Below are 576,716 nucleotides of genomic sequence, written 5' to 3'. Positions count from 1 at the left end.
GCTCAAGCAATTCTTCCACCTCAGCCTCTTGAATAAATGGGATTACAGGCATCTGCCACTTCACCCAGCTCTGACAAATTTTGGTCTAGTAATTTTATTTCAGGAAATATATCCTAAGAATGAAGGGGCCAACACACATCAAAAAAAAAAAAAAAATTCAAGGATGCTCACATTACATAATGTTAGAAAATTATAGTATCTTCATACACTGGAATATATTAGGTAATGTGTTAGATGGTATTGATCAGAGATATCAATACTGGAGGATAAATTGTTATTAAGTATTGTTAGAAACAAAAGAAGTCATCAGTCAGTAAATTCACAGTAGAATATAGTAATAAGTGTAACCCTATGCAAAATCAGATGAAACAGGAAAAACTCAACAGAAAATTTACAGTGTTATAATTATAGAAGTGAGGTTTGCCAATACCTCTGTGGGAGTTTAACCTAGTAGGGCTAAGATGTAAGCAAAAATGGAATTGAAAATGTACCTTTTTCTGTTGTCCTAAGATCGGTTCCTTCTCTTTATGCCATCTATATTTTGATAAAATTCCATATATAAATGTGGTAATTGTTAACTAGAAGTAAAGCAAAATGTCCTAGTTAGTTTCATCTTAGGGAAAGTTCTGAGACAGGCCCACTGAATTAGTCAAGTAAAAGGTTCTAAATGACAAAGAGAATAAATTTGGGTTTCATATTTCAGGAATTTCACTGCAGCTGGATGCTTGGGAATGTCTTAGGTATGGTAGACCCATTGTTCCTATTGCTGAATTTGGTGATAACCTGTATAAACAAAAGGAGTTTTGTGCATTCATAAAAATGTATTATACTCTTCTGCATCATTACCAGAAAGAGACTTTTAGCTGGAAAAACACAAAGCTCATTTTCCTGATGGCCTGGGTAAATTGGCTTGAGATTGGATCAATTGCAGCAGCCTGCCATTTAGATTGCTCACTCTATTGCTTGCTAATACCCAGAAGGGTCAACTCTGCTCAAAGTAGGTTGTGGGCATTAAATCAGGAATCAACAGATTATGTCAGCGTTAAACATGTTCATGAAGAATTTGCAATAAACCTGCAAAATGTTTATATTAAAAGCAGGAAAATTTTATATATTCAGTAGTATCTCAATAATGTAAAAAATTATGAATGAGAAAAAATGTTAAGAGTAGTTCTATCTAGAGTAGCAATGTAAGGATTTTTGTTTTCTTACTTTATATTTTAAAAATATATAGTAAGAGTGCATAGTACTTGTACAAATAGGGAGTATGGACAGTTTCTGGGACTCAGAGTGAATAATAGCCAGTAAGCAGTTTCCCTTAACAAGGTTCACTTCTTTCTGACTATGCTTTATCACTGTTAAACACTAAACTAATTGAGGTCCACAACAAAGAAAATAATTAACAAATTAGTGAATTGTGCTTCTGCTTATACTTCATTCCCCAAATGCCTAATCAACCTTACTAAACATAGTTTTTTTATTAAAAGTAAGCAAAAAGCTAATTTGTAAATTTTATTATTGTCCTTCCTTGATACAAATGTTTCCTGGCCCATGGGAAACTATGACTTGACTTTTTCTTCTTCCTTTCTTAATCTTTGCTCACTGTGAACCTCTCATTTCAAGTAGAATGCATGATACAGAACTCTCTAAAATTTCATTCAGAACATAGAAAGATGCTGCCACCTGCCTTTCCCTATGTTCATAGATACCCAGCCAACAAAGAAGCAGAGGATGACCACCACTGAGACTATCAACCACAACATATATGTGTGCTGCAGAATCCACCCTTTCTCTAATGACTTGGAGCTGCATACTTTTTAAATGTATATGATTCTCAAAGATACATTGTTGTATCTCTGCTGTTTCTTTCATAAACCAAGAGATGTTTAATTATAAACAAGAGTTAACAGACCCAATTCACTTTACCTTTGAGCAACCAAGTCCTCAGATGTAGAAGCCACAGGGCATGTTGTGCCAACCTCTTTCTGCTCATGTTGCTACACTTTAAAATTAAGCTATGTATCCATTATCAATTGCCCTGTGGGCATTCACTGACTGATATTTTGAAATGTTTTCTAAATCACCTGATTAAAATTGGTTTCTGAGCCCATCGGCATATATCATTAGGTTCCTGAACTTATTCCAAGAACAGTTGTGGCACAGACATCCTGAACAGTCTTCCCGTGTGGGGTCTAAAAAGAGAACACCTTCTGAGTCAAGCATTACTTCTAGTGCTCAAAGGTAAGGTTAATTAGGAGTCACAGAACTGGTAAAGTCAAAGGTACTTTAAACAAGTGATTAATTACTAAAAACTCTTGAACCCTTTATCTCTTGAACCCTTTATCACATCCTCAAAGTAGTAGAATGTGAAAATTTTTTATAGGAACAAAGATATTATGCTGACCTGGAGACCTGGAAGAAGGCAACTTCTGAGATAGAATAAAATCCTGAGAAGCAGAAACTGAAGGATCATCATGTATAATCAAAAATCTATAGCAAATTAAAACTTACATTTGGGCTTTTACTCTTTCTTAAAACTACTAAGCAAGAGAGCACTCTCAGATGACTAGTTTTGTGTAATGGTGTCTTCATTGTTTGTTTATTTGAATGTTCTCTGACAACATTTATCTACAGTTTCACATATTTTTTCCATATTCAAATCTTCCTTGCTACTTTATGCTACTCCCAAAAGATGAAATGGAGAACTTAGAAACTTTTACTCCAATCTTCTACTGTAGATTCCAGCATTGAGTAAGGATGAGGAAGAGGAAATAAATGGTATTATTGTCAGCCCAGAAGACACTGCAGGAGTAACACATTTTATCAAGACTACCCTATCTTTATACTCCTGGAACCTGAAAATACTGAAAATCCACCTAGGCAATTAACCTTAAAACGTTCTTCTGCATCTCCTTAGCATATTTCTAATTCTTTAAGAATTTCTTTTTATCCATTGCTAAGGAATCTCCCTTAAAGCTTTCCTTATTTGAACATGATCATGGATTTAGGAAAAATAAAAGCATCAACTCATTTATGGGAAAGATTTTAGACTTTACTTTTCCCTGAAGAAACTTTATTAGCCATAAAACATGATCAAAAGCTTTTAAAACATCTAAATCCACCTAATAATAAAGAATTTTTTATTGGCACACTCTGAGAGCCTTGTTTATCCCACAAATAAAGCTATTCATTTTGTGCTTTTGTTTTCCAGTATCTCATTAACTTATCTTGCACAAGCACATCTAAAATAATCTCTTCTGTTCTTTCTTTACAATTCAAAATTATCCCTGATAATGGCTTTTAAATGCCAATATCAGGGATCTACCATACTTTGTGATCAAAGGGAAATATTGAAAATACAAATATGGTATCAGGAAGTACCAGGAAAATAATCTCTCCCCTGTGTTTACCACTATATTATGCTACACAATATAAAATACACAGCATGCCTCCTATCCTCAAGGAACTTGTTTTACCACCTACCTGAGGAGAAAAGATACATATAAAACAACAGTGAGCAATACAAATAGCATAGACTAAAGTTCTGTTGACACACTATTGATATTATACTGGATAATGTCATGATTCACAGAAGAAAGCCAGTGTGTATCAGAGTCCACAATAAATTTCAAGAAACTAAATGTGCCTTAAGAGAGCTAATATGTTGATAGAGTGACTCAAGACATAGGGATCCATCTCAGAGAGGACCAACAGTGCATTTGTAGAACACATTGTTGCATCTCCGCTGTTTCTTTCATAAGCCAAGAGATGCTTAATTATAAACAAGAGTCTTTGAATTAGATGAAATAGGATGATCATAAAACGTATCATTCAACAGGACACTTTTGAGAGTGAAAGGGAAAGCTATTAATAATTACACTGGGATAAAATGTATAATGTATAAACTGGGATTATTCCTGAGAGAACTAAGACATGTGGTCATCTCAACATTGAACACTTATTTTCTACTCTTTTTTCTTTCATGGGTATTATGGGTATTTGTGAGATTGTGAAGTATTTTAAATGTTGTGGAAGAAAATAATCATCAAGAAAAAATCTGAGATTTTTCTGCTTAGAGCCAAGGGTACTAGGGAAAGTCCAGGAGTACCTTGAAACAGATAAATGCAAAAATAGAAAGCTCAGTATTCCCATTACTATTACTGTATAACAAATTTCCCTAAAACTTAATGGCTTAAAAAAAAAATTTTATTATGCTCACGTATTTGGTGAGTCAGAAAATTTAGAAAGGGTAACTCAAGGATGGCTCATCTCTGCTCCACAGTGACACTGGTCTCAACTGGGAAGATTTAAAGGCTACATGTTGGGGTCATCTAAAGGCCTGTTCACTCACATACATCTACTCTGGGATGACGTGAAGACTAGGACTGCTGACCAGAGCACCAGCATGTGGCTTTGCTTCCTCATGGCATGATGGTCCCAGGGTAATTAGATTTCCTGTGTGGCAGCTCAGGGCTCCAAACAGGAGTGCCCCAGAGAACAAGGCAAAAGCTACATCATCTATTGACTCAGTCTTGTAAATTACACAGCTTCACCTCCATCATACTCTATTGTTCAAAGAAGCCGTAGGCCCACTCAGATACAAGGGGTGATGTCATAGAGAAAATAATACCCCACTTCTCAATGGGTTAAGTGACAAAGAATTTTGAGGCTGTATTTTAATATCAACGAACATAGGTTTGATGATTATTTTCTCCCACAACATTTAAAATATTTCACAATCTCACAAATACCCATAATACCCATGAAAGAAAAAAGAGTAGAAAATAAGTGTTCAATGTTGAGATGACCACATATCTCAGTTCTGTCAGGAATAATCCCAGTTTATACATTATACATTTTATCCCAATGTAATTATTAATAGCTTTCCCTTTCACTCTCAAAAGTGTTCTGTTGAATGATACGTTTTATGATCATCCTATTTGATCTAATTCAAAGACCTATCTCTACATAAAAAAGGAAAGTAACACCCTCACCTCTCTCCAAAATAATTCATCTTAATCTAAAATATCCAAATTAATCAACTATATCACATATTCCAAATGCATTTGCTTTTTGAGTAACATGCCAGTTACCTTATCAGTATGTGAAGACACCAACCAGTAGTCGATAGTAAGAACAAGGCAGAACCCGGAAAACATGACTTCAAGATTCCCCCTTAATTTAGGTCCTATCTCTGGTAACAGCGCAGTGTATAAATCCAGTTTTGTTTGTTCATGTAAGAAGTCATTACCTTCAATGTTAGTTTTGTAGAGTTCTAAATGTAGTAGAGAAGCAGCTCTCCATGCTTTCATAAACCTTTTAGTGTCAAAACACCAAAAAGGGCTATATAAATAAACTGCATATTAAAAAAAAAACAGCTTCAAAGGCATATTTTCCTACTTCAGTTTGAGAATGAATAGATAAAAGAAAAGTCAAACATTCTTTTAAATAGTCTTTGAAAAGACTGGAATTTTTTTGTTACAACTTTTTTAAGCAAAGGGATTTATTTCCCCAAATGGAGCCTTTGTCCCACTTGGACACGTTGTACAAGTCAGACTATGTCCTAACACTAAATTGCACGCATTTACAATTCAGTTAGCACTTTCTCTTAGATGTAAGGGCATTTTCCTTGGATTTCTAATGGAGTTTGCTGTCAAACTCTAACATTTAAAAACATTCAGCAAAGAAGAAAGGTGAAAGGAACTTGGTTTGCATTTAACTAAGAAAAATTTATCACATTAACTATGGATGCTTAACATCAGGTCATAAAATTCTTGTCATGCTGTCAGTGGGGCTTTCTCCCCTTATTTGTGCCTGCATTGCTAGAACTAGGAGTTTTCTACCAAAAGATCCATTTAGGGATTTTCCATTAGGAGATTATTAGCTACTCTTCTAATAGATTAAATTCACAAGATTCCATTTATATTGAGAGCAGGGGAACATTATATGGGCTCTACTTCCCTTAATCTGATTTTATTGTTCTTATGTTAGAAGGGCCTCAGTCCACACATGTTAATTTCTGGATACAGTTGTCAAGAGTTTAAATACTAGTAAAGAGTTATTTCAAACATCCTTAGTTAAAGTTCCAGAACATATCATATCCCACATGACAACTTTTATTTCACCTATAAGTCTATTCCAGTTATGGTTCTGTGCCTGGAGTCCCCAAGTCCATCCCCAGATTTGGTGATGTGCTAGGCAGACTCACAGAACTCACAGTTATGATGTACTACAGCCAAAGGGTACAAGCAAAATCAGTAAAAGGAAAAAGTACATGGGACAGAGTCTAAGGAAAACCAAGTACACATTTCTAAGAATTTTGTCCCTGTAGAGTTACATAAGGCAACTTAAATTTCTTCAGCATTGAACTGTGACACTTGTAAAATGTTGCCTCCTAGGACATCTCTTTAGAGACTTAGTGCCCAAGGTTTTACTGGGAGCTGGCCATATAAGAATCTCTGCCTAGGACATACCTAAATTCCAGATTCTCAGAATGAAAGCAGGTGCTTAACATAAGCCACATTGTTTGCACAAATAGTTTAAGCACAATAAACTACTCTTATAAGTCAGAGAATGGTGGGAAACATGCCCAAAATCTAAGTACCCAGATGCCAGCCAAGGGCCAACCCTGCAACCAGGCCTTTCTAAAAATGGTCTCAGCCCAGCTATGTTAGCTCTTTCCTATGCAGGTTCCCTGCCACCTGAGATCTAGATGAGTTTGACTTGAACCCCTTTCCCAATCTCATACATTCTGGAAGATTAAGCCCTCTTAAATTTTTTTAAACTTCCTGGGGCCATGTCTTAAGGTCTTTAGCTGGATTTTTCAGGTTTTTTTTTTTTTTTTTTTTTTTTTTTTTTTGGCCTCAGCTGCCTGACCTCACCTACTTGGTAAACAAAGAAAGGCAGTCTTGTGCACCTTCTTTTATCAGTATTCAAAGCACAATGATGGCAGTGACAAGTACACAAGAGCCTCCTCATATTTGTGACAGTACTGTTCATTTCCACTAGCGCTTTTCTAGAGCTGCTGTCCCTCTCATCACTTTCTACTCTTGCTTCTAGCAGTGCTTTTCCCATTGAAATAGAGGTACCAAGCCAGACAGGATGATTTTAAGATTCAAACCACGCTCAAGTGATTCCCATCAGTGAACCAATAACCATACTATATATACTGGTTTGTTTATGTAATTCCCTAAAATTATGTATCTAAAACAAGGAAACTTCACCTATTTAATGTTACTTATGAGCCCTTATGTATTGTCCTTTCCTTGTAAGTTCTGATCAGCCTCCCAGAATGTGAAAAAATATTGGAATATTTTAATACATTCTACATAAAATTATCCTTCAAGGAATTTCATAGATCCTCCTAAATTTGAAAGCAAGAAATGAACCTTTCATAGAGCTCTGTGCCACTGGAAAGAAAAATTCAGCATTAAGTTTTCTGCTCTGTGAAGCACTATTTGACATTGTAATTTTGTACAAATATAACATTTAGGAATATCTACATCAGTGTGGCTCAAAATTCCATCCTTGCCATGTTAGGTCTTTGTAACACATCTCTGATTCCTCTCATTTTCATGAAACTCTGGTTGTGCTTTAGAAACTGTTTCCCCCATAGATCATTTTTCATTCAATTTAAATTAAGCAAATGCTCACTTGAGCAGCTAAAGCTCTCTTAAGGACACTTAAATTAACGATAATTATTTAAACATTCATATTCTCATATGCAGTTCTCCTGATTTACCCTCTAATCAACATAATTCAAAATTATATCCATGGAGAGAGAGTTAATTCACATATTTTATAGGAGAAAAATATATTTATTTTGAGGGTTATTATTTTAAAGGAAAATGAAGGAATTTTAATTGACTTGTGAATTCATCACTTCTATATCATTCAGTTGCAAGATAGTCTATGCAACCTTAGGTAAAATGTTAGAACCTAAGATCCTTGCTGAAACAAAACATATTAATGTAAAGCCTTCTGGTAAAGTCTCATAAATGCCACATTCAAAGTCTTGGGTTTTTCTTTGAACTCTGTCTCCACATGTGCAAGCTTCACTGTCTTAATCTATAAAGAAGAATCATAAATATTAAATAAGAATATCTATGTAAGCTGTGAATGCATTCTGCAAACTGTAGCAGGTAACAGTCATCAGACTAATATTACAAGACGAAAATTTAAGGTCAACAAATCTTCATGATCCTTTCTGGTTTCCATTAGCCTTATCAGCATCTTGTATTAGATAAATCTCGCATTAGATAAGATAACCCTGTCTTATCTTTGCTGTTAGAACATGTTCCTTGAAGGTCAACTCATCTCCACGGTCATCACATTTGTCATGGTGACTTACATAATATAAGTGCTCAATAAATATGAATTGAATTAATATAGAAATTGAAGTGCTATTCACCCTTCTCTTCATAAAAACTCAGGCTCATAGTTTAAAAGAAAAGGTGCATATTCCTCAGTCAAATACATCATAGCACTACACAGATTTTAGTTTTAAACCCTCACTGGCCAGTGAATTTAAATGGGCAGTGGATATGCAATAATGAAAAGAATTGTGTTAAAATGTGGGTAAGTCTCAAGGTAAGTATAGGCAGGACAGGAGGAAACCAGTGAGGCAACTTGGATACCTACAATCAAACATAGTAAGAGGATCAGTAATTGAAACCTGTAAAGCAAATTGAGGCCAAGCAACACATAAAGAATATATGCTTTTTTGTTTTAATAAAACCAACCACTTGCATCAAGAAAAAAAGAACCTTATAAGCTTCCTGGGTCAACAGTAGGCAATTCACAAATTTGCCCTACCTGAGGTTTACAGCAGATGATAAGTGGTGACACTTGGTTAGAGTTGAGAATAAGCAGCCAAAAGAAAAACTATTTGAGATTCATCCATAAGATATAAAAGATAAACATGACATTTCTCATTACTGTCTGTCTTTCTTTCTTTTGTAAAACTGAACCATGCTTGCTTACATAGAAACCCTTCTTAAAATTCAAGACAATGTACATGAGATGAAAGCATTTTTTCTCCTGCAAAGCACTGTATCTCATCCAGTTACAGGAAATACCATGGCAGCATCATCTGAAACACCGTCAGTGAGATTAAGCATAAAATGGAAATGTACGTTTCCTACTATCATATACTTGCATGGTGTAACCAAGAAGAAGCTTAAGATCATACCTTTCCCTAAAATCCTCTAGTCTTTATCAACTGATGTTCTCAACATTAAATTCTCTATCTTTGAATTAGGACATTGACTGCTGGTAGTCATTATTAAAATGCACATATTTCCTAAGAGGCGTAAAATATCAACCCATTCAATGGTTAATCAAACTGTAGTACACCCATAACATGGAATGGTACTCAGCAATAAAAAGGACTGGAGTATTGATAGATGCATCTTGAATGAATCTCTACAGAATTATGATGAATGGGGAGGGGGAAGACAATCCCAAAGATATATACTATATGATCCCACTTATATAATATTTTTGAAATGACAAAACTATAGAAATGGAGAACAGATTAGTGATTGCCAGGTGTTAAGAATGCAAGGCATTTGGAGGCAGGGAGAAATGAGTGTAGTTGTAAAAAGGCAACGTGAAGGATTTTTGTGTGATGGGACTGTTCTGTATCTTGACTGTGGTGATATATACACAAACCTGTACATGTGATAAAATTGCACAAAACTAAACACATATACACATGTGCATGCACACACACACAAAAGTAGGGGTAAAACAAAGCAAATAGGAACAAGATCAATGAATTGTGTCAATGTTAAATCCTTGTAGTATGTTATAGTCGTGTGCAATCGTTAGGACTTGCCTCAATTCTTCTCTTCCTAATTGTACCACAGTTTTTCAAGATGTTATCATTATGAAAAGTAGGATAAAGGATACACAAGATCTCCTCTGTATTTTTCCTTACAACCACATGTGAATCTACAATTATCTCAAAATAAAACATTTAAATTTTTTAAAATATCCATTAAATGATTTTGGCTATTAGATACACATGCTCTTACTTGAAAGCAAGGTTGTAGCACACAGATAAGCCAAATTAATATTTAGAAACCATGTAAAATGGAAAAAAATGAGCTTCATAATTGAAAGCCTCCATTCAATGCCAAGATCTGCCACTGCTACCAAATTATGTGAACTCTTGGGTGCTCAGTTTTCTCATCTTCAAAATGGAGCTAGCAAAGCCTGTTTTGCATAGTTGTTGCAAGAATTAAATTAAATAACCCATGTCTGGGGACTTGGTTGGAACTGAGGAAATGAGAGATATTATTCTTAACGGTGAGCAATAAAGAGGAACATCACTGGAGTTTCTCCAAGAAGACAGAAAAGTGGGATATATTGAAAAAGTCCTAGAAGCTCAAGGCAGCTTGCTGGCAAAACAGATACTGAGGTACTATGGGGACCAAATCATTTGCAGCAGCCACCTCTTCATTTCCCTCTGGAATGCTCTCAACAGATATCTACTTGGCTGTGTTCCTCACTTCATCCAGTTCTCTGTTCAAATATAAGCCTATTTCAAGGTTTAATCTGACTATCATAGGTAGCCATTTTTCCTAGTATGTAGCAATGTAGAAAGGGAGGTAATCTAAAAAAGAGACAAAATGATTATGGCCACTGCCCTCTAAAACAAAATAATTCTGTATTCATCTTCTTCTCCTCCTTCTTCTAGCTCATCTGCTAAACAAAGGCACTTCATTTTCCTTGGAGAGCTTTGGCAGTTAACATTTGGGAGATTTAGAAGGTTGAGTTTGAATGGGCAGTTTTTTTTTTTACATAGTCCTAAGTGAATTAAGTGCTGGATGTAATGCTTTCAATGCTGTCTTTCTTTCGGTTTACTTAAAAATGACATAATAATACAGCATGTACTCACTACTCATGAATATTCTATCTACAGGGGACCAACAGCAGCCCACTACGTTACTGTTTTCATCTAAAAGAGTCCTAAAGAATATTCTAGCACCCATTAATAGTATTTATTTGAGAAGGTGGAATGAATTTTTGCAATTCATTCATTCCACCTTCTCAAATAAATACTATTAATGGGTGCTAGAATGGGTTCCAATCTTAGCTCTGCTACTTACTAGCTGCATATCCATGATTCAAGTTACATAACTTCTCTGGGCTTCAAGTTTCATATTTGTATGGTAGGGATAGTAATGTTACCTACTTCATAAGATTGCTTTAAGAATTAAGTAAGTTAATATACCTGATATACTTACAACAATGAGTGGCACATAGTAGTAACTAGTAAGCTTTTCTTGTTGTTTGCCAGGCCCAGTACTAAGTGCTAAGAATATTATGGCAACCAAAAGCAGAAAAAAGTCTTGCTCACTTTGTATTTTCAACTATTAATTTAATACATATACAATTTGCAACTGAAATAATGGTTCATAAGGGTAAAAATTAAAATTCTATAAGAGTATATAACATAGGAATTTTACCCAGCTATAATGCAAGTCACAGAAGTCTTCCTTGAAAAAATGAGCCTGCGGTGAGACCTGATGGATGAGTATGAGTTAACCAGAACAATGCTGGAGGCATCATGCTTCCTGATTTCAAACTATACTACAAGGCTACAGTAACCAAAACAGCATGGTACTGGTGTCAAAACAGTTCATAGACCAATGGAACAGAACAGAGGCCTCAGAAATAACGCCAAACATCTACAACCATCTGATCTTTGACAAACCTGACCAAAACAAGCAATGGGGAAAGGATTCTCAATTTAATAAATGGTGTTGGGAAAACTGACTGGCCATATGCAGAAAACTGAAACTGTACCCCTTCCTAACACCCTATACAAAAATTAACTCAAGATGGATTAAAGACTTAAACGTAAGACCTAAAACCATAAAAACCCTAGAAGAAAACCTAGGCAATACCATTCAGAACACAGGCATGGGCAAAGACTTCAGGACTAAAACACCAAAAGCAATGGCAACAAAAGCCAAAATTGACAAATGGGATCTAATTAAACTAAAGAGCTTCTGCACAGCAAAAGAAACTATCATCAGAGTGAACAGGCAACCTACAGAATGGGAGAAAAGTTTTGCAATCTATCCATCTGACAAAGGTCTAATATCCAGAATCTACAAAGAACTTAAAACAAATTTATAAGAAAAAAACAAACAACCCCATCAAAAAGTGGGCAAAGGATATGAACAGACACTTCTCAAAAGACGACAATTATGCAGCCAACAAACATATAAAAAAAAGCTCATCATCACTGGTCATTGGAGAAATGCAAATCAAAACCACAATGAGATACCATCTCATGCCAGTTAGAATGGCAATCATTAAAAAGTCAGGAAACAACAGATGCTAGAGAGGGAATGTGGTGAGATAGTAATGCTTATACACGTTGGTGGGAGTGTAAATTAGTTCAACCATTGTGGAAGACAGTGTGGTGATTCCACTAGGATCTAGAATTAGAAATACCATTTGACCCAGCCATCCCATTACTGGGTATATACCCAAAGGATTATAGATCATTCTACTATAAAGACACATGCACACATATGTTTACTGCAGCACTATTCACAATAGCAAAGACTTGGAACCAACCCAAATGCCCATCGATGATACACTGGATAAAGAAAATGTGGCACATATATACCATGGAATACTACGAAGCCATCAAAACGAATGCAAGGACACAGATGAAGCTGGAAGCCATCATTCGCAGGAAACTACCAAAGGAACAGAAAAACCAAACATCACATGTTCTCACTCATAAGTGGGAGTTGAACAATGAGAACACATGGGCACAGGGAGGGGAACATAATACACTGGAGCCTGTTGGGGGGTGGGAAACTAGGGGAGGAATAGTATTAGGAGAAATACCTAATGTAGATGACAGGTTGATGGCTGCAGCAAACTACCATGGCACGTGTATACCTATGTAACAAACCTGCACATTCTGCACATGTATCCTAGAACTTAAAGTATAACAAAAAATAAAATTTAATTTAATTTTTTAAAAAAGAGGCCAGGTGCAGTGGCTCAGGCCTGTAATCCCAGCACTTTGGGAGGCAGAGGCGGGTGGATCACAAGATCAGGAGTTCGAGACCAGCCTGACCAACATGGTGAAACCCCGTTTCTACTAAAAATACAAAAAAATTAGCCAGGTGTGGTGGTGGGCACCTGTAGTCCCAGCTGCTGGGGAGGCTGAGGCAGGAGAATGGCGTGAACCTGGGAGGCAGAACTTGCAGTGAGCTGAGATCGCACCACTGCATGCCAGCCTGGGCAACAGAGTGAGCCTCCATCTAAAAAAAAAAAAAAAAAAAGAAAAGAAAGGAAGGAAGGAAGGAAGGAAGGAAGCTTCCAAATTGAAGACAATCACGTACAGAGACTTTGTAGTAAAAAGCTTCAGAATAAGTAATAAAACACATCACATCACAAAAAAGGATAATCAACTTGGCTAGCTGTGGTGGCTCACCCCTGTAATCCCAGCACTTTGGGAAGCCAAGGCAGGCAGATCGCTTGAGGTCCAGAGTACGAGACCAGCCAGGCCAACATGACAAAACTCTGTCTCTATTTAAAAATTTAAAAATTAGCCAGGTATGTTGGTGCATACCTGTAGTCCCAGCAACTAGGGAGCCTGAAGCATGAGAATGCTTGAACCCAGGAGCCAGAGGTTGCAGGGAGCCAAGATTGCACCACTGCACTCCAGCCCGGGTGACAGACAGAGACTGTCTCAAAAAAAAAAGATAATTAATTCCAGGGAGAATGAAGTTATTTAAGAAAAAAATGTAATCATAGTATACTACTTGGCTCAGTTGTTAATAATATTTACAAAGTTATAATAATATAAACACGGAATAAATGACCAAAGCTTATGTATATATAGTAAGAAAATCAAGGAGGAAAACTTGTAGAAGAGGGGTGGTTGGGGAATATGTAAATGAGTTAAAACTTTATCTTCCATAATAGGATAACAGAGGCTAAATGTACAGTGAACAAAATCGAGAAATAGCAGCATATGAATGTCATTTAAAACTATGTAAATCCCAGAAGAATTAGCTAAAAGACTTAAAAGTGCTTGACTATGGGGAAATGAATTAGATAACGGTAGGAATAGGCACAGGACACCTTTTTCATTGTAAGATCATAGTATCATTTTATTTTTAAACTGTGTGCATGCATAAGCAGGGCAGCCATGGAGGTGTACCACTGAGATATCTTTCAAGATAACCTGCTGTAAAAAGTGTAGTTGACTGACAGCACTAGCTGCTGCTCCCATGAGCCTAGTGGGGTTCTAGTGCCAGCCAATCCTGCCTGAAACACAACTCCTCTAATGGGCAGTTTTGACTCAGGGATTCCCACTGGCCTGGCTGAAACCACATAAGAACTGTGCTTAGCTCTGAGGCTCTTCCTACCCAATCTTTCCTTCCTTCTTTCCTTTTGCAGGTGTCCAATCTACATCACATTCTGAATGTTTTCCTTGTCTACTCCTGTTCCTTCCCCTTTATGCTTCACGGGAATCTCCCTGAAGAAATCTCTTGCTTATTGAATCCCATCTTGGTTCCTGCTTCTCAGAGAAATAAAACTGGCACAATAATTTTGATAAAATTGTTTAAACTTGAAAATGGAAAAAAGACCTATGAAAAAATCTTTAATGTTCAAATGGAGCTTTGCCACTTAAAAAAAAAGAAAAAGAAAAAGAAAGAAAGAAAAAACTTGGCAATATACCTGAGTTCAAAATCATTCCCAGTAGAGGAAACAGCATGAACTTTGGAGTCAGAGAGGCCAAGCTCAGGTCAAATGTGTAAAACCCTGGTTTTTTAATTTATGTCGTCTATGATCTTGGGCACAATCAAGACTCTCATTATTTGTAAAAAGTACCTCCTTTTTAAGTTGTTGTTGCATATTAAGTGAAACATTAACTCAGGACAAATGTTGCAAAATAACAATAATAATAGCATGAACCACTTAAGGAACTGAAAATAGGCCAGTATAGGTGAGAGTTAAATTGGTAGTGTAGTTTTGTTTTATATATATATGTATATATATAAAGAGCCTCATTATGTTTAGAACTTTTGTCCCTGAAATTCCATTTATAGGTATTTAAACCAAGTATGTAAACAGAAATACAACAAAGTTTATAAACAAGTATGTTTAATATCAAATTATTACAACCTAAAAAATGTTAGAAACAACTAAAATATACAAAAATAAGAGTTAGGTTATATTCAAATATATGAGTGAAATATATTTCTCAACTATTAGAAAATAATTTATAATTTGGGAATGACAGGAAAGTGGCCACAACATAATACTAAATGAAAAAAGTTAGGTTTATAACTATACAGTACATAATTACACAAATATTATGTTTATTTTATATATTATATAGCATGTCAAACAATATCAAATTATTTCTTGTTGGGATATATGTATAGGAGGGAGAAGGAGACAGAGATAGAGAAAAAGAATTTTTTAAATGGCAAATGTTAACAGTACATAACTGAGCAGTAAGATTATGGGTCATTTTTCTTTTCTTAAATGAGGAAATCTGAAAACCATCAGAATAGTATGACAATGCAATAATGCCATCATCTGAAAGCTTAGCACTGAGTAGACATTGAGCATACAAAGGGTGAATCTCACTGACAGTGATGAATACTTATTCTTGAATAAATCATTCAAAATTTAAAAAACAGAAAAACAAAAAACCTAGTTCTCCACCAGTGAATCTATCCTACAGAAGAAGCTTACAAGTAGTTGTCAAGAGCATCAAATGTCATAATTGAAAATTGGAATTTACTATGATTGAGAACAAGAAAAGAGAAATTAAAGTAGAAAATGAGAGTTTTATAATCTGTCATAGGGTTAGAGAAAATTTAAAAAGAGTTTTAAGACAGTAGATTAAAGTGATGTACATGCATTCCCCCATAAACTCTACTTCTGCACTTAGGTAAGTAATTTACACTCCACTCAATATAGCATCAGAGTTAATTAAATTTCTGCCTCTCTGACAGTTAAATAGACATACTTAGTTTTCATCAAAGCTAACAAGTTAGAGCACTATAATTTTATTGAAATAATTAGCAACTGTCATAGATAATGTGCCCCAACCTTCTTTTTCTACCAGACATGAATTGAAAGTGGCAAGAATAAGAAGAGGTTAAAAAAAATCCTGAATGGAGTCCTTTAAAACCCAGCTCACGGGCTGGGCGCGGTAGCTCACGCCTGTAATCCCAGCACTTTGGGAGGCCAAGGCGCTCAGATCACGAGGTCAGGAGATCAAGACCATCCTGGCTAACACAGTGAAACCCCGTCTCTACTAAAAATACAAAAAATTAGCCGGGTGTGGTGGCCGGCGCCTGTAGTCCCAGCTACTCAGGAGGCTGAGGCAGGAGAACGGCGTGAACCCAGGAGGCGGAGCTTGCAGTGAGCCGAGATGGCGCCACTGCACTCCAGCCTGGGGGACAGAGGGAGACGCCGTCTCAAAACAAACAAACAAACAAAAAACAAAACAAAACAAAAACAAAATAAAAACAAAAAAAACCGCTCATGGAGGCTATTATTCTTAGCAAACTGACACAGGAACAGAAAACTAAATACCATATGCCTCACTTTTAAGCAGGAGCTAAATGATAAGAAGTTATGAACACAAAGAAGGAAACAACAGACACTGGAGTCTACTGGAGGGGTTGTCGGGGAGCAGAGAGACAAGCAGAAAAGAAAACTACTGGGTATTGGGCTTCATACCTGGGCAATAAAATAGTATGTACAATAAACCCCCATGACACGCATTTACATATGTAGAAACCTTTACATGTACCCCAAACCTAAAATAAAAGTTTTTAAAAAGTTCAAAATAGCTCATTCCTTTCAGCTATATGTACAGAGATTCTCCCGATTTGTTCTCTATCTCCCATTTTCAAATTTACAATCTATAGCTAGATTAAAGCATTCAAGCAACAATCCAGGATTCCAGTCTACAAAGAGCGCTAAAATGACACAGGTGTCCTTCCTATAAGTTGAAAAGCAAATTTTCTGTCTTCACTACTTTCTTGTGTAAAGTTTCTTTATGTGGAAGTCCCAAAGAAGCAGATGAAAGGAAAGTAGGCATATGCATTAAAAGTAAACAGCTATACAATATTTACTAAGTATATAAAATATGATTTTTAATTATGCATAATTTATAAAGACAACATGGAATCCAATTGCTTTGGTCTAAATCCTTCTCTCTCTTCTCCCACTTGCTAATTGACCTTAGGCAAGTCATTCAACCATTGCATGCCCTCAATTTTTTCATCAATAAAATGAGAATGATAATGCTACCTGTCTCGTTGACTTGATATGAGAATTAAATGAGTAAATACCATAAAGAGCCTATAACAATAATGCCTGGCATTATTGTTACTGCTTTTAGTAATAAAAAATATTTCTACTCTGCTTCCAAAAAATAAATGTTAAACAAATATTTAAAGAACATTGGTTTAAAAGGCATTGAATATTTTCTTCTGTTCAAAATGTGCAGTCTCTCAGTTGTCCCAAAACTTTTATCTCCTCCCCCATTGCTGCCCCTCCCCACTTTTCAGTTTCAGCTAATTCAGCTTCGATTGTTAAAAAGCGCACTCAGACTGGTTTTCTTCAATGATGTTTTCCCTTAACCTGTCACCTCTCCTTGCATGTGCCTCTCCCAGTTAGGAATTCTGGATCCCATTTTTGAAAAGGCTTTCCTTGATGTAATATCAGTATATTTTTGAAAAACTTTTCCTTTCCATGACCCAAGACCTCCACAACTGCACTTGAACCAAAGCACACAGAGGCAGTCAAATATACAACTCGAACCTACCTTTCCTCCATGTTATAGAAATTGTAATAACTACATCTTAATGCCTCAAATTTTTGCCTGCTCTGTTCCCAGTGTTGCAATTTTTATCTTTAGCGCTTTTGGTTTTAGTAGTCCATCCACAGGTTGCAACAACTACATTCATTGGCACCATGGTAAATACTAAGTCAAAATGCATCACAAAACAAGGAGATAATATACGCCTTAATCTAAAATAATGAGCAAATAAAAACAATCTGAATTATTTACTGGCAATTGTGTCATATGTATTGTATACTTTGTTTTTTAGTGATTTAAACCTATAGTATTAAAAAGGTATTTATACTGACATTTTCTATTCAGTGTCCTCTTTAAAATTAACAGTAAACATTTGTTCATCAGCAAATGAATGGATAAACAAAATGTGACATATACATACAAAGGAATAATATATTTAAAAAGGAAGTAAATTCTGATACATACTACAACACAGATAAAACTTGAAGAGATTATTCTAAGTAAAATAAGCCAGACTCAAACAAAAAACAAAAACTGTATGATTCTACTTACATGAGGCACCCAGAGAAGTCATATTCAGAGAGACAGAACATGGAATGGTGGTTGCCAGGGTCCGAAAGGAGTGGGGAATGGAGAGTTGTTTGATGGGGATAGAGTTTCAGCTTTGTCAGATGAAAGGAGATTGATTGCACAACAATGTGAATGTAATTTGGTGTACAACTGAACTGTACACTAAAAAAAAAGTTTAAGATGGAAAATTGTATGTTATGTGTATGCTACCACAATTAAATATTTTTATATAAAACAAAATAAATTTTTTAAAATGCTTATGCTCCCAAATGGACAATCAAAACCTTGAAGTTTATCCCAAAGAAATAGTAAGAAATTCTAACTAAGGTTTATGGGAAAGAATGTTCACAACAGTATTATTTATAATATGAAAAATTGGAGGGAACTTCAGTACCCAAGAGTAAGAACATAATAACATAAGTGATAATATGGCAATATGATATACTTTAATTGACATAGAAGCTTAGTCATTAAAGAACATTTAATGCCAGAAAATACTAATAACATAATTCTAAATGAGAAAAAAAGCAATCTAACATTATTTACACTATATTTCCATTTTTGAAAAATAAAATATATCTTTTAAAGTAAGTATGTCATCTTGTAGTGGGAAATACTTTCTAATTATGCTAGTAAAAGTATAACCCAAAAGGAGAGACCAATCCATCTGAGAACATAAACATGTAATAGTTTAGTACCTCAAAATACATCATAAGCAAAATTTAATGGAAAATTGCAAACTGGGAAAATGTTTGCAACATATTATATGTGATAAAGGATTAATATAATTTACATATAAAGAGCTTTTACAATAAATAAAAATAAAGATGACTACTGTTACCTCCACGAAAATGCCACAGCACCTCAACAGGCAATTTGAAGAATCATGATGAAAAACAAGCTTTAAAATATATTCTATTTAGAGTAGCTTTCAAGATGGCTGATTAGAAGCATTTCATGCTGGCCTCCTCCACTTAGAAGAACTAGGTAGTCATACTTCAAGTACATTTCCAAGAGAGAACACTGGAACTGAACAGATAAATGACAGAGGACACCAAAAGCAGAGAAAAGGAAGGAGAGGAAGCCTCCATGGTCAGGATTGACACAGAGCCAGTAGTGACTTCCCAGCACAGAGGAAGGGTGAGTGAGAGACTTGCAAGAGCCCACATCCCCCTGTCCTGGCCATGGGAGAATCCTTCATCCCTCCCCACCCGCGAAACTAACCTAGGGAGCTGCCAGGAGACTGTGAGACGTACCTGCTCCAGAGAGGAGCTCATGCTGGGTCCCACATCCTTTCTGAGACCTAAGCCACTACAGAAAGGTGCCTTTTTCAAACCTAGCCTTCAGCAAACTGCACACTGTCCTGGGATCCAGCAGCACCAGGACTGGGTATCTCAGAAACTCAGGCTGTCACTGCTGGGACAGGGGAGTGAGACAGAAGCAGTCTGACAGTCAGAGCTAGGAAGTGAGTAAGACCTAGGCAGCAACAGCTGATCTCAAAAAGTGAGCACTGCATTGCCAAGACCTGAGACGGGGACATGAGCAAGGCATGAGTTGCTGATGAGACTTGGTCATGAGCTGGGCATCTGTTCTTACAGCTAGAGAAGGGGGTGAGCACCACCAAGACTGGGTCATGAAGGGTACATGCATTTCCCACTCACCAGCCCAGACTGTAACCACTGAGGAAGGACCCATCCTCTCCAGTGGCAGATCCTTAGCACAGCTGCTACTTCCCCTCCAAACACTCTGTCTATGTCCTGAGGATTGCCCCACACCTGCTCGTCACAGTTGATGCCCACTCTCAGCATTGCAGGGCCTAAGACAATCCCACCTAGCCCAGGTTTGCCCCCAAACTCTGAGACAGGGCACATATCTCAGAGTCCTGGGGACTTCCCAACCCAATCTGCCACCTTGGGCACCTAATTACTCCTCTCAGAGGCCTAAGTTTGTGCCTAAACTCTCACCTGTTACCACCGTAGCTAGCACCTAACTGCAAGCACCACCTGTGGGCCTTGAGACTGGCCTTCCCAGCCATCACAGACACTGCCAACACCAATGCACACTGCTCGGGACCCAAGAATCATCCAACATTCCTGCTCTCTTTAGCTACACCACGCCAGCTGCCCATGGGTCCAAGAATCTACCTACCCTCCAGTCCACAGCTGCCACTACTGGCATCTAAGCAAGCCACCTGGAGGTCCAATAGTCAACCTGCTAATAACCACCAACACAGGTGCCAGGGTATACCACCATAAGTCACAAATACAGGCATACTCAGCCCACTGCTGCCACTACTGTGGCCTAAAGAGTGGTGCACCTGGGATCCCAGTCCTGAGCACAAACTCAACAAAGCCTCCACTAAAAATTGCACCCTAACCCACTAAGGAAAGCACAGATACCACTAATGCTATACACAGCCAACAAAACCATACAGAGGCTACAGTATTGCATGCACCCAGAATCAAAGCCAAGTACCCTATCCAGCCAAAACCAAAGATACATCTTCAGGAAAATATCCTTCCCTACAAAAGTAAATTCCAAAAGAGGAAGAAGCAAATATTACACCAGATGTAAACGTATCAACATAAGGACACAGGAAACATGAAAAAGCAAGGAAATGGGATACCTTCAAAGGAACACAATAAATCTCCAGCAATAAATCTTAAAGAGAAATTTTCAAAATCCCAGATAAAGAATTCAAAATACTGATTTTAAAGAAATTCAGTGCAATACAATAAAATTCTTAAAAAGATACAAAGATATTAGAAAATTCAGAATATGAATGAGAAATTTACTAAAAAGACAGATTTTTTTTAAAGAACCAAATAGAAATTGGGGAACTGCACAATTCATTGAAGAAAATACAAAAGACATTTGAAAGCTGCAACAGACTAGATTAGGCAGAAGAATAAATCTCAGAACTTGAAGATAGATATTTTGAAATAATCCAGACAAAAACAAAGAAAAGATAATTTTTAAAAAATAAGCAAAGCCTTCTAGATATTTGGAAAAACATAAAGTGACTGAATTAACAAATTATTGGTATCCCTGAGGGCAAAGAAATAAATAAATAATTTAAAACCTATTTAACAAAATAATAGATGAAAACTTTCCAAGTCCAGCAAGAGATGTAGACATTCACATACAGGAGGCTCAAGGATTCCCAGGCAGATGCAATGCATAAAGGTCTCTTCTACAACACATTATAATCAGATTGTCTAAAGACAAAGTTAAAGAGAAAATCCTAAAAACCGCAAGAGAAAAGCATCCAGTCACCTATAAAAAACACCTCATCAAACTAACAGCAGATTTCTCACAGAAATTGTACAGGCCAGGAAAGAATGGGATAATTATTTTCAAAGTGCTCTAAAAGAAAAAAACTGTCACCCAAGAATATTATATCTAGCAAAATTGTCCATCATTTAAAAAAAAAAAAAAAAAAGGAGAAGTAAAGTCATTCCTAGACAAACAAGGGCTGAGGGAATTTGTTACCACTAGGCCAGTACTACAATAAATGCTCAAAGGAGTCTAAATCTGGAAGTAAAAGGATAGCATGACATTTACCATCATGAAAAGTATGAAAGTATAAAAAACTCACTGGTAAAGCAATCATGCACAGAAGAAAGAAAAAGGACCTAAATAGTACCACTACAGAAATTCATCAATTCACAATGACAAACTATGAGAGAAAAAGAAAGGAACAAGAAATAGATAAAACAACCAGAAAATAATTACATTGAATGTAAACAGATTAAATTCCCTTCTTAAAAGACACAGAATGGCTGAATGAATTTAAAAACATAATCCAAGTATATACTACTTAAAAGAAACTGACCTTACTAAGAAAGTCACAAATAGACTGAAAGTAAAGGTATAGAAGAAGATATTCCATGCAAATGAAAACCAAAAGTAAGCAGGAATAGCTATAATTATATCAGATAAAACAGACTGTAAGTCATAAATAGTAAAAACAGACAAAAAAAGGTCACTATATAATGATAAAGGGATCATTCCAGCAAGAGAATGTAACAATTCTAAAAGCATGTGCACCCAACACTGAAGCACCTAGATTCACAAAGCAAACACTACTAGATATAAAGAAAGAGATGACAATAAAACAATAGTGGAGGACTTCAACACCCCACTCAGCATTAGACAGATTATTCAGACAGAAAATCAACAAAGAAACACTAGACTTAAATTCTACACTAGATGAAACGGATCTAGCAGACATTACAGAACATTCTATCCAACAACTACAGAATATACATTCTTTTCATCAGCATATGCAGCATTCTCCAGGATAGACCATATGTTAGACCACAAAATAAATTTCAAGAAATTTTGAAAAATCAAAATTATATCAAGTATCTTCTCATATCATAATGGAATAAAACTAGAAATCAATACCAAGACAAACTCTGGAAAGCATACAAATACATGAAAATTAAACAATATGTTCCTGAATTGCTAGTGTGTCAACAAGGAAATTAACATGAATATCAAAAAATTCTTTGAAATAAATGAAAATGGAAACACAGCATACCAAAACCTGTGGAACACAGTAAAAGCAGTGCTAAGAGGAAAGTTTATAGCAATAAATACCTATGTCAAAAAAGTAAAAAGATTACAAACTACAACCTAACAATGAATCTCAAGAAACTAGAAAAGATCAAACCAAACCCCAAATTAGTAGAAAAACAAGAAATAATAAAGATCACAGCAGAATTAGATGAAATAGAAACTAAAACACACAAAAGATCAACAAAATGAAAAATTGGTTCTTCAAAGACATAAGGAAAATTGACAAACTTCTAGCTAAAATAACCGAGAAGAGAGAAGACCCAAATAAAAAAATTCAGAAATGAAAAAGTAGACATTATAACTTACACCATAGAAATACAAAAGATCATTAGAGACTATTACAAACAACTATATGCTGACAAACTGGAAAACCTTGAGGAAGTGTGAATATATAATGAATGAATGAATATACAAACTTCTTAAGATTAACCAAAAAACTAATCACACAGAAATAGAAAACCTGCAGATCAATAACGAGTAGTGAGATTTAAGCAGTAATAAAAAGTCTCCCAACAAAGAAAAATTCAGGACTGGATAGACTCACAGCCAAATTCTACCAAACATACATACAAAGAAGAACTAATACCAATCTTCCCAAAACTATTCCAAAAAAAAAAAAAAATGGAAGAGAAAGATTTTTTCCTATTTTATTCTTTGAGGTCAGCATTACTCTGATACCAAAACCATATAAAGACACACACACACACATACCCACATGCAAGAAAACTAAAGACCAACATACCTGATGAACATAGACATAAATATCCTCAACAAAATACTAGCAACCCAAATCCAACAGCACATCAAAAAGCTAACATACCACAGTGAGGTGAGATTTATCCCAAGGATATAAGAATGTTTCAACACATGCAAATCAATAAATGTGATACATCACATCATCAGAATGAAAAGCAGAAACCATATGATTATCTCAATTGAGGCAGAAAAAACATTTTATAAAATTCAACATCTCTTCATCATAATAACTCTCAACAAACCAGACACAGAAGGAATATATCTGGAAATATTAAAGGCCACATATAACAAACCCACAGTTAACATCATACTAGCTGGCAAAAAGTTAAGCTTTTTCTCTAAGAACTGGAAAAAGGCAAGGATACTCACTTTCACCACACTCATTTAACATAGTACTAGAAGTCCTACCCAGAGCAATCAGGTAAGATAAATAAATAAAAGGCATCCAAACTGGAAAAAAAAGAAGTTAAATTGTCCCTCTTTGCTAATGATATGATCTTATACCTAGAAAAATGTGAAGACTACCAAAAAACTCTTAGATTTGATCAATGAATTCAATGATGTTTCAGAATACAAAATAAATGTACAAAATCAGTAGCATTTCTATATACCAATAATGATACAGCCAAGACAAAAATCAAGAAGGCAATTTGATTTTCAATTGCTACCAAAAATACCTAGAAATAAATTTAACCAAGGAGGTGAAGTATCTCTACAAGGAAAACTTCAGAATACTAATGAGAGAAATGATCAATGACACAAAGTGGAAAAACATCCCATACTAATACATCTGAAGAATTAATATTGTTAAAATGATCATACTGGGCCGGGTGTGGTGGCTCAAGCCTGTAATCCCAACACTTTGGGAGGCCGAGGCGAGCAGATCACCTGAGGTCAAGAATTCGAGACTAGCCTGGCCAACATGGTGAAACCTTGTCTCTACTAATAATACAAAAGTTAGCTGGGTGTGGTGGCACACGCCTATAATCCCAGCTACTTGGGAGTCTGATGCAGGAGAATAGCTTGAGCCCTGAAGGCAGAAGTCACAGTGACCCAAAACCATGCCATTCCACTCTAGCCTGGGCAGTAAGAGTGAAACTCCATCTTAAAAAAAAAAAAAAAAAAAAAAAATACTGCTGCCCAAAGCAGTCTACAGATTCAATGTAATTCCACCAAAACAGCAACATCATCCTTCACAGAATTAGAAAAAACAATCCTAAAATTCATATAGAACCAAAAAGAGCCCAAATAGCCGAAGCAATTGTGAGCAAAAAGAACAAAGCTTTAGGTATCACATTATCTGACTTAAAAATATATTAAAAGGCTATAGTAAACAAAGCAGCATGGTATTGATATGAAAATAGACATGTGAACCAATGAAACAAAATAGAGAACCCAGAAATACAGGCACATATTTACAGCCAACTGATCTTCCACAAAGTTGACAAGAAGTTACATTAGGGAAAAGATGCCTTCTTTAATAAATGGTGCTGAGAAAATTGGACAGCTACATGTAGAAGAATGAAACTAGACTGCTGTCTCACATCACATACAAAAATCAATCCAAAATAAATTAAAGACTTAATTATAAGAACCTAAACCATAAAAATACTGGCAGAAAATCTAGGAAAAACTCTTAGATATTAGTCTAGGCAAAAAATTTATCACTGAGACCTCAAAAGCATACACAACAAAAGCAAAAATAAACAAATGAGACAATTAGACCTAAAAGCTTGTGCAGAGCAAACAAAATAATCAATAGAGTAAACAGACAACCTGTTGAATGGGAGAAAATATTTGCAAACTATTCATCTGATAGGTGACTAATATCCAAAACATACAAGGAACTCAACTCAGCAGGAACAAAATAAGTAGTCCCATTTAAAAGTGGGCAAAGTACATGAGTAGGCATTTCTTAAAATAAGACATATAAATGACCACAGGTATATGAAAAAAATGCTCAACAATACTAATCATCAGAGATGTGCAAGATAAAACCACAATGAAAAATTATCTACCTCCGTTAGAATGGCTATTATTTGAAGATAAAAAATTAACAGATGTTGTTAAGGATGCAGAAAAATTCCTAACTGTTGTTAGGAATGTAAACTAGTATAGCCACTACTGAAAAAAGTATGGAGATTTCTCAAAAAACTAAAAATAGAATTACCATTTGATTCAGCAATCCCACTACTGGCTATCTACCCAAAAGAAAAAAAAATAATATTTCACAGGGACACCTGCACTCACATGTTTATTGTATTAGGTCGGTGCAAATGTAATTGTAAATGTTTAAAAAAACAAAAAACAAAAAAACATTACTTTCACACCAACCTAACAGCACTATTCACAAGAGCAAAGATATGGAATCAACCTAAGTGTCCAGCAACAGAAGAATGAATAAAGAAAATGTGCATATATGCAATGGAATACTATTTGACCACAAAAAAAGAATGAAAACGTGTCATTTGCAGCAACATGGATGGAACAGGAGGTCATTATCTTAAGTGAAATAAGACAGGCACAAAAAGATAAGTATTGCATGTTCTCATCTATATGTAAGGGCTAAAAAAATTGAATCCATGGAGGTAGAGAGTGGATAAATAGATAATAGAGACTGGAGAAGGTTCATGGGGGAAAGGAAGGAGGATGCAGAGAAATGGGTTAAAGGGTACAAACATACCCAGTGTTTGATAGCAGAGTAGGATGACTATACTTAAATGTATTATACTCAGATGATGGACACCCACTGCTATCAAAGATGGAAAATAAAAGGTAAATACATATAGCTTAGGACAGTGTGGCATTACGGATCAAGAGCGCCATAAAAATATGCATTCCTTTTACCCACTAATTATACCATTAGAAATTAAAGCTAAAGAAATATTAAGCATATACAAAATAACATAAATGAAAAGGATGCTCATCCCAAAGTTCAACAAATGGATACAGTTTAAACGATTTAAAAATATGTTTTTGTTAAATTTTGAATGACATAGTAGAACCTTCTGTGCTCTTAGAGGAGGGTAGGCTTTCACCCAGGGAGTAAAGGAAAGCTTATTCTTCTACTCATTTGCCATCTTGATTATCTCTGCCCACTCATGCCCTTAGGACTTGTTAATTAGTTTGCTCAGATTCCTGGATGCTTCTTGGATATACGAAAGGCCATCATACTTGAATTGTTTTTTATATCTCTTACTTTTATTCCAAGTTGCTAGATTTATAAATGGAGCCAGGCCCATTTGGTATCTGAACAGCATACTCCCTCTACTTTGCCTAGTCAAGTACCTGACTGAGTTATTGTTTCAGGCTTGGCAGCTAACTGGGGTTAAGATGGAACTTAAGGCTGGGAAGAGAAGCTCAGGTTAAATCCGAAGAATAAATCCTGTGCACAACTCACCAGGCATTTGCTCAGATAAAAATATAAATTTTTTTCCCACTTAACCCTGTCCTCTTTGTGTATACTTTAAGACACTGTCCAAGGAGAGGTGATTATGCCTGTCTGGAATTCATGTCTTTTTGTACTAACTTTCATGATATATATGTTAAGTAAGAAAAAGTTTCTATAAAACAGCGAGAACTGTGACCACCTATATTAAGATGATCTTAGGACTAAGAAGTAAGACTACATGATCAACATGACTCAGTTATTTGCCCAGAAAAATTAAGACTATAAACCAACAAATAATTTTCCTGCCATGGAAATCCCTGAAAATTGATTTCTGAGGCAACGCTCTCCTCACCTGAGCAGACCACTCACTTATCAAATATAGTTCACTTATCAAATCTCCATTCAAGACTTATGCCATGCTCTGTTAATCAATCCAAGGCTATTATGTTATAAAATTTGCCTAATTAATGTTTCCACTTTGCAAGGCCCATCTTTGAAATCATCCAGCCTACCTTTATAAAACTAACTTTTAAAAATTAAAACTCACTTATCCTAAGCACTGAGGTAGTGTGTCTACAAACTATAATTCAATTAACACTTACTTTTCCTTTGGTTTGCTTGACATCCTTAAATATGCATTTCTGTTAGCCCATTTCACACTGCTATAAAGAACTACCTGAGACTGGGTAATTTATAAAGAAAAGAAGTTTAATTGACTCAAAGTTCCACACAGCTGGGGAGGCCTCAGGAAACTGACAATCACAGCAGAAGGCAAAGGAGAAGCAAGCATCTTCTTCACAAGGCAACAGGCAAGAGAGAGAAAGCATGCAAGGAAATGCCACACTTCTAAAATATCAGATCTCATGAGAAGTAATTCACTATCATGAGAACAGCATGGGGGAAACTGCCCCCATGATCCAATCACCTCCCATGAGGTCCCTCCCTTGACATGTGGGGATTACAATTTGAGATGAGATCTGGGTGGGAACACAGCACCAAACCATATCATATCACCTTTGGCCCCTCCAAAATCTCATGTCCTTCTCACATTTCAAAACAGTCATGCTTTCCCAACAGTCCCCCAAAGTCTTAACTCATTCCAGCATTAACCCAAAAGTCCAAGTCCAAAGTCTCATCTGAGACAAGGTAAGTTCCCCCTACCTGTGAGCCTGTAAAATCCAAAACAAGTTAGTTATTTCCAAGATGCAATGAGGGTACAGGCATTGGGTAAATGTTCCCATTTCAAAAGAAGAAATTCATCAAAACCAAGGGGCTACAGGCCCCATGCAAGTCTCAAACCCAGTGGGGCAGTCATTAAATCTTAAAGCTCCAAAATGATGTCCTTTGACACCATGTCTCACATTAGGGCATGTTGATGCATGGGGTGGGCTTCCATGGTCTTGGGCAGCTCTGCTTCTGTGGCTCTTCAGGGTACACCCCCCATAGCTGCTTTCACAGGCTGGCGTTGAGTGCCTGTGGCTTTTCCAGGTGCATGGTGCACGATGTCAGTGGATCTACCAATTCTGGAGTCTGAATGACAGTGGCCCTCTTCTCACAGATCCACTAGGCAGTGCCCCAGTGTGGGAACTCTTTGTGTGGGTTCCAACCTTCCAACCCGATATTTTCCCTTGAATTGCCCAAGTCAAGGGTCTCCATGAGGGCTCCATCTCTGCTGCAGACTTCTGCCTGGACATCTGGGTATTTCCATATCTCCTCTGAAATCTAGATGGAGGTTCCCAATCCTCAACTCTTCTCTTCTGCATACCCACAGACCCAACACCACATGGAAACCACCAACACTTGGGACTGGCACCCTCTGGAGCAACAGCCTGAGCTGTACCTTGGCTCCTTTTAGCCATGGCTAGAGCTGGAGTGGCTGAGATGCAAGAAGCCATGTCCCAAGGCTGCACAAGGCAGCAAGGCTCTAGGCCCCACCAACAAAACCATTCTTTCCTGCTAGGCCTCCAAGCCCGTGATGGGAGGAGCTGCCAAGAAGATCTCAGAAATGCTCTGGAGGTATATTCTACATTTTCTTGGCTATTAACATTCAGCTCCTCGTTACTTGTGCAAATTTCTGCAGCTGGCTTGAATTTCTCTCCAGAAAATGGGTTTTTCTTTTCAACCACATGGTCAGGCAATAAGTTTTTCAAATTTTTATGTTCTTCTTCCCTTTTAAATGTAAGTTTCCATTTCAAATCATCTCCTTGTGAACATGACAGATCATCTCTTTGTGAACAAGTGCATACGACTATACACTTTCAGGAAAAAGCTTTGCTGCTTAGAAATTTCTTCTGCCAAATACCCTAAATCATCTCTCTCAAGTTCAAAGTTCCACAGATCTCTAGGGCAGAAGCAAAATGCCACCAGTCTCTTTGCTAAAGCATAGCAAGAGTGACCTTTGCTCCAGTTCCCAATAAGTTCCTCATGTCCATCTGAAACCACCTCAGCCTGGACTTCATTGTCCATATCACTATTAGCATTTTGGTCAAAACCATTCAACAAGTCTCTAGGAAGTTTCAAACTTTCCCATATCTTTCTGTCTTCTTCCAAGCCCTACAAACTGTTCCATCCTCTGCCTGTTACCCAGTTCCAAAGTCATGTCCACATTTTTAGGTATCTTTATAGCAATAACCCACTCTTGGTACCAATTTTCTGTATTAGTCCATTTTCAGACTGCTGTAAAGAACTACGTGACACTGGGTAGTTTATAAAGAAAAGAGGTTTAATTGACTCACAGTTCTGCATGGCTGGGGAGGCCTCAGGAAACTTACAGTCATGGCTGGCAGAAGGCGCAAAAGAAGTAAGCACCTTCTTCACAAGGCAGTAGGAGAGAGAAAGAGAGTGCGTGCAAGGGAGTGCCACACTTAAATAATCAGGTCTCATGAGAACTCATTCATTATCATGAGAACAGCATGGGGGAAAACCACCACCATGATCCAATCACCTCTCACCAGGTCCCTCCTTCAACATGTGGGGATTACAATTCAAGATGAGTTTCTGGTGGGGACAGAAAGCCAAACCATATCAACAATCAGTTAGAATAAGAATGCTTTAATCAAAAGTATTGAGTAAACTAGTCAAAGTTATGAGAACTATTAAAATGTTCTGTCTTTTTAATTGTAAAAACAGAGAGCCCAAGTATTGCCAAGTGTGCCTACATTCTGTTGACAGTGAAATAAAATAAAACAAAGCTCTTTCCTACAAACACTTATAACCCTGCAATGTATTTCCACATTATTTTGCATCTCACCAGAATTGTCATTTTGAAATGAACTTGTTTCTTAAAACCTGTAAATGTTGAACATTTTTTATCACTACTGTTTATGAGATGTAGTTTGCTTAGTTAATACATAGTCTTTATATACATATAAACAAAAAAAAATAGTCTTTTAACACAACTGAAAAATATATCTGATTTCCTGGTGCACTGTATTCAGCCTACAAACAGGGAGAATTATTACCATGATGTAGCAAAAGAAAGAAGAAGTGTTTAGGGGTGGGGTTTATGAACGTCATTTCTGAGGTTGCCTTTTATTCATATAAGCATAATATAATAGATACCAGGATTAAATTTCTTTGACCTTCTCTTTTGAGAGGTAAGTGTTCACAATTCATTTACTTGTTAATCAAGCTGCCATACTGAGATTGCCCCTAAGAATGTAATAAGTATAGTGAGGTTTATTCACAATCCAGTGACAATCAGATTGAAAAAAAATTATTTAAACATCCGACAGACCTATCATTAGAAAAATCTGGTTTAAATAGAGGTAAATATAAAATTTTCACTAAAAAATACTTTCTAATTTGTCTGTGTAAGTTACCAAAAATAGATAAAAGCAATAATAATATATGTGTCCATAAACATAATAAAACTCAATACAAAAATGTCCAATTCTAATAGTTATAAATGCTAAATGACAAAAAATATATCTCATCTCAGGCCTAAAAACTCTTTAAATACCCTTCTCTAATTTTTCCATTTTGAGCCACTTCAAAGTCTCTTTCAAGGTGGTGACTTTCTTACCACAAGTTCTAGATAAGCTTTACTATATTAACAGGTTTTCTGCTGATACATTGAGAGTTCAACAACAGTTACATATGTTATGACTCCACATATGAATAGTATTTGAGTATCTAGAAGTATAAATAAGGATTATATCAGGTAATTGTGCGATTATTTTCTTTTCCTTTTTTTTTTTTTTTCTTTTGAGACACAGTCTCACTCTTTCTCCCAGGCTGGAGTGCAGTGGCACGATCTCGGCTCACTGCAACCTCCACCTCCCAGGTTCAAGCAATTTTCTGCCTCAGCCTCCCAAGTAGCTGGGATTACAGGCACCCACCACCATGCCTGGCTAATTTTTGTATTTTTAGTAGAGACAGGGTTTCACCATCTTGGCCAGGCTAGTCTTGAACTCCTGACCTCGTGATCCACCCACCTCTGCCTCCCAAAGTGCTGGGATTACGGGTGTTAGCCACCGCACCCGGCCTTATTTTCTTTTCTCTATGATCTGTTATTCTCAAATGTCCAATAATAACTATTCTTACTTTTAATAGAAAATATTTATTTTAAAATTTTAAGTGTATCTACATAGTATTTTTTAAAATTAATCTTGATTTTAATCTTTAAGCTAGCCAATGTCATTGACATTGAACTGAAATTACTGAAACAACACTTCTGGTTAATGTTAGTTGCATAAAATTAGCTCTCAGTTTTGGGAGTGAGTTCTCTTGTTATAATCTGAAGCTTTCTCTAGCATTCTGAAAAGTAAATGGCATGAGGATCTTTCGGTCTCCCTCTCCCTTTCAAATTTAAATAAAAATTACTAATATAAACTAATGGTGGCAATATATATATTTACCCAAATTGTGTGTAGAGACATGCAAAAACTGAAAATAATTTCAAAACCGAGTTACTGCTATACCAATGATTCATAGTAATACACACTTAAATAATTACCCAAAGTAATGTATCAGACAAAGAAAGCATCTGTCACACACTGACAAGTTATCCCTTAAGTTCAGAGGGAGTCCCCTTGGATTTACTAAGGTTTTGTTTTGTTTTGTTTATTTTTCTTACAGGAGTTTTTTTAGTTGTTTTTTTAAAAAGTATTTTGCACACACATTATTTGTATTGAAATTCACTAGGTTTTTACTACTTTTAAGCACATTAATGAAATAAAATTTTTTTAAAAGACTCATTTAAGCCAATCCAGCAAAAATTAAAAAGCTCACTAGGTCATTTTCCCAAATTGACCTAATGAGGAAATAGGTTCTTCTGAGTTTCATATTGGAGGAAGAATAAAATAAATAAGAGCAAATTTGAAGCCTGATATTTTAGCAACAATTCAATTCTATGTAAAACACATCAGTGTTACTTTAAGGTACCCAAACCCCTTCAAAGAGTTTCAAGATTGACTCCAGAATGAAGATTCTCAAAATGTCCAAGCATGTGAGACAGCATGGCATCAAACCTTCAAGGAAATCTGTCAACATGCCTTTTAGAGTCTCACAATGTACCAACTGACAAAAGTAAGTAAGTTGTATATTTGAGCAAAAAGATACTGGGTTTCTGGAGGTAACTTTTTAATTATTTAAATGTAATCATGATGCTAAATATGATATAAATGTCATTAAAAGATTTACCAAAGAGCAAAATTGATCCTTATCCAATAAAACTAAAGTTCTAAGAACAACACAAATATTTATTACAAATCCTCACTATATTCATTATTTATGATGCAGAAAATCATATTTCTAAGGGTGTTACATGAAAAAAAAACGATTTTAAATACTTAAAGATATATTTACAAATTATGTTTTTAAAACTTTCAACTTTTAAACTGAAAAGAAACTTCAAACTCTTGACTGACGCTGGTTATCTCTGAAAAGAGGCTGTTTCTTTCGTTTTAGTTTCCTATAGTTTCCAAGTTCTCCTTATTAAGTATTTAACAATTGTATAATTGGAAGACATAAGTTGAGGGTGGAAGGATTGTTAGAAAGAAAATAAAACCATACATTCAGGATCTGCAGTCAAATTCTCCCAATTCTCTGTCTTGCCTATTAATCATTAGACACACTGGCACTTTGATATTATTGAATTTAAATTCAAAAGCATAAACATATCTCCAGACTTGTGAGTCAAATAATTATAAATCATAGAAAGAGCAGGCACATTCTGTCTCACAGGAAAAAGATGCAGAAAAAAACAAATTATATACAAGATCATATCACGCCAAAATGCAGAACACTTTCTCATTATTCACATTAAGCCATGCTGAATATGTTCAGCCTTATGCACTTCAGACTTATGTATTTTAGTTACATAGCCATCTTTTATTTTTTAAGAGAAGTACAAAAATGCAATAAAGCCAGTTTTAACAAGGCAATGCTAAAATTCAATGAAAGCTTTATTATCCCCACTTAGTACATTATTCTTGAGATCAAAGTTAATTATCTTTTCTAAGATGACACCTATATGCCCCATAGTTCTCTTGTTCAGTAACTTCCGTTTAAAATTTTCTCTGCTTCCAAAGCAAAGTAAATATTAAGGTACATGATGTGTCTCTGAAGATCTAAGACTCCAAATGCTTTTGGTCTTTAGAAGTGCAACTACAAAGAAACCACAAAGGACTACAAAGCAGGATGAAATATTAGCCATGGCCCTTGTGTAGATTATAGCCAAAGGAGTATATTTAGCTTCAGGGATTCAATGATTTATTACTGTTCAACTAACCTCCAATGAAAGTATTGTAACGTCTCTGGAACAGACTTTAGAAACATCTCTAGGTGTCAAGCACAAGAGAGAGGGAGAGACTGACTTAGCATATAGACTGAGTCTATCACTGTCAATAATACTATAAAAGCATACTATAAAATATTTCCAAGTCTCCTCTGACTAGTAAGAAAGACCAAGCTCTGAACTCATAAGCTCATAAGGTCTTGATTTACTGCCACTGTTTTCAATACATTGGCTCACTTGCTCATAATAAAGTTGAAATCATGATACTCCTTTTATATTTAGAAATAGTCATTCTACTTTCATGCTTCCTGGTTCAGGAATCAAAAAATAGCTAAGGAAACATGGTGTTGGGTGTATGGCTGTGTGACAGGAATACAAATGTAGAGAATGTAGCAATGATGAATTGCTCATACAACAAACCCCGGAACCAATAGAACAGTAACTGCTTTTATACTAGTTATTTTCTTACTCATGAAAATTCCTACTGCTGATAAGAATTACATCATAACCACTTCTTTAGGAATATATGTTACCATAAAACTTAAAAATTGATTTCAATTTCTTTATTGGCATTTTATGTTGCTTAATTTTTGAACATTATACTAACAATTATTGTCTTCCAAACTCACTGGGGAAAGACTAATCAAAAGGACTTAAGGGACTGACTTTGATTTCTCTATAATTCTATTAAAGTGCATACTGTTAAGACAACCATACTTCAATGTCATTAAACAGAACTTTTAAAATTCATTCAGCCACATCCATTCATCACATATTTACAAAACATCTATTATATGCCAGTTCTGTTGTAGGCCTCAGAGATGAAAGAATAAACAACAGAGGAAGAAAGTTCTGAATTTAGATTAGCCAGTTGTAAGACAGTATCCTGGGCTATACCTTAAAATTTTAAGATTCTTATTATAATTTTAAACTACTCAGAATTTGTAATAATTCCATTAATCTAATTAACATTTTAAAATATTCTGAAGATAAAAATATTCACCATTAGTCCTTGAAAAAGAAAATGCTTTATTTCATATGAGTGCATATTAAATTCTAGTAAAGTAGAATTTATTTAAAAGAAGAAAATATTGCTCTGAATTTAAGGAATTAAGTTTTCTCTTGATAGGTAACATAAAATAGCGTAAGCAATAGATGCCCCCCAAAAGTCATTTTTTTCACTTCACAGAAAATGCCTACATCACAATGCCTTAAACTACAGACCACAGAGGTAATTTATTCCCAAGTCAACACCTCCACTTCTATCCCCCAGAATAGAAAACAACTGCTAAAACCATAAGAATGAAAACAAACATTAATTTGCAAAAAGCTGTTTATTACATTCATAGCTGGAAAGCTAATAAACTTTGGAAAGATATTTTCCACTCTAGTCCAACTCAAATGATAGTGTCTACATCTTCATTCAACAGAAAATAAGTCTCAAATAAAGAGATTAATCTCTAAATCCCTGCCATTCATCATCAAAGGCAAATTAGGTAACTGCTTGCTGCTGCTTCTACCATTTCAATAATTCATAAGATTCTCCTGCAAAGGTTGCATCAGTTAAATCTTTGGTAGTAAAGTGCCTTTACAGTCGAATTCATGTGGGGTGGTTTAAATAACTGACTTTGACATTTCATGAACTAAGTTACAGCCAACCTGAATGGAGTTGAAACATCATTCGACTACGAAGTTCAGACCTGAGAAAAAAGGAACTTGCCTTTGGAATTGTCTTATGTCCTTGTCTGTGCCCTTCACTCACTTCTATACTCCCCTTCACTTCAGCTGCCTGGCGCCTGGGCCATCCTCTGAATGACCAGCGACTGCACTCCAGGGTCCAGATTATTAGAAAAGGAGCTGATTGGACTGTTTTCCACTAAAATGTGACTGTCATTTTGTTTACTCTCCCAGGAGTATCTGTCTTTTAAGAGCAAATGGAAAAAAGAGAAACAGTTGTTAATGTTTGGTAAACAGTCTTATGCTGTGGTAATTCAGGATGTGTTAACACATCAAAATGAAGAACTTCAAACAGTTTGTGTAGGGAAGAAAACATTGGACTGGAAGACTTCCTAGGCCACTCATTCCAACAGCATCGGTCCTGTTTCAGGTTAATAAATGAGTAGAGCTAATCATTCCCTCTATTTCTTTGGCACCCTATAAATATCTGTTTCTTTACTCACCACTTGTAAAGTACTTCATTTATTCATTCAACACTCAAATGTTTGCCAAATGCATAGCCTGTTCTAGATATTATTTTGGGCCCTAACAGTGCAGCGGTGAAAGAACACTGAGCTTCCCCTTGTGGAACCCACAGTCTGGTGGTAAAAAACCCTGTGGTATAAAATGAAGAAATAAGTAAACAAGATAATTTCATATTATAAAAATATTTATAAGGAAATAAACAAGGTGCTAAGATAGGTTTTGCCTGGGAGAGCTCCTTGAGAATAAGTGGTCAAGGAAGTTCCCTCTGAAAAGGTGACTTTGACCTGAGACCTAAAAGGTGAGAATGAGCCAGTCAGGCAAACTGCTGGGGAAAGAGCATTTCAGGCAGAGGCAACAGCAATGTGCATATCCCTTACCCCAGGAAGGGGCTTGCCATATTCTAGGAACAGAAGCAGGGCCATTGTTTTGAAGCATGGCAAGAGGATGAGTGGTAGGAGGTGAAGCTGGAAAGACAAGCAGGAGCCAAACCTTGCAAGTCTAAATTTTCTTCTCTGTGCCAGTGGAAAGTCAGGGAGAAATTTAATGAGCTGGGGAATGAAGGGAAGATCTGATTTATATTTTATCACTCATTAAAGATCACTTGAGGTCACCTTTCCACAACCAAAGTATCTTTCTTTATCTTAATGGATGAGAGAGCAGCCTCTAAAATTGGACTGCCTAGGGTTAAATCCTGCCTCCACCATTTATAGACCTGTGACTTTTGACAAGTTTTATAACCTCTTTCAAACACAGCATCCTCATTTTTTAAATGTGGAAATAAGCGTACTTATGAAATAGTACAAAACGGAGTTCCTGATTCCTCCTCTTGTCAGCTAAAACTGTACCTCTCTCAGTCTTCAATGAATGACACCATAATCCATCCAGTTGTTCTGACCAAACTCCACTTTATAATGTTCCCTCACAAGCTACATTTAATTATGTCATTTCTACCTTCAAAAAAGTGTATTCTAAATCTGATCTCCATTGTTAAAACAGTACAGGTTCCCATTACCTCTCTCCTAGCTACTGCAACCACTATCTTTTTTCAACACAGAGTCTTTCTCTGCCACCCAAGCTGGAGTGAGGTGGTATGATCTTTGCTTAGCCTCCAAGTAGCTGGGACTACAGATGTGGGTCACCATAGTCACTTTTAATCATGTTTCAGGCAGTCTCCTTGGACTGGCTAGTCTTTGTATTTTTTGTAGAGATGAAGTTTTTCCATGTTGCCCAGTCATGTCTAGAACTAGTGGACTCAAGCAATACACCTGCTTCACCCACCCAAAGTACTGGGATTACAAGTGTGAGCCACAGCACCCAGCCTGCAACTGCTTTCTAACACTTAAATACGTCTTCTACTCTCCAAACCTACAGTCTAGTTTTTATATGGTTTTAAAAAAGTGATCTTTTAAAGATGAAAGTCAGATCTTATAGCTACCCTACCTATACCTCTCAAATAGAATCCCATTACATATTCAGTCTTATTGCAATTCATAAGACCCTGATGACCTGATCCTGGCCCAACACTCTCACCAGATGTCCTACTGGCTTCTTTATTCCTGGGAACACTCAAAACTCTTTCACTCAGAGTTTTTTCACTGCCTGCTCCCCACCTCCACTCATTGCCTGGAATGCTCTTCTCCTAAATCTTTACCTTGCTTCTTTCTCATCATTCAATTCTCAACTCAAATGTCACCTCCACAGACAAGCCTTTCCAGATAACCCAGTTAAGTTTCATCTTTCTCCATCTCAGTTGTCCCAAACTGTGTGGTTTCAGGACCCTTTTGTACTCTTAATAATTATTGAGAACTTTAAAGATCTTTTATTTATGTAGATTATAGGTATTAATATGTAATTTAGAAATGAACACAATGATGTTTTGAAATCACATGTTCATTGAGTCATTTTAAATAATAATTTACTTACAGCAAAGTAATAACATATTTTTATGAGAAATAACTTTATTTTCCAAAACAAATATATTGAGTGAAAGCAGTGGCATTTTGTTTCACATTTTCGAAAATGTCTTTAGCATGTGGCTTCATAAAAAACAGCTGGATTCTCATACTTGCTTCTGCATTCAATCAGTTATAAAATGTTGTTTAATGTTAAAGCATATGAATAAAATCTAGCCTATAAATCCAGCCTACATGAATAAAATCCATATAGTTGGAAAAGGGCAGAGTATTCTAAAAGCCTTTCCAGATAATTGTACACCAAGATTCAACAAATATTAATTACAATACAGAATCTGAAACCATAACAATAAACTGCTCTGTTATACTAAAATCTATTGGTCTATCTTGCATTTTGAATTTGATGTTGTAACATTGTTAGAGAAGGCACACAGCCAGAAACAAACAGACAAGAGAGCCCCTGAGGAAGAGTCTTGAAGACACCTCCCACTGATAGTCAGTGCTGCTCAACTGACAGTCAACGAGAAAGACAATGGCTACACTAACTACTTGTGACCTTGTGTTTGGGCTCCTCTGGATCTGAAGGAAATTATCAGGCCCTAGTCAGAGATAACCATGGTAGAGACTTTCCCTGCTGATGAGTATACTCACTCCCCCAGTAACTCACCCTAGAGTAAATAGCCTTTTACTCATAATCATAGTAAAAAACACACCCTGGGTGGAGATTTTAAATACAAATGAGACATACAACATGTGTACTAGCATGTACAACCACAAAACATGCAGGTCCAAGGAAACCACCTAAAACATGATTACAAGTGACACCCCTCATGCCCCTTCATAAATAATCATGTAAGATTCTCATAGAGTCCCCCAGCACTAACTGCTGCTGGTTCACTCTCTCATGCAGCCCAATCTGCCTCATCTTTCAGAGTGTACTGCCTCTTTAAACCTTGCTGCTGCTGCTGCTACTGCTGCTTTTCAGTCAGGCCAGCCCACTCCTCTCTTGAAATCCACATAAAACACTAACTTTAAATGTAAATCAGCTAAATGCCACAGTTAAAAGACATAGAATGGTAATCTAGAGAAAGAACCAAGAACCATTGGTATGCCGTCTTCAAGAGACCCATCTCACATGCAAAGACACACATAGGCTCAAAATAAAGGGATGAGGGGACACCTACCAAGCAAATGGAAAACAGAAAAAAAGCAGGGGTTTCAATCCTGGTTTCTGACAAAATAGACTTTAAACCAACAAAGATCAAAAAAGAAAAAGAACAGCATTACATAATGGTAAAGGGTTCAATTCAACAAGAAGAGCTAACTCTCCAAAATATATATGCACCCAGTAGAGGAGCACCCAGATTCATAAAGCAAGTTCTTTGAGACTGTCTAAGAGACTTCAACTCCCACACAATAATAGTGGGAGACTTTAACACCCCACTGACAATATTAGACAGATCATCAAGAGAAAAAATTAACAAAGATATTCAGGACCTGAACTCAGCTCTGAATCAAGTGGACCTAATCAACATCTACAGAACTCTCCACCCAAAAATAACAGAATATACATTCCTTGCACTGCCACATAGCACTTACTCTAAAATCAATCACATAATCATAAGTAAAACACTCCTCAACAAATGCAAAAGAACTGAAATCATAACACTCTCAGACCACAGCACAATCAAATTAGAACTCAAGATTAAGAAATTTACTCAAAACCATACAACTACACGGAAATTGAACAACCTGCTCCTGAGTCACTTTGGGGTTAAATAATGAAATCAAAGCAGAAATCAAGAAGTTTTTTTGAAACTGATGAGAACAAAGATACAACATACCAGAATCTCTGGGATGCAGCTAAAGCAGTGTTAAGAGGGAAATGCATAGCACTAAAATGCCAACATCAAGAAGCTAGAAAGATCTCAAGTTAACAACCTAACATAAAAATGAAAAGTACTAGAAAACTAAGAGCAAACAAAGCCCAAAGCTAGCGAAGACAAGAAATAATCAACATCAGAGCTGAACTGAAAGAGATAGAGACATGAAAAACCCTTTAAAAAATCAACAAATCCACGAGCTGTTTTTTAAAAATAATAATAATAAAATAGATAGACTGCTAGTTAGACTAATAAAGAAGAGAGAAGATTCAAATAAATGCAATCAAAATGATAAGGATGATTGTTCGGGTGAGGGAGAAAGGACAAGATGGAAGAAGGTAAAGAAGATAAACAAGATGGCGCAGTTCCGGGTTCTTCATCAGCAACTTTCCCGCGTCTGGGAAAAACTCCCACGCCTGGGAAAAACACCGATTGTCTGCGCCTGCACATTGTGACATCAAAACAAAGAAACCGAAACTTACCCAGCCACGCCTATGAAGATGCCCTTACCCCCCACCCCTGTCCTGCCCACCTCAAGCCCCATCCATAAAAGGCCCCTCCTGGAAGACATGGGCGTGAACTTCCTTGGCCCCTCCTCATATGCGGACCTAGGAACCTCGCCGGAGAACGCTGGAGCGACTTCCTCGGCCTCCACTGCAGGAGACCGGTGAACCTCGCCCTTTCCTCCTTCACATTGGCTAGCTAATAAAGTTTTTTTTCACCTTGCCTACTTGCCTCATCCCTGGTGCCTGCTCCGGTGGTCGCATAAAACAAATCAATGGTATCAGCTCTGATCCCACAGAAATAAGAACAACCATCAGAGAATATTACAAACACATCTATGTATATAAATTAGAAAATTCTGATACACCCTCCCAAAATTGAACTAGGAATAAATTAAATCCCTGAATAGACCAATAATTAATTCTGAAATTGAGGCTGCAATCAATAGCCTACCAACCAAAAAAAAAGCCCAGAATCACACAAAGGTACAGCTGAATTCTACCAGAGGTACAAAGAAGAGCTAATACTATTTCTACTGAAACTGTTCCAAAAAAATTGAAAAACAGGAACTCTTCCATAACTCATTATATGAGACCAACATCAGCCTGCTACCAAAACCTAGCAGAGACACAAAAAAGAAAGAAAACTTCAGGCCAATAACCCTGACGAACATCGATGCAAAAAATATCAATAAAATACTGGCAAATTGAATCCAGTAGCACATCTGAAAGATTATCCACATGACCAAGTTGGTTTCATCCCCAGGATGCAAGGTTAGTTCAACATACACAAACTAATAAATGTGATTCATTACATAAACAGAACTAAAGACAAAAACCATATGATTACCTCAATAGATACAAAGGCCTTCGATAAAATTCAACATCCCTTCATTTTAAAAACTCCAAGTAAACTAGATATTGAAGTAATACGCCTAAAAATAATAAGAGCCATATATGCCAAACCCACAGCCAATGTTATACTGAATGGGCAAAAGTTGGAAGCATTCCCCTTGAAAACAGGCACAAGACAAGAATGCCCTCTCTTACCACTCCTATTTAACATAGTATTGGAAGTTCTGGCCAGGACAAACAGGCAAGAGAAACAAATAAAGGGTATTCAAATAGGAAGAGAGGAAGTCAAATTATCTTTGTTTGCAGATAACATGATCCTATATCTAGAAAACCCCATAGTCTCAGACCCAAAGCTTCTTAAGCTGATAAGCAACTTAAGCAAAGTCTCAGGGTACAAAAGTCAATAGGCAAAAATCACTAGCATTCCTATACACCAACAACAGGCAAGAAGAAAGCCAAATCATGAATGAACTCCCATTCACAATTGCTACAAAAAGAATAAAATATTTAGGAATACAGCTAACAAGGAAAGTGAAGGACATCTTCAAGGATAACTACAAACCACTGCTCAAACAAATCAGAGAGGACACAAACAAATGGAAAAACATTCCATGCTCATGAATAGGAAGAATCAATATCATTAAAATGGCAATATTGCCCAAAGTAATTTATAGATTCAATGCTATGCCCATTAAACTACCATTGACATTCTTCAGAGAATTAGAAAAAACTACTTTAGGATTCATATGGAAACAAGAAAGAGCCCAAATAGACAAGATAATTCTAAGCAATCAGGCTACCCAACTTCAAACTATACCACAATGCTACAGTGGTTACAGTGGTTTTGGTTAAAACATCATGGTACCAGTACAACAACAGACATATAGACCAATGGAACAAGATAGAGAACTCAGAAATAAGACCACACACCAACAACAATTTAATCTTCAACAAACCAGACAAAAGCAATGGGAAAAGGATTCCCTATTTAGTAAATGGTGCTGGGAAAACTGGCTAGCTATATGCAGAAAACTGAAGTTGGACCCTTTCTTACACCTTATATAAAAATTAACTCAATATGGATTAAAGACTTAAATGTAAAACCTCAAACTATAAAAACCCTAGAAGAAAACCGAGGCAATACCATTCAGGATATAGGCATGGACAAAGATTTTATGACCAAGACACCAAAGCAATTGCAACAAAAGCAAAAATTGATGAATGGGATCTAATTAAACTAAAGAGCATCTGCACAGCAAAAGAAACTATCAACAGAGTAAACAGCCTACAGAGTGGGAGAAAATTTCTGCAAAAGAATGCATCTGGCAAAGGTCTAATGTCCAGCATCTATAAAGAACTTAAACTAATTTATATAAAAAAATATAAACCCAATTAAAAGTAGGCAAAGGACATGAACAGGCATGTTTTAAAAGAAGACATACATGTGGCCAAGAATCATATGAAAAAAAGCTCACCATCACTGATCATTAGATAAAGGCAAATCAAAATCCACAATGAGATACCATTTCACACCAGTTAGAATGGCTACTATTAGAAAATCGAAAAACAGATGCTGGTGAGGTTGTGGAGAAAAAGAAATTGTTATACACTGTCATTGTGAGTGTAAATTAGTTCAACCATTGTGGAAGACACTGTGGCAATTCCTCAAAGATCTAGAGGCAAAAATACTATTCAACCCAGCAGTCTCATTACTGGACATATATGTAAAACAATATAAACCATTCTGGCAGGGCACAGTGGTTCATGCCTGTAATCCCAGCACTTTGGGAGGCCAAGGCAGGCAGATCACCTGAGGTCAGGAGTTCGAGACCAGCCTGGCCAACATGGTGAAACCCTCTCTATTAAAAATACAAAAACGGCCGGGCGTGGTGGCTCATGCCTGTAATCCCAGCACTTTGGGAGGCCGAGGCAGGCAGATCACAAGGTTAGGAGATCGAGACCATGGTGAAACCCCGTCTCTACTAAAAATACAAAAAATTAGCCAGGCACAGTAGCGGGCACCTGTAGTCCCACCTACTCAGGAGGCTGAGGCAGGAGAATGCGTGAACCCGGGAGATGGAGCTTGCAGTGAGCCGAGATGGCGCCACTGCACTCCAGCCTGGGGGACACAGCCAGACTCCATCTCAAAAAAAAAAAACAAACAAAAAAAAAAACAAAAAAAAAAACTTAGCCAGATATAGTGGTTGGTATATGTAATCCCAGCTACTTGGGAGGCTGAGACAGTAGAATCGCTTGAACCCAGAAGACAGAGGTTGCAGTGAGCTGAGATCGTGCCATTGCACCCTAGCCTGGGCGACAAGAGTGAAACTCCATCTCAAAAAAAAAAAAAAGAATATAAACCATTCTATTATGAAGATTCATGTACATGTATGTTCATTGCAGCACTGTTCACAATAGCAAAGACATGGAATCAACTTAAATGGCCATCAATGATAAACTGGATTTAAAAAAATGCGGTACATAAATGAGAACATGTCATTTGCAGGGACATGGATGGAGCTGCAGACCATTATCCTCAACAAACTAATGTAAGAACAGAAAACCAAATACATGTGTTATTACTTATTAGTGGGAGCCAAATGATGAGAACACATGGACATGTGGGAGAAAACAACACACACTGGGCCTGTCAGAGGGTGGGGAGTAGAAGGGGGGACAGCACCAGGAAAAATAGCCAATGGACACTGGGCTTAATACCTAGGTGATGAGATGATCGGTGCAGCAAATCACCATGGTACACATTTACCTATGTAACAAACCTACATATGTAACCTTGAACTTAAAATAAAAGTTGGAAATTTAAAATAAAAAGAAATGTACTTTACCTTCCTTCAATAAACTCTGCTACTAAACCTGATTAGGTTTGTAGCATTCATTAGATACTGAAAGGGGCTCTGATCTTTTCCCAAAAAAAGGCTGCAAATTTTGTATCCTCTACCCAGAAAAATCTGTTTTATTGTTATTATCCAGCCTTGCTCTTTTGGCTTAGGATCGACTTGGCAATGTAGGGTCTTTTTTGGTTCCATATGAACTTTAAAGGAGTTTTTTCCAATCCTGTGAAGAAAGTCATTGGTAGCTTAATGGGGATGGCATTGAATCTATAAATTATCTTGGGCAGTATGGCCATTTTCACAATATTGATTCTTCCTATCCATGAGCATAGTATGTTCTTCCATTTGTTTGTGTCCTCTTTGATTTCACTGAGCAGTGGTTTGTAGTTGTCCTTGAAGAGGTCCTTTACATCCCTTGTAAGTTGGATTCCTAGGTATTTTATTCTCTTTGAAGCGATTGTGAATGGGAGTTCATTCATGATTTGGCTCTGTGTTTGTCTGTTACTGGTGTATAAGAATGCTTGTGATTTTTGCACATTGATTTTGTATCCTGAGACGTTGCTGAAGTTGCTTATCAGCTTAAGGAGATTTTGGGTTGAGACAATGGGGTTTTCTAAATATATAATCATGTCATCTGCAAACAGGGACAATTTGACTTCCTCTTTTCCTAATTGAATACCCTTTATTTCTTTCTCTTGCCTGATTGCCCTAGCCAGAACTTCCAACACTATGTTGAATAGGAGTGGTGAGAGAGGGCATCCCTGTCTTGTGCCCGTTTTCAAAGGGAATGCTTCCAGTTTTTGCCCATTCACTATGATATTGGTTGTGGGTTTGTCATAAATAGCTCTTATTATTTTGAGATATGATCCATCAATACCTAATTTATTGAGAGTTTTCAGCATGAAGGGCTGTTGAATTTTGTCAAAGGCCTTTTCTGCATCTATTGAGATAATCATGTGGTTTTTGTCTTTGGTTCTGTTTATATGCTGGATTACATTTATTGATTTGCATATGTTGAAGCAGCCTTGCATCCCAGGGATGAAGCCCACTTGATCATGGTGGATAAGCTTTTTGATGTGCTGCTGGATTCAGTTTGCCAGCATTTTATGGAGATTTTTTGCATCGATGTTCATCAGGGATATTGGTGTAAAATTCTCTTTTTTTGTTGTGTCTCTGCCAGGCTTTGGTATCAGGATGATGCTGGCCTCATGAAATGAGTTAGGGAGGATTCCCTCTTTTTCTATTGATCAGAATAGTTTCAGAAGGAATGGTACCAGCTTCTCTGTGTATCTCTGGTAGAATTCGACTGTGAATCTGTCTGGTCCTGGACATTTTTTGGTTGGTAGGCTCTTAATTATTGCCTCAATTTCAGAGCCTGTTACTGGTCTATTCAGAAATTCCACTTCTTCCTGGTTTAGTCTTGGGAGGGTGTATGTGTCCAGGAATTTATCCATTTCTTCTAGATTTTCTAGTTTATTTGCATAGAGGTGTTTATAGTTATTCTCTCATGGTAGTTTGTATCTCCGTGGGATCAGTGGTGACATCCTCTTTATCATTTTCTATTGCGTCTACTTGATTCTTCTCTCTTTTCTTCTTTATTAGTCCTGCTAGCAGTCTATCAATTTTGTTGATCTTTTCAAAAAACCAGCTCCTGGATTCACTGATTTTTTTGGAGGGTTTTTTGTGTCTCTGTCTCCTTCAGTTCTGCTCTGATCTTAGTTATTTCTTGCCTTCTGCTAGCTTTTGAATGTGTTTGCTCTTGCTTCTCTAGTTCTTTTCATTGTGATGTTAGGGTGTCCATTTTAGATCTTTCCTGCTTTCTCTTGTGGGCATTTACTGCTATGAATTTCCCGCTACACACTGCTTTAAATGTGTCCCAGAGATTCTGGTATGTTGTATCTTTGTTCTCATTGGTTTCAAAGAACATCTTTATTTCTGCCTTCATTTCATTATGACCCAGTAGTCATTCAGGAGCAGGTTGTTCAGTTTCCATGTAGTTGAGCGGTTTTGATTGAGTTTCTTAGTCCTGAGTTCTATTTTGATTGCACTGTGGTCTGAGAGACAGTTTGTTATAATTTCTGTCCTTTTACATTTGCTGAGGAGTGCTTTACTTCCAACTATGTGGGCAATTTTGTAATAAGTGTGATGCGGTGCTGAGAAGAATGTATATTCTGTTGATTTGGGGTGGGAGAGTTCTGTAGATGTCTATTAGGTCCACTTGGTGCAGAGTTGAGTTCAATTCTTGGATATCCTTGTTAACTTTCTGTCTCGTTGATCTGTCTAATGTTGACAGTGGGGTGTTAAAGTCTCCCATGATTATTTTATGGGAGTCTAAGTCTCTTTGTAAGTCTCTAAGGACTTACTTTATGAATCTGGGTTCTCCTGTATTAGGTGCATATATATTTAGGATAGTTAGCTCTTCCTGATGAATTGATCACTTTACCATTACGTAATGGCCTTGTCTCTTTTGATATTTGATGGTTTAAAGTCTGTTTTATCAGAGACTAGGATTGCAACCCCTGCTTTTTCTTTGTTTTCCATTTGCTTGGTAGATCTTCCTCCATCCCTTTATTTTGAGCCTATGTGTGTCCCTGCATATGAGATGGGTCTCCTGAATACAGCAAACTGATGGGTCTTGACTCTTTATCGATTTGCCAGTCTGTGTCTTTTAATTGGACCATTTAGTCCATTTACATTTAAGGTTAATATTATGCTTGAACTTGGTCCTGTCATTATGATATTAGCTGGTTATTTTGCTCACTAGTTGATGCAGTTTCTTCCTAGCATCGATGGACTTTACATTTTGACATGCTTTTGCAATGGCTGGTATCTGTTGTTCCTTTCCATGTTTAGTGCTTCCTTCAGGATCTCTTGTAGGGCAGGCCTGGTGGTGACAAAATCTCTCAGCATTTGCTTGTCTGTAAAGGATTTTATTTCTCCTTCACTTATGAAACTCAGTTTGACTGGATATGAAATTCTGGGTTAAAAATTCTTTTCTTTAAGAATGTTGAATATTGGCTCCCACTCTCTTCTGGCTTGGAGACTTTTTGCTGAGACATCTGCTGTTAGTCTAATGGGCTTCCCTTTGTGGCTAACCCAACCTTTCTCTCTGGCTGCCCTTAACATTTTTTCCTTCATTTCAACTTCAGTGAATCTGACAATTATGTGTCTTGGAGTTGCTCTTCTCGAGGAGTATCTTTGTGGCGTTCTCTGTATTTCCTGAATTTGAATGTTGGCCTGCCTTACTAGGTTGGGAAAGTTCTCCTGGATGATATCCTGCAGAGTGTTTTCCAACTTGGTTCCATTTTCACCATCACTTTCAGGCACTCCAATCTGACGTAGATTTGGTCTTTTCACATAATTCCATATTTCTTGGAGGCTTTGTTCATTTCTTTTTACCCTTTTTTCTCTACACTTCTCTTCTCGCTTCATTTCATTCATTTGATCTTCAATCGCTGATACTCTTTCTTCCTGTTGATCGAGTCAGTTCCTGAAGCTTGTGCATTTGTCACGTAGTTCTCGTGTTATGGTTTTCATCTCTATCAGTTCTTTTAAGGACTTCTCTACATTGGGTATTCTAGTTAGCCATTCATCAAATCTTTTTTCAAGGTTTTTAGTTTCTTTGCACTGGTTACGTAGTTCCTCCTTTAGTTCTGAGAAGTCTGACTGACTGAAGTCTTCTTCTCTCGACTTGTCAAAGTCATTCTCTGTCCAGCTTTGTTCTGTTGCTGGTGATGAGCTGCGTTCCTTTGGAGGGGGAGATGCACTCTGATTTTTTGAATTTCCAGCTTTTCTGCACTGCTTTTTCCCCATCTTTGTGGTTTTATCTGCCTTTGGTCTTTGATGATGGTGACATACTGATGGGGTTTTGGTGTGGGTATCCTTTCTGTTTGTTAGTTCTCCTTCTAACAGTCAGGACCCTCAGCTGTAGGTCTGTTAGAGTTTGCTTGAGGTCCACTCCAGACCCTGTTTGCCTGGGTATCAGCAGCGGAGGCTGCAGAAGATAGAATATTTCTGAACAGTGAGTGCTGCTGTCTGATTCTCGCTCTGGAAGCTTCGTCTCAGGGGTGTACCCTGCCGTGTGAGGTGTGAGGTGTCAGTCTGCACCTAGTGGGGGATGTCTCCCAGTTAGGCTACTCAGGGGTCAGGGACCCACTTGAGCAGGCAGTCTGTCCGTTCTCAGATCTCAACCTCCGTGCTGGGAGATCCACTGCTCTCTTCAAAGTTGTCAGACAGAGGCATTTACCTCTGCTGAGGTTTCTGCTGCTTTCTGTTTAGCTATGTCCTGTCCCTAGAGGAGGAGTCTACAGAGGCAGGCTGGCCTCCTTGAGCTGTGGTGGGCTCCACCCAATTCGAGCTTCCCAGTGGCTTTGTTTACCAACTTAAGCCTCAGCAATGGCGGGCGCCCCTCCCCCAGCCTCACTGCTGCCTTGCAGTTAGATCTCAGACTGCTGTGCTAGCAATGAGGGAGGCTCCATGGGCGTGGGACCCTCTGGGCCAGGTGTGGGATATAATCTCTTGGTGTGCCGTTTGCTAAGACCCTTGGTAAAGTGCAGTATTAGGGTGGGAGTTGCCCGATTTTCCAGGTGTTGTGTGTCTCAATTTCCTTTGGCTAGGAAAAGGAATTCCCTTCCCCCTTGTGTTTCCCAGGTGAGGTGATGCCTCGCCCTGCTTCAGCTCTCACTAGTCGGGCTGCACCCACGGACCAGTGCCAACTGTCCAACATGACACGCCCCAGTGAGATGAACCTGGTACCTCAGTTGAAAATGCAGAAATCACCTGTCTTCTGTGTCGCTCACGCTGGGAGCTAGAGGCTGGAGTTGTTCCTATTTGGTCATCTTGGGCACGCCCTCCCCCCATAAATGTTAATAGTAATCGCCTTCTTTTGAAATGATATCAGGTGATTTTTACATTTCTTGCCATACTTTTCTATATTACAATTTTTTTCAACAATCCTTCATCATTTTATAAAATTGATCAACATATTTTTTAAAGAAAAGAAAATTATGTCTTTCAGATATTATATAGATTCTATGCAACCTTAATTTCTCAGTGATAACAGAGTATGATGTCATGGTAAATATTCCTGACCTTAATTGCAGTGGCATTTATATTTGTAGTTAGAACATCAAAGAGAAGAAAGAAAAAGAAAATCTCCCAGAACCTAACAATCCATTGAAGAATTTTTAAATGCATGAGATTTTAGCCCAATGTAGCTCCATGTGAATCCTCTGCTTCACTTCAAACTACTATTAATATGACTATACTACTGTACTTACTCCCTGACATTAGCAAATATCAATTCATTACATATTATATTAAATGCCATGGAAATTTCAACCATGCATATACTATGATCCTTGCTGTGATGCCATGTTCTTGAGTAACCACAATTCAAGTTAGGATGGAGAAGTATCCAATAAGGCAATTTTCGTGTTTCAAAAGATCCAAAGAAAAGATCATTTTCAACCCCACTGAGCAAAAGCATTCAAAGGAGATGGTGGTGTCTCAGCCATGCTGGGAAAAATCAGAATTCCAGGATACTAAACTAAACAGAAAAAAGACCTCTCAGCAGAGGAAGAATAAAACCCAGTCCACCTATTCAGATGCACAAGAAAAATACATTTCTTTTCTACAACAACTTTTATCCCAAGCCCCCAGGACATGGAGTAATAGAAAATACTTGATGTTAGTCTTACCATTTCCCAAATTTATATGAAGTGCCAAGGCACTGGAGTTTGTGGGGGTAGTGATTAATAAGGAATGGCCCAGTCCACACAGGTGGGTTGTTACTGTGACATCCATTATCTCTGATGGCCAAGCCTCTTCAGTTTTTATGGCTCTCTGCCATTTCCATAAACAACTTTGGGAGAGAAACGTTATAGAATGCCAGAGGATTCCCATTTCCTCTGGAGGATTTTGCAGCCACCCTAATGGCACTGGAAGCAAGCCCTAGGTCCTTCTTGCCCCAGGTCCCTCTTTTCCCTGGTCCCATAGGCCTCTATCCCTTTTTACTTCCCACCCTGAAGGAAGTTCTTTCTAGTATGGGACATGGTATATAACCTTGATGTCTTCCCAGCTTCTGATCAGCACTTGTTCTAGTCCCATAAATCCTCTTCACATTAAGATTTAGAATTTTGAAACACAATACTCAGAGACATTCACAACATGTATCTATTTCCTGTCCTGCTATATCCCTCCTCTGAAGCAATGAGCCCAAAATTGACTGCTTGCTTGAGTAGGCAGTGAGATAAAATATAGGAAAATTGTTTCAAAGACAATACCAGCCATAATACCTTAAAAGGTGTTCAGTCAAGTCCTTGTACCATAGTATAATTAAAAATCAACTAAATGCCAAGAAATCTGCCCCTGAGGGATTAACCTAAGAGATTCTCTTCTTCTCCTGTGGAGATACTGCAGGCAAAAACAAAACAAAACAAAACAAAACAAAACCATCTACAATACTCATCCATCTGAAAGCACATACAAAAAAAAGTAAGTTTCTCACAGACCAATCTTGACTTAAAGTTATGTTATTATTTTACAAATATAGGGGAAGTGTACTCAATAAATTTTTAAGTCACATTCTCTAGGAACACTCAAAATAAAAGTCATTTCCTCTAAGAACACACGGGTTATATTAGTATTAAATCATTTACTCATGGTATAGCCAGGAGGTATTAGAACTAGGATCCCCTACTGTGACCCCAGAGTAAATTCAGCAACAGGAAAGAGATCCTTCGAGTTGATAGCAGCTTTATGTGGAGAATGTACCATTAGTGCCACCTAGTGGTTATATTGAAATAATCCTGAGGTTTGGGTTTGTCAGTGAAATCTCAGCAGTAAGGAGTTTCCTGGGTATATTTCCATGTGTTTCAATCAGGGAAATGCACCTTGGTACATTTCCACATGTTTCAATCAGAGAAACATAGCTGCTTCTGGAAAATACTACAGCTTGGCAGCCAGGCACCAAGTCTGATTTTCATCCTGTTCAAGTCTTAAAATCTATCTCCCCATAAGTTTCCTCTGACTTCTTTTAACATTGTACCATTTATATTCCTCAATTTTATTTTATTCCTAACATTCTTTCACCTTCAGTACCTAAATTATCAGTAAGAATCTTCTCCTCCTCCTATTATAAGCTCACAAACTAGAAAATCTACATGAAATGGATAAACTCCTGGAAACACACAACCTACCAAGATTGAAACAGGAAGAAATAGAACTCCTGAACAGACCAATAATGAATAGTGAGATTGAATCAGAAATATAAAAACCTCTCAACCAAAAAAAAAAAAAAAAAAAAAAAAGCCCAGGACCAGATGATTTCACAGCCAAATTCTATCAAACATGCAAAGAATTAATACCAATCCTCTTGAAACTATTCCAAAAAATCAGGGAGGAGGGAATTCTCCTTAACTCATTCTACAGTGTCAGTACCTCCCTGATGCCAAAATCAGATAAGTACACAATAAAAAAAGAAAACCACAGACCAATATCCCTGATGAACATATATGTAAAATTCCTAAACAGAATACTAGCAAACCAAATCCAACAGCACATCAAAAAGATAATATACCATGAATAGGTGGGATTCATCACAGGAATGCAAGGATGGTTCAACATACGCAAATCAATAAATATGATATATTAACAGAATTAAAAACAAAAACCATATGATTATCTCAATACAGAAAAAGGATTTGATTAAATTAAGCACATCTTCATGATAAAAATTCTCAACAAGCTAGGCATAGAAGGAATGTACCTCAACACAATACAGGTCATGTATGACAAACCCACAGCCAACATCATACTTAATGGGGAAAAAATGAAAGCATTCCCTTGTTAAAAGAAAAACTTCAACTGAATTAAATTTAAAGGAGTTTAACTGAGGAAAGAACGATTTGTGAATCAGGTAGCCCCCAGAATCACAGCAGATTCGGAGAGACTACAGAGATGCCTCATGGTAAAAATAAATTTATAGACAGAAAAGAGGAAAGTGACATACAGAAATCAGAAGTGAGATTCAGAAACAACTGGACTGGTTACAGCTCGGCATTTGCCTTATTTTAACACAGTTTAAACACTCAGCAGTGTATGAGTGGTTGAAGTACGGCTGCTGGGATTGGCCAAGACTCAGCTATTGTTACAGTTGCATACTCCAGAGTTAGGTTTTCAATCTCGTCTACCTATCAAGTTAGTCTGCAGTTCATCCAGAAGGACTCAAACGTAGAAGTATATTCTCAGGCCACATTTAGTTTGCTTTAACAGTTCTCCCCTTTTGGTCATTTTCTTAATTTTGAGAGATTGATGAAAACTTCAATTATTGATGTCATATTACCATCATAACTGTACTTTTTGGTTTTGAAACCCACTTGGAAATAGTAGAACAGTGAATTTTGCAAAGGTAGGAACAAGGACTGAGTAGAGGGTACCTCGTTATGCTGAAGCATCCTGTTTACAGGAGAAAAACAAAAACTGGTCTGTTCTAGGATCTACAAGTTTACTTAAAGTGTCAGTTTGATTATGTCATATTTAGCAAAAGCACCTCCATTTTTGTTTGGTTTGGTCTCTTGGGGCCTAGTGCATGAGCTCAATCCAAAACAATGGACTTCCATAATTTTGTTTAAAAAAAATTTGGCTGGGCATGATGGCTCACCCCTGTAATCCCAGCACTTTGGGAGGCCAAAGCAGGAGGATCACCTGAGGTCAGGGGTTCAAGAGCAGCCTGGTCAACATGGTGAAACCCCATCTCTGCTAAAAATACAAAAATTAGCTGGGTGTGGTGGCACATCCCTGGAGTCCCAACTACTCAGGAGGCTGAGGCAGGAGAATTGCTTGAACCCAGGAGGCAGAGGTTACAGTGAGCAGAGATCATGCCACTGCACTACAGCCTGGGCGACAAAGTGAGACTCCAACTCAAAAAAAAAAAAAAAAAAAAAAAAAACTTTTTCATCAGGTTCTCACTTAGGTGAGAGTGTGACCAAAATTTAGTCACTCAGTGCCATTCTCAGTTACCATCATTTTGGGTTTCTGGTCTCAGGTTGTCATTCACAGGCTACAGTGTCCTCATAGTCACTCATTTCTTTCAGCTCTTGTCATTCCAGTTGAAGAGAGACCATTTGGCATTCTAGAGATGGCTGAATGCAAACACTTAAAACATTTAAGAGAATACAGTGCACCAGGGAGACTACTATTATGACTATTGGGAGGATAATACCAAGAGTTTGGAGTATGCTCCTTACCATGGGTTCCCATAAACCAAACCACCTAAAATCAAATAGATCAAAGAATGAGCTAGATAAAGAGTCTAGTTGCTTAATTAAGTAGTCTTTTCATTAATCCCCTACAACTGAATCTCTGTAATACCCAGTGTCTTCTCCATAGGCCATAAGTGCCAGCAGCTGCACAGATACTTCTCCATTTAGCCAATTCTATTATTTAGTATAATTTTCACAAGAGAATTTAAAGTCTGTTGTGTAACTACAGCCTTTACAGTAGAATCTACTATAGTTCCTATCATAAGGGAGACATTTTTAATCATTGCCTCTTTCACTCCAACCATGGGGGGAAAAAAACTATGCCCTTCTAGAAGAGTGAAGGCCTCCTGGCAATATTCTCTTTAACCATAATATGGGATAAGAGAAGTGAACCACTGTTCTGTTTCTGACTGATTATGAGGCAATGTATGTACCATTAAAGTTTCTCACCTACACTGAGCCTTCATCTTTATCAAAGGATAAAGTTATCCATATATTAAGGCTGGCTGCAAAATCATTCATAAATAAAAGTAAATAAGCGCACATAACAGATCCCCTTTTCACTTCTGTTGTTCATAAAGGCATAAGCAAGGAAAAAATATCCAAAGATAAGAGTTTCATAATAATAAAATCTTGACCCGTGAACTTGGAAAAAGCTGTTCACATCAAGGATGCCATCTTCTTCTGGGCAGAAATTTCCCTGGTTAGCTTTGCCTTAAGAGTTCCAATGGGTGTACAGTTCCAAGAGTATGAAGGGACCCCCTTCTCAGTTGTGAGATTATGAACTGTAGCATAATAATTTACTGTATTATATCAGCCCTCTTACATGGGAAAGCTTTTATATAAACAGAAAAAAAATGCATTGAAAATGACAATTGAATGAAATCCCTTTATAAATATTTAAAGGGTCCATTAGGTAGCCAAATGTACATGAAGCTTTGATTGTCTTCCCAGGAGTATGAGTTTGACAAACCAACATTGGTCATAAACTATTTTAGCACTTTAGATGTCACCACACTAATATATATTTAATTTGGACCTTTAATTTTATCTTTTCCATGATGAGTCAAGGAATGCAGAACCTTTAATAACAAAAGCTTTAAGGACTTAAGAAGAACAACGTGGCCATCCTGGTTCTCCATAAGTCCATGCTTAATTAACATTAGACTTACGTCCTCTTGAATACTGGTTGCTTCTCCAAATTAGGTGAATAGCACTGATAACTGATGGGTTATCATAAATAAATTGACTTAGACCATGAGTTCATTCAAATTGTATATCTAAATAATTTTAGTATCAGCTAATTTAGCATGAAAATCTGGCAAGGCATTTTCTTGGTATTTAATTAATTTTTGTTCTACTTAGTTTAGCAGTTTTATAACCCAGTCAGTCTTTTCATTACCCAGTTCAAATAATATGATTCTAAAGTTATTAGAAACTTGTTTTCAAGAGTGCTTTTCACAATCCTTTCCAGCCTTTCATGAATCTCCTAAAAGATACCATATTCGAGGATTTTGTGTGCTTGTGAAGTTTACAGAAACTGCATCAGCATTAAGCAATTAACTGTGGAAATGACTTTAAATTGTAATAGTCAAAAACACAATTGATAAGGAAATTTGGTTATTTCTATGGTTTATGGTAACTTAACATATAACCATAATTATGACTGATAGCATATACTCAGATATCTTAGAATTTTACAAATCTCATACAGTTTTGGAACATATTGATGACATACACGAAAATACAACCTGAAGAAAGTTAATCATTATCTTTTATTTTGACAATGCTTCAGCCATGGAACTTAACATGTCAAATAGCCCTATTCATCTCTCTTTTGGATGCTTCAGGGGCCCTCTGTAGGATCTCAAAGTTAGAGGTCAGAAAAGACAATTTTGAAACTGAAATTTGATTTTGGAAAGCCTATCAAATATGTTAAAGGTTTAAAACACTTGATTCTATGAAATAGAATTCCAGGTTACCATAAGTCATTCATTTAGCCAAAATGATGACTTGAACATTTTTAAAAAGGCAAAAACCTTTACTCATTGATAGAGGGAGGACTTAGCTTTCCAAACAATCTGTGTCTTTTCTTTCCCTTCTTTTTTCAGTAGTTTATTCAAAAGGCAAACAATAATCTTTCATTATCCTTTAGTATTACATGAAAATCGTGTTCAAGAGAAAGCTAAATTTCACCCTTGCATCAGTGTATCACTAATGTCAACCCCAATTCTTAATAAAACCTTATAAACAAATTGATTCAATCTTATAAATCTTTTATAACCCTTTATAAATGTTTGTTAAAGAGAAGATTAGTGCTTTGAAAAAACCCTATTGCGCTTTTATTTTAATGTTTAATTTACAGAAAAACCAAATAATATTCCTTTAAATTTAGTCAATATGTTTACACAGTTTCTTTACACAAATGATCTTTACAAACTTTCTACAACTTGTTTAAACCTTTAGCTTTACCTTATCTAATTTAAAATAATCCTTTAACCCTCTAAACTAGGCAAAAATTTATATTCCCATGCCTTCTTATAATCTTTACCAAAAAAACACATTTCAGTCTCCTCACACACCTTGCATACAGAACTATTTTTTCAGTGGTCTCATTTGTTATAATGGTAACTCTTAGTAATTTTTAATTTTGGTGAAAAATCTTGGTAAGTAAAGGATTTTAATTAGGTAATAGGTGTGGAGCCTAGGACACCAGATAAGGTCTGACTTTTTCCAGCATAGCTAGGACCATGGCTCTCCACATGTCTCAAAGCCTTATCTAGAATCTCCAAAGTAGGTAAATTGAAAATTTTTCAAAAGTCAAAGAAGCAGTTTATGATCTTAAAACACTTAGTAAACGTAATATCTGACCTGCCTAATTTAGACCAAATGTCTTTATTTTTGCCAATAATCTTTAAAATTTTTATTTCCAAAAGATTACTAAAGTTATATAACTAAAAGGCATTACAGTTTTTATTTTTCTTTCTTTTTTTTTTTTTTTTTTTTTTTTTTGAGACATAGTCTTGCTCTGTTGCCCAGGCTGGAGTGCAATGACACAATATCAGCTCACTGCAACCTCCGCCTCCCAGGTTCAAGTGAGTCTCCTGTCTCAGCCTCCTGAGTAGCTGGGATTACAGGTGCACGCCACCCCGCCTGGTTAGTTTTTTGTATTTTAGTAGAGATGGGGTTTCACTGTGTTGCCCAGGCTGGTCTCAAACTCCTGAGCTCAGGCAATCCACCCACCTTGGCCTCCAAAAGTGCTAGGATTACAGGTGTGAGCCACCACTCCCAGCCTAGTTTTTATTTTTCTTACAAAATATTTGATCCAAGCACTTATTTTTCTTTAATTCAATTAATTAGAGCTCTTTTATATAAGTATTACACACGACACATATATAACTACTCAGATAGACAGAAGAAGATCCAGTAGTTGTAAGATTTTTTCATTTGCCAGTTTCTAAATTTCTCTTTAAAGCATGCAGTTTTTATGGCCTAATAAACAGGCACAGCTGGAAGACAAAAACAAATCTCAGAAATTAAGGGTTCCATTTTTACATCACATCCTGGATCCCAAAAAGGAAAATGCTATGTGACAAGATAGTGCAATGCTTTTACTGTGCATTTTATTGCATGGCAACCCAAAGCCATTGCCCATTCTGCAATTTGGCTATCCTTAAAAGTATATCTCCTACTTAGTTGTTACACACCAAAGCTCTCTTATAATACAAAGTAATTTGTGATATTCCCAAAAGTCAAAAACATCAGATAATGCAATGCAAAACAGAGCAGAGTCTTAGATTTTGAGGAAGATATATCCACTTTTAATTCCTAAGTTTTCATGACAAAAACAGAGGGTTTTTCTCAAAATAGGATCTATGGTGCCTCCTCTGCTTTTCTCAACGAGTCCCAAATTGTTAGAGATTGAATATCCACTATTAATTAAGCTGACTTTTAACAATAACACTCTTTATAAAGGTCTTTTTAAATCTCTTATTACCTGACTTTAGCCACACCAAGTGGACAATATTTCTGGCTTTTAAACTTTACCAAAAGTAACCTCACAAGTGAAACCAAAAAGCCTCAATTAAGGTTATGACTTAACCACGAGTGTACGAGGTATTTTCAAAGAAGTGGTAAGCAGTTTTTACAAAATCTAGAATCTTTAAACATAGCTCAGAGAAAGGAAGATATAAGAAGGGAAACTAGAAGTTGTTCATGGAGGGGAATCCGCAAAAGGTAAAGGTCACACAGACATCAACCAGAGCACTCATTCCCTAAGCCAGAACTGAACCTGGGCCACCACTGTAAAATGGCAGAGACCAAAAGTACCGCTACGTGGTAACAGAGTCAAGCTCCCAAGGACGTAAAACAAAACGGAGACCTATCCAGTTTTGGGGTGTGTGGGGTGGGGGTGTGTGTTTTCAGAGACGTGTAGCAAAGTTTGCAACTGATCAGTTTGCCAGGCTGGCTTGAACAGCAGGCTTATGGGGTCCTAAGCCCATGCTCTAGCTTAAGGTATTCCTCCTTATGACAGAACCATACAGAAAGACACAAAGCACGCCAGATTGGCTACAGCTTGAGACTAGCCTCACAAACGCTTTTTTTCAATTAATCAAAATTTTACAGAGGATATAAACAGGAATCTTTATTATTCTTTCAACAGGTTTGCAGAGACAGAGAGACCAGAAGTCTAACTGGTAAGCAATTCTTACCCTTTTGCCAGCATGTCAGGTTTTTGGGTTCCTCTTACCTGAGTGGCCCTAGCAACCACTGAGAGCCAGGCTGCATCACAAAGGAAAATCACAGAACCACAGGTAAAATCCTCTTAATTTTGCAAGGTGCTGCCCAAGGGGTGGCATGTGGTAACCAAATTAACACTTTCCATTCTGGCCAGAGCAAAATATGTGTGCTTTAAATAAAAATATTGAAATCTTTTTAGAAGCTTATGCATATCAATTGGCATCCCTAGATGAGACTAATTTGGGAGCCATCTTTTTTCTTTTCTTTTCTTTTCTTTTTTTTTTTTTAAATGCACTTCAATGCATTGTTGTTCATTCGGAACGTTCCATTGTAAGTTAACTTTAGTAACATTTTGCCATTTCTGTAAGACTTTGCTGCCTTGGGCCTAATGTATAAGCCAGAAGGAACTCAGTTTTCCAAAAATTAAGGATTCCATTTTTAACTCAAATATTGGCTTTGATTTCAGGTTCCCTTAGTGAACTTAGCCAATGATTTTTTTCTACCTAACCACGCAAGAAAAATGGAAACAAAGGGGTAGAACACAAAAATCCCTGTGAATTTTCAAAAGTCAAATTTTACAGCCCCTGCAATAGTACCATTTACTACCAGTTTATCTCTGACCCAGTCAGATGTAAGCAGCCTGTAACTGGATCCAAAGCAGTTAATTACTGGATCAAATCCCATCCTGAACCCTGTCTAATATCTATCACAACTTCCAAATCCAGTTTGGAACAGAAATTTGCTCAAAGAAACTTGGAGAGCTCAAAACACAAATCCACGGAGCTCTGAAATCTGAGAGAGAACTTACCATGATCTCCAGCTGCTGAGAGATCAAAGGACACAAGTAGCTGCAGCAGATACCTTGCTTGTTCACTCAGCACTCCTGGGGTTAATTATAGAGGCTCTACTTCACACCCCACTTCTAACACCATCTGTTTAAAAAAAAAAAAAACTTCAGCTGACTTAAATTTAAAGGAGTTTAATTGAGCAAAGAATAATTCGTGAATCAAGCAGCCCCCAGCATCACAGCAGATTCAGAGAGACTGCAGGAATGCCTCGTGGTAAAAACAAATTTATAGACAAAAAAAGGGAAGTGACATACAGAAATCAGAAGAGAGGTACAGAAACAACTGAATTGGTTACAGCTCGGCATTTGCCTTATTGGAACACAGTTTAAACACTCAGCAGTTATGAGTGGTTGAAGTATGGCAGCTAGGATTGGCCAAGACTCAGCTGTTGTTACAGGTGCACACTTCTAATTAGGTTTTATTATTATTATTATTATTATTATACTTTAACTTCTAGGGTACATGTGCGCAATGTGCAGCTTTGATGCATAGGTATACATGTGCGATGTTGGTTTGCTGCACCCATCAACTCGTCATTTACATTAGGTATTTCTCCTAATGCTATCCCTGCCCCAGCACCCCAACCCCCTGACAGGCCCCAGTGTGTGATGTTCTCCATCCTGTGTCCAAGTGTTCTCTTTGTTAACTTCCCACCTATGAGTGAGAATATGCTGTGTTCAGTTTCCTGTCTTTGTGATAGTTTGATGGTTTCCAGCTTCATCCATGTCCCTGCAAAGGACATGAACTCATCCTTTTTTTTGGGGGGGGGGGCTGCATAGTATTCTGTGTTGTACATGTGCCACATTTTCTTAATCCAGTCTATCATTGATGGACATTTGGGTTGGTTCCAAGTCTTTGCTATTGTGAATAGCACTGCAATAAACATATGTGCGTATGTGTCTTTATAGTAGCCTGATTTATAATCCTTTGGGTATATATCCAGTAATGGGATTGCTGGGTCAAATGGTATTTCTAGTTCTAGATCCTTGAGGAATTGCCACACTGTCTTCCACAATGGTAGAACTAATTTACACTCCCAACAATGTAAAAGTGTTCCTATTTCTCTACACCCTCTCCAGCATCTGTTGTTCTCTTTTTTTTTTTTTTTTTAGATGGAGTCTTGCTCTGTTGTCCAGGCTGGAGTGCAGTGGTGCCATCTCAGCTCACTGCAAGCTCCGCCTCCTGGGTTCATGCCATTCTCCAGCCTCAGCCCCCCGAGTAGTTGGGACTACAGGGGCCCACCACCATGCCCGGCTAATTTTTTGTATTTTTAGTAGAGACGGGGTTTCACCATGTTAGTCAGGATGGTCTTGATCTCCTGACCTCATGATCCACCCTAAAGTGCTGGGATTACAGGCATGAGCTACTGCACCTGGCTGTTTCCTGACTTTTTAATGATCACCATTCTAACTGGTGTGAGACAGTATCTCACTGCGGTTTTGATTTGCATTTCTCTGATGACCAGTGATGATGAACATTTTTTCATGTATCTGTTGGCTGCATAAATGTCTTCTTTTGAGAAATGTCTGTTCATATCCTTTGCCCACTTTTTGATGGGGTTGGTTTTTTTTCTTGTAAATCTGTTTGAGTTCTTTGCACAATCTGGATATTAGCCCTTTGTCAGATGAGTAGATTGCAAAAATTTTCTCCCATTCTGTAGGCTGCCTGTTCACTCTGATGGTAGTTTCTTTTGCTGCGCAGAAGCTCTTTAGTTTAATTAGATCCCATTTGTCTATTTTGGCTTTTGTTGCCATTGCTTTTGGTGTTTTAGTCCTGAAGTCCTTGCCCATGCCTATGTCCTGAATGGTATTGCCTAGGTTTTCTTCTAGGGTTTTTATGGTTTTAGGTCTAACATTTAACTCTTTAATCCATCTTGAACTAATTTTTATACAAGGTGTAAGGACGGGATCCAGTTTCAGCTTTCTACATAGGGCTAGCCAATTTTCCCAGCACCATTTATTAAATAGGGAATCCTTTCCTCAATCTGCTTGTTTTTGTCACATTTGTCAAAGATCACATGGTTGTACATGTGTGGTATTATTTCTGAGGCCTCTGTTCTGTTCCATTGGTCTATATATCTGTTTCGGTGCCAGTACCATGCTGTTTTGGTTACTGTAGCCTTGTAGCATAGTTTAAATTCAGGCAGTGTGATGCCTCCAGGTTCGTTCTGTTTGCTTAGGATTGTCTTGGCAATGCAGGCTGTTTTACTTTTTTTAAACAACTTTAAAGTTGTTTTTTCCAATTCTGTGGAATGGAAGAAAGTCATTGGTAGTTTGATGGGGATGGCATTGAATCTATAAATTACTTTGGGCAGTATGGCCATTTTCACAATATCGATTTTTTCTGTCCATGAGCATGGAATGTTCTTCCATTTGTTTGCACCCTGTTCTATTTTGTTGAGCAGTGGTTTGTAGTTCTCCTTGAAGAGGTCCTTCACATCCCTTGTTAGTTGAATTCCTAGGTATTTTACTCTTTTGTAGCAATTGTGAATGGGAGTTCACTCATGATTTGGCTCTTGGTTTGTCTGTTATTGGTGTATAGGAATACTTGTGATTTTTGCACATTGACTTTGTATCCTGAGACTTTGCTGAAGTTGCTTATCAGCTTAAGGAGATTTGGGGCTGAAATGATGGGGTTTTCTAAATATACAATCATGTCATCTGCAAACAGGGACAATTTGACTTCCTCTTTTCCTAACTGAATACCCTTTATTTCTTTCTCCATCTGATCGCCTTGGCCAGAACTTCCAACACTATGTTGAATAGGAGTGGTGAGAGAGGGCATACTTGTGCTGGTTTTCCAAGGGAATGCTTCCAGTTTTTGCCCATTCAGTATGATACTGGCTGTGGGATTGTCATAAATAGCTCTTATTATTTTGAGATACGTTCCATCAGTATCTAGTTTATTGAGAGTTTTTAGCATGAAGGGCTGTTGAATTTTGTCAAAGGCCTTTTCTGCATCTATTGAGATAATCATGTGGTTTTTGTCATTGGTTCTGTTTATGTGATCGATTATGCTTATTGATTTGTGTATTGTTGAACCAGCCTTGCATCCCAGGGATGAAGCCAAGTTGATCGTGGTGGAAAAGCTTTTTGATGTGCTGCTGGATTCAGTTTGCCAGCATTTTATTGAAGATTTTCACATTGATGTTCATCAGGGATATTGGTGTAAAATTCTCTTTTTTTTTGTTGTGTCTCTGCCAGGCTTTGGTATCAGGATGATGCTGGCCTCATGAAATGAGTTAGGGAGGATTCCCTCTTTTTCTATTGATTGGAATAGTTTCAGAAGGAATGGTACCAGCTTCTCTTTCTACCCCTAGTAGAATTTGGCTGTGAATCCATCTAGTCCTGGACTTTTTTTGACTGGTAGGCTATTAATTATTGCCTCAATTTCAGAGCTTGTTATTGGTTTATTCAGAAATTTCGCTTCTTCCTGGTTTAGTCTTGGGAGAGTGTAAGTGTCCAAGAATTTATCCATTTCTTCTAGATTTTCTAGTTTATTTGCATAGAGGTGTTTATAGTATTCTCCGATGTTAGTTTTTATTTCTGTGGGATCAGTGGTGATATCCCCTTTATCATTTTTTATTGCATCTATTTGATTCTTCTCTCTTTTCTTATTTATTAGTCTTGCTAGTGGTCTATCAACTTTGTTGATCTTTTCAAAACACCAGCTCCTGGATTCGTTGGTTTTTTGAAAGGATTTTGTGTCTCTTTCTCTCAGTTCTGCTATGACATTAGTTATTTCTTGCCTTCTGCTAGCTTTTGAATGTGTTTGCTCTTGCTTCTCTAGTTCTTTTAATTGTGATGTTAGGGTGTCGATTTTAGATCTTTCCTGCTTTCTCTTGTGGGCATTTAGTGCTATAAATTTCCCTCTACACACTGCTTTAAATGTGTCCCAGAGATTCTGGTACATTGTGTCTTTGTTGTCATTGGTTTCAAAGAACATCTTTATTTCTGCCTTCATTTCGTTATGTACCCAGTAGTCATTCAGGAGCAGGTTGTCAGTTTCCATGTAGTTGTGCAGTTTTGAGTGACTTTCTTAATCCTGAGTTCTAGTTTGATTGCACTGTGGTCTGAGAGACAATTTGTTATGATTTCTGTTCTTTTACATTTGCTGAGGATTACTTTACTTCCAATTATGTGGTCAATTTTGGAATAAGTGTGATGTGGTGCTGAGAAGAATGTATATTCTGTTGATTTGGGGTGGAGAGTTTTGTAGATATCTATTAGGTCTGCTTGGTGCAGAGCTGAGTTCAAGTCCTGGATATCCTTATTAAACTTCTGTCTCATTAATCTGTCTAATATTGACAGTGGGGTGTTAAAGTCTTCCATTATTGTTGTATGAGAGTCTAAATCTCTTTGTAGGTCTCTAAGCACTTGCTTTATGAGTCTGGGTGGTCCTATATTGGGTGCATATATATTTAGGATAGTTAGCTCTTCTTGTTGAATTGATCCCTTTACATTATGTAATGACCTTCTTTGTCTCTTTTGATCTTTGTTGGTTTAAAGTATGTTTTATCAGAGTCTAGGATTGCAACCCCTGCTTTTTTTTTTTTTTTCCATTTTCTTGGTTGATCTTCCTGCATCCCTTTATTTTGAGGCTATGTGTGTCTCTGCACATGAGATGGTCTCCTGAATACAGCATTCTGATGGGTCTTGACTCTTTATCCAATTTGTCAATCTGTGTCTTAATTGAGGGATTTTGCCCATTTATATTTACAGCTAATTTTGTTATGTGTGAATTTGATCCTTTCATTATGACGCTAGCTGGTTATTTGGCTCATTAGTTTATGCAGTTTCTTCATAGCATCGATGGTCTTTACAATTTGGCATGTTTTTGCAATGGCTGGTACTGGCTGTTTCTTTCCATGTTAAGTGCTTCCTTCAAGAGTTCTTATAGGGCAGGGCTGGTGGTGAGAAAATCTCTCAGCATTTGCTTGTCTGTAAAGGATTTTATTTCTCCTTCACTTATGAAGCTTAGTTTGGCTGGATATGAAATTCTGGGTTGAAAATTATTTTCTTTAAGAATGTTGAATACTGGCCCCCACTCTCTTCTGGCTTGTAGGGTTTCTGCCAAGAGATCAGCTGTTAGTCTAATGGGCTTCCCTTTGTGGGCAACCTGTCCTTTCTCTCTGGCTGCCCTTAACATTTTTTCCTTCATTTCAACGTTGGTGAATCTGAAAATTATCTGTTTTGGGGTTGCTCTTCTCGAGGAGTATCTTTGTGGTGTTCTCTGTATCTCCTGAATTTGAATGTTGGCCTGCCTTGATAGGTTGGGGAAGTTCTCCTGGATAATATCCTGAAGAATGTTTTCCCATTTGGTTCCATTCTCCCCATCACTTTCAGGTACACCTATCACATGTGGATTTGGTCTTTTCACATAGTCCCACATTTCTTGGAGGCTTTGTTCATTTATTTTTACTCTTTTTTCTCTAACCTTGTCTTCTCACTTTATTTCATTCATTTGATCTTCAATCACTGATAGCCTTTCTTCTGCTTGATCGAATCAGCTACTGAAGCTTATGCATGCATCATGAAGTTCTTGTGCCATGGTTTTCAACTCCATCAGGTCATTTAAGGTCTTCTCTACACTGTTTATTCTAGTTAGCCATTCTTCTAATCTTTTTTCAAGGTTTTTAGGTTCCTTGCGATGGGTTCGAACAAATTCCTTTAGCTCGGAGAAGTTTGTTATTACCTACCTTCTGAAGCCTACTTCTGTCAACTCGTCAAGTCATTCTCCATTCAGCTTTGTTCCATTGCTGGCAAGGAGCTGCGATTCTTTGGAGGAGAAGAGGTGCTCTGGTTTTTAGAATTTTCAGCTTTTCTGCTCTGGTTTCTCCCCATCTTTGTGGTTTTATCTACCTTTGGTCTTTGATGCTGGTGACCTACAGAGGGGGTTTTGGTGTGAATGTCCTTTTTGTTGATGTTACTGCTATTCCTTTCTGTTTTTTAGTTTTCCTTCTAACAGTCAGGTCCCTCAGCTGCATGTCTGTTGGAGTTTGCTGGAGGTCCACTCCAGACCCTGTTTGCCTGGGTATCACCAGCAGAGGCTGCAGAACAGCAAATGTTGCAGAACAGAAAATATTGCTGCCTGATCCTTCATCTGGAAGCTTCATCCCAGAGGGTCACCCATCTGTATGAGGTGTCTGTCGGCCCCTACTAGGAAGCACCTCCCAGTGAGGCTACATGGGGGTCAGGGACCCACTTGAGGAGGCAGTATGTCCATTCTCAGAGCTCAAACGCCACACTGGAAGAACCACTGCTCTCTTCAAAGCTATCAGACAGGGATGTTTAAGTCTGTAGAAGTTGTCTGCTGCCTTTTGTCCTGCTATGCCCTGTCCACAGAGGTGGAGTCTATAGAGGCAGTAGGCCTTGCTGAGCTGCAGTGGGTCCACCCAGATCAAGTGTCCCAGCCACTTTGTTTTCCTACTCAAGCCTGAGTAGGATGCCCCTCCCCCAGCCAGGCTGCTGCCTCGCAGTTCAATCTCAGACTGCTGCACTAGCAGTGGGCAAGGCTCCATGGGCATAAGAGCCAGCAAGCCAGGCACAGGAGAGAATCTCCTTGTCTGCCAGTTGCTAAGACCTTGGGAAATGTGTAGTATTTGGGTGGAGGTGTCCCATTTTTCCAGGTACAGTCTGTCACGGCTTCCCTTGGCTAGGAAAGGGAAATTCCCTGACCCCTTGTGCTTCCCAGGTGAGGCAATGCCCCACTCTGATTCAATTCACCCTCCATGGGCTGCACCCACTGTCCAACCAGTCCAAGTGAGATGATCCAGGCACCTCAGTTGGAAATGCAGAAATCACCCGTCTTCTGCATTGATCATGCTAGGAGCTGCAGACTGGAGTTGTTCCTATTCAGCCATCTTGGAACGGCTAAGTTAGGTTTTTAATCTTGTCTACCTATTAAGTTAGGTTGCAGTTTGTCCACAAGGACTTAAATATAGTATGGAATCCTTCTCAGGCCATATTTATTTTGCTTTAACACCCTCTAAGAACTGCAAGAAGATAAGGATGTTCACTTTCATCACTCTTATTCAACAAGTACAATAAGTTCTTGCCAGAACAGTTAGGCAAGAGAAAAAATAAGTCATCCAAATTGGAAAAGCAGAAGTTAAATTATCTCTGTTCCCTGATAATATAGTCATATATCTAGAAAAACCTAAAGACTATACCAAAAACCTCAGAGTTGATAGGTGAATTCAGTAAAGTTTTAGGATACAATATTATATAAAGAGAAATCAATAGGATTTCTATACACCAATAACAATCTAGCCAACAACCAAATCAAGAAAGCAAACCCGTTTATAATAGGTACCAAAAAAAAATTAAAATGCCTAGGAATAAATTTAACCAAAGAGGTGAAAGATCTATACAAAAAGAACTACAAAACACTGATGAAACAAATTGAAGGTGATACAAACAAATGAATAAACATTCCATACTCATGGATTTGAAGAATCAATATTTTTAAAATAAACATACTGCCCAAAGCAATTAACAGGCTCAATACAATTCCTATCAAATTACCAACATCAGTTTTCATAGAATTAGAAAAAAATCCTAAAATTCATACAGAACCAAAAAAGAGCCCAAAAAGCTAAATCAATCCTAAGCAAAAAGAACAAAGCTGTAGACATCACATTACTGGACTTCAAATAATGTTACAGGGCTACAATGACCAAAACAACATCATACTGGTATAAAAATAGATACACAGATCAATGTAACAGATCAGAGTGTTCAAAGATAAAGTCACATACCTACAACCAACAAATCTTCCACAAAGTCAACAAAAATATACACTGGGGAAATGTCACTGCATTCAATAAATAGTGCTAGGGAAATTGGATACATGCATTAATCTGTTTTCACACTGTTAATGAAGACATACCTGAGACTCAGAAGAAAGAGAGGTTTAATGGACTTACAGTCCCACATGGCTGGAGAGGCCTCACAATCATGGCAGAAGGCAAGAAGGAGCAAGTCACATTTTACATGGATGGCGGCAGGCAAAGAGAGAGAGAGCTTGAGCAGGGGAACTCCTCTTTTCAAAACCATCAGATCTCATGAGAATTATTCATTATTAGAAGAAAGAACCACCCCATGGTTTAATTATCTCCCACTGTGTCCCTCCCACAACACGTGGGAATTGTGGGAGTTACAATTCAAAATGAGATTTGGGTAGGGACACAGTCAAATTCTATCAATACCCATATACAGAAGAATGAAACTGGATCCATACCTTTCATCATATACAAAAATTAACTCAAGATAGATTAAAGACCTAAGTGTGAGACCTACAAGAATAAAAAACCTAGAAAAAAACCTAGGACAAACTCTTCTGGACATCAGCCTAAGCAAAGAATTTATGACCAAATTCTCAAAAGCAAACACGACAAAAACAAATATAGACAAATGGGACTTAATTAAACTAAAAAGCCTCTGCACAGCAAAAGAAACAATCAACAGAGTAAACAATCTACAGAATAGGAGTAAATATTTGCAAACTATGCATCTGACAAAGGACTAATATTCAGAATCTACAAGGAACTCAAACAACTCAAAACGGAAAAAACAAGTAATCCCATTAAAAAGTGAGCAAAGAACATGGGCATTTTTTAAAAGAAGACATACAAGGAGCCAACAAGCATATGAAAAAATGCTCAAAATTACTAATCAGAAAAATGCAAATTAAAACCACAATAAGGTACCATCTTATACTAGTCAGAATCATCATTATTATAAAGTCTAAAAACAATAAATATTGCCAAGAATACACCACGGGTGGGAATTTATATTAGTATAACCTTTATGGAAAACAGTGTGGAGATTTCCCAAAGAATTAAAAATTCATCCAGCAATTCCACTATTGGTATCTACCCAAAGGTAAAGAAATCATATCAAGAAGATTCCTGCTCTCATATGTTTATCATAGCACTATTCGCAATAGCAAAGATATGGAACCAACCTAAGTGTCCATCATCATATATATATACACACTATGGAATACTACTGAGCCATAAAAAAAAATAAAATCATGTATTTTGCAGCAACATAGATGGAACTGGAGACCATTATCCTAAGTGAATTAATGCAGAAACAGAAAGTCAGAAAACACATGTTCTCACTTATAAGTGGGAGCTAAACAATTGGTATACATGGACATAAAGAAGGTAATAATAGACATTGAAGACTACAAAGGGTGGGCAGATGAGACAGTGTGAGCTCAGGGCATGAGGGCTGAAAAGTTATCCATTGGGTGCAATGTTCACTATTCAGTGATGGGTACACTAAAAGCCTAGGCTTCACCAGTACACAATGTAAGAATCGGGCGCTTATATCCACCAAATATGTTAAAATAAAATAACCTCTTTCCCCTTCCTCACCAATGCCAATAATATCACAGATAAAGAAGGTAGTTCATAGGGTAGCTCTGAGCTATGAGAAGATAGCTCATAGTACCAGACCCTGAGGCAAAGTTTTCATGTTAGCAGGGCTCAGATGCATCTCCTCCCCTTGCACCAAGATTCGAGAGACTATAGGCAATCATCTCAGAATTTTATTGCTGGAAGGATACTGACCACTTTACCATTTAGTAAACAAACAGGAAGGAGTGTTTATATGTCCAACTTTACATACCTAGTTAGTAACACATTGAAAACTAGAAGACAAGCTTTTCAAATTTTTGGTCCAGTATCCTTTCCATGTAATGCTGCTGTTCCTACCTTCCCTCTGGAACATTTTCAGCAGAAAAAGCAGATTGGCCTAGTGGAGTGAGACCAAGTTTCAAAGAAAATTATTGTGACTCTTGGCCAAGGTCCTAAACTTAAGTTTGCAGAATGGGAAAACACTTAATTTGTAATCAACAAAGCTTGACTTCTAATGAAGTTTTCATCATTAGGCAATGTTTCACACTGTTTTTGAGCCCTGCAGTTACTGGACCATGTACTGCCAAATCACATTTACTATTGTTTTATTCATTTTATGAAGTGCTGAGCACCCAGGCAAGCTTCCACATGTATTCCCATTCCCATCCTGTTCTGAACACATCCTAGCTTTGTGTAAGCTTTCTTACAAGCTTATGACTGCAATCCTAGGTGTATTTTTTTTTAATAAGTCATACTTCTTGCTTCAGAGAAAAAAAATTCTTCAAACACAACTACTGATTTGCATCTTGCAAATGGTATAATTATAAACTCTTTCCTAGAGAAAGCATCAAAAGAACAAAATTTTGCTAATATCTATATATTGTACACACAAAGCTCAGGCAAAATCTCAGAAATAGCTCACTGATATTTATTTTCTGATATTTGTTGGTCATCCTCTTCTGAAATGAGAGTCCTCATGCAAGAGGAAAATAATATTATTATATATTTCTAAATCAGCCTCCCATAAATATGGATGGCTTTCTAATATATGAGACTGGTTGCTTCTCAGTCTTTGGCTAAGAGCAAATATGGTATCTAATGTATGAGAATAAGGTTGATTTCTTTATGCTTTAATTAAAAATAATAAAATTAATGTCTGAAATCCAATTGTCCTTATGCTCTTGATCTTAGCTTTTCAGCTTCTAATCACTCTTTTTCTAAGCTAACTACTGCTTTACTTTACCATTTTTGCCTCAGGTAAAGCTCATTCTCCTCTTCTTTATTTTTGTATCTAGTTACACAGTCAGAAGAACAGACATAGTTCAAAAGAAAAATATTGAGTCCAATATTCCAATTGCTTAAACCTTCTGGAAAATAAATGATTTCCTGTGCTCTTTGTAACCATGAGTACGTGGCCTTTTACATGAAGGTGAAGGGTGAAAATTTACAAGTCACAGTCTTGACAGCCATGAAACTAATGAAGGCAAACATCCATGCTGATGTAAGCTGGTCAGCATGGTATTTCACTATAGAAAAGTGCCAAGTCATTATTAAATCTCAAATGTTATAGCTGGAGACTTAATAGCCTCACCCCAAGCCATTATTATTTCTTTGCCTAAACACAGTTTGCTAGAATTCCCTCTGCTGTGAAAATAAATTGCTGATTAGCCAGATGGGACTTAAGCCTCCCTTCACTGGTCTAGTAAATAGGGTTCCCAAGCTATGTGCCACTCACTCCCTCAAGTACTTTTGAGCACAATTTCTTTCACAGGAAGCATCACCTCTCTACAGCCCTATACCAAGAAACCAAGATGATGAAAGGCTGAGCCGTTAATTTGCAACTCTTTCTTAATTGAGATCACATTCAAGAATGAGAAAATACTTGACAAAGAAAAATAAAACAGCTTTCAATGTACCCTGTTCTTTGCAGCACCTGCTGTCTATTCCCAGATTAAGCTGAATAAATACTGTTTTCATGAAGATCATACGGAGCCTAGGCAGATTTAACAGCATTTCTTGCCCTTCTTTGCCTCCTATCCCCTGCCACCACCATAACCATGTAAAATTCTGAAAAACTGCAATTTGGGCCCTTATGAAAAAACATTTCATATGATGAAATTTACTAAATTTCTAGCTCCTGTTCAGTTTTCACATGGACAAAAATAACTGCCATGAAGGCCCACAAATTTGGAAGTCAACATTTAGAAATTTCTTAGAAAGAGAGGTGGATGATGGAAGAAAGTGAAAATACTGCTGGCATTTCATCTCTGTCTTCGTGGCAAAAAGAGAAGTGTTTCTGAATCAGCAGTAGAGGGGGAAGAAGCTCAGCATGAAATTTCTTATGCATCTGATTCACCAATGGAGTCAAAACATTGAGTACAGCTGATAACAAGAAGCACAAGAAAAGAAGGGACACACGGTTCCAAACTAAGAATGTTACCTCTGGTTTCTGGTAAGAAGGGAATTGCACGACATTTTTTGGCACAAAATCAGAACACAGTTTGAATGCAAAGTAAAAATGTTCAAAAGAAAGATGCTTTAGGCCATACCTAGGAAACTCTTCACAGGTAAGCATATGTTTGTAGTTAACATAATCTGTCCAAACAAGAGAGCCTTGTTTCATCAGACAAGTGTCTGTTCTGATGACCCAGGTACTAAGCTAGCAGGGAACATCTTTGCTGAAAATAGGGGGAGAAAGCCTTATACCTGCTCAGAAAATATATTCTCCTGTGGATGGAAAGGAAAATAATATGAGAAGAAGAAAAGTGTAATTACTGAGCCTCTGACTATCTCTGCAAATACTTTCTTCCCCTCTTTGCTTCTCTTGGTTTCTCACTGCCCCTCTGTGTTTTTACACTTTGTCATCTCTTTGAACTTTTGATGAATATTCATGTCTCTATAGTGATGTGGCTGTACTATGATTAAGAACAGACTGAAGTACTTAATATAGCCTCTTCTGATAAAGGAAACTGTTGGGTAGCAAGCCATCCATGTTAATGAGGGACATTTTACTATGACTAGCTAATGAGTAAAACTGTGGGGTCTAGACCTACAGAGAAAATTCGATTGCCTTATCACAACATCACCATTCCCTAAATGTATTTGGGAGATACCACCAGTAACAATTCTTCTAACGCATTTGTCAACTAATCAGTCACATTTACAGATCAAATATTTATTGAGCTGGGTTTTATCCTAGGCACAAGGTAAAAGAGGAAAAAGCAGACATAAAAACCTTATACTTGGGCTGGGCTCGGTGGCTCACACCTGTAATTCCAGCACTTTGGGAGGCCAAGGCGGGCAGATCATGAGGTCAGGAAATTGAGGCCATCCTGGCTAACACGCGAAACCCCGTCTCTACTAAAAATACAAAAAACATTAGCCGGGCGTGGTAGCAGGCGCCTGTAGTCCCAGCTACTTAGGAGGCTGAGGCAGGAGAATGGCATGAACCTGGGAGGCGGAGCTTGCAGTGAGCCGAGATAGAGCCACTGCATTCCAACCTGGGCAACAGAGTGAGACTCCATCTCAAAAAAAAAAAACAAAAAAAAAAAAACTTATACTTAAACCTTAAGATTCTAGGGCAAGTGCTTTCTGCAGATCATCTGCAGCTACCATGGAAGCTTCTCTTCACAGCCTCTTAAAACACCAGCCACTCAAGCAGCATTACCAACCAGGTAAGGTTGACGGGACGAGTAAGGGCTGAAATTCAACTTGTACTCTGCTCTCCAAAATCTGCCCTACCCAGAGGAGACATCTTTTAAAAAGTCACACAAAGGCAGCACCAGAAGCTGTAGCCCTGTTTTAAAGCAGAGGTTCCCCTTCCACATGAGTTATTGCATCTTTCCTTCCCTGGGTGTTTCCCAGTGATGCAAAGGCCATACCCACTTGTCAGACCTCAGCCATGGACCTACATGCTAGAGCTGAAGTGAATAATGTAACTTACAGCAGAAAACAAAAATCTATATACCAGTGGAACCATAACAGCACAGCCGATCTCAGATTACTTAGAGGTTTTGCCTTAAACCACATACTTAGTTGTCATTTTATTTGAAAGTTCCAGAACAGCTTTTCTGAGTTAGTATGCATTCTGAAGGCGAGAGTCCTTTGTCCAGAGTACATCCACTTTTATCATACACATTTCTCACATAATAAGGAAGGCAAGAGCCTTTCTCCAACTGACTTACTACATTCCTATACTTATTATTAGTAAATATGCAAAAAAAAACTAATACAAAAAGGGCTTTGAAGAAAGCCAGGTTTGAGTGAATTATTTGCTGATGGAGATATACAATTTCATTCATATAGTTGATTTCCTGCTAGCTAGTTCCTCAGATTATAGGAAATGGATATGGCATGTTTTTGTTGTGTGTCTGCTGCCTCTGTTGCAAAGATAAACCTTAATTGGCAAGCCTTTAACATCTAATGGTATTTTATGTTATGGTCTTACAGAAATAATCTATCTGGGCTTTGTGACAAAGTTGTTGTATAATAATGGAGGAAAAGCTGTGATAATGCATGTGTTCTTGTTTTGGTACTAAAAATTTACACTAGCTTTAGTCAAAACAAATTTGGATTCTATTGCTTGAAAACGTACTTTTTATTCCTTTGATTATAAAAAAAATTTGGGGTAAAAGCTTATAAAGCTAATTTTATATGAAGTTCTCTAGCAAGTTATTTATAATGTGATTTTTCCATGAATTATTTGAAATTTGTTTAGCCTGTAAAGATAGCCCATCCAAAAAAAGTCAGAGTATTTTGTATTTTAACTCAAGTCCTAGATTGCCTCTCACTGCCCATGATTCAAGAGCAACTAGAAACTATAGCCAAATTCAGTTTCTATCTATGATTAAAGACCGGTTTCAAATGGACAAGCAAGCAGCAGTCAACATATGCATTAAATAGTGCCTAATAATTGTTAATCTTTCTGACTGCTTCATCAAATAAATTAGCTGTGTCATTCTTTCAACACAAGTTTTCCTCACTGCCATGATATGCTTCAAGTTATGTCATATGAGATTGTTCTTTTGGAAATAAATCAAAACCCATGCAAACACAAACCAAAACCAAAAAAAAAAAAAAAAAAAAAACCCTTAGTCTTTAATACAAGGAAGAGAATCCTGAGGATATAAACTAATGGCATAGGTCAAAGCCAAATATATTCATATTAGATAGCCTCCAGAGAAGCTCCCTCAAAGACCTGCTATAGTTTGAACATTTGTCCCCTCCAAAATTCATGTTGAAATTTAATCACCAATGTACCAGTATTGAGAGGTGAAGCCTTTAAGAGGTGATTGGATCATGAGGGTTCTGCCTTCATGAATGGATTAATCCAATAATGAATCAATGGGCTAATGGTTTAATGGTTTATCATGGGAATGGGACTGGTGACTTTAAAAGAAAAGTAAGAGGCCTGATCTAGCATGCTCAGCCCCCTCACCATGTGATGTCCCACACTACCTCAGGACTCTGCAGAGAATCCCCACCAGCAAGAATGGTCTTACCAGTTGCATCCTCTTGACCTTGGACTTTCAAGCCTCCAGAACTATAAGGAAACAAATTTTATGTCATAAAAATTACCCAGTTTTAGGCATTCTATTATAAGTAACATAAAACAGACTAAGACAAGACCCCTTCCTCATAAACCAATAGAAATACATCTCATAACTCTTCTTCAACCCCAACCTAAGTTCCAAGGAGCCACAAAGTGGAGAAAAGCCTAGACCCAAATTCCTGAAATGCCTGATTCCTCTTCCTCAGCAGACTATATGTCTCTGGTCCTTTAAGATGTGTCTGATATATTTTCTTCTCTCAAACCCTTTATCTGACTCCACACATCTCCTTCAGCCTGACTTAGGTATGGCTCCATCTTAGCACTTAACATAGTAACACAAATATCTGTTAATATGTCTTTCATTCCACTACAATATTAGTTTCTTGAAGTCAGTAACTGTGTATTTGAGTCTCTGTATTCCTAGTACCAGCCATGATACTTGGAACATAATAAATGCTTAATAAAAATTTGCTGAATGTAAGAACCAGGAACATAAAGATGAAGTAGTACATTTCCTCCAGCAAATGACTGCTTGGGAATACCTGTTTTACCTATTAACTCCCTGAAGAACTAGATGGATCACTACAAAAGGTGGGTTCTTTTCAAAGTTTCAATCATTTTGAACAACTCCCATTGTTTAGTCATCTCCATTTCAAGGATGATCATATGTAAATGTGGTGAGCTTTTTTATTAATAGTTCATTCAACACCTCGCACATGTCTGATCAGTCCAGAAGAGCCAATATGGTATAGAATGCTACCTGTAGGTTTTCTTATGGAAGAAGCTAGCAGCAGGAATAGTTACCAATTAACTGCTTAACTGTGAATTTCTCCAATTTTCCAAATCAATTTCTTTTTATCTCAGCTTCTAACCTCTTTATGTCCTAAGAAGCTTGCTTATTTGACTCACAGGCAGAATTGTCATTTCTACTCCTTAGCTACTCATGTTAGCTGAAAGAATAACATGTTTGAAAAATATTGTTCTCCACTATTTGCTTTCATTTAACCAAATGTAGCCTTACTTTGTTAAGCTCTTGAATAAGTTTGCAATTCCATTTCTGAACACAAATCTACATTCATGAAAATGGATAGTCTTTATGCTCCTGAAAATTACATTCTGCTACTTCTTTAATGGAAAAGGATGCATATATTGCCTTTGACTAAGCTGCCTTTGTGTAGATTTATGAAAAATTGGCAATTCCAAAAGATTGGATCTTGATATGTCTGTCTTATAAACCCATGAAGTTCTTTGATCTCCAGTTTGAATCACTAAGGTAAGCTTTTCATGAGCTGAAACAGCAGGCTTCGTTTCTCCATCTGCTGCACAGCACTACAGAGATGCCACAGGCCTAAGGAAAGTAAAAAACAAATAGAAAGAAAATTTTTCTGTTTTTTTTTTAAGTGCCTGGAGCAAATCAAACCCTCAAGTCTAGCTGCTAAGGAAAGAGGCAAAATCTATCCGCATTTCCAAGGGAAAAGATGGGTCAGTTACCCAAACACAGGAAAATGCCCTTATGCAAGACAGAAGATAAAATAAAATAAAGTACAAAGAAATTCTAAATTGCTATGATGTTAAAAACCTAAAATAATAAGTTAACCATTAGGAAGACTTCTTTTTAAGGGCTCTCTCTCCCTTGCTTTGCTATAAAAATCACACTTTATGAAAGTGGAACAAGAAACTACGCCCCCAAACAGTGATAAAACATTATTTTCAATTTCATGAATGCAAACACACTACTTGATATTTGGTTCCTCGACCAGGTCATTAGCCATGCAAAGAAATGAAATCCTGGGTGTCATATGCCCAAATTAAAAAGAAATCAGCCTACTGACTCCTTAACCAAGGTTGACAAGCTATCCAGAAGGAAGGCTGTGTCCATTAAAATAATGTGTCTATTATTATCCTTTCTCTGTGTTATTATTCTATTCTTAGCTGGCAGAGTTACTCTATCCACATGAAAGCATCAGTCCAACTTCTGACTGACCACAAGAGCACTGATTAATATCGACACAAGAGGAGTCCTGTTAAAACTCCAGGATCTTTCTCCAAACACACAAAGCCAAACTTGCTACTGTTGTAACCAGAATACATAGCTTGTTATTTTTAATTATATCCCATCCATAGTTAGGTCTTTCCTTTGGAACACTGGATTATTATTCAGCAACATTTGAATGACATGGGTGTGCACAGGATGCCTCCTATGTTAGATTTGCTCATCAATTCACGATAGCTAAAATGAAAGTCAAAGCACACAATGGGTATTAAGATCTTAATTTCAGTCAAACAGCATTACCCCTGCAACACAATACATCACAAATTTAAATACATGGATGCTAAGACCTACATTTCAAAGCCTACGGACTCGTAAGAAATTTTACAATTCAAAGTGAATTCTAAATGTTTTTGACATGTTGATGGACACTTGGAGAGCTTTTGTGCCTCTGGTTTTTGTTTGCTTTTAGAGTCAGTATTGTGTAGATTCAAAGCCGTGGTTCCCAAACCAGGGTTCAATTTTATCCCCCAGGGGATTTGACAGTGTCTCAAGAGATTTTTAATTGTTATTAATGTAAATGGATGGAGAAGACAGGTGCCACTGAATATAGCCCTTAGTGACCAGGAACGCTGCTAAACATCCTCCACCACACAGGACAGCCCTCACAACAAAGAAACATCTGGTTCAACATGTCAATAGTGCCATGCATGGGTGAGAAAAACAGGGTAAGAGGAAAATAGCAATAAGAAATTTTTATTTGTTTAAAGTTATTATTTTATCCAATTAATGCATTACCTAATATTAAAAGTTAAATAGCACTAATAGAACCTCTCATGAAAAAAATAGACATCCTCTGCCTGCTTTTTCCTGTCTTGAGTTTTCCTTCTCAAACATGACATTATTTCCTCTGGCTACCTTATTTCTAAAGTATATACTTATACCAAAAATTCTTGAGTTAAGCAAGTTTAGATATTATTGTTATTGACACTTTATTTTGCAACGAGATGATTTAGCACTCTTTTAACATCTCACTTTTTCACTTTCTTCTCTAACTTTACCTTCTTTTTTCCCTGTTTTCCATTACTCTCTGGAAGATTTTTCTAACTTTATTTCCAATCCTTTTATTGAACTTTAATTTCAGCTGCTTTACTTTAATTTTATTACCAAAGGCTCTTCCTTGATCTCTTTTCACTTATTATTCCTTTTTTTATTATTATTAGCAACTTGTTTTTGCTTCAGGAATAAAACATCTCCTCATATTTCTTTAATGTTATAAGCTACATCCTTTTGGATATTTTCCTTTGCTCACTGCTTTGTTTCTATATCCTTTGAGATCTGTTTTTGTTTGCTTTTGATAGTCAATCTGTCTAATATGGGAACATTTACTTACAGTGATATTTTGCTGTCCATTTATGTTTAAAAGTTAGAAATTGAAAGGCTGTGCATGCATGGGTAGGGTTTGCCTACTAGGGACGTCACAGAGCTCAATCTGGTGGTAACTGGCGATACTGATGGTCATCCCAACTGCCAGTCCCATCCTGCCTATTCATCAGGATAGGCTATGCCCAAACAAACAAATTCATGGTTCAACACACTGGGGCAGTGTGTTCACTACAAATCAAAGTGGCTCTTTAGGGCAGGTATACTTATGGTAGCTCAGCCATCTAGGCTGCTTCCAGGTTGTAGTTCCTTCACAACAAAACACAGCTTCTATGGTCACCACAGAACAGTGACCGTATCACTTTCCTTCACACCCCATTGGCCACAAACAGCTTCATGACCTCATCTAACTGCAAGAGGGTAGGGGACATTTGAATATTTAGCAGGGAGCCATTCAGCCGCTCCATTGGCTTGACTCACATCTTTACAAGGGATATATCTTTTTTTGTGTTTAGTTTTTTTGTGTGTGGGTGGGTACATAGTAAGTATATATATGGGCTACATGAGGTATTTTGATACTGGCATGCAATGGTAATAATCACACCAGGATAAACGGGGTATCTATCACTTCAAGCATTTATCCTTTATGTGACAAACAATCAAATTATAATCGTTTATTTTTAAACGTATAATTAAATTGTCTGACTATACTCACCCTGTTCTGCTAGCAAATACTAGGTGTTACTCATTCTTTCTAATTTTTTTTGTACCATTAACCATCCTCACTTACCCCAATGCTTCTACTACCCTTCCCAGCAGCCGGTAACCATCTTGCTACTTTCTATCTCCATGGATACAATTATTTTAATTTTTAGCTCCCACAAATATGTGAGCATATGCAGTTTGTCTTTCTGTGCTTGGCTTATTTTACTTAACATAATGACCTCCAGTTCCATTCATGTTGTAATAAATGACAGAATCTCATCTTTTTATGGCAGAATAATGTCCCATTGTGTATATGTACCACATTTTCTTTATCCATTCATCTGTTGCTGGACACTTAGGTTGATTCCAAGTCTTGGCTATTGTGCATAGTACTGCAATAAACATGGGAGTGCAGATATCTCTTTGATATACAGATTTTCTTTCTTTTAGGTATATCCCTAGCAGTGGGATTGCTAGATCCTATGGTAACTCTATTTTTAGTTTTCTGAGGAACATCCAAACTATTCTTCATAGTGGTTGCACTAATTTACATTCCCACCAACATTTCCCTTTTCACCGCATCCTTGCCAGCATTTGTCATTATCTAACTTTTGGATATAAGCCATTTTAACTAGGGTGAGGGAACATTTTATTAGTTTCGATTTGCATTTCTCTGGTGATCAATGATGTTGGGCACTTTTTCATATACCTGTTTGTCATTGGTTTGTCTTCTTTTAAAAATTGTCTACACAAATTTTTTACGCATTTAAAAATCAGATTATCAGATTTTTTTCCCCATAGAGTTGAGCTCTTGATATATTCTGGCTATTAATCCCTTGTCAGGTGGTTAGTTTGCAAACATTTCCTCCCACTCTATGAGCTCTCTCTTCACTTTGTTGATTGTTTCCTTTGCTATGCAGAAACTTTTTGACTTGATGTGATCCCATTTCTCTATTTCTGCTTTGGTCACTTGTGCTTTTGGGGTATTACTCAAGAAATCTTTGCCCAGTCTAGTGTTCTGGAGAGCTTCTCCAATGTTTTGTTGTTTGTTTGTTTGTTTGTTTGTTTTGAGATGGAGTCTCACTCTGTCACCCAGACTGGAGTGCAGTGGTACCATCTCAGCTCACTGCAACCTCTGCCTCTCGGGTTCAAGCTATTCTTCTGCCTCACCCTCCTGAGTAGCTGGGATTACAAGCGCACACCACTACGCCTGGCTAATTTTCTGTATTTTTAGTAGAGATGGGGTTTCACCATATTGGACAGGCTGGTCTCAAACTCCTGACCTCAGGTGATCCACCTGCCTCGGCCTCCCAAAGTGCTGGGGTTACAGTTGTAAGACAACTGTGCCTAGCAAGTGATTGCTTTTAGTAGTTTCATAGCTTAAGGTCTTAGATTTAAGTCTTTAATTCATTTTAATTTGATTTTTGTATATGGTGAGAGATAGGAGTCTAGTTTCATTCTTTTGGATATGGATATCCAGTTTTCCCAGCACCATTTATTGAAGACTGTTCTTTTCCCCCCATTAATGCTATTGGCACCTTTGTCAAAAATAAGTTCACTATAGATGTATGGATTTATCTCTGGGTTTTCTATTCTGTTTCACTAATCTATATGTCTTTTTATGCTAGTACCATGCTGCTTTGGTTATTATAGCTCTGTAGTCTTTTTTTTTTTTTTTTTTTTTTTTTTTTTTTAGACAAAGTCTCCCTTTGTTGCCCAGGCTGGAGTACAATGGTGCTAATCTTGGTTCACTGCAACCTCCCGCTCCCAGGTAAAAGTGATTTTCCTACCTCAGCTTCCTGAGTAGCTGGGACTACAGGCCCACACCACCACCCCCAGCTAATTTTTGTATTTTTAATAGAGACAGGGTTGCACCACATTGACAAGGCTGGTCTTGAATTCCTGACCTCAAGTGATCCACCCACCTCAGCCTCCCAAAGTGCTAGGATTACAGGGGTGAGCCACTACACCCTGCCAGCTCTGTAGTATAATTTAAAGTCAGGTAATGCAACTCCTCCAGTTTTGTTCCTTTTACTTAGGATGGTTTTGGCTGTTCTAGGTCTTTTGTTTGTTCCTACAACTTTTTTTTTTATGGATTTTTCTTCTATTTCTGTGAAGAATGTCACTGGTATTTTGATAGTGATTGCATTAAATCTGTAGATTGCTTAGGGTAGTATGGACATGTTGACACTATTGATTCTTCCAACCTATGAACATGAAATATTTTTGCATTTTTTGTATCTTCTTCAATCTCTTGCATCAATGTTTTATAGTTTCATTGTAGAGATCTTTTACTTCTTTAAGTTAATTTCTAGGTATTTTATTTTGTTTGTAGCTATTGTAAATGGGATTACTTTCTTGATTTCTTTTTCAGATTGTTCACTGTTGGCATATAAAAAATGTTACTGATTTCTGTATGTTGATTTTGCATCATGCAACTTTACTGAATTGGTTTACCAATTAATTAAACGTTTTTTTTGTGGAATCTTTAGGCTTTTCCAAATATAAGATTATATTACCTGTAAGCCAGGATAATTTGACTTCTTCCTTTTCAATTTCGATGCCCTTTATGTCTTTCTTTTATCCGATTGCTCTAGCTAGGACTTCTAGTACTGTGTTGAATAGCAGTGGTGAGAGTGGGCATTTTTGTTGTGTTCCCAATCTTAGAGGAAGACTTTCAGTTTTCCCTCATTCAGTATACTAGTTGTGGGTGTGTCATATATCACTTTGATTTGTTGAAGTATATTCCTCCTACATCCAGGTTTTTTTCTTTTCTTTATGGTTTTTATCATGAAAAGATGTTAAATTTTATCACCGTATAAGGTAATATATATTATATTATAGGTAATATAATCTTATAGTTTTCACTGTATCACATATATTTTGGTATGTTGTGTGTTCATTATTATTTGTTTCAAGAAATGTTTCAATTTCCTTTTTAATTTCTTCATTGACCCACCGGTCATTTAGGAGTATATTGTTTAATTTCCATGTGTTGGTGTTGTTTTCTAAATTTCTCTTGTTATTGATTTCTAGTTATATTCTACGTGGTCAGAGAAAATGCTTGATATTTCCATTTTTGAATGTTTTAAGATTTGTTTGTGACCTACCTTATGGTCTTTCCCTTATTATCCATGTGCTGAAGATAAGAATGTGTATTTCGCAGCCATTGGGTGAAATGTTCTGTAAATACCTATTAGGTCCATTTGATCTATAACACAGATTAAGTTCAATGTTTCCTTGTTGATTTTCTGTCTGGAAGATTTGTCCAGTTCTGAAAGTGGGGTCTTGAAGTCTCCAGCCATTATTTTATTGGGGTCTTTCTCTCTCTTTAGCTTTAATAGTATTTGCTTTCAATATCTGGGTGCCAGTGTTAGGTGCATTTATTTTTACAATTGTTATATTCTCTTGCTGAATTGACTCCTTTATCATAATATAGTGACTTTCTTTGTCTCTTCCTATAGTTTTTGTCTTGAAACCTATTCTGTCTCATGTAAGTGTAGCTACTCCTACTCTTTTTCAGTTTCTATTTATATAGGATCTTTTCAATCTCTTTAGTTTCCATCTGTGTGTATTTTTATAGGTGAAGCATGTTTCTTATAGGCAACAGATCATTGGATCTTGTTATTTAATTCATTCAGCCACTCTATGTCTTTTAATTGGAGAGTTTAGTTCATGTACATTCAATGTTTTTTTTTTTTTTTTTTTTTTGAGACGGAGTCTCGCTGTGTCGCCCAGGCTGGAGTGCAGTGGCGCGATCTTGGCTCACTGCAAGCTCCGCCTCCCAGGTTCACGCCATTCTCCCGCCTCAGCCTCCGAGTAGCTGGGACTATAGGCGCCCGCCACCACGCCCGGCTAGTTTTTTGTATTTTTAGTAGAGACGGGGTTTCACCATGTTAGCCAGGATGGTCTCGATCTCCTGACCTCGTGATCCACCTGCCTCGGCCTCCCAAAGTGCTGGGATTACAGGCTTGAGCCACCGCGCCCGGCCTCATTCAATGTTATTATTACTCATTAAGGTTGATGAATAAGGACTACTCCTACCATTTTATTATTTGTTTTCTGGTTGTTTTGTGGTTTTTTGTTTTTTCTTCCTTCTGGTCTTGCTTTTATTGAAGGTAATTTTCTCTGGTGGTGTGAATTAATTTCTTGCTTTTTATTTATTGTATATCTGGTGTATGGTTTTTTCATATGAGGTTACTATGAGGCTTGCAACTGCTGTCTTATAACCCATGCTTTTAAGCTAATAATAACACTGTTTGCATAAACAAACAAGCAAAGAGAAACCCAATAAACACTTTAAACTTTACTTGACAAAAACCTTAACTTTCTTCCCCAGCTTTTTAGCATTTTGCTTTTTCTATTTATGTCTTATTGTACTATGTCTTGAAAAGTTGTAGTCTTATTTTTTTATTGCTTCATTGTTTAGTCTTTCTACTTAAGAGTAGTTTACACACCACAGTTACAGTCTTATAATATTGTTTTTCTGTGCACTGTTAGCACAGTTTTCTACTTTCAGATGATACCTTACTGCTTTTTAATGTCCTCCTTTTCTTTCTGATGGAAGTACTTTCTTTAGCATTTCTAATAGGACAGGTCTGGTGTTGAAGAAACCCCTCAGCTTTTGTCTGGGAAAGTCTTTATTTCTTCTTCTGTTTAAAGGATATTTCAATGAGATAAACTTACTCTAGGGTAAAAGGGTTTTTTTTTAATCCTTCAGCACTTTAAATATGTCATACCAGTCTCTCCTGGCTAATAAGGTTTCTATTGAAAAATCTGCTTTTGCTACTTTTAGAATCCTTTCTTTATCCTTGGCCTTTGGGAGACTGGTTATTAAATGGCTTGAGGTAGTCTTTTGGTTAAAACTGCTTAGTGTTTCATCACTTTCTTGTAGTTACATATTGATAACTTTCTCTAGATTTGGAAAGTTCTCTGCTCTTATCCCTTTGAATAAACTGAAGGGGGCCTGCCCCTCCACACCTGTGGGTATTTCTCATTAGGTGGAGACAGAGACTGAGAAAAGAAATAAGACACCGAGACAAAGTACAGAGAAAGAACAGTGGGCCCAGAGGACCAGCACACTCAGCATGCGAGGACCTGCACCGGCACTGGTCTCTGAGTTCCCTCAGTATTTATTGACTATTATTTTCACTATTTCGGCACGGGGAGTGCAGCAGGAGAACAGAGTGATGGTGGGAAGAAGGTCAGCAGGAAAACATATGAGCAAAGGAATCTGCATCATAAATAAGTTCAGGGGAAGCTACTGTGCTCAGATGTGCATGTAGGCTAAATTTATGTTTCTCTTTACCCAAACGTCTCAGTGTAGCAAAGAGTAAGACAGCAGTATCACCACCAGCATATCTCGCCTCCAGCCACAGGGTGGTTTTCTCCTATCTCAGAATAGAATGAATGGTCCCTTTATACCAGACATTCCATTCCCAGGAATATGCGGGAAACAGAGGCCCTCCTCTTTTCTCAACCGCAAAGAGGCCTTCCTCTTTTACTAATCCTCCCCAGCACAGATCCTTTACAGGTGTCGAGCTAGGGGATGGTAAGGTCTTTCCCTTTCCACGAGGCCATATCTCAGGCTGTCTCAGTTGGGGGAAACCTTGGACAATACCCAGGCTTTCTCGGGCAGAGGTCCCTGCGGCTTTCTGCAGTGCATCGTGTCCCTGGTTAATAGAGAATGGAGAATGGCAATGACTTTTACCAAGCATACTGCCTGCAAATATATTGTTAACAAGGCACAGCCTGCACAGCCCTAAATCCCTTAAACCTTGATTCAATACAGCACATGTTTCTGTGAGCACAGCATTGGGACTAAAGTTACAAGTTAACAGCATCTTAAATCAGAACAATTTTTCTTAGTACAGATCAAAATGGAGTTTCTTATGTCTTCCTTTTTCTACATAGACACAGTAACAGTCTGATCTCTCTTCCTTTCCCCCACAAAACTTTCTGCCTCTATCTCTTTCTCTATGTCCTTTTTAAGGCCAATAATTCTTAGATTTTCCCTGTTGAGACTATTTTCTAGATCCTGTAGGCATGCTTCGTTGTTTGGGGTTTTTTTTTGTTTGTTTGTTTCCACTGACGGTGTATTTTCAAATAGCTTGTCTTCAAGCTCCCTAATTCTTTCTTCGGCTTGATCAATTTTGCTATTCAAAGACTCTGATGCACTCTTTTGTATGTGAGTTGCATTTTTCAACTCCAGAATTTCTGCTTGATTCTTATTTTAATATATTTATTAAGTTTATCTAATAGAATTTTGAACTCCTTCTCTGTATTATCTTGAATTTCTTTGAGTTTCCTCAATACAGCTATTTTGAATTCTCTTTCTGAAAGATGATATATATCTCTGTTTCTCCAGGATTGGTCTCTGGTGCCTTATTTAGTTCATTTGTTGGGGTCATATTTTCCTGGATGGTCTTGTTGCTTGTAAATGTTTGTCTGTGTCTGGGTATTGAAGAGTTGGGTATTTTTTGTAGTCTTCTCAGTCTGGGATTGTTTGTACCTGTCATTCCTGGGAAGGCTTTCCAGACACTTGTAAGGACTTGGGCATTGTTATCTAAATCATATCTGCATTAGGGGACACCCCAAGTACTGTAACACTGTGGTTCTTATAGACTTATAGAGGTGCCATTTTGATAGTCTTGGATAATATCTGGAAGAATTCTCTGGACTACTAGGCAGAGACACTTTTCTTCTTCCTTTACTTTCTCCCAAAAAAACAGAGTCTCTCTGTAATGAGCTACCTGAAGCTGGGAGTGAGGTGATAAAAGCACTCCTGTGACCATCAGCACTGAGACAGTGCTGGGTCAAACTTGAATCCAGCACAGCACTGGGTATCATCCAAGGCCTGCTGTAACCACTATGTGGCTATTGCCTATGTGTGCTCAGGGCTCTGGTCTTCTATAATCAGCAAGTGGTGAAGTCAACCAGGCTTGTGTTCTTCCCTTCAGGACGGGGAGTTCCCCCAGGCCCCGGGGAGGTCCAGAGGTGCTGTCCAGGAGCCAGGGACTGGAGTCAAATACCTTAGAAGTCTACCTGGTGTTCTATTGTAATGCGGCTGAGCTGGCATTCAAACCATGAGACATAGTTTTTCCCGCTTGTCCCTCCCCTTTCCACAGGCAGAGGCTCTTCATTTTTGGCCACCACTACCACAGGCCCGCAGGGAATACTGTTGGGCTACCAGTGATGTTCCCTTAAGGTCCAAGGGCTTTTCAACCAGTTTTGGTAAATGCTGCCAGGCTTGGGATTCACTCTTCAGGGCAATGGATTTCCCTCTGGCCCAGAGCAGGTCCAAAAATGTCATCCAATAGCCAAGTCCTGGAATCAGAGGTTCTAAGAACCCACTCAGTGCTCTACCCACCATGGCTGAGCTGGTATCTAATGTGCAATTAAAGGTGCCCTTTACTTTTCCATCCACTTTTCTCAAGCAGAAGATTCTTTTTTTTTTTTTTTTTTTTTGTTGAGACAGAGTCTCGCTCTGCCGCCCAGGCTGGAGTGCAGTGGCCGGATCTCAGCTCACTGCAAGCTCCGCCTCCCGGGTTCACGCCATTCTCCTGCCTCAGCCTCCCGAGTAGCTGGGACTATAGGCGCCCGCCACCTCGCCCGGCTAGTTTTTTTTTTGTATTTTTAAAGTAGAGACGGGGTTTCACCATGTCAGCCAGGATGGTCTCGATCTCCTGACCTTGTGATCCGCCCGTCTCGGCCTCCCAAAGTGCTGGGATTACAGGCTTGAGCCACCGCGCCCGGCCTAGAAGGTTCTTTCTCATAACCACCACACCTGGGAATGTGCTGATTCTCACCTGAAGCCTGCTAGTCTCAGAGTCTTACCCAAGGCCCATGGCATGATACCTGGGTATCACTGCTGGTTATTCAGGACCCGAGAGCTCTTTAATCGGCAGGTGATTAATGCTGCCAGGACTGGGTCCTTCTCTTCAAGGCAGTGGGTTCCTTTCTTACACAGGGTGTATCTATAAATGTCATCTGGGAGTTAGGGCCTATAAAGGGGGTCTCATGGCTCTGACCTGTGCCTTATCCTCCTGTTGCTGAGCTGGTACTCAAGATGCAATACAAAGTCCTCTTTAGTCTTCCCTCTCCTATTCCTCAAGTAGAAGGAAGGGGTATCTTTTGAATCCACAAGCTATACAGTCTGGGTTTGGGGAAGGCATGGTGCGAGTCTATTAGCCACCCAGGCTGGTCTCTCAGTAGGTGCTACATCCCCCAAATCTACTGGGTCTCAGCCCAGTTCAGCACGAGAACTTGCCTGGGAGTTGCAGTCTTTGTGGCCTAGACCACCTTTCAAGTTTATGTAGGACCCCAGAGCCCTTTAGCCCATGGTAGTGAGGCTTGCCAGAACTCAACTTCCAGCCACTGGGATGGGCAATTTTCCCTCTGTCTAGGGCTAGTTTAAATTCTCCCACACTGTATGGGCATCGGCTGAGTTCAGCTTGGTTTTGCTTTTTGTTGTAACCAGGCAACACTAAGTTTAATGAAAATCGCATTATCATTGTGCTCTCCCTCTCCCAAGCACACAGATTGTCTCTTTATGCCACATGTCCACTGCCAAGGAATGAGGAAGGGGTGGTGCTGGCGATTCAAGACTGTCTTTCCTACCCTATTCCAGTGCCTCTTTCAGCTGTATGAAGTTAAAACCAGGTACTGTGAATGCTCACCTGATTTTTGGTTCTCATGAAGTTGCTTTTTCTGTGTGTAGATAGTTGTTAAATAGGTGTTCTTGCAGAGGGGATAATTAGTGGAGACTTTTATTTGGCCCTCTTGCTCAATCCCCAAAAGGGCTGTATCTTTAAAAAGGAGAAAACATGCAAAAATGGGGTTTTGAATATTTGGAGAGTTTAGAATATTCAACAGGAACATATCCATCTTTCCTCCCATTCAAATATGTCCCATCTTGACATATTCTTCCTTTTGGCTTCTTTAGGGTTAGAATTGCTCAGAGAGAGAAGAAAAGGGAAAAAAAATGCATTTCTGTTTCTTTTTATCTTTATTTGAATCTCCATGCATGGAATTCTCCTTGGAAATTTAAATCAACACAGAAATGTGGTTAATGTAACTGTAGCCATCAGATGGATTGTTAAGGAAAGGGACATACTGTTTTTAAGTTTTCACATATACTTTTTAAAACTTCAATCACTACAATTACAGAATTCACTACCTTTAAGATGAAGGCATAGGTGTGTAGTCCAGTTATGTATTTCTTCTTAACAAACCACCCCACACCAAACTTAGTGTCCTAAACAATAATCTTTATACAGTGCTTAGAAACCTAAGCAGGGCCAGGAATTTATAAAGAATAAAGCTAGTCTCTGTTCCATGATGCCTGGGACTTCATCTGGGAAGCCTTCAACCCTAAAGATGTGACTAAACAGTTGGGGTCTAAAGTCATATGAAGGCCCATTCACTCTCATATCTGGAAGTTAATGCTGACTATTGCCTGCAACTGGACATCCTATATGTGGCATCTCCACATATCTGTATGCACTTCCTTGCAGTCTGATTCCAAGAGCAAACATTCCAAGAGAATACAACAGAAGAGTGTTATATTTTTATGACCTACTTTCAGAGTCATCAAGCCTCACTTCTGTCATGTTCTACTAGTTGAGGCAGTCATAAAGGCCAATCCACCTTCAAAGGCAGGGGACATAAAATCCATCTCTTGATAGGGAAATGCCAAGGTTCTAGAAAACTATGTAAGATGAGAGATATTGCCTAAGATAGAGAAACAAAAGTTTACCATTATAGTCCTAACAACGTACACAGGAACTTTACTGATAAACAGACTTCATTATCATTTTGCAGCCTCATCATGTCCTGCAAAATCGAATATCTGAAATTTTAGCTAAGAATCAAAATTTGGCAATTCATGAAAAATGCAAAGCCAAAAATCACAAAAAGTGACTATATTATGAATTATTCAAAAGGAAGTAATGTTATCCATCATCTTCTCACTCTAGGAGTGCCTTGTGGGTAGCATTAAAGGAGAGACAAATCTTTATGTACCTAAAGTATAGATAATGTTCAAAGGATGATCTACTTTTCCATTTTCTCCACTATCTAAAATTCAATATAGCATGATGAAGAACAGGATTTCACAAACAGATCCCTGAGTTGAAATTTAGTTGCTAAATTCATTCATTAAATTAGCTTAAAAAAAAAATTGAGTTTCTATAACATAGTCAGAAATACAACAGAAACAAGACACTTCCTCTATGTACAAGAAGCTTTTACTCTAATAAGCAAGCTAGCAATACATTGTAATAAATGCTAGGTGGGTATACATGGTGACTCTTCAGGGTGGGTATTTAGACAGATGTTCATAGCCAATATCCATTCTGAATGGACTGTTCTTTGTTTTGATTGCTTAGTGCCAATGCCACTGTAAGTGATAAATATTTTCAGTAGCACTTCTGCTGCTATTATAACATGAGTGTAACTGAGTGTCCAGCCTGCATGGGAAACTGCAGGTAATACACTAGAGGTGTAGCATAGAATGAAAAGTGGGGAGTGGCAATGGAGGAGGCTTGAGAAACAAACTCTGGGTCTTCTATGTTATTCTGGGGTAAATGAAGAACTATTGAAGGGGTTTTAATCAAGAGACCAAGCCTTTTGGATTGGTCTTTTGAAAATATTATTTTATCTGGTCAGTGAAAGATTGAAGGGAGCAAGGTGTTAAGTAGATAGTAGGAGGTAATTTCCAGAATCCAGGGAAAAGAAAAGCAAAGTTAAAGGCAATAAGAATGGAGGAAAGTAAACAAATATTAAGAAGGTAGAATTTGAAGGATTTTGTGATTATTAGATGTGAGTGACACAGAGGGTTGGAGGCAGAGTTTTCAAGGATGACCTTTAGATTTCTGGTGTGGCAACTGGGAGGATGGCTACTACCAAAGACACAACCCTGTCTAATCTTTGACCACTGGTCACTGCAAGGCAGAAAAACAGCAATGGCAGCTGAGTTCCAGCTAAGGATGGTGCTCACGTCTAGCTTGACAGGGAAGAGAAACCAAGAGGCAGATGGACAGGAGGTTATTTTCTCTCTCCCTTCATCTCCTCCACTAAAGATATCTGTAAAGACCTGGAGATTATAATTGCCATAAGAGCAGTTGGATGAAGGACATGGAGATTTCTTTAGGGGGCTAGTATAAGTGGGAGCAAAATATGGCGAAATTGAGTCCAGGTGGAAATCTGAAACTCACTAGTAAGAGCAGAAGTTGGTCCTGTGCCTTATATCCTCCTTCAAGAAATACTTTACTACTAGCCCTTCTATACCAAGAAAAGGGGCCCAATGGAGCAAGATTTCAAGGGAACCAATAGGCTAGCATGGCCAAGAAATGAAGACTTTTTTGTACTCCAATTCCTTTCAGCAATTGAAATTCCCTTGAAATTAAAAATCTTCAGATGGGGTTGTGAAAATTCAACCATAATAGAATCTTCAAAGAAGGGCAAGCAGAAAAGTATTGTCTCAAGTCTTGGAGAAATATCAATATTGAGGTTTCTATGTGGTGGTTTCTTGCCCAGGAATTGCGTCCTCTGGGTCATCTTTCATTTCTGGAGGTCTCCAAGGTGCACTAATTTATCATGAAATAGCATCTGATGTTCTTTCTAATTCTGCAAATTTCCCTTAAAATTATATAATGTGTAGGTCCTGCATCTTAAGTAGTTATTATTTATATTTCACTTCCAAATCTCTTTGTTGAATATCTAAATAATCTTCCTAGAGATTTTGTCATGTTTAGAAGAGGTCATTCTGAGGCATTATTTCAGTCTCTCCAAAAGTCATTTGTTGGGTCACTTTAAATAACCTATAGAGATTTTGTTTAACTTTTTCCTTTTAATAGTTTTTAGGCTACTACTATTAGAATTTATTAAAACATCCCTCTTCAGAGACAAGAGGGGTTTTGCATACTGCAAATTTACTAAATTGTGTCTCAGCTTTGAATAGAAAGTTAACATTCCAAAAGCAAGCCACTCTATCTATGGTATTAAAATATAAAGCTTATCTAAGAATGTATCATTGTTTCACAAATTTTGAAATTAGCAGTACCCAGACTCACTCCCTCTCAGCCTGTACTCCAATTTCAGCTATGGGTGAATGGATATCTCCAGAATGGTGTGGACTTCACACTGACAGTATCTCACCTTGAAGATGCGCTATGCCTCCTGGCTTTCTGCCCCTAGGTAGCTCAGATCAGCAGCTAATGTGTATAGCTCAGAAACTCAGAAGAAGCATCCCCAAGGACAATTCTGGGCTTATGGGGGATGGAGATGATTGATAAATATTCCCATCTCCCTTCTTTTGGAAAGCAATTCTTGGAGGTGCTTGGTATACTTCTCAGGAGGTCCCAGCAGGATGGAATCCCATTGCGCCCATCAGTAGCCTCAGTAATGTTCCCTTATAGTAGTTCTTCCTCCTTCCTAGTCCCACTTTCCCAGGACCTTCCTCCTTCTTCCGGGGATGACTGCTCAAAATAAGTCACCTGTGCACAAACTCTTTCTCTGGCTCTGCTTTTAGGTAATACCTGAACTAAGAAAGCTATTCTCTATTCAAATCCCTTCATTTTAAAAATAAGAAGCCTCTTGTGGCCGGGCGCGGTGGCTCAAGCCTGTAATCCCAGCACTTTGGGAGGCCGAGACGGGTGGATCACGAGGTCAGGAGATCGAGACCATCCTGGCTAACACAGTGAAACCCCGTCTCTACTAAAAAATACAAAAAACTAGCCGGGCGAGGCGGCGGGCGCCTATAGTCCCAGCTACTCGGGAGGCTGAGGCAGGAGAATGGCGTGAACCCGGGAGGCGGAGCTTGCAGTGAGCTGAGATCCGGCCACTGCACTCCAGCCTGGGCGACAGAGCGAGACTCCGTCTCAAAAAAAAAAAAAAAAAAAAAAGAAGCCTCTTGTACAAGAACACAATATTAGTTACAACAGAAACTAGATCTCAAAGCTCCTAGCTTCCAGAATATGGAATTTTATTTTACTGCCTAGGTTGACATCAAACATTGAACAGTATGAGCGAGTTAAGTGCTGAACTGTGGTGGAACAGACCTTCAGAGCTACTGACATTCAGAAGGGATAGCCAGGAGTGAACACTGGTGTAGGCAGGTAAGATTTTATAGTAAAGGGGAACTTACATTGGGCCTTAAGTAAATGTATAGACATGTGGAGGATATTCCAAGAAAAGGAAACAATGAATGAAAGTGTTACAGGTAGTTAAACAGACATGACTGGGGCAGGAGAGGGCTCTTCCCCTACCCAAAAGGAATATCAGGTGATAGTTGGATAATTATCACATTGAAACAGGAGAGTTCTCTGGCCTCCTTGCACTTGTGACAGGGGTGTGACTCATTTGCTGCCACTGCTGATCAAACCCTTTATGGGAGGGGGAGCATGCAGAAAAGCAGGTGCAGGAGCCAGGGCGAGCCCTTTTGGGCTCCAGACCCATGGTGGCATCTAGGGGTGTGTTACAATTAATGTTCTTTTAGCAGCTGCCATCCGCGGATGGCTAAGTGTTAAACCAGCTCAGTGGAGTGTCAGGGTGACAGCCTTTTACACCCTGCCCTCTTGGTACCCAGGTGCATGTCTGGCATCCAGGAAGAATCAGGTCACACACTGACATGGTGTATGCAGGGATTTTTTTGAGTGGTGGAGGTGGCTCTCAGCAGGATTTTCTTCCTCTGGAGTTTGGCTGTCCTGCAGCCAATCTCCCTGGCTGTCCCCAGCAAAACCCCTCTCGACATTCAGACGCTCTTTCTCTTCTCTCCTTCTCTACCACACCGCTCTGCTGCTCTTCTGCTCCTCTGCTCGACCACTCACAGAACCTGGGGTTTGGGGGTTATATGGGTATAGGATAGGGGGGCATTGTGGGCCAAAAGGCAAGATTTGGTTGCAAAAACAGGAATGTCTGTTCCCATTTAGGGCCACAGTTTCCAGGCTTGAAGGTGGGGCCTTGGCCAGTGAACCACCCTCTTCTACCCAGTATTTCCCTGCCTCCTGTCCATATCAACATTGCCTCTCTAAATATGATAATTTGGCAGCCAAGCCAGGTACAGACAATCACCTGATGTTCTACAGATGTCACATTAAAGTGTTAATTGAGAGCAGGTACCAGGGAGAGGCAACTTCCCAAACAGATAAAACACTTGAGATTGATAATAAAATCTCAGGTATTGGGTGAGTGAGCCGGGCATGCGCAGTAAGAGACAAAATGGTATTCCCCCAGAAAAGGGAAGAAAGTCTCAGAAGGGCATGCGTTCAACTTCCTAAACACATTGCACATGCTCACTTCCCAAGTGTAATGAGGGCACTGCGCATGCGGGCAGTCCACCCCAAGGGAGGAACCACAGGAAAGGGGCACAAGACCCCGAGAGTGGACCAATATATAAAGTTCTAGAATCAAGTATAAATGTCGCCCTTGTGCTTCAACTTGGCCACTTGGGTCTCTTCCACTTGTACCTTCTTTTCTGTCCTCGTCTAATGCCTTTTTTAAATGAACTTTCACTCCTGCTCTAAAATGTGCCTTGGCCTCTTTTTCTGCCTTATGCCCACCAGTCAATTTTTTTCTTCTGAGTAGACAAGATTGAAGTTGTTGCAGATCCGTACAGATTCACCACTGGTAACTCAAATACCTTCTACCCCTAACAAAAGTATTAAAATAAAAATGAACTGTCTATATTCTTAAGATATCTTGTATATTAACCTGGCACGTCACATTGATGTATACAGGGAATGCTGAATAGGTAGAATAGTGTCAGGTTACAAAACTTTGCAAGCCAAGCAAAATAACTTAAAAACTAGGTAATCAAATGCCTTCATTTCACACATAAAATGTTAAGAAATCTGACCACCAACATTCAACTAGAAACTGGCAATGGTAGAGGCAAATCTGGAGTCCCTGTCTCCACAGCTTTAAATCCTGTGTTTTTTGGGGGGGGTTTTGTTTGTTTGCTTGCTTGACTATCCTACTCTTCCAAAGTTACCTTGACACACTTTAAAATCTAAGGATATTTTTGTATCTTTTGTATTGTAATATTCATGGAACAAAAAACAAGATCCTTGGCTGGGTTTATTAGATTCATTACCATCTGATCACTGCTTTAGCCCTCCTGCCTTACACAACTCATTCAACCCATACCCCATACTCCTGAAGTAGTCCCCATGGTCACTTACACCTTCATGAAAACTTTCTTTCTCTGTTAAGGTTGTGCCATTCTGTTTTTCCACAATATTTTCTCCCTTGCTCTAATTTACTGAACTTTAGCTTATTCACCCCCATTGGTTGAGACCTATGTCCTGGGCTCCCAAGTTCCTTTTATTTCTAGTCTTCCTAAGATTCTGTACAGCCTTAATACCTAGGCAGATGATCCACATAATACCATGGCCTCACATCTTCATGACCTCCTAGATTTCAACTATGCTATATCCACTTCAACCATAGTCTGGACCTTGTCATCAACCAGAACTGCATCAACTTTGAAATCTTAATTCAAAAATATTAATCTGAATATAAACTCATATTCCTCCTTCTCTTTCACTATCTCATGTTTGTTTAGTTGTTCCACCACCTACATGTGCTAGGCATTAAAGTGGGACACTGGAGAAACAGGGATGAAAGAGACAGACAAGGTCCTTGTTGACACAGAGCTGGTAGCGTAGTGACAACAACTACCCAATAAATTAATGGAAATAACTATGATAGGGGAAGTACAGGATGCTATGGGGGGTTACTGAGGGGCACACAACCTGGACTTGAGGGTCAGGGGCTTCTCAGAAAGTAGTGTCTATGGTAGCCCTCACCAAGGCTCTTCAGACACTTGATCCCTCCATTTTATCCTCATTCATCATCACTCCCACATGGCTTTGCTTCCCTCCCTCACTTGCCTAAACTCCATAATGCAACCTTCTAACTGATCTCTTCCTCATGTGCTCATTACTGATACTAGTCCCCTTATCTTTCTCCCACAGCCATTCTGAATACTTTCGATCTTGGATAAACCTAACAATCAGCCTTCTCTGATCTTGTACCTTGGCTGCTGAGAGCTTCTTGAGAAAACCACACAAATGTGCCAACTGATTGCATTGAATTCTGGATCTCTGATCCACACTGAGCCCCATATACATAATCCTTATTCTAGCCAGATCATTTCTAGTTCCAACAACAACTATTTCAGCGTTTTCTCCTCTGTTCACAACTTTACTATTTCACTAATGTTGCCGTCACACACATGCCACATTCTAAAAACTCTTCACAAATTTCATCTTCCATGACCTCTTTGGAGCATCTAGAAACTTGGGATTGCTTCCATTATCTTTAAACTGTATTTTAATTTTATTTTAACGATATCACTGTCTCCTGGTTCTCTGACTGTATACCTAACCATTGCATCTTAATATCTCATTAAGCTCTTATTCTTCTAGCTATTACTAAAGATTTGTGTATTTCACAGTTTTATGCTTGATCTTCTTCTTCTTTGACATGCCATCACAGAGACTTCATCTACTTTTGCAACTTCAAATCATCCTTCTACATGCTCATAACTATAAATCTAGATCTGCAACCAAGACATTGTCCTGAAGTCTAGGTCAAGAGCCTATAACTATCTCTGCCTAACTTAACATATATAAAACTAAACTAACTATTCTTATTATCTCTCCCCAATCTAATTTCAACTCAATTTTTTATCATATTCACTCTTTTGAAATTTGTAATCATCAGCCACCCAACCAACAAAGACAAGTCTACGAGTTATTGTGTATTCCTCTCTTTTCCTCACTCCCACATCCAAAGATAATCAAATACTGTTTATTCTACTTAAAATAACATTTTTTCTTATCATTGCCTCAAAATTTGATCATGTCATTCTCTACACTCTAATTACACAGAATTACTGGATATTGCTTCCAAATCCAGGCTATTTTATATTTCTATGGCTTTTCTCAGTTTGTTTTGTTATCTGGAATGCCCTCCTTTTTCCTACCCATGTTTCAGGACTCAGATTATGTCACTTTCTAATTAATATTTTCTTCACCCTCTACTGACTCCCCATATCCATCAAAACTTTACCCTCCTATTGAATTTCATATATACCCTAACAAAGCAACTATAATATTAAGATGCTATAATCATTAAGACACTATTTACTCAAGGGACTGTTTGCCTGTCCTATCTATAAGCCATATCTATCCTATTAAGCCAAAAATTCCTCCTGAAAGAGACCATTTCTGAATTTACTTTGTATCCCTAGGATCTAGCATAGTGTCTGCATCAGCAAATATTTCTTGAATAAATGAACAAATGAATTCAGAACAACATACAGTTCCTGTAACACATCATTTTTGTGCAGCTGATACTTGAGAACATTGAGAGCATGAGTTTTGGAGTCATATAAACATAGGTTTAAGTTCTCAGCTTAACACAGCATAAGTTGTTTGCCCTTAACAAGTTAGCATCTTAAAATTTCAGTTTCTTCATCTGTAAAATAAAAATAATACTACTACCTCATTCAGTTCTTGTGAGGATTAAATAAATGAAGGAAATGTGTAAAAAGAAACTAGGGAACAATTGGCATCAAGCAAAGACTTAAAATGTCATTAACACTATTATTATCCTTTTGCTCAAATCTTCCCTCTGTCTGGTGAGTCCCCTCCCCAGGATGGCCTTCCTTAATTTTTTGAACTAACTAATACCTTGACTTCTTTTAAAACTGAAGCAGGCTGTTTTCTCTTCTGGGACTCTGCCCTGACTTCCTCCACCCCTTGTGGTCAAGTAGTAGTCTTCTTTTTCAGTGTTCTCAAAGTTCATTATGCTATTTCTCCCATAGTAAATATTATACAGAGTATGTGTCTGTTTGCTTGCCTAGCTCTTGCATTAGACTATAGGTTCAATAAGAATAGGAGCTATGTATTTTACCCCTATAACCTAGCAACCTGCATAGCAGGTATGTTGTGCTCAATAAATGATCACTGAGAAGAGAAATACTAATAGAGTACCATGAATGTGGTAAATGTAAATATTTTTTGATGATTCAGTGGACTTAAATGGTTGATCTACTGTGCCCTATAAGGTTATTTGGGTAAGAGTAATCAATTCCAGTTTAATTAAGTGCTGTCAATTATGTTCACTTGGTCTATATGGAGATATTGTATATAGCACATAGTAACTATACCCCCTTATTAATAAGCTCTTGGATATATTTGCAGCTCTATCTTGTAGCAAGTTCAAAAACTTGGCAAAGAAGGCTACCTTAACAGGAAGTGGAATAAAGCCTGACAGTACACCCTTTTAATCCCAATAGCTATTTCTTCCCAGGCTTTCTTTTTTCAATTATTTTAAATGTTTATTGCTTTATTCTCCATCCTGCTTAACACAAGATAATTAAGACTATGAACCCTTGTCTTAATTGCCCCCATATCACTATACTGAAACCTGCAAAAGATAGCACATTTTTCTTCAAGTAATTTGTTTGATTGGCATTTGATGAAGAAAAAATTTTCCCTGAAAACAGCATGGAATCCTGAGATAATGGCTTAAAATATTTATTTATAATTGGAAAGGCAGACAGACTCTTAATCATGGCATGGCTTAATTATAGCAGCATAAGTATAATTAGCACTGTTGTAATAAATTGCTAATTTATAAGATGAATTATCTTGCTTCATATTCAAAGTAGAAAGAGTTCTATATAATATTGTATGTATTCTTGGTTTAAATTATTATCCTTCTGGATCCTGTTTGTTGATAACTAAATATCAAACTTTTCATTTGTCTATATACATTAATTTTAATATCTAAAAGTTGAAAGTAGAAAAGCCAATAAAACCAACCTATTAACCATTTTAATTTATGTTATTAATTAAGCATCAATGTTCATTGTCTATTCACCAATTTTTAAATTTATTTCAACTAGTTTTCCAATATGTGTTATCCTTGTCATTGATAAATAAGTAAAAATCAGCATGGATTTATGCCTAAGAAATGGTGGGGTTTAGTGACAAACACAGAAAAACAAGTTAATGGCTGAAAAAGTACATGGTAAGTAGTTCAAATTCTTCAGAAGTATAATTTTGTATTGCTATGACAATGTCTGGCTTTTATGCTTTTATTTTTCAGCTTAATGTTTCAAGTTCATTTTAAGTGATAAAATTTTCTTTTAACCATCATTCATTAGCAAAGAAGACAGTGAAAACAAAATATTACTTTTTTTTTTTTTTTTTTTTTTTTTTTGAGATGGGAGTCTCACTTTGTTGCCCTGGCTGGAGTTCAGCGGCTATTCACAGATGCAATCATATCTCACTGCAGCCTCGATCACCTGGCCTCAAGCAATTCTCCAGCCTTCTGAGTAGCTGGGACTACAGAAAATATTACTATTTATAACGTCATCTACTTTCAATAGCTTTTTTTCTTTTATTACTCAGCCATTCACTATAAAGTATATTCCAGTAATAAGCTCTAGGCCAGACATATATTGCTAGAGAAAGATGGTTATTTGTTTAAATTCCTCTTTCAATATGATTTGTTACCACAAATCCTAGGCATTCTTTCTTCATTTTAAAAGAAAAAGCACAATTTAGGAAAGAAGAATTTGCCACTATTACATCAGAGGCCAGAAAGTCTCTACAAAAGTAAATAAAGGGTTTAAACAAATTTCAAGGTTATCTAAATTCCAGTATATGTGAGGCAAAGTGGATTTAAGGAGCTTGAATTATCCTGAAAGTTGACTCAATCCTTTAATGACATTCAAATTGTAGGGGGGTGATATATTGGAAGTATGTACACTTAAGCCTTGAGAAATTCAACATGTCAGTCTGGGGGTTATGAGGTCATTTTCTGAAAACAGAGATGTAATCACCTCATTCTGGTGGAGTCTTCATTCCCAGCCTGACTCACTTCAGAATCACTCATCAGCCTCTGATCAGCTCTGCAGATTGGCCTGATGTTCAGGCTCGTCACAAATGTCTCTCAGATCAGCATTAATGAGACATTTGCCTCTGCCAGGCTTCAAGAATCCAGCCTTCATGATTTAGTCCTGAAATAATGTGCTACCATAGAGAGCCTGGGAATCAAAGGGGAAAAACGGATTAAGAAATTCTATTTAAAATTAATTACAGAAATTATATAATTTGTAAAAAATTAACCCAGTTAAACATTTTCTTTGATATTTTTCTCAGGGTGATATACCATGGCCTAGCTCAATTCTTCTGCATATTCTCATAATAGAGAAATACTGACCATTTATTGTTAAAAAAAAAAAAAAAAAAAAAAAGTTAATTGCATCTTAAGGTACAAATAGTCAATAAAATATATTTATTTTAAGTCAAATTGAAATCTGCAATATTATTGGTTTTTCTCTTTACCTAACTTCTTGCCAGGCAATCTGATGATTTCTTGATAGTACCACTCTCAGCATCAGTCGTAACTATTGAAGTTGGATAACATGAGTAAGGGGAAACATCGCTTAAAGATGAAATGGTCATATCATTAACCTTGAGCTTCTCCTGAAGAAAATGAATTGGCTTACTAAAGCAGTCAAGTAGAAAGCAGAAACCATCATTTTCTAAATGTTTTCAAGGTAAAAATCCTCAGGGACAATCTTTTATCAGTGTCTCAGGCTTGATTAACTGTCTTAATTCACAATGATTAATGGCTTTTAAAACTCTGGGGCACCAAGCTTCTTTATATCTTGTATTATATGAACCTTGTAAGTGGGATGTTCTTCAAGTGAACATCATAACCTATACACAAACCACAACAACAACTGTAACAGATAATTATGCATTATGTCACTCAGTCAGTATGAAAGACAGTTCCAGGTAAGGCCCTCCTTTCATTTGAATAAGATGTCAATTTCTCACCCAAAAATACATATCTCTTCACACAAGCAGTTTATCCTTCATCAACACGTGACACTCCATTCTTCCTGTTTCCGCAAGTGATTATGTCACTTAGAAAACCCACTAATGATTCATTTTTGTCAAATGAAGATTTCAGTCATAGTATTTAAAAATTACTTTGCTTTGACGGGCGCAGTGGCTCACGCCTGTAATCCCAGCACTTTGAGAGGCTGAGGCGGGCGGATCACGAGGTCAGGAGGTGGAGACCATCCTGGCTAACATGGTGAAACCCCGTCTCTACTAAAAATACAAAAAAAATTAGCCGGGCTTGGTGGTGCATGCCTGTAGTCCCAGCTACTCTGGAAGCTGAGGCAGGAGAATGGCGGGAGCCTGGGAGGCGGAGCTTGCGGTGAGCTGAGATCGCGCCACTGCACTCCAGCCTGGGTGACAGAGCGAGACTCCGTCTCAAAAAAAAAAAAAAAAAAAAAAAGAAAGAAAAGAAAAAAAAAAAACTTTGCTTTTTAATAGCTAGTGAATAGAAAACATTAAATAGAAAAGACAAATGTGAATGCATATAGAATATCAAACTCTACATATTCTTAAAGATAATAAAGTTCCAGTTCCAACATCCAATGCAAATTATATAAAATTCAGTGGACTGCTATTATCTAAAGTGAATAGCACAAAGGTTTCTATCTTCAGTAAAAAGTAGGATCAATTACAAATTTTGGCCACAAAAATCGTGAGACTGGCACAAAAGTTATATTGAAAATGCCAGCTGGGTGCGGTAGCTCAGGCCTGTGATCCCAACACTTTGGGAGACCGAGGTGGGCAGATCCCCTGTGGTCTTGAACAAGAGTTCAAGACCAGCCTGGACAACATGGTGAAACCCCATCTCCAATAAAAATAGAACAACAACAAAAATTATCCGGGTATGGTGGTGCATGCCTGCGGTGCCAGCTGCTTGAGAGACTGAGGAAGGAGAATCGCTTGAACCTGGGAGGCGGAGGTTGCAGCAAGCCGAGATCGCATGGCTGCACTCTAGCCTGGGCAACAGAGAAAGGCTCATTTCAAAAAAACAAAAACAAAAACCCACAGTCTTTCTCCGTGGGATGGAAGGAATGAGATCCTAAAGTTTTCTTCAAACCCAAGTATGGTCTTAAGAACAGATGCCAAAGATAACTGCACTGTTATGGACTACTTGGGCTTCCACATTAGTCTCATTTACCCTAGAAGCCAATTTATTTTAAGTCCACAGGCACTCAGAAAAGCAGATATACCTCATGCTTCCAGGTTCTCCTTAGGTGTGTCAGCAAATACACTACTCAAACTCTAGGACTTCCTTATTTCTCCCAGGCTTTAGGGTAAAGTCATAACATCCTGAAAAGCAATCAGTAATAGTCAGATTGTCAAACATCACCCAACTGACACTACTGCCTTAAAGGATTTGTACCAAAAGCATACACCAACTTTAAAGAGAAAGGGGCACAGCTCACCTAGGCTGAAATTGATGTGATATATGTATCAGATGATTACATGAAGCTTTTAGAAGTTAGTTAGTAACACTGAAAAACAAAGACAGGGAAATTGTACAAGGAAATAAGACCCTCATCCCACCAACCTCCTTCCTTTGCCAAACTTGTATAACTCTAGCTACTGAAACAATAATAAATTATAATATAATTCTTATGAATCAAATAATTTAAATAGAAATTGCCTCTTCTCTAAAGTTTGTATATTTCATTTTAGATGTAGAATTCATCATTTGAGTTATATTTTTTCTTTTTCCAGAGGGAAATAATGAGTTCCATTTTACATGGTTGGTATGTGTTTATGATAGCTTTAAAAGGAATACCACGGGAGGCCTTTATCATGGAAAATAAAATTGTTTCAGAGGATACACTGGATGGCTATTAAATTTTTTTCTACATTTTTTCTATATTAAGCTTATTTGATGTAGCTCACTATCTCTTAGTAACATAAAACTTCTTTAATGTTAATTTTTAAAAGATACAAATTAATTTACAGGGGAAATAAATTAATACATAGACACATGATTTTTAGGGTATTGATAGGTGTCATTAATCACTCTAAGGTTAGAACAGTACAGCCCCCAGTAAAACTCTGCAACATTTTCTCTAGCATAAGATCTGTGAAAGATAAAAAAAATCCATCCTATTTCTTTTCTTGTTAGTAAAATGCACAACTTATACCTCCGAAAAGTTTTATAGCTAAATCTCTAGTGACTGAATTTCTATACTGTACATAAAAGGAAAGTGTACAGAGGCAGAGTTGGGAGCAGATGACCTTAAGATGTTTATTTATTGGATTATCTCACTCTTAAAGTATAATTTTGAAAAAAAGTGAAAACCCAAGCTAAATAAATTTATCACGCTCTTTGTGCAAAAAGCTATATAATGCAATAGTTTATGTTAATACAAAAATATAATTCCCATAAAATACAAGACATAAGAGACAAACATCATCAAGATGGCTGATCTGAGGTGCCCAACATTCATCTCCACAAGGAAGGACCAAAACAACAAATAGATAACTGCACTTTGGGTAGAGTCTCTAAGGGAGAACACTGCAATTCAGCAAGGAAATGACCAATATCCTCTGAGACAAGGAAACTCGGGATAGCACCACAGAAAGGGAAGCAAAGCACGCAGCTGGGATTGTCCCAGAGACAAAGGGGAACTTCTCATTATGGGGAAAAGCTAAGTGGGAGATCCCCAGCAATACCTATAACTGCCATGAACACCTGCAATCCTAGCTACAAAAGGCCCTACGTCTGGTTTAGGGAGCTGCCTAGAATCCATGCAGCTGAATGGACTCAAACTTCTGTAGCACAGGGCCATTTTGAGAAAGGAGCCACTGCGGAAATGCAACCTGCTCTGGGGCTCAATTTTACCACTTGTATTCAACACAACACTGGAAGTCCTGGCCAGAGCAATTAGGTGAGAGAAAGAAAGGGCAACCAAATTGGAAAGAAAGAAGTCAAATTGCCTTTCTTACAAATGACATGATCTGTTTTCCAATTTTTTAATTATAATTTTTATGAATACATAGTAGGCGTATGTATTTATTTCACAAGCATTTGCCGAATACTACGTGCCAGGCACTGCTCAAGAAACTAGAGATACAGTAATTAACTAGACACATTATGTAGGCCTTCCAGTTCCTGCATTTCATTTCTTTCAAAGTGTCTTGCCATGCCCAGAAACCCATTCCATTCTAATTCTAAAACCTCATATTTTTTTCTAACTTGCTCCCATTCTCCCTTGTATCCAACTCACACCTTATCTATCATCTAGTACTTGATTTTAATAAATTTTAATGCACACATATACAATCCATTCATACATATGTATAAATACTTAATTTATATATCATATAATATAAATAATATGTATAAACTCATATGGGAATTTTTCCAACTACTTTGTAATTTCCTTAAGGGGTGACATATTTCTATCTTATGTCCCTAGCACACAGTAGGAACATACAAATATTTAAGATGTAAATCAATGACAATACCACTAGACAGGGACTATCTATGTGTACATAAATGGAACAAAGGAAAGAGATCAACTTAATTCCTCACTGCAATAATAATAACTCCTATTGAACATTTGCATCATTGCAAGTGCTTTACACACATTTAATCCCCAAAAAAATTCTATGAAGAAGGTACTATTATTATCTCAATTTTTTACATGATAAAATTCAGGCAGAGAGAAGTTAAATGCCTCTTGAAGGCCAGTGAATGGTGGTGTCAGATACAGGCAAATTTTATTTAAAATCAACCATTCTTATCTACTTTGTCATACTGTTTTTCATGATTCTGAGTCTAGAGATTTAGACTTCTGTCACTATCAAATGCCTCTCTCATGACAACTTTCGTAAGTGTCTCCATACTAATGCCATGGTGAAAGCTCTGTCAATAGAAAAGAAAAACCCCTAATAAATTCATGATTTAGACTTCTGTTAACATAGGGTGACTTTATAGTTTTTCATCCAAATCAAGACACTTTTAGGAGTAAATGGGGTGCTATATTTTTATATATATTGCTTTATAACAAATTACCTCCAAATTTAGCAGCTTAAAACAACACACACATGTCATCTCACATGCTTTCTCAGAGACATGAACTTAAGAGGGGTTTAGCTCCTGGTTCTGTTTCGGGGTCTCTCATGAACCTGCAGTCAAGATACAGGCCCATACCCTAGCCATCTGAAGGCTTAACTAGGCTGGAGAATATGCTTCCAAGCTCACTCAAATGTCTGCTAGCAGAAGGTGTCAGTTCCTTACCATAAGGCTGCTCTTGGCAAGGCATCAGGCTTCCCCTAGAGTGAATGATGAAAGAAAGACAGAGAGGAAAGATAGAGAGTGCAAGAGCAAGATGGAACCACAGTGTTTTTACCATCTAATCTCGGAAGTGATGTACTCTCACTTTTGTCTTATTTGGTTAAATAGACCAATTGTGATACAGTGTGGTAGGGGATTACATATAGTGTGATAAGGAATTACATATAGTGTGAATGCTGGAAGGTGGGATCATGAGGCACCATCTTTGCAGGCTGGCTACCGCAGGTGTTATTAATAATTATGTCAGGACAGCAGGCATAAATGAAGACAGTCCCTATGCCTTAATTTATATTTAGCACATCAGGAAGTAATTTTCTACCTCCAAAACTATTTAATTCTATAACTAAGTCCCTAGAAATCCATGATATGAGTAACTGCCAGGACTCTGTCTTACTTGCTCCCACCAAATCACTCTCATGACATTGCTGTGGAAGACAACAGTAGCCAATAAGTAGTAGCTTCTCAACTGGGTCTCTTTTCTTCCACAGCAAATACTAGACTGTTGCTTCTCTCTGTCCCTCACAATTATACCTAGGCCCCCAAACATCCATAGTAATCTAGGAGGTTCATGAATGATAAAGCTTTAAAGGCCCTGAAAAACACTGATGATATTAAAACTTCAGTCCTTTATGATTTAAATAAAACTTCCTAAGATGATCCCTGGAATGACAATCATGACATTTTCTATGACAGATCAGTGTACTGGCAGAGAAAAGCACTAAAACTTAAAAAGGATTTGCTCATAATTATTGGTACTCTCAACCCTGGGCATTTTGCCTTCAACAGCTAACTTGACCATGTGCTATCTTAATCACTTCCAAGTGAACTTGGTCATGGTGCTAAAGCCAACTCCAACCCATCTTCTGAGTCTGTAAGAACAAGAACTAAAGCAAAGGTAACATATCTAGATTAAATGATTTGGTTATTAGGGGTAATTAATTCTCTTTTGTTTTGAAAATACTAGATATTAAGCAGAGCTACCTATACCCTGATATAGGACAAGAAAGAATAATAATAGTGCATGGTAATATAGTATTATTTATAAGAATCAAGTTAAGTAGACCAATTAAGTCAGAAAAACAATCCTTCACTTCTAATAACCATTAAAGTAAAGGCAATGAAAAGAAAGAATCGTGGACATTGGGATTGTAAGTAGAAATGCTGAAATTATTATTTTTTACCCTGTGCATATTATATAAGACCATCTGCTCAGAGGAAAGTTCATTAAAACTGGAGAATGTGGTGGCTGTCTCAAATATAGCAGTAGCCATCATCATATTAAACAGACAGGGTGGTAATTTGAATGTCAAGCTTAAAACCTGAGAGTCCATGCATGATTCAGTGCTATTGATATGTTGATATACTGGAGAGAGAGGCTGGAGGAGAGGTAAAATAAGAAAGAGAGAGAGAGAACAAACAGAGACTATATCTCCTTTTTCCTAGTTGTTTGTTCAACCCCTGTTTCCAGAGAAGTCGGGAACTGACTTCTGAAGAATGAAAACGACTGTAAACTTCCCAAGAAAGTCAAACCAGAAACAATGAACCCAGAGAAACAGAAATAAAGCATTTCACTGATGTCTATCATGATTCATTACTTACATTTATTCAATTTCCAGAACCATCTTGACAAGCACTGTTAGTTAGGATAAAGGAAAGTAACTGCATGACCAGGGTACATTAAATTGCTTTCCTTCTTCATCCTTTCAGTTGTGCTGGGGAAACAAGTTAGTTGCTATTTTCTGCGGGGCAGCGAGGGGGCGGGGGGTTCCCCTGTTGATAATATATCTTCCCATCATTTGTAAGCCCAGATCCTTTTTCTCATTCCAGTTTTAAAACAACCCTCCTGCCAGCTGAGGCTGACTTCGCCTTGCTAAAGGCTGGGTAATTCCTCTAGGCAGTAAAATACCTCATCTGTTACTTGAATGTTGTTTTCCTTAGTGGAGTCCTGTCAAATAATTTTTTTCTTGCTCATCTATTTCCCTCCAATTCAGGGACCACAATTGATTTACCATAAGTTAAGTCAATTTACTCCTAAATTTTTCTAGCTGTGATTTGGGAATATTCACTCAAGTGCACAGAACACCCACTGTGACTCACATTTACATGTGTCTTTAATCTTAAACCTTTAAGCATCTGCTAGAGTTATTCTTGTTTCTCTCTTATTTTTGCAACATGCACACAAACATTATTTATTGGAGAAGAAAATTTCAAATCTTCTCTTCATTTAGAAGAGGTCGTAGAACAGATATTTGCATGCAGGGAAAATGTGTTACATGTTTATAAACTACATCCAAGAGTCACCAATTCTACTTGAAAGAAACTGCAAACTGAATTTATTCCTTAGATTGGGTTTTCCAGACAAACTGAAAGAGTTACTCTTCCAGTCTGTTCTAAATTGCCCATTTTTTCTGTCTAGATTTCCTGGAATTTATAGTAATATAGCTTGTCCTTAGACTAAATTTCAGATTATGTACACAAATCCAATAAAATTAGTTGTTGTCCATTAAATATAGTCCATGTTGTTCTTTACTACTGGCTATCACAAGCTACATAGAAATGACACCCAGGAATAGCAACATAAATATGGTGCCTTCTGCTTTTGCATTTCCTTCCCAGTTGATCATTACAACCATTGCATTCATATGATAAATATGTATCAAGTACCTGATATGTGCTAGGTGCTAAAAAGACAAAGAGACACAGTCCTATCTTTCCAGGCTAATATAATTTCTAAAATTTTTGGTTTATTTTATTTTGAATCTCAACCCAGTATTCTCAAACTTTCTTAGCTGGATTATCTTTTTTTCTTTTAATATTACTTTGTGTATACAAGAAATACAAACTGAAAAGCTCTGTTAAAAGCAGGCTCAGTGAGGGCAGCCATCTGGACCCCTGACAGACTCCAAAACAGCCAATGAGACACTGCTGAGAACTCTGGGACATCATAGAGCACCTTTCAAACCACAGACATAGTCAACCCACTTATTTTTCAGGTAAATAAACCATGAGTTGGAGGTATTGCATAAGTTGCCCAGAGTCGTCAACCAGCCAGGGGCACATTCAGAACTATCCACGTTTCCTGACCCGTAAGTTCTGGGTTCTTTCCAGGGAGCCCAAACTACTACTTACTTTGAGTAATCTTGTTTCTTTGTCAGAAAGATTTCTGCTTGTAAATATTTACTTTTTAGGGCTTTATGAATTCTTAAGATATAGTTCATTATATCTCAGAAACAGAAAAAGCATCCTGGCCAGGTGCGGTGGCTCACGCCTGTAATCACAACACTTCAGGAGACAGAGGCAGGCAGATTGCTTGAGCCCAGGAGTCCGAGACCAACCAGGGCGACATGGCAAAACTCCATCTCTACTAAAAATACAAAACTTAGCCGGGCATAGTGGCACACGTTTGGAGTCCCAGCTACTTGGGATGTTGAGGTGGGAGGATCGCTTGAGCCTGGGAGGTCGAGGCTGCAGTGAGCCGTGATCGCACCACTGCACTTCAGCCTTGGCAACAAAGTAAGACCCTGTCTGAAAAAAAAGAAAAGAAAAAGCATCATGAATTACTCATCTCTGATGTTAGACCACAAGCTGATTTTTAAAAGCCTTATTTCTTCCAAAAAGTAGATGGAGGAGAAGAGGGTAGTTGGTCAGTCCCTCAAAATTCAGAGTAGTAACCACTGTAGCTCAGAGAAAAGAAAAGATTTGTTCACCTCCAAATCACTCAAAGAAATTCATATTACTAATACCTCTCCTAGCAAATAGAAATCCTGCATAACTCCAGGATAAAAAAATAATAAAATGGAAAACATTGTTGCATGCCCAAGGCTGCTGTGCTTCCCAGATTATTTCTCTTCTGTTGCTTTGTCCTTTTGTACTATTGCCCCCGGATGCTTTTCACATCCTCTTTCAATACCTAGAGTGAAGTTGTTACATCACAGCCTTTGCTCCCACTTGCCCATGTCACATGTCCTGCTGGTAATAATACGTTCCTATTGTTGAAAATACAGTGGCATCTAGAACATAGTGGCCTGCCACTACGTCATTGCTCATTATACATCACTGCTAGGCATGTATCTAAACTGCTCTAAAAACTAATTTAAACTGCCTTCATCTCTAGCTCTTAATCACAATAAAACATTCGTTTTCCCCTCATCAATTAGAATACATTCATAGCCAGGAGTCTAGCATTTTTTTAAAAAGTTAATTCCAATTTTTTATTTGAAATAAAAACATTAACTGTTACCCCATGCTATACTGGTAAAACATTAAACTCAAGCTCTTGAGTGCACTGTTTTTATATTGCAGGTATTGAAATGTTACCCTTGACATTATAGACTGATTAAGAGGGAAATTTTATGGCATCCCAGCATGTCATCTGCTTTTAAATATTTTTTTAAAAATGAGGAGTGAAGAATAATGAATTACAAAGGTAGTTCAAGTTATCAAAAGGTGCTTAATTTAAAAAGAATTTCTTGTAGTTGTGGTTTAAGATGTTGATGCTCATAGCTAAATTAGTTTACAACTCACCTGCATTAAATTCCTTAATTACTCAATTATTACTATGTATACTGTTTAAAGAGGCCAAATTACTCCAGGATAATTGCTTCCTTATCTGTTTTTAATAAACACTCAATTCCTTGGAACTGTAGATCATGTACGTCAACAGATTTCTTCAATAAGGAGCTGAGCTTTAAGTTAGAGAGTATAGGGGCAAAAAGGTGTAATACATTTTCCTCACTCATCTCAGGGTCCAAGGCTGACACCCTAATAACAAAAGACAGATTAACAAGAGAAGAGGGCTTGGTGTTGTGGCTCACCCCTGTAATCCCAGAGCTTTGGGAAATTGAGGATTGCTTAAACCCAGGAATTCCACACCAACTTGGGCAACATAGTGAGACCCTGCCTCTATAAGAAATTTTAAAAATTAGCCAGGCACAGTGTGTGCCTATAGTCCCAGCTACTCAGGAGGCTGAAGCAGGAAGATTGCTTGAACCTGGGAGGCTAAGGTTGCTGTATACTGTGACTGTGCCATTGCACTCCAGTCTGGATGACAGAGCAAGACCCTGTCTCAAAAATAATAATAATAATAATAAAAATTTTTTAAAGAGAAAACCATAAATTTATCTAATCAAAGTTTTACGTGACACAGGAACCTTCAGAAATGAAGACCCAAAGACCCAGGGAAAATGGTATTTTTGTGCTTGTATTCAATGAAGAATGGACAGCCATGTAGAAATGTTACTGGACAAAAAAACAGTATGATCTAACAGTAATAAACTAGGGGAACTTAGCAAGGCGCATTTATTCAGATCCTTCTTGGCCTTTTCGTGTAAACATTACTTCCCCTAGATTATGGGGCGGGACCCCGCTGGAATGAAGGTCTTCAAGGGAGAAGGGAGAAGGTCAGAGAGTGACCATTTTAGGTTTTATGGCTTGCTTTGGAGAATAGAAGTTCTAGTGTCTATAACACACCTTGGAAAAGAGGAATTCTGGTTCCTGTGCCTCGCTTTGGAGGAGTAAAAAGGGCAGGAGACAAGAGGGCAAGAGAAGGTCAGAGTCTCTGCTTCTGAGGCTCTTCCAATCTCCTTCAGTTCAAAACACTCAGTATACCAAGATGCCATGCTTTGGGGTAATATGTTCTTTTTTTTTTTTTTTTTTTTTTTTTTTTGAGACGGAGTCTCACGCTGTTGCCCAGGCTGGAGTGCAGTGGCGCGATCTCGGCTCACTGCAAGCTCCGCCTCCTGGGTTCACGCCATTCTCCTGCCTCAGCCTCCTGAGTAGCTAGGACTACAGGCGCCCGCCACCGTGCCCGGCTAATTTTTTGTATTTTTAGTAGAGACGGGGTTTCACTGTGGTCTCGATCTCCTGACCTTGTGATCCGCCCGCCTCGGCCTCCCAAAGTGCTGGGATTACAGGCTTGAGCCACCGCGCCCGGCCTTGAGCCACCGCGCCCGGCCTTTGGGGTAATATGTTCTGAGTCCAGACAATAGCCAATGTATTTTGGAAATTTACCCAAAAATATTGTAATACCCATATATTTATTATAAATATGCCCATTATATTAATGATTAACAACAGCACATTTAATTTTCATGGTTTTATAGAAAACAAAGCAGAAATTTGCTACCCCTACTGGTTTAACCTCATCTCTATATAAGTTAGGTTTCTTTAGGTGTTTTGAATGTGAAAAAAAAGATACGTAATGTTTTAGGTAAAATGATATTAAAATAGACCCAATCTGGCTGGGTGTGGTGGCTCACACCTGCAATCCCAGCACTTTGGGAGGTCAAGGCAGGAGGATCGCTTGAGCCCAGGAGTTCGAGACCAGCCCTGGCAACATAGGAAGGCCCCATTTGTTCAAAAAATAAAAGTTAAAAAATTAGCCAGGCATAGTGGTACATACCTGTAGTCCCAACTACTTGGGAGCCTGAGGTGGGAGGATCACTCAAGCGTTCCTAGAAGGTTAAGGTGGCAGTGAGCTGTAATCATGCCACTGCACTCCAGCCTGGGTAACAGAGCAAGACTTCATCTAAAAAAATTGAAAATGAAAAAATAAAATAGACCCAATCTTACATTATATACAGTAGCCTTACAATAAAGAAAAGGAATATGGGGTCATTCAAATGCTTTGAAAATACCATAGAACTCTGTTATGTGCAAAGATATGTTCTAAGACCTTGATGAATCCCAAAACTGTGAATATACAAAACCATGTATTCCCTTCATAAAATTCAATGAGGTACAACTGAAAAATTGAGGTGATTACTTGAGACCCTTACTAATCCCATAAATAGAAGACTAGAGTCATTTGTAAAACTATTAAAATGAATTCTTCCTTTGAAATAAACTCACTACTACATTACATCATGTCATTACTATAAAAACGTAACACAGAATTAACTGAATCTCTACATTCTTACAGCTTAAATAAGGCCTTGGCCAAGGATGCATGGCCAAGTGATTGTGTGGGGGCTGAAATCCATTTGACAGGCTGAGCACTGGGCATGGAACTCATCAAGCCAGCATCAGCCTGGTGGAAAGGCAGACTTTTTAAAATTCTTACAAATGCTCTGTAGGTCCAGCTGATGACCCTACTTCTCCCACTAACCCTGGACAAATCAAAATTAAGTGATAAATTATATAGTTAAAACCCAAATTGTCTTTCCTGGTCTACTTGTTAGCATCACTGCTTAGAAGGAAACAACAAGTACCTGGAATCCCCCCCTGGGGGGAAGGGGGTTATTAACCAGTTGACTCCTATGTAAGGATTCCAAATAACCTAGGCAGATAGATGTTTGGTTTGCCCAGCCTGTCCTTCCAATCTCCAAGAGAGGATGGGGAGATGAATCACTCTGTGGGGCCAAGTAACAGAGCTCACTGGCCTGCACTGAGGAGGGTGCAGAACTGGAACTGGGTCTGGTACATTCTCTGGGATGGATTTTCCCAAAAAGATAGATGCTACTTACAGGCTAGTTTATATCTGATCCATTTGAAAAATTGGCCGGAGGAGGGATGGAGAAGGAAGCCTTCTCAGGTCCCTGAGGAAACCTGCAGAGAGATTTTCAAATGATGAAACTGCAAGAATTTTCCCCAGGGCAAGGAAGGAAGAAAGGCTCAACTTCTACATGTCCAAAACACAAAGTTGCTTTTGCAAGGGCTTTTTGCAAGGTCCATGTGCTGGCCAAAAATATAAAAGCTTGGAAGACAGACAGCAAGGAGTACTCCTGCAAGGTTTCGTCACGGTTAGAGCCAGGATAGCTAAAGAATTAGAACATGTGTGGAAAAACTGAATGTAATGAAGCTGGGACATATAATCCCTGTGCACTCTCAGCCCAAACTATTTTTGACAGCAGGAGTGAAAACGCAACAGCTAACCGTGTTGGAAAAGGAATTGTGCCAGATCTCAAGGACACCAAGGGAGGACAAAATGAGATGGGGTTTCCCTCCTCTTTCTGCCCAGAGGAGAAGGTGACTATGAGCAATAGGGATATAGGCATGACAGGGGCAGATCTCTAGGTGAGGACCCCGGGGGCTTCCAATTATACCTGGCCACTGGCACAAAGTTGTTAAATCACTCTGCCGGGACTGGTAATGTTCCTTATATTTTTTCACTGGCCTTTTCTGAAAGGGAGGCTAGGCATAAACGAAGTTCCAACTTAATGTTCTTATCTATGAGTAACTCTGTATTAAATTGCAGGTGTCAAATTTTCTCCCTGCATCTCTGTGATTGTACTGAAAACTAGTTTTTTAACATGAGACCAGGGGTTTCAAAATTAGCTCCATGGGAATTACACATTTCCTCTGATAAAATTAGTATAATGTTTTTGAAATTTCTTCTTGAAGCAGGACTGTGTGGTGTATGCAGAGCCTGACTAGATGGACTGATTAGATGTTTCACCTAGGTATAAGGGATTGTGAAAACCTCAACATTTAATCCTTTCCAGGATGGTTTACATTCCCATGTACACTGAATCACAATGGTCTTGAGAACTGTTGGTATAAATATTGTTTCAAATCATTAATGTCTCTATTTCAGGGATAAATTGTTTTTACTTGGGACTGACTGACAACCCACAGACAGAGATAAGGAATGGTATAATTTAACATATGCCCACAACGAGGGTTATCAAAATGTTTTTCCCAGAGGCTAGGACTTGTGAAGTATATTTTCTTATTCTCTTTGTTATGTCGTTTTAGAATGTTAGCATGAGGTCCTGGCTTTTGAGCACATCAACACCACCACTCTTGTCACTTCCACAGCCCTTCTTTAATAAAGAGTGACTTGTTAAAAATAAAAAATAAACAGTGATTTGTTGAAGAGAATTATAGTTGCACATTGGAAATGTTTTCTTCTTGGAATGCTAATGTTAAAATCTTTTACTATAAACTAAAGAACAAAAGATGCAATAGAAGTAAGAAGGCAAAACTTTTTACTGATGAGATTCTTTTACCCTATGCTCTAAACTCAAGTTGATTAGAAATGTTGTTATACTATTTTATGGACTTTCATCCTATGAATATTTTCTGCTTTTCTTCCACTGGGTAAACATGAAATTGTCATAGAATATACAACTGGGAATATAAAAGTTAAAATTATATAATATATAATTTACATATACATTTTGTTTTAAAAATAGATGTAAATAAGGGAGTACAAATGTAAAACTGGGAAAATATTTTAAATAAACCTTGAAAGCCAGTGCTTGTCTTATTTTGCTTTTTATTATTATTTTTTTATTAAGTTTGCAAGGACTCTGTGAAACTGGGTGGTGAGAGAGAATTCTCCATGGTCTTTTGAGTTTCTTGCAGGCCAGGGCACTGACCTACCTTTTCAAGGATGCTTATATAATAAACATGTTGTTCAGTATAGTAAAGAGAGCTCCCCAAGGGTAAAGTCTGAGAAGATTTTCGTATAGTCCCTTATAAAAAACTGGGGTTTCTAAACTCAGATTCCTCAAAATCCTGCAAAAGCACTGTGCAGCAACCACCTGGGCCCACCTCCATGTAACTGCTGTAGGACTTGGGAAATGAAGGGGAACATGAAGCTCAAGCTGACACTTGTGCTCTGAGTAACAGCTGATCTGTGAGCAACAGATCTTTTGTATCTGACTAGGGAATCTTGGGTCTTCTGACAACCTTCATGAAACTGTACAGGCTAACTTGTGAATTTGCAAACAGGCGAAACCTTAGACCCTTCATGGTTCTTAATACTGAGTACACTGTACTTTGAAGGTTCTCTTGTGTTCCCCTGAAGAAAAGATGGAATTTGTTTATTATTGCTTCAGATAGTTTAGGCTTAAATGCTGCTGACAAGGTGCCTTTGGAACCATTTCCACGATGCTGGAGCCAAGATTCAAAAATGAAGAAATAAAAGGAAATTTAGACTTTAAAGCTTAAAGAGTAACATTGAGTTGGAGAGCCAAGAAGTCACATAACATATACTAAAATTAGCTGACAAAGGAAAAATATGTTGCCATTGGGACAAGAAGGATCAGCTTTTAAAACAATCCTAGAGAATTATTTGAATTGGTCCCACATTTGCTGCCCCAGTCCAACCTCCCTGGACCTTGACAACTTTAACTTATTTTCAGCTCCCTTCAGGTCTGTAGTTTTCAGTAAACCTCAGCATCTACTAACACTGTTCAATATCAGCTTATTTTCCCATTCACTATCCTGCCTTCAAAATCACAAAATACACCTGTTATTTGTGTAGTAATTTCCAGGGCTGATACTGTACACTCATGATTGTCATCACTGCCAGATCAAATGTCTTACCTAGTCTCTATCCCTTTTATTCATTTTTGTCTTTTGCTTGGTGCTGATAATTAAATCTACCATCCTCCCAACCTTAGCTCAAAACACAGCCCACTTGATTATTTATACTGCAGTGGTAATTCCACTTTAACTTGTTGAGTCAGTGTTCCTGGCTGCAGGGCAACCAGCACTACTGAATTAAGACACCAAGACACTGAGAGCAGTTCAGTTCTAAGTCCTCTCAGAAGTCATTATGAAGGCTGAATTCACTTGGAGACAGTAGGTATCCTCTTACAATCTCTTCACTTTCTTAGGCCTTAGAGGCCCTCTAAGAAAGTGAAGAGCCCAGGCCAGGCATGGTGGCTCACTCCTATAATCCCAGCACTTTGGGAGGCCGAGGCGGGTGGATCATGAGGTCAGGAGATCGAGACCATCCTGGCTTACATGGTGAAACCCCGACTCTACTAAAAATACAAAAAATATTAGCCAGGTGTAGCAGTGGGCACCTGTAGTCCCAGCTACTTGGGAGGCTGAGGCAGGAGAATGGTGTGAACCTGGGAGGTGGAGCTTGCAGTGAGCCGAGATCATGCCACTGCACTTGAGCCTGGATGACAGAGCGAGACTCCGTCTCAAAAAAAAAAAAGAAAGTGAAAAGCCCTAAGAAAGTGAAGAGATTGTAATGTAAGAGGATGTCTACTGTCCTTTTGTAAATACTTGTTTTATCCTTACTAATTATAAGATCATTTTAAGATCATTTTCCTTACAGAGGACATAAAGGCAAAATTGGATTTGTGAATTCTCTCTTCTCTTTTTCACCCATCTGCTTTCCCATCAGTCCTGAGCAGGACATGTCACTTCTTTGACTGGCCTACACCCTAAATTTTTAAAAGGCCTTTTTAGCCTCATTGTATATCTACAAGACTCAACTCATTTGAAGATACAGTCCTTCTGATGCTATTCTTAAAAGTCTCTGGCAGTCTCTCATTGATCCTTAGTTATGTGCTCTTCTTTCTCTCTTTTTGTTCATGGATTTTAAAATCTGATCTCATTTGAGAATCTTCAGTGTTTCCATGTTGATTTCTTTGGGTTCTTCTGCCTCTTCTTCCTCATTTTAGTCGTATGGTAAAAGTTGACTCTGATAATATCTAAACCTTTAGCTCATATCTCTTTCAGGGACTCATGCCATGTAATTACGCCCACTTTTTTTGCCTCTCAACTTTGTAAAATCTGCCTTCCTAAAATCTACACTGTTTATCATCCCCAGTCTTCTCTCACTGGTTGTCATTAAGTCTGCAGTTATGCAGTCACAGACAATAGGCTGAGTCAGGAAGACATGGATTGTAATTCTGTATTTTACTCATAACTTGGCCATGAACAAGTTACATTACTTCCCTGAGCCCAGATTTCATCATTTGAAAAATGAAGCTAATATTCTACTAGCTGCCTCATAAAATTACTGGCAGAATTAAGAAATATAATGTATATAAAGTGGCTGCCATGTTGAAAGTACTTGATAAATATCTTCCCTTACTCATCACCAGAAAAAAACTCTCTCTGGTCAGAATTAAGTTCCAGCTAGTGGATCTCTTATTCAGTCAGCTGAAGTTATCACTAAAGCAAATCAAGAACACGTCAAATGTTCTTGGTTTATAAGAGTTTCAGAATGTCTCCAACAGCTAAAAATACCCATCACTACCGTAGCTCACCATTACGGAGTTTTGTGATCTGATAATACAAACTTACCATCTATTCTGTCATTTGGCAATGTGACCAATAGTAAAATTACACAATACAATTGTTTCTTTTCTTTTATCTCTTTAACAATAGATTTTCTCATAGGTATATTTGTAATTGCCCACAGTAACATTGCCCTGCACCTTCCTAATGTTGGGGCTCAGAAAACAATACCCCAAAGCATGGTGTTTGGCATGCTTACTACTTTAAACTTAAGGACATTGCAAGGGCCTTAAAAGCCCCTCTCTAACCTTCTCCTGTCCTCCTCTCTCCTGTTCTCCTCTCTTCCAAGACAGGCCATAAAAACTGAACTCCTCTTCCCCATAGTGGGTCATAGAAATGAGAAATATTGCTCTAAACTTTCCCCACCTTTCTGTGTAAGAGCTGGCAAAAAGAAATCCTCTGTCCTACCTTGCCTGATAGTATGTCAGAATACCCGTGTTCCAGAAGAGGTACTGCCCTATACCCAGGAGGAAGAAATGCTTCCTCACAAAGAGGTCAAGAAGAATCTAAACAAATAGGCCTTGCTGGGTTTCTTGCCTTAGTCTATTACCAGTAGATCATACCTTTTTACTTTTTTTTAATAGAGAAGATGTCTTACAATGTTGCCCAGGTTGGTCCTGAACTCCTGGGCTCAAATGATTCTTCCCGCCTCGGCCTCCCAAAGTGCTGGGATTACAGGAATGAGCCACTATGCTTGGCCAGACCATACCCTTTGTGTCTAATCACATTACATAGTTGTCTGTTCTTAATTGAACCTAAGCATAAAAACTGACAATTTTCCCAGAGTCTTTGGCTCTTCATTTCTGAAGGCTCTCATGTCACATACAACTTTGATTAAATAAATTTGTTAAGCTTGTCTCTTGTTAACCTGTCTTTCAATGTAAGAGTGCTCACTGTGGCCCTTATAACATATGTAGGGGAGTAAAGATATTACACCCTTCCTGCCCTGCATTAACATGTCTATTCTTTTGGATAACATATTCTGTTACCCAACTATATTCCAGTCCTCAGTTTGAAGTCACCAATGTTTCCTAAGTTTCCTTTGTTGATTACTCATTTTTAATACAATGTTAAGGAGAAATCTGAGGACACAAGTAGCAGTCTTGATCTCTTTGTAATTGTTGTATCATCTATAGAAAGCATCTTCTTCACTCTTTTCTCCAAGTCATACATGATATCATCATTAGCTACTATTTTAACTGGTTTATATCAGTATTTTTCTCTTTCTTTCATTATATTACATTTAGCATACTCTTCTCAAAATAATTTGGCTCTATCCAAGCACATCTTCTCCTATTTTTATGAAATGCATTAACTAAGAGTTCAATCAACTAGTATTTTAATCCATAGGACATAAATACAACTCGTATTCATGAGGAACATCTGCATACGCAGCTGTTCACCTACCAAGTCATCTTCCCTGTTCTATCAGTATTAGGTAGAAATAAACCAATAAATTAACATCTGAGCTCCTAATTCCTTCTGCTTCTATATTTGCTAGATATTTTACAATGAACATATTTTACTTTTATAATCACAAAAAAAAACCTTTAAAGGAATTTAAAATATAATTCTAAGGACTTTGGAGAAGGACTCACATTATACAAGAAAAAAGAAAGAAAGCAAAGACAAAATTCTGCCTAATTGAAAGGTCATGGTTTATCTTTGTGCAGTTACTTGAAATTCAGTAAAATGTCAATGTCTTCAGAAATAGTTGCTGATTCTCCTTTTACAGTAATACAAAAAGAATAATAATAATAATTATCTTTGGTAAAATATTTTCTATAGGTCTCATTAGCTCAAATCTTTACTTAACTTCACCTGACAGATATCATTTCTCCCATTTTCAGCTAAGGAAACTGAGGCTCAGGGATATGAAAGCACTTCCCCACTGTCACTCAGCCAGTTATAGGCAGAGCCAAGATTTGAACAAAGTGTGTCTAACTCATGTTCTCCCCAGGATGCCAACATGCCTATTTGTGTATTGAAATTCAATATAAGAATTTCTGTGACTACAGCAGGCCCATCTTTTATGAGGCTCCCAAGAGAAGTTTCATACAAAGGATCAAGAATCAGAATAAAGTCAGACTTCTCAAGTGCCACACTGGAAGCTGAAGGTCAGGGCACAATGACTTGAAAATCATTTCCTAGACTTTATTATTTCCCAGAATTATTTGCTAGAATACTATAACAGCCAAACTACCAGTTATATGTAAAAATAAAGGCATTTTCAACACTTTTTGTGCAGCTTCTTAAGAAGACGAAATTGATGGAATATCTGATGTGTTTGAACATATTGAGAAAAGATAAATTAATAAGTACATAGAAAACAAAACAAACCATAAAAAGTATTATTAACCTCAAGGAAAACAGAAAGCTGTGCATATATGCCTACTGCATCGTTCAGATTTCAAGAGCATATACAAAGTCATAGCAATGTAAACATTTAATTGTTATCTAACCAAAATTATAATATAACCCTATTGAGAGGATGAAGGAGAAGAAGTATATGAGAGCATATGTATACACTACTGAATGTGTGTGCTTGAAGTAGAGGGTAAGGAAAAACATTAAATGTTTCATTTAAACAAAAAGAAGCTATCATCCCTCATAGAAACGAGTCAATAGGTAATATCTAAAACCGAAAAATAAAGTAACAATACAAGTTTGTTGTTCAAATATTTGGCGATACATGATCAAAAGCAAATGGTTAAATTGTGGGAAATGGTTGCCTCTGAAAATGGGAAGCAAGAAGATAGGGGAGTCTGTTGTTTTTTGAAACAAGTTGTGGTTTATTATATGACCCTTTAAACTGTGTGATTAAAAAAAAAGGAAAAAGAAAACTAATCTCTTTAAAAAAAAAAAAAAGAGAGAGAGAGAGAAGGAAAAAGTTGTTGCTCTCAAGGTGTCCATGAATTAATGGAAGATGTGAACTGGTAATTGGTTAAGTGGTATGAAAGGCATGTACAAGATGTTCAGGGACAACATAAGAAGGTACAATTCATTCTTCCTTGGGCAGAAGGAGGTGGTGAGAAGCTGCATAGGTTAGGTCTTCTTTGGATAGACCTTAAATTAGGAATTTTTCAGTCTGAAAGAGGGAAAGCCATTCTAATCTAGTCAAGGAAAATAGCATTAGCAAAGGCATGGAAGCATGAAATTGCCTTTCAATTCTCAGGAACTCTGCATCATTACTATGCCTAGGCTGTGCTGTACGTGCAGACGAATAGTAGACCATGGTGCCAGAGACAGTATTTGGGTGTACATTGCAAAAAACTTACATATCAATCCACAGAAAGATATTCTTCAAGTCACAAATTCAACCATGTATATTGAATAACATCGCCATCTATCTAGTGGCTTAGTCCATAACTCAGGAGTCATCCTTCACATTCCTTATCTCTTAATTCACATTTCTCATCCATCATCAACTGACACTCCCTTTGAATAGATGTAGTCTTGTGAGTAAGTAGAGTTGGGAGCTTTTGTGCAGTGCCTTAGCTACACAACTGTATAAGGCAACCTTGTCCACGTAAGTCCAAATTCCCACTATCTCTTACCTGTAATCTCACAAGAGCTTCCTAACTAGTCTCTAGGGATGACTCTTTTCCTTCCATTCTTCACTTGCAGCCAGAATTATCTCATCAAAATGCAAATCTTACTATGTCAACACTCCTATTTAGAATACTTCAGTGACTTTACATTTCTCTTGATAAAGACCAATATCCTTCACATGGTCTTCAAAACTCTGCAAGGCCAGTTCTGAGCATAACTACATCATGTCCCAACAATGACATGGAGCTATGTCTGCCGTCCAATTACAATGGCTTTCTTTCATAATTTGAACCTTACACGCCCCTCCACCACTGGTCCTTTGCATATGATACTCCCTCAGCTCAAATACTCTCTTCCAGTACCTTCCACCACTTTCACATTTATCTGATTAATTTCTACTCATCCTTCAAATGACTGCCCTCAGGATACCACACATATGTCCTTTACGGTACTGATCATAATTATAAGTTCAAATTCATTTGTACGATTATTTGATTAAAGTCTATCTCCCTTCTTGACTGTAAGTTCAATGTGAACAAGAACTAAATCTATATCAACACATATTTGTTTCATTCATGAATGAATAAATAGCACACTTACTAAAACCTATCAAAATTTTTTTAAAAGCCTTAGAGAACAATAGAAAATTCTTTCTTATATAGCGGAAATTCCAGAAAAAGTAGCTCTCTGATGCCATGAATACCATCTAAATGGACAAGTTGTCCTGAAATAAAATAAGAAATATACAAAATATATAAATAAGCATAAGATATATTTGGAAGTGAGCTCGTAAATGGCATGCTTAAGACTCTCTGTCATCTAAAAAATGCAACAGATTTTCACCATGTTTTAGAGGACTCACCTTTAATCCTCTCTGATTCCTATCTGATCTTTTTAAAAGTCAGCAGTGTGCTGAGAACAGACTCTGAGGAGGTTGGTAAAAATAAAAAACTTTTTCAATAGGTAGTCTCCCCTTCTATTTCCTTCCAAGTAAAGAGAGATGTCATCTTTACAAAGCTTCTGGCCATCAGCAGGCCAGATAATCCATCTGTTTTTTGTAATTAAATAGACCGAACATTGCTTCATTTGAATTGGACACTCTCCAATCTTTCTAAAGTTTTTCTACCCACAGGGCAGCTTATCTATTAGAAAAAAATTTAAGGATGATACATCATTTTTCACTCGTTTACTAAAAGTAGAGATCCTAATTTGCTAACATATTTACTTCCTTAACCCATTATAAACCAGATGATATCTCCAGAAAAACAATGATTAATGTTTTAATTGAATTAACTATGGATGTTTAAGTGCTATTATGTCTTCTCTTTTTAGATGAGTTGCAAGAACAAAGAATAAAATTACTAATGAAGAGTTAACAGGAAAATTCCTTTATTTTATTAACAATAACTCAATAAGTCTCCAAATAGCAAACCATAATGTTCTCAAAGAAATTAGTTGCCCACCTTTGTCCATTCATTTATACAACAAAGGCTTGTATTAATTATTTGTCAGCCACTCTACTTGACTAGGGAAAAAAGAGATGAAAGTTATAGTTCCTGCCTTCAAGGAGCTTACAGTCTAATCAGGGAGAAAGAAAAAAATACAGCTTAATAGATGCCAAGACACATTTTGGTCATTCCAGTTGAAAGAATTATCTTCAAAAAAAGAGACAGCAGCAGCTTAGGCTGAGGAAACTGCATAAACCTTTGAAAAATAAAGGGCTGTAGAAACTGTAAAAGGTGAAAGTGACAGCTAGAAAGGTGAATAGAATCTTTGTTAAGAAAGACCTTGAATATCATACTGGAGAGTTTGGATTCTATTCTGAAATTGAAGAGAAGGATCATAGAAGGCTTGTAATATCAAATATCTCATTTAGAAAAATTATCTTCGCAGTGATATGGAAGATGAGTTTGAAGAAAGAAAAAATTTCCATTAAATCTAAAAGCAACTCCTAAAATAGAAGACAGTTTCATATTACTACAAATGTAAAAAGAATAATGTTACACTTAAGCAGACTGTCTAGAGAGATTTGAAATACTGTGCAATACCTTCGCAATTCAAATAACTGGTTACAAAAACTAAACAACCCCGGCTCCTTAAAGATTTAAAACTTAGTCTGAAAATTATCAACAGTTATTTTCTAACTTTATTTTTAACATGACCAAACAGCCTTAGCATTCCCTTCTGCTTAACTCAACTTTAGACAAGTTTCTCCTCAATATAAGCCCCCAGTCTCTCTTTACTTACAGCATTCACTTTCAGAAAACTTTCCATTGTAAATTCTTTTTTCTGCCCCTTTGAGATGTAAACACCATCTGGGAAAGTCTTTCTCAAGAACTTAAGAGCCATCCCTTTGAAATGTAATCATCAAGAAAGATAGCTTCTATCTCCCAGTCTCTGTGGGAAGGTAGAAGTCTAACTTCAATAAGCACCAATGAGTGACATACATGGCCTAACCACACTGACCAATGTACTCCCTAATGCCCTCCAAAACTCTTCCAATAGCTCACTCCAATGCTCATAAAACTCTCCCACCTTTTGCATCAACCGAGTTGAGTACAATCTATCCCACAGTGCTATGCTGAGAGCATTCATCCATATCTCCTTTGTCTTGCTAATCCCTATTCATCCTTCACATCTCAGCCGGAATATCTTTTTCTCTAGAAAGTCTTCTATGGTACTAGCCATCTAAGTCTAGGTCAAGTACCTTCCTCTACTTTATCTAAGACAGCGTTTATTACACTTTATTAGTTGCCCATTTACTTGTCCCTAGACTCTATTAAGTCTCCATCAGGATAAGAAGCATATTTGTCGTGTTCACCATAGTGCATATAGTTTTAATGAATAAATATTTGTTAAATAAATTAATGAATGACTATAAAAATGGTCCAGTCTTCCATTCAAGCCAGCACACTGATTAGGCTCCTGACATTTCAGAATAGAATCCTAACTTTGTTACCTTCTTATCTGTTTTTATCCCATGTGGACCTGCCTTCAGTCATTCACAGAAAGGATTCTATGTCTTTGTCAAAAACTACAACCTCAAATTGTCTGTTTTCCTCTTTCTTTAGACTTAGCCAAGAAAATTTGAGGCAAATTGCCCTAAAAGAAAACAATCTGCCTTTTTTTCTCTACATGCTCTAAACTATAAAGTATGAGAAGATGACAGTTTCACATTAGTATAAAAATAAAGATAAGAATCAAGTGGGACCACCAAAAGTCTACATAGTTGGACCATATTAGTTTGGTCCCTCAAAGACTCACCTGGGCCACTACTACATTTGAAAACTCTGTGGGCACTATGCACTCAGAATTTTGTGTGAAAGGCACACACACATACTCTACAGTCTGTTTGAACAGCATCCCCTGGAGTTATACAAAGCACCATGGCCTTGAAATCACCTCTATCAAGTTGCTGTTTGTGTTAAGCCTCTAGCTTTAATTTTAAAAAGCCAGAAACAGACACAAAAAATTCACTCCCAGGTTTTCAGTAAACATATTGTTAATGAAATTTTCCTCTTCAATAATTAGCATGCAACAAAGAAATATATTTTTGAATTTGATGTTAGCACAATCCAATGCTGGTTTCTTGAAGAAAGGTAGTAAAACAAACCACTATCAATTCTAGAGGAAAATTCTGAAGGCTCCTCTTCCCTCCCTGTCCCCATTCACTGTGTCCCTAAGAAGGAAAAGTCTTCTTGTAAACCAGGCAAATTCCAAGGTAATCTTTGTGTTATAGTACTAGGTATCTTCTGAGAACGTCTAACTTCCATGATGCTGGAGACACAAGATAGAACTCAAGTATTTCACTTTTCCGGGAAGAGGCACTCTCTCCACCTATACCTCATTGCCTTCTTTCCCCTTAAATAGCTATGTGGGAACCAGAGAAAGCCTGAGGGAAAAGGAGTGCACTTTGATCCGCCTCTTCTAGGAAAAAAAAAGTCCTCCAGAACTAACCTAACTCACTAGCATTCAGGACTTCCCTTCGGTTTTGAGTCAAATCTCAAGTTAAAAAAAATTATATCCCTTTTTCTGGTATAGTCTCTACAACACATTTTCCCTGAGGGGCAGTAATGACAGGGTGGAATGAATCTCTGGTGCACTACTTTATTACCACAGAAGCACTCATTTTGAAAGATTTAGGAATAGCCAAAATTTTCAAAAGGAAAAATTAATGAGGCTTTAAACATTAAAATATAATTAAAAATTATAACAATTGTTAAATGTGGCATTGCCAGACAAGAGAAATTTAATAGAAGAATTTTAAGTAGGAGAATGACATATTCAGATTTGTATTTTGAAAGAGAATGTGGAGGATGGATTACAAGAGGGCAAGAGTAGACACTAAGACAACAGTTCAGAAGTTTTATGGTAATCCAGGGAGGAAGTAAAAAGGGCTTGAACAAATGGAAATGGAAAAGGGAATGGAGGTAAATGGACTAATCCAAAACATATTTTAAAAATTACAGTCATCACAACTTCCTGGTTGATATGATAGAGGTGAGAGAGAAAGAACAGGTGTGAATGGTGCTGAGTTTCTTGAATTTACTACCTGGTGGATGTAAAAAGAAAACAAAATTTAAGGACTTTTCAAATGTATTATGCCAAGGGGAAAAGTTAAGCCTTAATGCTTTCCAAACAGCTGCCCTCACACTTTGCACTTGAATAAACTCTTTTAACTGGATCCTGAGCCTTTTGATTATTTTAGGCTGACATGGATAAAGGTGTCTTTCACAGAGACTGGAAACATAACAGGGGGAGAAAGTTTGGAAGGAAGATATTAAATGGGGTTTGGGATATTATTAATGTAAGGTACCTTCATGATAAACAAATAGAGATAACAAGAAAGTTGTTGGGTTTAATTTAAAAGATAATTGTCAGACTGGGCATGGTGGCTCACGCCTGTAATCCCAGCATTTTGGAAGGCCGAGGCAAGCAGATCGCTTGAGGTCAGGAGTTCGAGGCCAGTCTGACCAACATGGTGAAACTCTGTCTCTACCCAAAAGTACAAAAATTAGCCTCCCTGGTTCAAGCATGGTGGCAGGCACCTGTAATTCTAGCTACTCAGGAGGCTGAGGCAGGAGAATCGCTTGAACCCTGGAGGCGAAGGTTGCAGTGAGCTGAGATTGCACTACTGCACTCCACCCTGGGTGACAGAGTGAGACCCTGTCCTGCCAACCCCCCAAAAAACAAAAAGATAATTGTGACCTAGAGATGTAGATTTGGGAGTCAGCACCATAGAGGTAATTCTTAAAGCCATAATGGTGCTGAATAGGACCCAAGAGAGTATATAGAGTGAGAAAAAAAGCATGGCAAAACTTTGAGTATTACCTAAAGAATGGTAAAGAATGGACAGCAAGAAAGGATTCTGCAAAGGGGACTGAAAAGGAGCAAGACAGAGAAATTGGATGAAAAATGGGAGAGTAACATACCAGAGCAACTACTGGAAGAGGGATTTTTCAGGAAAAAGAGAATGTGACTGGGTCAGCAGCATCAAATGCTACTGATAAGTCAAGTCATAGTAAAAGGAACTGAAAAATGCCCATGGGACTCAGCTAGAAGGAAGTGAGGACCTTGACAGAAGTACTTCAGTGAAATGAAAGGATGCTGTCTGCAAACAGATTGAAAAATAAATGCAAGTGATGAAACAGCAACAGAGCACATGAACAACATTTCCAAGAGGCTTGAATGTAAAGAAGAAAAAGAAAATGGAGAAAAATAAGGCAGGATTAGGAGTTGTTGCTACAGAGAGATTTTACTGATTTGATTGTTTATTTCGTTTTTGAGTAGTAACTTTTTGCTGTTGTTTTGTTAGTTTTAAAATAGGAGAAAATTGAATATGTTTAAATGCTCCATGATTCCTCCCTCCTGGTATTCATGGCTTTGTGTAGTTCTCTTTCCACCTCACAATGCCTGAACTTTCACATTCAATAGGACAGATCTATGTAAACAATAGGATAATATGGAAATGGTGGTGTGTGATTGTGATTCCTGAAGCTAAGTCATAATGGGCATTGTAATTTCTTTCTTTCTTTCTTTCTTTTTTTTTTTTGAGATGGAGTTTCACTCTTGTCACCCAGGTTGGAGTGCAATGGCACGATCTCGGCTCACTGCAGCCTCCGCCTCCTGGGTTCAAGCAATTCTCCCGCCTCGGCCTCCCAAAGTGCTGGGATTACAGGTGTGAGCCACGGTGCCCAGCCAAGACATTGTAATTTCTTCCTTGTTCTCTTGGATTGCTAGCTCTGGAGACAGCCAGTGTCATGTTGTGAAGACGTTCAAGTAGTCCTTTGAAGAGGTCCATGTGGCAAGAAACAGGCTTCCTGCCAATAGCCCTCTAAGTGAGGCATCCTAGAAGTGGATTTTCTATCCCTAATCAAGCTTTCAGATAATTGTCAGCCTTAGCAGACATCTTGACTGCAACCTCATGAGAAACTCTGAGCCAAAATCACCCAGCTTAGTCACTATCGGATTTCTGATGCACAGAGACTGTAAGGTAATAAATGTGTGTTGTTTTAAGCTGGCAAGTTGTTATGCCGCAAAACATAACTAATACAGGTTATGGTATTAAAGGAAAGAAGACTGGGCGCGGTGGTTCACACCTGTAATCCCAGCACTTTGGCAGGCCGAGGCGGGCGAATTACCTGAGGTCGGGAGTTCAAGACCAGGATGCCCAACATGGTGAAACTCCGTTTCTACTAAATATACAAAAATTAGCCAGGTGCAGTGGCGCACACCTGTAATCCCAGCTACTCTGGAGGCTGAGAATCGCTTGAACCCGGGAGGCGGAGGTTGAGGTGAGCCGAGATAGCGCCACTGCACTCCACCCTGGGCGACAGAGTGAGACTTTGTCTCAAAAAAAAAAAGAAAAAGAAAAAGAAAAAAAAAAAAAAAGGAAAGAAGTTAAAAATATTTTTAAAAAGGAGGAAATCCTTGATATGCAATATATCTGGGGACATAGAAGAAGGAAGTGTTCTCTAAGTGAAATGAACAGCCTCAAATGGAAGAAAGAGTGCCTCTTTCACTTCATAGGAGGAAAATAAAAGGATGGCCGTATTAGGTCAAGTTGTTTGTCAGTAGCAGGGAATGAGGAAGTATGCATCCAATGTTCTGTTTTCTCTGAAAAGAAGAAAGTGGGGTTATCTGTTAATAATGACGGAGGAAGTGGAGGGGTTTAACTTGAAGAGGATAAAGAAATTTTAAGTAGCTGCTGTGGAAAATAGGAAAGACATGACTAAGGAACCATAAAAGGATTTCTCAATAGCATTCAGATCCCAGTTGATGTCAGAGATCATGAATTTTTTATATAACCAATCTGTGAATTTTCTCCAAAATAGAGGTGAACTACAGGAGTTCCTGTTGGCAAATACTCATAAAGCAGCTTTGAATCACAGTTGAAATTAAGACAAAGTTGCCTGCACTGTGGTCTAATCACAGCTTGACAATTAAAAATGGCAGGTGTGATTGAAGAGAAGCATGGTGCTTTACATCCAAAAGAGATGGAAAACTATACGGCTAAGGAAATTCAAACTAATCCCCCAACCACTGTTGTTTAGAGCTATGGCTATGTAGCTAGTTTCTTTTAAAATGTCAAGAAATACAATAGTGTAGAAAATTATTAGAAATATTTTCTGGGTATTAATGATTCATTATTTCTTGCTCTTTCATCTAAATACCTTTCCTTTCTCTTCTAGTCTCTCCTGTTACTTTAATAGGCAACCATTACAGAGCCTAATGAAACACTCCCCAAAAAATAAGCCAAAAATACCTCCCTTCATGCTTAAATTTAATGAATTGCATTCTTTAGAAATGGCCCATCAAATATGTTTACCCATTGAATGCAACATATACATAAATTTAATCTAACAAATAACTCAAGAAATAATTTCTATGATCCAGCATATAAACTTTTCTTTATATAATAGATATCCATGATTCAAATGCAAATGTCAGAGCAGCAGTATATAAACCACCTTCAATCAGGCTTGTTGTAGTCTGTCTCTTTAAATACTACTTTTTAAATTCCAATATAAACCAGGCTTAGAAAGACTTACAGGGGCGGAGCAAGATGGCCGAATAGGAACAGCTCCAGCCTCCAACTCCCAGCGCGAGCGACACAGAAGACGGGTGATTTCTGCATTTTCAACTGAGGTACTGGGTTCATCTCACTGGGGAGTGCCGGACGATCGGTGCTGGTCAGCTGCTGCAGCCCGACCAGCGAGAGCTGAAGCAGGGCGAGGCATTGCCTCACCTGGGAAGCGCAAGGGGGAAGGGAATCCCTTTTCCTAGCCAGGGGAACTGAGACACACAACACCTGGAAAATCGGGTAACTCCCACCCCAATACTGCGCTTTAAGCAAAGAGGCACATCAGGAGATCATATCCCACACCTGGCCGGGAGGGTCCCACACCCACGGAGCCTCCCTCATTGCTAGCACAGCAGTCTGTGATCTACCGGCAAGGCAGCAGCGAGGCTGGGGGCGGGGCGCCCACCATTGCTGAGGCTTAAGTAGGTAAACAAAGCTGCTGGGAAGCTCGAACTGGGTGGAGCTCACAGCAGCTCAAGGAAACCTGCCTGTCTCTGTAGACTCCACCTCTGGGGACAGGGCAATAACAAACACAGCCGAAACCTCTGCAGACGCAAACGACTCTGTCTGACAGCTTTGAAGAGAGCAGTGGATCTCCCAACATGGAGGGTGAGATCTGAGAAGGGACAGACTCCCTGCTCAAGTGGGTCCCTGACCCCTGAGTAGCCTAACGGGGAGACATCCCCCATTAGGGGCAGTCTGACACCCCACACCTCACAGGGTAGAGTACACCCCTGAGAGGAAGCTTCCAAAGCAAGAATCAGACAGGTACACTCGCTGTTCAGAAATATTCTATCTTCTGCAGCCTCTGCTGCTGATACCCAGGCAAACAGGGTCTGGAGTGGATCTCAAGCAATCTCCAACAGACCTACAGGTGAGGGTCCTGACTGTTAGAAGGAAAACTATCAAACAGGAAGGACACCTACACCAAAACCCCATCAGTACATCACCATCATCAAAGACCAGAGGCAGATAAAACCACAAAGATGGGGAAAAAGCAGGGCAGAAAAGCTGGAAATTCAAAAAATAAGAGCGCATCTCCCCCGGCAAAGGAGCGCAGCTCATCGCCAGCAACGGATCAAAGCTGGACGGAGAATGACTTTGACGAGATGAGAGAAGAAGGCTTCAGTCCATCAAATTTCTCAGAGCTAAAGGAGGAATTACGTACCCAGCGCAAAGAAACTAAAAATCTTGAAAAAAAAGTGGAAGAATTGATGGCTAGAGTAATTAATGCAGAGAAGGTCATAAACAAAATGAAAGAGATGAAAACCATGACACGAGAAATACGTGACAAATGCACAAGCTTCAGTAACCGACTTGATCAACTGGAAGAAAGAGTATCTGCGATTGAGGATCAAATGAATGAAATGAAGCGAGAAGAGAAACCAAAAGAAAAAAGAAGAAAAAGAAATGAACAAAGCCTGCAAGAAGTATGGGATTATGTAAAAAGACCAAATCTACGTCTGATCGGGGTGCCTGAAAGTGAGGGGGAAAATGGAACCAAGTTGGAAAACACTCTTCAGGATATCATCCAGGAGAACTTCCCCAACCTAGTAGGGCAGGCCAACATTCAAATCCAGGAAATACAGAGAACGCCACAAAGATACTCCTCGAGAAGAGCAACCCCAAGACACATAATTGCCAGATTCACCAAAGTTGAAATGAAGGAAAAAATCTTAAGGGCAGCCAGAGAGAAAGGTCGGGTTACCCACAAAGGGAAGCCCATCAGACTAACAGCAGATCTCTCGGCAGAAACTCTCCAAGCCAGAAGAGAGTGGGGGCCAATATTCAACATTCTTAAAGAAAAGAATTTTAAACCCAGAATTTCATATCCAGCCAAACTAAGTTTCATAAGTGAAGGAGAAATAAAATCCTTTACAGATAAGCAAATGCTTAGAGATTTTGTCACCACTAGGCCTGCCTTACAAGAGACCCTGAAGGAAGCACTAAACATGGAAAGGAACAACCGGTACCAGCCATTGCAAAAACATGCCAAAATGTAAAGACCATCGAGGCTAGGAAGAAACTGCATCAACTAACGAGCAAAATAACCAGTTAATATCATAATGGCAGGATCAAGTTCACACATAACAATCTTAACCTTAAATGTAAATGGACTAAATGCTCCAATTAAAAGACACAGACTGGCAAACTGGATAAAGAGTCAAGACCCATCAGTCTGCTGTATTCAGGAGACCCATCTCACACGCAGAGACATACATAGGCTCAAAATAAAGGGATGGAGGAAGATTTACCAAGCAAATGGAGAACAAAAAAAAGCGGGGGTTGCAATACTAGTCTCTGATAAAACAGACTTTAAACCATCAAAGATCAAAAGAGACAAAGAAGGCCATTACATAATGGTAAAGGGATCAATTCAACAGGAAGAACTAACTATCCTAAATATATATGCACCCAATACAGGAGCACCCAGATTCATAAAGCAAGTCCTTAGAGACTTACAAAGAGACTTAGACTCCCATACAATAATAATGGGAGACTTCAACACTCCGCTGTCAACATTAGACAGATCAACGAGACAGAAAGTTAACAAGGATATCCAGGAATTGAACTCATCTCTGCACCAAGCAGACCTAATAGACATCTATAGAACTCTCCACCCCAAATCAACAGAATATACATTCTTCTCAGCACCACATCGTACTTACTCCAAAATCGACCACGTAATTGGAAGTAAAGCACTCCTCAGCAAATGTACAAGAACAGAAATTATAACAAACTGTCTCTCAGACCACAGTGCAATCAAACTACAACTCAGGACTAAGAAACTCAATCAAAACCACTCAACTACATGGAAACTGAACAACCTGCTCCTGAATGACTACTGGGTACATAACGAAATGAAGGCAGAAATAAAGATGTTCTTTGAAACCAATGAGAACAAAGATACAACATACCAGAATCTCTGGGACACATTTAAAGCAGTGTGTAGAGGGAAATTTATAGCACTAAATGCCCACAAGAGAAAGCAGGAAAGATCTAAAATTGACACTCTAACATCGCAATTAAAAGAACTAGAGAAGCAAGAGCAAACACATTCGAAAGCTAGCAGAAGGCTAGAAATAACTAAGATCAGAGCAGAACTGAAGGAGATAGAGACACAAAAAACTCTCCAAAAAATCAATGAATCCAGAAGTTGGTTTTTTGAAAAGATCAACAAAATTGACAGACCACTAGCAAGACTAATAAAGAAGAAAAGAGAGAAGAATCAAATCGACGCAATTAAAAATGATAAAGGGGATATCACCACCGACCCCACAGAAATACAAACTACCATCAGAGAATACTATAAACACCTCTACGCAAATAAACTGGAAAATCTAGAAGAAATGGATAATTTCCTGGACACTTACACTCTTCCAAGACTAAACCGGGAAGAAGTTGAATCCCTGAATAGACCAATAGCAGGCTCTGAAATTGAGGCGATAATTAATAGCCTACCAACCAAAAAAAGTCCAGGACCAGATGGATTCACAGCTGAATTCTACCAGAGGTACAAGGAGGAGTTGGTACCATTCCTTCTGAAACTATTCCAATCAATAGAAAAAGAGGGAATCCTCCCTAACTCATTTTATGAGGCCAACATCATCCTGATACCAAAGCCTGGCAGAGACACAACAAAAAAAGAGAATTTTAGACCAATATCCCTGATGAACATCGATGCAAAAATCCTCAATAAAATACTGGCAAACCGGATTCAGCAACACATCAAAAAGCTTATCCACCATGATCAAGTGGGCTTCATCCCTGGGATGCAAGGCTGGTTCAACATTCGCAAATCAATAAACATAATCCAGCATATAAACAGAACCAAAGACAAGAACCACATGATTATCTCAATAGATGCAGAAAAGGCTTTTGACAAAATTCAACAGCCCTTCATGCTAAAAACGCTCAATAAATTAGGTATTGATGGAACGTACCTCAAAATAATAACAGCTATTTATGACAAACCCACAGCCAATATCATACTGAATGGGCAAAAACTGGAAAAATTCCCTTTGAAAACTGGCACAAGACAGGGATGCCCTCTCTCACCACTCCTATTCAACATAGTGTTGGAAGTTCTGGCTAGGGCACTCAGGCAAGAGAAAGAAATCAAGGGTATTCAGTTAGGAAAAGAAGAAGTCAAACTGTCCCTGTTTGCAGATGACATGATTGTATATTTAGAAAACCCCATTGTCTCAGCCCAAAATCTCCTTAAGCTGATAAGCAACTTCAGCAAAGTCTCAGGATATAAAATCAATGTGCAAAAATCACAAGCATTCTTATACACCAGTAACAGACAAACAGAGAGCCAAATCAGGAATGAACTTCCATTCACAATTGCTTCAAAGAGAATAAAATACCTAGGAATCCAACTTACAAGGGATGTAAAGGACCTCTTCAAGGAGAACTACAAACCACTGCTCAGTGAAATCAAAGAGGACACAAACAAATGGAAGAACATACCATGCTCATGGATAGGAAGAATCAATATCGTGAAAATGGCCATACTGCCCAAGGTAATTTATAGATTCAATGCCATCCCCATCAAGCTACCAATGAGTTTCTTCACAGAATTGGAAAAAACTGCTTTAAAGTTCATATGGAACCAAAAAAGAGCCCGCATATCCAAGACAATCCTAAGTCAAAAGAACAAAGATGGAGGCATCACGCTACCTGACTTCAAACTCTACTACAAGGCTACAGTAACCAAAACAGCATGGTACTGGTACCAAAACAGAGATATAGACCAATGGAACAGAACAGAGTCCTCAGAAATAATACCACACATCTACAGCCATCTGATCTTTGACAAACCTGAGAGAAACAAGAAATGGGGAAAGTATTCCCTATTTAATAAATGGTGCTGGGAAAATTGGCTAGCCATAAGTAGAAAGCTGAAACTGGATCCTTTCCTTACTCCTTATACGAAAATTAATTCAAGATGGATTAGAGACTTAAATGTTAGACCTAATACCATAAAAATCCTAGAGGAAAACCTAGGTAGTACCATTCAGGACATAGGCATGGCCAAAGACTTCATGTCTAAAACACCAAAAGCAACGGCAGCAAAAGCCAAAATAGACAAATGGGATCTCATTAAACTAAAGAGCTTCTGCACAGCAAAAGAAACTACCATCAGAGTGAACAGGCAACCTACAGAATGGGAGAAAATTTTTGCAATCTACTCATCTGACAAAGGGCTAATATCCAGAACCTACAAAGAACTCAAACAAATTTACAAGAAAAAAACAAACAACCCCATCAAAAAGTGGGCAAAGGATATGAACAGACATTTCTCAAAAGAAGACATTCATACAGCCAACAGACACATGAAAAAATGCTCATCATCACTGGCCATCAGAGAAATGCAAATCAAAACCACAATGAGATACCATCTCACACCAGTTAGAATGGCGATCATTAAAAAGTCTGGAAACAACAGGTGCTGGAGAGGATGTGGAGAAATAGGAACACTTTTACACTGTTGGTGGGATTGTAAACTAGTTCAACCATTATGGAAAACAGTATGGCGATTCCTCAAGGATCTAGAACTAGATGTACCATATGACCCAGCCATCCCATTACTGGGTATATACCCAAAGGATTATAAATTATGCTGCTATAAAGACACATGCACTCATATGTTTATTGCAGCACTATTCACAATAGCAAAGACTTGGAATCAACCCAAATGTCCATCAGTGACAGATTGGATTAAGAAAATGTGGCACATATACACCATGGAATACTATGCAGCCATCAAAAAGGATGAGTTTGTGTCCTTTGTAGGGACATGGATGCAGCTGGAAACCATCATTCTTAGCAATCTATCACAAGAACAGAAAACCAAACACCGCATGTTCTCACTCATAGGTGGGAACTGAACAATGAGATCACTTGGACTCAGGAAGGGGAACATCACACACAGGGGCCTGTCATGGGGAGGGGGGAGGGGGGAGGGATTGCATTGGGAGTTATACCTGATGTAAATGACAAGTTGATGGGTGCAGCACACCAACATGGCACAAGTATACATATGTAACAAACCTGCACGTTATGCACATGTACCCTACAACTTAAAGTATAATAATAATAAATAAATTTAAAAAAAAAAAAAAAAAAAAAAAAAAGACTTACACATTCCCACCATGCATTAGCAGAACAAGAAAAAATACCTTAAATGTGAATGCTGCCCCCTTGTTAATCATATTCATTAAAGAATAAAATATTTTATACAAATAAAAATTTTTAGGCTCCAAAGTATGGAATGTAGTATTTTTCAGCCATGACTTTTTAAAGAGGTATATTTCTAAAAATACCTTGGGCTTTATTTCAGTAAACAATAACACACAATAATACAAACAGATACACTGCCAAGTCATTATTCCCATCCTTATTAAGGCAAATAGCACCACTAACCTGAAGCACTATAAATAATGAGAGTGTTAAACTGATTTCAATGAATAATTCATGAAACCCAATTCTTCCAGTTTCCTTGGCAGTACTCTTACAGCCAGATGAAGCAATGCAGAATGATTACAAAGATGTATCATCTGTATTATTGGGGTATATGCCTTATCTATTAAACTAGCTCATTTATTTAAAAAATAATAATCATCTCACAGCTACTTTGTATTCTAAATGTTTGCTTTTATAAGATAATGTGATGCAAATGTACCTTACTGGAGTCTGAAAATGAGGTAATGTCCAAACGATGTCTGCTTCACACTCAGGACCTGATTTAGGAGTGAACTGAACCTCCCAGGGTAAGATGGAACACCCTGTGACTCTCAGAGACACTGTGTTGCATTCCTGACCCAGCACTTCACCAAGATGAAGGAGTTTAGGGTCATCAAAAAGGATCCTGGGAGTTCAGTGAGCAGAGAAACTGGTTCTAATTCTAGATCTGCCATTGACTTGATTTGACCTCAGCCAAGTAACGTAACTTGTCTAGATTTTCATCCCTAACTCTTTCACACGAGACTATGGACTGGAATAACTATGAGACTCCTTCTGGTCTTCATTTTCAGCAGTCTACATTACCACCAAACCAATTTTCTAGCTTCCAGCCATATTCTACTAAATTGCAAGAATCATGAATGCAGAGAGATGTTTTGTTCACCAATGTATCCTCAGCATCTAGCACAGCATTGGAGTATTTCAACATAAATTTATTGAGTAAATGAATTAACCTAGTATAATTGAAAAACACACTATCAATCCCAAATGTGTTTCTTCTTTAAAACAATGTTTGACACAGCAAAAGTCTGGAATTGCTAAAGCCCTAAACTGCTGACAAAAACTAAAGATAAGAGAATCATTACATTCAACAACAAATACCTTAGTGTTTGGTTTTCTCACCAAACTATCAGAGCAATATATTTTTCAAAGTTTATGATGGAGCAAGTATTAAAATTTTGTTTTTCTATTGCTCCGAGTAGCTAGGTTTAGGTCTAGCATTCTGAATAATCAGCTGGCTATTCGTTTTGATAGTAATCCTATTGCAAAGCAATAAATCCTCTCCCTCTTCCAATACACAGATATGAGCATATGTGCACACTTAAGCCTATATCTCTTCTCAAAACACAGACTTAAAAACTATACACTCTAAGAAAATGTTTAAATCATGGAATATTCAAGACGAGACTATTCTATAGCTTCTGCCAACTTTATACCTGCCACCAGTCTATCTTGTGATTTATTCCCATTCTCTGATTGAACCTCTGCCCTATGGAATTTTAGCATTTTCTCCAATAATTGAAGATTAACACTCTGTTACTACCCTCAGAAATTCTTCCTGATCTAGGCCAGCAGTGATAGTGAGGGAGAAGCATTTTAAGTTTTGCTTTCCCAGATATCTGAAATTTATTCAAGTAGATTCTTATAACCACTCAAAAATAAGAAAAAAAGGTATTTTATATCTAAGAAATGCCTCTGTGATAGATGATTTCTACCATATTGTGCTTCGTATAATAATAGTACAATATGAAAGATTATAATGTAAATGATAAAGTATAGCAGACAAGCCCAGAGCCATTTAATAAAGTAACAGTGGTGACCCTTATAAAAGACATCCAATATTTATTCTACCATTGTTCCATTGAATAATAAAAACATGGTTTCAGAATTTTATCTAAGCTTAAGTTTTCTAATAATTGGTTCAAGAATGAGTAGAAACATACCTCGTTTAATTGTGCTTCACTTTAGTGTGCTTCTCAGATGGTGCATTTTTTATAAATTGAAGGTTTGTGGCAACCCTTATATGAACAAGTCTATTGGCACCATTTTTCCAACAGCATATGTTTACTTCTTGTTTCGGTGTCACATTTGGTAATTCCCACAATATTTCAAACTTTGTCATTACTATTATATCGTTACAGTGATCTGTGATCAGTGATCTTTGATGTTACTATTATAATGTTTTGGGGGCACCAAGAACCACTCCAATATAAGATAGCAATTTTAATATATAAATATAATGTGTGTTTTGAGGGCTCTGTCTCTCTCCCTCTCCATGGGCCTCCCTATTCCCTAAGACACAACACTATTAAAATTAGAACAGTTAACAACACTATAATAGCCTGTAAGTGTTAAAGTGAAAGACAGAGTTGCATGTCTCTCACTTTAAATCAAAAGCTAGAAAACATTTAGCTTAGTGGGGAAGTTGAAAGCAAAACAGACAGAAGGCCAGACCTCTGGCACCAGTTAGCCAAGATGTGAATGCAAAGAAAAATTCTTGAAGGAAGTTAGAAGTATTATTCCAGTGAACACATAAATAATAGGAAAGCGAAACAGCCTCATTATTGATAATAAAGTTTGAGTGGTCTGCATAGAAGATCAAACCAGCCACAAGATTTCCTTACACCAAAGCCTAATCCAGAGCAAGGCCCTAATAATTCTCTTTAATTCTATCAAGGCTGAGAGATGTGAGGAAGTTGCAGAAGAAAAGTTAGGAACTAGCAGAGGTAAGTTCATGGGGTTTAAGGAAACAAGCCATCTCCATAACATAAAAGTCAAAGGTGAAGCAGCAAGTGCTAATGTAGAAGCTACAACAAGTTATCTAAAAAAAAATCTAGCTAAGATCATTGATGAAAGTGGCCACACGAATCAACAGATTTTCAATGTAGACAAAACAGTCTTCTATTGGAAGAAGATGCCATCTAGACTGTAATAGCTAAAGAGGAAAAGTCAATGCCTAGCTTCAAAGCACAGGTTAACTTTCTTGTTAGGGAATAATGTAGCTGGTGACTTTCAACTTTTCAGTTGAAGTTAATGCTTTTTTTACCAATCCAACAATGCCAGGGCCCTTAAGAATTGTGCTAAATCTACTCTGCTTATGCTCTAGAGATGGGAGAACAAAGCCTGGATGATGCACAACTGTTGATAACATGGTTTACTGAATATCTTTTTTTTTTTTTTTTGAGACAGAATCTCACTCTGTCTGTCACCCAGGCTGGAGTGCAGTGGCACAATCTTGGCTCACTGCAAGCTCTGCTTCCCAGGTTCATGCCATTCTCCTGCCTCAGCCTCCTATGTAGCTGGGACTACAGGCACCCACCACCACTCCTGGCTAATTTTTTGTATTTTTAGTAGAGACGGGGTTTCAACGTGTTAGCCAGGATGGTCTCAATCTCCTGACCTCGTGATCCGCCCACCTTGGCCTCCCAAAGTGCTGGGATCACAGGAGTGAGCCACCGTGCCCTGCCGGTTTACTGAATATCTTAAGCCCACTGTGGAAACCCACTTCTCAGAAAAAAATTTTTTTCAAAATATTACTGCTCATTGACTATTCACCTGGTCATCCAAGAGCTCTGATGGAGATGTACAAGGGGATTAATGTTATTTTCATGCCTGCTATTACAACATCCATTCTGCAGCACATGAATCAAGAAGTCATTTCAACTTTCAAGTATTATCATTTAAGAAATATATTTTGTAAGGCTATTACTGCCATAAATAGTGACTGTTGTCATGGAGCTGGGCAAAGTGCATTGAAAATATTCTGGGAAAAAAAAAATCACCATTCTAAATGACATTAATAACACTTGTGATTCATGGGAGGAGACTGAAATATCAGCATTGAAATAGTTTAGATATTTGTCCACTTCTAATCTCATGTTGAAATGTGATCCCCAATGTTGGAGGTGGGGGCTGGTGGGAGGTGTTTGGGCCAGGAAGGTGGATCCTTCATGAATGGCTTAGTGACCTCCCCATGATAATAAGTGTAGTCTTTCTCTATTAGTTCACATGAAAGCTGGTTGTTTAAAGAGCCTGGCATCCCCCTCTTGCTTCCTCTCTTGCTATGTAACACACCAGTTCCCCCTTCACCTTTTGCCATGATTGTAATATTTCTGAGGCCTCACAGAAGCCAATCCTGGCGCCATGCTTCTTTTACAGCCTGCAGACCTATAAGCCAAATACATCTCTTTATAAATTACCCAGCATCCAGCATTTCTTTGTAGCAATGCAAAATGGACTAATATAAACGTTAACAAGAATTTGGAAGGAGTTGATTCCAGCCCTCTTGGATGACTTCGAAACCTTCAAACCTTCAGTGGAAGAAGTAAGTGCAGATGTGATGGAAATAGCAAGAGAACTAGAATTAGAAATGGAGCCTGAAGGCTGGGGGCAGTGGCTCATGCCTGTAATCCCAACATTTTGGGAGGCCGAGGCGGGCGGATCACCTGAGGTCAGGAGTTCGAGACCAGCCTCAACATGAAGAAATCCCATCTCTACTAAAATTACAAAAATTAGAAGGGTGTGGTGGTGCATGCCTGTAATCCCAGCTACTCGGGAGGCTGAGGCAGGAGAATTGCTTGAACCTGGGAGGCGGAGGTTGCGGTGAGCCGAGATAATGCCATTGCACTCCAGCCTGGGCAACAAGAGTGAAACTCTGTCTCAAAAACAAAAAAGAAATGGAGCCCGAAAATGGGACTGAATTGCTGCAATCTCATGGTAAGATCTGAACAGATGAGGAGTTGCTTCTTATGGATGAGCAATGAAAGTGGTTTCTTGAGATGAAATCTACTGCTAGTGAAGATGCTGTGAACACTGTTGAAATGACAGAAAAGGATTTGGAATATTACATATAGATAGTTGACAAAGCAGCAGCAGGGTTTGAGAGGGTTTTAAAAGAAGTTCTACTGTGGGTAAAATGCTAGCAAATAGCTTTGCACAGTGCAGAGAAATCTTTCATGAAAGGAAGAGTCAATCAATGAGGCAAACTTATTATTGTCATATTGCTGCAGTCACCCCAACCTTTAGCAACCACCACTCTGATGATTCAGCAATCATCAACATCAACGCAAGAGCCTCCACCAGCAAAAGGATTGTGACTCACTGAAGTTCAGATGATCATTGGCATTTTTTATCAATAAAATATTTTTAAATTATGGTATGGACGTTGTTTTTTAGACATAATGCTATTGTATACTTAGTAGACTGCAGTATAGGGTAAACATAACTTTTTATGCACTGGGAAGCCAAAAAACTCATGTAACTCACTTTATTTCAATATTCACTTTATTGTGGTGGTTTGGAACTAAACCTGCAAATCTCTGAGATATGCTTGTAGTGGCATAATTATTATCAATTAGACATGAAAAGAGAAATGCTAGAAGCCTCTAGAAATATTATTCTTTGTTTATAAAACAGAGTGAGAATAAAACCTGGTGTCTCTTACAGCTGGACAGCTGCACATGAACAAGAAAACATGTAACTCAGTTGCAGCCACTTAAAAATCACAAAGGGAATCAGCCTTAGTTTGAAGCCTGACATTGCAGATGGCATAATAGAAAACCGAAAGAAGCTAGGTCCATGATGCCATTAATGAGCTCCTAAAGCATTTAAACTTGTAGCCAACTTTACTTCTAGATGCTCTGTTATTTGAGAAAACAAATGTTTTTGCTTAAATTAGTTTAAGTTAAGGCTTCTGTTACTTGCAGGCTGAAGAATTCTATCTGATATACATAGTGATCTATTTGTGGGAATTTAAAATAAGCATATAATTAATGTGATTTAAGATTTTTTAAAAACAGGCCAGGCATGGTGGCTCACGCCTGTAATCCCAGCACTTTGGGAGGCCAAGGTGGGTGGATCACCTATGGTCAGGAGTTTGAGACCAGCCTACTAAAAATACAAAAAAATTAGCTGGGCATGGAGGCAGGTGCCTATAATCTCAGTTACTTGGAAGGCTGACGTGGGAAAATCGCTTGGACCCAGGAGGCAGAGGTTGCAGTGAGCAGAGATCGTGCCACTGCACTCCAGCCTGGGCAACAAGAGTAAAAGCCTGTCTCAAAAAATAATAATAATAATAATAATTTAAAAATTAATAGCAAACCTGTGAAGATTTCTGCCATACACAATGTATAATTATAAACAATAGCCTTCTCTGAGCACATAGTCTACTAAGCAAATATTTCCTATTTGATTTATCAAGGTTTCTTATCTGTTCACAAGCAACTTTTTTAAAAAGTTAAACGTAAAAGACATACTAGGAATAAAACTTTATGTGTCAGTCTGTCACTGTGGAAAGACCTTCATGGAAGTAAAAGATGGAAAAGGCCTGTTTGATTTGTACCTTTTGCAAGACATGATAGTTCGTTACCACATACTTTCTTGTTAAAATTATACAATGGGTCTCAATCCTGAGGCATTAGTGGATAAGGTGACTTCTAGCTGGGATTGAAATGAGATTTCCCCCCACCCTGAGGAATAGTACTACAAATAGGATCAAGTGAACTACTGAGGGATTTCACCCTACTCTACAAGACTCCTAGTCTGTTCTAGCGTGATAATTTCTAAATATACAAGAAAAATTAAATTCAATGTAAAAGTTACTTCATGCCCTCAGCTTCCATACAACCAGGAACTGACATAGTTCCATGTGGAAGTAAACTTTCTAAAAGATCATTCTGCTAGGTTATAAATTTTAACTGACCTGCCAACTTTCTAAGGGCCACAAAAACTATCTCAATAATCTAACTTGTCCTCACACCCTAACCATACATCTGTCACATTAATGTAGTTGGGCTTTACAGTGTCTTATGTTTACTCTTCGATGTTTTTATTTTTGATGGCTCTTTTGTTTCAGATGAACTTCCCCTCCTCTCATCTCTCCCACATTCCTCTCCTCTTCTTCCTCTTCTCTGCTCTTCTCCCACCTTTTCTCTCTCCTTCCTCTTTCCTTTCCAATTCCTACTCATCATTTAAGGTCTAATTCATATCTTATGACGTGCTGAAAACCTTTCCTGAGCACTTCTCTCCTCTAAATTCCTATGAAGGAAAGTCTGTACTACACAATCCCAACATGTCTTGATTTAATAAGGCAAAATGATATAACAAAGAGCTTAGTCTTTAAGATGAAACAAGTGTTCAAAGCCCAGCTCTGACACTCTTTTTAACATTGTGACTTGTATCAGACCCTCAACAAAGAGTACAATTATTACCAATAACAATAGGAATAAATGATTATTAAATCCTGATTCTACTATGTAATACCTTTATGATCTTGAGAAAGACATTTAGCGTACCAGAACCTGAGTTTCCCTATGTTTAAATGAATAACATCTGTCCTACTGACCTCATAAAATTGTGAGAATTGAAGTAAGATTATGAGAGTAATAGCGTTTGTAATGATTATACAAATATCTACATGATAGATTCTGTGAAATAAAAATAAATCCTAAGCACCCCCAACCAATGGAATGAACTCTTCTTGACCAAGGAGACTCCAGAGAAACTTGAAAAACTAAATTTTTGAGCCACAACAAAATGGGAGGTTGGGCACACCTCAGTATACTCTCTTCCTTGCTAATCATTCTCAGACTTTTTTTTCTTTTACTAAGAGTTAAACAGAAACCAGCCCCATAAAACAAAGAACAAAAGACACACTCCTCCACTGACTTCAGTAAACTGCCTGACACTGCAATCAGACTCTCCTTCATTTCTGTGGTTTCAACATGGCAGCTAACGAGTTTCACAAAGCATCCTTCCTGATAAATGACCACCAATCACAAATGCTTCTGATTAGTTTACTAAGGCTGCATACTGAGCACCGTTGTGGGCTGTTTCAGTTTTTGAGGTACACAGCCTAATTTTACTGCATTTTTTCTTGTTCTTTGTCTTTTTTTTTTCTTTTCCAGAGACAAGTTCTCGCTCTGTCACCCAGGCTGAAGTACAGTGGCACAATCGTGAACTCCTAGGCTCAAGCAATCCTCTTGCCTCAGCCTCCTACAAGCACAAGTCACCATGCTTGGCTAATTTTTTCTTCATTTATTTGTAGAGAAACTCAGTGAGATACGAGAGAATATAGACAGATAATGTAACAAAATCAGAAAGGCAATTTATGATTTGAATGAGATAATCAGCAAAGAGATAGATATAAAGAAGAGCCAAACAGAAATCTGAGAGCTGAAGAATTCAAGAAATTGAATAAAAAATGTAACTGAAAGCTCCAACAATGGATTAGACCAAGCAGAAGAAAGAATTTCTGAACTTGAAGACATATATTTTAAAATAACGTAGAGAGACAAAAAAAAAAGAAGAAATAATTTTTTAAAATTAAGAAAGCCCACAAGATTTATAGGGCACCATTAAGCAAACAAATATTCAATCATTCATGTTTCAGAAGAAAAGAGGAGAAAGGTATAGAAAACATATTCAATAAAATAATATCTAAAGCCTTCCCAAATCTTGGAAAAGAAATTGATATCCAGGTTCAGGAAGCTCAAAAAACCTGAAGTCAATTCAAACCAAACAGGTCCTCTCCAAGACACACTATATCAAATTGTCAAAAGTCAAAAGTCAAAAAGTCAAAAGTCAATTCTAAAAACAGAAAGAGAAAAGCATTAAATCAAATATACGGCAATCTCCAATAGATTAACAGTGAATTTCTCAGCAGAAACTTTTCAGACCAGGACAGAGTGGGATGATATATTAAAAGTACTGAAAGAAAAAAAGGTCAGCCCAGAATATTATAGCCATCAAAACTATTCTTCAGAAATGAAGGAGAAAAAAATCATTCACAGACAAGCAAAAACCAAGGTAATTCATCACCAATAAACCATCCTCAAAATAAACAATAAGAGAGAAAGTAAGGAACAAATGATACACAAAACAACTAGAAAACAATCAATAAAGTGACAGGAGTAAGTGTTCCCCTATCAATAATAAACTTGAATGTAACCAGATTAAATTCCCCATTTAAAAAATATAGACTGGCTGGATATATTTTTTCAAAAACAAGACCCAACTGTATGCTGCACAAAGAAACTCACCTCGCCTGTAAAGACATACAGACTGAAAGCGAAGGGATGAAAAAAGATATTCCATGCAAATAAAAACCAAAAGTGAGCCAGAGTAGCTCTACTAATATAAAACAAAACCACAAAAGATACTGAATAGCCAAGGCAATCCTGAGCAAAAGGAACAAAGCTGGAGGAATCACACTACCAGCTTCAAAATATGCTCTAAAGCTGTAGTAACCAAAAAATCATGGTACTGGCATAAAAGCGGACACAGATATGAATGGAACAGAACAGTGAATCTAGAAATTAATCCACATATCTACAGCCAACTGTTTTTTGACAAAGGTGCCAATAACACTCACTGGGAAAATGACAGTCTCTTTAATAAATGGTGCTGGGGAAACTGGATATCCATATGCAGAAGAATGAAATTACACCCTGCCTCTCACCCTATACAAAAATCAACTCAAAATGAATTAAAAAACTAAATATAAGACCTAAAACTGTAAAACTATTAGAGTAAAACATATGGGAAACATTTTAGGATATTGGTCTGAGAAAGATTTTGTAAATAAGACCTCAAAGCACAGGTTTAGAAAAAAGCAAAAATAAACAAATGGGATTATATCAAACTAAAAAGCTACTGCATAGCAAAAGAAATAATCAACAGGGTGGAAAGACAACCCAGAAAATGGAAGAAAATATTTACCAACTACTCATCTGACAGGGGATATTTTAATATCCAGAATATACAGGGTACTTGATGCAATTTGGATATTTGTCCCTGCCCAAATCTTATGTTGAAATGTAATCCACAATGTTGGAGGTGGGGCCTGGTGGGAGGTGATTGGATCGTTGGGGCAAGTGTCTCATGAATGGTTTAACACCATCTTCCTGATGCTGTCCTCACAATAGTGAATGAATTCACATGATATCTCATTGTTTAAAAGTGTGTGTTAGCCAGGCATGGTGGCTCACGCCTGTAATCCTAGCACTTTGGGAAGTCAAGGTGGGAACATCACTTGAGGTCAGGAGTTCAAGACCAGCCTGGCCAACATGACAAAACCCCGTCTCTACTAAAAATACAAAAATTAGCTGGGCCTGGTGGCACACTCCTGCAGTCTCAGCTACTCGTTAGGCTGAGGCAGGAGAATTGCTTGAATCCAGGAGACAGAAGTTGCAGTGAGCCAAGATCATGCCACTGCACTCCAGCCTAGGTGACAGAGCGAGACTCCATCTCAACAAAAAATTTTTAAAAGTATGTGTCATGTCCCCACCAATTCTCTCTCTCTTGCTCCCGCTTTTACCATGTGATGTGCCTGCTCCCACTTCACCTTCTGCCATGAGTAAAAGCTTCCTGAGGCCTCCCCAGAAGCAAGCAATGTCAGTACCATGCCTATACAGCCTGCAGAATTTTGAGCCAATTAAACCTCTTTTCTTTATAAATTACCCAGTCTCAAGTATTTATAGCAATGCAGCAGCCTAATACAGATCTCAAACATCTCAATAGCAAAACACCAAACAATCCATTTTTTTAAATAGGCAAATGATCTGAATGGACATCTCTCAAAAGAAGATATACAAATGGCCAATAAATATATGACAAAATACCCAACATCAGTAATCATCAGGGAAATGCAAATCAAATCCACAATGAGAAATCACCTTACCTCAGTTAAAATGGCTTTTATTTTATTTCAGTTTAGTTTAGTTTAGTTTTTTTTTTTGAGACAGAGTCTCACTCTTGTCCAGGCTGGAGTGCAATGGTGCAATCTCAGCTCACTGCAACCTCCGCCTCCCGAGTTCAAGTGATTCTCCTGTCTCAGCCTCCCAAGTAGCTGGGATTACAGACTGCGCCACCATGCCCAGCTAATTTTGTATTTTTAGTAGAAATGGGGCTTCACCATGTTGGTCAGGCTGGTCTCGAACTCCTGACCTCATGTGATCCACCTGCCTCAGCCTCCCAAAGTGCTGGGATTACAGGCATGAGCCACTGAACCCAGCCAAAATGGTTATCATCAAAAAGACAAAAAATACGAAATGCCAGTGAGGATGTGGAGAAAAGGGAATTCTTATATACTGTTCATAGGAACAGAAACTATTAGAACCACTACAGAAAACAGTATGGGAGTTCCTCATATAACTACCAATAGAATTACCATATAATCCAGTAATCTCACTACTGGACATTTATCCAAAGGAAAGGAAATCAGCACATTGAAAGAACATCTGCACCTTCATGTTTATCCCAGCACTACTCACAATAGCCAATATATGGAGTCAATCTAGGTGTCCAATAAGAGATGAACGGATAACGGAAATTTGGTACACAATGGAATACTATTCAGCCATAAAAAAGAATAAAATCCTGTTATTTGTGGCAACATGGATGGAACTGGAGGACACTGTGTTAAGTGCAATAAGCCAGGAACAGAAAGTTAAACATCGCATGTTCTCATTCATATATGGAAGCTAAAAATAAGTTGAATTCATAGAAGTAAAAAGTAGAACAGAGGATACTAGAGGCTGGAAACAATAGGGGTAAGGAAGGGATAAAGAAAGATATCTTAAAGAACACAAAATTACAGCCAGAAAGGAGGAATAGGTTCTAGTGTTCTATATCACTGTAGGATGACTCTAGTTAATAATAATATATTATATAATTTCCAATAGCTAGAAGAAGGATATTAAACATTCCCAACTTAAAGAAATGATAAATGTTTGAGATGATGGATATGCTAATTACTTGATCTGATCACTACACATTACATGTAGTGCAATATCAATGTGTACCCCATAAATATACAATTATTATGTATTAATTTAAAAAATCAAAATAGGCTGAGGACAGTACTCATGCCTATAATCCCAACACTTTAGGAGACCAAGTCAGGTGGATCACTTGAGCCCAGGAGTTTAAGACCAGCCTGGGCAACATAGAAAGATCCATCTTAAAAAAAAAAAAAAAAAAAAAAAAATTAGCCAGTATGGTGGTGCATGCCTATGGTCCCATATACTCAGGAGGCTGAAGTGGGAGGGTAACTTAAGCCTGAGAGGTCAAGGTTGCACTGAACTATGATCATGCAACTGCACTCCAGCTTGGATGACGAAGTGAGACTCTTGTCTCAAAATAAATTTAAACAAATAAAATCTTTTTAAGTATGCAATTGTTCAAAAATATGAATAAAACCACATAAAAAGTGTGTTTTACAAAAGACTATAATGAAACATACCAAATTGTTAATAGTAGTTTTTATGACAGGGACTAGAGGGTGATGCAAGTGAGGCACTTAGGACATAAAATTTAAGGAGATAATTGCTCATCTCCTGCAAATGCAAGGTCAGCCTCCTTAAATTTTGTTCCCAAAATAATATCCTGGATACCCAGATAAAGTTGCATTGCTGGGATGACATTGATGGTAATAGCAAACAATCAGAAATGAGCAGTCGCTTCTCTCACCTCCTGCCTTCCGATCTCCCTCTACTGCTCCCGGCAGATCCTAATAGGAAACTAGCCAAGAACAAATAGTTGGCAGAGTCTCAGACCCAGCATTACCAATTATAGAAGGTCAACTTGGAGCTGGAAAACAATGGCTTAATAATTGGCACACCAATCAACTAAAGCTTCCCTAGGAATAATATAACCATTTTTCTTTTAATCAAATTGTATGTAAAAATAAATTCTGACAAAGAGCAGGGTCTCAACTCCCATCTAGAAGAAGGCATAGAGCAAAGACAGGAGTACTATTGTGGGTTTCAATGCAGTGAAAGGACTTGCCTTGAGTTGGAAATAGAGCCTACCTGAAATTGTTTTTACTCAATATATGATTTCATGGACCTGGAATAATCAATCTTCTAAAGAAATAACTCAGTGGTAATATAGGTAACATAAGGTTGTGTTTGACAGCATGAATAGTGAAGCCAAAATTTATTTAGCCAAACTAAATAAAAGACATTCTCAAGAAACTCATTAGAAGAGACACAATTCACATTCAAATTACCTAGTTTCAAATCCTTGTTTCACCATAGAAGGGCCTAGTGGCTTTAGGCAAGCTACTTCAATTATTTGTGCTTTCGTTTTCTCATCTATAAGGCTAACATAATAATAGTGGCTACATGATTGTGCTACTGTGAAAATTAGTTAATCCACATGCAGTGATTAAAGAAGTGCATGGAACGTGGTAACTGCGTAATAAAACTTGGCCACTATTTCTGGCTATTGATTAAATTTCTTCCTTTAGTTTAAAGAAATCTCGTTAGTTCAAAAAAGTATAAATGTGTCTTGAGATAATACTTTAATTTATTATTGGTTATTTATACTACAGTGTAAAGAAAAGAATGAGGGTAGATTTAGAAGAGAATATAAGGAATCAATAGTGAAGATTTAGGAAAACATGAGAATACTAGGTTTGTAAAAAAAATAAATGTAGGAATATACTGTAATGTCCAAGTGTGGTGGTTCACGCCTGTAATCCTAACACTTTGAGAGGCTGAGGCAGACAGATCACTTGAGGACAGGAGTTTGAGATCAGCCTGGCCAACATGGTGAAACCCTGTCTCTACTAACAATGTAAAAATTAGCTGGGGGTGGTGGCACATGCCTGTAATCCCAGCTACTTGGGAGGCTGAAGCAGAAGAATCACTTGAACTTGGGAGGTGGAGGCTACAGTGAGCCAAGATTGTGCCACTGAACTCCAGCCTGGGTGACAGAGCGAAAAAGAAGAAGGAAGGAAGGAAGGGAGGGAGGGAAGGGAAAGAAGGGAGGGAAGGAAGGAAGGAAGGAAGGAAGGAAGGAAGGAAGGAAGGAAGGAAGGAAGGAAGGAAGGAAAGAAGGGAGAGAGAGGAAGGAAGGGAGGGAGGAAGGAAGGAAGGAAGGGAGAGAGAGGAAGGGAGGGAGGGAGGAAGGGAAAGAAGGAAGGAAGGAAGGAAGGAAGGAGAAAAAGAAAAAGAGAAAGAGAGGGAGAGAGAAACGAAAAAGAAAATAAAGAGGAAGGAAGGAAGAGAGAAAAAGAGGGAGAGATAAAAAGAAAAGAAAGAGGGGAAGGAAGGAAGGAGAAGGGAAGGGAATGAAAAGGAAGGGAAGGGAGTGAAGGGAAGGGAAGGGAGTGAAGGGAAGGGAAGGGAGTGAAGGGAAGGAAGGAAGGAGGAAAGAAAGAAAAAAAGAATGAATGAACGAACGAAAGAAAGAAAAGGAGGAGGAGGAAGAAGGAGGGAGGGAAGGAAGGAAGGAAGGTTGGCAGGGAGCGAGGAAGGGAGAGAGAGAGAGAAAGGAAGGAAGGAAGGAAGGAAGGAAGGAAGGAAGGAAGGAAGGAAGGAAGGAAGGAAGAGAAAGAAAGAAAGAAGGAAAGAAAGAGATAGATGGGAGGGATGGAGGGAAGGAGGGAAGGAAGGAAGGAAGGAAGGAAGGAAGGAAGGAAGGAAGGAAGGAAGGAAGGAAGGAAGGAAGGAAGGAAGGAAAAGAAAGAAAGAAAGAAGGAAAGAAAGAGATAGATGGGAGGGATGGAGGGAAGGAGGGAAGGAAGGAAGGAAGGAAGGAAGGAAGGAAGGAAGGAAGGAAGGAAGATCCACAATATTTTGCTCATAATTATGTTCCTTGCGTAGTGTCTAACACGTAAGAAATCTCACTAATTATATGTGGAATGAATTACTTGAATAAATTTAATAATTAAGGAGTGTTGAAAGTAAACTTAATGTAATTGACATTTCTGCCTCTGTTCAATCTAGAAGGAGGCTATACAATACTTGAAGTGAGTTGATTGGTCTAAATATGGAACAGAAGGATGTAATATTCTTCCTTCTCTTCCACTAAATAAAATAATAGGTGTTTGGGAGGAGCTGAATAGTTAACTAGAGCTATGCAAAGGATACAAAAACTAAATAAAAGATGTTCTCAAGAAATTCACTAGAAGAGACACAATTCACATGCAAGAAATAATTGACTTTATCATCAGAAAGCAGCATATAGCAAAGAACTATATTGTCTGTAATAAACAGTAAATGCCATAGCAGTTTAGGGATAGAACAGGCAAATCACTGACCTTATAGAGGCTACAAGAATTCAGCTCTCCTGCTCCACACAACACTCCCCAGTAGCAACAGCTCCTAAGGTCCTGGAGTAACATAAATTAAGTCAGAGATAATTTGACTGGCAGATTCTAAGATTTTATTGGTGACATATCCTACTTCATTTACATTACAGAGATCAAAGAGGATCTCACCCTGACATAGAAAGAAGCTTTTATGAAGATCTTCTAAGTCTCCATATTACAATAACTTTATAAGTTTTCATCCATTCCTCCCCTGTCTTAATATACATCTATATCCATTTAACAAGGAAAGAGGAGGAGAGGAAGGAGGAAAAGGCGTTTTGTCAGGAAAGCTTGCTATCTTTGTCCTAAAAAGTTTCTAAGCGTATCAATGTTTTATCTTATTCTTTGATATTTCAAATAGGCCACAGTGACACTCCTTCATCCCAGAAGACAAGCTTCAGAAATCTTAAAAGTATATATAGTGAAAGAAATCAAGGTGGGCACTGTGGCTCATGCCTGTAATCCTAGCACTTTGGGGGACCAAGGTGGGAATATCACTTGAGGTCAGGAGTTCGAGACCAGCCTGGGCAACACAGTGAAACCTCATCTCTAGTAAAATACAAAAAATGAGCCGGGCGTGGTGGCGTGCACCTGTAGTCCCAGCTACTTGGGAGGCTGAGGCAGGATTTTTGCTTGAACTTGGGAGGCAGAGGTTGCAGTGAGCCAAGATTGTGCCACTGCATTCCAGCCTGGGCAACAAAGTGAGACTCCATCTCCAGAAAAAAAAAAGAGAAATCAGTCTTCACCATTCCCACATTAGCCTTGTTTTCTGAAGTAGTTGTAATCGATCCTTAGAAAATGAATCTCCAGAACTCAGCTAACTGGGTTTCAAATAGCAAAATGTTTTCAAGCTATGCTTTGCAACTGTTTAGTGGATCGTGATATTAATTATTTTAATTATGTGATATATTTGTATATAGGTACACATATGTTGAGTCATGACACAAAATGCATCCTTACTATGGGTCACAAGTCAAAATGTTTGAAAAACACTAGTCTAAGCTGTTAACAGGGAAGAGATCAACAAAGGAAATTCACCATATTGACACTCAGCCATACAAAGCTCTATTAACATTATTTTCAGTAAAAGAGACGAGAAGATAAGTCATCTGATTTGTCTGACATCCGTATAATTAATGTCAGGACAGTGTTAATTATTAATAGGATAGCATGACTTGCTTCCTCTCGTGGAAGGATCTGAAGAAAACTTCACACTTACATTTTGGGTTCACTCTCCTTGACCATTTACAATGTAATGGCTGTTATTTCTCCACATCTGTAAATAAAGGCATATGCCTCTGAGTGCTGAATAATTCATGTGTCTAGATATATAAGGGTGTAAAAGTTATATGTCTTTATATAGAATACATAAGTGTGAATAGAATACATAGAATAGAATACAAGTTAATATGAGCATTACTGGACCTGTCCGTAATAATTAAGTTTGTTAAGGAGACTTTATCAGATAGAACACATGCAGCATAGCCCATTACCTTGTAGGGTGTGGGAAAGAATGCCCTAAAGAAACAAGCTGCAAGTTATGATAAGCCGCCTGTAAGCACTGGATAAAAGCCTACAACTGGGTGGCCATTAGGACAGCTGACTAAGGAAGACAGACCAGTGTATGTGTGAAATGGCTTCCTTGCTCATTCTTATCCTGCTGTTTCTTCCTTATGCACCATAGAAAGGTCAGCCCAACTGGTGCCAAACAGCCTTGAATATTAATCCAGGAGCAGGTGAAGCAAATTGCCTTCATCACCATAAATGCTCATTATTTTATCATTTCTTTTTCTTCCCTCCTTTAGATGATGTGCATTACATGTTATACGTTATATATGCTAAACTAACAAATTTATAACATCAGTTGTTTGCTACACTTTGTGTATAAAGTTATTTAAGTAACATCTTCCTAAGAAAATAATTTTTTTCTCATCTGCACAAACTCTCAATCTAAAAGAAATAGAAAGGCTAAGGAAAGCGTACACAAATTCCCACAGAGCAAAATAAATTCCTTTCACTTTAGTCTAGTTCTTTATCCCCAAATATGGTCATTATACTACTTAGAGCTGACATAAATAGGAGAAATAAATGCATGAAGGAGGGGAGGCTGCGTAGAAGTACTTATTTAGTGCCATTTTTATAGCTCTTAGCAATTTTACAAAAGCACTTAAATATACATTATAACATTTGATTCAGATTACATTGTGATGCAGTAAACAATATTACTTATCCTCATTTTTCAAGTAAAGAATTGAGGCTCAGAAAGCTAAAAACAAAGCCAAGACTCAGAGTCCATCTGTTTCTTCCATATACCACACTGCCCCTCTACTGACCCAAGATGATTGGGACTTCTTCAAACGGGATGAGTTGAAACTCTGAAAACAAATTTTAAAAACCTGGAGGGTGGCATATAATCCCAACCCCTTTTGACCTTACCTATAATTGTAATTCTATACAAGGCCGCATAGGTATCATAAATATCTGCTCTTGTCACAGCTCTCTGCTACCACTAATTACTATGGCTCACAGCCATCAAAAGCAGTGGCACTGACTGTCCAGAACTGAGCAAATACTCCAACTGTGCCCATCCTCTCATGGCAAAACTAATTTTTCTATCTGAACCTAACAATTAATTAGACATAAATTTCAAAATGCAGGGTCAAAATCAGGAAATACTGTCATGTTTATCCTATGTGTAAAATATAACTACAAGGTAACCAATGAACCCAAGTAAGAGTAGTCCTAGGACGTTTGCTCATTTACATGGGTGTGTTTAGTGGGAAAATCTGTGTCAATGTGAAAAAAAAAAAATAGCTTCCCCAGCAACTCAATCTTTCCGGATCTCCTATATCTAAGAAAATGATAGAAAAGATTTTAAACTATTAAAAAGGGAAGACTTTGATGAAGTTAGCATTTATTTAAATGTGTGTATTATATTATACATATATCACTGTATTTTATATATATATATATATAGAGAGAGAGAGAGAGAGAGCGCAAATGTGCAAGGTAGTGCCTGCCACAACCACCACAAAAAGAGTGACAGTGGTAGAGCTTCAGAGATCCTGTGGTCCAGTCCACTGGGAAATGGGAAATAACTGCTCTTTTTATCTTGTCTTGATGCTCTATTTTTTATCACTGTCTTGCTTTCTTCCCCATAACATCAGCCTATAAATCTGTCTCAGAATTAAAAGTTTCTAATTGGGACCTCTCATATCCACATAGTATCACAGAAAAAACAACTCTGAATCATCCCTGTCCCTGATTTAATAATAGCTAACATCCCATAAATTGAACATTGTAATAAAAGTATAACAGAGCCTTCTTAGAGCATTGTTCTGCTCTTTAACAAAAAAATTTAAGGGGTTATAAAAAGTTTATGAGAATTTTACCTTATGGTTAAGCTAATTAAGATTATATAAATTTGTTTACAAGGCTTTATTAAGAATTGGCTTTAACATTAATAGTACACTAATGCAAAGGTGAAATTTGGCTTTCTCTTTTGAACAAGATTTTCCTGTAATATTAAAAGATAATGAAAGGTTTTCGTTTGTCCTCCTGGGTAAATGGCAGGAAAAAAGGAAGAAGGCAGACAAAAGAGACAGATTCAGGTGACCTCATGCTGTCTTTATTGGGTCTTGTTGTTTAGAAAGCTGATTCTCTCCTCTATCAGTGAACGTGGGTTTTGCCATTAAAAAAAATTTTTTTGAGTCACCAGTTTGGCTAAATGAATAATCTGTGATCTTATTTTGTGATAGCTAGTGTTTTACACTTTGATATTTGACAGACTTTCCAAAATCAAATTATAAATTATGTCTCCTTCTGACCGAAATTGACCTTTTAGATATTAGGTCCCCTAAAGTCCAAAAATGGCATATTTGGTATAAAAATCATATGGGAAGCATTGTCAAATATGAAATGGTGTTTGGCTTTCTTTAGGCTGTATTTGTACAATATGTGTTATTGGTATATGTTCCAGAATTATGGGAAACTCCTATAATTGTGACATGACTTAGTATACATTATTAATAATTATAATTGTTATGTAAAATTGTTGCATGCCACAGAAGTAGCCAAAATTTCTAGTCAGTTGTGGCTTTAATAGTAGCTATCCTAAGACTTTTGCCATCCACAGACAATTGTTGTCTTGCTTTGATCCTTTTCAAAAGGCAATTTATAATCAGATATAGGACTCTGACAGTACCCATAAATGCAGGTCTCTGATAACTTTAGAAATTATGCTATTGGAAGAGAAGAAAAAAACAAACTTCTAGGACTCTCGTAAGGAGCTAATGTATTAAACATGGCTAATTCTTTTGTTTTTAAGAGTCAAGAAACTTTTGTCCTTTTGAGCTACTACAACTTTTAGCAGTTGAGTAAAATGCAACTCCTGTGAGCAAAATTTGAAGCACATTGCTTTCTCTCTACCTGATTTCTCCAGAACTGTGTGTGAGTACTCTCAACTTATGGCAGTATAGTTATTTGGATGAGTGCATTGAGAATCTGTTTTCTTTTATAACAGAACACAATTAGAGAAAGTGGTCATTTTACCAGGATTTGGATTGGAATGGCATGCTTTCAGATTTCAACAGACTGCTTTAAGGAATCAAATTTGACTTATAGAGCCAATAAAAGACCCTCAGGAAAGCTGGCCTCATACCTTGTCTCTGCATTCCCTGTAGAGGACTCCTGACCCATGGTAAGTAAAGCATGTAACTTTCTGACAAGCCAGGAGCCCCAAGTTATCTTAGGACCTTGAATGGAGGAAAATTCAGGCAAAGTGAAAGAGATAAATCCATGGCTGGACTTCAAGGCTTTAAAAAGTACAATCTGAGATTCCTTATAGAACAAAGTTTCAGCAAAGCCAAAATTAAAAGAGCCTATATGGCAAATAATTATTCCCACTGCACTTTATGTAAATAATCAGCCAGAGCACAATAAGACTAAAACTTATTTTGCAAGTAAATTTGACTTACTATGATTTATTTTTAATAAAAATGGGGCCGGGCGCGGTGGCTCAAGCCTGTAATCCCAGCACTTTGGGAGGCCGAGACGGGTGGATCACGAGGTCAGGAGATCGAGACCATCCTGGCGAACACGGTGAAACCCCGTCTCTACTAAAAAAAATACAAAAAACTAGCCGGGCGAGATGGCGGGCGCCTGTAGTCCCAGTTACTTGGGAGGCTGAGGCAGGAGAATGGCGTAAACCCGGGAGGCGGAGCTTGCAGTGAGCTGAGATCCGGCCACTGCACTCCAGCCCGGGCGACAGAGCGAGACTCCGTCTCAAAAAAAAAAAATAAATAAATAAATAAATAAATAAATAAAAATGGGTACTGGAGAGAGAAAAATTATGCTTCAAAAAAAAACTATAGTACAACTGTTAGTTGTTCCTGAGTTTTTTTCCTGCACTTTGGACTAAATCTTAAATTATTTGTGGGCTACAAGTCCCCAAACTAATGCTTTCAAATCTTTACTTTTAAAACTGGAAACTGCACTCCTTATTTTAGAACTCATTATTGACCTTATAGTATGCTGTTTGCTTAAAAGGTGTACTTAAACTATAAATGAGAATACTAACACCTTTGCCATGCAAGCCTTGGAACCCCAGCCCAGCCTGCTGGAGTATACGCAAGACAACTGCAAAGCGGTTCCACTCCTCTTACCTAGAGGTCAACACCTACCCCACTATGCCCTGGTAAGCAGGAAGAAGTTAGAGTGGCCTTCCTCCTTTTTCCATCTTAATTAGCCCACACCTTAAGATTAAGGCATTACAAAACCCAAAGGGAGGGATTGAAATTGCCCCTGCAAAATTATAACTGAGACAGTGAAAGAGACCTGACCTAACCAAATCCATCTTGCTTCTGACCTCCAAGCTGTCCTTGTTCATTCCTAGGCATAGACTGAACTAACTTAGGGAGGAACTTAGTTTGTAGTTTATAGTTTAAAACAAAGAGGACAACAGCCCCTTCCCCAAAAGAAGCCCCCTTCTTGCCTGGGGACTAGGCTGCCTTTGTAAGATTAATGAATTAAGCAGATGATTAGAAATTATGGTTTAGGAGTCATGAAGTTGGAGGCTACAAGATTCTGACTCTCCCCAAATTGCTCCTGGGGATAACATCACTATTATAAGACCTAAGATCAGTGCCTGAGATATTCTGCAGGTCCTGCACTTTATGGATCAGCTGGCACCAGCCAGATCAATAAACTGACTCATCAGATCTTGTGGCCCCCACCAAGGAACCGATTCACCACAAGAGGAAAGCTGAGAGTCCTTATGATTTCATCTCTGACCCAACCATTCAGCACACCCGACTCACTGTCCCCCGCCCCCCCACTCACCTTAAAAACTGATCCTCAAGTGCTCAGGGAGACTGATTTGAGTATTAATAAAACGCCCTCCCCCCAAAAAATAGGTAACATCTCCAAAGGATTTTAAAATTATGTTCAGTAACCCTATGGGTGTGATCTTTTGGAAGAATGGGTGTTTTTCTTCTTTTGCTTTGATTTGTGTTCGGCTGGGTTTGATACTATTGTTTGGGTTTTTTTTTTTTTTTTGTAATTATAACTCGTGATAGGATTTAGTAACAAAAACAAATTCGAAAGAATAACATAATGAGACTACATACAACACACATGCATGCATGCATGTGCACATATTATATAATCAAAACCCAGATTCAAAAGAGTCAGGATTGGTGGGGGACGGTGGCTCATGCCTGTAAATCCCAGCACTTTGGAAAGCTGAGGTGGGCAGATCACTTGAGACCAGGAATTTGAGACCAGCCTGACCAACATGGTGAAACCTCGTCTCTATTAAAAATACAAAATTAGCCAGGCGTGGTGGCAAAAGCCTATAATCCCAGCTACTTGGGAGCCTGAGGCAGGAGAATCGCTTGAACCTGGGAAGCGGAGGTTTCAGTAAGCCAAGATCGTGCCATTGCACTCCAGCCTAGGCAACAAGAGCGAAACGCCTTCTCAAAAGAAAAAAGAAAAAAAAAAAAGAATCAAGATCTAAAAGAAAAGATATCAGAGAAACATCAGAGTGGGATATTAATTGTCGCTGCAATTCATATAAACTTTATCTTTTTTTACCATATTGATTTTTTATCATATTAGTGATTATTTATCTTATAATACCATTTAATCTTCAAGAGATAGAAGTACTCATATTTGAAAACAGTTTTAATTATGCATTCCAAACAAACCTATTTTAATCATTCAAAATGTAAAGTGAATATTTATTCTAATGCATAAAGTTGAAATTGTATATATTGGGTTTCACATTGGCTTCATTCAAAACTAACATGAGTCATTTTTAAATTCTATAATTATGACCAAGTGATGTTTCGCAAATAAGGTTAACTGTGTATCCATCAATATTCATTGTTAAAAAGTTAGAAACACCACATAACTGTCTTAATCTACAATCTCATATTTCTCATCTCAGGTGGCCCAGTAATGCATTTCAGATGCAAGAAGGACTTCAACAACTGTAGTGTCTGGTTCATATTGATAGTATTCCTCATAAAAAAAATTTAAAATGACAACCTAAGTTGGTGTGAAAAGGCACAACCTAATGGTCTGAGATACTGTTCTTTCTTTCTGACCTCAATCCATCATCCAATAACATAATGTTACCATAAGTGAACCAAGACTGAGATTTATGCATATTGAAAATTGCCTAGCAGTTCTAGAAAAGCACATGCCATAATAACGTGCATTAAAACTTTTCTTATTTGGAAAGCTCAATTTACAGTTACTCTCACCAGGCTTAGGTAAAGCAAAATCTATCTATCTATACCTTATTAACTGAAAGTCTCAAAAACAACCACTCATTTCCCTTCCTGGATTTTTCCAGGATTTTTGCAGGAAGGGAAATGAGAGACAATAAACGCAAAATTAGTTATCAATCTCTCCTTTGGGGAGGGTCCTCAGTGGTCCAGAGGAGTCTGGTTTTTATGCTTTAACTTATGCTCACCCAGTGGCTTACAGGAAAGTGGAAAGGGAGGCAGTAAATCAAAATGCAAGGAAGACTCTCAAGAGAAGAATGGAACATTCCTAATTCCTCAAAAGTTTCCTACTTCTGGTCAATGTCAGATCATACAAAGTTATTTTACATTGGAAAGGGAGGAGAGCTAGTGCTGGAGAAAAAAAATAAAAAAAGAAAAGGAGGAAAATAACTCCAAACGAGAATATCCGTACTCCTCCAATTGCCCAATTGTCCAACTCCACTTAAGCTTGTGGCAAATGCAAAGTCCACTGGGCCAGCAATGAAGCAACAGCCCTACTGGAGTCCTGACTTGTGCCCGCTCTTGCCTCAGTGGCCACAACTATGTGCCTCCCATTCACCTGGACCTGGGCTGACATGTTTTATTAAGTAACAGCCTCGGTTATTCAAATGAGAAAAATCTGGCATTGATGCCTAAATCACAGACACCAGACAAATGACAGACATCTTTTCTCTCTGCCCTGCAGGTGTGGCATACACCACAATAATTTCATGAGAGCCTTTCAACCTTTTTTTTTTTCAGTAAGACATAATCATAAATGTAACAAACAGTTCTAATCAAATAGATTAGGCTCCTAAACTTTTAATTCAAATAAGAAATTCAACATGTGTTTTTCCTCTCTGCATGTTACAGGTAAGGAACTGCCAATAATTCCCTTCTCACTTAATGTCTGTTAAGCTTTTCAACTTCCAAGTATTTTTTATCTTCAGAAAAAAAGAATGTTGATTTAAATATTATTTTCAGAACAAAAAATTATTATGTAAGATGAGCAAAAGATTGCAGATTTTTTAGAGGTTACAGGTTACTTTCCCAGAACATGGCAACAATGCGTGAAATTCAGGCATCTTACAAGATTCCTTTGCTAAAAATAAACTTTCCAAGAGTGGTTTTATGACAAAAATAAAATCGTGCCCATGTTTCTACAGATATAGAGGAAGAGGGAATATTTTATCTTTCTTATCATGCTGAGATTTTCATCAGCTGTTAGAAGTCCCTACAGTTTTACTGCTAGTACCTGAATTTCATAAATTAGCATCAAGAGAAAAATAAAGGCTAGGCTGAAAAGCTCAAAACTTACAAAACAGAAAAGGGAAAAGGCCAAATAAGATTATTAATACATGAAAACTGGGAAAATCAGGGCATGAAATGTTTTCCAACCTCATCTGACAACTCAGTAACATCAGAGTTAGAAAAGTAATTATAATTGCTCATATAAAGGGTGCAGGATTACATGGGGGAATCATGATATCTGCATGGATATTTTATGTTCCAGAAGTCTAACTCAGCCAAAAAATGTAAAGTTAACACATTAATTCTAGATATTTCTCTCATTTAAAAAGTTGGTAAAACTATATATGTACTCATGTGAAATATAAATGAATTTTTAATTCCTTAAAGGAATTCAGCATTATATAAAAGGAATTTGAGAACTAGTATGCAATTCTGAGGATCAAGGCCCTTTCTAGAAGCATAAAATATTCAATTAACTATCCTGTAGAATTTTTAATTGTGACATTGAAATCCTAAGCAGAGCATTAAAGTCTATTATTCTTTTTTTTTTTTTTTTTTTTTTTTTTTTTTTTTTTTTTTTTTGAGACAGAGTCTTGCTCTGTCGCCCAGGCTGGGGTGCAGTGGCCGGATCTCAGCTCACTGAAGGCTCCGCCTCCCGGGTTTAGACCATTCTCCTGCCTCAGCCTCCCGAGTAGCTGGGACTACAGGCGCCCGCCACCTCGCCCGGCTAGTTTTTTGTATTTTTTAGTAGAGACGGGGTTTCACTGTGTTAGCCAGGATGGTCTCGATCTCCTGACCTCGTGATCCGCCCGTCTCGGCCTCCCAAAGTGCTGGGATTACAGGCTTGAGCCACCGCGCCCGGCCTAAAGTCTATTATTCTTTATGAAGTAGTATTTTCCAGGACTGTACACACTGTCAGTTCTATAACTGCACTTTAGGGTGCAATTTAAGGTTTTGGTTTCATTCTCAACTCATGTTAAAAGGTAATGTTTAATTCCAATTAAGCTACTTTTCATATAATAACCAATAAAGCATAATTTCAAACCAAGAAAATATTATATTTCCTTAATTTAAAAGGATGATTATTTTTAATATATCAGGACAACATCTTACATGATTTCAAAATCAATAGGATGTTCCAAATTCCCAATGCTATGCTATAACACATTTTTTTCAAGATGTGCTTTTTGGCTCATTTCTTTCCTTTACACACTCAAAAAAACAGGTCCTCCACCTACTTCCAGGGAAGAAGGCAGCTCTGCACAATTGTGCCATTGACACAGAATGGAGGAAGCCTGAAATAGAATGTTGACCACCACTAAGGAATTCAATGAAAAGAAGTAACCCAGGCTATAAGTCAAAAGGAGGTAATCTAAATCAAATCAAATCTAAGGTAAATCTAAATCAAAAGAAGGTAATATTAGCACCATTAATTTACAAACTCTATGATTTGGGGCAAGTTTACTTAACTCTTTTAAGCCTCAGTTTCCTTGTTTATAAAATAAAAATAATGATAATACCTATTTCATAGGGATGCTATGAGAATTATGAGTTAATACACGTATAACACTACACTCAGCACCTGGTACCTAGAGAGTGATCATTAGATGTTTACTTTTTCTTACATTAAAATTCTGATCAATCATTTGGGCATTTCTATGTTCAATGTAACTCCAGGATAATAAACAGCTTCGAACATATCTATAGCTCCAATCAATTGGCAGCAGCTGCCTAGAGTAATCAATTAAGAATAACCAATGAAGTATCATTTGAAACAAAAAAAATATTATATTTGCTCAATAAAAGTGGAGACGTATTTTTTAATATATCAGAACAACTTCTTACAAAATTTCAAAATCAGTAACATTTTCCAAATTTGAATCTGAGTTCAGGGGAAAAGAGTTATTAATTACTATTCCTCACTGTGGGCACGAAATAGTGTAATAACATGTTTTCCATCCCTGGTATAGGTATGTGTTTGTTGTCATGTTAAGTAATACTTTCTGTGTAAAGAAATTGTTTGTTTTCCACTTAGTTTCGCCTTTGTGTGAACAGGAAAATCCACTCATAGATGTGAAAGGGCAACTGTGTGAGCAAATCTACAGAAAGTTAATAAATCAGTTTTGGTCCAGGATACCCTAATTTAAACTGCCAATGCAATACTGCCAAGAAGGTTCAACTGACTGACGGATCATCACAATAAATGTTTACATTTTAAAATAAATACATTATGTAGAAACATCAGGTCTAATATTTTTGCATATTGAAAAACATGTAGATTCCTTTTCGCAGTGTATGAGGAATGCTGGAGATCACATGCATTAAGACAGTTTTTGAAAAGTAGTGATTTTTTTTAAGAAATGAAACATTCAAAACAGATCAGTCACAAGCTCTACATCCTACCACATTGCTGTCAACTTCCCTAGTTTAAAAATAGGTATGATTTTAGAAAAAGCAAGCAATGCAGAAGAGCATATAATTTTTAAAATAATTTTAAAACAGCTCATCTGCTAAATTCATATTACATAAATTTAGTAGATTTATAAAAGATGTTTTTCAACAATTCAAACTGAGTCTTATTCAATATTTATCCTGTGCTACAGAGAATGTATCGAAGTTTGGATTTGCTACCACTAAAGTAGCATAGTTAATTACAGCACCCACTAAGACATGAAAAATTGAGTCATGTTTCCCAAAATGTTAACATAGCCAACATGTTTAATTTACAAACTTAAAGTTATTCCTAATTCTGTTGCCACATGTAATGTAATTACAGGGCTTTTATTGCAACACAATGCTACTGCCCATAGTTTGGCTAATATGCATTTTCTATTTAATTCTCTTTATGCTATAACACATCTTCCTTGATAGATAAGCAGAATATTCCACTATTACCTATAAACTTATATTTCCTTCAGGAATGGCCCTATGAAGAATTTAGTGTAAAACAAGTGCTCTAGTGCAATTTGTATACAATGCATTTCACTAGATTAGTATTTTAAAGAAAAAAGAAACCTTTGTATTTTAGTATTAGAATAGGGTGTATCTAGGCTGGGCACGGTGGCTCACACCTGTAATCCCAGCACTTTGGGAGACTGAGGCCGGCTGATCACCTGAGGTCAGGAGTTCGAGACCAGACTGGCCAACATGGTGAAACCCCACCTCTACTGAAAAGTATAAAAATTAGGGGCCGGGCGTGGTGGCTCACGCCTGTAATCCCAGCACTTTGGGAGGCCGAGGCGGGCGGATCACAAGGTCAGGAGATCGAGACCATCCTGGCTAACACTGTGAAACCCCGTCTCTACTAAAAATGCAAAAAAATTAGCCGGGCGAGGCGGCGGGCGCCTGTAGTCCCAGCTACTCGGGAGGCTGAGGCAGGAGAATGGCGTGAACCCGGGAGGCGGAGCTTGCAGTGAGCCGAGATCGCGCCACTGCACTCCAGCCTGGGCGACTAAGCAAGACTCTGTCTCAAAAAAAAAAAAAAAAAAATTAGCCGGGCGTGGTGGTGGGGGCCTGTAATCACAGTTACTCGGGAGGCTGAGGCATAAGAATCGTTTGAACCCAGGAGGTGGAGGTGGCAGTGAGCTAAGGTCCTGCCACTACACTCCAGCCTGGGCAACAAAGTGAGACTCTGTCTCAAAAAAAAAAAAAAGAATAAGATGTCTCTAAAAATCATAGAATATTAAAGACTGAAGACTGCTTAAAACAGTAGCTACCAAGGTTTTAACCAGTAAGGACCTCTTTTTAATTTTTATCTAAAATGACTTATGCTTTCCTATATCAAGTGGAGGAAAAAAAAAAAAAAAAAAAAACTCATGCACTGTTAGTGGGAATGGGAATGTAAATTAGTACAGCCATTGTGAGAAACATTATGGAGATTTCTCAAAAATCTAAAAATAGAACTACCATACAACCCAGCAATCCCACTAGTGAGTATTTACCCAAAGAAAAGGAAATCAGTTTATTGAAGAGATACCTGCACCCCTATGTTTACTGCAGCTCTAATCACAATAGCCAAGATATGAATCAACCCAAATGTCCATCAACAGATGAATGGATAAAGAAAACGTGATATGTATACACAATGGCATACTATTCAGCCATTAACAAAAAAGAGGGAACTCTTGTCATTTGCAACAACACGGATGAGCCTAGAGAACATTATGTTACATGAAATAAGTCAGACACAGAAAGATAAATACAACAAGTTCTCACTCATATGTGGGAGCTAAAAATAAAAAAAAAAGGAGCTCACAGAAGTAGAGAGTAGAATAGAGACTTTTAGGGTTTAAGTAGGAGAGTGGGGAGAGGAGGATAGGGTGAGGCTGGTTAATGATAAAAATTACAGCTAGATAGGCCAGGTGTGGTGGCTCAGGCCTGTAATCCCAGCACTTTGGGAGGCCGAGGCGGGTGAACCACTTGAGGTCAGGAGTTCAACACCAGCCTGGCCAACATGGTAAAACCCCGACTGTACTAAAAAAAAAATACAAAAATTAGCCGGGCATGGTGGCATGCAACTGTAGTCCCAGCTACTCGGCAGGCTGAGGCAGGAAGATTGCTTGAACCCAGGGAAGCAGAGGCTGTGGTCAGCCAAGATGGTGCCACTGCACTCCAGCCTGGGCAACAGAGCAAGACTCCATCTCAAAAAAATAAAATAAAATTACAGCTAGATAGAATAAGTTCCAGTGTTATGTAGCACTGAAGGGAGAATATTGTTAACAACAGGTTAGTGTATATTTTCAAAAAGCTAAAAGAGAGGATTTTGAATGTTTACAACACAAATAAATGATAAATGTTTAAGGTAATGGATATGTTAACTGCCCTGATTTGATCCTTGTATATTGTATACATGTATCAAAATATCACTGTAGCCTATGAATATGTAGAATTTTTATGTATATTACTATATTTTAGTTTATGCATATAAATATTTTATATAAATATATATATTTATATATAATATTATAAATAAATGGTTAATCTTTCCTATATGAAAAAATACATTTAGAAAACTAATGATTAATTTTTCCATTCAATATATGCAGACATAAATGCCCGTTTTCCAGTGGGCTTTAGGAATACTGAATAGGAGCCGGGAACGGTGGCTCAAGCCTGTAATCCCAGCACTTTGGGAGGCCGAGACGGGCGGATCACGAGGTCAGGAGATCCAGACCATCCTGGCTAACACTGTGAAACCCCGTCTCTACTAAAACATACAAAAAACTAGCCGGGCGAAGTGGCGGGCGCCTGTAGTCCCGGCTACTCGGGAGGCTGAGGCAGGAGAATGGCGGGAACCCGGGAGGCGGAGCTTGCAGTGAGCTGAGATCCGGCCACTGCACTCCAGCCTGGGAGACAGAGCGAGACTCCGTCTCAAAAAAAAAAAAAAAAAAAAAAAGGAATACTGAATAGGTCAGGCACAGTGGCTCATGCCTATAATGCCAGCACTTTGGGAAGCCAAAGTAGGAGGATTGCTTGAGGCCAAGAGTTTGAGTCCAGCCTGATCAATATAGTAAGACCTTGTCTACAAAAAATAAAAAATTAGCTGGGTGTGGTGGTGCACACCTGTAGTCCTAACTACTTGAGAGGCTTAGAGAGGAGGATTGCTTGAGCACAGGAGGTCGAGGCTGCAGTGAGCTGTGATCACACCACTACACTCCAGTTTGTGCAAAAGAGTGAAATCCTGTTCCCCTTCTTCCAACAAAAAAAAGAAAAAAGAAAAGAAATACTGAACATAGCTCAAGGGCCAGTGTGAGCATGGTGCGCTGATAGAGTGCGATTTCTGGAGCCAGGTGCCTAGATTTAATCCTAGATCTACCACTTACTAGTTGTGTGATCTGTGCTTGTTTCCTTAACAATAAATATCATAAGAATAATGAGAATAACTACCTCCTTGGAGTAAATACTAATATTTATGTTTAAAGCCCTAAAAACAATGCCTGGCAGATAGTAACTGCTCATTAAGTGTGAATTATTATATGAATATTACCATGTTAGTCCCTGAAGCAGGAACCATCTTTGGAACTCATCTAGTCTATGTCCGCCTAATTCAAGTGTCCATTTCTAAAACAGTCTTAACTAATGGCTATCCATTTCTCTCTTGAATATGACCAAACAACAGGTAATGTATCAGTTATCTATCGGCACAGTAATATTGCATAAAAACACCTCAAAACACAGTAACTTCAAACCATAAGCATTTATTTAGCTTATAATAAATAAATGGGTCAGCAATTTAAACTGGGCTTGCCTTGGGCAATTCTGGGCTTAGTTGTACTCAACTCAAATGTCCAGAGGACAGCAGGCCCTCAGATGATTTAAGAAGGCTTCAACTGGGATGATGAGGGTGACATTCTGCCCTATGTACATCTCATCGTTCAATCATATTGACCAAGAATATTCACGTGGTGCTGGCAAAGGTGCAAGAGAAAACAAACACCAATGTGCAAGCGTACTTCAATCCTCTGCTTGTGTCACATCTGCTAATATCCCATTGGCCAAGCAATTCACATAGTTCAGCCCAGAGTTAAGGGGCAGGACAGACCACCCTGCCCTCAGCAGGAAGCACTACAAAGTTACATGGAAAAGGACATGGATGCAGGGAGTGGTAAAAGAGTTAGGTCATCAATGCCATCATACACAGAGCGTGGACTAGATCAAAAGGCAGTCCTTTACAATTATTAGACAGATATGCTTGGGGCTAAGCCAAACCATCCCTCTCTTAAACTTCTGTGGTTTCTTCTAGTTAATTCTCTGGAGCCATGACTGTGTAAGTCTAATCATTCTTCTATATGACATTAAGTGCCATTAACATATTTAGTTAGGTTCCTCATAAATCCTATCTTCTGCAAGATAAAAGGAAAATCAATCCCTTCTATTGTACTTAATATAACTTGAGAAATGATCTTGCTTTTACTGTCAATGTTTCCCTTAAATCATGGTACTTTATACATGTCAGATGAGGTCTAATGTTACCTACATTATTCTGGGTACTGTACATCTATTATAGCATTTAAAAAATAGTATAGGCTTTTTTGCTTTCCTATCACATTGTAAACTCACACTGAGCTTGCAGATAAAAGGCCCAAGTGTTTTGCATGAAGTATTAGTGAAGTAAACTCCTCTGATTATAATTTCTCATAGAACGACCCAATAACACACTTTCCCGAGTATAGGCTTTAGTTCACAATGAATCAGTATGACTTTGCCATGTTTTTTGTTGCTATTTTATAAATGAATTGATCAGTCTATCCCAAATGCTAGTCCCTAGTCAATTGCCTTAATGATACATTTTGGTCCTGTAATACAGCTTTATTAGGACTTCCTGCATTAAAGAATGGATTTGGACCTACTGTGCTTCCATCAGAGGTGGTTTATGTAATCTTATAAACTTAGAGTTGGAAGGGCAATTTGAGATCATCAGCTCCAACCTCCTACCCAATATGGATAATGTTGAGTAGTCCTAACAGGTGAATCAGGTCAATGTCTGAAGAACTCTAGTGTAATGCCCTGTTTGTGGTAATCCATTTCCTGGTTACAGGGACATTAGAACAAGTTTGCAGGGAAGGGTATCCTTATCTAGTTCCTTATATTTCTAAAGGCTTTTCAATTTCAAAGTGCTTCCTTATCGATTATCTAATTTTATCTCCTTTAATCCACATACTCACTGATTCCCAAAATTACTTTAATAGGGCAAAAATCTTTGATTTAGCAATTAGAAACATTTGAAAATTCTAATACCTCTATGAGAATAAAAATATTGATTTATCTTTACATTAAGATTTAAATTATTCATAGCAGATTCTTTCTCCAATGGATTTTTATAGAGTGGTGTGAAGCCACTGGGATACTTGAAAAGGAACAAATTAAGTTTCAAATAAACCTTACACACTTCAAAACTTTGGCTAGGTGGGAAAGTAGTGATAGGTTAGAAGAGTAGTAGAAAAATGTCAGAGAGATTTAACTGTCCATTGAATAAAACTGCATAACAGAGATGAGTTAAAAATTACCACAAGCGACTATTTTTGTTGCTATAGGACAACATGGTGAACAACCAATTATGTGACACTGAAATTGGAACTGTCAGCTCTTAGCACTTATTTCCTTTGGCCACGATAATGGAAGAAATGAGAGTACATGCTGGGGCAAAGAATCAAATCGCTGATAATGAAATAATAACATTTTTGAAGAAAAACAGATGCAACCACTAAATTAATGAAAATAGGAAGAAAACATTCAAACTTTGCTTTATCCCCAATTAAATCACTCATTTCCAGGTTGTGAGTGTTCTCCCTACAGAAAGGAACTATAATGGAAGTTCTCTCTCTTTTGGTTTAGGTTTGCTCTGCTCATTCTGTTGTGTGAAGGATGAGAATAAGAACTTTCAGAAGTATGTAACACTCTCAGCATGTGAAAAATCCCAGAGAAGGAAAAATTGTATGTTTTGGATTAAATTATTAAGCTGTATTCTCTCCTTCACATTCCAAGTTTAACACACACACACACACACACACACACACACACACACACACACATACTTCCCAGAAAGACATAGGAGAAAGTTTTATTTCCCCTACTAGATTTGCAATGCAGTTGAACTACTTTTAATTTTCAAATGATAATCCAACTTCTTGGACATATGTCAACAAAACCATTGCTTAAACCTAACGTGCACATTTCCTGTCTCAAAGAATCTTCTTGTGCTGCTTTTCCAGACAAACCATCTTTTCAGGTCACCAGTTGACACTGGGATCCATCCAATGTAGTCCTACCACCTACTGACAACCCACTTACCATGTCTCATTGTGAATTATTTGTCTACATGTCTGTCTCCTCTACCAGACTGTGAGCTCCAGAGGGCAAGAATTACTTTTTGCTTGATTTTTATCTCCAGTGACTAGCACAGGTTCTCATACGTGGCATTTTTTTTTGAATAAGTGAATAAATGGAAGCATTCTGCATCATCATCCTCCTTTCATTCCTCCTTTCACTTCACCTCCCACAGCCACTCAGGTTGACTCCTAGCAGCAATTGGATAGGTAAAAGTATGAATTAGAGGCTGGGTGCAGTGGCTCAGGCCTGTAATCCCAGGTCTTTGGGAGGCCGAGATGGGAGGATCACTTCAGGCTAGGCATTCAAGACCTACCTCATCAACATAGCGAGACCCCATCTCTTAAAAAAAGAAAAAGAAAAAAAGTATGACTTGGGAGAAAGGGACAAGATGGCTGACTAGACACAGCTGGAAGCACCTCTTCCATGGAGAGGAACCAAAATGTCAAGTAAACCTCCACACCTCAATCAGATTTTTTGAGGGAAAATATTAAAAGTCAATACAGAGGTGACACAGACACTGTGGTTGAAGAGGGAGGAAGCAAGGCAGCCTGTTTGTAGTCCGTGAGTGCCAAGACCAGCCCAAGGACCTGGACCAGACCTAAGGAAGGGGTGAGTGAAGGAACCCTGGGCCACTGCATTCCCATGACAGTCTTCTGAGATCCTAGCTACAGGAGTTGCCATGACCCTCACAGACCTCTGGACTGGCAGGGGAAGCTGCACAGAGAATAAATAGAGGCACAGCTTGAACCTATGCAGAGTCCAAAAGGCTTCACTGTGCTGTATAGTTGCAGCAAAATATAGGCATAGGATCCCATCTGCCGAGGTTATCCTTCTTGCAGTGAGAGGTTGCAGCACCTGCTGTCTGCTCAGCTGGGGGCTAGCAGGGTCTGGGTATATTCACATGCTCAAGACAGGCCCTATTCCCATTGCCGCAGGATTCAGGTGCATCTGATCCATGTGCCTTGTTGCCTGCTGGTCCCTATCAAGGCCACCTACCTGGCCATTTCTGCAGGAGGGTACCCACAACACAGCCTTCACTGCCCCACCTGAGAGTTGTATTGGCAGCCTGGGGGGCAGTTCTGCACCCCCATAACAGCGGGTGCTTGACCCTGAGGGACCAACAGAAAAATCTGTGGACCTGATCCCAACTCCTCAGGACTTGAGCACACTGTCCTGGGGTACTGAGCTGAGATTTGTGGCCTGATCTCAAGTAGGGGAGAAGCTCCCATGATCAGAACACAGAGAAGAGTGTGGCATAGGTTCATGTGCCAGCACAGAAGTTAGGTGAACCTCCTTTAGTAAAACTGGACCAGGAAGGGCATGCGTGGCCTGATAGCCATGGCTTCTTCCCCAGGGAGTCTCACAGCCTGGAATGCCTGGAACAGCTCAGCAATCTTGGCACAGATGGCTTCACACTTCAGTCAGATTATTTGAAGGAAAATACTAAAAGTCAAGAGAGAGGTGTCAACACAGACACCGTGGTTGAAGAGGTGTCTCTGACATTCACCCCGACAGAAGGCCCTAGCCATTTGGGCCTCCCGCCAGGGTGAATGCCAGCAACCAGCTGGGTCAGGGGCGCATGAGCTGGGCAAGACCCACAGCCACCTGATGGTCTGAAAACCCCAGGCCACAGGCACCATACCAGTGGTATATCAGCAGTGCCACTGCCCTGCCTGGGAATCCTCCACCCTTGATCTACTGCACCACCAGGCCATCCGAACCCCACAACCCACTCTGACTTTGGCAAGCACAGAGGACCAGCAGGTTCCCAGATAATTGCGGTCACCTGGTGATCTTACCCTCAGCATGAACCACCCCTGAGGAAGTGGGGATTACAGCCCACCAAAGCCCCTTTTGAGAAAAAGGAAACATGGACACAGCACACACAGCTGAAGAGGGCACCACCAAGGCCCAGGAACAGACTTGGAGAGGTAGTCCTCTCTTCCTCCTGACCCACATCCTCTCCCCAGTGCACTGTTGCAGACATACCGAAATACAAAAGGGATGACTGCAAGTAGGGGGCACACTTTTCAAGTTTATCTGGCACCTCTGCCCCCACTGAAGACAACTGGAGCTGAATAAGAGCTTATATGCCAACTCCATCATTTAAGCATCATCTACTAGACTGCAGCCTGAATTATACCACCAAACAAAAATATACTGCTGCAACAAGCAATGCCTGTAAAACCTACCACAGAAGTCTATCTGAAACCAAGGAACCCATACAGAGCCTTGGCTTTCTGAAGCACCCAGAAACAAAGTCAATCAATTATACCCAACATAGACCACAATCATACCCACAAGGGAAACATAACAAAAACTCAAGAAAGCCTCATCCAAATCACAGCAAATTCAAAAAGAAAAAGAAGCATCAGCCCCTCAAATGAGGAGGAATAAGTGCAAGAACTCCAAAAATACAAAAAGCAAGAGTGTTTATTCACCTCCAAATGTGAATCTATCGCTAGCTCCCTAGCAATAGATCTTAATCAGATTGAAATATCTGAAATGACAGACATAGAATTCAGAATCTGGATGGCAAGGAAGCTCAATGAGATCCAAGAGAAAGTTGAAGTCCAATCCAATGAAGCCAGAATAACAATACACGGTTTAACAAATGAGATGGCTATATAAAAAAAGAACCAAATGGAACTTTTGAAATTGAAAAATTCACTGCAAGAATTACAAAATACAATTGGAAGCCTTAACAACAGACTAGACAAAAGCAGAAGAAAGAACTTCAAAGCATGAAGACTTGTCCTTTGAATCAATCCAGTCAGAAAAAAAGTAAGAATTTTTTTTAAATGAACAAAGCCTCCAAAAACTATGGGATTATGTAAAGTAACCAAACCTATGACTCATTAGCATTCCTGACAGAGAAGAGGAGAAAGTAAGCCATTCGGAAAACATATTTGAGGATGTAATCCAGGAAAGTTTCCCCAGTCTCACCAGAGACATTAATATGCAGATACAAGAAATCCAGGGAACTCTTGCAAAATACTATAGAAGATGACCATCACCAAGGCACACAGTCATCAGACTTTCCAAGCTCAACAAAAAGGAAAACATCTCAAAGGAAGCTAGAGAAAAGGGCCATATTAGATATAAAGTGAATTCAGTCAGACTAACAGTGGGCTTCTAACAGTGGGCTTCTCAGCAGAAACCAGAAGACATTGAGGGCCTATTTTAGCATTCTTAAGGAAAAGAAATTCCAACAAAAAATTTCACATCCTTCCAAGCTAAGCTTTATTAACAAAGGAGAAATAAAGTCTTCCCCAGACAAGTAATCACTAAGGGAATTTGTCACCACCAGAATGGCCTTACGAGAGAGGCTTAAGGGAGTTCTAAACATGGAAATGAAAGAACAATACTTGCTACCACAAAAGCACATGTAACTACATAGCCTGGAGGGCCTATAAGCAACTACACAGTCAAGAATACAAAACAAGTAGCTAGAAACACCAGGACAGGAATAAAACTTCACATGTAAATATCAACCTTGAATGGTAATAGCCTAAGAACTCCACTTAAAATACATACAGTGGCAAATTGGATTAAAAAACAAGGCCCAGCTTTCTGCTGTCCTCAAGACCCATATCACATGTAATGACACCTATGGTATCAGATAAAGGAATAGAGAAAGATCTGTCACGAAAATGAAAAAAAAAAAAGGGCAGAGATTGCTATTATTGTATCAGATAAAACAGACTTTAAACCAACAACAGTAAAAAAGGACAAAGAAGGGCATTACATAATGATAAATGATTCAATTCAACAAGAAGATTTAACTATTTTAAATATATATATATGCACCCAACATAGAGCACCGAGATTTATAAAACAATTACTACTACAGCTACAAAACAGACTTAGACAACTACATAATATTAATGGGGGAACTTCAACACCCCACTGAGAACATTAGACACATCACTGAGGCAGAAACTAACAAATTTAATACTTAAATTCAACACTTGATTGATTGAACCTAATAGGTACCTACAGAATTCTCCACCCAACAACCACAGAATATGCATTCTTCTCATCTGCACACAGAACATACTCTAAGATTGACCACATACTCAGTCATAAAGCAAGTCTAATAAATTCAAAAATACTAAAAGCATAGTAAGCATTTTCTTGGACCATAGTGGAATACAAATATAAATCAGTACAAAGCGGAACTCTCAAAACCACACAAATACATAGAAACTGAACAACTTGCTCCTGAATGACTTTTGGGTAAACAATAAAGGCAGAAATCAAAAAATTATTTGAAACAAATGAAAATAGAGATACAATATACCAGAACCTCTGGGATGTGGCAACAGCCACTTTAAGAGGAAAGTATAATGCTAAACACCTATATCAAGAAGATAGAGAGATCTCAAGTTAACAGCCTAACGTCTCACCTAAAGGAACTAGAAAAACAAGAATGCACTAATGAAAAATGAAAACTATGGGCCAGTATCCTTGATACAAAATCAACAAAACCTAGCAAACCAAATCCAGCAGCACATCAAAAAGATAATCTACCATGATCAAATGGGCATTATTCCTGAGATGCAAGGATGGTTCAACATATACAGATCAACAAAAGTGTCATCACATAAACAGAATTAAAAACAAAAACCACATGATTATCTCAATAGATGTAGAAAAAGCACTCAATAAAATCCAACATCCTTAATGATAAAAATAAAATAAAATAAAATCTAGGCATCAACAACCTAGGCATCGAAGGAATACACTTCAAAATAAAAATTGCCATCTATGACACACTTATGACCAATATTATACTGAATGGTCAAAAGTTGAAAGCATTGGCCAGGCACGGTGGCTCACGCCTATAATCCCAGCACTTTGGGAGGCTGAGGTGGGTGGATCATCCAAGGTCAGGAGTTCGAGACCAGCCTTGCCAACATGGTGAAACCCCATCTCTACTAAAAATACAACAAATTGGCTAGGCATGGTGGCAGTGCCTGCAATCTCAGCTACTCAGGAGGCTGAGGCAGGGGAATCACTTGAACTCAGGAGGCAGAGGTTACAGTGAGCCAAGGTCACACCATTGCATTCTAGCCTGGGCAATAAGAGCAAAGACATGGAATCAATACAGGTGCCCATCAATAATGGATTATATAAAGAAAATGTGGTACATGTATACTTTGGAATACTACACAGCCATAAAAAGAGCAAAATTATGCACTTTGCAGCAACATAGAGGCAGCTACAGTCCAGTATCTTAAGCGAATTAACACAGAAACAGAAAACCAAATATCACATGTTCTCGCTTATAAGTGAGACCTAAACACTACATAGGCATGGACATAAAAATGAGAATAACAGGCCCTGGGGACTCTAAAAAGTGAGAAGGGGACATGGGGAACGGTTGAAAACTACCTATTGGATACTATGCTCACTATTTGCATGGTTCAATTGAAGCTCAAACCTCAGCATCATGCAATATATCCATGTAACAAACCTGCATGTGTAAATGTAAAAAAAAATTTAGTTTTTTTAAGCTAAATGTTTAAAAAAAAAAAAAGTCTGACTTGGTATTTTCTCATATTAAGATTACTTCTCCTTCTTGTACTATTTCTCCCTAACTCCCAGCACCTAATTTGTATCCCACTATTGACTGCACCTTGATGACATTTAAGATGCTCACTAAGAATAGCATAAAGTATTAAACATAAAATATCTTCCACAAGATCCCTGACAAATAGTTGACAAGTCTCTGCTCAAATACTTGAGCTTCTAGTTATGGCAGAATTCCTTTAAAGAAAAATATCCGTTTGCAGGTAACTTTTTAAACAAAATATACCTTTCTGTCTCTCTAACACGCTCATGCTTCTAAATCAGCCGCTGGGGTGTCCTGGAATAAATATAATTCTTCTACATGAGAATCTTTCAGCTATTTAAAGATAAAATGAAGTCCATCCAAGTTTCTCTCCTCCATTTTAAATATTTTCTATTCTCAACTACACCTCATGTGATACGGCTTCAATTCACTCTTCTCTGAATATACTCCAGTAGATCAGTCATTTTCGAAATGTGACAACTGGAATTAAACACAATCCAACAGATATGTTTTACAGGGAAGAGAGGATATCACTTCCTTTGTGATATGATCAATGTTTGCATTATGAGTTTAAGGGTTTTTTGTCAGGCGGTGTTTTGTTTGTTTGTTTTTGCAACTATATCACACTGTCACCTATTTTAAGTTTACAGTCAACAGTACCCCTAAGATGTTACCACATGTGCTACCTTATACATGATGCACAGGTTTGTTGATGGTTGTTGTTTAGTCACCTAAAAGAAAAGAAAAGAAAAGAAAAAAGCAGCACTTTAACTCTAGTGTCAAAAAATTTCATTCTCTTAAATGTAACCTTCTATCTCCTGTTCCAGCTAATCAGGATCACTTAGATTTTAATTCTGTCATCTGACATATTAGCTATGTCTCCCAGCTTCATCATTTGCCAATTTAATGAGTATGTCATTTTAACAAAATAATTTTAAAATGTTGAACCCAACTTTTCAAAGACACATTACTAGAGATGTACCTTAGGCACTATTTGAACACTGCCTTCAAACCAGTTACAAATCCAGTTCCTGCATTTTTAATGTACAATGCCATGTACAAAAGCCTGCAAGGCCAATAGAAATTAATTTCTAAAGATGAAATTTTTTGAGTTGTGAGAGAAAGTGTTCTGCCAGGAGAGTTCTTCTATTATAGGTGTCTGTTCATAAGCCTACACTGGTTAATCACATCCTTACCTAGGTTTTTAATTCCTTCTTTCCACAATGGTGATTGAATTGTGCTGAAAATTTATTAAAAGGATTGCCTTGAGTGAAACTGATTTGGAGAGATATGATCTGCTGATTTCTTTTAAACATAAACTCTAATATACATCATTTCTCATGCAAATATCCGTGAACAGCTCCATATAAAGAAGCTGAAGGGTTCCAGGTAATCATGAGCACTGTAACAATACAATATTAAAATGATTTCCTCATGTAAAATCTAGAAGTCAGAGCTTCCAGATATTTGGCTTGATTTTTAGCATGCACAAGTTACTATGATCATCTTCATTTCAGATTCATTGATTTTATTTCCATTTTTACAACTCTCCTATGTCATTGAATCTTCCCTGGAATCTATAGCTCTGACTCAGTGAAAACAAAGTGAATCACAAGCTATAGTTGTTTTATTTTTAGTACACAGCACAATCCTGAGAGAGTTGCAGATGTTCAGAGACAAAAACAACCACCACCACCTCATGTAAGGCCAAAATAACATTCCCTTGCACCTTAAAGTGAGGATCTCCTGTTGTCTGAATCTTAATAGATGTCAACAGAGACGGGGCAGCCATAACACTTTCAGGAGAAACTGTGCACTCTCTCTGTACTTTTCTGGCGCCTTTTTTGGTTTCAGAGAAAAAGCACAAATGGCAAAGGAGGAATACCACATTGATGAGCCAGATTAGGCGTCTACCGCACAATTTTATTACTTTTACACACAGGCTGTGTATGAAATGCATGAGGAAAATGGAAAACAGGGGTGGTGCCTTTCCAGCCAAAAGAAGCCCTTTTTATCAGAGAAGTCTGCTAAAATTATGCTGAATTACAAGCATGTAAAAAAATGGGTTCCAAACACCACTCTAAAGCTGTTTTTAAGCCAAGTGGTAGCTACTCATTTGGATAATAAAATGTTTGCCAATATAATTAATTCTAGTTTTTCTGCTTTCTATTTGCTTTAAAAAGTTTTATATTTAACCTAGACTGCTATAAGAATACAAACTAAATCTGAACTTAGAATATTATACCATTCAAGTGTTTCTTTTCCTCCACATGAATTTTAATTTAATGAAATCACATAACATTAGGCCTTATTATTTATTTATTTATTTATTTATTTATTTAAGAGGCAGGGTCTCACTCTGTCATCCAGGCTGCAGTAGGCTGGCATGATCATAGCTCACTGCAACTTTGAACTCCTGGATTCAAACAGTCCTCCCATATCAACCTTCAGAATAGATAGTCTTGTAGTAGGACAACAGGCACATGCTATGCTCAACTAATTTTTTTTTTTTTTTTAATTTTTGTGGAGACAGGGCCTCACTCTGTTGCCCAAGCTGACCTCAAACTCTTGACCTCAAGTGATTCTCCTGCCTCAGCCGCCCAAAGTGCTGGGATTACAGGCATGAGCCACTGCACCTGGCCAGGCCTTATTTTTATAATACACCGAGTGTTTTTCTGTAAGTATGCCAAGGTAACTATAGTTCAGTAAAAAAATACTGTTTTCTTCTTTACCTTTGGAAAGTAAGTGAGTACATAGCCTAATTTGTGATGGGGATTGACCACAGCAATGGCAACTGCCACCAGAGAGTGACACCACCTCAGGACATCATAGGATAAAAAATACCACTCTGTAGAAGCAACTTCAGTGTAAGTCATATAAAACAAACACAACATTTTGAAACTAATTGGGTTTGTTTGTTTAGAGACAGAGTTTAGCTGTCACCCAGGCTGGGATGCAGTGGCACAATCATAGCTCACAGCAACCTCAAACTCCTGGGCTCAAGGGATCTTCCTGCCTCAATCTCCCAAGTAGCTAGGACTATAGGTGTGTACCACCATGTTCAGCTAATTTTTTTTTCTTTTTTTTGTAGAAACAGGGTCTTGCTATGTTGCCGAGGCTAGTTTCAAACTCCTGGCCTGAAGCCAGGATCCTTCAGTCTCAACCTCCCAATACTTGGGATTACAGGCATGAGCCTCCATGCACAGCCCAATGAATGATCCATTTTTAATTTAAATGTCACACTATAGCAATGACATTTGCTGAGCTTCCTGATGGGTTCATGGCCCAAGTGTAAGATACAGTCAAACAGAATTTTAAAGTTGTATTTATTATATAATTGTAGAAATAGGATATTTTGGGGTATTTTTACTTGTGTCATTGTACCTTGCTATCAAAGTGTGGTTTGTAGATCAGTCCCATTGACTTCACTTAGAAGCTTATTAAAAATGCAGTACTCAGGCCCCATGCCAACTCCTGAGTCAGAATCTGCATTTTAAACACAACCCTGGTTCATTCATATGCACATTAAAGTATGAAAAACATTATCATAGTACATTTTAAAGTATCTTCTAGCTCTGATCCTCCACAGCCAGAATCCTGCACTCCCATTTAAATAACTAAAACACATTAATAATAGATGTTTTATTGAATCTTGCATTCCTTTTAAATTAACTGGAATAAAAAATTGCATGAACTTGTCAAATAATGAACAAATAACTGACTATGGTGGCAAGAATGAGGGTTACATAAAAATTGTCTTTGGCCAGGGAAAACAAGTAACATCATTCATTCTTTCAGTATGCTAACTGCTCATAAAATTGCAAATGATGCTACTAAATAAGACAAAATGACACAGCTATACAGAAATCAAAGAAGCACATCTAAGACAAAGGCACAAAGAAAACTGTAATGCCAAATGCAAAATTTCATTTGAAATAGGAAACACAATAGACTTGTTGTGCAGAAGAGTGTATGGACATGACAGTGTAATAGAGAATCATGAGGCAAGTCCTTGTCTTTTGTCTGTCACCCTTCTTGTATGTTGTGGGGAGAAGCCCTATGTCCACAACTGCTCCCAAACAACCTTAAGCAATTAACCACTTCAACATTTTGTTGCTTTTCTTTTTCTTCTGGCTTTATTTTTTTGTAACTTTTATTTTAAGTTCAGGGGTATATCTTCAGGTTTGTTACATAGGTAAACTTGTGTCATGGAGGTTTGTTGTACAAATTATTTCATCACCCAGATACTAAGCCTAGTACCCATTAGTTATTTTTCCTGATCCTCTCCCTCCTCCTAACCTCCACCCTCTGATAGGCCCCAGTGTGTGCTGTTCCCCTCTATATGTACATGTGGTCTCATCATTTAGCTCCCACTTATAAGTGAGAACATGAAGTATTTGATTTTTCTGTTCCTACATTAGTTTGCCAAGGATAATGGCCTCCAGCTCCATCCATGTCCCTGAAAAAGACACAACCTTGTCCCTTTTAATGGCTGCATAGTATTCCATCGTGTATATGTACCACATTATTTTAATCCAGTCTAACATTGATGGGAATTTAGATTGATTCCATGTCTTTGCCATTCTAAATAGTGCTGCAATGAACATACACGTACCTGTGTCTTTCTAACAGAATGATTTATGTTTTGGGGGTATATACGAAGTAATGGGATTGCTGGGTCAAATAGTATTTCTGTCTTTATGTCTTTGAGGAATTGCCACACAGTCTTCCATAATGATTGAACTAATTTATACTCACACCAACAGTATATAAGCATTCCTTTTTCTCCACAACCTCACCATCTGCTGTTATTTTCTGACTTTTTATAGTAGCCATTCTGACTGGTGTGAGATGGTATCTCACTGTGGTTTTGATTTGCATTTCTGCAATAATCAGTGATGTTGAGCTTTTTTTCATATGTTTTTTTGGCCACATGTATGTCTTTTGAAACATGCATGTTCAAGTTGTTGACAAAAAGTCAAACTCTGTAAAATATTTGGAGAGATTTACTCTGAGCCAAATATGAGTGACCCTGGCCCATGACACAGCCCTCAGGAGGGCCTGAGAACATGTGCCCAAAGTGGTCAGGGTACAGCTTGGTTTTATACATTTTAGGGAGGCATGAGACATCAGTCAAATACATTTACAACTCAAAGTAGAGAGGGCTTTCAAGCTATAGGTAAATTTAAACATTTTCTGGTTGACAATTGGTTGAGTTTATCTAAAGACCTGGGATCGTAGAAAGGAAATGTTCAGGTTAAGATAAAATATTGTGGAAACCAAGGTTCTTTAGAAGTCTTATAGTGGCTGCCTTTAGAGACAATAGATGACAAATGTTTCCTATTCAGATCTTTAAAAGGTGCTAGACTTTTAGTTAATCTCTTTAGGATTGGGAGGGCCTGGAGAAGAAGATCTAGCTATGTTAACAGAGATTCTTTACAGATGCAAATTTATCCCAACAAAGGACAGCTTTGCAGGCCCATTTAAAGATATGGCAAAGAAACACATTTTGGGGTAAAATATTTTGATTTTCTTCTTTGTCTCGTAAGGTTATGCCAAAGTCAGGTTGGAAAGTAAGTCACAAGATATAGGGTTAAATAAAACCCATCTGATGATAATTTATTATTTGTAGCACATGACTCCCCAGACTCCTTAGATAGGAATTTGGGCAAGATTAAAAAATCAGAGTTTAGTGCTCAAAGTCCGTTGCCCACTTTTAATGGGGTTTGTATCTTTCCTTGTAAATTTGTTTAAGTTTTTTTATGGATGCTGGATATTAGACCTTTGTCAGATGCATAGTTTGCAAACATTTTCTCCCCTTCCATAGGTTGTTTACTCTGTTCATAGTTTCGTTTGCTGTGCAGAATAAACTCTTTAGTTCAATTAGATCCCATTTTTCAATTTTTGCTTCTGTTGCACTTGCTTTTGGAGCCTTCATCATGAAATCTTTGCCTGTGTCTATGTCCTGAATGGTGTTGCCTAGGTTTTCTTCTAGAGTTTTTATAGTTTTGGGTTTTATATTTAAGTATTTATTCCATCTTGAGTTAATTTTTGTATATCATGTAAGGAAGGGGTCCAGTTTCAATCTTCTACATATGGCTAGCCAGTTATCCTAGCACCATTTATTGAATAGGGAATCTTTTCCCCATTGCTTGCTTATGTCAGGTTTGTCGAAGATCAGATAGTTGCAGGTGTATGGCCTTATTTCTGGGTTTTGTGTCTATTTTTCTGTGTCTATTTTTGTACCAGTGGTGTTTTGGTTACTGTAGCCTTGCAGTATAGTTTGAAGTTGGGTAGTGTGATGCCTCTAGCTTTGTTCTTTTCGCTTAGGATTGCCTTGGCTATTCAAGCTCTTTTTTGTTCCATATGAATTTTAAAACAGTTTTCTCTAGTTCTGTGAAGAATGTCAACGGTAGTTTAACAGGAATAGCATGAATCTGTAAATTGCTTTGGGCAGTATGGCGATTTTAACGATATTGATTCTTCCTACCCATAAGCATGGAATGTTTTTTCATTTCTTTGTGTCATATCTGATTTCTTTCAGCAGTGCTTTGTAGTTCTCCTTGTAGAGACCTTTTGCCTCCCTAGTTAGCTGTATTGCTAGGTATTTTATTCTTTTTCTGGCAATTGTGAATGGGAGTTCGTTCCTGATTTGGCTCTCAGTTTGACTGTTGTTGGTGTATAGGAATGCTAGTGATTACTACACATTGATTTTGTATCCTGAAACTTTACCAAAGTAATTTATGAGCTGAAGGAGCTTTGGGACTGAGACTTTGGGGTTTTCTAGATATAGAATCATGTCATTTGCAAACAAGGATAGTTTGACTTCCTCTCTTCCTATTTGGATGCCTTTTATTTCTTCCTCTTGTTTGATTGCCCTTGCCAGGATTTCTAATACTATATTGAATAGGAGTGGTGAGAGAGGGCATTCTTGTCTTGTGCCAGTTTTCAAAAGGAATGCTTCCAGTTCATCACAACCAGTGTGATGTTGGCTATGGGTTTGTCATGGATGGCTCTTATTATTTTGAGGTACATTCCTTCAATATCTAGTTTATTGAGTTTTTAAAGTGAATGGATGTCAAATTTTATCAAAAGCCTTTTCTGCACCTATTGAGATAATCTTGTGGTTTTCATCTTCAGTTCTGTTTATGTGATGACACATTTATTGATTTGTGTATGTTGAACCAACCTTGCATCCCAGGAATAAAGCCTACTTGATTGTGGTTTACAAGCTTTTTGATGTGCTGCTGGATTCGATTTGCCAGTATTTTGTAGACGATTTTGCATCAATTTTCATCAAGGATATTGGGCCAGGTCCAGTGGCTAATACCTGTGATCCCAGCACTTTGGGAGGCCAAGGCAGGTGGTTCACTTAAGCTCAGGAGTTCAAGACCAGCCTGGGCAACATGGCAAGACCTTGTCTCTACCAAAAATACAAAAAATTAGCTGAGTGTGGTGATGCATGCCTGTGGTCCCAGCTACTCGGGAGGCTGAGGTGGGAGGATCACTTGAGCTCAGGAGTTAGAGGTTGCAGTGAGCCAAGATCGCACTCCAGTGTGGGTGACAAGAGTGAGACCCCATCTCAAAAAAGAAAAAAAAAAAAAAAAGAAAAAAAGGATATTGGTCTGAAGTTCTTTGTTGTTGTTGTTATATCTTTGCCAGGTTTTGGTATCAGGATGATGCTGGCCTCATATAATGAGTTAGGGAGGAGCCCCTCCTCCTCAATTTTTTGGAATAGTTTCAGTAGGAATAGTACCAGCTTTTCTTCGTACATCTGGTAGAATTTAGCTATACATCTATCTGGTCCTGGGTTTTTTTCAGTTGGTAGGCTATTGCCAGAGTGATTTTTATAGCTTTATTGAGGTATCATTGATATACCAAAAAAAAAGCACATATGTATACAATTTGATGAGTTTAGACATATGCATATACCCATGATACCATCATCACAATCAAAGTAGTAAACATATCCATCACCTCCTAAAGTTTCCCTGTGTCTCTTTGCATGGTTTATTTTGTTTCATTTTATAGTAAGAACACTTGGCAAGAGATCACCCTCTTAACCCGTCTTTAAATACACAATACTGCATTGTTAACTAAAGAAACCATGTTGGGTCAGCCAAAGTGGCTCACTATAATCCCAACACTTTGGGAGGCCAAGACGGGAGGATTGCTTGAGCTCAGGAGTTTGGGACTAGTCTAGGCAACATATCTAGACCCTGTCTCTACAACAGCAACAAAAAATGTTTTTAATTAACCGGGCATGGCGGTGCACACTTTTAATTACAGCTACTTGAGAGGCTGATGCAAGTAGATCACTTGTGCCTGGGAGTTAGAGGCTGCAGTGAGCTATGATCGCTCCACTGTACTCCAGCTTGGGAGACAGAGTGAGATCTTGTCTCTAAAAAAGTAAAATAAAATAACAAAATAAAATTAAAATGAAGGAAGAAAAAAGAAAGCATGCTGTACAGCAGATCTCTAGAATTTATTCATCTAGCATAACTGAAACTTTAAGACAATAGAGTAACAACTCCCCATTTCCCCTCCACCACCCCAGCCCCTAGCAACCATTTTTTAAATGGAAAAATTAGTCCTTTCCTACATTAAAACCCTTCAGTGTCAACAGGATTAAGACCAAACCCCTTAGGAAGTACAGATGCTTTTCAACATACAATAGAGATAGGTCTCCATAAACACATCGTAAGCCGAAAATATTGTTGAAAATAAAAATGCATTTAATATACCTAACCTACTGAACATCATAGCTCAGCCTAGCCTGCTGTAAACATGTTCAGAACACTTACATTAGTCTACATTTAGGCAAAATCATCTAACACAAACCCTATTTTAAAATAAAGTGTTGAATATCTCATGTAATGTATTGAATATTGTACCAAAAGTGAAAAACTTGTATGGGTACTTTCAGTTTGGTTTCTACTGAATGCATACTGCTTTTGCACCATCATAAAGCCAAAAACAATTGTTCAGTCAAACTATTGTAAATTGGGAACCATTTGTACACAGATCCCTTCATAAGCTGCTTATGACTTTCCACATGACCTACCATATAGCCATTCCACACTGCCAACTCGTACTGCTAAGATTTTGGACTTCCTTCCCCCTTCCTAGAATGGTCCGCTCTGTCCCTTTTGGCTTCTGGATGCTTATCCTCCAAGTCTCAGGTTTCACTTACCCTACATAGACGAGATTGGGCATGTTCAAGTTCGTATGGCTGTAGACATCAGTTACTCTATATAGAATTACTCTTTCCTCTGTTCTATCAATGTAGTGGCACTTAATACATTGTACTGTAATTGATTAACATCCCTGAATCTTCAGTTCGATTACACCCTTAGTCGTCTTTTTAACCCCATTACTTGGTACACTGCTGCCAAGCACTTATCATCACTCTGTTTTTCTCTTGGAGACAGAGTCTTATTCTGTCACCCAGGCTGAAGTGTAGTGTCACGATCATGGCTCACTGCAGCCTCAATCTCCCAAGCCCAAGCGACTCTCCTACTTCAGCCTCCCAAGTAGCTGAGACAACAGGCATGTGCCACCATGCCCAGCTAGGTTTTGGTTTTGGTTTTGGTTTTGCTTTCACTTTTTAGTGACTGGGTCTCTCTATGTTTAGTGTTGGGTCTCTCTAGGCTGGTCTCAAACTCCTGAACTCAAGCAATCCTCCTGCCTCAGCCTCCCAAAGTTCTGGGATTACAGGCATAAGCCACTGTGCCCAGCCAATTTACTGCTACTCTCACTAGATGCGTGTTTCTATTCCTGGGTTCTCTATTTTTGTGTTAGTTTCTGGATTAGCCAAGGTTACCTCCACCTCCTGGATTAACTATGCCTCTTCTGCTTTTTATTCTTTTAATATATTTATTAGATTTAAAATTCTGCTTTACATCTGAGTTTCCTTGACCTTGCACTTACCTTTTAATTTCATTCTGTTGTTTTATATTCTTGTCTTTTAAACTTTCATTTCACTGAATTTCTATTTGTGAAAAATTCTTCTACAGCAAGAGACATTCACAAGGAAACAGTTTCTGTTACAGAAATTATCATTTGACTAGAGTTTAAAAAAAAAATTCTTAAATGTTTATCCCCTGAATACTTTATATTTGAATTATAACATAGATGAATATAATATTTTGTCTAAGAATGTGGTGGACACCTCTATTTCTTCCAGTGCTAAAGTTTTCTTTTTTCTTTTTTTTTTTTTTTTTGAGACAGAGTCTCGCTGTGTCGCCCAGGCTGGAGTGCAGTGGCACGATCTCGGCTCACTGCAAGCTCCACCTCCCGGGTTCACGCCATTCTCCCGCCTCAGCCTCCGAGTAGCTGGGACTACAGGCCCCTGCCACCACGCCCGGCTAGTTTTTTGTATTTTTTAGTAGAGACGGAGTTTTACCGTGTTAGCCAGGATGGTCTCGATCTCCTGACCTCGTGATCCGCCCGTCTCAGCCTCCCAAAGTGCTGGGATTACAGGCTTGAGCCACCGCGCCCGGCCCCAGCGCTAAATTTTTCTGTAAAAAGTCTGACACAAGCTTGAATTTCCTCTTGTTAAGTAACTTGCTTTTTCTACTTGATGTGTGAAGAATTCTTTTCTGTTGTTAAAATCTTGATGCTCAGTAACACACAGGGTACTTCTCAATGTTGTTAATTCAGTGTCAGTTTTTCCTATTAGATGTGTGTGCTTTATTATGAAAGAGATTTTCCATTATTATATCTCTGAATACTTTTTCTCACCATCTGTTGTCTACTTCAGAGATGCCTATTATTTTGTCAGTCGTCCATGTCTACAGCCTCTTCCTAATTGCCTTCACCTCCATCTTATGTCTCATTCACTCTAACTTATGCCTTTTTTCCATCACATTAATTGGAATTACATCACATTATGTAATTCCATCACATAAATTTTAACTATGTCTCTTCTGCTTTTTATTCTTTTAATATATTTATTAGATTTAAAATTCTGCTTTACATCTGAGTTTCCTTGACCTTGCACTTACCTTTTAAATTCATTCTGTTGTTTTATATTCTTATCTTTTAAACTTTCATTTCACTGAATTTCTATTTGTGAAAAATTCTTCTACAGCAAGAGACACTCACAAGGAAACAGTTTCTATTACAGAAATTATTATTTCTTTTTTTTTTTTTTTTTTTGCAACAGAGTTTCACTCTTGTTGCCAAGGTTGGAGTACAGTGGTGGGATCTCAGCTCACTGCAACCTCTGCCTCCTGGGTTCAAGGGATTCTCCCGCCTCAGCCTCCCAAGTAGCTGGGATTACAGGCACCCACCACTATGCCCGGCTAATTTTTTTTATTTTTAGTAGAGACAGGGTTTCATCACATTGGCCAGGCTGGTCTCAAATTCCTGACCTCAGGCAATCCACCCGCCTCAGCCTCCCAAAGTGCTGGAATTCTGGGATTACAGGCATGAGCCACCATACCTAGCATTTCTTTTCTTTTCTGTTTTTTTTTTTTGTTTAGGCAGTGTCCCACTATGTCACCCAGGCTACAGTGTAGTGGCATGATCACAGCTCACTGTAGCCTCCAACTCCTGGGCTCAAGTGATCCTCCTACCTCAGCCTCCCAAGTAGCTGGAACTACAGGCATGCACCACCACCTCCAGCTAATTTTTGTACTTTTTGGTACAGATGGGGTTTTGCAATGTTGTCCAGACTGATCTCGAACCCCTGAGCTCAAGGTATCCTCCCACCTCCACCTCCCAATGTGCTGAGATTACAGGCATAAGCCACTGCACCCAGCCAGAAATTATGATTTCTTATAGATAGTGTCATCATTTCTCTTTCACATCTATGTTTCTCTCAGTCTCTCTCTGACTTTGTCTCTTTATATTTGTCTTTTTCTGTAGCACTTTTGCAGAGTTTTATGCCATTTCCTTTCATCTTGCATATGTTTATACAGGCAACACTGTACAGACATTATTTGCTCTAATATAGTGTATTTTGCAATCATTTTCACTTGTTTATACACAGTCTTTCATAAAGGTCATGCCAGAAGATTTAACCCTGCTAATGTCTGTAAGAAGAAAATAAAAAACCCTTTTAAACATGACACAGTGCTACACATATTACATTGATTTAGTGTAATTTATTTATGGTGGGCACTAAGATGTAGTGGTCAGGAGAGCAGACTCTGGGACAAACTGTGTAGGTTTAAACCTGTATATCTTGGATTGCTAAATCATTTAATCTATCTAAGCCTCAGTTTCCCAGTCTCTAAATTGGGACTAATAAGAGCTCCCAATCTCATTGTTAGGGGGAGCAAATGAAACAAAGTATGAAAAACACATAGGAGGCACTTCATATTTGTTAAATGAATAAATGAATACATATTCTCCAAATAAAAATTTTAAACATTACAATATATTTTCAGTTTCAGTTTGAATAGCTTGATTCTAAATTTGGCTAAATTTGTGAATCAGTGCCTTTATCATTTTTTGATACAGGCGCAGCTGACTCATGCAAAGATGTACGTTTTAAACAGCAGCAATTTTTTTGCTTGATGCCACTGAGAAATTCAAAGAGGCGGCTTGCCATCTAGTGGAAACCTGTTAAATTCCAATGCCTCTTCTGAGTCTGGCAAATTCACAGATTAAGGTAAATTGTTCATTTTAATATGTTCTAGAGAAACTTCCTTTATATACCTTGTTTGTGCACATTTATAGGAGGGAAATGCTCTGTGGTAGAACAAAATAATAATAATAATACTAACAGTAATAATAATCAACTTGAACTGTCCTCTGATCGAATGGGATTGGCTTTACAAGATAACATATATTTTATAGCATTCTCAAGTCAGACTTGAAAGAAAATTCCAGAAATTAATTAGCATTAGAAAAGACATACTTGTTTAAGAGATGTCAGAATTTCTTCCACAATGCTCATGTAGAAAGGCCACGAATGGCCGGGTGCGGTGGCTCACGCTTGTAATCCCAGCACTTTGGGAGGCTGAGGCGGAAAGATCACAAGGTCAAGAGATTGAGACCATCCTGGCCAATATGGTAAGGAAACCCCTTCCCTACTGAAAATACAAAAATTAGCTGAGCGTGGTAGTGCGCGCCTGTAGTCTCAGCTACTCAGGAGGCTGAGGCAAGAGAATCACTTGAACCCAAGAGGCGGAGGTTGCAGTGAGCCAAGACCGCACCACTGCAGTCCAGCCTGGCAATAGATGAGACTCTGTCTCAAAAAAAAAAAAAAAAAAAAAAGAAAGGCCACGAATATAAATGGCCTCATGCTCCCAGGTCTCTTTCTGATTTTAAGGCCTGATTTCTTTGTTTCCATGAGTAACTTCCTTTTCTTCTCCCTGCATTTATCTTTTTTTAGGTAAAAGCCTGATCAGAAACTTCCAACCTATTTCGTCCTCCTAAAGAAGGATGAAAGTACCTGAAGTAGCCAAGTCTTATGAAACTACCCCATATATCAAGAAACAAATTACACTGGCAGGGTCGTGAGCTGTGGCAATGATGTACAATTCTTGGGTCAAAAAGGTAACCAATCTACATGTTGAATAAGGTCCTCTCTCTAAAAAGGTGGAAACTTGACAAAGTTATGGGTAATGATTCTTAAAAGAGGTAAGTAAGTGGATTCCATTAAATTATTTGAAAGGTTAACGGTTTTAAAATATAATGAGGCAAGAGCTATGGTTAGGAGGGAAAAAAATGTATCAGTGAGACCAGGGAGAGAAACATTTGGGCAAAGCATGTAGTAGACAATGGTTCCAAGAACCTTCTGTCTTTTCAAAGCAACCTTTGAGTGGGGCTATTTTTGACTTTCATCTACATACTGAGCTGATCCATCCATAAACCAAGCTTGAGTTTTTTTCTTTGTACTTCAGGTAGAATCCTCCATAGAACCATAGGCATGAGATGAGTGAAATGGCACTGTTAAAACAGTGATAGGTGCCTAGGGGTCTATAATACCTACCGTGAAGCTTGTTTGAGCCATCTGGTTATGATTATACTTGCTCCTAAATGTACCAACTCCATCTTGCAATGTACTGTTGCTTGGCCTAGCTGACCTTTCTATTTGGTAAGTCTGATAGGACCCAGCTCATGATGGGAATTTCCATAATATATACATGGTTACTTGATACTCCATGGTCAGGCATCCTATCTCCACCAGGGTTGGGGAGCACATCGAAAGGTATATAACTCTCTACCAAAAATGGCATTGCCTTGCTCCAGAAACCAAGGGACTAACATTATAATTTGCCCACTGGGACTTGCAACAAACTCCACACAGGATCTTGTCTTACCACTTATACCTTTATAATCATAAACTCTGCTAAATTGTATGACCCAAGTGACAGGGCTGCTTGCAACCCAGCCTGGACCTGTTGCTATTTCCTACTCTGGATCTGATTTAAAGTTGGCACCATTTTATGTCATCCAGTATATTGGCTGGAGAAGTATCCCTAGGTGTAGAACTGTGCTGCCTCCAGAACTCAGAGGTCCACCAGGTATTGTGCTTCTTTTTTAATGTAGGAGGTACAAGATGCAATAATTTGTCTTTTATGTTAGAGGATATATACAGGCACAGCCCTGATCAATAAACCCCTAAAGTATCTACAGATGCAGCAAGCACTTATATCTTCATAGGGTTTGTCTCTCACACACTAGAGCATATCTTGCCATTGCCTCCACTGTGCTAGCCCTCTCCTGCAAATCCAACTCAATCAAAATAATGTCATCAAAGTAATTGATCAGTGTAATGCCAAATGTCAAGTGGGTCCAGATCTCTTCAAACTGTATTATGACAGAAGACAAGAGGATTAAAAACAGCCCTGGGACAAACCTATAAACAAATATTATTGTCCATTCCATATGAATATAAACTATTTCTTATTCTCTTATCTAATTGGAAAAGAACACATTTTCTGACCTTATCCTTAGCCCAGTGAGACTGATTTTGGATTTCTATCCTCCAGAACTGCAAGAAAACAGATTTGTGAGGTTTTAAAATGTGACGCTTGTGGTAATTTGTTATAGGAGCCATAGGAAATTGTTACAGCTAGAAATCTAGTTGATGTATGTCCCTGCCTACCACACGATGTTAAGCCATGAAGTCACAGTCTTGGGTCTCAGGAGATATATAAACTCCACTACAACACCTGTATAAAGAAGCCATTTTATTGGAAGAAAGAAAAGGAAGCTGGCAGGAACCAGGATTTCGTGAGATTACACATTTAATACATTGTGTAAGTCATAAGGGATCACTTTTTCTTTCATTCATTAGTAGGGGGCACTAGTGAGCATCTGGAGATAGAGACAATATTGGTCTTGGGCAGTGGTAGCCAGACTTAAATGTAAGGAACTCCAAATGAAACCAGCTGAAACCTTAGATTCTAAGAGACTATAGGGAAATGAAAGATTGGTTGACATCCAGAAATATGGATCATCTAAAGATCCTTTACCTTATGCTTCATGGAATACCAAATCAAGAAAAACTGTTGTCAAAGACTTCTATAATCATGGGAATTGAGTATTCTACAAGACTACAATAGTACAAGTTCATCAATGGAGATCCTCAAGGTTCGTATTCTACTATGCCCTATATATTTAGGGTATGTTGGTCCAAAAGGTAAAACTCAACCAAGAATCACAGATATTGGATGTCAGTAACTAAGTTTAATGAAACCTTGGTTGGATGAGATGAACTAGCATCACAGTTAAAAGCTGGTAAATGCAGAATGAGAAGAGAACCCAAAAAATCCTGCTTCCAAAGTAACAAAAGCTCATGTTCCTGCCACATGCTCCTTTTGAATGGATGTGACATATGGAGGACCTTAGCTTATTCCACTGTTTCCCATCTTTCCCATCTTTAAGAGCCTCAGAAAAATAGTTCTGGCTCTGAGGAAGTCATCCTAACAAAATGGATATAAGGCTAACTATAGGAACCCCAAACTCCTAGAAGAGTTTTGGGCTTTTTATTGCTTATCAATAAACTCATTCCTGCAGCGGGAAAAAAATTCAAAATGGTTTCATCACAGGCAGAGAGTTTCTCTCTCATTGCCTCTCTCCTAAAAGAGAGGCAAAAATATGAGAAATTACTATTGGTTCAACTACCAGTTTAAAAAACTGACACATTCATCTCTAGATTATGTTGATAAGAATAAAATTAATCTGGCCAGGTGCAGTGGCTCAAGCCTGTAATCCCAGCACTTTGGGAGGCCGAGACGGGTGGATCACGAGGTCAGGAAATCGAGACCATCCTGGCTAACACAGTGAAACCCCATCTCTACTAAAAAATACAAAAAACTAGCCGGGCGAGGTGGCGGGCGCCTGTAGTCCCAGCTACTCGGGAGGCTGAGGCAGGAGAATGGCGTGAACCTGGGAGGCGGAGCTTGCAGTGAGCTGAGATCCGGCCACTGCACTCCAGCCTGGGCGACACAGCAAGACTCTGTCTCAAAAAAAAAAAAAAAAAAAAGACGGGAGGCCAAGGCAGGAGAATGGCGTAAACCCGGGAGGCGGAGCTTGCAGTGAGCTGAGATCCGGCCACTGCACTCCAGCCTGGGCGACAGAGCGAGACTCCATCTCAAAAAAAAAAAATAAATAAAATAAAATTAATCTTTATATTTATGCTTTCAACCAAAACACAACCACTATGGAACCCTGGACATTAGTATGGCCTTGGCTTCCATTTTCCAAAGGAAGAAAAACATCTGCAGGAAAAAAAAAATTCCAAAGTACAGCTGGAATAAAGTTTACATTTTTCTAATTCTATTATCAACTCTCAGGTTTAGATGATCATAAACAAAACCCAAGAAAGTACTTCTACAAAAACTCCTCTTTAAGATGACTCAGGTAAAAAAAATAATAAATGGGGGGAGGCAGAGGAATGTTTTAGTTTTTATTTAAAAAATAAAACACTATATTATGACAGAATATTTTGTATTTATTTATTTTTTATTTTTATTTTTTTTGAGATGGAGTTTTAGCTCTTGTCACCCAGGCTGGAGTGCAATGGCATGATCTCGGCTCACCACAACCTCCGCCTCCCAGGATCAAGCAATTCTCCTGCCTCAGTCTCCTGAGTAGCTGGGATTACAGGCATCTGCCACCACTCCCAGCCAATTTTTTTGTATTTTTAGTAGAGACAGGGTCTCTCCATGCTGGTCAGGCTGGTCCCAAACTCCCAACTTCAGGTAATCCACCCGCCCAGGCCTCCCAAAGTGCCGAGATTACAAGCGTGGGCCACCGTGTCTGGCTCTATTTTTTTTGTTTGTTTTTGTTTGTTTGTTTGTTTGAGACAGAGTCTCGCTCTGTCACCCAGGCTGGAGTGCAGTGGCGCGATCTCAGCTCACTGTAAGCTCCACCTCATGGGTTCATGCCAGAGCAGAAACACGTTAAATTTCTAACAGAGCACTCTGATATCCTTATATTATCTTAGTCAATTTTCAGAATTGTCCTCCTACTCTGCTTCATTAAAGCAACAAGTCACAACTTTTCTCTGAATGTCTACATTACTTTGAAAATTAAGTTTTGTGGTTTTTTTGTTTGTTTTGTTTTTGTTTTTGTTTTGAGATGGAGTCTCGCTCTGTCGCCCAGGCTGGAGTACAGTGGTGCAATCTTGACTCACTGCGGCCTCTGTTGCTCAAGTTCCAGTGATTCTCCTGCCTCAGCCACTCAAGTAGATGGGATTACAGGCACGCACCACTACACCTGGCTAATTTTTGTATTTTTAGTAGAGATGGGGTTTCACCATGTTGGCCAGGCTGGTCTCGAACCCCTGACCTCAGGTGATCCGCCCACCTCAACCTCCCAAAGTGCTGGGATTGCAGGCATAAGCCACCGTGCCCGGCTGCATATTAAGTTTTAACTAGATACTTCGTTGCAAGTCATAGTATTTTATGGCAAAGTAGTTATATCAGTTTTTGGAAAACCACTTAAATATCTTAGGATGATAACTAAATCCAGCTAACATATGTGACATCATATTAACCAGAGATAAATGTGTATGGGTGCTACAAAAACTGTAGTATGAATTAAAAATATAAACAGTTTTGGCAGAGCATGGTGGCTCACACCTGTAATCCCAGCACTTTGGGAGGCCAAGGCAGGTATTTCACCTGAAGGCAGGAGTTCAAGACCAGCCTGGCCAACACGGTGAAACCCCATCTCTACTAAAAATACAAAAATTAGCCAGGCATGGTGGCACACACCTGTAATCCCAGCTACTCAGGACTTGAACCTAGGAGCTGCAGGTTGCAGTGAGCCAAGAGAGCACCCCTGCATTCCAGTCTGGGTGACAAAGCAAGAATCCATCAAAAAAAATAATAATAATAATAATAAAAATTTTTTTAAAAAGTTTCTAAAAATCACTTTGACCAAATATAAATATCTCATATCACTTAAAAGAGCAAACAAAGGAAAATGAAAAGAGCTATTTGATAGGAAAATAATCCAAATATACTTTAAGGTATGCACAGTATAAAAAAATAAGTTTTTCTTTCTATATATAAAAGATGGCTAAAAATTAAAGTCATTGCCATTTAAGCTAAATGACACATTTGGATTATTTTACTTTGCATATAACAATCACTGAAATTGTACATTCCGTATCATACTTTTATTGACACATTAACAACTCAAGTTATCTTTAATTTTTCAAGTACAAAGTATCTCATGGACTTAGGGTCCTAGGGAAGGGACGTGATAGAATTATTTACTTTTGGAATGCTCCATATGAGAGCTCTATTGTAGAAAGTGTAGCATAGGCCGGGCGCGGTGGCTCAAGCCTGTAATCCTAGCACTTTGGGAGGCCGAGACGGGCGGATCACGAGGTCAGGAGATCGAGACCATCCTGGCTAACAAGGTGAAACCCCGTCTCTACTAAAAATACAAAAAAAAACTAGCCGGGCGCGGTGGCGGGCATCTGTAGTCCCAGCTACTCGGGAGGCTGAGGCAGGAGAATGGCATGAACCCGGGAGGTGGAGCTTGCAGTGAGCTGAGATCCGGCCACTGCACTCCAGCCTGGGCGACAGAGTGAGACTCTGTCTCAAAAAAAAAAAAAAAAAAAAAAAGAAAGTGTAGCATAATGATTAAGAGCATGAGCCCTACAGCTACATGCCCAGCTGTATCAGCTGTGTGATTTTTTTCAAGCATACTTAACTTCCCTATGACTCAGTTTCTTCATCTGTAAAATGGATGAATGGTTGTCTCATAAGAAGTTGTCTGGATTAAATAAGTCAATTCAAATAAAATGCTTTCAGCAGTGTCTTGAATAAACACAGAACACATAGTAGCCATTGTTATAGTTAACCTATCCCTCATGCCTAAGATTACTCCCTGGAAGCAAATTAAGTGCTTTTGAGGAGACAGGATCTCCTGTGCCATACTTTCATTCTTTCACCCTACAAATTACCCTTACTCTCAATACAATCATTGATTTCAAAGGAGATCATAAATAACAGCACACAGAAAAACACTGTATCGGAACTGCATAAACAGACTTTTTTAAAAAAAAACAAAAAAACTTTAAACTCACAAGGCTTTATTCTCTCCTGCAAGGATACAGAGACAGAATGGTGGCTCCACAAAACCATCAGTGACCCTAGCTCATTCTGTCTTCTCCATCATCCACAGTAAGTGGCTTTCATTCTCAAAGCCATCTCATGAACCAGGAAGACTGCTGAGCTCTAGCTATCATATTCCAGATGGCAGAAAAGGCAAATAAGTCCTCTCTCAATCAAACCTGCTCCCATCAAGAACCTTCCTAGAAGTCCCACACAATACTTTCATTGAACTTAGTTGGTCACATCTCCCTGCAAATAAAATTGAAAAATGTAATTTTTTTAGCTGGTTGTGTTGCTGCTCTGAAAACTACTGGAGTTCCATTTCCTTGCTGCAATAATTAAAGAGTATGAAACCTAGTCTCTATAATCATAAAGAAAAGTGGACAGCAAAAAATCACTCTCAATAATATATTAATGGGCCAGGCGTGGTGGCTCTTTGGAAAGTTGGCCAATGCAGGCAGATCACCTGAGGTCAGGATTTGACACCAGCCCAGCCAACATAGTAAACCCCATCTCTACTAAAAATACAAAAATTAGCTGGGTGTGGTAGCACAAGCCTGTAAGTCCGGCTACTCTGGAGGCTGAGGTAGAAGAATCGCTCGAACCCTAGAGGCAGAGGTTGCAGTAAGCTGAGATCACACCACTGCACTCCAGCCTGGGTGACAAAATGAGACTGTCTCAAAAAAAAAAAAAAAAAGGAAAAAGTATATATATGTATATATGGTAACTCTAGATAATTAAGAGTTGATTACAGTAATGCTACCTAGCATTCAATTTGCTTATTTGGTGTTTGGACATATAACAAAGGTGAAAATGTAGAGTAAAATACAGAGTTAAAAACAAGAACATTTTTATCTTAATCTCATGCATATTTTAGGCAAAGAAGATTCTCTGGCCTGAAAAAGTCAAAACTCTCTTTTTGATAGTCCATGAACAAAATGAACCTAAAAAACACATTTACCCTTTAGAAAATCATAGAATTACAGTTGAAAAGGGACTCAAGGTTACTTGATTCACACAGCCTTTTTGGTATTTTATACCCATGATATTACTTTCTCTAAGTGATCACCTGGTCTGTATTTAAACCTATGTGAGAACATAGTATTTCTTGTGGTAATGTACTCTAACCTTAGAAAATTCTGACCTCCTGGTAACAGTGATTGGTCAAAAGTGTGGGCATATGATACAAGGCTAAATCAAAATCCTGCCCTGAGATTTTTCACACTGAGAAAATCGCTATGGACAGTCATAGAGTGCATGTGTAGAAGTGGCTAGCAGCCATGTTCCTCACAATATGGAGAAATCTTGTATGCGATAAGGGAGAATGAAGCTGAAACAAGATAGAGAGAAAGAGAGAAAGACATGGAAGACAGAGTAAAAGAAGATGACAATGTTCAGGTCCGATACAATAGTCTCTGAATTTCGCTCTGTCGCCCAGGCTGGAGTGCAGTGGCGCGATCTCGGCTCACTGCAAGCTCCACCTCCCGGGTTCACGCCATTCTCCTGCCTCAGCCTCTATAGTAGCTGGGACTACATGCCCCAGCATCACGCCCGGCTAATTTTTTTGTATCTTTAGTAGAGACGGGGTTTCACCATGTTAGCCAGGATAGTCTTGATCTCCTGACCTCGTGATCCACCCACCTCGGCCTCCCAAAGTGCTGGGATTAGAAGCGTGAGCCACTCAGCCTGGCATGTCTCTGGTTCTTTAAGCAATTTATTTTATAGTGTGACCTATCTCAGTCCTTTCAACAAATCTCCTTTTCTACATAAACTAATCTGAGTTAGATTCACCACCTAGGGCAGTTAGTTCTTGGCTGTAAACTTCCAGACTTTTTAAAATGTATCAAAAATAAATTTGGATAAGTGGAATTATAGTATAATTACTGTTCTTTAATATATTTTGCTTCTTTAAAATAATCATGGGCTTATTTCTGTGGCACTTTCTGTGGCAATGCTTCTGCATCTCTCTGATCAGCTTTAATGCCTACCAAAGCACTCATTTGTGTGCTTTAAAAAATAAGGTACCATTTTTTATTTAACCAATGACTTACTGATAAACATTTAATGTTTCATTTCATTAGTATAAATACTGCATTTATACTTGCACATATATTATTGTATATTTGTGCAATTATTTAGAATAAATCTCTAAAAGTATAATTATTTAATCAAAAAAGATACACATTTAAATTTTGAACGTTATTATCACATTTCCCTCTAGAAAAGTTGCAAACATTTGCATTCATAGAAACTGCATGGAAGAGGGTCTGCTACTTTATACCCTCACCAGTACCAGGCATTCTCACAGTTTAATCTTTGCCATTATGGTAGTCAAATATGCTGTCTCACTCGTGTTTTTATTTTCACTTCTTCAGTCATTAGAAAGACTGAACATTCTTTTACTTTGATTGATCATTTATATTTATTTCTTTTCTCCTCTTCTTCCTCCTACATTTCTTCCTCCTCCTTTTTAGAGAACGACATCCTACAACAAACATCATGCTTTAGGATTCATATATCAGACCCAGAACAGAGCAGAGATACAGAGCAAAGATATCAATCACCTCATTTATTCTGAATACTTTTGGTAATGCTGCAAAATATTATATGAGTTTTTTGAATGGCATAACACTTGAGGCTGGGTGCAGTGGCTCATGCCTGTAATCCCAGCACTTTGGGAGGCCAAGGTGGGCAGATCACTTGAGGTTAGTAGTTTTAAGACCAGCCTGGCCAACATGGTGAAACCCTATGTCTACCAAAAATACAAAAATTAGCCAGGCATGGTGGTATGAGCCTGTATTTCCAGCTACTCCGGAGGCTGAGGCAGGAGAATCACTTGAACTGGGAGGCGAAGATTACAGTGAGCAGAGATCGCACCACTGCACTCTAGCCTGGGCAACACAGCGAGACTTCATCTCAAACAAACAAACAAAAACATTTGAGACTTTTTCGATAACAAGTGACAAAACTCAACCCAAACTGGCTCAAGCATGAAGGGAACATTAGTTTACATAACTAAGAAGTCAAGGGCTATTACTAGGTTCAGTTGCATATTGACCCAGGACTTGGTTTTGCTCTCTTCATATCTTTGACTCTGCTTATTCTGTGTTGACTGTTTTCTCACTTTTCACATGTGGTGGAAAGATGACTATAGAAACTTCTCGTATTCTCTCTAGTTCAAGTCCATGAGAAAAAAGTAATCCTGCTTTTCTGGTAACAAATAAGATTCACTGTGAATGGAAAGGCCCAGATTATTTGCCCATCTTTAACCAAACACTGATACCAGGCAGTATGAAACGCTGATTGATTAAAACCTGGGCACCTATTCCATCCTTAGGGCCAGAGGTGAAGCACCATCTAGAACATTCTAGGACTGAGGGTAGTAAAAGACTGCATTCCAGAAACACAAAATCGAATAGTGTAGCCAAAAAGAGGGTGAAAGAATGCTAGGGAGGCAATCATCAAATTACTATTATATACTCACGTTTATTATTGACCAAATGAACTACCAGTCAAAACCCTGATGTCTTTTTCACAAAGGAAATAAGGCCATGACCTCCAATTATCTTTATCAAAAGAAGACTAAATTGTCTACCTCGTCTTCAGGTTACCATTAGTGGAGGTGAAGAACACAGATACTTTGATCTAGAGCCCTAATTAAGAATTTAAGAGGCTGGGTGTGGTGGCTCACACCTGTAATCCCAACACTTTGGGATGCTGAGGCAGGCGGATTCTTGAGACCAGCCTGAGCAATATGGAGAAACCTTGTCTCCTCAAAAAATACAAAAATTAGCCAAGCATGGTGGCATGCACCTGTAGTCCCAGCTACTTGGGAGGCTGAGATGGGAGGATCATTTGAGCCCAGAAGGTCAAGGCTGTGATGAGTCATGACAATGCCACTGCACTCCAGTCAGGGTGATAGAGTGGGAACCTGTCTCAAAAAGAAAAAAAAAAGTTAAGAATTGGGCCAGGCGTGATGGCTCACACCTGTAACCCCAACACTTTGGGAGGCTAAGTCGGGAAGATCATTTGAGGTCAAGAATTTGAGACCAGCCTGACCAACATGGTGAAACCCCATCTCTACTAAAAATACAAAAAAGTTAGCCAGGCATGCTTGTGCATGCCTGTAGTCCCAGCTATTTAAAAGGCTGAGGCAGGAGAATCCCTTGAACCCAGGGGGCAGAGGTTGCAGTGAGCCAAGATCGTGCCACTGCACTCCAACCTGGGCAACAGAGCAAAACTCCATCTGCCTCCCCACCAAAAAAAATAGAATTAAAGAGACTTAAATAAATATGGGAATATATGATGTCTACTGATTACACACAATACTGTTAACATGTCAGTTCTCCCCACATTGATCTACAGATTGAATGGGATCAAGATAATAAATACATCCATCACTCCCAAAAGTTTTCTCATGCCCCTTTTTAATCTTTCTTTTTTTCTTCCTCCTCTTCTCTTTTCTTCTCTCTCCTTCTGTATTAGTCTGCTTGGCTGCCATAACAAAACACCATAGACTGGGTGGCTTAAACAATAGAAATCTATTTTCTCACAGTTCTAGAAGTTAAATGTCCCAGATAGAGGTGCCAGCCAATTCAGTTCCTGTTAAAGGCTCTCTGCCTGGCTTGCTGAGGTCCACATTCTTGCCACATCCCCTGATGGCCTTTCCTCTGTGGTGCAGACAGAGAGAATAGTAAGTGATAGAGCCTAAGTGTGGCAAGTAGGACATCTGTGCAAGAAAAGGGGGTGGGGCAGCAATAGCAGGATGGTTAGGCAATAGCAGGGATGTGGATCATATAAACAAATATATTAAAGATGATGGAATCCATTTTTGTCACTGATGGGAAGGAGGGTTACAAATATGAAGAGGAAGAAAACTAGAATGAACCCTGTGGTACTGAATAAGAATGAAGGCTTTCAGGTAAACTTATGGATTTCAAAGAGATACAAAAATAAATATAGATATGAATGCATATATATTGTTTATAAGTGTGTATATGTGCACAAAAGAGCCTGGGGGCAGTGACCCCAGTTTGATGAACAATGGGATATTACATAGTTTCAAACTATCTCCCCACAAAATACTTACTTATTACAAAGAGGAAAAGAATAACATTACATTGTTGAATCCTAGTGGCTATCACCTTAATCAAGTGATCAAAGTAAGCATCAGTAAGGGAATATAGAAATATCATGTGACAACTGATAGGATATAATGAGAAAACACAGAATTACTTCTGTGATATTTATGCCAAAATTGCATAGCTTGAATCTAATCATGAGGAAACAAATCCAAACTGAGGGATATAGTACTTAATAACTGGCCTATAAATCTTCAAGAATGACAAGGGCACTCACCTTGGCAGCACATATACTAAAACTGGAACAATACAGAGAAGGTTAGCATGGCCCCTGAACACGGACAACACACAAATTTGTGAAGTGTTTCATACTTTTTTTTAAAAAGTGTCAAGGCCATGAAAGTCAAGAAAAAACTAAAAAAGAGGTATGACAGCTCCATACACCACAGGATTGTGAACCAGATTTTTTGTTATACATGGTATTATTGAGACAATTGGCAAAATTTGATTCGGATCCGGAGACTGGAGGCAGTATAATGCATCGATGTAAATTTCCTGATTTTCATGGTTATTTTGCAGTAATAGGAGAATGTTCTAATTTGTAGGAAATACACAGTACAGTATTTAAGGAATGACCCATTCAAATAGGCTTTTTTTGAGCATCTTGTACTGTACTTACAACTTTTCTATAAGCTTGAAATTATTTTAAAATTTAAAAAGGGGTCTGGCACGGTGGCTCACACCTATAATCCCAGCACTCTGGGAGGCCAAGGCAGGTGGATCACCTGAGGTCAGGAGTTGGAGACCAGCCTGGCCAACATGGTGAAACCCTCTCTCTGGTGAAAATACAAAAATTAGCTGGGCATGGTGGCATGCACCTGTAATCCTAGCTACTTGGGAGGCTGAGGCAGGAGAATCACTTAAACCCAGGAGGCAGAGGTTGCAGTGAGCTGAGATCCTACCACTGTACTCCAGCCTGGGCAACAGAGCAAGACTCCATCTCAAAATAAATAAATAAATAATAAAATAAAAAATAATTAATTAGTAACTTAATTTTAAAAATTAAAAAGGAGTAAGAAGTCCAGGTGAGCCCAGAAAAGCAAATTTGAAACAAAGCAAGCAAAACAAGCTAGATTGCTTTACTATAACAAAATAACAGGAACTTTCATTTTTCCACTTTCCACTTTTTGCATTTCTTTGTGATAAATCACCCCATATTCTGTCAGGGATATCCATGTGCCTTGAGAACATTTATTATAGCACTTACACAAATGAAAGGAAAAGTTCATATTCACCTTCTGGGAGTCAAAATAGGATCTTAAAGCAAGTCTTGAAAGCTAGGCTTAGTATTTTCTAAATTGATTTACTTCCAAGAACATGTCAGGAAAAAGTCTAAAGGGCTTAGACCATAGGGCAGAGAGGGCATGCAGGATGCACTCCTTTTGACTAAGATGGGTAGGCCCTGAGGCTTGCTATATAAGGCACAAAATAGCGGTTCTCAAAGTGTGGCCTAGAGACCCCCTGAGGATCCTCAAGACCTTTTCAGGAGATCTGTGAGGTCAAAACTATTTCCATAATGTGCTAAAACATTTTGTGCTTATTTCATTCTCACACTGTCATAAGTAGAGAGTGGAGTTTTCCAGGGGCTACATTATATATGAAATTCCAACTAACTGAATACAGAAGCAAATATGAGTTACTATTTAAGCTATCTTCTACTTAGCCAGACATTAAAGGGAATTGCAAAAACATAAAATAATGCCATTTTTTTCATCAATGGTGTTTTATTTTGAAAAATATATTTCATAAGATATGGTATGTACTATAATGAATATTATTAAAATTTCTGCTTTAATTTCTTATATGGCAAACATTGATAACTATAACCCAAACAAATCAAATTTATTTAGGGTCCTCGAAAATTTCTACAAGTATAAAGGAGTCATGAAACCAAGTGGGTTGAGAATTGCTAACACAGAAGCAGAAAGTCTACCCCTTCCAGGTTAAAGTGTTATAAAAGAAATAAAAGAAGAAAAAGCTACAGCCAAGAAGTCAGTTACTTGGATTCTCATATCTCTCTCTCCCTATGCCCCTGTACTTCTGCTCAAACCTTAAGTGAGTTTAGAAACATCCAGGTAGGTATGGGAAACTCAAGAATATTGAGACTAAATATATTAGAAGAAGGCTGAAAGCAAGAATTCTCACATTTTGTGTGTGTGTGCCATGGACCACCTTTGGAGGTCTGATAAAAACATATGGATCCTGGCCAGGCACGGTGGCTCACGCCTGTAATCCCAGCACTTTGGGAGGCCGAGGTGGGCGAATCACAAGGTCAGGAGATGGAGACCATCCTGGCTAACATGGTGAAACCCCGTCTCTACTAAAAACACAAAAAATATTAGCCAGGCATGGTGGTGGGCACTTGTAGCCCCAGCTACTCGGGAGGCTGAGGCAGGAGAATGACACGAACCCGGGAAACGGAGCTTGCAGTGAGCCGAGATCGCGCTACTGCACTCCAGCCTAGGCGACAGAGCGAGACTCTGTCTCAAAAAAAAAAAAAAAAAAAAATGGATCCATGCTTAGAATGTTTTTATATTCATAAAAGAAAATACACAGAATTCAAAAAACAATATGCTGAGATACATTTCTATTCATATGCCCCCAAAAAAGTCCTGCACATGACTACTTCCAAAATGGCACAAAAAAAAAAAAAAAAATGATGCAATAGCAACTTCAGGTGGCTATGGATAAATAAGCCTGGAACAAGACCCCTGGAACATACCTCTTCCCTATGGCCAGTCCTTTTCAAAATGCACAGGAGCCACCTATGCCCCATGGAATGGATACAGAAGTATAAGAAACTTGGGATTTAAAAAAAAAAGAAGAAGAAGAAGAAGAAGCCATAATGTGGGGACACTTCGACACCTCCAAATAGCTTGGACCATGTACTCTAACAGCCAACTTCAGCATGTCACCGCCTGCAGACTTTAGCCTATCAGCACCCCCCCGGTGGGGGATGCTGATAATGGGAGAGACTATGCATGTGTGGGGACAGGAGGCATATGGGTAATCTCTGTACTTTCCTCTCAATTTTGCTGTGAACCTAAAACTGCTTTAAAAAAAATTTTTTTTTAATGTTCAGCATTGCTCCTGTTGCTCATCCCTGAGTCTATCTAGACATTTGGAATCACAAGACTAGAATAGGTGAATAGGTATCACTATATAGGTTCTCAAAGCTATCCACAAGTCCAGAGGCTTGTCTTCATTGACCACTCCCATATAATAGCTCGAGTGGAAGAGAATGAGATCCTATGGACATGAGCAATCATCATCTTGGATAAGATGCTCCATGCCCCAGATAAGAAACAACATTCATGAGCATAACTTCCTGGTCCCCACAAATGACATCGAGTTATTCAGGAAAGTCCAAAGTTTTGGCTTTACACAGGAATTTGTAGTTCTTCACAATTAGTCAAGGTAAATTTATCAATCAGGGTTATTTTTACTATAAACAACATTGCTAGTTACATAGTTGACATTCTGCCATTTACAGGTTTCTAGGGAAATATAATTAGAAAGTTAATCCAAGGTAAATTTTGTCCACAGAAAAAGAAAGGATTTTGCTAACCTTTACACATTCTTTCTCTGTACCTTTTCCCAACATTGCATTAAACACCCTTGAAGCCACTAAAAAAGGTGAAAACTCACATCAAGACCAAAACCTAAGACTAACATAACAGATATTTCAATGCTGGATCTGGGAAAAACAATACTTAGTATAAGAAAGATGGAATTTTCTGTGAAAAGCACTTACACTCTGCTTCATGAAACAGAGATTGCCTGACAAGGAGTTAGAAAATAATGCATACTTCACTGCTATCTGTTTCCGAAGTCAGCGATATGGTATCTCCACCAACCAGAAATTTAGAATGCTATTCTTCTTTTTAAAAAGGGCCAATCCATGAGTTGACTGTGTCTCTCCTCCATAATGTTGGGAGACAATTCTCCAATGGTCTCTTGTGTTTCTGTATGTCTCATGAAGAGGCACTGACAGCTTTTGTTCCAGACTATCTTTTCAAGGATGTTTGTATGGCAATCTCAGAAGATAAAAAGTTGAGTCTCCCTCTAAAGCAGAGCATATATTTGTTTCCTGACCACGATAGTAAATGTGTCTCTAATGAAATATTTTCATGAAAACTGACCTAATAGAAAAGAAATATCACAGACCTCACTTTTAGGAGCAAGGAAGCTTATAAGCTGATTTTTTTTTTTTTTAATCCCAGAAAGTTTCAGGAATTGGAGGCTCCAGATACATCTGAAGGCAAAGTGTAGAGTTGAGCTTAAAACAGAAGAAATAGTTGAAAGTCTGTATTTTTTTAAAAAAATCATCTCTCAGTCCTCTTTCCTTAGCCCAAAATTTGGGGACACCTTTTGCAGCTGAGGGATTAGTTATTATCTGAGAACAGGTGATTAATTGAAAGTCCTTATACTAAAAGGTGACAACCTAACCCTCTTCCCTAGTTTGTCTCACAGAACACCAGTTTTATGCTCTGTTTGCCTCTCCTGGTCCTTTCTCTGCCATTCTCTCCCTGGCTCTGAGAAACTGACTTTTGTGGACTTTATCAACCAGGTTCCCTTAGTCTCTGGCTTGCATTTGGACTCAGCCAATGAGAGCCACCAGCATAAGATCACAGGGTAAAAGGAGAGATGAGTTTAGCTTTTATTCTCTTTCTCACCTTCCCCTGCAATTTTTGGCAGTGACTGCAGTTCTCTCCTTTCAGATACAGCAACTGTTGGACGCCCTCTCACACACCACTACAGATTACTCCAGGTTCCAGTATACGGTTAGGCCTAGGAGAGGTAATGGCTTTCTGCTGTTTTTAGTCCTGTAGCGTTTACCATCTCTTGATTGTTCCTATTTGTGAAGGTTTGTAATGTTTCCCTCACTAAACTCTCTTCAAGGAATCCTTTCATTGCTCTTCGCAGTTTCCCCTTTAAGTGATCCATCTGTTTCTTTCTTTTTTTTTTTTTTTTTGGTGAGACAGAGATTTACTCTTGTTGCCCAGGCTGGAGTGCAATGGCATGATCTCAGCTCACCGCATCCTATGCCTCCCAGGTTCAAGCGATTCTCCTGCCTCAGCCTCCCAAGTAGCTGGGATTACAAGCATGTGCCACCACGCCTGGCTAATTTTGTATTGTTAGTAGAGACGGGGTTTCACCGTGTTGCCCAGGCTGATCTTGAATTCCTGATCTCAGGTGATCTGCCCGCCTCGGTCTCCCAAAGTGCTGGGATTACAGGCATGAGCCACTGTGCCCGGCCAGATCCATCTGTTTCTTATAGACCCACACAGTCACATACCCTCTGGCAATTTTGCAGGATGCTTCTACTGGACTACCTGAACAAGCCCAAGAGAAAGACCTACAGAGGTTTATTTCTAATCAAAAGGGAAAAGCATGAACAAATGCCCATAAGCATGAAGGAGTTAATTGTGTTCCAGGAACTAAGTGCTACTAGGTGTTACATGTAGGGTGGGGAGTGAATGAAGAGTAGGCCCAGAAAGAGACAAATGCCAACTCAAAGAGTATCTTGTAACTCACATCAAGGATCTTGGAGTTTACACTATAGGCTCTGCAGAAGCACTGAAGGATTTGAAGTTTGAATTTCTATCAATGCTGGAATAAAAATGAAGGAAAATGTAGGCAAGGCTAGAAGATGGAAGACATGAAGACGTGACAAAGACAAACAACTGCAATGGTTTCAATGAGAAATATTGAAGGCCATGATTCAGACTGTGGTGATGGAATGGAGGAAATGGACAAAAAATTAGCAGCTACTGGGAGGCAGAATAGGTGAATGAGGGAATGGGGGGAAACAGTCCCGACTGGCTCTTGAGCCTCCTACTTAATAATGGATAAACAGCCTTTCACTGTGATAAAGTGTAGAAGATGACAGAATTTAAGAATAAGATTCACTGGGGGAAGGAAGGAGGTGAGGCGGGAACAATGATAAAGAGTTCTATTCTGAACAAGTTGAGCTGGAAATAGCTGTGGGAAATGTGGGTGAAACTGTCCCTGAGGTGCAAGGAAAGAGCTTCCCTTCAACCAACTGGTCAGTGTAGAGGGCAATGAACTATGAGTTTTCCCCTCCCTCAATGAGGGAAAGCAAATCCAAATCCACAGCAAAAGAAAAATGTAAACAAACAAACAAGCAAACGAACAAAAACAGAGCAAATCTGCCCTTGATTTTAGCATGGTAGTAGGCAACTGCCAAGACCAGAATAAAGGCTCCCTGTGTAGATACCCATTCGACCACAAGATGGCATCAGAGCTTGTGATGCATGAGAGCCCTAGTCAGAACCTACCTCAGTGCAGCAAAGCCATCGCTTAATAGTTTTTGTTTGTTAGCAAGGAAGGGCTATTCACTGGCAAAAACAAAACAAAACCCCAATAAATGACTGAAAAGAGACATTTGGAATATTCTAAAACAAATTATACAGACTATACAGTATGCTCTAGGAGCTGGGAATATGGCAGGTGATGAGCCCTACTAGAGTCAAGCAGGAGCCTGTTTAAATTGGACGTTAAGCCTGTGGGAAAGCAGGTGTCACATAAGCAGACAACTTCAATATAAACCACAAGGTTGACCTGGTGCGGTGGCTCACACCTGTAACCCCAGCACTTTGGGAGGCCGAGGCAGGCGGATCACTGGAGGTGAGGAGTTTGAGACCAGCCTGGCCAACATGGTGAAACCCCGTCTCTACTAAATACAAAAAATAAAAATAAAAAAATTAGCCAGGTGTGGTGGAGGGCACCTGTAATCCCAGCTACTCAGGAGGCTCAGGCAGGAGAATCGCTTGAACCCAGGAGGCAAACGTTCTAATGAGCCAAGATAGTGCCACTGCACTCCAGCCTGGACAAGAGTGAGACTCTATCTCAAAAATAAAAATAAATAAAAATTAAACCACAAAGTATGAAAGGTGATCCTGAAGTTAGGTCAATTGGCATAACAATCAGAAACAAGAACAAAAACACTAGCAGGTTTATGTATCACCAGGCATGACCTCAGGCCTCACCCCAGGTGGTTGTTGAAGAGGTCCAGATATCCTCAGGTCAAATATTAGATTAGACCTGGGCATTCTGCGCTCTTGGCCTTTAATAAATACCCCCGCAAACACTGCAGTTCAGTTCAGTCACTCACTGTGGAGCTAGATGAGTTAGCAAGAAAAAAACCACGTCAGTGCTGGCATCTCATTCCTTCTTCCCCAAAATTATATGTCCTAGTCGTCATCTCAGCATGGAGAGGAGATGGAAGCAGCAGAGGTAGAGTGAGACTTACGGCATTTCCCCCAAGATTGGGAGGGGGATATAATATTGAGATTTCTTTGAGAGGCAGGAATCTGCAGGGGCAGAGTAGGTCAATATATTTTCAAAGCAGCCACTACTTAGAGAGAGAGAGATTTGACATACCACACTCAAAAGCAGGAAATGGGAAAATCAAGCCATCTCCTATGTATTTCCTAATAATTTGAGACTCTTTAATAAAAGAATTCCATTTCTTTGAATTCAAGCTAGCTTCAGTATGCCTTTTGTACCTATTAGTATGAACTTATATGGGAAAACAGAACAAACTTTATAAAGTCACGTCCTATAAATCATTGATGCCCCCACCTCCCCAGCCCACTTCACTTTTAGTTGTAACCGAAATACTAGTTATAATAGGCATTACAGACATAGTTACTATTGATACCACCAGGCCTCCCATATCACCCCAACCTCAGCCTACAGGCAATTGAACTATCAATAACTATTTCATCAACTTTCAAGTTGCCTAGATATGGGCCATATCTCTGAATCATTTATACTCTAATATGTCACATGGCTACCTCCAAACCTTCCAGTTCTATTTGCTTAATTCTTACTGTCTTCAAGCTCCTCAAGACCCCTTGTCTCTTGATCCTTCTATAATAATATTCCTAATAGCCTTCCCTTGCCTTTATTTTTATTACCATTCATCCAAAAATTAAAAAAATATAGTCTATCGTTTGAACTACTCACGTAACTATATCTTTATAACTCCTCTGTATTTTTTCATTCTGCTATATCCATTCCAAAATAACTCTAGGCCTGGATTAATATTTTCCCTTACAAAATTTATTAGAAATAAAAATAGTCAATCCTGTAAACTGGTGCAACTACAAATCCCAACCCCAACTTTAGCTCGATTCTCAACATACTATAGCAATCTTTCTGTTTCTCTCAAGATAGTTCTCTCCCATTTTCTAACAACAGGTGCTCCAAAATTGAACTACTCTTTTCACCAAGCAATCATTGTGAGGATTAAATACTTCAATACCTGCTAACTTGATTTTAGCCAATGATCTCTCTTCCTTACATCAGTGACAAACATATAGGCCATGGAGAAGAGTTTAACATGAAGACTATTTCCTACCTAAAAAACTCATGTGTATGCCAGGCGCAGTGGCTCAAGCCTGTAATCCCAGCACTTTGGGAGGCCAAGGAGGGCGAATCACGAGGTCAGGCGTTCGAGAACAGCTTGGCCAAAATGATGAAACCCTGTCTGTACTAAAAATACAAAAAATCAGCCAGGCACAGTGGCAGGCGCCTGTAATCCCACCTACTCAGGAGACTGATGCAGGAGAATCGCTTGAACCCGGGAGGTGCAGATTGCAGTGAGCCGAGATCACGCCACTGCACTCCAGCGCTGATGACAGAGTGAGACTCCACCTCAAACAAACAAACAAACAAGCAAAAACTCATGTGCATCTCTACCAATAGTTCCTCCCAGCTATTCATTCTAAAAGAAATGTCCCTCCATTTGTAAAAGGCTGGCAGGGCACAGTGGCTCACACCCATAATCCCAGCACTTTGGGAGACTGAGGCAGACGGATCACTAGGTCAGGTGTTTGAGACAAGTCTGGCCAACATGGTGAAACCCCATCTCTACTAAAAATACAAAAAATTAGCCCAGTGTGGTGGCAGGCACCTATAATCCCAGCTACGCAGGAGGCTAAAGCAGAAGAATCACTTGAACCCAGGAGGCGGAGGTTGCAGTGAGCTGAGACCGTGCCACTGCACTCCAGTCTGGGCAACAGAGAGAGACTCTGTCTTAAAACAAAAGCTAACAATTCATTAATCTTTGCTCAAAGAAAAAAAAAAAATCTCAGCTAAGTCAAAGGCAAGTCTTTCCAACTCTGCAGACAAATATTTCCTTAGTCCTAGCTGGTCTAAGCTCTTTCTCTCTCCTTCCTTTTATGTATTTCTTGGGGAACAAATATCTTTGTGTTTGTCTCCAGGCACTCACCTCTTGATTATACTCTGATACCATAACCAAGCTTCTGCCCTACAAACCTGTTGTCCCCAAGTCCCCATGATCGCCAAGCCCAAAGAGTATACTTTAACCTTTATTACATTTGCCTTTTGGGCAGCATTTGACATTAGAGACAAAATGTTTCCAAATTGCAAATCTGTAACAATAATAACAACAACTACTATATACTATGTACCTAAGGTGCTAAGTGTTTTATACATGTTACCTTATTTAAGCCTCACAACCATTCCATCTCATTAATGAGGAAATGGAAGTAAACTAACTTGCCAATAGATATACAGAGAGTAAGAGAAAGAACTCAGATCTGGAATCAGGGCTGACTCTAAAATCCATTCCTTTAATGACTATGCTATTTTCAGACCTATGTAGCATTCTGCCTACTGGCCAGTCCCTCTTGGATTACAAAGTAAATTCAAAATGACCAAGCCTAAAACTAAACATATCTTCTTAACCCCAAACAAACCCTTTTTCCAGTATTACCTACTTCTCTAAATGGTACCATTATCCACCAGAATGTCCAAATCAGAAACAAAGTTTTCTTTAAAAATTTCCCTCTTCCAAGTCCTACATCAAATTGATCATTTAATTCTGTCAACTACATTCCCTTAACTTCTCTCCAATCTGCCCATCCTTACTTTCAGAGCTTTGGGTTAGGTCCTCTACATGTCTCACCATGAAAACTACAAAAATTTCTGAGACAGAATTATCATCTAGAATGCCATCCACTTCTAATCAATTCTCCACACACTATCAAAGTGATCATTCTAAAACTCAAATGTTCTTGAGAATGTGAACAACCTGGATCCCTCACATACTGCTGCTGGTGGGAATGTAAAATGGTATGCACTCTGGAAAATAATTTAACAGTTTTTTTAAAACACTAAATACTTCTCATGTTACCCAGAAATTGCCATCCTGGGCATTTATCCCAGAGAAACAAAACTTAAGTCCGCGTAAAATCTTACATATGATTTTTCATTACAGTTGTATTTGTAATAGTAAAAAAAACTGGAAATAATCAAAATGTCCATCTGTAGATGAATGGTTAAACAAATTGTGGGTACATCTGTAAATAAAAGGAAACTATCAAAACTATTGATATACACAACTTGGATGCAAGGGCATTATACGAAGTGGGGGAAAAAAGCGCCAATCTCAAAAGGTTACATGTATAATGATGGATGCAAAGGCATTATACTAAGTGGGGGAAAAAAGCGCCAATCTCAAAAGGTTACATGTATAATGATTTTGCTTACACAACTTTCTTGAAATGACAATATTAGAGATAAAAAAAAAAAAAAAGAAAAAACAATTAGGGCTGGGCGCGGTGGTTCATGCCTGCCATTCCAGTACTTTGTAAGGCCAAAGCGGGGGATGACTTCAGGCCAGAAGTCTGAGACCAGCCTGGGCAACATGGCAAAACCCCGTCTCTACTAAAAATACAAAAATTAGCTAGGCCTGGTGGTGCACACCTGTAGTGCGAGCTACTTGGGTGGCTGAGGCACAAGAATCACTTGAACCCAGGAGGCAGAGGTTGTAGTGAGTCAAGATGGCTCTGGAGAATAGCCAAAAGTCTACAGCAACCAAGAAAATGCTGAACCAAGAAAGTGGGCAGACCACTTGAGTCTGGAAGTTCCAGACCAGCCTGGACAATGCAGCAAAACTCTATCCCTACCAAAATAAAATACAAAGACTAGCCAGGCATTGTGGCACATGCCTATAGTCCCAGCTACTTAGGAAGCTGAGGTAGGGGAGTTAACTTATACTGCGAGGTCAAGGCTGCAGTGATTCATGATTGTGCCACTGCACTCCAGCCTGGGTGACAGAGTGAGGCTCTGTCTCAAAAAAAAAAAAAAAGAGCAACTTACTATCTAAAACCATCTGCAGATTTCGTCAAAATGTCAATGACATTCTTCACAGAAATAGAAAAAAAAAAAAAAATCCTAAAATTTGTATAGAACCACAAAAAACAAAGCCATCCTGAGCACAAAGTTGGAGATTTCACACTACCTGACTGTAAAATATACTACAAAGCTGTAGTAACCAAAACAGCATAGTACTGACATAAAAACAGACACACAGACCAATGGAACAAAATAGAGAACCCAGAAATTAATTCACATATCTACAATCTACAGTCAACTAAACTTTGACATAGATGCCAAGAAAACTCATTGGGAGAAAGACAGTCTCTTCAATAAATGGTCTTGGGAAAACTGCATCTCTGTATGCAGAAGAACAAAATTAGACTTCATCTCTCACCCTATACAAAAATCTACTCAAAATGGATAAAATACATAAATGGAAGACCTGAAAATATAAAACTACTAGAAGAAAACGTAGGTGAACTGCTTCAGAACATTAGTCTGGGAAAATATTTTATAAGCCCTCAAAAGTAAAGGCAATAAAAGCAAAAATAAATAAATGAGATTATATATAACTAAAAAGCAATCAACAGAATGAAAAGACAAACCAGAAAATGAGAGAAAATATTTGCAAATGACTCATGTGACAAGTGATTAATACCCAGAATATACAAGAAACTCAAACACCTCAAGAGCACAAAAATACAATCTGATTTTTAAATGAGTAAACGATCTGAACAGACATTTCTTAAAAGATACATAGTAGGCCGGGCGCGGTGGCTCAAGCCTGTAATCCCAGCACTTTGGGAGGCTAAGACGGGCAGATCACGAGGTCAGGAGATCGAGACCATCCTGGCGAACACAGTGAAACCCCGTCCCTACTAAAAAAATACAAAAAACTAGCTGGGCGAGGTGGCGGGCGCCTGTAGTCCCAGCTACTCGGGAGGCTGAGGCAGGAGAATGGTGTAAACCCGGGAGGCGGAGCTTGCAGTGAGTTGAGATCCGGCCACTGCACTCCAGCCTGGGCGACAAAGCGAGACTCCGTCTCAAAAAAAAAAAAAAAAAAAAAAAGATACATAAAAATGGCAGGCTGGGCACAGTGTCTCACACCTGTAATCCAGCACTTTGGGAGGCCAAGGCAGGCAGATCACTTGAGGCCAGGAGTTCAAAACCAGCCTGGCCAACATGGTGAAACCCGGTCTCTTCTAGGAAAAAATACAAAAATTAGCCAGACGTAGTGACATGCACCTGCAGTCCCAGCTACTTGGGAGGCTGAGGCAGGAGAATTGTTTGAACCTGGGAGGTGGAGGCTGTAGTGTGCTGAGATCGTGCAACTGCACTCCAGCCTGGGCAACAGAGCAAGAGCGAGAGAGAGACAGAGAGAAAGAGAGAGAGAGCGCGCCAAAAAACACGTGACAAAATGCCCAACATCGTTAATTATCAGGGAAATGCAAATAAAAAGCACAATGAGGTTTTATTTCACCCCAGTTAGAATGGCTACCATCAAAAAGACAAAAAAATAACAGATTCTGACACAAATGTGGAGGAAAGGAAACTCTAACTGTTGGTGGAAATGTAAACTAGTAGAGCCACTATTGAAAATGTTACAGAGGTTTCTAAAACAACTACAAACAGAAGTACCATATGATCCAGCAGTCCCACTACTGGGCATTTATCCAAAGGAAAGGGAATTAGTATATCTAAGAGACAACTGTACTTGCAAGTTTATTACAGCACTATTCACAATGGCCAAGATTTAGAATCCACCTAGGGGTTCAACAACAAATGAATGGATAAAGAAAATATGGCATATACAAATGGAATACTATTAAACTATAAAAAATGAATGAAATCTTGTCATTTGCAATAACACAGACGGAGCTGGAAGACATTATGTTCAATAAAATAAGCCAGAAACAAAACATTAAACACCACATGTTCTCACTTATATATGGAAGCTAAAAAATTTGATCTCATAGAAGTAAAAAGTGGAATACAGGATACTAGAGGCTGGGAATGATAGGGAGAAGGGAGGGGTGAGGAGAGATTCGTTAAAGGTTATAAAATTACAGCTAGATGAGAAGAATAAATTCTAGTGTTCTGCATCACTGTAGGATGACTATAGTTAATAAGAATATAATTTCAGGCCACATATGGTGGCTCACACTTGTAATCCCAGAACTTTGGGAGGCCGAGAAGGGTGGATCGCTTGAGCCTAGAAATTTGAGACCAGCCTAGGAAACATGGTGAAATCCCACCACTACCAAAAAATACGAAATTTACCTGGGCATGATGGTATGTGCCTGAAGTCCCAGCTACTCCTGAGGCTGAGCTGGAAGGATCCTTTGAGCCTGGGAGGCAGAGACTGCAGTGAGCCAAGATTGTGCCACTGCACTCTAGCCTGGGTGACAGAGACCCTGTCTCAAAAAAAAAAAAAAAAAAAAAAAAAAGAAATATAATTTCAAACAGCAAAAAGAAAGACACTGAATGTTTCCAACACCAGAAAAAGATAAATGTTTGAGATCATGGATATGCTAATTAACCAGATCTGATCACTACGCATTATATGTATAAAAACAACACTGTGTACCCCATGAACATGTATAATAACTATTTGTCAATTAAAAAAGTAAAAAGAGGAAATGTTCTTGTACAAAAGCTTTGCAGCATTTTTTATTGCCCTTATTGACCTCCCACCCCATGGGAAAACAGCCTGTTGCATGACGAAAGTGATGCCACCTTGAAGTGAAACTGCCATGATGACCATGATGACTTCTGCAGCAAGGTCTTTAAGAATGCCTGTAACATAGACAACTTCTCATAAATAAACAATCCCTGTAGCATAAATAAAGATGCTTATCTAATCTCCCCAGTGGTCACGTTTCACAAGAAAGTCTGAAGTATGATGAGCTACACAAATCTTTACCCTAAAAGCTTGCTTTACAAAGTATATTTTCTGGAGGGCAGGTAGAGGGATCCACCATCTCATGCCCACCCAACACATTGCTTCTGTTCATAAGTCCTATTAAATGTTTCTTTCTGAAGAACTGGATTTTTCAGCTTGGTTTCTTCAGCATCTCAGCACCTTTGGCAGCAGTCTTGAAGGCAGTACCCTGTCTTCAAGGTTCCAGTGTGGGACCTTGGTCCCTGGTTGTGGAGGGAGCACAGACCTTATGCTTAGAGAATTGTGTGTGTTTGTCTGTTCTAACTTATTTGGCAGTGTATTAGTCTGGATTCTTCAGAGAAACACAACCAACAGGAAAGAGAGGGAATGAGAGAGAGAGAGAGAGAGAGAAGAAAAAAAGAGAAAGAGAGAGATTGATTTACTCTAAGGAATCGGCTCATTGAAGTATGGAAGGCTAAGAAATCCAAGATCTGCATCACTAAACTAGTGACCCAGGAGAGTCAATGATACAGTTCCAGTCCAAGTGTATTAATGTCTGTTCTCACAATGCCAATAAAGATATACCCCAAACTGGGTAATTTATAAAGGAAAGGGGCTTAATTGACTCACAGGTCAGCGTGGCTGGAGAGACCTCAGAAAACTTACAATCTTGGTGGAATGGGAAGCAAACACATCCTTCTTCACATGGCAGTGGCAAGGAGAAGTGCTGAGCAAAAAGGAGAAGAGCCCCTTATAAAACCATTGGCTATCATGAGAACTCACTATCACAAGAACAAGCATGGGGCAACTGCCCCCATGATTCAATTACCTCCCACCAGGTCCCTCCCATGACACGTGGGGATTATGGGAACTAAAATTCCAGATTAGATTTTGATGGAGACACAGTCAAACCATATCACCCAGTATGAAGGTCTGAGAAACAGGAGAGCCAATGGTGTAAGTTCTAGTCCAAGAATGAGTCCAAAGGCAGAAGACTAAATGTCCTAGCTCAAATATATTCTGGCCAAAAGAAAGAATTCTGTCTTACTCAGCCTTTTATTCTATTAAGGCCTTCAACAGATTGGATGAGGCTCATCCATGTTGAGAAGAGCAATCTGCTTTACTCTGTCCAATCCAAAAATTAATCTCATTCAGAAACACCCTCACAGACAAACTAAGAAAAAAATGTTTAACCAAACATCTGGCAATCCATGATACAGTCATATTGACACATAACATTTACCATCACAGAGCACTATTTGAAAGAATGATACAAGGCACCTGACTTTCTTTTATATAACTTGAAACCTATTCAGCGTGAAAAAAAAAACAGCTACACAGAAGACATTCTTCAAAAACATTGTAAGACAAATGGACAACATGCTGCCACCTAAGGCAAAGAATTACAATTGAGGCAAATAATAGATGCAGTGAAAGCCTGCAAGGAAAAGCTGGGTAGAGTTTCTTCGGGAAATTATTCAAAAGTGTCTCCATATGCTGAGGAATTTAGAAGCTATGCACATTCCTATGGCAGGATGCATATTCAAAAACAATCTATAAAGACTGTAAGCTTTTAATTCTTGCTTATCTTTGGGCTCAGCACAAGTAGGGAGTGAAGGTTTAGGCAGGGTTATAAATGACCTCGCTAAGTACTGAAAGCATGCTGTAACACACAGTCAATCTTCAAAGGTTGGAAGACGGTTTTTTTGTTTCTTTTATTATTTTATTCTAGTGTAGCTCCTGGTGTTCAGGAAAATATCTATCAAAGCACCAGCTGAACACAAGCTAAAGGAACAGAGACTTCAGAGACCACACATGACAAATACAGACTTTACAAAGATCATATAGAAAAGACACTAAATAAGCAAACAACTGTATTTCACAGGAAGCAACAACAACAACAACAACAAATCCTGAGAAGGGAGAAGAATCTGATGTCCAGAGTTAGCATATTTTAATATTCAAATGTCCAGTTTCCAGCAAAAACGTTATGAAGCATGCAAAGAAACTAGAAAGTACAGTTTATTTACAGAAGAAATTAATATAAGCTCTCCCTAAGGAAGAACAAACCCTGAACATATTAGACAAAAATTTAAAATCAACTGTCTTAAATATGCTCAGAGAGGTAAAGGAAACCACAGACAAAGAGTTAAAGGAAACCAGAAGAATGATGTCTTAACAATAGAAAATATCAACAAAGATAGAAATTATGAAAAGAAACCAAGTAGAAACTGTGAAGCTAAAAAATACAGTAACTGAAATGAAAATTCACTACAGGGTTACAATAGCAGATTTGAGCAGGCAGAATAAAGAAACAGTGAACTTACAACTGTCGACTAAAATCAAAATCCAGATCGAGTAGTATAAAGAAAAAAGAATGACCAGGCATGGTGGCTCACACCTGTAATCTCAGCACTATGGGAGGCTGAGACAGGAGAATCGCTTGAGCCCGAGAGTTCAAGACCATCGTAAGACTCTGTCTTTACAAAAAATTTTTTTTTAAAAATGTTAGCTGGGTATCGTGGTATGTGTCTGTAGTTTGAGCTACTTGGGAGGCTGAGGTGGAAAGACCTCTTGAGCACAGGCGTTCATGAGGCAGTGAACCATAATTCTCCTTGTCAGCCTGGGTGACAGAAACAGACTCTGTCTCAAAAATTTTAAAAAAATGAAAAAACCGAAGAATAATTATTGGAGTCTTAAAAAATCTATGGGAATAATCAAGAGTACCACCATACACATTACAGGAGTCCCAGAAGGAGAAGAAAAATAAAACATTGCAAAAAAAATGTTGAAGAAATAACCAAAAACTGCCCAGATTTGGTAAAAGACAGGAACCTATGCACCCAAGAATCTCAACAAACTCCAAGAAGGATAAATATAAACAGTTCCACACTGAGATACATTATAATCAAATTGTCAAAAGACAAAGACAAAAAAAAAATCTTAAAAGCAGTGAGAGGAGAGATTTGTCACATACAAGTGATTCTCTACAATAAGAGCATCTGATTTCTCATCAGAAACAATGTAGGAAAGAAGGCAGTGGGATAACATAGTCAAAGTGCTGAAAGAAAAAGACCATCTACCAAGAATTCTATATTCAGCAAAGTGTCCTTCAAAAATGATGGAGAAATTAAGACATTAGCATGTAAATAAAAGCTGAAAGAGTTTGTCACAAGTAGACCTATACTATAAGAAATACTAAAGGGAGTTCTTCAGGCTTAAATGAAAGAAAACTAGACAGTAACTAAAAGCTCTAAGAAGAAATCAAAAAGTTAGATAAATATAACTACATCAGTAAATACAAAAGCCAGGATCGCTATATTTTTGGTGTGTGGTTCCCCTTTTTTAATATGATTTAAAAGCCAAGTGCATAAAATAATTACAAATCTATCTTAATGAACACACGATGTATATAGATGTAATTGGTAATGATAGAAACATACAGGAGAAGTCTCAGCTGTTTAGAAGCAGAGTTTTTGTATGCTATTGAAACTAAGTTGGTATCAATTCAAACTAGGGTATTATAGATTTAGGTGGAAATAACCCAAATGTCAATGGAGTAACAGATAAATAAAACGTGGTACACACACACACACACACACACACACACAATATGGAATACTGTCAGCCATAAAAAGGAATCAAGCACTGATCTACAATATACAATTTTTGAGGTATATAAACCTCAGAAAAAAACTGTGAAGGAAGTTATACATAAAAGGTCCATATTGTAATATTGTATGATTCCATTTATATGAAATATCCAAATATGTAAATTCCTAGAGACAGGAAGAAGACTGGTGTTTGCCTAGGACTGTGGGGAGGCGACAAGAGAGAGTGACTGCTTAAGGGGTATGAGATTTCCTTTTAGGATGATAAAAAATGTTTTATAGATGGTGGTTGCAGAATATTGTGAATGCATTAAATGTCATTGAATTGTGCACTTTAAAATGGTTAAGTGAACTTTACCTTAGGTTTTTTTTTAATTAAAAGTCCTGACCATGCAGAAACATGAAAATATTCATATTGTATTACAATCATACACCATAGGCAGCTTTTTTTAAAAAGAGGAAACAGAAAATAACAGCATGCACTGCACAAAGTAATGTTCAGTAACACTTTTAAAGCTTTTTGTTTTAGTTAATTGTAGTTTTGTATATTTATTAGGTTACAATGTACAATATTTCCTACTGTGGGTTGCCAAAAAAAAAAAAAAAAAATTGGAAAGCCCTGAAAATAAAATCCTGCTGCTACACTCTTTTAATTATTCTTCTGTGGCAGGCATGGAAACATGCAATTCTGATCTTTTGTTAAAAAAAAAAAAAAAGTAGTCACTGAGCTGTGAGGAGTGCAGTTAGCTGACAGCCTCTGGCTGCAAAGCCTTTGAGATTTATTAAAGTCTTTGTGCCAAGGCCATGTTCTTCCCAGGCAGCCTCCAGTCTGGTGGATATCAGGGCCTGGCCATGTCTGCCCACTGCAGGACTTCTCTGATAGACAACCCCAAATCTTCCTATTGGGTTAGCCAAGACCTTGTCAAATCTCCAATGCAATCTTAGACTGCACCTACCCAATTCCACTTTCATCAATCTTTCCTTTTACAAATGTCAGATCTGTATCAAGATCTGAAGATTTCCCAGGTCCAATTCTTCTTCCTCCCCCTTGGTCTTTCACAGGATCTATTTCCCAATAATCCTCATTCCAATTTGGCATCAGCTTCCCGGGTGATCCGAACTGATACATCCTCAACACTTATCACAATTTGTAATATGATTACGTGTTTGTATATTGTCTCCATCACAGAGCAATTTCTTTGGCAGCCTTTTTCACTGAAGGGTCCTCCTCTCACAAAACCTGGATAACTTCCTCACTGACTCCCTCCTTGTAGCCTATACAGGGGAGTAGTGGTTTTACTCTGTGCCCTACATAAGGGCACCCAGCTAAGAGAGTGAGAGGGGGCTGAAATCCTGTTTCAGGGCTATATCTGCCAAGAGTAGAATTTCTTAACCATGGCACTACTGACATTTTAAAATAGTTAATCCTTTGTAATGTTGGGGGGGCTGTCCCCCCCACCATTACACTATGACATTTAGTAGTATATCTGTCCTCTACCCACAAGATGATACTGGTACCTTCCCTAATTGTGACATTCATACATGTCTCCAGACATTGCCAATTGTCCCAAGGGGGGGGCAAAACTTTTCCTGCTTAAGAACCCTTGGCCTTGATGAAACAGCATTTTTCTACTTTCTCCAAGTGTCATATGGTCAGTTAGTAGTACTGCTACAACTTTTCATGGTCCTAGGAATATTCCTCCAGGATAAGCAGCCCCAGATGTCTTGGTAGCAACTCGCACACAGCGTGAAGCTTTCTGTCTCTTCCTTTTATATCCCTTTTTTTGGACCCTACATGGGTGTCTGCATGTGTTTCCATGAAGTATAGGCCTAGGATGGGACAGATTATCCCAGGTGGCTGTGAACTGCAAATCCATTTCCAACCATTTTCTCAATACGGTCTCCCTTCCAAGCAGACAGAAACTTAAAGGAGGGCCAATCCAGGGCAGCATTGAAACTGCCTTTGCAAAATTATGGCTGAAACAGTGAAAGAAATATAACTTAACCTCCTTGCTTCTAACCTCCAAGCTGTCCTTATTCATTCCTGAGTGTAGGTTGAACTAACTTTGGGGGAAACTTAGTTTGTAGTCTATAAACAAAGACGGTAATAGCCCTTTCCCAAAGCAGACCTTCTTCTTCCCTGGAGACTAGATTGCCTTTGTAGAACTAACATTAGCCACAATATTAGAAACTATGGTTTAGGAGTCATGCAGCTGGAGGCTACAAGATTCTGACCCTCCTTAAACTGCTCCTAAGATCAGTGCTTGAGATATTTTTCAGACCCAGCACACAGAGGATCAGCTGGCACCACCCAGATCAATAAACGGGCTCATCTGATTTTGTGACCCCCCAAACCAGGAACTGACTCAGCGCAAGAGACAGTTTCTACTCACTATGATTTCATCCCTGACCAATCAGCACTTTAGTTCACTGGGTTCCCCCCCACCAAATTATCCTCAAAAACTCTGATCCCCAAAATCTCAGGGGAGACTGATTTGAGTAATAATAAAACACTAGTCTCCCGCACAGCCAGCTCTGCATCAATTACTCTTTCTCCATTGCAATTCCCTTGTCTTGAATCGGCTCTGTCTAGGGAGCAGGCAAGGTGAACCCCTTGGGCAGTTACAGTATGTTGCCATTAAGGGACAGATGAACTGTACCTTGGCCTGTATGCCTTATCATCACACTTTGTTATCCACAAACTGTTTAATCCAGTTTTGTTTGGAAAATTACTAGTCATCTTATGTAAATTCCTGCGGCCATTCACATTGGGGCATACTACATACTACTTCCTTCTTACATGAGAAGTGGCCAATTAAAAAGAAGTGTGCATTTCCGAGTGCCTGCCCTTAATACTTCAGGGTTCCTATTTTGCCTAAACTTGTGAGCCATGGCCATCTTCATCAGGCACAGAAACCTCTTACACCTCAATTTCAGGTGCTTTGAAATCTGAATGACCATCCCTTCAAACTTCCCCTATCAAAGTATATTTCACACATGCCATTTAACCTGTTTTAAGGCCGGTTCCCACAAAACTAGTGCAAATCCATGTCCAATCATTTTCTCATTATGGTGTACAAGAAACTTCATTTTATCCAGGTAAGTTTGCTTCCTTTCCCCCTACCTCCAACTGTTGTTTTTCCTTACTTGCATTCATGTGGATGTTTTAAATTTATATTTTGGATTTTGATTATTCAGTGTACAAAATTCAGATGTGTAATACCTAACCTTGTTTTTTACTTTGTTTTTATACTCTTCCTTAATCACCTAGCCTTGTTTCCACATGATAAGCTCTCCCTTAGCTAAGAAAGCTGGACGAACTCCATTTGGCTCCGTCATTTGCAAGGTTTCAAGGACTCCTTACCCACCCCCTTCCTCTGGCCGAGAATTTCGAGCGTTAGCCATCTCTCGGTCGCCAGCTAATAAAGGACTCTTAAATTTGTCTCAAAGTGTGGCGTTTCTCTAACTCACTCGGGTACAACAGATGCAGGATTTAGAAGGGACTGCACAAGTCACTTAAAAAAAGATCAATCCATTACAACCTTTTCAGTAAAGCCTCTTAATGGGGAAATGTGATATGTGACTAGGAAGTTGAGTAATTTTCTTAAAGTATAAAATAAAAAGAAGCTCTCATCACAAATGCGGATGGGGGGAAGAGGACAGACTTCATGCAGGACTGGAGTTGAACAGGGTTCAGGGCTGAAAACACACCTTACATTCCCTCGCTTCCCCTTCTCTACTTTCAAGACTGAACCAATGTGCCCTATACAAGGCGAAGTATACACCCGGTTACTCCGCGGTATCAGAGCGGAGATTCACTGGGTGCAGTCTAAGGCGGGACGCAGCCTGGGGGCCACCGTCACAAGCTGCATGCAGCAACCTACAGTTGTTGAGATTAATGTTTCTAGAATGTGAGGTGACTTAAAAATAATAATAATCACTTCCTGGCCCGGCGCGCTTGCTTGCCTGTAATCCTAGCACTTTGGGAGGCCAAGATGGGAGGATCGCTTAGAACCCAGGGGTTGGAGACTAGCCTGGGCAACATGGCGAGGCCTCCTCTCTACAAAATAAAAATTAGCCAAGCATGGTCGCGCACGACGGTAGTTCCAGCTACTCAGAGGCTGAGGTGGGAAGATCCCTTGGAGTTCCAGGCTGCAGTGAGCCGTTATTGCGCCACTGCCCTCAGGCCTGGGCGACAGAGCGAGAACCTATACCCCACGCCCCAAAATATCACACTTCCTGAGGGAATGGTTCAAACTAAACATCCCACTTTGTGCGTAACTTTACATTCAATCCATCATCCCCTCAAGAACAAAATGTTCTTTCTCCCCCTCAAACATGGAGGGCAGAAAAACAGACGTTCTCTCAAACCCACCGAGCACGCTGTTTTCCTGAGACGGAGGAGACGGATAACAGCCGCTACTGCGCACAGCCTAGTGGGGGAGGACGGCAGCCAGGAAGGGCCAAACTTAGACGCAGCAGCGCCGGAGCGCGCTCGCGGCCCACCGCGTGCGACGTCAGCCTTGCACCGGCAGAGCTTCACGGGAGGAAAGGCGGGATTCAGGGTGGGCGGGTGCCCTGCGAAGACGAAACGAACTTTGAGGAAAACTAGAGGATCTCGCCCCCTGCCTGTGACAGCTTAGGGTCGCCTACTTTTTGTGGATACACTACCGTCCACGGCGTGCGGAGGCCGCCTGCAGTTTTCTAGCGTCCCTGTGAGACGCACGGTGGCGCAATTCCCGAGAGTGCCAATCCCAGGCCGACTGGAGGGCGGGCTCTTCAAATTTGAATTGCGGAAGTGTTGTGTGAGAGTATCTCGCGGAGGGGGTAAGCGTCGCTTGGTGCCCGGCCGCCGCGGGCAGGGGCCACCGTGGGCCTGAGGCGCGAGCCGGGCGGCGTCCGGCCCTCCCTCCGCGCGGAGCCGAGCCGGGACTGCGGCAGTCTCTCCCTGCCAGGCCCTTCACCCAAGGTACGTCCTCCCGCGCCCCCCGATAGCCTCCTGCCGCGGGTCCCCGCCGATGGTGGGCGTCCTGCCCTTTAAGCATGTAGGCTCACGCAGTTTATTTATTTATTTATTTGTAGATTTCTGGCTTTGGTACTGATTTTACAGCTTCGCACTCGATGTTCACTTATTTTGTGTCTACTGTACTTAAGAGAGTAGAACACGATTGCTCAGATTTATTTCGATGGTGAGCGTTCTAGGTCTTTGTTCTAAAATAACTTTTTTTTTTTTTTTTTAGAATACCAAGTGGGAAAATTATATGCGTCAGTACCCAACTCTTCCCCTTGGGACCCCAGGACCCACAGGGCTATAGAAGCAATTGATCATTCAGCTTATGTTTTGTTCTGGTTAAATTGCATGCTTGTTGCAAACAGCTTTAGATGTTAATAAAATTATTTAGAAAATGGTCGGGCGCGGTGGCTCACGCCTGTGATCCCAGCACTTTGGGAGGTCGAGGCGGGTGATCTTTGAGCTCAGGAGTTCAAGAAAATGGTAGGCCGCTTCATCCTGCCCTTCGAAGATAAACACTGTTTACAATTTGGTTCACTGCTTCCAGAGTTTTTCTCTATGCTTGTTTGTGTTTTATTTATTTATTTAATTTTTTTTTTTACACAAATGCAATTATATGTTGTTACTTTCTTTTTCAATTTAATATTTCTTGGACGCTTTTCCGTGTAAGTACATATATATTTATTTATTGAATACATAAATTGTATGGATGTGGTGGAATTTATTTTGTCCTTTATTGGTAGACATCTGGGTTGTTTAATTTCATTTTATGCTGCAGGTACTGCAGCATGAACTTCCCTGTTTAGTGGCTGTGTAGATTATGTTGCCTTTTGGTAAAGAACTTAAGTATGGAGTCGGGTAGAATCGGATCCTCTTTCTCACTGTCGAGTGACCTTGGTCAGGTTACTTAACCACCTTATACCTTAATTTCTCTTTTTTCAAATTTGGAGTAATAACAGTACTTAACTCTTTCGAGTTACTGTTAGATTATATAGTGACTGGCATGTAAATATTCAGTAAATAACGGCTATTACGATACATATATATTTGCATTCTTATGCAGATGTTTCTATAGGAAAAAACAAGTTAGAAGTGGAATTCCCAAGTCAATAGTATGCAGACTTGCATTTGAAATTAATCTTTACCAATGTGATATGAAAAAAAATCAGTTTTAGTTTGCATTTCCATTTATGAGTAAAATTAGATGTCACTTGACTCGTTTGTTGGCCTTTTTGTATTCTATTAATTGCATTTCATGTCCCGTGACCGTTTTCTGTTTTGTACATTTTTTAAAGTTGATTTATTAGATTTCTTTGAATGTTATGTAAATTAACCCTTTGTCATATGTGCTGAGTATTTTTTTCAAGTGTATCATTTGCCTGTTAACTTAAAATTCTATTTTTCCCCTAATTCTATGTCCCAGTTTTGGTTAGTGTGCTCTGGGATTTTTGACCCATTCCATAGTAATAGTTATTATTACTGCTACCACTACAGTAAATTCTTACAAGAACTTTCCATGTCTTTTTGGGAGGAGGAGGACGAGTTATATTCAGGATCATATACATAATTGTTTAGCTTCAGTTCTGTGTTTATATGTGTCACTTGTAACTGACTGTCATATGTTCTGAGAAATACATTCTCAGGAAATTTTTGTCATTGTGCCAGTATCATAGAGTGTACTTATAAAAACCCAGGCTATATGTTATAACCTGTTGCTTCTAGGCTTCAAACCTGTACAGCATGTTACTTTACTGAATATTGTTGGCAGTTGTAACACAATGATAAGTATTTCTGTATCTAAACATACCAAAATATACAAAAGGTACAGTAAAAATAAGTTAAAAAAAGGTACACCAAAACAATTTCATGGGACCACTGTATATGTGGTTTGATGTCATTATGCAGTGCATCACTGTACCATAAATGCTTAAGGCCAGACTTTTTTTTTTTTTTTTTTTTTTTCTCTCGAGACAGAGTCTTGCTGGAGTGCAGTGGTGTGATCTCTGCTCACTGCAAGCTTCGCCTCCCGGGTTCACACCATTCTCCTGCCTCAGCCTCCCGAGTAGCTGGTACTACAGGCACGTGCCACCATGCCCGGCTAATTTTTTTGTATTTTTAGTAGAGACGGGGTTTCACCATGTTAGCCAGGATGGTCTGGATCTCCTGACCTCGTGGTCTGCCCCCCTCGGCCTCCCAAAGTGCTGGGATTACAGTTGTGAGCCACCACGCCCATCCTGGCCAGCCGTTTCATCCAATGGTTTTCCCATTCCTGTGTCTTTATGTTGAAAACAATTTTTTTCCCCCAGTACATCAGCATTTGTCAGTTTTTAGAATAAGTTTTAAGGATTAGATTTTCCAAACAACTTTAAGCAGTTAATGAAAACGGAAACATACTTTCTCCAGTCTGAGAGGAACTAACAATTTCTTGTTGCTGACCTCCATCTGTTAGCCAATGTGCTTGGCTTCAGGACAGGCTGTTCTTTCCTCCACTTGAGGGATGCCAGTTATTAAATCTCCACTAATGTCTGTGTTTCATCAGAGGCTGATTTCTTTGTTTTGCTCTTTTGACTAGGAAGGAAATGGAGCTTCAGATCTGTCCTGGATGGATTATCTAGACCCAGTGGTGTTCTTGTTTATCTATTCCGCAAAGCCTCTGTGGTCAGAGGGAATTGTAGATCATTTTTTTTCTCTGCATTCTGTCTTTAACAAACCACTGGCAAATACTGACTGCTTTTTTTTGGCTTATATTGAGTTGCTATTTATCACACGGTGGGAAAAAGGTCTCCTAGAGCAACTTTTTGTGTCTTTGGGAGGGGAAGTGGAATTTGAGGATTTTTCAGAATCTTGGCTACTCACCTTTATCCTACTACTTGCCTGAATTGGGGGTAGGGACATTAGGAAACAGTAAGCTCTTTGTTTCTCGTAACCTTTCAGTGTGACAATTATCTGACTTTAAATGAAGACAGTTCTGCATGTCCATTACAGATTGGTTCTGTTTTCAGTGCTGCTCGCTTATTTGCAGTTTTTACTTTCTGTTTAGCATCTTATTAGGCTCTGAGGAATTTAGATTGTGTAAACCTGAACATTCTTTGCCGTTTTGCTTTGCAGTTTTCCAGTTTATTGTTGTTGTTGTTGTTATTATTATTATTATTATTATTATTTTGAGACAGAGTCTCACTCTGTCGCCCAGGCTGGAGTGCAGTGGTGGTACGATCTCAGCTCACTGCAACCTCCGTCTCCTGGGTTCAAGTGATTCTCCTGCCTCAGCCTCCTGAGTAGCTGGGACTACAGGCATGTGCCACCACATCCAGCTAATTTTTGCATTGTTAGTAAAAACGGGGTTTCACTGTGTTGGCCAGGCTGGTCTTGAACTCCTGACCTCAAGTGATCCTCCTGCCTTGGCCTCCCAAAGTGCTGGGATTACAGGCGTGAGCCACTGTGCTCAGCCAAGTTTATTCATTTTTTATTTTGAGATTGTATAGCTTTATTGCCTTTCTTTGAAATGAACAGCTAAGCCAGACTTGGTGGCTCACACCTGTACTCCCAACACTTGTGGGAGGCCGAATCAGGAGGATCACTTGAGCCCAGGAGTTCAAGACCAGCCTGGACGACATGGGGAAACCCTGTCTCTATAAAAAAATGCAAAAAAACATAGCTCAGGTGGTTCATGCTTGTAATCCCAGTACTTCGGGAGGCTGAGGCAAGTGGATCACCTGAGGTCAGGAGTTAGAGACCAGCCTGACCAATATGGTGAAACTCCGTCCTACTGAAAATACAAAAATCAGCCGGGTGTGGTGGCATGCGCCTGTGATCCCAGCTACTTGGGAAGCTGAGACAGGAGAATTGTTTCAACCCATATGGTGGAGATTGTAGTGAGCCAAGATCACATCACCGCACTCCAGCCTGGGCAACAGAGCGAGACTCCCTCTCAAAAACAAAACAAATAAGCAAAAAAAGAAAAAAGAAAACATAGCAGAGGTGCAGTGGCACAAACTTGTGGTCCCAGCTACTCTGGAGGCGAAGGTAGGAGGATTGCTTGAGCCCAGATTTCGAGGTTGCAGGGAGCCCTGAGCACACCACTGTACTCCAGCCTGGGTGACAGAGACACTGTCCCAAAAATAAAACAGAAATGAAGTGAACAGCTAATATTATAACTTCCCAGTACAGAACCCCTGGAACTAGCACATCATAAACATATACATGCATGCATTAATATGTATTTGCAGGATTCATATTCTGTGGAAGAATTACAGTGGTTTTTAGGAGCTCCAGACTCCCAAGATAGCCTTCTTTGTTGACTGTTGTAATTTAAGAATATTTTCCTTCTTTTTTCCTCCGTTATCATAAATTATTGGATTAAATAATACTTTGTATATTAATTGCTTATCTCTCACAGAAGTAGCTGTAGATAAAGATACTTGATATTTTTTGGTCTGGCTATGTTAGAATTTTCTGTGATAGGTTTTTTTTATGTTTATATGATGTTAACTAATTGGAATAGTTATAAATTCAGCTATAAGAGATGCTGTAAATCCAGACTAGTAAGTTCCAGGGTCCTTGGATTGAAATATTTTATTTATTTACCAAATATTAGTTAATGCAACTATATGGTTCCTTACCTAGAACCTTAATTTCTAGGTGTGAATAATACAATTTATGTGTAAGAAACAAGTTGCAGCCGGGCGCAGTAGCTCACGCCTATAATCCCAGCACTCTAGGAGGCCGAAACAGGTGGATCACCTGAACTCAGGAGTTTGAGACCAACCAGCCTGACCATCATGGAGAAACCCCGTCTCTACTAAAAATACAAAATTAGCCAAGCGTGGTGGTGCATACGTATAATTCCAGCTACTCGGGAGGCTGAGGCAGGAGAATTTCTGGAACCTGGGAGGCGGAGGTTGTGGTGAGCTGAAATCCCACCATTGCACTCCAGCCTGGGCAACAAGAGGGAAACTCCGTCTCAAAAAAAAAAAAAGAAAGAAAGAAAGAAACAAGACTAAAACTATGTAAACTCAAGTACAGTATTTCTGCTAAAAATTCTAAATAGCACTACATTAAAAGAAATCAGAATGAAAATAATTTACCATTTATTTGAGGATTTTTCAGCTAAGACCTTAAAATGTAAATGCTCTAGAGCATAAAAAATCAGGATTGGGTATTATTAAATAATTGAATAGGTTTTTTTTTTTTAGCTTTTATTAGAATAGATCGTTGTAGTTGCTGCCTTAAAATATAACTGCCTAAAAGGAAAAATTATATTTGTGGAACTTTATCTTTTGTAACCTAATGTATTGCCATTTGCATGTATCTTTTATTTCATTTTGTTTTGTTTTATTTTATTTTATTTTGAGACGAGGTCTTGCTCTGTCACCCAGGCTGCAGTGCAGTGGCACAATCATTGATTCCCTGCAGCCATGACCTCCCAGGCTCAGGTGATCCTCCCTACTCAGCCTCCCAAGTAGCTAGTGTTATGCCCAGACCGTTTATTCCCCGAAGAAGACCACCAGAGTCCAGAGTCAAAGCTAAGCAGCAAGGATCTTTATTACAGGTTCAAACCTGGAACTCTCCCTCGCTCGTGAAACGAGACGGGCAGGAGAGCTCCCCCACTCAGCTCCGAACAATGTTATATAGTCTAAGAAAAGTGGGCATAGAGTTATTATACAAATCAGATATATGATTGGCTAGTGTTTGAACAAGGCGATTTGGCTAACTATGATTGGTTCCTGCCATTTCTGATATTTTGGTTCAAACTTTGAGGCGGGAGAGCAGGTTTATGGCAGCAAGAGTTTATCTTTCTTAAACACGTCTTGTGACCTTGCCTCAGAACTTACAAAATCTCTGGTATGTGCAAAACAAAATCTCTGGTACGTGCAGAAAACCAGGTACTCACAGAACTTACGAAATCTCTGGTATGTGCAAAGATTAGAGAGCAGAACAAGGGTGTAGCGGGTGGGGGGCGGGTACACATCTATCTTTGTGTCCTTTCATTTCCCCCTTCTCATAAGTAACTGGATGTCCAATCTTGGATTTCCAGAGTCTTATAATATAGCCTCACTTTCTGGGTGCAGGAGAGGCTGGTGATGGCTACGGAGGACCATTAGTTGGATGGTATCAAACCTTTCTCTGACAAATTGTAAAATTTTATTTACCACACAGGGGCCTATAGTGAATAGAAGTAGTAAAGACATTAGGGGGCCTAAAAGGGGTGCCAGAAGGGAAAACATTGAAGAGCTCCACCAATTGTTAGCGGCTGTAGTGAATTGTTGCTTTTTCATTTCTAAGCTTAGTTCGTGTAGGCGTTGGACTCTTTCCTCAACTAACCCTGACTCATTTATATAGAAACAGCATTCTTCTTTGAGGAACATACAGGTACCTCCTTTCTCAGCCGTGAGTAAGTCTAAGGCTCTGCGGTTTTGAAGGGTGACCTGTGCTAGGGAGGTGAGCTGCCGCTGAAGGGAGGCTAGGGAATAGGCGAAGTCTTCCATAGCAACAGAGAATTGTTGTAACAGCTTGTCGTTTTCTATCATGGAGTGTTGTAGGGCCCCTCCTGCTAACCCCGCTGCGACGACAGAGGTGGTTAAGGATATTCCGGCAATTAGTGGTAGAAAAACTGCTCGTCTATGTCGCGCAGTTTTAGTTGGGGCGGTCCCTGCCCAGCCTATGAACTCTGCCGGGGTTAGCAGTGTCAGTCGGGGAACTAGGGTAACAGGGATACACAACTGTCCGTCAGAGATGCTTTTGGACAGAGTTTTTAACAGAGTCATATTACACCAGAAGAACACACCAGGGGGAGCATATATGGGACTATTAGGGTATGTAGCCGATTGGTTACAGAGGCTGTTGCTAAATGCCGAATAACAATAGGGGTATTTCTCTTGGTATGGGTCACGGTACAGGGCTACATCGGGTATCGTGACTATCGATGAGTTAAAACCTGTATAGTTTGTGGGAGGGGAGGATAGAGGAACAGCCGTTAATGGTGGTCTTCCTAGGGTTGCACACATAAAGCAAGAGGACAGGTCGCCTAAACCAGTGAGGTTGGCGAATGCTAGCCCTTCCCGTAATAGAGTTAGCCAGGAGAAGGGCTGCAAGTCTTGTGATAGCTTGGTTTCTTGCCTGTGGATTTGTGTGTGGATTAAGGGTTGAATCTGGACTAGACTTCTCCACAGATAAAAATGGCTACTGGGCCAGGTACTAGTTGATGAGTAATATACTCCCCCATGTTGTGGGGTTGTCCACCGAGAGTCCCATGGGTCTCTAATTATCCAAGTGTAAGTGACGGGAGACTCAGTTTTGTAAAAATACCACCCTTGTCGTTCTCTCCAGTATCGGACAGAGTGCGTCTTACAGTAGCTATATGGGCAACCTGCACTCTGGTGCCACCAATAATTTTTACAATTATATTCAGTTTGATCATATTCAAAACAGATCATGGGTATTGCTGGTTGGGCAATCTGGAACCTAGTGAACTTGAGGTAAACTATAGTATTACACCCTGAGGGGGGGCAGTCTGCGCTAGCTAGCAGTTTACCCGCTTGGGGGGTTTCCCCGGGGTGAGTTTTGTTCTCATAGAGCCAGAACCTCCAGACATAGGGATTAGACGGCGCAGCAGTGAGGAGAGTCAGATGCATAAGGCATAAAAGCATAGGTAAGCTAGACATAGTTACGGCTATGGGGATGACGGCGCAGGGTTAGCTTTAAGGGATTGTTCTTAGCTTTGTCTACAGTCCATGTAACCGGTGCTCCAGACGGCTCGAGAAGGTCGGATGTTGGGTCCACTGGTTTGACGTGTGTGTAGTGGATCCAAGAAGCGATGCCTTCTACTTTGAGAGCGGTGGGAGTAGTCAGGAGTACTTGCAGTGGTCCTTTCCACCTGGGTTGAAGAGTTTCTTGCCGGTGGCGCTTGACTAGGACCCAGTCTCCCGGCTAGAACGGATGAGGCGTCGGCGGAGGTCCTGCCTCGTACAGTTCTCGTAGTCTGGGCCAAATTTCCTGGTGAATTTTCTGTAAGGCTTGTAAGGAGAACAGGAGCTCAGAGACATTTTCAGTTTCAGGTTTGAGTAAGTCATCTTTTAGACTGGGGACCAGGAGTGGGGGTCTGCCATACATGATTTCATATGGTGTGAGGCCTAGTCTGTAAGGGGTATTTCGGGCCCGGAACAGAGCGTAGGGGAGAAGTACTACCCAATTAGCGCCAGTCTCCATGGTCAATTTAGTTAAGGTCTCCTTCAGAGTCCGATTCATCCTTTCTACCTGTCCTGAGCTTTGGGGCCTATAAGCACAATGTAATTTCCAATTTGCCCCCAGAATGGAAGCCAAATCCTGACTTACCTTAGCAACGAAGGCTGGTCCATTGTCTGACCCTATTTGGACGGGAAAGCCATACCTGGGGAGGATTTCTTCCAAAATTTTCTTTGCTACAACCTGAGCAGTTTCTTTCTTAGTTGGGAACGCTTCTGTCCATCCTGAAAAAGTATCTCAGTCTCTGACGTTACAGCCGCTCCTGCATACCGCTGGCCTTGGTGGACATAGCTGCTGCCATCAGTGAACCAGATGAGTTCTGTGTCGGGGAGCGGATGATCTTGCAGGTCCTCCCGCACCCCATGCACCTGAGCCAGTATCTCAGTGCACTCATGGGACGGGGCGTCCAAGTCTGGATTTGGCAGCAGTGAAGCAGGGTTTAAAGAGGTTGGGGGCAGAAAAGTTATTCTGAGGGGGTTTAACAGCAGTCCTTGATAGTGGGTGAGCCGGGCGTTACTCATCCATCGGTCCGGCGGCTGCCGGAGGACGCCTTCAATGGCATGCGGGGTTATAACGCGCAACTCTTGCCCCATGATAAGTTTATCAGCGTCTCGGACCATTAGGGCGGTCGCCACGATTATCCGGAGGCAGGGTGGCCAGCCAGCAGCCACTGAATCTAATTTTTTTGACAAATAGGCAACTGGCCTCTGCCAGGGGCCTAGGTACTGTGTTAACACGGCTTTTGCAACACCCTTACTTTCATCCACGTATAAGTGGAAGGGCTTGGAGACATCAGGGAGCCCCAGCGCGGGGGCTGATAACAAGGCAGTTTTGATTTGCTGAAAGGCCAGCTCAGCCTCTTCCGTCCAATTGAAGGGCTGCCGTTCCTTTGTTGCCTGGTATAGGGGCTTGGCTAACTCAGCAAATCCGGGTATCCATAACCTACAGAACCCTGCCGACCCCAGGAATTCTCTCACTTGCCGTGTTGACTGGGGTCTAGGGATGCGTAGGACTGTTTCCTTTCGGGCTTTGGTTAGCCAGCGTTGCCCCCCTTTTAATAGGTACCCCAGATAAGTTACCTCCGACTTGCAGATCTGAGCCTTTGTTGCTGAGGCTCGGTAGCCTAGCTCCCCCAGAGTCTTCAGGAGGTCCTCAGTCCCTTGAACACAAGTTTCCGGGGACCTGGCCGCTATTAAGAGATCATCAACATATTGCAAAAGAGTTATTTCAGGGTGTTGCCGCCGGTACTCACCCAGATCTTCATGAAGGGCTTCATCGAACAGGGTTGGCGAGTTCTTGAACCCTTGTGGCAGTCTGGTCCATGTTAGCTGACCGTTGATGCCCCTCTCAGGATCCGTCCATTGAAATGCAAAGAGTTCTTGACTTTTGGGAGCCAGAGGAAGGCTGAAGAAAGCGTCTTTTAGATCAAGAACGGTATACCACTGTTTTTTGGGATGTAAGGCACTCAGAAGGGTGTATGGATTGGGCACAGTGGGATGTATGTCCATGACCCTTTTATTAACTTCTCTTAAATCCTGTACTGGCCTGTAGTCCGTACTGTTGGGTTTACGAACAGGTAACAGTGGAGTATTCCAGGATGAGTGGCAAGCCCGTAGGACTCCCTGGTCTAGGAGTCGGCGGATATGGGGCGTAATTCCTTCTCTTGCCTCCAGGGGCATAGGATATTGCCGAACCCGAACCGGGTCCGTCCCTGGCTTAACTTCCACAAATATGGCAGGTCGATGTTTAGCTAGCCCCAAGCCCCCAGTTTCTGCCCACGCTTCAGGGAAACGCTGGAGCCAAGAGTCAATTCCCTGATCGGGGGGCTTTTGCTCTTGATGGAGTCGGTACTCATCTTCTAAGGTGACAGTCAGGATAGATATTGGCCTGTTTTGGGAATCAGTTATCTTGGGCCCTTCTGGCTCAAAGTGGATTTGGGCCCCCATCTTTGTCAGCAAGTCCCTCCCTAGTAGAGGGCAGGGGCTCTCTGGGATGACTAGGAAGGAATGGGAGACTTTTCCCGTTCCTAAGTCTACAGTCCTCTGGGTTGTCCAGGGGTATTTTTTGATGCCTGTGGCCCCGTGCACCCAGGATGTTTTCTTAGACATTTTTCCAATTGGTTTGGTTAGGACTGAGCATTCCGCCCCAGTATCGACCAAGAAGCGAACTGGGGACCCCTCCACTTGCAAAGTTACCCTGGGTTCGGGGAGGGGGTCCGAACCCCGTCCTCCCTAGTCAGAGTCCTGGGTAACGAGTACGGAGGTAGGGTTAGCTGGTCTCCGTTTCTTTGGGCAGTCTTTAATCCAGTGGCCACGTTCCTTGCAATAAGCACACTGATCTTTTTCTAATCCTTGCCAAGGGCCTTGCTTTTTCTGCTTTCTGTTTTGGCCATTTCCTGCCTGGGGGAAAGCTGCTACTAAGACTTTGGTCATTTCTTTGGTTGCCTTGAACTGTTTTTCTTCTGGAGTATCCCTATTATTATAAACTCGCTGGGCCATCTGAAGGAGGTCCTGAATCTGCTTTCCCTCTAAACCTTCTAATTTCTGGAGTTTTCTTTTAATATCTGGTGTTGCCTGGTTTACAAAGGACATTACTACCGCTGCCTGATTTTCCGGTGCTTCCGGGTCCATAGGGGTAAACTGTCTGAAGGCTTCCATTAATCTCTCTAAATACACAGCGGGGCTTTCTGTCTTACCTTGTAACACAGAATATACTTTAGCCAAATTGGTGGGCTTGCGAGCTGCAGCCCGGAGACCCGCCATTAGAGTCTGGCGGTAAATGAGCAGTCGTCCCCTACCTTCTGCCGTGTTGTAGTCCCATCTGGGCCGGGTCAAAGGGAAAGCCGCATTAATGAGGTCAGGATTTGCAGTTGGCTGGCCGTCATCTCCTGGAACCAGTTTTCTGGCCTCAACTTGGATTCTTTCCCGCTCCTCCGTTGTGAACAGGATTCGGAGGAGCTGTTGACAGTCATCCCAGGTCGGCTGGTGAGTAAACATGACACTGTCTAACAACGAGGTTAGATCTTTGGGATTATCTGAGAACCGAGCATTTTGGGACTTCCAATTGTATAAATCACTGGTGGAAAAAGGCCAATACATGAGACGGGAGAGCCCGGTATCATCGAGCGATCCTATTTCTCTGAGAGGCAGGGCTACAGTGGAGTCAGGGAGTCGGGAAGCTTGGTCCCGCTGTACGCGGCCTCGTGTTCGGCCGGCCGGCCCCCCCAGGTTACTTTCGCTCTCGGCTGCTTCTGCTTCTCAGTTTCCCTCTACGGAAGCACCACCCTGGGGGACTGGGTCCTGCGGGATAAGGTGCGGATATGGTGGGGGAAATGTGGGTTCTAACGTTAGGGGGTCCTGGCTGTCCGGCAGCACAGGGGCCGAGGGAGCAGAGGGAGTCTTTTGTCTTGTAGGTCGCGTTACTAGGACTTTGCAGGGCTCAGGGATGAATGGAGTTATCCAGGGTGGTGAGTTTTCCACAAGATCCTGCCACACTAGAATATAAGGAATTTGATCAGGATGTCCTGACTGCCCTGGCAGGAAAATCTTAGTTTTTACCTTAGTAATAATAGAGAGACAGAAAGTTCCTTCGGAGGGCCACCCTACGCCGAAAGAGGGCCACTCCGAATGGCAGAAAGTAACTAGCTTTCCCTTCTTTAGTTCTACGCTTAAGTTACGCCCCCGAGCCTTCACATCCTTAAAATTGGTAACAAGGAGTGAGAGCGGCGTGCTCTGGTTGTTGCCCATCTTTGGACTGCTCCTACAAAGAGAAGGGGGGACGAAAATGAGTGTGAAGCAGAGGGGAGTATCCGACAGGTCCGGTCCTGGAAGGGGAAGAAAAGGTTTTATGTTTCGTTTTGGGCTTACACTTAACACTTAACAATAACGGACAGACAGTAATAACGATGAGCATTTGCGAGCGCGTGTCGGACTTCCGACCTGAGTCAGACGGGGCAACCAAGGATGGAGGCCCCCAGATGGGCACTGGGGAACGTCTCCCACCAGTCCCAAGTGGCTGTCTTCTAGCGCGTCCGCCAAGACCGTGCCACTTACAGAACAGACCAATACAGATTACAGATTACGGATTTCGCGAAATTTCAGGGAGACAGACAGAGACAAAGACAGAGACAGTGACAAAGCCGGCTTACCTACAGATTAAGATCCGTTGACTTGGGGGTCTGGTGGGCTTGGGGGAAATCCCGGATGAGCCCCCATTTGTTATGCCCAGACCGTTTATTCCCCGAAGAAGACCACCAGAGTCCAGAGTCAAAGCTAAGCAGCAAGGATCTTTATTACAGGTTCAAACCTGGAACTCTCCCTCGCTCGTGAAACGAGACGGGCAGGAGAGCTCCCCCACTCAGCTCCGAACAATGTTATATAGTCTAAGAAAAGTGGGCATAGAGTTATTATACAAATCAGATATATGATTGGCTAGTGTTTGAACAAGGCGATTTGGCTAACTATGATTGGTTCCTGCCATTTCTGATATTTTGGTTCAAACTTTGAGGCGGGAGAGCAGGTTTATGGCAGCAAGAGTTTATCTTTCTTAAACACGTCTTGTGACCTTGCCTCAGAACTTACAAAATCTCTGGTATGTGCAAAACAAAATCTCTGGTACGTGCAGAAAACCAGGTACTCACAGAACTTACGAAATCTCTGGTATGTGCAAAGATTAGAGAGCAGAACAAGGGTGTAGCGGGTGGGGGGCGGGTACACATCTATCTTTGTGTCCTTTCACTAGGACTACAAGTGTGTGCACCCATCACACCCAGCTCTTTTGTTAAGGAGACTTCAATAAAAATAAAATCTTAGTCTGATTTGTGAGCTACAGATTATCTAGTATTGTTATGAATCAGTTAAACATTTTAAATAGTATAATGTTGTGGAAAGCAAATAAACTTTAAACATTTTCTGCACCAAAGCGTGATAAAGACTGATTTTACATTGAACTACAGGTTTCTGTGGATCGCTTCTGAAGTTCTATATGAAAATTGTGCTTAAGTGAATTTTCTGTTAGAAGAACTTGGTTGCTCCTGCCTTGTCAAGATGATTGCAACACCTTTGAAACATTCAAGAATTTACTTACCTCCAGAGACATCTTCTCAAAGGAGAAATCTACCCATGGATGCAATCTTTTTTGACAGCATTCCTGCAGGCACACTTACTCCTGTAAAAGATTTGGTGAAATATCAGAACCCCTCTTTAAAATCGAATGACCGTAAAAAGAATCAGTTCCTAAAAATGACAACTTTTAACAATAAAAATATATTTCAATCAACTATGCTAACAGAGGCTACTACCTCTAACAGTTCTCTTGATATCAGTGCTATAAAGCCCAACAAGGATGGATTAAAAAATAAAGCAAACTATGAATCACCGGGAAAAATATTTCAAAGAATGAAAGAAAAAGTACTGCGTGACAAGCAAGAACAGCCACCAAGAAACAGTAGTTTGTTGGAACCACAGAAAAGTGGAAATAATGAAACCTTCACTCCTAACAGAGTTGAAAAAAAAAAATTGCAGCATACCTACCTATGTGAAGAAAAGGAAAACAACAAATCATTCCAGTCAGATAACAGTTCACTAAGAGGTTAGTTTTATGTGTTAGCTAAAAAACTAATGTCTTAAGTGTTTAATGTTTCAGACACTGTTTTTGGTACTCAGAATATAGCAGTGAACAAAATGGACAAAAATCCTTGCCCTTGTGTAGCTCACATTCACGTGGTGGAAAGACATAATTAACATATTAAATAAGAATTTTTATGGCATAGTAGAAGAGGAAAAGTGGAAAGAGAAAAAGCAGAATTAGGATAATGGGAAGAGTTGGAGGGGTATGTAATTTTCAGTGGGGTGGTCAGAGTAAGCTTCAATAATTTGAATTTGGGAATTTGAGCCCACAAAATTGAATATGATGATAGATACGTGTATCTTGAGGAATGGGGAAGGATGATCTAGGCAGCTGTTACAAATGCCTTGAAATCGCATTCCTGACATGTTGCAGGACTAGCTATAAAGTTAGTGTGTCATGGAGCGAGTAGATAGAGCTCAGGAGGAAGGCATAAATAAGAGTGGGTCAGATTATATAAGGGCTTTATAGGTAAATGTAAGAGTTTTGGCTTTTACTGTGAGCAGAATAAGCCATTGGAGGGTTTTGAGCATGTGAATGACAAGATCTAACTTACGAGGTTTTTGTTGTTGTTTTTTAATTAACCATTGTGTACAATGACTTATGTTTTTAAAATACCATTCTGGCTGTTCTGAAATAGAGTTACTGCAGTAAGTCAGATGGCAGCCACTGTTGGCTTGGTTCAGGTGTTAGTAGTGCAGATAGTAAACGTACAGATAGTAAATGGCTGGACTCTGGCTGTGTTTTAAAGGTAGAGCCGATAGGATTAGCTCATAGATTGGGTGTAGAATGTAAAATAAAAAGATGTAAAGGATAGCTCCAGGGTGTTTTTTTGTTTTATGTTTTTGGTTGTGGCCTAAGCAACCAGGAGGGTGATTTAACTGAAATGGGACAAACTGAAGGAGGAATGGAGTGTGAGCTCATTAACTAATATTTTTGTTATGTTAATTTTGATAATCTCTATTAAAAATTTAAATTTAGGTAGGGTGTTGGAAAAAACTAGTTGGAATTTAGGGAATTGATCAAGGTGAGAAAAGTACATTGGGGCATCATTAGCACCTAAATGGTATTTTAAAAGCAATGAGATTAGATGAGGTCATCAAGGAGTAAGTATAGAAAGAAAACATTCAAGATCTGGGTCCTGGGGTACTCCAGCATTTGGAAGGTAGAAGAAAGATTAGAAAGGCCGGCCAGGCACGGTGGCTCACGCCCATAATCCCATCACTTTGGGAGGCTGAGGCGGGAGAATCACCTGAGGTGAGGGTTTCAAGACCAGCCAGACCAACACGGAGAAACCCCATCTCTACTAAAAATACAAAATTAGCCAGGCATGGTGGCGCATGCCTGTAATCCCAGCTACTTGGGAGGCCGAGGCAGGAGAATCCCTTGAACCCAGGAGGCGGAGGTTGTGGTGAGCTGAGATCATGCCATTACTCTCCAGCCTGGGCAACAAGAGCAAAACTCCAGCTCAAAAAAAAAAAAAAAAGGTAAAAAGAAGAGTAGAAAGGCCACTGAGAAGATGGTGAGGAAGAAGGAAAACCAGGAGAGTGATACTGTGAAAGCCAAGAGAATGAAGTACTTTAAGGTGGGAGTTGACAGCTGTCTGATGCTCCTAATTGGTCAAGTAGGCTGAGATTCTGCTGCTCGATTTAGCAATGTGAAGGTCATTGGTGACTTTGATGCAGGGCGGCTTTGGTGGAATGGTAGCAATGAAAACATTGCATGAAAGGGTTCAAGAGAGAATGTGACAAGAGGAATTGACAATAGTGAACATAAACAGCCCTTTTTTTGAGGGTTAGAAAGAAATAATGGCAAGTGTAGTTTAAGGTTTTATAATTTTTAATACTTGGTGAAATGGAGCATTTTTATATGCTGTTGGGAATAATGAAGTAGGAAGGGAAAAAATGAAATTGCTAGTATGATGCCCTTCAGTAGTTGAGAGGAAATATAATCCAATGCATCATTAGAGGTTTGACCAGAACACAAACAGACCAATTGTTAACAGAAAAGAAAGACATTTATACAGATGTTGGTGGGTTATTATTGTATGACTTCACAAATAATTTAAAATAAGAAGTAAAGTCATCAGCTGAGCAAGTATGGAAAACAGGTATTGAAGTTTGAGGAGGTAGAGGTTTGAATAGTTTGGGAGAGGCCTAAATTTGATTTCCTGGGTAACGCAGAAGATATGTTTAAGATTTGTGGACATGAATTTAAAATGGAACCAGTAAATATGGCTGTGAGTTTTCCTTTGGCCCTGTTTAGCTGCTAAGGTGCTGGTGTAGAATAGGGAGGGAGCTGGATTTAACTGGGTTGTAATTTTGCCAAATAGAATGAAGTGACAGAAGGACAAAGGAGGGTGTGTGTGAAGGAGTCACGATGAAATTTAAGCTGATTAATGAGGGCAAAGGATCTGAAGGAGATGAAGGATTGTGAAGTGTACATTTTGTTTGGATAATCACTGGATTTTGAGAGAATGATCTGGAAAGATGACACTGCAACAATTGAAATTGAGATTTTAATGAGTTTCAGTCGTTGATAATGAAAGATATTTTACTTGTATTATCTCTTTTAATCCTTTCAACTAACACTATGGGTGGATACCCATTAGTGGTCTATAAATGGGGATTATAAAGAGAGTAAGTCCGCTTGCTCTATGTCTCATAGGTAACAAGTGATAAGTTGATAATTGAATATAGGTATCTCTTAGCAAGCCCGTGCTCTAAATCACTACACAGTAGGTTGTGGGTATACTGTTGCATTTCCAAGACAGTGACATATTCTAACACAGAGTTTTCTAAGGAAATTTGGGGGTAGAAGTGGGGAGACTCACAGTCATCTGTTTCTCATATAGCCTGGGAGAAAAGGAAGAAGAAATGAAATAATGCATATTAAAGTGTTCAAATATAATAAGGTAGCATTTGAGAGTAAGAAATACCTGAGTGTTCTGAGAATCTGGTGACCCTTTCCCCCAGAAAATATAAACACAAATACAAATACAAATTTTGTATATAGTTTTAGAAACCTTTTAGAGAGTCTGCATGAACCTCGGACTCCCACATAAGTGGATAAATATAACTTGTTGCATTTGATTGAATTACTACTGAATTGCCTTGCCATTTCCAGTAGAATGAGTTAAAGATATAGAAACTTATTGTTTCTTTTTGTGACACTTTGTTATAATGAAATCTTTATGTTAAGATTTCTGAGACCAAAGTGGCATACTTATTAAAGCATAGTCACTACCAGTCTTTTCAAGTATAAGATTTAAAATTAAACATATAAGATAATTCTTCTCAGGCTCAAATTTTAAGTCTATTATCATCCCCTTTTTGTGTGAAAGAAACTACATTCGAGAAACATTAAACTTTAAAGATCTAGGAGGTAAAGCAGAATAAAATGTAAGCAGTGCTATTAGTTCTTATTTGTCTAGTTGAGAAACCTACAACTTGTGAGCGTTTGAAGACCTACTAAAAATTGTCTAAAGGATATAAATTATGGCTGAGTCTGCTGTTGCGTCTCAGCATTTTAATTTTTAAGGAGTAAGTTACAACTCTTCGACTGTCGACTGTCTTTCATGCTTTAGAAATTCACAGCAACCAGAAACAGAATCGGAATTTTCAAGACTGGGTGAAACTTTATATTGTAATCTTAACATATACATATCCAATTTGTGGCAGCACCAGAATTCCAGGTCTCTAGGTTTCTAAGTCTAATACTTTTGTCTAGAGCTGGCAGGTTGTGTCTTGGAGAAGGTTTTAAAAAATTCTTCCTCACCATAAGGTTGGTATAGAGAATGGGGTAAAGGTATTAGAAGATAATACAGCCAAAAATATAAAAATATATGTAACTGTCATATATTGCGAAAGTACTATATTGATCTGATCATTACTAAATCTAAGTGTCTGTATTTCAAGAATTTTAAAAGATGTTTTTTTCTTAGTAACTAATACAATTCAACTTCTTCTTTCTTTAAAAAATAAAACCTTAGCCTCGGTCCAAGGAGTTCCTCTAGAATCATCAAATAATGATATTTTCCTCCCAGTCAAACAAAAGATTCAGTGCCAGCAGGAAAAGAAAGCACCACTGCACAATTTAACTTACGGTAAACTATTTTTTGTTTGTTTTTAGTTTGTTACTTAAATATATAGTTAAATGTTCTAGGTAATTATTTTCCTTGTGTGGGCATTAAACTTTGGCTGTAGACAAAAGCTTGAATCGTAAAAGAGACACTCAGAGAAAGACTGGGCAGGAGGGTGGAACATTCCTAACCTAAATTTATCTCTTAGTTTCCTATGATCCTTATATAATTTTTTTGTTTTGTTTTGTATTTTTTGCAGAACTTCCAACTCGGAACCAAGAACAGGAAACTTTTTTGGCTACAGAAGCCCCAAGCAAGAGATTAACTAGAGCTCAGTTGGCTAAACAAATTCTTCAGTCAAAGGAGAATGTAGTTGCAACCACTGGGTCCAAAAAGGACATGTTTGTTTTAGAAGGCATTGATTCTGCTGATGAACAATTTCAAAATACTAATGCTGAGACTCTCAGTACTAATTGTGTTCCTATTAAAAATGGCAGTCTGTTAATGGTTTCTGATAGTGAGAGGACAACAGAAGGGACTTCACAGCAGGAAGTTAAGGAAGGAAATGACAAAACAGTGCCTGGAGAGACAGGTCTTCCAGGTTCCACGGAAGATACCTGTAAAATTGTACTTGCAACACCAAGACTTCATATAACAATACCTCGGAGGTCAAAAAGAAATGTTTCAAAGCTTTCTCCAAGAATATTTCAAACTGTTACAAATGGAGTTAAGAAAAATCAGGTGGGAAAACTTTTAAGACAGATATTTATTTCTATTTTTGCCCCATTCTTCAAGAGCTTGAGCTTTTGATGTTCTCTCATTATTTTTTTTTTCTAGCTAGGATTTGAACCTGTATGCTTTATTATTAACAGTGTCTTCATTATCATGTTTTACTATTTACTGCAGTGACAGGGTGACATAGTGAAAAGAACAGTGAGTTGAATATAAGAAGAGCCACGTGTTAAGTCTTATCTTGCTCTATTACTAATTGTGTAGTCTTCAATAATTTACCTGTTCCCTTTGGTGATGAACATTGAATTCATTCCTACTCTTTTTTTCTGATACGGTACTACTAAAATAGTTAGATCAATTAAGATAGAAAGGAACTGTAGCATCTGAAGATTTGAGAATTTTTCCTAAATTAAATAGAGTAATCAATAAAAGACTTCAGAGCATTGAACTGTTACCTTAGGACAAATTCTCTGAAGGAAGTGGAATGGAAATACAAGCTTAAGGAGGAAGATGCAGTGTAAAATTTCCAATTGTTAAAGGTTTGCCCATTAATTATTTATTTATGTTTGAGCAGGAGTCGTCTTCTGTCACCCAGGCTGGAGCACAATGGCACAATCTTGGCTGACTGCAACCTCCACGTCCTGGGTTCAAGCGATTCTCCTACCTCACCCTCCTGAGTAGCTGGGATTACAGGCACCTGCCACCATGCCCAGCTAATTTTTGTGTTTTAGTAGAGGCGGGGTTTCACCATGCTGGCCAGGCTGGTCTCTAACTCCTGACCTCAAGTGGTCCTCTCGCCTTGGCCTCCCAAAGTGCCAGGATCAGAAGCATGAGCCACGGCGTCTAGCCATTAATTCTTAAATGTATAGTGGTGGTTATCAAATTGAGATGGTGTATAAATTCCATCTAAATTTTAATTAATAATTTTTTAGATGAGGCCTTACTCTGTTGCCCAGGCTGGCCTCTTGGGTTCAAGCAATCCTCCCACTTAAGCCTCCCTTGTAGCCATCTAAATTTTAAAGAGTGACATACCAGTTATGGTTTTATATCTCAATATATTCACTAGAAATCCCATTATTTGAAAATATGTAAACTTTATCTATTTACTTATTTATTTATTTTATTTATTTTGGAGTCTCACTCTGTCTCCCAGGCTGGAGTGTGGTGACGCAATCTCAGCTCACTGCAACCTCCGCCTTCCAGGTTCATGCAAATCTCCTGCCTCAGCCTCCTGAGTAGCTGGGACTACAGGCGCATGCTTCCATGCCCGGCTAAATGGGTTTTTTTTTTTTTTTTTTGTATTTTAGTAGAGATGGGGTTTCACCGTGTTGCCCAGGCTGATCTGAACTCCTGAGCTCAGGCAATCTGCCCGCCTCAGCCTCCCAAAGTGCTAGGATTGCAGGTGTGAGTCACCATGCCTGGTCTGAAAATATTTAAAACTTTTAATGAGAAGTTTTAGATGTTGAGTTAAAAATATGTGAGATGGGTTAAGCAAAAAAGTTTGAAGACAAACTGTTCTAAGAGGCCCCACAGTACTAATTTAGTCATCTGTATAGTGCTATTTATCTCAGTTACCACAAGAAGTCCAAGCTTTCCAAAACTCTTATCCCTATTTAATTCTGAACTTCCACTAATTCTGTCTCAATTTCTCACTCATACCTAACTCTCCATACCTTACATTGTGTCCTTTTGAACTCCAGTTATGTCATCAGCAAAATGTTTTATTGCCAGTCTTCTATGAAGATTCCTTACACTGCTCTAACTAAAATGTGGCTTCTACAAACAACACACTCAAGTGGTGGCTCCTTTTTCTCTCATATCCCACATTCCACTGGACCTAGAGATGACATAAGGTGTAGCTCTGTTGCTCCTCATTGCTACTTCAGGCAGTTTTTTCTTCCTTCTCTCTAAAGCTTCTTTGAAGCACATGCCGTAAGACTTTACCAGTTGTATTCATCTGTAACACAACCTCCTAGTCATGACCTTGCATTTCTAAGTATTTGACACCTGTTAGTTTTCCCTCTACTACTTCTGTCATAATCTCCGGTTACGTCTACACTCGTTTAGATGATCCATCCAACTATCTTTTTGATAGTCAGTGACCCTTCTCCTACCTTTACCCTCTACCGTATACATTTCCATTGCTTCTCATTACCAAATAAACATGCACTGAATTTTTCAAACATGCCACTCTCTCACTGCCAACTCCTGTAGTTGAGATCATTCCCCCCTAGTACTGTTCCCCTACCCTTCACCGTCAATACTCTGACCCCTCTAAGACAGCATTCATCCATCAACTCTCATGTCCTCATTTCACTAGTCCATCACTATAACTATTAGAGGTTTTAAGTCTCAACTCTCTTTTTTCCCCGTTTGTCCTCCTCTGGCTAAATGCCAGCCCTGGTTAAATTTAACTGTACAGTCCTGTACCTGACAGCTGGAAGTGGCTAGAGCAAAACACACAACCATATTGGCTTATCTCATTTTAAATTTGACAACAAACCTTAAATGGGCTGTCAGTATTGCCCCATTAGTCCTGGTACATTTCACTTGTCAATCTACTCTCTGACTTTCCTGGAAGAGTAACTCACCTTTTCTCTCCTAAAACCTCCAGATCTTCTCATTCCCATTTCATTGAGAACTTCATAATAATCCCATCAGAAAATCTACCTGCTGCTGTTTTCACATACTCTGCTTTTTCCCTCCTATTAAAATGGATGAACAATTTATGCTCCTTTTCAGAGCCCATTCATTTCCTTTTACCTTAGGTGGTAAGGACATTGCCCTTTCAATTGCCCCGTCAATTTTTTTTTCCTGGATTATGCTCATTAACATATAAACATGTTGAAACATGGCCTGCATTTTTTAAAAACATGCAAAGACCCATCTTTCCTTTATCCCCTGTCCAACTCCAGCTGCTACACTATTTTTTGTTTCCCTTTATATAGCAAGATATTTTGAAAGAGGTATGTGGTTTTAAGTTCTCCATTCCCCCTTGAACAGGTTTCACCTTAGACTATTCATAAAATATCCACTATTTTATGAATATTGCCCTTTCCAAGTTCAGCAGTCATCTCCATAACACCAAATCCAGTGACAGATTCTTATTTCTTTTTTTTTTGTTTTCTTTTTTTTTGAGACAGTCTTGCTCTTGTCACCCACGCTGGAGTGCAGTGGTGTGATCTTGGCTCACTATAACTTCTGCCTCTTGGGTTCCAGTGATTCTCCCTCAGCCTCTGGAGTAGCTGGGATTAGAGGCACTCGCCACACCACATCCTGCTAATTGCTCTTTTTAGTAGAGACGAGTTTTCACCACGTTGGCCAGGCTGGTCTCAAACTCCTCATGTGATCCGCCTGCCTCAGTTTCCCAAAGTGTTAATGATTACAGGCATCTTATTATGTCTTTTTTTTTTTTTTTGAGATGGAGTCTTGCTCTGTTGCCAGGCTGGAGTGCGGTGGCGTGATGTTGGCTCACTGCAAACTCTGTCTCCAGGGTTTAAGTGATTCTCCTGCCTCAGCCTCCTGAGTAGCTGGGACTACAGGCACGCACCACCACACCTAGCTAATTTCTTGTATTTTTAGTAGAGATGGGGTTTCACCATGTTGGTCAGGATGATCTCAATCTCCTGACCTCGTGATCTGCCCGCCTTGGCTCCCAAAATGTCTTTTTTTTTTTTTTTTTTTTTTTTTTGAGACGGAGTCTTGCTCTGTTGCCCAGACTGGAGTGCGGTAGTGCAATCTCAGCTGACTGCAGCCTCCACCTCCCGAGTTCAAGTGATTCTCCTGCCTCAGCCTCCCAAGTAGCTGGGATGACAGGTGCCCACCACCAAGCCCAGCTACTTTTTGTATTTTGGGTAGAGAGGGAGTTTTACCATGTTGGCCAGGCTGGTCTCAAACTCCTGACCTCAGGTAATCCACCCGCCTCGACCTCCCAAAGTGTTGGGATTACAGGCATGAGCCACCACGCCTGGCCCCATAATGTCTTTCTAAAGAAGTGTGATGCTTTATATTTTGTATTCCAGGATCTTTCCTGATTTTCTACTACATTGCTGGCCATCCCTTCTCAGTCCCCTTTGCTATTTCCTCTTCCTTTCCCCAGAATCAGTCCTAAAAATGTTGGAATTACTGCAAATCAGCCCTAGAAATGTTTCTCTACCTACACACACTCTCTAGGCTCTATTTCCAGTGTCATAGTTTTAAATTCCATCTCTATGCTGATAGCTCTCCAATATGTTTCCAGCACAGAATATTCTTCTCAACTCTACACTCATGTGCAGTTGTCTGTATGACTTTTCTATTGATATCAGATAGGCATCTCAAATTTGAAATGTGAGAAAACGTGAGATTCTCATTCTTGATTTCTTTACCGTACCTTCTCCATTGTCCTGTATTGGTACCAATTGTAATACTTTTGGCACCAGTATTTAAGCAAAATTTTTAGATTCATCTTGGACTCTTGTTTTTCTCTGATGCTCCACATCCAAACCATGAGGAAATCCCATTGACTCTACTCTCCTGAATGTGGCCTCTTCTCGCTGTTCAACCACTACCTCCTAGTCCAGGGATGACTGTCATAGCCTAGTGGTCTCCCTGCTTCCAGTATTGCTTTTCTCCTTTTTCTCCTTTTTCCAGACAGAAGCTAAAATCTTAATATAGTCTTATCTCTACCCAGTAGTCCCTTAAAATATCAAATGTCATTCTGTTCAGAATCCTCCAGTAACTTGTCATCTCAATAGAAAACACTAAGCCTTTACCATGGTTTATGGAGCTGTACTTAGTTAATCCTGGAGATCTCCAACCTCACCACTTATTCCCTGTCACTTACTCCTTTCATATTATGCCTTCCATGCTGCCTACCTGGGTCTTTGCGCTAACTCTCTGTGCTTAGAAGAATCTTCTTGCTGATATCCATGTGACTCATTCCTCACTTTATTCAGTTCCCTCTTCCTAGACATTCTCTAACTGTTTTGTCTTAAAAAGCACCTCATTTATCTAATACCTTATATTTATTTTTCATAGTAATTATCACCACCTGACATTTTCATATTTGTTTAGATGCCATTATCCTGCTTGCCTCCACCCCCTACCCCAACACACACACAAGAATGTTGAACCTAAGAGAGGCAGCTGTTTAGTTTCTCACTGAATCTCCACTATCTAAAACATTGTGTAGAACTGAACAAATATTTGTTGAATGAATAATGAATGAACATTTTGATATATAAGCAGTATATAAGCTGTATAATAGTATGGTACAGGATTATCATCTCCATCTGACTGGTGCGTTGATATATCTCAGGTAGTTCCAAATGTGGGAGAAGGTAGAGAGTAGTATTTACTGCTGCTTCCCCAAGTCCTACCTATAATTTTTTACTTTTTTCAGAAAGAAACATTTAAAAGGGGCTTAAAAGCAGAAGCCATATCTGTGTCTTGGGTGAGGGTAAGACAAGATGGTGGATCCCCTCGCCATTACTACTGAGACCCACGGCTTATAAACCATCCTACTTACAATTTTTTATTTTGATGTATTTGCTTCTTGAGGGTCTTGTTCTGTCATCTGTTGAGGCTCACTGCAGCTGAGGCTCAAGTGATCTTCCCACCTCTGCCTCTCCAGTAGCTGGGACTATAGATGTGTATCACCACACCCAGCTAATTTTTAAAATTTTTTGTGGAATCTTACTATGTTGCCCAGGCTGGTCTTGAATTGCTAGGCTCAAATGTTCCTCCCGACTTGGCCTGCCAAAGTTCCGAGATTACAGGTTTAAGCAACTGTCCCCAGCCGTCATTTATAATTTTTTAAATGGACATAATTGACATGTGCCATAACAAAGACTGTCCCATTTTAATGTTTTTTCCTGATTCAGTATAAAACTACAGCTAGATAATTTGTTTTTATTTGTAAATGTGTAACTTTATATATAATAAATTGCTACTCAAATTATTCCATAAATTTTGACTTTTTTCTCATCAAAAGTAGTTCAATTTTAAATTTTATGAAATGTATATACAGTAATTTTTTTGCATAGATTGTCATAAAATGTGTTCCATTAGAATGATATTTTACTTGTAGTAAGGTAATAAGGAGTTCTCTGAGCTATTCAGATGTTTACTTTGGAATAAAATGCTGTTAAATCTAGATTACCAGCAGTCACCTTTTTAGTTTGTAGAAAATTGGAATACAGGTCTAAACTTTAAAAAAAAAAAAAAAAAAAAAAAAAAAAAAAACCTCTAATTTTTTAAGGACAAAACATAACTGACTGCTTTTCACTCCAAGTTATTGGGCTTTTTGCAGGACTTGGTGTTTTAATCTGTACCTTGGAATTTTACATGATTTTTTTTCCCCACCAGTTGAAATTGGATAATAGAATATTTGAAGTATAATTGCTTCTTGATTGTAGAACAAATGCAGTACAACCTGAATTCATTCTTTTCTGTTTCATTGTATACAAGAATTTTACCTATTGCTATTTAGAATAGAATGTGAATCTTACATCGATGGCACTAAGGAATATTTGGATTACTTAGACAAGTTTTTTCTTTTACTGTAAGTTAATTTTGTAATGCTCGTGCTGCAAGTAATACAGGAAATATGTTCTTTGTTTTATACCTGATTAGATAGTTCAGCTACAGGAATGGATGATTAAAAGCATCAATAATAATACTGCTGTATGTGTAGAAGGAAAATTGATGTAAGTATACTATTTCAGTATTCTTTTAGTAAAACTTTAGTTATGTGTAAGCACTTAAGAGGTGATGCATCAGAAATAGCATCCTCCATAAAACAATGACCTAACAAGGTTATGAACTGAAGGCAAAAAAGTAAAATTACTGTGCAGGTCCTAGCCGTGTTGATTGCTACCAGCTTTTTTGTTTTTGCATGTGTACTCAAGTTATTTTTAAAATAGTGACAGTGTTAATTTGTATAGTGCTTTTTTTTTTTCTGAGGTGCTAATAAGTGGACTGGTATTATCTGCTTAATTATATATGATCAGTTAATATTTACTACATGCATTTCAGTCCAGATTCTTACATCTAAATTGGGACAACCAGATATAAATTACTGATCCAGAAAAGGAATCAAAATTACTTAAAACTTTGCCATACAGCTACATATTAAGTAATCATTGGCACTTTCTGGTTCTCCCTAAAGTGAGAGCATCACCAGGTAAGTGGGCTTTACCTAATTCTGCTACTCTATTAGCACCATTTCCTATTCTTCAAGGCCAGTTTCTTAGTGCTACAAATATTTGTAATGAAATGTAATAACTCTTCTCCAGCCTTGGTGACAGAGCGAGACTCTGTCTCAAAAAAATAAAAAAATAAAAAAAAATTATAACTGTTTAAGGTACTTATGTAAGTTTATAAGTTGAATGTGTAAAATCTGTATTGTCCATTCTTTATCTGTCTGCTTTGTGCACATTTCCTTACTATTAAAGATGCAGTGTAGATTGCCTTTGTTGGAATTCCATTGCTGCTGCCTACTATCTGTATTACCTGGGCAAGTTATTTATCCCGTCAGTCTGTTTCTTCATCTGTACAATGTGGATAATTGTATTACTTACCTTGTTAGTTGTGCTGAGGATTAAATGAAAGGCTAGAGAACAGTGCTTTTAGAATGTTATTTAAATGTTTCTTAAATAAGTAATTAAAGCAAAAAAGAATTGAAGAGAAATAATACTGTATTAAGGTATAATATATGAGTTTAATCCTAGTTGACCAAAGAAAAGTAACTTGATTTCCTTATTCATCATGCTTATCATTAGTATGTTTATTATTATCAGTTACCTGATGAATGGGACAGTATTCATCATTTATCTAATACATCTTCATATTTTTTTCTATTTCATATTTATTCTTTAAAGAAATATGAAGAATAGATTTATGGGTCAGTGATTTGATACGGTAATTTCTTTTTTCCTCACTTAAACCTCTTTTGGTACCTTCCAAAATGAAAGGTAAAAACATTTGGCTGTATAGCGAGGGTGAAAAAACACCAGATTAGCTGGATCCAATCTACTTTTCTGCATAAAAACTAACACAGTATAGACCCTGAAGGAGAGGGACAGGGAGATCATCCTTTGGAAGCTTAGCATCAGTTAAGCTGAAGCTGCAAGTATTTATTGCCAGCATCAGATACTGAGACAAGGCCTCTGCTCCCTTACTAATAATATTTTATAGAAGGGACATGGTTTGGCCACAGTATAGTTTTTTTGGTACAATATTGGGATTACAATAGCTAAGCAGTTGAGTTCTGCTTTAATGTTTGGCCCTCAAGTATTTTGTAATTAGACTAACAACATTGTTAGTGTTGCTGTAGCTAGAGTGTGAAATTATTTTCTGTTAGAAATTTCCGTATGAATATTTGACCTTATCAAAACTATTTTTTTTTCCTAGAGATATCACTAACATATATTGGCACAGTAATGTGATTATAGAGCGGATTGAGCACAACAAACTTAGGACTATATCAGGCAACATTTATATATTAAAAGGCATGATAGACCAAATTTCCATGAAAGAAGCAGGTAAATGACTGTCATTATTGATAAGTTATTTTAAGAAGTAAAGCAGTTAATCATGTTTCTCACAGTAATACACATTTTTTAACTTTTTAATTAGGTATTTTATAATTATGAATAAATCAAAACTAAAAATTAACTAATGTAAAACTTGTATAAAATTGGTAATTTTTTCTGATTTTTATCACTCTTCTTCACAATTTCTAATAAGTTATGTGATTTTTTTTTTTTTTTTTGGGAGTTGGAGTCTTGCTCTGTCTCCCAGGCTGGAGTGCAGTGGCACAATCTCGGCTCACTGCAACCTCCACCTCCGGGATTCAAGTGTGATTGTTCTGCCTCAGCCTCCTGAGTAGCTGGGACTACAGTTTCTGCCACCATGCCCAACTAATTTTTGTATTTTTAGTAGAGATGGGGTTTCATCAGGCTGGTGCTGTGCATGACCACTTCCAACATGGCACAAAAAAATGATGCAATAGCAACTGCAGGTAGCTGTGGATAAATAAGCCTGCAACAACACCCGTGGTTTCCTGTGGCCAGTCCTTTTCATGCACAGGATCCACATACACCCCCAGGGAATGGACACAGAGTGTTAAGAGGTTTGGGAATTTTTTTTTTTTTTTTTTTTTGGAGTCTTGCTCCGTTGCCCAGGCTGGAGTGTAGTGGCATGATCTCAGCTCACTGCAACCTCCACCTCCTGAGTTCAAGCGATTACTTGTGCCTCAGCCTCCTGAGTAGCTGGGACCACAGGCATGTGCCACAACGCCCAGCTGATTTTTGAGACAGTGTCACCATGTTGGCCAGGCTGGTCTTGAATTTGTGACCTTAGGTGATCCACCCACCTCAGCCTCCCAAAGTGCTGGGATTACTGGCGTGAGCCTCTGCGCCCCGCCTGATTTGTGTGAGTTTTAAAATATCAAATGAAATACTCCTTGTTTACAAGGAAATATGTTATAAGAATATAATTTAACTCCCTGATTCCTCTCTTTGTTGAACCTACCTGGCACAACCCCAGTCCTGGTGTAACCTGATTTTCTACCTATGCCTTGCACACAGTTGAATATAACTGGAGAAAAACACATCCAAGTAGTCTAAATTTATGTTTACTAGCAACAAGTTACAGTCCCTTAGTGGTTTCTTGGTGCTGCTTGGTATCCTACCATATTTCCCTAATTCATTCACTCTCCTGTCCTTCCTGATGACTCCTTCATATTTTGAGAAATCTCCAATACCACCTCCTTATTACCCTCTCTCAGGTGGGCAAAGTAGGGGAGAGGGCAGAGCACCTGAGCAAGAGGAACAATCAGAAGGATATTTCTTTACCACGTCTACTCACCTGCTTGGATCAGCACCGGCTTTTATTATGGATGAACTAGCACGTTACTGTCTGTCAGCCTCTCCATTTGTACACTAGCTGTCATTTTCTCTTTTACTCAAGGACGTTATTCCAGTAACACTCCCTTCTCCTTTTTTTTTTTTTTAAATTTCTGTTTTAACCACATTTCTCCTTTTAGCCAGTATTACTCTCATTTGTAGCAAAACAACTCATATAGTTTGTTTATATTTACTTCTGTAAATCTAATTTCTCTTGAATTTTCTTCCATTTTTTTTTCTTGAACTCTCTTTAACCTCCCCGGTTCTTCACCAAAGCAACCCGTATCAAAGTCACCAGTGGCCTCCACATTGCTACATTCAGTATTCACTTAACAGAGTTAATCATACTTACCTTTTTGAAATACTTAGTTTCTCTAATACCATATTCCAATTTCTGTGCTGCCTCACTGCCTGCTCCTTCTTAATTTCTTTGTGTATTTCTCCATTTTTTTCTAATAATGGGGTAGCTTGGGGCTGTTAATACACTCTGTGGTATGCTGATTCCTTTTAGTCTTTAAATATAATTTATATGATGATGAATGCGAATTTTATATCTCAAAGCAGGACCTCTCCCGTTAGGACCCAATTCGTTTTTGATATCTCCACTAGGATGTCTGTGGGCATTTCAAACTTAATATATCTAAAACCTGATCTTTTCCCTTAAATTTGCTAAACCTATAGTATTCCCCATCTTTCCATGTATCAGTAGCCAGAATTCTTGGAGGCATCCTTAAATTCTCCATTTCTCTCATACCCACATCAGTGTGTGGGTCAGTACATCCTATTAATGTATCTCCAAAATATATCCCAAACTGAGACCTCTGCAGCATCACTATAGTCCAGACTTTCCTCATAATTTGTCTGGATCATTACAGTGGCCTCCTAACTGGTCTCATTCTTTCTTTCCTCACTCTTCCACAGGCTCGTCTCAAAACAGCAGTTTGCTTTAGCAGTCCTGTTAAATAAATTAGATCCTATAGCCCCTCTGCTTGGAATCTTTCCATAGCTTCTCATCTTGTCCAAAGTAAATGGCCAGTTCTATAATGACTCTAAGGCCGTATATTATAATCTCTCATGCTTCTTACTGCCTCTGTTGCCCATGTGAGTGGCCTCCCAAGTTCTAACCCCTCCTCATGCCACTTCAGTTGTTTCAAACAGGCCAGGTATACTCTTGCCTTGCACTTTATGTTTTGTGTCCAGTATTCTAACCCCATATTACTGCATAGCTCAATCAGTTTGTTCAAATGATGCTATTTCACTGAAGACTTCCCTGATTATCCTTTTTTAAATTGCTCTTCACCCCTCTACTCCCCCATGAACATATCAATACACCTATCCGCCCATCCCTGCATAACCATCTAACAAACAATATATTGTACTTATTGGTTAGCTTTTTTTTCCACATTAGAAGGCAAGTTCCATGAGGATAGGAGTTTTTTTTGTTTACTTTGTTTACTTTCCATGAGGATAGGAGTTTGCTTTGTTTACTTTCCATGAGGATAGGAGTTTGCTTTGTTTACTGCTGAATTCTGAATATCTATAATAGTACCTGGTGCATATTAAGCAATAAGTGCATATTTCTTGAATGATTTAATGAATTAATTATATCTCTTTAAAATTCTAGGCTTTTAAATACTTTTGTTGTTGTTTATCCTTAAATAGGGTATCCAAATTATCTCATAAGGAAATTTATGTTTGGATTTCCAGAAAATTGGAAAGAGCACATTAATAATTTTCTGGAACAGTTAAGGTAAAATGTTGTTTTATGTTTTTAGAAGTCAACTTTATTGAGATACCTTTACAGTTTATTATGTGTGTGCATAATTTACATTTAATTATGTGTGTGCCACCATGTCCAGCTAATTTTTGTATTTTTAATAGAGATAGGGTTTCGCCATGTTGGCCAGGCTGGTCTCGAACTCCTGCCTGGCTGCAAGCGATCCACCTGCCTCAGCCTCCCAAAGTGTTGTGATTACAGGCATGAGCCACTGTGCCTGGCCTGAGGTACAGTTTACATTTAATTAAATTCACCTGTTTAGATATTTGTTTGTTTGAAATACCATTTTTTTTTTTTTTTTTTTTATCTGAGATGGAGTCTCACTCTGTCACCCAGGCTGGAGTGCAGTGGCAGGATCTCGACTCACTGCAAGCTCCACCTCCCGGGTCCCATGCCATTCTCCTGCCTCAGCCTCCCTAGTAGCTGGGACTACAGGCGCCCGCCACCACGCCCGGCTAGTTTTTTGTATTTTCAGTAGAGACAAGGTTTCACCATGTTAGCCAGGACGGTCTCGATCTCCTGACCTCGTGATCCACCTGCCTTGGCCTCCCAAAGTGCTAGGATTACAGGCCTGAGCCACTGCACCTGGCCGAAATGCTAGCTTTGAAGTTTGCTTTGGTCTGTGAAGCATTTCAGAAGCAATAACATTTTACTAGAACTTCTGTCGAATTTAGTAAATCTCAAAGGAAAATAAAACTTTTGACATATGTCAAAGAGTAATTCTTAATCATTTACCCTTCAAAAGGCATGCAGTTATTAAATACTAATGTGCAGTTCTTCCTTCTTTTTTTCATTCATTTTCTCAGTAGTTATGGAGTGTCTGCTACTTTACAGACACTCTAGTTGATGCTGGTGAAACAAGAATTTGATTTATTCTTGCCCTTGTGGAACTCATAAGGGATACAGACTTTAAACTTAATCACAGCACAAATATAATAATTGATAACGGGGGCTGGCATTTTTTTTCTGTAAAGGGCATATTCTGTAAAGATAGTATTCTTGCGGGCATATTGCCTCTATTGCAGCTATTCAGCTCTGCCATTGTAGCAGAAGAGCAACCATAGATAGTATATACATGAATTAGCATGGCAGTGTTTTAATAAACTTCATTTACAAAAACAGGCAACTGGCAGTTGTCCTATAATATCAGTTTAAGTAGGAATTTTAAGAGCATCTAGTGGGAAGCAGTTTGCAGATCATATTTGAGTCCTTTGACTTAAGCTGTTACACCTCAGTTCTTTGTGAAGGAAGGGAGTGGAAGCCATGAAGGATTAATAATGTAAGATTAAAGATACCCTGCCTGGGTGGAAAGAGCTTTATGGGAGGGGTTTTTATTTGTTTATGAAGATTTTGTTTTGTTTTTTTGAGAATCAGTGCTAAGGAAAAATAATATAATTGTTTTTAGGGCTGGTGAAAAGAACAGGGAGAAGACGAAACGAAAACAGAAAATTGGAAGATCTGTTCGTGACATAAGAAAATCAATGAAAAATGATGCACAAGAAAACCAAACAGATACCGTTCAAAGAGCCACCACCACTTATGATTTTGATTGTGATCAATTGGGTATGTTTTGTCTTTACTTCTCTGTTGGTACAGTGGTAAGTTCTTACATGGTCTAAATTGTTTATGGTTTGTAATGTGTATAGTATTGTGTTCTTTGACTTATACTGCCCCCACATTCCTGCTTCTTCACTACTAAATGAGAAGTAACTAAATACAAATTAATCATGGTCAGTATTCAGCTTGCTTCATCAAATTTCACCTTTGGCTGGGCCCAGTAACTTATGCCTGTAATCCCAGCATTTTGAGAGACTGAAGTGCAAGGATCGCTTGAGCTCAGGAGTTCGAGATCACCCTGGATAACATGACAAGACCCTGTCTCTACTAAAAGTCAAAAAAAATAGCCTCCCATGGTAGCACATACCTGTGTTCCTATCTTCTTGAGAGGCTAAAGTGGGAGGATCGCTTGAGCTCAGATGGTTGAGGCTGCAATGAACCGTGTTTGTGCTACTAGACTCCAGTTTGGGCATCGGAGTGAGACACTGTCTCAAAAAATAATAATAATAATAATTACCTTTTTATTAATCAGAATATCAAAGAACACTGGTAAACATATTAATGAAAGATGATTGTTCTTTTAATTTCCTCGACCAGTATTTAAGCTGCCAACCTACTGCAAACCTATTGTAAAGACATATTTTATTTTTGTACTAAATTTCATTGCTCCAAATAGGCAAAATCTGTTTCCTTTCATGGAGGAAATGGAATTGAAGAAAATGGTTTTCTTGAATGACCATTGCCATAAGGATAGATTGCAGAACTGTTTTTTTTTTTTTCTCTTTTTTAATAAGGAGACCAACTTGCCAGAGCAGAACTGTTTTGTATCAGCTCTTTGCCATCACTATAATCTGCTTCACCTGTGTAAAAATGTATGAACATTAACTTACAGCTCTTTCTAAACAATATAGATGAGTAAAAGTTACTAAAATGTGTTGTAAACATTTCTGCTGATTTTGCCTTAACCTTGTAATTAAGAGCTTTACAGAACTTCCAAAACTTGAAAAAGAGTTCAAGAATCCTGCCAAAAACATAGCACCATACTGGATATAAATGTACCTGTATCCTATTCTAACCACTCCTCAACCCCCATTTGAACTTCCACCCTGAAACTTTGCTTATCCTTTCTAATGCAGAGAAAGGAATAAATTAAATATGCAGATGGCTGCTTCCCCAGAGCTAGCAAAAAGTCACTTACCATTGCCCTAGTTCCTTCTGAACCCTTCCTCTTTTTATCAAAAGTCATCCTATTTTCCCTAAATTAGGCATATTGCTTGAGCATCTTGAGTATGCTGGAACCTTGGGGCTTCAGCACCTGCTCTCTACTTTTTTACTCCTAAAACAAGAGAATCTTTAACAGTATATCTCACTTCTAATCATTTATTAGTCTTTAGTCTTGGTTCTTTTTTTTTTTTTTTTTTTTTTTTTTTTTTTTGAGACGGAGTCTCGCTCTGTCTCCAGGGCTGGAGTGCAGTGGCCAGATCTCAGCTCACTGCAAGCTCTGCCTCCCGGGTTCATGCCATTCTCCTGCCTCAGCCTCCCGAGTAGCTGGGACTACAGGCGCCGCCACCTCGCCCGGCTAGTTTTTTTTTTTGTATTTTTTAGTAGAGACGGGGTTTCACCATGTTAGCCAGGATGGTCTCGATCTCCGGACCTCGTGATCCACCTGTCTCGGCCTCCCAAAGTGCTGGGATTACAGGCTTGAGCCACCGCGCCCGGCCCTAGTCTTGGTTCTTATCTCTTCCTGTACCCCATTTCACTTAGAGCCAGCACTTATTAGGGATTTGATCTTAATTGCGAATATTATCAGTGAGGTGTTTAAGAAAGCTAGTGGCAAGAGAAATGAATAAAAATTTAAAAGACTAAAGTTTGATAACTATTTTACATACCAGCTTATCAGCTGTGTCCATAGGAAAATCACTCAGCTCTTTTTTTTTTTATTTTTATTTTTTGGAGATAGTGTGTTGCTCTGTCTCCCAGGCTGAAATACAGTGGTGCAATCATGGCTCACTGCAGCCTTGACCTCTTTGGTTCAAGTGATCCTCCCACCTCAGCCTCCAGAGTAGCTGGGACTCCCGGCATATAGTACTGCACCTGGTTTGTTTTTTTATTTCTTGTAGAGATGGGGTCCTACTATGTTGCCCAGGCTGGTCTCCTACTCCTGGCCTCAAGCAGTCCTCCCACCTTAGCCTCCCGAAGTGCTGAGATTATAGACATGAACATAGCACCTGGTGTCAACATTTTTAAAGTGCTTTCCATGAACCTTGGTCTGTTAAGTTTTAGGAACTTAGAGATGAATAAGGCATGATTCCCGCCCCTCCTACCCCCACGGATCTTAGTTTAGGGGCAAATATTAATGTATTCTGTTAGGATTATATCATTTTTCTAGTGTGATTCATTAAATCTTTGTTTAATGAAACTGTTAGACACTATCTTCATATCACATAAGTTATTTTGAGTGGTGGTTGGTTGGGGCTGTTATTAATTTTATTATCATTGCACTTTGCATGAAAAAAACAAAACCACAACTAACATTATATAGCTAAGATTATGTAAAGGTACCAACCTGAATTAATTTAAGATAATGTAATTTTATGTATGTGTTTTAATGATTTGCCTAAAAAGTACTTGTATATCATATTATTGCTCTTAAAGCACTCTATCTCTGTTATTACACTTACCAGAGTATATGATAAATGACCTATCATAATAGAAGCCTTCATTATATGGTAATATTTTCAAGAGCAAAGACTAGTCAGTACACTTTTAAAGTATAGCTTCTAGAAGAATAACAAAAATGTTTTTATGCTTTTTATGAATCTGTTTTAACTTACCTAGAATTCCAGCTTAGTAACTGTTTGTTGAGCGTATATTATATACTGTATAAATTAGTTTTGCTCAAAATTTTAATTACAGAAATTTAGTTATACATTGGAGTACACAAACTAGTTGAAACATTAACTTACATTAACTACATACATGAAGAAATAGAAGAGGAACAGTTATTAGCTTTCTATTTATTTGATGTGCAGTTAGGATGAACAGGAATTTTTATTTACAAAATGGATTAACCTTACTATTTTGTCTTTAGATGTGACTAGGAAGATCCAAAACAGATGGTCATGAATAATACGGCTGTCTAGGCTTTTTAAATTTTTTTTTGAAGGAAAAAAAGTGATTTGAACAAAATATAGCCCTATACAGAGTAATTCTGTCCAAATAAAATTGCTTTATATCCTAGTCAAATTATAACAAATATTTATGACAGAGGGATTAGACAGATTATCATTATTATTTCTGAGACAGGGTGTTGCTCTGTCACCCAGGCTGGAGTACAGTGGCACAATCACGGCTCACTGCAGCTTCGACCTCTCTGGCCCAAGCGATCCTCCCACCTCAGGCTCCCAAGTATCTGGACCATAGGCATGCCCCAACCTTTTATTTTTTGTAGAATCAGTATATCACCATTTTGCCTAGGCTAGTCTTGAACTCCTGGGCTCAAGCAGTCCTCCTCCCTTGGCCTCCCACAGTGCTGGGATTACAGGAGTGAGCCACCACACCTAGCCTCAAAGTTAATTCTTCATGTAGAAAAGCAGCTTCCCTTTTATGTAACCATTTATTGAAATCTCCATCTTTGTACTCATAGAACTGAAGAGTAATAAGCACAGTGAGTCGCCAGGAGCTACAGAATTAAACATGTGCCACAGTAATTGCCAAAATAAACCAACATTAAGGTTCCCAGATGACCAAATAAATAATACTATTCAAAATGGAGGAGGAGATGACTTACCTAATCAGGTAAGGCTTTATTGTACACTGTATAGTACAAGCTGATATTTAGAGGGGTGATTTACTACTGAAAAGGTTTGCAACCATATCAGGGACATGAATTCTGTTGTTTTTTTTTTTTCTTTTGAGATGGAGTCTCCCTGTTGCCCAGGCTGGAGTGCAGTGGCGTGATCTTGGCTTATTGCACCCTCCGCCTCCTGGGTTCAAGTGATTCTCCTGCCTCAACCTCCACCTCCTGGGTTCGAGTGATTCTCCTGCCTCAGCTTCCCGAGTAGCTGGGACTACAGGCGTGCGCCACCACGCCTGGGTAATTTTTGTATTTTTAGTAGAAGCGGGATTTTACTATATTGGCCAGGGTGGTCTCAAAACTCCTGACCTTGTGGACCCACCTCAGCCTCCCAAAGTGCTGGGATTATAGGCGTGAGCCACCACACGTGGCCATGAGTTCTATTTTTCAAGTATCAGCTTTTCATTAACTTGGGGACTGAATGTCTTGATATTTATTTTCCATGTCTCTCAATGAAAAAATGCAGGCAACAATAAAAGTTTTAGCTTTTAGAGTAAAGCTTAAATAAAGCATATTTTTAAAAGCACTTGAAAAACCACAAAGTGTTAAATTAATATAGAAAATATGTAAGATAATGGATACCCAGATGTTGCTTGTAGCACTCAGGGTCTGGCAACTGGATTTCTGACTGTGTCCACTAATGAAATTTGTGGAACTGTAAGTACCTAGAAATTTGTATGCTTGATGCATACTATGAAAATGCTTCAGATCATGTTTAGGTAGCAGTTTTAAAATAAAACCTAGGTATCTTTTTGTTTTGAAGGAATTAATTGGAAAAAAAGAATATAAAATGTCTTCAAAGAAACTAAAAATTGGTGAAAGAACAAATGAAAGGATAATAAAAAGTCAGAAGCAAGGTAATATATCTTTAATGGTTTTTTTAATGATAAGCAGAAAGCTACTATTTGAAATGTTTTTAATATGATAAAAGTGATCTTGTAAATTTCCTCATGTAAAATGGCAAATTATATAATAGTTTTAAATGTTTGGTTTTGTTATTTTTACATAAGATGATTTTCATAATAAAATAGCCCTTTTAAAAACCATCTATACTTACAGGTTTGCCTTCTTTAATCTGGGTACTAAAATATTTGTTTAGATCACAAAATTATATATCATTTAAAATACGCTTACAGGAATGTGTAAAGAGTGAATCCTTTTATGAATTTACTACAATAATTTAGTTTCAAGTGTGGATTTTCAGAGTGATTTAATTGGAATCTTGCATGCTATAATTTACAGCCTTTCCTCTAAACATTAGCAAGTTTACAGTTTCATGTTGAGCTAAATCCATTCGTTTTATAGCATTTTTTCTGTTTTATTTCCTCTTATAAGTGAAAAGAAGTGAAAGTGAAGAACATTTATTTGTTTGAAGAAGATAGGAAAGCAGTGCTGCTTTATACTTCCGAGTTCATACTCGGTTAAAGTATCCAAGATAGCTGGATCTTTATTAAATAATTTATTAAAATTAACAAATACTCTGGAAATATTGTTCAAAATTAGAATGTTGAAAATTTTCAAATTCCCAATTGAACATTTGAATTGGATTTATATGAGAAGTTAGAAGAAAATACTTTTCTCAGAATTTGAAGATATATGATGCCAGTGGAAAATCTTGCAGACACTTTCTAAATTATTTTGATTAGTACCTTTTTCCATGGATTGTAATTTAGAGGCTTCTTTTCTCCCCAGCATTCAGTATTATCTATCAGTCTCATTTTGTCAGTCATCTTGTAAACAATAATATATGGAGGTTGTTGTAATATGTTTCTATGACAGTGGGATGATTTGCAGTTTATATGTATTTCTAATTACAGTTGGATAGTTTCAGTTAATTTGACTTCTCATTACTTAGGTTTTGAATTGATGAATTGTTCTCATTTTAATTTGCTTTCTTTAATGACAAGGTATAAGATAAGATTCTCAGGTTGTTCTGTTTTGCTTGTTATGTACTTTATGGTGCTTGGGGGGATTCATTTTGAGTGTGTTTCTATGACCACCATTGGCGATAAAAGTGGAACCATGCAGAGGAAGTTCCATGTCCTCCTAACTAGCAGAGCCCATATAATGTATACTTACTTAGTAAGGTTTCAGTGACTACTGGTTTTCTTATATCTTCTGAATATTTTACCTCCAGGGCTTTGATTTAACAAGTATTTACTTATTGCCTACTGTATATGTGAAAGGCTCTGTACTAACTCCGGCAAAAAAAAAAAAAAAATCAAACCATACAGATAAAGTTCTAACCATTAATTATTTTTGCCAGTCTGATTGAAAGACAAGTGTGCAGTTATAATACATGTCTCACTGTCAAACATGGCATTATTTTAAAGTATTCTGGAAACTTGAAGAAGAGCTTTCATTCAGTATAGGGAATGTGTACAAGTTTGTACACTAGGTGGGTTAGAGAATAAAATCGAAGCAGGTAGTGATTTTGTTTATAGATGAATGAAGAACATTTTCAAAGCAGAGTGGACATTAATGAAAGTAGAGAACCAAGAAAATCTGAGGAATTGCGATTTTTGTGGTTCTGAACATAGAATACAGTGGAGATTTTGACAACAGTGAGAGATTGGAACTATGTGGAAGGCCAGGCAAAGGAGCTTATTTATATGTCTACTAAAAGACTGTGAAAAGTCACTGTCAGGTTTGTATAAACAATAGTATATGTTTACAGTTGAAGGGGCAGTGGTCTGAATAGACCTGGGCTTCAGAAAGATCAAAATGACAGGAGGTTATACAGTGTAGCTTGTGTATAAAAATAGTGTCTTTTCTCTGTGAAAATATATTTTCTGTGCTTATATTTGTTTATAACTAATTTGAGATTTTGGTCTTTGGTTTTGTCTTATGAAATTAAAGAGACAACTGAAGAATTGGATGTATCCATTGATATTCTAACCTCAAGGGAACAATTTTTCTCAGATGAAGAAAGAAAATACATGGCCATCAATCAGAAGAAAGCTTATATTTTAGTAACACCACTTAAATCTAGAAAAGTGATAGAGCAAAGATGCATGAGGTATAATCTGTCCTCTGGCACCATTAAAGCAGTAACAGATTTTGTAATACCAGAGTGTCAAAAAGAAAGTCCCATCAGCAAGTCCACGGAGACTTTAGAAAATACATTTGAAGGTCATAAAAGTGAAAACAAGGAAGATTGCAATGAACGTGACTTACTTACTGTCAACCAGAAAATAAAAATATGTAACCTTGAAAAGGAACAAATGCTCACCTCTGACATTAAGAAAAATACCAGACTATTACCAAAATTGAAGAAAATAGAAAATCAGGTAGCTATGTCATTTTATAAGCATCAGTCCTCACCAGATTTGTCAAGTGAAGAAAGTGAAACAGAAAAGGCAATTAAAAGGAAAGCTGAAGTTAAAAAAACCAAAGCAGGAAACACCAAAGAAGCAGTGGTTCACCTGAGAAAGAGCACAAGAAACACAAGTAATATTCCAGTGATTTTGGAACCTGAAACTGAAGAAAGTGAATATGAATTTTATATCAAACAAAAGAAAGCTAGACCTTCCATCAAAGAAACTCTTCAGAAGTCTGGTGTTAGGAAAGAGTTTCCAATTACTGAGGCAGTAGGATCTGATAAGACAAATAGGCATTCCTTAGAATGTTTACCTGGTTTAATTCAGGATAAGGAATGGAATGAGAAGGAGTTACAGAAACTTCATTGGTAAGTAGTTAGATTTCATTCTGAAATACCTACAGAGCAGCCACAAGACAGTTAAAGACATAAAAACAGCAATAAGGGGTTAACATGGAAGATGTCATCAAAAGAATTGGGAGAAATTACAATTTGTACAGGGAATGGAGATAGAATACAGATAACTTCTAGTGGTATTTTGTGGTCATCTCTAATATGAGGAAATTATGAGGAAAGCCTAAGTATGAGGAAAGTAAAAGTGACCTTCTTTCATTCCCATATAATATTTCAAGATAGCCAAATGGTACTCTCTCACGTAACTTCATGTTTTAAGAAATTTGTTGTTTTATTTTGTTTTGTTTTGAGTCTTGCTCTGTCGCCCAGTCTGGAGTGCAGTGGCGCAATCTCGGTTACTGCAACCTCTTCCTCCCGGGTTCAAGCGATTCTCCTGCCTCAGCCTTCTGAGTAGCTGGGACTACAGGCACACACTGCCTGCCTGGCTAATTTTTACATTTTTAGTAGAGACAAGGTTTCACCATGTTGGTCAGGCTGGTCTTGAACTCCTGACTTAATGATCCATCCACCTTGGCTTCCCAAAGTGCTGGGATTATAGGCATAAGCCACCGGACCCAGCCTAACAAATGTTTTGTAATTAACTTTACTATAAAACCTTAAAGCTGAATTCAAATTTGTAGGTTACTTGATGTAGTCTTTTGCCTTTATAGGGAATAAAATAGAGTTTCAAATTGATGATTTTTTTCCAAGGTTTTATATTTAGAACAGAAATTCAAGAAAAGCTCAGTTAAGAACCTGCTCTTTCATTCCTTCATTAAACATTTACTTATTTGGGTGCCTCCTATATGCTACGTAGTTTGGAATGTTTGGAGATACAGAAATAAAATAGACAAGGTTATTTTCCTCAAGGAGCAATTTAGTAGGAAAGACAGATAATACAAAAGTAAGCCAGTAAATAAAAAAAATTAATTGTGATACATTCTGTGAAAGAAACAAACGAAATTGATCAGGAAAGCTCTCTTTTGGTTGATGCCACTTAAATGGAGATCAAAGGATGAAATGATGTCAACCATATAAAGAACTAGAGAAACAGCATTCCAGGAACAGAGACAACCTAAACACAGGTCCTAATGCTAGGAATATGTTGATATGGGAGGAACTAAAATAAGACTACTGTTATTAGAGCATAATGAGTTGTAGGGGAATGGCTTGAGGTGTGAGCAGAGAGGCTGTGACTATATTGGGCATAACCTTCTGGGTCATGATTAGGAGTTTTGTTTTTAGGTGTAATAAAAAGACATTTAAGCATGGCATATAGTTTGAGAAGATGCCTTTGGGGAAGTAGACAAGGCATTAATTGTGGGGTTGTTGGAGTAGTCTATTGTTGTCTGCACTGATATGGGAACTGAAAAAATGGAGAAAATTGGATTAAATCTAGCAATATTTGTACAATATCAAATACAAATCCTATCAATTATGTGGCACCTGACCTAAATAACTTGGTAGATGGTGGTGTGGCAAATATTTGAGGAAAGAATAAGTTGAGATTGGCAATTGAGTTTCTTTTTAGACAGTTCTATGTGGATTGTCTTTTAAGAGGCAGGTTTCAGTGAGATCTAGGCTACAATATAACTTTGGTAAGCATAAAGATGGTATTTGAATCCAGTAGATTGAACTGATGAGAAAACATAAGGAGATGATGTGAAGAGAAGAAGGGCATAGTCCTGAGCTCTGAGAAAAGTATTTAAAGGAGGGAGAGGAGTAGGCCAGTAAGGGGGAAGAACCCAGGACTAAGTCATATTGCAGAGACCAATAGTGAGAGTCTTTCAAAAGTGTGGGAGTGATTTGTTGTGCCTATTGCTGCTGATAAATCAGGTATGTTAAGAATTGGATATGGCTACATAGATTTAAGTTTCAGTGGTCTAGTAGTATTGGAAACCAAATCACAGTTGAGTGGTTAAAAGTGAATAGAAGGGTAAAGAGACAGCCTAGGTGTAGACAACACAAGAAATTTGGCAATGATGGGAAATGAGAACCACAGAGATAATAGAAGAGAATGTGAAGATAAAGGAAGATGTTTGGTTGCTTACTTGCTTATTTGTTTGTAAGATGGCTGTTGCCAGAATATGATGGTATGATGATGGAAGTGATCTAGTGAAAAGAAAGGAAGATGTGATTGATAAAGGCAAGAAGAACACAGAACTAGACCACATCTAGTGTTCTACTGCCTTGTGTACTCCCCAGACTTAGAACAATTATAATTCATTTCATATCTGCCTTTAGAAACATTCTTCCTAGGGCATCTCTGTGAAACTCTACTATTCCTTTTTAAATTTTCTAAATATTCCTTCTCTATCTTAATTTCAGGCAGAAAAGGCAATCTTCCTTCTTATTCCCCAAAATTATTTTTCTTGTTTGCTTTCTTGCTATAGTATCCCCCTCAGTGATCTTTTGTCCTCACAAAACTCTTTCTTTTTTGTACAATGAGTCCCCAGTCTGTATCTCTGGCCCTGAATTCTTATATTTAGATTTGTATTTCCCTTTGTCTGCTGGGCATTACTATATAAATCTCACCTATGGGTCTGACGTAATATGTCAAAAGCAAACTTATTTTCCCCTGCTTGCCTACTTTACTAACATTTCTTTTTCTGGAAATGTAATTCTTTCCATCAACTACATTTAAACTCTTTGTCATTATTGATTTTTTAAAAAATTCAATTAGTTGCCAAAAAGCTATTCCACAGAGTCATTCTATCTGCACCTTCTTTAATTGATGCTACCCTTTTAGGTCTTTGACGCCTTTTGCCTGAACTATGGAAGTAGTCTTATTTGTAGTTTCTTCTTTTTGCCTCTGTAACCTTTTTTATACATCTCCAGGTTATTCTTTATACATTGTTGTGGTTCTGATCAAAAACTTGCATTGCATTCTTCCTAATCTTCACGTTGTGTAAAGATTCTTCTGCCTTTCATTGAGAGCAATCCGTATTATAGGCTTGATTATCCTTTCCAGCTATATCCCTTATCATTTCCTTATAATAAAGCTTCTCAACCTTTACTGTATATTCAGATCATCTCAGGAGATTTTACAATGCCTGAACTGTAGAGATTCCAGTTCCCAGTAAGGTGGAATAAGTACACTCCCCTCTATTTCTTCTCTGCAGCTATAAAACCTAGACAGAGGCTGGTGCGGTAGCTCACGCCTGTAATCCCAGCACTTTGGGAGGCTGAGATGGGTGGATCACCTGAGGTCAGGAGTTCAAGATCAGCCTGGCCCACATGGTGAAATCCTGTCTCTACTAAAAATACAAAAATTAGCTGGGCATGGGGTGCATGCCTGTAATCCCAGCTACTCCAGAGGCTGAGGCAGGAGAATCTCTTGAACCCAGGAGGCAGAGGTTGCAGTGAGCCAAGATTGCGCCATTGCACTCCAGCCTGGGCAACAAGAGTGAAACTCCGTCTCAAAAAAAAAAAAAAAAAAAAAAACCCTAGACAGAATGTATGGAGCAGCTTTTTGTTGACTTAGAAAAGTAGATAATAGCAGGTCGATTGTAGATTGGAATTTTAAGTACCACCAAATTAGCAGTGAGTTTCTAGTATTTTGTTTGATGCCCCACAAGTGAGACTCGAGGATACTAGAAACCTAGAAGTGGGCATTGAAGCGTAACAAGGAAGGTTTAAAGAGGAGCTCTCCAGTTCTGGGTTGAGGAGCAGAAAGGGGGACTTCTGACACTCAGAAACAGTGGAGGAAATCCCCAGTTTTTTTGTTTTTTTTTTTGTTTGTTTGTTTGTTTGACTTATTCTCTTAATTCCATGCAATCCTGCAGGGGCTACAATCACAGCATCAGCTGGGGCTGAGATATATCTAAAACTGAGAGATGAGAACCTCCTCTACAATTAGGAATGGTTGTCTCAAAATAGTGGGGCAAGTACCTGTTGCTTCTGTTCTCTTTCTGCTGTCTGTTGCTTGGTATTAGACAAAAATTCAGTTGTGTGAAGCATACAGCAGAGCAGAGTAATGAAGCCCAAGCTTTCTGGCCAGAGAACTGACAAGGAAAACTCCAGGGTACCGAAAATCACGGAGAGAAAGGAACTAGGAAAAGCAACCCCATAAAGTTGTTTATGAACTTCTCTGCCACCCAGGAGTTGTACATATGTGGACATGGTCCTAAAGAGCATATAAAAGACTGAGAACTGAACTAAGCAGTAGACCACACGCAGTTTCTAGGCTAGCTACTCAGTGTCCCACACACTAGGATAGATCCTAGCAGCACTGCAGAGCTTTGAAAAAGGAAACTGACGTTGAAACGACGATAGTAGACTCAACATATAGCTTGGAATACAACCAGGTTGATGATCTGCTAAAATAAAAATAGTAACATTTCACTTGAAGCAGTAAAATATTGATTCTAAGTAGACTGTTCAAGTTAAGTATATTTAATGTCATCCCTAGAGCAACTTCTAAAAAAAAACTATACAAAGAAATAAATTCAAACATAAATTAAAATACCAGAAAATCAGATAGCCCAAAAGAAGGCAAGGAAGAAGAGAAATGGCGGATTTTTTTTTTTTTACATAGAACAAGCAGAAAACAAATAATAAAATAATTGACCTAAATCCAACCTAATTAAATTAAATGGTCTAAACATACCAATTAAAAGACAGATTGTCAGAATGAATTTAAAAACATGATCTAACTATATGCTGTATACAAGAAACTCACTTTAGATATAATGATATAGGTAGTTTAAAGGATAGAAAAATACTATCTAAACACAAATCAAAGCTTGAGTGGTTGTATTAATATCTGTCAAAATAGACTTTAGTAGGAAGAAAATAACCAGGAATAAAGAAAGACATTACAAATGATAGAAGGGTCAGTCACCAGGAAGGCATAAAATTCCTAAGCGTGTATGCACCTGACAATAAAACCTCAAAATACATGAATTAAAAACTGACAAAGCAGCAGACTAAACTGCAAGGATAATTAAATCCACAATTATAGGAAACCACACTGCTTTTCTCTTCGTATTCGATATAACTGACAGAAAATTAGCAAGTGTAGAGAACTGAATAACACCATCAGTCATTTGTATCTGATTCACATTTACAGAACATTACCCAATAATAAGAAAAAGAATAGGTTATTTCCAAGGATAGGTTGATCATTCATCAAGATAGAACATATACCAGATCATAAAACATCTTAACAGATTTAAAATCGCTGAAATTATACAAAGCATGTTCTCTGCTAATAATTGAATTAAACTACAAATCAATAAAAGGAAAATTTCCAAGTGGTTTAAAATTAAATAACTTACATTTAAATAATCTGTGGGTCAAAGAAGAAGCCTCAAAGTAGAAAATATTCTCTTTTTTTTTCTTTTTGGAGACGGAGTCTCATTCTGTCACCCAGGCTGGAGTGCAGTGATGCGATCTCAGCTCACTGCAACCTCCGCCTCCTGGGTTTAAGCAATTCTCCTGCCTCAGCCTCCCAAGTAGCTGGGATTACAGGCGTGCGCCACTATATCCAGCTAATTTTTGTATTTTTAGTGGAGGTGAGGTTTCACCATGTTGGCCAGGCTGGTCCTGAACACTTGACCTCAAGTGATTCACCCACCTTGGCTTCCCAAAATGCTAGGATTACAGGTGTGAGCCACCAGCCCGGCCAGATATTCTTAACTGAACAAAAATGAAAATATATTAAAATTTGCAGGATGGGCCTAGGAGTTCATAAACAACTTTAAAGGGTGCTATACCAAGTTCCTCCCTCTCCCTGATTTCTGTCGTACTTTATACATAGATAAATTATGGTGCATTCTTTCAGTGGACTACTAAGCAGTAAAAAGGAAGAACTATTGATACATACAACAACCTAGTTGAATTTCAAAGGCATATTGAGTGAAGGAAGCCAACTCAAAGGCTTATATACTATATGATTCTATTTATATGACATTCTGGAAAAGTGTGCTACACACTTTTAAATGACCAGATTTCACGAGAACTCATTATCAGAAGAATGGTACCAAGAGGGATGGTGCTAAATCATTCATGAGGAATCTACCTCCATTAACCAGTCACCTCCCCCTAGGCCCCACTTCCAATACTGGGGATACATTTCAATATGAGTCTTGGGTAGGGGCACATATTTAAACTATATCAATAAATAAGAATTATTTAAACTCAGGATTCAAGACAAATGGACCTTAGAATAGCATACACAAAAGTAGAAAGAAAGAGGGCACATTTAGAAATACTGAAAGAATGGGTGTGGGGTTTGTGCCTGTAGTGCCAACCACTAAGGAGGCGGAGTCAGGGGGATCGCCTGAGCCCAGAAGTTGGAGGCCACATTGAGCTATGATAATGCCTGGCATTCCTGTGTGGGCAACAGATCGAGACCCTGTCTCTTTAAAAAAAAAAAAAAAGAAAAAGAAAAGAAAAATAAAAAAGGCCAGAATGACTGGAATACTGAAAGTTGACCAAAGAGCAGTACAAGATGAGACTAGAGAGTTGGGCAAGGAACAAATACAGCATTACACTAAGGATTTGGGGTTTTATGCTAATAATGAAACAAGTTTTAAACATGGTGTGATATGTTTAAGTGTGTCTTTTTAAATTATCTGGAATAATCTAGAGGAGATGTATTAAGTACTAGTTTCTTATTAAATACATTATTATTTGTGTTATATAAAATAGTTCTTTTAGACAGTCGTAGATTTAGAAATTAGCCACACACACAAATAGAGAAGCTTGAGTTCCCAAGTCCTTCTAGTTTTTCACTTTAGAATACCTGTGGAATGATTAATTATGTAAAATAATTTATTAACAAGTATTTAATGCTCATAAGTATTCTTTTCTGCATGGAATAGTATGCTGTGGTCAACTGGTAGCTGTTTACAAGAGCTGATTGTTAAATTTTGGGGAGTTTTAAAAATTGAGTGTTAAAGTCATTAAAAATTAAATTGTATAAACTTATAATTATTTAAAACAAAGATAATGCTCAAAACTCATTACTTCCTAATTATTTTACATTTTATTACATATGTTCTCTTGTATGGCGGAAATACTATATAATTGTGTGCTATCACACGTGTTTTATCAACTCCACATTCAGTGACATGTTGGTAGCTTGACATCAACCCCAATGGGAGTATTTACCCTTTGAAAATCATCAGACTTTATAAATCAGGGCTGTTTAACCCCAGAGAGCTGATTAAAAATTTTCCCAAGTAGAAATAAAAATATTTTGCCAAAGAAACAGATTAAAAATAAAGACGTGGTATAGTTGAAATAACATTGTTAATATCACTTTTATGGTAATTGATGAGTTACATAGATGTTTTCTGACTAAATTGTCAATCTAACCACAATGCATAAAATCTTTATGGGGAGAGTGGGGGTGGTAACTTGTATACCAGGTTCTAAATCATTTACAAAGGAACTTGTAGAATGTAACTCAAATGTTAAATTAGGGACTTCCTTAGAGTTTTCTGTATTTCAGTTTTCATTTTCCTTAATTAAGAGAGCATTTATCTAAAATACTGAGTTCTACAAAGTATAGTAGAATGAAAGCAAGCATAACACTTTTTAATAGCTTATAACCTAGACTGTATAAGAGAACTAAGAGCTTATTGTCCAATATACTTAGCACCAGTAAGATTTAAGGTAACAGTGTAGAAAATTTGGTCATGCCAGAGTCTCCTAAAAAACCGTATCATCGATTAGTTGGACTTAGAAAAAAAAAATGTTGAAAGGCTGAGGGTCATTTTTCAGGCTTAATAAAACACATCAAAATAGTTAGAAGACATCTACTAGATAGGTAAAATTACATCTTCATATTTTAAGCACTAGAGTAAGTTATTGAGGGGAGGGAATAATATCTTTCTTAATTGTTATCCAGAATGATTTCGATAAAACCAATTCCTTCATCTCAGTAAATCTCATTAATTCAGTGGTATGCTTTTAAGAGGTTATTGTCATTGGTTTGAATTTCTTATTCTTTAATTGGTTTTGATCTTCCATAGTGCTTTTGCATCTCTTCCAAAGCACAAACCTGGTTTCTGGTCAGATGTAGCTGCGGCTGTAGGTTCTCGATCTGCTGAAGAATGCCAGAGGAAATATATGGAAAATCCCAGAGGAAAAGGATCCCAGAAACATGTCACTAAGAAAAAGCCAGCCAATTCCAAAGGCCAAAATGGTAAACTTTGTAGTAAATAGTTTTTTTCGTAGTACTCAGTGTTGATTTCTGATCACTGAAATCAGATATGTTTTATATTTATCCATGAATATTAATAGGTATTTTCTTAAAATATTAAAGCTAGAAAGAATTTCAGAAATCATGTTTAATTTTTAAGTCTTACCTAGGTCTCTACTTCCATCAATAGTAGTTTAGTAGCCTTGTGCTTTGAGTTTTAGGAATTCTGCAGTTAGATCCAGAGATTTCAGTATCTGAATTATTGTTCTGAGGGTTTAATTAAAAGGCACTTGGGTCAGATCCCCAAGTAATTTATGAGAAAGCTCAGAAAATACTCAGTTTTCATAGTCCCATGATTACATACTCCTGTTCATGAGTACTAGTAAAAGGTTGATTATGCCAGAGAATTTCTATAATAAGCATTAGTGAGAACCCAGTACCCCATCATAATTCAATAAGGTTTATATATTTTAGCAAAATCAATAAATTAGGCATTCAGCAAGAGGCAGTGTAGAGGCAATCATTCTTGCAATGTAAAGATCTTTTTGGCCAGGCGTGGTGGCTCTGCCTAATCTTAGCTTCTTCATGAGTATCCTATGGGCTAGGCTAATCATATTGCACAAATCCCAGATCCCAGTGTAGAAATAATCATTTGTTCTATAGGAGACTTGTAAAATAAAAAGCTAAGTTTTCATTCTCTTTTTCCTTTTTTTATCTATTTTTTTTTAGAGAGATGGGGTCTCACTGTATTGCCCAGGCAGGTCTTGAACTCCTGGGCTCAAGCATTCCTCCTGCCTTGGCCTCCCAAAGTGCTGGGGTTACAGGGATGAGCCACTGAGCCTGGCCAAGGCTGAGTGTTTTGTTTTTTTTTTTTAACATGAATGCACAATTTAGATTTTGCAAAGGCTATTAACTTTATAGAGCAGTTACTATAAATAACCAAATCCTTATCAAAATGGTTTGCTGACTCTTCAGGCAAGCGAGGTGATGCTGATCAGAAACAAACTATTAAGATAACTGCCAAAGTGGGAACTCTTAAAAGGAAGCAACAGATGAGGGAATTTCTGGAACAGTTGCCAAAAGATGACCATGATGATTTTTTCAGTACAACACCTTTACAGCATCAAAGAATACTGGTAAGAGGCACAAAATCATTGTTTTCCTTATCTGTATTGACTTTTATATCTTTCATTTTTATGTATGGTAGTGTTCATCACTAATATTTAGGCAAAGGATCAGTAGCCTCCCTAGACGTGATCATAGTCTTATGGCAAACAATGTGCTGATATATGCCATTCTTACTAGTTTCTAGAGTCTGCACTTCAGTCGGTTCAAAGGTAATGTTTGTAGAACCAAACAGTAAAGTAAACCTAGAATTAGGCGAAACATATATAAAGTTTAATATACTACCAAGCAAACTTTTTTTTAAAGGTGATAAAAGATACTGTGTAGTAATTGAAAGTAGGGATTAAATGATAGTAGCACAGTATTAAAAGATTTGAATGTATGAAAGAATTTTTGTCATATGAAGAGTAGAATAAGTAAATATTTCAGTGACTGGAGTAATTCACAGCAAATAAAACCAAGCTAGTATCTGTAATATGAACAAGTCATTCAAATGTTACTGGAATAACAAAAAGTACCAAGATCACAGGAAAAGTGTGAAAAAGAAGAAATTCAAAAGGCTTAATAAACACTTGGGGAAGTAGTCATTTTAGTTAGTAATTCAAGAAAGTAAAGTAAATTATATATGTATACTTTCTAAATTACAGAATCTTAAAAAAAAAAGTAAGTTAAAATATCCACTGCTAACAGAAGCAGTGCTGATACTGATACAGTCATACATCAGTGGGCATACAAATTGAATCGTACCTTTTAGTAAGAAAGCATTATGGCAATATATTATAAAAGCCATAAAGATTTATTCTGTTCTTGAGAGTTTATCCTAAGAAATCCAAAAGCCCCAAATCTTTGCAAGATATTTATTGCAGTTTTATCTTTATAGCAAAAAACTGGAAACAATCTGTATATCCAGTAAAGATGTTTTTCATAAACACAGTGAAATACAATACAGATATTAAATGCACATTTGAGACTTTCTAGAATCTAAATATAAATGTTAAGAATATTAAGATTAGCGGGGCGTGGTGGCTCATGTTGTAATCCCAGCACTTTGGGAGGCTGAGGCGAGTGGATCATGAGGTCAGGAGATCAAGACCATTCTAGCCAACATGGTGAAACCCTGTCTCTACTAAAAATACAAAAATTAGATGGGCGTGGTGGCGCATGCCTATAATCCCAGCTACTTGGGAGGCTGAGGCAGGAGAATCGCTTGAACCCCCTAGACAAAGATTGCAGCCACTGCACTCCAGCCTGGCGACAAAGCAAGACTCCTTCTCAAAAAAAGAAAAAAAAACAAAGATTATTAAGATTAAAGTAATGCAGAAATGTGTGGATAATAGACAACTGGACTATTGAGTATAAGAATTCAAACAGTTAGTGAGCTAGACATAAGCGTAATTTTTTCATCTACCAATTTCTTGTCATTAAATCATCTTCAATTTAAAAAGGCTACACAACGCTTTACAAAGTTTAGTAACATTAGCTGGGCCCCCTTTTTGCTTACACTGGTTATAAAGGGAAGTCTTAAGAGAGCCACCAGAGGCCCTGACAATGTTTTCTTCAAAACACTGTGGTCCACTAGGGGTTGTACCCTTTATGTTATCCCACCATCATTTCAGGTTCTATATGTGTATATTTTAGCCTAAATGCAATAGTAGCATCATAAAGAACAGAACTGCCGGGCATGGTGGCTCACGCCTGTAATCCCAGCACTTTGGGAGGCCAAGGTGGGCAGATCACCTGAGATCAGGAGTTCAAGACCAGTCTGGCCAACATGGTGAAACCCCATCTCTACTAAAAATACAAAAATTAGCTGGTGTGGTGGTGGGCATCTGTAGTCCCAGCTACTCAGGATGGTGAGACGAGATAACTACTTGAACCCAGGAGTGGGAGGTTGCAGTTAGCCGAGATGGCACCATTTTACTCCAGCCTGGGCAACAAGAACAAAACTCCGTCTCACAAAAATAGAAATGTAAAGAACAGAACTAAAGTAGAAATAGACAGCAACAAATTATCTCATTTTCTGTGACATAGTTAACATTGCTTGAGTTCCTACTGAGGGCTAAGCATAATAGTAAGTGAATTAGAGTTTTGTTTTGTTCTGTTGATACGAAAGGTCAGATTTGTTTGCATATTGTCTATGCCTGCTTTCATGCTACAGTGCAGAGTTGAGTAGTTAGAACAGAGACTGGACCACAAAACCTAAAATATTCACTATCTGATTCTTTACGGAAAACATTTGCTGACCTCTGGTCTACATAACCTTTAGAAATAGGTGTTATTATCTCTGTTTTACACAAGAGAAATTAAGTCTTTTAAAGGCTAAGACTCGTCCTTGTCCTTGTTCCTTGACCTTAAAATTTCTAGCAGACACAGCCTAAACCTGTGCAACCAGCAGACCCCCATCATTCTTGTTTATCTTCTGTCAGGGAGAGCCTCAGCACCCTAGACCTATATAGTGTAGGATGAATCCCTTCTGTTACTGGCAGCGAATCCATACGGGTCTGCAGAAACCACAATTCTTACCTCCTCAGAAGAAAGAATTCTGGCCAGGTGTGGTGGCTTATGCCTGTAGTCCCAGCACTTTGGGAGGCCAAGGTAGGAGGATCCCTTGAGCCCAAGTGCTTAAGACCAGCCTGGGCAATATAGGGAGACTCCGTCTCCATTTTTTTTTTAATAATTATAAAAATTTTTTAAACCGAGAATTTGACCAAGGAAACATAAGGCAGAAGGAGAAACCAAGGCAAGGTTTAGTGCAGGAATGAAAGTTTATTAAAAAACTTTAAAGCAGGAACCAAAGGAAGGAAAGTACTCTCAAAAGAGGGCCAAGCAGGTGACTTGAAGGATGGTTTAACTTTGTGACTTGGGGTTTTATATGTTGGCATGCTTCTGGGGGTCTTGTGTTCCTTCTCTCCTGATTCTGACTTTGGGGTGGGCTGTCTGCATGCCCAGTGGTGTGCTAGCACTTGGGAGGGGAGCAAGTTACAGTGTGTTTACTGGATTTGCACACAGGCTCACTTGAGGCTTTCTTCCCTTACCAGTCGAATGTCCATAGGAGGTCATATACCAGTTAAACTCCTCCATTTTGCCTCTTAATGCACATGCTTGAGCCCACTCGCCCAGCTTCTGAGATCTTATCAGGAAGCTGCTCATCACCAATTTTAGGTGTTTCTGTTTATTGAGAGATTGCCTTTCCCTGGTGCTGGCTGCGATTATTATTTTAGAGACACAGTTAACAACCACCTGACCATCATAGGATGGTTGCCTAACAACATTCCTGGTAGGGGATGGGGAGGCCTGCTCATTCCCTGCTTATCCCTGACTAGCTACCTGCTGTAACATTCCCACTTCCACAAGTCACCAGTCAAGGTTAGCTGTTTCCAGCTGGAGGAAGCTAATGGTGTTTATGGCCCAGGGGAGGTTAGGCTTGTTTCCAACCCAGAGCTGTTTCAAGCCCAGGGGAGGTTAGGCTTGATGGCTTGTTTCCAACGTAGTCAGTGGGATGGAGCTGGGAGGAATAGAAAAGATGGAGGAAGAGAGAGAGATTAGGGCCCATACACACATTAAAATTATACACCTACATGTGCAAACAAATGGTGCACTGCCTCCAAACAAATCCCCAGTTAAGAGGACTGGGTAGAGTTCCAAACTCCTTGCCTCAGTTTCAAACAGCCCCCACCAGGGGACTGAGTCCAATGTGAACAAAGCCCTGAGGGTGCCACAAATACAAATGTGTAAAAATGGCCAAATGGTGACACCAACAGCTAAGTCTAAACAGAGCAGAGACCCAGCAACACCCTGAAAAGAGTCAGAGGGAGGCTAGGTGCACATCAGCAGCTCACCCGGTTCCAACGTTTGTCGACTTCTTCAAAATGTCACACATTGTGACATATCAGTGAAGCTTTGGAAGCAGCAGATGCTGTGACAAAGAGAAAAGGAGGTTCCGCAAGACAAAGGCACATTGGCAGCTGCTGGAAGCTCCCCTATGTTCTTTCTACGGGGTCAGCTAGCCACGAGCAGCTGGCATTCACAGGTGGCTCCATGGCCCCATCTAACAGAAGATCAGATAGGTGGGTCTGGAGCCTCCTGTGAATACACAGGGCTCCCTGTATGGGCCACCAAAAATTGTAACCAGCATAGGAGTCCAACTACTCGCCGCTTGTGAAAAGAAGACAATATAACAAGAGCAAGGTGTGACAGAGTTTTATTATCTGTGCCAGCAAAGGGAAGTGTGGGTGAAATTCCAAAAATTCCAGTCTTCAATTTGTGGAGAGAACATAGGAGTTTTTAAAGAGAGAATGGTTTGGAATGCAGGAGAGGAGGGGTTAGGAGGTGTCAGGTGGCTCAGTGTGCTTCAACAGCTTATCTTGAAATATTATTCCATTTGGTGAAGGGGCCAGCACCATCCTGGGCCCAACCAGGTTACAAATTAATTGTAGTAAATCTTGCAGTAAATTTCTAGATGGGAGTGAGTTTTGGCCTTGACTGGGGAGAGAATTATTAAAGTATCCAGTTTGTGCCAGGATCCAGCCCCTGAAGCTTCTAAGGAAATATATGACCAGATAAACGAGCGTGGTGTGCACTTAAAAAGTGTCTAGGTAAATACATGTGCATAAGGCATGGGAGCACAGAATGGGTAAAGAAAGGGAATGAAGGTTCACATTTTGAGGCTGTATTTCAAGATGAATGGAAACACATATGCAGTTTATCTCAAAGTTGTATCTTAAAATTGGGGAGAAAGGAATAAAAAAGTTTTAAAACCTGGTTTGAAGCCACACTACTCGGTTACAGGCTGAATAAAGAGGGTGACAAATAGTTTCTCAGAAACATTTAATAGAGACTTTTGAGCAGAAGCCATCTCTTGGGTGGCCACAAGATGGTGGATTTATGCACTGTTATCACCCCAGACCCAGGGTTTATATACCATAGGGAATTTGCCTAAGGGACGGATTTATGGTAAGTATGTGTTTACAGTAACACCAAGGTTGTTTTGGCCTAAGGACAAAATTTCTGGTAAGTACATGGAAGTAGAAATCTTAGAGGCATTTCCAGAACCGGGTTTAATCAGAAGTCAGCATGGTGAATTAGCATCTAAAATGGAGTTCCTCTAGCCTCTACTCCTCTACCTACTATTGTTTTTAATTATCTAACTTGAAAAGTTATAAGAAGGAGAACCAACCTATCAGTCCTCCAAAAACTATTTTGTGATAATGAGAAAATACATTTTATGGGGTATCTGCTGATAATAAATACTTGTTTTCTAGTTGCCAAGTTTCCAGGACAGTGAAGATGATGATGATATTCTGCCAAATATGGACAAAAATCCAACAACTCCATCATCAGTTATCTTTCCATTGGTAAAAACTCCTCAATGTCAGCATGTCAGTCCTGGCATGCTAGCTTCTATAAATAGGTAAATATTCATGCATATGATATTTTAATTCTCTGCATCAGAGTAGTGAGGAACATTTAAACATTTCATGAGGACCATAGATGCCAGTAATGGGAAGAGTCATTATTTAAAAAATCAAGAATGTATAGTTTCTAGAAGTTAAGGATGGACAATTTCATCAAGTCAGGGTTCTATTCAATAAATAGCACTGTGATATAATCCACATTTACTTCTGGATCAATTCAAAATGGATCAAGGTTTTACTTGTAAAAAATTAAAAAAAAAAAAAAAACTAAAGAAACCTTGGAGAATTATTTTATAATACCAGATTAGTGATGGTCTTTCTAACTATAATATAAAACCTACAAGCCATTAATGAAAAGATGAATAAAGTCAACTGTATAAAAATGTTAACAAATTTTACCTGGTACCAACCACTACAAACAAAAGACAACCTGAGAAAAGAATATATGCAGCTTGTCACAGGCAAAAGGCTAATTTCTGTAATATATACAGCATTCCTACAAATTAACAAGGAATGCATTGTTAATTTTCGTGCATTGCTAGTGAGAAGGTAAATTAGTGCGATCTTTGCAGCAACAATTTGTAAGTATCAAAATTATAAATGCACATACCCTTTGACTTAGGAAGTTTACTTACAGAATTGTGAATGTACAGCTTATTCATGGTAGCATTGTTTAAATTGCAGTACCTCAAAAATCTATCAGTAGGGACTAATTAAATGAATCCTCGTCCATTATGTAGTCATAGAAATTAATGAAGAGCCAGGCACAGTGGCTGAAGCCTGTAATCCCAACACTTTGGGAGGCTGAGGTGGGAGGATCACTTGAGCCCAGGAGTTTAAGACCAGCATGGGCAACATAGGAAGACCCCATTTCTACCAAAAGAAAAAAAAAAAAGTTACCAGGATGCAGTGAGGAAAGCCTGTGGTCCCAGCTACTAGGGAGGCTGATGTAGAAGGATTGCTTGAGTCCCAGAGGTCTAGGCTGCAGTGAGCTGTGACTGCAACAGTTGCACTCTAGCCTGGACAACAGAGTGGGATCCTGTCTCAAAAAAAAAAAAGGAATTAATGAAGGTATTTTTTATGGCTGTTATGATAAAATGCCTAAGATACATTAAATGAGAAAAAGGTAGATGTAGTGAATAATATACTGTTTGTGTAAATAGAACCTATATGTGTGTATGCATATATGTATATACTTGTGTGTGTGTATATAATTGCTTTTATTAGATTAAGTATTTCTAAAAGGATGCATAAGAAACCAAAACATTGGTGATCTTTAGGGAGAACTAAGGTAGCTAGAGGAAGGAGAGGGGGGCTTTTGAATTTTGAACCATGTGAATACAGGAACAATTTGAAACATATACATAAATAAAATTAAGAAAAAAGTAGGGGTGACTAACAATAAAATTTCACCAAAAAAAGATGGAAAGTAGTAAGAATGAGGCCTGAAAATAGGCTATTCCATTTGGAGAGTAAGAGGCTATTGCTGATCTTAGAGCAATTTCCACAGAATGAGAGGCAGAAGCAAGATAATAATGACTGAGAAAAAAACTATTCAGTACTCTCAGGAAGCCTACTAAAATTGTAATTTGCACTTATTGGATAAAAATATAATTTTCCTAGGCATCTAAAAGTTATTTTTTATTTTAGTATTTAGTGCAGGTGAAAGCATATTGAGAATACAATTTTGGACAAACTTTTTGATAAGCACTTTGACCAAATCATCAAAAGCCTTAAAATATTCATCCTTGGCCGGCACGGTAGCTCACACCTATAATCCCAACACTTTGGGAGGCTGAGGCCAATGGATCACAAGGTCAGAAGTTTGAGACCAGTCTGGCCAACACAGTGAAACCCTGTCTCTACTAAAAATACAAAAAATTAGCCAGGTGTGGTGGTGTGCGCCTGTAATCCTACCTACCAAGGAGGCTGAGGCAGGAGAATCGTATGAACCCAGGAGGTGGAGGTTGCAGTGAGCCGAGATCACGCCATTGCACTCCAGCCTGGGTGACAGTGCGAGACTCCGTCTCAAAAAAAAAAAAAAAAATTCATCCTTTTGGCCATTGAATTTTATTAGACACTTTAAGGAAATATGAGATTTGGACAGGCATGTATTTATATGAACAAAGATGTTCACCATAAAACATAATACTGAAAGTTTGAGAATGACCAAAACATCCAAAAATAAGGAAAGTTATAAATTAAGATTTATCCATATAATGGAATATGAAACAAATCATGTCTTCAAGAATGTTTAATGACAGAAAAATATCCAGTGGATAGTAGTTTTTTAAAGCTAGGAAAACTACATTCAGTATGATCCCAATTTTATGTAACAAATTCATAAGGAAGGAAATTTCTTAACTTACACATCACCAGCCATTATTTCTAGGTTATAGAATGACACCAGTGTGGGTTGTGAGTTTTTGTTTTTTGTTTTGGGGGATATTTTCTGTCCATTTACATCACTTTTACAATTAAGGAAATCCGATAGACTCACTTATGTCATGTATCTATACTGTCTAAAACTTTTTCTTAAAAAAAAGATTTTTTTTTTTTTTTTTTGAGATGGAGTCTCGCTTTGTTGCCCAGGCTGGAGTGCAGTGGCCGGATCTCAGCTCACCGCAAGCTCCGCCTCCCGGGTTTACACCATTCTCCTGCCTCAGCCTCCCGAGTAGCTGGGACTACGGGCGCCTGCCACCTCGCCCGGCTAGTTTTTTGTATTTTTTAGTAGAGACGGGGTTTCACCGTGTTAGCCAGGATGGTCTCAATCTTCTGACCTCGTGATCTGCCCGTCTCGGCCTCCCAAAGTGCTGGGAATACAGGCTTGAGCCACCGCGCCCGGCCAAAAAAAAAAAGGATTTTCTTAGGCTTCTTCACTATCTTTGACTTTACTATCTCTAGTAATTGATGAACTTTTCATAACAGTTTTAAGTAATCAAACAGTTGTATCACTTCAGAAGTGAAAAACTTCAGAGACATCTCTTTGACAATAGACTTACCAGTTGCTGATCCTGAACAAGTGGCTAGGCCTGTTCATTTGTTTTTTGTTTTTGAGATGGAGTTGCTCACGTTGGAGAGCAGTGGCACGATCTCGGCTCACTACCACCTCCATCTACCAGGTTCAAGCAATTCTCATGCCTCAGCCTTCCAAGTAGCTGGGATTACAGGCACATGCCACCGTGCCCGGCTAATTTTTGTATTTTTAGTAGAGATGGGGTTTCACCATGTTGCCCAGGCTGGTCTTGAACTCCTGACCTCAGGTAATCCACCAGCCTCAGCCTCCCAAAGTGCTGGGATTGCACCTGTTCATTTGTTAAGCAGTTTGCTAATACCTGATGAGGTCTATTCATTGCTATACAGCAGTGTTTGATTCAGATAAGTATCTTAATACAGTCACATACATGTCAACTTTAAGGTTGTTCCCAAATAGTCATAAAGAACAGGATACTCAGGTATGTAAGATCTTAGAGCCAAGGGAGAGTATGGAAACGGGTGTTCAGCTGGTATTAACTGTCATAAGTGGGATTAGGAATTGTGGGTTTAAGGAATTAAAAACAACCAACCATTCTACTTGGCTTTTAATCTCGTCAGTTATGAGTCAAGCCTATTTACTTGTAAGGGAAGAGATAAGGTAAAGGAAATGAAAAAAACAAAAAAAAAAATTTGGTGGTTGGTATGGGGAATTCAAGAAAGATAAAGTTTTGTAGAAATAAAAGGCTTGATGAGCTGGATTGGAAACCCAGCACAGTTGGAAAAATTGAGGGTTTTCAATCACCAGGCATATCTTTAAAGTGAATAAACTGAGATTCAATTAGTATAGGGAAGGAAGTGAACAATGGTACAGCAAAAGGGAGTCCAAGGACCAGAGGTCTCAGTGGGAGTTTTGGAAAATGAAGAGAGGCAGCAAGATACTGGAAAGAGCGTAGACAGTACAATGAGCAGTAAGCAAAGCATAATTTCCCAAAATAGTCTTATTCATTATTTCTTTTAAAATGTTTGAGCGTTTTGCCCATCTCCATAGGCACATTGTATTGTCCTCTTTAAAATACAGAATGTACTTTTTAAAGATGGAAATACATTTGAGGTCAGGCATGGTGGCTCACGCCTGTTATCCCAACACTTTGGGAGGCCCAGGAGGGCAGATTGCTTGATGAGCTCAGGAGTTCAAGAGCAGCCTGGGCAATGTGGCGAAACCCTGTCTCTTAAGAAAAATACTAAGATTAGCCAGGCGTGATGGCACGTGCCTGTAGTCCAAGCTACGTGGGAGGCTGAGTTGGGAGGATCACGTGAGCCCAGGAGGCTGAGGCTACAGTGAGCCATTATCATGTTACTGCACTCCAGCCTGGGCGACAGAGTGAGACCCTGTTTCAAAACAAGAAATACATTTGAAATTAATTTAGGCAATTGTTGTTCAACCTGTGGTTAAAAGTATGACAGTTAACTGAAAATTATTAAGTTGACTTAAAAATATTGTTGACTTAAAATTATTTTGTATTCAAACAGGAATGATTGTGATAAATATGTTTATCGTATGCAAAAATATCATAAAAGTAATGGTGGTATTGTCTGGGGCAACATCAAGAAAAAATTAGTAAGTATTTTTCTTTATCCAACACATATCTATGAAACAACTTTAATATATGATAAACTGTGGTAGTTATAAGTGATGTGACAGTCCCTGTCCCTAAAGTGATTATAATGTAATAAGTTACAATAATGAAGCCATGAATGAGGTAAGTACATAAGTACTGTAGGATTACAGATGGCATTACATAGACTGAAACATTGGAGCAAGGAGAAAATGGGTAAAAACTTTGATTTTTGGGAAATGAAGGGTGGTAAAAATATACACAGGTCTGGGAAGGATATTTCAGGCAAAACACAAAAGCTTATCTGTTCAAGGATTAAAGAATAATTCAGACTGAGTCATGATTCTCATAAAATAAGACATTTCATCAAATCCTATGTAGCTTTAAAATGGTTTCAAGTGTTTTTCAGATGTAGCTACTTAATTTTATTTTTTTATTTTTTATTTTTTTACATTCTAACATTTAAAATCCAACTACAGAAAAATTTTTAACTAAAAGATGCCTTAATAGAATTATCTGTATCCCTCAGAGAAAAGATTAGGACAATCCTTTATCCCCTTGAATTACTTTTTAAATTTTTAATTTTCTGATTTTAATTGCAATAACTGATAATCAGATATAAGTACTAGGATTCTGAAAAAAGTATTTCATCTCAAATTTCGTCAAAGTAAGTAGCTAATCTCAGAGAATGGTAACTTACGGGAACCCCCTTGAGTCCCTTGCTTTATGACACTGAGCAAGTTACTTAAGCTTTCTAATATCATTTTATTCATGTGTGGTATGATAATGGGGATCATGATTATATTGATTTATGTTACCAAATGATTTTGAGGGCTAAATGATATGATATAGTGTTTTACCTCATGTCAGAAAAAAATACATTTATATCACAGTCTGTGAGCATGAATTTGTATCTCAAAAATTTCTTCAAACAGTACTTACTCTTAGTATAGGGGCTATTATATTTTTTATTGTTACTTTTTATTTTTAAAAGATTTAATGATTGCCAGCCATGGTCAATAGTTTGATAAGCATTGTAATGTGTGTGAGCATGTACTTCAAACTTGCCATTTACATTACCATTTTAGCCAAGAATTTCAAATACAGAGAATTAAAATTCTGCTAGTACAAAACATTGTACTGTTAAATTAACAGACTGTAGGTAAAATACAGTAATTACTATTCTGTATAGTAATTACTATACTGTAATAGTATTGTAATTATAATTACTATATATAATCATGATAAATTTTGTTTATATTTTACGTTTACTAAACCAGTATATTCATTACCTAATTACTTAGTACATTTTGGCAACTTTTGGAGGCCCATAGACTATCCTTTTAACTGCTATAGCATTAGTTTATAGTTATGAGTAGTGTTTGCCAGCAGTGGAAAACAACATTGAGTAAGTCATGGTTCTTGCCCTGAATAAACCCAAAAGAGAATTAGGCATTTCACAGATAATTATAATGTGATTAAATGTTGTTATAGGCATAGTAACCTATAGTTCAAAGTAACCTGGGGATAAGCATGCTTAATTTTGTCTAGATTTGAGGTAGATTTCACCAGGAGGTACCATTTAGCTATTAATAGTAACTCTTTTATAGGTTGAAACTGATTTCTCAACTCCAACACCAAGGAGGAGAACCCCACTTAACACAGGTAATATACTTACAGCTTTCTTTTGTGGCTCAGTTCTATTATAAGGTAGATTCTTTATTTAAATGGTATTAAAATTAATTGCTCTCAAGTGGACAGACTTAGCATTTTATTCCTTATAGTTGTTTTCAGTTTTATTGAAAGTACTTTTAGAAATTTATTAATCTTTTTATTAAACTTCTCTTCACAGATTTAGGAGAAAACTCTGGTATTGGAAAACTTTTCACTAATGTTGTGGAATCTTTAGATGAAGAAGAGAAAGATTATTATTTTTCAAACTCTGATTCTGCATAGTAAAATGAGAAAATATGATTCCTGGGATTTTTACCATAAAGCAGACAGTGTGTTTGTATTTTCAACTGGAGTACATGTATTTTCTTTGTAAAGTAGCTTCCTATGAAAATGTGGACTTCTTTGAAGGTTTTATGTGTTTGTGTTCAAACTAAAATATCCTTATTGCTGCAGCTTACTAAAAATGTAAAGAAAATTGTTTTTGCTTGTGTAGACATCTGTACATTTGTTTTTGCATATTAAAATATATAGATACTTTTTAAATATGCATCCAAGTCTTTTTACTTTAAGAAAAACATTTCCCAAACAGATTTTTTTTTTTTTAATTTCAAGAAAATTTTGCTACCATTTAAGTAAGTAAGGGAGGGTGAGAAGGGTGACAGAGGTTGTACTGGTAGCTATTGAATTCATGAAAACTTTTAAGTTAGCATTTGTTACCAGTTATTATCCAAGCCAGAGTAGGATTTGTTACCAGTTGTTATCCAAGCCTAATGTTTAAATTACACATTGTTGGAATTAAATTACACATTGTTGACATGCTCCTCTCCTGATTGTTTTTATTTTATGTGATTGGCATATCTATGAAACCTATGTATATTTAGTTTATTGCTTTGCCATTATTTTACTAGATATTTATTTTATTTTACTAAATAATTATTTTACTAAATAATTATTTACTATTTTGTTCTCTAATTTTTAAGTGTTATTTACATATGCAGATACAGCTTAAATATTTTGACTAGATTAGACAGTTAATAGATCCACCATTAGTAATCAATATATTATGTCATAATAAACATCCTTTTTCTTTCACTGAAATTTCGTTTAGAAATAAACTTATTTTCGCTTATTATGTTTTGAAACTTGACATATAGGATATTTTCCTTCTGGCTACACATTCATCTACCTTTGTTCTCTATTTAGATTATTCAAATAAAGTTAGTTTGCTTTTATAATATTTGTTTCTTGTTTTTTGTTTGTTACTAATTACTGGGTGATAGAAATAAAAACAAATCACGAGTGGTCCTGTTTAAAGTTTCCTCAAAAGAAAAAAAAAAAAAGTAACATTTTCTTGTTTCTTAAGTGTTTTAGTCAGAGCAGGCCTGGTGTCATATACCTGTAGTTTCAACTACCTGGGAGGCTGAGGAAGGAGGATTGCTTGAGCCTAGGAGTTCAAGGCTGAAGTGTGCTATGATCATGCCTGCAACTAGCCACTGCAGTCTAGCCTGGGCAAGAGAAAAAGACTCCTCTTAAAATAAATAAGTAAATAAAATAAAATAGTAATAATCAGCAGTTGTATAATTACAGGACTCATGGAAACACTGTAAAAAGAACAGTGCAATTGGACTAAGATTATTATTTAAACTACTATGATTATTTCTGCCATAAAGACCATTGGTGGATATAGGATGGATCAAAAGAAAGGTTTATTTTGGAGTGGCCAAAAAAAATGCTGTTGTATTACTTGAGTTGCCAATACTTGATCTAATACTATACTGCTTGGAGTTAATGGACAGTGTTTTAGGAGTTAAGAAGGTGGTTAAATCCCTTAACAAAAAGTAAAAAGGTAATTGAAATGGCATAAACTTGACTCAAATCAAGAGTCTGACCCCTACTGCCTATATATTCCCTTGTCCTATCAGAACTCCTTCAGCGCCTTCCCTATTCTAAGGTATCTCACCTGCCAGGTACCTGGTTTGTCCCATTTCTATCAGGTCATAAGATGAACTAATAATAAAGTTTAAGGTAAGTAACCTCCAAAGGAGACTTAAAAGTGGAAAAGAAAAAGACCTTAAGGACTTAAATAATAAGATGGATAATCAATGGTTAATGGCTACCAATAAGAGTATAGGAGGAGGCTATTGCAAGCCTAAATATGGATAGAGCTCTCCACACAGAAAGCATAAATAAATGAAATCCTCTAGGTTATGTCTGTAACACCATGTTAATGTACATAATTTTTTTTGTCTGATGGGTACACACACAGCTGAGTCTGAGCATGTGGTATCTCTGAGGTTGAGGGACTGCATGATTCTGGCATGCAGCTGGGGCAAAGTACCACCAGATGCCCCTACCCACAGTCCCTGCTGACAATGTAGCAGCAGCATGATGCATGAAGATGTAGCACAGTGGAAGGAGAAAGGCTCCTTTCCTCCTGTCAAAGCTTAGCATTGTGCTCACTACTAAAGGAGAAATACTCAAAAAGTCCAGTTACAGAAAATTGATAACTGCACACTAGGCAATAACTTACAGTGTTTCCTCTCTCTGGTTTTGACAGAATTATTGAGCAGTAGACATAAGAAGTCAGCTGCTTTCAGACAAGTTGAGAGTTGATACTATCTCAAAGGAGCTAAGCAGAATAACTTTTTTGTCCCCTTTTACCAACACCATAGAGTGAAAGAGAATCATATCTAGTTTCTGGGTTCTGCTTCTAGATTTGCCAGCCTAAACTTGAATAAGTCACTTGTTTCTGGGCATCACTTTTATCATTTGGTAAGAAAGGGAAGAGAAGTGATTTGAATTACATGAGCTCTGAAGTCCCTGCCAGATTTAAGGTGAGGAAAGCTCTCTGCGGTGAGGCTGGTTCAAGTACCCAACAATGTAATAGGGGTAAAAATGAGGCCGAGAATAAAGGACTCACATAATTAAAGGCTGCTTTAGTACTAGACTGACTAGAAGAAAGATGTCATATATATTGCAGATACAAGCAAAGCCTTCTTTTTTTGTTTTTGTTTTTGAGATACAGTCTGACTCTGTCGCCCAGGCTGGAGTGCAGTGATGCGATCTCGGCTCACTGCAAGCTCCCCCTCCCAGTTTCACGCCATTCTCCTGCCTCAGCCTCCCAAGTAGCTAGGACTACAGGTGCCCGCCACCACACCCGGCTAATTTTTTTGTATTTTTAGTAGAGACAGGGTTTCATTGTGTTAGCCTGGATGGTCTCGACCTCCTGACCTCATGATCTGCCCAGGATTACAGGCGTGAGCCACCGTGCCCGGCCCCAAGCAAAGCCTTCTTAATGTCATCACAGACAACAGAATGGATCAAAACAGTAAATGTAATGTGGTCAACATAATGGGCCTGAATTCAGTAATTTATATTAAAAAGAAGCTTTCTAAGTCCAAACCAATATACCACCTTGAATATATTTCAGCAACAAAAAAGAGTAAGGTAGCTGGGAGTTTGTATTAGTCTATTCTCACATGCTATGAAGAAATAACCCAAGACTGGGAAATTTATAAGGAAAAGATTTTAATTGACTCACAGTCCTGCATGGCTGCGGAGGCCTCAGGAAACTTACAATCATGGTGGAGGGGAAGCCAACGTTTCCTTTTCCACATGGCACTAGGCGTGAGAACTGCAGAGTGAACAGAGGAAAAGCTCCTTATAAAACCATCAGATCCTCTGAAAACTATCACTAGAACAGCATGGGGGAACCGCCCCCATGATCTAATCACCTTCCAGGAGGTCCCTCCCCAACATATGGGGATTATAATTCAGATTACAAGTCAAGATGAGATTTTGGTTGGGGACACAGCCAAACCATATTAAGAGTTCATATTAACAGATTTGACAGTACTTAACTGGGACACACCTCTGGTCAGATAAACATTCAGTTAAGTTTTCTACTTTCCTAGTTACTGGGTCATTTATCTCACAACCATCCATCACCCACACCTTACCAAGTACACATATTTAGAATCGGTACACTTAAAGTATACTATCTACACATGGGAAAAATCAACAAGTTGGCTGTAGTTAGACATATCAACTTTACTATTTATCACAACAGTACAACTTTAATCTTGGGAAACATTCCAAAGTATATCTCTAGCTTAGCTTTTACTTTCTTAAACTACCCTTAGTAACACTTTTAATAAACCTTCTTTTATTTAATAAAAAAAATTAGTTTCATAATCTAGTCAAAATGATCACCAAACATCAGATTTTTGTTTTTTAATTTATATAATCTATATAAATAAAAATATATACAATATAAAATATATTTAAGGAAATATTCTATTTACAAATAAACATAATCACAAAACAGCAATGATTATTGAAGTGCATTTAATATTGTGAGAGTTCTTTGAAAACCCCATCTTGAGCAGCCTGATTATGCATCAGATTTCAGTCTATCTTGGTTAAGATCATTTGGTAACATTTGTATGTCAAATACATAGTGAATATATCTATAGATCTCCTCAGCCTTCTGATGAGTTACTTGTGCATACATGGAGATTTCTTGAGGTGTGCTGAAAAATAAATGAGACAAAATCATTACACTAGGACTTTTGGCTTTTATAAAATTTAATATTACCTAAAGAACACCAAACACAGTAGCCTTTAAGGAAATCATCTCAAGCATTATCCGTCCAGCTGATGTCTTGAAAATTAGTTTGGATAAAACAGCTACTTGGTTCCTTTCCTTAATATTATCTAGAAAAACAATTCCAATATCTTCAATGAACTGAATGTTTTTGTGTTCCCCAAAATTCATATGTTGAAGCCCTAATCCCAATGTGATGGTATTTGGAAGAGGCAACTTTGAGAATTAGTTGATAAAGGTGGATATCCTCGTGCACTTATAAGAAGAGGTCAAAGAGCTAGCTAGCTCTATTTCTGCCATGTGAGGATACAATGAGAAGGCAGTAGTCTGTGACTCAGTACAAAGCTCTCTCCAGAACCCAGCCATATCTCAGACTTCCAGTATCCAGAACTGGCAGAAATAAACTTCTGTCATTTATAAATTACCCAGTTTATGGTATTTTAGCATTGCAGCATGAGCTAAGACAGTATCTGATGTAGGCCTTTAATTAAAATAAACTACATTCTAAAATCTCCCTCTTCAAGCAATATAAATGCTCATTTTTCTTGTTACAGAACTGAACAGCCCAGAAATGTTAGATTGCAAGGTCAAATGTAACTGCTATTTATTGTCTCTCCACAGAGCTCTAAGGTTCTCAAAGGAAATCCCTACACCTATTTTTTCTTTTTTTCGATTAATGTCCCTCAGCTTCATATAGTAACTAATATATGTTGGCAGGCAAAAAATGTTTACTGAATAAAATCTAACAGGCACGATGCCTCTTAAATTTTTTTAACGTTAAACTTCTATGGAATGCTTTTAAGAATCTTTTAAAAGTAATCATTTAAAAATATTACAACAGACATACCTGTTAGCCATCCTTTTCACAGATGAAAACTGGTGACACATATTTAATGCAGTTATATAACTTATATTAGGAATACTTAAATAAAACTGGAGTGCCTCACTTTTACTACTATTCACCACTGTTGGAACATGAATACCAACATTCTTTCTTTGTTCCACTAAAGACAGTTCCTTTAGCAAATCTGCAGTTTCTTCTTGGCAGGAACTGAAAAGAATTCGGATTCCAGCGCCAATTAAGGTAGTCAGCAGGCTGTCATAGCTTTTTGTTCTCCTAAACATCCTTGATGCGTCTCCTAAATATTTATATTTAGGGAAAGGCAAACTTTAGTAACTAATATCAAGTAGAATCATTAATATACTTTATTTTATTAAAATCCCAAGATCTACACCATTGGCAAACTAGTGCCACATTCTGCTAATGAGAAACCCTACAACTAATGTTTCTCAAATATCTGAGAAAGAAAATAGGGATAACTATGAGCACCTTGAGCTGGAATCAACATAGAAAGGTGAATAAGGAAGAGCTTATATTCCTACATAATTCACTCCTGAAGGCCAAGATTGTATTACTCATCTCTAATTTTTCATGCTAGCTCTGAGGAAGGGCACATTAAGTACTGGTTTAAGTGATATAAAATTATCTTATGTATTTATTCCAAAGAATCACTCAACAATTACCCTGTACACCCATTTTAATGTCATCTTGCCAATTAGTTCCCTACCCTTTCTTGTTCATTTTCTATTCCATCTTCTACTTAAATCCTTTTATTGGTATTCCCTATCATGGCCCTCGATACTTTTCTATAACCTTTGCCATGTTACTTTCCTGTCTACTCCAAATCTATTTCCTTTATCCCTGACTTTTCAAATTAAAAAGAGGCTGGGGCTGGGCACGGTGGCTCACACATATAATCCCAGCACTTTGGGAGACCGAGGCAGGCAGATCACAAGGTCAAGAGATCGAGACCATCCTGGCCAACATGGTGAAACCTCATCTCTACAAAAAATACAAAAAAAAAATTAGTTGAGCGTGGTGGCACACGTCTGTAGTCCCAGCTACTCAGGAGGCTCAGGCAGGAGATTCACCTGAACCCAAGAAGCAGAGGTTGCAGTGAGCCGAGATTGCACCACTGCACTCCAGCCTGGGTGACAGAGCGAGACTCTGCCTCAAAAAAAAAAAAAAAAAAAAAAAAAGGCTGGGCACGGTGGCTCATGCCTGGAATCCCAGCACTTTGGAATGCCAAGGCTGGCAGATCACCTGAGGTCCAGAGTTCAAGACCAGTTTGACCAATATGGTGAAACTCCGTCTCTACTAAAAATACAAAAATTAGCTGGGCATGCTGGCACATACCTGTAATCCCAGCTACTCAGGAGGCTATGGCAAGAGAATTGCTTGAACCTGGGAGGTGGAGGTTGCAGTGAGCTGAGATCGTGCCAGTGCACTCCAGCCTGAGTGACAGAGCGAGACTCTGTCTCAAAAAAAAAAGGAAAAAAAAAATTGGGTAACCAAAAGATAAAATGACTTATCTAAGGCCACATGGTTCACCAATGACAAAATGGGGATGAAAAAGCTGCCCAATTCCCACACCAATGTTTTGCATAAACTACACTATTACCAAAAGTATAAATGTTCAATTCTTCTGCAGTGGCTTTCACAACTACATGATTTTACTTAGTTCTCATAATATCACAAGATGAATAGGACAAGTGTATTATTAGTTCCTCAGAGGGAGTGACCTGTCAGTGCAATGTCTCATAGAGAAACCATAGAAACGGTGTGTCTTCTGATTCCGTATCTCATGATCTTTTCACTGTTCTTGAGGGCTCGCCATACAATTGAATAATTACTGCAGAAATAACCTACCTGAAGCTCCAATCCTGCACTTCCAAATGCATCCTAGGCACCCACTTCAGTGACCCACTGAGAACTCGATCTTAACGTGTTCAAAATTGAACTTTCCTTGTCCCTCTTATCTGTTGCTTCCATTATATTCATAATTGCAATAAACAGTACCACTATTTAACTGCCCAATAACCAAGAAGTTGGTCAACTCAGTAATTCTCAACTCCTCCCACCAACTCTTGCTAATCCTGACTCCTTAAACATCTCCCGAATACTACTACTCCTCCCCATTGCTGCCTTATTTAAGGCCCTCATTCTTCGTGGGTTCCTGAAACAGTCTTATGTTTGGCAGACTTGCCTTCAATTTCCAACCCTTCAGTTCTCATAAGCTGCATTTAAATACAATAACTAATGAAAGCCATTATGGCTGCATGAAAATAAGAATGACATTCACCAGTCAGGTGTTTATATTTTAAGAGTTCCCACATCCTAATAATAGAAGAATAAACTAAGTTAACAGTCAAGTTCCTTTACAGTCTTATAAACAAAGATATTCCAAAATACAAACCTGTTTTTTCTCTGTCCTTTTCCACAATCACACATATTCTTTCAAACATACTCTGCAGGTGCTGGATCTGCTCAATGAGCTTGTTCTTATTGATACTATTTAACATCTCAGACTGAGACCTCCTTTCCACCACCATGCGGTTACTCACGATGTAATCACAGCCATTAAGAGGACAAACTTCTACTTGCAACCCATGAATTGCTCTTAGGGAAGAAATTACTTCTAATCCAGAAGTTATTTCATGACCACCTACAAGAATACAGGTTTCTTTTCCTTCCTGTGGAAGTCTAAGAGAAGTATGTGTCCCAGCTAAATGTGGTCTTGAATTGGAAGAGGATGCCCCTGAAGCGCAAGAATCCTCCAAAGCACTACCATCCTGAAAAAGTGGAAAACACTGGTCACAATCAGGTGAAATACATAAATGTGCCATAAGTGTCTCATGTCCAAAGTTGATTCTCCGTACTGAGAACGTCCAGTTTTCTTCCTTCAATTTGACCAAAGTGACAATACATGAAGGAACACGTAAGTCACTATTCTTACACCTCAAAAAACTATAAAGCTATAATTAACAACAAAAGCTAAGAACAGTAGGATGTAAAGAAATAGGAGAAAGTCTAAAAATGAACAGGAAAGGAAATAAGTGTTAAAAAGGAAAATTATAATTTTTAGCCTAGAGAAAAAAAACAAATGAATGGAAGATGAAATAATCTTAGAGCAGATTAGAGTTCATTGTGAAGAATAAGGAAACCAGACAAGACATTTTTGAAAAATAATAGGAAGATTAAATAACCAGAAAGTATCTCCAGTTGAAAACAACTAAACCTGTTTAGTTTTAAAAAACTAACATGTTTGTAAAAAATACTTAGAAACACATAAATGGTCTGACGAGAAAGGAAGAAATACACCGAGGTCAAAAACAACATGGAAGTGAGAATTTTGGAAGTTACTTAAGCCAGAACATACCCAGCTTTCCTTTCCAAAGTAATCTGCCAAATCCTGTGAACCATGAGCTCCTCTTTTTGCAGAGGCACAGGGCACGGGAAACAGTGCCAGATGTCCGAACCTCTGTCCCCAAAAACGGTTAAACATTTTTATAAGCGCAAATAAAAAATAAATCTACTCCATAAAAAGCAGAAAGGAAAAAGTAGCTGTCAATCTTGATATCTGGTAGAGAGGGAAAAAATCTCAGAATTGGTATCGACATACCGGCCCTACAGCCCTCATGTAGGCTTGTAGCCAGAATACACAATATCTGTGTGATCCACAAAAAGCAAGTAATAAAATGTGCTCTCAAAAAAGAAATGCAAATGGCTCTTACAAGCTATATGAATGTATGAAACTGAAAGAAAAAAGATGCTTTCAACTTTGCTATGCAAAGAAAAACACAAATTTGAAACTATATGACATGCCATCTCTCACTAGGTTGACAATATTCTCTGTTAATAAAGTTCTGGAGAAATCAGAAACTCTTTTACAATGCTGGTAGTAATAATATGGTACAGGGCCAGGTGCAGTGGCTCACGCCTGTAATCCCAGCACTTTGGGTGGCTGAGGCGAGTAGATCATTTGAGGCGTGGAGTTCGAGACCAGCCTGGCCAACATGGTGAAACCCTGTCTCGACTAAAAATACAAAAATTATCTGGGCGTGGGAGGCGGAGTCTGCAGTGAGCAGAGCCACTGCACTCCAGCCTGGGGCGACAGAGCGAGACTCTGCCTCAAAAAAAAAAAAAAAAAAAAAAAAAGTACAAACCCTATAGAGAAGTTAGCAATATCTGGCAACATTACATATGCATTTACTTTTTACAGCAATTCCAAGAAATTAATCCCAAAGTTACACCGGCAACATTTAAGAGAATACAAACATGGCTATTTATTATAAGAACAAAAGATTAGAAACAACCCACATATGCATCAATATAGAAATGTTGAATAAATAATTACATAATCATACAATGGTATATGTAGCTACACAAAGTAATGAGGAATATATATCTGTATATTACTATTGAGTGAACCTGAGGATAGTTTTAAGTAAAAAAATCAAGACGGGATAAAGTACGTAATATATTTTACTAACCTATCTAAGGAAGATTAAAAATATAAAAGCATCTAATTATATATTTCAAACAATGTATAAACGAGCCGAAGTATATAGATATTTTTAATTATTACCTTTGTACAAGGAAGGAAACAGTGAAGGACACAAAAATAAAACTGGAATTTTTTTTTTTTGAGATGGAGTTTTGCTCCAGTCGTCCAGGCTGGAGTTGTATGGTGCAGTCTCAGCTCACTGCAACCTCTGCCTACTGGGTTTAAGTCATTCTCCTGCCTCAGCCTCCCAAGTAGCTGGGATTACAGGTGCCTGCTACAACACCCGGCTAATTTCTATATTTTTAGTAGAGACAGGGTTTCAAACCATGTTGGCCCGGCTGGTCTTGAGCTCCTGACCTCAGATGATCCACCCACTTCGGCCTCCCAAAGTGCTGGGATTACAGGCGTGAGCCACCGTGCCTGGCCTGGAATTTGTTGAATATAAATTATTTTGTAGATTTCAATTTGGGACCATGAACAAAATAAATAAAAAGACATCCCATTTTCATGCACTGAAAAATTTAACATTATTAAGATGACAATACTACCCAAAACGATCTATGTATTCAATACAATCTCTTTCAAAATTCCAAAAGGATATATTGCAGAAATGGGAAAACCCATACTAAATTTCATGTATTTCAAGGGACTCTGAATATCTAAAACAATCTTAAAAAAAAAAAAAAAAGTTAGAAAACTCAGACTTACCAACTTCAAAACTTACTATAAAGCTACAGGAATCATGACAGTGTGGTACTGGCATAGAAAAAGACATATGCCAAAGAAATGAGAGTCTAGAAATAAACCCTCACATATATGGTCAACTGATTTTAAGCAAGATAGCCACGCATCACCACCAACAAAAGCTGGACTTTTACATCATTAACAAAAGTTAACTCAAAATGAATCAAAGGTATACACTGAAGAATTAAAACTACAAAACTCTTACAAGGAAACATAAAGGAAAATCTTCATAACTTTGGATTTGCGAAGATGTTCTCTTCCCATACTTGTCAGCAGATTGCTCTAGTTACTTGGTGTTTGCTAGACTGGTGGGAGGGAGCACTAGGAGTGTGGAATTGGTGTTTTCTATTGTCCTGGTTCAGCCATAGTCTTGGGCAGGACTTGTTTCCGTAGGTCTCGAAGGTAGGAATTTCTCAGTGATCTTACTCTCCCTCCCAGTTATTAGAGACCTCTAATTGTCTAGGCTTAAGATGTTTTCCTGCCCTTCTTCCAGTTATAGAGGATATTTTTCTTGTTTCCTTCCTGATCTGCAGTCTTCACCTAAGCTCTGAGGGCGATACAGTTTGCTGCTCTTCCCCCAGTAGCTTAAAGCTTTTTGTTCCGTAGGAGAAAGTTGGAAAGGAACAAGGTGAGGCATGGTTCCTTTTCCACAGCAATTGCTTATCTCTTCCCCAAGGACTGTACTAAGAAAAAGGGTTTTTCTTATTCTCAGTCTTTTTTGTGAATCCCTGATGAGTGTGTGAAGAGCCCATGAGTGGCTGTAAATTCCCCGTGTGTCTACAACTCCCAGGGGTTCTAAGCTTTCATGCTAGTCCATTGCCTTTTGTAATTCACTAACGTTTTAGCTGAAACTTTTTTTTAATTTTTTTTTTAGAGAGTCTCACTTTGTTGCCCAAGCTGGAGTACAGTGGCACGATCACAGCTCACTGTAGCCTCAACCTCCCGGGGTCAGGTGATCCTTCCACCTTAGCATGCTGAGTAGCTAGGACTACAGGTATGCACCAGCATGCCAGGCTAATTTTTTTGTTATTTTTGTTTCGTTTTTCTTTTTTTTGAGATGGAGTCTCGCTATGTTACACAGGCTGGAGTGCAGCACCTCTCCCTCCCAGCTTCAAGCAATTCTCCTGGCGCGGCCTCCTGAATAGCTGGGGCTACAGGCATCTGCCACCATGTCTGGCTAATTTTTTGTATTTTTAGTAGTGACGGAGTTTCACCGTGTTGGCCAGGCTGGTCTCAAACTCCTGACTTCAAATGATCCCCCTGCCTCGGCCTCTCAAAGTGTGGGATTATAGGCGTAAGCCACTGCCCCCGGTCAGCTGAATTATTTTTACCACACTTTATAGTGTTCTGTGATTGCCATGAATCAGCAAGCTTTTCATTGGAGGGGCCTGTTTTTCCTTAAATATCAGCCTAATTGTTTGCCCTACAACCTTAGCTCTGTAATGGTTTCAAGAAAACATGATTTTGCTGATGACTGGCTCTTTGTTATAGTAAGGATGGGAGCAATACTCCCTCTACCTTTCTACGTTGTAACTTAAGGTAGACTTTCTATATTTTAACATAATAAACTAAGATCAACATCCTAATTATTCAGAAATTATCGCTAAAATATATTTAATATTTAATTTAAAAAAAGAATAATAAATGTAATGAAGGAGGAAATGGCCACTAAAGAACTAGAAGAAAATAGTGAAAGTACTTAGTTATCTTAGAGTATGGCTTCCTAAACATGACAACAAGGTCAGGAAGTACAAAGAAAAAAAATGTAGGCTGCATAAAGAAGTTATATTTCATATAGCAAGAAACACTAAACACAAAACAAAAAAGCAAATAAAAGACAAGGAATACTGTTTGTAATATTTATGACAATGCAAATATTAGTATTTTTAATCTGTGAAGATTTTTGTCAGGGTAGTCTATTTTATGCCTTTTCAAATTTACCTCAAAAATTCTTTCCCCTCCTAATTTCAAGTAATAAGAATTATACTATATGTAATTTTATTCACTAATAGTAGAAAACTTAAAACATCTTTCCATTAAGATCTACTGATCCTTTTTCATAGTGCTCTTCAAAGTATCACTAGCCTGTATCTATTTTCTAGTTAGGACATACCAAAGTAGAAATACTGCTTAAAGTGTTAGTGATTACCAGTGCTTATTTCTCTTTTCAAAGTAAAGAGCACTGGAGTGTGGTGTAGGGGTGAATGGGCATCTCTGGTAATTTGAAGCCCAGAAGGGCAGTGTGGAGGCACCTAGCCTCTGTAGCCTCATCTCCACTGCCCAGATAGAGTTAGCCCAGGGTCAGGAGGGACTCTGTCTTGTCGAGAAAAGCCTAGGATACTGAGACAGTCGCAAATGTCACTAGTGTGAATTACAGCTGAAGAAACTACACAGAAACTACACTACTATATCCACCTAGAACCAAGGCCAACACACCCCACCAAACTGACACCCTAAGACCCATTTATACAAATAAGTCTTTCCCTGGGAAATTACTCCATAAAACTTCATGGGGTGAATGTCCCACTAGATGTGTAGAAATCAACATAAGGACACGTCATATATGAAAAAGCAAGGACATGATACTTCCAAAGGAACACAATAAGTCTCAAATAACAGACCCCAATTACAATGAATTATACAAAAATAGTAATCTTGCCAGGCATGGTGTAGCATGTCTATAGTCCCAGCTACTAAGAAGGCTGAGGTAGGAGGATCACGTGAGTCCAGGAGTTCAAGTCAGCAGTGAGCTATGATCGCACCTGTGGATAGCCACTGTACTCCAGCCTAAGCAACACAATGAGAACTCATCTTGGGATTTTAATCTCTATACTATCGATGAGGACATTGAAACTCAAAGAAATTAAGTACTTTCTTGTTCTCCAGTCTATTATAAAGACTTAATGTAGTCAATCTTTTCCTAACAATGCCTTCAAGAAATAACTATGCCTCCCCCACAAAAAAAAAAACTGGGGACAATTTGCAACTGGAAACACAAATATGAGGACCATTGTGTGGACACTGTCAAGCATGTGGCTAAGGCAGAGTGTGATGAAACTTCTTGGGGCTAAAGAGAAGTAGAAGCAGAGAGTAGAATAGTAGTTAGTACAGGTTAAGGTTGGGGTGGAGGGTGTTGGTCAAATGATACAAAATTTCAGATAGGAAGACTATAGTCAATTACACGGTATTTTATCTTGAAAATCACTGAAAGAGTAAATTTTAAGTGTTCTCAACCAAAAAATGATAAGTATTTGAGGTAATACATATGTTAATTAGCTTGATCTAGCCATTCCACAATGTATACATATTTCAAAACATGTCCTACTTGATAAATATATACAATTATTTGTCAATTATAAAAATTATTAATTTTTAATAAGTATTTTCAGTCTCACTCCTAGTTAGGCAAACAAATGAATCAATATATACGGCTCCTATTATTTATTTAACCCCTATTTAGCAAAATTACTGTAACTATAAACTCTTAAAAACAGGAAACAGTTTTACAGTGATTCTTCTAGAAACAGCACAACAGGGAGAAGGTAAAACTGGACTACTTAGCAGTCATTCTGGAAGGAAGTGGAAGAAAACTTTAAGGAAGGACACCAGTTGGTACTCCCAAACTCCTTTACCCAATAAAAAGAGACTTACATACCCGAAGCCTTCTGAGAAGAAGAGAAGTTAATCTGGGAACTAGTTCTAGGTCTTTTTTTTTGTGTTTTGAGATGGAGTCTTGCTCTGTCACCCAAGCTGGAGTGAAATGGCACGATCTCGGCTGACTGCAACCTCTCCTTCCCAAGTTTCAGAGATTCTCCTACCTCAACCTCCCAAGTAGGTGGGACTACAGGGATGCACAACCATGCCCAGCTAATTTTTGTGTTTTTAGTAGAGATGTCATTTCACCATGTTGGCCAGGCTAGTCTTGAACTCCTGACTTCAAGTGATCCACCTGCCTCGGCCTCCCAGAGTGCTGGGATTACAGGCATGAGACACTGCACCTGGCCAAGGAACTAGCTCTGAACACGTAATTACAATTAACTTTGCCTTGCAGAAAGCCCTATTTTCCTACATCCTTTTAATAAAATTATCAAGTTTCCTTACACAGTGTTAACAAAACATTAACATATTTAAAAAATTAAAACCTTAGCATCCTGTGAATTGCCCATATAATTTTGTGTATTGTTTTCTTGTTTGAAGACATTTTCTTCAAAATTTTTTTGGTAATTTTTCTTTGACCTAGTTATTTAATACAAAACACATACATAAGAAAGAAAAAGAAAAACTTCTGGTAACCATCTAAAGACATTTTTCCTTTCTTTGATCCATACCTTCTGTGGAACTGGAAATTTTCTACAGTCTTTCTGTGAATCAACAGTAGTGAAGGGTGGTGTCGTAGACTGGACTTTATTATGATTTTGAGGTTTGAAGTCAGAGACTTCAGAAATTGTATCCTTTAAATTAAGTGATGTCGGTTTGCTCTGCTTTGGTGATTGATTAACTACTGGATTAGAATGCATCTTGGACTGCAGAGAAGATCCAGAAGGCACTGAATTTAAACAACAGTCCTGTTGTTTGTTCTTCTTAACAGTGCTTGGGTTAACTGCAATATTAGATTCTCTTTTATCATTTACATTGTTCTCCTCCTCACTTGAATCATCTGGTAAAATAATTCTGGATAATTTCTTTTTTGAATGTGCACAGTTTTGTTCCCTCATTTGTTTTAGCATTACTGCACGTCGAGTTTTATACTTTTTACTGCTACTTGCAAAGCCATCATCAGTTATTAAGTTAAAATCAACACAAACTTCTTCTTCACTTGATTGGCCTTTGCAAGACTCCTCCTCATCAACACAAAAACTATCCTCTAAATAGGTTTCATCTTGTTCAGGAATCTACAATAAAAACATAAGAATATTTTACATTTATTTCAGACAATTAACAGGTATTTAAAACATATTTCGAAGCACATGAAATCTGCATTAATATTTGTTTAATTTACTTTATTAATTCAGCCACTTACTCAACTAACATATACCAAGTACATTCTTTGTGGAGGAAAATGAGTTTGAGAATAAAGGAAAAGAATGATTTACCATCTAGAAATTTAAGGTTTAGTAACAGCAGGTAGAAAGTAAACAATAATAATAGATGATAAATGCTACATAATAAGCACAATGGAAGTACAGAGAGTACACATTACCAAGCTGAACATGGCAATTTATAAACAAACATGACTAATATGAAAATGTTATCCTTGGCCGGGCGCGGTGGCTCAAGTCTGTAATCCCAGCACTTTGGGAGGCCGAGACGGGCGGATCACGAGGTCAGGAGATCGAGACCACCCTGGCTAACAGGGTGAAACCCCGTCTCTACTAAAAAATACAAAAAACTAGCCGGGCGCGGTGGCGGGCGCCTGTAGTCCCAGCTACTTGGGAGGCTGAGGCAGGAGAATGGCGTGAACCCGGGAGGCGGAGCTTGCAGTGAGTTGAGATCCGGCCACTGCACTCCAGCCTGGGCGACAGAGCTAGACTCCGTCAAAAAAAAAAAAAAAAAAAAAAAAGAAAATGTTATCCATAAATGACATAACCTATAATTTTCAGAATATAACATTTTTGTGAAAAAAATAAATTTTATCAACCAAGGACAAAAAAGGGATTTTTTTTTTTTATTTTTTGAAATGGGGTTTCGCTCTTGTCGTGCAGGCTGGAGTGCAATGGTGCAATCTTGGCTCATTGCAACCTCTGCCTCCCTGGTTCAAGCTATTCTCCTGCCTTAGCCTCCCAAGTAGCTGGGATTACAGGCATGTGCCACCATCCTGGCTAATTTTTGTCTTATTAGTAGAGATGGGATTTCACCATGTTGGCCAGGCTGGTCTTGAACTCCTGACCTCAGGTGATCTACCAGCACTGGCCTCCCAAAGTGCTGGGATTACAGGCGTGAGCCACCATACCTAGCCAAAAAGGGATCTTGAGAATTCATTTAGTCGAGCTTCCTGACTTTGGGCAGAAATTATCTCAAATAGCTCTGAGAGCCCAGTTTTAGAAACAAAATGGAGGCTTCATTAACAGGAACATATTTCAACCTCACCATCCAGAAATTCTCCATTATATTTCTATAGTTCATACCTGTGAGAAAATGTTTATGTTTTTATGTGTCTTATGAATCATTTTGTACTTATTGTTCATCATCGGACTACGTAAAGATTTCATGTAAACAGCTCTCATTTCAGCATCTGTGTAAAGATAAGAATTTAAGACAAAGTAGCAAAATTATTTAAATGAATAATTGAAGTATTTATTTCAATTATTTATTTCAATGATTGAAGTATTTAACTTCAATCTATTTCAAATTTACTTGATTCAAACCTTGTGCAAATATTTTACACAAAGACAATAAATATTAAAAGATGTCTATAAACAATTATTGAAAAATATTAAGTTAGGAGTTTAGCCTTTGAAATCAGATCATCTAGTTGAGTGATCATGGACAACTTAAGTTCCGTGCTTTAGCTATCTCTCTGAAAATGAGGACTGAAACAGACTTTTCTTTCAAAACAAAGGTATACAAAGACCTTAAAAATGTACCAGATTTACAGAAGTTTCACAAAAACATAAGAAATCTAGCCAGAAAAGCAAATATGCACTAAAAACATTAAAACCCACAGCCAATAAAAAGTATGTTTCATAATTTTCAGTTAAGGAAAACCTGGGAAACACCTTGGTTTTTTTTTATGCCTAGCATTTTTAAAAGTTATAATGAAAGGTACTTGAGACATGATACATAAAAACAAAAGATAATGTGAATTTCGAGGTACTTAAAAAAAAAAAAGCTTTGAAACTGTACATAGTTCAAACATACTGTGTCTGCAATGGAATTTCAAATCTCTATAATCGCCATCTAAACTGCTTCATCTGCAGCCTTCCCCATAATATAACAGCAACTATATCCTTGTTGCTCAAGCTTACTGACTCGTCCTTTTTTTCTGATCCATCAGAAAATCCTGTCAGCTTTATGTATCCAGAATTCACTCTTTCTCACTCTCCTCAGTGCTACTATCTTGGTAGAAGCCACTACCATTCCTTGGTTGGAGGACCTCAACAGTCTCCTAACTGGTCTCAGTCTACCTCTGTTCCCCTACAGGTCATTCTCAACATAGAAGCTACAGAGATTCTACTAAATTATGTCAGATTATGATCTGGCTGCTATTTATCTGATCTTCCTACTACCTTCCGTTTTCCCTCATTCCAGTCACAACACTGTTCCTTCAACAGGCCAGACACACTACCGACTCAGGACCTTTGCACTGGCTGTTGTCTTTGTATCAACATTCTTCCACTGGATTATATTGTAAACCTGCAAAAGCCACTTCTGTTAATGAACATCGAGGGCATAAAACCTTATCCTGCAAATTATATCAGCATTAAGGACAGTACTGAGAACACTGTCTTTAAACACTTTTTTCTTAAAAGTCACAAACTTTGAGAAACTTTGTCACTTTAAATAATATCAGAGACTGCAAAAGCAGAATAAATGATGAGATCTGTGAAAGATTAGAATACTGAAGAGATATAATCAGAATATTTCTCACTTCTGTTACAGTCAATCTGAACCATCTCCTCTAAATGTATTGTATGTAAGATCTGTTCAAGCATTGGATGAACACACTGTTTTCCGAAAGTAAACTGCTTTACTTGGCAAATTTAATAAATTTAGCTTTGTATTTCAGTTGGTCTTAACAATCTACATCACTAAATCTCTCTTCTTCTAGTCTCTGATGATGTCGCCTTCTCAATGAAGCCTATTCCTAATTGCTTTATTTAAAATCACAGCTAGGCTGAGTGCAGTGGCTCACAGCTATTGACCCAGTACTTTGGGAGGCCAAGGTTAGAGGACTGCTTGAGGTCTGAAGTTGGAGACCAACCTGAGCAACATAGTGAGATTACATCTCTACAAAAGGCCAAAAAAATTAACTGGTCATGGTGGTACATGCCTGTAGTCCTACAGGAGGCTAAAGCAGGAGAATCTCCTGAGTCTAGGAGTTCAAGGCTGCAGTGAAATATGACTGCGCCACTGCACCCTACTCTGGGCAACTCTGTCTCTAAAAAAATAAAATTAAAAAATAATAAAATGGCAACTCGTCTGTTATTTATACCCCCAACCTCAATCACTCCAAATTTTTCTCATCTTGTCCAACTTTTTTATTTTTGTGTAATTTTTTATCTTACAATAAACTAAATAATTTAGTTAGCATATATACTATCTCTTTCCATTTGAATGTAGGCTTCATAAGAAGAAATTTTTTGTCTATTTTGTTCATTCATATACAGTTCCTAAATGCCTTACGTAGTACTAGGCATGTAGCAGGTACTAAACACGTGCGAAATGAACATTTCACACCTCAGCAACCCAGGTCAATCTGAAAAGAAATATTCAAATTAGCAGAAGCCTATAAACAACCAGTTTAAAATAAAGCAAGTATTAGAGAATTTGAATGAAAATGACCAAATAAATATTTTGCACATACCACATTTAATTACTTTTAAGGTCTAGTTTCATTAAAAACTGATTAAAATATTTAAATATAAGCACATACAAACATTGAAAAAAATCTGAAGGATCATTATAACATTTACCATTTATAGCCTGTGAAAGTTGAGTTTCATCATTTAAAAAGTCAAGTAATGAGGAATCTTCTTCATTTTCTGACTCATCATTTTCATCTGATGAAACACATTCTGCATCTTCTTCAGAAAGTTCTGCTTCATCATCTAAAAACTTCCTAGCTACATGCTAAGACAAATTAGAAGACATGAAGATATCATTGATAAAATAATTTTCTTTCATGATTGGAAATGATTCTGGGAAACTGATTTCTTATCAATGCTTTTAAGATTAATAAAATAATAAAAACAGAAAATTTCTAGGCCCAGTGTGGTGGCGCACGCCTGTAATCCCAGCACTATGGGAGGCCGAAGCATGTGGATCACCTGAGGTCAGGAGTTCAAGGCCAGCCTGACTAACATGGTGAAACCCCGTCTTTACTAAATACAAAAAAAAAAATTGGCCAGGCATGGTGGCGCATGCCTATAATCCCAGCTACTCGGGAGGCTGAGGCAGGAGAATCACTTGAACCTGGGAGGCGGTGGTTGCAGTGAGCTGAGATGGCACCACTGCACTCCAGCCTGTGGCAATAAGAAAGAAGCTCTGTCTAAAAAAGAAAATTCCAAGAAGAAATGATAAAGTTACAAATCTATTTTAAAATTCTGATAATTCTGTCATAAGTAAAATAAAGTAAAAGTTGGCATATTTGCTTGATCTTTTTTTTTTTTTTTGAGACAGTCTCACTTTGTTGCCCAGGCTGGAGTGTAGTGGCACAATCTTGGCTCACTGCAACCTCCGCCTCTCGGTTCAAGAGATTCTCCTGCCTTAGCCCCCCGAGTAGCTCGGATGACAGGCACATGCCATCATGCCCAGCTAATTTTTGTATTTTTAGTAGAGACAGGGTTTCACCAGGTTAGCCAGGTTGGTCTCAGACTCCTGACCTCAGGTGATCCACCTGCCTCAGCCTCCCAAAGTGGTGTGATTACAGGCATCAGCCACCCTGCCCAGCCTGCTTGATATTTCTTAATAAGCATAAAATTTCTTGAGTCTTCCAGCTCTTTCAAGAAAATTACTGCACCACAAAAGAATTTAATCAGGAAGGAAAGGTACTGAGAACATTTTCCAAGTATTTGAAAATTGGATAGAAATAAGAAAAACAATATACTGATAATAAAAGCAAGTATCTTAAAACTCAAAATTTCTAATTCTATATTTTCTTCAATTTGAAACATAAATTCTCAATACACTTGAGTTTTTTGGTATTCATTCAAAGTAACACAACACTGAAAGATAAAGCATCAAGACACAAAGAAAAACAAAAAAACTATACGTTGAATTTAATTCCAGTAAAAAAAAACTAAACGGGCGTCAAAATACTTAAATTTTTTTTCTATAAAGAGAATGTATAGAGAAATCTACATTGATGTAAAACCAATTATCTTTACTGATAAAATACATACATATTTAAAGAAACTAAAAAAAAAGATTACCTTTAAGTGACTCTGTCTCTTTCGGACTCTGATGCCTCTTCTGGCATTCCTGTTACAAACCCTGAAGTCTTCTAATTGTGAACATGGTTTGGAAAAATTCTCACTCTCATCACTAGATGACAGTTCTGACTATAATAATTCAACAAAATTCTTGCATAAGAAAAAAATAATTTCTTCCTAGACAAGTAAAATCGCTCTCACAACTCAGAGCCATGTTATAAATACAAAATAATTATGTTATAAATACTTAAGAATGTAAAAGTAAATAATTTAGGTAATATGAAATACTAAATTAGGTTATAAGTAATACTAGTATAGGTATTCATCCAATATAGTATTACATCAAACAGATTTGATGAAAACATACTTTTAATTTTAATTTTTATTTTTTCTGCAAACACTATGGTGACTTAGAAAACTGATACTTTTAGTTTAACAGTATTTCCTTCAGAAGATGTTCAAGGGCTTCACAAAGAACAAGCCTATACATTTGGCCATCAAAATCAGTCCAAATATAGGAATCCTTTGAAACCAAGAAACCAATAAAACAATAACAAGTTTTGACTATGAGGCCTATCACCATATCTCTTATAGGATAATGTAAAAACCAGTCAAAATAATCAAGTTTATCAAAATCAATTCAATTAACAGGAATAAATTTAGTTTAAAACAAACTGATCATCAGCATTATCAATATTTTAAATCATTTCTGATAAGTCAATCAGATCTTCTGGTTAAGGTAGCAAGTTGTTTTTCTAGTGAAGTCTTATATGAGTACACAAAGTTAATACAGACTGGCTGTATTTTTAATTACATATGGTCCCCAACTCACAATGGTTCAAGTTATGATTTTTCGACCTCTCCATAGTGCAAAAGTGATATGCATGCAGTAGAAACCAAATTTCAAGTGCCTATACAAACATTCTGTTCTTCACTTTCAGTACAGTATTAATAAATTACATGAGATACTCAACATTTTATTATAAAATATGCTTTGTGTTAGATGATTTTGACCAAACATAAGTGTTCTGAACACGTTTAAGGTAGGCTAGGCTAAGCTATGATATTCAGTAGATTAGGTGTATTAAATGCATTTTCAACATACAATGTTTTCAATTTATGATGTGTGTATCAGGATCCAACTCTATTGTAAGTTGAGGAGCACCTGTAATTTTACACAAATTATCCTAGACCGTATTTGAGATTTAAAACATGAGTTGCTAATCTCAAAATTTAGCTATCAGCTATAACTGGTGAGTATCATTAACCTTAAGACCTGTCCATATACTCAAACTTCAGATTCACAGTCATCAATGCCTGCTAGACACTGTGACTTTACTATCCCACAGGAACTTCAAATTCAAACCTGTTCAACACTTAACTTGCCATCTCTTTCTTGTTTAGCCTAAATCTGTGACACACTTGCCAAAAAGCCAAAAACCAGAGTCATGCTGGACTCCTTCCTTTCCTTCTTTCAAACTCATTCAGTAATCAAATGAAAGAATAAGCACTTCTAACACTTGACCTTGATTTTTCTCCGATTTTACTTCTTGAAACTCTTTTGTCTTTACAATCTAATAACATAGAGATGTCATTTCTCACCTTTGCGTCTTCCTTTAAGCTGTTATTCTGTAAACAATGCCTTCTCTTCCCCCTTCTTTGGCCTCATTGCCAAATACAGTTTAAGGTTTAACTAAGGTTAAACCTTAGTTCAAGAAGCTTGCCAGAACTCCCAAGATCGAGGTTAAGGACTTAACTATTCTTATCACTCAACTTTAAAAATTATACTGAAATTATGTTTATTTCTCTCTCTCTCCTATTGGGTAACTTATGACAGTATTAGGATATATTCTTTAGAGTATGTCCAGCATCTTACACAGTAGAGACATAGTAGGTATTTAATGAATGCTTGCCAAATTGCTCAAGTGTACTGACAAAAATAGGATGGTTTTTAAAGAGTCTAAAATTACTTAATATTTTTATTTATTGTGCTTAGGAAAGTTTACAGTGAATACATCTTTGAAAACTAGCAGAAGCTAGAAATTCCAATCACATACAATAGAATATCAACTTTTCTACTAAGGATTAAAATACCTATATTTATCTACACATATATTTTTCACAAAATTTTTATTCCAAAGGAATTTGGATTATTAAACATTATCTGCTATTTACTTACTCTGTTTATAGGAAATCTGCGCTTTTTGACAGCATGAAGTGGAGAATCAACTTCACTATTTTTCTGATCCTAAAGTAAGTAAATAAAGTAAAAGGTAACAAAAGTCTCAGCAGAAGCCCAAGGTATAGAAGGAAAATAGCCTTTGATATGATTATACTATGGTGATTACTGAATGACTCACCTCAGGAGAGTTTAAAACATTTCCTTTTGCTTTTTTAACTTTTCTTCGGAAAATCTCATCATCTTCACTTTCATTACTTGTTAATAATTGTCCATCTATAATTTATTTTTTAAAATAATGAAGGGTTAATAGATTTAGGTTTACCCAATCATAACAATCTATTTTATTGATGGCTACATTAAGAATTATTTCAGGCAATCTCAACATTTACTCACTTTCAAAAAAATATGGTCTTTGAGAACTTTGAACAAAAATCTAAATAAGAGACAAAAAAATTAAAATGCCAGTGAAGAAAATAGGACAATGTCTTTTGCTAATAAACACATATTTGAATGAAGTTCAGTTTTATAAATTAACTGTAATGAGACCAGAAAAACACAAAAATGTAATTTCATTAGTCACTGGTTCTATTAATAGAATTTATCTCTAAAATCTACTGCAGTCTTTCTGCCCTTTGTGTCTTATTCCCTTTCTACTTGAAAGAGTTAAAGCATAAAAATGCAAGCTACAAAACAATACATTAAAAGATTCTTTGTTATATATGTGTTTTCCATACATATTTGTGTGTATGAAATAAAAACTGGTGAGATACAATACAATACAAAATGTAACTAGAACTGTGTGGGCCAGACTTAGTGACTTGCTTCTAAAAAAAGGATATAATGAAAATGAAGGTGTATGACTTATGAGTTTAGGTCATAAAAGGTATTGTGGCTTCATTTTTGCTTTCTCTCTTGCATCACTTGCACTGGGAGAAGTCAGATGCTATGTTCTATGACCATTCCAGGCCAGGAGTGGTGGCTCACGCTTGTAATCCCAGCACTTTGGGAGGCCAAGGAGGCAGACCACTTGAGCCCAGGAGTTTGAGATCAGCCTGAGCAACATGATAGAACCCTGTCTCTATAAAAAATATAATAATTGGCTGAGTGTGGTGGCACGTGCCTGTAGTCCCAGTGGCTGAGGCAGGAGGACTGCTTGAGCCCAAGAGACGGAGGTGGCAGTGAGTCGTGATTGCACCACTACAACCTAGCCTGAGTGACAGAGCAAGACCCTGTCTGGGGGAGGAAAAAAAAAAAAAAACCCAGTTATCAAACCGCCCTACGAAGAGGTCCACATGGCAAGAAACCAAGGTCTCCTACTAACAGCAGTATGACTGAGCCATCTTAAAAGCAGATCCTCCAAAGCTGTTCAAGCTTTCAGATAACTGCAGCCCTGGCCAATGTCTTGACTATTACCTCATGAAATATCCTAGGCCAGAACCACTCAGCTAAACCACACCTAAACTCCTGTTGTACAGAAACCTTAAGGTAACAAGGGGTTATTTTACATCATTAAGTTTTGCAGGCAGCTTGCTATGCAGCAATAGATAAATAATACAGATTTTGGTACCTGGAAATAGGGAGTTGCCATAACAAAAACCTAAACTGGGAAAGTCGCTTTGGAATTAGATAGTGGTTAGATGCTGAAAGGACTTTGAGAGTTTTAGTGAAGGAAGGCTTGAAGAGCCTCAAATTGTAGGAAAGTTAGTTGGCCAATGAGGAAAGGGTGGGTGAGGGCTTAAAGAAAAGTAGGAAAAACCTTAAATCCTTTAATGTAGTACCAGAAAATTTGGCATCATTGCAGTTAGCACGAAAAGGAAAAAATGGGCCAGGTGCAGTGGCTCACACCTGTAATCCCAGCACTTTGGGAGGACGAGGCAGGCAGATCACATGGTCAGGAGTCTGAGACCAGCCTGGCCAATATGGTGAAACCCCATCTCTACTAAAAATACAAAAATTAGTCAGGTGTGGTGGCAGGCAACTGTAGACCCAGCTACTTGAGAGGCTGAGGCAAGAGAATTGCTTGAACCTGGGAGGCAGAGATTGCGGTGAGCCAAGATTGTGCTATTGCACTCCAGCCTGGGCGACAGAGTGAGACTGTCTCAAAAAAAAAAAAAAAAAGGAAAAATGTACCTAATCTATGAGAGGTAATCTAGCTAAGACTTCCAGACAAAATGTTGCTTTTTGCTATAAGAGCAAAATGCAAAAAGAAAGACATTAAGGACAAACATAATTAGAATTTGCTGATTGTGAAAACTCCCAGCCTCTCCTGATGGCAAACAATGCTAAAATTAAGAAATTTTCTAGGCAAAGATCAAACCCAGAGGACAGCCAGGAATACATTATGAAGCTGAGGGTGAGCTGAGGGTGTAGCTTAAATCCTTTGTTAAGACCTACTTAAAAATCAAAGATTGCTGGGCGTGGTGGCTCATGCCTGTAATCCCAGCACTTTGGGAGGCCGAGGAGGGCGGATCACGAGATTAGGAGATCGAGACCATCCTGGCTAACATGGTGAAACCCCGTCTCTAATTTAAAAATACAAAAAATTAGCCGGGCACAGTGGCGGGTGCCTGTAGTCCCAGCTACTCGGGAGGCTGAGGCAGGAGAATGGCGTGAACCCGGGAGGTGGAGCTTGCAGTGACCCGAGATCGCACCACCACACTCCAGTCTGGGCGACAGAGCAAGACTCTGTCTCAAAAAAAAAAAAAAAAAAAATCAAAGATTGTGCCTTACAGTACCATTTAGTCAGAGAGTAAGGATTTTATTTTTATTTATTTATTTATTTATAGACAGAGTCTTACTTTGTTGCCCAGGCTGGAGTGCAGTGGTGCGATCTCGGCTCACTGGAACCTCTGCCTCCCAGGTTCAAGCGATCCTCCTGCCTCAGCCTCCGGAGTAGCTGGGACTACAGGAATGCGCCACGATGCCTGGCTAATTTTTGTCTTTTTAGTAGAGACGAAGTGTCATCATGTTGGCCAGGCTGGTCTCAAACTCCTGACCTCAGGTGATCCACCCGCCTCAGCCTTCCAAAGTGCTGGGATTACAGGCATGAGTCACTGCACCAGGCCCATTAAGGATTTTAAAGAAGCTCCTCACAGATCCTCTCAAACAACAGGCCTTCTAAGAAGTTTATTTTATTTTACTGATTATTTCAGGCCACTGAGTTTTTTGGGGGTACTTTGTTAAATAGCAATAGATAACAAATACAAAACTACTCAGTAAATTTCTCCTCATATTCTGCTACTAAAACATCTACCCAGACAGACAAACTTGAGTGATTTCCTTTTTGTAGATGAGCAATATATAAATCAACTAGTTTTTCTTTTTTCATTACCTTCTAAGAAAGTCAGAGTTAAATGCAGGACTCGGCTACAGTAACCAACTCAATTCTAGGAAGCTTTCCTTTTCAGTGCTTTCATGATGTTTTAATCAACTATGTTTTTCATATATAATAGAGAAAAATGAGCTTAAATTCTCTCTTTGAAATAAGTAGAATAAAAATAGTTATTATCTCTATTTATTAAATGTTCTCTAATAAATAATTTCCTGATTTGTATTTGTATTTGTAATTATTTTGCCCACGATTTGTAGTTAAGTATAATCCTAGAAAAAATGTTTTTGTGCAAATCTGACACAAAACCAGAAAAATTATCTCACTCATTAACATGGACTTCAATAGAGGTATTAAAGCAAATATTGAAGGCTCACAGGCATCATATACTTTGTAAAAATGTATATGTCATGGCACAACCCCAGACTATATAGAATAGTCAGGTTTTGAAAATTAAACGTATTTCCAGAACTTACTTCCAACATGCTTTCATCTTAAATAGAACATTCACGAACCATGTCCTCCATGCTAACGAGAATAACGTAAGGAAAAGATTTACAGAGGAAACTTTCCTCTTATCCTACAGCTACTTTTTATTCAGCTTTTAACATAAGGAGTAAAATTCATAAATGACTTGATATAATAATCTGTAGAGTTGTATTATACAGCAGGACTTCATATCAAACATCTATCACTATATCTTCTAGTTTTCCTGTAAGTGTAATGGTTAGAATACAGAAACCCATAGATTTCTCTGTTTTTTTGTGGTCTGGTCTTAATCATATGAATACAGTTTTTATTTCTCAAATATTTTGCTACATAAAACTATTACTTCAAACTATCTCTCAAAATCATACTTGCCTTCTTTCCCTTCGCTTTCATCATTTTATAACACCTAAATTGTATCTTTAGTATCTTCAACATACCAAAAGCATAAATACTCTCAAGGAACCAAAATGAAAATCTACACTATATATAAAACCTTAGCCAGGCGCAGTGGCTCACACCTGTAATCCCAGCACTTTGGGAGGGTGAGGCGGGTGGATCACCTGAGGTCAGGAGTTCCAGATCAGCTTGTCCAACATGGTGAAACCCTGTCTCTATTAAAAATACAAAACTTAGCTGGGCATGATGGTGGGTGCCTATAATCCCAGCTACTTGGGAGGCTGAGGCAGGAAAATCACTTGAACCTGGGAGGCGGAGGTTGCATTAAGCCGAGACCACACCATGCACTCCAGCCTGGGCAACAAGAGCAAAACTCCATCTCAAAAAAAAAAAAAAAAAAAATTTCCAATCTAATCAAACTCAAAATTTCATCATCCTCTGAACCTCCTAAACAGTCACTCTCTTATTATTCATTTGGTGGTTATTTCCACATTTTACTGGCATCTTTTCAAATACATATAAATATGTCACATAATTATGTTTTACAACCAAGACATAGCCAGATCTTACACATCTTCGTGTATTTCATAATGTCTAGCAAGAATAACCTTTTCCATACCATGCATGCCATAAGTATACATAAATAAAATAAATCTAATATTAGTAAGATCACCTTAAGAAAAATATAACACAACAATTATCTAATTCAATATTTATATTGTACCATGTGCTAAAAAATTACATTTGGAAAAATTACCAAAGTATTTCTAGAGTAATTATTCTAGAGTTATAGATTTTATAAAGATGGAATCTTACCTTGAACAGAATGACAGGATTTATGCAGATACATTTGACCACTGCTTTTAGACTTTTCTAGAGAAAATTCTGAATAATCAAAAGTTGAATTCAATGCTTCTTTGAATCTTTGTAGATTCATTTTTCCCTTATTAGAATCTGGTGTCTTAAGTATTTCCTTTCCTATCTTAGAAAATGAGTTCAATGTGTTTGATTCAGAGAGTGGTATACTCATAACTTTTTCTTGCACTGGTAAAGAAAACTGAGAATAACCAGGAGATAACAATTCTTCATTTTTTGCTGCACTCAGTGGCAAATGTACACAATTTGGATTCTGCATATCTTCATTTGATGGGATAATAACGGTTCCGCTAGTAAAATTTTTGCTATGATCTCTTGGTATTAGTGCTTGATTTGAAACATAATTTGCATCATTTATCTCCTTAGTTTCCAAATACCTTCCATATAGATTATCTAGAGGTCTACTGCTATCTGATGTATGTTCCAATATTTCATCATCAGAATCTGGACTACAGAATCCTAAATCAAAGGTAACAGAAAATAAATCCATAGAGCAATCAAAAATATCCTCATGATTCTTCATTTTTTCTTCCTGTACACTTCTCAGATCATCATGAGATTTAAAACTATTATCATCACGGGTTATTTGATCATGGGCTTCAGAATTATTGTCCAACAAAAGTTCATCAGAAATTAAGAACTGAGAGACCAGAGGTATTTCACTAATAGCAGTTTTGTCTGACACACGTAAAGATTTGCTTTTACTGTTCAAGGGTGCAAGACTTACATCATCAAATTCTGTATTAACATCTTCAAATAATAGTAAACTTTCATCTTGATCAGTGGACAATACTGGGAGGTCACTGTTATCAACATCATGATTGTTCTCTCCAACTAAACTCTGTGCAGGGCCTCTGTGCATTTGAACACGATTGTAAGGTACTAAATTTTCATTTTGATTATGTTTATATACATCACAGTCACAGAGGCTTGGCTCATCAGAAATATTACCATTAGGTATATCATAAAGGCAACTTTTTTCAGACAGATAATTTATACATTTAAGTGAATTCAATTCTAAATTCTGTTGAGAATTCACAGCTGAATGTGACATCAAACAGGTGCATTTATGACTTTGTAAATGCTCTGTACAGGGTAAGAAAAGCAAATTCTCAAGTGCAGTACCCTTAGCAATTTCATATTCCAAGTTTGAGAGTCCACTGAGAGGCGGAGGAGAATGAGATAAAAATCTCTCTACATTAGCTAGTACCTCTTTTGTCAATGAGTGACAATTATAAAATTGATCATCTGTTCTAACAATATAAAGCTCTTCTTCGAATGGAAGAAATAAGTTAGATGAAACAGATTTTTCATCACTGAAACTGTTATAACCAGAATCTAAAACATTTCCAGCAAATGAACTAGTGGATTTGTTTGTAAACTGACACTCGGTTAATAATACACGTGGCTCTTTAATAACATTTTCATTAATAGTACACGTGGCAGCAACTTCATCTGTATCTGATGTCCTTTTATCATTTGGTAGGTCTTCTTGAAAAATATTTTCAACAGTAGAATTTCTGTCAGTATCTAAAGAATCTATAATCCCGTGATTATTTTCTTTTTTAAACTGATCTTTTTTTATTTCTTTAGACACTTTTTTCTTTAAAGAAACAATTTTAGTAGGTTTGATATGAGTTTGTTTAAAAATTTCAGCACATTCTTCATCAGATTCTATCACTGAGGATGAACTGCTTTGATTTATGTTCTTTATAAATGACGATTTCTTGTGAGTGATAAAGGTGTCATTGGCAAGATTATTAGATTCATTCCTGGGAGCAATAAATGTTGAGCTAACATCTTCCATTTGTAAATAAGATTCAACTTCCAATTTATAGCTGCATTCTCCCTATAAATAAGGAAAATTTAAAAAGCCACAGGAAAACAAAACAAAACAAAACAGAAAGCCAAATCTAAGAGAGGAGTTTCACTCTATATTAAAATATTTCTATTATTACATTGTTCCAATGATATTCTTTTACACCTTAAAAGTTATTCTGATAAATCAAAATTATAAAGTACACTACTGTGAAACTATCAAGTTATCATTAATCAGTTAACTTTTTTGTATCTCCACTATTTAATACCCAAAAGACCCTTGATAACTATTTGTAGGAAGAACAAATTGAATGAATACATAAGAATATACTGAGTTTTGCATTTCTAACATTTAATTGAATTATTCTAATTTCCTAAAAATAGATATTTAAAAAATATATATTAATAAAAACCATATACATTTGTTAAATTTACTCTTTCAATGACAGTAAACTAAGAATAGCTTTTAGAATGTCCAACATAAACCTGTATGTTTACTAGGTTCTATCCTGGAATATACTTCTGTTTGTAACAAAGTTCCTAATCAAGAATTTGTATAGTGAATTTCTAAGCCTTACTTATGTCTAAGTTATTAGCTAAAACTACAATCTTCACCATCCTTCCTTTCCTCCAAGAATGCTACTTTAATGAAGATTCTTCTATTACTTATAGGTTTAAGCAGTTAACTCTCTGGTTGGTTTTTTGTTTTTTTTTTTTTTTTTTTTTTTTTGAGACAGAGTCTCACGCTGTTGCCCAGGCTGGAGTGCAGTGGCGCGATCTCGGCTCACTGCAAGCTCCGCTTCCTGGGTTCACGCCATTCTCCTGCCTCAGCCTCCTGAGTAGCTAGGACTACAGGCGCCCGCCACCGCGCCCGGCTAATTTTTTGTATTTTTAGTAGAGACGGGGTTTCACTGTGGTCTCGATCTCCTGACCTTGTGATCCGCCCGCCTCAGCCTCCCAAAGTGCTGGGATTACAGGCTTGAGCCACCGCGCCCGGCCTTTTTTTTTTTTTTTTTAAGACAAAGTCTCCCTCTGTCGCCCAGGCTGGAGTACAGTAACTTGATCTCAGCTCACTGCAACCTCTGCTTCCCGGGGTCAAGTGACTCCCCTGCCTCAGCCTTCTGAGTAGCTGGGATTACAGGCATGTGCCACCACACCCACCTAATTTTTGTATTTTTAGTATAGACAGGGTTTCATCATGTTGGCCAGGCTGGTCTCAAACTCCTGACTTCAAGTGATCTGCCCGCCTCGGCATCCCCAAGGGCTGAGATTACAGGCCTGAGTCACCAAGACCAGTCCTCTCTGCTTTTTTGAATAATAAATATAACAAGCATTAATGTGAGCAAATGTCTGTCTCCTTGCTAGTATATATACTCCACATAAACAGAATATTTTCTCTAGTTTGCTCACGGTTATAGCCATAAAGCAGGTAACAGAGTGTGGCACACAGAAGGCACTCAATAAATATATGTTAATTTGATTGCACACATTTTGCTGGGATCCACATATAACTACTTTATTTACATGTATGCATGACCAAACGCTAATAATAAAAATAGGAGCTACAATTTACTGTGTACTTATTATATGCCAGTTACTATGTGCTTTACATATATTAGGTCATTTAATCCTCACAACAACCTTATGAAATAAGTATTATCACTATCCCTATTTTACAGCTAAAACTGAAACACTGAGAGATTAAATAACTTATAAACACACAATCAGTAGAAGGCAGAGTTAGGATTCTAACCCAGGCACTATGGATTTCACACTCATAATTGGTTCACTATGCTGACCCTAGGAAGAATAATCAAGGAACTGCTCAAGGAATCTATAATTCTCTAAACTAGGACCAGGATACAAGAAAGATATCAAATAACCTAGATGATAGAGAGTATTTCAATAAATCCAAATCCAAAAGAATCCTAAAGTAGCTTTACAAGCAGTTTACACAAATCATTTAAGTATATTAAAATTCTACTCTGGTCCATCAATATTTACAGATGACATTCTTCTTCTAATTAATTAAATCTATTTCTTCTCTTAAGGCAGAAAACTCATTCCTTATTGAGATCACAAGGAACTATACAGAAAAACAAAATATTTCTTATTACTTCAAATTAACGAAAATAAAAGATAAGTACTCTAGTTTTACTATCATACCAGCAAGAAAAAGTTATAATAAAACCTTACCTCTTCGTGTCTCATTCCCTCTATCATTTGCATAAGGCCTATAAAATGGCGGCATCGATCTGAGTGATCAACTTGATGTGTAGGTAAAGGATGATCTTGCCACAGTCTCCATTCAGAGAGAGAGAGTTGACGAATTCCAGTGGCTGATTCTTGAGTCTTAATTATTTAAAAAGTAATACAAATAAGGAAAACATAATGAGATTTCACAAACTAATTTTAAAAAACACTCGATACATATATAATCAGCTTAACATAATTTGGATCCATTTAGATATTCCCAACTAAAATCTCAGAAGAAAAAAAGAAAATAATTTCATAAAGCAGAAATATGCCCTTTAAAATATATTTGTTAAATAACTGTTATATGACTTATAAGTTGATGATATACCTATTTATATAGTTCCATGTTAACAACAAATAGTTAAATATTTTAAAAGAAATCTTTTCTGAGGTTGTTTTCCCAGCTCTCCAAGCACACATACAACCTTTGATCAGTTCTCTTGACTTTCACAAAGTTAACTAAGAATTTGTTAATAATAAACAAAATAAACAATAACATCAAATTTAAAGTTTTAACTATAATTTCAAAACAAAAAATAAAAACTGGTTTACAAGGATGCTTATGAAAGCATAATTTATGTTTACAGCCAACTGATCTTCAACAAAGCAAACAAAAACATAAAGTGGGGAAAGGACACCATATTCAACAAATGATACTGGGATAATTGGCAAGCCACATGCAGAAGAATGAAACTGGATCCTCATCCCTCACCTTATACAAAAATCAACTCAAGATGGATTGAAGCCCTTCATCTAAGACCTGAAACCATAAAAATTCTGTAACATTGAAAAAACTCTTCTAGACATTGGCTAGGCAAAGAGTTCATGACCAACAACCCAAAAGCAAATGAAACAAAAACAAAGATAGATGGGGCTTAATTAAACTAAATGCTTTTGCACAGAAGAGTAAACAGACAACCCACAGGGTAGAAGAAAATCTTTGTAAACCATGCATTCAACAAAGGACTAATATCCAGAATCTACAAGGAACTCAAATGGCCAACAAACATAAAAAAATGTTCAACATCACTAATTATCAGAGAAATACAAATCAAAACCACAATACAATACCACCTTACTCCTGCAAGAATGGTCATAATTAAAAAATCAAAAAATAACAGACGTTGGCGTCGATGTGGTGAAAAGGGAACACTTTTACACTGCTGGTGGGAGTGTAAATTAGTACAACCACTACAGAAAACAATACAGAGATTCCTTAAACAACTAAAAGCAGAACTACCATTTGATCCAGCTGTCCCACTACTGGGTATCTAATCCAGAGGAAAAGAAGTCATTATATGAAAAAGATACTCGCACACCCACATTTATAGCAGCACAATTCGCAACTGCAAAAATATGAAGCCAGCCTGAATGCCCATCAATCAGTGAGGGGATAAAGAAAATGTGATACACACACACACACACACACACACACACACACACATATACACATCATGGACTACTACTCAGCCATAAAAAAGGAATGAAATTATTGCATTCGCAGCAACCTGGATGGAGTTAGGGACTATTATTCTAAGTGAAGTAACTTAGGAATGGAAAACCAAACATCATATGTTCCCATTTAGAAGTGGGAGCTAAGCTATGAGGACACAAAGGCTTAAGAATAATATAATGGACTCTGTGCACTTGGGAGGAAGGGTAGGAGTGGGGCAAGGGATAAAAGACTATACACTGGGTGCAGTATACACTGCTTGGATGATGAGTGTGCCAAAATCTCAGAAATCACCACTAAGAACTTATCCATGTAACAAAAGACCACCTGTTCCCCAAAAACTATTGAAATTTTTTTAAAAATGGTTTACAAGGATAATTATGAAAGCATAATTTATGTTAGTAAAATACTGAAAAAGCCAGATGCAGTGGTACACACTTATAGTCCCAGCTACCTGGGAGGCTGAGGCAGCAGGATTACTTGAGTCCAGGAGCTGACGGCCAGCCTGGGCAACAGAGCGAGACCTCGTCTCTTAAAAAAAAAAAAAAAGTTGAAAAGAATCCGAAAACACAATAGGTAAATAGTCAAACAAACTATGGTATATCACAGAGTAAAGTGACAACCATGTAAGATTATGCCTATGTAGAAATGTTTAAATGATAGTAATGAAAGAAAGGCATAATTTATGTAAAGATATCACAGTTGGTTAAATACATATATACAACAAATAATACAGGAAAATTCATAGTTTTGTAAACTTAGACTGTGATGATTTTTTAAACTGATTACATTCTTAATTTCTAAAAGTAAGTTGACATTCCAATCACAATTATCTCATTATTCCCAAAGCTATTGCTTTATCATTATACAGAACATCTGAGGGGTTTTGGCATTAAAATGAGAGGGAGAAAAAGAACATCTGAAAATATATTCAACTTACTGGTTTGCTTTCCTCATTTTGTAAAGAAGAAAACTGAACTTGAGGCAATGTTATCTCTTTAATTTCATCACTGTCTCTTAATCTATAAAGTCTGTTCCATAATTTAAATTCTTCTTCTGATAAGAACCAATCTTTCTTTAGTTTACTTTGCCTCATTCCTGTAAGTTGAAAAAAAAATGGAAAAGAGACTTTTTAAAAATCTTTTTAAAAATCTGTTTTAAATCTTTTTAAAAACCCACAATATCCATTCAAAGTCTGTCACCCAGGTTGGAGTGCAACAGCACATTCATAACACTGTAACTTCAAACTCCTGGGATCAAGCAATCCTCCTGCCTCAGCCTCCACAGCAGCTGGAATATAGGTTCATGCCACCAGGCCCACCTACTTTTCTTATTTTTTACAGAGATGTAGTCTTGATATGTTGCCCAGGTTGGTCTCAAACTCCTCAGCCTTGATTCTATTTCTTTAAACTAGTATTCTCCATATAAAACCACTCAGTTTATCACTTCATGCTTCTAAATGTCTCCTAAACTTCTCTTACCTCTTTGAAAGTACCCATCTGTCTAGGAGCCATCCTTTGGTAATGAATTCATTAACAGAACAGAGCCAGGTAGCTAGGCTCTCAGTCCTGGCTTCTTTTGGACTCTTTTCATTTGGTTGCCTAAGACCTGGCATGAAACAGAGTAAAATAACTCACAAATGAAAACTGGTATTATGATTCTATCATGGCAGTATTGGAAAGTTCATCTGAAGCTTGGTGTGGGTGTTGAGAGTGGGCAGGAAAGGCCAAGACTTTTAAAAAGGGTATATATCTTAAGTCATAAAAGGCGGTTGGGGGCAAAAGGAGTAAAGTGTAGGGGGAATAGATTTGTTGCTTTAAAAGAGGACACAACAGACTTTTAAAAATATGTATAGTACATTCATTGCTTTCAGCTTCTATAATCTCTAAGAATCACCAAACTGAAAAGGCTAAACAGTACAAAGCAGGAACTCTGGCTAATACAGATGAGAGCAGAAAAATTGAGAAGCTACTGAATTAAAAATCAGGAAATTGGCTGGGTACAGTGGCTGACACCTCCTCCTTGGGAGGTCTACGAGGGAGGATCAATTAAGGCCAGGAGTTTGAGTCCATCCTGAGCAACACAGTTTGACCCCAAGTCTAAAAAAAATAAAGTTAGCTGGGCATGATGTTGCATCCCTGTAGTCCTAGCCACACAGGAAGCTGACAGGAAGATCTCTTAAGCCCAGGAGCTGAGGTTTCAGTGAGCTAGGATCACATCTCAGGTATTTCAAAATATTGTGTAAGAAGCTTTTTAAAAATGTAAAAAAAGAAAAAAGCCGGGCACGGTGGCTCACACCTGTAATCCCAGCACTTTGGGAGGCGGAAGTGGGCGGATCACAACGTCAGGAGATTGAGACCATCCTGGCTACCACGGTGAAACCCCATCTCTACTAAAAAATACAAAAAATTAGCCAGGCGAGGTGGCGGGCACCTGTAGTCCCAGCTACTCGGGAGGCTGAGGCAGGAGAATGGCGTGAACCCGGGAGGCGGAGCTTGCAGTGGGCCAAGATCACGCCACTGCACTCCAGCCTGGGCGACAGAGTAAGACTCCACCTAAAAAAAAAAATAAATAAATAAATAAAAGATTTCTCTGCATCTGTTTCCTCATCTGTAAAATAAGGAGATTTGAACTAAATGATCTCTCAGGCCCCTTTCAGACCTGACATCCAGAGGCTCTAAGATTTTGAAATAGGCAGGTACCCCTAGTCCCTTAAAACAAATTCAGAGTGGCTGGGTGCAGTGGTTCATGCCTGTAATCCCAGACTTTGGGAGGCCTAGGTGGGTGGATCACCTGAAGTCAGGAGTTTGAAACCAGCCTGGACAACATGGAGAAACCCTGTCTCTACTAAAACTGTAAAAATGAGTCAGGTGTGGTGGCACGTGCCTGTAATCCCAGCTACTTGGGAGGCTGAGGCAGGAGAATTGCTTGAACCTAGGAGGCAGAGGTTGCAGTGAGCCAAGATCATGCCACTACACTGCAGCCTGGGCGACAGCGCAAGACTGTGTCTCAAAAAAATAAAATAAAATAAAAAATAGTCAATTCAGAGCTCTAAGCTCAGATGAATTATATACTAGTGTATATAATATATACTATATATATGCTATATATAGTATATAATATATAATGTATATAAATATATACTAGTGTAAATATATACTATGTATATACACTAGTATATAATTAGCATACACTAACAAAATACATAGTAAATACACTAGTATATATTTTATATATTAGTATAAATACACTAGTCTATTTATATACTAGTATAGAATTATAGAATAATTCCATACATAAATCACATAATCTAAGATAAATCTTTGACACTTGAAAAATCAGAGAAAAGGGGAGGAAACAAGTATAGAAAAATGAACATAAGTTAACATTGTCTCAATTTTTTAAAAGGATAGGTTCCAGATATTCACTAAAGAATTTGCCATCGACCCCAGTAACATTTTAGAAATACTTATTAAATACAAGATTAAGTAGCAATTATAAAAAATATAATGATCACTAAAAATGATTTATCCAACCTAATCAAGTTTTGATGCTTTTATTAATTTATCAAATTCGAGAAAACTCAAAAGACATGCTATGTTTTTATTTTAACCAAATAATTGGCAAAATCTTGAAAAATGACAGGTATGTGCCTATTAAGGGAATTTGTATTAGGTTTAATAGACATAGCCAAAAAAACATTGATTGACGGCTCTGAGTTAAGGGAAAGATTATTAACAAATTTGAATTGAAAGCAAGTAGTAGGAGGATAAGAACCTTAAAAATGCATGGTATAGGCCGGGCAGGGTGGCTCAAGCCTGTAATGCCAGCACTTTGGGAGGCCGAGACAGGCGGATCACGAGGTCTGGAGATCCAGACCATCCTGGCTAACACGGTGAAACCCCGTCTCTACTAAAAAATACAAAAAACTAGCCAGGCAAGGTGGCGGGTGCCTCTAGTACCAGCTACTCGGGAGGCTGAGGCAGGAGAATGGCGTGAACCTGGGAGGCGGAGCTTGCAATGAGCTGAGATCCGGCCACTGCACTCCAGCCCGGGGGACAGAGCGAGACTCCATCTCAAAAAAAAAAAAAAAAAAAAAAAGTGCATGGTATAAAAACAGTGGAACAAACAGTTGAACAAACATAAAAGGGATGGCCTTCAAATATATAGAGTACTGTTATAAAGGTAAACCAAAGATGAAAACTGTTTTTATCTAAGAAACCAGATCAACGGGAAAAAAGTACAAAGACACAGATTTTTCAACATAAGAGTCTTCCACTATATAGGGCCATTCAACAATGGAATTAACCTGCTAAAGAAATATAATTTATATTAACAGAGGTATTCAAGTTAAGACTGGGTATGCATTTAATAAGAATGCTGCAGAAGCATTCCTACCTTGGTAAGTAATTGGACCACATGACTCCCATGGTTCCTTCCAAATGTTAGAATACAGTTATATGATTTTTATGATAGTTTAAAACCCGCCTTAAAGATTAAGTAAAATCCAAAAAATAAACTTTTTTTCTCACTTTCATAGCGCAAATATCTCAAGATATTTGAGAAAGGCAACCAGCTAACACAAATGGCTACCTAAATTACCAGGTAAATATAGGATAAACTATGAAGGAATGTATAACAAATGGTGCCGTCTTACATGAAGACAAGTTACTATTAATATAGACAACATGTATGTAAAGGATTCTAAGTGCATGGGGATATATATAGGGAATTTCTTTCTGTCTTGGTATTATCTTAGTACATTGTCTTCAGTGCACATTGTAATCTGGTTTAATGCTTATTCAAAAATAAAACTCTTTTCTTTCTTTTCTAAACTTTATGGAGAACATTCTCTAGGTTGGTAGGGTATTTTTAATTTTCCCCAGCACTGAGTTTCTGTCACTCTATACTACCAGTGTCTCTCCATTTGCAACATGAACAATCTCTTATAGACTTTCCAAAGAGAATGTCCATAATATATTACTTAGAACATATATTCAGTTTTTCAAACAAGAAATATTATATCAAGATATGATCTGCTAAGTAAAAACAGGGGAAAAATGCATGTGTCAAATGCAAAATTTATTTACCATCCCTATAGGAAAAGATAGATGACTTTCGCTGCAAGTTCCGAGAAGGCTTCTCTGGTTCATAGACACCATGTGTGATGAACATTTTGTGTAATTTTGGGTTGATTCCATCAGGAACCATTCGTGGACTTCTTTGGTAAAAATGAAGGACCTGCCTGTTACTTGAAATAGCTTTACATATATTTCTTTTGTTGGACTGACTCTGATTATAAATCTGTAAAAACAAATATAAAATGTCAGATTATATTACTTTTATAAATAACAATTTATCCATAACAAACAATTATTAGTTTGGATTTATTGTAAACATAAAGTTAAACCCCGATCCACTTAAATACTTAGAAAATAGAGCTTCTGTTGTCTTGATTTTTTTTTTTTTTTTGGAGACAGGGTCTTACTCTGTCACCCAGGCTCTGGAGTACAGTGGTGTGGTCAGGGTTCACTAAGCCTCAACCTCCTGGGCTCAAGCGATCCTCCCACTTTAGCCTCCCCAGTAGCTGGGACTACAGGTATGGACTACCACACCCAGCTAATCTTTATTTTGTAGAGATGGGGTCTCCCTGTGTTGCCCAGGTTAGTCTTGAACTCCAAAGCTCAAGTGATCCTCCAGCTTTAGCCTCCCAAAGTGCTGAAATTACAGGCGTGAGTCACTGAGCCCAGTTGTCTTGAATTTTAAAACCTATCAGTAAACTGTTAGATTAACCTTTAATGAAAATCATTTCAGGCTGGGCGCGGTGGCTCACGCCTGTAATCCCAACACTTTGGGAGGCCCAGGCAGGCAGATCACGAGGTCTGGAGTTCAAGACCAGCCTGGTCAATATGGTGAAACCCCGTCTCTACTGAAAATACAAAAAAAAAAATTAGCCGGGCGTGGTGGCACACACTTGTAGTCCCAGCTACTCAGGAGGCTGAGACAGGAGGATCGCTTGAACCTGGGAAATGGAGGTTGCAATGAGCCGAGATCGCGTCACTGCACTCCAGCCTGGATGACAGAGCAAGACTCCGTTTTTTTGTTATTTTTAAAAAAGAAAATCATGTCAAAGTCCATAATTACAAAAGCCCACCTTAAAGTTACACTGCAGAAGTAAATCTATCTTTGTTACCCTGCCGTTTTTAAAAGAGGTTGATATTTACATAGAAGTGTAAGGTTGTCTTGTGCTTGTTTTTAAAACTATTCCCTTATTTCAGTTTGTTCATCTTTCTACACTTCAGTTTCCTTCTCTGTATACAACAAAAGCGTTACTCCCCTTACAGGGTGCTGACAGCATTAAATACAAGAATGAATCTGAAACTTGGAACATTACACAGCACAATGTAAATACTGAGTAAATGTGGCCACTGTTACTATTTTACAGATAAGAAACCTAACAAGTGAATGGAGAGGTTAAGCAACTCGGCTAGGTAGTACAATTAAAACCCAATTCCACTCACTGATATTACATGGCCTTTTACCAAACATTTCATTAGGATCATTTTATGGATAAACTAGATGTTACATATGAATATGCTATAATCACATGAAAAGTATTAGCGAAATAATTCATTTTTCAGGATGATTTTAAAGAGTATATAAAATATTTTAAATCAGGGTTTTTTTCTGGAGATGGAGTCTCACTCTGTTACCCAGGCTGGAGTACAGTGGCAGGATCTTGGTTCACTGTAACCTCTACCTCCGAGGTTCAAGCGATTCTACTGCTTCAGACTCCCAAGTAGCTGGGATTACAGACACGCACCACCACACCTGTCTGGTTTTTGTATTCTTTTAGTAGAGATGGGGTTTCACCACGTTGGCCAGGCTGGTCTCGGACTCCTGACCTCAAGTGATCTGCCCGCCTCGACCTCCTAAGGTACTGAGATTACAGGCGTGAGCCACCATGTCCAGCCTAAAATCAATTTTTTAAAATTATCATAGCTGTTAAGGAGACCTTTAATGTGAATCTATATATTTGGCTGCTATATAGTTACAAATCTATATATTTGTAACTAGTCTCAAGGAGTTACAAAAGTTAGTTAATACTTTAGTGTAACAAACACAAAATAATATTTTATGTAACATCTTATTTAGAAAGGCCTGTCACTCAAGATTGTATGAATCTAATTCAAGTTCCTTATCACTTAGAATAGGCATCAGCAAATTTCCATAAAGGGCCAGAAAGTAAACATTTTGGGTTTTTCAGGCTTCATACTGTCTCTGATATATATTCTTTGTTTCTTACTTAGTCAGTTATTTTGACAGCCCTTGAAAAGGAAAAAATGATTCTCGGTTTACTATAGTTCAGAAAGAAAAGTAAACTAAACACAAAGCATAGGCCTTCTTTAGAAGCACAGGAAAATAGTAAAACAAAGTAATACATATTGGTTTTTGGATCTAGGTATCTCTGAATTACTACTTACATATTAAAAATGTGTTTCTTTAGATGGATAAAAATTAGGAAACTGAATCCAGTCAAAAACTCTCCTAGTTACAAGATAGAATCCAATACAAAGAGGGGAAAATAAACCAAAACTATCTACAGAGTGTTTGGACTTGGAATGCTAACATGTTGATATTCACCTTTGGGCTATATTTCTCCAATTTCAATTGTCAAATTGTGTTCCTGCAGCTCTACTTACACGTTCCTCTCGTCCTTCAGAAAGGATAACAACTATCCTGCCTTGACGTTTACGGCCAGTTCTACCCATTCGTTGTACAAGACGAATTGGGCTCTTCTGGGAATCAAAACATATTATAAGATCAACTTCTCCTATATCCAAACCTTCTTCACCCACACAGGTAGAAACCAACGTGTTGTAACCACCATCACGAAACTGTTTCACTACCTAAAATAAAAATGATTGAAAAATAACTACATGCAAATATAAGAGAACTGTAGATCAAAGTATATTTTCCCCCACTCACCTGAAAAATAGTAAAATCAGATTAAAAATCAGCCTCAAAGCTGACCACAGCTCATGCCTGTAATCTCAACACTTTGGGAGGACAAGGCAGAAGGACTGCTTGAGTCCAGGAGTTCAAGCTCAGCCTGGGCACATAGAAAAACCCTGTCTCCATGAAAAATAAAAAAAAAAACTAGCCCAGCATGATGGTGCATGCATGTAGTACTAACTACTTGGGAGACTGAGGCAGGAGGATCTCTTGAGCCCAGGAGTTCAAGGCTGCAGTGAGCTATTGCTGTGACACTGTATTAACATCGTACGTAACATCTTATTTAGAAAGGCCTGTCACTCAAGATTGCAGCACAGTATGAATATAATTCAAGTTCCTTATCACTTAGAATAGGCATCAGCAAACTTCCATAAAGGGCCAGAAAGTAAATATTTTGGGTTTTTGGGATGTATTAAGTCTTCTCATAAACATTTCGGTTGCACTGGTCCAAGGATTTTCCTTCAATATGGAAATCCTCAGAGTACAAGGAGAAACAATGCTCATGATTAAACATTAAGATTCTAGCCTAGGCAACAGAGTAAAGCCTTGTTTCAACAAAACAAAACAAAAAAAATCAGCATCAAGGATAGTACAGAATAGGAAAAGAAGCAATCAACTGGCAATATAAGCCAAAAGAGATTATGGTAAAATAAACAGTTCTAATTATTTTGCTTTAGCAATGGTTGTGATGTCAAAAGGATTTGTCCACAATTTAACAGTTTGTCACTGAATGAGAAACCCCAGAGTTTATTTTTTAGCATCACAGAAAGGGGAATAGGGCAGGTAAATAGCCTACAGCAATCACTCCTATTTATCATATCTTAGACCTAAATGTATATAGTTTTATCTGAAATCAGTTTATAAATATTTCTGATAATATTTGTAAGAATGATATATTACTCTTAGAAGTCATATCTTACCTTTTATACTATCATTCCAGGATTTCTCTGAGATCAGTTTAATGAAACCCCAATAGCGTGAGGAGTTAATGAAAACGTTAATGAAACATTTTCTAAAAGTCCCTTAACCCTTATAAACTTAGTTGTCAACTGCTCTGAGCCTCGGTTTCTCCATACAGACCAATACCAACATTGCAGGTTTGTGTACAGTGGAGTGGTGGCGGTGGTAATTAAATGAGATAATGCAACATCAAAAGCTGAATTAGCTGATAAATAATGATAGCTACTATGTGCAAGGGCACCCTATGAGGCAGGTAACATAGTAAGTACTTTATACATTAGTTTCTACTGTCAATGACCCTATGAGGTAGATATCATCATTGCATTTTATTAAACAATCTGAAAATCTGAAAAGTTAAGCTATTTGCCTAATGTCTCACTAATAATCATCAGCATTTGAATGTTGGTGTCTCTGACTCCAAAAACCTAACTTAATCTATAAGCTAGTGTTATTGTTAAAAATTATAACCTTAAAAGTAGGATAATAAACATAAATGTATCATGTTAAGTCTTCTCATAAACATTTCGGTTGCACTGATCCAAGGATTTTCCTTCAACATGGAAATCCTCAGAGTATAAGGAGAAACAATGATCATGATTAAACATTAATAGTAATTCATTTCCTTTGGAATTTGTAATGACATTAAGCCAACCTGCATCTAACATAGAAAAGCATATGTCCTTTTTGCCCAGATTAAAAAAAAAAAAAAAAAAAAAAAACCAAAGGCCACAGTGCTAGATACATTTTTAAAAATTATTAATGTAATTAACAGATTAATAATGTCAATTTTCTTTTTAGTTAACATGTATAAACTAAACTGTTACTTCCATGCTTAAGATTGACATTAATTTGCCATTGAAAATATACTTTCATGAACCCTTTCCACAAATTCAAGACATATATTCAATTGTTTATCCAGTATCTCTGCTTGATGTTTAAAAGACTGCTACTGAGAGTGTGCTCCGTGAACTGTTTATTACTGGTGCCTGTCCAAAAACTGTTTATTACTGGCTGACAAAAAGATAAGTACAATAACTGAAAGTAAGGGTTTAGACACTTGAAAGAGTAATTTTGTTGGCAGACTCTAGTAATATTTTTAAAATTGGACTTGAACTTTATTTTTCATTCATTTTACTTTCTAATAATTCATTTTTATTATATTGTTCAAAAGTATCAGTATGTGATGTAGTGGGGGAAATAAACTGGTCCTCTACCAGTTTCAATAGTTTGAAAAGCATTAATCTGAGAGGCATGTCAAAGTTAACTCATCTAAAACCGAGCTCCTGCTATTCCCTAATTCTCCTGCCTCAGCCTCCCAAGTAGCTGAGATTACAGGCACCTGCCACCATCCCTGGCTAATTTTTGTATTTTTAGTAGAGAAAGAGTTTCACCATGTTGGCCAGGCTGGTCTCAAACTCCTGACCTCAAATGATCCGCCTGCCTTGGAGTCCCAAAGTGTTAGGAATACAGGCATCAGCCACCATGCCTAGCATTTCCTGCAGTCTTATTCATCTTAGTTAATACCAGCTCCTTTCAGTTGCTCAGGCCAAAAACCTTGGAGTCATCCTACAGCCAGACTTCATGTGCCTTTATCTCATATCCCACTCTAATTTGCCAATACACCATCAGCTTGACCTGCAAAATACATTCAGTACTTAACCACTTCTCACCACTTGCCTTGTTACCACCCTAGTCCAAGTCACCATCATCTTCAGTTTAAATTGTTATAAGTCTCCCAACTAGTCTCTCCACTTCCACCCTTACCCCCTACAGTTTATTCTTCAGACAATAACCAGTATTTTTTCTTTTTCTTTATTTGAGACAGGGTCTCACTGTGTTGCCCAGGCTGAAGTGCAGTGGTGTGATCTTGCTCACTGCAGATTCAACCTCTGGGCTCAAGCATCCTCCCTCCTCAGCCTCCCAAGTAACTGAAGCTACAGGCACATGCCACCACACCCAGCTAATTTTTGTATTTTTGGTAAAGATAGGGTTTCACCATGTTGCCATGGTTGGTCTTGAACTCCTGGCCTCAAGAAATCTTCCTAACTTAGCCTCCCAAAGTGCTGTGATTGCAGGCATGAGTCACAGTGTCCAGCTGATTCGTTTAAAATATAAATCAGGCTAAGACCATCCTCTGCCCCAAACTCTCCAAGAACTTCTCATCTCAGTCACAGTAAGAGAAAGTCATTAAAATGGAAATGACATACAGGGCCCTAAAGGATCTCACCCTCCCATGTCTTCTGACTTAATACCATGTTTCTAAATAAATGGACAATGTACAATTATTTGCCTGCAAGCTCATTTCAAAATAAAACAGCTGTTATGAAAGCAATCACATATAGGAGTAATAAAAAAAAGTTTTTACTTTGGCATACATTAAAATATTATTGATATAAATGAGTAAATGATAAAGTCAGTAAAATCAATAAGGTTCTTACGGTGCCTGACAAGCTCAGGAAATAATGACTTTAGGTAATACTGAAATTGATCAGAGATCGGATTGGGTACTGTGGGTATTTTAAATAATGAAAATGCTTGACCTCCAAAACAAAAATCCAATTCATTTTTCATTCATACATAAATGTTAAGAGTAGTAATCACTCAATAGATGCCTTAAAAATATGTATAATCTGACTTGATGATGGGCAAAGGTATTATTTTCAGATTCAGGAAGGCACTCCCCATCATATCCAGTCAGCTTAAACAGACTCTTCTCGGTGTAGTCAGGGCAGGTATAAAAGGTATTTAAAGAATACCTGACCATGGCTCACACCTGTAATCCTAGCACTTTGGGAGGCTGAGGCGGGCGGATCACGGGAGGTCAGGAGATCGAGACCGTCCTGGCTAATACAGTGAAACCTCGTCTCTACTAAAAATATAAAAACTTAGCTGGGCATGGTGGTGGGCACCTGTAGTCCCGGCTACCTGGGAGGCTAAGGCAGGAGAATGGTGTGAACCTGGGAGGCAGAGCTTGCAGTAAGCTGAGATGGCACCACTGCATTCCAGCCTGGGTGACAGAGCGAGACTCCGTCTCAAAAAAAAAAAAAAAAAAGAAAGAAAAGAAAGAATACCTGACCAACATGGTGAAACCCTGTCTCTACTAAAAATACAAAAAAAAAAAAAAAAATGAGCTAGGTGTGATGGCGGGCACCTATAGTCCCAGCTACTCAGGAGGCTGAGGAGGGAGAATCCCCTGAACCTGGGAGGCAGAGCTTGCAATGAGCCGAGATCGGGCCACTGCACTCCAGCCTGGGTGACAGAGCGAGACTCCATTTCAAAATTAAAAAAAAAAAAAAGAAGGCTACCTCCCGGCCGGGCAAGGTGGCTCATGCCTGTAATAAGCATTTTGGGAGGCTGAGGCAGGCAGATCACCAGAGGTCAGAACTTTGAGACCACCCTGGCCATGATGGTGAAACCCCATCTCTACTTAAAATACAAAAATTAGCCAGGCGTCGGTGCCTGTAATCCCAGCTCTCTGGAGGCTGAGGCAGGAGAACCTGTGAGGTGGAGGTTTCAGTGAGCCAAGATCATGCCACTGCACTCCAGCCTGGACAACAAAGCGAGATTCCATCTCCAAAAAAAAAAAAAAAAAAAAAAAAGGATACCTCATTACCTCATCTACTAACGTCTGCAGATTCAAAAAAGGATCTGTCAAAATGAATTAGAAATTAAAGAGATATCTAACTGGCAGTCACTACTCAAGTATAGACTTACACAGTTAATTTATAAAAAGCTGCATAGATTTTATAAAAATCAATAACATAAAATTTCCCTCAAAACCTCACAGCACTTAGAAAACAATGTTCTCTTACTCAGAGGATGAGGCTACCTTAAATACTATCATGGTTTCTTCTGACCCCATTTTTAAAGTAAGATTTTTAAATAAATAAAGATAAGCTAATTGTTTGTTTAGAATAAATTATTAAAGTGACTTAACGTAAATAGTAAACATTTACTGGTGGCTCTACAATAAGATCTCTTTTAATGCTTATGACAACCCTATGATGTATGTTTACAGATAAGGAAAACTGAGGAAGAAGAAGTAAAGAAACTTTTAAGTGGTAGTCAGGATTCCAACCCAGGTAATATAATTCTAGAGTTTTTCTGCTTAACTTTTATACTTTACATTACTTTAAAAAAAAAAAAAGTTCCAAACCCACATAAAACATTTATCATCTTTCAAAATATGCTCATTTTTACTTACATGTTTACTATAAAATTCTTTTTAAGTAGCTAATTGACCAGTGAGTTAAAACTAACAAAAAAAGAACAAGTGCAAAGCTAATCAATCTTATTTTTATTTTCATAAATTCCAAAAATAATTACCTCCAGTTGCTCCTTCTGGGTAAAACCCTTCGTGCTTTTCCCTGAGGCATGGCCAACAAAAGTCATTACTCTAATAATTGGCTGATGCTGTGAAAGCATTTCTGCAATTTCTTGAACACTATCTCGAAATGAAGAGAAGATCATAACTCGGGTCTCATCACGTTTCTTTTCAGAAGTGTTTTCAGCTACATATATACAAAAACTTTAATTACAACTTTTTACAAAGCATTTAGACAAGAACTAGTTCAAAAGACAAACCTGAAAGTATTATGCTAACAAATGATAGTTCTTTCAAAAAAATAATTTAGCTGGATGTGGTGGCACACACCTGTAGTCCCAGCTACTTGGGAGGCTGAGATGGGGGAATCACTTGAGCCCAGGAGTTCAAGACCAGCCTGGGCAACATAACATAGCAAGACCTAGTCTCTAATAAACAAACAAATAAATAAATAATTTCAAACATCTTGAAATTTTACTTTTTTTAAACTATATTCTCTATTAATTTTAATAATCGTAGCTTGTTATTTATCATTGGCTGTCATAAAATAAAATCCTAAACAAATCAAATATGAATTACCTGAATCACTTTTGACTAGTCCTTCAATTCAGGCATAATGGCTATCATTTCCCTTTACCTTCTAAGATAGCCAGAAGCACAGAATTATGTAGCTCCCCCTAATTTCATAAGTCTTCTCTTTCCTTTCTGTTCACTAAAGGCAATGTCTTAATCCACGCCATGCATTCTGTCCTCAAATCTACTATACTTTCAAATTCTCCAAAGAAAACTGCAAAATATACCCTACAGTGAATTCCAAAGCTGCTCCCAATATGTCTGTACTGAGGGGCAGGTGGGGTAGGGGGGTGGCGGACAGTAGAATGCACTAATAAGAACATGATCTTTGTGGCTGGGCACTTAATTCTCTGGGTGATTGGTGATCATGGTAGTTATTTAAGCTCTTTAAGCTTTAGTTTCTTCATATCTAATATGGATTGATGTATACATGAAACAGTAAAAGTCAAGTATATAGTTTTGCACTTAGAGTAATTGGTTAATTATTGCATATTGTGTGGGGTTTTTGGTTGTTTGTTTTTATTTTTGAGACAGGGTCATGTTTGGTCACCTAGGCTGGAATGCAGTGGCACCATCACGGCTCACTACAGCTTCGACCTCTTGGGCTCAGGTGATCCTCCCACCTCACACTCTGAGTAGTTGGGACTACAGGCACATGCCACCATGCCCAGTTACATTTAAAATATTTTTGTAGAGACCGGGTTTTGCCATGTTGCCCAGGCTGGTCTCGAACTCCTGGGCTCAGGAGATCTGCCCACCTCAGCCTCCCAAAGTGCTGGGATTACAGGCATGAGCCACCACATCCAGCCTCTAATGATTTTTATTATCTTAATCATCATATGTGTTCCAAGGACTGCACTAAGCATTTTATGTATGTTAACTCATTCAATCTTCACAACTCCTCTAAGGAATAAATGACTTACTAAATATAAAGTTAATTTACAATACAAAAGCAAAACGTAGGACTTGAAGAAGCAGCTGTTCCAAGTAAAATTATTCTAAACAAACTTCTTTTAATTAATCATTGCATCAAGCATCAAGCCTCTGTATGTGACCAGCTCCTGAATGAATTGCTGCTTTCATCACAAAACCTACATCTCCTTCAACCTGTCACAGCCTGCCTTTTTACCCTCATTCCACTAAAGCTCCTTCCAGCAAAATCATCAATAACTTCCATACTGCCAAGTTCAATGGACACTTTTTAGTTTAACACACTGTACTCTTTCCTTCTGAAATAGTCTCTTTCTTCAGCTTCTCTTACACTTTACTTGTCTAGTTTCATCCCCAAGGTCCTTAGTGGCTTTTTTTCATCCAAACTTTGTTGATATTCTTCAGGACTCCATTCTGGATCCTCTTCTGTCTGTCTCCAAACTGTTGTCCTGACAATCACATCTATTCCTGAAACTTTAAATATTACCTGTATGCTGATAACTCCAAAATGTATTCACATATATGTAAGTATGTAAAAACAGCACTAACCATTCTTCTGAGATCTACATTTGCTTATCTAATTTTAGGTGTCTCAAAAACATCTTAACGTGTTTGCTCTTTCTTTTGTTATTCTTTTTTTTTTTAATTGAAAAATAAAAGTTGTACATATTTAAGTTGTACAATATGTTTTGAGATGTCTATATACATTGTGGAATGGCTAAATTAAGCTAATTAACATACATATTACCTCACATACTTATCTCTACATTTTTCACTTTACTCGTGTAATCATTTGCAAACATGTACACATAATTGTATATACCCAGCCAGATTCCTTTTTTCCTTTTTTTTTTTTTTTTTTGAGATGGAGTCTCACTCTTGCCAGGCTAGTGTGCAGTGGCACGATCTTGGCTCACTGCAACCTCCGTCTCCCAGTTTCAAGAGATTCTCCTGCCTTAGCCTCCCAAGTAGCTGAGACTGCTGGCATGCACCACCACACTCAGCTAATTTTTGTATTTTTAGTAGAGACGGGCTTTCACCATGTTGGCCAGGATGGTCTTGATCTCGACCTCATGATCTGGCCGCCTCAGTCTCTTACAGTGTTGGGATTACAGGCGTGAGCCACTGCACCCAGCCAATTCCCTTTTTTCTTATACCATATGTCTAATCCACCAGCAAATACAATAAATAAGTTGGTTCCAATTTGAACATATCTCTAGAATCTATTTCCCAGCACCTTGACCACTATTGCCTTGACGCACACCATTATTATGTGTCATCATCCAAGACTATCATAATAGTTTTCTAAGTTATCAATGTCTATGCTCCACAAAACTACCAGAGTGATCCTTAAAATGTCATCTCATTCCACTGCTACAAATACCTCTCTTTGGTTTTGCAAAGCACAAATACTCAGAAATTAAAAACTAAAGTCTGATATTATCTGGATACCTCTCATCTATATCGCTTGTAGCCTCAGTCACACTAATCTAACCACATTGGTCTGTTTAATCATACCAAGCACCCTACTGCCACCTCAGGGCCTTTGAATCTGCTATTTTTACTGCTTAGAATTCTCTCTCCCCCAACCTCCAAAACTCACAAGGCTTCCTCCCTTATCTCCATTATCATTTTAAATATCCCTCTACAAGGAAGCCTTCCATAATCATCCTATATAAAACAGCACTCCTCTATAACTCTCTCTCTCCTAACCAACTTTGCTTTAATCTTCTACTTTACTATATATTGTTTTACTGTCCACTTTCTTTATATTATCCCAAGCTAACTTATATAGTACCTTATTCTTAACATTCCCACCACCACCCTTGCCCTAACCCTTCCAAAATTTCTCAGAGCTTTTTAGTATTCATTATCCAGAGTAATTAAAAGCCCATCTTCTCCATAAGAAATGTTAGAATAAACTAGTAAGTTGAAGTTTTTTGTTTTATTTTCGAGATTATTTATTTTGAGTTTTGCTCTTGTAGCCCAGGCTGGAGTGCAATGGCACAATCTCGGCTCACCGCAACCTTCACCTCCCAGGTTCAAGCGATTCTCCTACCTCAGCCTCCCAAGTAGCTGGGATTACAGGCATGCGCCACTATGCTCGGCTAAGTTTTGCATTTTTAGTAGAGATGGGATTTCACCATGTTGGTCAGGCTGGTCTTGAACTCCTGACCTCCCGTGATCTTCAGCCTCCCAAAGTGCTGGGATTATAGGCATGAACAACCACACCCGGCCATAAGTAAAGTTCTACCTCTTGCAATAACTTTGCCTTGCCTTAAAGCTACTAAACATGACCTACCATTCCATGACTTGAAGTGTTCAATTACAACTTCTTCTAATTTCTTTAACTTTGGATGACTATAAACAAATTTTTTATTTTTATCTCCTGGAAAAAAACAAAAATATCAATTTAAAAAAAATTTTTTTTCCATATTCAATTACACTAGTGTATATTAAAGTTATCTTTTCCAATGCATATGTTGGACTTTTTTAAAAAAATTTTTTAAATTTAAACCAGAGGTAACATCTAGGTAGCACATAAGTCTTACTGTAAAATGAACTTTGAACTTTCATAAAAATTTCATTCTGAGAGAACCTAAACAAGAACCAGCAGCAAAGCAAAAATATATTTTAAACTATAAATCAGGTTTTGATAGTTCTGAGAATTTTCACTACCACTAACAACTACTAACATCTGTTATATGTTTATAGTTTAAACATTGTTTAAAGCATATAAACTTTAAACTTGTATATATTAATCTTAACTTTAAAAATGAAATAGTTACACATTTAACAGATCTGTTGCTACAAAATATAAATAATTGTAGACATTTGCATCAAAGGAGCAAAATTTCAAAATTAACTTTGATTAAGAAACACAATGCAATACATAATTTTAAAAGAAAAACCAGACCTTGTTGGATAGCAGAAACACTATCTGCTGAAGTACTACGTGTATGTGCAAACATACACTCTAGATGATTATAGAGCTTCATGAAGTCTTCATTTCGGCCAAGTTCATTTTTTGACCGTGTCATCCCTTCAGAAATTAAGAAAAGGTTTTCCAAATAAATAATAATAAAACTGATAAAATGTATTATTTATTAAAAAGAAATTAAACTTTAGCAATGAATGTAAGTTTTTCAAGTGTAAACATGAAAACCAGCAACTTTTTGCAGTTCTACATTCATATATGTATTAATGAATGGTTTCCTTTTCTCCAGGAATTTATTAAAAACAAAGAAACATGGCCATTTGTTAATTATTCCAGTGCTTTTTAAAATAAATCATTTTTAAGTAATCCAAACTCTGTCTTTTTGTTTTGTTTTTTTTGAGACAGTCTCGCTCTGTTGCCCAGGCTGAAGTGCAGCAGCGTAATCTTGACTCAAGGCAACCTCCGCCTCTCGGGTTCAAGCGATTCTCCCGCCTCAGCCTCCTGAGTAGCTGGGATTACAGGTGTGCATCACCACACCCGGCTAATTTTTGTATTTTTATTAGAGACAGGGTTTCACCATGTTGGCCAGGCTGGTCTTGAACTCCTGACCTCAAGTGATCCATCCATCTCGGTTTCCCAAAGTGCTGGGATTACAGGCATGAGCCACTGTGCCCAGCCCTTCAATGTCTTTAGCCAAAATAATACATGTCATTATTTCTTTAAATAATTTGATATAATTTACCTTTAGTTCCATCCATAATTCCACAAAGGAAGAAATATAATGATCTCATTCCCATTTGCTGCAATAATTCATAACCATGATATAAACTAATACAAATAGCAAACTCTCCCTCGATTACGCCTTGTTGTATTCCCTAGAAAAACAGCATATGTCAAATTTAACCAGAGAAATAAATGAACATACACGCTCCATGCCCAAGTTGTCAGGCCATAGTCAGTGTAACATTTATAATATAATCCAAATGATCATAATAATCATTCCCTTCTATACTGCTATAACTGACTGGTTATTAAATGTCATCTTACAGGATGTTGCTATGGAAAGGTACCAATGTATTTTTTATGTAAAATCTGCCCCTTTATTTTTTTTTCTTTAATTAAACAAGAAACTTACATTTTAAAAATAAGTAAAGGAGAAAAAAATTATACTGTTTTTCTTTACAGGTAAATTAATTGGCAGTATATAGATATATTTGTTCTTTCAAAACTATATAGTAAGCATCTACTACATGTCAAACACTGAGCTAGATACAATGGAAATGGGAAATAAGTTAGATATGGCCTATCCTCATGAATGTTACTGGCAAAAATACAAATATTTAATCAGACTGTTTTAATGCCAACATTTAATACCAAGTTTAAGTGCTATGAAAATATCTGATACTGAGCCCCAGAAACTATTCTAAGCACATTACTTGCACAATTCACTTAATCTTAGTATTTAGCAGGTAGCTACTATTGTTATGCTCATTTTACAGATGAGGAAGCTCATACAAGCTGTAAGTAGCAGAACCACTATTTAGACCCAGGAATTTTGGCTAAGAGGCCTTGTGCTTTCAACCACTACTCTCATGGAAAAATGAAGGACACATTCCTTTATGGAAGTACATGGTATGTGTATCTATCTCATAAGATAGTTTTTAAGGACAGCATGGAGAACATATTCTAATTATTTTTCTTTGAGATGAAGACTACTGTTTTCTAACATTTTTAGTAGCATTTAACCTTTGGACCTAGTTTGACAGACATTTTCCTATCCATTTATTTTTTTCCAATGCAGGTTAGAAACAAGAAGCTTGCTGTGATGCTTCCTTTAAACTCTGGTATTGAGAATAAGAATAAATGTTCTGTGTCTAAAATTCAGTTACAATCTACCCTCTCATGGCCTTGCGACTTTACAAAATAAATGGACTTAAAGACAAATTCTTCATTAAAAGTTAAAAAGAAAGGTTGGGCACTGTGGCTCACATCTGTAATCTTTGGGATTACACTCGGGGAGGCCAAGACAGGCAGATCACCTGATGTCAGGAGGTTGAGACTGGCCTGGCCAACATGGTGAAACCCTCTCTCTACTAAAAATACAAAAATTAGTCAGGCATGGTGATGCGTGCTTGTAGTCCCAGCTACTAGGGAGGCTGAGGCATGAGAGTCACTTGAACCTGAGAGGCAGAGGTTACAGTGAGCCAAGGTCACGCCACTGCACTCCAGCTTGGGCAATAGAGCGAGATTCTGTCTCAAAAAAAAAAAAAGTAAGAAAGAAAAAGTTAAAAGGTAAAATTTATCTTAATACAAATCATTACATTGTATTCTTGCCAGGTTTTTTTCATGCTTTTATAAACTATATAAACATTTCTGATTTTTTTTTTTTTTTTTTTTTTGAGACAGGTCTAACTCTGTCACCTAGGCTAGAATGCAATGCTAAAATCACAGCTCACTGCAACCTCGACCACCCAGCCTCAAGCAATCCTACCCTGCCTCAGGCTCCTGAGTAGGTACATACCACCACACTTGGCTATTTTTTTTTTTTATATTTGTAGAGACAGGATCTCACTATGTTGCCCAGGCTGGTCTTGAACTCTGGGGCTCAAGTGATCCTCCCACCTTTGCCTCCCAAAGAGTTGGGATTACAGGCATCAGCCACTGTGTTCAGCCTCATTTTTTGATGAGCTAATAGGTACCCAAAAAATCAGTACCTATGTTTTATCCTGGCTTTAGGTGAAAATTTACTCTGTCATCAAAATTTATTTAAAAATACCTACCACAATATTCGGAGATGGGTTTTTCCTAAATTGATCTCTTGCCAGAATTATCTGGTATTTTGTTAGATTTGGGATATCCCTTCTCATCAAAACATTCCTCTGAATCAAAGAATGGGCAAATGATTCCAAAATCTGCAAATTTAAAAGCAATCTAGTTTAAGCTTGCTCTAAGTCCTTTTTCAAGTACAATCATTTTCTCACATATTAAAATAGGAATTATATATTTAATAAGGTTTGCCTTACAATGAATGTTTAAGTAAACTCAGCAATGATAACATTTAAAACTACTTCACATCTATCCCCAAATAATATCCATATAAAAATCAACATAAGCAATTATTATATACAACTATAATTTAAGAACACATTTGTTAATCTGTTTCTTTCTTTTTTTTTTTTTTTTGAGACGGAGTCTCGCTCTGTCGCCTAGGCTGGAGTGCAGTGGCGCCATCTCGGCTCACTGCAAGCTCCGCCTCCTGGGTTCACGCCATTCTCCTGCCTCAGTCTCCCGAGTAGCTGGGACTACAGGCGCCCGCCACCTTGCCCAGCTAATTTTTTGTATTTTTAGTAGAGACGAGGTTTCACCGTGTTAGCCAGGATGGTCTCGATCTCCTGACCTCGTGATCCGCCCGTCTCGGCCTCCCAAAGTGCTGGGATTACAGGCTTGAGCCACCGCGCCCGGCCCTAATCTGTTATATTTCAAACTCCTCTCTCCCTCAACCTACACACACTGTAATCTAAGTGTAAGTACCATGAAAGAAGACCTTTGATTTCTTCACTGTTACAACCTCAGTACCTAGACCAGTTTGGCACTTAGGTCCTCAGCAGATACTTGTAGTTTGTAAAGTACTGAATAAATTGAAATGTCTTGAGTATATTTAATTTTACTCACTGACTCATTTTTTTCAACAAATATTTATTAAGCACCTACTATGTAACAAGCAGTGCTCTAAATGCTGGGTGTTTGGGTGAGGGGGAAAGGACAAAATGGAAGAAGGTGAACAAGATGGAGCAGTCCCTGTTGTTTCCGGGTTTTTCATCACAGATTTTCCCGCGCCCAGGAAAAGAACCAAATCAACTGAGCATGTGCAGAGTGACGTCAAGCCGGGGACACCGAAATTCAAGAAGCCACTCCTACACACACGCCCCAAACTCCTCCCCCGTCCAGCTCCCAGGCATGAAAGTCCGCTGCCGGTAAGCGCCGGTGTGACTTCTTCCGCCCCGGTATTTGTGGACCGGAGAACATCACCCAAAAGGACCGGAGCGACTTCCCTGGCCCCCCACACCTGAGGACCAGAGAACCTCCACCGAGAGTGTGTGCATATTTGCAATAAAAGACTGCCACTTTCTTACGTACTTTGGCCTCATGTTTAATTACTTAGCTCTCCTAAATTAAGTTAAATTAAATTAAAACACTGGGGACAGTGTGGCTAAGACAAATAAAGTCACTGCTCCCATATAATTTCCATTCCAAAGGAGAGAACCAAAGAATAAAGAAGCGAACAAAGAAAGCAGATCATTTGGATTATAACAAATGCATTTAAGAATCTAAAACACAATAATGCTGTAGAGTCTTTGAGAGGAAAGGGATCATTATTAAATAAGGTGAACAAAGACTCTCTCTTTGAGGAGCGAACATTTGAGTTTACATGTGAATGATGAGGTATGTCTACCATGTGAGGTTCTAAGGACAAAGGATTCCGGAGAGAGAAGTCAGCAAACAAAAAGGTCCTGAGGCAGAAATGAGCTTAATGGCACAAAAGGAGACCGATAGATGAAGACCTATTATAGCAGTATGTAATTGTTTAAATTTTTGCCTAATTTGTATTTTCTAAACTATGGCTAGTTTAATACAGTATTTTCCTCCCTTCCAACTTTGTTGATCATACTGCCTAATAAGGCACTCTAAAAATACCAACAAAATTAAATTACATTTGTATATGATTATAAGAATTATCATATTTACGTTGTTATAAATGGAATGATTTTCAATTAAAAATGCACTAATATCAAAGAGACGATTACAAAAAGACTGTGCCACATCTTAATAATGCAAATAATTTAAAAACAAAAAACAAGCTGTATTACTACAAAATGTCTCTTAAGAAAGACTTATTATAGATTAAGTGACAGATAACTTTTTGGTTATCTATTCCTGTAACCATCTTTAATCCATGGCAATGAAAATGTGAAAACATGTTGTTCTACCATGACACTAAGTATGAACTGCAGAAAAACAATGTGTTACCTCAAATTTCTCCCAGTGAAAATGACAATTGTCTAAGCAGGTCCTCAACAGCTATAACATTGACATTTGGGCCAGACAATTCTTTGTTGTGGGGTTGCTGTCCTATCCATTGTAGGATGTTTAGCTGCTTCCTGGCCTCCACATACTAGATGCCAATAATAACTCCACATTTCACCTCTTGCCTTCCCCTTCTATCCTGTCTTTTTGTTGTTGTTGTTGTTGTAAGAACCAAAAATGTGTCAAGTCATTCCCAAATGTTGCCAGGTAGGTGAAATAATTCCCAGTTGCAAAGCACTGCTGTATAAAGGATCAGGGAGGACAACAGTGAAAATATATTTCATTACAAAGAAACCTCTGAGGACCGGGCACATGGTGGCTTACACCTGTAATCCCAGCACTTTGGGAGATCGAAGCAGGAGAATCACTTGAGGTCAGGAGTTCAAGACCAACTTGGCCAACAAAGCGAAACCTCGTCTCTATTAAAAAATAGAAAAATTAGCCAGATGTGGTAGCATGCGCCTGTAATCCCAGCTACTTGGGAGGCTGAGGAGAATCGCTTGAACCGGGCAGGTGGAAGCTGCAGTGAGTGAGCTGAACCGAACAAAAAAAAAACAAAAAGAAAACAAAGAAACTTCTGGCTGAATCTCAGCACATGTTCGTGTTACGGGTGTGTGCACTTTGTGAAAATTCACTGAGCTTTGTCTACTTTCACTGTTTGTGTGTGTGTGTATGTATGCGCATATTCTATATTCCAGTTAAAAGGTTTACTTAAAAAAATGCAAAACCATGTAAGGCTATTATTTGCTTTACAAATGGCCTGTCTTTTGTATTTTCCCTTTCAATAATAGTTTGCTAGTAAATACAAAACACGGTGCTCATTCCAAAAATTTTAACTTCAAAGAATTTTTTCAACATATCAATTATATAAAAATAAGTATATTAAGCCGGGCGCGGTGGCTCAAGCCTGTAATCCCAGCACTTTGGGAGGCCAAGACGGGTGGATCACGAGGTCAGGAGATCGAGACCATCCTGGCTAACACGGTGAAACCCCGTCTCCACTAAAAAATACAAAAAACTAGCCGGGCGAGGTGGCGGGCGCCTGTAGTCCCAGCTACTCGGGAGGCTGAGGCAGGAGAATGGTGGGAACCCGGGAGGCGGAGCTTGCAGTGAGCCGAGATCTGGTCACTGCGCTCTAGCCTGGGCAACAGAGCAAGACTCCATCTCAAAAAAAAAATAAATAAATAAATAAGTATATTATCACATCCAAATCCTGTTAGCTGAAATAATTAAATTACCAGTTTATTTATGAAATCCTAAATGTCATAAAAATGGCTTACCTGGATATAGGTCTTTTGGATGGCTGCAAGTTCTTCACCAAGTGGAACAATAAGCTTTTCAATTTTTCTTTCATAAGAATATGCCAAAATATCTGGAGAATCTTCAGAACGAAGCTCTATCTGCCCAATTAGCAGGTTAGTAATAACTTGTTGCACAGCCTATGCGAAATCAATTAAGTATGATTATAAATTACATTACATGTTAAAATTTTTTAGTTTAAGTCACTAACAGAAATAAAATAGCAGTAAAATTTTGAAAGAAGCACCAGAAATTTATATCATTAAATACCAAAAAAGAAAGAAGACAAGCCTATAAGAAAAGTACATCAGAAGTAGTACAACAGGTGAAAAGTGCTTCCAAAACATCTTTTTCCCACACAGACCTTCAAGCAAAGCATCTGAGAAATAAGAATACTGTAAATGTCCAAAAAGTTCCTCAAATGTAGTTTGGTACTTTCCAAATACAGTCTTTATAAAGACTCAGACAAAAATTTCAAATTAGCAATACTAAATCAATTATTGATAAATTAGTAGAATATTTTCCATTTAAATCAACATATATGATGTGAATACATTTCCAGGGCTAAATTTCATGTACCCAAAGCTTATAAATAGACTTCATTATAAAATTAGGAAACTGGAGAAAAAACATATAATCTGTTAGTGTAAACAACTACTGTACCAGAAGACTATGGTACTGACAGTGTGATTAACAATTAAAAAGAAAAAAAAAAAAACAAAACAAAACAAAGAAAGAGAATCCTGAGAGTATCTAAAAATTAAAAGTTGTTGTTGTTGTTGTTGTTGTTGTTGTTGTTTTTTGAGACGAACTCTCACTCTGTCACCCAGGCTGGAGCACAGTGGCATGATCTCGGCTTACTGCAACCTCTGCCTCCTGGGTTCAAGTGATTCTCCTGCCTCAGCCTCCCCAGTAGCTGGGATTACAGGCGCTTGCAACTATGCCCAGCTAATTTTTTGTGTTTTTAGTAGAGATGGGGTTTCACCATGTTGGTCAGGCCGGTCTCGAACTCTTGACCTCATGATTCACCCACCTTGGCCTCCCAAAGTGCTGGGATTACAGGAGTGAAGCATCGTGTCCAGCTTTTTTTTTTTTTTTTGAGATGGAACCTCCCTCTGTCGCCCAGGCTGGAGTGTAATGGCGCAATCTATCTCGAGTTACTGCAACCTCTGACTCCCAGGTTCAAGCAATTCTCCTGCCTCAGCCTCTCCAGTAGCTGGGACTACAGGCATACGTCACCACACCCAGGTAATTTTTGTATTTTCAGTACAGATGGGGTTTCACTATGTTGGCCTAATTGGTCTCCAACTGACCTCTGTGATCCGCCCACCTTGGCCTCCTAAAGTGCTGGGATTAAAGGTGTGAGCCATGGCACCCAAACAAAAATAGAAAGCCTTGTGGGTTTAGGCCAGGCAGCAGCTCATGCCTAAGGGTGTAATCACAGGGCTGTGGGAGGCCAAGTTGGGAAGACTGCTTGAAGCCAGGAATTTGAAACCAGCCTGGGCAACATAGTGACACCCCATATCTACAAAAAATGACAATTGCTGGTGAAGTGGCAAGCACCTGCTGGAGTATCACTTGAACTCAGGAGTTCTAGGCTATAGTGAGTGAGCTACAGTTGCCACTGCATTTCAGCCTGGGTGACAGAGCAAGACCTTGTCCCTTGTCTCAAAAAAAAAAAACAAAGAAAGCCTGGAGGGCTGAATTTCAGGAAAACAAAACAAAACAAAATAGCCTAGGGTAAGAATCATATCTTAGCATTCCCAATACCTGGCAAAGTGCCCAATACAGCACACCATAATCATAATCACTGGGGGCCTTATGTATTCAAAATCTAGAGTACATTTGGGACCATTTTATAAAATTAAGCTTATTGCTTTTAATAGTTCATTCATGAAAGAAATACATGGGTAACTCCCACATGCCAGGCATTGAGTTAATGACAGAGGAGTACCAAAATTGGCATAATCCCTACATTCGTGTAGCTGATATTTTAGTGGCGCTGAAGGACCACAAATAATCAATATGCAAAAGAATGACAGATTATCACAAATGTTAAGAAGAAAATAACAAGATAGGGAACACTGACAAGATAGCTTAGTTAGAACGGATCTTTCTGAAGGAATGGCATTTTTAAACTGACTGAAAAACATGAATGTTTAAATGAGGTCAGGGAGAAAACCAGAGATAGGATACAAATTTCTAAGCTCATCAAAAAGAGGATAGAAGAAAAAAGTCTTGCAGCTTGGGAGAGTTAAAAGCTATCACTGGAAGCATGGAGCGAGATGGAAATACAGATAATTGCCCACGCAGAACATCAAATCTGACAACTGTCTACACAAAAAAGCACCTTCATGAGAACCAAAAATCAACTGAGCAATCACAGTACCTGGTATTCACTTCATATTGCTGAAAGAGGCACTGAAGAGGATAGGAAACACAATCTTTTTTTTTTTTTTTTTTTTTTTTAGATAGAGTCTCACTCGGTCGCCCAGGCTGGAGTGCAGTGGCTCGATCTCGGCTCACTGCAAGCTCCGCCTCCCGGGTTCACGCCATTCTCCTGCCTCAGCCTCCTGAGTAGCTGGGACTACAGGCGCCCGCCACACGCCCGGCTAATTTTTGGTATTTTTAGTAGAGACGGGGTTCCACCGTGTTAGCCAGGATGGTCTTGATCTCCTGACTTCGTGTTCCACCTGCCTCGGCCTCCCAAAGTGCTGGGATTACAGGTGTGAACCACCGTGCCCGGCCAGGAAACATAATCTTGAATCATCAACACCACCCCTCCCTCATCCCCCAGAGGCCCTGTGGTGTGGAGAAAGAATCCAAGAACTCAGGGGAGGAAGAGTGCAGTTTCTGTGAGAGTGTGCCTTGAACTAAGTGTTGCTCTGTCACAGTGAAAAGCAAAACGAAGTGGAACTCAGTGCTACCACAGAGGGAGCATTTAGACCAGTCCTAGCCAGAAGGGAATTCCCCATCCTAGTGGTTGGAACTTAACTTCCGGCAAGTGCTCTGGAGACCATGAACATGAGGGGCACACGACCTAGTGAGACACCAGCTGGGACAGTTAAAGGAGTGCTTGCACCACCCTTCATTCAACCCCAGGCTATGCAGCTCACAGAAATGAAAAGTGACTCTCCTTCTGCTTGAGGAAAAAAGAGGGAAGAGTAAAGAGGACTTTGTCTTGTATCCTGGATATCAGCTGAGCCACAACAGGATAGGGCAGAGTAGTGAGGTCTCCGTTCCAGACCCTAGCTCCCTGACAACTTTTCTATTCGTACCCCGGGCGGGAAGGAAACCCACTACCTTGAAGGGAAGAACCCAGTCCTAGCAAGATTCATCACTTGCTGACTAAAGAGCCCTTGGGCCCTAATAACCATCAGCCATACCCAGGTAATATGTCATAGGCCTTAGGTGAGACTCTGAGACATGCCAGCTTCAGGTGAGACCCAGCACATCTCTAGCAATGATGGCTATAATGAGAGACTACTTCTGCTTGAGAAAAGCAGAAGTAAAGGAGACTTTGTCTTATACCATAGGTACCAGCGTGGCCACAGTGGGGTAGAGCAACAAATGGGCTCTTGGGGACCTGATTCCAGGCCTTGACTCTTGAACAGCATTTCTGAAACTGTCCCAGGCCAGAGGGGAACCCACTTCTCTGAAGGGTGAGTCCCAGGCCTGACAGCATTCAACACAAGCTGACTGAAGAGTCCTTGGGCCTTAAGTGAAAATCAGCAGTAGACTGGCGGTACACCCCATGGGCCTATGGTAGTGGTGGCCATGGGGAGAGGCTCCTCTGCCTGTGGAAAGAAAGAGTGAGAAGGCTTTCATCTTGTGCTTTGAGTGCAAGCTTAGCTGCAGTAGTATAGAGCACAAGGTAGATTTCTAAGGTTTCTTACTCTAGTTCCTGGCTCCCAGATGGCATCTCTGGACTTGCCCAGGGCCTGGGGGAACTTGCTACCCTGAAAGAAAGGAGAGAAGCCTGGCTGGCTTCAACTCTTTCTGATTGTAAAGCCTTAAGTAAACATAGACAGCAGGCAGGTAGTGGTGACAGCAGGCCATGAGTGAGACGCAGTGCTGTGGTAGCTTCAAGTCTTACCCAGTGCAGTCCCAGTGGTCATGGCCACAAGGTGGCTTGTGTTACCACACCCCCAGCTCCAGGTAGCTTAGCACAGAGAGAGAAACTCCATTTGTTTCTCTCTGAGACTCAGACAGTGCCTCTGAGTCTGCAAGAACTAAAGTGTTAACTGCACTTGGCGTGCTCCCTAATGGAAATACAGCTTAGATCACAACACACAAGTCCCTCTGAATGCCCGGGAATCCTTCCCCCTAAAAAAGATGGGTACAAACAACTCCAGTCTGTGAAGACAATAAATACCTAACTCTTTATTATCCAGACACAGGTGAACATCCAAAAGCATCGAGACCATCAGGAAAATATGATCTCTCCAAATGAATTAAATAAGGTACCAGGAGATATGGGACCTTTCAGACAGTGAATTCAAAATAGCTGTTTTGAGAAAACTCAAGGAAATTCAAGATAACACAGAGAACGAATTCAGAATTCTCTCAGATAAATTTAGCAAAGAGATGGAAATAATCAAAAACAATCAAGTACAAATTCTGGAGGTGAAAAATGCTATTGACATAATAATCCAACAGAGTCTCTTAATATAAGCAGAATTCATCAAGTAGAAGAAAGAAATACTGAGCGTGAAGACAGGCTATATGAAAATACACAAAAGAGACAAAAAAAAAGAGAAATGAATAAAGAATGCCTGTAAGATGTGGAAAATAGCCTCAAAAAAGCAAATCTCACAGTTATTGGCCTTAAAGAGGTGGTAGCGAGACAGATAGGGGTAGAAAGTTTATTCAGTAGGATAATAAAACTTCCCAAACCTAGAGAAAGATATCAGTACTTAAGTACTAGAAGGATATAGATCACCAGGAAGACTTAACCCAAATAAATCTACCTCAAGGCATTTAATAATCAAACTCACAAAGGTCAAGGATAGAGAAGGGATCCTAAAAGCAGCAAGAGAAAAGAAACAACATACAATGGAGCTCCAATACATCTGGCAGCAGACTTTTCAGCAGAAACCTTCCAGGCCAGGAGAGAATGGCATGATATATTTAAAATACTGAAAGAAAAAAAAATTACCCTAGAATAGTATATCCAGCAAAAATACCCTTCAAATATGAGGGGAAATAAAGACTTTCGCAGATAAACAAAAGCTGAGGGGTTTCATCAACACTAGACCCTTCTTACAAAAAAAAAAAAAAAAAAGAAAATGCTAAAGGGAATACTTTAAGTTCTGAAAGAAAGAACGTTAATCAGTAATAAGAAATCATCTGAAGGTAGAAAACTCACTGGTAATAGTAAATACTTAAAAAACACAGAATATTATAACACTGTAACTGCAGTGTATAAACTACTCATGTCCTAAGTAAAAGGACAAAAAGATGAACTGATCAAAAATAACTACAATATCTTTTCAAAACAAAAACAGTACAGTAAGATAAAAATACTGACAAAAAGGTAAAAAGCAAGGAGAAAAAGTTAAGGTGTAGACTTTGTATTAGTTTTCTTTTTGCTTGCTTGTTTGTTTGTATAAGCAATCAGTGTTGTCAGCAATTTAAAATAATGGGTTACAGATATTATTTGCAAACCTCATGATAACCTAAAATCTAAAAACATACAACAGATACACAAAAAATAAAAGCAAGACACTAAAATGTACCACCAGAGAAAATTACCTTCACCAAAAGGGAGACAGGAAGGAAGGAAAGGAGGAAAGAAGAAAGAAAAAAACACAATACAACCAGAAAACAAACAACAAAATGGCAGGAGTAAGAGTTTACTTATCAATAAAAACATTGATTGGGAGGCCAAGGCGGGCAGATCATGAGGCCAGGAGATTGAGACCATCGTGGCAAACACGGTAAAACCTGGTCTCTACTAAAAATACAAAAAATTAGCCAGGCATGGTGGCAGGTGCCTGTCGTCCCAGCTACTCGGGAGACTGAGGCAGGAGAATGGCGTGAACCCGGGAGGCGGAGCTTGCAGTGAGCCGGGATTGCGCCACTGCACTCCAGCCTGGGTGACAGAGTGAGACTCCGTCTCAAAAAATTAAATAAATAAATAAAAACACTGAACATAAACAAACTAAATTCTCCAATCAAAAGATCTAGAGTGGCTGAGCAGATGAAAAAATGAGACACAATGATCTGTTGCCTATAAGAAACATACTTCACCTATAAAGATACCAGCAGACTGAAAATAAAGGGATGGAAAAAAATATTCCATGCCAATAGAAACCAAAAAAGAGCAGAAGTAGCAATACTTACATCAGACAAAATAGATTTCAAGACAAAAACCATAAGAAAGGAGAAAGGAGATAATTATATAATGATAAAGGGGTCACTTCAGCAAGAGGATGTAACAGTTTTAAATATATATGCACCCAACACTGGAGTACCCAGATACATAAAACAAATACTAGAGCCTAAAGAGAGACATAGACCTCAATACAATAATAGCTGCAGACTTCACACCCCACTTTCAACACTGGGCAGATCTTCCAGACAGAAAATCCACAAAGGAACATCAGACTTAATCTACACTATAGACCAAATGGACCTAATATTTACAGAATATTTCCTCAACAGCTGCAGAATATATATTCTTCTCCTCAGCACTTGGATCATTCTCAAGAACAAACCATATATATGTTAGATCATAAAACAAGTCTTAAAACATCTGAAAACAATGAAATAATATCAAATAACAAGAGGAATTTTGGAAACTATACAAACACATGGAAATCAAACAGTACACTCCCAAATGACCAGTGGGTCAATGAAGAAATTAAGAAGGAAATTAAAAAATTTCTTGAAACCAGATGACAATAGAAACACAACATATTAAAACTTACAAGAGATAATGAAACTAGTTCTGAGGGACAAGTTTATAGCTATTAAGTGCCCATATCAAAAAAGAAAAACTTCAAATAAATAACTTAACAGTGTATCTTAAAGAAGTAGAAAAGCAAGAACAAACCAAACCCAAAATTAGTAGAAGAAAATAAATAATAAAAATCAGAGCAGAAATAAATGAATTTGAAATGAAGAAAACAATACAAAAAAAAAAAATCAATGAAACAAAATGTTCGTTTTTTGAAAAAAAAAAAAAACCAAAACCAAAATTGACAAAACTTTAGCCAGACTAACGATTAAAAAAAAAAAAAAAAAAAAAAGGGAGAAGACCCAAATAAAATCAGAGATGAAAAAAGACACATTATAATCTATACCACAGAAACTCAAAGGACCATTAGTGGCTACTATGAGCAACTATATGCCAATAAATTGGAAAACTTAGAAGAAATGAATAAACTCCTAGAAACATACAACCTACCAAGATTGAACCATGAAGAAATCCAAAATCTGAACAAACAAAATAGATGAAGAGGTAATACTTCCAAACTCATTATACAAGGCTAGAGTATTACCTTGACACCGAACTAGACAAAGACACATCAAAAAGAGAAAATTACAGGCCATATCCCAGATGAATATTGATGCAAAAATCATCAACAAACCATATTCCACAATATGATAAAAAAAAATTCATCATGACCAAGTGGGATTTGTCCCAGGGATGCAAGGATAGTTCAACATACAAAAATCAGTCAATGTGATACATCATACCAACAAAATGAAGGACAAAGAGCATATAATCATTTCAATTGATGCTGAAAAATATTTGATAAAATTCAACATCCCTTCATGATAAAAACTCTCAAAAAATTGAGGGTAGAGGAACATATCTCAACATAATAAAAGTAATATATGACAAACTCATAGCTAGTATCGTACCGAATGGGGAAAAACTGAAAGTCTTTTCTCTACAATCTTCAACAGGACGAACATGTCCAGTTTCAATACTGTTATGCAACATAGTACTGGAAGTCCTAGCTAGTGCAATCAGACAAGAGAAAGAAATAAAGGGCAACCAAACTGAAAAGGAAGAAGTCAAAGTATCCTTGCTTGTAGATGATATGATCTTATATTTGGAAAAACCTAAAGACTCCATCAAAAAAACTATTAAAACTAGTAAGAAAATTCCGTAAAGTTGCAGGATACAAAACCAACGAACAAAAATCAATAGCATTTCTACATGCCAACAGTGAACAATCTGAAAAAGAAATCAAGAAAGTGATTCCATTTACAATAGCCACAAATAAAACAAAATGCCTAACAATAAACTTACCCAAAGAAGTGACAGAGCTCTACAATGAAAACTAAGAAACACTAATGCAAGAAATTGAAGAGGACACAAGAAAAGGGAAAGATATTCTATGTTCATGGATTGGAAGAATCAATATTGTTAAAATGTCCATACTACCCAAAGCAATCTACAGATTCAATGTAATCTCTCTCTCTCTCTTTCTCTCTCTCTCTTTCTCTCTCTTGTTATCTCTATCAAAATCCCAATGACATTCTTCACAGAAATAGGAAAAACAGTCCTAAAATGTATATGGAGGCCAGGTGTGATAGCTCATGCTTGTAATCCCAGCACTTTGGGAGGCTGAAGTGGGCGGATTCCTTGAGCCCAGGAGTTTGAGAACAGCCTGGGTAACATGGCGAAACCCGATCTTTACAGAAAAAAGCAAAAAAACTTAGCCAGGCATGGTGTTGCAGGCCTGTAGTCCCAGCTACGTGGGAGGCTGAGGCAGGAGGATTGATTAAGCCCAGAGGTTGAGGCTGCAGTGAGCCATGACTGTGCCACTGCACTCCAGTCTGGGCTACAGAATGAGACCCTGTCTCAAAAGCAAATAAATAGTCAGAATATATAAGGAGCTCAAATAATTCTATAGTAAAAAGTTTAATAATTTGAAAAATGGGCAAGGTATCTGAATAGACTTTTCTTCAAAAGAAGACATACAAATGGCACAGGTATATGAAAAGGTGTTCAATATCACTGATCGTCAGAGAAATGCAAACCAAAACTACAATAAGATATCACCTCACCCCATTTAAAATGGCTTTTATCAAGAAGACATGCAATAACAAATGCTGGTGAGGATGTGGAGAAAAGGGAAGCCTCATACACTGCTGGTGGGAATGTAAATTAGTATGATCACTATGGAGAACAGTTTGGAGGTTCCTCAGGGAACTAAAAATAGAGCGACCATGTGATCCAGCAATCCCACTGCTTGGTATATACCCAAAAGAAAGAAAATCAGTATATCAGAGAGATATTTGCACTCCCATGTTCATTGCAGCAAGATTCACAATAGCCAACATTTGGGAGCAACCTAAGTGTCCATCAACATGCGAATGTTTGGATAAATAAACTGTGGTACATACATACAATGGAGTAATACTCAGTCATTAAAAAAAAAAAGAGAGATACTGTCATTTTGCAACAACATAGATGAACTGGAGATCATTATGTTAAGTAAAATAAGCCAGGCACAAAAAGACAAACTTCACATGTTCTAACTTTTTAGTGGGAGCTAAAAATTAAAGTAATTGAACTCATAGAGATAGAGAGTAGAAGGTTGGTTACAGAGGCTGGGAAGGGTGGGGGGGAGGTGGGTAGGAGGGGGGATCCTATGTTAATGTGTACAAAAAAATAGAATAAATAAGATCCAATATTTGATAGCACAATAGGGTGACTATAGTCAATAATAAGTGTACATTTTAAACTAACGAAAAGAGTATAACTGGATTGTTTGTAACAAAAAGGATAAATGCTTAAGGTGATGGATATCCCATTACTCTGATGTGATTATTATGCATCGCATGCCTGTATCAAAATATCTCATATATACCATAAATATATATACCTTCTATGTACCCATAAAAATAAAAATTTTTTTTTAAGAAGGCTGTCACAGAATGCATCCAATAAAATCCTTACTCAATATGGAAGACCGTTCAGAGCGACTAAAATCAGAATGTTACAGGACAGGTCTCAAAATCTGCATTTTTACCATTCTTCAATAAAGGAAACCAGAATTTCCCAGAGAAATGGTTGATTCCATGGCTGGGCCGAAAAGATATTAAAGGAGCATAATGTATCTTATGATGTCAGAAAGTTGCAGAAGCATTAAAAAAAAAAAAAGGGTGGCAAGGTGTGGTGGCTCATGCTTATAATCCCAGCACTTTGGGAGGCTGAGACAGGTGGATCACTTGAGCCCAGGAGTTTGAGACCCGCAGTTCTAGACCAGCTTGGGCAACACGGGGAGACTCTGTGTCTACAAAAGATACAAAAATTTGCTGAGTGTGGTGGCACGCACCTGTAGTCCCAGCTCCTCAGGAGGCTGACATGGGAGAGTCACCTGAGCCTGAGAAATTTAGCTGTAGTGAGTATTATTGTGCACTGCCCTCCAGCCTGGAGAACTCAGTGAGACCCTATTAAAAAAAAAAAAAAAAGTGCATGTCTAAAGGACACAGGACCTTGAAGGAGGTCGTAATGGCCAAAGCTGGAACAATCTTAATAAAATTGACAAAATAGTATTGGACTGTGGCCCATAGAAGGAAAAAAGCTCTTTATTGCAGAAGAATTCAAATTAATGAATGTAAAAGAGAGAAAGAATGATTAGGCAAATACCACAACAATAATTGTTGCAAGCCAAGAACCAACATCAGATGCTAAAACAGTATTATTTACACAGTCTCAAAGTATTTCCCCCACAAGATAGTTATTAATTACAAAGGGAGTAACAGTAATTTTACAATGAAGAAACCAAGAAGACATCATCTTAACTAAGTCAAGATTAACAATACAAGTAAAAAGGCAAACCATCGTCATGTATTCCCTGATAGGATATGCTGAGAAAGGTACAGCATCACTTCTGGATTATTGTTAGCAAATGCATAATGCCACCACATCATGAGAAAACATCAGACTAACCCAAATTCAGGGATATTCTACAAAAGACCTGGCACCTACTCTTCAAAAGCATCAAGGCCATGGAAAACAAGGAAAAAGAGGAACCGTGCGGGCGCAGTGGCTCACACCTGTAATCACAGCACTTTGGGAGGCCCGGGCGGGTGGATCTCGAGGTCAGGAGTTCGAGACCAGCCTGGCCAACATAGTGAAACCTCATCTCTACTAAAAATACAAAAAATTAGCCAGGCGTGGTGGCAGGCGACTGTAATCCCAGCTACCCAGGAGGCTGAGGCAGGAGAATCGCTTGAACCCGGGAGGTGGAGGTTGCAGTGAGCTGAGATCATGCCATTGCACTCCAGCTCAGGCAACGGTGTGAGACTTCGTCTCAAAAAAAAATAATAAAAAAGAAAAGAAAAGAGAGGAATCATCACAGATTAGAAGGGACTAATAAGCCATGACAACACAATGTGAGATCACAGCAGAAAAGTACATCAGTGGGAAAACTGGCAAAATTCAGACAAGATCTGCAGATTAGTTACTGGTATACCAATGCTAATTTTCTGGCTTTGATAATTTTATTATCGTTATATGATACGTTAACATTAGGGGAAGATGGGAGAGGACCAAAAAAAGACTTCAATTTTTGCAATTTTTCTGGAAATCTAAAGTTATTTCAAAATAAAACTTTAAAAAACTGAAAACGGTAACAATTTTTAAAAATCATTTTACTATTTGAAAATACCTGCATTTTTAACAGGTTTTAGGGATTCTTATGCACACTGAAGTCTGAAAACTACTAATTTAATAAAACTCCTGGGCTCGGCATAGTGGCTCACGCCTGTAATCCCAGCACTTTGGGAGGCTGAGGCGGGCGGATCACCTGAGGTATGGAGTTGGACACCAGCTGGCTAACATGGTGAAATCCTGTGTCTACTTAAAATACAAAAATTAGCCAGGCATGGTGGTGGTGGACGCCTGTAATCCTAGCTACTTGGGAGGGTGAGGTAGGAGAATCGCTTGAATCTGGGAGGCGGAGGTTGCAGTGAGCCAAGGTCATGCCATTCCACTCCAGCCTGGGTAACAACAGCGAAACTCCGTCAAAAAAAAAAAAAAAAAAAGAAAGGAAAGGAAAGGAAAGGAAAGGAGGGGAAGGTAAGCTAAGGGAAAGTGAAGGGAAAGGGGAAGGGGAAAGGACCGGGGAGGGGGAAGGGAAGGGGGAGCAGGGAGGAGAATGGAGCAGAACAGAGGGGAGTGGATGGGAGGGGAGAGGGGAGAGGGGAGAGGGGAGAGGGGAGAGGAGGGGAGTCCTACAACTACTGAAAAAAAGCTAAGCAGGTTGCAGGAAATGTTGTAGTTCTCATGTCAAACTAGATAAATACTACAATGGAAAACTGATCTGGCCCCATAGGATTTGTATTATTCATTTATTTATTTATTTATTTATTTATTTATTTATTTATTTTTGAGAAGGAGCCTCGCTCTGTCCCCCTGGCTGGTGTACAGTGGCTCAATCTCTGCTCACTGCAAGCTCCGCCTCCCGGGTTCACGCCATTCTCCTGCCTCAGCCTCCTGAGTAGCTGGGACTACAGGTGCCTGCCACCACGCCCAGCTAATTTTTTGTATTTTTAGTAGAGCCGGGGTTTCACTGTGTTAACCAGGATGGTCTCCATCTCCTGACTTTGTGATCCACCCGCCTTGGCCTCCCAAAGTGCTGGGATTACGGGTCTTGCTCCGTCACCAAGGCGGCAGCACAGTGGTGATCATAGCTAACTTCAGCCTCGATCTCCTAAGCTCAAGCTATCTTCCTGACTCAGCCTCTGGAGTAGCTGGGACTACAGATGTGTGCCACCATGCTCCACTATTTTTAAAATTTTTTGTAGAGATACGTCTTACCAGGCTGGTCTGGAATTCCTGGCCTCAAGTGATCCTTCCACCTCCACCTCCCAAAGCACTAGGATTACAGGTGTGACCCACTGCACCTGGCCAAAAGCTTTATTTTCTTAACTGTAATAAATGGAAAAACATTTTACTTACCTTTATATCACTACCTGGTGTGGCACTTAGAGCCAAGATTCTAAAGTGATTTGTATATTTGACTAGTTCTCTTACAACCTTAAGAAAAAAAAAAGTTGTTTAGTTTCATCTGTTCAATGCAAAAATAACAGTGGTTCTGTTAAACTACCTATTATACATGTTCCCTTATCATTATTCCTTAATCAATATATTGATGGTCTAGTGAGTGAACCACCACCAGTTATGTTATCTGAAGAGCAAATGATTTAGGTTTATACTCTATGCTGATCAAGAACACAGTACGGCTTCTTCTACAGAAAAAACTGCAACATCAAAGCCAAATACAGAGGCAAATCAAAATACTCAAAGGGGCTGGGCACGGTGGCTCATGCTTGTAATCCCAATACTTTTGGGAGGCCAAGTGCAGTGGATCACTTTGACTCAAGAGTTCAAGACCAGCCTGGGCAACATGGTGAAACCCGGTCTCTACAAAAGAAAAAAAAAAACTCAAAGGGCTGCTTTAAGGTCAAATAAAAGAGGAAGAAAGTTCAGTTTCCATTGTCTGGGCCACAGTTCAGCCTTACAGCTATATCCATATGCACACTTGACAGATTAAGATAAACCTTAATAGATAAAACTGAGCAAAATTTTAAATAGCAATATGAAATTATATTTGAAATTTTGTGAAAGATTTTTTTAAGTTAGATTTTATGGAAAACTCACAATTGAAAAAAAAAAAATTTAGAGACAGGGTCTTACTCTGTCGCCCAGGCTGGAGCATAGTGATGATATCCATCATAGCTCACTGCAGCCTCAAACTCTGGGGGGGCTCAAGTGATCCTACTGCCTTGGCCTCCCAAGCAGCTGGGGCTAAAGGTATGTGCCAGCAGGCCTGGCTAATTTTTTCACTTTTTGTAGAGGCAGGGTCACCCTATGTTGCCCAGGCTGGTCTTGAATTCCTGACTTCAAGTGATCCCTGGCATTGGCCTTCCAAAGCGCTGGGATTACAGGTTCAAGCCACTGCGCCCAGCTCACAATATATAAATTAAGTGTATTCATTAAAAAATATAGTCATTTGAGGTAATTTTTAAAATCTAAGTATCTTTTTAAATCCTAAAACATTTCCTCGGTAGTACCAAATCACCATCTGCACTTCCTGGTTTGAACTCAACAACCATTTCTAGTATGATTAATACTGATAATTTGCCAGATTCCCAAATGCCACTTCACGTGAAGCCCCAGTATAGAGGAAAATGCACTTTCAAAGTAGACTGATTTGCAGGAATAGCTCTCAGTATACTATAGTTCCCAAATTAAACACAGGATTAAACAATAAAACCAGATTATTCAAAAATCACTCCAATTTCAACCCAAGACAAAAACAAATTCAATGAGACTAACACTGAATCTTGATTAATACTGATATTATTTATCGAGTTTTTAAAAATATGGTACAGATTGCATATGAAGACATAACATTATACTTATTATTCTTCAGAAACAAGTAAAATTATAGTTAAAAACTGATGCAAGACAAAATATCCCTAGTGACCATTTTCAGTTTAGCTTAATGCTAGAAGTGATGGTCCTTACATATCATAGAAAGATTTTTGAAAAGTCATGAGTGCAGTAAGGAAGACAAAAAGACAGCTTACTGGATTGATGCTTTTAAAAATCTGTTTTGTATGATAGCCAAAATTCAAAGTGTTCTTTCAGATTGTGAGGCAGTTTTGAGTGAAATCATTTTATTGTTATATGGCACATGTATCAATATGCCTTCCAGAACTCTTACACATGAAAAGTAAGCCAAATACATTACTTCTTTTCAGGAGGAATTCTCAAGCATCTTGTAGAAGAGGAAATGGTGGTGTGTGCTTCATGGAGCAGGTGTGCCTATTGGAATATGTATCTGGAATATTCAATGTAGTGTAAGCTGTCAGGGCTGTCTGATTATTAATGAAGTCAATGCATGTTTTATTGTATTCATAAAGTCTTGCTGTTAAAAAAAAATCATCTAATGCCTAGAAATGTTTTGAAAATAAAATAATTACCAGCTAAATCTTCAAAACGTATTCCATACAGTTGGAATCAAAAAAAATTTTTTTTTTTTTTTTTTTTTTTTTTTTTTTTTTTTTTTTGAGACGGAGTCTCACGCTGTTGCCCAGGCTGGAGTGCAGTGGCGCGATCTCGGCTCACTGCAAGCTCCGCCTCCCGGGTTCCCGCCATTCTCCTGCCTCAGCCTCCTGAGTAGCTGGGACTACAGGCGCCCGCCACCGCGCCCGGCTAATTTTTTGTATTTTTAGTAGAGACGGGGTTTCACTGTGGTCTCGATCTCCTGACCTTGTGATCCGCCCGCCTCGGCCTCCCAAAGTGCTGGGATTACAGGCTTGAGCCACCGCGCCCGGCCCAAAAAAAATTTTTTAAGTGCTTTATTATTTCATTTCATTTTTGTAGACATAAGGTCTCACTATGTTGCCCAGGCTGATCTCAAACTCCTGGCCTCAAGCTAAAAGTTTTTAAATGCCCCTCTCAGGTGGAAATTTTTAACATGCTGTGTATTAATTTAATTTGGAATGATACAAATAACTGGAAAAATATATTATATTCATTTCCTGAATATAATTAGGAAGATCAACTATTAAAAAAGATGACAATTATCCCCAATACAGAGATATAATAAAATAACATTTACAGTCCCCAAAGAAATGACTATACAAATTCAAAAACTGGCAGTGAAATTCATGTCTTTGCCCTAAATGAAATTAACTTTCCCTACCTTTTCCCTCTTTTATTCTTGCTCTATAATCTCCTCCTATCATCACCAGCTACTATAGTTTTAGCTACCATCTATATGTTTATAATTTCCAAATCTGTATCTCTACCTCAGAACTCTCCAGCAAGATCCATACTTCTATCAATATCACCTAATGAATATTTACAGCTGAATTCCTCATAGACACCTCAAACTCAACACATCTAAACCATCTTTCCACGTTCCCCTAAACCTGCTCTCCATTCAGAACTCACAGTCTTCAGTTTTCCAAGTCAGAAATCTGGAAGTCATCCTACATCCCTTCTACCCCTCATTAGATACCCTGTCTTTAGCCTTCTTCTCTCTAATCTCTTTCAAATCTTAAGTGTTATCCCAGCTAAATATTTTTTAATGAGTCCCCACCACCTTTATCCACTATGGCCTACAAAGGCTTTCAAACTGTTAAGCATAAAATATTAATGACCTGGCCCTTAAGTAGAAGAGGCAAGGTCCCCCTTAATAGAAGAGGGAAACAGAGAGTCAGTTTCATTGAGTGCAAAGATATGAATGATGTTTACAACCACATCCCACTACTTCATCTTATTTTATATTCCTGGAGTACTCAACTGGAAGGCACTGTGTTAGGTATGTGGCATACATCATGTCATTGTTTTACCTAGCCGCCAAGAAAAGACATCGTATATCCACTACCAATCTTTATTAATTTCAAAACTCCATTCATACCCTATTTTAGATCACTGTCCCAACCATGACTAGGCTCTTATGATCTACATCTGACACTAATTATCTGGTTAGTCTTAAAAAAGAAAAAGAAAACAACAATAACAGCAAAAGGCAGTGGAGACACTAATTTGAATGGATGACAGAAAGTACAGATATTCTTTATCACCATCTGTTCTGAGATAATAGACGTAAAGGCTTTTTATAATATTGTCAATAACTTCCATCGCACTAGTAACTATTCGCCAAAATACTCTTTAACAGTACAGTTACACTACAAAATACCGTTTAACAAAATTATTACCTGGCAATAGGCATAGTTTCCGAGAGCTTTATGAGCTTCATCAATAACTAAACACTTTATTTCAGCAGCGGGACAAGCTCCTCTGGAAAGGTCATTTACCATGACCTGAGGTGTAAGAAAAAGGACTCTCTTACTGCACCATATTTCCTTCCTGGTGAAAGCTTGTGTAGACCCTGAAAATAAAAGTGACATTCTACATTCTAAACTTCAGACTGTTATCTATAAAATATAAATAGTCTGGCCTTTTCAGAAGGCAAACATGCTTTGGTAATATTAAGAGAAAAACAATTTGACAATTCATCGGAATGCTACATTTTAAAGTTCTGGTGTGGTCCAAATATCAAAGCTGGCACTTATCTAGGACTACAACCAAATTATCTTTAGAAAATTCCTACAAAATGGCATAATATTTGAAGAGAGGCAATTTCTTCAACTGAGAAATCTTTTTCAGGAAGAATGCCAGGAAACACCATGTTCAGTTACCCATGGGGTATACACATATAATAGCTTCAAAATACCATGAGAAGCTACAGATATTCTCTGAAGATTGAATAAAGTAACCCTACTCATCAGTGTTGGGCTTGCTACAAGTAGATAATGTTTTAAGAGAGAGGGCATAAGATGCACATATTCTAGCTTGGGAACTATTCCACATGGGTCAGGAATTCCTTTAACTCTATTTCCACCAAAACGCATGTTTTCCCCTGGAGACCCAGCTCTTACTTCAAAATTAGTCCAGTCTAAGATACCTGTCATTTCGGCCATGTGGGATTGAGGGATACCCATCACCTGGTAGCAAGCCTCGATCTGCTGTGTCACCAAGGGTTTCGTTGGGGCCATGAAGACCACCTTTCCTGAAGGGAACCAGCGGTAGAAATTGTACATGACCACGGCGGCAATAAAGGTCTTTCCCAGTCCGGTAGGTAGACACACCAGCGTGTTGCAGAACAGAGCAGCTCGGGAGATGTGCAGCTGGTAGTCTCGCACTGGGCAATTGGTAGGGTAAATCCACAGGGCGCCCGCGGAGGTGCAGAACCCGCCATTCTCTATACACAACTGCCGCTCAGCCTCGTACGCCGCGACAAGCAACACATCATCGTCCGACTCCAGCTGAGCCTCCGCTGTTGCTGACAAAGGCGCCTTGGAGCTGCCAGGGCTCTGAGGTCGCTCAGTTCCGGAGCTACAACCCGGAGCCCCAGATGATCGGGAGATACTTGAGCCCCACGTCTGAAAAAGCGTTCTTTGCCGTCCGCTCATTAGGCCAACAACCACCGAAGGCTTCGGTCAGATATCCGTAGCAGCGGCAGCTCAACCGCTACGGTTCCGATCCCCATCGGTTTCCTTCGCGCAAAACTCTGCAACGAGAAGGCGGGACTAAAGCCAATTTATCCAGTAGAAAATGCTGCCACTGAGTTTGCGTTGGGAATATCATTGGCTGGCTTCCCGGAAACCTGTGCAGGCCTCCCGGAGACTCATGCGCACCATTAAGGCGTTACTCTAAATATGGTCCCCTGTGCGCTTCCGGTGTTTTGTTTTGTTTTAAAAAACTCAAAATTTAACTTCCGTTTCCAAAGATTAGATGGCTGGGGGTCATTGCTAACGTGATTAAATCACTTAAAATGTCATAATAGAGATTTATTATAAAATATATACCCTGGGACAATGGAATACCCATCAATTTGTGAACTTAATGTTATTGAGCGTCTAATGTGCCTCATTCCTTGTACTTTTAAATCAGAATATAAGGTGAAAAGCAAAAGTGTGTAGATGGAATAATTTGTCTTATATCTCTATCTGGGCCGAGAAAACAAAATGCCAAGTCTCTTTTTCACCGTGCAAGGAGTGGCAACCCATTATTTTAATATTTTCATTGTTTAAAGGTACGTGGACGTGGTCTGGTCCAGCTATTCGTCAGAATTTTTTATGTTTTAATGCTCCTTGCATAGCAGAGCTAACTCATAGGCAACATGCCCAGAGTCTGCCTAGATTTTTTTAAGTAAGGAGTCCTAATGTTCAACTATTAAATCTTTATTATAGATAGAATTATAATAAATGTCGGTGTGCAATTATTCCACTCTAACAAAGATTTCTATATCAAACAATTCCTGACTTCTCTCTAAACCTGACTTTGAGTAACCTCTGTAAATTTGTTTCCTTGTGTACTGAGAAAAAATATACATCACAGAGTTACGAGCATTAATAATCTCATTCTCATCAGCAAGTGGCATCCTTAGTGCAGTTTCTTTATAAATTGTTTATTCAAGTTTCTGAACTTCGTGTTGGACAAACTTTCTCGTATTTGTATGGGGGGAAGGGGATGGGCAGCTTGTATTTAAGTTTCAGTTGTGTGATCTTTAAAAGGGAGATGATAGGATATGGATTTTCGGATCGACAAGGACTGAAGCAGTTTAGGTGTGAATTTTTAGGCTAGAACTAGATAAAACGAAGTAAGGAGCCTGAATGCTGTTTTCTTTTAACAGGTTATAGACTGAACTTTAAAGGCATAGCTGCCGTAGGTAATACATGTGGGTAATGGTTGATAAATGTCGCTACCCTCAGAGGTCTCTTCACAGGGGGTCTAACTCAGAATCGAAGATCGCTAGCGGTCTTCAAGTCAGCCTACTGCAGAGACGACCGCGGGAGGTTTTTTAACCTGGACTGAACAAAGAAACCCTCATAGCACATCCTTGACGTCACTCAAAAACAAGCCCCAATCCCGACTGCTAGCGCAGTGGCCCGCCCCTCGACCTCCGTGAGTGGTCGTGCCCCGCCCTAGGGGGCGGGGCGATGCCGAACTGCGGCGGGCTGGCTCAGTAAAGCGGAGGCAGCGGGGGAAGATGGCGGCGGCTGTTCCACAGCGGGCGTGGACCGTGGAGCAGCTGCGCAGTGAGCAGCTGCCCAAGAAGGACATTATCAAGTTTCTGCAGGAACACGGTTCAGATTCGGTACCGGAGGCGTAGGGGCGGCCGGGCTGGTGCGGCTGAGGGACGCCTCACCCCCCTGGAGATGCCCATACATTCCGTATTCCTCTGTGCCCCCGCCCTCGTCTTCCCGCGGCCGGTGGCCGGGAAGGCCGGAGCGGCCCAGGGTGTGCTTTGGGCCTCGCTCCCGCCCCTCGGGCGTGCCCTGCTGGGGCAGGGGAGCAGCTTTGTCTCTTGGAGCCCACAGGCTGCAATTGTAGAGTTAGAACCTCATTGGGATCCTTGAGTGGGGGTGGAGGCCAGAAAAATAGGAACCCAAAGATACTGGGGGCAAGGGCGGGGAGGCCGAGGAATAGTGGTGTGGATGAGACTCCTGGGAGTGGGGCGCCGGCTACTAGGGAAATGGGAAGGGACGTGAAGATTTCTGTGGGAACGGTGTATCCAACTTGCTTTTCTTAACAATTTACTAGATACAGAACATTAATGCGTGTGATTTTTTTAAAAATCCGTAGGTTGTGGCTAAAGTTTTGTTTTAACATATCGACCCTTTAAATGACCTTTTCGCCTTTATACTTTAAGGGAGCTACATTCACATTTCTCTTGTGCGGTGGTCTGTCATTGTTATAAACAGACTAAGAAATTTATTTGGAATTCTTTATACTGTACGCTCTCCATTTGTCAGCATAGTCTCCATCTTAATCATCCGTCTATAGTCAAGTTATTTTTGTCACGCTTGTTTTTCCTTTGGAAATTAAGATCATTCGGGCATCTCTTAAATTGCTGGAATAGTTGTGCACGCAGCATTCTCTTACAAGCGGCAGCCTGCTTGTGTTTTCTATACAGTTTTAAAAATTCTAAACTTTTCATTTAGAAAATTTGTTTCTGGGTTTTTTGTTTGTTTGAGACGGAGTCTCTGTCGCCTCGGCTGGAGTGCAGTGTCCCGATCTCGGCTCACTGCAACCTCCGCCTCCCGGATTCAAACCATTCTCCTGCCTCTGCCTCCCGAGGAGCTGGCACTACAGGCGCGTGTCACCACTCCAGGTTAATTTTTTGTATTTTTAATAGAGACGGGGTTTCACCGTGTTAGTCAGGAAGGTCTCGATCTCCTGACCTCGTGATCCGCCCGCCCCGGCCTCCCAAAGTGCTGAGATTACAGGCCTGAGCCACTGTTTCTGGGTTATTTTGAGAAGCTTATATTTTATTTTCATTTTGGGCGGCCGTCATGACGGGGAGATACAAGAACTCTCCAACTTCAGTTCCTTCTTCCTGAATCATTATCCTGGCATCTGCATCTTAGATTAGTTTAGCAGATGTTAATACAACATCTGTAACAAGAACTATTCTCAATGTTTGGAGGTACAAGGGTGAAAAAGAAAGAACAGGCGTCGGGAATCTTACCCCATTTTAATGGAACTATTTTCTCTTAAGCCAATTCGTATTTCAGAATAGACATATTAACATTTAATAATACCTCAGTCATGTACTTCATCCATCATATTCTTATGAAACAAATCATGCCATGTGAAATCGTATGTAAAACTGGGCCACATGGAACAATTTTAACAGACTTGGATTATCAAAATGATATTAATCTTTTAAATGCATAGTCTCGGCCGGGCATGGTGGCTGATTCCTGTAATCCTAGCACTTTCGGAGGCCAAAGCGGGCAAATCATATGAGGCCAGGCATTCAAGACCAGCCTGGCCAACGTGGTGAAACCTAATTTCCACTAAAAATACAAAAAAAATTAGCTGGGCCTGGTGGCGGGCATCTCTAATCCCAGCTATTCGGGAGGCTGAGGCAGGAGAATCGTTTCACCGCAAGAGGTGGAGGTTGCAGTGAGCCGAGATTGGACCACTGCACTCCAGCCTGGGCGACAGAGCTACACTCTGTCTCAAAAAATAATAATAATAATCTCCAGTGATCATTAACACTTAGACCTATACTTGACAATAATTATTTTATTAATCATAAGATATCAAAGAGATGTTTATGCTTTTATGCTTTGGGTATTTTCTGGAATCTTTTAACAAGAAAACACCAGCGTGCTAAAGGTAACTGATTACTTCCGTTTAATCAACTTTGTCTCCTTTCCCCATCAGCTGTTATTTAGAACATATCTTTGAAAGAAAAACCAAAAGAAAACAAAAAAAAACAATAGTGATAGTGTTAGCTGTTGACTGCTAATAATGTTAACTGTTTTCTCAAAAGCTTAGAAGATGCCAAAGGACAACTTTGAGAAGGTAACAAAATTAGAAATTAGGCAAGGACCACAAGGCAGAAAAAGAAGCAGAATAAAATAAGGAAACAAAGAAGTTATGGAAATCCTCACAATTACGTGATTTTGAGATAAAGATATATTGTGACTTGCTATTTCAGCAGTAGTGTTTTAGTGTCCCTCTGCCATCTTAGCAGTCTTATATTTGAGAGAAAAGGAATTCCGCTGTTACCTTGAGTTATTAAATACAGTATTAATCATAATTCCAATATTTATTAAGTTCTTACTGTGTGACAGGCTCTATGCTAAATGCATTAAATGGATTTTTGCACTTTATCCTTATATCAACTCTTTGACGTAGACGCTGTTATTAATCTTCCACTACAGATATGGAGGCTGAGTCTTCAGACAAGCTTAGTCCCTTGTCTAGTGTCAGACAGCTAGGATTTTTTTTTTCTTTTTTTTTTTTGAGACAGAGTCTTGCTCTGTCACCTAAGCTGGAGTGCCATGGTGCAATCTCGGCTCACTGCAGCCTTCACCTCCCAGGTTCAAGCAATTCTCCTGCTTCAGCCTCCTGAGCTGGGACTACGGGCATGTGCCACCATGACCGGCTAATTTTTGTATTTTTAGTAGAGATGGGGTTTTGTCCCGTTGGCCAGGCTGGTCTCAAAACTCCTGACCTCAGGTGATCTGCCTGCTTCAGCCTCCCAAAATGCTGGGATTACAGGCATGAGCCACCGTGCCCAGCCCAGTCAGCTAGGATTTTAACCTCGATAATATGACTCCACAGCCAATACACTTAGCAATTATATATATAACGTTAAGCATAGCAATCTCAACATACCTATGTTACATGCGTGTGTAACAGTGACTCTTCCTAGTCTGCTAGGGATGGGTTACAGATGCCTCAGGATAGCTATGCCCAAACTGGCTGGAGACTCTCAAGGACTGCATCCAAGTATCCTCCTGCAGTGAGCAACTGACTCAAGTCACCACAGTATACTTGCTGTATAAATGTTATTTTTCGTGAGTGTTGACAGGAAAAAGGTTAGGATGAACCACTGTGTTCAGTACATAACACTGCAGTTCCAGTCTTGTGACGAATTCTTATAAATACCCAATTTTAAAAAAATCTATCTTACATTTTTTTATAATGAAGTAGAGTATAAACTATAGGGTTTATTTCTTCTTCAATACTAGTAGTATTGAAAACACAACTGCTAACATAAAAGGGTCGTTTTCTAATGTTAGACACTTCTTACTCCGGAGAAGTTATCGTGATTACCCAGCTTTTTTCCTTATAGTTTCTTGCAGAACATAAATTATTAGGAAACATTAAAAATGTGGCCAAGACAGCTAACAAGGACCACTTGGTTACAGCCTATAACCATCTTTTTGAAACTAAGGTGAGTATTGTTAGATTCTGTTCACAGAACATCACTTTTGAAATTTTATTTCCAAAAAAGATGTTTAAAATGCATTTATTTGCTGAATGTGTTAGAGCTTTTCTACCTGTAATTTTTCTGAACTATTATCGTAAGTGGTCAGGCTGTCAAATCTAGCAAGGCTAATCTGCAGTATGGCAGAATGTTTCAGTATTTTCAAAGGGTCTAGATTTTGTGGCTTAAATTGAGACAACAAATTCTTAAGGCCACTGAAGTTATAAATTCATTAGATCAGTAGTATTACCATATTACTTTAGCATATGGTGTATATTAAATGTATTTTGTCATTTTATTATATATATTAAATGTTATACAGAAAATAAGTTTCCATTTCACTAATGAATTTAAAGTCTGGTTTAGATTTAGGCTGAGCCTTTACAAAAATAAATTTTAAGACATTCTCCCATATTTGTTTACTATGAAATGAATATCTTCCACAGGAAAAAAATCTTTAGGAGTTATTGAATAGTGTTTATATCTCTGGGTATGCGTTGGCCTTTCTAAGGTCATGGTTCTTATTTCAGAATTTATATTGTAAGCTGGTTTGAGGGTAATAATTTATTGTTTAAAAATAAATTATGAACAAAATTATTTCTTTGCTCTTTGTTTCCTTAGACCATTTATTCACAATTGTGTTATACAACCTGTATTTATTATGCAGATGTTCATTTAATTGAGAGGCTGAAAATCTTGATGTTGCTCCTTGGTTTTAGCCTGTCCTGAGTATGATGTTAAAACATTTTCCTTACAGCGTTTTAAGGGTACTGAAAGTATAAGTAAAGTGTCTGAGCAAGTAAAAAATGTGAAGCTTAATGAAGATAAACCCAAAGAAACCAAGTCTGAAGAGACCCTGGATGAGGTCTGTATATAGTATTTTTTTATTTTATCATGTGGATTCTAGAAATTGTATTGTTTCTTTATTATTTGCACTAGTTTCTCATAGTGAAAGGTGGTTGAGTATGACCACTTTCAGTGAGCCAAACACTTAGTGTAGTGTGCCGTTTCCCTTAGGTGTACTGAGACAGAAATAATCCTAAGAACTAGTACTTTACAGTTATTAGCGTATCCTTTGAAACACTTCTGATATTGTATTTAATATTGCCTCCACATCTGTCCAGACCTTCTGAGCTTTCAAAGCTATTTTAAGGCTTTGATTCTATGGCCAACTTGGACTAAATGACATACATTTTCTTTGATTATTTTTAGCTTTTTCTAATGTACATGGTGTCCCTGGCAATAGAAGTAATCCAGGCTTGGCTGCAGGATGTGGGTTCATCTGTCTCAGTTTTCCCAACTCAGGTTTTATATTTTGGTACAAAGGTTTGAAGAACCAGATTAATTCATTCCTGCAAATTGACAGCCTTAGTAGAGCTAAGATCAGCTACTAAGAACTGACTTAGCAGAGCTGAATTGGTTATAATCTTGTAATTTCTGATAATACCTTACTATATAAGCTCACTCATTGCCAGCAGTCTTAGTATCAGTGATAATAATCTATATGTAGTTCTTGTAAAGAGGTGAGGCTATTGATGACAGTGTGGCTTTTGGGTATTTGTGGAAAGTATAAATTCAGTTATACAATTATAGATGTTTATTTGATTAAAGCTAGTTAATTTTGCATGATCTTTTCCTATTGGCTAAAAAGCAGAAATTAATGTTTATAGGTATATGTGCACATAAAGCAATTTTAAAGTTTATCACAATTAACATTTGATAAATATTATATCTATTGAGTAGCTACTAAGGTAAATGGAGCAATTATTATTTAAGGATTTCAGAAGCAACTGGCAACATAGTTTACCGTCCAGGAAATTTGAATAAGGATAGTTTTAGGAGACATATAGTATTTCATTAAGGAGTTAAGAAGTTATAAATAAATTAAAAGGTAAGTTCATAAGAGCTAGAGACAATCTAGAGAGAGCTTATGAGGGTCCTAAACTATATCATTTTATTTAAAATCTCTTCATTTAACTGGCCAGCCTGAGCCCAATTACATACTGTGACTGTTTTCCTAGCATCCTAGATTCAAAAGCCTCTTGTCCATTTCCTTGCTAACCCTCATTGTTTACTCTCTGTCTTTATGCTTTGGGACTGGAGAGCAGGCATTATACACACATAATCATAAAACCTTTTGAGCCTGGTATAAATTCATGCTTAATATTAGCCAAGCATGTTTTCTAGTTTCATTGCTACTCAACATTTATACTATCCTTTGCCCAATTCTCCATCACATTGCTCATTGCTCACATAATGTATTTGACATTTTCTCACAAATTCTCAGTCTCTTCTTACTCCTTTCTCTGTTTTTGTTTTTTGTCTTTAAGACAAAGTCTCACTCTGTCGCACAGGCTGGAGTGCAGAGGTGCCATCTTGGTTCACAGCAACCTCCACCTCCTGGGTTCAAGTGATTCTCCTGCCTCAGCCTCCCCAGTAGCTGGGACTCCAGGCAGGCACCACCACACCCAACTGAGTTTTGTATTTTTAATAGAGATGGGGTTTCTCCATGTTGGCTGGGCTGGTCTTGAACTCCTGACCTCAGGTTATCCGCCCACCTGGGCCTTCCAAAGTGTTGAGATTACAGGTGTGAGCCACTGTGCCTGGCCTCCCTTCTCATTACATGCTCCTGTGTTCTATATTGCCAAAATGTGAATGTCTAGCCATTGCCATTCCCTTCTTCTGAGCTTAAAATTTCTCTGAATTTTTCGTTCCTTTTTCTTTCTCATGTCTCCTTCAAGACTAATGCTCTCAAACATCTTCCTTTTATTTTAAATGTTCATTCCTTTTCCATTTTCAAGCATTCAAAGCAAGGCCTCATACCTGGAATGTTAAAAACATTGTTCATTTCTTGCCTCCCTTCTCTTTATCCAGTCAGCAACAAAATGGGTATTCTAATAATATTTCTAAAACAATACTTTTCCAAACCACACCCTGCTGAAGAATATATTCAGTAATTGAGTGCTGTCTAGAATTGTCCGGTTCAGTATGATAGTTACTAACCATGTGTGGCTACAGAGTGCTTTAGCTACTTTGAACTGAAATGTGCTTTAAGAGTAAAATATGTACTCAGTTTCAAAGGTGTGATTTAGACGTTTCTTTTTTTAAAAAAAGATTGTAAAATATCTCAGTATTTTTTATATTGATTACTTATTGAAATGATGGTATTTGGGATGTTTTAGTTTAAATAAGACAGTTTTTCATTTTAAAAATTTGTATTTTATTTTTCGAAGACAGGGTCGGTTGGGAGGCCGGGCGTGGTGGCTCGCGCCTGTAATCCCAGCACTTTGGGAGGTCGAGGCAGGCAGATCACCTGAGGTTGGGAGTTCGAGACCAGCCTGGACAACATGGTTAAACCCTGTCTCTACTAAAAATACAAAAAATTAGCCAGGTGTGGTGGCATGCACCTGTAATCCCAGCTACTCGGGAAGCTGAGGTGGGAGAATTGCCTGAACCCGGGAGGCGGAGGTTGTGGTGAGCCGAGATCGCGCCATTGTACTCCAGCCTGGGCAACAAGAGTGAAATTCTGTCTCAAAAAAAAAAAAAAAGACAGGGTCAGTCAGGTACAGTGGCTCGTGCCTGTAATCCCAGCACTTTGGGAGGCTGAGTGGGGCAGATCACTTGAGGTCAGGAGTTTGAGACCAACATGGTGAAACCCCATCTCTACTAAAAATACAAAAATTAGCTGGGCATGATGGCGTGCACCTGTAATTCCAGCTACTTGGGAGACTGAGGCAGGAGAATAACTTGAACCCAGGAGGCGGAGGTTGCAGTGAGCTGAGATCATGCCATGGCACCCCAGCCTGGGCAACAGAGCGAGACTCAGTCTCAAAAAAAAAAAAAGACAGGGTCATGCTGTGTTGCCCAGGCTGGACTCGAACTCTTGGGCTCCAGCAATCCTCCTGCCTCAGAATACTCAGAATAACTGGGACTACAGGCATACCACTGCCTGGCATAGACATACTTCATCTTTCTTTTTACATTTTTAAGTGCAGCTACTAGCAACTTAAAATTACATTTGTGACTCCCATTGTTATTGGTCACCACTGGTTTTCAATATATATCCAAATTTCTTATTCTTGGCATTCAAAGCCTTCCAAAATGTGGCCGCTGCTAAGCTCCATATTCCATGTTTCTATAGACGTATTCTTTTTTTTTTTTTTTTTTTGAGACAGTCTGTCTGTTGCCTAGGCTGGAATGCAGTGGTGTGATCTCGGCTCACTGCAACCTCCACCTCCCAGGTTCAAGCAATTCTCCTGCCTTAGCCTCCTGAGTAGCTGGGATTACAGGCGCACGCCACCACGCCTGGTTAATTTTTGTATTTGTCTTAGAGACGGGGTTTCACCATGTTGGTCAGGCTATTCTCGAACTCCTGACCTCGTGATCCACCCACCTCGGCCTCCCAAAGTGCTGGGATTACAGGTGTGAGCCACCGCGCCCAGCCTGTATGGACATATTCTTGGCCAGGTGCAGCGGCTCACGTCTATTATCCCAGCACTTTGGGAGGCTGAGGAAGGTGGATCACTTGAGCCCAGGAGCTCAAGACCAGCCTGGGCAACATGGCGAAATCTGTCTCTACCAAAAAAAGTAGCCAGGCATGGTGGGGTGTGCCTGTAGTCCCAACTACTCAGGAGGCTGAGCAGGGAGGATCCTTTGAGCTTGGGAGCCAGAGATTGCAGTGAGACAAGATTGTACCACTGCATTAAGCCTAGGCAGCAGAGTAAGACCTTGTCTCAGAAAAAAATTTTTTTTTTCTTTGACCACAAATATCTGCTCATTGTCTACTAAATCATGCCCTTTCCTACCTCCATATTTTATTTCTTCCTTACAGTGTTCTTTTACTTCCCTATTTGTCAGTTCTGTGCTCCCTTTAAGACCCAGCTCCTGGGCTCATTGCTTCCTCTGGATTTTTACCATGTGAGACTTTGCTGTATACATGCATAACAGCATACATTCCAAAGCACATTGTATCTGTATTATTTATTTCTACCTTTATTTTAATATAAAGACTGTTGTCTAATAGCTCTTACGGAACTTTAAATCAGTCACTGTCAATGTATTTATTGTCTATTATATATTAAATAGCGTGGAGGAAAATTTTCAAGGTATGAATGAGCATTGTACAGGAGAGAAAATATAAGTTGCGAAGAAACTCACACTTAGCAATTAGAAGTTAGTATAAAAGTACTCAAACGAAAAATTTGATAACTTCATCTTTGATAACAACTTCATATGTAGTCATTACCAACTTCTGGTGATTCTGCCTCCAAAATATATCCCAAAGCCATTCACGTTTTGTCATCCTCACTGTTAGCACCCTGGTCTAAACCTAAACTACTATAATAGTTTTTTTCCTAACAAGTCTCTCCACTTCTACTTTTGCTTCCCAAGTCGTTCTTTATATTTCAGTCACAGTGATTAAAACACAAATCTGGCTGGGCACTGTGGCTCACGCCTGTAATCCCAACACTTTGGAAGGCTGAGGCAGGCAGATCACCTGAGGTCAGGAGTTCGAGACCAGCCTGGCCAGCATGGTGAAACCCCATCTGTACTAAAAATACAAAAATTAGCCAAGTGTGGTGGCTCAAGGCTGTAGTCCCAGCTGCTTGGGAGGCTGAGGCAGGAAAATTGCTTGAACTTGGGAGACAGAGGTTACAGTGAGCCGAGATCATGCCACTGCATTCCAGCCTGGGCAACAGAGTGAGACTCGGTCTCAGAAATAAATAAATAAATAAATATCTGGTTCTGTAACTTCTCTATTTAAAACTCTTAATTGGCTAATGTCCTAAAGATAAAAACCCAGATTCTAGCATGTCCTACATATTTTGCTAGCCTTATTTCATGCCATTCTCCCTTTCATTGCTCCCTTACAGACAGTAATGTTTTTATACTTTTGAAATATTATTAAGCAGGCACAGTGGCTCTCGCCTGTAATCCAGCATTTTGGGAGGCTGAGGCAGGTGGATTGCTTGAGCCTTTAAGTGAGCCGTGATTGCACCAATGTAAAATATCTCAGTATTTTGCAGTGGAATGATCACTCCAGCCTCACAACACTGAAACTTTGTCTCTTTTTTTTTTTTTTTTTTTTTTTTTGAGACGGAGTCTCGCTCTGTCGCCCAGGCTGGAGTGCAGTGGCGCGATCTCGGCTCACTGCAAGCTCTGCCTCCCGGGTTCACGCCATTCTCCTGCCTCAGCCTCCCGAGTAGCTGGGACTACAGGCGCCCACAACCGCGCCCGGCTAATTTTTTGTATTTTTAGTAGAGACGGGGTTTCACTGTGGTCTCGATCTCCTGACCTTGTGATCCGCCCGCCTCGGCCTCCCAAAGTGCTGGGATTACAGGCGTGAGCCACCGCGCCCGGCTACTTTGTCTCTTAAAAAAGGAAAAAATATATATATAGAAATATTTCCTTTTTTCTTTTTTCTTTGACAGAGTTTTACTCTTGTTGCCCAGGCTAGAATTCAGTAGCACAATTTTGGCTCACTGCATCCTCTGCCTCCTGGATTCAAGCGATTCTCCTGCTTCAGCCCCCTAAGTAGCTGGGATTACAGGCGCCTGCCACCATGCCCAGTGAATTTTTGTATTTTTAGTAGAAATTGGGGTTTCACCATGTTGGCCAGACTGGTCTTGAACTCTTGACCTCAGGTGATCAACCCTCATGGGCCTCCCAAAGTGCTGGGTTTACAGGTGTGAGTCACTACACCCGGCCGATTGAAAGATTTATATGCCATGTGCACCTGCTCTACTGAGAAGGTCATGGAAGAGACAAGAGTTCAAAGGCTGATAGAATTCTAGAGCTTTAGGGAGGGATAGATTAAGATCCTGCATGGTTTAGGCCTTTGGACACAAAACTATAAGCAGTAATTATTAACATCACCCTAGCAGTTGAGTAGAGGACTGACTGAAGGTGTCAGTGATAAATACAATTGGACATTAAAGTGGTGAAAACAGATTTTATTCAGCCTACTGACAGTAGGGGAAAGAGCTGAACTCCTGTCTGATTTGTGGAGAGGTAACTGGGCCTTTTAAAAGAATGAAGGGGCCAGGCCCTGTGGCTCACCTTGTAATCCCAGCACTGGGAGGCTGAGGCGGGCGGATCACAAGGTCAGGAGATCGAGACCATCCTGGCTAACACAGTGAAACTCCATCTCTACTAAAAATACAAATAAAAATTAGCCAGGCGCCTGTAGTGCCAGCTACTTTGGGAGGCTGAGGCAGGAGAATGGCGTGAACCCGGGAGGTGGAGCTTGCAGTGAGCCGAGATGGCGCCACTGCACTCCAGCCTAGGAGACAGAGCAAGACTCCGTCTCAAAAAAAAAAAAAAAAAAAAAGAATGAGGGAGTAGGGAGGGATTTAAGCAGAGTTAGGGAAGTGAAAAATTACAAAAAGTAGGAAGTGGGGGTCGGTCCATAAGAAACCTATCTGAGTTTGCCAACTGGTGCTTATCAAAGTTAGGCTCCCATAGAGACTTAGAGACAGGGTCATATCTTCATCTTCAGGCATTGGCTGGAACAAACAGTAAATTTTTTTGGCAGCCTTAAGTTTTCTTGGGCAGGCACTTTAAGGAGAGATCAGGTCCTCCTAGGAATAAGGCATTGAGCTATTTGAAACTTGTGTTTGTTCAGATCTTTATAGTGCAAGGTTGAAGCCTTGTGGAGAAGAGGGCTCAGAGGATCCTAGCTAGGGTTTGGTCAGGGAGAGAATCTTTTGTCCAAGAGGTAGACTATTTGCAAGGAGATCAGACTTTTTTTTTTTTTAAGATGGAGTCTCGCTCTGTGGCCCAGTGGTGCTATCTCGGCTCACTGCAACCTCCGCCTCCTGGGTTCAAGTGATCCTCCTGCCTCTGAGTAATCCCGAGTAGCTGGGATTACAGGCACACGCCACCCCACCCACCTACTTTTTTAATACAGATGGGGTTTTACCATGTTGGCCAGGCTGATCTCAAACTCCTGACCTCGAGTGATCCACCCACCTTGGCCTCCCAAAGTGCTGAGATTACAGGTGTGAGCCACTGCACCCAGCACAGATATTTTTACTTACAAGTTTTGGAAAAGGATAAAACCTTCAGCTAGGGAAATGAAAGCGAATAAAAATTTGCATACCTTGACCAATTAGAAATAGATCAGGAATAGGCCAGGCGTTGTGGCTCACACTTGTAATCCCAACACTTTGGGAGGCCGAGGCGGGCGGATCACGAGGTCTGGAGTTTGAGAACATCCTGGCCAACATGGTGAAACCGTGTCTCTACTAAAAATACAAAAAATGAGTGGGGCATGGTGGCAGGAGCCTGTAGTCCCAGGTACTCGGGAAGCTGAGGCAGGAGAATCACTTGAACCCAGGAGGCAGAGGTTGTTGCAGTGAGCCGAGATCACACCGTTGCACTCCAGCCTGGCGAGAGTGAGACTCCATCTCAAAAAAAAGAAAAAAAGAAAAAAAAAAAAAAGAAATAGGCCAGGAATAAAGAAAACACTTTATCTTGCTTTTCAAACTCAGGAACTAATAGATTTGAAATATTTGATATCCACCCACACCTTTGTTATTAATTTTATGAAATTTAGAAACTAAATACAGATTTGGATAATGCAGATCCCTCTGAATTTGGTCTGAATTTAGAAACCAAATAGATACCAGGTAAGGAGGATACTTTTAAATTTGGTACACCTCTTTTTTTTAATTAACTCCCTAAGATTCTTGACAGTTCCTCTGTCTGCTTTCCTCTCATATATGAATTACTATTGATCAGATTAATCTGTAACCTTTTTTTTAGAAGACCCTGATAATCCTACTTTGTTCTAGGAAATATGCCTGTTATTTCTTTAGGTAATGTCATCCATTGTGTGAATTTATTTTCCAAATCAGGGTCAGAGGCAATATCACTGTATTCATTCTAATTGGATATAATAAAAACACCTAGTAATATCAATTATTGCTGCTAAAACAGTTCAAATCTTTGTGGGAGGAAGTCACCATCCCTTATTTTAATGCCTTATGATTTCATAGGAATTAAATAGTAATTTTTTTTAACTTTAGGAAATAACTGAAATCATGTTATGGTTTGGTGAGTAATTAACAGAATCTTATTAGAAGAATTGAGGCTTCCAAAGAAGCTGGAAGTTATTTGAAATTATAGATGTGTAAGTTACTAATAGTCACATCACAGCCCTGAAATTAGATACTGAGTGTTTTGTTTGTTTATTACCAAATCCATCAAACTCTTTAAACTGACTTTGGTCATTGTTGGCTATTGTTTGTCATTCTTTTAAAGTACACAAATTAATAACTCTGTGTGTGTGTGTTGTGTTTTGTTTTTAGGGTCCACCAAAATATACTAAATCTGTTCTGAAAAAGGGAGATAAAACCAACTTTCCCAAAAAGGGAGATGTTGTTCATTGCTGGTATACAGGAACACTACAAGATGGGACTGTTTTTGATACTAATATTCAAACAAGTAAGTCTAAATGTAATCTTACGATTTTGGCTTAAAGAGATTCAAAATACTTGGGTGGCAGACAGATGAGTAGTTAGCAGTACCTTTTTCCTGACTGTCACCTACTTTTATCCAGACATACTTCCCCCTAAGATCTACTTGGAAGAGGTCTTCAGTTCACTGATTATTGGCTGGCTAAAGACCTCTTGTTCATTGGAAAGCAAAAGATAAGGAATCTCAGTCTAAACCTAGTTAATGTCCAAAAGTAAGGCATTAGTATTTGAATAGAAAAGGCAGGATAGTATGCTGTTTTGTGATATAAGTATAGGTCCTGCCCTTCTACCCTTTGTTAAGAATGTAATTATTTTTATAGCCAGAATTTTATTGATGGATGATCTGACTTTGTAAATTTTTCTTTCTTTTAAAATACAGTATTGTAATTCTGAAATCAAACCATTATATTTTTGCATTGGAATTTAATAATTTCCAATGGAAATTTCTTAATAATAAATTAGAGTATATCATTAATTATAAGGAAAATCTGTTTTACAGGTGCAAAGAAGAAGAAAAATGCCAAGCCTTTAAGTTTTAAGGTCGGAGTAGGCAAAGTTATCAGAGGAGTAAGTAAAGAATGCCAGTGAATCAGTAGATATTCTGGCACATGCTGCTTCTGGTATGGTGCCTTAAATAATTAGGTTTGGGGATATAATACAAAGGAAACAGACTTTGGAGTCTGACAAATTCGGTATAATCATTGCTAGCTGATCTTGCACAAGTTGTCTGGGTCTCAGTTTCACTATCTATAAAATGAGGACAGTACTGCCTACCTCAAGGTTGTTAGAAGATTAAATGAGCATAACTTGGAAGTACCTAATACAACAGGGGCTTAAATGTTAGTCCCTTCCATGTGTACCCATTTTATTATTTTTCTTCATAAAGTAAGTCTTTGTCAGAACATTTGGCCCTCTAAATTTGTCTTTAAGCTTCCTGTAAAACGTCTTACAGGACGTTTGTACCATTTACATATAATTTGCAAAGGTAAAATTTCTGTTCCACTGAAGTACTCATAGAAGCAGAGTTTGTTTCTGTAGCCTTTTCTCCTCATACAACATAGGCTGCAATACCAGAAAATCATTCAAACATAAGCATGCTTTAACCTACACTTACATGTGAGAGAGAACAGAAAGAAACTTTGAGAAAAGGGGAAGGTAGGCTTGACCCATACTGACCATTACAGTGTACAAAAGAAGATAAAAGAGCAGGATGGACTGTCACCTTCTATGAATCATGCTAGGGCCTGCCCATTGTGCCCATTGTTTGTTTTAAATTGTTATTGTCAGAACATCAGACACCAATAACTGAAATGCCTATTTAAATGCAGTTATAGGAACTAAGATATGGTTCAGACAATCATATACAGAACATAAAATATCTTGAAACTAAAGGTTTAGTTGAGCATAACTTATAATTGTTACCTGCCCCGGCCAGGCATGGTGGCTGAAGCCTGTAATTACAGCAATTTGGGAGGCCGAAGTGGGCGGATCATGAGGTCAGGAGATCGAGACCATCCTGGCTAACACTGTGAAACCCCGTCTCTGCTAAAAATACAAAAAATTATCTGGGCATGGTAGCACTCGCCTGTAGTCCCAGCTACTTGGGAGGCTGAGGCAGGAGAATTGCTTGAACCCGGGAGGTGGAGATTGTAGTAAGCCAAGATCACGCCACTGCACTCCAGCCTGGGCAACAGAGCGAGACTCCATCTCAAAAACAAAAACAAATTGTTACCTGCCCATACCAAGTTGATAGCAAGTATATATCAAATTGGACTATTTTTCTATTTCTGTAACTTATTTGCATACTGGTAAATTTCTTCTAGTCTGCCATACTGTTTTTTGTTTGTTTGTTTTTTGAGATGGAGTTTCGCTCTTGTTGCCCAGGCTGGAGTACAATGGTGCAATCTTAGCTCACTGCAATCTCTGTCTCGATGAGTTCAAGCAATTCTCCTGCCTCAGCCTCCGGAATAACTGGGATTACAAGCATGCACCTCTCACCTAATTTTGTATTCCTAGCAGAGACGGGATTTCATCATGTTGGTCAGGCTGCTCTTGATTCCTGACCTCAAGTGATCCACCCTCTTCAGCCTCCCAAAGTGCTGGGATTACAGGCGTGAGCCACCATGTCCGGCTAGTCTACCATATTCTTATTTTCCAAATGTGACCACCATAACTTTGTCCCTTGAGCTTTATATGATTGTTGTATTTCAATAGAGCGTATAGTATTAGGAATATTATCCCTGTGGTGATGTGAACTTAACTGTTTGTGGCAACTAGTTTTAAGATCCAAATTTGGAAAATATGGAGGCCAACCCAGAAGCCTTTTATTGTTTCTTTGAAAAGTTAGTTTTACCTTTTGCACTTTTGCAAAAGTGCTGTAACATTTTAAAAATTGTATTTCCCAAATTAACTGGGCATTCCTGTAATCCCAGCTACTAGGGAGGCTGAGGCAGGAGAATCACTTAAACCCAGGAGGCAGAGGCTGTGGTGAGCCAAGATCACGCCATTGCACTCCAGCCTGGGCAACAAGAGCGAAACTCCAACTCAAAAGGAAAAAAGAAAAAAATTGTATTTTATGTGCCAACATGACTCCACTATTACAATTTGGTAATCTTAAAACAGTTTTACAGTGAGTACTTGCCATTATATTCCAATAAAAATAAAGTCAAGTTTGTCCTGTGATGTAAAAGCGTTGCAGGTTGTTTTTATGATGGTGCTAATAACAAACTGATTTTCATAATATATGGCATGTTACAGTTTACAAAAAGTTTTTGTTTGAGATGGAGTCTCCCTCTCTTGCCCAGACTGGAATGCAGTCACGCAATCCTGGCTTACTGCAACCCCCGCCTCCTGGGTTCAAGTGATTCTCCTGCCTCAGCCTCCCGAGTAGCTGGGATTACAGGCACCCGCCACCGCACCCAGCTTATTTTATTTTTAGTAGACATGGGATTTCACTATGTTAGCCAGGCTGGTCTCGAACCCCTGACCTCAAGTGATCTGCCCACCTTGGCCTCCCAAAGTGCTGGGATTACAGGCATGAGCCCCAAAGGTTCTTTTCACATTAAAAAACCCCTGCTTAAAATACCCTTATTTTTTTCTATTGAAGAAATGGAAGACAAAGATTTAGGGACTCAACTGAAGTACATTACCTTAGAATATAGTGAAATCTAGTAATAGATTCTGTGTTTAACATACAATCTTGTCTTTACTGTCCTGGTATTACATGTGCTTTTTGCAGAATACCATTAGTTTTTATTTTGTTCTTGCCTTCAGTGGGATGAAGCCCTCTTGACTATGAGTAAAGGAGAAAAGGCTCGACTGGAGATTGAACCAGAATGGGCTTATGGAAAGAAAGGACAGCCTGATGCCAAGTATCCTTTTTTCCCTTCATAATTAAAGTTAAAAAAAAAAAAAAAAAACAAACCTGTAGATCACCTGAAGATGTGAAAGATGCTGTCTAGGCAAAACTTCTGGATCAAGAATCCTGTCCAGACTAGTCTTCCTGATCTTTAGATGCTTATGTGTCAGCACCTCCAATAGACAATAGTATTTTCTATTGGTATAAAGTTCAAACCTCAGCTATAATTTTTGTTTCTCTTATTCAAATTCTTAACTTTCAAGACCTTAACTGTGAAGTTTAAGCTTAAGCAGCAATTCTTAATGTTTTTAAGTTTAAGAAAAGTTACCATGCCCAGTACAAACTGCAGCAAAGTAGGATGCAAATATGGCTCATGGTAATTTTATGGTACAATGTAATTTCAGGCAATTAAATTCAAAGCTTAGAAATGGAATAGATGTGGGAGATTACCAGTTGTGAACTGAAGGAGACCACAGAATCAACAGTGTTAGCATAAGCATTTATTACTACTACTAATGACAATACTCACTGAAAGTCCAGTTTATGAACATTTAAAAAAGAATAAGGAATGACTCCAGACCATTAAGACCAGACCAATCCAGTAGGTAAGAGGGAAGGTAGTTTATGGCTTTTGTTGGTTCCATTCCTCTTGGACCCGTAAGATTAAGTTTGAAAAAACAATTCCTTTGGAAGGCAGCTTTCTGTAGTCTTAGCAGATAAACATATTTGGGAATATAATAGCTCTCTTAGCTTTTCAAAATCAAATGGCCAGGCTGGGTGCCATGCTAATGCCTGTAATCCCAGCACTTTGGGAAGCCAAGGAAGGCAGATCACGTGAGGTCAGGAGTTCAAGACCAGCCTGGCCAACATGGTGAAACCTCGCCTCTACTAAAAATACACAAATTAGCCAGGCGCGGTGGTGCAGGCCTGTAATCCCAGCTACCCTGGAGGCTGAGGCAGGAGAATCGCTTGAACCTGGGAAGCAGACATTGCAGTGAGCCGTGATCATGCCACTGCACTCCAGCCTGGGCAAAAGAGTAAGGCTCTGTGTCGCGGGGGGAAAAAAATCAAATGGTCAGCTGCAGCAGCTCCCTCTCCCATGTAAAGAAGCATCTCAAGACCAATCTGATGCACATACAAATTATGTAACTGTTAAGTTAGCATTTTTTTTTTTTTTTTTTTTTGAGACAGAGTCTCACTCTGTCACCCAGGCTGGAGTGCAGCATCGTGATCTCAGCTTGCTGCAACCTCTGCCTCCCAGGCTCAAGCAATTCTCCTGCCTCACCCTCCCTAGTAGCTGGAACTACAGGTGTGCACCACCACACCTGGCTAGTTTTTGTATTTTTAGTAGAGACAGGGTTTCACTATGTTGGCCAGGCTGGTCATGAACTCCTGACCTCAGGTGATCCACCGCCTCAGCCTCCTAAAGTGCTGGGATTACAGGTGTGAGGTACCATACCTGGCCTTGAACTTAGCATCTTAAAATGCACAGTAAATATTACGTACTACCTCATAAAAAGTTTAATACAGTGTGTGTGTGTGTGTGTGTGTGTGTGTATTTTCCCAGCTAGAATGACATTACCTTTTTTTTGGAGTACTTAATAGTCTTCATTAAGTGGTGGCTAACTTAGGAGTACTTGTAAAGCATCCAGGTAAGGAGGATCCTAGTCCAAGCTCTATTTATCTAGTGAGCCTATCTAGTCAGCCTATCCTATACTAAGGTTATGGGGGTACGGGAGAGGCACTTTTTATCAAATGTACCTTGACTTCTTCAACAGAATTCCACCAAATGCAAAACTCATTTTTGAAGTGGAATTAGTGGATATTGACTGAAATAGTTCAGCTCTAAGGATATTAGCAACAATGATAAAACTTGGCCTTGAAGAAACTTACATAACTCGTTAGAACTTGTTACTATGGTAAAGGAAGAGTCAACTGGAAAATTCAAGGAGTTAATAAAATTTGTTTACTTGATCCCAGCTTTTGAGAGATGTAATCCCTTATGAATCCCTGAAGTCTAAAATACTTTCCTACAGCTGTGTAAAATACTGGTCAAGGAGAACTTTTTCCTTTTACCTCATGTTGTAAACTAAGTGGCTCAATAAAAATTTATCCACTGTCTTGATCTGACTGTGATTTGTTTGGTGTTAATATATTATTGTTCTGATTAGGTAACTGGAACTAAGGACCTCATCAAACCAGGGAGTAACTGCCAGTAAAATTATCTGGACAGATTGCCTGTATAATGAGAAGGCAAAGCATAGGGCTTGAGGGGAAACAAAATGCTAAAAGGGAAGAAATCTTGGCATGAAGATCAATACCTCAATTTAGGAAAAGTGCACTTCAAAACCAATGAGCCACTAATAAAGATGAACATAAAGTTAATATTATTAATTGATGCCCCCAAAATAAATTCATAAACGATTACTGGATGAGTCTTCCATTTTATTACAAAAATGAAGATGATCAGTTTGATCAAAATGAAAGCTTGTTCACAAGTTTTACATGAATATTCTAAATACAAAGTCTCCTGAAACAACATACTTTTGATATGATTTTCATTTTTAAAGGGATGCAAACATTCCATTTTCTCATTTATAATCTCTATTCCAAGGCATAGTATTTTAATAATGTATCCTTTCTGCCGTTAGATCACAATTCACAAGTATAACTGAAACAGACAAAACCTTGATAGCAAAGGTTAAAGTCCTTTTTTTTTTTAAAAAAAAAAAAAAGGTAAATCCTTAATAACCAGCCCTTATGTGTTGTCAGAATTTTGTACTACACTGACATGATTTGCAGTCAGGTTTTTCTTCCTACCCCTTAAGGCTACAAAATTCTGTTGCAAATGCATTGCAAAAGAATTCTAGACCACTTAATGCAAAAATCAAAAAATAGTTCTTCAATAAAAAGTAAATTTTATAAATGGTAGGAAACAGTATCAGTATCTGTGGTAAGCTACTAATTGACATTTTTCCCCTATTACTAAACAAATCATGTTACACAGAAACAAGGAAGACAGGTTTTCAAATACAACAAGCTTATACTGTTTACATCCCTCATTAAAAAAAATAATAATTTCATACTTTTCACACACTCCATTTGAAATTTACATTTTCCCATCAGGTTGGAGGGGGAGGATAATATTGTCCATAATTCCAAGGATTCTGATAATTGTACTGAAAGGAAAAATTAAGTGTGTTAGTATATTAGAACTATGGCAGAGTTCCATATGTAAAAGTAAAATTAAAGCAGGTATGTTTAAGAAAACAAGTGTTCACTGCTAAAAATTCTAGTACTTAACCACCAAAGAATGTATTACACAATTGGAACAAAAACATTTTTTTTTAAAAAAGAAAGTATCCTAATTTATGCTAATAACATCTATGAACAAAGAATTATAATTATGCATACTCACTTGATACCATGCACTATAATTATATACAGCTTGGTTTGCCTGTAAATCACCATCAATCATCTGTGTAGATGATGAAGTTGTATCTTCTGTGTGTGCTTTCTTTTCCTCTGGTTCTTCTGATCTATTATAAAATGGCAAAATGGAAACTTTCAAAACTCCCACAGATAACAACTTTAACGAATAGATGAATGTTATCTATACATTTGTATTACTGAAGTTCTGAATCATTCATGACTTTCAAATAATGAAAATAAAGTATGTAAATTACAACAAAAGTAACATTTGTCTTTGAAGGCATTTCCATAATGAAGCACCCCTTCTTGACTTAGCAAAAAGTGACATACCCATTTTCTGCTTTCCTTTTTAAAGAATCCTGTTCTTTTAGGAGTGTCTGATGTTCATCATAAGCATTCAGAAGCCTGAAAGGAAAGAAAAACATATCATCTGGAATATATAAAAAACAACTTTATTAAATATTTAAAGTTATTTTTACTTAAGAAACTGCCTAAGAAAATTTCTAAGCGACTCCTTTATTTTTAAAATTTCTACTACTAAAATCATAGTTCTGATAGACACTCCATTCCCTATACTTACAATGGACTAAATGACACTTGTGTTGAATCTCCAATTTGTCTGCCTATTTTTGCCAAATTAAAATAATGTCATTTAACATCACTGGTCAAAATTCCAATAGCTTACTACTATCAACTGCCTACTCCATGTGCTATCAATTCAGTCTAGCTTTCAATGCACGACAGAGTCAAGATCACGCTTCCACTACTTCACAAAAACCTCCAATCAAGCAGATGTTACTTTTAGATGAGCTTCAACTTGCTTTCGCCACTGTGTCCTTTGCTCAGCTTATCATGACAAATCCATTCTGATCCACAGAGAGATCACAGCCCTCCTAGCAGTTACTTGCTACCTCATACACTTACTTCCTCTATTAATCATATCATTCAACTAGACTAGAAGCTAGAATTACGTATCTCATCTTTTGTGTACCTTCTTCAGTGTAAACATAAGACACTAAATACACAGCACCCAAGCAGTTAAGAGCAGAAACTGAAGTAGGTTCAGTCCAAGCTCCACAATGTAATAATAGCTACATTACCTCAGAAAAAATGCCTAATCTTTGTTTATTCCTCTCCTCATCTATTAAGAGAACAGAACCCTATACCCTCATTCTACTGATATGAATTTTCTGCAAGATAGCTAATATAAAACATTTGGCATCATGCCAAGCATGCAAATCTATACATTAATACATTAAAATACATTAATATAAACATTAGCTGTTCTATTAGTTGCACTGAAATTTTACACAGCCATCAAAAATATATACACACATATACAAACACCCAGATACAACTAATTCTCAGTTTATCTACAGTGGTTTCAACAGAAATCTAAATGAGAATAATCAGAGAAGGCACATGCCTAACAGGAACTGGTATTTCCTTACTAGGATCAGGTAAGACTGGAACTTCAGCAATGCTCTAGCCAATACTTGTACTCTTAGTAAATTAAATCTTAAACTTGTCCTTTTCCCAAATCCACTGGAGCATTCTCTTCAACCATCCTCAACTTTCGGCCTTTTAAAATGAAGATGAGGCCACTAGGCGTGTTCTGTGGGACCATATCCATCCTCTTCTCCAATCTCAGAAAACAGCACTCCTACTGGAGATTAATCCCATCCATCTTTATTGACCTATATATTAAATATTTGGGTTTCAGGGTTCAATCCTTATCCCATTTCCCTTTCACAGGATTGCTCCTTCCTGCCTTCTCTCATTCAGTCATGGTTTAAATTGTCACTCTAAAATTGGGAAAACAGTTTTGAAGGAAAGACTAACCGTATGTCTTCCTGTTAAATGCATATACATTTATAAAATTGAATTTACCCCCACATATATCTGAGGAAAAAGTAAACTAAGCGAACATTTTAAAATTTAACAATGTATTAATCTATACTAATCATCAAATCCCCATACAAAAATAACAATGCTCATTTATCATTCAAATAGGTAATATAATTAAGATCTTACTTATTAACATCGGAACCAAAATCTTCAAGAAATTCCACTTTTCTCTGAGAAAATGTAATTCTCATTTTAATAGGTAATGAACCATGTACAGCTTTGTCAAAACAATTTAGGATATTTTCTTCATTTTGTTTGAGGTCACCACTATATTCCATTTCAAGTAAATTGAGGTATAACTTTGTATTCTCCTGTGTAAAAAGCAGCATCATTAATATTTCTAATATATTTTTATTAAAGCACAGATATTTAAAATGCCTTAGTTTTTGTCTCAATTTGAAAAAAAAAATGAAAATTGTTTTGTATTAAAATACAACTCATGCTAAATGTTTTCGGCATATATCTAAAAGGGTGAAAAAATTCATTAACACACCGATGAATTTTTCAATCAATTGATCATTCTAGTATCTCCTAAACAATACAAATTGTTAAATGCCAATAAATTAAAACTATATCCTATCTTGTATTTAGTATGACTTGACTTACCATGACCATTAGAAAATAAAACATAAAAAAATTATCTCTATGCTTCAAATAATTTAAATCTTTACTACAACTATAGATAAACATCTTAACTGGGCCTGGTGGCTCATGCCTATAATCCCAGCACTTTAGGACGCCAAGGCAGGAGGATCACTTGAGGTATGAAGTTTGAGACCAGCCTGGCCACCATGGTAAAACCCCATCTCTACTAGAAATACAAAAATTAGCTGGCATGGAGGCGCACACCTTTAATCCCAGCTACTCGGAAGGCTGAGGCAGGAGAATGGCTTGAACCCAGGAGGCGGAGGCTGCAGTCAGCTGAGATCACGCTACTGCAATCCAGCCTCGGTGACAATGACTCTGTCTCAAAAAAAAAAAAAAAACCGCCAAGTGAGGTGGCTCACGCCTGTAATCCCAGCACTTTGGGAGGCCGAGGCAGGCAGATCACCTGAGGTCTGGAGTTCAAGATCAGCCTCACCAACATGGTGAAACCTCGTGTCTTCTAAAAATACAAAAATTAGCTGGACACGGTGAGCGTGCCTGTAATCCCAGCTACTCGGGAGGCTGAGGCTGGAAAATTGCGTGAACCCGCGTGGCAGAGGTTGAAGTGAGCCAAGATGGCACCACTGCACTCCAGCTTAGGTGACAGAGCGAGACTGTCTCCAAAAAAAAAAAAAAAAAGATAAACCTCTTAAACTGCAGCTAGAAGCAAACTGCTATAAATCTTTATCTTAAACAGACCTGGCAATAACTAAAATCCTAAAACCTGAGAAATTACCTATTCCTGTACACTGCCTTTTTCAACTGATACATAAAAAGTACTCTATGGAGAAACTAAATCATCTCACTGCCAAATGTGCTTACAACACAGGCAATGCCTATGCTTTTGTTTATAAAGTATTCTCCCAAGTCCTCTGTTCTACTCAATAATCAGTAAATTTGTTGATAATTTCTAAAGGGAAAATATAAAGTATCACAATGTCTACAACAATTTTAACCCAATAATCTTATGTCTCAAACTTTTAATTCAAAACAATTTGAAAAAATTTTTTAAATGGCAACATCAGTTTAGAGGGACTGTTGTCCTCATTTAGTAATAAAACATATTACATACAGACCAAATCTTTCATCACAGTTGCCACAGTGAAAATATACTGACCACTGGTGTTTTTATAGAAGATACTCTTAAAAATACAAATGCATACTTTGTCTCTTTCGATTGCTTCCAAAAGCACCTTTCTTGATTTTGGAAGGTTTTTCTGTATTTTGAAAAGATGCCGGGCTAGTTTGACAGCATAAAATGAAGATTCATTATTTGATTTGGCATTCTTAATGGCATCCTGAAGCAAATGTTCAGCTTCTTCCAGATTTCCATGCCGTCGTTCTAAACTTACTCTTCGTAAACGAACCATTGCCAACCCTAGAACACATTCTTCAAATGTTCTCAAGATATTCCTGGCTTCATTAATATTACCTAGAAACAGTAATTAAATGTTTATGCTTTGCTTTAAACAACTAAAATAATGTTTATAACCACATACTGGCAACAATCACCCAGGGGCTAAATCCAGCAACTAAAGGGAAACAGCCACACATATTTACATACTGCCTAGGGCTGTCTGGGGGCTACAATGGCTTGCAAAGCCTAAAAGTCAGAACACATGGCTTATAAAGCCTAAAATATTTACTATCTGGCCCTTTAGAGAAAAAGTTTGCCAAACTCTGCTTTACACCATCCCTTACTACTCAATTTGTTATCACTGTTTCCTGAAATAACTGAAAATCTCAAAAATATCAATTGAATTTCTCCACTCTTACCCTGCTGCTCCTCAAAAGCTGCCCAAAGCATATGCACCATGGGTTTCTTTGGGAGATGTATAGTACAAGCTCTGCTGAAGACATGCCTCACTCCTTCAATGCTATGGTTTTCCATGTACTTGGCATACTACATACAGAAAAGAGGAAATACTGAATAATTTACAGTTGAACAAGTCATTAAATTTGTGACAGAACGATAAAATTCTATTTTTAAACCCATTCAGCACCTTTATTGAACCACTAGACTAGTTTCTGTAAGGAAGGACGAAGAGAGGCAACGAGGTTGGCATATGCAGCAGTCAAATCTGGTTGCAAGCAGACCATCTCCTAATGCAACAGATATAGTTATATGAACAACATTCAACAGAAGTACAAAAAAGGTTAGTCACTAGATCAATGTTTATAATATATTCAAGTTTAAGAGCACATTATTTTCTTACCTTAATCCAAAACTCCTCATAGAGGGCACATGATATGACACATCTTTCAAAGAGAACCACAACTCGTTCATGAGTCCCATTTTCAATTTCAAATTCTAAGTATTCCTTCCAGTTTTTTAGTTGTGCCTTTTCCAAAGGTTTCACATGAAAGTAAGGTCTTTTAATCTGTAATGAAATTGTAACATGCCAATGAAAGTAAACCAAATCACCAAAATATGCACAAGCACAGTGTTAATACAAATTATTTTAAATATAATTGATAATTAAAATTTTTTAATCGTATTTCATAATTTAAAAAACTTTTAAAATTAAAAATCCCTTAAATTCCTTAAGCTTCACAAACAAATGAAATAATACATTTTCTATTTCTTCTGCCATTTTGCCAATTACATGCTTTTTAATGTACAGAACATTTTATACTTTGTTGAAAATTTTAAAATTGAACAACCATAGTGACAGAAAGCAGATCAATGGCTGCCTAGGGCTAGGAGTAGAGAAGGGGAACTCTGGCTGGAAAGGGGCCAAGGGGACCTTTGCAGTGCTAAAAAGAGTTCTGTCTGTATCTTGATTGCTGTGATGACTACAATGTACATACATACATCTGTGAAATGATTCCATATTCTAAGATTCCATTCATATGAAAGGCCATTATAGGGAAATCAACAGAAACAAAAAGCAGATAGTGGTACCTTAGCACTGGGGGTAGAGGGTTGCAGCTGAGGAGGTAGGGGTAGTGACAACTAAAAGTTAAGGTGTTATTTTTTGAGGTGGTGATTATGTTTAAAAATTGACTGTGGTGATGGTTATACATATCTGTGAATATACTAAGAACTATTGAACTGTACACTTTAAATGGGTGAATTATATGGCATGTGAATTATCTCAGTAAAGCAGTCAGAAAAAAAAAAAAAAAAAGAATTAAAACTGTGGGAAATTACCTCATTTTACTATAAACCTAAAATGGGTGAATTATAATGTATGTAAAGTATGACCCCATGAAGTTGACTTTTAAAAATTGAACAATTAGAATAAAATTGTTCAGATTAAGCAGATATCTTGCAATTCAAGTAAATCTGAATTCAAACATTCTAAAACTGATTAGGGAAAATGGAAAAACTGATAATGATTATAATAAATGAGATGAACATCTGAAGTTATGGCTTAAATATGCAAAAATAAAGTTACAACAGAGAGATAGTACTATCAAAATTGAAAGAAAAATAAATTATTCCTACTTCGTATTTTAAAGACTATTAGAAAACACTTACACCTTCTTCAAATGTCCACCTTTTACTAACTTCATGCTCATTATAATTAAACATTTCTTGATGAATCTCAATGATTCTATGTCTCATGTTTTCTATTTCTGTAATTAACTTGGGAAGAAAAAGGGAAAAAATAAATCTCACAAACTATACTGAACATTTTCAGTATCACTGCTTACATTTAAGTATTATTCACAGATATTTTAGTCTTAGAATAGTGGTAGATTTTTAACTGTTGACAATTATGTGCAAAATCCAATTAACAACTAAAACTTATCACACAACTTCCTAATTAACCACTTTCACACATTTCTTTTTTTTTTTTTTTTTTTTCTTCTTACATTGGGATAGCAGATTCACAACCTAGGCAAAATATTCCTTCTAAGCTAAGTTTATCTTGGGGTGTCTCGTAGTAAAAGTACTCAATCCCCACTTGCCTTAAACAGAAATTAATTTCAAACAAGCTACAAGTCACTGGGTAAATGGCCGGCTATATAAGTGATCCCTGTGCTACTCATGGAGTCAAGGGATAACAGGTCCAGTTTCTTCTGCACTGAAGACCTTTTTTTTTTTTCCCGAGATGGAGTCTTGCTCTATGGCCCAGGCTGGAGTGCAGTGGTGCCATCTCAGCTCACTGCAACCTCTACCTCTCAGGTTCAAGCAATCTTCCCACCTCAGCCTCCCAAGCAGATGGGACTACAGTCATGTGCTACCACACCTGGCTAATTTTTGTACGTTTAGTATAGACGGGGGTTTCACCATGTTGCCTAGACTGGTCTCAAACTCTGGACCCCAGGTGATTCGCCTAACTTGGCCTCCCAAAGTGCTGGGATTACAGGCATAAGCCACCACACCTGGCCACTGACGAACTTTAGAATAAGACTGGTTACCTTTGCAGGATCAGTTATGTCTTCAATTCCCGATGGTAGATCATCACCAGGGGGACCATCATCACCACTATGTCCATTTACAGAAGCTAACTCCCTTCGCAACTGAATAAACTGTTCACCAGTTAAAAGATCTCTAGGCAAGTTATTCTGTACATGTTCTTTAAATCTAAAGGAAGACAATAAAAATATATATTCTATATTTGAATCATAATTTTAGATCTCATATTGAGATTCCTACTACATACTACTCTTTCAAAGGATTTGATTTAAAGAAAGAAACCAAAATATCATAACTTTTCTCCTTCTTTTCTATATTAAAACTCTACCATATATGATAAAACACTACCATATGATAAAACAGTCTATAGACATCTTCCACTTCTTCCTTCCTTTACAGTAGAATGGAGAAGGCATGGACGGGCATAAACTGAAACCTCAGTTCTGTCTGTTACTGGTTATCTGACTTAAGGGAAGTTTTTCCTTTCTCTAAATCTTAGTTTCCTCAACTGTAAAATAAGATGATTAATACCTATTATTTGTGTGTCATAGAATCTATTTTACTACGAAGACACAAAAGTCACAGTAAAATTAAATATTGTGATCCACATTTAAATTCTAAATGATCACGTGTAAATAATCAACAAATATAGCATTTCCTTCCCACCTCCCAAATACTCTTCAATCTACGTGAGTACGCAAGAATCCAATGAAACTTCCCAATTAAGGTTATCAATTACCTCATATATAAAATTAAATGGACACTTGTTTTGTAGTATGGTCCTCCAAGCCTCTGACTGCTGCTCTATGTCCTATTCCCCTTCCTACCTGCCCTAAATGCTACTATTCCCAAGAATTTCACTCTCCAGTTGGTTCTCATCTATTTTTATTAATACATAATTCTGGCCAATCTCACTGATACAGCTTGAAATAAGTATACCATGGTGACTCTCAAGACTATAACACAAGTCCAAACCTTTCTCCTAATCAGATTAGCATATCCAACTGCCAATACTCTGCACAAAGAAATATAGATTAGTTTTAAGCTAATCTATAAAAAGATTTTTGAAAAAAAAATCATTTCGCTATTTTATAAAAACATGCAATAATTTGTATACATACAAATTTTAATCAAAAACACCAAGTTGAGGAGCTAAAATATCTACACCATCACAATTTGAACATATCTTTGGAACCTCAAATATGAAATATCTTAAAGCAAGCATGGCATATTCATCTGAAAATGAATACCCTCAGCATTTCTTTCTTTGTGTGTGTGTGTGTGAGATGGAGTCCCGCTCTGTTGCCCAGGCTGGAGTGCCATGGTGACATCTTGGCTCACTGCAAGCTCCACCTCCCAGGTTCAGGCAATTCTCCTGCCTCAGCCTCCTAAGAAGCTGGGATTACAGTTGCGCACCACCACGCCCAGCTAATTTTTGTATTTTTAGTAGAGACAGGGTTTCACCTTGTTGGTCAGCCTGGTCTTGAACTACTGACCTCAGGTGATCATCTGCCTCAGCCTCCCAAGCACCTGCTCAGGCCTGTAATCCCAGCACTTTGGGAGGCTGAGGTGGGCAGATCACCTGAGGTCTGGAGTTCAAGAACAGACTGGCAAACACGGTGAAACATGTCTGTACTAAAAATACAAAAATTAGCCAGGTGTCGGGGCGGGCACCTGTAATCCCAGCTACTCGGGAGGCTGAGGCAGGAGAATCACTTGAACCTGGGAGGTGGAGGCTACAGCTAGTGAAGAATGCACCACTGCAATCCAGCCTGGGCAACAGAGCGAGATTCCATCTCAAAAAAAAAAAAAAACAAGTATATAAATAACACTGGAATCTAATTTAAATTTTGCAAAGTCAATGGTTACAGAGGCTAACAGCCCATTTCAGCACCAGGAGGAAAAAAATTAACATAGATTGCCTCATGTTAAAAAATTAAAAATGAGGAAGTAACTCTCAAATATGTAGTATGAAAAAAGATTTAATTACAGATGAATATTAAAACTCAAAACTGTCAACATATGAATTAAAAAACTTAAGGTAAAATTTTAAAATAACTACATACAGTACATAAATCTAAAATGATTTGATTGCTACATCATGTAGCGACTTCTTTAAAACAGTGACAAAATGTGCATAATATTAAACAGTATTTTTTCAGCAGTTTTTTGTATTATAAAGCTAACATTTATTCAGTAAAGACTGGCTGAGTGTCTCATACATATTGAGGTCTATTCTTAGGTATTAGAGATACAAAGAATTATGCCTCAGAAACTGACAGGCATGTTGAGGATATAGGAGACATAAATTCAAAGCAGTGTTACTGGTGCTGATATAAATGTAAACAAATGTAGGTAAAGTGGTGGCACAAACGACAGACTAGATATCTCAATATAGGTGAACCAGAGAAAATTTCACAGAGAAGACACAAAACTGTGTGGTCTCAAGGAATATGAGTCCACTAGACAAGTGGAAAGAGGAAAAGGTATTACAGTCATAAAGATATAAAACAGCACTGCCCTTTTGGAAGTTATCAGACTTAGGTGTGTTTAGAGCTCAGGAACTACCACGGATTGGACCTGGATATTAGACCAGATCACAAAGTCCTCACACTAAAGGTTTTAAATTAGACATTATCTCAGAGATAATGTGCAGGGTACATCCCATATACAAGCCTAATGCACAAGCACAATAAAGTATTTCCATTATTACTGTATAGCACTTAGAATACGTTTTTTAACACATGCCTCCTCCTCTATCCTTCTGATCAACTCACAGGCATGCTATCTTCTTCGGGCCTTCATTCCCACAACTTAGCCTATCAACAGGTACACAGCAAATGCCAAATAAATGACTTTAAGAAAGAAGCATGTGTTACCGGAAAAAAAAAAAAATTCAGTGGTTCTCAAAGTAATTCAAAGTCATGTGAATTAGTTAACTTATATAAACTGTAAGAACTGCATAAAGACTACTTGTGAGTTTGCTATAACTGATAAGGAAAGTGGTTCTAAATGCATTCAGTGAAAAATAGCAGATTATAGATCAGTATGTGTAATATAATCCCACTAATATCTATTATAAGTATATACGCATTTTTAAAAGAGTAGGGTAACTGATGACTTAAAGAAAAATAAATAAATAAAAGCCTGGTGGGATAATTATTTAGAAATAAAAAAGGACTTGTAGGATAACATATCAAAAACTTTAGGGCCATACTGTCTAGGTTCCAAGTAGCTTCCAATCACTTACAAACTCTGTGGCCTTAGATAAATATGCTCATCTGTGTCTCCCCTTTCATAAAATGGGAACGATAGTCCTTGCCTCACTGGGTTATTGGGAGGATTAAGTGAATCATAACGCACTCAGCAGAGTGTCTGGGATATAGAAAATGCTATGTGTGTTTCCTACACATACTTTTTTTCATCATCAGTAAAGTCTTGTAGTCATAGATTTTTCCTATACTTTAAATCACAGAAGAACTAGTCTATGAAAAGACACCCTCTTTGGCCCATCAGGTAATTTAAGTACGTTTGTACTTATGTGTTCGGTAATTATTTACCAAGCATTTCCATATGCCAATTCTTGCTTGTGTTAACGTCTTTCAGCAAGTGTCTTCCCTGGTCATTGCATCTTAGAAACCTGCCTACTTCCTCTATTTCATCGAAAGCAGAAAGTATATGCCTATCTATATGCTTCCTATTTCTAACCTGAGTCTGTATAACTTCTACCTCTAGCAAACTGTTCCTTAGTACTTTACAAATACTTCATAAAAGTCTTCTACTTTTGGTAGTAAAGAAAAATTTAGAAAATCACTCACTTAAAAAGTACCTAAGTTTATTCAAGACTGCTCATAAAAATTATAACAAAAAATAGAAAACATGTCAATTTTAAAAAAGCAAAGACACAATCCTCATACTTGTTCAGAAAGACTTTCTGGATCCTTATTGATGTAATACTCTGAATAAAGCAGAAAACAAAACACAAAAATAATGACACACATAATAAGTTGTTTTAACAGTAATCATTAAAAGGATACCAACCATAACAGAAAAATCATGGTAGAAAATTAAAATGGAATGATACCTGATTATTTGAAAATAGATACTACTTACTATACAAAATGCATCCTTCACTGTTTTGGATATAAGGTGTTATAGCAATCACAAGAATGTATACTTAGCAAATCATTAAGTTTAAAAAAAATAAGCATCTATCATGTGCCAGGCACTGTGTCAATTTAATGCCATAAATAAATAACTACACTTACTATTTTCTCATTCCTTCACTACTCTGAACTACCTTAGACAAGACAGAATTCCTGTGTTTCTTTATCTATTAAAATGAATAAGGAGGGCCGGGCGCGGTGGCTCAAGCCTGTAATCCCAGCACTTTGGGAGGCCGAGACGGGCGGATCACGAGGTCAGGAGATCGAGACCATCCTGGCTAACACGGTGAAACCCCGTCTCTACTAAAAAGTACAAAAAAAAAACTAGCCGGGCGAGGTGGCGGGCGCCTGTAGTCCCAGCTACTCAGGAGGCTGAGGCAGGAGAATGGCGGGAACCCGGGAGGCGGAGCTTGCAGTGAGCTGAGATCTGGCCACTGCACTCCAGCCTGGGCGACAGAGTGAGACTCCGTCTCAAAAAAAAAAAAAAAAAATGAATAAGGAGAAACTTCTAACTAAAAACAGTAAAATTTCTAAACATTTCATAAGGCATATGAAAAAAATGTCAAAAGCAAGCATGTAGGTTGTGATTAGCAACAAAATTTATTCCTCTTTCCAAGTAATAAAAGCTTACATAACATTTCAAGAGAATTATAATACTTAATATTATCAACTAACTATCTGAGTAATCAAAGATGTTTCAAAGATTAGAATTTCCCACCTACCTCTGAAAATGATGACTATACAGCTGTGTTGGAATACCAAGAATACGATCATATATAGCTGTAACTTCTCTCAGGTTTCCCTGCTCATTTTCCCAGTTTATATACATTTCCCACAGTCTGTCAGAACGGAAATCTGTTCCTGCAGCTAGAACAGCATGCTCAAAAGTTCTGAAAAATTAAATTACTCTTAAGTTATCTTTCCAAGACAAAATCACCTATAAAATATTTCTAAATTTAGAAAATAATGCTAACTTCAAAAATTATATTCAACTGTTTCCTATGCAAGTAGGGATTAAACGGTAGACAGAATAACAGAAAGCATACAAGAGTTGCTTAAAAAGAGTGAGAAAACAAAGGGAACAGTTAAATGTACTTTATGTAATTTTATCATATAGAAAATACAAAATGTACACATTGCAAATAGGTAAGAGTAGACATTTAAGTATTTGTTAAATCTGAAATGTCTGTTGTATAGATTCATTTATGACAGAAGACAAAATTAAAACAAGCACGAAGTTAAAGAGAGGCAAATTTTATCTCAATTTAATAATATTTTCACCAGGCGTTGTGGCTCGTGCCTGTAATAGCAGCACTTTGGGAGGCCAAGGCGGGAGGATCACCTGAGGTCAGGAGTTCAAGACCAGCCTGGCCAACATGGTGAAATCCCATCTCTTCAAAAATACAAAAATTAGCTAGACATGATGGCAGGTGCCTGTAATCCCAACTATTTGGGAGGCTGAGGCAGGAGAATCGTTTGAACCCGGGAGGTGGCGGTTGCAGTGAGCCGAGATCGCGCCATTGTACTCCAGACTGGGCAACAGAGACCCCGTCTCAAAAAAAAAAAAAGAATATTTTCAAGCAAAAATAATTCTCCAACAAGGAATCTGGCTGCCTTGTAAGATAAGTATACAAAGGCCAGGCACAGTGGCTCACGCCTGTAATCCCAGCACTTTCGGAGGCGAGCCAGATGGATCACAAGGTGAGGAGTTTCAGACCAGCCTGGCCGGCATGGTGAAATCCCGTGTCTACTAAAATACAAAAAATTAGCCAGGCATGGTGGCACATGCCTGTAGTCCCAGCTACTTGGGAGGCTGAGGCAGGAGAATTGCTTGAAGCCGGCAGGCAGAGGTTGCAGTGAGCCGAGATTGCGCCACTGCACTCCTCCAGACTGGGTGACAGAGCGCGACACTGTTTAAAAAAAAAAAGTATACATATACTTTAAACCTCTCAAAAGCCTGTCTCAATTCTAAAATTCTATCATTAAAATTTTTCACAGGCTGGGCACAATGGCTCACGCCTATAATCCCAACAAATGAGGCCAGGAGTTTGAGACCAGCCTTACCAACACAGCAAAACCCCATCTCTGCTAAAAATACAAAAGTTAGCTGGGTGTTGTGGTACACATCTGTAACCCGAGCTACTCAGGAGTCTGAGGCATGAAAATCACTTGAACCTGGGAGGCGGAGGTGACAGTGAGCTGAAATTGCACCACTCACCACTGCACTCTGGCCTGGATGACAGAGCAAGACTCTGTCTCCAAGGGGGGAAAAAAAAGTTTGTTACAAAGTATTTTAAAATACCTAGTCATGTCAAGAGATTTCTGCAAGCAATTTTAATCACTAGATTTAATACTCCAATGAGATAAAGCTTTTAGATACATACTTTTAAGTATCTTAAAATCAAGAGAAATTTTTTAAAAGTATAAAACTACACTCCTTAAGTTAACCCACAATTTTAACACAATTTCAATAAAGCACTAAAAAATGTTGAGTGGAACAAGAAAAAATCAAATTCCACTATTCATCTAGTATACAAAAATGCAAAATGACTTTGTAAAAAGATAATGCAGCAGGCATTTTCCTGAAAGATAATATAAGAAACTAGGAAGCTACAGTAATTACAAGTTTGGCACTGGCCAGGTAACAGAAAAATGGATGAACAGTACAGAGCCAAGAAAACAAAAAGAGATCAATGTATGTGAATATTTGGTGTATGATATGTAATAGGAAAATATAAAATATAAAAATGTCTATCTCATGACAGATAGAATTTAAAGTCAGATAAATGAATAAGTGAAAAACTACAGAAAAGTTAGAACAAAATACAAGATTTATATGTTTTTGGCAAAATAGGCACAAAACTCAGAAACCAGTAAGAATTAAAACAGAAGCACATTAAGGAAAAATAAAACTCCATATGATAAAAGACACCATAAAAAAAGTTAAAGACATACCAACATTGGAGGAAATGTTTAATATAGAGATAAACAATTGAAGAGCATGTGTGTATATGTGTCTGTGCATGCATGCATGTGCACATGTGGTGTAAGGTTTCCTAAAGAATAAAATAGATGTTACTGTCCCTACAGAATCCCAAATCATTCAGAAAAATAACCAGACACTGAAAAAAGTATAGAGAAAAGAGGAAGAAGACAAGAAGGTAATGAAATAAAGACAGAACGTTTAGAAGAAGGTATACTTAATGAATGGTGAGAAATCTTCAACTTTCCCGCCCAGCTATAGGGACTTGAGAAGCTAGCTTTCCATTCCCCAGGTAAATAAAATTATCCTTTTCTAAAGAAACTGCTTGGCTCAGGAATAAAATATAAGGTTACTATCACTGGGAATCCACCAGCAAAAAAGAGTGGCCACATGATTACGCTGCTGTGAAACCCTATAGGCCAACTGACAACGTCCCATACAAAACACACAGTGCTTCCATATAGGTTGGTTTTTTTTTTTTTTTTTTTTGAGACAGGGTCTCACTCTGTCACCCAGTTTGGAGTGCAATGTCACGATCTCAGCTAACTACAACCTCCGCCTTCCAGGTTCAAGCAATTCTCCTACCACAGCCTCCTGAGAAGCTGGGATTACAGACTCCCGCCACCATACTCAGCTAATTTTTTTGTATTTTAAGTAGAGACAGGGTTTCACCATGTTGGCCAGCCTGGTCTCGAACTCCTGACCTCAAGTGATCCACTGTGCCTAGCTCATACAGCTTGTTAATATCTAATCTGTAATAGGAACAAAAATCCAGAGATCAGGTATCTCAGAGACGAAAATGAGTAAACAGAAAAATTTCAGAGGAAACAGTCCTGGGAACAGAGGAAAACCTCAACTATCCTTAGTATCGTCAAAGAAAACGAAAAGATATGCAGCCATGAAACAAGAACTGGAGAGTATAAAAAAAGGAACACTCAGAGAACAAGAAAGATTCTTGGATATTAAGAATCTGAGCGGGGAGCAGTGGCTCACATCTGTAATCCCAGCACTTTGGGAGGCCAAGACGGGCGGATCATGAGGTCAGAAGATTGAGATCATCCTGGCTAACACAGTGAAACCCCATTTCCACTAAAAGTACAAAAAATTAGCCAGGCATGGTGGTGGGCGCCTGTAGTCCCAGCTACTCATGAGGCTGAGGCAGGAGAATGGCATGAACCCAGGAGGTGGAGCTTGCAGTGAGCCGAGATTACGCCACTGCACTCCATCCTGGGGGACAGAGATTCTGTCTCAAAAAAAAAAAAAGAATCTGATGGAAGATGTTAAAAATCCAATACAAGAGTCAAGGAAGTACCTCAAAAAGCCAGACAGTCTAAGATATGAAAAATAGGAAGAAGAAAAGAAAAACTCAGTAATTAAGAGAGGAGGTCCAATATCCAACTATTAAAAACAACAGAGAAAATCAAGGCAAGGAAATTGTCAAAATAAGAATATCCATCATAATAACATTTCTAAGAATAGAAGGATATTAGAATCTCAGATTGAAGACTCACCCAATCACCCAATAATCACAATAAGAAAAAGAAAATCCATATCAAAGCTCATTTTTATAAAACTGCATTTACATCAGACTCAAAGAGAACATCCTAACAGCTTCCACGGAGGAAAAACATGTTACAGAAAGAGAATCTATTCTAGAAGAATGGTTTTGGACTTCCCAAAAGCAACAGCAGAAGCTATAAAGGAATAAATAATGCCTTCAAAGCTCTACAGAGAAAATAATTTTCAACTCCGAATTCTATAGCTTACCAAACCTTAAAATTATTTTTTCATCCAAGCATCCTTTAACAAGTTACAGAACACACTCTTCTAAAAGTTGGACATAAAATCAAAAAAGAGTGAGATCTAATAATAAACTCTCCCAGAAGTGACGTAAAGACATCTCCTAGAACCATGATGATACGAAAATCCCAAGACAACTCTTGTACAGCAGAACTAGAAGACCAGTCCAGATTATAGTAGAAAGGTTTCCAGGAGAGACAGCTCAAAGGTGAGGAAAAAATGGGACTTACACATTTTTTAACAGGTCTGATTATATAGAAAGCTATATTTAAAGCCTTCTACAAAGCTGTTGGAGAATATGAAAAAACCTTAAATGTTCAAAGAAAATTAGACAAATGGGAAAAATGAGGGGCAGAGGAGGAGAAATTAAAAACCAAAAAGGTTATAAAAATGAAAGGGCAGTATGATGAAAAATATTTATAGGTTTTTGATCTTTTTTTATTTTTTTGAGACAGAGTCTTGCTCTGTCACCCAGGCTGGAGTGCAGTGGCACGATCTTGGCTCACTGCAACCTCCGCCTCCCGGGTTCAAGAGATTCTCTTGCCTCAGCCTCCCGAGTAGGTGGAACTACAGGCATGCGCCACCACATCCAGCTAATGTTTATTTTTGAGACAAGGTCTCATTCTGTCACTCAGGCTACAGTACAGTGGTACAATCACGGCTCACTGCAGCCTCAACCTCCTAGGCTCAAGCACTCCTCCCACCTCAGCCTCCCAAAGTGCTGGGAATACAGGTATAAGCCACTGTGCCCACCCTTATTTATGGATTTACAATGATTAAAAAAAAATACTGAAGCTGATTATTGAAACCTATCCTGTAGCTATATTGGAAAGGAATGGGAAAACAAAGTGTAAGTGGGTTAAAATTCTCATTTACCGTAACAGATACATAATGTCTACAGCTAACAGAGAAAGAAAGAAAGCAACGTAGATTTACTGTTATACACGTGGTGGAAAATACCAGAAGAAAGAGCTGAAATATTTGAAGGGAGGTGGAGGGGGTACTTTTTGTTACGAGTAGTAATTAGCTAACTTCTTAAGCAATATGCAAATGCTTTTTTTGAAAACCGAAAACAAATACATTAACAAACTACTGTAATCAAGAAAAAGATAATGTAATAGAAAACTGAGCAAACGATATCAACAGGTAATTTAAGAAATGGCTTATATAAGCATATGAGAAGATGGTAAACCAGGATGAGCAATCAAGATATACACAAATTAAAACAGAGATGCCACTGGAGGTAAAACAAACAAAAAATGTGGCACAGCTATGGGAAAATGATTATTTTCATACGCTGTGGGAGTTTAGAATTGATACCATTTTTGAAGGAACATGTGATAAAACTTAGCTCTGTGTTCCCTTTAACAGAAGTTCCATTTCTAGTGCATTCTACAAAAATATTGACTTGTACAGAGATGTTCACTGTAGCACTGATTATTTCCTATAAATAAGGATTTGGTGAAATACAGTAGAGTACTTTGGCTTATAAGTTACTTTTTATAAAGTATTATAAAATACTTTTTGTAATGGTTAAAAAATATGGCAGGAAGAGATTCCCAAACACTGTTTAAAAAAAAAAGTCAAAGACCAATATGAAAACATACGCACAAATATGTACTTATACATACATCTGAAAGAACACACACCAAGCTATTAACCATGAGGAGTGGAACTGGGGACATAAGGGGTATGGAATGTAGGAGGGCTTTATTATCTGCATTTTCAAATCATAAAGCATAAGTTTATTATATGTATTTTTTTTAACAATGGAATAGAAGTTAAACTTCCAGCTTAGCTTTCATGAGCTCTATTATCAACATGAGAATAATTATTTATATCATAAAATACATTTCAGTATCAATGTTCCACATACCCTCTTATTGTATTGTTTGTCTCAGGATCACCAGGGTCCAATGTTTCTTTTAAGAAGTTTATATAATGTATCCAAAGGTCAACACTAAGAGGTATTGCCTGAAGCCCCCGCCGATAAACCTAAGAAGAAAACAGCAAACTGTACTTCAAATATTTAATTATTTCTTAACAGAGAGGCAACACTGTGTTATCCGGTGAACCTTAGAAATACTAATTACTGGAATTTTGTTTAAATAATCTACCATTACCATTTGGGTGGAGGTTGGATAGAACATGGCAATGTTCTGATCCCCACGTGCAGAGTCTTGATCTTCAAAGCGCAGCAGTCCCTGCATTCTGACCGGGTTGTGTGGGCAGGCTTTGGGTTACAGACCATAGGGCACAGACCCATTAGAGCATCAATGACAGCGTCTGACCAAAAATGCAATAAGACGTAGCAAATGTGACTAGCAAACCAACTATATTGTTTGGAAAATGAGAAATAAATGTAAGTGAGAGAAAAGCCCTGCCCTACTTGTTAAGCTGCAGTGTAATACAGAGGCTTGCACTGCAAAGCTTGACAAACTGTAGAGGTTTAACGCACCTGCCAACAAAGAGAGAAAATATTAGCTACAAATGCCACAAGAGTGACAAATGCAAATAAATACCCTATAAAAATTGTTTGACCATAAATGGTAGGTACTGCCAGCCAAAAAAAAAAAAAATCTTTGTTTTGTTATTAATTGGCTTACAGTACCTATTGGAGATAAGTTTATTCAGTGATGTACGCACCTCATCTGATGGTTTAATGTTGTCGTGCCGCTTTTCAAGGTCCGCATACTTTTTCCAGTAACCATAGCAATACGGATAGTGTATGAAAAATCTGTCAAATGCTTTCCTGGCAGCCATCAAGTGATTCTGATAAAAATGAAACAGTATTTAAATATCGTGGAAATTGCTGTCAAAAAAATATTTATTATTCCTTTCAAACGTTATTATCTAAAAAAATAATAATAAATGGCAGGCTTAAAAACTCCACATGCAGGTTGCTCTGCCGATGGAGCAGCCCTTCTTTTATTCCTTGACTTTTTTTCTTCTAAATGCAACTGAAACAGAAGAAACTAATTTTGTCAACATTTTATTTCAACAATTTTACACACACACTTACACCTCAATTATTACAAAATATTAAGCTTTGACACTACTGACTCTCTACAACATACAAAAGCTATAAGCTATTTTCAAAGCTAAAAATGTATCTACCTAATGTTATTCAACTTCATTTGAAAATTATGAGTTGCTTTTAATCATAAATAAGGTCTACTGTTTCATTATAAATTAACATGACTTGATTAATTTGTCCCTTCTGATACCATTTTAATAGTTACTAACCTCCTGTTCTACATATTGAAGCAAATATACCCAGCCTGTAAAATCCTGAGGATTATTTTCCACAGTTTTCCAAAATTTTTCATATTCTGGAGGGAAATTTGCTTCTGTTTCTGTCAGCGTCACTGGAAGGTCCACAGCACTTGCCATTTCACTTTCTTCTGTAGATGCATTCACATTGGGAGAGTCATCAGGTGACTGTTCCATTTCTGTAACATTCATAATCTCAGTACTGAAATCAGTAGGATGTTCTACCACTACCTCTGAACTATTGCCTGTGCTGCCATTACTAGAATTTCTGTATTCATCCATGTGAGAATTTTGCATATTGTCTTCAGTAAATGATCTGTGGAAACACAAAAAAGAGAAATATCTTCCAAATGCCAATAAAATTATTTGGTCTCAACAACATCTTTTAAAAAGCCCTAATTTGGCTATTAAAGAAATGTGATTCTTAATCCCCTACAAGTCAGAATCAGAAGGTTCGTTAGTTTTTATATTATAAATAAAATTATAAATTCTTCACAAAACTGCCATTTTGTTGTTGATATTTGCATAAAAACCAAATAACTATAGATTTGTTACCTCATTCATAAAACAAGTAAGTTGACTGCTACCTAACAAAGAAATACTATTTAAAATTCAATGTTTCTGATTTAGGTAAGAATCTGATTCGGTGCCCGAATGTTACCTTGCTATGAATCACTGGAAAACGGCATATTTTTAATAACTGTTCTGGAGGCTAAAAGTAAAACTGACAAAAATTCTGGTCATGGATATAAACATTTCAAAAGGAAGCTCATCACTTGGCTCAGGATAAAGTTTTAGAAAAGATAAATTCATATTGTTTAAATATATCTATCTATTTATGAATTATAAATCCTGACAGCTAGGTTTCAAATTTATTATAGAAGATAAAAATTATGGTTTTAAAAAATTAAAAAGTAATTTTTAAAGTGAATAAATGTTACTTAAAACACATTTAAGGGGCCAGGCATGGTGGCATACAGCTGTAGTCCCAGCTACTCGGGAGACACTGAATCAGGAGGATCACTTGAACCCAGGAGTTCAACATGGCTGTAAGCACTGACCCTGCTACAGTACTCCAGCCTGGGCAACAGAGCACGGCCCTAACTCTAAAAAACATATTTGAGAAAGGCTTACAGTCTGGATAATAACTGCACAACATATCTAAAATTATGTCATCTAATTTTTAAGGCTATAAGGTAACAGGGAATTACCCCTTTAAGGTAGTACCACATTATATTTTCATAATCACCTTAATCTCTTCCACTAATAGCTTGAATGGAAACCAAATCATTAAATTATAGGGCATGTCCATTTTTTTTAATGAGGAATTATTCTCAAAATTAAGCTGACCATAAAACTGATATACTCTTAAAATATACTTAGAATATACTACTGCTTATATATTAATAGTAATTAAAAAGATGATTAAAACTTTAAAGACAATAATGCAAATGAAGAAATGCAAATGACCAATAAACATATAAAAGAATTATATCTTTACTAATAAAGACATAAATCAAAATGAGTGTACCAAATAGCAATTGTACATATTTTATACTATAGAAATAATCAGAAAAAACATATTTGTTTAAGGGCATTCATTACCAGCACTGTCGTATAGCAAAAATGGAGGGTATATTAAGAAAAAGAAGGGCCGGGCACGGTGGCTCAAGCCTGTAATCCCAGCACTTTGGGAGGCCGAGACAGGTGGATCACGAGGTCAGGAGATCGAGACCATCCTGGCTAGCACGGTGAAACCCCGTCTCTACTAAAAAATACAAAAAACTAGCCGGGCGAGGTGGCGGGCGCCTGTAGTCCCAGCTACTCGGGAGGCTGAGGCAGGAGAATGGCGTGAACCTGGGAGGCAGAGCTTGCAGTGAGCTGAGATCCAGCCACTGCACTCCAGCCTGGGCGACAGAGCGGGACTCCGTCTCAAAAAAAAAAAAAAAAAAGAAAAAGATTGCTTTGGCCCGGCATGGAGGCTCACACCTGTAATCCCAGCACTTTGGGAGGCCGAATCACCTGAGGTCGGGAGTTCGAGACCAGCCTGACCAACATGGAGAAACCCCCGTCTCTACTAAAAGTACAAAATTAGCTGGGCATGGTGGTGCATGCCTGTAATCCCAGCTACTCAGGAGGCTGAGGCAGGAGAATCTCTTGAACCTGGGAGGAGGAGGGTACAGTGAGCCGAGATCACGCCATTGCACTCCAGCCTGGGCAACAAGAGCAAAACTCCATCTCAAAAAAAAAAAGAAGAATAAAAGAAAAAGACTGCTTTAATAAATGGTATACTCGGCCAGGCACAATGGCTCATGACCATAATCCCAGCACTTTGGGAGGCCGAGGCGGGAGGACCACCTGAGGTCAGGAGTTCGAGACCAGCCTGTCCAACATGGTGAAACCCCATCTCTACTAAAAATACAAAAAATTATCAGGGTGTGGTGGCACGCGCCTGTAATTTCAGGTACTCGGGAGGCTGAGGCAGGAGTATTGCTTGAACCCGGGAGGCGGAGATTGCAGTGAGCCAAGATCATGCCGCTGCACTCCAGCCTGGGCGATACAGTGAGATTCCGTCTCAAAAAAAAAAAAAAAACAAAAACATAAATCATACACTCACATAATGGAACAACAAGAATTAAAAGGGAAATACGTATATCCGTATTGATACAGAAAAACATCCATTATATATTTTTAAAATACATATATATACATACACACATGCACTCACAGATTTGTAAGGATTTACACCAAATAAAATAAAATACAATAAAACTGACAGCTGGTGTTAACAGTTGTTCTCCATACAAAAGAGAGATGTGCCCTTTATTCTTTTTGCTCATCTGCAATTACTTAACTGAATGGGGGGAGAAGTTTTTTGTTATTTTTTTTAAAAGTCAGCTATATAATGACTGGATACTTTTTTTTTTTTTTACAACTTTATGACTACCATACTTTAAAAATCTGGGTTTCACTACCGTCTACACAGAAATTTGCAAATCTGGCTCCACACAAGTCGTCTACGCAGAAATTTGCAAATCTGGCTCCACACAAGTCAACCAGTAAGCTGTTTAAAACTAATATAGATTGCTTACCGACTACAATGATTCTGAGGTCTAGGGAAGGGCCAAGAAAGTTATAGTTCTACCAAGTTCTCTAAATGATTCAGAAAAATAGAAACTTATTTGTGGGTAAACTCTGAAGAGTGTAACTTTTGGATCGAAAAATAATATTAAATTTGGAAAGAGCTGATGATTTTTTTGTTTGTTTTGTTTTGAGACAGAGTCTCGCTGTCACCCAGGCTGGAGTGCAGTGGCGTGATCTCAGCTCACTGCAGCCCCCGCCTCCTGAATTCAAGCAATTCTCCCGCCACAGCCTCCCCAGTAGCTGTGACTACAGGCGCGCACCACCATGCCCAGCTAATTTTTGTATTTTTAGGAGAGACGAGGTTTCACCATGTTGGCCAGGATGGTCTTGATCTCCTGACCTCATGATCCACCTGCCTCCGCCTCCCAAAGCGCTGGGATTACAGGCGTCAGTCACTGTACACGGCTGATGCTGACAATTTCTCTCTGGAAAAGTTACACTAGTCATCTGGCAGACACTTTTAGTTGCCTACTGAATATCCCTTCTCACTATTTTAGTAATTTCCTTACTAATAAAAGACTGATTTCATTCAAAGCAGCAATATACTTAATCTCATGTAAGTGACCATAAAACTGAAAAGAGCATCTGCTGCAGAGATCTGAGAAAGCTTCTGCTTTTTTGATAAAAAGGGACAATCACAACTAGTATGGTTCTTTCTTCTACCAATTTATTCTTACCTTGGATTTGACCATATCTGAAACAATTCATGACTATGAAGTAGTCTATAAGGGATTATGAATATTAAGAAATACCAGCCGTGACATCATCAAGCTGCTAACAAAATGCCACCTTTCTATTGTGTGAGGAAATAAATTCCTATTTGTTTAAACTACTATCAATATACAAATTTTCTATTACTCTGAGACAAAATGAATTCCTAACCAATTAAGTCATCAACAGTGCGGGAGACTGTCCACTGCTTTATATCCCCGTCAACAATAGGTATCATTTGCTCATCTAATTTTTTTTAACAAAGTAGCACCTCACTTTGATTTTCATTTCCTTAACTAGGAGTGAAGTAAAATTTTTATTTCTTTTTTTCATAAATGCCTTTTCACATCTTTTGTCCATATTTTCTGTTCATTACTAATTTTTTTCTTATTGGTTTGTATACGTTCTTCATAAACTAAGAAAGTCAGATCTTTGCAAAATACATTGTAAAATATTATTATGAGTTCGTCATATTAGTTTTACATTTGGGGGCGTGTGTCTATGTGTGACCCTTTAAAATTGTCACACAGATACAAAACCCAGATCTTAAAACATTTCCATCATTTCAAAATGTAGCATGGCCAGGCAAGGTGGCTCACACCTATAATCCCAACAGTCTGGGAAGCCAAGGTGGGTGGATCGCTTGAAGCCAGATGTTCCAGACCAGCCTGGGCAACAGAGTGAGATTCCATCACTACAAAAAAATGTAAAAGTTAGCTGGTGCAGTGGTGTGTGCCTATAGTCCTAGCTACTGAGGAGACTGGGGTGGGAGAATCACTTGATCACCCAGTAGTTCAAGGCTGCAGTGAGCTACAATCACACCACTGTACTCCAGCCAGGGAGACAGAGCAAGATTCTATTAAAAACAAGGAAAAAATAAAAAGAAAGACCAAAACAGTATGAAACTATTTTTTTCCTAAGAAATAATAAATTTTAAATGTTAAAAGACCTTCTGAGTCTGAATGTCATTGAAAGAATCAGCTATAATCAGGTAAATCTAGGGAATACACAAAAACATGAAAGGAAAAAATGGGACATGTGGGGATAGGGGAAGGGGACAATAAAATTTCAACACCTGGCTGGTCACAGTGGCTCACGCCTGTAATCCCAGCACTTTGGGAGGCTGAGGCGGGCGGATCACAGGGTCAGGAGATTGAGACCATCCTGGCTAACACAGTGAAACCCTGTCTCTACTAAAAATACGAAAAATTAGCCAGGTGTGGTGGTGGGCGCCTGTAGTCCCAGCAACTCAGAAGACTGAGGCAGGAGAATGGCATGAACCCGGGAGGCGGAGCTTGCAGTGAGCTGAGATCACCTCATGTACTCCAGCCTGGGCCAGAGTGAAACTCCATCTCAAAAAAATGTCAATGCCTGATGGATTTCCAGCACTATATTACATTCCTTGTAGTGACGTATAAGTGTAAGATAAGGCCCTTACTCACTAAGGTCTATCAACCAGGTAGAGAAAGAACTAACACACAACACACACACACACACACACACACACACACACACACACACACTTGGAGATAAACTCTCAAATGAAACAAAGTGAAAGATTAGAAAAAAAATCATTTGAAAACGATAGCAATCTATAGATGAAAACCTCCGTGAAATATAATTAACTTTGAAAAATCATGGAATAATAGAAAAAGAATGGCAAAATATTCTAGAATGTGGAACAACCCATTAAACAACTCTCCTAGACAGTAGACAAGGTAGAAAATCCTAGATAGTAGACAAGGTAGAAATGATGACTGAAAAGATGAGACAGAATGACCAGAATGAAGAGGTTGGTATTGAGAAGTAGAAGGATAAAAGCAGAGTAAGTAGCTTGGAGCCATATTATGGACACAAGAATTTGAGAAGAAATTACACAAAAAGCAAATCTAGCCAATGCATAATAAAAGAGAATCCAAAGTATTAGACTATCAGAAAAAATACGTTCCCTTCTAGTTGAATGAATGATTAATGTCATCAACTTTTCCAAGTTTAATCACTTCAGACCCTAGGAAAAGGCAAACTAACTTGTAAATTTATTTTGCTCTTTTTCCCCCTTCCTTTAAAGAAAAAGATACGTTTGAAGATTAATTTTCCAAATGCAAATTAGTCACCAATTTTTGGTTTTATATTTTGGAGCTCAGTTTAAAAACAAAATACAGGCCGGGCGCGGTGGCTCAAGCCTGTAATCCCAGCACTTTGGGAGGCCGAGACGGGCGGATCACGAGGTCAGGAGATCGAGACCATCCTGGGTAACACAGTGAAACCCCGTCTCTACTAAAAATACAAAAACTTAGCCGGGCGAGGTGGCAGGCGCCTGTAGTCCCAGCTACTCGGGAGGCTGAGGCAGGAGAATGGCGTAAACCCGGGAGGCGGAGCTTGCAGTGAGCTGAGATCCGGCCACTGCACTCCAGCCTGGGTGACAGAGCGAGACTCCGTCTCAAAAAAAAAAAAAAAAAAAAATACAAAAAAGACTGTAGGCTGATACCTTCTGAGTCATTAACTAGCTACCCTAATTTCATACTTAAGTGAGACATAAGGGTTTCTTCTGGAATCAGCAAATTTACCACACCCCTGCATCTTCACAGCCTGTCAATTACTCCACACCCTGCAATCACAGTGTTGTAAAAAGATTTAAGAACATCAACCTTATGCTTATAGAGATCATTTTGATGATTACTTCATAAATCACAGAGCCAAAAGAATACACTAAAGTTATTTTTTAATGAGTTGCTCCAACATATTATTTACATGTCAGTTATTACCAGTTTATTCTTAAAAACAACCAGTAACTTTCAACTAGCAACATAAAATGGGAAAGGGTACAGAATAGCTATCAAAAGAAATAAATAAAATGGACCAGGTGTAGTGGCTCCTGTCTGTAATCTCAGCACTTTGGGAGACCAAGCAGGCAGATCACCCATGAGTTCCAGACCAGCCTAGGCAACATGGCAAAAACCATTCTCTACAAAAAATCCAAAAATTAGCCAGAGGCTGAAATAGGAGGATTGCTTGAGCCTGGGGAGTCAAGGCTGCAGTGAGTTGTGATTGTGCCACTGCACTCCAGCCTGGGTGACAGAGCCAGACCCTGCCTCAAAAAAAAGAAAGAAAGAAATCAAGTGTGATACTGACATAAAAACAGCCAAATAGACCAGTGGAATAGAGAACCCATAAATAAACTCCCTTGTCAAATGGCTCTAAACAAAGTGCTAAGACTGCTCAATGAGGAAGGGATCGTCTCTTCAAATGGTGCTTGGAAAACTGGATATCCAAGTGCAGAAGAATGAAGTCGGACCCTCATCTTATACCACATGTAAAAATTAACTTCAAATGGAGTAAAGACCTAAATGTCAAACCTAAAACTATAAAACTCCTAGAAGTAAACGGAGGGAGAAGCTTAATGATACTGGATATGGCAGTGAACTCTTGGATAATGCCAAAAGCACAGGCAAACAAAAGCAAAAACAGACAAATAGGGCTACATCAAATTTTAAAAGCTTTTGTGCATCAAAGGACACAATCAGTGGAGTGAAAAGGCAACCTAGAGAATGGGAGAAAATATTTGCATATCGTATCTCTAATAAGGGGCTAAGTAATCATTTCTCCACTGTATCAGTAATTTTCAAACTGTAGACTGCTTCAGACCAGTTTCTTGAACCTTTCTTCAGACGGAAAATAGAATAGAAAAAAAATTTAGCACCGTGCTTTGCATAGTAAGAGCATATTGTTTTATGACACTTTAAATGTAATACACATACATGTGTAATTCAACTACTGTATATTGAGTTGACTGGCACACACAGACACTCATTATTTCTGAAGAATCAATGAAAGCATGTCATCTGCACTGCTATAACTTCAATTACTAGTTATTAATGATAATAAGAGATGCTATTTATTGAGCAAATATTTTGTTAAATCCTACTTTCCTTTTTAAGGATGACAAAACCAAAATGCATTAAGGTTAAATAACTTGTCTAAATGTATACGAATCATAAGAAATAGAGCCAAGATTCAACCTCATCCTAACACCAAAACTCTTGCCTCTTCTCTATTAACTCGTACAGCTCAGATATTCTATTTCTGTTGAGTTTTGCTTTCTGTTTTTTCCAATTCCGCTCCTTTCAGCTTAGGAATCTTAGTATATGAAGTTTCTTCTACCTGAATGCCTCATCCCTTTACCCGACACCACACTCTGACTCAGTGCCTTCAAACTAACTAAAGCCTAATCCTCTGGGCATAGTTTGCTTTTTAATTTTTTTTTAAACAATTGCTCAGAGAGTAGTTGTTTTCATAATTAATCCAAAATTGTCTAAGAAATGCCAAAATCATAGTGGGCAAAGTTTAACACCACTTCCTGAAAAGTGTTCTCGTATCTCCCAAATAAGTTAGGCTGCCCCCAATCATGCCCCGACAGCATTCTTTTTCTCCATAGCACATAACACGTTTGTGATACTTGTTCAATGTGTATATTCTCTACCAGATTACACATTTCTTGACAGTAAGGACCAGATCTACCAATACACACGGATACAGTACACCTGGAGGCCTAGTATACACTCAATTCATTGAACAATGAACAAGTAACATTAGTCTTCAGTCACCCATACTAAAACCCAGTATATTGCTTTCATGACCAAATGGGAAGTGATAAGTGCTTGGGCTTTAGAGGCCAAAAGAACAGACTTCTGGCTACTCATTAGGGAACTCTGAGCCAATTACTTAACCTCTGTAAGCCTCATTCACAAAATAATCAAACATACCTTGGTATAAAAATGAACGATCCCCTACCCCACAATGTATACAATTATGATCTGTCAATCAAAAATAATAATACACTCTGGGCCACGTGTGCAGTGGCTCACACCTGTAATCCCAGCACTTTGGGAAGTCGAGGTGAGAGGACTGCTTGAGTCCAGGAGTTCAAGACCAGTCTGGGCAACACAGGGAAACGCCGTCTCTACAAAAAAATTTAAAAACTAGCTGGATGTGGTGGCACGTGCCTGTAGTCCCAGCAACTTGGGAAGCTGAGGCAGGAGGATCATCTGAGCCCTGGGAGGTGGAGGTTGCAGTGAGCTGACCATGCACTTCAACCTGGGTGACAGAGTGGGATAATATACCTTAAAAAAATTAACTATCTTCTTCTTTCCATTCACACTACTAGTGTTATAATTTAAGTATTTATTTTCTCCCCTCTGGATCAATGTTTTTCAAACTGCAGATTGCTTCAAACCAGCTTCTCATTTTGTAAATGTAGAAAAATATATATGCCAGAGTGCATGCACACCTTAAGGGCATAATGTTGAAGTACACACAAGTGAACTGTTTATTGAGTTAGTGATGTCCATATACATCTTATTGTGGGTTGCAGGAAAAAAAAAAATTGAGAAACACTGCTGCACTACTGCAAACTAATATTACTAGAATATTAAATTCCCTGATCACAGCTCAACAGGAGTAAAAGCAAAAAAAAAATTAAATGACAATGAGGCCTTGTCAGTTTTGTTCACTGCTGTCCCCCTAGAACCTAAAATAATACTTGCTGTGTAATAGCACAATATCTCTGAATGATCTAGTCCCAACTTAACTTTCCAAAAATATTAATCTTACAATACTCCTCCTCATTGCCATTCCCAGAGCCCCTTAGATTCTTCCTTTCTGAGCCTTGACACAAGCTGTTCCCCCAGACTAATAAAAGTCTTCCCTTTTTCAACTCACCAAACCAGTCGATTCCTTTTCACTTTATTATATTATTATATATTTATTATTATTATTTTTACAATTTACTATAAAATCATATGATAGGCACAAAGGACACGAGTATAAAATGAAACATAATATAGAGAGAATATGCAATATATAAAAAAATACATTTATCATACCTTTCACTTTTAGTATAGTTATGACATACATTAAATATTTCAGTGACAATTATGCAATCTTAAAATTTAAAAGGTCTTTTGGAGGATGACTTCAATTACCAACACTTAATTAAAAATGGGACATTTGGGCCGAGCATGGTGGCTCACGCCTGTAATCCCAGCACTTTGGGAGGCCGAGGCAGGCAGATCACCTGAAGTCAGGAGTTCGAGACGAGCCTGGCTAACATGGTGAAATCCCATTTCTACTAAAACTATAAAAAATCAAACGGGCGTGGTGGCGCGCATCTGTAATCGCAGCCTGAGGCAGGAGAATCACCTGAACCCAGGAGGCGGAGGTGGCAGTGAGCCGATCACGCCATCGTGCTCCAGCTTGGGCAACAAGAGTGAAACGCCGTCTTTTGACCTAATACCTTATTTTTTTTATTCTCTGTATGCTTCTTATTCCTGTAGAGGTACTTAAAAATTATACCATTGACTATTCTTTTTCATAAACAGAGCAATACATAAAAATCCGAAGTCATCACTAAAGACTGAAAGGAGTTTTGGGTAGAGCAAAACAAGTAGCTTTGCTACACAAATCTCATCCACAAATAAGGGAATCTGGAGATGTGGGATGTAAGAAGAAAAGAGACTATCTGGTCTTGGCAGCTGTTTTCAGGGGCTAAGTAGTCATAGGCTGACTTTTTAAGGTCTCGACATATTAAACACTGTGTTCTAGAAAGTAGATTTTGTATATGCATTTACATAAATGTCTACACCATCTTCGGCTTTTTGGAAAACGTACCATTTGGCTGGAACTATACTACTTTCTTCCTCTTTTGGCTATTTTTAAATTTTTTTAAAGTCCTATCTTCCATGAAGATTTGTTAAAACATACCACGAAAACAGTACATACAATTTTTATCATTTGACTTTTAAACATCTTCTTATTCAAGATACACAAGTAAAAATACTGAGACTTTAAACAAATAGTGACTCATAACCACCTATTAGCCATCTATGCTCAACTCCTACTTCAGAGTTCACAATCTAAATACTAGTCTTCTTTAACAGAACTCCCTTCCATCACTTTATCCCTGCTAGACAGTGAACAGTGGAAAGTTCCAACTTTTGCAACTCCAGAATGAGGTTATAAATCTAGAGGGAGGAGGAGAACCTGACAGTAAACGCTTGTTCTTTTCACTCCATTCAAGCTCCCATAGAGCCTAAAACACTTAAGTTCCAACACGAGTTTCATACTTCCCTGTCCGAAATTTGATTTCTCAAACCTCACGCTTTCCAGCTGTAGCAAAGTTTATTTCTGAACAGATTAAATCAGTTGCTAAATAATCTGAAGTCCTCAAACAGAAGGCCATATGAATATCAAACGAAAAAAATAATATTTGAATCGGCATAAATTTACATGGTATTATGGCATCATCACTAATATACTGAGCAGTATTATTTATTAACTTCAAGAATTAATTAACTTAAAGATGTGATTTTGGAGAAAAACACCAGTGGTGGTCTCTGATTACCAAAGTTAAATATTCTTAAGCAGATTCCCTGAAAAAATCCTACCAGGATCTCTGATGTCTGTTTTCTCTGTTCTAAAGTATCCTGCCAAAAGCTTTGGGTGCTGTGACTTAGGGTCCCAAAAGTGTTGCTTATGTAGTTAGAAGGCAGAACGTGCCCTACAAGGCGCTCACATGCCTTAGTAATAGAACGTATATTATCTTCCCAATCCTCTGGCGGCTGCGAATGTGCTCCTTCCACTTCCAGCCATCCCAGCTGTGTTCCAGCTCCGGGGGAAGCAAGGGCTTTAGAATTACCCGCAAATATCTTCCTAAATCCAGGCGAAGGAGGCCCACACTTCCCCACCCTACCTAATGCAGCCCTCAAGTGAAACGTTTGGTCTAAGAAAAAAATACCTTGCACCGCTCCACCCAACAGGTGGGAAGGAGAAAGGAATGGACAACTGGCCGCTGAGTCCGAGCCAGGCCTCAAACAGGGCGGGAGAGGGAGGCCGCGGCCACAGCGCGGCCTGAAACCGGGCAGGCCCTTTTCAGTCCCAAGTACCACCCTCCGCCCCCAGCTAATTTCAAGGAACCCGCCCCAGCAGACCTTATAATGGATGCTACTCGATGCCATGAGCCGAAGACTGTGACGACCTAGCCGAAGATGGCACTTCACCGCCTCCGTCCCCACAGCCACCACAGCAGCCGCCACCCGCGCCACGGTCGCCTGGTCCAGGGCACGATGCGCATGCGTCGGTGTCTCGGGAGGCGAAAAAGTCACGTGGGTTCGCAGCGCGCAGGCCTGGCCCTCCCAGGGATCCTGGCTGCCCCTGCGGCCCCAGCCCCGCCCACGCAGCCCCGCCCCACCGCCAGCGAGGGCGGGGACCGCTGCTCCTACCTGCTTTTCCCTCCATAGAGACTTCTTCCCAAAGGAAAGGAGGGTGTTTAGGGCCTTTCACTCGCCTGATCTTAAACACAGCGCCGTGACCCCTCCCCTCCAAAAACGGCAAAATGTCATTTTGGGGGTCAAATCTAAGGCTTTCCCAACAATTGTTCAAGCTTTCACACTAAAACATTTACCTAAAAACGGACAGAAATTCAGCCTTAAACCCACAAATCTCACGATGCTATGGACCTTGGGCTCACTCAGGTTTCCTGAAAACTAAACAATCGTGGACTTAGGGGTTTGGAGAACGGGCTATTGTTAAAGAAAAAAGTATTTAGTGACACTTGTTAAAGCACAAAAAGGAGGACTTTATTCAGGACCAAAGCAATAGGTATGGGGACCACTGACTGCAACGGAGACTCGCAGTGGGGAAAGAGATATTGGGCTCAACTCCCCATACAGCATGGGCAAGTGGAGATTTATAACCAAGGAGCAGAGGTAAGTGAATGGAAAATTACTAAGAGGAAACATCAGGGTAAGGGGGATTTTGGCTAAACCCACCTAATAGGATTTTTGCTGAAGACAGGCCAAGATGATGAGGCATCACCTGGGGGATGGTGGAGACTGAAGAACCTGATCAGATAATGAGGATGATCAGCTATCAAGGATAGGGGTTTATTGCTAATCTGACTTAGCAAAGTTCTTTGCTTAAACTGTATTTTACAAAGAAAGTGTACAGAAGAGCCTAGCAGAAGATTCAGAAACCTGACTAAAGTTGGCCAAGCAAAAAAAAAAAAAAAAAAAAAAAAAAAAATATATATATATATATATATATATATATAAAGGGATACGTTATCCTCTGGATAAATTGAGGGGGACTGTGCGTTGACAATCTTAGCAGTCCTCTTCAGTTGTACCGCCATCTCCACTTTAACAAAAAACAAACTTCTTTCCAATCTGGCCTCTCTCCCTTTAAGATTCTGTTACAATTGTGCCCCTGCATTCACCCATCACTTACCATTTAATCTCTTGTTCAAGGTGCAATATTATTACTACTGGGCTCCAAGTTCCTCATCTGGAATCTGTCGCCTCTGCAAATAATTATTTACAAGATGATGTTTCTTGTTACAACGCTGGTTAATCATAAATCCTCTCACCAGCACCTTTACTTCCAAATACCAAATTAGATCTTTTTTTCTACCTTTTACTTGCATCACACTGCACCTAGTAGTACCAAGTAGTAGCTTTCCTTTTGCATTTGCCTCTTCTACTCTCCAAGCTACCTTTTTTTGGATTCTCTGACAGTGTGGCCATGTTTTTGTTTTTGTTTTTGTTTTTTTTAACAGGTTTAAACAGCAGCTTTTAAATGTTTACTATGGGAAGAATAGTCAAGGGAGTGGTGCGTTGGGAAGACAGACTGGAGTTTGCTGCTGGCACTGTTACACAGTGACTGTTTGGCATGACCTTCACTCCTTTTCTTTGGTCTTTCTAAAGTGGCCTCAACTTCTTTATCAGTAAATAAGATTATCTCTGAGATGTCATTCACTCAAATAGCCATTTTGTAAAAATCTACTTGCATCTTCAACTTTATTCACTGTGGATTCATTGTTTTCCTTTATCTAGTTTTTACATTCTACCTTTCAAGCCAGTGCTATTGCTCTCACTCCCCTGCCTAAAAACCTCCACTGGTTGCCTCCTCCACGGTTTTTTTTTGTTTTGTTTTGTTTTTTTAAAAGAAATCCTAAACTTTTAGAATGGCAAATAGTGTTTTCATAATCATGCCAGGCTTCTCACTATTTCTGCTTCCCGGTAACTCCACAGAACCTACTGTTCCCACAGCCCTTTTATGTGTCAAAACCTTTAAGTGGGGTCTTCTCTTGGCCTGAAATGTGATCCCCACTGCTAGAAACATACATTATCTTAAAAACTGATTTAGCTGGCAGGATGCAGTGGCTCATGCCTGTAATCTCAGCACTTTGGGAGGCCGAGGCAGGCAGATCAGGAGGTCAGCAGTTCGAGACCAGCCTGACCAACGTGGTGAAACCCCATCTCTACTAAAAATACAAAAATTAGCTGGGTATGGTGGCGCACGCCTGTAATCCCATCTACTCAGGAGGCTGAGGCAGGAGAATCAATTGAACCTGGGAGGCAGAGGTTGCAGTGAGCCAAGATCGTGGCACTACACTCCAGCCCCGGAGACAGAGTGAGACTCCATCTCAAAACAAAAACAAAAAACAACAAAAAAAATTGATTTAGCCTTAGTTGACTTTTTAGAAATTGTGTATCACAATTATAAGCTTTGGGAAGAAAAAAGATATTATACCAAATACTGTAGTTTAGAGGGTAGTGGGTTCTTAAAAAAACAATATTTAAAGTCATGTGATCTCAGAAACAGAACAAAGAAGTCAGACCAATGGGAAATGATATCATTTATTCATGTATTTCTTCCATTTGCCCCTCCAGATCAACTGTCTGTCCTTATCCACCCTGCTCCATTCTTTGGAGATTGACCCTTATAGACCATATCGATAAGTTCTCTTGCTTCCTGGTTTCTGGTTGAGTATGGCCAAGAGAAAGTCCTGGCAGAATGGAATTGAGGAGTGAGGTCACGGTATTTATTCCTCCAGCTCCCTCCATGTGGGTGATCTCAGCTCTGATCCAGGTAACCCTCTTCATATAACTTCATTCTAGGTTCCAGGTTTCCCTAAGCCCTGCCTTTATAAATACTCCCTTATTAACCACTTCCCAAATTATGCCAGTTTTGATTTGCCATCTATTTCCTTTTGGGTCCTAATTGATATAAGAGCAAAATGTATCTTGTGATACCCAGTGTTAATCACAATTTCTGAGCTGTTCAGTATGATTCCTGTTTATTCTTTTCAAAACGTTAACATGCCATGAAAAACTGCATAAAATACCTCGTGGATCATTTAATTTACAGAATATATTGCTCTAGGGAATGAAATTTGTTTACATTATAAATAAACCGTCACTAAATAAATTGTGGTGGCTCTTCTGTTGGAAACATTCAGACTCCTGTATTTAGTGTTTCTCCTTACTGGTAAAGCAAGTAAACTTAAAACTGTAGCTCCAGGAGATTTAAATCCAAACATAACATGAAGCTTGTTTCCTCTTTACTACTTCATCTTTCAAATTTAGCTCAAATGGTATTAATATCTCCTCAATTCAGTCTTCCTGAGAGTTATCAATGTTACTCCTGTTTCCAGATAACCTTAAAGAAGAGCACTATAATAATAGCACTCTGCACATTCCTCTTATTCCCTCAGAGACTTATGGCTACTTGTTAGGGTACCTTCATACCAGGAAACAGAAAACATGCTGGCTTCTTGGAATTTATTAAACACTGGACCTGAATTAAAACCAATTCCTGGGTCATAGAATGCCACTGTGGTTCATCAGACAGAGTGGGTCTTATGGAATGTGGCAGATATTGTAGGTCGGCTCAGTCGTATCCATGCCCACTATCTTCTCTATTATCTTCTGTGCTATTGAGACTGGGAAATGAAATACTCAATTTCCTAGCCTCCTTGGAACCTAAGGGTGGCCAATGAGATGTAGGTAGAAGTACATAGGAAGAGTCTTCTTCCCTAAATAAAAAAGCAAAGCCTCACTAGAGAAACACCTGTGCTTGTTATCCCTTTTACTTTTTTTTCTGTCTGAAGCACAATTATGATATTTGGAGAGGAAGCTGCCATCTTATAATCAGCTCTGATATCATCGAGCCATTGGCACAATGCTTAGCAGTGACATACTTCTACACTTCTTGTAGTATGAGACAAATAACATACCAATTGGTTTAAGCTACTGTTAGTTGGGTTTGCTATTCAGTCAAAAGCATTCCAACTGATACAACAGCTTTAGAAGCTATAATAAAACTTAGAGAACCTTTCTTATCCAATATCTCATGAAAACATGAAACAAAGGGCAACACAATTCCTTGAGGGAATCATAGAGATGAGTGCCTCAAAGTGTTGATCAAGTGTTCATCAATGGATGAATAAATAAAGAAAATGCAGTATATAGACACTGTGAAATACTATTCAGTCTTAAAAAAGGAAATCCTGTCATTTGCAACAATAGGAATAAATCTGGAGGACATTATGTTAAGTGAAACAAGCCAGGCACAGAAAGAAAAATAATACATGATCTCACTTATATGTGGAATCTAAGAAAGTTGAACTCGAAGAAGTAGAAAATAGGATGGTGGTTTGCAGGAGCTGGCAGGCTTAGGGTGGGGAAATGGAAAAGAGGTTGGTCAAAGGGTCCAAAGTTTCTTTTAGAAAGGGAGAATTATGGCCGGGCAAGGTGGATCATGTCTGTAATCTCAGCACTTTTGGTAGCCTGAGGTGGGAGGATCCCTTGAGTTCAAGTCCAACCTGAGCAACATAGCAAGATCCCATCTCTAAGACTATTTAAAAAAAAAAAAAAAAAAAAAAAAAAAAAAAAAAAAGAAGGCCAGGCGTGGTAGCTCAAGCCTCTAATCTCAGCAATTTGGCAGGCTGAGGTGGGCAGATCACCTGAGGTCAGGAGTTCGAGATAGCCCGGCCAACATGGTGAAATCCCATCTCTACTAAAAATACAAAAACTTAGCCAGGTGTGGTGGCACATGCCTCTAGTCCCAGCTACTTGGGCTGAGGCAAGAGAATCACTTGAACCCAGAGGCAGAGGTTGCAGTGAGCCAAGATCGTGCCACTGCACTCCAGCCTGGGTGACAGAGTGAGACTCTGTCTCAAAAACTAATTAAAAAATAAAATAAATAAATAAAAGAGGAGTAAGTTCTGAAAACCTACTGTATAACAAGATGACTATAGTTTATAATAACGTGTATTTGAAAATTGCTATGAGAGTGGAATTTAATGTGATCACCACAAAAAAAAAAGTTAAGTCTGTAAGGTGATGGATATGTTAATTAACTTAATGATCCACAATGTATAAAAACATTAAGTTGTACCTAATAAATATACACAATAAAATAATTCCTTTTTGCTCATGCCAGTTGGGTCTTCCTTCCGTTGGGAATGTTAACTTTACATAGCATTTGAGGTTTACAAATGCTTTTTTTTTTTCTTGAGACTTGAGTCTTGCTCTTGTCACCCAGGCTGCAGTGCAATGGCACGGTCTCGGCTCACTGCAACCTCCGCCTCCTGGGTTCAAGCGATTCTCTTGCCTCAGTCTCCGCAGTAGCTGGGATTACAGGCGTCCACCACCATACCTGGCTAATTTTTGTATTTTTAGTAGAGATGGGGTTTCACCATGTTGCCCAGGCTCGTCTCGAACTCCTGACCTCAGGTGATCTGCCCACCTAGGCCTCCCAAAGTGTTGGGATTACAGGCGTGAGCCACCACACTCGGCCCTACAAATGCTTTCTTATACATAATCCCTTTTAAATTTTGGACTTCGCAATAACCCCCGGATGTATGTAAGGTTTAGCAGGTAATTATAAAACTGGGTTCCCAAATTCATGCTTTCTGAATCAAAGTCTTATGCTCTTTATCTGAATAATGCTTGCCTCCCTCGGTCATCTCCCTTTGAGTCACATCACTCTCCCTTAGCACTTTTGTGATGTTCACTACTCTCTTCTTTGCTACATATTTTTTTCTCTCCAAATTACCTTTCAGATTCTCTTCAGATTATCTTCACTTATTGTAATTTAAATTTTACTATAAGCAATGTCTTGTTCATTTCTGAAAAACTAGAAATTACACTGAAAAAGAATTACACTGAAAAAAAAGAGTACACTGAAAAAAAATTAAAATAACTTCACTGCCCACAGATTACCACCATTAAGATGTCGGTGTATATATACTACTTCCATTTTCTATGTGCACATATATTGATGGAGATACTGTACTTATTTTGTAGTCACACTTTTCCTTTAACATACTGTGAACATTGTCCTGTGATTAGTATTTGGCATCTTTTTTTTTTTTTTTTTTTGAGACGGAGTCTCGCTCTGTCACCCAGGCTGGAGTGCAGTGGCCGGATCTCAGCTCACTGCAAGCTCCGCCTCCCGGGTTCACGCCATTCTCCTGCCTCAGCCTCCCAAGTAGCTGGGACTACAGGCGCCTGCCACCTCGCCCGGCTAAGTTTTTGTATTTTTTAGTAGAGACGGGGTTTCACCGTGTCAGCCAGGATGGTCTCGATCTCCTGACCTCGTGATCCGCCCGTCTCGGCCTCCCAAAGTGCTGGGATTACAGGCTTGAGCCACCGCGCCCGGCCGGCATCATTTTTAATGTATTCCATTGGGTAAATACATCATTTAACATTTTATTTTTTTGTTGCATTGCTGGGTGACGTTAGACTTTTATAATTATCATTGCTAGTAAACAACATTCCTTTATTCCAATTAAATGCATTTGTTTATTCAGGCCTTCAGCTTTTCTTTAGTTATTTCAATCAGTGATCAGTCTCTCATTCTTTGTTGACTAAACGGTTCTTGATAAGAGTGCTAGACTTCTGAGTGCTCACTATCAAGAAGTTACTAAAATACAGAAACTCTTTAGGCTTGAGACTCTTGTTACATTAATGGCTATTTTCTTTGTAATAAAAGGTAGCTCACATATTATGTAAAATAAAGCTGCCACATTATTAGTAATGATTATAGTTACTGTACTATTTTTCTCCCTAGACTGATCAGAATATTGTATTTTCAATGCAAAATTCAAACTAAGGAATAATTAGGCTTATACATGAAGTAATGGTCTTCTTTTTCCTTTAAAATCTAAAATCTACCTTCAATATCTATAACAGACTATTGATGCAAATTTAGCTAGCACAAGTGCAATGATACAAAGGCAGGAGTCATAATTAATAAAACTTAAAATCTGTAACTATTGTATCAATGATGCATATCAAGTAGGGTTGAAGCAAAATGTAATGATGATTTCAGAGTTTACAACTGAGATCAAACGAATCTAAGAGAGGCCTATTTTTCTATGGCCTGAGCTAAGAATATTTATTTTTACACTTTTTAAGTGTAAAAAATAGGCCGGGTGGCCAGGCTCGGTGGCTCACGCTTGTAATCCCACCACTTTGGGAGGCAGAGGCGGGCGGATCACGAGATCGGGAGATCGAGACCATTCTGGCTAATGTGGTGATACCCCGTCTCCACTGAAAATACAAAAAATTACCTGAGCGTGGTGGCGGACGCCTATCATCCCAGCCACTTGGGAGGCTGAGGCAGGAGAATGGCGTGAACCCGGGAGGCGGAGCTTGCAGTGAGGCGAGATCGCGCCACTGCACTCAGAGCGAGACTCCGTTTCAAAAAAAAAGACCAGGCACGGTGGCTCACGCCTGTAATCCCAGCACTTTCAGAGGCTGAGGTGGGCAGATCACCTGAGGTCAGGAATTGGAGACCAGCCTGGATAACATGGCGAAACCCCGTCTCTACTAAAAGTACAAAAATTAGCTGGGCGTGGTGACGGGCGTCTGTAATCCCAGCTACTCAGGAGGATGAGGCAGGAGAATTTCCTGAACCTGGGAGGTGGAGGTTGACGTGAGCCGAGATCACGCCATTGCACTCCAGCCTGGGTGACAAGAGCAAGACTCCGCCTCAAAATAAATACATAAATAAATAAGGACTTACAAATCCAAAAATATTTACTCTATGGCCCTATACATAAAATACACCAAACTAGAGGACTACAATAAAATACACTTAGAAGAAAATATAAGGTATTTTAAAAGTATATAATTATATAAAAGTTTATATAAATAGAAAAAGTAGCCAATTATCTACTTTTCTTCTAGTGTAGCTTAAAATAGAAGCAACCCTCTCACCTTTTCTTTTTTCTCAAAAGCTAAGGATACATTTTTTTAAATCATAATTTTAAAAACAGCCAGATACATTAGAAAACTGGTCAGTGACTCAGAAGTAAAAAAGAATGAACAGAATCATAGAATTTTAGAACAGGATAGGACCTTTAAAATCACCTAGTCTAGTTCTTACATTTTAGACATGAGGAAACTGAGGCCCAGACCTGGCAAGTGACTTTGTCCAAGGTCACACAGCTAATTTCCTACAAAGTTAGAATGTAACCCAAGTCTATTTGTAGGTCAATAGTGATAGGTCAATATCATAAGTAGATCAAGTGAAAGTGATAGGTCAATACTACTATATATATATATATTTTTCATTTTAACATGTATGGAAGTTGGAAAAATAGGACACTTCTCACATATCTACAGAAATAAATCCTTTTATTTGATAACATTCCTTTTCTTTTTAAAGATGCATACAGTACTTGTAAGCCCATGAATTCTGAAAAAAGCTATAGAAGACCTGGCACTATTTTTGAGAATTACACAACTGGGCAGCAAAACAACACCTTTATGAAGGTCAAAACATAAAGAAATAAAATTTAGTGTTTGCACACAAAAATAGGGGGGTTACATTCGACACGTTTTTTTAAACGTGCATTTAAAATGTTTAATGTTTTCTAAAACTTTGGTTGTCATGCTTTATTATAACTTGTTAAATTTCACAATTATGTAAGATAATTAAACCCAAAAGGTAAGCTAATATATGACATTAACACAGCAGCAAAAGCAAGCTAATACTGCACAATCATATTAGTGGACTGATTCAGAAATACATGTTTTTCACAAATAATATACAAACTTAGTTTCTGATAACATAGTTCAATGACTTCCACTTTATAAAATAAGGCTGAGAAATGAGACCAGAACATGATTACATAATAAAAAGTATATTTTTAATTACAATTCTAATTGTACATACAGGGCAACAAATTGTAGTTTCTATAGAATAGTGCAAATGAGCAGGACTTTTTTCAAAAATATTAAAATTGAATTCATCCCATGTGACTCAGATTTCGTGAATTATTCATGAATGATATATTTTAGGTTTTTATGTGATGGATATAAGTGGTAAGGTTGATATAGGACAGATGTGTACTCATAGGCTGCAAATAAAAATAGCCATTGACTTAATTTGCTGGATGTGAAGTGCAGGCACTGATAATATAACTTTTAGAAAGTTCCACTTGTCATCATGTAAACACTTTTGTTCATCATACAATATTTTATCAAAGATTCATAATTCATTTAAAATCGTCATATCGAGTAATTCCTCCAAACTCTTTTTGATATGTGGTGGTTGAGATGCAGCCTGATTTAACAGATTCTGACCCATCTGTGCAAAGAGTGCTTTTGATAATTTAGCTGTGGCTGTTCGTATATTTCCTCCAGCTCCAGGCAGAGAGCCACTATTTGTCATATTTCCTAAGAGATGCCATAAAACAACCAACACTTTCTGTTCTGTGGCATGCGGCTTCCTTTGATAAAGTTCCATAACAATATCTGAAACATAAAAATATAAAAAACAGTGAGGGTTTTTTCTTAATAAATAAGCCCAAGCTCTGCTAAATAAAAAGCAACTAAAATATACTAAGCTTCTTCCTTATGTCATTTGTCCTAAAAAGTTAGGCTTCTTTTCTTTTTTTTTTTTTTTTTTGAGATGGAGTCTCACTCTGTCGCCCAGGCTGGAGTGCAGTGGCGCAATCTTGGCTCACTGCAAGCTCCGCCTCCCAGGTTCACGCCATTCTCCTGCCTCAGCCTCCCAAGTAGCTGGGACAACAGGAGCCCGCCACCACGCCCGGCTAATTTTTTTTTTGTATATTTAGTAGAGACGGGGTTTCACCGGGTTAACCAGGATGGTCTCGATCTCCTGACCTCATAATCCACCCGCCTCGGCCTCGAAAGTGCTGGGATTACAGGCGTGAGCTACCGCGCCCGGCCAAAAGTTAGGCTTCTTAAAAGAAGCAATGTAAGAAACCTTTCTCTCAAAGATTGGGATCTTCAAGTATGGTATTAGAATCCCATATAGAACAATTAGTTCATGCAAAAGTGGTAAGGAGAGAAAATGAACCCAAATTCATCTTGATGTTTTCCAAATATAGTGAAACAGAAATGTACACAGTTTTAACCCATGGACCTTTTATCAAACATGATTTTGAAATAGCAGTTTTCTATAAGAACCAAATTTGATTTTAATGTATTTTTATTTTTCCCATATTATTTCTTTTTTTTTTTTTTTGAAATGGAGTCTCCATATGTCGCCCAGGCTGGAGTGCAGTGGCGCGATCTCGGCTCACTGCAAGCTCCGCCTCCCGGGCCGACGCCATTCTGCCTCAGCCTCCCGAGTAGCTGGGACCACAGGCGCCCGCCTCCTTGCCCGGCTAATTTTTTGTATTTTTAGTAGAGACGGGGTTTCACCGTTTTAGCCAGGATGGTCTCGATCTCCTGACCTTGTGATCCACCCGCCTCAGCCTCCCAAAGTGCTGGGATTACAGACGTGAGCCACTGCGCCCGGCCATATTATTTCTACTAATGTAACCAAGTACCCTATTTTTAAGGGTTTTTTTCCTCCTCCTTTTGTGGCCCTTTGTATTAACGTTTTAGTAATGAAATAATAAATTTTGCTTTCCTTCTTTCTACTAGATACTCCTTTGTATTGCTAGCCTATCTAAGTATGTTTGCTTAGAAGTTCCAGAGACTGGGCTGGATGCAGTGGCTCATGCCTGAAATTCTAGCACTTTGGGAGGGCGAGGTGGGTGGATCACTTGAGGTCAGAAGTTCAAGCCCATCCTGGCCAACATGGTGAAGCCCCATCTCTACTAAAAATAATAAAAAAAAAAACTAGCCAGGCGTGGTGGCAGGCACCTGTAGCCCCAGCTACTCAGGAGGCTGAGGCAGGAGAATCACTTGAACCCAGGAGGCAGAGGTTGCAGTTAGCCAGTATTGCGCCACTGCACTCCAGCCTAGGCAACAAAGCGAGACTCCATCTCAAAAATTAAAAAAAAAAAAAAAAAAAGTTCCAGAGACTCCATCTTGAGACAATTCAGGTACCTATAGAATTCTCCCTAACCAGGAGATTACTTCAAGGCTGTGGTGCCAATTTACAACCCAGTCCAGCCTGAGACAGCACTGGCCCATTCACCATATGGAGCAATAACTCAAGATAAGTCATAAGAACAAATCATGTAGAACTGTACTGCCTGGCCCACTGCATGCCCTCCATGCAAACCTTCTCCTTCTTAAACCCTAGCATTTTGCCTGAGAATTCTGAAGCAGTTTTGTTAAGGCAGGAGCCTGAACCACCTGCCAACTGCTAACTTTGGAAAATAAAGTCACTTTCCTTCCACTGTACCTCATCCTTGTTATTCAATTTTCCAAGTGGTGACTGGCTGAACCTGCATTTGGCTACACTAATAGGAAGACTGAACATTTACTGGAAAAAAAGGATAAAATTCTTTTGACAAAAATGTTTCGGGTAAAAGTCTTAAAAGGTTCTCTTGTGGATCATTACACAATTTATTTCTACTTTGTGGGTAGTTATATTAAGTTGGTAGCTATCCTAAAATTAAATTGAAATCGTTTATCAGTTTATCCTTAGTTAATAAAATATTTCTTTAGAAATTGTTACAAAGTATTTACCAGCAAGCTTTTCCGTCATATCCTGTTTTGCTTTTCCATTTAAAAACTGAGCTTTTGTGCAAAATGGCTGTAGAAGTAAGTAATTGTCTAAAAAAAAAAGAACACAAAGACATATGTTTAAAGAGTAATGAGCTCCTAGTTACTTTCCATTACATAGCATTGAAAAGAAAAATAATCATTTCTAGGATGCAAATGTGTAACACTTTAAAAATCTACATAATCACTATTTAAAATTTTCTATAAAACTTTAACAGGCCAGGCATGGTCACTAGCACCTGTAATTCCAGCTACTTGGGAGGCTGACGTAAGAGGATCACTTGAGCCCAGGAGTCCAAGGCTGACTTGAGCTATGATTGCACCACTGCACCCCAACCTGGGTGACAGTGACGCTCTGTCTCTCAAAACCAACAAACCAAACAAAATCTTAACAGAGTAATATTCTTAAAGCAAATGAGAACTAAAAATACCTCACACAGTTTTAAAGGAGCTATCATGTGGTATTAAAAAAAAAAAAAAAAAGACAAAAACAAAAACAAAAAACTGCCTGAATCTCCTAGGCATCTTATTTCAAATAATAGCATAGTTTTATCAAAAAACAGAAAAAGCACCTGGGTGTGGTGGCTCACGCCTGTAATCCCAGCACTTTGGGAGGCCAAGTTGGGAAGATCATGAGGTCAGGAGTTTGAGACCACCCTGGCCAACACGGTGAAACTCTGTCTCTATTAAAAATACAAAAATTAGCTGGGTGTGGTGGCGTGTGCCTGTAATCCCAGCTACTGGGGAAGCTGAGGCAGGAGAATCACTTGAACCAGGGAATCAGAGGTTGCAGTGAGGTGACATCATGCCATTGCACTCCAGCCTGGTGACAGAGTGAGACTCTGTCTCAACAACAACAACAACAAAAAAAAAAAAAAAAAGAAAAAGAAAAAGAAAAAAAAAGAAAAAGAAAAAGGGAAGCAGTTTTTACATTTACTGAATTTTTTTTTAAAGTTTTAATTGTGAGGCCAGGCACGGTGGCTCAAGCCTGTAATCCCAGCACTTTGGGAGGCCGAGACGGGTGCATCACGAGGTCAGGAGATCGAGACCATCCTGGCTAACACGGTGAAACCCCGTCTCTACTAAAAAATACAAAAAAACTAGCCGGGCGAGGTGGCGGGTGCGTGTAGTCCCAGCTACTCGGGAGGCTGAGGCAGGAGAACGGTGTAAACCCGGGAGGCGGAGGTTGCAGTGAGCCGAGATCTGGCCGCTGCACTCCAGCCTGGGTGACAGAGTGAGACTCCGTCTCAAAAAAATAAATAAATAAATAAAGTTTTAATTGTGAAATAATAATAGAAACACAGAAATTTACTAAGATTATATAGAGGTCCTGTGTACCTTCCACCTAAAGGTTTCATCTTAAATAACTACAATTGACCCTTGGACAACACAGGGGTTAGGGGAGCCAACCCCTGTACAGTTGAAAATTCGTGTTTAACTTTTCACACTCCCCAAACTGAAATACTAATAACTTACTGTTGATCAGAAACCTTACCAATAACATAAACTGTCAATTAACACATATTTTGGATGTTATATGTATTATATACTGCAATCTTACAATAAAGTAAGCTAGAGAAAAGAAAATATTAGGAAAGAGAAGAAAAATACATTTACAGTATTGTATTTGTCAATAATGCAAATTTATGTCATCTGTTTACAAGATTAGTCATCTATCTGAAGTGGTGGGCAACCACAGCTGCAGACCTCAAGCTACTCAGATATCAAGCAATTCAAATTTATCATGTCATGACTTTCCCCTGCTTATTGGGAGCACTTTCAGCATCACTAGTGGCACTTCATATAGGTCTGATGGTGTCACTCGAGGTTTACGGTATTACACTAAACCTGATGAAAAATACTTAAGAGGCCGGGCGCGGTGGCTCAAGCCTGTAATCCCAGCACTTTGGGAGGCCGAGACGGGCGGATCACGAGGTCAGGAGATCGAGACCATCCTGGCTAACACGGTGAAACCCCGTCTCTATTAAGAAATACAAAAAACTAGCCAGGCGAGATGGCGGGCGCCTGTAGTCCCAGCTACTCGGGAGGCTGAGGCAGGAGAATGGCGTAAACCCGGGAGGCGGAGCTTGCAGTGAGCTGAGATCCGGCCACTGCACTCCAGCCTGGGTGACAGAGCGAGACTCCGTCTCAAAAAAAAAAAAAAATACTTAAGAACCATTAATTTGCATATGTTGAACCATCTTTGCATCCCTGGGATAAATTCCACTTGGACATGACAAATAATCTTTCTTTTCTTTTTTTTTGAGATAGAGTCTCGCTCTGTTGCCCATGCCGGAGTGCAGTGGCGTGATCTCAGCTCACTGCAAGCTCCGCCTCCCGGGTTCATGCCATTCTCCTGCCTCAGCCTCCCTAGTAGCTGGGACTACAGGCACCTGCCACCATGCCCGGCTAATTTTTCATATTTTTAGTAGAGACGGGGTTTCACTGTGTTAGCCAGGATGGTCTCAATCTCCTGACCTCGTGATCCACCCGTCTCGGCCTCCCAAAGTGCTGGGATTACAGGCTTGAGCCACCACGCCCAGCCTCTTTATCTATTCTTTAAAAAAAAAATTTAATTTTTTGATACGGAGTCACACTCTGTTGCCCAGGCTGCAGTGCAGTGGTACAACCTTGGCTTACTGCAACCTCCACCTCCTGGAGGTGGTTCAAGCAATTCTCCTGCCTCAGCTTCCAGAGTAGCTGGGATTACAGGCATGCGTCACCACACCCAGCTAATTTTTGTATTTTTAGTAGAGACGGTTTCACCATGTTGGCCAGGCTGGTCTTGAACTCCCAACCTCAGGTGATCTGCCCACCTTGGCCTCCCAAAAGGCTGAGATTATAGGATCATGCTCTTAGTGCTATATGTACAACTTTTCACCAAGTCCTAAGATTTTCTCATGTTATCTTGTAAAAGTTTTACATTTAAGTTGTACATTTAAATCTGTGATCCATTTTGAGTTAGTTTATTTATTATTATTTTCTTATTTTTATATTTTTATTTTATTTCTGGATCATCTCATGCCGAATTATTGAGTTAGTTTTGTTAGCAGACCGAGGTTGAGGCAGAAAAAGAAATAAAATCAAAGATAAGGGAAAGTCAATTTAATGGAACAGAATTTAATCACTAAAAATAATTTTAAAACCATTGAGAAAATAGAAAGTTTTATGATAATATTAAGTTTAAAAACCTGAATAACTAGGATTTCAGCATTACAAAAAAAGTATGGATGGAATCAGAAAACATGAAAAGAAAGTCAATTTGAGTGCTGAAGTAAGATTTCTTACCTACATGCTGAGTCAGTGCCTGAACAACATTCGTAGCAGCAGCGTAGATGCCTGGATTCTTGGAATTCAGATTGTTATCCACTATTGCTGGAATTAGCATGTTGATTATAGGAGATAAGTGGTCTCTAAGTAGAGGAATCATTTTGTGCATTGTTTCCAGAGCCACCAGATTTACTTTACTATTAGAATCATGAAGTCGAGATTTAAAAGCATCAAAAATCTGAAAATAAATTGGTAAATCATTTAAAGTAAAATAATGTTTATAGCTATTGTATTTATAATTCTCTTGGCATGTCATAATATTTCTCCTACTTTACTCAGTTTAAATATATACACAACATCCTATTTTGCTTGAACTTAGATAACAGTAACTTTATAAAAATTGGGGTACTAAATCTAAGTGTCAAATCTTCTTGTAACGAAAGGAGAAGGCCTCAAAAATTGCCCCAAAAGACATCCTAATAAAAGCTGAAAAATATGGCTCAGTAGGCAGGTGACTAATTGTAAATATGATAAACATCTTGTTTTCTGGAAGGTGCAGGTTAGCTTAGCTAACTCTAAGAACTTAAGAAAAGTTTTTATCTTTTTTCACACTAGAAGTAGACATGTAAGTTTTACTGTGGAGATCTAACCTAGTTTCAGTTTAGGTTTATTATGAAAATTTTAGATGCAATTTCAGAGTTAAATTTGTATTATTATCTCTTAACCTGGTAACTTTAACAATAATTCCTTGCTCTTCAGAATCCTTAACTTTAATAAACTCAAGATATAATAAAGTGAATGCTAAACAATCCTTTAATCATGTCAGGTAAGTAAAGAGCTACTCTATGAGCTGAGACTATTCACTAGTAATTTCCAATACTTATTTATTATTTTTCATGTTAAGAATAATCTTCCCAAGAGATTTATTTTTACTCAACAGATATCAGAAAATACAAGTTTCTGGCTCCCATGCCATGGTAATATGGTTCTTTTCTTCTGAAAGCTGAGACAATACCATGAGAAGTGAAGAGTAGTTATGGTATGTTTGTCAAGTATAATGCACATTACACAAACTTAAAATGAAATTTAATTAATAAATTACTACTAGAATTAACTGAACTAAATTCTGATGAAGCAAAAATAATCTATGCTCTGATACGATGAATATTAATTAATATTTCCCTTTATTTATTGTCTTCCTAAAGATAAGTACATAAGTCACTATACAGAGATTTCTTTTTTTTTTTTTTTTTTTCTTTGAGACGGAGTCTCGCTCTGTCACCGAGGCTGGAGTGCAGTGGCCGGATCTCAGCTCACTGCAAGCTCCGCCTCCCGGGTTTACGCCATTCTCCTGCCTCAGCCTCCCGAGTAGCTGGGACTACAGGCGCCCGCCACTTCGCCCGGCTAGTTTTTTGTATTTTTTTAGTAGAGACGGGGTTTCACCGTGTTAGCCAGGATGGCCTCGATATCCTGACCTCGTGATCCGCCCGTCTCGGCTCCCAAAGTGCTGGGATTACAGGCTTGAGCCACCGCGCCCAGCCTATACAGAGATTTCTAACCCATATAATGGAAAGTTTTAATATCTGTTCTAAAGCAATATCAAGTCTCTTATCTGTCTTTGCCTTTAAAAAAAATGTATTGATTAATTTAACATATATTTACTAAATGCCAGGTTCTGAGTGCTCTGAGAATATAGAAGTTTCAAGGCGCTTATCATCTTGTGGCAGGATTCAGACTAATAAATAGCTATCTTCTTACTTTGTTTCAAGGATTTTGACTTGTTCTAGTATGCTTTTAACCTAGCAAAACCCAGGCAATCTATTCTTTTCACTAAGCTTATTTTAACACTTTAGAATAATATACATATAATATGTAAATATATAATTTATTAATTAAATTCCATTTAAATTTGTGTAATCTGTATATATACAGTGAGAGGGTATATAAAACACTAAGATTTAGAGCAATTTTTTAAACTGATAAACTTCATTTGACATAGATTTCAAATGAAAATAAATTTTTTTTTCTTTTTTGTAGAGACAGGGTCTTACTATGTTGCCCAGGCTGGACTTGAACTTTGAACTCCTAGACTCAAGAGATCCTTCTACCTTGGCTTCCCAAAGTGCTGGGATTACAGGCATGAGCCACCATACCCGCCTTAAAATTAATTTTGACAAGTCCTTACCTTCACAATGTTTCCAACAACAAGGTCTTGATTATTTTCAGTATCTGATAAAAGCTGCTTAATCCCATTAATACGATCACGAAAGTCTTTTGCATTTAATAAACCAGTTATGACTTTAAGGTACTCAGCACTTTCTAAGGAATTACGAGGGACTGATTTTCTGGTGACTTCACGAACTTCAGTTACCTCTCTAAAGTGAAAGAAAGGTGAATGTGATTTCATTTGTACTTTCCTATAAAAACTATTATACAAACATAATTTTAAAATCTCACTATGAATTCATTTTCCAAAATGCATAAAATGACCTAACCCATAGCCAAACTATCTGTGTTGGGAGTCCCCAGGATCTCCCCTGGATTTGGATATTTGCTAGGAAGACTCACAAGAGTTAGCCTCTAGTTTTACTCATGGCTAAAATTTATTACAGCAGAAGGATGCCAAACAAAATAAGCAGAGGGAAAAGGTGCATAAGTCAAAAACCAGATGAAACCAGATTTAAGCTTTTAAAGAGTCCTTTCCCAGTAGGGTCACACAGGACACAATTCCTTCAGCAATGAGTTATGACAACATATGTGAAATGCTGTCTACCAAGTAAGCTTATTAGAGGCCTCATGTCCAGAGTTTTCACTGGGAGCTGGTAACGTAGGGACTGTCTGCCTAGGACATACCAAAATTCCAGACCCCAGAAGGAAACCAGGCCTCCAGCATAAACCATATTGTTTGCCGAAACAATTTCGGCACAGTAAACTATCTTATCAATTAGGGCATGTTGGGAATCCTCTTGAAATCCTGGTTTCCCATGTCAGCAAAGAGCTAACCTTGCAAGCAGCCTTTTTTAGGGATAAAAGTCTCAGGACTGCAATGTTAACTTTTTTCTGAACAGGTTCCTTGCCCATTGAGATCTAGATAAATTACCTTGAACCTCTTCTCAAACCCATTCTCCGTAGAAGATTAAGTGAACCACTCTTATGAGGAATAGTTGAAATCTTTCCAAAACCTAAGTTCCCAGATGTCAACCAATGGACAATCTCTCTAAGCAGACCTTACTAAGAATAGCAGTCTCAGGCCCTGTTATGTTAACTCTTTCCTGCAAAGTATTCGTGTGAACATGCATGGGACAATGAGAAACTAGAGACCAGCAGGAATTATTATGGCAATGATAGTATTCGTAGCATATTTTTTGTAGCTATAAAGGAGTAACTCAATGTGGTAGATCCAGCTTGTCCATCCCATGGTCTGCAGGTCGCATGTGGCCCGGACAGCTTTGAATGCAGCCTAACACAAATTCATAAATTTTCTTAAAACATTATGAGATTTTTGTGTATATGTGAGTGTGTGTGTGTGTGTGTGTGTGTGTGTGTGTGTTTTAGCTCACCAGCTATCATTAGTGCTGGTGTATTTTATGTGTGGCCAAGACAATTCTTCTTCCAATGTGGCAAGGGATGCAAAAGATTGGACACTCCCATTTAGATGATCATCCTTTTGAAACTAAAGGGTGATGCAAAGTGACAGGTAGGTCAGTTGGTCAATCTGTCTATCTATTTTAGATACAGAGTCTCACTCTATCTTTCTATCTATCTATTTTACTTTTTTAATTTTTAATTTATTTTTGAGACAGAGTCTCACTTTGTCACCCAGGCTGGAATGCAGTGGCATTATCTTGGCTCACTGCAAGTAAGCTTAATGTAAGTATATTGTAATGTTCTTACATTAGACTTAACATGGTCTAATACTATTTGAAAGTATACTGTGAGACAGTAAAGATGTACATTATAATATTATAAAGTCTAGATCAACCACTTATAAAAGGAACAAAAAGATACAGCTAATGAAGAAGATAAATGAAATATGAAAATGCACACACACACACTCACATCCCTACCTCTCAATCAATCTTATACCAAGCACAAAAAGAAGAAAAAGAAACAGAAAATATAAGACAAATGGAAAAACACTATCAAAATGAGAGGCTTAAACCCAACCATGTGAATAACCGCTTTAAACCTAAATGGTCAAATACCCTGATTAAAAAGCAGAAATTGTTATATTGGTAATAAGACAAGACTCCAACCTGGGCAACAAATTGAGACCTCATCTGTACAAAAAATACAAAAAATTAGCTGGGTGGCAGGGTAGGGGTGCCATGGGCTTGTAGTCCTAGGTACTCGGGAGGCTAAGGTGGGAGGACACTTGAGCCCTGGGAGGTCGAGGCTGCAGTGAGCCATGATCACGTCATTGCACTCCAGCCTGGATGACAGAGCAAGACCCTTCCTCAAAAAAGACAAGACTGAGTCGCATACTGTCTAGAAAAACGCTCTTTAAAAAAAATAAGCTGAGCATGGTGGCTACACCTATAATCCCAGCACTTTGGAAGACCGAGGCTGGAGGATTACTTGAGCCCAGGAGTTGACACCAGCCTGGGCAACACAGGAAGACCCTATCTCTTTTTATTAAAAATTAATAAAATATTTTTTTAATTAAGAAGACAGACCAGAAAATACAAGCAAAATCCACAATGCATTAAGGAAAAAATTATTTTCACACTTGTTAAAATGGTAAGAAAGACTTTATTCAAGAAGGATCATGACTACTACAATAAGGGAGAACAACTGTTCTCAACTCTGACTACAGTAAAGACAGAGAGATTTATAGCCCACAACCAGAGTTGGGGGTGGGGGTCAGTGGATAGAAAATTACTAAGAGGAGACATTAAAGAGCACGAAGTTTCTTGCAAAACTGGCCTAGTAAGATGCATGCTAAAGGAAGGCCAAAGACTCATACATCGAAGGTCAGGGGGTGAGGAACTTTATCAGATATCAAGGGTGATAACATATCAAAGGAAGGAGAGATGAGCTAGCAGGATACCTTGTTAAGACGGGTTAGGCAGGCCCAAGGACAGAGTCCAAGGTCAAGGCCAAATTGAAAACAGGACTCAGAGAAGCACGTCTATAGTTTGGTCAAAAAGAATCTCTGTCGGGCCGGGTGCCAGTGGCTCACACCTGTAATCCCAGCACTTTGGGAAGCTGAGGCGGGCGGATCATAAGGTCAAGAGATGGAGACCATCCTGGTCAATATCGTGAAACCCTGTCTCTACTAAAAATACAAAAATCAGCTAGGCGTGATGGCACACGCCTGTAGTCCCAGCTACTCGGGAGGCTGAGGCAGAATTGCTTGAACCTGGGAGGCAGAGGTTGCAGGGAGATCATGCCACCGTACTCCAGCCTGGATGACAGTGCGAGACTCTGTCTCAAAAAAAAAAAAAATAAAAATATATATATATATTATGTTTGTCAAATGAGATACTAGTTTATAGCCACTGAAATAATCACAAGTATTGGTAAGGATGTAAAAAAACTGGAACCCTTTTACACTACTGGTGAGATGTAAAATGGTGGCACTTTGGAAAAACTTTCTGCTGGTTCTTCAAACGATTAAACATAGAGTTATCATATGATCCAGCAATTCCACTCCTACACATCCAAGAGGGCTGAAAACATATGTCCACAACAAAACCAAACTGATAATGGATAAACAATGTGTGCTATATCCATATATGGATGAATGGAATAGTATTCGCCCATAAAAAGGAATGAAGTATTGATAAATGCTATAACATGGAAGAACCCTTGACATTTTGATTACAAAAAAAATGGATAAGCCTTAACATAAATCTAAGTATAAGAAGCCAGTCACAAAAGACCACATATCATATGATTCCCTTTATATGGAATGTCCAGAATAAGCAAATCCATAGAAACAGAAGAGAGACTGCCTAGGGCTGGGGAAGGCAAGATTGTTGAGAAATGGGGAATGACTGCTAATAAGTATGAGATTTCTTTTAAGGTGACAAAAATATTCTAAAATAATGATGACAGCTACACAACTCATTGAATATACAGATGCTCTTTGATTTGCAATGGAGTTACATCCTGATAAACCCATTTTATGTTGAAAATATCTTAAGTCAAAAATGCATTCAATACATCTAACCTACTGAACATCATAGCTTAGTCTAGCCTACCTTAAACGTGTTCAGAACACTTACATTATCCTATACTGGGGCAAATAATCTAACACAAAGCCTATTTTATAATGAATAATTTATTGAATATTATACTGAAAGTGAAAAACAGATTGTATGAATACTCAAAGTAGTTTCTACTGTACTACATGCATACTGCTTTTACACCATTGTAAAGTTGAAAAATCATAAGTTGAACCATCCTAAGTTGGGTGCCATCTGTACTAAAAAACATTGAATTGCATGCCTTAGATAGAAGAATTATATAGTAGGCGAATTACATCTCCATAACACTGTAATTTAAAGAAAAACATACCATGCAAATCTTCTATCAAAAGAAAACTAATATGGTCTACTAACATAGACTTCAAGATAAAGAATATTACCAGAGATAGAGGTACTTCATAATGACAAAAGGACCAATTTATCAGAAAGTCACAACTATCCTCAATGTATTTAAACGTAATCACAGTGGATCAAAATACATGAAGCAAAAAGTGATACAACAGAAAGTATAAATAAATCCACCAATACGTTGGGGATGTCAATACTCCTATCTCAGCAATTGATAGAACAAGTAGAAAAAAATCAGTAAGATTATAGAACACTTGAATAACAACCGACTTAACCTAACTGACATTGTGTAGAATATTACATTCAACAAGAGCAGAATGTACATTCTTCCAAGTAGATATAAAATAGTCACTAATGTAGAACACATGCTGGGCCATAAAACAAGTCTCAAGAAGTTTAAAAGAACTAGAATCCTGTGGAGCATGTTCAGTGACACAGCAGAACTAAATTTAAAATCATTAACAAAATGATATTTAGAAAATCTCCAAATATTTGAAAATTAAACACACTTCTAAATAGCACCTGTATTGAAGAAGAAACCACAAGGGTATTATTCAGCATCATCCCAATACCAAATCCAAAGACATTTTAAGACAAGAAAACTAAAGACCTCATGATTATAGACACAAAAATACTCAAATAATTTTAGTAAATTAAACCCAGTAATATATTAAAAATATGACACATCATCATCACCAAGTGGGGCTAATCCAAGGAATACAAGTTACCATTTTTAACATTTAACATAATTCACAACAGCAGCCATAAACAAGGATGAGTTCATGTCCTTTGTAGGGACATGAATGAAGGTGGAAACCATCATTCTGAGCCAACTATTGCAAGGACAGAAAACCAAACACTGCATGTTCTCACTTATAGGTAGGAATTGAACAATGAGAACACTTGGACACAGGATGGGGAACATCACACACCAGGGCCTGCTGTGGGGTGGGGGGAAGGGGGAGGGACAGCATTAGGGGATATACCTAATGTAAACGACGAGTTAATGGGTGCAGCACACCAACATGGCACATGTATCCATATGTATCAAAGCTGCACGTTGTGCACATGTACCCTAGAACTTGAAGTATAATAAGAAAAAAATAGTAATTCACAATAGTAACAAAATAAAAAAAGAATTATCTTAATAGATGCTGGAATGGCATTTGAGAAAAATTCAACACCCATTCATGATTAAAAACTCACAAACTAGAAGGGAACTTCATTAATTTGATAAAGAGCTTTCTATGAAACCTACAGCTAATATCATACGCAATGGAGAAATGCTGAACATTTTGTCCCAAAGACCAGGAATAAGGTAAAGATGTCTGTTATTACTTCTATTTAACATTAGATTTGATATTCTAACCAGTACAATATTAAGGTAGGAAAAATAAATCAGAAGCATACAGATTTGAAAGGAGGAAATAAAATACAAGAAGATCCTGGAGAATCATGTGCTGACAGAAAGTAAATGGATGGGGCATGTTGTAAAAGCATAGCAGCCAACCTGAAGGAACTCCTAAAGCTAGAACCATTTGAAGAGGGAAATAATGGCAGTATTCGATTATACCCCACAGAATAAAATAGAAATCCATTAGTCTTCACAAATATAAATGAATATTTGCATAAATAAACATATGAAGGAAATGGAACAGTTTTTCTGTAAAGAAAAAAAAAATCAACCAATGAATGTAGAAGAAATCAAGAAAACAGATCATTATTAGGCAAAAAACCATGTACTAATTGCTATAGGCAAAATCTCTCAGTGGTGGATAAAACTAGTGGGCTATGTATGATGAGAAATAGGATATTTACACAGTCTCAAAGTTTCCAAAGATATATATTAATTACAAAGGGAAAAACAGTACAGTGCCTAGCAGAAACCACCATAAGCTAATAATCAAAGTTAATGTTATCAGTAGTAAGACATAACAACATCATGTACCTTGTGATGTAATACAGTGAAAACGGTACAACATCAATTCTGTGGTATTCTTGCATAACTTCCATCTAATTGTGAGAAAATATCAGATAAACCCAACTTGAGAAATATCTATGAAATAAGTGTTTGGAAAAGGCCTCCCACACAGTATGCTCTGAATAGATATTAAGAAAGCATTTTTTAATGGGTTCCAAAAAACATTTTTTGACCAAGATATCTGATCCAGGATCTTATGAGATTATATAATATCAAGGTAGAAAAACTGCCAATTCTTATTTAGTAGGTCTGGAAGGAGCGTAACATTTTGCATTTCTGGCTGGGTAAGGTGGCTCATGTCTGTAATCCTAGCACTTCTGAAGGCCGAGGTGGGTGGATCACCTGAGGTCGGGAGTTCAAGACCAGTCTGGCCAACATGGTGAAATCCTGTCTCTACTAAAAATACAAAAATTAGCGGGGTGTGGTGGCACACACCTGTAGTCCCGGCTACTTAGGAGACAGGAGAATCACTTGAACCCAGGAGGCGGAGGTTGTAGTGAGCTGAGATCTTGCTGTTGCACTCCAGCCTGGGTGACAGAGCGAGACTCCGTCTCAAAAAAAATAAAAAAATTAAAAAAAATAAAAAAGGCCAGGCGCGGTGGCTAACGCCTGTAATCCCAGCACTTTGGGAGGCCAAGGCAGGCAGATCACGAGGTCAGGAGATCGAGACCATCCTGGCTAACACAGTGAAACCCCGTCTCTACTAAAAATACAAAAAGTCAAAAAAAAAAAAAAAATTAGCCAGGCATGGTGGCAGGCGCCTGTAGTCCCAGCTACTCGGGAGGCTGGGGCAGGAGAATGGCATGAACCGGGAGGCGGAGCTTGCCATAAGTTGAGATCGCGCCATTGCACTCCAGCCTGGGCAACAGAGCAATACTCTGTCTCCAAAAAAAAAAAAAAAAATTGCATTTCTAAAAAGCTCCTAGGTGATGCCAATGTGGCTGTTTTGTGGGCTGTACTTAAAATATCAAGGTCCCAAAGCATATATTTTCACATACATCTTTATTTTTTATAAAAGTCATTATTTTAGTTTATGAAATATTTCAAAGATATACAAATACAGAAAATATAAGAGATACCTATGTATACTATGAATTCTATGTATTCGTGTAATTTTTCAATAGAGTTTTTTTGTTTTTCTTTTTTTGTTTTTGTTTTGCTCTGTTTTGTTTTGTTTTGAGACACTGTCTTGTTCTGTCGCCCAGGCTGGAGTGCAACGGAGCGATCTCAGCTCACTGCAACCTCCACCTCCTGGATTCAAACGATTCTCCTGCCTCAGCCTCCCGAGTACCTGGGATTACAGGGGTGTGCCACCATGCCCAGCTAATATTTTGTATTTTTAGTAGAGACGGGGTTTCTCCATGTTGCCTAGGCTGGTCTGGAACTTCTGAGCTCAGGCAATCAGTCCACCTTAGCCTCCCAAAGTGCTAGGATTACAGGTGCGTACCACTGCACCCGACCAATAGTGTTTAAAATATATTTAAAGCCAGATGTGGTGGCTCATGCCTGTAATCTCGGCAGTTTGGAAAGCTAAGGTGGGAGGATCCCTCAAGCCCAGGAGTTTGAGTCCATCCTGGGCAACATGGTGAAGCACCATCTCCAAAAACAAACAATACATATGTGTTTATATATATATATATAGTTTATATATATATATAAGCCAGGCATGTTGGTGTACACCTGTGGTCCCAGCTACTCCAGTGGCTGAAACAGAAGGATTGCTTGAACCCAGGAGGTCAAAGCTGTGCTGAGATGTGATCACACCACTGCACTCCAGCCTGGGCAACAGAGAGAGACCTTGTCTCAAAAATAAAGTAAAATAAAATAAAATATATTTAAAAACAGAACAAAGAGGTCATAGTAATAATTTTAAAATAAGCAAATTTTAATAGACTTTGTCATCACTAGACTAGCCCTATAAGAAATATCCAAATGGGCCCTAAACATGGAAACAAAGGTTGATATTTGCTATCATAAGAACATAAGAAAGTATAAAACTCACAGGTCATATAAAGCAATCATATAAAGGAGGAAGAGAAAGGAATCAAATGGCAACAAGACAGAATTCCACTAAACCACAAAAACAGAGAAAACGAAAGAAACAATTTATAAAACAGGTAGATAACACTTAACAATGTGACAGGAACAAAATCTCACATATCAATATTAACCTTGTATGAAAATGGATTAAACGATCTACTTAAAAGTTACAGATTGGCAAACTGGATAAAAAACATGATCCAACTATATGCTGCTTATAAAAAACTCACCCCAGCTGAAAAGACACATATAGACTAAAATTAAACGGGTACAAAAAGATATTCTACGCTGGGCATGGTGGCTCACGCCTGTAATCCCAGCACTTTGGGAGGCTGAGGCAGATGGATCACGAGGTCAGGAGTTTAAGACCAGCCTGGCCAACAGCGTGAAACCCCGTCTCTACTGAAAATACAAAACTTACCTGGGCATGGTGGCGTGTGCCTATAGTCCCAGCTACTAGGGAGGCTGAGGCAGGAGAATTGCTTGAACCTGAGAAGCAGAGGTTGCAGTGAACTGAGATCGTGCCACTGCACTCCAGCTTGGGCAACAGAGTGAGACATCGTCTCAAAACAAAAAGAAAAAAAAGAAAAAATTCTACACAAATGGAAGCCAAAAGTGATCAGGTGTAGCTATGCTTACATCAGATAACACAACCTTCAAATCAAAAACAGTAAAAAAAAAAAAAAAAAGACAAAGAAGGTCATTATATAATGACAAGGGATGAATTCAGCAAGAAGCTATAAGAATCCCAAATATATATGCACCCAACACTGGATCACCCAGATTCATAAAACAAATATTTACTAGACCTAAAGAAAGAGACAGCAAAACAATCCTGTTTTGATTGTGGACTTCAACATTCCACTCACAGAACTAGGCAGATTATTGAGACAGAAAATTAACAAAGAAACACTGAACTTAAATTGGACTTTGGACCAAATGGACTTAACAAACATTTACAGAACATTCAACCCCAAAACTGCAGAATATACATCTTTCTCATCAGCACATGGAACATTCTTCAACACAGACCATATGTTAGGTCACATAATAAGTCTCAACAAATTTTTAAAAACTGAAAACAAATCAAATATCTTCTTAAGACCACAACGGAATAAAACTAGAAATCAATACCAAGAGGAAATTTAGAAACTATACAAATACATGGAAATTAAACAACATATTCCTGAATGATCATAGAGTCATGACAAAAATTTAAAACATTTTTTGAAGTAAATGAAAACGGAAACACAACATACCAAAACCTGTGGGATACAGCAAAATCAGTGTTAAGAGGGAAGTTTATAGCGTTAAATGCCTACATGAAAAAAGTAGAAAGCACTTTGTGAGGCTGAGACAGGAAGACTGCTTGAGCCCAAGAATTTGAGGCTGTAGTGGGCTATGATGATGCCACTACACTTCACCCTAGGCAACAGAGTGAGACCCTGTCTCTCTCTCTCTCTATTAAAAAAAAAAAAAAAAGTAAAATGATCACAACTTAACATCACATTTCAAGAAACTAGAAAAACCATAACAAACCAAACCCCCAAGGTTAGCCAAAGAAAATAAGTAACAAAGATCAGATGAGAACTAAATGAAATAACCCCCCTATTCCCCAAAATACAAAGCATCAATGAATTGAAAAACTGGTTATTCAAAAAGACAAAATAAATCACTAGCTAGCTTAAGAAAGAAGATCCAAATAAACAAAATCAGAAAGGAGACATTACAACTGATACGACAGAAAAAACAAGGGATCATCAGAGACTATTATGAGCAACTACACTTCCACAAACTAGAAAACCTAGTTTGTGGAATTCCTGGAAACATACACCCTCCCAAGATTGAACCAGGAAGAAACAGAAATCCTGAACAGACCAATGAGTAGTGAGAATGAATCAGTAAGCAAAAAAAAACCCCACAGGACAAGATGGGTTCACAGTCAAATTCTACCAAATGTACAAAAATAAATAATAAAACAAAAACTTATACCAATCATCCTGAAACTTTCCAAAAATTGGAGGGGGGAATCTGCCCTAAATTATTCTATGAGGCCAGTATCACCCTGATACCAAAACAAGGCAAAGACACCACAAAAGACAAAAGCTATAGACTAACATCCCTTATAAATATAGATGTAAAAATCCTCAACAAAATACTAGCAACAACAGCACATCAAAAAGATAAAATATCAGGATCAACTGGGTTTTATACTAGAGATGCAAGGACGGTTCAACACACGGAATTTAAAAAAATATGATATATCACACAAACATAGCTAAGGACAAAAACCATATGATTATCTCAAAGGAAGCAGAAAAAGCATTTGATAAAATTCATCATCACTTCATGATAAAAATCCTCAACAAACTAGGCACAGAAGGAACATACCTCAACATAATAAAGGCCATATACAATAAACCCACAGCCAACATCATACTAAACAGGAGAAAGTTGACAGCATTCCAAGAACTGGAACAAGTCAAAGATGCCCACTTTCACCACTTCTATTCAACCTAGTACTGTAAGTCCTAGATAAAGTAATCATGCAAGAGAAAAAAATAAAAGGCACCCGAACTGCAAAAGTTAAATTATTCCTGTTTGCTGATGATACGATCTTATATCTAGAGAACCCCAAAGACTTCACCAAAAGACTCTTAGATTTGATAAACGACTTCAGTGAAGTGTCAAGATACAAAATCAACTTTAAAAAAATCAACAGCATTTCTATATACCAATAAGGAATAAGCTGAGAAACAAATCAAGAAGGCAATCCCACTTATAATAGCTAAAAAAGAAATAAAATACCTAGGAGTATATTTTTAACCAAGGAGGTAAAAGATATCTACAAGGAAAACTAAAAAACACTGACAAAAGAAGTTGTAGATGACACAAACAAATGGAAAAACATCCCAGGTTCATGGATCAGAATAATTAAAATGACCATCCTGCCAAAAGCAGTCTACAGTTTCAATGCAATCCCTATCAAAATACCAATATCATTTATCACAGACTTACAAAAAACAATCCTAAAACTCGTGGCTCACTGAACCTTTTTTTGGAACAAAAAAATAGCCCAAGTAGCCAAAGCAATCTTTTTTTTTTTTTTTTTTTTTTGAGATGGAGTCTCACTCTTGTTACCCAGCCTGGAATGCAATGGCACGATCTCAGCTCACTGCAACCTCCACCTCCCGGATTCAAGCAATTCTCCTGCCTCAGCCTCCTGAGTGGCTGGGATTATAGGCACCCTCCACCATGCCTGGCTAATTTTTTGTAGTTTTAGTAGAGACAGGATTTCACTATGTTGCCAGGTTGGTCTCAAAACTCCTGACTTCGAGATCCGCCCGCCTCAGCCTCCCAAAGTGCTGGGATTACAGGTGTGAGCCATGGCGCCCAGCCAGTCAAAGCAATTTTAAGCAAAACCAACAATGCTACAGGCATCACATTACCTGGCTTCAAATTACACTATAAGGCTGTAAAACCCAAACAACATGGTACTGGTCTAAAAACAGACACATACATTAATGCAACAGAATAGAGAACCCAGAAATAAAGCCACATATCTACAACCAACTGATCTTTGACAAAGCTGACAAGAACATACATGGAGGAAAGAGCAGTCTTTTCAAAAATGGTGCTGGAAAAATTAGATTGCCATATGCAGAATGAAACAATATCTCTCACCTTATATAAAAATCAACTAAATGGATTAAAGACTTAAATTTGGGACCTACATTTATAAAAATACAAGAAGAAAACCTAGGCAGTACTCTTCTGGACACTAGTCTAGGTAAATAATTCTTTTTTTTTTTTTTTTTTTTTTTGAGACGGAGTCTTGCTCTGTAGCCCGGGCTGGAGTGCAGTGGCCGGATCTCAGCTCACTGCAAGCTCCGCCTCCCGGGTTTAGGTCATTCTCCTGCCTCAGCCTCCGGAGTAGCTGGGACTACAGGCGCCCGCCACCTCGCCCGGCTAGTTTTTTTTTTTTGTATTTTTAGTAGAGACGGGGTTTCACGGTGTTAGCCAGGATGGTCTCGATCTCCTGACCTCGTGATCCGCCCGTCTCGGCCTCCCAAAGTGCTGGGATTACAGGCTTGAGCCACCGCGCCCGGCCTAGGTAAATAATTCATGACTAAAACCTCAAAAGCACAGGTAACAAAAACCACCAGGCTTGGCTAATTTTTGTATTGTTTTGGTAGAGACAGGGTTTTGCCATGTTGCCCAGGCTGATCTCGAACTCCTGAGCTCAAACAATTCTGCCTGCCTCAGCCTCCCAAAGTGCTTGGATTACAGGTGTGAGCCACCATGCCTGGCCTTCCAAATCCTTGTAATGCTTTCGTTTTCTTAAGGTTTTTTTTTTCCCCTTTAACCTTAATTATGTATTACTTTACAACTAGGGGAAAAAGAAAGGCTACAAATTTTTAAAAAATTAATCAGTTGTCCAAAATAGGCCTAACATCGACAAGTTCAATAACACTAAAGCATTGCTATTGTCTAGTGCAAATAAAAGCAAGTTGCTGTAAATATATAATTGCCTTATTAAATCTAATTACCTCACACTTTCTGGATCCTAACCAAACTTTCAAAACTCCATTAAATTTTGGCAAATACCCCTGGGGTAGTTTATGAAAATATCCAAATGAGACTACTATCACTAGGGAGTAATTTATCTAATGATGAGGACTATCACATCATCTTACCTTTCAGCTAAATTGAAAGCATCTCTAGAAACAGATGATGATCTTGTATTTCCAACACTGCCAGTATGAGATCGTCTTCCTTTTGCTGAAGGAGTATCTAATGGTATGTCCCCCAAACCCTGCAAGTAAATACAAAATTAGTATGATACAAATTTTAAAACTAGTAGTGAAATAACTTACACAATGTAATTTTCAAAGTAGCCATCACTGATTTTTTAAGATGGAAAGTATTTTAATAATCTGGTATGCTTATGCTTTAAAGAGTATGAGATACATAAAACACCTTGTAATTAGCAGTAAATTAACAAAATATGTGACTAATGGGAAAATATATATTGACTTATAAAAAACGAGTTAAAAACTAAAAATCAATATGCTATATTTTGGGCTGGGTGTGGTGGCTCACGCCAGCACTTTGGAAGGCTGAGGCAGGTGGATCATCTGAGGTCAGGAGTTAGATACCAGCCTGGCCAACATAGGGAAACCCTGTCTCTACTAAAAGTACAAAAATTAGTTGGGCATGGTGGTATAATCCCAGCTACTCAGGAGGCTGAGGCAGGAGAATCCCTTGAACCCGGAGGGAGAGGTTGCATTGAGCTAAGATCGCACCACTGCACTCCAGCCTGAGCAACAGAGCATGACTCTGTTTCAAAAAAACAAATAAAATAATAATATGCTGTATTTTGTAACTACTCTTCTTGAAGCTTAAAATCTATGTAGAACATATGAACACAGTCCATAAACACTGAACACTGTTGTACCTATGCAACATTAGGAGTGTGAGAATAAACATTTTGATGAGAACTATTTAAAACCTTTCCTGCACTGGAAAGACTCACAGATACAATCTGCTTTGTTTTAGTCAGATTTTTTTTTTGCATGGTTATATTAATAAGTTCTAATATGAACTAAGCTGAAATCTTCAAGTTCAATGGGCAGAAAAAAATGCTCTAAAATGTCTACTGCTACATATCTTTTTAATATTATTCCTTCATAAGTGAATCCTTAGCCCAAGGGCATCAGAGAAAAATGACATAAATTACAGTAGAAAAATTTTACTTTATTAAACATATTTTTAAAACAATATATAAATAGATTACTTTTTATATTTTATTTCACTTGGTATTCTCTGAGTCACTCATTTCACAGACATTACTGAATTCCCATTATTTACCAAGACGATAAGACATGGCACGGCTAGGCGCGTTGGCTCACGCCTGTAATCCCAGCACTTCCAGAGGCTGAGGCAGGCAAATAACCTGAGGTCAGGAGTTCAAGACCAGCCTGGCCAACATGGCGAAAACCCCATCTCTACTAAAAAATATAAAAAATTAGCTGGGCATGGTGGCGGGTGCCTGTAATCCCAGCTACTTGAGAGGTTGAGGCAGGAGAATCGCTTGAACTCGAGAGGTAGAGGTTGCAGTGAGTTGAGATCATGCCACTGCACTCTAGCCTGGTGACAGAGCAAGACTCTGTCTCAAAAAGACAAAAACAAAAACAAAGACATGGCACTTACCCTCAAGGAGCTCCCTATAAATGTTCTGCAGTGTGGTAATAGCTCTAATAGTGGAACATACAAGGTAAATAAAGCAGGGACTAAGCATGGTAAACATCATTATCCTCATTTTATAAAGTGAGAATTCTAGTTAGAGAAATGAAGAGGCATGCGTAAGTTACACAGTTGCTAACAGAGCTCTGATTCAAACCCATGTCTTGTTAACTCCAATAAGCCAAACTACATTCTACCAAACATCAAGCTTCTGTTCAATAAACATTTACTTCCAAGGCTTGACAATATGTATGTCTACTTAGTATTCTAGTTGTTGAAATGTTATTGCAGATATAGTCCAAATGATTAACAGAGAAATAATCAAATAAATAATTATTCCTATCCTTTACCTGGATGTAAAAACAAGCTTTGCTGGTGAAACCCCGTCTCTACTAAAAAATACAAAAAACTAGCTGGGGGAGGTGGCGGGTGCCTGTAGTCCCAGCTACTCAGGAGGCTGAGGCAGGAGAATGGCGTAAACCCGGGAGGCCGAGCTTGCAGTGAGCTGAGATCCGGCCACTGCACTCCAGCCCGGGCGACAGAGCGTCTCAAAAAAAAAAAATAAATAAAAAATAAATAAATAAATAAATAAATAAACAAGCTTTGCTTATAAAGTTGTTTATAAAACAAACTTTTTCCACATACCTTTTGCTGTAAGTTTCTAACAGAGTCCTTAATATATGGCAAATCTTTAGATGGAACATACTTTTCAAGCATTTTTTCAAAGTTAGGATGACACATCATGAAGAACAGCATCTTTCGACCATAGTACCTATGAGTATTTGAAAAATAGGCATACTACTTTTTAGACATTAACAAGCTCAGTTTCTGACCTTAGATGCATTGTTTTCAATAGAAAAACAAAACAAAACAAAACTATCAAACATCAAGATTAGCATCCCTATTTTAAGTAACCACCAAAATATAGATATCCTAACTGTATAGGATGCCCTAGAGGGTAAAGATGGTCCCCAACTTAAAATGGTTTGACTTATAATTTTTCAACTTTATAATACTGTGAAAGAGATATGATTCTGTGGAAACCATACTTCAAATTTTGATTTTTTCCATGGCTAGTCATATGCAGTATGACACTCTCTTGAGACGCTGGGCAGCAGCAGTGAGCTACAGCTCCCAGTCAGCCACGTGATCACCATACTCTACAATGTACTGTGTTGCCAGATGATTCTGTCCAAGCGTAGACTAATGTAAATGTTCTCAGCATGTTTAAGGTAAGGCTTGGCTATGTTATGATGCTTGGTAGGTTAGATGTGTTAAATACACTTTTGGCTTCTGATAATTCCTATTCATGATGGGTTGTGGGGATATAACCTCATTGTAAGTTAAGAAGCATCTGTGACCAGGCGCAGTGGCTCACGCCTGTAATCCCAGCACTTTGGGAGGCCGAGGCGGGTGGATCACAAGGTCAGGAGTCCGAGATCAGCCTGGCCAACATGGTGAAACTCCATCTCTACTAAAAAAATACAAAAATTAGCCGGACCTGGTGGCGCACTCAGGTAATCCCAGCTGAGGATTTAGGAGGCTATTTAGGAGGCTGAGGCAGGAGAATCATTTGAATCCAGGAGGTGGAGGTTACAGTGAGCCAAGATCACGCCACTGCACTCCAGCCTGGGCAATAGAGAGAGACTCCTTCTCAAAAAAAAAAAAAAAAAAAAAAAAAAAAGGCATCTGTTGGGATGCTCCCATAATCCCCTTTTAAAGTCACTATCTTCAAATCCTTCTGCCACGTGTTAGATGGAGAAACAAAAGCTCTGATTCTATTTTTCAGGCACCCCAAGATCCATATCAATGCTGGTATTTGGAAGAACTGTGAAGTTTGTCTCTGCCGTGGGCTCCTTGCCCACTGACCATTTGCTGTCCACCTACTGGACAGATGTTCTGGCCTAAGTCAACCCTCCCTAGGTCCTGTATTTCTCACTCTCTGTTTTTCCCTAGCCAAAACTTACCAGGGTTCCAATTCTTCAAAATCCTATTCTTTACTACTGAAAATACACCCAAGGTTCGTTGATAAATTGTGGCTGATTTGTTAATGAAGGTAATAATCTCAAAAACTACGTTTTTATATTTATATGAATTTTAAAATAATCATCTTAGCATAATACTTTAAGCCCAATGATTCTAATGGTGGAAATTCAGATATCATGGAAGTGCATACTGGAGATATTTTGGCACACAGATGTCTTATACTACTTCAAAATAGTACCACACTATTCATCTTCAAGGAGGCCAGGCCCTAAAATAAATTAGTTAGACTTTTACTCACAACTTGGAATACAAAAAGAACCAGAGAAGAGGCTAGGCGTGATGGCTCATGCCTGTAATCCCAGCACTTTGGGAGGCCAAGGCAGGCAGATCACTTGAGGCCAGGAGTTAGAGACCAGCCTGGCCAACATGGCGAAACCCCGTCTCTACTAAAAATAGAAACATTAGCCAGGCGTGGTGGCACATGCCTGTAATCCCAGCTACTCAGGAGGCTGAGGCACGAGAATCGCTTGAACCTGGGAGGTGGAGGCTGCAGTGAACCGAGATCGCACCACTGCACTCCAGCCTGGGTAACAGAGTCTTGGAAAAATAATAATAATAATAAAGGAACGAGAAAAAGGCAGGCTGTTGTGGGGTTTTGTGGATGGGGGGATACAGGATGATCTTAAGACCACCTGTCTTGACCAGGTGCAGTGGCTTACACCTATAATCCCAGCACTTTGAGAGGACAAGGTGGGTGGACTGCTTGAGCCCAAGAGTTCAAGACCAGCTTCAGCAACACGGCAAAACCCCATCTCTACAAAAAGTACAAAACTTAGCCAAGCATGGTGGCATGCGCCTGTAGTCCCAGCTACTTGGGAGGCTGAGGTGGGAGGATCACTTGAGCTCAAGAGGCTGAGGTAGCAGTGAGCTGAGATTATACCACTGTACTCCATCCTGGGCTACAGAGCAAGACCCTGTCTCCAAAAAGAAAAAGATCACATATCTCAACCTGACTCCTTCAAATGTAATGAAATTGCAGAAAGAGAAGTGATGTCAGAGAATCAATATTACCTTTCTCCACAAGCAGAATAAGGTCTATATCCAGATAAGTAGCTCCTAATCAGTTATATTTTCAAGGCCAATTCTAATGTTTAGGCTGGAAAGTTAAGCACTCTATTATATGGGCCCAATGGTCTATTACACGGTCTATTATACGGGCCCAAGGTCTATTATACGGGCCCAATGACATGAGAAAGGCTAAAACACACAAGTAAGTGGAGACCAGGGACACAAAATGTGAGAAATACAAAACTCAAAAATTAATTGTAACCATTTTATAATTTTAAATAAGAATCTAAGAAATGACAAAATGGGCTAGAAAGAATTACTATGCCATTAAGGAAAGGTTAAGTAAAGAAGCACACAAGATGGACATTAAGAAATCTTTTTTTTTGGCCGGGCGCGGTGGCTCAAGCCTGTAATCCCAGCACTTTGGGAGGCCGAGACGGGCGGATCACGAGGTCAGGAGATCGAGACCATCCTGGCTAACCCGGTGAAACCCCGTCTCTAGTAAAAAATACAAAAAAATAGCCGGGCGAGGTGGCGGGTGCCTGTAGTCCCAGCTACTCGGGAGGCTGAGGCAGGAGAATGGCGTAAACCCGGGAGGCGGAGCTTGCAGTGAGCCGAGATCCGGCCACTGCACTCCAGTCTCGGCGACAGAGCAAGACTCCGTCTCAAAAAAAAAAAAAAAGAAAAAAAAAAAGAAATCTTTTTTTTTTTAACAAGGTGATAGAGAGGGAGAAAAGAACATCTTTTGTTCCTGACTAGCCTATCATGATCTAATCCTCTTGAATTTTTTTGAATATTAATGGGATATGTGGAACTTTAAAATGGTTCCCCAAAGAGGTCCTGCTTCAATCCCTACAATTTGTGAATATATTAAGATATCACTCCCAAGATTATGTTATATCACATAACACAGTTAACCTTAAAGTAATGACATGATCTGGTGGAATTAATCTAATAAAATGAGACCTTAAAAGCAGAGAGCTTTCTGGCCGGGTACAGTGGCTCACACCTATAATCCAGCACTTTGGGAGGCCAAGGCAGGCGGATCATGAGGTCAGGAGATCGAGACCGTCCTGGCTAACACGGTGAAACCCCATGTCTACCAAAAATACAAAATATTAACCAGGTGTGGTGGCAGGCGCCTGTAGTCCCAGCTACTCGGAAGGTTGAGGCAGGAGAATCGCTTGAACCCGGAAGGCGGAGCTTGCAGTGAGGCAAGATCATGCCACTGCACTCCAACCTGGGCAACAGAGCAAGACTCCGTCTCCCAAAAAAAAAAAAAAAAAAAAAAAAAAAGCAGAGAGCTTTCTTTCTGTGACTGGTAGAAAAAGAGGAAGTCTAAAAGATCCTATGAAGGGGAGCTCAACTTGTTATTGCTGGCTTAAAAACAGAGGAGGGCTGCATGCAAAGAAATGTGAGTAGTGTTAAGAAGCTGAGCAAGGATCCTCGCTGACAGCCAGCAAGGAAATGCAGACCTCAGTCTTTTTTTTTTTTTTTTTTTTGAGAAGTTTGTCTCTGTCCTGGGCTCCTTGCCCATTGCCCATTTGCTGTCCACCTACTGGCCAGATGTTCTGGCCCGAGTCAACCCTCTTTCTCACTCTGTCGCCCAAGATGGAGTAAAATAGTGTGATCTCAACTCACTGCAACCTCCACTTCCCGAGTTCAAGCAATTCTCCTGCTTCAGCCTCCTGAGTAGCTGGGATTATAGGCACACGCCACCACGCCCAGCTAATTTTTGTATTTTTAACAGAGATGGGGTTTCATCATGTTGTTCAGGCTGGTCTCGAACTCCTGACCTCAGCTCCTCCACCCGACTCCACCTCCCAAAGTGCTGGGATTATAGGTGTGAGCCACCATGCCCAGCTGACCTCAGTCTTATAACCACAAGGAATTGAATTTGGCAAAGCCCAGCACTGCTATCACCTTGATTTTGACCTTCTGAAACCATTGGCAGTGAAGTGAGGTGAGCCATGCCAGACTTCTAACCTAAAGAACTGTAAGCCAAAAAACATGGGTTACCTTAAGCTCCTACATTTGTGTTAAACTTCACACAGCAATGGAAAACTAATATATTTACTTTCTGTATTATCTTTAGGTATAATGAGTTCCATAATATTAACTCCAGATACCTAAAGTAACGAACATCTTTGTCCTAAAATGTTAAACATTTTATATACTTCTTCACTTTAATCTTTATGACTCAGATTCTTTTAAAAAATTATTATTATTAATGAATTTTTTTGGGGGGGGGATGGAGTCTCGCTCTGTCTCTAGGCTGGAGTGCAGTGGCTGAAGAGATTCTCCTGCCTCAGCCTCCCGAGTAGCTGCGACTACAGGCAAGTGCTGCCACGCCCAGCTAATTTTTGTATTTTTAGTAGAGATGGGGTTTCACCATGTTGGCCAGAATGGTCTCAATCACTTGACCTTGTGCGTCACCTGCCTTGGCCTCCCAAAGTACTGGGATTACAGGTGTGAGCCACCACAACTGGCCTTTTTTTTGGAGATGGAGTCTGGCTCTGTTTCTCAGGCTGGAGTGCAGTGGCACAATCTCAGCTCACTGCAACCTCTGCCTCCCAGGTTCATGTGATTCTCCTGCCTCAGCCTCCTGGGTAGCTGGGATTACAGGCATGTGCCACCATGCCTGGCTAATTTTTATATTTTCAGTAGAGGCAGGGTTTTGCCATGTTCGTGGGCTAGTCTCAAACTCCTGACCTCAGGTGATCTAGCAACCTCCCCCTCCCAAAGTGCTGGGATTACAGGCGTGAGCCACCACACACGGCCATATATCATTACTATAAAAAGTTTAGATTTTATATGGAACATTACTGGTCACCTAGTCCACCCTTCCTAATTGTATAGACATGGAAACAGAGACTAACAGAAATTAAGTAACTTGCTTAAGGACAAACAATGATGGGGACTAGAAATTTAACATAAGCATCTGACTACATCCAAAATTTTTGTCACCACCACAGCCATTATACCATCCACATCTTAATTATTGTGCTGTCTTTCTCTGACGGTTCTTAAACTTCATAAAATTGTTTTTCCAGTACAACCATCAGAAATTCGTGGTTTCCAGACTGCAGATATCTCACTTGTGGAATAATATATTGTTATGCATAATCCTGTATTTTTCTTTTTTCTTTTTTCTTTTTTGAGACAGAGTCTCGCTCTGTCACCCAGGCTGGAGTGCAATGGCGCAATCTCAGCTCACTACAACATTCGCCTCCCGGGTTCAAGCAATTCTCCTGCCTCAGCCTCCCGAGTAGTTGAGATTACAGGTGCCTGCCACCACGCCTGGCTAATTGTATTGTATTTTCAGTAGAGACGGGGTTTCACCATGTTGGCCAGGCTGGTCTTGAACTCCTGACCTCGTCATCCGCCCACCTCGGCCTTCCAAAGTGCTGGGATTACAGGCGTGAGTCACCACGCCCAGCCCTATTCCTGCATTTTTCATGTGTACCTATTTCCTTGATTTTACCTGATTGCTTGGAAAATATATCATTTTCCCCTAAATGCATTACCTTACATTTGCCCATAATGAAGTTCTTCTGCCACTTTTCTGCCCACTCATACAGTCTTGTGCCGTTTTCATGAAGTTCATCCCTGTGACTTGGCATCTCACTACCCAGAAGTATGTAGTGTCATCTGTAAATTTGGAGAATTCACTGTGCACTCCCTCAAGAGTATTTACAATCTGGTTAAATAAGACCATCCCCCAGCACCAATCCCTGGGGATCCCACTTCTCCATTTAGAAAATGTTCATTCTTTTTTAAACTTTCTTTCCTTTCCTACTTGTAAGCCCTTATTAATAATAGATTTAGCCAACATTAGCAGATATTCACCTGGTTTCTTGTGAACTGTCTTGAGCAAACTTAGCAGCAGCTGGTAATATACGTTCAGCCATATCCTTTGTTGCAGATAAAATACGTTCTGGTTCCATAAATTCCAATACATCTGATAAATGCTGGGCTGTACACCTTCTTACAGCAATGTGTAAATGGCTACAAGGAGACATGATCAATTAATACAGAGTTGTTATATAAACTATGCTCCAAATATCTATGGATCTATGGTGTTTTTTTGTTTGTTTTGTTTTGGTTTTGTTTTTTGGGACAGGGTCGTGCTCTGTCATTGAGGCTGGAATGCAGTGATGCAATCATGGCTTACTGCAGCTTCGACCTCCTGGGTTCAAGTGATCCTCCTGCCTCAGCCTTCCAAGTAGCTGAGGCCACAGGCATGTGCCACCATACTCAGTTAATTTGATTTTATTTTTAGTACAGACGAGGTCTCACTATGTTGCCCAGGCTGGTCTCGAACTTCTGGGCTCAAGGGATCTTCTCACCTTGGCCTCCCAAAGTGCTGGGATTACAGGTGTGAGCCACCACATGAGGCCAAAGATCAATCCTAAAGTTAAATGATTTAACAGCTCCTCAACAATCATCCTGTGAGTCTAGAATGTCAAATTATTTGCATTACTTATCCCTTCCTCAAAAGTTAAAAGCAAAACAAAACAGACATTTAGTTATAGCTCTATGAATGTAAATAACATTATTGGAATAACAACAGGGTAACGTTATTACAATAACTTTTATTGAGCTAAAAGTAGATCTACCATTTGATCTAGCAATCCCACTACTTGGTATCTACCCAAACGAAAAGAAGTCATTATGTGAAAAAGATACTTGCACATATATGTTTATAGCAACAAAATTCAAAATTACAAAGATGTAGAACCAATGTAAGTGCCCACGGACTAATCAGTGGATAAAGAAAATGGTGTGTATATATATATGTACATATATATATATAAAAAAATACTACCCAGCCATTAAAATGAATTAAATAGTGTCTTTTGCAGAAACTTGTATGGAGCTGGAGGCCATTATTCTAAGTGAAATAGCACAGGCGTAAAACACCAAAAACCGTATGTTCTCACCTATAAGTGGCAGCTAAGTTATGAGTATGCAAAGCCATACAGGGTGATATATATAATGAACTATATATAATGAACTTTAGAGAAAGAAGGAGAGCAGGAGGGGGTGAGGCATAAAAACTACACATTAGGTACAATGTACACTACTCAAGTGATGGGTGCACAAAAATCTCAGAATTCACTATTATACAATTCACCCATGTAACAAAAAAACCACTTGTACCCCAAAAGCTACTGAAATAAAAATTAATAAAAAAATAATAATAATTGTAAGGCTCCTAAAGCCAAATTGCCTAGATGATTCTGTGTGGCAGACATTTTGCTAGGTGCCCGAGGGACACAAGAAGTATACATATTCTATGAGAAAAATAATAACAACATTATTCTTTTCATATTCAGCATGTAGTATAATGTTTATCTCATAGGAACTTTTTAATAAATGTTTTTTGACCAATATAATACTAAGATTTGCTTGTTTCTTTTCTATACTCCTGATTGCAACATTTCATTTTTAGTTTAAAGACATTTCAAGGTCATTTTGAACATTACCTTTGTCCACCATTGATAAGAGAAACAACTGCACGTGCAGGAGTTACATTATTAACCATAGCTCTCAATGCTTTGTCAACATCTTCTCTTATAAATGTATTTGATTCACCAGCCTTCTGCAACAAAACTTTTACTGTGGTATCTAGCTCTTGATCCATGCTCTTTTTCAAATAAGTGAAAAGATCACTTAAACAGACCACAGCAGCACGAGAAACTCCAGAACGTAAATTTTTCACCTAAAATAAAATTTCAAAATATACATTTTGCTGATATTCTGCAAGAAAATCACTAGGAAAGGAATTTTACAATTTTTGTTTTTTTTTTTTTTTTTTTTTTTTTTTTTGAGTTAGAGTCTCGCTCTGTCCACTAGGCTGGAGTGCAGTAGCGTGATTTCAGCTCACTGCAACTTCTGCCTCTCAGGTCCCAGCAATTTTCATGCCTCAGCCACTTGAGTAGCTGGGATTACAGGTGCACACCACCATGCCCAGCTAATTTTTGTATTTTTAGTCCAAATGGGGTTTTGCCATGTTGGGCAAGCTGGTCTTGAACTCCTGGCTTCAAGTAACATATCTTAAGCTGGGCGTGGTGGCTTACACCTGTAATCCCAGCACTTTGGGAGGCCAAGGTGGGTGGATCACCAGGTCAGGAGATCAAGACCAGCCTGGCTAACATGGTCAAACCACATCTCTACTCAAAATACAAAAATTAGCCAGGCGTGGTGGCATGTGCCTGTAATCCCAGCTACTTGGGAGACTGAGGCAGGAGAATCTCTTGAACCTAGGAGGAGAAGGTTGCAGTGACCCGAGATCGCACCACTGCAGTCCAGCCTGGGCGACAGAGCAAGACTCCATTTCAAAAACAAACAAAACTCCACATGTTAATATATATTATCTTTAGTCCTAAGAATCAACACCTATTAAGTTTCTCTTAATGTTGCAAATTAAGACACGGACTAGTTTAATTAAATACAAGCCTTTTATATCATATGGTATAGAGTTGTTTAAACATTTTAAAGGTCAAATAAACAGCATATTTATCCTTTGTTATTCTAACAATCCTTAACTCATCTGAAAAATAAGTTTACCTCTTGAACAACTGCAAAATTTGTTTCATGCAACTTTGTGTTCAGTATCTCAGAATGAAAAGCAGCTAAGCATCTAATAAAATTCAGTCCCTCAATTTTCTTCTCCCTATGGGAAAAAGAAATGACAAGATCATTCGTTACATGGGACTCAACTGGAACAGGATCACAAATGTCTTCTTTTCTGTGTATGGAATATTGCCAAGGAAGAGTTTCAGAAAGGTGAGAAAGGTTCAGGTGAAAAGTTTGAGTTTAGCAGAGGTTGGTTCATGAGGTTGAGGGAAAGAAGCCATCTCCATAATATAAAAGTGTAATGTGGGCTGGGCGCAGTGGCTCACACCTGTAATACCAGCACTTTGGGGGGCCGAGGTGGGCGGATCAAGAGGTCAGGAGTTCGAGACCAGCCTGGCCAACATGGCGAAACCCCATCTCTACTAAAAATACAAAAATTAGCTGGGCGTGGTGGTGGACACCTGTAATTCCAGCTACTCAGGAGGCTGAGGCAGGAGAATCACTTGAACCTGGGAGGTGGAGGTTGCAGTGAGCCAAGATCACACCACTGCACTCCAGCCTGGGTGACAGGGCAAGACTCCGTGTCAAAGAGAAAAAAAATAAATAAAAGTGCAATGTGAAGCAGTAGGTGCTAATGTAGAAGCTGCAGCACGTTATCCAGAAGATCTAGGTAAGGTAATAGATACAAGTAGCTACACAAAACAACAGATATTCAATGTAAATGAAACAGCCTCCTATTAGAAGATGCCATCTAGGACTTTCAAAATCAGTATGATTCTTAGGTGCTAAATTTTCAGAATTGAAGTTACGTTAGCATGCATGAAAACAACATTAATATCCTTGTACATCTCCATCAGAGCTCATGAGTGACCAAGTACATTGTCAACGAGCAGTAATATTTGCTGTGATTGCTAAAATTACCACAGCCAGCCACTACCACCCTGATCAGTCAGCAGCCATCAACATCAAGGTAAGATCCTCCACTAGCAAAAAGATTACAACTCACTTAGGGTTCAGGTGATCAGTAGTAGCAATTAAGTATTTTTTAATTAAGGCATTTTTTTTTTAGGCATAATACTTATTAGACTACATTATAGTGTAAACATAACATATCTTTTAGATTTAAAAGATTATAATTATAGTAACTTATACAATCTATAACTGTGTACCTTATATAATAATATAGATGTAATTGTAGATTTGTGTATTTCTCCTTAAATTTCTATTAGTTTTTTCCTTCATGTATTCTGAAGCATTCATATGTTGCGCTCTCTCTCTCTCTCTCTCTCTATATATATATATATGTGTATATGTATGAGTGTGTGTTAGGACTGATACGTCTTCTTGATGAACAGACCCTTTTATGATTTAACAATAGGCCTGGTTAGCTGGTCCTTCATTATCTGTCCCTTGGTAATAAAGAGTTACAATATTTGGTAAGGATTTAAATTTTTTTCCCTAGTGTTCTAGAGAGCTACCAAACTGCTTTCTGTGAGGAAGTCCCATGGTCTGGTTTATATCTTAACAGTATCAACAGCTATTATATGAGATGGAGTAATAATACAAGCATGGAAGCCAGTGATGAAACTACGATAGCCATGTGGGAGACAACTACAGCATGAACTAGAGGGATGGCAGCAGAGACTGAAGTAGGTAATTGGTTTCAGGATATGTTCTGAAAATATAAGAATTGATGGAATGTAAATAAATGAGAGGCCAGGTGCAGTGGCTCACGCCTATAATCCTAACACTTTGGGAGGCTGAGGCGGGCAGATTGCGTGAGCCCAGTATTTCGAGACCAGCTTGGGTGAAACTCCGTCTCTACAAACAATACAAAAATTAGCCAGGCATGATGGTGTGCACCTTTAGTCTCAGCTACTTGCGTGGCTGATGCGGGAGGATCACCTGAGCCCACAGAGGTCAATGTTGCAGTAAGCTGTGATCATGCCACCGCACTTCAGCCTGGGTGACACAGTGAGACTCTGTCTCAAACAAACAAAGACAAAAAAAGAAGTCAATCCTGACTTGGAATGAACAACCAAATGTGTATGGCAGGGCTGTTAACTAAGACAGTGAACACTGAGGGAGAAGTATATTTCAGATTAAGAAGAGGGGAAATAAGTTCTGTGTTAAGAATTTTATCTCTATGTTCTTATGCTATATTAGGAATCAGTCTGTAGTTTTCCTATCTTTGTATGGTTTTGGTATCAGAGTAATGGTGGCCTCAATCAATGAGATGAGAACTTCATCTTATTCAATGTTCTAGAAGTATATGTAGAAATAGTATCTTCGTAAAAAGTTTGGGATAAACTATCAGAAACTGAAGGTTTCTTTGTGGAAACTTTTTTTTTTTTCAGAGGGAGTCTTGCTATGTCACCCAGGCTGGAGTGCAGTGGTGCAATCTTGGCTCACTGCAACCACCGCCTCCTGGGTTCAAGCGATTCTCCTGCCTCAGCCTCCAGAATACCTGGGATTACAGGTGTGCACCACCATGGCTGGCTAATTTTTGTATTTTTAGTAGAGACTAGGTTTCACATGTTGGCCAGGTGGTCTCGAACTCCTGACCTCAAGTGATCTGCCTGCCTCAGCCTCCCAAAGTGCTAGGATTACAGGCATGAGCCACCACTCCTGGCTTCTTTGCAGGAAAATTTAAACAAAAATTCAATTTCATTAATAGATACTGGGTTATACAAGTTATTATTATTTTTTTTTTGAGACAGAGTCTTGCTCTGTTGCCCAGGCTGGAGTGCAGTGGTGCAATCTCAGCTCACTGCAACCTTCTCCTCCTAGGTCCAAGCGATTCTTGTGCCTCAGCCTCCTGAATAGCTGGGATTACAGGCATGCACCGCCACATGTGGCTAATTTTTGTATTTTTAGTAGAGATGGGGTTTCACCATGTTAGCCGGGCTGGTCTTGAACTCCTGGCCTCAAGTGATCCGCCTGCCTTGGCCTCCAAAAGTGCTTGAATTACAGGCGTGAGCCACCGTGCCCGGTCACAAGTTATCTAATTCTTTATGAATGAGTTTTGGTAATTTGTGTCTTTCACTCCATTTCACCTTAGTTGTTGAATTTTGGGGCATCATGCTGTTTATCATATTTCTATATTATCTGTTTAACAGCTGTATGATCAGTAGTGATGTTTCTTCTTTCATTCTTGATGTTAGCAATTTTTCTCTTCTTTTTCTTGGTCAATCTGACAAGAGGCTTATCCATTTTATTGATCTTCTCCAAGAACCTGCTTTTGCTTTCACTGATTTTCTCTATTGTTTTCCATTGCAATGATTTCCACACAGATCTTTATTATTTCCTTTCTTTGCTTACTTTGGGCTTCATGTGCTCTTCTGTTTCTAGTTTCTTAAGGTGAAAGCTGATTTCCTTTATATAGAACTTTTCTCCTTTTCTAATATAGGTGTTATAGTGTGACATATTCCTCTTTAATTTGGCTACATCCCACAAATTTTGATGTTTCATTCTTTATTTCATCAAATTCAAAATAATTTGTAATTTTCCTTTTGATTTCTTCTTAGATCCATAGGTTACACATGTAAGTGTGTTACTTAGTTTCTAAATATTTGAGCACTTTCCAAACACCTGTCATTAATTTCCAATTTAATTCCAGAGAACAAAATTTGTAAAATCCGATTCCTTTAAAATTATTTGTTTTATAGCCTAGAATAAGGTCTTTCTTGGTAAATATGTCTTGTGGACTTGAATAGAATGTGAATTCTGTTGCTGTAGGTGGAATGTGTTATAAATGTTAATTAGGTCACACGGATGGCAGTGGTGGCCCCTCTGGAGTGGCCACTGTGAAGATACCAGCTGTGGCAGGGAAGGTACAGCAGGGACTGTGTGCTCCATGGAGCCAGCGGGTGCCAGGAACAGGTGGGAGCCATGCCCCCTTCTGAGTAGAAGGGAAAGGAGCCCCGACTTCCTGGGCACAGCTGTAGCCATTCAGCCACAGCTGCAGACCTGGGCATCCCTGTGTTCTCAGGGGCCCTGGAAATCCCCTTTCCCGACAGGCTCAAAAGTGCCTTCTCCCACTGCCTGGCTTCTCCCCACTCCCAGCACAACCTCCAATTTTGGAACGAAGTTGCGGCTGATCCCGGGTGCTGTCAGGACCTAGCTGGGTGTGCACGCACTTGAGGTAGTGCTGACATGGTCCCCACTGGACTTTGGGCACCAACAAGCATGGGAAGGAAGCCGGGAGCATGCTGAGGGCAGCTTGGTGTGGGCCTGCAGGCATCCCTCAGCACAAACAGCCTGGGCACTGTGGACAGCAGGTTGATGGTGGCAGGAGGCAGACAGGCTCCTGGGCAGAAAGGGGCAGGTGAAGCCTCACCTTCAAGCCAGGGACAGACTGAAGCTTGTAGGGGTGGGCTGCCTAGTTTCACAGACTGGAGTGAGAACTTACGGTGCTTTTTCCAGGCCTGCCCATGGACCAGTCAGCATGCACTTCATCCTCTCTGAAGCGCATAAAAATCCCAGACTCAGCCAGACTCTGGCAGATGGGATGACCTGCCTGTGGAGAAAAGCTACCCTCTGTGGGTCTCCTCTCTGCTGAGAGCTGTACACTCATCAGCACAACCTGCCTGAGGATAGAAGCTACCCTCTCCAGGTTTCCTCTCTGCTGAGGGCTGCAGAGACACCAGAACAACCTGTCTGTGGATAGCAGCTACACACTCTGGGTCTCCTCTCCACTTAGGGCTGCACAGACATCAGGATGACCTGTCTGTGGATAGGAGCTACCCCACTCTGAGTCTCCTCTCCATTGAGGGTTGCACAGATGTCAGGACGACTTGCCAGCAGAAAGGAGCTACCCACTTCAGGTCTTCTGAGAGGTATACTGTTGCTCAATGAAGCATCTCTTCACCTTGCTCCACAACTGGAGGTCCATATACCTAATTCTTCTTGGACTCAGGACAAGAATTCAGGACTGAAAGATCTATAACACAAACATGGCTGAAAACTCCCCCTACCCCAATCACATTGCCACCACTCATGACATTGTGGGCAACAAGAAGGTGAGAAGAAAGGAGAAAAGAGCTGTGGCCCTATGGGGAACCCAGACTTAGGAGCTTCCCAAGCAAGGGCTGGCATACTCTCTTTGGGGCTCTGCAGTTGCTGGCATCTCCAAGCTTCTGGGTACCGCCACATTCCCTGGTGCCCACAGTGGAAGCTGCTTGTGGTATGTCTGGTCCAGCTGTAGCAGGAAGCCAGCAGCTGTGACAGTGCATGGAGCTGCCTATCCTGCCACAGCCAGCATATGCCTGGCTGTGTGCAGTGGCCAGACCCCATGCTCATGCACCCCTCGCTGCTCTGTGCCTGGCTCACCCTTTGCAGGCATAGGATCTGGGCTGGTAGCAAAAGCCAAGCACAGCCTGCGAGGCCAAGTGGGCAAAACGAGCCCAAGTGGGCCTAAGCAAAACTTGGGCAAAGGTGCCACTGGCCACAGATGTTTCTGGCTATCAAAGTAACACCTTAAGGATCCCATGGCAACATTGGTCAATACTGTTGTTCAGGCCAGGTGTGGTGACCCTGTAATCCCAACACTTTGGAAGGCTGAGGTGGATGGATTGCTTGAGACCAGGTATTTGAGACCAGCTTGAGTAACATAGAAAAACCCCATCTCTACTAAAAATACATACAAAAAAGCATTGTCCAAATCTTCTACATCTTTACTGATTTTCTTTTCTTTTTTTTTTTTTTTTTGAGATGGAGTCTAGCTCTGTCACCCAGGCTGGGGTGCAGTGGCCCGATCTTGGCTCAACATAACCTCTGCCTCCCAGGTTCAAGTGATTCTCCTGCCTCAGCCTCCCAAGTAGCTGGGACTACAGGCATGCCCAGCTAATTTTTTTTTTTTTTTTTGTATTTTTAGTAGAAATGGGGTTTCACCATGTTAACCAGGATGGTCTCAATCTCCTGACCTCGTGATCTGCCTGCCTCGGTCTCCCAAAGTGTTGGGATTACAGGCATGAGCCACCGCACCTGGCCATCTTTACTGATTTTCTTTCAACTTGTTCTATTTATTAATGAGAGAGGATTATTGAAGTTCCAATTATAACTAGAGATTTATTCCTCCTTGCAGTTCTATTAGTTTTTGCTTAATGTATTTTCAAGCAATATTATATGGTAAATAAGTATCAGGACTTCCATGTCCTCTTGATGAATTAATTCCTTTATAACTATAAAATGACCCTCTTTATTCTGGATGTGGTAGACAGAATCCTAAGATGGCATCCATAATTCCTACCCCTGATTTACACAACCTGTATTACACCCTCTCCATGAATGTGTTGCGATATCACTCCCTGTGAGTGATATGTGAATGTGTTAGGATATCACTCCCTGTGATCATATTAAGTGTGATGGCAAAAGAGATTTGCAGATTTAATTATGGTCCCTAATCAGTTGACATGAAGTTAATCAAAAGGGAGATTATCCTGGGGAGGCTTTACCTCCCTTAAAAAAGATAAGCGGCAGCAGCAGCAGAGATTCTTCTCCTGGCTTCGAAAAAGTAAGCTTCATATTGAGAGGATCTATGTCTGTGTGTGTGGCACATAATAAGGACATGAGGGTTGACCTCTAGAAGATTGATAGGGTTTGGCTATGTCCCAGGATTCAGGAGGGAACCACGGGGAGGTAACTGAATCATGCGGGCCGGTCTTCCCTGTGCTATTCTCATGATAGTGAATAAGTCTCACAAGATCTGATGGGTTTATCAGGGGTTTCCGCTTTTGCTTCATTTTCTCTTGCTGCCACCATGTAAGAAGTGCCTTTTGCCTCCTGCCATGATTCTGAGGCCTCCTCAGTCATGTGGAACTGTAAGTCCAATTAAACCTCTTCTCAGTCTTGGATATGTCTTTATCAGCAGCATGAAAATGGACTAATACAAAAATGAAAACCTCCATTGCACATCTAAAAGGAAGACAATTTTTCCAATGAGCTTCTAAGAAAATTGAAAGATGAGATTGCATCCCTGGCTGACACTTTGATTTCACCCTAGTGATATCCTGAGTAAAGAGTTGAGTTAACTTGTATCTGATCTCTTGACCCAGAAAACTGACAGTTAATCAATTTCTGTGGTTTGAATCCATTGAGTTTGTGGCAATTTGTTACATAACAATATAAAATAAATACTCTCATTAATATTCTTTGCTTTGAAATATACTTTGATATTAATAAAGCCACATAATCTATCTTTTGATTAGTGTTAGCATGATATATATCTTTTTGCATCTCTACTTTTAACTTATTTGTACCTATATATTTAAACGAATTTCTTATAGGCAGCATATAGTTGAGTCTTGCTTTTTAATCTAATCTCACTAGGGTGTTCAGTTCATCTACATTTAATGTGATTAGATGATTGGGTTTAAGTCTATCATCTTGCTGTTTGTTTTCTATTTGTCCCATCTTTTCTTTATAATTTTTTTTTTTTTTTTTTTTTTTTTTGAGACTGAGTCTCGCTCTGTCGCCCAGGCTGGAGTGCAGTGGCCGGATCTCAGCTCACTGCAAGCTCCGCCTCCCGGGTTTACGCCATTCTCCTGCCTCAGCCTCCGGAGTAGCTGGGACCACAGGCGCCCGCCACCTCGCCCGGCTAGTTTTTTGTATTTTTTAGTAGAGACGGGGTTTCACCCTGTTAGCCAGGATGGTCTCGATCTCCTGACCTTGTGATCCGCCCGTCTCAGCCTCCCAAAGTGCTGGGATTACAGGCTTGAGCCACCGCGCCCGGCTTATAATTATTTTTATAGTTACATTTTATCTCCTTTGTTGCCTTCCCAACAAAACTTTTGTGTTATTTTACTGGTTACTTATCGGTCTACCTTGAAGTGATATATACCATTTCATATGTAAGAATGGTAAAGCAATACTCCCAGGTCTTCCCTTTGGGCCTTTGTATCAAAATGTCAGACATTTTGCTTCTTTTAAAACTTTTTTTTTTTTAAGAGACAAGGTTTCACTCTGTTGCCCAGGCTGGACTGTAGTGGCACAATCACAGCTCACTGCAGCCTCAAACCCCTGGATTCAGGTGATCCTTCTGCCTCAGCCTCCTGAGTAGCCAGGACTACAGCAACACATCACTGCATCCAGATTTTTAATTTTTTTTTTCTAGAGATGAGGTCTTGCTATATTGCAAAGGCTGGTCTTGAACTTTTGGGCTCAAGTAATCCTCCTGGCTCAGCCTCATAAAGTGCTGGGATTACAAGTGTGAGCCACCATGCCCGGTCCACTACTTTTATTTTTGAAAGATATTTTCATTGGATATAGAATTCTAGATTGACAGTTTGTTTTTCCTTTCAGTACTGTAAATATCTCACTGAACTGTTTTTTGGTTTGCAGTGTATTTGATAAGTAGTCTGATCTTTGTTCTATATGTAATGTCTTGCCCCCAGCTATTTTTAAAATTTTCTCCATCCCTAATTTTAGGCCTTTTGATTATATCTCCTTTGAAATATTTCTTTTCATGTTTCTTGTGTTTGGTGTTCATTGAACTTCCTAGATCTCTGAGTTTACAGTTTTCATCAAATTTGAACAAATTGTGTCCATTTTTTTTTTCTGCACATATTCTTTTCTGTCTCCTTCTCTGTCTGGTAACTCCAATTACACATAACTTGAAGTTGTCCCACAATTGACAGATTTTCTGGACTTTTTTTTCAGTCTTGTTTCTCTCACTTTCATTTTGAATTTTTTTTTTTTTTTCCTTGAGACAGACTCTCACCCTGTTGCCCAGGTTGGGGTGCAGTGGTACAATCTCAGTTCACTGCAATCTCTGCCTCCCGGGTTTAAGTGATTCTCCTGCCCCAGTCGCCCCAGTAGCTGGGACTACAGGTGTGCATCACCACAACTGGCTAATTTCTATATTTTTGGTAGAGACAGGATTTTGCCATATTGGCCAGCCTACATTGTTTCATTTTGAATAGTTTCAATGGTTACGTCTTCAACTTCACTCATCTTTTATTCTGGAATATCTAACCTATTAATCTCATCCAGTGTATTTCTGATCTCAGACATTATAGCTTTCATCTGTAGACATTAGTTTTGGGTTTCTTATATATATAAAATGTCTCTTTACTTGCTCAACCTTTCCTCTAGCCTCGTTAATGCATGCAATTGTTACAGTTACAATGTCTTTGTCTACTAATTCTATCATCTGTGTCATTTTTGCATTGGTTTCACTTGTTGGCTTTTTTCCTTCTCACTATTGGTTATATTTTCCTGCTTCTCTGCATGCCTGGTAATTTCTTATTGGATGCCAAACATTATAAATTTACTTTAGCTATTTTTGTATTCCTATAAATATTCTTCAGCTTTGTTCTGGGATATAGTTATTTGAAAACATATTTCAAATAAGGAACAAATGTTTGATCCTCTTAGGCCTTGCTTTTAAACTTCGTTAGGTGGGAACCAAATATTCAGTCTATGGTTTATTTTACTACACTATGGAGCAAAACTCTCTCTGAGTATTCTACCCAATGCCCTGTGAATTATGAACTTTTCCTCTCTGCCGGTGGGAACAGGAAGTATTATTAACATTGTATATGCTCCTGACATTGTTCCTTGTAACTTTTTTGAGTGGTTCTTGTTCTGGTCTCAGGAAATATATTTACACGCAGGCACCGACCCATTGTCTGCTATCATTTGAATAAAATCCTCTTATGATCTCTGGAGCTCTCTGTGGAGCTCTATCTGGCACTCTGTCCTGCAAAGTCTAGTCACCATGGCCTCCTCAAACTCTCAGCACCATGTCCATCTCTGCTGCTATCTGCCTGTTTTTCCCTCCTTTAGCTGCAATCTGGAAACTCTCTCCAGAAAGCAAGCTGGGTAATTGTAGGGCTCACCTGGTTTGTTTCCTGTCTCTCAGAGATCTTTCCATAGCCTGGTGAAGAGTATCTTGAAAACTATTGTTTTTTGTTGTTGCTGTTTCTTTGTTTTTGAGATGGAGTCTCACTCTGTAGTCCATACTGGAGTGCAGTGACACGATCTCAGCTCACTGCAACCTCTGCCTCCCAGGTTCAAGCGATTCTTGTGTCTCAGCCTCCCAAGTGGCTGGTACTACAGACGTGCACCACCATACCCCAGCTGATTTTTTGCGTTTTTCAGTAGAGACAGGGTTAGCCAGGCTGGACTTGAACTCCTGACCTCAAGTGATTTGGCCTCCCAAAGTGCTGAGATTACAGGCATGAGCCACTGTGCCCGGCCCTTGAAAACTATTGTTTCATATATTTTGTATAATTTTATTAGATCTTTCATGTATGAAGGCCAATACAGTCCTGTTAATCCATGTTGGCAGGAAGAAGTTCAGGATTTCTTTTCTGGATATGTTAAATTTAAGATGTCTACTGGCATCTAAGTGAAAGGGCCAAGTTGGCTGTTGGATTACTTCTTTTTGAGTCTAGAGCTCAAAATGATACCAGGGATACAGATACACATTTATGAAATATCAGAGTTTAGATGGAATTTAAAGCTGTGAGACTGAATGAAATAATTTAAGAAGGGATTGGCAAACTATGGCTCATGGGCCAAATCTGGCTCCATCAGATTTTTTTAATGAGTAAAGTTTTCATATGTTTTATAAGTAAAGTTTTATAGAAACACAGCTATGCCCATTTGTTTAGATACTGTTTTAAGGCTGCTTTTGCACAACAGAGTTCAGTATCTGCAACAGAGGCATCTGCCCCGCAAAGTCTAAAATACCTATTACCTGGATCTTTACAGAAAAAGATCGCCAGAAAAAGACTGCCCTTGAGCTACAAAATCAATGTACAAAGAGAATGCCAGTGGATTAAATTCTGCAGAACTTCTATTTTTTTTTTTTGAGACAGAGTTTCACTGTGTTGCCCAGGCTGGAGTGCAGCTGCCCAGTCTCGGCTCACTGCAACCTCCACCTCCTGGGTTCAAGCAATTCTCCTGCCTCAGCCTCCCAAGTAGGTGGGACTACAGGCGCCGCCACCATGCCTGGCTAATTTTTTTCTATTTTTAGTAGAGATGGGGTTTCACTATGTTGGCCAGGCTGGTCTTGAACTCTTGACCTCGTGATCCGCCCACCTCGGCCTCCCAAAGTGCTAGGATTACAGGCATGAGCCACCGTGCCCAGCCTGGAGGTTTTTAAAAAATAGGAGATATTATGGCACATTTGAAACTTGATGAATATGCTCTAGAACAGAGGCAAAACTGATGAAGAGGTATAAGATGGGGACAATGAGAGATATTGAAGGAACAAGGGAGGAAATGAGACAAAGGCAGTAAGTGGACGCTCCTGCTGAAACACGTGGGATGCACATTGCCACTGTCTTTTGTCTCCCTTGAGTTATTGGCTGGGCTGGTTGGGTGGCTGCTATAACTGCAATAAGAGCAGGTAGGTATTTCCAGGACAACTAAAAATTATATTTCACAGAGACATACTTTGAGAAACGGTGAAATTTGTAACCCGTTATCAAAGGGTTTACATAATCCATAATAAAGCTAAATTATATTCTTATGGCATGTAAGTTATAACACAACTGGTAATAAAGTACTATTAGGACCAGAGTTCAGCTACATTAATAAGCTGAAAAGACTCTGATGCCTAAGAACTAAATAATCGTTTCTAAAGTTATTTTAATAGAAAATGTGTTTCAAGATTTTTAATTAAATATTTACAGAAAGCTTTAGAACTCTGCTTAGTTTTAAGTTAAGGATGGTGAACTTACCAATCCTCATCAGCCAAAAGCCTCAGGGCTTCTGTCAGTGCTATTTCTGGTTTAGAGAATGGTCGTAGTTCTGATAGATCCATTATTTCTGGACTATGAGTGACAGAAGGCATCCTTTCTTTATACTGTGAAATGACTCCAGTAGATGTTTCACCTAAAACAAAATATATTAAACTATGAGAGAACCTTTTTTTAAAAATGTTTATCTTTTTGAGATGGAGTGTCGCTCTGTTGCCCAGGCTAGGGTGCAGTAGTGCAATCTCAGCTCACTGCAACCTCTGCCACCTGGTTCAAGCGATTCTCCTGCCTCAGCCTCCCAAGTAGCTGGGACTACTGGCGCGCACCACCATGCCCGGCTAATTTTTGTATTTTTAGTAGAGACAGGGTTTCACCATGTTGGTCAAGCTGATCTTGAACTCCTGGCCTCAAGCCGTCCATCCGCCTCAGTCTCCCAAAGTGCTGGGATTACAGGCGTGAGCCACCATGCCCGGCCAAGAAGACCTTCATACAAAGGATACAAACATTATTCTGACTACAGTTGTGATGAACATTTATTATGGAAACGTAGTACTATTAGTTTAGTCTTGAGGAAAATTACAGTACCCAGAAACCAAAACTATTGAAAACTTTACTTTTTATATGCAAAATTATTAACAAATTATATTTAATAAAAATATAAGTAGTTTTTCAGTCATGAGTCATAACAAAGTCTGGCTTTATTTTAACAGCTAAAAGTCAAAGAAGCAGTATGATCCCATTTTGTAAAAATGTGGATATATACCTGTTTCATAACTGAGAAGTGAAGATGAAGGTTCATGGCATCTGTATGTAGAATTCTAGTTGATTTTCTCTATTGACATAGAATTAGTGGCCTATTACAAATTCTAAGACCATGTGTAGTAATAAGAATGATGTTTCTTCTGTAATAAGACATTGACCAAGCATTTTCCAGATGTAAGGCACTGTACTATAAGTTGAGAACATAAATCATCCTCTTTGAGTGCTCAGGATAATATCCTTGAGAGCACTGTATAATGCGAGACACATGCAGTGGAGATATTAAAAAGAAAAGGGTCATATAGAATGGGCTTTTATAAGTAGGAAGATTTACTGGCTCTTTTTCCATATTAAGAGATACTTTTAGAAAGGAAATATTAGTCACTAGAAAATAACTATCATCAAAAATTATTTATTAACCATGCTATCTGTGACAAAACGTTACCTGAAATCACAAATATAAGAAATTTCACTTGATGTTGCATACTAATTACATATTCAGAGTTGGTCATTTAAAATCCAAAGGCAACAAGGTGTTAATGATATTAGCTGACATTTATTAAATACTATGCACCAGACCTTGGGATAAATGCTTTGCAAACTTTACTGCATTTAATTATCTCAACAAAGTTGAGGTAGGCATTCTAACTATCTTTATTTGCAGCTGAGAAAATAATTGCGTTTTACAGAGACTAAGAAATTTACTTAAGGTTCCATTGCTAATGAGTGGCAGAGGCAGGACTTAGATCTACGGCCACCATTACCTGTGATCTTCTATAAAGAGGTATAAGACAGAATCTCTGCTTTCAAAAATTTTATCACATATCTAACACAAAAAAGTAAAAAGGTAAAATATGATGCCTTAAATTACTATAGCGTTGAATCAGTACCAGTTTTTGTTATGTGAGGAAGATGATATCCCAATTATATAATAGACCCCTTTCACTTTTTTTTTTGATGGTTCAGATGGACCCTCTTTAGGTTTCATATCTAAGACTAACATGTATAAATAAAATCCTCCAGCTTTGGAATATCCCAATCCTGAAAGAATAGCAAATTAAAAAATAGCACTATTATCATTTATTATCTTCCCTGGTATTGTGCTATGTCCTTCATTTATACTATCTAATTTAATTCATTCAACAACCCTATGTAATAATTATTATTCAGACATTACAGATGAAGAAACGAACGTGGAAGTTTTAAGAATTCCCTTAATATATCTAATCCATTCCCACTCTCATGAAACAATAACTCATTAGAAAGATATACAGATAAACACCAAATTTTCAACCTTGAGATTATAACAATATGAAGTACTATCACCTATCTTTATTTTGTTTTCACCTGAAGAATGTTATCTTGAAAAAGTAGGTGTATAGAATATCAATTGAAAGTAGTGATGCTCAAATGAAGTTTTTTAAAAAAAAAAAACTTCCACTGTTGGCCGGGTGCAGTGGTTCACACATGTAATCCCAGCACTTTGGGAGGCTGAGGTGAGCGGATAACGAGGTCAGGAGTTCGAGACTAGCCTGTCCAACATAGTGAAACCCCATCTCTACTAAAAATACAAAAATTAGCCTGGCATGGTGGTGCACACCTGTAGTCCCAGCTACTCGGAAGGCTGAGGCAGAAGAATCGCTTGAACCCGAGAGATAGAGGTGGCAGTGAACCAAGACTGCACCACTGCACTCCAGCCTGGTTGACAGAAAAGACCCCATCTCAAAAAAAGCAAAACAAAACAAAACAAAAACTTTCACTGTGTTGCAGATTGATTCTTTTATAAAGTACAATAAAAGTGTTGTGGCACTGTCAAATTGTTAAAATAGTTTCTAGAAGCTAAATATTGTCTGTATGTATGTTATCATAGATGAGTAACAAACAGTTCACACAGTCTGTGAAACACACTTTGAGAAGCAGTGAACTGATAGAAAGTTTCTTAACTGGAGACATATCCAATTAGAATTTAGCTATTAAAAATTATTTCTGCTAATATGTTCATAACCACAAATAGAGCTAAACAGCTATACTTTGAGCTGATCAACATAATAATTGTGTAAGCATATTCTTATTTTCAAATATAAGGATGACTTCAAAGTGGTACTCTCCTTATACTTCTCAGAAACCCAATCTTTAAAGCCTACATTATAGGCAAAAATCACAAAATTAGTTGATCCATCAAGAATGAATACCCCCAAATTTATGATTTATTACTATTTGTAATATTTGTACTTCTATTTCTACTCTTCACACTAGCTAAGTTAGGTAGGAAGTTTCGTGGGTTTTTCTCTCCCTGAATTTTATGACAATAACAAATAGTGAATTACGTGAGAATGCTAAGAGGCTTAAGTTTCACAAACACCTACATTTAATGGGTTTTAGGGACATCTTTAGCCACAATGTTACAGGCTAACACCTCTCATCAGGCATACTCTCAACAATTAATAGCTTTCAAAATACAGTTTTCTCCACTTGTTGTATTATAATGGAAATAAAAGCTAGGAAAAACCTCAGATATTAATTTAGGTTAAATCTTTTTTTAATTTTTACCTTCAAGAGAAGTATACTGTCTGTTAAATTTAGAGTATTTTTTGTAACCTTCTTGAGCATTTTGTTGCTATCTAGACTTCAGATGCAACATAAATTTAAGAGTGTTTATTACATTTCACAGTTTCTTAATAATATTAAACAAAACAATAATTAAGCAATAATAGTTAATGTGTATTATAGTTCACATGATTTTTTATTTCAACATCTGATTTTTCCTCGTTGCTACTATACCTAACATGTATTCAATATTTTAAAAAACAACACCAGGAAACATAGAGCCTATTCTTGACTGAGCACAAAACATTGTAGGTACTCAAGGATAGACTGAATAAATGACAAATGCAATGACCTTTTTGGATCATGATGTAATATAAACCAGTTTCACCATCTCAGTTATCTGCTATAAAATGGGATACCACTCCTCAGCAAAACAGGAATATTTCCAGGGAGTATAGAAGAGATCCTTGAGATAATCTGGACCTTTGAGATAATTAAGATATTCACAGGGGCAGAAAACTGAGGCCGGCTTCCAGGTCACAAAGTTAATTAAAGGCACAACTGAAACTTAAGAAGCCAGGTCTGTCTATTGGCTCCCAGTTCAGTACTCTTTCTGGCATAAATGCACTGGACCACATGTGGTCTCTTCAGCTTAACAAGCATTTGTGACTTTATTCTTTACATCTAAATAAGTGACCTATCTGAATCTGAAAACACTAAAGATAGTGATCATTTTAAACAGGACCCTTTCAATGGAGAGCTGAAGGCAATGTTTTCTTAAAGAGAACTCTTATTTTTTGATAGCCCCACCTCATCTCCAAAAATATCTAAATCTAGAAGGGAGAAACACAATCATTTTTCTTTTTATGAGAAAGCATATTATTTTAATAGTTATATATAATTAAAACAGAAACTGTGGGTCTTGCAAATTTCAGTGTTATATAAGATATTTCATTCTTAGTCATATATTACCCCCAGTGAAACCTCATTTCATCAGCTTTAGACTATTACTAGAAAAAAAAAAATACCAAAACTTAAATTCCACTTACCTTCAGATGCCATTTTCTCAGTTCCTGTATGTTTCATTCGTTCCCAGGAATTTTTTTCCTTCTTTTCACAATCTTTATTGTGAAACAGTTCTTTCTCTTCTTTTCTCTTTTGTCTCATCTTGTTACAAGTAGATTTTGAAATAGAAACTTTAGCCTGCATGAAAAAGTTGAAAATCTGAAAATATTCAGGGAGTTTGATATTTAAAATATCTTTGTCTCAGATAACTAATTTGTCTCTGAGGATATTAGTCTTTCACTACTTAAGTGTATCCTAGAAAACGGAATATATACATACATATATATGTATATATAGTACACGTAAAATATAAAGTACACAGAGAATAAAAAGTATATTACATACTTTATCCCCAGAATGAGAATGCCTTTATTAAGTGGGAAGGGTGGATAATCTATTATTTAAATGATTAAGGATCAAAATTTCTTTCTTTTTTTTTTGCCCCCCTTGAGACAGTTTCACTGTGTTGCCCAGGCTGGAGTACAGTGGCGCAATCATGACTCACTGCAACCTTGACCGTCCGAGCTCCAGTGATCCTCCTACTTTAGCCTCCCAAGTAGCTGGGCCCACAGGCACGCATGGCTATGGCTACATTTTTGTATTTTTTCTAGAGAAAATAGGCTCTCTACTTTCTATGACTAATTTTTGTATTTTTTCTGGCCAATTTTTGTATTTTTCCTGGAGACAGGGTTTTGCCACATTGCCAAGGCTCAAAATTTCAACTGTACTAAGGTTTTTAAAATTTTAATCGAAATACTTTCACCACCCCACATCTGATATACACAAAACAATGACATACTGTAAGCTTAAATTTATTCTAATAATTAGCAAATAACCTTACATCTTTTTCATTCTCAACATCAAGATATGATGAAATATTTTGCTGGACTGATCTTCCATAAATCCCTGATGGTGGTTCAATACTTTGTTTAATTGAAAATGTATCCCCATTTTCCACAGAAGATATCACTGATTGGCTGCAGGTTGCTGGTGCTGAACTTAAACTTCCAAATACGCCTGAAATCAACCAACCACCAAATAGTCATTAACTAATTATGTAATGGTAATCTAGATAACACAGTTTAAGGTAAGGTTCTTGCCTTCAAGAATCAAACAACACAATTAATAAGAAAAACTGCTAAATAATTATAAAATATAAAAACAAATACCCTAACAGGGCAATAATATAAGAGGTGCCAGAAGGCAGTTCATGATAATAAGTGAGAGCTGCATATTACAAGTGGTAAGCACACATAAAGAAAAGGTTGCTGTGAGCTGTTTTTGTTTTCTGTTTGTTTGTTTGTTTGTTTCAAGATAGTCTCTCTCTGTCACCCAGGCTGGAGTGCAATAGCACAATCTCGGCTCACTGCAACCTCCACCTCCCAAGCTGAAGCAATACTCCCACCTCAGCCTCCTGAGTAGCTAGGACTACAGACGCACAGTACCAGGCCTGCCTAATTTTTTTTTTTTTTTTTTTGGTAGAGATGGGGTTTTGCCATGTTGTCCAGGCTGGCCTTGAACTCTTGAGTTCAAGTAATCTGCCCGCCTGGGCCTCCCAAAGTATGGGGATTACAGGAGTGAGCCACTGCGCCTGGCAGTTGGGTGTTTAAGATGGTTTCAAGGAGCAAGAATTTGAGCTGGGATTTGAAGACAGGAAGGATCTGTATAAAGTAAAGGAGAGAGAGAAATCTATGAGATGGTGATGTTTACATGCAGAGTTGAATGTTTATAAAGCATTTATGTGGAGCGAATAAATGAGCTTGGTTGGGCAAATAAAGGAATAACAGAAAATAAGTTTACAAGAGTAAGCTGTAGCCAATCTGAGGAGGGTTTTAAAATAACTTAATGGGCCAGGCGCGGTGGCTCAAGCCTGTAATCCCAACACTTTGGGAGGCCAAGACGGGCGGATCACGAGGTCAGGAGATCGAGACCATCCTGGCTAACATGGTGAAACCCCGTCTCTACTAAAAAATACAAAAAGCTAGCCAGGCGAGGTGGCGGGCGCCTGTAGTCCCAGCTACTTGGGAGGCTGAGGCAGGAGAATAGTGTAAACCTGGGAGGCGGAGCTTGCAGTGAGCTGAGATCCGGCCACTGCACTCCAGCCTGGGTGATAGAGCGAGACTCCGTCTCAAAAAGAAAATAAATAAATAAAATAACTTAATGAGACTATCAAGCTACGAAGTTAGGAAAAAATTTTCAAGACTTTTATTCTATTTCATCATATTGAACAAAAATAAGATGCATCCCCTCAATGTATACCACTACATTCTAGTTTTCAATTAAAATAGAAAATAGCTTTAAAGGATACTTGCAATAATTTTGTTCAAGGTCCCTTAGCCCCCTTAAAATATATAATGGGAGTTTAATTTTCACTTGTCTAGATTTTGTATGGGAGATAATTACATTGATTATTAAGCTGATAAATAAGGGCTATTTGAATTTAAACTATGCTAAAACTAAGTAAGCTATCCTAAAACTGTCTTAGAAGTACCTAAACTGCAGCAGCCACATAATACATCCCTCTGAAAATTAATGACATGAATTTACTAGTTTCCTTAGAAGATAGAAACGTGAAGGTAAGTATTCACTTCTAATTCTTTTAATGAAGATAGTGTAATATATTTGTAAAAAGAAGTTCCGCTCAACACTTGAATCAAATTCTTTTCTATTCCTTATTGATAGGCTTTGCTTCTATATGGTGAATACATATAATTAAGAAGTGAAATAACTTTGAAATACCTTTTCCAACAACTACTACTGAGTCTTCTGATAAAGTCTTTGTGGATATGAAGTCAAAACTGGAAATTTGCTGTGGATTTGATGATGACCCTGTAAATCCTAAAAAAACCCAAAACAAATACTTAAAAATATTTGCTTATTATGTAGTATCTTAGGATATTGTAACATGGTCTTTTAAAACTGAAAATTTATTTCATACAAATAATTTACCATTTATTCATACATGTTCATTAAGTCATTATTTCATGATAAATGTTTGTAACTGCAATACTAGAATGGACTAGGCACTAGAGAGAAAATAAACCTTTCTTTTTTTTATTTTTTTTGAGATGGAGTCTTGCTCTGTCGCCCAGGCTGGAGTGCAGTGGTGCGATCTTGGCTCACCACCACCTCCGCCTCCTGGGTTCAAGCGATTCTCCTGCCTCAATCTACTGAGTAGCTGGGATTACAGGTGTGCACCACTATGCTCAGCTAATTTTTGTATTGTTAGTAGAGACAGGGTTTCACCATGTTGGTCAGGCTGGTCTCGAACTCCTGACTTCATGATCCGCCCACCTCAGCCTCCCAAAGTGCTGGTATTACAAGCGTGAACTACCATGCCCGGCCCCTTCCTTTCCTTAAGGAGTTTACATGTCAGGGTGAGGTGTGAGAGGCATACAAGTGAATTATCACAGCATGATAATCAGGCAACAAAAGGGTAATCAAAAAGGAAATCCACTGACATCAGAAAATGGATCAGGTCAATGTCATAGCAACCTGTACTTTTCTAGGTTAACTTTTATCTTAGTTTCTGATTCTTTATTTACACTCTTTAGTTCCATGGAAATAGGATCTATGTCTAGTTTTGATGATTTTTCTTTCCCAGAGTCTAGTATAGTGTTTGGCACATACCAGGTATTCCATAAATATATGTTAGATGAATGTATCAAGGCAAAAAAAGAAAAGAGAAATATATATTACTTTAGGTTTTACGAAAGAAAAGCAGTTAAACAGTAGTAAATTCAATGAAATAATTGATTTTTAAAAATTAAGCAGAAGATAGATTGTTTTGTTAACTGCTAATGGTAATAGCAACCTGGCTTTATGTGAAAATGGCAAAGATTAAAGAAAGAAATCCACGTAAATGACCATTTTTCATGTATTTCTTCTTTAGTATGGAATAATCAAAATTAGTACACACTTATACAGCACACATCAACTAACAGAAACACGGTTAGCCCAAAAATGTGTTCTGTGACAAAGAGAAAAAAATCTTAGTAAATGGAATAATTTGCTCAACAGTTCACACAAACATAAAATTACACAAACATAAACTATCAAGAAACAAATGGTTAGACAAGTCTCATCAGAAAAAAATATAAAGGACATGTTATCTCCAAGGAGTTTTTCATTTATAAAAGAAGCTGTCATTAACCATTTTTAATATATTTTTATTTTTTACACTATTTTTTCTTAAAGAAATGTTGAAAGAAATATTGTTCATTACGTCTCAATTCTAAAATATATAGAAAAATATGTTTAAAGGCTTCTTTACACACAAATATCATTACATATTTTTTCTTTGTTATAATACTTTCATCTAATTCAAATACAGAGAGAGTAAATAGTAAATCATGGAATCTAGTTTGCTAATACTTCAAGCACCCTCTACTGTCTCAATTCATTAATTTAGACAGCAGACATGATATGGACCATTACAATTAGGAAAGGGCACCTAGGTCCTCCACATAGAAATTAAGAAAACTAATATTAAAAGTGTGAGAGCATAGGGCATGAAGAGAAAAATAGTAAGAGGTAATATAAAATGAAATGAAGCTGATGCAAGATTATTAAGGGTCTTAAAAGTTATGCTATGGGGCCAGACGTGGTGGCTCGTGCCTGTAATCCCAGTACTTTGCGGGGCTGAGGTGGGCAGATCACCTGAGGTCAGGAGTTCAAGACCAGCTGGCCAATATGGTGAAACACCTTCTCTACTAAAAATACAAAAATTCGCTGGGTGTGGTGGTACATGCCTGTAACCCCAGCTACTCAGGAGGCTGAGGCAGGAGAATCACTTGAACCTGAAAGGCAGAGGTTGCAGTCAGCTGAGATTGCGCCATTGCACTCCAGCCTGGGCGACAAGAGTGAGACTCCATCTTAAAAAAAAAAAAAAAAAGTTATGCCACGGAGTAGGAACTTTGTTCTGCAGAAAACAGAGAACCGCTCGTGTTAAGCTTGCCAACAGGGCAAGACTTTTCTTTATGTGTCACAGAAAAAATAAACAGCTCTAGGGGTCCTTACACAGGTCCAAGGGACAAGCTTGCAACCTGTGGCACACCTGAGTAAGGAAATTGATGTAGTGGCAAAGGGTTGGCCTCATTCTTTACGGGTAGTGGCAGCATTAGCAGTCTTAGTATCTGAAGCAGTTAAAATAATACAGGGAAGAGATCTTACTGTGTGGACATCTCATGATGTGAACGGCATTCTCACTGCTAAAGAAGACTTGTGGTTGTCAGACAACAATATCAGGTATCAATATCAATATCAGGCTCTATTACTTGAAGGGTCAGTGCTGCAACTGCGCACTTGTGCAACTCTTAACCCAGCCACATTTCTTTCAGACAATGAAGAAAAGATAGAACACAACTGTCAACAAGTAATTGCTCAAACGTATGCCGCTTGAAGGGAGCTTCCAGAGGTTCCCTTGACTGATCCCTACCTCAACTTGTATACTGATGGATGTTCCTTTGTAGAAAAAGGACTTCCAAAAGTGGGGTATGCAGTGGTCAGTGATAATGGAATACTTGAAAGTAATCCCCTCACTCCAGGGCCTAGTACTCAGCTGGCAAAACTAATCAGGCACTAGAATTAGGAGAAGGAAAAAGGGTAAACATATATACAGACTCTTAAGTATGCTTACCTAGTCCTCCATGCCCACGCAGCAATATGGAGAGAAAGGGAATTCCTAACTTCCGAGGGAACACCTATCAAACATCAGGAAGCCATTAGGAGATTATTATTGGCGGTACAGAAACCTAAAGAGGTGGCAGTCTTACACTGCCGGAGTCATCAGAAAGGAAAGGGAAGGGAAACAGAAGGGAACCGTCAAGCGGATATTGAAGCACAAAGAGCCGCAAGACAGGACCCTCCATTAGAAATGCTTACAGAAGGTCCCCTGGTATGGGGTAATCCCCTCTGGGAAGTCCCAGTACTCAGAAGAAGAAATAGAATGGGGAACCTCAGGAGGACATAGTTTCCTCCCCTCAAGATGGCTAGCCACCGAAGAAGGAAAAGTACTTTTGCCTGCAGGTAACCAATGGAAATTACTTAAAACCCTTCACCAAACCTTTCACTTAGGCATTGATAGCACCCATCAGATGGCCAAATCATTATTTATTGGACCAGGCCTTTTCAAAACTATCAAGCAGGTAGTCAGGGCCCGTGAAGTGTGCCAAAGAAATAATCCCCTGACTTATCGCCAAGCTCCTTCAGGAGAACAAAGAACAGGCCATTACGCAGGAGAAGACTGGCAACTAGATTTTACCCACATGCCCAAATCTCAGGGATTTCAGTATCTACTAGTCTGGGTAGATACTTTCACTGGTTGGGCAGAGGCCTTCCGCTGTAGGACAGAAAAGACCCAAGAGGTAATAACGGCACTAGTTTCATGAAATAATTCCCAGATTCCAACCTCCCTGAGGCTTACAGAGTAACAATGGCCCCGCTTTCAAGGCTACAGTAACCCAGGGAGTATCCCAGGTGTTAGGTATACAATATCACTTACACTGTGCCTGGAGGCCACAATCCTCAGGGAAGGTCGAGAAAATGAATGAAACACTCAAAGGACATCTAAAAAAGCTAACCCAGGAAACCCACCTCGCATGGCCTGCTCTGCTGCCTATAGCCTTGCTAAGAATCCGAAACTGTCCCCAAAAAGCAGGACTTAGCCCATACGAAATGCTGTATGGACGGCCTTTCCTAACCAATGAACTTGTGCTTGACTGAGAGACAGTCAACTTAGTTGCAGACATCACCTCCTTAGCCAAATATCAACAAGTTCTTAAAACATTACAAGGAGCCTGTCCCCGAGAAGAGGGAAAGGAATTATTCCACCCTGGTGGCATGGTATTAGTCAAGTCCCTTCCCTCTAATTCCCCATCCCTAGACACATCCTGGGAAGGACCATACCTAGTCATTTCATCTACCCCAATCGTGGTTAAAGTGGCTAAAGTGGAGTCTTGGATACATCACACTCGAGTCAAACCCTGGATACTGCCAAAAGAACCCCAAAATCCAGCAGACAACGCTAGCTATTCCTGTGAACCTCTAGAGAATCTGCGCCTGGTCTTCAAGCAACAACCGTGAGGGAAGTAACGAAAATCGTAAATCCCCATGGCCCTCCCTTATCATATTTTTCTCCTTACTGTTATCTTACCCCCTTTCACTCTCACTGCACCCTCTCCACGCCACTGTATGACCAGTAGCTCCCCTTACCAAGAGTTTCTATGGAGAATGCAGCTTTCCGGAAATATTGATGCCCCATCGTATAGGAGTTTACCTAAGAGAAACCCCACCTTCACCGCCCACACCCATATGCCCCGAAACTGCTGTAACTCTGCCACTCTTTGCATGCATGCAAATACTCATTATTGGACAGGGAAAACAATTAACCCTAGTTGTCCTGGAGGACTCAGAGCCACTGTCTGTTGGACTTACTTCACCCATACCGGTATGTCTGATGGAGGTGGAGTTCAAGATCAGGCAAGAGAAAAACATGTAAAGGAAGTAATCTCCCAGCTGACCCGGGTACATAGCACCCCTACCCCTACAAAGGACTAGATCTCTCAAAACTACATGAAACCCTCAATACCCATACTCGCCTGGTAAGCCTATTTAATACCATCCTCACTGGGCTCCATGAGGCCTCGGCCCAAAACCCTACTAACTGTTGAATGTGCCTCCCCCTGCACTTCAGGTCATACATTTCAATCCCTGCACCTGAACAATGGAACAACTTCAGCACAGAAATAAACACCACTTCCGTTTTAGTAGGACCTCTTGTTTCCAATCTGGAAATAACCCATACCTCAAACCTCTCCTGTGTAAAATTTAGCAATACTATAGACACAACCAACTCCCAATGCATCAGGTGGGTAACTCCTCCCACACGAATAGTCTGCCTACCCTCAGGAGTATTTTTTGTCTGTGGTACCTCAGCCTATCGTTGTTTGAATGGCTCTTTGGAATCTATGCGCTTCCTCTCATTCTTAGTGCGCCTATGACCATCTACACTGAACAAGATTTATACAATTATGTTGTACCTAAGCCCCGCAACAACAGTATCCATTCTTCCTTTCGTTAACGGAACAGGAGTGCTAGGCGGACTAGGTACTGGCATTGGCAGTATCACAACCTCTACTCAGTTCTACTACAAACTATCTCAAGAACTAAATGGTGACATGGAACAGGTTGCCGACTCCCTGGTCACCTTGCAAGATCAGCTTAACTCCCTAGCAGCAGCAGTCCTTCAAAATCGAAGAGCTTTTAAACTTGCTAACCGCCGAAAGAGGGGGAACCTGTTTATTTTTAGGGGAAGAATGCTGTTATTATGTTAATCAATCCAGAATCATCGCTGGGAAGGTAAAGAAATTCGAGATCAAATACAACGTAGAGTAGAGGAGCTTCAAAACACCTGACCCTGGGGCCTCCTCAGCCAATGGATGCCCTGGATTCTCCCCTTCTTAAGACCTCTAGCAGCTATAATATTGTTACTCCTCTTTGGACCCTGTATCTTTAACCTCCTCGTTAAGTTTGTCTCTTCCAGAATTGAAGCTATAAAGCTACAAATGGTTCTTCAAATGGAGCCCCAGATGCAGTCCATGACTAAGATATACCGTGAACCCCTGGACCGGCCTGCTAGCCCATGCTCCAATGTTGGTGACATCGAAGGCACCCCTCCCGAGGAAATCTCAACTGCAAAACCCCTACTACACCCCAATTCAGCAGGAAGCAGTTAGAGTGGTCGTCAGCCAACCTCCCCAACAGCACTTGGGTTTTCCCGTTGAGAGGGGGTACTGAGAGAAAGGACTAGCTGGATTTCCTAGGCCGACTAAGAATCCCTAAGCCTAGCTCAGAAGGTAACTGCATCCATCTTAATCACAGGGCTTGCAACTCAGCTCACACCCAACCAATCAGGTAGTAAAGAGAGCTCACTAAAATGCTAATGAGGCAAAAACAGGAGGTAAAGAAATAGCCAATCATCTATCACCTGAGAGCACAGCGGGATGGGCATTGATCAGGACATAAACCCAGGCATTCGAGCTGGTAACGGCTACCCTCCCTGGGTCCCCTCCCTTTGTATGGGAGTTCTGTTTTCACTCTATTAAATCTTGCAACTGCAAAAAATAAAAATAAGAAAAAAAAAGAAAGAAAACAGAAGCACTCAAGGTTTTTGTTTTTTCCGGGGGTTAGTTTTATGTGTTAATCAAGGTTTTGAGTAAGGAAGAGATAATGACTGTATTTTAGAAAGACAATTCTGGAAGATTATGCAGCCTGGATTTAAGAGGAATGAAAATAAGAGGGAAGCCTTACCAGAAAGATTTGTAATTACCCAGGGAAGTGGTAAAGAGGGCCCAAATTACAACTGTGGCAGCAGATACATTAAGTTAGACTGAGAGTAAATAATAGGGTAAGCCACCTCCTAAACTTGGAAGGTAAAGAGAAATAGACAAAAAATAACTGTAATGCTTTAAGCCTCCATAACTGGGAAAATGGTAATGCTACTAATAAAAATGGACAACAAAGGAAGAGAAATGAGTCTGGGAAGAAAGTTAAATTTGGTTTTCAACGTATTTGTTCTTGTTGCCAAGACAGATTTAGTAAATACTTGGTTCAGAGTTGGATGTGTGAGTGTGATGTACTTTTATGGAGTAGAATTAACTGCTGGCTAAAAGATATAAATATGTTTATGATTCTGCCATCTAAAAAAGGAAGCCACTAGCAGTGAATGAACATATTCAACAGTTATTTCAAAGCAATTAAAAAAAAGAAATAAAAAATTATATGAAGGTACGAGTTACTTTTAAGAAGAAAAGCATTTTTTTGGTCTTTGATTTTCTTTACATGAGAAATAAAACATGTAAATAAATATGGAAAAATCTTATTCTCTTTTGTAAAACAATGAACAACTTATTGCTACCAAATAGAATAGTACTAAATTATATCACAGACTAAATTTTCAGAAATTTACCAAAAAAGTTTTTAATCAAGTTCCATCTTACTCAATTTGAGTTACGTCCACAAAAAATATTCATGTCCTAAAATGCCTGACTGCCTGTTCATACATAATTTAAGATAATCAGAAATGGCAGGCTAGGTGTGGTGCCTCACACCTGTAGTCCCAGCACTTTGGGATGCCAAGGCACGTAGATCACTTGAGGCCAGGAGTTCGAGACCAGTCTGGCCAACATGGTGAAACCCTGTCTCTACTAAAACAAGAAATTAGCCAGGCACGGTGGCATGCACCTGTAATCCCAGTTACTAGGGTGGCTGAGGCATGAGAATCACTTGAACCCATGAGGTGGAGGCTGCAGTGAGCTAAGACTGCGCCACTGCACTCTAGCCTGAGCAACAGACAAGACTGTCTCAAAAAAGAAAAAAAGATCAGAAATAACATAGTACAGAAGTTGACCTTATAATGACCACAGCTGCTAAGCACATAAAAATAACAGCTTTTTATTTACTTACATATTTTAGATTATAGGTGCACCTACTAATTATTAGGTTGGTGCAAAAGGAGTATGCAATTAAAAATGGCAGAAGCCACCATTACTTTTGCACCAACCTAATATTTATTTAAATATTTATACCCTTCAAAACCACCTTTTTTATTGTAAGGGACATTTTTAAAATGCAGCTGTAATAGGATCTCTTAAGTAATGGACAGAGTAGTCACAGAGGTACTACTTGCTACTAAGTTTTAAAAAAAAAACATTCTTAACAATGGTGTTTTTTTTCCTTTTTTTTTTTTTGAGACGGAGTTTCACTCTTATCACCCAGCCTGGAGTGCAGTGGCATGATATTGGCTCACTGCAACTTCCACCTCCCAGGTTCAAGCAATTCTCCTGCCTCAGCTTCCCAAGTAGCTGGGATTACAGGTGCCCGCCATCATGCCCAACTAAGTTTTTGTATTTTTAGTAGAAATGGGGATTCGCCATGTTGGGCAGGCTGGTCTTGAACTCCTGACCTCAGGTGATCCACCCACCTCAGCCTCCCAAAGTGCTGGGATCACAGGCGTGAGCCACCGCACCTGGCCAACAATGGTTAATGATAACAGCAAAGCTTTCCCAGGCTCTACCACAGGAAAATTATATTCCTGTTGCCCCAACTTTACTCCAGGGTTACAACGTAACTGGGCATCTGGGAGTCATTAATCCACATGATCTTGCATTCCATTTTAGTGGCAAAATGTCTTCTAAAAACGTCTATGTGTGTGTGTGTGTTTTGTGTGCATATATCTGGTGCATTTCCTGGGGGCAGAAGTCAGCAGAAATTCCCTAGTGTTAACCTCATGAGCAACTGCTTCCTTGCAGTGGCTTTTCAGGGAAGCCCAAAAATCATATACGAAGCCTTGAGTTCTCCTGTTTGGCAAAATTATTTGAGCAACAACAGTTCAGCAGCAGAGTAAGACAAAAAACCTCAAAACTGAGAATTCTCATTAATTCTTCTTTATTGGTATGCTTAGGGAGGATTCTGATTTAGATATTCAATCTTTTTTTTTTTTTTTGAGATGGAGTCTGGTTCTGTCGCCCAGGCTGGAGTGCAGTAGCCGGATCTCAGCTCACTGCAAGCTCCTCCTCCCGGGTTTATGCCATTCTCCTGCCTCAGCCTCCCGAGTAGCTGGGACTACAGGCGCCCAGCACCTCGCCCAGCTAGTTTTTTGTATTTTTTTTAGTAGAGATGGGTTTCACCGTGTTAGCCAGGATGGTCTCGATCTCCTGACCTCGTGATTCACCCGTCTCGGCCTCCCAAAGTGCTGGGATTACAGGCTTGAGCCACTGTGCCCGGCCTAGATATTCAATCTTAAAAATTAACTTGTCATGAAATTTACTAACCTTTTGTATGCTTACAATGTCTTGGGTATTGTTTATTTTGTATTTCTAATGCACTAGATGAAATATCAAGTGACCTATCGTCTTCAGAATCACCACCCAAACCTATAGTTCATTGTGTTGACCAATTATGCTTACACTGGATGTTGTAAACCCTTTAAAATATTTGAATGATTCCAGTAATATTACACATAGGTACATATCTCCCCACTAAACCTATCTCAACTTCTAACCTTTTAAAAAGATAAGTAACATAATATTAGGAACTATAACATTATAGTACTTTTTGAAGTTTTATCCTATTTTAAATGATATAATACTTTTCCCTGTCCTTATTCTTAGCAGCTAAGAACATTTATTTTACACTATACTACAACATTTCATAAAATAGGCTTTAAAATTATAATTAGGCCAGGTATGGTGAATCACATCTGTAATCCCAGCACTTTAGGAGGCCGAGGCAGAAGAATTCTTTGAGCCCAGGAGTTCAAGGCCAGACTGGACAACAAAGCAAGCCCCTGCCTCCATCAAAAATTAAAATTAAAAAATTTACTGGTGTAGGCCGGGTGCAGTGGCTCACGCCTGTAATCCCAGCATGGTGTTTCACCATGTTGGTCAGGTTGGTCTCGAACTCCTGACCTTGTGATCCATCCGCCTTGGCCTCCCAAAGTGCCAGGATTATAGGCGTAAGCCACAGCACCCGGCTTCTTTTTTCTTTTAAGACAAGGTCTCCCTGGGCTAGAGTGCAGTGGCAAAATCCCAGCTCATTGTAACCTCTGCCTCCCAGGCTCAAGCAATCCTCCTACCTCTGCCTCCCTAGTAGCTGGGACCAAAGGTGCATGCCACCACCTCCAACTTATTTTTGTATTTTTTGTAGACATACGGTCTTGCCATGTTGCTCAGACTGGTCTTGAACTCCTGAGCTCAAGTGATCGGCCCATCTCAGCCTACTAAAGTCCTAGAATTATAGGTGTGAGCCACTGTGCCTGGCCTGACAAGTATTTTTTTTTAATGGACACCTTTAACTTTACACTAAAACCAAATTTTTTTTAATCCAGAATTTTAAAAATGTGACCTAAGAGCTACCTATTTCCCCATTTCTCTCTTTTCTCCTATTCCCATGAAAAATGAAAAATCTGAAAACTGAGAAGACTCAGTAATTTTTCTTTATTGGTATGCTTAGGGAAGATTCTAATTTAGAGATATTCAATCTTAAAAGGTAAGTCACCATGAAATTTAACCTTCTATACTGGCTTCACTGATGAGACAGTAAACTACATAGGGATACAGAGCTCAGTATCTGGAATCATGTTTCCTGGCTTTAAATTATAGCACTGCGACTCAAACTGCTGAGAAGACCTGGACAAGTCACTTAACCTTACTTGTGAAACAGAGACAACAGTACCTCTTCTACAACTGTTGTTAGGATGAAATGAAGAAAATACATGTAAAGGGTTCAGCACAGTGCCTAACACATTTTAAGTACCCAAATGTTATTATATCTGTAATTAAAAAAAAAAAAAAAAAAAAGCAAAACCTTAATGTAGGCCTCCTTCTACTGAATAACAAAAATTTTAATTTACATTTGAATGTTTAAACTAATCACTCTTTATGAATACTCTGCAGTGATTACAACCATAAAACATATACTAAATGCAAAATCCTAGGCATTATATATTTGAGTCATTGTCCATTTTTATATGTAGCTCCAATGTAAACCATTAAGAAATAATGATGTGTGTATATGTGTGTGTGTGTGTGTGTGTGTGTGTGTGTATATATATATATAATTTCTTTTTTTTTTTTTTTTTTGAGACAGGCTCTTGTTCTGTCATCCAGGCTGGAGTACAGTGGCGCTGTCTTGGCTCTCTGCAGCCTCAACCTCCTGGGCTCAAGCAATTCTCCTGCCTCAGCCTCCTGAATAGCTGGGACTACAGGCGCACACCACCATTCCCAGCTATTTTTTAATTTTCTTGATAGAGATGGGGTTTTGCTATGTTGCCCAGGCTGGTCCCAAACTCTTGGGCTCAAGTGATTGATGTGCCTCAGCCTCCCAAAGTGCTGGGATTAGAGGTGTGAGCCACTGTGCCCAGTGAAATATACTTTTAAAAAATAATGTTGTATTTTAATAAAAACAGGAAGGTGGGAAGAGGAGGTAGGTAGGGAAACGGGGCTAGAAAGGACTGTAGAATAAAGGGCACTAAGTAAGTTCATAGAGAAAAGTTTCAAGAATATCCGATATTAAATCATAGAGAATTTGTGGAAGTAACACACATATCTTTATAAATTCTTAGTCTTGACAGTTAATTCATAAAAAAAGACCCATAAACATACTGGCTTTGGGTGGAAATGTTTTCTATTAATAGGCAAAACTAATTTAATACACTAGAAGAAGTTTATTATAACATCATTCAGAAAATTTACCACAATGTGCTTTAATAGGTAGTGGCAGACTACAGGTGGAATTTTAAAATAATTGTTATTTTTGTGTTTATTGTCCAACAGTCTTTATTCTGAGCATTATCATTTTTATGTTTTACCAATTAAACCACAATAAATTTGTGGGAATCACTTATTTACTGAAAGCAAAGCAAACCCAAATATATAAAATCCAAAACATTAGCAACTTATTTTGAGAAAAGGTTAAATTTAATATAGTGAATTCAATAACAGTAGTATTTCTATAACTTGATCCTAGAAATACCTAATTTACTTGTCAAAAACACAGATTTCTAACCAGAAAGATGAATTCATGAGGCACAAGATGATGCCCCAGAATCAACAGATGTTACATGCACTCAAGGGTGATTCCTAAAATTAGGAAACTTTCTTGGGAGGCTGAGCCCAGCGGATCACGACCATTCTTGCTAACACGGTGAAACCCTGTCTCTACGAAAAATACAAAAAATTAGCCAGGCGTGGTGGTAGGCACCTGTAGTCCCAGCTACTTGGCAGGCTGAGGAAGGAGAATGGCGTGAATCCGGGAGGCAGAGCTTGCAATGAGCTGAGATTACGCCACTGTACTCTAGCCTCTGTGACAGAGGGAGACTCCAACTCAAAAAAAAAAAGATTAGGCAACTTTGGAAAACACTAAATATTGCATATATAAGTATGTATTATACTATTACGAGATCAATCACACTGCTAAAACTTAAATGACTCCCAAGGTCACACGACTAGGGTCACAAGGGAACTCAAATCCAGGTTTTAAAAATCTATTATTTTCCATTTCCAAAGATATTCTTCCAAAAGTGGGTTCCTTTTTACAAAGTAGATATGACCTAAAAATCAGATATCTCCTCAATTTTATAGAAATACTTGAAAAATTATAGATTAGGAAGTTCAGCCTGAAAAAGGATTAAGGATAAGTTTACGTATTTCTTTGGGTCACTCTCTCCCCTTAGAGGACAAATACATATTGAGTGCCTACTATGCACTAGCTGCTTTATATATGTCACGAACTTAGATTTTCACTACCCTTCTCAAGGTTTATGTTGTTAGATGAGGGAATGAAGTTCCAAAGCAGTTAAGTAACTTGTGTAAGGTATGAATACTATTATTAAACATCAAACTAGGGTGTCAGCTCATCTTTTGGACTCCAAAGCACGTATATACTGTCTTTGCATGCGTAGAAGTGCAGCTATCTCTTTGTTAACGCTAGTTTTATGCAAGCCAGTATACGAAACACACCTGGTTAAGTCACACATTCCCAATTATGATAAGCCTTGGTAGGTAATCAGTGGGAAATAATCTTCGGGGATCAAGAATCTGAGAGTTGAAGAAAAGTAAAGCAATGGTAGTATCATTAAAAAGGGTGTCAGTGCAAGACGTAATGGTATAACAAAAGAGGTAATAATTTTGTTTGTGAATTAGGGAAAGTTTCCCAGAGAAACTGAGCTGTTTTCACAGCTAAATAGGGTATGGTATGGATTCTAGATTTCATCCAGAAAAAACAGTATGTGCAATTGCAAAGAGATAGGAAATTGTACTGATGGTAGTCTGATTCAGCTGGATACAAACAGGGAAAATACAAGATACAAAGAGGGCAGTGAAAAATGAGGCTGGAGAGGTAGGCAGGGACCAGATCATGAAAGGATGTCCAGAATGAATTCAGGCTGGCCAATATAGTCAGATTTGCACTGTGGGGAACAGTGTCAAAGTGAGTGAAATCGAAGCTGGGAGAAAACTTAGGAGGCTAAGTAGGTAATAAATAAGGAAAAGTGTGTACTAAAGCCATGGTAGTGGGGATTAAAGAGAGGGGATGAGATTAAGACACATTTAAGAGCAAGAAATTTAAAATCTTAGCAAATAATCAAATACATATACAGTTTTTTAGGAAGGTAATTATAATGTAAAGCAGCCTTAAAGTTGTTAGGACTTTTACATTAGATCATGTGAAACTTAACATCATATCCCAATTTGTTACAATTTATTCACAATTCAATGTGGTTTCACTAATCCTAAGAATCACATGCAGTTCTCACCCTAAATAGATCATAGTGCAAATCTTTTTCTAATTGACTAATTACTAAATCTATTTTCTGAGAAGTGATGTTATAAAACTAGAGACTTACAGGCTTAGTTCACAAAAATTCTTAACACAAGATACACATGAATTTAACTACTGCTAATAGTTAAATATTCTTTTTAAAGAAAATTGTCTTTTGGGATGTCCAGTGGTTCCCAAACTATGCTGCACATTAGAATCATCTGAGGAGTTTTCAAAACTCTGACAGCCAACACCAACTAAGTAACACTGCACACCAACTACATAAAAAATCTGGGGGTAGGAGCCAGCCATAGGTATGCCAATGAGCTTTAAAAGAGATCAGTGATTCAGGTAAATAAATATTTTTTTCTTCCAAAACAATATCATATTCTTGTCAAAAGGACCTTTTAAGGAGTAAAAAAAAAATGATTAGTCTTAACTGGTATCCACAACAACATGAAATCTGAAATGCACTTGCTATCATTTTTTACATCATTTGAAAATCATACTTTTTATAAATTATGTTTATAAACAGACATAGAATACCTGCACTGGGGCTTTGTTCAGCAATATGAGAAATTTTTTTCTTCGCAGAAGAAAGTCTTGTTGGAAAAGGTTTTGACCCAAATGTTGGAAATATGTCTGACCTACAATGAAACAAAGTAATTTCAATAAACATTAAGATTTAGTGCTGTTCAACACTCACATCACATATTCTCTATTCTCCTTATTAACTCACAGAACTTTTAGATAATAATGGAGCAATAAGTATGACACTTGAAAAAATATGGCTAACAGTATATATATACACACACATACATGTATATATATATTATTCTTAATTCATCTTTTGGACTGCCAACCTTTTTAACATATGGTCAATTCTTAATTACTCATGAGAGGATTGCCACAGAAAATGACTCTCTGACTTATACTGTATAATCCCTAAGGAAAAAAAAAAAAAACTGATCCAAGAATCCATTCTAAAACCAAATCAAGGCCAAGTGTGGTGGCTCATGCCTGTAATCCTAGCATTTTGGGAGGCCAAGGCAGGAAGATCACTTGAGCCCAGGAAGTTTGAGGCCAGCCTGGGCACCATGGCAAAATTCCATCTCTACAAAAAAACTAACAAAGTAACCAGGCATGGTGGTGCACACCTGTAGTCCCAGCTATTACAGAGGCCAAGGATCACCTGAGCCCAGGAGGCAGCGGTTGCAGTGAGCTGAGACTGACCTACTACCCTCCAGCCTAGGTGACACAGTGAGACCCTGTCTCAAAAATAAATAAATAAATAAAAATAACAAATCAAATCATTCTTAATTATCTAATAACTACTATCTATCCTCATATAGGATAACATAAATTAATAGAGACTTGGCTGTATTATAAATAAGAGATCAGCAACGAGTGAGTTTGGCAAATGCCACTTTCTTCTTAAACTATTCTTTGCTGTACTTTCCTGACATTATAAAGACCCATAGGCCTTGTTTCATTAAGAAAGCCAACTGAAGACTGTTAAATCTGAGTTTAAGGGAACTGTTTTAAATCAGTAAGTGTTATAATGTCAATAAGTTAGTAATGAATATTAAAAAGAAGAGATTTTACAAAGAAGCACAATTCTTAGTAAATAGATAGAAATATATTTGTGAGTGGACCTAGTGAAAAATCATTGTTAAATATTTTGAAAGAGCAATTTCTCTAGAATAGATTACTATAAATCTACATTTATATTAAGTGTAGTTGACTTGGATGAAAGAAGAAATTTCAGTCTCTAGGAGAGTGGTTTTCAACAATTTTTCCTCCCCAACCCACCTAAGGACAAACTGTGTAAATCAGGTAGTAGTGGCTTTCTTTGGCCATGAATCTTAAGGCAGGATGCAAGCTGGATAAGTATAATTGTTCTAAAGCCACTAATCTTAAATGTGGAAATCTTAAATTTGTTAAAGGCAATTCAGTCCATAAATGAGGGTGTGCTGAACTACCTTCTCACAGAATTCAGTATCTGAAGAAGATAACTCAGTGAGAAAATATAGGACCTCATATATTCAAATCATATAAAATGAACTTTTCTTCTTAAGTAGGTTTCAATTTACACAACCTTGCAACTGTAGGATTATATAACATAAATTTTCATCTTCATGGAAGATCATAAAAGGACTTTAGCTCTAAAAGCTAAAAATATATTTTGTTTTATAACTTAATATAAACACCAGACCATGCTGTTATTCCAAATTCATTTTGTCAATATATGTATTATTCTACCTAGGTAATTACAACAAAGGAACTGTTGGAAGATAAAATTTCCAAGTACAAAACAAGCTGCTATTTAAGTTAAAAATGTATAGGAAAAAATAATGGGCTGAGACAAACTTCTAAGAATGGAACACAAGAATTCAGTTTAATTCTATGAACTGCTGGAATAAAACATTATGATCTATTTAGAACACTACCTCTCCTTTGATTATGCAATCTCTATTTACCTATATTTCTTAGAAATTCCAATTCATGGCCGGGCGCAGTGGCTCAAGCCTGTAATCCCAGCACTTTGAGAGGCCGAGACGGGCGGATCACGAGGTCAGGAGATCGAGATCATCCTGGCTAACACGGTGAAACCCCGTCTCTACTAAAAAATACAAAAAAACTAGCCGGGCGAGGTGGCGGGCCCCTGTAGTCCCAGCTACTCGGGAGGCTGAGGCAGGAGAATGGCGTGAACCCGAGAAGCGGAGCTTGCAGTGAGCTGAGATCCGGCTACTGCACTCCAGCCTGGGCGACAGAGCTAGACTCCGTCTCAAAAAAAAAAAAAAAAAGAAAAGAAATTCCAATTCACTAAAGTGAAATTAATTTTAATTTTAAATATTTACTTCTGGTTCAGGATGAAAACAAAGGAAAAAAATTTAAGACTGACAACACCAAATGTTAGCAAGAATGTAAAACAAGTATAACTCTCACACGTAGCTGGTAGGAGTATAAAGTTACACAATCATTTTGGAAAACTGTTTAGCAGTTACTTAAAAAGTTAAATATACATCTACTCTGTGCCCTATCAATTCTATTACCAGGTTTTTGTCCAAAATAAAAGAGGAAGGGATTCCCAAAATTCTACAGTAGAGTCACAGAGATGCCCAGAAAGCAGTTTGAGATCACTTATCAGTTAAGTGAGGTTAAGGTTTAAGACTTAGAGGTAATAGAAGTAATCTGAAAAAGTTAGTCCAACTGCTATGCTGAAAAACAATTTTCGATTGACAGGGGGTGGCCAGAACTTTAAGTCCAGCACTATTGCTGTAGGGAGACTCCTAACAAGGCTATGAGAGCTATGGTATGAAATGAAATCCTGAGCTTCTACAAGATAATGGAAATAAGACATAAGAAAATAATAGCTGGGTGAAACTTATTCATAAATTAGAGGAAACTGGTACTGATCTTAAAATGAAAGCAGTAATTAATATTAGCTATAGATCAATTGGCAAAAGAGTCAATAATCCAGAAAAGAGCTAAAGGACAAAAAACGTTAGGATAAATCTTAGAGAGAACAACTAGGGCTTCAGGAACAGGGTTTATACTAATTTAGGTGTTCTGGTTTACAGTTGGGGTTGTGTTCTCTTTCCACTCACACCAGAAACCAAAGCCAAACAAGGTAATATCTGTAAACATTTCCAATGTCTTTTAAATATATTTTAACATTTAAAAACTAAAACATAAATGGTTTTAAGTTTTTACAAATATGATATTAGGGCTCTAAATCACTAATTACAGAGGAGCATTCATTTATCATGTCAAAAAATAAAATACATTATTCTCTTCCCCTGGGGAGTTGTAGACAGAGAAGAAGTCAATGATTCTTGGCTGTAGACTCCACTTTCACTGTAAGAACTGATGTTTGGTGAGGAAGACCGAGACGGGGAGTCCATCGTCAAGTCGAGCTTCATTGCAGAATCAGGGCTTTCAAGATCTGAAGTACTGCCACTTAGTTTTGCTCTTTTCTTAGCTGCACTATTACGAAGGGACCTAAGAGAGCTATGCATCTAAGAAAAAATGAAAACAATAAACTTTATAACATAAATTCCTTATATTGGTACAAGTTATCCTTAAATTTTATACTCCATTGGCTATACCTAGCTAACCACTTCCCAATCCCGTACTAAAAAAAAATGAATGTTTATATATATGTATATAGTATAAATACACAGATTTTATCACTTGGGTATTTATAAAAAACCTACTAGGTTGGAAGCTCCTTGAGAGGAAGAATCTCAGCTATTGTTCATCATGGTATCTTCAGCACTGGGCATAATGACTAAATATATTGCATTAATTCAATTATTTAATAAATGAATCATTGAATCAGATGGTAGATATCAGAGTTGATGTCACAGAGGTACATCTGGTGTGCTGATGTGGCTTAGAAGCTAGCTCTGGGAGGTGTTAATGAAAATCAATTTTCAAAAATTTGACATTTACATCAAACTTGCAAGTATTAAAATTACAGATCATTGTACGTAACTTCTGAAGCCAAATATTTTTAGAAATGCAGCTGGGCGTGGGGGTGGGCACTTGCAGTCTCAGCTATTTGTGAGGCTGAGGCACGAGAATCGCTTGAACCCAGGAGTCAGAGGTTGCAATGAGCCGAGATTGCACCACTGCACTCCAGCCTGGGCAACAGAGCGAGACTCTGTCTTTAAAAAAAAAAAAAAAAAGGAAGAAAGAAATCCAGAGTAGAAATTGTTATGGCAAAATATAGTGAGGCTAGCAATAAAACTTTGAACAAATTAAGGAACACAGAAACATACATAAACTGCTTTGTTTACATTTGATTCATAAGATTAATCATTTAATGAAAGTATCTGTTTTCAATTAATGCAAACATCCATAAATATCTTAAGTCTTCATAGTTGGAAGGCAAATTCAATAAAAAGCCCCTTTAATGGATTTAGGACAGTGTAGTACAGTGAAAAACATAATGAACATAAGGGTAGGTGAACAAGGCTTGAATCCTAGTCCTGCCACTTACTTTCTGACCCTGAGCAAGACAGATAACATCACTGAGCCCCTTCTGTAAAAACAAACACACACACAAACAAAAAACAAAACAGATGTTGACTTGCTTATTAACTCAAGGAGTTACTGTAAAGATTAAATGAATTAATGAAAATGAAAGTGTTTGATACATTATTAAACACATTAAGCACTTATGCCTTTGCTAAAAGTCAACTCACACCAAAGAATATAAACAGTGACTCATTCAAAATAATAAATAAGAAGTGTCATATTAGCAACTATAAGGGAGAATAAGTAATTTTCAACAACTATACTAGTTGATTCGTAGTAGGGCCACTTCTCTATTAAAAGCGTGAAAAGCTGAATATCTAAAAGCAATGGTATCCTCCTGTATTTACTAATAATTACATAAAAGAAACTCACCTTTCAATTACCCACTAAAAAAAGAACTATTTTTAAGTTATTATAAAAACAAAGCAAAATTATGTATGATCAGGTGAAATTTATAAGTTATATAGGAAAATGTCTTTTCTATATGTGTCTTCCCTTCAAATGAATTCCCTTCCTAGCACTGCTAAAATACAAATGTGTTGGGGAAAAAAAAAAGGAAAGATTTCACAAGCAGTTAGAAGTTGGAGTGATTAAATCATTAACAACCAACTTTGGTACTTTATAGGTTAGTTTTACATGTGTTTAACATAAAGACATACTTTAAAAATGAATATACAGTAATATTAACTATTTTATTGAGCAAATTATCATTACATGATTGATGCTTATACCTTAAAAACAGACTAAAACAAGACCGTAAAATATCATCATTATTTGCATTTATGTATTTAATATAAAACTTTTTTTTAACCTGACCTTAGGCAAACTGAAATGATAAAAAGGAGGCATTTATGGAAATAGTACTCTGAAACCAAAGTAATACAGCAACCACATTCCTTCTCTGACATAGTTATTATGTACAGTTATCATATTGGTAACACATTTTTACAGCACAAAGTGATCTAGGATTCAAAGATGAGTGTACAATATGATCTCAATTTCATAAAGATAAGCTTGCACATATGCACAAAGGACAGGTTCAAATATGTTCATTGCAGTTCACTGTTTGCAACTGCAAAAGACTGATCATAAGCTAAAATCAATGGTATAAATACACCATAAGTAAATTAATACACAAAATAATATTAATATAAAAAGTACAAAAATACATAAAACATAAATAAATGATAATAGTAATTGCTTCTGGTGAAGAAGGAAGAGATGTTGAACTGGGGAGAGAACTATGCTATGTTTCATTTCCTTAATAAAGGAAACAAATATGACAAATTTTTCACTGGAAGGGGTCAGTGCATGAGTGTATTGCTATATTATTATTCATACTTTCAATTTAGAAAGGAATAATGTATGCATAGAAAAACTACTTGAAGAAAATACAGTAGAGTTAACAGTAAATTATTCTGGGTAGTGGGAACTGGCGTGATAAATTCCCTTTCTAATAATTCATGGTATTTTCCACATTTTCTATAATGAACATATTTTTAGAAATAACATATTTTAGAAATAAAATATTACAGGATAAAAAGAACTTGATTTTTCCTTAAATAGCAACTATAACATAGAAAATTGCAAATATTTTTAAGTCATTAAAAATATTTGGTTCTAACCTCTTCTTGATCCAAATCTTTATCCTTGAAATTTAATTCTGAAAGATCAACTGGAAGACTATCTTTTTCACACTTCCAAATATCATCAGGCTCTTTCTTTTTGTGTCCCACTGTGGTTAAATCAGCTTTATCAGGCAAAAGGTTTATTCCCCTTGGTATGGGAGGAACAGGCTTTGTTCCATTTAGGCCTCGTCGGGAAGATGGCGATCTCACCAAGGCAGGTGTAAGCTGAACTGGAGGTTTTTCTTGAGAATTTTCTCCTGCATGAAAAACAGATATTTTACTTTTTCTTTTTCTTTTTTTAATGTTAGAGAAGAAGGAGTTACAGTCACAAATGTTTAAAATACAATGTTTTAAAATAAAATAAAATAAAGCACATTATAGCTGGCCACTGGGGAGAACAGGCTGCATAAAGCCTCAGCTTCTGATATAATATTTGATCTTGTACAATAAACAAATACAGAAAGGAATTAATAGAAGAGAATCAAAGTATAGCGCTAAAAGAAAGTAATAAAATTGACTGAATATGCGATAAATTGAACACTGGACTTGTAGGATAGGTTAAAGGTGAAACATCTTTAAACTCATCTCCAACTACCTCGGCCTCCTAAAGTGCTGGGATTACAGGCATGACCCACTAGGCTCAGTCAACTTTTTATTTTAAGACTGAATGTGTCCTGAATGAACTTACATATGCTAATTTCATGATTTTTGGACTGGGTTATTGTTAAGAAATAGTATTTTAGTTTATAACAAATAATAAAAAATGTTTCAGCCGAGCACGGTAACTCAGGCCTGTAATCCCAGCACTTTGGAGACTGAGGCGGGCGGATCACCTGAGGTCGGAAGTTTGAGACCAGCCTCACCAACATGGAGAAACACCATCTCTACTAAAAATACAAAATTAGCCAGGTGTGGTGGTGCATGCCTGTAATCCCAGCTACTCAGGAGGCTGAGGCAGGAGAATCGCTTGAACCCGGGAGGTAGAGGTTGCCAGTGTGGGCAACAAGAGCGAAACTCAATCTCAAAAAAAAAGTTTCAAATTAATTTTAACACACAATAAAAATTCAATAAATATTGAATAAATGGATACCAGGCATTAATTGCAATAAGCATATGAATGACATTTTATATTTGTAAAGCTGTTAGTAGGTTCTCAAAGAACATATGCTGTTCATGTTCATTATAAAACATTATTACTTATATTTGTAAAGTTGTTAGTAGGTTCTCAAACAATATTAGCTATTCATGTTCATTATAAAATATTATTATTTTCTGGCCCAGCACAGTGGCTCAAGCCTGTAATCCCAGCACTTTGGGAGGATGGGATGGGAGATTCACTTGAGATCAGGAGTTTGAGAACAGCCTGGTTAACATAGTAGGACCCCATCTCTATTTACAAACAAACAAACAAACAAACAAACAAAAGTATCAGTATTTTCCTGGTTCCAAAAAGGATTCTGAAGTGGCAATGTAAGAAATGAGAATTTCAATTGAATTTTATACATTTGATCCATTTAACACACTATTAAATATTTTCCTAAATATTTACTAAATTCAGACAGATAAAATGTTATTTACTAGCTTTTAAAGATCTAACAGCCCTATGCATTAACTTCAAAGTACTAATTCAAACACAAATAAATTTGAACAAAGTATTGACTTTTACCATCATTTCTACTTGTAGGATCAGACGATTTTTGGCTGACAAGCTTCTTCTGTGGACTTCGCTTTGACAGTCCTTCGAAGCTTTTAAGAGGCCAGGAATTTGAGAAATTAACAGAATTATCTTGAGACTTCTTTGGAGATATAATAAGAGATGTATGCTTTGGACTAGTTCGAGGTGATGAGAGAGGATAGGATGGAAGGATGTAGGCTCCTGGACTTAGATTTTGACCGTTTGAGGAAGTACACTCTGTTTGACTACCAAATGTTTGCTGTGTCTTACTGCCAAAATTGAGGGTAGCATACACTGTAATAAAACAAAAGATAATATGTTATTTATGTATACACAGCTCTAAAAGTTAAAAGCTTTTTCGCTTTTTGCTTTTCCCATTCAGGTTTTCATTCCAATTTGCATTTATATTTTTGTATAGTATGAGGTAAGGGACTAATTTCATTTGTGTTATTCAAATATTCTGTATCTTCTAATTCAAAACTTCTTTATCCCATTAAAATGTTGTACTAACATTTATAATTAACTTTCTCCTTGTAATTTTATCAATTACATACATACATACATGTATATGTATACATATGTCAGAGAAGTCTTGTCTTTTTGGTGAATTTTCTTTTTCTCATTACAATAACCCTCTTTAGAACTAAAAATGTTTTTAGTTTTGGTGTGCATATTTTCCTTATCATCAACATGTTTCTATTTGCTCTTCTCTGAACATTTGCCTAGTGTATCTTTTCCATGCTTTACTTTCTCTCAACCTATTTTGATGTATTTTAGGTAATGCTCTTAAAAAGATCACCTCAATGAAAAACTAAAAAAATAAGATCTGATCACCTCTGTCATTTAAGTTGTAAGTTCTGACAATTTATACTTAGAGAAACTATTCATACATTTGATTTTAATTCTACCATCTTATTTTGTGCTATTTATTGTTTTTTTCTTTATTACTTCTTCCTTGTCTTTTATTGATCTTTTTATTCTTCAACTAATATAAAAAGTCTATTTGTAATCTTTTAGGGGTTCCTTTAAATTTTCCTTTAATGTTTTTAAAAAGGTTTTCCATGACAAAATACCTAGCTTATGTATATTAATAAAGCAAACATTCTTCTGAAGACTTAAACAACTGTATATATTATATATCCGTTATTTTTAATTCATATCTGACGGTTAAAACCTCTACTTATACCAAAATCTTATCTGGGTAGAGAAATATAGGAGACTTAGTCACAGATTTACATATAGAATTAAAACTTTCAGTTTCCTCATTTCAATTACAGTGCTCTATTAACAGGTTCTGATGCTTTTATGACAATGTCTCATATATTCCTAGAGATTTAAAAATATTTCTTTTTTTTTTTTTGAGACAGTCTTGCTCTGTCACCCAGGCTGGAGTGCAGTGGCGCAATCTCAGCTCACTGCAAGCTCCGCCTCCCGGTTTCACACCATTCTCCTCCCTCAGCCTCCTGAGTAGCTGGGATTATAGGTGCCCGCCACCACGCCCAGCTAATTTTTTTGTAATTTTTAGTAGAGGCAGGGTTTCACCCGTGTTGGCCAAGATGGTCTCAATCTCTTGATCTCGTGACCTACCCGCCTTGGCCTCCCAAAGTACTGGGATTACTGGTGTGAGCCACCATGCCCAGCTGAGATTTAAAAATATTTCTTATGAAGAAATCAAACATCCTATCATATTATGCATATACAAAAGAACAATGCAATGCAACATACACCAAAATTTCCAATACTTAGTGTGGATCACTACAACATGTAAATTGGGATGCAGACATCTATATTGTTTGGCATCCATACCACAGGTCCTTCAGAGATCACAAGGGAAATATTAGTTGATATGGTAGTGGTTTTAATGCATAAACAAGCATTAAGTTAAATTCTATTAGGTTCAGAAAAACATGATATCCCTTTATACCAGCTTCTCTAATAACTATTCCAATAGAAAACCAGAGCCACTATGCAGTATGATTAAACACTAAGAGTGGATAGTCCTCAAAGGCAATGTAATCATTCAGGGATAGCCTAAACAGGAACAGGTTAAGTGGCACAGCAAGCTCTCTCCGATTATACCAATTATGAGTCCCAAAGATATTCAGGAGTGAAAATTTAGGAAATACCCACATTATTAAGAAAGATGGATTATTTTATTGTGGTGTAGATAATACCACAAAGGATAACTTTAAGGGGTTATGTGGGTCTTTGGGGTGAGTGCAGGAAAGGGTAGTTAAAATGTTAGTGCTAAATACACTAAATCTTCTCTACTAATTTCAAATCATTATTTTTCATAACAAGTAAGTATATCCTTATCACTTTAGTAAAGGACATACAATAAAATTCAAAATACCTAAAGGAATATTTAATTTGATCCTACCTCTATCTAATAATTGTTAAAGCTATTAATTAGCATGGACATTTAAGAACACCTTCAATCCCCAAATTCCTGACAGATAACCGGCCTCAAATCCTTCCTCTTCTTCTGTATCTGATGTCTTATCTGAAAGGTCAGCGTTTAGGAAGTTATGGTTCCTAACAAGAGACATAATACATTCTAAATCGTCTTAAAATTTAAAACTGCTGCCGGGCGCGGTGGCTCAAGCCTGTAATCCCAGCACTTTGGGAGGCCGAGACGGGCGGATCACGAGATCAGGAGATCGAGACCATCCTGGCTAACACGGTGAAACCCCGTCTCTACTAAAAAATACAAAAAACTAGCTGGGCGAGGTGGCGGGTGCCTGTAGTCCCAGCTACTCGGGAGGCTGAGGCAGGAGAATGGCGTGAACCCGGGAGGCAGAGCTTGCAGTGAGCCCAGATGGTGCCATTGAACTCCAGCCTGGGCGACAGAGCGAGACTCGGTCTCAAAAAAAAAAAAAAAAAAAAAAATTAAAACTGCTATAGAAAATAATTGTCATCTGCTAACACAACACTCTTTAATGGATGTTATTTTCAATGACTTGGTATTAAAATGCTCATCTTTCTGATGATTAGTGATGTTGAGCAATTTTTTTCATATATCTATTAGACATTTGTATGTCTTCTTTCAAGAAATGCCTATTCAGGTCTTCTGCCCATTTTCACATTGTATTTTTGTTTTTTTGCTATTGAATTGTTTGAGTTCCTTATATATTCTGGTTATCCCTCAACAGTGGAATAGTTTGCAAATATTTTCTCCCCGTCTGTAAGCTGTATCTTCACTTTGTTGATGGTTTCCTTTGCCATGCAGACGCTTTTTAGCTCAATGTGATCCCATTTGTTCATTTTTGCTTTGGTAGCCTGTGCTTTTGAGGTCTTACTCAAGAAATCTTTGCCCAGACCAATGTCCTGAAGTATTTCACTAATGTTTTCTTCTAGCAGTTTTATAACTTCAGCTTACATTTAAGTCTTTAATACATTTCGATTTGATTTTTCTATACAGTGAAACGTAGAGGTCTAGTGCAAATCAAAACCACAATGAGATGTCATGTCACTCCAGTTAAATAGCTTTTATCAAAAAGATAAAAAATAACAAAAGGTGACTAGGATGACAACAAAAAGGAATGCCTGTACACCGCTGGTGGGAAGGTAAATTAGTACAGACACTATAGAAAATAGCAAGGAAGTTCCTCAAAACACTAAAAATGTGCTAGGCATGGTGGCTTGCACCTATAATCCTAGCACTCTGGGAGGCTGAGGCAGGATTGCTTGTGCTCAGGAGATCGAGACTAGTCTGGGCAACATAGTGGAATCCCATCTCTGCAAAAAATTTAAAAATTAACCAGACATAGTAGTGCATGCCTGTAGTCCCAGCTACTTGGGAGACTGAGGTAGGAGGATCACTTAGGCCCAGGAGGTTGAGGCTGCAGTGAGCCATGATCATGCCATTGCACTCCAGCCTGGGCCACAGAGTGAGACCCTGCCTCAAAAAACTAAAAATACAACTACCATATGATCCAGCAATCCCACTGCTGGGCATATATCCAAAAGAAGGAAATCAGTATATCAAAGAGGTATTTGCACTTTCATGTTTATTGCAGCACTATTCACAATAGCCAAGATATGGAATCAACCTAAGTGTCCATCAGCAGAAGAACAGATAAAGAAAATGTGGTACATATACACAATGGAGTACTACTGAGCCATAGAAAGAATGAAATCCTGTCATTTGCAACAATCTGTATAAAAATGGAGGACACTATCTTAGGTGAAATAAGTAAGGCACAGAAAGACAAATATTGCATGTTCTCACTCCTATGTGGAGCTAAAAAAGAAAAAAAAAATTAATCCCATGGAGGTAGAGAGCAGAATGATGGTTTCCAGAGGCTGGCAAGGGCAATGAGAAGGGGTTAATAAAGAGAAGGTGGTTAATGCATACAAAAATAAAATGAGAGGCCGGGCACAGTGGCTCACGACTATAATCCCTGTGCTTTGGGAGGCCGAGGCGGTGGATCACCTGAGGTCAGTAGTTTGAGACCAGCCCGATCAATATGGTAAAACCCCATCTCTACTAAAAATACAAAAATTACCTGGGCATGGTGGTGTGCACCTGTAGTCCCAGCTACTTGTGAGGCTGAGACAGGAGAATTGCTCAAACCCAGGGGTGGGGGTGGAGGTTGCAGAGAGCTGAGATCCTGTCACTACACTCCAGCCTGGGTGACAGAGCAAGACTCCATCTCAAAATAAATGAATGAATGAATGAATGAATGAATGAATGAATAAATAAATAAAATAAGAAGGAATAAGATCTAGTGCTCAATATAGCATAATAAGGTGACTAGAGTTAACAATAATTTATATTTCAAAATAACTACAGGAGTAGATTTGTAATGTTCCCAACACAAAGAAATGACAAATGTTTCAGGTGATGCATATCCTAAATACCCTGATTTGATCATTACACATTGTATATCGAAATGTCACATGTAGCCCACAAATATGTACCACTATTATGCATATATTAAAGCAAATGCAACACTCATCTCCACCATGAGTATCTAAACTCTAATTTTAATCAGTTGTATTTACATAAAGATTATAAAACCTAATACTTTAGGGTAACAATTATGAAAAAAGTTATTAAAAATATAACAAAATCCTTTTTTTTGTGATGAGTATGATTGCACAAAATATCATATAAGTTAGTGTCGGAATCCCCACATAATATTTACAAATCATTTGTTTCCAAGTAAATTTGGAACTTATACCTTTATCTTGATGACTATTAGTTGTCCCTAGGAATTGTAAGTCAGAACCCACACTGCCAGTTTTACCACATAATTGTGAAAATCCAAGTTGTGCACATTTCCCAGAAAGATTTGTTTGATGAGTCCCAGTAGTACCTTTTGAAGAAAGGAGGGGAGAAAACATAAAAGCAAAAGTTAACTTTATTTCATGAATACATCTTATTTCATAAATATTAGTGCAATTTAGGTGGAAATAAATATAAGTGTATAAGTGCAGTGAGGTAGGCAGGCAAGAAACGGATAAAGCTTTTGATATTAGAAAATCTGATTAGTGGCAGGAGTTAAAGGACAGAAGACAGACTAGCAAATAACGGAAAAGATAGGTATGTTGAAAAATATCCGCAGAAGCAGCTTCTTCCTACACTCTTTCTCTCAGCATGGAATGTTTCTCCAGACCTGGCTTTCCTTCTTCCCAGTATTTGTAGTATATGCACTACCCAAAAAGCTCTATGGCCAAACTCTTTTCTTTTCTATTTTACTTTTTTTGTGCAGTGGTGTGATCTTGGCTCACTGCAACCTCTTTTCTTTTCTAATATACCACACGGTATTCACGTAGATTCTAAGCTTATCCAGACACGTTTCCCATTTCCCCTCCTGTGTCTGGTTAAGGTTATTCCTGGGAAGGTGAATAAGTCTAAAGAAAAAAAGGTGGTAATGACTCCTCTGGCGTTTAGTGTATTCATCTATTAAATGAGCCCATCCTTTGTAGTTCTGAAACTGTATGATTTAAAAAAAAATTCTCTCCCTACTATATCAAGTCTCTTTATCTTTCATGTCCTGGATGTCTTTTTCTTTTTTCTTTTTTTTTTTTTTTTTTTTAAGACCGGGCCTCTCTCTTATTGCCCAGACTGGAATGCAGTGGTGCAATCTTGGCTCACTGCAGCCTCGACCTCCCTGAGCTCAGGTGATCTTCCTGCCTCAGCTATTCAAGGCTGGTCTCGAACTCCTGATCTCAGGTGATCCACCTGCCTCGGCCTCCCAAAGTGATGGAATTACAGGCGTGAGTCACAGTGCCCAGCCTCTTACTCATTTAAAGTCAAGCTCAACCTCTTTCCTGCAGTTTTCTGAAACCACTTCAATACCTATGTTTTCCTTTCTTGCACCCTTACAGTATTTGTAATTTATATCATCCAATCAAGCATTAGGTTACATATTTCCTTATTCTCCAATTGTTTAAAATCTGTACAACTAGGAAATGAGCTTCTCAATAGTACAGAGAAATTAAAACTGCTACAAACATAACTGGACATATTCTTGCATTTCTCCTTCTCTATTAAACACCAAAATAAACTACGCAGTCATTATACCACTTCATTTTTGTATGAAAATACTATAGAATTTCACTGCATAAAGGTCTACAAATTCTCCTAGGGAACAATGTTTACTGAATAATATATCTGAACTCAAACCCAACAAATTTCGAAAACTGTTATTTAGATGTTAAATTCATTTTTAAATCTATAACATAGTCAAATCTTTGCCTTCTAAACCATTTTCCCTTCTAACAGTATCACTTTGCCAGCACACTACAATTTTTCTAATTACCTGGGTGCTATATCTTGAAATCCTAAACAATCATTTAGAACTCAAGCTCAACCTTTTTTTTTTTTTTTTTTTTGAGACGGAGTCTCACACTTGTAGCCCAGCCTAGAGTATAGTGGTGTGATCTTGGGATGAGGCATGGGCCTGGCCTCAACCTCTTTTTAAATGATATGGTCATTTATAAAGACAGGTATGTTGACGAATATCCACAAAGGCAGTTTCTTCCTATGCTCTCCTTTTTCTTCTAAATGTTATGGTCAACGACAATGAGCATTTCCTCTGAAGTACCATAATATTTACTTTCTGTAACACTTAGTTCATGTTCTCAGTTGCTCTGGCCAAAAATCCTTACAGCATTAGTGACACTTCTTTCTCACATTCTATACCCAATCTACCAGCAAACTACCTCAACTTTACCTCTGACATAAAATCAGAATCCAATCACCTCTTTTTTTTTTTTTTTTTTTTGAGATGGAGTCTCGCTCTGTTGCCAGGCTGGAGTGCAGTGGTGCGATCTCGACTCACTGCAACCTCCGCCTCCTGGGTTCAAGAGATTCTCCTGCCTCAGCCTCCTGAGTAGCTGGGATTTGCACCACCATGCCCAGCTAATTTTTGTATTTTTAGTAGAGATGGGGTTTCACCATGTTGGCCAGGATGGTCTCGATCTCTTGACCTCGTGATCTGCCTGTGTTGGCCTCCTAAAGTGCTGGGATTACAGGTGTGAGCCACCGCGCCCGGCCAGAATCCAATCACTTCTTACCACATTCTTGTTATCCTGGTTAAAGCCTCCATCAACTCCAGTCACGATTACTACAACAGATTCTTAATCAGTCTTCCTGTTTTTGACCTTGCTCTCCAATACACAAATTTTGGCTTTGTGCCCCCACCCAAAGCTCACGTTGAATTCATAATCCCCAATGTTGGAGGTAGGTGGGGCCTGGTGGGAGGTGACTGGATCATGTGGCAGGTTTCTCCTTTTGGAGCTATTCTCATGATAAGAGTTCTCACAAGATCTGGTTGTTAAAAGCGTGTAGCACTTCCCTCTTCACTCTCTTCCTCTTGCTCCCACCATGTAAGACATGCTTGTTTCCCCTTTGCCTTACACCATGATTGTAAATTTCTTGAGGTTTCCCGAGAAGTAGAAGCTTGTACAGCCCGTAGAACCATGAGCCAGTTAAACCTCTTTTCTTCATAAATTACCCAGTCTCAGGTATGTCTTTATGGCAGTATGAAAACAAACTAATACACTCTCCTTTCATCTATTTTAACAATAAAATACAAAATGAGCCTGGAAACACAGTAAGTGATGTCAATTCTTTCTTCAAAATGCTCCTCATTCAGAGTAAAAAGTAAAGTTCACTTATAAGTCCACTAGGTCTTAAATAAGGACCCCTATTATGTCTTTAATTTTCTACTTATTTTCCCCTTTCTCATTTCATTCCAGACATACTAGTCTCTTTGATATTTCTCAAACATGTTCCCCACACACTTCTCTCCTAGTTACTCTGTGCTGACTGTTCCCTCTTCCTGAAATTATTTATTCTCTTCTCCTGATATATTGTGGTTTGTTTCAAATATTCTTTCCTGAATATGGCCTTCTTTCTGCTCTGTTTTCCTTAATAGCATTTACCACCAGCTAACTTACTATGTCTTCTATTTATTTAATGTCTGTTCTCGTTCCTAAGTAGAATGCAAGCTCTACTAGGCAGAACCCCAGGACTTAAAAAAGCACCTGACACATAGGAAATACTTAATAAATATGGGTGATGTATTAAGCAAATATTGCCCTATATTAATACTTAAACAATTTCAATGAGAAACCCTCCAGGGTTTTATGAGATAATAATGTCTAAGTGTCCATTCTTATCAGATCTTCAATAAATAACTTATTGAATCTGAACTGCCTACTAGATTAAAAGTTCTATGAGTCTTTGAATGCACTATGAAGTTAAGAGAAGTCTCTAACTTAGTTTAACATGACCATCATCAGCAACTTGTACTTACCAGCAGCACATAAAGGAAGATAATCTGGGTTAAAATCCCGACTATTCTGAAATAAGTTTCTTGATACTCTTTTTCTGCTAAAACATAAATCATCATTGACTGGCATTCCTTGAGAGGGCTTTAATTTTGGAGATGGGATGAAATCATATGTTGAAAACTAGAAGAACAGAATCATAAATTAGCAAATTTGTGTTAATTCTTCCTGGTAATAAATATGAGAAAATAACTTAGATCCAAGTATGAAATTCAGGTTAGAATACATTTTAATTTATTAAATATATAATGATACAGATAAACATCCATATTTAGTACGGTATACCAACAGTACATTTCATTCCAGAACAGAAATGCTATTTTTTTTTTTCTTACTACTTCACCCCAACTCTTTACTGTTCCTTACCATCCTACAGTATACTCTGGCAACAAGGAAGGAGAGAATACAAATGACAAAAAGGACGATCTGACTCAGCAGCATAACCCCTCAAACTATGCTATCTTTGAGCACTAGACAATAAGTGCTAATTGAAGGTCACTGAACAAGCAAGCATTCTACTATACTGTTCTTACTGAGGCAAATCTATTATCCATATTCTGCAGCCCAAATGTCAATGTAAATGACATGGCAACCTATGTCACAGTTCCCTTAGGAGATTTTCTTACACTAGGTCTCTTAGTTAAAACCAGTAAATAATACTTTATATATGTCTAGTACTTCATGGTTTTCAAGTCCTTTCTCATAAACCCCATATGATCGTTAAGGAACAAGGTGCCAGGATACAATTTTGAAGTTACACATAATCAGTTAAAGAACTAACTAAGCATGATTCAAGTGTTCAAAATTCTTCACCAATGATAATGTCAGTTGTCCCGGATCATTTCACATTCAACATGACTATAAAACATTAAAAAGAACTGAATGAATTGACAGGAAATTATACTTCCTATCTATTTATTTGGAGCTGATAGACACAATCAAATATAGACGTGGTGATAAACCTTGTCAGTATGTTTCTTTGTAAGCTTTGCCAAGTATCAAACAGCAAAATAAAATTAAAGATATGTCTATTATGCCTCAGGTACACACGTTATTTATTACCAAATTTTGTGAAAAACCTATTACCTCCTTCAAAAATTAACCCAGAAATGATAAGAAACAAAATTAAGAATGCCCAGATGAGTCCACGTGCAGTAGCTCACACCTGTAATCCCAGCATTTTGGAAGGTGGAGGCAGGTGGATCACTTGGGCCCAGGAATTCGAGATCAGCCTTGGCAACATAGTGAAATCCCGTCTCTACAAAAAATACAAAAATTAGCCAGGCATGGGGGAATGTGCCTGTGGTCCCAACTAATCGGGAGGCCGAGGTAGGAGTATTACTTGAGCCTGAAAGGTAGAGGCTGCAGTGAGCTGATATTGCACCACTACACTCCAGCCTGAGTGACTGACTGAGATCCTGCATTAAAAAAAAAAAAAAACAAGAATGCCCTCAGCTGGGCATGATGGCTCACGCCTGTAATCCTAGCACTTTGGGTGGCCAAGGTGGGTGGGTCACTTGAGGTCAAGAGTTCAAGACCTTCCTGGCTAACATGGTGAAACCCCATCCCTAGTAAAAATAAAAAATTAAGACAGGCATGGTAGCACACACCTGTAGTCCTAGCTACTGGGGAGGCTGACTCAGAGGCTGAGGCAGGAGAACTGCTTGAACCTGACAGACCATGGAGGTTGCGGTGAGCCAAGATTATGCCACTGCACTCTACGCTGGGCAACAGAGTGAGACTCTGTCTCAAAAAAAAAAAAAAAAAAAGAATGCCCGAATAAAAAAGGATTGACTTTACTTTCTCAAAACCCAGTTAACGATTGATTACCCAGCAGTCAGCATTAAAAGGATATAATGGAATAAAAAACAAAACCAATTACAGTCGACTTCTGATTTATTAAAAGATGACGTATTAACACAGCTAATATAGTGAGTAATCCAGAAATAATTCTACAGTATGGAATACATTTTTTTTTTTTTTTTTTTTTTTTTTGAGACGGAGTCTTGCTCTGTCACCCAGGCTGGAGTGCAGTGGCGTGATCTCGGCTCACTGCAAGCTCTGCCTCACGGGTTCACGCCATTGTCCTGCCTCAGTCCCCCAAGTACCTGGGACTACTGGCGCCTGCCACCATGCCAGCTAATTTTTTGTAATTTTTAGTAGAGACAGGGTTTCACCCTGTTAGCCAGGATGGTCTCAATCTCCTGACCTCATGATCCACCCGCCTCAGCCTCCCAAAATGCTGGGATTACAGGCATGAGTCACCGCACCCAGCCCAGTATGGAATGCATTTTATGTTAGATTTACTTTGTGATTAATTTCTGTTTAGCAAACACATATTAGTATATAGGCCAGATACATACAACAACTGGTGGAGGTGGTAATGTTAATGAGGGTAGTGGTGTGTGTGTATGTGAATGTGGCATTTTCAGAAATCTTGAGAAGTCAGGCAGAGATTAAGTTTTGCATTGTGCATCTGAAAGCAGACTATAGGACATACCAATTATTATTAACATGAAAGTCCCGTTTAGGTCTCTCTTAAAAGTAAATGATTTTCATTAGGGTAAGTTTTGATGGGACGAAACAATGAAGAAAAAGTGGTTTTGAGTAAAAGAAAATAGAATTCATAAATTTTGAAAGAGTTGTAAGTTAATGTTACAAAATGTGAAGCAGTCTATTTAAAGCACTTGATGACTCTCAGGAACATGGAACTGAATTTTCTTTTTTTTTTTTGAGACGGAGTCTCGCTCTGTCCCCAGGCTGGAGTGCAGTGGCCGCATCTCAGCTCACTGCAAGCTCCGCCTCCCGGGTCTACGCCATTCTCCTGCCTCAGCCTCCCGAGTAGCTGGGACTACAGGCGCCCGCCACCTCACCCGGCTAGTTTTTTGTATTTTTTTAGTAGAGACGGGGTTTCACCGTATTAGCCAGGCTGGTCTCGATCTCCTGACCTTGTGATCCGCCCGTCTCGGCCTCCCAAAGTGCTGGGATTACAGGCTTGAGCCACCGCACCCGGCCCCGGAACTGAATTTTCAATCTTTGCAGTTAATACCTAAAAATCTGTTTAATTCCTTAGAGTTACAGTAAATGAAAACAGATTAAGCAAGTTTCACACTTAATATTAACGATGGTTTGAAATTTACATAGTGTTATTTACTGTTTCAATCTTTTTTGAGTTTTTTGGTTTATTTATTTTATTATTTTTTTTTTTGACAGGGTCTCACTCTGTTGCTCAGGCTGGAATGCAATGGCATGATCATGGCTCACTGCAGCGACCTTCCCCATCTTAGGTGATCTTCCCACTTCAGCCTCCCAAGTAGCACATGCTACCACACCCAGCTAATTTTTTTTAAACTTTTTGTAGAGACGGGTTTTTGCCGCGTTGCCCAGGCTGATCTCGAACTGTCAGGTTCAAGTGATCTGCCCACCTTGGCCTCTCCAAGTGCTGAGATTATAGGCGTGAGACACTACACATAGCCTATTATCTCTTAGCCTTTGCATTTGAATCCCTGCATATTTTTCATAAAAAGATTACAAAAATTAGGCTGGGCATGGTGAGTCACGCCTGTAATCCCAGCACTTTGGGAGGCCGAGGCAGGCAGATCACAAGGTCAGGAGATCAAGACTATCTTGGCTAAAACGGTGAAACCTCATATCTACTAAAAATACAAAAAAATTATCCAGCCTTGGTGGCGGGCGCCTGTAGTCCCAGCTATGGAGGCTGAGGCAAGAGAATGGTGTGAACCTGGGAGGCGGAGCTTGCAGTGAGCTGAGATCGCACCACTGCACTCCAGCCTGGGAGACACAGCAAGACTCCGTCTCAAAAAAAAAAAAAAAATTACAAAATTTACTCTTGTTTAATCCTCTCACCTAATGCATCTTATTTTAGCTTTTGGCACGAGAATTAAAGCATCTCAAAAATAGTTTTAATTCTATTTTGGTAGCAAAAACTTACCAGAAAAAGACCTTTTAATATCTAATTCTCTCAGAAATCACCTATACTCCTGGCTTTACTGAGCTTGTACTAAACTTTATCTTGACCTCCAGTTTTTGAACTTTTCACTTTTGCCAGTTCTTTCTGGTTTCACCTGGACTCCACCCATGCCCCTTCATGGTGGGCATTAAACAAGTTTATTCCCATTAACCACAGTTACCTTCTGTAAACATCACTGTGTCTTTCAAATTAATTTCCCATGTACACTTTAGAAAAAACAGCTGTGATACTATATGTAAACTTTATATCCTACTTTTGAACTTCACATTATAATAAAAGTACTTCTCATGCTGTTAAAACCCCTTATAAGTGGCTATACTTTTTTTTTTTTTTTTTAAGAGACAGGATCTCACTATGTTCTCTTGGCTGGCCTAGAACTCATGGGCTCAAGTGTTTCACCCAACTCTGCTACCGAAGTACCTGGGACTATAGGATCACACCACCCAGCCTGGCTATAAATTTTAATTACAAAAATAATAATTGCTTATTGTAAAAAATATGAAAAATATCAAAGTTATCAAAAGAAAAATTAAATTTAAAAAATGCAAACTATAGAAAGAGGATATAAACTTAAATTATTCTTTGGGACCACTCTCACTGGAATCTTACTGATAAATCCTGTTATCTATATATAAACATATTTCATATATGTAAACATTCTTTTTCTATATGTAAACATTCTTCAATAAGCTATTTAAAAAACAAATAGAACACATGATACTCTGGCACACAGTAAATATGTAGACATCTTTCCATGTAAGACCATACACATCTGTTTATTTTAGACTCATAGTTCCTTACTGATGGACATTTTCTTTGCCACAACTTTTCACTATTACAATCTTGCAGTGAACATTGTTACACACATATCTTTGCATATTGTATTCCTATAGAAGTCCTAAAAATGGAACTATTGGGTCTAAGGACATAAATTATCTCTAATGGCTATCTAATATTCCATTGACTACATGTGCCACTCTCCTTTGATGGAACATTCAGATTGCTCCCCAGGCTTTTCTCAGATTGATAAGCAAAATATTCCAATGGGGGAAATAGTACATACATGGCTCAAGGTAGCAGTGCTGACAGAAGGAGACTGGCAGACTTTAGAAAGACTGTCACATATGCTACATAGCTAAAATTAAAAAAACAAAAACAAAAAAAAATCAAGGCTGAGTGCAGTGGCTCATGCCTTTAATCTCAGCTATTTGAGGTGGAGGTGGGAGGATGATTTGAGCTCAGGAGTTTGACATCAGCCTGGGCAACATGGCAAGACCCCATCTCTACAAAAAATAAAAAATTAACCAGGCCAGGTGTTGCGTTCTGGTAGTCCCAGTAACTTAGGAGGCTGAGGTGGGAGGATCGCTTGAGCCTGGGAGGTCCAGGCTGCAGTGAGCCATAACTGTGCCACCACACTCCAGCTTGGAAGACAGAGTGAGACCTTGTCAAAAGAAAAAAAAAAAAAAGAAAAAAGCCTCAGTTGGGTGTAGTGGCTCACACCTGTAATCCCAGCAGGCTGAGGTGGGAGGGTCACTTGAGCCCAAGTTCAAGAATGACCTGGGCAACGTAGCAAGATCCCATCTCAAAAACAAAAGAAAAAACTCAAAGTGTTTTTTTAAAATATCTGTAAACTTCCTACACAAGGTAGATTACCCACACTGAACTCTCTGTTGCTGTTAGCTAACCACATTCATAAAATATGCAAACAAAATATAGACTATTTAGTTATTTTGTGTGCAGTTTGTTTTCATACATGTTAAAAGTAAGGTAATCAGCTGAATCAAGGAAGAACGAGGACTGATCAAAGAAAGGAAAAAATATTGCAAACTGCATGCAAAATAACTAGTGTGTGAAATAACCAACTAAATGTCTCTGATTCCTTGTTTGCCATTTATTTCTGTAGGTTTCACTAATATATTGTCCCTCTAAGTCCAAACAGGAGAGTTAAACATGTGGCCTGAAAGTGCATCCTTTCTGAGAGCTAGAGTCTTGAGTTCTCAGTTAAACTTTCCTCATATAAGTGACTGAGCAATGTGGCTCATGTGCAACAATATAATACACAAAGATATATGTGCAACCGTATTCTTGGCAAAGGCTGATTCTGATTCTGATTGAGCACATGGACAACTGTGTTCACACAGATGGCAGCAGTGGGTGAAACTGGGTTTTGATTTTACGGTCTATTTGGTGATTTCTGCTGGATGATAGTATAATCAGGTGGCATACCTAGGAGGGAATCTAGAATCTGCTTTCCTTATTGTCTTTTATGTTTATGATATGGTTAGACTTTGTGTGCCCACCCAAATCTCATCTTGAATTGTAATCCTCATAATCCCCACGTCACGGGAGGGACCTGGTGGGAGGTGACTGGATCATGGGGACCGGGTCCCCCATGCTGTTCTCATGACAGTGAATTCTCATGAGGCCTGATAGTCTTACAAGTGTCTGACAGTTCCTCCTTCACATATTCACTCTCTCTCACCGGCTGCCATGTAAGATGTGCCTCTTCTCCTTCCACTATGATTGTAAGTTTCCTGAGGCCTCCCCAGCCATGCACAACTGTGAGTCAATTAAACCTCTTTTCTTTATAAATTACCCAGTCTTGGGCAGTTCTTTATAGCAGTGTAAGAATGGACTATTATAGTTTATTGGTACAGAGGTAGTGAGGTACTGCTATAAAGACACTTGAAAATGTGGAAATGACTTTGGAACTTGGTAACAGGCAGAAGCTAGAATAGTGTGGAGGGCTCAGAAGAAAACAGGAAGATGTGGAAAAGCATGGAACTTCCTAGAGACTTGTTGAATGGTTTTGAACAAAATGCCGATCTTTATAGCAGTATGAGAACAGACTATCTTTATAGCAGTATGAGAATACACTAATACAGTTGGTTTTTGTTTTTTTGTTTTTTTTAATGTACTGATATAGGCTGCTCCTTTACTCTTCTCCTCCATCCAAAACTCAAGGCTTTTTCATGTTTGCTTATTATGGACCCAATACCCGTCACTATCTACAAAAATGGAATTCTATACCACAGAAGAAACAAAATTTATAACATTCAAAGATCAGTTTTCTTTGGCTTCCACAAATAATTGAATAACTGCAAATTAATATTACTTCAGAACTCTAAAGCTAAAGAACGGATGGTGAACACATTAATTATAAATTAGATGAAGTGAGTCAGAAAAATGTCTTCCAAAAGCCAAATAAAATAATATTTAACAGTTTTCCAAATCTTAGGCAAGTTTAGCACTTTAAAAACAAAGAAAATTCAATGTCATTGTGTAAGATATGGACCTTGAAAATAAAAAGTGTCTTACCAAATTTGGGGGAATTACAATTATCATTATGTATTGCTGTTTAATGTGTTATCCCTGAACAGTAGATTAAAACAACAAACACTTGCTATCTCTTTTTCAGTGGAACAGGAATTTGGAAGCAGCTTAGCGGGATGATTCTGGCTAAGTGGCTTAGCTGGATGGTTAAGGTTACTCTAAGGCTGCAATCAAAATGTTAGCTAGGCTGTTGTCAACTGAAGGCTTGACTGATACTTGAAAATCCCTGACATTCACTCAAGTGGTTACTGTCAGGAAGCCTCTGTTCTTTGCCATTTGGGCCTCCCAAGGGGCCACTCAAGACATGGCAGCTAGCTTCCTTCAGAGCCTAGTCAAGTGAGAGAGAGCAACCGACATGGAAGCTGCAGTACCTTTTTATGACCTAGTTTCTGAAATCACACACTATTACTTCTACTTTGTTTGTTAGAACAATTAAATGAACTATTAAATCCAAACACACTCAGAGGGGAATTAGACTCCAACCTCTTCAAAGGAAGAATCTCAAAGAATTTGTGAAAACATATTTGAAACTACCACTCAACAGTAATACTTCTGCTACAAGGAATATATGTTTTTGTTTCTTTAACCGATCAACATTCTTAATAGTTTGGTACCTGCTTCCATCTTAAATTCTGCTGGTTTATCAAAACTAAATTATCTATGTTATAAAAAAGGGAAAAATTTGTCATTTCATGAGTATGATATATTTTGGGAGCACACAAATTGATATATACTGTCTACCCTATGGGCAGTATTAATAAATCAAGATAAAATCAGCTGGAACAAGCTCCTGTTTCAATTGGTTCATAAGCATCATATTAATATGTTAAGTGGTTATATCATATTGGACTAAATAATACCCAAAAGTTTTCAAGTTTTTTTTTTTTTTTTTTTTTTTTTTTTACTTTTTATGTATTTTAAATATATTGTCTCTTTAAGAAAAAAAAAATGAAGGTGTCAAAATGTAAATTGAGGTGAAAACACAGTTTAGTTTTTTTTTTTTTGTTTTTTTTTTTTTGAGATGGAGCACCCGCCACCACGCCCGGCCAATTTTTTGTATTTTTAGTAGAGACAGGGTTTCACTGTGTTAGCCAAGATGGTCTCGATCTCCTGACCTCGTGATCTGCCCACCTTGGCCTCCCAAAGCACTGGGATTACAGGCGTGAGCCACCGCGCCCAGCCAACACAGGTTAGTTTTGAGTTTAAATACCTCAGTCACTTGGTTAAAGAACAAGAAAAAAAAAATTCTTAACAAACTTGAAAGTTTTAGTATCTGTAGTAACTGGTATATAATTGTTTAGAAAAAGTTGGGCCAGGAGTGGTGGCTCATGCCTGTAATCCCAGCACTTTGGAAGGCCAAGGAAGAAGGATCGCCAACCTAGGCAACAGGCAACAGAGCAAGATCCTGTCTCTATGAAAAATTTAAAAATTAGCTGGGTGTGTTGGCCCCAGCCTATAGTCCTAGCTACTCAGGAGGCTGAGGTAGGAGGATCACTTGAACCCAGGAGTTTGAGGTTGTAGTGAGCTATGATTATGCCACTACACTCCAGCCTGGGCAACAGAGCAAGGCTGTGTCTCTAACAACAACAAAAAAGTTCACATAATAAGTCTAATTAAGATAGTTCTTTGGACAAATTATACTTTCTTTTTTTTTTTTTTTTTTGAGACGGAGTCTCACGCTGTTGCCCAGGCTGGAGTGCAGTGGCGCGATCTCGGCTCACTGCAAGCTCCGCCTCCCGGGTTCCCGCCATTCTCCTGCCTCAGCCTCCTCAGTAGCTGGGACTACAGGCGCCCGCCACCGCGCCCGGCTAATTTTTTGTATTTTTAGTAGAGACGGGGTTTCACTGTGGTCTCGATCTCCTGACCTTGTGATCCGCCCGTCTCGGCCTCCCAAAGTGCTGGGATTACAGGCTTGAGCCACCGTGCCCGGCCTATACTTTCTTAAAAACAGTTATTTGTCTAGATTTTACTACCCCATAAGAATAATATTAGTATGATATAGCTGTGCAAACTATATCATAGGTTTTTGTCAGAAAAACCTAACTAACTTAAATTTCTTAAATTTCCTCTAATGGTTTCACAGGTTGTATACATTAACATCATTACTTTCAAAATATAAAATTGTAAAATCATGTACTCAACTAAGTTTAATAAGACAATACCTTTATAAAAAGAGGTCAATTCTTATAATGATGTAAATCTAATAATGCTTAATATATCAACTTCTATTGTAATTATCAGACCCTTAGCTAACTTTAAGATTTTAGACTAAAATTGAATTAATGAAAACTTTAGATCCCGAACAATTTCTAATTAAGATAAAAATGCAAATCACTGATTATCAAATTTGTTTTTATAATTTACCCTTGTGTCTTATATTTATACATCATAGAATAACCAATCAATAGGTTAAAGCAGGGTTTCCAAACTCCTGGGCTATGGACTGGTGGTCCTGGCCTGTGAGGAACCCAGCCACACAGCAGGAGGTGAGCGGCGGGCAAGGGAGCAAAGCTTCAAATGTATTTACTGCAGCTCCCCATCACTGGGATTACTGCCTGAGCTCTGCTGCCTATCAGATCAGCGGTGGTATTAGATTGTCATAGGAGCACAAACCCTATTGTGAACTGCATATGCAAAGAATCTAGGTTGCACACTCCTTCTAAGAATCTAATGTCTGATGATTTGAGGTGGAACAGGTTCATCCTGAAATCATTCCCCTTCCCCTGAAGTCTATGGAAAAATTATCTTCCATGAAACTGGTCCCTGGTTCCAAAAGGATTGGGGACTGCTGGGTTAAAGGATGTATATATATATATATATGCTTCGGATGATGTTAACACATATGCTTATTTTTGCCACTTAAAAAGGATCTGAGGCCGGGCGCGGTGGCTCAAGCCTGTAATCCCAGCACTTTGGGAGGCCGAGGCGGGTGGATCACGAGGTCAGGAGATCGAGACTATCCTGGCTAACATGGTGAAACCCCGTCTCTACTAAAAATACAAAAAACTAGCCGGGCGTGGTGGCGGGCGCCTGTAGTCTCAGCTACTTGGGAGGCTGAGGCGGGAGAATGGCGTGAACCCGGGAGGCGGAGCTTGCAGTGAGCCGAGATCACGCCACTGCACTCCAGCCTGGGAGACACAGCGAGACTCCGTCTCAAAAAAAAAAAAAAAAAAAAAAAAAAAAAAAAAAAAAAAGGATCTGAAAGCCAGGCGCAGTGGCTCTCACACCTGTAATCCCAGCACTTCGGGAGGCTGAGACGGGCTGATCACAAAGTCAGGAGTTCGAGACCAGTCTGACTCACGTGGTGAAACTCCATCTCTACTAAAAATACAAAAATTAGCCAGGCGTGGTGGTGCGCCCCTGTAATCCCAGCTACTCAGGAGGCTGAGGCAGGAGAATCACTTGAACCTGGGAGGCAGAGGTTGCAGTGAGCCAAGATTGTGACAATGCACTGCAGCCTGGGTAACAGAGCAAGACTCCATCTCAAAAAAAAAAAAAAAGATAGTTTTGGGTTACATGACTTTTGGTTTTCTCTGTGTCTGAGGAAACAAAAGTTGGTTTATTTGGGTAAGGTTGTATTTAATATATAAAGCTGACATCGTCCTAGGTACAAGTTACAGGGAAATAGAAATATGTATACAAGGTAATCGATATGCTTTGTCCATTATTAAGGGAACTGGTATCGCTTTTTTTTTTTTTTCAATTTCTTTTTCTTTAATTATTATTTTTTATTATTTTTATATTTTTTAAAGATGAGGTCTCACTTTGTTGCCCAGGCTGGAGTGCAGTGGCACGATCATAACTCACTGCACACCTGAACTCCTGGGCTCAATTGATCCTTCTACCTCAGCCTCCCAAGTAGCTGGGACTACAAGCACTCACTACCACGCCCAGCTAATTTATTTGTTTTTTTTTTTTTTTTAGAGACAGGGTCTCACATATTGCCCAGGCCTCAAGTGATCCTCCAGCCTCAGCCTCACAAATTTCTGGGATTCCAGGCACAAGCCACTGAATTCAGCTGTTACAGTTTTTTTAAGATGATAACAATAATTATAATATATACATTGTCTTATTTAATATACTTTAAGGTTAATTATGTTTAAATTTATTTAAAATTTTTGAAATTTTAAATGTTATCATCTAATTCCATGTTTGTATGTGTCTAAAGGTATATTATCACAGAAATGATAAGAGTTCACAAAAATGGATGTATTTTTAATATTATTATGTACCATTAAAATATTTTCCATGTCTTTAGCCTGTTTTAAATCATTTTAACTGCTTTATTTCTTCTAAAAGATATGGCTATTCTCACTTTCTTACTTTGCTTTAAATATTGTTACTCTTTTTTTTTTTTTTTTTTTTTGAGACGGAGTCTCGCTCTGTCGCCGGGGCTGGAGCGCAGTGGCCGGATCTCAGCTCACTGCAAGCTCCGCCTCCCGGGTTTACGCCATTCTCCTGCCTCAGCCTCCTGTGTAGCTGGGACTACAGGAGCCCGCCACCTCGCCCGGCTAGTTTTTTTGTATTTTTTTAGTAGAGACGAGGTTTCACCGTGTTCGCCAGGATGGTCTCGATCTCCTGACCTCGTGATCCGCCCGTCTCGGCCTCCCAAAGTGCTGGGATTACAGGCTTGAGCCACCGCGCCCGGCCTAAATATTGTTACTCTTAATAAACACTGTAACATTTATCTGTACACATATCTCATAATCATATGTTAAGGTAATAACAAGTTTTGTCCTATAAACTCTCTTAAATTCAATTTCCACATGAAAAATAAAATACCAATGAATATTCTTATTTTCCCCAAATTTTAATTAGTTTACCCATTATTCATGCAAGGTGACTAAAACAAATGCCTCAAAAGACTTACATACTGGTAGTAGCCTCTACATTTTCCGCGGTAAAATATCCTGTTACCAATAGTTCGTTCTATATAGCTCTGACATAAGCAACATCTATCCTAAGAGTAGATATGCTTTTGTGTTGTTTGCGATTTTCACAAGCATAAAAAATAAAAGTTTTTAAAATTCTTCATGCATCACAACACAATTTTAAAAAGAAAATTAAATCTTAACGGGAAAAATCCAACATCCAAGGAAAATCTCAAGTTTTAGGATTAACCCATACCAAACACATTAGTACAATTTAATAATTTTAGTTTTTCTAATTTCTTATCAAATGTTATATTAACTATTCTAAATCCCACATTCTTAAAATCTCTAATGTTCTATTTTTCATTCTTAATTGCCCCTTAGTTTAACAGAATCTAGAAGCCTGTTTCTCACAAAGTGGTTCACAGACCACTAGCATCAGCAATATCTAGGAGCTTATTCGACATGTAGGCTCAGGCCCCAGTCTAGACAAACTAAATCAGAATCTGTACTTTAACAAGATCCTGAGGTAATTCATTTGCATATTAAAATTTGATAAACACTGCACTTAACTCATATCTTCCTTTCTTTTGACTTAAAATACACACTGTTTCCTGCTACCTCAAATTTTTTTTTTTTTTTTTTTTTTTTTTTTTTTGAGATGGAGTCTTGCTCTGTCACTCAGGCTGGAGTGCAATAGCGTGATCTTGGCTTACTGCAAGCTCCGTTTCCAGGGTTCACACCATTCTCCTGCCTCAGTCTCCCCAGTAGCTGGGACTACAGGCGCCCGCCACCACGCCCAGCTAATTTTTTGTATTTTTAGTAGAGACGGGGTTTCACCATGTTAGCCAGGATGATCTCACTCTCCTGACCTTGGGATCTGCCCGCCTTGGCCTCCCAAAGTGCTGGGATTATAGGCATGAACCACCACGCCCAGCAAAAATTTTTAATATTTTAAGTCATCTTCTCTTTGTTTTTCCTTTAGCTTCAGAGAAAAAGACTTCCTTCTCTATCCCAAAGCTAACCTCTCTCTAAGCTTGTGTTCTTGACCCATTTAATCTTTACTTAGGAACTTGTCTCCTTTCCTTTCCCTCTCCAGCATGACTGCAGGGACTGAATCGCTGCATTTTGCATGTCTAACACCTACCATAATAAAGACACAGAGTAGGCATGTGTAATTCACAGATGGCTCCTTTCTCTGACTCTTCCAAATCAGGTGTTCTTTACTTAAAAATAAAGCACAGTACTAACTTATCCTGTTATATCCTTGTGCTGTTATCTTGCTTGGTCTTTTCTTTCACTGTCAAACCCTTAAATGTTTTCTCATTTAACAGATATTTGTTGATACTTGTGGGAAGAGCACTGTAGTTAGTACTGTTACAAAAACAAAAACTAATTAAACAAAAAAGAAGACAGTCCCTACCATCATACTGTTTACCATCATTGAGGAGAAGGAATAAATCACTTACATGTGCTAAATACTAAATGAGGCAAAAATCCTAGGGCAGTGCAATAAAGAGTAGTTTATAAACTCTCACTCAGTTTTGCACAGATTAGATGATTAAAAAGACAGATGCTGAATAACTGCTTACTGCCTGTTTCCTTATCAATTCACCTCATAAACTTTTAAATTTGGTTTCCGCCTGTAACAGTCTACTAAAACTGCCCTTTTATATGCCCCAGTGACCTTCCAATAATCAATTCCTCTACCTTGAAAAAACTACAGACCTAGTACCCACATACACATGAAGCAAGTATACTCCTTACTTTTTAGTCTAGATTACTGACTACTATGATTCCTACCACCTTGTAGTGAAATCTGTTAGGAAAAATAAAGCTAAATGGTAGCCAGCTAATGATGTCTGATTACTTGACTCCACTAACCCATTAAAACACTCCTAAATACACAGAGATGCAAACTTGAAATATCACAGTAATCTGGTTACCAATCTGTAATATGTCAGAGCACAAAAAGAATCCACTAAATAGCAGAAAAAAAAACATAATTAAAAGTCTAAATATTCCAAAATAAGAGATCAAACACACCACGATATTATATGATATAATATTAAGTAGCTATCAAAAATCCCACTACAGATTATTTTATGTTAAAGAAAAAAATGTTCAGGCTGGGTACAGTGGCTCAGGCCTGTAATCCCAGCACTTGGAGAGGCAGAGGAGGGAGGATCACACTGAGGCCAGGAGTACAAGACCAGCCTGGCCAACATGGCAAAACCCCACCTCTACTGAAAATACAAAAATTAACTAGGCATAGTGGCCGTGAGCCTGTAATCCCAGCTATTTGGGAAGCTGAGGTAGAAGAATCACTTGAACCTGAGAGGTGGAGTTTGCAGTATGCCGAGATGGTGCCACTGCACTCCATCCTGGGTGACAGAGGGAGACTCCCTCTCAAAAAAAAAAAAAAATTAAGTGTAAAGGGGAAACTTTCATTGATGGATAGAAGAACCTACACCTGTATTCATAAACTGAAATGATACTGAAAGTATAGGCAACAAATTATTAATTGTAGACCTCTAGGAGTGAGATTAATTTTTTGAAATACAAAAAAGCACAAACTTTTCCTCTGTGCTTTTCCATATTTTTCAAATTTTCTATAATGAGCATGTATAACTTTTTTACAATCAGAAAACTTAAGAGGACATTAAGAAAGATTAAAATTAAGAGAAAAGTACCTTCAAAAACCACTTTACAAGTAGTAGGCTGTAATATATAAGAACAAATGGTGCTTTCCAATTTTCATTTTCCCCAAGCTCTGTGCTGCATTTAACACTGATGACTCCTTGAAACTCCCTCACCATTTTGATTCTAAAACCTATTTTTCTTGGCTCTCTTCCAACTTGTGGGCACACTTCTCTTTGCTTTATTTGGTTATATCTCCTACTGCTATTCTCTAAATGGGGTTGTATAACAAGATTTGATCCTACCCTCTCTCTCCTGCTCTGTAAGTCATTCACTGGAGAGCCCATCCATTCTCACAGTTTCAGCAATTACGTCAGCACATGACTTCCAGAATCTACATCTCCAGTTATATTCATATCTCTTAAATAACAGTCTTCCAATTCAAGTAGAATATTCTATCTTCCTTCACCAAAAATTCGTATTTCCCCCCAAATTAACTTCCTCCTTCTAGGCTTTCTTATCTCTTCATGGATCTATGATGCATTTAGTTACTTTGTTCAAATTTTAGTTATTCCTCTTTCTCTCCCTCTCCTCCAACACTTAGTCACTAAATCCTTTGAAATATCTCTTGCATCCATCCCTTTTTTCCTAATCCTGATACCCTGCTAATCCTCATAAAAATGAACAACTTACACCTAAATCAGTCTAATAAGCATGTGATCGGTTTTCCAGTCTCCAATCTCTAGCTTTTCTTTAAAACAAAACAAAACAAAACAAAACTACACATTGCTGCTTTTGTGATTAATTTTTCTAAACAGAGTTTTAAAAAGAAAAGACCCCCTCCCCCAAAACAGAAACAAACAAAAACCATCCAGCAGTCTCAAATTACTGTCAAAATAACAGGTTAAATTCCTTAGCATGGTATTCAAGAGCCTCCAATCTAGCCCCTCCCTCTCTCTTGTAATCATATTTCCCACCACTACTTTTGGCAGGTGGGAATGGAGTCTCGCTCTGTTGCCAAGGCTGGAGTGCAGTGGCGCCATCTTAGCTCACTACAACCTCTACCTCCTGGGTTCAAGTGATTCTCCTGCCTCAGCCTCCTGGGTAGCTGGGATTACAAGTGCGTACCACCACGCCCAGCTAATTTTTTTTTTTTTTTTTTTTTTGACGCCCAGCTAATTTTTGTATTTTTACTAGAGACGAGGTTTCACCATGTTGGCCAGGCTCGTCTCAGACTCCTGATCTCAAGTGATCTGCTCCGCCCCCCCACCGACCTTTCAAAGTGGTGTGATTACAAGCGTAAGCCACTCGCCTGGCCTGCCACCACTACATTTAAAAAAATCATCCTTCCAAACAAACTGGTCTATTTATCTCCAAAATGGGCTACAGGAATATGTAATTGAAATATTTATGATTTTTTTTTCTGGAAATTTCATATTTAATGTCACTAACCAATGCCTGGCTCTTGATCATCTTTTTTCTCTTTTTTTTGTAATTTTTGAGACAAGGTCTCACTTTGTCCCCCAGGCTAATGTGCAGTGACACTATGATCTCAGCTCACTACAGCCTCAACCTCCCAGGCTCAAGTGATCCTCCACCTGAGTCTCCCAAGTAGCTGGGACTACAGACATGTGCCACCATGCCTGGCTAATTTTTGTATTTTTTTAGAGTCTTCTACTATATGTCCAGGCTGCTCTCAAACTCCTGGGCTCAAGCACTCCTCCTGCCTTGGCCTCCCAAAGTGCTGGGATTACAGGCGTGAGCCACTGCTCCTGGCTTTGATCTTCTTTTAGTAACTACCGCTTCTATCAATAATTTGATGTTTAACTCTCCAATTTGCTATATTATCTTTTAATCTTCACATTTTTGTCTAAGTAAATTAGAAACATTTAGGCACAAAAATCTCATTTTTATATCTATGTCATACATGTATGGTTAGTATTCACTGAGGAAGGCTCAATTATAATATCAGCTAAACGTTTTTTTTTTCTTTTTCCAAACAGCCAATTGTCCTTTGTAATCTGCTCCACCCTTTTTGGAGGGCACAGTGGAATGTGGGAGGAGAGGAGAAAACTAACTTTACCTCATATTTTGCTCCAATAAGTTAACTTAACTCTTCATGATTGTCAATCAGTGCCCTTTTCCAGAAAGCACATCCCCATGCACACATCTTTAAAAACTTATAATGATTTTGTGAATGTTGCCATCACAGTTTTAAAGCACACAAATCACAAACTATCCTCAACTTTTCATGTTAGTATTTATACAAACGGAAACCATTTATATTTCCCTTAAATCAGCTCAGGTGGTGCTGCCCAGTTCTTTTCAAAAAGAAGGCTAGGCCAGGCACGGTGGCTCACACCTGTAATCCCAGCACTTTCAGAGGCAGTGGAGGGAGGATTGCTTGAACTCAGGAGTTTGAGACCAGCCTGGTCAACATGGTGAAACCCTGTCTCTACCAAAAAATACAAAAAAAAATTAGCCAGGCTTGGTGGTGCATGCCTGTAGTCCCACCTACTTGGGAGGCTGAGGCAGGAGAATCGCTTTAGCCCAGGAGGTGGAGGTTGCAGTGAGCTGAGATTATGCCACTGCACTCCAGCCTGGGTGACAGAGTGAGAACCTCTGTCAAAAAAAGAAGGCTAAAGCATGTCATACATTTAACACCTTTAAGAAGGCCAACATATTTAAAATTTCTCTGTGTGGGGTCTCATAGGAAGAACTACAAATTTTTCTATTTAAAAAGGCAGTCTAATTTTCTTCAATTTATGCTAAGGCTTCAGAAGGCCCAAATTATTATTTTATTTCTAGTCAATCAATCATATATATAAAGCAGAATATGAAGAGTTAGATGCATTTGATGGCTACATTGATCAATTTAACTTTACTTTGTTTTAGAAAAATGTTTAGAAATGAAATCACATAATTTAACTCAATTACTAGAAATAAAACAATTTAACATAATTGTATGCTTAATGTTCTGGTTTTAGTCGTTAGCAATTTTGAGCAAAATTATTGCTTTCCAGTATTTTTAAAATACTAATTTTTAGGTTTAGAAGTAGAGGGCTAGTATACAAATCTAGTTAGCAAGGAGAGATACTTCTGGGAGAAATTGATATCGAAACTATTTCTGAAGGAAACTGTAAGAATACAGGACCAAAGAAGCATTTTCATATTTTTAAATTTACTGTTAAAAACAAAATGTTCACTACTGATTTTCACATAAGGCATAAGAACCCCAGTATCATGTGCTGGTCTTATTGACTATACACATGATGACTGGTAGCTAAAAGTTTAAAATACGTAATAACATTACATTTCAGGTATTATTTTAAGAGTTTTTTTTTTTTTTTTAAAGGTAAAGCTTGATTAAACAAATGATCTACACTTGAGATAACTTTAATTCACTCAACAAACATCTTCAAGTGCCTCCTGTGTGCCAAGCACTGTGCTAAAGATACTGGATACTAAGATTAAAATAATCTCTGTTTTCAATGTGCTCAGAGTATAGTGGGAAATAAAACTTGTGAAGAATAAATTTCAATTCACTGTAATAAGAAGCACTGTGATAGAGAAAGCTTAGGATGAGATGGAGCATGTGATGAAAGAAGACCTCAGATAAGGCAACAAAGGATTAGATGTCATCCAGAAAAGGGGGTCAGAGGATGGATATGGAAGGGCAATCTAGGCAATGATCAGTATATGTAAGGCCAGAGAACTCAACAGGTTAAATGTACACAGGCCAGGAATAAGCATAGGGCAATTTTTGCGGAAGCAGTAAGAGGAAAGGGGGCTATTACTGAATTCTGTATTTTATCTTGAAGATTGTTGGAGCCAATGAAGGATTTTAACCAAAGTGAGTGTAATCAGGGTGAGATTTGAGAACTCTGAAAGGTGGGTTACAAGATCAGATTCGTTCTTAGAAAGACCAATTCTGAAGTCAGTATAGTTGATCCAGGAATCATTTTATCTTTACCATATCTCGTAATTTTGAAAAAAAATCTATAAACAGGGCTAGAAAACTAAATATAGTCACCAGTTGACTTCACTAAGATTTTATAAATCATGATACTCTCAGTACTACCAAAATATTATATCCAATGTTCTTATATTGTTAAAAAGGGAGTTATCCTAATACAAAAGCTGTGTTGTTCTGAGTCACTAGAAAAAAAAAAAAAGGTTCAAACTCACTTCATTAAAAAAAAGAAAAGGTGGGGGAGGCCAGGCGTGGTGGCTCACACCTGTAATCCCAGCACTTTGGGAGGCTAAGGCAGGTGGATCACCTGAGGTCAGGAGTTCACGACCAGACTGGCCAACATGGTGAAACCCTGTCTCCACTAAAAATACAAAAATTAGCCAGGAGTGTTGGCACGCACCTGTAAACCCAGTTACCTGGGAGGCTGAGGTGGGAGTATGGCTTGAACCTGGGAGGCGGAGGTTGCAGTGAGCCAAGATCTCACCACTGTACTCCAGCCTGGGTGACACAGTGAAACTCCATCCCACCCACCACCGCCGCCCCCCAAAAAAAGGGAAGGGCGGTTTAGGAAATAAAGAACATGGAATATGGAGAAAATGTGGAACCTAAGTCCTTTAACAAGATGTACACTGACCTTCAAAGACACTAAAACTAATACAATCTATTAACTTACATTAGACATAGCTATTCCCGCTAACAGAAAATAAAACTTGCTTCAACTTAGTATTTATTTTTACATTATGTTTAGGCTTTCACCTGGTAGAGCATCTATTGAGTTCATTAATTCCAATATAACACAGTTATTGGATGTTTTCAGTTGATCTATGTGAGAGTGGCTAATAAAAACATACACAGAAAGGGACAAAAATTCTGTTTTTAATCATTTAGCAATTTTAAGCAAAATTATTGCTATCTGGTATTTTAAAAAATATACACAGAAAGGGGTAAAGGAAACAAGATTTCTCTTTGTTAAAATGCTGAAGAAATTGGGAGAGCCAACCATAAAATTACACTCATCAAAAGTGTAATTAAAGCACTAAAGAACACTCCCCACCCCCGACCTTAATTGTACATTACTAAAGACCTATTTGCCACAGTTCTTTTATTTAGTATATCACGTCTACCTGTCAACAAAAACTTATAAGGCACGGTAAAAGGTAAAAACAAAGTCTGAAGAGACAGAACAAGCATCAGAACCAGCATTGGATATGGCAGAAATGTTGTATTAACTTTTTTTCCCAGACACACACACTGAAAGGGGTAAAGGTATCAGGAATTTTCTTTTTTTAAATGCTAAGATATTTTATTGCAACCATAAAATTATACTCATCAAAAGTGTAATTAAAGCACAATAGATCACTTCCCCACCTCTCACACCTTAATAGTACATTACTAAAGAACTATTTACCACAGTTCCTTTTACTTAGTATATTATGTCTACCTATCAACAAAAAATAATAAGGCACAGTAAAGGGAAAAATGAAGTCTGAAAAGACAGAACAAGCATCATAACTAGCATTGGATATGGCAGGAATTTTGGAGTTAACATACCAGGAATTTTCTAAGACTATAATTAATATGCTAAGGGCTATCGTGATAAAAGTAGACAACATGCAACAACAAACGGATAATGTAAGCCATGAAGCGTTGCTTCTAAGAAAGTACAAAAAAGAAACCTAGAGATCAAAAACATAGTAACAGAAAGAAAGAATGCCTTTAATGGGCTCATTAGTAAACTGGACATAGCTGGGGAAAGTATCACTGAGCTTGAGGATATGACAATAAAAACTTCCAAAACTTAAAGAAAAAAAGCCTGAAAAAAAGAGAAGAGAATATACAAGAACTGTGGGAAAATTACAATAGGTGTAACATGTGTACAATTGGATTACTAGGAAGAGAATATAGAAAAGAACAGAGGAAATATTTGAGGCGATAATTACTAAGAATTTCCCCCAGTTAATGTTAGAAACCTAACCACAGATCTAGGAAACTCAGAGAAAAACCAGGAGAAATGCCAGAAAAACTACACCTAGGCATATCATCTTCAAACTACAAAAAATCAAAAATAAAAATCCTGAAAGAAGCTAAAGGGAAAAAAAATTACCTATGAGGGAGCAAAGATAAGAATTACATCTAACTTCTCAGAAACCATACAAACAAGAAGAAAGTGGAGTGAAATATTTAAAGTACTGAGAGAAAAAAAACCCAAAACATCAACTTAGAATTCTTTTTTTTTTTTTTTTTTGAGACGGAGTCTCGCTCTGTCGCCCAGGCTGGAGTGCAGTGGCCGGATCTCAGCTCACTGCAAGCTCCGCCTCCCGGGTTCACGCCATTCTCCTGCCTCAGCCTCCCGAGTAGCTAGGACTACAGGCGCCCGCCACCTCGCCCGGCTAGTTTTTTGTATTTTTTAGTAGAGACGGGGTTTCACCGTGTTAGCCAGGATAGTCTCGATCTCCTGACCTCGTGATCCACCCGTCTCGGCCTCCCAAAGTGCTGGGATTACAGGCTTGAGCCACCGCGCCCGGCCATCAACTTAGAATTCTATACCCTGGGAAACAGTCTTTCACAAGTGAAGAAAAATAAAGACATTCTCAGACAAACAGAAATTGAGAGAATTTGTTGTTAGTACGATGTACCTTGTAAGAAACATTGAAGTTTTAAAGAGAAAAGGAAAATTATATAGGTCAGAAACCTGAATAAAGGAAGTGCGCTGGAGGAGAATAATTAAAGGTTAAAAAAAAAAAAAACTTATTTTTCATAAACAGATCTAACAGAAAACCATTCAAAATAATAGCAACAATGTATTTGATTATGTATGCTTCTGTGTGTGTCTCTGTGTTTATGTATAAATGAAATGAATGACAGCATTAAACAGGTGACAGGAGGAAGAAATTAGGAATATTCTGTTATTATAAGGTACTTGGGTTACCTGTGAAGTAGTATATTGTTACCTGAAAGTGAATGTGGATTAGTTAGTTGTAAATGTGTATTGCATACTCTAGGGAAACTACTAAGAAAAAAAAAAAAAAAAAAAAAGCAGCAGTATAATTGATATGCTAAGAAAGAAGAGAAAACTGAATCATGTTAAACTCTCAATTAAAACCACAAGGAGTCAAAAAACAGAAGACAAAAACAGGAACAAAGACCATGAGCAACAAATAGAAAACAACAGTTATGGTAGATATTAATCCAACTATATCAATAAACACTTTAAATGTCTAACAATTAAAAGACGGAGATTGTCAGAGTGATCAAAAAACAAGACCCAAGTACAGTAAGTTCTCACTTAACATCACCAATAAGTTATTCGAGACTGCCACTTTAAGCACAACAATGTATAACAAAACCAATTTGTTTTTCTCATCAACATTATAGCAAAATGATGTTGAACAAAATAGCATTAATGGAGGACTTACTGTATGTCATTTCACTGAAAGTCATGGTTTCCAAGAGCCTATTGAGGAACTTAAATAAGTAATTACTATATATGCTGTCTATAAGAAATCCACTTTAAATATAAAGACAGATATAAATTAAAAGTAAAGAGATGGAGAAAGGTACACCATGCTAACATTAATCAAAAGAAAGCAAGAGTAGCTATATTAATTTCAGACAGAGCAGACTTCAGAGCAAGAAAAGTTATCAGGGATAAAGAGGGGTATCACATAATAGTAACAGGATTAATATTCCAATAAAACAAAACAATTCTTAATGTATGCCCAACAACAGTGTCAAATTAAATGAGGCAAAGACTGATAGAATTACAAGAAAAAATAGACAAGCCCACTATTATAGTTGGAGACTTAATTACCCCTCAATCAGAAATGGACAGATCCAGCAGGCAGAAAATTCAATAAAGACAGAGTTGAACTCAACATCATCATCAATCAACTAGATGTAATCGATATCTATAGATTACTTTATCCAACAACAGATTGCACATTCTTCTCAAATTCACATGGAACACTAAGAAACAACACGTTCTATCGCCACACACACACACACACACACACACACACACTTTAACAAATTTAATAGAAATCATACAATATCTGCTCTCAGATCAAATTAAAATGGTGATGTGGTTTGGGTTTGTGGCCTGGCCCAAATCTCATTTCAAATTGTAATCCTCAATGTTGAAAGAGGGGCTGCTGGGAGATGATTGGATCATGGGGTTGGATATCCCCTTTGCTGTTCTCATAATAGTGAGTTCTCAAGAGATCTGGTTGTTTAAAACTGTATAGCATCTCTCTTTGCCCTCTCTTCCTCCTTTTCCAGCCATGTAAGAGGTGACTCCTTCCTCTTCACTTTCTGCCATAATTGTAAGTTTCTGAGGTCTCCCCAGCCATAAGGAACTGTGAGTCAGTTAAATCTCTTTTCTTTATAAATTACCTTGTCTCAGGTAGTTCTTTATAGCAATGTGAGAACAGAATACAGATGGAAAACCCCAAAATACTTGTAGATTAAACACACTTCTAAGTTACATATAAGTCAAAGAAATCTCAAGTGAAATTTTAAAATATTTTGAATTAAATGAAAATACAATGTATCTAGATTTGTGGTATGCAGTGAAAGCAGTGCCTGGAAGAGGAAATTTATGGCATTGAATGAATATATCAGAAAAGAAGAAAGATCTAAAATCAATCATCTAAGTGCACATCTTAGGAAACTAGCAAAGGAAGAGCAAATTAAATCCAAAGTAAGCAGGAGAAAAATAAAAAATAAAAAATTAGCATAGAAATCAGTGAAACTGAAAACAGGAAATCAACAGAAAATCAACAAAAACAAAAGCGGGTTCTTGGAAAAGATCAATCAAATTGGTAAGCCTCTGGTCAGGCTAACTAAGAAGAACAGAGAAACAAATTACTAATATGAGAAATGAAAGAGAGACTATGACTACAAATCCCGTAAACATTAAAAGGATAATAAAGGAATACTGTTAACAACTCTATGTTCATAAATTGGGTAACCTAGATGAAATGGATCAATTCCTTGAAAGACACAATGTGCAAAAACACATACAAGAAGATAAGGATAATTTGACTAGGTCTGTATCTGTAAAGAAATTGAATAATTAATAACGTTCCAAAACAGAAAGCACCAGATTCAGATGGGTTTACTAATGGACTCTACTAAACATTTTTTAAAAAAAATTATACCAATTTTCTACAATTAATTTCAGAATATAGAAGCAGGGAGAATACTTTCTGACTCATTCTACAAGGCCAGCACCACCCTAATACAAAAACCAGCAAAGACTTTATAAGAAAAAAAACAAAAACAAAAACAAAAACAAAACAAAACAAAATCCCCACAGACCAATATCACCCATGAACAAACATGTGAAAATCCTCAACAAAATATCAGTAAATTGAATCCAACAATATATAAAATGAATAATACACCACAACCAAGTGGGATTTATCCCAGGTATGCAAGGCTGGCTCAACATTTGAAAATCAATTAATATAACCCATCACATCATCAGGTTTAAGAAAAATCACATAATTATATCAATAGATGCAGGAAAAAAGCATTCGACAAAAACTAATATCCATATATGATGAAAACTCTCAGTAAACTAGGAATACAGGGGGAACTTTCTCAATTTTATAAAGAACACTACAAAAAAGCATACAGATAACATCATAATTATGAAAAACTCAAAACTTTCCCACTAAGATTAGAAACAAGGCAAGGATGTCCTCTCTCATCACTGCTTTTCAATATCATACTGGAAGTCCAAACTAATGCAGTAAGACAAGAAAAGGAATAAAAAGTATACAGATTGGAAAGAAAGAAAATTGTCTTTATTCACAGATGACATGATTGTCTGCATAGAAAGTCTCAAAGAATTAACAACAACAAAAAAATCCTCCTGCAACTAATACATGATTATATTATAGCAAGCTTGCAGGACACAAAGTTAATGTGCAAAAGTCAAGCATTTTCCTCTATACCAGCAATGAACCAGTGGAATTTGAAATTAAAAAAAAAAAAAAATTACCATTTACATTAGCATACAAAAGTAGGGTACTTCAATATAAATTTAGCAAAATACGTACAATATCTATATGAGGAACGTATAGAACTCCAATGCAAGATATCAAAGAAGAGCTAAATAAATGAAGAGATAATCCATGTTTGTGGATAGGAAGACTCAATATTGTCAAGCTGTTAGTTTTTCTCAACGTGATCTATAGATTCAATGCAATCCCAACCAAATTCTCAGCAAGTTATTTTTTGGACATCAACAAACTGATTCTAAAGTTTATAATGAGAGGCAAAAAACCCAAACCCAGAAGAGTGAACTCGACATGGAAGGAAAACAACAAAGTCAGAAGACTGACACTACGGAACTTCAAGATTTACCATAAAGCTACAGTAATCAAGACAATGTGTTATGGGCAAAAATAGACACACCAATGGAGCAGAGTAAAGAGCCCAGAAAAAGACCCACATGAATACAGTCAGCTGATCTTTGACAAAGAAGTAAGGACGATGGAGAAAAGACAGTGTTTTCAACAAATGGTGCTGCAACAACTGAACATGCACATGTGAAAAAATGAATCTAGAAAGAGATCTTACAGCTTTCATAAAAATTAACTCCAAATGGATCATAGGCTTAAATGTAAATTGTATAACTATAAAATACCTAGAAGATAACACAGGAGAAAACCTAGATGATCTTGGGTATGGTGATGACTTTTTAGATATGATACCAAAGGCATGATCCATGAAAGAAAAAACTGATTCACTGGACTTTATTAAAATTTTAAAACTTCTGCTCTGAGAAAATTAATGTCAAGAGAATGAGAAGACACGACACAAACTGGGAGAAAATATTTTCAAAAGATACATCTGATAGGCCAGGCGCAGTAGCTCGTGCCTGTAATCCCAGCACTTCAGGAGGCCAGGGTGGGCAATTGCTTGAGTCCAGTTCAAGACCAGTCCGGCCAACGTGGTGAAATCCCATCTCTATTAAAAATACAAAAAATTAGTCGGGCATGATGGTGTGAGCCTGTAGTCTCAGCTTCTTGGGAGCCTGAGGCAGAAGAATTACTTGATCCTGGGAGGCAGAGGTTGCAGGGAGCCGAGATCGCACTGTACTCCAGCCTGGGCGACAGAGCAAGACTCTGTCAAAAAAAAAAAAAAAAAAAAAGGGAACGGAAGGGGAAGGGGAAGGGGAAGGGGGAAGGAAGGAACCATGAAAAGACATAAAGAAAACTTAAATGCATTTTACTAAGTGAAAGAAACCAATCTGAAAATGCAAGATACTATATAATTCCAAGTATGTGACATTCTGGAAATGACAAAACTATGGAGACAGAAAAAAAGACCACTGGTTGCTAAGGGTTGGGAATGGGGTGAGGGAGGGAAGAATGTACATGTAAAGAACAGAGAATTTTTAGGGCACTGAAACTACTGTTATGATACTATAATGGTGGATACAAGACATGGATACACTGTCAAAACCCCATAGAATGTACTGAACATAAGACATGGATGCATTTGCCAAAATCCCATAGAATGTACAACACAAGAGTGAACCTTAATGCAATTATGGGCTTTGGGTGATAATTATATGTTAATGTGGGTTCACTGATTATAACAAATGTACCCCTAAACTACAGGATGAGGTGGGTCAGGTTGTTCTTGTGTGGACAGGGGTATATGGGAACTATCTGTACTCTCTGTTCAAATTTGCTGAGAACCTAAAACTGCTTTAAAAATTAAAGTCCAGACCGGGTGCGGTGGATCACGCCTGTAATCCCAGCACTTTGGGCAAAGGCCAAGATGGGAAGATCACGAGGTCAGGAGATAGAGACCATCCTGGCTAACATGGTGAAACCCCATCTCTACTAAAAATACAAAAAAATTAGCCGGGCATGGTGGCGGGTGCCTGTAGTAGCTGTAGTCCCAGCTACTCTTGAGTCCAGGAGCCTGAGGCAGAAGAATTACTGTAGTCTCAGCTACTCATAAGGCTGAGGCAGGAGAATGGCATGAACCCGGGAGATGGAGCTTGCAGTGAGTCAAGATTGCGCCACACAGCACTCTAGCCTGGGCGACAGAGTGAAACTCCATCTCAAATAAATAAATAAATAAAGTCCAATAATTTAAAATATGTATGTATATATATTTTTAAAAACTGCACACATAAACTGTTTAGATATTTATTCCCTGTCCTCTATTAAAATAGTTCCTCTAAGACCTTTTTTGAACAAGTAATTACAACTTCATTTCTGGGTAAAGTTTTGATTTCACCACCGCATCTTTCAAAAGCAAAGTATGTCTATGCTGGCATTTCAGAAATGCACTTATCTTCAGATTCTTGTTTCTTTGGCCAGCACCAGAATCTTTTTAATAATATATACACTGACATCTTAGACTTGACACATGATAAGCAGTCTTAAGAGTAATGCTTAAAAAAAAATCATCACTGCCAGATAATGCTTATAATACAAGGAAATAACATATAACCAGATTATATAAATCTGAAAATTCTTTCCAAAAAATCTACACATTTTGGGATTGGAAGGAACCAGAGAGAACACTCAATTCACCTCCTCCCATTTGAGGTCTATTGCAGAAGGTCCAAACTCATTATTTGCAAGATATTATCTCCATACTTTACCCTTATCTACATCTCCAGTATCATCTGCTACTTCCCACTAGGCCCCTTGTGTCTGCTGTGCAAAAACTCCCCATTCTCTTATTAATTTACTAAGTTCTTTCATATAATCAGTGTCTCTAAACACGCTATTCCTTTAGTCTGAAATTCACTGAGATCTATCCACACGTAACAAGTGCCTATTCATCTTTCATAACACTGTTTGAATATTAATTAAAATTAAGACAAAAGACTTAATTTAAGAAAAGTTTGACCACAAAATTCTGACTGTGGAATAATTCTAAACACAAAAAGAACTGTAATGAAATCTTAAACTTTAGTAGGTAGTTGGTTGCTGTTACTGGTCTAGCAATTTTTTTTGGGGGGGAGGGTTACTGTAGGATACAGCATATGAATAAATATTGCTGGTGTTGGGAAGCAGGGATTTTATTATGAACAAAGGGAGATTCAAATATGGAATAAAGGAAGATGAGAAAGAACCCTGTAGTATTAGTTTTGAACTGGAGGTATTAATATAAATGCATTAAATAACAAGCGAACAAAAAACAGATACTCCTTGGTTCTGTCCACTGAAAGGGTGAAACCACAATGGCAAGAAATAGCAATGAGCAAATCTATACTCAGACTTTTGTTTTCAAATACCGCTGCCCAATAAAAAGGCAGTACTAGGACTTCTGAAAAAATGGCTGATTCCAAGTCTGAAGCAAGAAAAAACCAAAGTAAGGCTAAGCATCATGTTACTCTTGTTTTGTTTCATTTTGTTTTTGAGTCTGGGTCTTGCTCTGTTGAGCAGGCTGGAGTGCGGTGGCACAATCATGGCTCACTGCTGCAGCCTGGAACTCCTGGGCTCAAGCAATCCTCCCACTTCAGCCTCCGAAGTAGCTGGGACTATAGGCATGCACCACCATGCCTGGCTAAGTTTTTTTATTTTTATAGAGATGAGATCTCACTATGTTGCCCAGGCTGGTCTCGAACTCCTAGCCTCAAGAAATCATCCCAAATATTATGTTAAGGAAGTGCTCAAAGACTAAAGAACAGTCATGTTAAAAGGACACAGGAGCCAGTCACTAGTCAAATTTGGGACACTTTTAGCACAAAAAAGTTAAAAAAAATTTAGTAACAAAAAATAATACATAATTATTACACATATAAGAAAAAAAAGAATTGCAGATAGAGAAGAAATGTTACAATGTTTTTAAATTACTCTTTTTGTAATTAATTTGTTATTATTATTATTATTATTTTTGAGACAGAGTCTCCCTCTGTTGCCTAGGCTGGGGTGCAGTGGTGCGATCTCAGCTCACTGAAACCTCAGCTTCCTGGGTTCAAGTGATTCTTTTGCCTCAGCCTCCCGAGTAGCTGGGATTACAGGTGTGTACCACCACACCGAGCTAATTTTTGTATTTTTAGTAGAGATGGGGGTTTCACCATGTTGGCCAGGCTGGTCTCGAACTCCTGACCTCAGGTGATCTGCCTGCCTAGGCCTCCCAAAGTGCTGGCATTACAGGTGTGAACCACCCTGCCCAGCCTTTGTAATTTAAAAATTACAATTTGGGCTGGGTGCGGTGGCTCAGGCCTGTAATCCCAGCACTTTGGGAGGCTGAGGGGGGTGGATCACGAGGTCAGGAGTTTGAGACAGGTCTGGCCAACATGGTGAAACCCTGTCTCTACTAAAAATACAAAAATTAGCTGGGCATGGCAGTGGGCGCCTGTAATCCCAGCTACTCAGGAGGCTGAGGTGGGAGAATCGTTTGACCCCAGGAGACAGAAGTTGCAATGAGCTGAGAGACTCCATCTCAAACAAAAACAAAAACAAAATTACAATTTGTAAGTCCCCAGTATAATAAATAATACAGATAAAGACCATTGATGGATGCTAAACACAGTGGGTGAAAAGTTGTTGGGGTATTCTTACGGTCTCCAAGTATCATTTTACTATTATGCTATATGCTAATTCTATATACTAATTCTAAGATTATATGCTAATTCTAAAGAGGAAAATGTACCTTTACAATGGAGAGATCTGGCTATTACCACCTTATCCAAACATTAAGCATTATCCAAAAAATTAAGCATCACCAGTGATGGGACAACCTGATATCATTTGCCTCATAATGTAATGTACTGTGAAGTTCACACTACTTAGCTTCTCCTTCATATATACGTATCTCCTATGTAATATTTTCCTAAAAATATTTATTTTGAATCTAATCAAGTAAACATATAAATTTAAAACTAGGGACATTCTACAAAACTACCCCAAACTCTTTTTATAAAAGGCCAAAGCCATGAAAAAACAAAGAAACAAACAACAAGCAGGATATTATTCTAGATAAAATTACAAGGAACATTAACCACATGAACCTTGACTAGATCCTGGATGATAAAAGTAAAACAAGAAATATAAAACACTTTTGGAGACAATTGGGGAAATTTAATTACAGGCTGTCTGCTACATATTACTGAATTACTACTGATAGTCTGAGGTGCAATAATGATTTATGGATATAAAGGAGAATGTCATTCCTAGGAGATATATGCTGAGATATTTAGGAGTGAAATCTCAAGATATCCACAATTTACTTTCAAATGGTTCAGCAAATACGGAGGAAATACGTCAAGATGTTACATCTGGTAAATACAGATGAAGTATATGGGTATTCATTGTACTCTTACCTATAGATTTGGAATTTTTTAAATAAAAGCTTCGGGGGTAAAATCTCAGTTCAAATGTCATATCTTCTGCGGATGCTTTTTTTTTTTTTTTTTTTTTACTTTTCTAGTGGAATTATTTTTTCTATCTTCAGTATTCCTGCAGTCTTTGTATTTCTACTTTAGCACTTAGCGAATTTGTTAATTGCTAATTCCTAGGTCTGACCTTTTTCCTAAACTGTGTGAAACTGGCCTCATCTTCATTCCCAGAATTTAGCTCTTTATCTGGCACCTACTAGGTATTCAATGTTTGTTGTATGATGAGATAAACTGACATGCCACAGTAACAAACTCAAACTGAATCTAGGTATTGTCTATATCACGTGTCTCAAACTTAATTAAATCTATCAAGCAGGAAGCCTATTAAATGGTCCTTTTTGATCTGTACCATTATAATGAGTACCCACATCAACATTCAGTGGATTTAAAATTGATTTAAAACAAAGCATAACATGTTTCCCTCAAGCAGACTCACCCTTCAGTCATCGCAGGCATATTTTCATTTAAATTCTTCACACTTTCGACTCAAGAAAATTAGAGAAGCATACCTGCTCTACATCCTTGGAAGTGGAGGTCTGGTTTTCTCCCATGATTCCAGGCTGCTCATTTTCCCACGGTAATTTATTTTTTCCTTTTCCTGCACTTAATACCCTTCGGGTACAAATAGTTCGACTGTAAGATCCATAAATTTGCATGCTATCCCTTACGTGGTCACCACAGTGACAGTGTGCACTCTGAGTTCTGTTACCAGCCAAAAGCCAGTCCGTATCTGCTCCATGTGCCAAATGGTTTGATCTACCCCCGGCAGAAGATGGCATCAGTACTGCATATTCCACAAATCCCTGCTCTGTTAGCCTTGGTAAGGTTTTCCTAGCCAATCTGGCCTGCACAGCATTCATCACTCCATCTCCATTATCTTGCAGTTCAACAGTATCCACAGCTTTAAAAAGGATGCTGGTTTTACCTGAGCCCATTGATGATGCCAATACGGCAAAAGCTTCTAAAGCTGCTTGGCGTACCCTGCGTTTGCTATCTACAAGAGCTGGGGCAAGATCAAAGGACAGTTTGGGCAAGTCAAAATCCTCACTAGGATAGGTCAGCAGGGAGCAGATGCAAATGTTCACCACCTCCTCTCTCACTCTGGAATGCTTATGTTTGAGATGTTCCAGGAGTAAACAAAGCACCTGCTGAGGTCCTACTTCCTTCATTAGCTTGAGGAAGATTTTCATGTATTCTTGTTTGATCACCAACTTGTTGTCTGCCAGTACTTTGACAGAAGCTGCTATAACTGGTCCCAAGAACTGCTGTACCTGCTCTCCAAGGCGAATAACCAGTAAATGCAGGACTTGAAGTGTGCCATGAACCACTTTGAAGTTAGAATCGTCTAATAAATTATATAGCAAACTAATGAAGCCAACAAGACTAGAATGAGGAGTAGAACTAGGGTTAAATTTTCCCAGCACCTGCTTTAGTTCTTCGACGGCCTGGGTTCGGTTCTTATAGTCTTCCTGATCCAATAATCGTGAATGCAGCTCCTGAGGAATAATCCCAAATTTAAGATTGCTGTTGGAAAGAGTCACTGCACATGGAAGGGGATCTTCAGGAAATCCAGAGGCTTCCAGTTCCAAATAATAAGGAACTTGACTTCCAAACTGGGACTCCAGGCGGCGATTGTAGTGTCTCCTCAGGGCAGAGGGGAGACGAGAAATATACGATTGAAACCTGTCTTGGCCAAGTCGCTCCCCAATTTGTTGAAGGGCGGAGAAAGCTGTCTCAGATTCTTCTTCTGTCTCCTGATCACCAAGCTTTCGGGCTAGGGATATTATCACCTCGGTGAGATCCAGACCAAGCAACAAGTCCTCAGTAGTAAGCAAGATGGGAAGCAGTAGTGCTGTGGACGCTCTAAGTCGGGCATCGGTACTTTCCAGTCCTTGCTGTATAAGCGTTCTCAGCACCTCTCCAGAACTACGTTTCAGACATATATGCAGGATCTGCAGCGCATCTTTCCGCAGGGCTGGATTCTCTTCCCGTAACGAGACAACTAATTGAGGCAAAAGTGCTAAGCTAAAGGCCTCTTCCAGCTGGCCTGCCTCCCCCTGACCCCGGAGAACGTCTGAGAGAAGTTGCAAGCAGAGCCGCTTCTCATCACTACCTCCTTCCACAAGCACTCGGCCCAGTGCCCGATACAAAGCTTCCTTGCGTCGGGGGAAGCCAAGTCGACCGCCCCGCCGCGGCAAAGCAGCTTGCAAAGCCTGAAAGGCCTCAGAAGGATCCGGCGCGGTGCGGAGGAGTTGAAGCAGCCGAGTCTCCTCTTCATCTCCCCCTGACAAACCGCCTCCAGAATCAGACCAGCTGCTTGAGACTGCCTCCGAGGGCATCAAGAGGGCCGAGGCCAGAGGCGAAGTTGTAGTGGGGCAGGAACCGTGGTCCCCCGCAGCTCCACGGCAGTAGTAGTTTTTCTCTCCTCTCATAATGCCCCCAACTCCACTATCATCAGTCTCTGGGGCGGAAGGACGACTGCGGCTCTGGAGCCGATAGGCAGAGAGGACTGGAAAGGGCGGCAGCAGAAGCAGAGCGGAGGGCGCAGCCGCCATGCAGGGTCGTCAGGTGGCGGTGGTTGGAAGAAATCATTGCCGTCTCCGAAGGGCTCGATGGAGCCCGGACTTCCAGATCCTCTCCAAGCCCCAAGCTGCAGAAGAGGAAAAAGAACAGCTTCAGCCCGCCGCCAGGCCGCCCCCAACTCCGGGAGGCAGCCTCTGGCAAAATGGCCCCCGTCTGAGCCGTAGACCCCACAGCTGCCACCGGGCGTAACCAAGGGCACCACGTGACCAAACCGATTGCTTCCATGGTGATGTACCCAGCGCGGACCTCTTGACCCGGAAATCCACTTGCCGTGATGAATGCTGGGTTATGTAGTCCACGTCAGGTGTTGAGCCTAGGCCAAAGTCTCCTGGAAGAGGAAGTCAGAACGTTGCAAACGTAGCTAGAGCGGAGAAGGGAGGAGGGGTGAAGACATTAGACGGATGTGACGCTTTCCTTGCTCTGGGCGGAAGTTGCCCGCCCCACCCGTAAGAGTTGGGGTTTGACCGGAGCTAGTGAGGATCCAGCCCAGGCTCCAGTTGTCCGCGGCTCCTCCTCCTGTCGCTTCCCGTGTGATTACTGGGACTCAGGTATTTTCCTTTTGCTGTCCTCCAGCGGTGGAGACTTTGGCAGTGTTTTGCCTGAATGCCACTGGTGCTAGAGTAAGAGGCAAAGGACTGAGCGGAGCAGGTGGAAAGAGAGACGACATCTTCTTGTGCAGGGCTGGTTACCCTTGTAAACGCGTTACTCTCTGCCACCCTGAGTAACTGTGATCCTTTCCTCTTGCCATCTGCTTATCAGGACAGAAGATCCGGACCACGGCCAAGCTCACAAATCGGGTACTTTTTTTCAATTCCTGGTCTTTGGGGCCTTTTTTCGCCCCCGCCCTCCTCCCCTTTCTCCTTTTGTCGACTTCTCTTAACCCTCCGGCCGTAGAGGGTTAATTTTTGTTTGTTTGTTTTTTGTTTGTTTTTGACCACGTTTCCTTACCCTCATCACTTTGCGTTTTCTTTACAACGTACATAATCTGGAAATAGGTCTGTTTTTTTTTTTTTTTTTTCCCCCCTGTAGCTAACCGCCTCTCCCTTAGACGTTATCAAAGTCTTTCCTTCTAATGCAGTTCCTCGGTGGGACTCTCCCCTTCCCTCCGCCCCCTCCGTCTGCCGCCCTAGCCTCCCTGCAGGATCCTCAAGCATCTCTGCGGCCTTTCAGTCTCCTAGAGATAGAGATTGCGAAGACAATTTCACTTGCGGTGGAAGTTCTTGGCATCACGGTTCTAAGAGAATTCTGCCCTGTGGATTTAGGAATAATAGTAGACATTTATTTATTTTAGGCGAACTGAGAATTTTGTGTGCATTTTCTCCTTATCATAAATGATACTTAAACGAACACAGTGGAGGAGCTGGCGTATCTAGTGTGAGCCTGAATGCTTTGGAGTGTGGAAGAGAGATTTTTTTTTGAAGGAGTATTAATACAATTACTTTTGAATGACTCGTGCGAAAAGTCTAAGTTATCATTTGAAGACCCAAATTTATGCCCTTCAAATGCAAGTATTCCTACCCTTCTCTGTACCAGGTGGGATTTCTCTTAAATACTTTTTAAAGTCTTGGGATAATTGAGTCACATATGCTAAACAGCTTTATAAATAATGCTCCCAGCTGTTGCAAGCGCAAAAATAATTTCTGAATTTTTGCCTTAAATTACGATTTGAATATCAGTTTTGTTTTGTTTTTTTGGGGGGTGGGGATGGGGAATAGACTTAATATAAATGAGGCTGTGTAAATATAAATCCTATGTTTTGGTTTAAATTCTAGGCTGTTACTTGGGTTTTAATAAGCCATTTTCGTGTTTAAATGAATCTGCCTAAATTAGGTTTGGCTAACATGTTTCATTTTAGGGACAGGTTAAAGACAGGGAGGTGAAAAACAAGAAATGATTGTAGCAGTTGTCAATGAGAAAGTGTCTGTTTCTCATAGTCCCAACCTAAGAAGCTCAAATGTGTAGACCCATGTATTGCCCAGACTTGAGGAACCCAGTTCAAACTAACCTAGAGAATGATGTACACATTACAGTGCCAGTTTATGTTGAATCAGAATTTTCAAGTTGAAAATCCAGTGCGCTCTTTCTTGTATCGCAGAACTTGGGAAGCCAAGTTAATAACTAGAGGTTGTGTGGTAATCATGGAATCACAGAAAAGGACTTCGAAAGTCTTAAATGAGAGACGTGGATACTTAAGCAGTTATCCTGCCCTTTTCCTGGGAACAAAGCAAGATGAGTCTTCCTTTTGATTGTTTTTTTAGGTCCCTGTGAATCACTGTACATTACAGATTGCAATTTATTTTATATCTGTTATATTTTGTCTCTTTGATTGAAGACTTAGAAGATGCATTAGTCTCCGTAGTGGATATTTAGGAAATGGGACTTCATCAGCATCACGTCTTACTAATTATCTTTTAGAACTATTTTGTGGAACGTAAATCTCATTCATTGAGTGTGTATTCTGTTTATTATTAAGCAGATTTTTTTTAAATCTTACTTTGGAAATCTAGGAATTCTTCTTATATTGACTTAAAAAGCCTTTCGTATTTAATCATATATAGAGAGAGTACAAATTTATAATCAATTTTTAGAATAGTAGAATACACTGTCAGGTGTTTTATTAATAGTACACCTCAGAAGGTTAAAAGGAAGTGGTTAAGGATACATTGAAAATTGCAAATTCAGCTAAAACAAGTTTAAAATTTCAATAATTTCAAGAGTGTAGTTAAATTAGTGAATTATAGGAATGTGTGTGCTACATATGTTAATTTTTTTTTAGCTGAACTTAAGGGTAAACACAATTGCCCTAAAACCTCCTTTATTTCCAGAATCAGAGATAACATAGTAGTTCCCTGGGCGAATCACTATGATTTTTCTATGTTCTTACTCAAATTTTACAGACATCCAGGAATATTGAACATCAGTGTGAATTCTGTAAACTAGTAAGAATTTTGTATAGTTTGAGAAGTTATTGTGAAGAAATGCTATGCAAATGAAAGTTGCTATTAGTATTAACAAACAATTATAATAACACCATGTTTTGAGTATTTGCTATGTGCCAGGCACCATGCTAGGTACTTAGTAAATATTAAGTCATTTAATCCTCTCAAGAATTTTTTGAGGTTACATCTTCTACATTTGGACTGTGGAACATTTTATGGGTGTTTCCACAAAAGAGTAATTGGATAGAGGAAGAAAGTATAACTCACATTTGCTTAGAGCTTGGAGAAGGTTTTGGTGGAGGTCAGTGTTGAAACTTTAGGATAAAATTAAGATTTTTTTCCCATTATTCATATGTTTTATTATATATCATTTAATTATATATTTTTAAATTTGTTATTTTTTCTTTCAATCCTTGTTTGGTTGAAGATTATATATATTTTAATCTACCCTTTTTGGATTTCTATTCAAAATCTTTTTAGTTTCTTGTTTGAGGTAACACTTTAATAAGTTAAGAAATTATGAGCTTATTTTACAGCATTGAGTCAGTTTTCTTGATGTATATGAGTGATATATTTTCATCTACTTAGGTTTATCTTCCAAAGCCATTACATATTTCTGTCTTCAGTCAAAACTGTAATTTTAGAGAAAAATCCAACTTGTATTGCATGTTAATTACTATGTATAAGTTAACAGAATTTCACCTCTGTTGCAAACAGTTTTTCAGTGGACAGGGATTAATTATGTAACTTAGATGCCTGTCATAACATGGATTCAGAAATAACACAGAAGAAAGCAAGTTCCTAAAGTCATTACCACATTCAGTAAGAGTTCTGACAGGCTTCTAATTTTACTTTTGTTTGTCAAGTAATAAATAATAAAAGCCAAATCTCAGATAAAAGGAAAATATCCTAACTTGTTCCATAGGCTCACTGATAAAACTATATACCATTATTAGTTGAATTATCCTATGAGAAAAGAACTGTGGGAAAGAAATTTAAGAAAAGAGCAGATGTGATAAAATATTCTCCTAATTTCATAGATCAGTTATTTTCTCCTTTTAAAGAAAACTGTCTCTTTGAATTTTTTTTTTTTTTTTTTTTTTTTTGTAGTAATCTTGATTTCTCTTCACCATTTATTTACTCTGGGTGTGATCTATATTTATATGGTGGCAGATAATTGCCTCCCAACTGATTTCAGCACCACTGTTTTGTGGCTTAGGTGTCAATTAAGTAGATAGAGACTAAACTCACAACTTGACCTTTATTAACTTGGTTTCAGAGGCTAAAGTTAAGTTACTGTAGACTATGGAAAGTTTGATTTCGTTTTAATTTCAAATAGATACTTTTTATTCGATATTGACTAATGCAGTTACCAAGATTCAGAATACTATTAAGTGTTTGCTTTATCGTTTAAAAAAAAAAAAAGAAAGAAAGAACAAAAACTATAGCAGGGATATAGAGAAACCTGCTATACCAAATCTGCTTTTAGACAAATACCAGAAGGCAATGATTGTTCCATGGATCCTTCTTTATTTCATTTTAAAGCCCTGATGTATTTTTGTATCTAATGTGTGTATATTTTATAAAGATTTTATGTGAATGATCTATCCTCTTTGTGTTTCTGTTCTGCACATTTTTAATTTCTTGTTTGAGTTAAAATTTTAATACAATTAAGAAATTCTGAGCTTATTTAATAAATGAGTCAGTGTAATAGAATATTTAAGAATTATGTAGACAGAGTGCCAAGGTTTAAATCTTGCCTCGGTGGCCGGGCGCGGTGGCTCAAGCCTGTAATCCCAGCACTTTGGGAGGCCGAGACGGGTGGATCACGAGGTCAGGAGATCGATACCATCCTGGCTAACACGGTGAAACCCCGTCTCTACTAAAAAATACAAAAAACTAGCCGGGCGAGGTGGCGGGCGCCTGTAGTCCCAGCTACTCGGGAGGCTGAGGCAGGAGAATGGCGTGAACCCGGGAGGCGGAGCTTGCAGTGAGCTGAGATCCGGCCACTGCACTCCAGCCTGGGCGACAGAGCGAGACTCCGTCTCAAAAAAAAAAAAAAAAAATCTTGCCTCGGACTTAATTTCTCTGTGCCTCAAATTTCTTTATCTGTAAAATGTGTTATTTCTGAATCCATGTTATGACAGGTGTCTAAGTTACATAATTAATTCCTGTCCACTGAAAAACTGTTTGCAACAGACGTGAAATTCTGTTAACTTATACATAGTAATTAATATGCAATACAAGTTGGATTTTTCTTTAAAATTACAGTTTTGACTGAAGACAGAAATATGTAATGGCTTTGGAAGATAAACCTAAGTAGATGAAAATTTTACAGATAAAGAATAGTATTTACAGATAAAGAAAATTTTACAGAAAAAGTAATAATAACAGTACCTATTATATTGTTGCTCTGAGGATGAAAGGAATTAATACATGTAAAAAGCTTAGAACATTAACTGGTACATATGACAGTCAAAAGTATTCTAGACGCTCTTTTGTAGAATAATTTCATTTTATGAGAAGTGATAACAATTATAAATTGATTCAGTAAATATTTTAAGCAGCTCGACATTGTTTGGCATTTAATTTTTTTAATGTAATGTGTAGAGAGCATTGTTCTAAGATTAAGAAAACATTCTAGTCCCAGTAACGTTTTTTACTAATTATGTATCTTGCTAATTCATTTAACCTCTCTGAACTTAGGATTCTAAAACTGTAAGTCTCATTCAAAATTTAGTGCCTTATGTTTCTGTTGTTTAAGAAAAAACTCTCTTACTGTGCAAAATTTCAAAAACATGTAAAAGCAGAATAATATGATGAATATCTATTTACCTATCACGCATCTTCAATAGTTATCAACTCATGATGACATCTATATCCCCTTCCATTCCCTCATCCCCTATTATTTTGCAGCACATCCTAACAACATATTATTTCATCTACAAATATTTCAATACAGCTGATTATGGGGGCTCACACCTGTAATCGCGGCTCTTTGGGAGGCCAAGGCAGGAGGATTGCTTGAGGCCAAAAGTTCAAGACCAGCCTGAACAACATAGTGAGATCCCATCTCTACAAAAAATAAAAATAAAAAATATTAACCAGGCATGGTAGCATGCACTTGTAGTTCTAGCTACTCAGGAGGCTGAGGAGGGAGAATCCCTTGAGCCCAGGAATTCAAGGTTACAGTTGGCTATGATCACACCATTGTACACCAATTTCAGTATGTATTTGTAAAAGAAAAAAGCTCTTAAAAACACAACCACAATACCACTATTTAGCAACAAAAAATAGCAGTGACTAATTAATATATTAAAATCCAGTCAGTGTGTAAATTTCCAGCTGTTTTCTAAACATGTGGGTGCACACACAAGTGTATGGTTCACAGGTTGTATTTGATTGATATGTCTTTTAAATTTATAGGTGCATTCTCTTTATTTCTTGCAGTTTATTTGATGAAGAATTTAGTTTATTTTACAAGATTTTTCATAGTCAGTATGTTTTTGCTAATTGCATCTTTCTGGTATTGTTTAACATGATTTTTCTATTTTCTATATTTTGTGTAAATAGTTGGAGCTAGAGAATTGACTGTAGTTTAATTGGCTTGACTTTGGTGTGTGTTGGGGGTGGGACGTGAGAATACTCATGGGTGTTATGTTTTTCCATCAGAAGGTCCAATTATCTAGCTCTCTCTCTTTTTGTGATATAAACAGCCCTTCACAATCAATGCCCAAGATTTATTAAGGATGCAAAATGGTAATATTCCATTATTCCTTCTTTATTTATTAACATGGATACTTTTAAAAAGAGAAATTTGGCCAGGTATAGTGGCTCATGCCTGTAACCCCAGCACTTTTGGAGGCCAAAGTGGGAGGATCGCTTAAGACCAGGAGGTCGAGACTAGTCCGGACAAGGTAGTTAGACCCTATCTCTTAAAAAACAAAAACATACAAACTCATCTATTTCAAAACCCAGTAGTACAGTTAGCATAGGAAAGGCATAATAAATGTTTGATTCTTTCTCTTTACTAGGTTTCAAATAATGAGTTGGTACATTAGCATCCTCCAGTGGTGACCACTAGGATTTTTTTTTAAGTATCATTATTAACTCATGCATTTTAAATATCTGATATCTTTTAATCAATTGCAGTTGTTAGTATTGATGATCAGTTTGTCCTGTCTTTGACTAGTGAAAGCTTATTCAGTTTGGCCCCTGAATATTTTTTATACTACTCTTGTAGTATTTGATAGCTTTCTTGCTACCTAGGATTTATTTATTTATTTATTTTGAGACAGGGCCTCACTCTGTCTCCCAAGCTGGAGTGCAGTTGTATGATCACTGTGCACCACAGCCTCGACCTCCTGGGCACAAGCAGTTCTCCTAGCTCATCCCCCCAAGTAGCTGAGACTACAGGCGTGTGCCATCACACCCAACTAATTTTTTTGTTCGTTTTTTTCTTTGTAGAGACGGAATTTTACCGTATTGCCCAGGCTGGTCTCAAACTCCTGGGCTCAAGCTATCCTCCCACCTTAGCCTCCCAAAGTGCTAGGATTACACCACCTAGGATTTGGATTCCAAATTTGTCTTGACATCTTCTGCCCCAGACATAATATCAGCTATTTGCCCAAGGAGTTCTGTTCTCTTTGAGGGAAGTGGTATTTAAGGACTACATCTGAATGCTAGAAATGTTCTTTGCTACTGGGATGGTCAGTTTCTAGACCTTTTCAATAGACAGAGCTAGGAAATATAATTTATTTTTTTCCTTAAAATAATATTACATATATTTCCTTAGTATTACATGTATTTCATTTATATTTATATAAATATAATACTTATATTACATATATTATATATTACATATATTTCCTTGAAATATTACATATATTTCCTTAATATTACATAGATTTAATATGTATGTATAGCTCACATGTATTTTATATATTATATATTTATATATTATATTAATATATATTTATAATAATATATATTACATGTATATATCATAATATTAATATAATAATATGTTGTATTTATATATTATATAATATTAATATGTTATATTTAATATTAATATACATCATATAATATTTATATATTATAAATTATATAGAAATTATGTATTATGAATATTTACTGTTATTTATATACATACATTTAATTAACATCTTAGTGTTATATCTTTATCTTCTTTTTCCCATACCAAGAATCCTAGATCACAGTGACCCTAGGGTTGATAGAATATCATATCATTACTCATTTGCTTTATAGCACAATGCACACATTAACAGTGTCACAATACAAATAAACAGTGTCCTCATCAACAATGCAATTACTGAAAACAGCGTAAGATGTATATTTTAGGGCATATTGCAATAGAGACTATCAGATTACTGTTTTAAAGTTATTTGGAATGGTATGGTAAGGCCCCTATCTAGGTACATATTTTCTTCCTTTGTATTTTCAAATTTCTTATGGATCATGTTTTTAAGATTTAATTGTGCTTTATAATTATGTAAAATACTTTTCTGATTCCACAATCAAATCTATAAAACAGAGTATATTCAAAGATGTCTACCTTCTATCTCTACCTTCTCTAGTTTATTCCATACCTCCTCTTGTAGGTAACTTTTAAAAGTACATATTGTATGTACTTTTTTTTATTAGAAATTTTCTTTTTTTATTTCTATTTTTTAATAGAAATGATTATGTATATTTGTAATCTTCCCTTTCATAGATAAATGGTGACACACTAAACATACTTTGCTTAGATCAGGGAGATCACTGCAGAGTATTCCATACAGAGATTCCCCGTTCCTTTTCATTGCTGTATAGTACTCCACTGTGTGGATGCTCTATAGTTTTCACAACCATTCTTTCGTTGCTGGACATGAGAGTTGTTTTAAAATTCTTGGTCAGTTGCCTTTTGGTCTCTCAAATATGAGGAATAAGAAACATGAGTATATTCTTTTGTTTTTATAAATAGACCTGCAATTATTATTAGCCTTATGAATGTGTCTTTATACATTTTTGCCAGTGTAATTTTTGGATAGATTCTTAGAAGTAGGGTTGTTGGGTCAAAGGATAAATCCAAATGTAATTTTGCTAGATTTTGACAGATTTACCTCCAGAGGTTTTGTATCATTTTCTATTCCCACAGTAATGAGTGAGATTTCCTGTTTCTCACATCCTCACCAACAGAGTATGCTGTCAAGAGAAAATTGTTAACTCTATGTATTAATGTATTTGATTTTAAGTGAAGTTGAGCAATTGTTGTATGGTTAAAACCATTTATGTTTTTAACAAACATCTGTTCATTTCTTTAACCAATTTTTCCTATAGGGCTAGAGAGTTTTAGAAATATTTTATAATTACTGATAAAAATTTTATATATGCTACAAATATTTTTCCCAGTCTCATTTATATTTTTACTTATGATTTCTTCATTCTAAGTTTTTAAAATGTAGTCAGTTTTACCTATTTTTTCACCAATGTCTTATGGATTTTGTTTCAAAGTTAGGAAACTGTTCCCTAATCTCAGGTTGTCTTAGTTTGTTTTCTGTTACTTGTAACAGAATATCTGAAACTGGGTAATTTGTAAATATAAGGAATTTATTTCTTACAGTTATGGAGGCTGAGAAGTCCAAGGTCAAGGGGGCCACATCTGGTGCGAGCTTTCTTGGGGCTGCATCTGGTGGGAGCCTTCTTGCTGGTAGGAACTCTGCAGAGTCCCAAGGCAGCACAGGGCCTCACATGGTGAGGGGGCTGTGAGTGTGCTAGCTTAGCTCTCTCTCTTCTTTTTATAAAGCCTCTGGTCCCACTCCTGTGATAAATCCCCTTTAATTTGCTAACATATTAATTCGTTAATCTGTAAGTGGATCAATCCATTCATAAGGACTCTGCCAATCACTTCTTCAAACCCCTTCTTCTCAATACTACCGCATTGGGGACTAAATTTCAACATGTTTTCACCCCCATTTCATTCTAATATTTATATAATTACATTTTTCATATGTATACCTCTGATTCATTTGGAATTTATCCTGTTGGTGTAGGTATGTAGCAGAAATCTAGTTTTACCTGTTTCCATATGGCCATTCTGTTATCTCAACACATTTAAACGTTTCTATTTTCCCTTGCTGGGATGCCACTTTTATCATATACTAAACCTGCATATCAAATGATCTACTTTTATATTTTCTGCTCTCCATTGATCTGTTTTTCCTTACATACTTCTCATTTAATCCTATTAATCCACAACAAATTTTACAAATAAGAATGTTTAAGCTAAGGATAAGTAGTTTGCCCAAGTATCAAATAGCCCAGCTATTAAGTAGCAAAATGTAGACTTAAATCCAAGTGTCTCCAACTCTAAAATTAATACTTTTACTCACTGTTCTTTCCTGTTTTTTATGGTACATACACTTCCTTTTACGCAAAGTGGTTACTGAGGTAAATGAAACTGCCAGTGTAAAACTGTTTGACAAATGTGGGGCTTTGAAGATTGGAAAGTATTGCTTCTTTGAATTAGTTTTTTAGCTATTTATGGGTAGCTAGCTGAGAACCAAGTATAGTTACAGTTGTCATTTATAATTTTGAAGGCATTATAGTTTTTGAGTCAAACACAGTGGTGTAGTCCCAGCTACTGATGAGGCTGAGGCAGGTGGATCACTTGAGCCTAGGAGTTTGAGGTTGTATTGCGCCATGATCATGCCTCTGAATATCCATTGCACTCCAGCCTGGGCAACATAGTGAGACCCTGTCTCTAAAAAAAAATTTATTTTAAATATTTCTTAGAAATAATTTTCAGTAATTTTTAAGCTGTTAAACTTGAGCTATAAATATTTTAACTGGTTCTGGAACTTTTGCCTAAGAATAACCTGGAGGACCTAAAACACAGTTTGTCCATTTCCTGCAACCCCAATGATCTGTGTAGTTTCTGATTGCTTACAACTGTGATGGGGCTCAAGAATTTACATTTCTAGCAGGTTCCCAAATGTTGCTCATGCTCTTGGTACAAGAATCATATTTTGAAAATCACTGTTTTAAAAACTTTGTATTTGAAAATGTTAGAGTTCTGCGCATTTTTCTGAAGTCCTATTTTTTGAGAGAGGAAAGGGGCCAAATTAAAAATTTTAAGAATTAATTTGGCCAGGCTCAGTGGCTCACAGCTGTAATCCCAGCACTTTAAGAGGCCAGGATGGGTGATCCTTTGAGTCCAGGAGTTCAAGACTAGCCCAGGCAACATGGTGAAACTCCTTCTCTACAAAAAAATGCAAAAACTAGCCAGGCGTGGTGGTGTGTGCCTGTAGTCCCAACTACTTGGGAGGCTGAAGTGGGACAGTCACCTGAGCCCAGGAGGTCAAGGCTGCCGTGAGTAAACTAAGATCTTGCCCCTGCACCCCAGCCTAGGCAACAGGAATGAGACCTTGTCTTAAAAACAAAAACAAAACAAAGTAAAAGAATTATGTTATGGCAAACTGCTAGTGTAATTCATTTTAAGTTGTTCCCTATTTTTATCTTGCCTTGTTGAAGTTACTAGTTGACATTGTTTTGATTAAGCATTAAAACTATAATTTTTAAAATTAAACTTTATTCTCAGTACTTCTTACAAGGAATGAAAGTATGTCATTTGCATCTAATATAATTATAAACATATGCATAGGCTTTTTTTTATGAAATTACCTTTATCAGTGCCTTTTCTTTGGCCCATTTTAAACACTTTGATAATTTATATTATTATTAAGTAAAATGAACCATTGCTGATTCAAATGAAAAGAATGTTTTACTCACTAGTTGGAATGGTCAGAAAATATTTAAAAGGTTTTAACAACATAGATCTAGGAAAGTGAGATAAAGAAGTATTTTAGGGGCATAAGTGTAGGGGAACAACTTTGTCATGGTACTCTGGTCACCTTGCATGTATCTATATAGGCAAAGACTTAGACCTCAGGACTGCAGCTTATCTGTGGCTTGACACACCTTGTGATTCTCCTGGAATATGAGAGGGTGAGAGGCCTCTAAGGAGCTGCTATGAGGTCATCTCCCAATTTCCCACTCACCTCTCTATTTCCCCTAGAAGTGTGTCATGAGACAGTTTCTCTTCACTTCCCTGGTTGTGATTAGGTATTAGACTTTTGACCCCACCCCACACCCTTAGAATAGAGCTACAGAATAGAAAACTGCTTAGCCATAGTTTACACTGGGCCAGCCCCTTTTTTGTGTTACCATTTTTGATGTGCAGGACAAGGATCCAGGCAGTTTACTCTTCGGCTAATCTTCTGTTCACTCTCTAAGTAATAAACTATCTAAATCTAATAAGCCATCTAAATTTTAAAATGGCTTATATGTCTCTTTACTGATAGAATTAATGAGGCTTTGGCCTGGCTTTGGTAGGTATTTGTTCCCTGGACAGTAAGCAAACTTCCTTCCTTTTTTGTTATGCATGGAAGGAAAGGCGTTTCATGGATATAGTTGGCAATAACCAAGCTTTTTTAAGGTTGATGAACAATAAAAATAAATCACATCTACCAATTATTGAGTGCTTATGTACCAGCACATAGAAAGGCATATTTACAACTACTTTTTATACACTTTTGTCTGCTTTTTTACAAGTGGGAAAATTGAGACTTTTGACTGAGTTTCCCAAGGTCATATAGCTGTTAAACAATGCATACCATTGTACTGTAACCTGGGAAACCTGATACGAAAGCCCAGTCTCTTAAAACTATACTGCGTATCATACAAATATATGCGTGTGTGTATATTCATGTGTTGTGTGTGTACATATATGAATATGTGTATTTACAGACCTATATTGTGTCATGCATGCATGTCATATGTTGATGGTAATTTACCAGTTTTGAATTGGGTACACAAAAATTAGGTTAGCAATATAGGATCTATCACTATGTGATTCCTACTTATATTAAAAATGAATCTAGTCAATAATTCATAACGTTAATTTGAGAATCAACAATTCTGTGATACTTGTTGTTGCCCAAGGTATCAGAGAAGACAGAGTGGATTTCTTATCTAATAGTGAGAGGTAGTGCACCAAAGAAAGTTGAATACCTCTCAAGGGACAACTCAAAACATTTACTAGTAATAAGTCATATTTATTAGGGGCCTACTAAGTGATAGGCACTATTCTGAGCCCTTTTTATGTATAAACTCATTTAATCCTCAAAACAACCCTATATTATAATTGTTATTCCTGTTGTTGTTGAGTAACTTTCATTCCTTGGTTTTTCGTGTGATGACTCAGACCTCCTTTTTTCCCAGACTCAGTACCTCAGTTCCATTACCTGTAAGACCTGATTTGAATTTCTTCCCTTCATCAGGTGTTACAGTTTGTTTAGATCCCTTTCAAAGGATGATACCCAAAATCTGTACTACAGATATGGACTGACATTTGCAGAGCGAAGCAAAAATTTCTCCTCTGTATTTCTGTCTATTATAGTTCTGTTAATGCAGCTTAAGCCCACATAAGTTTATGGTGTTAAAATAGTACTGCAATTAAAATCCCTAAACCTGTTAAACACATCCTACAGATGAGTCTTTTCTCTCTTATTCTATACTTTGGGTAGTTGGTTTGGAATCCGCTATAGAATTTTTACGTTTATCCCTTTTAAATTTCTTGTTATTAGGTATCAGGTCTTTCGGGATCCTTATTGTGTTAGTCAATGCTTTTGCTGTCCTTTGCAGCTTCAGGTCATCTTCAAAGTTCAGGACTTAAACATCTTCATCTTGGCCTTATAGAATACCACTAGGAACATCCCTCTAGGCCTCATTCCATTAAGTAGTATATTTAATGGGGGGTATTTGTTCCACCAGTTGCTAATTTAGCTAACTGAACTAGCTTATATATTTTTTAGTTTTGTTCTTTGAAACATCATGAAGGGCATTATAAAATTATTTACTAATATCTAGTTAAATATCAAGTTTACTTTTCTGATCTACAAGTCTTCTAAATACATTTTTAAAAAGAAACAAACCTAGTCTGTAACATATCTTATTATTTTTAGCTCATATGTCCTAATCCTAAAGATCTCTCCATCTTCTTATTGGTATTCACAAGTCAAATCTTTAATAATTTATTTTAGAATGTTATCTGAAATTAACAGAAATCTTACCATATTATAGAATTTACTGTCTTATTTTTGAAAATAGTCTTCAGTCCTGTGGCATTGGTAATGATTCAAGAATCTCATTTTCAGGCTCTCCTAAATATCTTGAAACATAATTGTTTAGTCTGAGAGAGAGAAATGAATTTACAAAGTGACTAGGTCTCCTTTTTCAATCCCTTCTCTCATTTTTCTCATACATTTTCCTTTTCTGTTGTTCATCCTTCACTTTTTAGTCTACCATTCTCCTTGTTAAATCAGAAAATGAGAGTTGAAGGGAGTATGTTTTACAGAGCAACTCATATAATTGAATTAATTGCAGGAATTAGTAAATAAATGGAATATAGTAAATTAGTAAATAAAAGGAATATAGTAAATAAATGCTTATAGACATCCAGGTAAAGTTAATTTTTGATCTTCAGTTTTGAGAATTTGAATTGGAGGAAAGGAAGATGAGAGGAGAAAGGTTATAGACAAAATCTAACGTGTGGTAAGAAAATATTTGGGAGATAGCAAGTTTTATATAGAGCTATAGTCATTACATGAGGATCATAAGAGTAAAAGGTCATCGTGGGAAAGAATGGGAATTAGTGAAAGTGGGGATATTGGGAAGCGGCAGTTTAGTACAGTGAGGCGTAAATACTATATTCTTAACACCTCAAGCTGTATATTGTGTAGAACTTTATAATTTAGAGAATCACTTTCAGTTAAACTTCTGAGATAAGTGGGGTATTCATATTTTATGAATCAAACAATTAGTACTTAGATTAAGAAAGGCTGGTACCTGTTATTCCCCCTAATAATACAATTCAAGATCCAGATGGGACTAAAACTCATTACCTTATATTTCCAAAGTCTGTGTTCTTCACTGATCTTGTTTTATCTCTATTGCCTCACTACTACCATAGTACTACTGTAGTACAATATCACTTATTCTTATAGTTTATCATGTTTTTATGTACATTGTCTGATTTGATCCTCAAAAACCTCAGCTACATTAATACCTGAATAATAAAGTACAGGTATTGTTATGATCTCATTCTGCAAATAAGGAAAACAAAGATTGAGAAGGTAAAGTTAACAAGGACTGCTTTCTTAACCCCATTACCTATTTTTTCTATCGACTTGCCTTTCCTGTTATTCATTCTTCACTTTTAAGTCTAGATTTTAACTTTTTCATAAAACTGAGGCTAAAAGAAGTTACATAGTTTAAAAACGTGAACACTGGAGTAACTAACAGAAGGTGTACAGATCTAAACTTATGCCTCCTGATTGCCGTCTTCTTACTAGTATGTATTATGTTCTGGAAAAAGAGTACCTACTGGAAGACCCAGAAGCTTCTTGGGACTTGTTTATACCATGACTGCAATAACATTTGAGAATTTTTCTGGCAGATAGGTGTGAGATGATTTGCAGAGATCAGCAGTAGAGGCTGTTATCAGCTGTAAAGTGGCCATATTAACTGACTTAAAATTCAGTGTGAAATAAGTATGAAACAACTACGTACTTGATGAAGATAAAAATTTCAAGAGTTGGATTTTTTCCACTTAAAAATGTACAAGAATGAAGTTCTTTACTCTCTCAATAGTGTTCAAAATGTTTAAATTGATGGAATTGATGGTTTTAAGATGGAAACCAAATGTACTTTTTTGTTATTGCCATAACTTGTGATTGAAATGTGAATGAGACAGGAAGAAAATAGCTTATATTATGTACGTGTCCTGTATTCCTTTTGTCTCATCTAAGCAACCGCTACAGTCCATTCTGAAATATTCATGTATTAATTCTTAAGGTTGCTGTAACAAATTACACAAACTCAGTTGCTTAAAACAAAAGAAATGTATTCTCTCACAGTTTTGGATGCCAGAAGTCTGAAATTAGTGTCAGTGGGCTAAAATTAAGGTGGCAGGACCATGCTCCTCCCAGAAGCTCTATGGGAGAATCTGTTCTTGCCTCTTCTAGCTTCTGGTGACTGCCAGCAGACCTTGGTTTGTGACTGCAGCACTCCAGTCTCTGCCTCTTTAGTCACATGACCTCCTCTTCTGTCTGTGTCACGTCTCCTTCTGCCTTCTTAAAAGGTACATGTTGATTGCATTTTGGACCTACTTAGATAATCCAGGATCATCTCCCCATCTCAAAATTTTTAATCCTTTCCAGAGTCCCTTTTTGCCATATAAAGTAATATTTACAGGTTCCAGGGATAGGGATGTGAATGTCATTTGGGGAGCCATTATTCTGCCTACCATAGTCTTTATTGTCTCTCCACTTTCTTTTCTTTCTCATCCTTTTTCTTCCCTGTTATTTTTATTCTTTTTCATCTTCCAGAAGCACAAAGTGGCAAGTAGATTGAGTGGGCATGATCTGAATTAATGATCAAGAGTTGAGGCCAGGTGCGGTGGCTCATACCTGTAATCCCAGTACTTTGAGAAGCTGAGGCAGGTGGATCACTTGAGGTTGGGAGTTTGAGACCAGCCTAGCCAACATGGTGAAACCTCGTCTCTACTAAAAATATAAAAATTAGCCAGGCGTGTTAGCAGGTGCCTGTAATCCCAGCCACTTGGGAGGCTGAGGCAGGAGAATTGCTTGAACCTGGGAGGTGGGGGTTGCAGTAAGCCAAGATCGTGCCCCTGCACTCTAGCCTGGGCGACAGAGTGAGATTTCGTCCAAAAAAAAAAAAAAAAAAAGTTGAGTGGGTATGGTATATATAGATCAGTAAGTGAGCCTTATTGCCCTCATTATGGAACTTTGTATTCTGTTCATAATTAATTAAATTAATTGGTGGTAATGGTACCTTCATTAAATTCAGCACCCTCTATCAAAGCAATTATTGGAATTTTGGGTAAAGTGTGTTAACATGAAATTTCTGTCCAATTAAAGCATCTGTTGGTTGGCAAATAGTGTTGTTTGTTCTACATATAATTTTACTTTAAGCAAGTTTTTCCCCTCATATTTTCATTTTATTTCAGTGATAGCTCAGACTTGAATTTAATGCAAGGGAAACAAAATGAAAAAGTTGGTAGAGTTTTGATCCAAAAGTCCATTGTCAGAGATTTTTATGGTTTGGGGCATCTCATGTAACCTTTTGGGCTTCCATTTCCTAATGTCTATAATAAATAGGTTGAATTATATGATTGTTAAATCCCTTCTAACTCTGAAAGCCTCTAGTTCTAGTATTTACTATGAAGTATTTAAAAACCAAGGAACAGGCAAATAAATTACAAATCTGATTATTCTGTACTATTTGAAAAGCAGTGTTATTGACAAGATTACTTTGAAATAACTGTCTATGCTTTTTTATTTTTCTGTAGATGGACCACACATCCCCGACCTACATGCTTGCTAACTTAACCCACTTGCATTCTGAACAACTTCTGCAGGGCTTGAATCTTCTTCGCCAACATCACGAACTCTGTGACATCATTCTTCGAGTAGGTGATGTTAAAATCCATGCTCACAAAGTGGTACTTGCCAGCGTCAGCCCGTATTTCAAAGCTATGTTCACTGGAAACCTTTCTGAAAAAGAGAACAGTGAGGTTGAGTTTCAATGCATTGATGAAACTGCTCTCCAGGCCATTGTGGAGTATGCCTATACAGGGACTGTTTTTATTTCTCAGGACACAGTTGAATCTCTTCTGCCAGCAGCAAACCTACTCCAGATAAAACTTGTCCTGAAAGAATGTTGTGCATTTCTTGAAAGCCAACTTGATCCTGGTAATTGTATTGGAATTTCTCGTTTTGCAGAAACGTATGGTTGCCATGACCTTTATTTGGCAGCCACTAAATACATATGCCAGAATTTTGAAGCTGTTTGCCAGACTGAAGAGTTTTTTGAGCTTACACATGCTGACTTGGATGAAATTGTTTCCAATGACTGTTTGAATGTAGCTACCGAAGAGACTGTTTTTTATGCATTAGAGTCTTGGATCAAGTATGATGTACAAGAACGCCAGAAATACTTAGCACAGTTACTAAACAGTGTACGATTACCATTGTTGAGCGTTAAGTTTCTCACTAGACTATATGAAGCAAATCATCTTATTCGTGATGATCGTACTTGTAAACATCTTTTGAATGAAGCCCTAAAGTACCACTTTATGCCTGAACATAGACTCTCTCATCAGACAGTCTTGATGACACGACCTCGCTGTGCTCCCAAAGTACTTTGTGCAGTAGGAGGGAAATCTGGACTCTTTGCCTGTTTGGATAGGTAAATAGAAGGCTTTCCTAAAGGAATGGTGCTTTTATGCTTTTTAAATGTGCAGATTTTCTATAGTTTAAAAATAGTTTGATTTTCGTTTTTACTTTTCTTTCCTTCTTTTTAGTTTTTTTTTCTTCTTCCTAAAATACTTACATGATTGTTTTTATTGTCATTCATTCTCTACGATACTCTCAATTATTAACCACCTCCCCAAGTGCACACTTTGTCCACCTGGTTACTCACAAACTTTTATTACATTTTATGTCTTTTTTTTTTTCTGGAACCATTTACATCTTTGAGTCAGACCACATCAGAAGAGACTTATTATTATTGTCAGTTATATCGGAAGATACCACAGGAGAGAACTAGGAACCTGTGGTGAGGGAACTGGTGACAGGAATGGGTTTGAATGAAAACAGTTCATTAGAAGTGCTACCAAAGAAATGAGAAAAAACAGGATACTGATATAAATTATGTACTTTGAGTGCAATTTGTTTTCTTCAGTGTAAGTATTTTTAAAAGACAGCATTAAGAAGTATGTTTTTTTTCCCCCCGATAACTTAGATTAGGAATTGTCAGACTTTTTCTATAAAGGACCAAACAGTAAATATTTTAGACTTTGTGAGCCATGTAATCTTTGTGGCATCTGCTTAACTCTGCCATTGTAGTGTGAGAGCAGCCATAGATAATACATAAATGAATGAACATGGATATGTTCCAATAAAACTTTATTTATAAAAATAGCTAGTGGGCTAAATTTGGCCCATGGTGATAGTTTGCCTTAATTTGGTGCATTATACTAGTAACTTTTATACATTGAAAATATAGCTTGAAGTTATTTTTGCTTTTTCATAGATAGGATGGCTTCATGAAAACTTTTGTGTTTAATGTATATTTTTTAATACTGTGGATTTCTGACCATTTCCAAAAATGTGGTAGATTGCTTTTCTCTTTCTAGTATTAGGAAACTTGATGTTTCATCAATGGCAACTGATAAATTCTGCATCTTTAAAAAAGTCTCACAATACCTGTAATCCCAGCACTTTGGGAGGCCTATACAGGAGGATCACCTGAGGAAGGAGTTTGAGACAAGCCTTGGCAATATAACGAGATCCTGTCCCTACAAAAAATTTAAAATATTAGCTGGGCACTGTGTTGTACTCCTGTAGTCCCAGTCACTCAAGAGGCTGAGACGGGAGGATTGCTTAGGCCCAGGAGTTTGAAGTTGCAGTGAGCTATGAATGCACCATTGCACACTAACCTGGGTGACAGAATGAGACCCTGTCTTGAAAAAAAAAAAAAAAAAAAGTCTGATAATACATTTTATTTATTTATTTTATTTTTTATTTTTTATTTTTTGAGACAGAGTTTGGCTGTTGTTGTCCAGGCTGGAGTGCAGTGGTGCAATATCAGCTCACTGCAACCTCCGCCTCCCAGGTTCAAGTGATTTTCCTGCCTCAGCCTCCCAAGTAGCTGGGATTACAGGCATGTGCCACCATGCCCCGCTAATTTTGTATTTTCAGTAGAAACAGAGTTTCACCGTGTTGGTCAGGCTGGTCTCGAACTCCTTACCTCAGGTGATCCACTCGCCTCGGCCTCCCAGAGTGCTGGGATTACAGGCAAGAGCCACTGCACCCAGCCTCATAATACATTTTGACTGTAATCTAAAACTAGTAGTGTTGAGACTGGGCTACACATAGAACATTAGTTATGTTAGCTACACGAATTGATTGTTTAACTCTTATTCTGAAACTCACTGGTTACTGGCATAAGGTAAATTATATTAGTAAATATTATGACAAAAATTTCCAAATATGTATTTATAGTGTAAAAAAAATTTTTTTTTTTTGAGATGGAGTCTCCCTCTGTCACTCGGGCTGGAGTGCAGTGGCACAATCTTGGCTCACTGCAAGCTCTGCCTCCCAGGCTCAGGCCATTCCGCTGCCTCAGCCTCCAGAGTAGCTGGGACTACAGGCGCCTGCCACCACACCCAGATAATTTTTTTGTATTTTTAGTAGAGACGGGGTTTCACTGTGTTAGCCAGGATGGTCTCGATCTCCTGACCTCATGATCCGCCCGCCTTGGCCTCCCAAAGTACTGGGATTACAGGCGTAAGCCACCGCACCTGGCCTATAGTGTAAAAATTTTTGAGCAGTTGCCTCTTATTTTCTCAACTATTAAAAATAACAAATTATTGAAGAATAATAAGACCTGTTCATATCTTTAGACACAGTAATCTTTTATCATAGAATCTATCATAATAAAAATTTTAAAATTAAAAGTATTATTTGCACAGAACTGATTATTGCAGCATTATTATAACTCTGGAAAAATTAAAACCAACCTGAATGATCATTCGGTTTAACTCTACAAAAGATATTAAACACCTGTGCATCAGATACACTGCTAGATAATTGACCTTCAACAAGTTCATAATTTAGTAAAGGAGACATATAGAAAATAATACATAATGTTTATGCAATGATCAAGATAATTTTATAGAAACATTAAAGACAGCCATTTATCCCATCTGGGGGATTTAGGGAAGAGAAATTGTAGAGAACTTCATGTACAAGTTGAGTGTTGAATGCTAAGCAAGAATCAAGCAGAGAAAGAAGAAAGATCACAGGGAATATACAAAGACACAATGGCACAATACATTATGGGATATTCAGGAAACTAAAAGCTGATTGGTATTCAGAAGTAGAGGGTTCTAACCAAGAAGTGTCAAGCAGTGGTGTTTGAACCAAGTCAAAGAAGATATTGTATGCCATGATTTAAAAAAAAAAAAAAAAAGACTTTTATATGGGTTGCAAATACAATTTTAAGGAGGTTAGTGAAATTATCATATTTGTATATTAGATCATTCTGGCTGTATTACGGGAAAAATTGAGAGGCCAGGATTAATATCAGATTGATTAAATAAGATGTTATTGTAGAACCTCTTATCTAATATAGGCAAGAGATGATGAGATCCTAAATTAGGGTAGAAGTAGTGAAGGTAGAGAATGCGGCATTCATTTTTAAAAATGTTTTAAGAGAGTAAATTGACAGGATTTGGTGTTTGAATGGATATGAGAGAGGCATGATGAGGAAGAGGGAGGAATCCAAGATGAATGAGTTCTTTTGATTAGATGATTACATGGGTGGTTCATATATGCAGAGAGAGACAAAGAATATGGGAGGAGAAGCCACTTTCAGGGGAAAAGTTTTGGACACTGAGCTTGAAGTGCCCATGAAATATCCAGGTAAAGGATAATCTGTGGTAGCTCAGCTCAAAGAAGAGTTCAGGGCTGCAAATTTGAAAGTCATCAGCATATAATATAGTTTAGAAGTATGAATTAAAACTATGAAGTCTCTGATGGAGTTATTGACAGTTAGATGTTCCTCCTTTTGCCTGGTGAGAAAATATAGAGTGGAAAAAGGATTGATTGTGAATGAAAATCTGGGGAACATTTTTAGCGGTAGGAGAACCAAGTGAATAGTGTCACAAAAACCAAGGAATTTGTGTGTCAAGAAGGAAGGAATGTGATCAGCTATTTAAAATGCACTGGAAAGATCCAGAAAGATAAAAAACGGAAAGGTGGCTTTTAAACTTGGCATTATGGAGAACATAATGATTTTTGGTGGGTAATTTCTTTTTTTTTTTTTTTTTTTCCTGAGACAGAGTTTCACTCTTGTTGCCCAGGCTGGAGTGCAGTGGCGTGATCTCAGCTCACCGCAACCTCTGCCTCCCAGGTTCAAGCAGTTCTCCTGCCTCAGCCTCCTGAGTACCTGGGATTACAGGCACATGCCACCACGCCTGGCTAATTTTTGTAGTTTTAGTAGAAACAAGGTTTCATCATGTTGGTCAGGCTGGTCTTGAACTCCAGACCTTGTGATCTACCCACCTCAGGCTTCCAAGTATTTTTATAATTAGATGAGTAAAGAGATAAGTAAAGAGGGATAGGGTAAAGATATAAGATAGATTAATGCTTATTGATGGAGCAAGATCTTAGAGGAAATAGAAGAGATTGATATCAAAAGTAAGGACAGAAAGTTGTGAATAGGAGAGAGAGAGACTCTTTATGCCTCAAGACAATTGAAGTTTACTGACCGGGGGAGGGGTGAAAGCAAGGGTTTAAAACAGCACTTGTCCAGTGGTTTTAGTTTTCTTTAATTAAGAAAGGAGGCCTGCAAGAGAAGAAAGTGGAGATTGGGTAGGTAGCTTAAGAAAAATGGGGAAGCTCTGCAGTGAGCTGAGATTGCGCCACTGCACTGCAGCCTGGGTGACAGAGCAAGACTCCATCTCCAAAAAAAAAAAAAAAAGAAAAGGAAATTGGGGAAGCTCTGAAAACTGTATTGTTTCTACTTACACATAAGGAGTCATAAGGATGGCAATACATTGAAAGCATTTTTTGAATAGTTGTGCAAATATGTTCAATGTTCATGGACATTCAGCCACATCACTCATCTCAACACTATAAACCACAGGTCTAAGTCAAGAATGAAACTCTTATTAGAACTGATTATTATTTGCCCTCTGCTATAGTTTAAATGTGTCCCTCCAAAATTCATGTTTTGAAAACTTAATTGCTGTTTTAACAATATTAAGAAATGAGGCCTTTAAAAGGTTATTAGGCCATAAGGGCTCTGCTCTCATGAAGCGATTAATGCTATTATTGTGGGAGTAGGTTAGTTATCTCAGGATTGGGCTCCTGACAAGAAGGTAAGTCCTACTTCCATTTTCTCTTTATCTAACATACATGCTCGCTTGCACTTCATGTGATGTCTTCTATCATGAGATGACCCTTCCCAGATGCAGGCATCATGCTCTTGGACTTTACAGCCCCCAAAACTGAAAGCCAAATAAACTTCTGTTATTTATAAATTATCCGGTATTTTGTTATAGCAGCAGAAAATGGACCAAGGCAGAAAACTGGCACAAAAAAGTGGGGCCATTGTTATAACAAATATCTGAAAATATGGAAGTGGCTTTGGAACTGGTTAATGGGTAGAGGTTGGAAGAATTTTAAGTAGGAGTCCAGAAGAAGCCTAGATTGCTGTGAATAGAATGTTAAGGGTGATTCTGGTGAGGGCTCAGAAGAAGAGAGCCATAGGGAAATTCTGGAACTTTTTAGAGATAAGTGGACATGATCAGAATGTTGATAGAAATGTGCACAGTAAAGCTATTCTGATGAGGTCTCAAACAGAAACTGAGAGTAAAGGCCATCCTTATTATACATTAGCAAAGACCTTTGCTGAATTACATCATTGTCCTAGGACTTTATGGAATGCAGAACTTCAGAGCGATGAACATTCAGACTGCTTTGTGACTGCTTTTAACTGCATGTAGTAAGGTGCAAGAGGGAAGGAATGATTTAAAAATGGAATTTATAATTAAATGGTAAGTGGAACAGAAAGACTTGGAAAATTAGCAGCTTGACCATATAAAAAGTGAAAAGGTATCTTTTAGGAGAGTAAACCAGGGATGTGTGCTGAAGAGATGACTGGTTATAAGGCAGCCAAGTGCTAGTCAAGACAATGGGAGAAGGCCTGAAGGCATTTTAAGATCTTAAAGGCTGTGCCTCCCATAGTAGTCTCAGAACACTACGAGAGCAGAACGGTTTTGGGGGATCAGCCTGGGACACCCTCCACGTGCTCACTGCCCATGGCCACCTTGGGAGTCTGCTCTCCACATTCTAGTGTAGCTGCCCCAGCTGTGGCTCAAATAGGCCCAGATGTGGCTCAGGCTGCTACTCTAGAAGGCACAAGTAGTAAGCTTTGGTGTCGGCCATGTGATTTTGAGTCTACAGGCTTGCAAACTACAAGAGTTATGGGGGCATGGCTACTGTAAGAGTGTTGCAGCTAGCACAGGGGGCAAGCAGAAACTTGTCTTGAGGCAGAAGCACTACAGAGCACCCTCACTAGGGCAATGGCTAGGGGAGTCATGGGAATGGGGCCATCCCCAAAAACCACAGAACTGTAGTGCAAGTAGTGTGCAGCGTCAGCCTGTCAGAACTGTAGGTACAAGATTCCAACCTGTGAGACCTGCATGGGCTAAGCCCAGCAAAGTCATGGGGGCAGGGCTGCCAGAGGTCTTGGGGGCCCAACTCCTGCCCCAGTGTATCCAGAAAGTAGGACGTGGAGTCGAAGGAGATTATTCACCCGCTTTAAGACTTAATGTTGGCCGGGCACGGTGGCTCACCCCTGTAATCCCAGCACTTTGGGGGGCCAAGGCAGGCGGATCACGAGGTCAGGAGATAGAGACCATCCTGGTTAACATGGTGAAACCCCGCCTCTACTAAAAATACAAAAAATTAACTGGGCGTGGTGGCAGGGGCCTGGAGTCCCAGCTACTCAGGAGGCTGAGGCAGGAGAATGGCGTGAACCCGAGAGGCGGAGCTTGCAGTGAGCCGAAATCACGCCACTACACTCCAGCCTGGGCGACAGAGGGAGACTCCGTCTCAAAAAAATAAAAGACAATGTTTTCCTTGTTGGGTTTTGGATTTACTTGGGGCCTCTTACTCTTTGTGTTTCCTATTTCTCCCTTTTGGAAGGAGAATATCTATCCTATGCCTTTCTCACCTTGTGTTTTGGAAGTAAATAACTTGTTTTGATTTCACAGGCTCACAGCAGGAAGGTAATTTGCCTGAGGATGTATCATGCCTTGACTCTCGCTCATATATGATTTAGATAGACTCTGGACTTTGGACTTTTGAGTTGATGCCAGAATGAGTTGACTTTTGGGGCTATTGGGATGGAATGAATATATTTTGCATGGGAGAAGGACACGAATTTTGAAGGCCAGGGGCAAAATTCTATGATTTGAAAGTGTTCCCCAAAAGTTCGTATGTTGGAAACTTAATTGCCATTGAACAGTATTAGGAGGTGGGGCCTTTAATAGGTGACTAGACCCTGAAGGCTCTGCCCTCTTGAAGAGGTTAATATCATTATTGTGGGAGTGAGTTATTGCGGGAGTGGGCTCTTGATAAAAGGATAAGTCCGGCTGCCATTTTCTCTGTCTTGTGCACAGGCTTGCTAGCTATCCATGTGATGTCTTCCACCATGAGACAACCCTTCCCAGAATCTAGCACCATATTCTTGGACTTCCCAGACTCCAGTACCTTGAGCCAAATAAACTCTTGTACTTTATAAATTACCCAGTCTGTAGTATTCTGCTATATCAGTAGAAAATGAACTAAGATACTGTCAAAAGACCATAAGGACTAATGACATTATATGTTGTATGTATTTAGCTAAATCATCTCCAGAAATCCATAACTTCTAGATAATCCATCATCATAACCTTTAGTCTTACTATCACTGAGAAGTCTTACTGTCATACCAACCAGTTTTCCAATTCTCTGACATCAACTAGGTATTTAAGTTTAATTCTGGGCCGGGCACAGTGGATCGTGATTGTAATCCCAGCATTTTGGGAGGCCTAGGCAGGCAGATCACAAGTTCAGGAGTTCAAGACTGGCCTGGCCAATATGGTGAAACCCTGTCTGTACTAAAAATTAAAAAAAAAAAAATCAGCCAAGCATGGTGGTGCACACCTGTAATCCCAGCTACTCAGGAGGCTGAGGCAGGAGAATTACTTGAACCTAGGAGGCGCGGAGGTTGTGGTGAGCTGAGATCGCGCCACTGCACTCCAGCCTGGGCGACAGAGCAAGACTCCGTCTCAAAAAAAAAAAAAAAAAAATTCAATTCTGACACTAAGTCTTAAGAGTTAGCCATATCCCACAGGTTAAGGGCTCAGTCCTAGACTGTTCCTACTTCAGATGCCAGCCTTTGTCATTACCAGTGACTTCAACACATTCAAAAATCTTGGTTCGCACATTCCACTCTTTGACAGTGGTTTTTTTCTTGCCAGTTTCTTTCTTTCAGTACACACCCTCCAGTGAGTCTTTGTCTCTTTCAGGATTCTTCATCCATTGGCCTCATAATCAGTTAGAACGGATTGCTCTTTAACTACCACATGTTCTTATCTTCCCAGCTTACCCAGCTTAGATTCGAGGAACATCACAGTCATCATTCCTTTAAATACGCCATGGCCCCTTTGCCTTTCTGTTCCTCCGTCATACTCATCTAGTTAAATTCAATTGTCCTCTTATGCCATGGCTGCATCTGAGCAGCAGAATATAACTAGAGAAAGCTACATACCCATTTTAACTTATCTCACATGGGGCCTTCAGCACTCCCCAGTAACGCTCTGCATTTCCTTAATCAGTTTATTCTTTGACTCCCTCATGTCTCACACCTTCTGCTCTCTTAAAAACATCCAAAACCCCTTCCCTTTACCTCTTATTCTACTGAAAAGTTGGAAGCAACCAGAAGAGAACTAGCCTATCTTCCCAACACCAGATCTGCCAAGTTGTTTCTAAGACCAACCCCTCCACCTCTCTACTTATTCACTAGATTCCATTCACTCTCCATTACACAAAGACTTTGCTTTTCCACTTATCCTATCTCTCTCCTATGTCATTACCTTCTCCCTCTGTGCTATATATATCAGTACTGTCAGCATGCAAACACATTTTGGTTTAAGCTTCCAGGTTAAATTAATCCCCTCGGGTCCCCATGGTCTTTCTCTGCCCCACTTGATAGCTACCTGCTCATATTTATTTTACTCATTATAGTAAAAAATCATTGGAAAATTATACCCCCTGTTTTCACTTCCTTATCTCCCATTCTCTTTTAAACCTTGTTAGGGTCAAAGTATTCCATCATATATCATTGCATTAATTTCACATTTTTAAAACAAGTATTATAACAAAAACTGACTTTAAATTGGAATTCAGTAACTATTGCGTGAATGAATATACCTCGATTATGCTGGATGGAGGACTTTTTTATGCTGTTACATTATTGAGTTTGGGGACATTAGCTACTTTTTCCCAGGTTTTGGGGGGGGTAAAGATATATATGTATATGCAAAAGATTATATAGTATATGGGTGCAGGGTATCAAGAATAAATACTCAAGTACCTATCAACCAGCTTCACAGACTATTAACAATACTTCTGAAGTCCCCCTGTGCCCCTCCTTGCTACCATCTCCCTTCCTCCACAAGTATCCACTGTCCTGAATTTTTATGAACTGTTTCCTTGTTTTTCATTATAATTTTGCCACATATTAAATGTGCCCTAATATATTGTTATGTTTTACACATTTTAATATAAGTGCAGTAATATATATTATTCACAGATTTTTTTAACTGAACAATGTTTGTGAAATTCATCTGTGACATTGCATGAGGAAATGGTTCACTTAATTTATATGTTATATAGTGTATAAGCATAATATACTTCATCTTTCTACAATAAAAAATTTAATTTTAAGTATTAAAGTGTTACACGCACAGAGAAAAATGTACAAATCCCAAATGTAAGCTCAGTGAATTACCACAAAGTAAACATTACAAACCAGTTCAAGAAACAGAGTATGAGCAACACTCAAAAGCCACCCTTGAGCTCCCTTCTTGTCCTCTCCAAAGGTGACCACTATCCTCATTCCTAATCCAGAGATTTGTTTTACCTGTTTTTGAACTTAGTTAATATCCTTTTAAATTTGACTTTTTTGTCTCAACATTATGTGTATAAGATTCCCCGAGAGACATGTAGCTATAGTTTGTTCCTTTCGTTGCCATATAGTATTCTCTTGTATGATATGGCACAATTTATCCACTCTATAGTGGATGAACATTTGGATTGTTTCCACTTTGGAGCTGTTACAAATAATACTGCAGTAAACACTCTTGGACATATATGTATGCATGCCTTTCTCATCAGTAGAGTTCCTCAGACAGGACACATAAGTACACTTTAACCATTCTCCTTTTGGTGGATGATTGTGTTGTGCTTCTATGAACATTTGTGTATATGTGTCTAGATGCAAAATTATAATAGACATTCAGGAGAGTAGATACATAGGAATGTAATTACTGAGTCAGGACACATGTATCTTCAACTTTTTTAGATAATGTAAAATTGTTTTCCAGAGTAATTTATACAAGTTTGCAGTCTCACCAACGGAGTATGCATTTCTTGCTACACATTCTTGCCAACAATTATTATCTGACTTTACATTTTTTGCCACTTTGGAAGGTGTGTCATGGTTTATTGTGGTTTTAATTTTTGTGTCCCTGATTACTAATAAGATTAAAAATTCGGTTTTTAAATTTTAATTTTTTTCTGCTTATTCTTTAGTGTGGAGATGTACTTTCCTCAGAATGACTCTTGGATTGGTTTGGCACCCCTAAACATTCCTCGCTATGAATTTGGAATATGCGTTTTAGACCAAAAAGTGTATGTTATAGGTGGTATTGAAACTAATGCGCGTCCTGGTGTCACTATCAGAAAACATGAAAATTCAGTAGAATGCTGGAATCCTGATACAAATACTTGGACTTCTCTAGAGAGAATGAATGAAAGCCGAAGTACTCTTGGAGTAGTAGTACTTGCAGGAGAACTTTATGCCTTAGGTGGTTATGACGGACAATCTTATTTACAATCTGTAGAGAAGTACATTCCCAAAATAAGAAAATGGCAACCTGTGGCACCAATGACTACAACAAGAAGTTGTTTTGCTGCAGCTGTATTGGATGGAATGATATATGCCATTGGTGGATATGGTCCTGCCCACATGAACAGGTATTTAACTTAATAATTAAATCGTATATGTTTGTGGATTTTTAAAAGTCTCATTAGCAATAATTTCTGAGTTTAAACAATTTGTGTGTATGAATGAACTTCCGGCATTTGGGAAACTTAATCTGCTCCATGGATATAATTGTAATTGTTTTAAATGGGAATTTAATACAAACCTAACAATCAAATCCCTCTCATTAAATTTTACATTCATTCAGTATAAATCGAGTAGATTTTAAAACTCAGAAACCTAAAAATAAGATGAAGTTAGACAACTTTAGATTTTGTGTAGTGTGTACATCTATGTGCACAGTATGTAAATTGTCTCTTATTGTATTGCTTAATAGAATAAAGAAGTAGAAATTTAATTCCTGTATGTCTATACAATATTATAATGCATCATAAACTTAAAACCTTATTTAAATATTCCTTTCTGAATTTTTTTCTGTAATCATATATGTATCATCAGGTATTTGACTTGTGCCGGAGTTTGAATTTCTGATATCTAATCTGTAGTATTATCTGAATAAAGGAGAAATATATATGAGAAAATAAAAGTATGAAGTAATTAGTTATATAAGAAATGAATAATAATTCTGAACCTTTATTGAAAATTGATGTTCCAAAGGTTTTATCTTTGGTCAGGTGTGGCAGTTCATGCCTGTAATCCCAATACTTTGGGAGTCTGACGTGGGAGGATTGCTTGAGCCCAGGAGGTTGAGGCTGCAGTGAGCCTTGAATGCACTACTACACTCCAGCCTGGGCAACAGAGTGAGACCCTGTCTCAAAAAAAAAAAAAAAAAAGAAGAAGAAAAGAAAAGATTGTATCTTTAATTGTAATTAGAGTGATTTGTGTTATTTTGATTGTGAGTATTTTAATGAGAGGGCATACAGTCAGCCCTCCATATCTATGAGTTCTACATCCACAGATTCAACCTACTGTGGATCAAAAATATTTGAAAAAATTTACAATAATAAAAAACAAAATAATATAACAGCTATTTGCATAGTATCATAAGTAATCTAGAGATGATTTAAAGTATACAAGAGGATATGTGTAGCTTATATGCAAATATTATACTGTTTTATATAAGGAACTTGAGTACCTGCAGATTTTGGTATCCTTGGGATGGGGTGGATCCTGGAACCCATCCTCTACAAATGCCAAGGTTTGTTGACTGAGAAAGTGATGGCACAACAGCATTTCATCTGTAAATTTTTACTTCTATTGAAGCCAAAGTATTCCTCCTTTTATTTATTTATTTATTTATTTTTTGCCCTTAGTTGAAGGAAAAGTATTTGGGACATAGACATGCATTTCTATTCTTTGAAAAATTTCTGCCCAAAATTTGTAAGATAAAAGGTTAAGTATTTTAAATTTGATTATCTTGAAAGTCTTGCTGCAGTTCATCAACTCTTCTTCAATGATTTTGGTCTAATGGATTCTATCCCGGAGTTCTTTCAGAAACATTGTTACCCAGTCTCTATTATGAACTCCAGAATAGTGTCACAGCCTGTTAAATGCTTATGGTTTTTTCAGGAAATTAGGTTAGGGCCAGAACAAGCCCAACAATCTTACCTCTGTGCCTTTGTGCCCCTTCAGAGGAAACCATAGTCTTAAACAGCTGCTAGAATTTTCTAGGGAAGCCTTTTTGAAAATTCTAATTTAATTTGGATTCCATAATGCAGCTTGGAAATGCCACAGGTTCTCTGGAACACAGCCTTGACTCAAATTCCTGAGTACTCCTAAATCACCCTGAGATTATATGATTAGCCAATTTGTGCTATGCAATCTACAGTGACTGCTTTGCAGTAAGCCACATGAATTCTGTGAGGGGGGGAAAAAAAAAAAGTCCCCCCCCCCACCTTCTCTTCCTCTTCTCTTTCCCTTAACTGTATAGAAGATCCTAAAAACCTCTGTATTCAAGCCAGGCATGGGGGCATGTACCTTTACTCCTAGCTACTCAGGAGACTGAGACAGAAAGATCACTTTAGTCCCGGAATTTTGAGACTGCAGTGAGCTATGATTGTGCCACTGCACTCTATCCTAGGTGACAGAGCAAGACCTGTCTCTAAAATAAATAAATAAAGTTTAGGAACAAAAAAAAATCTGGCCGGGCGTGGTGGCTCACGCTTGTAGTCCCAGCACTTTGGGAGGCCGAGACGGCTGGATCACGAGGTCAGGAGATCCAGACCATCCTGGCTAACATGGTGAAACCCCGTCTCTACTAAAAATACAAAAAAATTAGCCAGGTGTGGTGGCGGGCGCCTGTAGTCCCAGCTACTCGGGAGGCTGAGCTGGGAGAATGGCGTGTACCCGGGAGGCGGAGCTTGCAGTGAGCCGAGATCGCGCCACCTCACTCCAGCCTGGGTGACAGAGCGAGACTCCATCTCAAAAAAAAAAAAAAAAAAAAAAAAATCTGTATTCAATTAGTGGTTTTCAAAGTCACGTGCATACTCATTTGACTTTATTCTTACATGAATCCCTTGAGGTTGCACTATCCTCATTTTTGCAGGTTAGAGGAAATGACTTATTCAGGATTACACACATCCACAGCAGTAGGGCTAAGGTTCATTCAGCCCCAGGTGTACAGAATTAGTACTTGAACCCAGGTTTTCTGACTCCAAGTTCTATGCTCTTAATATACTTTGCTGCTTGCACAATATAATGGAATAGCATATGGAATTGCACCCTGTTTACAAGGTAAGCTTTTATCCTTACAATCTTATCAGCAAAACCTAAGCATTTGTGGCAGACTAGTCTTATTTAATATCTCTCTATTACGTGAACTTTTAAAGCTGTAGGGGGTTTTAGTTTTGCTTTGACAGGAAGAATGACACAAAAGATCTGTAAATTAAATGTTTTTTTAAATATTTGCAGTGTGGAGCGTTATGATCCAAGTAAGGACTCCTGGGAGATGGTTGCATCCATGGCAGATAAAAGGATTCACTTTGGCGTGGGTGTCATGCTAGGCTTTATTTTTGTGGTGGGTGGACATAATGGAGTCTCACATTTGTCCAGCATTGAAAGATACGATCCTCATCAAAATCAGTGGACTGTGTGTAGACCAATGAAAGAACCTAGAACAGGTAATAAAAATTTATTAATTTCCAAACATATAAGGCAATGTTTTCTATAATGATGTGATTGTAATAATAGCTCCTTGGAATATAGCAGTAGGAATATTACTAGTCCAGAAAAAAAAAAAAAAAAAAAAAAAAAACTTGTATGTGGTAAACTTGAAAGACAATTAGCTAGACAAAAGTATATAGATTTCTTATGACTTTTATATGCCAGTGTGCATATTATTGTTTCTCAAACTTGCTGAATACATTTTGTGAAATGCTTATACTGGAGTGTGTATTTATAGAAGCTCTTTTTGTCCATGTAACAAATGTCCTCTTTTCATATGTTACATATATACAATCCTCGGATTGTTCTGTTTTGTTTTCTATTGTATATCAGTAATCTGTATGTTCACTTTCAAATGTTCTTTCTTCCCCAAGGGGTATAGTTGATCAAAAAGGTTGGATTTCAGAGTTCATAGAAAAAAAACAAATCCACTCTTGTGGTTTGGGAGAAATTGTTTTCTTTGAACTCAAACTCATCACAGCATTTTAAGGGAAAGGTTTTTAGATACTGATGTAAATGCTTTAGGGAGCACTCCTCATACAGGTTGAATATTTCCTATCCAAAATGCTTAGGACCAGAAGTGTTTCAGGTTTTGGATTGGGGATTTTGGAATATTTGCACTATGCTTACCAGGTTGAGCATGCCAAGTTCAAAAACCCTAAAGTGTGAAATGCTTAAGTGAACACTTTCTTTGAGTATCATATGGTGCTCAAAAAGTTTCAGATGTTGGGCCAGGCACAGTGTGGCTTACGCCTGTAATCCCAGCACTTTGGGAGGCCGAGGTGGGAGGATCGCTTGAGGTCAGGAGTTCAAGACCAGCCTGGGCAACATGGTGAAACCCCGTCTCTACTAAAAATACAAAATTAGCCTGGCATGGTGGCACATGCCTATAGTGTCAGCTACTTGGGAGGCTGAGGCATGAGAATCACTTGAACTGAGATCACGCCACTGCACTCTAGCTTGGGAGACAGAGTGAGACTCCGTCTCAAAAAAACAAAAGTTTCAGATGTTGGAGCACTTTGGATTTCATATTTTTGGGTATTGGATGTTCAACCTATATTTATGATTAAAGAACCTCTTGAAACAAACATGCAAGAGAAACTGAAAGGACAAGTTGAAATGAACTATTTTAGTGTTTACTATAATTTGTTTCTTTCATATCCTTGAGAGGGAAAGCCACAGAAACAATGAGAACTTAAAAAATTGGGGTAAACTGTTTCTTTTTAGAACTATATACGATAATATCTAAAGTAGAATTTTTTGAAGCATAAATTATGTCATTTAATATATTTAAAATATTTAAATTTAAAATATTTAATATATTTTAAATATTTCAGTGTATTTGAAAGCCTCATAAAATGATTTTTCTAGAATGAAATGAAATTTTTTAAAAAAAGCCTATGGAAAGATATATACTCCGTTTTACTGAAGGGGAAGGAAGAGTAGGATTAGAGAGGAGAGGTAAAGGAAGACTTCAACTTTTGCTTTTATTTATTTTAGTTTAGTTTTTAGACAGGGCCCTACTCTGTCCAGCCAGGCAGGGATGCAGTGGTATAGTCATAGCTCACTGCTGCCTCAAACTTTTGGCCTCCAGCCATCCTCCCACCTCAATAACTCTTATTTTGTTTTAAGGATTTTATTTTTCCGTCAAGCGCATATTGCTCCAGTAGGTACCCCATACCCACAGGAGATATGTTCCAAGAACTCTGGTGGACTGAAACTTCAGATAGTACCAAACCCTATATGTGTAATGTTTTTTCCTATACATATATATCTATGATAAGGTTTAGTTTGTAAATTAGTCAGAGTGAGAGATTAGGGACAACAATAATAGAACAATTGTTACAATAGATTGTAATAAAAGTTACGTGGATGTGGTCTTCCTCAAAATATCTTACTGTACAGTACTCCCTATTTTCTAGTCATGGTTGACTGCAGGTAACTGAAAGCATGGAAAGCAAAAACTCAGATAAGGGGATGACTAGTGTATATTGCTTGTATAATATAATTAATAATAGATTGTTAAAATGTCTTTTAATAAAACATTAAAATACAAATTTATTTTTAGTTTGAAAAAGTAATACTTCATGGTTAACATGTTTCTTTTTTTTGCTACCCTTTCCTAGGAGTTGGTGCTGCTGTAATCGATAACTACCTTTATGTTGTCGGTGGTCACTCAGGGTCTTCCTATCTGAATACAGTGCAGAAATATGATCCTATCTCAGATACATGGCTGGATTCAGCTGGCATGATATACTGTCGCTGCAATTTTGGGTTAACTGCACTTTGACAAATGTGAACTCTCGGAAATAGTATGGTGGTGAAACTTGTACTGCATGAACAGATGGCCCAGTTTTCTGAAACCCACAAGCTGCATTGCTTTCTTTTTAACTTGAAGTGGCATGAAGACTCAAAGTTTTGTTGGGTACTTTTCATTGACAAGTAGTTTTGGTTGCTCTTGATTACACAGTAAATCAATAATCAAAAAGAAAAAAGAGAAAAAAAAAAAAGTAAAGACCTTGTCAATTGAATTGTGCACTTTTTCCCCGAAGACTGAGATATACTAGTTTTATGTTCATAAGTGTACGTGTAGAGAAAACGTTGCTGCTTTTTTTTTTTTTTTTTTTTTTTTAATTTCTAGCTTTCCTTCCCTGATACCATGATTTACTAGGATGAGCGATGCTTTAGGTGCTGGAGTGTATTGAATGAATGGACAGAGTGCTGATACTGCTTCTTGGATGTAAATGCTTCACATTTTTCATTTGTTTTAAAACAAATAAAGGGCTGCTTTTTATTTTGGTACTTTTAAGGGTTGTAAATAACATGCCATAAGTAGTCATCTGAATACTCTTCCTGCTAAATGGTTTTAGGGCTAGGGATGTAATAAATTTTTAAGACAATTGCTTTTACTATCATGATATTTGGGGCCCTATTTTAGGAAGTCAGATATTTACTGTTTAATGCCTTTTGTAGATGGACAGGTTAACGTTGGATGAATTTAATTACCTATCTATGCTATGGTTAGCATGGATAGGAGTTTAAGTACATCAGTTGTTTCAGTTTTTCTTCAGTAGTACAGCAGGCCTTCCAGTGCTGATGTAAATATTTGAGCAGTGTTTAGTACCATTCTTAGTGCATATTAATTTTTTTCATATATCCTTATAATAATTTTAGTTTTTTAAGATCTTTGCTTTTTCAAAGTGTTCAGATATAAAAATGGTGCTAACTGTAAGATTTGTAACAAGGCTGTAACTGATGTCCTTTTGGATGTTCAGTATGAGATATGCATGACATGTTTTGATAGTCTTTTGCATTTTTAATGGTTTGATTCATTTGTGCTTATTAAAAATGTTAGTGATTACACTAATGTTAACATCCAAAAATCATCAAAATGGCCTTTGTTATGCTTTTCATGGTTCCTGAATAGTGATTTAAAGAAAGTTACACTTTTGATCTTCTTTCTTCTTGTGCTAGATATTACATGTCCTTCTTAAAAACAGAAATATATGCATTAAATATAAAGCACTAGGCAGTTATGCATTACTTTGTACATTTCTTAGGTAACTGAATATTTTAATGTTATTGAGGAAAACTGGAACTCAGTGTTTACTTGAGTAATGGTTCTAAGTTGAGTTCTACTTTGATTAAAGAAATAATCTTTTAAAGTGAAATTGTTTGCTGTAGCCAGTGACAGCTTATTTAAAGGAAGTGGTTAACTTATTTGATTTTAGCATGTTTTAGTAAATGTCTGTTAGTCTTAAACACATTCACTTGCATTTTATTATGATGTTGGTACTTGCATTTTGGAACTGTAGTCATTTGATTTTCTTTTCCTTGATTTTTTTTTTAAACCTGTCTGCGATCTCCTTATAAAGTCTCCGCAAGACCAATGTATAATTTTTCCTAAGAAAAAAATTGATATTATATTCTTAAGTGCCATAATGTTCTAGACTATTGTTAAGAAGCCATTTGTAATGATAAAACATAGGTTCATTTGTTAGTATATATGTTTATTTCTTGAATACTATAGCCAGGCAATTTACAGTTCTTTGTTCTTCCATAAACTGCCAGTTGTAGATTTGAATATATACTACAAAACTATGTAAAATCATTTTTAATCATAAACGTAGTATCATGCTTTATGAATATTTGCACAGATTATAAAACCTTGCAAGTGATTTTTAGTCTCTTATAATTTAGAACTCAACAGGAGCAACTAATATGATTGATAGTCTGAGTATTTTCTATGTTGCTTGTCTGAATAACATAATAATATATAGCAATAACTTTTTCATTGATTTGAATAAATCTATTGCATAGAAATAGGTGCACTATTGTAGTTGGCCCAGACTTTAAAGAACAGCAATTTAAAATAGATTCATCACATATTTAGTTTTAAATTCCCAATTCAGTTTTGTTTATAGCAATTAAATTATTAAATATATCCTCTTATACTATTTTTAATCCCCTATTCCCAAAAGATAAGGGAATTTGAAAGACTATGGAAAATGATTTTAGGACGGGCGCGGTGGCTCATGCCTGTAATCCCAGCACTTGGAGAAGCCGAGGCGGGTGTATCACCTGAGGTCAGGAGTTCGAGACCAACCTGGCCAACATGGTGAAACCCTGTCTCTATTAAAAATAAAAAAAATTAGCTGGGCATTGTGGCAGGTGCCTGTAATCCCAGCTACTTGGGAGGCTGAGGCAGGAGAATCGCTTGAACTTGGGAGGCAGGGGTTGTAGTGAGCCAAGCTTGCACCATTGCACTCCAGCCTGAGCAACAAGAGTGAAACTCCGCCTCAAAAAATACAAAAAAAAGAAAGAAAATGATTTTAATTATAAACACATCTATTCTATACATTGTATTTTAACGTTTTACTCATGTATCATCTCCACTATCAAATTAGTGTATAATCATTTGGTAAATTAGATCAAAAACATATACTGGTCATTGTTTTTGAAAAATCTAAATTTCATCTTGATGAAGACTAAATGTGAAATATCTTGGGCAGTAGTAGGAGCCATACACCAGTGAACAAATTATGAAAATCTGTGAAGGGAAGAGGAAAAATGTTCAAAATTTATAAGTATATTTATTTTAGAATTGCTTAACCTACTGTACTATTTGTAGCAACCAGAGCTACTAATCTGACCTGACAACTAATATGTTTACATTAGCGCCTTCTTTTACAAATTTGTGAGAAGTTTCATTGTGAACACTCTGCTGACAAATTGTGAATTTAAAGCCACATGTTTCTAATGTTAAAAAGGATCAAAATGTTTGGTTATAAATCCTCATGATTAAAAGTATTAGAAATAATTATATATATTCAGGCACGAAGAGAAAAGCTATTTAAGATTTCCCAGAAATATTTTGGAAAAGAGCAGCACTGGGAAATAGAAATTAATGTAATCAGTTGCAAGATACTTGCCTTCTATAATTATAATGACTTAATCTGTTAGGCACCTTTGGCTATTCAATAATCATGGATGTTGTAATAGAATGTAAATGACTTTTAATGTAGCTCCAAGGATATTTATAAATTCTATGTTATTGCTGTTATTGTTTTAAATATGAGTGAATATTAAATTATAGGAAGTGGTATCAAGTGACAGGAAAATGGCATTAGGTTTTGAAATTTTAGTTTGATAATCTGACACATATGGAGGGTTTACTATATGTATGAGATATTCTGTTAGATGCTGTGGGAGCTAGAGAGATAAGATAGACTCTTTTTCACTCAGAGAGAGTAAAATATAGTGGGAGAGACCCTAATAACTATTTTGGTGAAGGATGAATCTAATTCCTTATCTCTGACATCATAAGAAGTGATTAGAGACCTAGTTTATGCATAAGTAATTCCTTAGTGTCCAATTAGGTTTTATTGGCATGAAAAAGAAATATTTAAAAACCGAATATTTATAGAACTCCAAATCTCCTAGAATTGGATAATGTATTTTCTAGTAAGAAAACTATAGAAATTTTAAATATATATATTTCCTGTAGTATCAAGGCTCTGGCTGACATTGAGAGAAATATATGTACATGTCGTGTTTATTTTCAGTTTTGGTGTTGGATTCCTAGTATTGTCACCTAAGTGCTCATTTTCAGGAAAATCAGATTCTACAATAAACACTTACTGCTTCAAGTTCAGTAAACTTGTGATAACCTCATAACCTCTGTAGTCTAAAAGTTAAGGAATTATAAGATGTCACATGTCAAGTTAACATCCAGTTCTACTTCTTAACCTTTTTTCCCTTTGTAAACAGCACTTTAATTAGACATGATTTAATTAGATAACAGTTATTCTATGGCTGGATATGCACTGGATTTTCACTTACAGTACATTGATTTGGTGTTAATACACATTTGAAAAGAGTGAGGAATATAATACATTTTTAATACAATAGGTTTACAAATTTTCCTACTGGTGTGACTATGGAGTCAAATAAAAATCCAGTTTACATCTCTGCAGAGAGAAAAATTGTTATCCATATGTCTTTTATATTATACATCTTTAACTAGAGATAATTTATTGTTAATTTTGTCAAGTTATCATGTGTAAGTCCCATTTATTTTTAAATACTAAGCAAAAAGTTCCAAGTTTGCCTTAAAATACAAGTGAAATTAAAGAACTGGATGATAATGCCTATATTTTTGCCTTATGAATTGTGCTGTGTATTATAAACCAGCAACGGTTTTGATTTTAACAGGATTCTGAAATTTTGTAGCTGTAGAGTACTAATATTTGTACTCTCTTGCAAAGAATGTGATCTAGTTGTGGTAGTTTAAATGTTTTTGTATATGTATTTTACCTCTGAACATGTACCTTTTTAGCATCAGGGTTTTATTTTATTTATGTTTACATACTAAAGTGTCATTTAACTAGTTGAAAATTGTATTCTTTTTTTATTTTAAAGGTTATTTGTGTATATTATTGTGGTAATGTTCTGTAATTATTATGGTTAAATTTCATTTAATGTAAAATGTTTAAAATAAAAATGAAAAATCTACTTTGTATATGTCATATGATAATTGTGAACTGAACCAAGCTAACTTTGTCGTGCTCATCTCTTAGGGTTTTATGCATAGATAGGTAGTAGCCATAGAGTAGCCACACCTTTACATCCTCTTTAGCAGGTTACAATGAAAACCTGTCTTAGGCCAGGCCTGGTGCAGTGACTCACGTCTGTAATCCCAGCACTTTGGGAGGCTGATGCGGGCGGATTACCTGAGGTCAGTAGTTTGAGACCAGCCTGGCCAACATAGTGAAACCCCGTCTCTACTAAAAATACAAAAATTAGCAGGCATGGTGGCGTATGCCTGTAATCCCAGCTACTTAGGAGGCTGAGGCAGGAATGAACCCGGGAGGCGGAGTTTGCAGTGAACCGACATGCCAATGCACTCCAGCCTGGGCAACAGAGCAAGACTCCGTCTCAAAAAAAAAAAAAAAAAAAAAAAATTTCTTAAGCCAATTCTGCCACACATTCAGACATTTACTAAAGAAACTTAAGTAAAACAAGAGTAAAAGTGTTCAGTAAGCCCATTGCAGTCCCAGCTTTCTGTCCTTTTAGATTCTCTAACCAGCCTTTTGAAAGGTTTACTTGAGGCAGACACTGTAATATCCAAGAGGATTTCATTACTTTTGTGGTCAGTATCAGGTAACCAGCAATCCCAAAGAAACAAGCAGTTGAGACTTGGGTGGCTTTTTTTAGGAAGTGGTAAATTACAAGCCTGAATGGATTCAGTCTTTATAAGTAAAAGTAACCTTCCTTTTTTCTTTTTTTTTGAGATAGAGTCTCACTTTGTTGCACAGGCTAGAGTGCAGTGGCAGTGGCACAGTCTTGGCTCACTGCAGCCTCCATTTTTTGGGCTCAAATGATCCTACTGCCTCTGCCTACTGAGTAGCTGGAAGTACAGGTGTGGGCCACTGCCTGGCTAATTTTTAATTTTTATTTTGTAGAGATGAGGTCTTGCTCTGTTGGCCAGGGTGTTCTCGAACTCCTTGCCTTAAGTCATTCTCCCACCTCCGCCTCTGAAAGTGCTGGATTTCTGGATTTACAGGCATGAGCCACCATGCCAGGTCAAGAGCACCTTTCTGATATCATCTTAGTCGATGAGCCACTTCCCCAAGAAATGCTTCTGACATTTAATATGCTAATTAGCAAAGCATTGGATACTGATTAGATTATGGATAGATAACAGAAGTACTTGAAGTTGCTTTCAGCATGAATTTCCTAGATAGAATGCTAGCTAGCCACCCCTTAACTCCAGTCTTTTAAAAAAGGTATAAAAATAATTTGCTATGATACAAAACAGTTGTACATACTTATGGGGTGCAGATGGTATTTTGATACAAGCATATAATATGCAGTGATCAAATGGGTAATTGAGGTATCCATCACCCCAAACGTTTATCGGTTGTGTTAGGAACATTCCAATTCTAGCTGGGCGCGGTGGCTCAAGCCTCTAATCCCAGCACTTTGGGAGGCCGAGACGGGCGAATCACGAGGTCAGGAGATCGAGACCATACAGGCTAACACGGTGAAACCCCGTCTCTACTAAAATACAAAAAACTAGCCGGGCGAGGTGGCGGGCACCTGTAGTCCCAGCTACTCGGGAGGCTGAGGCAGGAGAAGGTCGTAAACCCGGGAGGCGGAGCTTGCAGTGAGCTGAGATCGCACCACTGTACTCCAGCCTGGGGGACAGAGCGAGACTCCGTCTCAAAAAAAAAAAAAAAAAGGAACATTCTAATTCTACTCTTTTAGTTATTTTCAAATATGAAATAAATTAATGTTAACTATAGTTGCCCTATTGTGCTACCGAACACTATATCTTTTTTTAAAAAAAAAAATTATTATAAGTTCCAGGATACATGCAGAGGACCTCAGGTTTGTTACATTTGTAAACGTGTACCAGGGTGGTTTACTGCACCTATTAACCCATCACCTAGGTATTAAGCTCCACATGCGTTAGCTATTTATCCTGATGCTCTCCCTTCCTTTGTCCCACCGACAGGCCCCATGTGTGTTGCCAAACACTAGGTCTTATTCCTTCTATTTAACTGTATTTTTGTACCCATTAACCATCCACTCTTTTCCCTTTTCCCCACTACCCTTCCCAGTCTCTGATAATCATCATTCTATTCTCTTCCTCCATGAGTTCAAGTTTTTATTGCTCCTACATGAGTAAGGGCATGCAATGTTTGTCTGGCTTATTTCGCTTAACATAATGTCCTTCATTTCTATCCATATTGTTTCAAATGACAGGATTTTATTCTTTTTATGACTGAATAGTCCATTATATATATGTACCACATTTTATCCATTCAACCATTGATGCACACTCTAATACTGTATCTTGGCTATTGTGACTAGTGCTGCAATCAACATGGGAGTGCAGACTTGTTTTTGATACACTGATTTCCTTTCTTTTGATATTAAGGACCTCAACTGCATTCTTAATGAGGGCAACTCCTAAAGTTGAAGTTGGAACTTAACAGACATATCCTGAAGTGTTTAAAGTGTATTATAGATGACACAGAAAATGTAAATAATGCATTTTGAATGGAGTACACATTAAAATATTGAAATTGACATTTCTTGGCCACATAGATGCTTTTTTAGTTCTGCCTTTTTATTCTAATGCATGCAGAAATAGCTTTCATATTACTCAGAAGTCATTGTAAAATTTTTCAGCTGACAGTTATTGAGAGTTTAGTATGTGCAAGACGTGGTGGAAGGCGTAAATGAGTAATATAAGACATATCCCATAATCCACTAGAGGAATGTAAAAGTCACCTCAGATTTTTTTCCCCCTGGAAGGGAGAATAGAGAAAAGTGCTAGTCTGGCAGAGGTCTAGTTATGTCTCTTGGGTCCTTTCATAAAATTACTAGATGATCCTCTCCTTTGCGGCAATAATAGGGGTGGAAGTTTCAACTCTAATGTGGAAGACTGTGATGACTAGATTTTAGGAGTCAGCAATAGACTTGTAATGGAATACAAAAAAAAAAAAAAAAAAAAAAAAAAAAAAAACACCTTCCAGTGCAGAGCCAGAACTCAAGTATAGGAGTAAAATTGAGTGGTGTGATGAAAAGACAATAGGTATTAGAGCAGTTCAAGTCAGTTTTGATATGTCTTCCAGGCTTTTTATTTTTTTTTTCTTTTTCATAGAAATGAAACCTCCACATACCCATCTCCCAGCATCAACTATTAACCACATTTTGCTAATCCTATTTCATCTATTCACTCCACTTTTGTTTTTGCTGGAATATTTTAAAGAAAATCCCAGACATCATGTGATATAACCAGTAAATAAATGAGGTTGCATCTCTAACTGATAAGGACACTTTAAAATTTTATGCTACTTTTCTATAAGCCACACTGATATATTCACACTGAAAAGTTACTACTTTTGTAATATTTAGTACCCAGTCTATATTCAAACTTCCATGATTATCTCAAAAATGTTTTTGATTACCATTGGTTGCTTTACTTCTGGGTCTAAATGAGGTTTATTCATTGTATTCGACTGTTATGTCTCTTAAATCCCTTTTAATCTCTACCAGTCACTACCTCCCACCCCCTTTTTTTCATGCCATGAATTTGTAGAGGAAATGAGGCCATTTGCCTAGTAGATTGCCCCACATGCTAGATTTAGCTAATTGCTTTTTTGTGCTGTTTTTTATCTTATTGTTCCATTCTTCAAGTTTGTTGTTGTTGTTGTTGTTGTTTTTAAACTGGTATAGGTGCATGTAGAGTTTTGATTAGATTCAGGTTCTTTTTTTTTTTTTTTTTGTCAAGTGTAATTGATGTGATATGTACTTCCTATTGCATTGCATCATAAGGTATACTATGTCTGGTTATCTCACTTTTAGTTATGTTAGGATTAATTTCTAGGTTTGAGTTTCAGGTGTTAACCTGATCCCTCTATTATCAAGTTCCCCATCAAACTCTCCCCTGATGGTTTTAGCAGCTCTTGAGGGCCACAGCTGGATCTGTTATTAGGTTGGTGCCAATGTAATTGCGCTTTTTGCCTTTTAAAGTAATGGCAAAGACCGCAGTTACTTTTGCACCAAACCTAATACTACCTTAGGAGTTACAAAATGGTGATTTTTCCAATTCTGTCATTTCTTCTGCATTTATTAGCTGGAATCCTATAAAGGAAAGCACTTCCTCATCCATCACTTATCTGGGTTACTCTGAGATACATTATATACAAGAATGGCAGGGGAAAATGTTTCATTCATTCCTTTCTCAGTCTTCAGAGTAATGAACTGATGATCCATCAACCTCCAACAATGATTAAGTATCACGAAACCAAAAATTTTTACATATCTGTTTCAATATACACATTTCAATTAATTGTCCATCTTAGTCCTGTGGATACCCACTAAGTTCCATTGAAAGTTTCCTTTCTTGGCCCGGCGCGGTGGCTCATGCCTGTAAGCCCAGCACTTTGGGAGACCGAGGCGGGTGGATCATGAGGTAAGGAGTTTGAGACCAGCCTGGCCAAGATGGTGAAACCCCATCTCTACTAAAAAATACAAAAATTAGCCGGACGCGGTGGCGGGTGCCTGTAATCTGAGCTACTCGGGAGGCTGAGGCAGTAGAATCTCGCTTCAACCCGGGAGGCGGAGTCTGCAGTGAGCTGAGATCAGGCCACTGCACTCTAACCTGGGTGACAGAGCAAGACTCCGTCTCAAAGAAAAAGAAAGTTTCCTTTCTTTTTTAAAAAAAGTACCAACAAATTATTAAATTATTTGAAATAATTTAAAATATTATGAAATTTACAGAAAAGTTGTTTAAACTCTTGTATACTTTTTCCAAGATTAACCAATTTTTAGCATTTGTCTTCATTTGTTTTTATGTTTTCTCATTTTTTTCAAGCCATTTGAAAGTCAGTTGAATACATTATGTCCTTTTATGCTTTAATACTTCAGTGTATGTGTCTTAAAAATAAGGATATTCTCTCCTGTAACCACAATTCAGGTATCAAATTCAGGCATCCTTGTGTTTTAGTTTTCTTTTACATTTTGTTCCCCAAATCCAGAATCACCTAGTCCTTTAAGGGCCTGTGGTACCTTTTGCTAGGAAAAGGTATTTAGAGATCCCAATATGGGTGCTAGTGGTGCTCTCTCATTTATCCTTGCTTATAGGCTATTTAGTAGGCAGAGTTAGGAAATACTTTATTTTTTTAATTTGAACAGAGAGGGAAAGGACTTTTACTTAAATGCTTTGAGATATATATATATATATATATATATATATATATATTTTTTTTTTTTTTTTTTTTTTTTGAGACAGAGTCTCGCTCTGTCGCCCAGGCTGGAGTACAGTGGCGCCATCTCGGCTCACTGCAAGCTCCGCCTCCCGGGTTCACGCCATTCTCCTGCCTCAGCCTCCCGAGTAGCTGCGACCACAGGCGCCTGCCACCCCACCCGGCTAATTTTTTGTATTTTTCATAGAGACGGGGTTTCATCGTGTTAGCCAGGATGGTCTTGATCTCCTGACCTCGTGATCCCCCCGCCTCAGCCTCCCAAAGTGCTGGGATTACAGACGTGAGCCACCGCGCCCGGCCATATATCTGTTTTTAGTCTGAAAACATTGGTCTAGCAACATTGACATAATTACCTATTTGCTTTATCTTACAACATACGTATAATAGTTTCAAATTAGCAATACTGACATAGCCATAAATAATAATACCAATAAATAATAAGACCAAAAGTTAAGATTGTTATTATTCCATCCTTAAATTATATTTTACAAGGATGTATGATACGAACACTGGATTTAGAATCAAATGAAGTAATACTTTTCTTTGGTTATTAGCCTAATGACTGTAGAGTTAGGTTATTTTGATTCAGCTTTTAAATTTTAAAGATATACTTTTTGATTTAATTTTTAATTATATATAATATTTACTTGACTCTAGAGTAGAAACTATATGACAAGATGCAGTCACAGAAATTTTGCCTGCATTTTCATCTTTTCCACCGTGTTCAGTTTATTTTTTTATAGGTAATAAGTTTTATTAGATGTTGGTTTCATTGTTTCATTTTAAAAATAAAATACCATTTTCTCCATTTCCTTACAAAAAAGATAGCGTACTACAAAAACACTTTTTTTCACTTAATATATTCTGGAGATTTTTCCATATCAATATATTGAGATCATTCTTACTCTTTTTTACAGTTGGACAGCACTTTACTGTGTGGATGTACCATAGGTTTTTTAACTAGTCTACTGATGGACATTTGAGTTGTTTTCAGACCATTGC

At 38.2% G+C, this 576,716-nt stretch overlaps 6 protein-coding genes, 2 long non-coding RNA genes and 2 other non-coding genes across 57 annotated transcripts; 4 read left to right on the top strand and 6 right to left on the bottom strand.

Annotated features, from left to right (window-relative positions):
* Nucleotides 1–104,727: 104,727 nt before the first annotated feature.
* Nucleotides 104,728–218,290, bottom strand: LOC102120279 (uncharacterized). Its single transcript, XR_012415763.1, has 4 exons — nt 218,240–218,290; nt 209,653–209,786; nt 109,544–109,669; nt 104,728–106,668 (listed from the first exon to the last, which is right to left on the bottom strand). It is a non-coding gene; the product is annotated as an uncharacterized lncRNA (long non-coding RNA).
* Nucleotides 196,425–196,531, top strand: LOC123574756 (U6 spliceosomal RNA). The gene has a single exon (XR_006699957.1). It is a non-coding gene; the product is annotated as a U6 spliceosomal RNA (small nuclear RNA).
* A 377-nt stretch (nt 218,291–218,667) lies between the features above and the next one.
* On the top strand, nt 218,668–280,538 carry MIS18BP1 (MIS18 binding protein 1). Of its 6 annotated transcripts, XM_065548770.1 has the most exons (18): nt 218,668–218,833; nt 229,824–230,100; nt 232,071–232,705; nt 236,733–236,846; nt 237,082–237,563; nt 244,170–244,243; nt 245,949–246,079; nt 249,107–249,194; nt 250,627–250,784; nt 254,425–254,576; nt 255,398–255,491; nt 257,494–258,322; nt 266,329–266,501; nt 267,474–267,634; nt 272,885–273,033; nt 277,544–277,631; nt 279,240–279,294; nt 279,482–280,538. In XM_065548770.1, the coding sequence occupies exons 3-18, from the start codon at nt 232,162–232,164 to the stop codon at nt 279,583–279,585; spliced, it is 3,396 nt and encodes a 1,131-aa protein (XP_065404842.1). In that variant the 5' UTR covers nt 218,668–218,833; nt 229,824–230,100; nt 232,071–232,161; the 3' UTR covers nt 279,586–280,538. The 6 variants fall into 6 exon arrangements, 5 of the variants coding, with proteins under 5 accessions (XP_065404842.1, XP_005561239.3, XP_065404844.1 ...); XM_005561182.4 differs by lacking the exon at nt 229,824–230,100; XM_065548772.2 differs by lacking the exons at nt 229,824–230,100; nt 277,544–277,631; nt 279,240–279,294; nt 279,482–280,538 and having other exon boundaries at nt 272,885–273,177.
* LOC141407283 (uncharacterized) lies at nt 270,370–282,983 on the bottom strand. Its single transcript, XR_012415764.1, has 3 exons — nt 282,845–282,983; nt 273,938–274,076; nt 270,370–271,128 (listed from the first exon to the last, which is right to left on the bottom strand). It is a non-coding gene; the product is annotated as an uncharacterized lncRNA (long non-coding RNA).
* A 650-nt stretch (nt 282,984–283,633) lies between these two features.
* FANCM (FA complementation group M) lies at nt 283,634–355,081 on the bottom strand. 23 transcript variants are annotated; one of them, XM_005561180.5, is made up of 23 exons: nt 354,472–355,081; nt 353,723–353,895; nt 349,947–350,024; nt 336,997–337,155; nt 333,412–333,543; nt 331,374–331,506; nt 330,611–330,736; nt 329,996–330,082; nt 326,193–326,377; nt 320,594–320,800; nt 317,981–318,194; nt 313,831–313,988; nt 311,378–311,533; nt 307,304–309,212; nt 302,453–302,547; nt 302,272–302,340; nt 300,093–300,221; nt 298,635–298,791; nt 296,127–296,233; nt 294,330–294,893; nt 287,167–287,542; nt 284,757–285,048; nt 283,634–283,835 (listed from the first exon to the last, which is right to left on the bottom strand). In XM_005561180.5, the coding sequence occupies exons 1-23, from the start codon at nt 354,977–354,979 to the stop codon at nt 283,697–283,699; spliced, it is 6,153 nt and encodes a 2,050-aa protein (XP_005561237.3). In that variant the 5' UTR covers nt 354,980–355,081; the 3' UTR covers nt 283,634–283,696. The 23 variants fall into 23 exon arrangements, with proteins under 23 accessions (XP_005561237.3, XP_015309230.3, XP_073853418.1 ...); XM_015453744.4 differs by lacking the exon at nt 320,594–320,800; XM_073997317.1 differs by lacking the exon at nt 326,193–326,377.
* Nucleotides 355,082–356,534: 1,453 nt separating this feature from the next.
* FKBP3 (FKBP prolyl isomerase 3) lies at nt 356,535–375,262 on the top strand. The gene is made up of 7 exons (XM_045396354.2): nt 356,535–356,667; nt 360,166–360,267; nt 361,058–361,165; nt 369,612–369,747; nt 370,279–370,346; nt 373,053–373,150; nt 374,916–375,262. Exons 1-7 carry the CDS (start codon nt 356,560–356,562, stop codon nt 374,968–374,970), a joined length of 675 nt encoding a protein of 224 aa, XP_045252289.1. The 5' UTR covers nt 356,535–356,559; the 3' UTR covers nt 374,971–375,262.
* Nucleotides 375,263–375,561: 299 nt separating this feature from the next.
* PRPF39 (pre-mRNA processing factor 39) lies at nt 375,562–407,680 on the bottom strand. Of its 13 annotated transcripts, XM_073997334.1 has the most exons (17): nt 407,554–407,680; nt 395,945–396,029; nt 395,687–395,844; nt 395,087–395,212; nt 394,830–394,898; nt 394,564–394,726; nt 394,317–394,435; nt 388,380–388,547; nt 383,494–383,659; nt 382,607–382,714; nt 381,339–381,503; nt 380,899–381,025; nt 380,286–380,554; nt 378,604–378,788; nt 376,900–376,974; nt 376,556–376,676; nt 375,562–376,316 (listed from the first exon to the last, which is right to left on the bottom strand). In XM_073997334.1, the coding sequence occupies exons 6-17, from the start codon at nt 394,648–394,650 to the stop codon at nt 376,260–376,262; spliced, it is 1,647 nt and encodes a 548-aa protein (XP_073853435.1). In that variant the 5' UTR covers nt 394,651–394,726; nt 394,830–394,898; nt 395,087–395,212; nt 395,687–395,844; nt 395,945–396,029; nt 407,554–407,680; the 3' UTR covers nt 375,562–376,259. The 13 variants fall into 13 exon arrangements, 10 of the variants coding, with proteins under 10 accessions (XP_073853435.1, XP_073853432.1, XP_073853434.1 ...); XR_012415762.1 differs by lacking the exons at nt 394,564–394,726; nt 394,830–394,898 and adding an exon at nt 381,126–381,225; XM_073997331.1 differs by having other exon boundaries at nt 395,687–396,029.
* Nucleotides 380,136–380,221, bottom strand: LOC123575019 (small nucleolar RNA SNORD127). Its single transcript, XR_006700189.1, has one exon. It is a non-coding gene; the product is annotated as a small nucleolar RNA SNORD127 (small nucleolar RNA).
* An 8,355-nt stretch (nt 407,681–416,035) lies between the features above and the next one.
* TOGARAM1 (TOG array regulator of axonemal microtubules 1) lies at nt 416,036–531,607 on the bottom strand. 7 transcript variants are annotated; one of them, XM_005561164.4, is made up of 20 exons: nt 529,330–531,607; nt 498,596–498,752; nt 495,011–495,145; nt 489,816–490,118; nt 488,147–488,406; nt 485,265–485,497; nt 482,022–482,122; nt 467,898–467,996; nt 466,000–466,175; nt 465,143–465,296; nt 460,770–460,923; nt 449,071–449,176; nt 447,987–448,222; nt 446,347–446,505; nt 440,089–440,215; nt 437,895–438,013; nt 424,802–424,991; nt 422,635–422,854; nt 419,311–419,397; nt 416,036–417,174 (listed from the first exon to the last, which is right to left on the bottom strand). In XM_005561164.4, the coding sequence occupies exons 1-20, from the start codon at nt 531,373–531,375 to the stop codon at nt 416,909–416,911; spliced, it is 5,328 nt and encodes a 1,775-aa protein (XP_005561221.3). In that variant the 5' UTR covers nt 531,376–531,607; the 3' UTR covers nt 416,036–416,908. The 7 variants fall into 7 exon arrangements, 6 of the variants coding, with proteins under 6 accessions (XP_005561221.3, XP_045252285.2, XP_045252282.2 ...); XM_045396350.3 differs by having other exon boundaries at nt 422,639–422,854; XR_012415758.1 differs by lacking the exon at nt 424,802–424,991.
* A 242-nt stretch (nt 531,608–531,849) lies between these two features.
* Nucleotides 531,850–570,447, top strand: KLHL28 (kelch like family member 28). 3 transcript variants are annotated; one of them, XM_015453222.3, is made up of 5 exons: nt 531,850–531,951; nt 548,777–549,675; nt 559,860–560,303; nt 563,182–563,390; nt 565,560–570,447. In XM_015453222.3, exons 2-5 carry the CDS (start codon nt 548,777–548,779, stop codon nt 565,721–565,723), a joined length of 1,716 nt encoding a protein of 571 aa, XP_015308708.1. In that variant the 5' UTR covers nt 531,850–531,951; the 3' UTR covers nt 565,724–570,447. The 3 variants fall into 3 exon arrangements, with proteins under 3 accessions (XP_015308708.1, XP_015308707.1, XP_015308709.1); XM_015453221.4 differs by having other exon boundaries at nt 531,850–532,936; XM_015453223.4 differs by having other exon boundaries at nt 531,850–532,200; nt 565,560–568,260.
* The last annotated feature ends 6,269 nt before the right edge of the window (nt 570,448–576,716 follow it).

The sequence above is a fragment of the Macaca fascicularis genome, chromosome 7, assembly GCF_037993035.2.
Source record: "Macaca fascicularis isolate 582-1 chromosome 7, T2T-MFA8v1.1".
In the NCBI taxonomy this organism is placed as follows: domain Eukaryota; kingdom Metazoa; phylum Chordata; class Mammalia; order Primates; family Cercopithecidae; genus Macaca; species Macaca fascicularis.
Note: the sequence above shows the minus strand (reverse complement) of the source record. Positions and strands in the feature narration are given on the sequence as shown.

Coding starts and splice junctions, on each gene's coding strand:
- MIS18BP1 (XM_005561182.4), top strand. CDS start 232,162: ATGATTGCAACACCTTTGAAACATTCAAGAATTTACTTACCTCCAGAG. Junction 232,706..236,732: donor AGATAACAGTTCACTAAGAG/GTTAGTTTTATG, acceptor ATAAAACCTTAG/CCTCGGTCCAAGGAGTTCCT. Junction 237,564..244,169: donor ATGGAGTTAAGAAAAATCAG/GTGGGAAAACTT, acceptor ATACCTGATTAG/ATAGTTCAGCTACAGGAATG.
- FANCM (XM_005561180.5), bottom strand. CDS start 354,979: ATGAGCGGACGGCAAAGAACGCTTTTTCAGACGTGGGGCTCAAGTATC. Junction 337,156..349,946: donor CACCAGGTAGTGATATAAAG/GTAAGTAAAATG, acceptor GATTTCGCATAG/GCTGTGCAACAAGTTATTAC. Junction 330,737..331,373: donor AATTATGGATGGAACTAAAG/GTAAATTATATC, acceptor TAATTTCTGAAG/GGATGACACGGTCAAAAAAT.
- FKBP3 (XM_045396354.2), top strand. CDS start 356,560: ATGGCGGCGGCTGTTCCACAGCGGGCGTGGACCGTGGAGCAGCTGCGC. Junction 370,347..373,052: donor TAGGCAAAGTTATCAGAGGA/GTAAGTAAAGAA, acceptor TCTTGCCTTCAG/TGGGATGAAGCCCTCTTGAC. Junction 373,151..374,915: donor AAAGGACAGCCTGATGCCAA/GTATCCTTTTTT, acceptor CTTCTTCAACAG/AATTCCACCAAATGCAAAAC.
- PRPF39 (XM_005561176.4), bottom strand. CDS start 396,010: ATGCAAAATTCTCACATGGATGAATACAGAAATTCTAGTAATGGCAGC. Junction 395,213..395,686: donor TTCAATATGTAGAACAGGAG/GTTAGTAACTAT, acceptor CATTTTTATCAG/AATCACTTGATGGCTGCCAG. Junction 381,504..382,606: donor GGTGGACATTTGAAGAAGGT/GTAAGTGTTTTC, acceptor ATTTCATTACAG/ATTAAAAGACCTTACTTTCA.
- TOGARAM1 (XM_005561164.4), bottom strand. CDS start 531,375: ATGGCGGCTGCGCCCTCCGCTCTGCTTCTGCTGCCGCCCTTTCCAGTC. Junction 460,924..465,142: donor TGAGAAAATGGCATCTGAAG/GTAAGTGGAATT, acceptor ATTTTGTTTTAG/GTGAAACATCTACTGGAGTC. Junction 438,014..440,088: donor TTAGAAACTTACAGCAAAAG/GTATGTGGAAAA, acceptor ATTTACTTGCAG/GGTTTGGGGGACATACCATT.
- KLHL28 (XM_015453221.4), top strand. CDS start 532,895: ATGCCCTTCAAATGCAAGTATTCCTACCCTTCTCTGTACCAG. Junction 532,937..548,776: donor CCTACCCTTCTCTGTACCAG/GTGGGATTTCTC, acceptor ATTTTTCTGTAG/ATGGACCACACATCCCCGAC. Junction 549,676..559,859: donor CTCTTTGCCTGTTTGGATAG/GTAAATAGAAGG, acceptor CTTATTCTTTAG/TGTGGAGATGTACTTTCCTC.